The sequence below is a fragment of the Cardiocondyla obscurior genome, linkage group LG09 (assembly GCF_019399895.1).
Source record: "Cardiocondyla obscurior isolate alpha-2009 linkage group LG09, Cobs3.1, whole genome shotgun sequence".
NCBI classification, from domain to species: Eukaryota; Metazoa; Arthropoda; class Insecta; order Hymenoptera; family Formicidae; genus Cardiocondyla; species Cardiocondyla obscurior.
The window spans coordinates 2,230,020-2,779,460 of NC_091872.1; the positions used below are offsets into that span (position 1 = coordinate 2,230,020).

At 40.0% G+C, this 549,441-nt stretch overlaps 52 protein-coding genes and 5 long non-coding RNA genes across 118 annotated transcripts; 28 read left to right on the plus strand and 29 right to left on the minus strand.

Annotated features, from left to right (window-relative positions):
• Positions 1-11,409: 11,409 nt before the first annotated feature.
• On the minus strand, positions 11,410-24,617 carry LOC139105557 (sorting nexin-8). The gene is made up of 9 exons (XM_070661738.1): positions 24,295-24,617; positions 22,964-23,091; positions 17,597-17,729; positions 15,784-15,974; positions 15,483-15,600; positions 14,842-15,301; positions 14,464-14,680; positions 13,993-14,181; positions 11,410-13,692 (listed from the first exon to the last, which is right to left on the minus strand). The coding sequence occupies exons 1-9, from the start codon at positions 24,317-24,319 to the stop codon at positions 13,609-13,611; spliced, it is 1,545 nt and encodes a 514-aa protein (XP_070517839.1). The 5' UTR covers positions 24,320-24,617; the 3' UTR covers positions 11,410-13,608.
• Positions 24,618-24,897: 280 nt separating this feature from the next.
• Positions 24,898-27,206, minus strand: LOC139105566 (UPF0193 protein EVG1). The gene is given in 5 exon segments (XM_070661754.1): positions 24,898-25,437; positions 25,589-25,732; positions 25,815-25,969; positions 25,971-26,115; positions 26,244-27,206. Coding segments are annotated over 5 exon segments (768 nt in total). The 5' UTR covers positions 26,341-27,206; the 3' UTR covers positions 24,898-25,210.
• A 183-nt stretch (positions 27,207-27,389) lies between these two features.
• LOC139105564 (uncharacterized) lies at positions 27,390-30,943 on the plus strand. 6 transcript variants are annotated; one of them, XM_070661745.1, is made up of 6 exons: positions 27,390-27,706; positions 27,957-28,085; positions 28,170-28,344; positions 28,471-28,556; positions 28,627-28,762; positions 29,007-30,943. In XM_070661745.1, the coding sequence occupies exons 2-6, from the start codon at positions 28,005-28,007 to the stop codon at positions 29,198-29,200; spliced, it is 672 nt and encodes a 223-aa protein (XP_070517846.1). In that variant the 5' UTR covers positions 27,390-27,706; positions 27,957-28,004; the 3' UTR covers positions 29,201-30,943. The 6 variants fall into 6 exon arrangements, with proteins under 6 accessions (XP_070517846.1, XP_070517849.1, XP_070517851.1 ...); XM_070661748.1 differs by having other exon boundaries at positions 28,046-28,085; XM_070661750.1 differs by having other exon boundaries at positions 28,046-28,085; positions 28,187-28,344.
• On the minus strand, positions 30,616-32,947 carry LOC139105562 (WD repeat domain phosphoinositide-interacting protein 3). The gene is made up of 6 exons (XM_070661743.1): positions 32,741-32,947; positions 32,014-32,190; positions 31,682-31,939; positions 31,405-31,606; positions 31,110-31,333; positions 30,616-31,020 (listed from the first exon to the last, which is right to left on the minus strand). Exons 1-6 carry the CDS (start codon positions 32,805-32,807, stop codon positions 30,902-30,904), a joined length of 1,047 nt encoding a protein of 348 aa, XP_070517844.1. The 5' UTR covers positions 32,808-32,947; the 3' UTR covers positions 30,616-30,901.
• A 150-nt stretch (positions 32,948-33,097) lies between these two features.
• Positions 33,098-36,612, plus strand: LOC139105556 (uncharacterized). Its single transcript, XM_070661737.1, has 4 exons — positions 33,098-33,455; positions 33,535-33,711; positions 33,811-33,902; positions 33,988-36,612. The coding sequence occupies exon 4, from the start codon at positions 33,989-33,991 to the stop codon at positions 36,329-36,331; it is 2,343 nt and encodes a 780-aa protein (XP_070517838.1). The 5' UTR covers positions 33,098-33,455; positions 33,535-33,711; positions 33,811-33,902; position 33,988; the 3' UTR covers positions 36,332-36,612.
• Positions 36,613-36,741: 129 nt separating this feature from the next.
• On the plus strand, positions 36,742-37,884 carry Mrm2 (Mitochondrial rRNA methyltransferase 2). The gene has a single exon (XM_070661744.1). The coding sequence runs from the start codon at positions 37,035-37,037 to the stop codon at positions 37,770-37,772; it is 738 nt and encodes a 245-aa protein (XP_070517845.1). The 5' UTR covers positions 36,742-37,034; the 3' UTR covers positions 37,773-37,884.
• Positions 37,885-38,668: 784 nt separating this feature from the next.
• Positions 38,669-76,777, minus strand: LOC139105555 (protein starmaker). 2 transcript variants are annotated; one of them, XM_070661735.1, is made up of 2 exons: positions 74,847-76,777; positions 38,669-42,639 (listed from the first exon to the last, which is right to left on the minus strand). In XM_070661735.1, the coding sequence occupies exon 2, from the start codon at positions 42,520-42,522 to the stop codon at positions 40,111-40,113; it is 2,412 nt and encodes an 803-aa protein (XP_070517836.1). In that variant the 5' UTR covers positions 42,523-42,639; positions 74,847-76,777; the 3' UTR covers positions 38,669-40,110. The 2 variants fall into 2 exon arrangements, with proteins under 2 accessions (XP_070517836.1, XP_070517837.1); XM_070661736.1 differs by having other exon boundaries at positions 74,843-76,777.
• LOC139105565 (protein snakeskin) lies at positions 45,625-97,990 on the plus strand. 2 transcript variants are annotated; one of them, XM_070661753.1, is made up of 4 exons: positions 45,625-46,642; positions 94,630-94,684; positions 96,490-96,648; positions 96,903-97,990. In XM_070661753.1, exons 2-4 carry the CDS (start codon positions 94,640-94,642, stop codon positions 97,089-97,091), a joined length of 393 nt encoding a protein of 130 aa, XP_070517854.1. In that variant the 5' UTR covers positions 45,625-46,642; positions 94,630-94,639; the 3' UTR covers positions 97,092-97,990. The 2 variants fall into 2 exon arrangements, with proteins under 2 accessions (XP_070517854.1, XP_070517852.1); XM_070661751.1 differs by lacking the exon at positions 45,625-46,642 and adding an exon at positions 90,149-90,270.
• LOC139105567 (uncharacterized) lies at positions 85,451-90,033 on the plus strand. Its single transcript, XM_070661755.1, has 2 exons — positions 85,451-87,325; positions 87,521-90,033. Exons 1-2 carry the CDS (start codon positions 87,140-87,142, stop codon positions 87,722-87,724), a joined length of 390 nt encoding a protein of 129 aa, XP_070517856.1. The 5' UTR covers positions 85,451-87,139; the 3' UTR covers positions 87,725-90,033.
• Positions 97,991-98,725: 735 nt separating the features above from the next.
• Positions 98,726-101,912, plus strand: LOC139105559 (phosphatidylinositol 4-kinase type 2-alpha-like). The gene is made up of 6 exons (XM_070661739.1): positions 98,726-99,565; positions 99,717-99,835; positions 99,951-100,443; positions 100,516-100,781; positions 100,883-101,022; positions 101,104-101,912. The coding sequence occupies exons 1-6, from the start codon at positions 99,214-99,216 to the stop codon at positions 101,195-101,197; spliced, it is 1,464 nt and encodes a 487-aa protein (XP_070517840.1). The 5' UTR covers positions 98,726-99,213; the 3' UTR covers positions 101,198-101,912.
• A 379-nt stretch (positions 101,913-102,291) lies between these two features.
• LOC139105560 (stabilizer of axonemal microtubules 2-like) lies at positions 102,292-104,722 on the plus strand. Its single transcript, XM_070661740.1, has 6 exons — positions 102,292-102,413; positions 102,697-102,971; positions 103,123-103,443; positions 103,637-103,886; positions 103,990-104,261; positions 104,345-104,722. The coding sequence occupies exons 1-6, from the start codon at positions 102,336-102,338 to the stop codon at positions 104,592-104,594; spliced, it is 1,446 nt and encodes a 481-aa protein (XP_070517841.1). The 5' UTR covers positions 102,292-102,335; the 3' UTR covers positions 104,595-104,722.
• A 513-nt stretch (positions 104,723-105,235) lies between these two features.
• Positions 105,236-114,663, minus strand: Stat92e (Signal transducer and transcription activator Stat92E). Of its 4 annotated transcripts, none has more exons than XM_070661731.1 (10): positions 114,359-114,663; positions 112,777-112,928; positions 112,540-112,696; positions 112,112-112,452; positions 111,886-112,029; positions 111,335-111,806; positions 110,552-111,227; positions 110,282-110,446; positions 109,951-110,191; positions 105,236-107,283 (listed from the first exon to the last, which is right to left on the minus strand). In XM_070661731.1, the coding sequence occupies exons 2-10, from the start codon at positions 112,902-112,904 to the stop codon at positions 107,109-107,111; spliced, it is 2,499 nt and encodes an 832-aa protein (XP_070517832.1). In that variant the 5' UTR covers positions 112,905-112,928; positions 114,359-114,663; the 3' UTR covers positions 105,236-107,108. The 4 variants fall into 4 exon arrangements, with proteins under 4 accessions (XP_070517832.1, XP_070517833.1, XP_070517835.1 ...); XM_070661732.1 differs by lacking the exon at positions 114,359-114,663 and adding an exon at positions 113,675-113,914; XM_070661734.1 differs by lacking the exon at positions 105,236-107,283 and adding an exon at positions 107,390-109,120.
• Positions 114,664-114,856: 193 nt separating this feature from the next.
• Positions 114,857-117,607, plus strand: LOC139105568 (uncharacterized). Its single transcript, XR_011546216.1, has 4 exons — positions 114,857-115,080; positions 116,396-116,548; positions 117,224-117,427; positions 117,493-117,607. It is a non-coding gene; the product is annotated as an uncharacterized lncRNA (long non-coding RNA).
• Positions 115,362-118,028, minus strand: Rtet (major facilitator superfamily domain-containing protein rtet). Its single transcript, XM_070661741.1, has 7 exons — positions 117,809-118,028; positions 117,470-117,732; positions 117,097-117,388; positions 116,803-117,023; positions 116,628-116,718; positions 116,401-116,538; positions 115,362-116,309 (listed from the first exon to the last, which is right to left on the minus strand). Exons 1-7 carry the CDS (start codon positions 118,026-118,028, stop codon positions 116,215-116,217), a joined length of 1,320 nt encoding a protein of 439 aa, XP_070517842.1. The 3' UTR covers positions 115,362-116,214.
• Positions 118,029-121,166: 3,138 nt separating this feature from the next.
• Positions 121,167-122,972, plus strand: LOC139105569 (uncharacterized). Of its 2 annotated transcripts, XR_011546218.1 has the most exons (3): positions 121,167-121,873; positions 121,938-122,066; positions 122,222-122,972. It is a non-coding gene; the product is annotated as an uncharacterized lncRNA (long non-coding RNA). The 2 variants fall into 2 exon arrangements; XR_011546217.1 differs by having other exon boundaries at positions 121,167-122,066.
• Positions 122,973-129,812: 6,840 nt separating this feature from the next.
• On the minus strand, positions 129,813-132,346 carry LOC139105679 (uncharacterized). The gene is made up of 4 exons (XR_011546227.1): positions 132,219-132,346; positions 131,497-131,874; positions 131,241-131,412; positions 129,813-131,080 (listed from the first exon to the last, which is right to left on the minus strand). It is a non-coding gene; the product is annotated as an uncharacterized lncRNA (long non-coding RNA).
• LOC139105648 (small ribosomal subunit protein mS39) lies at positions 132,287-135,472 on the plus strand. Its single transcript, XM_070661863.1, has 10 exons — positions 132,287-132,421; positions 132,613-132,727; positions 132,829-133,026; positions 133,090-133,346; positions 133,444-133,552; positions 133,698-134,034; positions 134,109-134,314; positions 134,470-134,808; positions 134,997-135,221; positions 135,302-135,472. The coding sequence occupies exons 1-10, from the start codon at positions 132,393-132,395 to the stop codon at positions 135,458-135,460; spliced, it is 1,974 nt and encodes a 657-aa protein (XP_070517964.1). The 5' UTR covers positions 132,287-132,392; the 3' UTR covers positions 135,461-135,472.
• A 26-nt stretch (positions 135,473-135,498) lies between these two features.
• On the plus strand, positions 135,499-138,312 carry LOC139105658 (uncharacterized). Its single transcript, XM_070661881.1, has 4 exons — positions 135,499-136,518; positions 136,622-136,946; positions 137,627-137,832; positions 137,915-138,312. The coding sequence occupies exons 1-4, from the start codon at positions 135,989-135,991 to the stop codon at positions 138,147-138,149; spliced, it is 1,296 nt and encodes a 431-aa protein (XP_070517982.1). The 5' UTR covers positions 135,499-135,988; the 3' UTR covers positions 138,150-138,312.
• Mor (SWI/SNF- related protein mor) lies at positions 136,935-143,316 on the minus strand. Of its 2 annotated transcripts, none has more exons than XM_070661838.1 (11): positions 142,886-143,316; positions 142,210-142,329; positions 142,019-142,132; positions 141,485-141,849; positions 141,134-141,358; positions 140,750-141,042; positions 140,309-140,618; positions 139,402-140,162; positions 138,973-139,289; positions 138,374-138,860; positions 136,935-137,816 (listed from the first exon to the last, which is right to left on the minus strand). In XM_070661838.1, the coding sequence occupies exons 1-10, from the start codon at positions 143,000-143,002 to the stop codon at positions 138,381-138,383; spliced, it is 3,102 nt and encodes a 1,033-aa protein (XP_070517939.1). In that variant the 5' UTR covers positions 143,003-143,316; the 3' UTR covers positions 136,935-137,816; positions 138,374-138,380. The 2 variants fall into 2 exon arrangements, with proteins under 2 accessions (XP_070517939.1, XP_070517938.1); XM_070661837.1 differs by lacking the exon at positions 142,886-143,316 and adding an exon at positions 142,438-142,776.
• A 322-nt stretch (positions 143,317-143,638) lies between these two features.
• LOC139105664 (mitochondrial S-adenosylmethionine carrier protein) lies at positions 143,639-145,943 on the minus strand. Its single transcript, XM_070661890.1, has 6 exons — positions 145,553-145,943; positions 145,122-145,278; positions 144,625-144,734; positions 144,277-144,517; positions 144,047-144,185; positions 143,639-143,979 (listed from the first exon to the last, which is right to left on the minus strand). The coding sequence occupies exons 1-6, from the start codon at positions 145,616-145,618 to the stop codon at positions 143,871-143,873; spliced, it is 822 nt and encodes a 273-aa protein (XP_070517991.1). The 5' UTR covers positions 145,619-145,943; the 3' UTR covers positions 143,639-143,870.
• Positions 145,944-146,007: 64 nt separating this feature from the next.
• On the plus strand, positions 146,008-149,836 carry LOC139105670 (uncharacterized protein C3orf18). Of its 6 annotated transcripts, none has more exons than XM_070661899.1 (3): positions 146,008-147,244; positions 147,466-147,613; positions 149,691-149,836. In XM_070661899.1, the coding sequence occupies exons 1-3, from the start codon at positions 146,852-146,854 to the stop codon at positions 149,783-149,785; spliced, it is 636 nt and encodes a 211-aa protein (XP_070518000.1). In that variant the 5' UTR covers positions 146,008-146,851; the 3' UTR covers positions 149,786-149,836. The 6 variants fall into 6 exon arrangements, with proteins under 6 accessions (XP_070518000.1, XP_070517999.1, XP_070517997.1 ...); XM_070661901.1 differs by lacking the exon at positions 149,691-149,836 and adding an exon at positions 147,679-148,129 and having other exon boundaries at positions 146,013-147,244; XM_070661902.1 differs by having other exon boundaries at positions 146,015-147,244; positions 147,466-147,609.
• On the minus strand, positions 148,757-151,180 carry D1 (D1 chromosomal protein). Its single transcript, XM_070661904.1, has 3 exons — positions 151,040-151,180; positions 149,386-149,630; positions 148,757-149,263 (listed from the first exon to the last, which is right to left on the minus strand). Exons 2-3 carry the CDS (start codon positions 149,605-149,607, stop codon positions 149,132-149,134), a joined length of 354 nt encoding a protein of 117 aa, XP_070518005.1. The 5' UTR covers positions 149,608-149,630; positions 151,040-151,180; the 3' UTR covers positions 148,757-149,131.
• Positions 151,181-153,433: 2,253 nt separating this feature from the next.
• LOC139105656 (charged multivesicular body protein 7) lies at positions 153,434-155,745 on the plus strand. The gene is made up of 5 exons (XM_070661879.1): positions 153,434-153,754; positions 153,826-154,257; positions 154,426-155,212; positions 155,300-155,492; positions 155,563-155,745. The coding sequence occupies exons 2-5, from the start codon at positions 153,965-153,967 to the stop codon at positions 155,637-155,639; spliced, it is 1,350 nt and encodes a 449-aa protein (XP_070517980.1). The 5' UTR covers positions 153,434-153,754; positions 153,826-153,964; the 3' UTR covers positions 155,640-155,745.
• Positions 155,746-156,010: 265 nt separating this feature from the next.
• Positions 156,011-160,151, minus strand: LOC139105647 (modular serine protease-like). The gene is made up of 8 exons (XM_070661862.1): positions 159,917-160,151; positions 159,154-159,211; positions 158,673-159,053; positions 158,182-158,573; positions 157,823-158,044; positions 156,863-157,158; positions 156,448-156,781; positions 156,011-156,368 (listed from the first exon to the last, which is right to left on the minus strand). The coding sequence occupies exons 1-8, from the start codon at positions 159,957-159,959 to the stop codon at positions 156,112-156,114; spliced, it is 1,983 nt and encodes a 660-aa protein (XP_070517963.1). The 5' UTR covers positions 159,960-160,151; the 3' UTR covers positions 156,011-156,111.
• A 114-nt stretch (positions 160,152-160,265) lies between these two features.
• On the minus strand, positions 160,266-163,066 carry Pus1 (Pseudouridine synthase 1). The gene is made up of 6 exons (XM_070661880.1): positions 162,748-163,066; positions 161,848-162,252; positions 161,354-161,690; positions 161,024-161,282; positions 160,756-160,901; positions 160,266-160,680 (listed from the first exon to the last, which is right to left on the minus strand). The coding sequence occupies exons 1-6, from the start codon at positions 162,812-162,814 to the stop codon at positions 160,572-160,574; spliced, it is 1,323 nt and encodes a 440-aa protein (XP_070517981.1). The 5' UTR covers positions 162,815-163,066; the 3' UTR covers positions 160,266-160,571.
• Positions 163,067-163,153: 87 nt separating this feature from the next.
• On the plus strand, positions 163,154-165,484 carry LOC139105669 (sugar transporter SWEET1). Its single transcript, XM_070661895.1, has 6 exons — positions 163,154-163,583; positions 164,177-164,254; positions 164,375-164,498; positions 164,611-164,766; positions 164,870-164,989; positions 165,076-165,484. The coding sequence occupies exons 1-6, from the start codon at positions 163,507-163,509 to the stop codon at positions 165,184-165,186; spliced, it is 666 nt and encodes a 221-aa protein (XP_070517996.1). The 5' UTR covers positions 163,154-163,506; the 3' UTR covers positions 165,187-165,484.
• A 21-nt stretch (positions 165,485-165,505) lies between these two features.
• LOC139105660 (SAC3 domain-containing protein 1) lies at positions 165,506-167,559 on the minus strand. Its single transcript, XM_070661883.1, has 8 exons — positions 167,384-167,559; positions 167,125-167,301; positions 166,846-167,037; positions 166,528-166,689; positions 166,213-166,464; positions 165,971-166,111; positions 165,703-165,892; positions 165,506-165,618 (listed from the first exon to the last, which is right to left on the minus strand). The coding sequence occupies exons 2-8, from the start codon at positions 167,187-167,189 to the stop codon at positions 165,529-165,531; spliced, it is 1,092 nt and encodes a 363-aa protein (XP_070517984.1). The 5' UTR covers positions 167,190-167,301; positions 167,384-167,559; the 3' UTR covers positions 165,506-165,528.
• Positions 167,560-167,969: 410 nt separating this feature from the next.
• On the plus strand, positions 167,970-174,876 carry LOC139105651 (serine/threonine-protein kinase VRK1). 2 transcript variants are annotated; one of them, XM_070661867.1, is made up of 11 exons: positions 167,993-168,111; positions 168,281-168,393; positions 169,278-169,444; positions 169,574-169,699; positions 169,790-169,986; positions 170,064-170,304; positions 170,441-170,632; positions 170,714-170,934; positions 171,032-171,300; positions 171,393-171,532; positions 171,660-174,876. In XM_070661867.1, the coding sequence occupies exons 3-11, from the start codon at positions 169,279-169,281 to the stop codon at positions 171,740-171,742; spliced, it is 1,635 nt and encodes a 544-aa protein (XP_070517968.1). In that variant the 5' UTR covers positions 167,993-168,111; positions 168,281-168,393; position 169,278; the 3' UTR covers positions 171,743-174,876. The 2 variants fall into 2 exon arrangements, with proteins under 2 accessions (XP_070517970.1, XP_070517968.1); XM_070661869.1 differs by lacking the exon at positions 168,281-168,393 and having other exon boundaries at positions 167,970-168,111.
• Positions 174,877-175,362: 486 nt separating this feature from the next.
• On the plus strand, positions 175,363-210,565 carry Gefmeso (Guanine nucleotide exchange factor in mesoderm). 2 transcript variants are annotated; one of them, XM_070661827.1, is made up of 7 exons: positions 175,363-175,764; positions 205,050-206,506; positions 206,667-206,762; positions 206,875-207,004; positions 207,086-207,240; positions 207,375-207,476; positions 207,565-210,565. In XM_070661827.1, exons 1-7 carry the CDS (start codon positions 175,692-175,694, stop codon positions 209,899-209,901), a joined length of 4,350 nt encoding a protein of 1,449 aa, XP_070517928.1. In that variant the 5' UTR covers positions 175,363-175,691; the 3' UTR covers positions 209,902-210,565. The 2 variants fall into 2 exon arrangements, with proteins under 2 accessions (XP_070517928.1, XP_070517930.1); XM_070661829.1 differs by lacking the exon at positions 175,363-175,764 and adding an exon at positions 197,516-197,650.
• Positions 210,566-212,717: 2,152 nt separating this feature from the next.
• On the minus strand, positions 212,718-224,396 carry Hppy (MAP4K3-like protein hppy). 8 transcript variants are annotated; one of them, XR_011546219.1, is made up of 21 exons: positions 224,070-224,394; positions 223,934-223,991; positions 223,485-223,640; positions 223,061-223,293; positions 222,713-222,976; positions 222,412-222,607; positions 222,230-222,330; positions 221,932-221,999; positions 220,593-220,631; positions 219,463-219,516; positions 218,684-218,751; positions 218,425-218,571; positions 218,107-218,282; positions 217,743-217,947; positions 217,464-217,647; positions 217,084-217,361; positions 216,857-216,940; positions 216,700-216,792; positions 216,497-216,623; positions 216,192-216,409; positions 212,718-214,904 (listed from the first exon to the last, which is right to left on the minus strand). XR_011546219.1 is itself a non-coding variant. In XM_070661839.1 (20 exons), the coding sequence occupies exons 1-20, from the start codon at positions 224,181-224,183 to the stop codon at positions 216,310-216,312; spliced, it is 2,745 nt and encodes a 914-aa protein (XP_070517940.1). In that variant the 5' UTR covers positions 224,184-224,394; the 3' UTR covers positions 214,912-216,309. The 8 variants fall into 8 exon arrangements, 7 of the variants coding, with proteins under 7 accessions (XP_070517940.1, XP_070517945.1, XP_070517941.1 ...); XM_070661839.1 differs by lacking the exon at positions 212,718-214,904 and having other exon boundaries at positions 214,912-216,409; XM_070661844.1 differs by lacking the exons at positions 212,718-214,904; positions 218,425-218,571 and having other exon boundaries at positions 214,912-216,409; positions 224,070-224,396.
• A 121-nt stretch (positions 224,397-224,517) lies between these two features.
• Positions 224,518-228,042, plus strand: Nup58 (nuclear pore complex protein Nup58). Of its 5 annotated transcripts, none has more exons than XM_070661876.1 (8): positions 224,520-224,735; positions 224,926-225,272; positions 225,407-225,614; positions 225,706-226,079; positions 226,155-226,379; positions 226,450-226,524; positions 226,837-226,870; positions 227,555-227,692. In XM_070661876.1, exons 1-7 carry the CDS (start codon positions 224,668-224,670, stop codon positions 226,860-226,862), a joined length of 1,323 nt encoding a protein of 440 aa, XP_070517977.1. In that variant the 5' UTR covers positions 224,520-224,667; the 3' UTR covers positions 226,863-226,870; positions 227,555-227,692. The 5 variants fall into 5 exon arrangements, with proteins under 5 accessions (XP_070517974.1, XP_070517976.1, XP_070517977.1 ...); XM_070661877.1 differs by lacking the exon at positions 226,837-226,870 and adding an exon at positions 226,643-226,666 and having other exon boundaries at positions 227,555-227,687; XM_070661873.1 differs by lacking the exon at positions 226,837-226,870 and having other exon boundaries at positions 224,518-224,735; positions 227,555-228,042.
• LOC139105646 (protein FAM114A2) lies at positions 227,932-231,429 on the minus strand. 3 transcript variants are annotated; one of them, XM_070661861.1, is made up of 6 exons: positions 230,873-231,429; positions 230,097-230,816; positions 229,701-230,015; positions 228,986-229,587; positions 228,604-228,915; positions 227,932-228,541 (listed from the first exon to the last, which is right to left on the minus strand). In XM_070661861.1, exons 1-6 carry the CDS (start codon positions 230,949-230,951, stop codon positions 228,467-228,469), a joined length of 2,103 nt encoding a protein of 700 aa, XP_070517962.1. In that variant the 5' UTR covers positions 230,952-231,429; the 3' UTR covers positions 227,932-228,466. The 3 variants fall into 3 exon arrangements, with proteins under 3 accessions (XP_070517962.1, XP_070517961.1, XP_070517960.1); XM_070661860.1 differs by having other exon boundaries at positions 229,701-230,018; positions 230,873-231,428; XM_070661859.1 differs by having other exon boundaries at positions 229,701-230,816.
• A 142-nt stretch (positions 231,430-231,571) lies between these two features.
• Positions 231,572-285,042, plus strand: Kibra (WW and C2 domain containing protein kibra). Of its 2 annotated transcripts, XM_070661831.1 has the most exons (12): positions 231,572-233,933; positions 249,424-249,533; positions 250,370-250,464; positions 276,502-276,610; positions 276,874-277,033; positions 277,351-278,955; positions 279,066-279,152; positions 280,012-280,195; positions 280,371-280,817; positions 281,030-281,245; positions 281,388-281,863; positions 282,101-285,042. In XM_070661831.1, the coding sequence occupies exons 1-12, from the start codon at positions 233,806-233,808 to the stop codon at positions 282,549-282,551; spliced, it is 4,068 nt and encodes a 1,355-aa protein (XP_070517932.1). In that variant the 5' UTR covers positions 231,572-233,805; the 3' UTR covers positions 282,552-285,042. The 2 variants fall into 2 exon arrangements, with proteins under 2 accessions (XP_070517932.1, XP_070517931.1); XM_070661830.1 differs by lacking the exons at positions 231,572-233,933; positions 249,424-249,533; positions 250,370-250,464 and adding an exon at positions 274,095-275,481.
• A 238-nt stretch (positions 285,043-285,280) lies between these two features.
• LOC139105675 (leucine-rich repeat-containing protein 51) lies at positions 285,281-286,773 on the minus strand. Its single transcript, XM_070661909.1, has 2 exons — positions 286,656-286,773; positions 285,281-286,549 (listed from the first exon to the last, which is right to left on the minus strand). Exons 1-2 carry the CDS (start codon positions 286,771-286,773, stop codon positions 286,068-286,070), a joined length of 600 nt encoding a protein of 199 aa, XP_070518010.1. The 3' UTR covers positions 285,281-286,067.
• On the plus strand, positions 285,560-287,056 carry LOC139105678 (uncharacterized). Its single transcript, XR_011546226.1, has 3 exons — positions 285,560-285,696; positions 285,888-286,010; positions 286,127-287,056. It is a non-coding gene; the product is annotated as an uncharacterized lncRNA (long non-coding RNA).
• LOC139105676 (basic helix-loop-helix transcription factor scleraxis) lies at positions 286,987-288,060 on the minus strand. The gene is made up of 3 exons (XM_070661910.1): positions 287,984-288,060; positions 287,446-287,677; positions 286,987-287,318 (listed from the first exon to the last, which is right to left on the minus strand). The coding sequence occupies exons 1-3, from the start codon at positions 288,058-288,060 to the stop codon at positions 287,211-287,213; spliced, it is 417 nt and encodes a 138-aa protein (XP_070518011.1). The 3' UTR covers positions 286,987-287,210.
• A 492-nt stretch (positions 288,061-288,552) lies between these two features.
• LOC139105632 (arginine-glutamic acid dipeptide repeats protein) lies at positions 288,553-300,435 on the minus strand. Of its 5 annotated transcripts, none has more exons than XM_070661823.1 (7): positions 299,028-299,949; positions 296,518-296,877; positions 296,342-296,422; positions 292,301-295,889; positions 291,562-291,840; positions 290,750-290,948; positions 288,553-288,797 (listed from the first exon to the last, which is right to left on the minus strand). In XM_070661823.1, exons 1-7 carry the CDS (start codon positions 299,073-299,075, stop codon positions 288,734-288,736), a joined length of 4,620 nt encoding a protein of 1,539 aa, XP_070517924.1. In that variant the 5' UTR covers positions 299,076-299,949; the 3' UTR covers positions 288,553-288,733. The 5 variants fall into 5 exon arrangements, with proteins under 5 accessions (XP_070517924.1, XP_070517926.1, XP_070517923.1 ...); XM_070661825.1 differs by lacking the exons at positions 288,553-288,797; positions 299,028-299,949 and adding exons at positions 289,011-290,647; positions 300,117-300,435 and having other exon boundaries at positions 296,518-296,859; XM_070661822.1 differs by lacking the exon at positions 288,553-288,797 and adding an exon at positions 289,011-290,647.
• A 1,261-nt stretch (positions 300,436-301,696) lies between these two features.
• Positions 301,697-303,340, plus strand: LOC139105671 (protein dj-1beta). The gene is made up of 4 exons (XM_070661903.1): positions 301,697-301,933; positions 302,421-302,582; positions 302,653-302,842; positions 302,949-303,340. Exons 1-4 carry the CDS (start codon positions 301,838-301,840, stop codon positions 303,074-303,076), a joined length of 576 nt encoding a protein of 191 aa, XP_070518004.1. The 5' UTR covers positions 301,697-301,837; the 3' UTR covers positions 303,077-303,340.
• Positions 303,341-303,524: 184 nt separating this feature from the next.
• Positions 303,525-305,095, plus strand: LOC139105665 (histone-arginine methyltransferase METTL23). Of its 2 annotated transcripts, XM_070661892.1 has the most exons (3): positions 303,525-303,954; positions 304,369-304,580; positions 304,653-305,095. In XM_070661892.1, the coding sequence occupies exons 1-3, from the start codon at positions 303,772-303,774 to the stop codon at positions 304,951-304,953; spliced, it is 696 nt and encodes a 231-aa protein (XP_070517993.1). In that variant the 5' UTR covers positions 303,525-303,771; the 3' UTR covers positions 304,954-305,095. The 2 variants fall into 2 exon arrangements, with proteins under 2 accessions (XP_070517993.1, XP_070517992.1); XM_070661891.1 differs by having other exon boundaries at positions 303,526-303,954; positions 304,369-305,095.
• Positions 305,096-305,142: 47 nt separating this feature from the next.
• On the plus strand, positions 305,143-306,104 carry LOC139105668 (acyl-CoA-binding domain-containing protein 6). The gene has a single exon (XM_070661894.1). The coding sequence runs from the start codon at positions 305,287-305,289 to the stop codon at positions 306,004-306,006; it is 720 nt and encodes a 239-aa protein (XP_070517995.1). The 5' UTR covers positions 305,143-305,286; the 3' UTR covers positions 306,007-306,104.
• A 175-nt stretch (positions 306,105-306,279) lies between these two features.
• Positions 306,280-313,064, minus strand: LOC139105641 (rho GTPase-activating protein 44). 5 transcript variants are annotated; one of them, XM_070661851.1, is made up of 10 exons: positions 312,334-313,046; positions 311,732-311,885; positions 311,281-311,566; positions 310,889-311,113; positions 310,244-310,541; positions 309,930-310,169; positions 309,026-309,834; positions 308,755-308,927; positions 308,428-308,475; positions 306,280-308,340 (listed from the first exon to the last, which is right to left on the minus strand). In XM_070661851.1, exons 1-10 carry the CDS (start codon positions 312,384-312,386, stop codon positions 308,041-308,043), a joined length of 2,586 nt encoding a protein of 861 aa, XP_070517952.1. In that variant the 5' UTR covers positions 312,387-313,046; the 3' UTR covers positions 306,280-308,040. The 5 variants fall into 5 exon arrangements, with proteins under 5 accessions (XP_070517952.1, XP_070517951.1, XP_070517949.1 ...); XM_070661852.1 differs by lacking the exon at positions 306,280-308,340 and adding an exon at positions 308,624-308,677 and having other exon boundaries at positions 308,349-308,475; positions 312,334-313,028; XM_070661850.1 differs by having other exon boundaries at positions 306,280-308,475; positions 310,889-311,107; positions 312,334-313,064.
• Positions 313,065-313,177: 113 nt separating this feature from the next.
• LOC139105655 (UNC93-like protein MFSD11) lies at positions 313,178-321,719 on the plus strand. Its single transcript, XM_070661878.1, has 2 exons — positions 313,178-313,638; positions 319,033-321,719. The coding sequence occupies exons 1-2, from the start codon at positions 313,552-313,554 to the stop codon at positions 320,332-320,334; spliced, it is 1,389 nt and encodes a 462-aa protein (XP_070517979.1). The 5' UTR covers positions 313,178-313,551; the 3' UTR covers positions 320,335-321,719.
• On the minus strand, positions 314,982-319,556 carry LOC139105677 (uncharacterized). Of its 3 annotated transcripts, none has more exons than XR_011546224.1 (4): positions 319,458-319,556; positions 318,614-319,317; positions 315,739-318,492; positions 314,982-315,085 (listed from the first exon to the last, which is right to left on the minus strand). It is a non-coding gene; the product is annotated as an uncharacterized lncRNA (long non-coding RNA). The 3 variants fall into 3 exon arrangements; XR_011546225.1 differs by having other exon boundaries at positions 315,739-315,853; positions 316,377-319,317; XR_011546223.1 differs by having other exon boundaries at positions 315,739-319,317.
• Positions 321,720-321,825: 106 nt separating the features above from the next.
• Dnah3 (dynein axonemal heavy chain 3) lies at positions 321,826-336,911 on the minus strand. 3 transcript variants are annotated; one of them, XM_070661820.1, is made up of 14 exons: positions 335,785-336,911; positions 335,482-335,711; positions 335,098-335,367; positions 334,613-334,975; positions 334,320-334,530; positions 333,984-334,211; positions 330,035-333,859; positions 329,563-329,868; positions 324,227-329,269; positions 323,994-324,151; positions 323,645-323,850; positions 322,930-323,492; positions 322,423-322,731; positions 321,826-322,045 (listed from the first exon to the last, which is right to left on the minus strand). In XM_070661820.1, exons 1-13 carry the CDS (start codon positions 336,298-336,300, stop codon positions 322,435-322,437), a joined length of 12,216 nt encoding a protein of 4,071 aa, XP_070517921.1. In that variant the 5' UTR covers positions 336,301-336,911; the 3' UTR covers positions 321,826-322,045; positions 322,423-322,434. The 3 variants fall into 3 exon arrangements, with proteins under 3 accessions (XP_070517921.1, XP_070517922.1, XP_070517920.1); XM_070661821.1 differs by lacking the exon at positions 321,826-322,045 and having other exon boundaries at positions 322,371-322,731; positions 335,785-336,076; positions 336,143-336,911; XM_070661819.1 differs by lacking the exon at positions 321,826-322,045 and having other exon boundaries at positions 322,371-322,731.
• A 105-nt stretch (positions 336,912-337,016) lies between these two features.
• LOC139105673 (leptin receptor overlapping transcript-like 1) lies at positions 337,017-338,913 on the minus strand. 2 transcript variants are annotated; one of them, XM_070661907.1, is made up of 5 exons: positions 338,314-338,913; positions 338,107-338,181; positions 337,845-338,043; positions 337,662-337,771; positions 337,017-337,431 (listed from the first exon to the last, which is right to left on the minus strand). In XM_070661907.1, coding segments are annotated over exons 2-5 (351 nt in total). In that variant the 5' UTR covers positions 338,148-338,181; positions 338,314-338,913; the 3' UTR covers positions 337,017-337,430. The 2 variants fall into 2 exon arrangements, with proteins under 2 accessions (XP_070518008.1, XP_070518006.1); XM_070661905.1 differs by having other exon boundaries at positions 337,615-337,771; positions 338,314-338,910.
• A 77-nt stretch (positions 338,914-338,990) lies between these two features.
• Positions 338,991-342,494, plus strand: Bap60 (Brahma-associated protein 60). 3 transcript variants are annotated; one of them, XM_070661870.1, is made up of 7 exons: positions 338,991-339,107; positions 339,559-339,685; positions 339,854-340,029; positions 340,344-340,689; positions 340,802-340,999; positions 341,122-341,380; positions 341,492-342,494. In XM_070661870.1, the coding sequence occupies exons 2-7, from the start codon at positions 339,572-339,574 to the stop codon at positions 341,896-341,898; spliced, it is 1,500 nt and encodes a 499-aa protein (XP_070517971.1). In that variant the 5' UTR covers positions 338,991-339,107; positions 339,559-339,571; the 3' UTR covers positions 341,899-342,494. The 3 variants fall into 3 exon arrangements, with proteins under 3 accessions (XP_070517971.1, XP_070517972.1, XP_070517973.1); XM_070661871.1 differs by lacking the exon at positions 338,991-339,107 and adding an exon at positions 339,124-339,319; XM_070661872.1 differs by lacking the exon at positions 338,991-339,107 and having other exon boundaries at positions 339,337-339,685; positions 340,359-340,689.
• Positions 342,323-344,961, minus strand: Tango14 (transport and golgi organization 14). Its single transcript, XM_070661893.1, has 4 exons — positions 344,425-344,961; positions 343,146-343,265; positions 342,560-342,809; positions 342,323-342,494 (listed from the first exon to the last, which is right to left on the minus strand). Exons 1-4 carry the CDS (start codon positions 344,714-344,716, stop codon positions 342,404-342,406), a joined length of 753 nt encoding a protein of 250 aa, XP_070517994.1. The 5' UTR covers positions 344,717-344,961; the 3' UTR covers positions 342,323-342,403.
• Positions 344,962-345,242: 281 nt separating this feature from the next.
• Positions 345,243-346,920, minus strand: LOC139105663 (tropomyosin-2-like). Its single transcript, XM_070661888.1, has 4 exons — positions 346,616-346,920; positions 346,346-346,508; positions 346,105-346,274; positions 345,243-345,907 (listed from the first exon to the last, which is right to left on the minus strand). Exons 1-4 carry the CDS (start codon positions 346,636-346,638, stop codon positions 345,301-345,303), a joined length of 963 nt encoding a protein of 320 aa, XP_070517989.1. The 5' UTR covers positions 346,639-346,920; the 3' UTR covers positions 345,243-345,300.
• A 192-nt stretch (positions 346,921-347,112) lies between these two features.
• Hydr2 (abhydrolase domain-containing protein 2) lies at positions 347,113-356,969 on the plus strand. Its single transcript, XM_070661882.1, has 9 exons — positions 347,113-347,277; positions 348,342-348,461; positions 348,633-348,811; positions 354,614-354,786; positions 354,916-355,083; positions 355,425-355,611; positions 355,685-355,883; positions 355,965-356,115; positions 356,200-356,969. The coding sequence occupies exons 3-9, from the start codon at positions 348,657-348,659 to the stop codon at positions 356,367-356,369; spliced, it is 1,203 nt and encodes a 400-aa protein (XP_070517983.1). The 5' UTR covers positions 347,113-347,277; positions 348,342-348,461; positions 348,633-348,656; the 3' UTR covers positions 356,370-356,969.
• Positions 356,970-359,920: 2,951 nt separating this feature from the next.
• Positions 359,921-364,507, plus strand: LOC139105640 (uncharacterized). Its single transcript, XM_070661847.1, has 3 exons — positions 359,921-360,349; positions 361,134-363,477; positions 363,771-364,507. Exons 1-3 carry the CDS (start codon positions 360,146-360,148, stop codon positions 363,917-363,919), a joined length of 2,697 nt encoding a protein of 898 aa, XP_070517948.1. The 5' UTR covers positions 359,921-360,145; the 3' UTR covers positions 363,920-364,507.
• A 724-nt stretch (positions 364,508-365,231) lies between these two features.
• On the minus strand, positions 365,232-371,647 carry Prp39 (pre-mRNA processing factor 39). The gene is made up of 13 exons (XM_070661853.1): positions 371,584-371,647; positions 371,258-371,391; positions 370,787-370,996; positions 370,170-370,658; positions 369,882-370,059; positions 369,540-369,787; positions 369,297-369,422; positions 368,355-368,503; positions 367,739-368,144; positions 367,220-367,384; positions 366,607-366,993; positions 366,238-366,524; positions 365,232-366,084 (listed from the first exon to the last, which is right to left on the minus strand). Exons 1-13 carry the CDS (start codon positions 371,630-371,632, stop codon positions 365,793-365,795), a joined length of 3,120 nt encoding a protein of 1,039 aa, XP_070517954.1. The 5' UTR covers positions 371,633-371,647; the 3' UTR covers positions 365,232-365,792.
• Positions 371,648-371,974: 327 nt separating this feature from the next.
• Positions 371,975-375,787, minus strand: Cog4 (conserved oligomeric Golgi complex subunit 4). Of its 3 annotated transcripts, none has more exons than XM_070661858.1 (11): positions 375,541-375,787; positions 375,253-375,471; positions 374,975-375,172; positions 374,516-374,887; positions 374,221-374,429; positions 373,949-374,144; positions 373,624-373,871; positions 373,326-373,548; positions 372,991-373,254; positions 372,725-372,910; positions 371,975-372,597 (listed from the first exon to the last, which is right to left on the minus strand). In XM_070661858.1, exons 2-11 carry the CDS (start codon positions 375,313-375,315, stop codon positions 372,340-372,342), a joined length of 2,217 nt encoding a protein of 738 aa, XP_070517959.1. In that variant the 5' UTR covers positions 375,316-375,471; positions 375,541-375,787; the 3' UTR covers positions 371,975-372,339. The 3 variants fall into 3 exon arrangements, with proteins under 3 accessions (XP_070517959.1, XP_070517957.1, XP_070517958.1); XM_070661856.1 differs by having other exon boundaries at positions 373,949-374,140; positions 374,217-374,429; XM_070661857.1 differs by having other exon boundaries at positions 373,949-374,140; positions 374,217-374,429; positions 375,253-375,491.
• Positions 375,788-377,337: 1,550 nt separating this feature from the next.
• Positions 377,338-382,306, plus strand: LOC139105644 (U4/U6.U5 tri-snRNP-associated protein 1). Of its 2 annotated transcripts, XM_070661854.1 has the most exons (11): positions 377,360-377,887; positions 378,002-378,450; positions 378,566-378,694; positions 378,875-379,294; positions 379,373-379,520; positions 379,780-380,051; positions 380,120-380,207; positions 380,358-380,556; positions 381,570-381,756; positions 381,858-382,012; positions 382,094-382,306. In XM_070661854.1, exons 1-11 carry the CDS (start codon positions 377,725-377,727, stop codon positions 382,119-382,121), a joined length of 2,238 nt encoding a protein of 745 aa, XP_070517955.1. In that variant the 5' UTR covers positions 377,360-377,724; the 3' UTR covers positions 382,122-382,306. The 2 variants fall into 2 exon arrangements, 1 of the variants encoding a protein (XP_070517955.1); XR_011546220.1 differs by lacking the exons at positions 381,858-382,012; positions 382,094-382,306 and adding an exon at positions 380,722-380,845 and having other exon boundaries at positions 377,338-377,887; positions 381,570-381,705.
• Positions 382,307-382,735: 429 nt separating this feature from the next.
• On the minus strand, positions 382,736-399,927 carry Plx (PTB_TBC1D1_like and TBC domain-containing protein plx). Of its 5 annotated transcripts, none has more exons than XM_070661833.1 (16): positions 399,591-399,927; positions 394,651-394,874; positions 389,590-389,742; positions 389,224-389,412; positions 388,712-389,017; positions 388,427-388,625; positions 388,204-388,320; positions 387,901-388,126; positions 387,475-387,795; positions 387,117-387,397; positions 386,871-387,032; positions 386,440-386,756; positions 386,044-386,296; positions 385,760-385,878; positions 385,442-385,666; positions 382,736-385,029 (listed from the first exon to the last, which is right to left on the minus strand). In XM_070661833.1, the coding sequence occupies exons 2-16, from the start codon at positions 394,765-394,767 to the stop codon at positions 384,124-384,126; spliced, it is 3,891 nt and encodes a 1,296-aa protein (XP_070517934.1). In that variant the 5' UTR covers positions 394,768-394,874; positions 399,591-399,927; the 3' UTR covers positions 382,736-384,123. The 5 variants fall into 5 exon arrangements, with proteins under 5 accessions (XP_070517934.1, XP_070517935.1, XP_070517936.1 ...); XM_070661834.1 differs by lacking the exon at positions 399,591-399,927 and adding an exon at positions 395,322-396,158 and having other exon boundaries at positions 394,651-394,818; XM_070661835.1 differs by lacking the exon at positions 399,591-399,927 and adding an exon at positions 395,322-396,158 and having other exon boundaries at positions 394,651-394,823.
• A 28-nt stretch (positions 399,928-399,955) lies between these two features.
• Rho-6 (rhomboid 6) lies at positions 399,956-527,478 on the plus strand. Of its 4 annotated transcripts, XM_070661885.1 has the most exons (11): positions 399,956-400,122; positions 400,241-400,360; positions 401,269-401,516; positions 414,869-415,124; positions 415,290-415,339; positions 429,094-429,223; positions 429,514-429,553; positions 519,706-519,968; positions 524,384-524,554; positions 524,940-525,095; positions 525,252-527,478. In XM_070661885.1, exons 8-11 carry the CDS (start codon positions 519,714-519,716, stop codon positions 525,570-525,572), a joined length of 903 nt encoding a protein of 300 aa, XP_070517986.1. In that variant the 5' UTR covers positions 399,956-400,122; positions 400,241-400,360; positions 401,269-401,516; positions 414,869-415,124; positions 415,290-415,339; positions 429,094-429,223; positions 429,514-429,553; positions 519,706-519,713; the 3' UTR covers positions 525,573-527,478. The 4 variants fall into 4 exon arrangements, with proteins under 4 accessions (XP_070517986.1, XP_070517985.1, XP_070517988.1 ...); XM_070661887.1 differs by lacking the exons at positions 399,956-400,122; positions 400,241-400,360; positions 401,269-401,516; ... (2 more) ...; positions 429,094-429,223; positions 429,514-429,553 and adding exons at positions 442,329-442,410; positions 488,919-489,070; XM_070661884.1 differs by lacking the exons at positions 399,956-400,122; positions 400,241-400,360; positions 401,269-401,516; ... (2 more) ...; positions 429,094-429,223; positions 429,514-429,553 and adding an exon at positions 440,925-442,410.
• Positions 401,456-411,165, minus strand: Elp3 (elongator complex protein 3). 3 transcript variants are annotated; one of them, XM_070661866.1, is made up of 10 exons: positions 408,782-411,165; positions 404,234-404,398; positions 403,871-404,115; positions 403,597-403,800; positions 403,250-403,503; positions 402,986-403,175; positions 402,690-402,907; positions 402,344-402,604; positions 402,002-402,183; positions 401,456-401,909 (listed from the first exon to the last, which is right to left on the minus strand). In XM_070661866.1, the coding sequence occupies exons 2-10, from the start codon at positions 404,250-404,252 to the stop codon at positions 401,833-401,835; spliced, it is 1,650 nt and encodes a 549-aa protein (XP_070517967.1). In that variant the 5' UTR covers positions 404,253-404,398; positions 408,782-411,165; the 3' UTR covers positions 401,456-401,832. The 3 variants fall into 3 exon arrangements, with proteins under 3 accessions (XP_070517967.1, XP_070517965.1, XP_070517966.1); XM_070661864.1 differs by lacking the exon at positions 408,782-411,165 and adding an exon at positions 404,732-404,815; XM_070661865.1 differs by lacking the exon at positions 408,782-411,165 and adding an exon at positions 404,569-404,694.
• Positions 527,479-532,271: 4,793 nt separating the features above from the next.
• LOC139105674 (uncharacterized) lies at positions 532,272-544,196 on the minus strand. Its single transcript, XM_070661908.1, has 11 exons — positions 542,008-544,196; positions 541,891-541,929; positions 539,817-540,008; positions 537,776-537,870; positions 536,646-536,879; positions 535,686-536,117; positions 535,051-535,307; positions 534,163-534,341; positions 533,752-533,883; positions 533,465-533,656; positions 532,272-533,326 (listed from the first exon to the last, which is right to left on the minus strand). Exons 1-11 carry the CDS (start codon positions 542,150-542,152, stop codon positions 532,272-532,274), a joined length of 2,952 nt encoding a protein of 983 aa, XP_070518009.1. The 5' UTR covers positions 542,153-544,196.
• Positions 544,197-549,441: the final 5,245 nt, after the last annotated feature.

Below are 549,441 nucleotides of genomic sequence, written 5' to 3' on the forward strand. Positions count from 1 at the left end.
GTATTATATTCTGAAATAATCGATTTTATATTATACATATCTATATATGTATATAACGAAAAAAGGCAACTAAATTTGATAAAAAGAAATTTCATGTCTATTTCTCTTACGAAATTTCAATTCTTATATTTTCCGGCTTCGAAAAATTAAGCTACGAATAAAAATTCTGTGATATTAAAACTGGAGCAAAATGAATATTTAACTTTCCTAACGCAAAGATATCGCGTTTAATATCAACGTAAAATGAAAGCCGACTTTAGGTGTAAATATGAGAATCTTACGCTACAGATTTTATAACCTTTAGAGATTTTTAATATCCTTTGTAATAAAAAAAAAAAAGTTTAATTATAGAACCAATTTGAGAGACAATTATTTATTGGACGAATTTAAGGAATCGTTGCTATCAGAATGTTGAATAAAATCCCCAAAAAAAAAGAAATTTCTTCTCTTTGAATTCTATTTTACGTTTTCTGATAAATATATTTTACATCTTTTTACTACCTTCTCCTATTGCCACTTAAAAAATCGCGATTTCCTTGTTAACGTTGTTAGTTGCCCATTTCAATTCTCGAAATGTTATTATGTTATTAATTAGAAAGGATTTTAACGTAAAATGTTCGCACATTATACACCCGATGGTGGACGCAACGCGTCAAAATGATTCCGATAATGCAGTCGCGCGCATTTCTGCGCTCGGCTTCCAATATGCTGCGAGCAGATGGATAGATTTGACCGCGGGAATAATGCGTGCGCCGCCGTTAATTTTGATGGATAAGCACGAATGCGTGCGAGTCCGTGATTCACGAATCACATGCCGCGTTATCCGCCGTGCTCCACCGGAATAACGCCGTATTGAGGGACTAACGTCAACGAGCCGATCGATCTCCCTTTTGCGTTCCTCGCAACATTTTTCCCAGTCTCGCGCGTATATTAAATATTATATTGAGCATATCTCGCATACATTAAATTTATCTCGCTGGCGCGCGTCTACGGTTTTCTCTAAGCTTCAACTCGGCACCATCAGGATGAATGAATAAACTTTGGTGCTCACTTGTCATATTGCTTTTCCACCCGAGCTCGCGGCGGATTTTATCAAGCTCTCGCCAGACAAATGGCAAGCAAATATCCTCGTCGGACTTAACCAACGTAGGGATAAAAGGAACCTTGCGATATTACATCCAAGTCTCCTTTTTAGAAGTGACCTTTCGTGAATCACGGTACGGGAAATTGTATCAAGAGTAAAGGTCGACGATGTACACGACAGGAATTGCGAACACATACCTAAGTCCCGTTGCTCGAGATAAGCGTACGACTTTTTTCTGACATAAACGATCGCAAGGGGTGTATTATATTCTGTTTATAGGCTATCGGGTTAAAATACGCTGAGGTCTCGTTTTTTTTTTTTTTGTCGACACCAGAAAGTTTTTTCACGAGATCTGACGTTGAAATTCTAAGCATGTAACATGTCGCACAGCGGATGGAAAATACATTTTTAATTTATTAAAAAAATAAAAAATACCTCCGCAAATTAATAGCCGATTGCTCGCGAAATTTATTCCATTGTTCGCTCAACTATTATAAACCATTCTGCTTTAATTCCTGCCGATACGATGGAGATTATCAGGAATCGATTACCGGGTTAATCGCGTGTCGACCGTGTGACACGGTAATAAGGAAAAATCTCAAAACCGACGTGCACGCGTGGGTTCCCGTAATTAGAAAAAGAGATACAAGGTTCGGCTCTATTGCTGCCCGTTGGAATTCGCTCGCCTGGCGCTCTCAAAGGCCTTTCTTCTTTCACCGTTACGTTACGGCGAAATGGGCGGACGGCTACGAAATAGCCGTTGCGCTTCTTCTCGCGCGCCGTTTTCTTTTGTATATAGCCAGGCCGTTGAGGATATTTACACGAGGGATTCTTATCGAGGCGCGGCGGAGAATCGCGGGTTCCAGAGGGTTGCATCGCCTCCGCATCCGGAGTCGTTGCCGCGACGTACGAGCCGATACGAGCCCCGATACGGCTCGCCACATTCTTACGCCGGATACCGCGAACGAGCGCGCGTTATTCGATATTACGCGGTCGTACGCCGCGAAACGACTTCCGCCGATCACGATTGGCGACGGGCACCGAAAAAACGATGCGCTCTTGCGTATACGCTTTTTTTTACGGTGTGAAACTCCGTAAATAAAAAAAGAGAGGAAAAAAACATTGATGCGTCGAAACGACCGCGCTGTCGCGTTTTTACGATCCGCGACGTTTGCGCGCCTACAGTTTTGACGGCCCGTTTTTCGCGCCACTCATTTTTCAAAATCGTTACGTTCGCACGAGATAATTATTTACACGCGATGGATGAGAACAGCGCAGCGTGTCGCATCGGTCAGCCAAAATCGCGAGCAATTTTTTCCGAAACGTCTGTAGAATTTCCATCCGCTTAAATTCGATTAACAGTTGATATTCGAATGAAAAATTTTGATAATCAACTAATGATTAAAACAAAATTGCGAAATGCAGCGATAATCAATTTCGTATTATGTTTTATAAAAGCTTGAACACGATTGATGCAACTTATTGTTTATTCACGCGCATAAATTAAAAAGAAAGTGCGACATTTATAATCTCGACAAAAATATATTTGTATATTTAATCAATCTTAATTTACATGCGTTTTAAGAAATTTATATAAATTAAAATAAAAAAAAACGCATTTAAAAATGCATGTATATGTATATACGGTAGCTCGTGTTATCTCTCCGTTTTTTTTAATATAAATAATGTATAGAATTTTACCATTTATCGTATTCGTCATTTCAAAAGAGACAACCAAGATTACATATGTGTATACATATATCTACTGGGTATTATTTAAAAAATAAAGATACATATATTATAGAATTTCCTAATCGCTATTTCAAATCCATTTCATAGAAATGATAGTGATTACCGCACATATATATATATATATATTATATTAATGCTATTCATTGCATCGAACTTGATGCGTTTCCGTGATTACGTCGAGCCAGTTGCACAATAACAATTGACGATTAACAATTCAGATAAATTGGAAATTTCGATGAATCGCGCGATAGTGCAGGATGCTGGATGGGAAGCCCGACGCTTGGAATAGGTTGTTACTACTATTGTCGGTATCTAACTAAAAGTTGCAGTATTTAACGGGCCATTGCGCCACGAGGGCGCATTACTTTTGCTAACGACGTCTCGTGTGGGAATTTAGATATTCCCGTTGCTTTTCGCGAAACTGAAAATTCCCTTGTCCCCGGAATGCGTTTGAAATCGTGCGACGCAGCGGCGCACAAAACCGAACGTGTCGCTTGCAAATGCAAAGCGATAAAGTAAAATGTCATGTCGAGTACCTCAGAAGTTGCGCGCTACCTGCGAAGTGCGCGAGCGATAGAAACTAAAATTATCGTTGTTTCGATGCCAACGCGAATAATCTTTGTATTTTATTCAAAAAAAAAAAAAAAAAAAATTGTAAAAAGAACTAAAACGGATCTTTTTTTGCAAATAAAGTTACATTCGTAAATGAAGGAAACGGAAATTAAATTGAAGCTTTAATTCGGAGCTTAATTTATTAAGACGTTGCGCGTTGAGTATTAAAGTGGAAATGAAAGATGATGACGTTCGATGAAACTTTTGGTTAATTCAATCCGCGCGAATGACAATACATTGTGTTGAAACGTAAATTATTTAAATAAATTCTCGTTAAAGCGAGATCGCTAATCCTATTTCAAGTTTTTCGCTGGCTCTGGAGGATAAACTCGTCAAACGCGAAATGTTTAAAGCGGGAAACGTTAATAATAAAGGCTTCATTTCGTTTCGTTATAGTTAGCCGTAATATGTAGTTTGCTGTCGCGTTCCGCGTAAATGGAAAAGTTGGGACGGAGCATAGACGTTCACGTAGCCGTAGGAAAATTTCGCGCGGTGCTTAATCAAGCATATAAATTGCGGCAATGTAATCGAAGCGTCGCACAATATGGATTTACGGTAATAGAAGATGTTATCACGCTTGAAGCGCGTCATTAAATCGAGCATTCTCGTCAATAAATACAGAGTTTATCCTCGGTGTATAAATTGTTCGATATAATTTGCGCAACAATTTTGCATCCAATTAATGGCGTACGAATTAAGGCTTGCAGATTACACATTTTAATGGTATAAAAGCTCAAAGACGTTTAACCTGCTTCTTAACTGCTCGTAACTTTCGCGCATTATTCGCATAATCCCTGCATAGCGGACAGGAATATGGTAAATTAGTACTTTGCCCTTTGCATACTTTGTCCGTTCAGCGCCTTCATTAACTGCGAGAGAAATCGCAAGTATAATTACTTTGGTAAAGAACCTTAAGACAGAAAGAACTAAGGACAGAGCGGAACAAGATTTACGTCAACTTTACACAATCACGAAATTTCAGCCCTCTGTTATACCTTTTTCTATTATAATTTTAAGCCCCCCAACGTTATTTCTATAAAGTTTCAGATTAAACTTTTTAAATTCCTAAATATAAAATTTTCTTTGACGATTTCCATTTCGTTAAACGCTCGAAGAATTATTTTTCTCATAAGATCGGAAATGTTCGAGTGAACGATTCCTCGGTTCTTGAATCTTTAAATTAATCATCCTTGAACGTCTGACTCTGATATTTTTCCTTGGAATCTTAAATAGCGATTGGCGCGTTTTTTTTAATCCGCAAATTTACGTATTTTGCATTTGAATTATTCATGGAAATATTCACATTCTGAAATTTCACTCGAATATTCCGTTTCCGAACGAGAACTAATTACGTTCTGAATGGATCGCACGTCGCGCTCCTTCGCCTTTACAGCCAAGTGTACAGTGATGTAAAGGAGTTTACTAGTCGAACATTTTACACGCGGCTGCGCAAGACGCTCTCGAGATAACATAATATCTAGCCTCTTGCACGGGTCGTGTCACTAGACGCGCGTAAATACGTGTGCGCGCCTCTAAATGTATACGTGAGGAATATATCGCGCGTTTTCTCGGTCTCAAGGAGGCCGAGAGGCGGGCGGCTCGTAATGTCTAGCGTTAATTTGCACGATGGCCTTAGCGGTGGACTTAGAACATCGTAATTTACGAAATACGCCTGGCGATAAATGTACCACAATTAAGCGTTGCGTATTATGCTGTTCCTATCGCCGTGCCGGGGGTTCGAGTTTGTGCACACATAACGACGGAATATTACTTTTGATTAACCGGCTTCTTACCGGACTGCGAACGCCACGAAATCAGGTCGCGCTAACGCCTCGCGCCTGCCTGTGCCGGCCGCTTGCGCATTAATATGAAGAGCGTGTCACCCCAATTTCTTACCGCGCGTGCCGTTGCTGCAAAATGACTCTCGCACGGCTTTTAAAGAATGCATCGTGCTGTACACATTACAAGCGAGTTTATTCGCTACCGTATTGAATTATACAGAACGTCCGGCCGACCCAGCTTCCGCGCGAGGGAAAGGTTTCGAATATCATCCCTTCCGAGTTTTGCGCATGCTATAATTTACTCAGAATTTCATATACATTACAGATTATTATCTTAATTGCTTCTCCTTTTATCAATTTTTTACATGTATTATTACTCTTTTTTTTTCATATTTTTTTAAAGAGACTTACGTGCTATCTGTACTTCAGTAATAGAAACTATTGGTGGTTTTTGCGTTAAAAATACGTGATGGCGTAATTTTCTCTACATTAATTTCACAATGCACCCTCGTTTTGCTCGTTCTCTTTATTGTCTCGCATTCTGTCGCTAATATATCTCCTCTAAGCGGTAAATTTCACGAACGAGTTATCGATGGAGGGAAATAATAAAATATCCTGACGAGTTAAACAAAGGTAATATAGGCCGTGCGGGTTTTCAGCGTGAAAGTTACGGATGAACTAGTTCCTCCGTACAGCTTCCCGAAATCAGGTCACCGTGAGGATGGTTCCATGCCAAGGGTGAACATATCGAAGTGATAAAACTGGTTGAACTCCATTAGCTCCGCCTTCGATTGAATTTGCAGGAGTCAAACAACGGAAGCTATCGTATTTATTTCAAACGAGTGACAATTCGAGGCTCGAATAACACCGAGATGTGTTACCCAGATTATAATCACCGAGCCGATTAAAAGCATTTAATTTAAACGCTATACTTTGTTATCGTTTGATTAATTCTTTGTATAGAATGTTCGAATCATAGATAGCGTGAAAATTTTTTGAAAGATTTGCAAAGTATCTGCTAAGGTAACGTCTCGGTATTTATTATACGCCGCTTTGAAAAGCCGTCATTCGTCCGAATTGTAATTTTACTGGGCGTAACGAAAAACTATCGACTTCGAAACAACGGCTATTTGTCTTAGTTGAAATTCCACTGTCTGCGACTGAAAGGCTTGCGCGAGATAGGTAGGTTCTCGCGTGTATTCCAGTCTACGGGACGTGACTCGCGCTTTCCGCCGCGGGTTTATACCTTAGCGTATTGCCGATGCAACGTACACGACTTACGTTCATGCGCTTTAGTTTCAGATGCGTGCATTCTCTCCGTTTCTTTCTCCTTGCTTCCCTCCGCCCTTTCACCTCTTTCTCTCGCCGCGTGGGCGAGGGAAAAGGGGGGTCGTGTTTTGCAACAGGGTGTTCTTCTCGGCACAATGCTGACGTACAGCTAGGGCGGGGCGAAATGCAGCGGAGAAGACGAAGTCAGTCCGAGAGGTGGGTGATGGAAAGCACGAAAAAGAGGGTAGAGCCGTGCATGGTCCACGCCGGGGTGGATTCTGTGCTCGTGAAATAGTCGCTAATGCTTATCGATCCCCGGCAACCCGCTATCTTTCTCCCGCCAGCCGTCGCGTCTCCCTTTCGCCTTCGCCGTTTTTCTCCGCGCTCTCGTCCATCTTTTTCTACTCCGTATGCACGCGAGAAGCAATGAAAAGCGAAGGACAGAGGGATAAAGTAGAAGGAAGAGAGAGAAGGACGACGAGGCAGACCATCTTCTCTTCTTTTTTCCAATTTTTCCCTTTACGGGATAAATATCTCTTTTTTTTTTTTTTTTTTATTACGCAGATTACTTCGCGATCGTTTTTGCGTGCAATTACGTTCAGTTTAGAGCGGTATAATCCAAATGTGCGGATATTATTAGAAAACTCGTTTGTTTTGTGTTATCGAGAAAGAGAGAAAAAAAAGAAAAGTTTGCAAAAAAAAAAAAAGAAATACGGGAAAACATTTCAAACCACTCGAGTCTCATTGTTGTTTGTGCCTTCCGCTACATTTCGAAGGAATTTGTTACGAGAATCAATGTCGAGCGCACTGGCTAAGACGGCTCCGGAAATCTGATATGCAAATCCACCGTTACCCGATAACGTAAGATATCCTGCGGTAATGACGCTACAAGCTGTACAATAATGATCGATGTCTGAGTAATTTATGAGCCGAGCGGGGTAATTATGCCAATCGCGTTATTTTTTTTTTTTTTTTTGTGCATACTTATGCATCCCTTGCGATACCTCCCGTATCAATAATCATAATTGATTCGGGATGCAGTTCTCTCTTCTCTTCGGGTTTTTTTTTTTTATTTTTTGTTTTTTTAATTTTTCGCGAAATAAAGCAAAATTATTTAACCCATTTATCACATTGACGATGCAGCCCCGTTCGATTCCATTTTACAATATTACTTTCGATAATATTGTCACCATGTCGGTTACAGTCTATATTTATCGCAATCTATACCCTATGCCCTTCGCTTCTGTTCAAGAAGCGTACTTTAACAAGCGATTACGGTAAACTTGAAGTGCGCTGTCAGCCCGATAGCGCGGGTAGATTATTCAATAATATCGGATATACGTCTGCTTAACTAAGAGCGAAGTGGGATATGATGATAAATATGCCACATTGGCTTTTGACGTTGAGAGACGCGCGCTTTTCCCATTTATTTTCACATTCAGGTGAATTTACTGTCTCCAGTTTCGCGATCGTACGTACTTCCTTTAAGCCGATACGCGGTATATTGTGCAACCATGAAAAATGATTCGTACGCTATATTTCTAAGGCGCTGCGTTTTCGCATTCAAATCGCTAGCGCGAGTCAGCCTCGGGGGGCGAAATCGTGTCTTCCGAATGGCCTGATTAATCGTTGGAGAATCAAGCAAATTCATGGCTTTGACGTGCACACCTTTTACATGTATTACGTGGATAGTAACCTTTTGACACGTGAAACCGTATGGAGGTATTTTTAGGCACTATGATATTTAGATTATGGCCTTTGTAACCCGTTGATAGTGTGTTTTATTTAGCCCTTAGGCGCAGTAAGGCGTCATATCCCATAGGCTACCTCTTGCACAGGTTTCCGCTCTTTTTAGCTTTATCTTGAAATATTTTATCACTTGCATTTTACGCAAATCTTTAATTTGTTTATATTAGCTTTACTGCTAATTTCCGTCGTTGTCTTCACGCACGTAAAGCAACTGCGTCTTCAAAGCGACAGACAGTAACTTAACTGCTGAAAAACCGATGCGTTATAGACGACATGGCGAGGTTTATTTTCGCGGCGTAACATAGAATAGAGAACACCGGGATGGGCGCTTTAAATTTTCTGGAGGCAGCAACATCCTTCCGGTGAAACAGGTCGACAATAAAAATCCGACGCACCAAATGTAAAACCGGGCAGGGGAGATCGTCAGTGTCCAGCGAGAGGGATAACCCTTTGCCTCCGCGTCTCTTCTCTTTCCCCTTTTCCCCACCTTTTTTGCGATGCACCTTCGCCGAATACGAATTTTGCACGATTCGCTCTTGACGAATCATTCCAGACGAATTATGCGCGATCTACATGGTACGAATTTCCCGTTCGGACACGTTGTCGGGAGTGAATTTATCCAACGCAATGCAGATATTCTACCGCGATATTAGCACAGTTAGAGATATCGTTTAAACATTTCGAAATGAAGATATATGAGATAGATTATGGAATCCGCATGCTAAACCGCATAAATAATTTTGCACTAATTGCCGCACGTCTAACGTATTATGATTTACATGAATCTTAATAGAATCGTAATGCCCTAGTGAAGTAAAGCTTTCTTATGCTTCTTGCACGGGCCTGCTACATAAAATTAAATCAAGTGACGCAATAGCTACTTTCACGGTCAGGTATCTTTATTTCGTCGATTATTCCCGGTGATACGACGCAGATAGTAATCGATCCGAAAAATAATAGAATACTCTTTCAGGGCTAACGCGAAACATGGAGTTATCCCTGCGACGTAACATGCGTCAAATTTCGCGAGCAATTTGATTGAATACGAATAAAATTCTATTATCCCAATGATTTTACAATTGTTTTTTGAGACCATCGCTTATGCGATCCGCTCCGCTTCGGATTTCACGACCGGTAAATTCGGCTTAAATTATCGCTCACTGTTTTGTAAAACTCCCGCAGCCGTTCTTTCCCAGCCGCCGTTGTGACTCCCGCCAGCAAATTTCACGTGCGCAATATACGAAAGTACGAAGATTGCAAAATTTTGCCGTCGACCGCCGAGTCGTTCGTGAAAATCCGGCAAAATAAAACGAATGGATACGCAACTTATCCGCGACGCGTATCGAGCAATACTTAACACGTGTGAAGATTTCCTTCGAGATGCAATCGAAATATTCACGAAATCCGTTATCGAACATGCTGCTCGGGATCGGGCTAATTCTTCCGCGGCTGTTATCGCGCGCGGCAATCTCAATTTGCAAACTTTAACGCCCATCGCTCCGAACGGAGAAAGGAAATTTATCGAATTGATGAGTCGATGGTAGCCGGTTGACAACAAATCGCGCCTAATCGCACGAATGGAACAACCATTGTGCCGCGTTAATGCGATTTCGCTCGCCTATATCTGTTCTACCGTTCCACCGGAAGCAAGAAACCTGCTAAGTCAATTTTAACGAATAGAGGATTCTGATCGAGTTTAATCGCGCACGTGCCGGCAACGGTAACGTACCGCTTTTACCAGACAAAACATCTCTGCTCCGGATAAACAGGCTTACATCTAATTGCGCTCCTTCTCACTGCGTACATACGTCCAATTGTAAATGCGCAACTTTAATCGTATCATCTCCTTATGCAGCAGCGCGAAATCCTGCAAACGAGATGCGCGAATAGGAGCAGCGAGCGCGGGAGAGAAAAAAAAAAGGAGAGCTCGTCAAAGAGAATCCTCTTAACGAGCCGCATTTGCCTGGCCGGTCGCGGATAACGAGACGGTTCTACATCTTGTATTTCGGTGTGGCACGCGTGAGCCTATAATTCCACGATGCCGAATAACCGCGGAAGTTCGTCTTTTAACGCGAGATCGTAGCTGAAAGACAAGTGGAGAAAATTATGTCTCTGAGAAGAAAATTTAACTTTTTAATTAGTTACGTAATTCTCTTTTTGCGCCACGCTGCGAAACTCGACGCGTCTACATCTTAGGCCGCAACTTGGTTTCATTTTTCGGTCATAATTTAAAAAATTTGTCCCAATATCGCATTGTTATACATACGTATTTAATCCCCGTGCGTTTCTGTATTACGTGCATGAAACGATTAAGGAAAATAGCTATCGCAATTATAAAAACAAACATTTTTAATTAAAAAGAAAATTAGCGAAACTGTCACGTTAATTTTTCATATCCCGTGTCGCGCGCTGCTCGTAGGGTGGAATAACACGAAGATAAACAGATTATTAAAGGCAAAGGCCAATTAAGAGACGCGCAATTTGAAATGTAACTACGTGTCTGATGAAATTTGGATTGTTTCAATGTTCGCGCGTTTCTAGGACAAGGTAAACATGTACGAGCGGGAACGAAAATCGGGAGGTACAAGCGACTGGGCTATTCTTCTTCGCGTCTTCGGAAAGAGTATTCTATTTAGGCAACCGAATTAAGAGCCTAGACGGGATGGTGCGAGGAGTAACGCGAACAGACAGCGCCGTCGGGAGCGATGGGGTGCACAAAGGAGGTGAATTAGTCAGATGGCCTTAGGCATCTAATTAACGCGTCGCGCTTCGCCACCGGCTCCTCCGCGCTTCTCCTTGTCTCTTGTGAAAACTTGGTCGCGACGCGTCGGCGCTCTTCCCGTCACCGGAATTTCTTCGGCGCCGGCGGAAGAACCGAAGCACGCGCACACACGCGCGCGGAGTAACGCGTGATTCACAAAGCACGCACGCACGCGGGAAAAGAAACAAAGTAGCCGGTATTGTCGGAGAAAATTGCCTCTGCAATGTTCAGTAGCCCCGTCCCTTCTATCCATACCCTTCCGTTCTGGACGATTCCTCGACGGCGAGGACGCACGCGGGGGAGGAAAGCTCGTTTACTCTCGAATTCTCAATTGCTTGCCGAGGACGGAACGTTATCTGATGATGTTGACATTCAAGTGCGACGGAAGAGCTCTCCTGCGACGGTCGGAGGGTTTTTCTGCCGTAGAACCGGTTGAGGATCGCGTTGCGGCTGCCAATCAATGTCGAATTGCAACGCTAATTACGTTCCGTCCAAACGGATGATTTTTGCGGATTAATAGGATTACTATCGACGTATTACAGATTGTCGCTCGTATAATAGTATTCATTATTTATTCGTGTTACAGTAGGTATTTTGAACTTTTAGGCAGCTCAATTCGTTCGCGTTACATCGCTTTGGAATTTCAAATGCGTTTCAATGTAAAAAAAAAAAAAAAAAATTACGATATTTCTTGTAAAAGAGAGAAACGATTAATTCGCTATACTTGTAAAATATAACAATGTCTTTTTCTGGAAGACAATTTGAGCTTCTTGGATATCCGTCCAACGCATCAATTTGCGCTACGAAGCCTCCGACAGGAGTCGTTTCGCGAAGAAATGTCGGAGGCAAACGTTCCTTCCACCCGAGCGAAGCTCGAACGTTATTCTCTCGGCAGATTGGGGTACGTAGAAGAGAAAGGGTCGGTTAACCGTCTTTAATCTAAAATGCTGGACGTTCAAAGAGCATTACGCGGCCCCCGTCCATCGCGCTAGACAAGGAGCGAGGATGCTCAATGAAGCTTTTACGGACCTTATTTCGAATTGATGTGCGCGCGGATACGACTCACATTCGGCTGGTCCCGCGTTTACGAGGGGCTGTTAGCTCTGCGTGTCGTCGGTTCTTACAAATTGCCACTCTGACGACCCAGCAATAATTAACATTTCGCGGTGACGTGTGCTTTGTGATGTAAGACGAGCGCGAAGAACAAGAGTTTCTTTCAACAAAGTTGCGTAAAATTTTGAGCTTTTTTTTATTTTATTCGAGATTAAATTTATTATTAATTTACATTAATAGCGCATGCATCTATTAAAAGCTTATCAAGTTCTCTGAATTTTTTTTTTATTAAAAATGAGCAAAAGGTAGCCCATTCGGCTGGAGATCTCTGAATTTCAACGAGATCCTCGTGCCGACATCTGTGACGTCGTAGTTTAAGCTGGTATAGCGAGCTACATTATCTTCTAAAATAACACGTACCTTGAAAATCCGCTGTTTTGAATTCCAGCCATGTAACAGTGTAGCGATTGGATATTTGCATAATTATGGAAAAATATGCTGTGTATCTTGAGCATTTTGGACATCATGAATTTATTACAGTGGACCGTCATGATAAACATGACTTCAACGTTGATAAGGACGCTACTTTTCGATATTTGCGCGTTAAATATTCATCGAAATAATTACTACGCTCAAATTTTTCAAGCCGGAAGAAAAATAAAAGACGTATTTTTACAATAACAATATATTTCATCACCATTATGTTATAAACATGAGTGTCATGCAAGATGTCTCAGAAATGTCGTCAGTTTGTAGACTTCTTAATATCTTGAAATTCAGTTCCCCTTTCTCAGAAAGCCTGATTCGTTGTGAGCATCAAGATTTTCATATTAAATGTCACGGCAATTAAACGAATAAAATAAAAAAAAAAAAAAAAAAAAACACTTTAGACGACTTTATATACATACATAATACATGGGAAGTATCCACGGTCAACGTGGCACGCATAAAAGATTCCCAGACTGTTCAGATGTATACGTACATACGGAATGAATATAATTTCTCTTGCAAGATGTTCGAGTTAAAATATCTATTTATTGTTACGTCCGGTCCGAAGCAATTCGGGGGCGAGCGCAGCAATATTACAATCATTCAGGCACTCTTCGCGCGTCGATGCGACACGTGTATATACAACCTACAAGTTCTTATGTACAGCGATTTAACAATTGCAATTAGAAAGTTAGAAATATTTTCGGTTCATAAAATATATTAAGTACACAACAGGGAATGTTTAAAACTTAAACGCGCTATACATACTCGAGATTCTTATGCTGTAATAATAAATGATAAATATCTGGTTAAAAATCGTGCGGTGATGCTTAATCACTTGATAATTCAAGAATATACAAACGCAAGAAATTATGCAGATACGGAATCGGTTATAGAATCTATGCGATCGACGTAAAACGACTGGAGATTCCGCATATTTTTCCTTCTCGTCCCTGAACAGCAATATCGTTGTCACGTTTACTTGAACTTGCATATAAGTTTCGGTTATCAATTATTTGGCAAAACGCTATGATATACGAAACTTTGCCGCCGTCGTGCTATCCCCCGTTGGATCCACTCGCTAACTTTTCAGGCAAACACTTTGTAATCGTTGGTTCGATTAGTTTCCACACTTCAGCCAACTGTAAAGAAATGTTCACATCAGCAAATATCTACCATAAATTTGATGATGTATGCGCGTGTGTTTAACATTAAAGATATTTGCTCAGCATTACGTGACAGGAAGTAATATAGCGTAACAAACGCAGCAGAACTGTATCGTAAAAAGAACATAAAGCTTCTCCGACATAAACATAAAAAAAAAAATTATGCAATAACTCACCGAGGCCTCTTCGATTCGTTTGCGTACGTTTGTAAAACGAATACGTTTGTTAATCAGGAAATATGCAATATTCAAGTTATCGAAAACCGATGATATTTACCTCGGAATGTCCACGAATCTGCACGCTCACGAGACTCTGTAGCACGGTGGCGAGGATCTCTAGGTGCGCGTGAACGAGCTGAGTCTCCATGTGCAGGCATAGAAGCGAGAAACAATTTCTCAATTCGACGTTGGCGATCACAGATTCCTGGGAGACCATTTTGTTCTCGAGATATTCGACGGTGTCGGCCTGAGGCATAGAACAGAAAATTGCGTGTATTATTCTCGAAGCTAGCGTGCGCCGCGCGTTCGCGAACTATGACGGATTGCGTAAGACCGCAGGAAGTTACTCTTACTCCTTACGACGGCGAATCTCCGTGATTTCTCAGATTACGCTACTTCGAGCTCGTCGAGTAATTATACAATTGCGACAACACGATTGTCGGTTAAATTACCGCGTCGATTATGGCCTGCGCGATGAACGCGCGACAGCTACGATTTACTGGTTAATAAACCTTAAGTAAGCACGTACGTCGGTACCGCGGATAACGCCTTGCATCTGCCGCTTCTTGAGAGACAGCATTGTAGACAGGGCGCGTTGATGGTCGGCGCTAACCCCTCGTTCGTGTCTTTCGCATAACATTCTGTGCGCGACTAAAATGTCAAGCAGGAGATTCAGCCTCTCGCAGACCATGGTCTCTTCTCTGACAGCTTGTTGCAGGGCTCTGGTCGACAGCAGGTTAAACTCTCTGAAATTTCCCGTTTATTGTACGCTTGAAAGTAATCGCGAGAGCTTAAAAATATAAATTCTAAAGTACGATATATATAAAAATATAAAAAACGAAAAAAATATAAGTCTCCGTCGCGTTTTTATTTTTATTATTTTTATTTTTTTTTTTTCAACTCTTACTTCGAAATTACGTGAAAGCCCTTTTTCATGTCTTGCCAAAGACTAGAACTGCCAGTGAGCCAGACGCCGGTGCCGTGCTGTTCCGCAGCCAAAGTGCTCAGCTGATTGCCTAGCTCGGCCATATCCACCGCGTAATTATGTGATCTGATCGCTAAGCTATCGGCAATATGCTTTAGTCGAGAAATCCCGAGGAGTATCACGCGTATCTGGTCGCGGCTGTTTGCAAATTCGGTCAGCGTTTCGGGTGGCATCAGCTCCTTCGCCCTTGATGACAGCTCAGAGGTGGCAAATTCGTCGGGCACGCGCCTAAACACCTCGCGAATCTTGTGTTGCGTTTCGTCGCCGGTGTACGTAAAGAAAAATTGCACGATCGGATCCTCGCTTACCACCGGATGACGAGCAATCAGTGTAAGAAACCGCAGGAGAGAGCGTCGTCTCTCTTCAAGAAATTGTGAATCCGCTGCGGGATGAGATTAAAAAAAAAATAGGCTTCTTAATTATTAAATTCGATTATTATTAATTGTAATATTTAATTATGTGGTAACATGTAGTACGAATAATTTTTTATCAATTTTTAATTAACTACGAAATTTCATAATTAATCTGAAATTTAACTGTTATTAATATGCGTATATATTTACCTCCTACGATTTTCTTCGGTGGTAACTTGGGGATCAATCTGTAGGGAAACCGGGCTAGAAGGAGATCGTACAACGACACGAAATCGTTGTAACGCCTGTAAACCACAGAGTTGAATCTCTGGAAATAAGAAATTTATCCGTGATGATGAAATAAACTCACTTTCTTTATTGCAGACATAATTTTTTTTTTTTTTTTTTTTTTTTTTACTTTCTATGATAGATAAGGTTTTATTGAAGCAACGATTAAATGACAGGGTTACATTCTGTCGTAAATTCGGACGAAAACGACTTCTAGTAATACCTTGCTGGCGACTTGATACTCCACGTGCTTCAGGAAGATGCCCTTCTTCTCGGGAACGAGGTTGACCTCGATAGTGTCCAGATTACAGATGTCCGAATACGTATGATTCAGCTTTGCGGGATTACCCCGGTGCAGCCTCTGCGCTAAAAGCGTCACTTCCGACAGATCTCCCAAAGCGGGAACGGGTAATTCTGCGAGCAAAAAAGACGTGGCTCTTTTTATTTTCGCGTATTTTTTAGATAAAATCATTTTTTTCTTTTTTTTTTTTAATTTTGATTCAGATATAAGTCGCGATTAAATACCTAAGTAGGATGTCCCAGGGTTAATGTGATAAAACTTTGTAAAGTTAAAACGAATTAAAATGCATATTTTCTCGGGAATATTTTATCTTTTCATTATTTTTGTTTTCTTCGTTTTGGTTGTATATTAATTTTTCTATTAATACTTTTTTTTTAATACTGAAAGCATCTTAATCTTTTTTATTGTCTCTTTCTGCTTCGTGCACGAACAGATCACAAAACGCTAGGCACTAGATCCGGCAATTCAACAGTTTCTCCGCTTTCGATATCGAGACCTCTCTATTTTCTTGGTACCGTTATTATCTCAAACGACAAATAAAAGCTAAATTGCGTCAACGAATTCGTCAATCGTCCGAGAAAAAAAAAAAAAAAAAAACAAGAACGCGTATTTTCTTTTCGTATATTCTTTTCGACGTGTTCCACTTTGCCGATTTTATACCGAGACGAGCAAGATCTCGCGGCATTGTTATTTTTACGCCTTGGTAAATAATCACCGTCGCAACCTCGATAACGAAGGAGTCTCCTAACCTCGTGATATCTTTACTGCGTACGTTCCCACAGTTTTACCATTCTCGACTCGACTTTCATAAAGTCACCTGCGTTCTGTGCATTTATAATTCAGTGTATAAAGAGAATGACCATGTCGTGCGATTTCAAATACAAAATAGTCCGCAAAGTTATTTTTGCACTAGGAGGAGATCGTTGAATTTTCTGAATCGTAAAGTGTAATTCGACAAATTAAATTAATGCAAATTCTGATAAAATAATCTTTTTCCTAATAGACGTTAAAGAACGAAAATCAGCGATCGGGGTATAATATAAACATAGATTGAAGCAGCGTTAAAATTAATTTCTTTATTAAAGAAATAATTATTTATGAATCGATTAACAGATAAAAAAAACAATGTACAATTCATAATGGTAAATACAATGGTAGGCGCAGTGGAATTCCAAGGTGTCAGCGCGATTTTCTTGAGTCGCGAGTGCGACTTTCTAGCGATAAGCAAAGCGGCAATGATTTTGCTGGTCATTGACTCTGGTAACGCCTACAGGTTTCTTGACGTGTCGCAGAAGCATGTTTGCGTATTATCTAAACACCTGTCCGATAATAGACTTATTCAAGACCTACTTTCATCGCAATCTATATACGGATCGTGTTAACGGAAGATCATTTGTATGTATACGGCTTCTTTTATTTGGGAAGCAAATTACTTGAGTTAAAAAGGATGTAAGATATACCGTAAGAATCGCTATAAAAAGCCGAAGCGGGGCTCAACGCGAATTCTTAATTACTACCTATTCTTGGCAGTAACGTTCGGCGTCTGCGACTTGAATTTGATCAATCAAAATTATCGCCGTTTATAGTTTTTATCGCGCAAAAGTATCTATTAAAAAATTAATTCGGCAAAACGTTGTTTCTTTATTAAAAAAAAAAAAAATCTTTTAATCTTTGCCTCGTAAAGCATTCGTTCAAATTCACTCGAGTTAAAAGTAGCGATTAAAATATGACTAACCTTGGGATTCGGAGTTTTCCAGCAGCTTGTCGCTCGGTTGCTTTCCTTGTTGAGCGAAGGCAACGAGAGCGAGACCCTTGTACAGTCCGCTTCTCGTAAGATAACCCGTCTTGCTGTCTACCAACTTCCATATCTGGGGAAAAAGGGAGAATTTTTTTAAGAGATTGCCCCGAGCACGTTTGACTCTTATCGTTAAAGGCAAATAATCTGAAAACATTTATCACGCGACCTGTCGTATTAAAATTCACAGGTAATGTGTAACGGCGATATAGTTTAATACGCGGCTCGAGAAACCGCTGGCGTTAATATTTACGCGATAGACTTCGTGCCCGAGTAACGACAGAACGGTGAATTCTCTGTGAGAGACGCCTAAGGATTAGGCCGTAAATGAAAGTAACTGCATTCCGAAGATTTTTCCACCATGCCGCACCATTACGTCGCTACTTCTATCCTCGCGCGTCACTGCACGATGTCCCTGTGTTGTCCCTTCTCCCTTTATCACCCTGGTAAAACCCTGACTACCTCTCTCGGTCCCTCGTCCCGCTGTACTCAAAGGAACCGCAATGACCAGAGTGCATGTGAACTCACGCTGAATACAAAAGTGCATCCAGAGGCGTAAATACAAAGAAAGGAAAGGTGCGTTCCTCTTTTCCTTCTTTCACAATTCGGAGAGATGCAGCAGCTAGCTTTTACGTCTCCAAATATTTTAGGAACAAGTTACGCGTCGGATAATAAATTGCATCAAAGTAGCAAGTTATAATAAATCTTTCGCAAGTGATAAATAACGATAGAATTAAATACATACGTGATTTAAAGTCGCTCCTACTTTGAACGAAAAATATATTTCCGGGATAACAATCTTGCGAAGGAACAAAAAAATGAAATAGAGAGCGTAATTGAAAAGAGCGAGACATCGTCTGCGCCATTGCGTGCATCCTCGCTTTCTCGCCATTCTCTTGAGCGTCGTTAAACTTTAATCGCCAATCAAGTTCAAGTCGAGAGGAGAGCTTGAGACAACAATAGATTGCCCATTCTGGTTACGTGTTCGAATCGCGAGTAAACAAGAATCGGGGTCGTGCGGAGTCGCGAAAGGTCTGTCGTCCGCACGTACGAATGCGTGATTCGTTCGTCGGAAAAATATAGAGTTCGTAAATAAGGGAGAAAATTGGTGAGAAGTAGCGCGAGTAGCGGAAGCATTCGTAGGCAAGAGTTGCATACGGAGAAGGAAAAAAAAAAAAATACAAGTATTCGTGGCGAAGCGTGAAGGAATAAGAGCAAGGGAGGAAAGATCGCTCATTTAACACGACGTGTGCACAGGTGTGCGAAATGTACGCAAATTTATTTTAATACGCCACGCAAACAGGTTTACGTGACGGAAAGAGGTGAAGCAGGTGAGAGATAGCAATATAGCACCGAGAGGTCTTATCTCATCCGCGAGACGTATCCACTTTGGAATGCTAAGTGCGAAAGCGGGCTCACCGTTATCGTAGCAGCGATATGGCCAAGAAAAGGAGAGAACGAAAATACCGAACGAATATTTTTGTGTAATCAGTGAATTACGTAACTCGTTACTCGACTTCGCAAACTGTATCTAGTCAATTAAACGTCTTCGATGCAACGCATGACGTTGATTAAAAAAAAAAATAGAAATACTCGACTCTTGTAGATATTTTTAGAATAGAGGGTGCTCTCGAGAGAACGTGGGAGTGCGCTGACATTCGTGTCAATGCAGTTCGATGCAACCGCACGAGCACAAAGACGGATATGACGCGCGTGTGAGAACCGCACGTGAACGAGGCTCTGTGTAACGAGAGAGTTCGTGTGTACTCACCGTCACGCAACATCTCTACGTAAGATAATTACGCGCGGCCACTGAATCGGCCGGCGCAACTCATCATCTCCCGTTTGCGTACTCGCGGTATGTAATCTGAAAAGACGATGCTCAAACATCCCGTCGCGAGCTGTAATGCCACGGCATCGCGCTCGAGACCCGCACATGTCCGACACGCGTCTCGTTTGGCCGTTTATTCGCGCAAAATTGCTCGACGCGAGAAGAACAATTATCCGCACGTACGAGTGACAAATGAAAAATCGTTTCGTTGACGATCAGACTTTTGAAGGAATTTTAAGTTTAACGCGAGACGCGCGAGAAGCGCGTTAAATATAACGCGTATCGCGCGAGAAACGAAAAACGGCCGATTTCAACCGGAGAGCGATTTTCGATATAAAAGTACCATACATTGCGTGCCAATGCGGAAGACGGCAATCAAACGATTTCACCTAGCAGGAAGACGACCCGCGTTAAAACGTGCCGGCTCCGCTGCTGCTGCGCGCCGCGCTTGTTTTCAGCGTGTGCATCACGTTGAAAATGGATATTAAAGTATGCGTGCAGATGTATCAGGCATACGTTAATTTATCGCACTTAAATGGGAGGTAGCGTGAAATTATAACTTCGGAATAAGTCTCCTCCGCAAAAGTCTGGAATGAGATTATTTCCTGCCGCCGTGATTTCGTTCTTTTCTCTCTCTTTGTACGGAATGAGAAAGTAACATAGATTCATCATCGCCACAGTGTTCTGACGTTTTTTAGCGATATCGCAATTCAGTCTGTTGCCTACTTTTTTTTTCGTGACACAAACGCATAATGGTGAACCCTATTTCATGATATTTTAAGATCTTGTACGACGGCACGTTAATCTTCTTGCTTTATTAGGAATTAATATTTATAATTTTTACTTTATCGAATTTATTCTCTTGAAAATGTAGATTACATATAAATCTTGAGACAACCTGTAGTTGGAATTGCCATTCTACTCGTGAACGAAACACCTCGGCGCGGCCCTGCGTAATGCTATTTTGATTGTGTTGTTAACACAATGAACGAGAGAACGGACACGGCGAGTGACGTCGCGATGCGATGTGATATTTCTAGGTGTCGCAGAGCCACGCTGTGCATTTCTGTAGAACCTTTTTCGAGATAGGCTCTCAATTTGCGTCATAAAATTTCTCCAGACTATCATATGCGTCTAAAAATAATGCGGGTGAATTAATATTTCAGTCGAACATCCTGTATTTCTGAAACTTTAACTTTAAACTCGACGGCAATTTTACGAGCGCGCACACATATTTAAGTGCCTAAATGTAATATTCAGAAACACGTACGTACATCAAGTAAACGATAAAATTATAATATAATTATGTATTTTTTTTTTTTTCACACAGCTACGAGCGAGTTACGTTAACGGAAGTTTTTAATGCGACTTAAATTCTGAAAATTACGTGATGCGGTAATTAAGAAATGTGGCTCGGTCGAATTATTTCGTACAGGAACGGTCTAAGCTCTCGTTCCCGGAGCTTATTTATCAAATTCATCAGGAATTTCCCGCCTAGTGCTTCACGCGACAGATATTAAATTTAAAATTGAAATTAAATTCGTAACTTTGTTTCGCGCCCGAAGCCAGAGTTCCTCCGTAAATGTCATTAATGCGGTAACTTTCCAAGACCGGGGAACTTTCCGTGAAATCTCCACGCGCGAATTCTGGAGTGTGCGATGAATACGGACAAATAAAAAGTGAGTAGGGCCGTTCGCGAGTATGTTGGAACCGCGTATGTGACGTTGTCGCGAGCGGCAGAGTGCACACGACGGTACAATTGACCCTGCCACATAATCTTGCATCATTATAAAGGGGCGTCCATGCGCGCTATCATGCGGGCGTGTTGTTAAAGATAAGACTCCGTCGATACGGCGCTTGGAATATTTTAATTAATTTTTAAAGCTACGTCCGTGTCGTGCGTTTACTATCGATACCGGCTTTTAAGAAAATTGAACGACAACGAAACCGAACGAGCATCGTTCCGATATGCAACGCGTGAAATAACGAAATAGACGTATTGGCGAAACTGGTTCGCGTTATCGCAGCCTTCGTTACGTAACGCGGAAATTAGAAAAATAATTGCCTAAACAAGATTTTTTTTAGGCCCCGCGTGAATATTGCAAGCGTCTACACGTTTTAGATACTTCGAATCTGAATATACTTATAAGCAAAGCCAAATGACACATTGGTACGAAACCGTAAATAGCTATGACACAGTATAAAATGACTGGTAAATAATTATAAAATTGGTTTGCTGGAATTTCTTACGCCACGCCGAGAGGCACAATTTCCAGAATTAATTACGTGCTTAGATAAGAGTGAAATAAATACCAGTAGCATCGGCAATGTTTAGAAATAGCAATTGGCTCGTCATTATCTCCGTTAAACGGCACGCCCGATCGCAAAGATTTTCCTCGAAAGAGTAAACGGCTGGAACGCGTATATGTACAATAAAACGAGAAGCGCTCCGCTCCGCTGCTGATCCAGCAAATTATCCTGTCAGTCGCAATGAGGTCCACGCGTTCCGAGACACGTTCTGTTCTTTCGCGACGTAAATCGCGAAGAGACGCGAGAAGGAAAACGTTAAGCGCTTCAACGGGATTACGGAAAGCCGGATTATGCAGATCGGCTGAAATTATTCTTTCCGACCCATCGCTCGAATAGCGACGATCGTTTGCGGGAATTTCTTCACCCTCGACGCGCCGCGTTCAAAGTTGACGCAAGGCATCGCGTTTACCACGTACATAATTGTCCCAATGACGTTTTTCCTACCTCTCGATTATCTTATCTTCGTCCATTAGCCACTCGCTTCGCGATGTCAGCCTCTGACACATACTTATTTAAATTTAGTCGATTATTTCCGAGTAGAAAGTCAAAGGATGATTGAATTAATTTTTTTTTTTTTCTTTCGTCGTACGCAATTATTTTAAGAAAAATCGCTAGAGAAAATCTTTATCGTGCGCCGCGTAGTCTCTCGATATACAACCTAAACGCAAACTTCGGTACGTAGAAATATTTTGCGCAACGCAGATAGAACGTAACACTAGTAAGTTCGTCTTGGGAAAGGTCGCGCGATACGTTAGAAACTGAAACCCGTGAGAGTACACCTGCCGCGTTTAAACTCGCTATCGGATTTACTCTACAAGGTAATGTATTTCTTCGTAACAGTCCGATGCCTCTTCCTTTCTCGCTCAAGCCCCTTCGTTCGTTTTACGAATAGATTTGCAAGTGAAAAATAAGAGAGACATCCTTATCGATGTATACAAGCGATTGATAAAAAAAAAATCGCACCGTGCGCGATCTTGTTTGCCTCACGATTTATAAATCGTAATCGAAACTACGTTAAACGTAACTGAGAATTATTCCCAAGATCGTCCCAAACATTCGTGCCGCATTTCACCGTTGTCTCCGATAGCGCGTAGAGATTTATCTGTAGTCGCACGTTGAAAGTAAGAAAATAGGATGAGGAAACAAATAGCGGGAGAGATTCGTACCTGATTGACGGTGGCACCGCTCAGCTGCGATTTGACGAGGAGGGACCTGAAGACCTCGAGTTTCACGTTTCCGTTGGTGGGCGAGCAGACCTTCTCGTAGACCTCTCTGTAGAACGCCGGTATAGAACCTGGGATACGTGCGGGAGAGAAACGTATGAGAGAAAGAGATAAAGCGATAGACAGGTCTCCCGGATGGAGTTCTCGTTCGCTCGCTCGCTAGCCGCTCGACGGCTATAACGAGGCCTTCGAGAGCCCGTTCCTAGCGCAGCGTCCGTTCTCGTCGGTCGCGCGTGACGAAATGCCGTGGAATACGTGCACGCGTTCGTATCGGGTCGGTCGTCCCGCGAACGAGCGTGGCTTTTGTTAAATGTAGCGGACTTTCTCCGCGTTTCTTGCGAGAAATCGCTCCCTACGGGAAATCCGACGCGCCGGATTTTCCTGAGAACGCGCCTCGCGGCCAATTAAATCCGATTCGGACCTGCGCGAAAACTTTCGTAAGACCGGAGGCCAATCGGTCGTCGCGGTCGATTATTCATGTCGACTTCGCGTAATTACAATTAGATCGCGGAGCTCAAAAGAATTTTGGAACGTAGAAGTAAATTTAATCGCGCGGAAAGGAATGGACGCTCAACGAGATCCTGAGATGAAGTCATCCCCGGAGCGATTATGAAACATCTCGTGCGTCATTAGTGCCGCGTTAACACAGGTACGCTAAAATAGTGCCTCCTCTCGACGGCAGTTTCAATTTAATCGGCACGCTTCGTCGGAAAGTCGAACTTGAAATCTTCCCCGTTTAAAGTTTATTAGCGGTACGGGAAAAAAAAATGAAAAAATCAGATGGTACTAAACAAATGATAGCGATATCAAACGCGCGCTGGTACCGTTATCGTCGTGGCCGCTGGCCACGCATACGGCATACGTCATTACGTCGCGGATGTCAAGGCGCTCTAAAGATCAGCTGATTACCGCGGCGCATCCCGGATACGCGATCCCAAGAGCGAAGGAAAAAAAAAAGAAAAAGGAGAAAGGGAGGAAGAGGAGGCCGGTATCTCCTGGTCGCAAAGTTCGTTCTCCCGTCGAGCGGAAGACGAGCGAGAGACGTCCGCCCGACGTGTCCCGTATTCTCATTGCGCCTGCATTGATAAGGAGATCGGGACATCCGGGGGAGAAGGACAGATGGAGAGAAACGCGGGGAAAGAGGGGGCGACCGAGTTTTTCGCGGCGACGCGATGCCGCGGCGACGGCGATCGCGACGAGAGAACCGGTTGACCTCGCGAGAGACCTTGTCACGGAGGCTGTTACAGAGCTCTCGAAGAAGGTTCATCATTTACCGAACGACAGATCGGTCGACGCCATGTTGGATCATCCGTATATCATCCGTGGATTATTCGCGCGGCGATCGGCAGCGGAGAAAAAGAGATAGAGAGAGAAGCGAGAGGAGAGAAAAAAAAAACACAGTCAGCTGTCGTCGAGTCGATCCTCCTGTAGGTCCAAGCGACGATTGACGTGCACCACGCCGCGATAATTGGAGTTCCGGTTCCGGTCGCGAACGATCTCGTTACGCGCGCACTTGCAACACTCTCGCGGAACGACGACGTTATGACACGTCAACGACAAATAGTGACGGAACGCGTAAGAAAAATAACCACGCAACACACGCTATCGCCGCGCGGCGAAAGACTAAAGACAGCAACGACGAGGACGCTGCGGCGCGCCGATCCTCGCCTCGTGCTCGCGCGATCGCGGCGTCTCGTCGCGGTGTCCGCTTGAAGCAACCACGTTGCAATGTTGTGCGTACGTGAAAGAAATACCTATGTATATCAGCACGTGTACACTCGCCTTCTTTACTTTTTATTCGGTCTCCTAATTAGGAAGCGACAGGCTGTAGCGTTAATAACATCCGAAAGAAAGAAAAAAGGGGAAGTGAAAGAAAAATGAGTCGTTTGACGAAACTGGCAGCTGCCGTCTTAAAATAAAAAGAATCCGTATTAAATGTAAATAATAATTTCGTGAGCTTTAATTATGATTGTAATCAATTTAATGATCGAAGATGATTTATCTACTTACGATTTTAGACAGTTGAATCATGTTACTTGACATTACCTATGACTCCCTTATGTTTTATCAGGCGATTAAAATGCGATAAAAAAAAAAACTGCTGATCACGTTTGACACAAAATTTAATCTGTTCGGTGTTAATTTGCGGGTATAAATTAGGTGTAAATTACTTTAATGAAAAAGGAGGAATCAGTTTTCTCCTGGTTCAGTCAGCGGGAACAGTTTTGACGATGGTCTCTCATGCTCGAGTAGACAAATCTCTTTTCGCAGCTCGTTGGACGTCTGGCCGTCCAGCGACTCGATCAGCCGTATTTTCTGCGCTATCTCCTGCTGTATTATGGGCCGATACTTGTTGCCCATTCCGAGGCTCTCCATATCGCGCAAGAAATCCATTCTCTCGCGGATCCCTTGAATCACTACGAAAAGCAGAACGATACGGTTTGGCGGCGATGCCAGCTTTCGAAAACGTGCCTTACAAAGTTGACTTAAAATTTCCGACGTTTAAATGATATTTTTTCTGACGAAAATTCCTTGAAAATTTCTGCGTATGCGAGATCGATAACTTACGGTCGTTCAAAAAATCTGCGCTCTCGGGTATCTCCGGCTCTCGTTTAGCTCTGTGAAGGATTTTTGGACCGTGGGGCGTCTCCGGCATATCTTTCCCGTAAGCCATCATACATGCTAAGTGACGCTTTTGTTTTTCCTTGTTGGCTAATTCAAAATTCATGTCATTTAACATGCGTTTCGTATTTTCGGATACTATCTCGAAGAAAGTACTAATTGTGATCGTTACGTAAGGGTGCTGTTCTTCTGTACTGCTCTCTGTCGTAAGCGCCGCTGCTTATAATCGTATCCTGCGAACGCCTCCTCCAAGCACTAGGAAATTTAACCTAGCGAAAATTGTTAACAAAATATTATCTCGAAATTTATTTTCTCGTGACTTTTTTACGTCGCGATATTTACTTGATAATCTTCGGCTTTATTTTTGATTTCTTTTCCTCTGTTGATAGAAGGCGGTAAGGACTCGCCCTTATCTACCGCCTCCTGGATCATTTTCCTTTGTAACATCGTCAGCTTCGATTCCTCCATTAATACTAATATTTAATATTAATTGTGCGTTAAAAATAATTTTAAAAATATCTCGAATTCTTTATTTATGTAGAGCTGACTATATTTTATATCTTTAACACGTATCGATTACTTTGGTTAGTATTTTACTTACATTTGATTAGATTTTTCGTTTCTTCGCTGTACGTCGCCCTTGGGGGATTATGAAACGCACCCACCCCCAAACCGACCCTTTGATAATTGCGCTCCATCAGTTTTAAAATTACGGATTCTCAAGTGCAGCGTGTGATTACGTACGCTAATTACAAACTGCACTGCCGTGAATGTTGCGGTCCTTACGGAGTTACGTTACGGAGTTGCGGCTCGTTAAAACGACAATCACGCATTCATCCCCCACGAGTCCGTAATCTACCATTCCGTGGCACGCGTCGCGTTTCTATGACTACTTGCAAAGATGACTCAACTCGATCGAACTAACTTTCAAATTAGAAATCGTAGGCCATTACTCGTACACGAGTGGATCCAATAACTTCTGCAACGGTTTGCAAACCCACCTGTCCGCACTTAAAATTCAAATTGCTAAAATTTCATATCCGGATCTTCGAATATTTTAAAATGCAGAATCTTTTCGAATGTAAACATTTTTTTAATATATTAATAAGTTTCTCAAATTTTTAGGATTTGAAAAAAATATACATATATGTATATCTAAGATAGTAATAAGATGGAATAAAAATTCTAATTAAGATTTATTTTATCGTAACTAAGTTTGAATTTTTTTTCCACTTGATTTTTATAAAAACGTGACCAATTAAATTAAAAATTACACCCAGATAATTCCTTTCGGATTGCTCTTTACGATAATACGTTTTCCATATCAGAGCTTCGTGTTAATCGAACTTGAACATTTATCCATCAACTGAATCAGCAAATCTTACATCCTATCTGTAAAAAATTAGTGTGACGCCTGAATTATTTCTTTACTAAATTATATATTTCCTTTTCATAGTTTGAAATTGAGGTCTCTCAAAAAATAGCTCGCGCGTATCGCGCGCGTGGCCTTTTCTAGTTTGATTTGAAAAGTATCTTGATCTAGCGAGTCACGCGATTAATTAATATCAAGGAGATGCGTAAATTAGCAATAGTTACTTAAAAGCAGATGCACCCCGTGTGGTAGCGTGCAAGGTGACAGCGCGTGCGCCCGTCGAGCAGTCCGCTGGCAAGATGCCGTTACCAAACATTCTCCAACCTACCCTTGAAGCCACCCTCGCATATTGCGCGTCGCAGGAACCTTGATGAGTTCGACTCCGAGACGCGCTATTTGTTACATTATTTTCTAGCTGGTACACGATCGTATGGTATAGGTGATAGCGGAAACTTGTCACAGATGTTCCGCGATACAAAATCGTCGTAAACCACTCGTTCCATTATCGTAGTGTGTGCAAAGTTATTGATTTCCATCGCGAGCGAACGGTGGTGGTGCGGAGCACACCTGCTGCGAAGGTAAACGACGAAGTGCGTTTCACCTACTTTCGTCACGGCTGTGACTTGGATTGTTTTGAGGTGCGTCTCGACGTGTTGCCAAAGAGTGAGGGGTCCGTGATGGGTTATTAATCGGTAAATCTATGGAGATAAGTATGAGAACGCGATTTGATATTGTTGTCACACGTACTTTACTTGTAAAAAAAGTAATTTGCGCGTTTGTCGGCACGATGTAAACTCGCCTGTTCGTAAAAATCGTAAATCATACAATCGCAAAATACATTTCTTAAAAGATTTCATGATTTTAATAACACATACACACACGTACACTCGCGCACGTAGATGTTTTATAAGTTATATGGAAAATAAATTAATGAACTTTCAGGAGCGTTTCGAGAGCTAGTGTAATCTACGTTAATTCTCAAAAGCCGAGATGAAAATTGGATTGATGAAGAACTTTTTGCATTATTTCAGCCTGAGGCAGGGCACAATACTAATAGCCATATTTCAATTGGTAACACCTATCTCTATGAAATCAATCTCTGAGTATTTAATCCGCTTCGCAGAGACATATGCAGAATTTTAATAAATGTCGTAGTTCTCGTCCGGATTTAGCATGATATTCTTCATTCTGGCTCTGGTGCACGCGATGGGAATTCAAGAAATAGTAGTAAGGGATACCGAAGATGCTCTCGAAAGAGAGGCTCTGGAGGAGATATCGTCGAATCATCTCAATACAAAAAGGATGGATTTAGCCCATCATAATGCAGCCGGTTATTAATATCTAAATTCGTGCACGAAAGTCATGCATGAAAAAAAAAAAAATATATATATATATAACGCTATTTTTCTTATCACATACTTATAATTATTGAAAAGCCACTTGAATGTATTTGCAGAAATGGTATACGCGATGTACTGCGGTCTCGTGATGACAGTTATTCACTTCATCTCCACGATATTACTTCTCTATGGAGCTCTGACGGTAATCGAAATTGCTTAGATAGAATCAAAGGTCGAGATTTTTTTTTATTGATAATGAACGCGTGTTTTAGAATAATCGTCATTTTATGGCACCTTGGATGATGGTCAAGATCACCATTATATCGGCTCTAGCAATCTCACTATTCCTAGTAGAAGAGGACTGTCCTTTCCTTGCCACTCTAGGTGGAAGAGCTGGTATTTGCGAACGTACGTTAAAGTTTAAAATTATTTAAAACACTTGAAAGTTTTCGCGATTTCGTATTTATGATTTTTCAAAGGAAATCCACTTAAGCTCTTTTTTTTTTTTAATTTCAAAACGTGATCGTAAAACAAAAATTAATTTTAAACAATCTATACGATTTAATCTCGAAGAACTTAACATTAGTTTTTTTTTATTATATGAAACATTTTTATAAATGGTTTTTGTTAAGATATAATATAATATTTTCAGGCCTAATCGCTTTTTTCCTGATAATTACAAGCTTTTATGTCTGGTTCGTGGTGTACAGTACTTATAAGGGTCTCGAAACAAAGAAAGGACTTACGCACGAGGTACACAGTATTAAAAAAAAGTACGCAGTACCCGTACCGCTAGAGGTACCAAAGGCGATTCAAGTCTCCGTAAACAAACCCTACGAACTCTAAAAATATTATAAAAAGAATGAAAAATTAATTTGTCGACGAGGATAGGAAAATCCTCGCAATATTGCAAAAGCTGCAAGAATTCGAGCTTTCAGTGGTATAAATGTATTAAAAAACAAAAAAAAAGAAAATATTAAAAAATATGCTTTTAAACAAGTTCGAAAAATTCGAAAGGCAATACAGAGATGGTTGCAGAATCGTGAAATAAAAATGCATTGTCTTGAAAATTAAAAATTGGAAGCTAGTGGAAGGTTTTGTAATGAAAAATGTATCGTACATAAGATGAGATAAACAAAAAGATTTTTATTGCGTACAGCAGTGAAAACTTGCAAGGAATGCGCTTTTCGTGTTTCTCCTTCAAGGCTTCTCCTAATTCTGCCTTGATAAAGTTCACGCATGCTCCTTTAAGTTCGTGCGATAAAATGATTCTCTAATGCGACGCACAGATACTACAATAGTGTTTAGATTGTTCAAAAAGTCGTATATCCACCGTATACTTACATGCGATACACATGCGTTCTGAACTTTCATCTATTAGGATTCTAACAGATAAAAATATTATAAGAAGTAATATCTTTCTGCAAGTGTGCATTTTCCTTCACGCGCAAGACTGAATTTAATTTTATACTACCTATAAACGAGATGTTGAATAATTTACGTTTGGTAGAATGACAACATCGTGAACGCTATTTACGAATTATAAATTAGTTTATTAGAGAAACAGCGGGGCGCAGAATTCTGAATCATGGCATAATCAATTTTATTTCGTACTTAAACTCAACTTATTTGTGTGAAATACAACCTCGTTATCTGCGGCAATAACCGTGTGATACAAAGTGTAGAATTTCCTGTGTATATGTATATTAAATGTATGGAAAAACATAAAAATAAAAATTACAAGTACTTCAGTACGATATAAATGTATAACGACGTGTACATGATATGATTCGATTATAAAACAAAGACGTGTTTAACCGCAAAAAACGGATGCGGTTATAACAATCATTTAAAATCGTCAAAGAGTAATGATGATTATCAATTTTATAATGCATTTATGTATAACGAAAAGATTTGCGGAGGTATAAAACACATGATCAGTAAGGGATACACGATTTCATTGCAAAGCGCTTACTGCGAAGCTACGGAAAATGATTATTTGCTTTTTGCCACAAGAATAATTTATGGCCAACGTTCGCTTTAGTTAGCTGCAGTAGCATTCTTATCTAAAATGTAAGAAAACGTGAGTATCACGCCAACAAGTAACTTGCGATGTCCCCCGTTATCACCTGGGGAAATATTCCTTCTTTTGTTATATTTAAAAATTTGCTCTTTTATCAATAGGCGTCAGCGAATAGGCTCGTGTAACAAGTTTCTGACACATATTTGTTAAAGTAATTTTCGCCTTTAAATTGTCAATCTTTTTCCTTTTTCTTGTTTTTTTTTTTTTTCTTTTTTTTTCTTTTTTTGAAAATTCACGCACAATACGCCAACGAACGATATCACCAACAATCAATAGAACTCTTTCATTTGGTCCTCTATCGTAACGTTTGGTACGAACGTTATTTCCCCTATATAAACAGCTCGAGTGTTGCACTCCATGAATTGCGATGTGTACTCGCTCGTTCTTTTCCTCGGCCGAAATAAGTGAAAACAATGAAGGAACACGAAAGTCATCTTTCGTCGCAATTAGGAGTTCACCGCCGGTTATGTATCCTCCAATGCTTTGTCGTCGGTTAATTCAAGAAACTGCGCGTAAAAGTCTCTCGTGCACTCACCCTTGTTGTTGAACACGAACTTGTAATAACTACCGTCTGCGCATATCACTGCATAGGGGATCGTAAATATGAGACATTGATACGAAGTGTGCAAAGATTTAATTTACATTTTTTTAATTCACAAAATATGTGCTTACCTATGATGCTATTGTTATCTTGACCAAACGCGCACATACACTGGGGACCGCCCGGCACTTGAAATTTGCAGAAACTCCAACTCGAGCTAAAGTATTTTGGCAGGAACGTGGCGGACGCTAAACTAGATTGGCGATTTAGTTTTTGATCTTCAACAGCAAATACGTGTACGGTACCGTGATCGCTGGCAACGCATAGCCACGTAGAATCGTGATTGAAGTTTATGCTGAAAGAAAAACGTACGTTAATTAACGCATCTTGCATACGTATCATCACATTTCTTTTTATAGCGCTTACCAATAGATATTCGCGTGATTCGCTCCTCTTCTCAATTCGTTAATCATGTTGCCGTTTTGTGTATCAAATACTCTTATCAGAGTACCTTTTTCCGAGGCAGTGGCCAATCTGGTACCCTGCAGATTTAAAGCTATGCAAGATAAAGGCGTTTCGTGTGCTTCTATATTTAGAGGCTGCTTTTCTGTGTTAGCCAGATCTATAACTGAAATATAAGTCGCCGGTATTAAATAATACGTTTAACATGCAAAGCATAAATCTCGTTCTTACAAAATCTTACCTTGAACGTGACCATTTTTTCGTCCGGGAAAGGCTAGCAAGGAATTGTTGCTGTTTGGACACAGAACGCATAATCCTCGTGGGTTAGGATTAGTTTCAAATACGTGCAGCTGTTGTGGATTTTGTGTAAACGTATAAACTTTTATGACACCCTCCAGCACTATTACTATCCTATCTCTCCGTAATTTCACTGCTTTCACGGGTACATTGAAATCTAGAGTAATAGCTGGCACTTTCTTTAGATCGTCCCATATCATAACTAAGCACAAACAATATATGTAGCTTCAATTACAATAACAATTTATATCGTACATGTAGAAAGTAAGGGGAAACCTTTGTTTGTTGGGTACATTGGCTTGACTCCGCCGCCAACCAATGCCAGATAATTGCATCTGAACAGCATTTCTACATATCCGAGGCCTCCGTCGCTGAAATCGTGCCTCTCTTTCTCCTTCAGTGGATCACAATTGTACACTCGGAATCCGTTCTCCATGCCACAGGCAAAGCATCCTGCAAATGCGTGACCAGTAGCGATATAATTTTATCTGCTGTATACTTATTTTTCTTGTCAATATTAATCAATTGTCGTTTATATTTACAAAACACGCATACGCCGACGCAGCCGCGAAAGATGACAGAGCTCGATAAACCCGTGCGAAAAAACGTGATATCGCTCGCGAGACAAAGCAAGCAAGAAAGCGAGAAAACTTAAACAAACGCGCCGAACCATTTTATTATTTTACCGCAGTTTTTCACGAAAATCGAGGAAAAAGCTAAGATAAAAGCCTCGCCGCGAAAGGTCGTCGACGTTTCCCGACGAAAATCGCCTCGGTCGATCGATCAACGGGATCACGGCGATGCTCCAGATTTACGTCCGCCCAAAAGAGTGAAAAACGTGGTCCGCAAAGCCGAATCGCTCGTACCCGATCGAACGTCAACGGCACGTTGCGTTCGTCGTCTCCGCGATACGGTTAGTTCGAGACGCAAACGCGGGACGAATCTGACAGGTACGCGGTACGAACGTGCTCCGCTGTCATCGTGATTACCCGCGCGAACGTACCTTGGTCCTGATTAAAACCGGCGTACAGCAGGCCGTTGCCGTGCGCGTTACCCGCGGTGAGGTTCATCGTGGCTCACTCCGTCGACGGAAACATCCGGGCTCAGTTATGTATCTCGCGTTCTCGCACCGCGACTCCTGCTCTCGGTCACATCGCCGCCGGTCCACGAGCAGGTCGTCCACGACAGCGACACTTCCCTGCCGCTACGAGTGTACGTCGCATGTGTGTGCGCGCGCGCTTCTAGAAGATCCCTCTGACACGAGATACGTTCTGGTCAGCTGAATCTGGCTGCACTCGCTCGGAGCCTTTCTCTTTTCTTCCAACGTAGAGGAAGGAAGACGATCTCTGGCACAGCCACTTCAGCTGAAAGAAACAGACCGAAGGTTCGCTTCGCTTGTTGAAAACCCGGCTTGATGTTGATAGGATTCTGTCTCTAGTTCTTTTTCCGTTATCTTTCGGCGTCGTTATTTCTTTCTCTATCCTCGGAATGTACCAAAAGTGTCAGCCGTCAGGGAGACGTTGTGCTATCACGGTGGTGGACTATAGGCATTATAGCTATACTCAGGTTTTGTTTGGCAAGCAGGTATAAAATACATGACGCAGAGTGCATCTCGTTTTTGTGGGCAAAGTTGAAAGGCTACGAGCTATATTTTAATCCTGTTGAAAACACGAGGACACGGAAAGAACAATTCTTTTTATTAATATCACGTCAATCAGGTTTAGTTGAATATTTTATATTTCTTATTTTTCCCTCTTGTCAATGTCTAAGGCAAATCTTTTTTCTGATTTAATACAGAAAAACAACACGGAATGTACGAAACCAATCAACATTTTTGAAGCAGGATACTCCTTTTTGTTACATCTGAATGTCTATAATACTCTCATTAATATCTGTTATTTTTTTATGAGAAATAGAGTGTTTAATGTACCAAATTTTTAATTTAATAATTAATGGATATTAATTGAACTCAATGTAAGTATTTGGACTATTTTTTATATCCTTAAGCTTGAATAATTATTTTAAGGATGCACAGACAAAAAATTCTAATTATAAAATAATTTTTCTTTTTAGCTACTTTTTAAAGTAAAATGTTTATTAGCATAAAAAAATTCTAGCCCAAAGCAATTAACTCTTCAAATTATATAATTATTGAGCATTCTCAGGTATTTGCAATCTGTTTAATTAGTTAGGTTAATTTATGTATGATAAATACTAGATATTTTTTGTTTTTATGTATTTGTATTTTAGTATGGAAACATCTGATGATACAGAAAAGAAAAAAGTGAAGAAAACATTTCCAGAAAGCTGGCTTAATAATGAAGAATTTAATTCTTGGGTTCGAAGAGTTCCTTATGACGCCACTCTCTTTCATTGCCTAGTATGCTCAAAAAACTTTAATTGCAGCTCGTTATCGCATGTAAAAAGACATGCAAACTCTATGCAACATAAAAAAAATTTAACAGAAAATACATTTTGTTCTGATAGTGATAAAATAATTTTGAAGAAAAAGTCATTTCGCAAGAAATTATTTAGGCAGCAGTGGTTAGATGTCGATGAATTTAGGCCTTGGTTGAGCGAAGTTCCAAACGATCCTAGTTCGTTTTCTTGTAAGATTTGTGCGAAAGTTGTTTCTGGCGGTTTATCACAAATCCATCGCCATGGAAAATCCGTCATGCATAAAACTAATTTTGAAAAATATATACAAATGAAAGAGGATGAATTGAATGATGAATTAAATGTGCTAAATAACGAAGAGCATATGCTTTTTGAGGACCAGAAAAAAATAGCAGAGATTCGCTACGCAGCATTAATAGCTGAGAAAACTATTCCACTCGAGACTGCAAAAATAATATTAAACTTTTTTCAAGACATATCGAAAAATCCTAAAATACTACAAAGTATGTGTATGGGCCGCACAAAATGTTCAAATATAATTTCAAATGTACTATGTCCAATAGAAATGAAACGCGTTGTAAAGATTATTCAAAATGTAAAGTTTTCTATTTTTATTGATGAAACTTTAAGTATTTCGAAAGAAAAGTGGCTAACATTTCACGTTAGATATGTCAATCCTGATACCTTGGAAGTTCACTCGCAATTAATAAAGCTAATGGATATCGACACTACTGATTGCAGCGAGGAAAAATTATTCAATACATTCGAATATGAAATGTGGAAGCTTGAAATACCTATTTCTAATATTATAGCTCTAACGTGTGATAGCACCTCTGAATCAAGTGAAAAACATTTTTTCTTTAAAAAAAGATTGGAAGAGCTGTGCGAAAATATTATAATAATATCGTGTCCCTGCCATTCCGTGACTTTAGCTATGAATAATGCGTGTATTAATATACCTGAGACTTGTGAAGATTTTGCAAAAAAAGTTGCAAGTTGCATTACAAATAATTGTAAGCGAAATTATATTTTCCGTGAATTTTCCGATTGTTTCCAAGAAAGGAACTATATACTTTTAAAACTATTTGACATGCGTTGGCTCTCTCATCACATGTATATTAAAAAACTTATTGAATTTTGGGATGCCATAGAATGTGTTTTAAGCGAATCGATTACAAGTGAAAATATAAAATCTGGGGAAAACTTGTTATGCGTTATGCAAAGCGTAGACACAAAAGCATATTTGCTGTTCCTACAATACAGTTTACAGCCGTTTACCACATTTAGTGCATTTTTCCAGTCTGTGGAAACGAGACTTCCTTTCTTACAGTCGAAATTGTTGGAGCTTTTGGGAAAAATTTGTAGTAATTTTTTAAAGAGTGAAATATTAGACGAGCTGGATATACAATTGCCAATATTCAATAGTACTGATAATCATAAACCATTAGTTGATATTGAAGTAGGAAAAGAATGTGAGGATTATTTAAATCAATTATTGAATGATGGGTATACGGATGAAGTTGCAACAATTCGGCAAAACTGCTTACAATTTTATATTACCGCGGCTGAGGAAATATGTGAAAAATTACCGATTAATAATGAATTTTTGTCGACGTTAAGCATTCTTCTACCGGACGTAGCTTTATCAAATAAGATAGACAGGCAGGCAGTATTCGATACCCTTTCTTTTATTGCGAAAACTATGTTAGGTACCTTTGACGAAGATAACTTAAGGAAAGAATGGTCCAGTATAAGTATAGATTTTATAACGGAGAAAGACTACTTAAGGAAATTAAATTTCGACGACATGTGGAAACATATTTTACAGAGTCGATATTCAACAAATGAATTAAAATATCCAGTCTTAACGTCGCTTTTAAATTCTATTAGAACACTTCCTAATTCAAACGTTGATCCAGAAAAGATATTGTCTTTTTTGATAGATACAAAGACAAAGAAACGAAACAAATTATCATCGAGCGCTGTAAATGCCACTTGTGTAGTAAAATCAGCATTAAAATCCAGAAAAGAGACTGCTTTAAACATGGATGTTAGTACAGAACATTTGTCTCTTATGACGTCGGATAAGTTATATCTTAAATGTCTTAAAAAACCAAAGAGCAGTCAATTGCAAACTACAGATGAAGAGGGACCAGATACTGCCGGCCCTTCCTTTATTAACGATACGCAAACGTAAAAAGAATTTAATTGTTTCATTTCGTTTTTCTCTTACGACATTATGCCGTGTAATTATTGTAATTATATGTAAACTAAAATGTGACTTCTAAAAAACGCTGTGAAGGATGTATCGCGCTTATCACAAAAATAAATAAGTGTGTTAAAAATATGTATATTATTTACAAAAGACTATATTTGAATAATACATGCTTTGTGATAAAGCAAGTATAATGTATAATATGATGTAATGAAAGAAAATAATAGACACGAGTATAGGTATAAATATTTCACGTTACAACATATTGCGTCATTTATTGTATCACGGCTTTGCATTAATTACGTAGGACAAATTTCGATACACCTATAATAAAACATTGATGTTTGCGAAACATTAACGTTTTATTTAATGCTTTCTAGCATTATTACTTTTATTGTAACCGCCAAATAAAACTCACGATTAGTTCAACGTTTCTGGCAGCACAGACGCGATAGGCAGCATGGCGAAGCTCACGATCACAGTTCTGCAATATTGACAGTTTATTTTCCACACTCATTTATCTTTTAATTAGTTGAACAACTTGCACGCACGAGTGATTGTTAAAAACATATAGCTTTCAGTCTGTTGAGAGAGAAATATTCGTTCTCAAAGAATTTCAAAGCCGAGGATTTGCGCTGAACAACTCCGTGCACAACAAGGTTAGATCGCATTGTTATACTCCGCGATGAAGTTCTTTTTTAAGAGCATCTGTATCAGAAGTGTACACACTAGTTGCGCGCTGCTCAAGGAGACTCCGCAAAATTTAAAGGGCAAAAAACACAGCTCGCAGCTGTGGCTGACCAGGCAGTTACAAGATCCTTACGTAGAGAAAGCAAAACAGGAGAATTACCGATGTAGAAGTGCGTTTAAACTTTTGGAAATCAATGAGAGGTTCAAGATTCTTAGTCCAGGTATGACTGTCATAGATTGTGGAGCGGCGCCTGGCAGCTGGACACAGGTTGCCACTAATCTTACCAATTCACATGGCAAGAAAAAGTGTCAAGTAGGCAGGGTATATGCCGTCGACAAACTTCCATGTTATCCTGTACAAGGTGCAACTGTACTAGGGAACACAGATTTTACAAACGCCAAGACACAAGAGACGTTGAATAAATTGTTGCAAGGTGACAAGGTGGATATTATCTTGTCTGACATGGCTCCAAATGCATCTGGTATACGAGAGATAGATCATGCCTGTATAATGTTACTTGCTTACTCTGCCCTAAAATTTGCTCTACAAGTCAGTAAAAAGCAGGGGACATTTGTTGTAAAAATCTGGGATGGTAGTCAGTCACAGCAGTTTCAAGAGAATCTATTAAAGTTTTATCAAAGCGTCAAAATAGTCAGGCCTAATGCAACAAGAGATGAATCAACTGAACACTTCTTTCTGGCTAGAGGATTCAAGGGTCTTAAGACAAGTTGAAGTAGTTAATGTTTCCATAGATGTAATATTTTAATTGCAGAATATAAAGATGTGCGTGTGTGTATGGATAGGTTATATAAATAAAAAAAAAGTACAATAATTTGATATTATACATCGTATGCGATTCTTTTTTTTTTTTATAACTCCTTTCACTTTGTTATCTAACAGGTGGCCTTGCACAACACGAGAAATGCAATATACATCGATATATTTCGCTATAAATAATACAATAAGATTTAATACACGATTAATACATTATTGGGACTGTGCTCTTGCTGTTAACACTTATTTATTTATATTATGCCTACATTATGCCTCTATGCATATATACATTCCTCAGTAATAAAATTAATATGTACACGAATCGACATTCAATAGTACGAGATACATTACACACCACATTAAAACTCGTGTAAATCAATAGACTTACTGGCCGCACAATGTCAAGTTCAATAAAATTTATATATCATATATTTTTTTTTTTTTTTTTTTACTGCGTGTTACACTGTAGTCATCCGTTATAGGAGTTTTGATAGTAATGCTAATATTAAAATGCAATTATCTTGCCTCGTGAATGAAAGGTAAGATGAATACGGCAGAGAAATTTTTTTTTAACATTAATTTCGAATGTTTCCAGCGAAATCACTTTTGAAGCATCGACACGAAACAACGATCGATTAGTTTACATCGAAAATACTACTACTACGCTGTGGGCTGGCTAATGTAGGTGTAGATCGTGTTTGATCTGCAAAAAGATGTACAACGTGTTCACACACGCCTGTCGTTTATAAAATCGAGTTATTTAAGAATATGCAGAAGCTCATATAACCGAAGCGACTCGTATGTCCTCCGTAAATCTCGGTGACGAGCGCGAAATTGATGCTGCATGTATTTAATTTGTTCTTTTTTTTTTTTTTATTTATTAAATTTTTTTTTTAGTGAAAAGAGTAACACGATTCTCAAAATTCCGTAAGACTAAAAATTGACTACGCTATAATAATTATAAAGATCAGTCTGTGCTTCAATAACACTTCCGTTAATAAACGAGCTCGATATCGCTCGCAAGCTTGTGAACGTCGCTCATATACTCTTATCTCAAAATTAATTTTAACACTGACGATCTAATAACTATCTCTGCACGGATAATAAAGATTCATCAACGATATTTCGTATGAAACTTGGCTGAATTAATGACTTTCATCATGCGATAGCCTAATCAGCGATATATTTTGCATTAAGAATTTACTATTCCACATTTTCGCCGCATATTTAGTATTCAATACGCGTATTTCGACATATTATTATATTATAATAACGAAATTATGAATAGAAATATCATAAATAAAATTTTATTAAAATAATTAAAATAATATTAACCATTAAAAAGGATCGTATGTGAAATGAAATATGTGACGAAAATACAGCTCGTTATTAAAATCCCTACAATCAGAAAATGTAAAAAAAAAAAAAAAATATTCGTAAAAAATTTTAAAGTTATTTCGGGCAGTGTTTTTTCTTCTACTTTATTTTAGCACATTTTAGCATACTGTAGAAAATCTTAGCCTTTGTTCCGTAAATGTTAGCCTAGTTAATATCAATCCGAACAAACTTGTCGACTTTATTATTCGAAAAAGCGACGCAATTTTTTCACGCAGTTCGTTATTTCGCTATCGCCAGACGCAAAGAACATTCGACGCTTAGTAACTTATCGGTGTTTTTTTTCTTTTTTTTTTTTGAGATGTACGATGCAATTCGTACTTTCCGTGGAAAGTCACTCGTCTCATTCACGCGATAAGATTCGTTGTCTCTTGCGTTAGCTACTTGCTACTGTCTTGCTAGTTTCTCTATCCGATGCTTATCACTATTAATTGTGCAGCATAGATATTAAGACGCATTCCTTATGAGATTTTTCCGCAAATAGGTTTCCTCGAATACGAGTTTAATTCGTCAACGCGACGCGACGCAAACGTAATACACAAATGTCTAAGTACGCTTAAAAATTTCCCTCTGCTCTTAACGAGTCCAGTTTTCCTCTCGCACGAGATTCGGGAAGATAATACCGGGGAAGATACTTAGATTCCATCACTCCTGAGATCGTCGAAGTTTCCAACGATTTGTGACGTGTTCGGTGAGCAAAAACATCCGGCGCGATACGCGTTGGTATCGACTCTCGAACTTATCCAACAGATTCCCGCAGAATAATTCCGCCGACAGTTTCTTTCGTTGATTTTCTTTCTTTAAAATCCTCTCGCGATCTAAACGCGGCAAATAACTCCGCCGTTTATCTCAAAATCATTCCTTTTCTGGAATTTTTTTTTTTCGTTTGACGCAGGTTCAATTACACGCTGACCGATGTTCTTTCTTTATGCGTTGGCACTCTATTTCCCGAGGACGTTTCCGTGAAAGGGCTCAATCTGCGCGACGATCGTCCTCGGAAAAATCGTTCGCGGGACAGTTTCTGGTCGTCGTTCGTCGCCTCATCGTCTTTGTAAATAGAATAGACAGCCGGGTCCCTGATCAGTGGCAACTTACTCCAGAAATGCATTAAATCCGGCCTTCGATTTTGCCTCTCGCCGGCTGTCGTCTGGATGTGATCGGGCTGCGATCGGTCCAATTTCCAGCTCGACGCCGTCAAATAGTAAAGCGGTTTCTGACGGACGGGCACGCTACTCTTTGTAGTGCCGCCGTAAGGGCCGACGTCGTCCGCAGAATACCGCGAATTCTGTTTGTAACTCAGGCTGTGTATGCTGTTGGCTTCGTTAGACGGAAATCTCACGTAGTTACTTTGCTGCGGCTGTTTCATGTAATCGGGAAATCTCACGAAATCCTCGGCCGAATCCAGATTCATCGTTGTCCGTTTAGAACTGCTTTCCACGATCCTCGTTGACTGAGAGCTTCCCTGCAGCGGGTTGCCTTTGACGTTCGATCGTTTCTCGTTGATGGTGCGAATATCGGTTACCGAATCTTCCTCCGACGAGTCGTACAATATCGACTCGGACGAAGAAGGCGCGGCTTCCAATTCCTCGTTCGTTTCATTTTCGACCTTTGTAGAAAACTGCTCGATTCGTTCGTGCGCGTACGAGTTTGCGGCTGCCGCACCGTGGCTATCTTGAGAAAACACAACTTCTGGTACGACATCGGGATTTTTGTCAAATGATTCTTTACCATCATCCTCGCTAGCCTTGATTTTTTCCGTCACGTTCGGCGACTGAGTGGTTGCTAGCAGTCTCTCGGTGTTGACGTCCAAGAGCGTTGTCTCTAGAATGAAGTCACCGTCGATGCTAACTTCGCTAGAGATATTACTATCCGCCTCGTCCTTGTTTTCCAACGGCGCGGAATCATTAAAACGAATTATGATTTGATCGTCCACATCGATCATCTTTTTCTCCAAATCTGCGGTTTGATTTCGTTGCCTTTGATGACGATCGCGATCGTATCGCTCGTTGTCTCGCGTGGGAATCGTCATGCCGGCTTCTCCGTGCTTCAAGATCTCTTCGCCTTCGGTCGAATCCTCGTCGTCCGGCACATCCGTGCTATACGGATAATCCGCGTCGTCCTCCTCTTCGTCGTAGACGAAATCCGTTTCCTGCGAGTCGTTCGGCGGCTTCGAAGTCTCTGGCGTCAACTCGTCCTCCGCGTACGTCTCGTTATCTCGTTGCTCGTCCAGCGACGTCAATTCTTTCGTAGGTGGAAGCGTGGTGGAGTCCGGTGCCTCGACGGTGACGCTCTCCTTCGTGGTAGTGTGCGAGGTGAAGTTCGACGTTTGTGCAATTTGTTCGACGGTGTCGTTTTGCGTCGACGACGGATCGTCCACTACGTTCGACTTCGTAGGTGAGATCAACAGCACCAGGGCAGGCGGCGATTCAGTCAAGCTGTCCCGCTTTTCCGACGCCGGGATGCTCTCTTCCGCTGTCACGCCGTCACTCGCATTGACCCTCTTCACCCCCGAAGAGTTCGACTGCGCCTTGAGGTCCACCGGAACTTTGTAGTCCATTATTTCGGAGAAGCTGGTGTCGTTGGTCTCTTCGATCGATTCCGCGACCGAAACCGTCGTCGGAGATTTCTCAGCGTCATCGGCTTTCGAATCGTCGAGAAAGAACGTCGACTCTTCCTCACCTGGAGTCGTCACGTTTTTTACTTGGTGCTGATTTGTCTCGCGCGGCTTCGTCTTTTCTTCGGCTCTCGTGAAATAGGTTTCATTGCGAGCCGACGTCGCGATCGGCTTGCTCGTCGAGGCCGTCTCGTCTGACTCGACGTTGGCCGAGTGACGATTAATATTAGCTACGAGGGGGATGTTGAGCTGCAAAGGACCGGTCGACTTCTTCTGATCGTTTTTCGAGGCTTGCGAATTACCGAACACAAGTTTGAGTCGTTCCAGAAAGAAGTCTTTGTACGAGGTTGCGTTAATATTTATTATGCTGCTCTTCATGCACCTGCCCATCTTGTCCGCGTGATAACCCTCCGCGCAGGCGGATAACTCCGGCGCGATAAACACGCTCTTCGGTGTTATCCTTCGCGTGAAAGAAGACTCTAAACCAGGCTGAAAGTTGCTCTGTGTGTCCGCGAGAAGCCAGCCTTGCCAGTAGTCGCTTAAAAAGCCGATATCTTTCTTTTTGGACGTCGTCGACGACGCCGAGTAAGTTTCCTCGGGTACACGGACGGACGCAAGTTCGCCGCTGCAGATCGTGCCGAGAAACAGCAAGGTGGAGAACACTCTCCACCGAGAATGCCGTCGCCGTAGGCTCAACATTGTTTCCTCCTCGTGCCTTTGACTGAAGCCTCTTCGCGAAGTTCGGAAAAAGTATATCTCAGGCCGTTTGGATTCTCCTTGTCATCTGTTCCTCCTCCTCGGTAGCATCGGATCGGTCTGCCAACAGAGAGAAAGACCAAATTAATCGTTTTCTATGCTCGTGCACGTGTAGCAAGCGTTTAAATGGCCGTGCGTAGAAATTAGCAATACGTTTGCGCAACGCGGCAAATGAATTAACTTGAGCCGCCAGGGCTTTCACTTAAGCAGCGGTTCATCCCAGAGAGCAATATTAACCCAGTTTCTAATCTTAATAGGCGTCACTTAACCGACGGCGTGCGTATACCGGACGCATCGTTCCCCGAGGCAATCAATTTAGGGCCCCGAGTTTCCTCAGGAATTTCTCAGAATGTTGCTCGCCTACCCGCGGACTCTCTAAAATACCCCTGGAAATGTTTCCATCTCTTACGAATGCGTTTTGAATAGCTAGAAAGAGAACTTCGAAACGATTAGTAATTACAGTGGTGCAGCATGGCACGCGAAATAGAATAAGCAAATTGGCTATTATTGTCGAGTGAAAGTTGTTTTCGATCTTCTTGGACCGCGTCCGTAATGGAAAAATCACTCCCATCTCCTCGGAGGTTACACCGCCGTCACAATACGTGCCACAAATCGATGGCTGACTTTATTAGCTCCCTCGATCGCCGAATATCCCATTAATCGTCGAGTTTACTGTGACAATAACGTCAACGACGTACGAGCGAGAAATATACATCGATACAATTGAAATATATCTGTCAGGCGAATGCAAAGACTGCGAACACACGTGGAAATCGACGACGAATTTTGAACACGATATATTCGTACAGCAGGATCGCACTATAATTCAAAGTTCTTTTAATTATTAACTTAATTTCAAATATATATACTACAATATTAAAAAAAAAAAAAAAATCTCTGAAGTAATTTCCAAAAATATTCTATTAATTTAATTTTTAATTCTATTTTCTGATTTAAGTAATTGATATAAGTAAAGTTTTATTGTAAAGATCATGGACGGTCATAGCCTCGTTATTTATACACGTTTTGTCGTGCACAATCTGTGCGCCGATAGAAAAAAAAAAAAAAAAATGAGAACATTGCGTCCATCTGACGTTCCCCCATTTCCGCTCTTCAATTACGTTTATATCTCGTCTTTTAACTGCGACTTCCGCGTGTAAACACGTAAAAGGATAATTAAACGTACGCAAACTGCATCGCGTGACATGCCGTTTGTACTTTCTTAAAGTTTCGACGAAGTGCAATACGTTTCGGCTTGTTACTAGGCACTGACACGTTACCGTTCGCATATATCCTTAAAAGGCGTGCTGCAAAGTGCGTGCCTCATATGCGGCTGGATAATGCGGCTGCGAGTGTGCGTACGCAGGGAGGAAAAGTGAATGCACGCCGATCCGTTTTTACCGTTACGCAGGCACGCCGGGATTATGTCTGCTTCGTGAATAAGACGTGCAAATACGAGAATCGACTTCCCGATCGTTTACGTGTCGTCGCCTCGCGAGAATACCGCGTGCTTGTTCCCAAAGGGTCTTCTCGCCTTCTATTTTCACTGGCGGTAACAGGAGCAACGGACACTTTATAGTGCCGCGAGTGAGAAGCCGCGAAAATGCCGTACATCACAGTTTATACCGCGGCGATTCTTATCGTTAACCGTCCCGGGTATCGGCGTACGCGGAATAAATTTGCACGAAACATATGTAGTCGAAGAGAGGTACGTGCCTCCCCCCGAAACTTTCTTTCCGCCTGGGTAGGTTCTTTGACGAAACAAGCGCGACCGCGCATATGTAATCTAGATCAATTTTTACCGTAACCGTAAGTAACGCAGGCATCTCGCAAATTATCCGTTTCCGGTGAGAAAGAATTCATCACCGGGAGGGGGAGGGGGAGGAGGGAGGTCTAGCTTGTTCCGAGAGTGACGCGAGTCCGGACGGTGCTTCCAGAAAAGCGCACGATGCAAATTGACGGGACGGTGTTCGCGTCGCGCATCCTGACGGCGGACGACTACGAGCGAGTCCAATTTACGAACGCGCCGCCGTTGCAGATGTAAAATACAGTTTCCTGCAAGCCCGTTAGCATTCCGAAAAAGCACCGAGCGCGTCCCAGCGGGCGCTGAAATTGACGCCATAAATAAAACGCGCGTAAACGACCGAAGGGAGGATTGAACGTCTTTCGCGCTGCCGTATTTGTCGGCCTTTCCAATCAACGAAAGTCGATGCGTTAACATCGAGGTAAATGTCAGACAGCGGCAGGAAGCGCCCGTCGTCTGGCTTCTCCCGTTTACGATGCGCCTCGCCGCCGCGTGCACGCGCAATATAATTTCACTGGCGGCGGCGGAAAACGCGACTTTCCGCGCCGGACGCACGATATTGACAGCCTCGGATTAACGCAGGGCGCACAGGCCGTTTATCGGCTATACGTTCGCGAACGAAGACGCGAAATATTTTCAAATACCAATAATCGTTATCGCGGACCGGCACCGCGTCGAGCACGACGGAGAAAAGGCCGCCAGGGACATGATTTACGCGAGAGTAAGTGCCTTCGGAGACGTAATTATCGGGAGATATCCGGCGCCTTTAAAATTTCCGGAACGACCCAATCCCGTGCGGCGTGGAAGCGTTCTATTAACAACACGAGCTGTAAGGGCGCTCGATTACAGCCGATTGCGGTAAAATCACTAACTGGGGCACTTATCCTCTATAGCTGTGCTCTGGTTAAATCGCTAAATCGGTCCAGCGTATTTCGCGCTAATAAAATGCTGGCACGTTGTGAATATTCATTGCGTGGATTAAAACATTAATACACTTTTAAAAGATCTTATCGCCTTAAAAGAAAACTTGAAAAGTTAAAATAGAACGCTTGAATAAATATGCATGAAGTGAACCGATAAGTAAAATCCTCCTCCTTTTATAAAAAGAGAAATTAGCTTTTGACCGCGTGCGATTTTTTAAGAGATATATAATTTTTTTACGGAACAGAAAAATATTCAGATTATTAAATTTATTTTTCAGGCTCGATCAAGCAGAAGTTTTATAACGACGACGATCTGGGAGCTCGAAAGCGATCGATCGCGGTCGTCGGAATCGCGAAAAAACGCCCCGTTTTTCTGTTTCGAGAAAAGACGCTTCGAACTCGCCGAGCAACGCGAAAAAATTGTAAACGGATTAACTCATGTCAGGGTTGAACTCGACGCTGTCCGAGAACTCCGAGCGAGAAGGACAACGGACAGTCGACGATCAGGCTTATCGCCGTCTCACTTTCTTACGCGGTTTGTCTCCTTCTCTCTAAGGGCCGAAATCTAACGGTCAGTCTAAACTGCGGAGACCCGGGCGTGAGGACGTGTCGTAAATCGCTCCTCAATTACGCGTATTTTCCATCGCGGATAGGAAGCGTCGCATAAGAATAAGTGTCGGCGACGTCGGTTCGACAACGAACGATCATTTTCTGGACTACTGTTATTCCGCTCATCGTCCATGGGCTTCGACTCGGGCCTCGAAAAAGTACTTCGGAGAGATAAGGTTATGTCGTGGGCGAAGCGCGCGGAGCGTCCGACGTGAATTGCGCCGCGTATTACTCGGGCATTTCCGACCGGGGCTCCCATTAAAATTATTTTCGGCAAGTTCCGGTAACCGTGATTGTCAGAGCGAGAGAGACCCGCACCTCGCCCGTCTTCTTCGTCGCGGCCGAGACTCTCGTCCCGTTTACAACAAGTGACTATCGAGAAACTCGAGGAAGAAAAAGTGCGCGGAACATTGCGTATCGCGGTCCGCGTCGTTCGCCGCTTTTTATTCCGCCGACGGGACTCGCGAACACCGAGAGTGTAAATTTCTACGTCAAATAATCGTCCGTCGCGCTTCTTAATTTATTTCGAGTGATAGTGACAGTGATGATTATAAAAAAAGCAGAGCAGTGCAATATATAGTGTTAAGTGAAGTGCTACAACACGTCAGGATAATCTGGATTACCGTCTTCTCTTCTGGAACCCTGCCACGGGAGGAAGGAAGGAAGGAAGGAAGGAAGGAAGGAAGGACGAAAATAACCTACTCTAATCTAACCGAAAGCTACAAAGGTAAGTGAACCGGCAACACATTGTAATTATCCGAAAGGAATCAATATAATTAAATAATATCCGAATCTAATGACCCACGTTCTGTAATTTCTAGTATTATTTAATATTTTGAGGCGATCTTTACTTCTCAATAGTTTTTCATGTAACAAAATATTAAATTTAATTATTACAAAAAAAAAAAAAAATTAATCTATTCACGCATTGTAATTTCTTACGGAATATAGAAACGTACTTAAAATTTTGTAAATTGCATCTTCGATTTTCTCAGAGTTGCGTGCATTGTTTGTTAAACAAAACGTGCAATGTGCATAACCGAAAGGGGAAAATAAGAGACGTGTAAAGGCGAGTATATAACGTTTAATACCGTGCAGCGCTTACGAGCTCAAACGTGGTAATCCAGCTGTAAATTCAGTGATTCGGGACAGGTCGAAATAAAATATAGTGTATCCGAAGTTCTTATTTGCCGGATGCGATATCGCTCGAGGTCGGCGGGAAGAGAATTAACGGAGGCGAGGCGATACTTTATGCGATCCGTCGCAACGTCACGAGGTATATCGAGAGAGTGTTATCTCGCGAAAATATCCGCTTCAATATGTTTATACATTATTATAGAACGTCACGAGATACCGCTTAGTATGTCGAATTCGCCCGCCGCAAAAGAAGAAGTCGTATGTTCGCAGATCGAATGAACTTTCCGAGACTCGTGGCATCGGTCTTTAACAATTTCCCTGGGCGCGTTTTCGCGATACGTTCCTCCATTCGATTTCGGAGTGCGTAGTGCAATAAAAATACCAACTCGGCGCGAGAAAGTTTTTGCAATTTATAGATCGTAGGCACGGAGCGAAGAACTGTTCGGTGATGATTGTTCGTGCATTCCAACGAGTACTTAAGTCGTTTCACTGATAGCCGATGATGAGAGTATTTCCTACGCAAGCATGCGAGTAATTCATTATCCTCGTTTGTCAATGATCAACAGCTTTTATTGCTTATGTACCAATCGCTAAACGTTTCTATATCGGAAGCTTTCTCCGATAAGCTTGTCACTTTCGACGAAAAGGGAGAATAAAGAGAGAGAGAGAGAGAGAGAGAAGAATGGGGAGTCGGGAGAACAAAGAGGAATATGCCGTTAGGACAGGGAGAATCCGTTAATTACGCTTCAACTTTAGGAGATTATAATTAAACGATAACGTGGATACGTCCATTGTAGTCAATTTCCTAAACGTTAATTTCAAAGTGACGTTGATTGGCGAACAAGATTATTGGCCGGTTGAAAATTGATTCAATTATTCAACATTCATGAATTCTGCTGTATAAGTTTTTTAAAATCCTTAATTACAGTCAAATATTCAATCCAGCTGATTAAATTGAAGAAGATTAATTATAAGCTGTGTCAAACTGCGGCACTTCTTTTTTATTTATGATTCTCATACCGAAACGTTCTCCAAGTCGCTTTATTATTACCGTTAAATATAATTTATACAATTTTTTTTACTAATTTTTTTTTTTTAAGATATGAATCCTCAATTTTAAGCGAATTTAATGCTTCGGAAAAACTCTCGTGCAATGAAAGATTCAAAAACAGATGTATTACGTACGTATTATAGATAAGAAGGTACAAAGATAAATGGTTTTACCACCGTCGCTTATCTTACGTCGTAAGCAACATTTATCTTGCTGTAGAATCGCGTGAAGGGTTGGAGACATACTTTAGTGTCTTGCGACAAATCGGCTATAAAGATCCATCAGCTTTAATCTTCCTGCCGCCACCGACACAGAAAACATCGTGTTATTTGTTTTACGTCTGCTCTCATAATCCATAACACTAATATTTACACTCCGACGTTCCAGATACGTTAATTATCGCTCGTACCGAGCTTCTCTCGCTTGGATTATCCTAGAATATTTTTTTCTAGGTAATTTCGAATGACGGAATTTACCGATACATAAAAGATAATTGAGTAGTCAATAAAAATCAATTTTTTTTCTCAATTTCTTTTTTTTCTTTTTTAATGTTACAAATTAATCTATAAAAAGGTCTGTTAAAAATTTTGTGGCAAATTAAAGTTACATCTCTCTTTAACGTTAATAATCATTCTTGGAGGCTGTTTACGAGATTAATAAAGTTTCAATCGAAAATAGCCAAATGCAAAATTTAATATTTTTACAGCAATAAATTTCATACTTTTTATTTACACAAATAATTTATATACGGTGATAATAAAATATTAAGAAATAATATATCGTTGAAAACGGACAATAGGTCTAGTAGATTCTGTAGAAATTTATATAGTCGGAGACTGCAAGGATTTATCCCAAGTTACTATTCTCGGTCGGTTTAAGTGGCCTCGAGATGACCAATGGTGACCACGTCTTCTTCGGGTTTCGTCGTTCTTCCCGTCGTCGCCTCCATGCTCGAATTTACGATGATTCACTAAGAGTTGACCTCTCCCTAAATAACGCAACGCCGGCAAAACGAATTTAATAATGCGAAGCGATAAATCCTCGCGCTTAGATTATCCCGAGGTACAATCAAGACGCCGCGTTTCAGCAGCTAAACGGGTTCACCGCGCGATAACTGCGGTTCGTACGGCGCGATAATTCTTTCTCTCTTACAAGCAGATAATATTCCCTTCCATAAAATTTCCATCATATTTTATTATAACCCAATGCAATTTTGATTGTGGGATGAAAAGCCGCGAATAAAACGCGGTTAAATTATTAAAATCGAGCCCGGACTTTACGGTAAATAAATGATGCTAATGGAAACCACAAATCTGTGTACGCGCGGATGAATATAATACGGTGCAGCTAGAATGTGAGAGTGGCGGTCTTTCGAAACGACAGCTCTAAGCGCATTCCTCGGGATTGTAATCTCGGCGTTTCTCGGGTGATTAGTAAATCCGCGTCTCTCTAGATTTTCTCTCGCGGCAAGTTGCGGATCAACACTCGGCGGATTAAAGAACACCTATTAAAGACGTATCATATATCAGCGATGGACGGCCGGACTTGCTTATACAAATGCGTTTTATATTTCATCGCTAGCGAAACGATTTTCGGTCGTGGTAATTTACGAACTAAATATATAATCCTGATTTTGCGTATTCGAGAATCCAAAAGATTAATTAAGTGTTTCAGCGGACGTATTCGCGTCTTGCGGGTCTTACTTATAATTGGACAACGCTTTAATAGAAAGTGCAGTCTCCCGATTAAAATTTCGAGGAGCAATGTATCGTGGTTATAAATCGCGAGATAGAACTTGGAACGTGCGACACGAGAGCATTTCCGAGATGCCCCGTGGCCGAGGCTCGCGTATGAGAGTTGCACAGCAGGTGCATCTCCGCCGAGATTCCCCTACATCTCTTCGACGGCATGCACTTTGTCTGGTCTCGCGCGTATCCTGGTGCGTCCCGACTGAGTTTATCTGAGCGCAGTTTGACCGTGGCCGTCCCGTACATATAATACATATGCATATACGTATATGCCTCGGTCCCATTACACAGCCGTATCCTAGTTCCGATATACGCTTCGTATCCGCGTCCGATGCACTCCATCGACTGAACAACCACCATTTCTTGTGTACTTGTTGCACGAATGTTGCTCCACCGAGTGGCTTTCGCTTTTTCTCGCGCGACTGAATTTTCACGACGGACTTCTGCGAGATATCCGCGCCGGCGTGGCGGCGTAATTGGTGCCTTAGATCACGCGTTATCTCGCAGTATAAATTCACCGAATGCCTCAAACGTTAGAGTAATGTACGCCAGTTAGTTTTACGTGCAAATATAATTGTTATTTTGCACAACCAGAGGATGTACTTTTTTTTTTTTTTTTTAAATCTACTTTGATGATTTCATTTGTAAAAGTTCTCGCACCGAAGTCACACGCACGAAAGTGGAATAAGCGGTAAAGCGTAGGATAAATCATCGAAACTCTCTGATAATGAAATAGAATTCATATTTATTCAACATTATGCAAAAGTACCTCCTTTGCACTTAACATTTAAAAGCTTTCCAACTTTTATCACGCGAGCGGTTAATTACCGGTATACCACGTATAAATAAGCCGGGGTAATTGAGCCCGGCCGTTCAGCTCGTCGCGACAAATAAGCCAAAAAGAAAAGATTGGATTATGTATTTATTCAGCCGCGAAAAAAATCGTTCTTGGAACTCGAGATATGTAAAACTTGTCGAGCGATTCGAATTTTTTTTTTTTTTTTGCTACGAATCCGAAATTTCGTCATATCGCGGCGAAGGCTGACCGGCTTGTCAGTGAGAGGATCGTGTATCCTGGCAGGCGCAGCTTGCTAATGCAATTGGCGCGCGTTTAAATGAAAAAATTTAAGCTCAATGTCGTTTAAAGCGCAGGCGATACCGTAATTCATCAGTCGGTGGGCGGCCTCGCCCGGCAATCCGAGCTGTTAGGCTTTTAACGAAACGCGAAGCGAGATTTTCTTCGACGCGACGAGCAGACGTGACACACTTTTAATCCAATTCGACCCCGTGCGACGCGACTCGTCTCGGGACAATTGAGCGTTAAAATATAACGGTGAACTTGTACAAAATTTCACGAAAGTTTCTTTTTTTTTTCTTTTTTTTCTTTTCCCCATTGCACGTTATCTTACGACGTTCGGAATTATTGCGTCGCAGGGTCAGAGGCGGTTTATCGAGAAGAGGCTCAAATCGCTCGTTGATACCCACTTACAATATTCGACGCCCGATGCGCCCGTCACTTTTGTTTGCGGACACCGCCGTCGGAATTACGAGACGATCTTTTTTAGTTGCCATATTGTGTCTTCCGACGCGACGGTGCGTTCACCTCGAATCGAAGATCGAAGTTGGCTCCACGCCTGGAATATAGAACGCTCTTCCTGTTTATCGCGTCATTTATTATCTGTCGTAATTTATTTCTGCTCGTTGACCTTCATTTAGGCTATCGCGACGAAAATCCGAGGGGCATCGTCTCGACGTTTCGCGCACGTGTATAAGCATGGATATTATAGTATACTTTTTTGCGTTTATTATTCAAAATCTTTATTAATTGCCGAATCCGCCGTCGCTTGAGGGGGAAAAAGGATATCCGCCTCAAAAAAGATACGTTCCGCAAAGTATTTTAATCGTTGATACCTCCACGAAACTTTCGAGCTGCGAGATTTAAACGCCTTATTTCGCGCAGCTCAAAATATCAAAGTATTTATTGAAGCACCGTGTCATCTCTCCGTTCTTTCTGCCCTCCTCATTTTCGTTTGCTACGCTCGCCGCTTCGCTTCTCGGAAACGCGTCACATCGTTGCGGGGGATCACCTCCTTTCATTCCCGTTTTCTTCTCCCATTTAATCTCGTTTGCGCTAGATTTACTCAGCGCGTTAATACAGACGCGGCGTCGGCTTTTGCCCGCGTATCGCCCGCTCGGATAAAGCCATACATATGTATACTTTTCGTTCTGGCCTCTCTCGCCGGCGCGCGGAGTCGGTTGCGTTTGTGTCGCGTAGGAAAAAGCATCGCGCGGCCGAGTCTCCGCTCCGAGAGATTCAGCGGGGTCAATGAATCTGATCTGGAAAGCGGCGGTATACACTCGCGGTGGCTGAGCTCGTGGGAGCCGCAGCCGTGGGGAACTACGCAGCCACGACCTCGAGGCCTCCTCTGCCAGAGGCGGCGGCGACTTCTGCTCCCTTCTTCTTCTTCTTCTTCTTCTTCACCGTCTTATTTTTCTCACCGCCGTCGCTGCACCAGCCCGCCGACGCGTCGAGATGGAATCATATGCTCGCGACCTCGCGCGTCGTTCCCGCATTCTTAAAGGGGTATCGATATTAGACGCGAAAAATGGGTAAAGTTTGTTAGGAGAACTGTGTACCGTAGTTATGCAAAAGGTAGGAAAAAGTTTCCCCTCGGTAAGTTAGGTTTTTTCAAGCTCTCACCGTAGGTCACTTGAGTTTTTACTCAAGATTCGATTGGTACGATCGTTTTATGTCGGCGCTGTTATATTTCCTGCGTTATCAGGCTCGCAATTGTGCTCGGAGGAACATGTCGGAGTCCGCCCGCGTATAAGCTTCGAAGTCGCGAGTCCATGACATATCGCGTGCGCGATTCGAAGGTCCGCAACGGGAATTCCAGTACACGTTTGCAACACGTCTGGCCGCCGTCCAAGGAGGTTGGAAAACGCACCGGTAATAATCGGCATAGCCGAAAGTACGTTCGAGTCGTAAGAATCGAGGTTTTGGCAGGCGGCCAAGCCTCGCTTCCAACGCACAGAAATCGGCACCGTCACCGATAACGTTAATCACAGACACCTGCTCCCGAGACTGACTTATGAGTCTGGACTTCTGGATCATGTGGCTTTTTTCTTCGGGTCTGTTTACTTAAACTTAAAGCGTAAACGCGAATAGTCAGTCAAAAGTGCTTGTCGGACAACTTTAAAAGCAAGCTCAGAATTTTATATAATAATTTTAAATAAACTTACTTTATTTTTTTTTAAGTTAAGAGTAAAGAGGTGTACAATTACGTAATCTTAGGCAGACTTTTAAGAAATGGATATATGAAACGCTAAGGATTTTTCTCGACGACGCACGCAATAATTTACCGCGTTTGTTTCTCGGTGTTAAATTCCGCAGACGGCGAATATGTTAAATCTGAGCGTCGACGCGGGGCGTCCCTTACCGTCGCCGATATGCCGTAAAGATATATTTATATGACGCGCGATCGCTCGTGCTGGAAGTGCACGAGACGAAGAGAAAAAGCGTGCCGAAATTTATCGCGACGGCTCAACGTCGTCGTATCTCTCGATCTGCGGAGATCGAAACGAATCCGCCTTCAACGCTCAGCCTCCCCCGAGCTCGTTCACGTTCGCTATCAGTTTTCTCTAAATTATACGAGGCGTACGTCGCATTATCGCGAACCTAGGCAAGTAACAAAGTTGACTTGCACCTCGCGAATATAACAAGTTTCCAGAAGAGTCTTACTTCCCATTGAAAACTTTTAACGCAAGCCACTTCTCAGACGATTGGATTAGGCGAGCAATTAAAACTTGGAGAGGTGCAAATCTTTTATAGGCAATGCCGGCGAACCGCGGGATAAATTCATTCTCTCTGAAAACGCGGGTTCTTCGCGTTTTCTGAACAGAAAGTTTCCAAGTGAGAATCATAAGAAACTACATCATCATGCGAAGGCACATCATTTTCAAGGCTGCGAGCGTACGTGTCTTCTTCAGATGATTGAACGTTCTTGAAAAACCGAGGTCTCCGCGCAAATCGCCGATCATGCGCGTTTTGCAATCATCGCCGTGCGAGTCGGCGATCGCCTCTTACGTTTGAAGATGGCATCGATATCTTCCTAATTACATTTCCAGAAGATCCATATTTCATCTTTACTCTCGGTGTCGATTAATTTTTTTTTTTTTTTTTTTTTTTTTAAGAAAATGACTGATTTTTGATCATATTTGCAGCAGTTGAGACTATTTTTTAAAAGCTTTCCGCGAGTGTAAATCACGAACCGAAGATACGTCGAAGATTAATCGCAACATCGCTGTATTGTAATTTTTTTGCGCGAAGCACCCAGCCGATGCCAGTTTTACGTTGCGCCAGCCGCCGCCTGTAAGGTTTAACGCGATTTTCAGCTCGGGGAATGCATTACGAAGACGTTTCTCCTTGACAGGAAACAATATGAGCCACAGATAACTCGCGCACCTTGCCTCCATGTCGTCGCGTCCACGCCGCTTTTTCTAACCGAGAAACCGCGTTTGTTTTCTATCGGAAGTAAAAAGTAGGAGAAACGCTAACAAACACGAGTAAAAATCTTGACGAGCATTTCTAATGAGCTGTGCTAATTCACAACCAACTCGTTAAGTGTCTTAATTTATCTGTCGCACTGGTAGACGCTGCTGTAATGAAAAAAAAAAAAAAATAAAAGTTGAGGGGCAATTACGATTTTATTCGCTTGTTCGTCTTCCCATCTGGGACGTTGCGTGTAAAACAATGCCCGTTACGAAATGATAAAAAATGCGATAGCGTAACGACGTCTGAGATGGCGATTTCCTATCTCGTTATGCTTTTCGAGCTATTTCATTTTTTGACGATCCGGCCGGTTTCAATCGTGTTCTCCGGTCTACGATACCGGTTACTTGATTGACTCCTGGAAAATCGGGCACAGCATTTGCATTGCTTCCAGGAAGTCAGTCATCGCGGCACGAAAGGAACGTTCGTGGAAGAAGGTGAGAAGTGCGGCGTGATTCCGGTGCACGAAAGAAGTAAAATTGTATTTGGGGCAGCTCCGCGCTGAACGCTCGTTACGCGTGTCGATGATGCTGAGGCGAATATAATTGCACGGGCACGATCGGCAGATTATCAATTTGTGCAGCTGCCAGAAACACGAGTAATCACTATTTCGTCGGGATTTTTTCTTCGTTTTTTTTTTTCTTTAAAGTTAACAATTCTATTATTCTCGTCGAAAATATATTCTTTAAAGACAATCTTGTTTGAGTGGCCAGACGTAGGAAATGATTAATGCTGGAAGCCCACGGGAGAAACCCGGTGTCTGATCCTTTGTGTCCCAACAAGCGTTGCTTAAAAACGTGACTCGGACCGGATTTCTAAATCCGTTCGACAGCCGGCTATATTTAGAATCAAATGTCTTTTTCACGGTATGACCAAGGCGCATAATTTTTTTTTTCCCTTCTTTTATTTGATTTTTTTAGTTTCTTTTTTTTTATATGCGTGACAGGATCTTCATCTCGCGTGAACTTTATCGTGGCGCCTGTTCGAACGAGAGGATAGAAGGTATCGAGACGCGGCGGCTTGTAAAAGAGTGCGCGGTGGCTTTTAAAATCCACTTACCAGACCGAAATGACTTTCGTCTCACGATTCTTATTTCGTCGAACCCGGGACCGTTTTTCTGCCAAAAATTAGAGATCGTCGGAAACTTCTCTTTCATTTCGCGTAAACGTTGAATGAAACATAAAGTAAGAAAGGGGCAAAATTCCTAATTATTTAGTAGCTTATTAATATCTCTTTCTTAAATGTTGAAAATTATGAATTTAAAGGAATTCTATCCTCCGAGACTTTTTCTTTCGAGACTCGCGGCAAATCCCGAAGACGTTTTCCACATGATACCGTTAAGAGTACCGTGATTTTTAGTAACATTTAGTACTACCGAGTAACGCTTTCCACCGTCTTTGGGAAGCAGATAAACTTTTCACTTTGCGGCTTAATGATATCTCGATTATTCCGCGAATGGCAAAGATCTCGCGGCAGGTATTCAGATTATGCAAGCTCGGGGAACAAGTGATCGGGCTCAACGGGCCGCGGCGAGCAATGAAGACAAAGAAGTTCAAGGCAAATTGAAAGTAGAAATGAGACTCCGTTACTACGCCGACCTGGAGCAGCGGAGTGCATTTATATGGGGCTCTTTATACACACGTATCGGTGCGATTCTGCAGAAAACCGACGCCGTACCTTTACGAGGCTATTATGAAATAAGAGTACAAGTCTCGACAAAGACCAACGAATAATTAAGCGGCAGGCTTGGGCTAATCACGTTATTAGCGTAGAGTTGCTCTTAATTGTGCACCGATACGATTATTAAAATAATAATTCGTTCGGACAAGTACTCGATAACTGTTTCAGCTTGAATAAATTGGCATTTGTTCGTAAATAAATGTGCGAACGAGGTTCTCGGAGCGTGAGTTTCGAATTTCAGACCGCGACTCGCAGAAAATGTCAGAAACCAGACGAATATAGGTGCCTCCTGGCTCACACAAAAAACATTCTTGTCTGTTGAGCTGTGAACCTGCCTTCTCAGATAAATCGAATCCCACGTCGGTATCGAGCGATTATGAATATATCTTTACATGCACGTGACTTGACTTTTACTTCGGTATTCTCATAATAGTAGAGTTCTTTAACGAAACGAAGGATCTTCAGCCAGGAGCATTTTTATTTTATTAGGAATAATATATTGCATTCGGTTGGACAAACGCCGTCGCCATTAAGATGCATAGAATTATATATTCTTTTGTCTTCTTTCTCTCTTTCTTATCCATGTGTGTAATGAAAAACAAATGGTATTCGGGACGTACAAGATTTTATACTTATAAAAAAAAAATCGGGAAAGAATAATAAATGATCGGTTAATTGGAAAAATGACGCAAGCGCGCTTCGAAGTGTAAGAAAAAAAGAGTACGGTGACAAAATCGAGATATATTAAAGCGCGTGAATCGCGGTGGTTCTTTGATAGTAGTCTCGTCGCTGTCGTCGTCGCTGGCGGGCGCAATGAGGCACTCGGGGAGGACCTTGAGGCCAACTGTTTCGCTTTGATAGCATCAGCAGTGTTTCGTGTAAACTAATTAATCGGCACGGTGCTGAGCACGTCGTAAAGTAAAGTCGTATATTATCTGCTCGCGTGATCGCCCGACTTTATCGCGAGTTATGTTTCCGCGAGTCGCGACGGTCTGCAGCCGCGGGAGGAAGAGCGCGAGAACGATCCGCCGAGTCTTAAATACACGTTATTCGCGATAAATTACGGCGATCCGCGACGCGAGTCGGTCTCGATCGGGTGGAGGAACGCGCGGCGACAATGCGGGGCGAAAAACGTCGGGAGAGAAAGATCCTCGGGGTTTATTGCGGCTCTTCGGCCGGCGCTAAAGACCGGCGCGCGAGCTAATAAAACCGACGCGAAACGAAAATTTTAAACGGCGCCGACGGTAAAATCGCGTTTATCGTCCACGCTCGCGCGTGAACCGGGTGGCAAAGCGATCGGCTTAAAGGGGCGCGGTATAAAATCCACGAGAAACTGGTTCGCCAAATCGTCCACTTCCGATATTTCGCCGCCGCGCGCGCGTTCAATCGCGTGACGAATATTATTCGCCGGCCGCCGGTCGTTGCTCATTACTGAAAATAAGAAAAACGTCGGACAGCCACAATGCCATAACGTGAAATGCCCACCGTATAAACCGGCTAGTTGCCGTGATATCGCCCTAATTATATGCCCGGTTGCAACATATGATTTCTATTTTTATCCCGGCGTTCACGCGAGTACGCAAACGCGCGCGCGCGCGCTCGTCAACGTTAAAAAGTCTTCATCTTTTTCAATATCGTCGTGTTCTCCACCATTTGCAAAGTACTTAGATACGATCTGACGAGGAGGAGGAGAAAAAAGTAAATTCTACATAAGCGTGTAAATGCTACAATGACAAGAGAGCTTCGATATCTGGGGCACATTCTTGCAAGATCACAGGCTCGAAATGAATAATTACGCTAAAGAACGCAAAGTAACAAGAACAATATGGCTTTTTGATTTATTGACTCAGCTTGGTTAGGAACGGAGCAGGTTGATACGCTTAATGTATGCGGTTAAGAGACCTCCTACTGTTACGCCTGTCGTGAAATATGAGCGCCAAGGGTGAGATAAGCCCGAGATCATTTCTTCTTAATAAAAATGTCCAGATACAAATGTTTCGTAGAGAAAGATTGAGGTTCAAATATTTATATGTAGGTAAAACTAGACAAATAGGCGAAATAACAGCCTTGATGTCTTAGCGTATTATCGAGCGGCCTTCGGTGTAAACGTCTTTAGCCGACGTAGTCGCGAAGATACCGGAACCAGGGGGCTTTCGTAACGGGTAAAAATTTACTTCGAGTTAACGACACGATAAGGAACGTATATTGGCCGAGCGTGCTTATTACCAAACGGCTTGCACGTAAGAGCTGTATAAAAGTTAACCGAGACTGTCGGAACGGCCGTGCGGCGGTGGCCGCTAATGCCACTCGTCGCTGGAAACTGGAATCGATGAAAAATCAATGCAACTCCCTCAGACACGCTCTGATAGACTTCGACGCTCGCAAAGTCTCGCAATTCGACGGCGAGCTCGACTCTCCTGCCAAGAGCGCTTTCGTTTCCTCCGGAGCGACAGACGGAGGTAACAATCCATGCGCGATAATTACATCGGCGCGGCACAGCCGACCGATCAAATTGGAGGCGATAATAAGCGCGCCGCACGCGCGGACCGCGATCGGTATCGCCCTCGCGGTTTTCTCATAGTTTTCCGCTCGAATTCCTAAGATTCTCGGCGGTCGAATATCTGAAAGACAGACAGGGGATTACTCCACGCCGATGAGGCAATGCCACTAGATACAACGAGATCTCCATTCTACGATCGCAGCTTCGCGTTCGCGAGTGCGAAAAGCGACTGTGAAACTCCGATAATAGTGTCAAGGGAAGGCTTGGCTCGTTTCTCGTGACGCCGAATGCGTGACATCGCCAAGATCCGCCGTCTCGAAACGTTTCAAGTTTACAGCTCGCTAATAAAAAATTTCGAGAATTTGTTTCAATTAAAATTGTAACTTTAGGAATTAAAAATTTTTTGTATGTTTTATTTTTTTTTTTTATTTTTTTTCTAATTAATAATTTTAGAAGACAGGCGCGATTATGACACAAGAGTCTATTTCGGAAAACTCGCCACTTTCAAAGTCGCACGTGCGCGATCGCAAAGTGCATCTGCTCGCGTAAAAGAAGTTGCCGCACGCCCCGACAGAGATGCGAGATGCGGACCGTTCGCTCGGATATTTTTAAGGCATTTCTGGCATTCGCATTCGTGAACATTTGGCTGAGGCATGGCGCCATCGTCGTGACATTCGTCGCGAAACTGGTCGCGTGCCGAGCCTACCGCAACACTCGAAGGAATCTCGGTTTTTGCTGCCGCGTTAGGATGCAACTCGGTTACCTGAGGCAACCGAGTTACATAATACCCATCGTTGATGTAAAATTAATAACGCTTACTCAACGCTTATATTATTATTTCATCGTTTTTACAATTTTTTTTATCACATTAATTGATATTATATTCTTCAAATATTTGATATATTTTTATTTAATTATACACTTAGGCGAGCAATTTTCGATTAAGTTTTATTTAACACAGCCGCGTGATAAAGAAAACAACAAAATGAATATGAACGCATAGCGTAGGTCTTTTTCAGGCTACGATAACAGTTGCGGTAACGCTTAATTAGCGAGCTGATGAGCGCCACAAAGTCTCACCGCCGTTCTTCTCGCTCTAATAAGTCATTCTGATAATTGCTCTAATACGCTCTAAACATCAAGGCGGCTCGTCCAATTTAGGTTGTCTCGTATTACACGAGATGAAGCGAGCGAAGCACTCCGAAATCGTCGTCATGTGACGAGGAAAATGGAGATCGCGATAAATAGGAAGTCACTATATAGGTGCGCATGACGATGCATACGGCGGTAGGATGAAGAATGCAGTTTGAATGCGTTTGCGCTCTTATTGAGCCTTGATTCTTTGAGAGGAATTTTATTTATTTCATACCGATGATAGGGCAGTAATCGAAGGCTTAGTTTAGATGCCTCGTAAAGATGACTCGGGATACAACAAATCATTTCTAATTTTTACATCCTCAATTCCTGCGATTTCTGATCGGTAATGGTATTCGCGTTATCTTCTCGTTCCAACGAAAGAAGAAGAAATAAAAAAATAAGAAAAAAAAAAATTAATAAATATACGGCGATCATTTTCCGCATCGTTGCACGCATTATTCACTTACTTAGCGAGAACACGTATCCTTCGAAAAAGTTGCAAAAATTTGCGACAACTCTCACCTCATTAGCTATACGGCACATTGTGTTAATTGTGGCATTATATTCACCGCCGTTCGTAAAGTAACGCCGCTCGGGCCACCGCGGGATTCAGGGTCGTAATATCGACCGTTCATAATTCACCGCGATATAGTAAACTCTGCACTCGCGGAGAACGGCAAAATCGCGCCGCGCCGTTGTGAAACGTCGTTTCTTCGGCTTTTTTCAAAAGCCGGACGTGGCCGGGGGCGTTAATGGGACACGCGCGTGCATTCACGCGGAAATTATGGAAATCGACGGTGACGATTTAGCGAGGTGAGTCTCTAACGGCCGAGCGGAAACGGAAGGAAGGGGTTGGAAAGGCGGAGGGGGTTCGCCGGAGATTTAGGGTTGAACGTGGGAATGACCATCTTCCTTCGCGTTGGTGCTATTTTTCCATTTGCATTTTAGAACACCACCGGACTTTTCGCATAAAGCCGGAAATTCGCCGGAAAGGGAGGAAAAAATTTACCGGCATATTTTATGGCCGGTTTGAGTGCAAAATATTTCAAAGAAATAAATTTACAACGCGTTTTTAAACCCTTTTCTTTTTCTTTTTCTTTTTTTAATTCATAAACATGCCGGTGTATCAACGCAGGCCGGATAGTTTTAATATTCGAGTACTTGATTGCCTCCCGCTTTGAGTACTTTGATCCATTGCTCCGATCTAAGCTATAAAATCTAAGTAGATAACTGCTTTTCGCCCGTCTGTTTGTAATAAAGCACAATGAGCGTGTCGCAAAGCCGTAAACACAATCGTGTCGGTGATACGACCCACTTCCGGTTGAAGAAGAGATACAAATCGCACACGAGCCGACTCGCAGCTATGATTTTGTGGTCACGGACGTAAACGCGAGAGCTTTTCGTACGGAAATCAGATTTTTAACATTGTGCCAATTATACTCTTAATTTCATAATATATCGAGCTTGGTCCCCGAGAAATTTTTTCATTCAGCTTAATCGGCAAAGCGGAGAACGGCCGAAGGGTAAAATGCAGTTAGAAGCTCGCGACCGATGCCAAAATATGATCAAAGTACTCGGCAATACTGGAAAAACGTGCCGAATCGCGAACAAGATTGCAGATGAGGAAGCTGACCACGCAGGAACGCGATTCTCGAGTCGCCTGCACTTTATCTCGCTCATCGAAGAGTAGCTGAATTTTCTGAACGAGACTGCAACGCGAAATACGTGCCAAGTACGTCAGAGAAAAAGATCTCGGACATCCGGTGGTACTCTTCTTCGTTACGTCAGCATCGAATGGTAAATTACTAGAGCGGGAAAAAAAAAAAAAAAAAACACGCCGAAAATATATCGCTCATTAATATACGTCACATCCTTCGAAGCATTAATCAGGTTTGTTTTCCAAATAAAAAGTCTCGGGACGAGAGTTATTTTTGTGCGTTCTGCGTAATTTCGGACCTTCAAATGGACATGTCCATTTTTTTTCCCAACGATAAATAATGTACCGTTCGAGAAGAGTGCTCTTTTCACTTCTAGAAATACGCTCAAAGTCACGTAGAACGCAAGAGGGAAACTTTACTCCCTCGTCAGCTCGATCGGAAAAGAAAATAATGACCGTGAGGACAAACGGACTTCGTGGCACTATAATGGCGATCAAAAGATTTCCTCACGATGCGCGATAAGCTATAAAGCGAAGAGCAATCTCTAATTGAACGTATATTCTTTTGTTCGCCAGAATGTCTCTCTATTTCCTCGAGGCGAAATTATATCTCTACGCACTTAACGTGAGGTTAAAAAATTCGGCGTGTCGTCTTAAATTTGACGTTTAATTGCCGTAATTGCCGTAAATTGCCGTAAAAAAAATTGTCGTAACGTGGAACTAAAAAATTACGCGACGCGCTACAAACTCCTGTCGCTAGAGTGCCAAGAAATCTGATATAATTTCTTTTTCTTTTCGAAGTTGAGAACGACATCGATCTTCCTAGTGCCGCGATATTGGAATTTGTTTCTACGTCACGTAGGTCCGGTTCGCGTATCAAAATACGGCATCGTAGACGGTTTAATTTCGAGTCCACCTTGAGATCGGCGCGCCGCCGGGCACCCCCTCGGGCTTTCAATAATCGTTTTTACTTGGGCTCGTTAAGGCCGTCCGGCAGAAAGGCTGGTCCCAGCGGTTTTTTCCGGCAGCCGCGAGAACGAAGAAAATTCACGGTGACGGCCGAAGTGAGAAAGCGTGGAGTGCGATCGGTATTTACTTTCGTGCCGCGCCGAGAAGGAATTATCGCAGGAATTCAGGTGTGCCATGGTCAAGGTAAGAGGGTCAAGCGAGGTGCACAGGGAAAAAAAGCAGAAGGTCGCGATGCGCCACTGCGATCAATGCAATTCTCGACGTCGGCTCCGGATTTCGAATGCGACTTGTTTACTACATGAACATTTTAATATTCCGCGGGCCGTGCCTCGATAAAGTAACCGAAGGTTTTGCCAAAGACCTATTATATCTCGATGTATCTTTGAAAAATGGAAGCATAAAAAATAAATGAGATGAAATATATATATTATAGGAGATGTTAGGGAAAAGAAAGATGCAACGAGTATACCGAAATTCGCCAGCTGAGTCAAGTAGCTGATATATCGCTCAATCGAGCAAAAGCTTCCAGACGAAAATCCTAAATGCAGTCTAGCACGATCGTTTATTTGTGTCAAAACTGTGCACGGCGCATTTATCAAATATGATATATTTGTTCGTAAGCATTATTCACGATTGACGCAATATGCGTTTTAACTAGATTTATTGCTTGAAAAACGTTCGAGCTCTTATTTCGAGAGGAACGATATTTTTTCACTCTTAGGCGAAAAATGTAAAAATAAATAAAGAAAGAAGAAGATTCGTACATTTTTAAAAAGTATAAATCTTATATTCTACTGAATTTTTCAAAAAACAAATATCTGGTATTGTTTCAATTTCGAAAGTCTCGAACCAATTATTTATATCTATCGAGAGAAAGAGCGATATTTAATATTATCGAATAAACGAACTTTGAATCATTTACGTAAAATTAATAATGGACTTTGAAAGGAAATTATGCGCTATATATTTGCACGGCACCGATTAGATTATTATTTATGTAACAGGCGCGTTTATTTCCCCATTGCAATTTATCCCAATTCAATCTCCAGCCTGCGCCGTAAGCCCGCTTGTAATCGTTCGCTCCAGATTTATTGCGTTCATCGAACATCTGCTCCCTAAGCACACCGCCATGGATCTGTTATAAATCAAAAAGTTTTGCGCAACGTTTGATAACGAGGAGTGCCAACATAATCAAAGCCGTCAAGGACGAGGCTGTAAAGTAACGCGTTCCGTTTACACTCAATGTCGACCCAAATTTCGTCTCGTATAGATAACCTCGGCCGTTCCCTGTCCTATCTCGTAAATTAATTAAATTAAACTAAATTAAAAGCCGCAACAGCTAGCAAAATTTTAGCGAGGCTTTTCTATCGGCAGGTAAAATTTTTAAGACAACTCAAGCGAACGCGAGAGATCTGCCGGGGCGCAACTGTTCGCATTGTAATTCACGGTTTCCGTAGCTTCCGTTTAATCTCAATCCTGACGCGCGGTCTTGTCCACCTTAGCCATCAATTTCGGCTACCGTAAATATTATTCTCAGATCAGCGGAGTGAGCTTCTCCTCCGATAACCTTCTCGCGAGATGTCGAGTTATGCGCCCAACTGTCTGGAAAGCTTTTGGACGAGCTCCAAGATACACGACGAAGAAGCTTTCGGTTTCTACGTTTTGCCTCGTTCTCTCCTTCGAGTAAAAGTGTACGTAACGAACGAGGATCGAGCGTGCGAGTTTTAAACGAGATCTACAGAACTGTCACGAAAACGGTCGCTTCTTCAAACTGACGAATAAAAAATTAATTAATTAATCTATAGCAAGCTCGTGACATTTAGAAAAAAAAATAGTTTTTGCATTAAAATTTGCGTAAACGTTTAAATGTTTCTGAATATTTTATGCCTCAAGAATTTAAATATTATTAATTAAACATTGTCCTGAATTTTTTCTAAGGAATATTAATGTAATCGAAGAAAGATGTAAACTTAATAAAATTATGAATCGCAAACAGAACATACTTAAGCTTTCATATGCGAGTAAAAGCCCTTGGCGGTTATATTCTTGGAGCTTTCAAGAAGAGAGTCGTTCGGAATGGTCGGTAGTGTTCGCAAAGTGAACTCAGCCTGTATGGCCGAGGATTACCCTATAACCGGGGAGAGATAAAAATTTTGACGGAGCCGTCAAGCTGATGGCAAACGCTTTTTTCCGTTAAAAGCGTGATAGGCGCGAACATAACGAGCGATGACAGCAGAAATTTCAATGAAATTCCCTGCAGCTCAAAATAGACGTGCAACAGTACGCTGAAAATGGTGCGAGCTCGAATTCTAGATTAGAAACTCATATCTTATCTCTTCCTCGGAGAGTTGAAGATAATTTTACAATCGTTATACTTTTTAAAAGGGTAATGAGGAAATAAAAAAAACGAGCTCCTAACTATAATTTACTTCGCGGCATAATACTCGTTCGCGGCAACTATATTTAAGAGTTCCGATGAAAGTGTAGCCGCGAACGGAAGTTTAAATAAATCACGTCTACATAAGTGCGAGCATTCATCGTGGATGTTTTAAATAATCGCGGCCGTAGTTTGATCTCCCTCGATCGCGAGTTATCACCGCTCGTCATCCCGGCCGGAAGTGCCCAGCTAGCGTCATTGTTTGCGCGGAATCTTGTAAGCGCGAGAAAACTCAGAGTAAAAAGAAAAAAAAAAAAAAATTAGAAAGGAAGAGGAGGAGAAAAAAAGAGAAAGACCGATCGTTACGAAATCGCGATATTACGTATTGCAATTGTAACAGACCGCCGACTCAGGAATTTGAAACATAACACGACATAACGCGACGTCGCTGCAGAAACGTACGATATATGTGCATTATCGTGCGCACTTTGCGCGCCTCGCTCTCTGACCTCGAAAATCTCAAGTTATAAGAATCGACGTAACAGTTAAGAACACAAAGATGAAACCGTGAATGCTCCCATCGGGAAGAATTGCATTTTCATTAATTTTTCTCTTTTCTTTTTTAATTCTTTTACAGTATGTACTGTTAATAATAATTATTAGATAATACAACCTAGAACATTCTTAATAAACCGAATATTAACATTGAAAGTATCATTTATTGAAAAATATATATTTTAGAACGTCATCGCTTATTTCTGAAATGCATTCCGTGAAAAACAGGTCTCATGCGCGCGATCGATCAGAGATAATTCAATTAGACGCGCTATCGGTCTTGCCGATTGCATCTCGTCTTTCGACTAACTGGTTTAGATGACGAATTGACCCGATTGTTAACCCTGGAGTCTTGCAAGAAGCTCGGTTCTTGCGTTACAGCTCGTGCAATAGCCTTTGACTTAATGCGAAGGTTTAGGCCGATTTGCGTTTCTTCGAAGTGCTAATTAAGTATGGCCCATACCATCGCGGTCGTTGCTCCGAAATATCAAAGTGATTTGTCGCTGACAAAGTCAATCTAATCGCGCCATCAATAGCACGATTAAATCGTGCCTTCAAATACATAAAACTCGAATCTCGTTATACCGCGAGCGTTTCATCCTTCGCTTCTAATTTAGTTCACTTTATCGCGCGCGATAGAGACATCGTTCGTATTTGTGTGAACCTGCGGCAACGATCTTGCGAGCAAAGTTTCTCGAAGGGGAAGAAATGGTACTGCGGTTTCCTGGACGACCTTAAGAACGATTTTAGAATGCCCTTTGGGAAGATTCATCGAGCGTGGCGAGGCGTCGCTCTTCCTCGACGCTCACTGACGCGATTTATGTCGAAGCTTGCCAAGGTCGCGAAAAAGTTTCGCGTTCTTTCATCTCGAAGGCCTTTTTTCGCGAAAGAAAATCTTTCCCTTCCGACTCTCTTGAAATTCTTGCACGGGGAAATTTAATAGTGACCTTTATACTTGAAGGAATCGTAAATTAAAGGACATATTTAATTCAAAATTTAAGAAGCTGAAGAGAACTACGCGAATCCTGGAATGTGTCTTGAAAAGTTTGTAGAACGTTTGGCTAATGCGTAGAGCTTTCACGATGAATTCACCCTCGTCGATCGGCCGGGATTTAGTTCTGATTTGGTGAATCATATTCTAGGGTACCGCGAGGGAAGTTCAAGGGCGATGATCCCACGTAGAATCAAGATGAAGCATCCGCTCGGATTTACGGACGCTTTTCGGTTACGCCGTGGCGATCACGTGAGGATACGAGCCGGGCCGTTGAAGCCCGTCGCGCGGGTTGTGAAACAGTGTCAGTGACCGACAGCCTAAGGCTACCAGACCGTCTTGCACAGAGAGCATCGTCTCAAAATGATTTAAGTATCGTTCACACCGGGGGAAAAAAAAAAAAATAATAAAAAAAGAGCAACAAGTCCGCGAGCGACGACGTTTATGCCCGTTTCGACGCGCCGGCCGTATATCGGCGCTCGAACGACGTGTCGTCAAAAACATCGTCGACGTCCGAAACCCGTCTCGCTTTTACTCCGGCGCGTCTTATCAATTCATCCCATGTCGCTCTCTGCGCGCTATATCGATTGCATAAACATAGGTACTCGATGTATCGCCTCCGCGTGAACAGAATGTCCATTTCTTTCTTTCGTCCTTCGTCCCGCGGAGAAAATACTCCTCTTATTCGATCGCGACCATGCACGTTGATAGAATCGTATTCGCGAGTTACATGCAAATTCGAGAACGCGTCAACGCGATAATAAAGAGAAGCGAAGTTGAACATTTAGCTACTCGTTCTTTGCATAAGTAGGAGGGGTACAGTCGGAGCCTCGTTCGTCTCGCGCGTTCCGTTTGCGGCGAATGTTATAGAATCTACCCGATTAGAATGGTCATCGCGGCCGCGGTGGACGATCCGTTACAATTCTCCGTTGTAACGCGAGACGCGGGTGATCGATCCCGATACGGAGACGAGATTCGTCCGCCAGCGGCGGTCACCGGCCCTGAGAAAGCCCCATCTTTCTCGCGATCGTCACCTTCGACGTGATCGATATCGACTCACACACGCCGGTTGGCCCACTTACGCGCGATCGCGACAACGCGCGTGGCTCGCGTCGCCGGCGATTCCACAATTCCACGCTAAGCTCGGCGAAACTTGATCCGCAGCCCTAATCTCGTTTTCTAAAGAGGGAGGATCTGTGCAGTCAGCGGCTCGGCCGGCTCTCTGCGAACTTGAACGGCGTGCCTGTTTAACGGACTTTCCGCGTAATCTTACTAACAGCGGGCACTATCCGAATGCGGAATGGAGATTGCAGAGTATATCGGTTCTGAATAGACGCATTTTCCACCTCTGCATCATCGCTTCGCGAAGGAAGTTACTCGGCCGTTTCCTGTCGGCCGTCCGAGACGTGCGCCAAGACAAAAGGAAGACGGCTGCTTTGCCGGGCGAGCGAGCGACAACGTCATCCGTTTCGCGGGAACTCTCTCGGCCCGAACCCGTGGGAACCGTTACACGCGGGAAACCGCGGTGCAAACGACAGAAAATACCTGTTCCGTTAATCACTGCGCCAGATGGTGCGCGCACGCCCCTATAATTAAGCCACGTCTAATTGATTTCGCCTCGAATTCGCGTCGAATATGGAATGAAAACGTGTGACGGGTGACTTGGCACGAGCGGGACGATCAAGTCGTCCGTGCTAAACGCGCCGGCGAATTACGTCGGTGCCTAGCCGACCATAAACTTCGGACTCCCTCCGATCTGTATCGAGAAGTAAGGTTTCGTCGCAGGGTTTGGCTGTATAAATTTAACCGACTCGTTTAATCGAAAAGTAGACACTAATAAGTATCAATTATTATGCGTGAACAATTATTGATGGAGCTGTTACTACGAAGCGAAAACGGGCAAATGTAATTATACATAATTACGAGAGAAATTAAAAGAACGAAGCAGAAGCTGAGAAGCTAGATTTACTCCCGCGAACAGAAATACTTCTGAAAAAGATTAGGTAAAATTCTAACGTCCGCAGGGAACCAACGGCGCTTCTTTATCCCTAATCTTTCCTCGTTTCTCCGTCGATAGTTTTGCTTTCCTTCTTTGACAAGGCTTAATGTAATGTCGCTTCGTCATCGCGGCACTAAATGGACTTGACTGCAGGCGCTTCGTCGGTCTGTCCTTTGTACACACGAAAGTTCCCTTGAACGTTCGAACGTGTACCACGACAATGGCGAGTCCGTGTCGGAGGCACGCTCGAGATCCCTCACAGCTAATTCCGAGAATTCCGCAGCCCCGTGACATATCCGCTCGAAAAGAAGGTTAGACCGGAGCTACCACCAGACTGACTCATATTTCAGCGCTCACGACAGGTATTCCTTGCCGTTGCCGTTTAAATACCTGCTCGCATAATTGCCCGCGCGGTCTTATGATTACTTTAATGGTACGCCTTCCCGGGTGCTGCCGGCCGATGAAAAGGAAGACGCTTTCCCGCGCCGCCGACTCCATTGATTATTTCCTCCGTGCAGGAACGAAAGAAATGCATCTTTCAAAAGAAAATTCGGTATCCTTTACGATTACTTCGAAGCAACGTTACGTTTACTCCAGATAGAACTTGCCTCGATGTCCATCAAATTCGACATACATACATTTAAATATGGGAAAGTATCGCGCGATATCGGAGACTCTTCGCTCGATTTGAAACAGTTCCAAGGTGGAGAGCAAACGGTTAGGTGCACGCGATGAATGCCTTATGAAAGACGAACGAACGTCCTGGCGTTACGTAATGTCCTCTTCCGCTTTGTTCGGTAATTGATACCGCTCATTGTGTTAATTTTCGGATCAAACGGCGATGCTCCTTTCCGTCGGCCACGAGCCCGCTGGCGAACCGCGATGCTCCCCGAACGGGGTCAGTCACGAGCCAAATTCGCCGGCAAAAATCGAGGCGCTGCCCACGTGTCAGCAGCTACACAAAACGGTAGTGCGGTGAGAGCCTTGAACCTGAAACCACTCGCAACCGTGGGATGAAAGCACGAAAGCGAGATGGTAGCGATACTACTTGTGCGGTTGCGTTAGAACGACCACCGATTCTCAAATAAACCCGCAATATGTGTCAGAATAAATATTTTTTTTTTTTAACATAAAGTTTCATGATTTATTAATCGTAAAAAAAATAATTATCTAAAACGAACTCGTTAGAAATTATTCTCGATTTTCAATCGCAGTTTGATATTAAGTTTTAAGTACGACCTTTATGTTTAATTTTACAAAAAAAAAAAAGATTTAAACTTCGAGCTGTGATTAAAAAAAAAAAAATTTTAAAGCCTCTTCCAAGGATAATTTTTTTTTTCTTTTTTTCTAAACTATAAAGATAAAACGGTTTCCGCAATACCGGCATCATTTCCGGCTACCAGAAAATCAGCGCGCCGTGTAATGACCCGTCGACACGGTGTAGGAATTAGCGGAGATGCCATAATTGCGCCCAGAAAGTAGCTACAATAGTGCCTCCTTCGTGGCCCTTTCCTGAGCACACAAAACAAATTCTTGTTACCTTCTCGAATTGTGCTCCGCGTAACGGTACAAACCGCCGCATAAACCACGCGCAATATTGTGCATTGTCAGCTAGCGTGTCGGGTTTTATCGATATTTGTCTCTGAACTCTTTCAAAACGTTACACATAACTATTCTCCAAACGCACTGTGTTTGTAATCAACAAACAATAATTGCCAGAAGTGTCTTAATTTCCGGAGGTATTTGCGATTTGAATGCGAATATGAAAACCACTTTATTTGCGAATTAAATAGATTGTATCTCGAAAACGTGTAATAATATTTAATGATAAATACCGTGAATATGTTACGCATCAGTTATTACATTCGAAATTTAAATCAAAGGTTGAAATTGCGCAACGCAATTGCATTGCGCGGTATTGCAAGTGCGAAGAATTTTCTTTTTTTTTTTTTTTTTTTTTTTTTAAACATTGATCGCAGAGGTTCGGTGTTTAAAATAACATCGGTGTACCGGTGTAACATCATCCTATAATACAGCGTCGCGATCTCGCGTACATACGACGATGTACCGCAATGTCGAGCCGTTCTCGTCACTTCCTGACTCATTGCTGGACACTTCTTTCCGCGCGGGAAAACATCACGAACGCGCGTGTCATCATCTCCTGCATTTCGCTCCGAGAGCGTGAACATTCTCGCGTTCGACGAGGAAACGCGCCGATCACGCGCGACAAAGCCTCCTGCTTCTTGCCTCAAAATTTACATATTACATTGACATGAATTTATTTTACACATATGACTGCTATTTATTTATTGAATTAACAAATTAAGCCACGCGGCGAGAAAAACGCATTCTAAAAATATCAGATCACGAATTCTTTTTTTTTTATTGACAACAATGACTTTTTAATTCGACAAAGATTGATCTCGTTGATTTTAGCGGTGAAATGTCAAATATTTTTCCTCCGAAATTGCGGTATTCCTTTTTTTTTTTTATTGTTTTTTTTTTCTATATGACGTGTCATCGACCTCTTCCGTAATTTAATTTATTTTTAATCCATTTCACCAATCTGGATGCTGCTGTCTCGCTTCGGCGGACGTTAGCGAACGATTTACATAGGCGAGTGTTTTGGAGCCATCACGTACGCCATCGAGTAGTTAATACCTATTTTCGTTTGGTCCGTACACGTTCCACAGAATTTTATTTGGCGGCAGCGGACCGTAACGAAATCCCTCGGCGCTGCGCGCCGGCTAAAATCCCGTTCCGGAGGCCGCGATTGGCGGGCGCTTGATTGAATTGGCGGTCAGTGGCGGGCATTAGGTCCAGCTTGCAAAGGATTGAATTTCTGTCACAATTATCGACCCGGTCCCTCTTATCCGCGCGTCTACGTACAAACCTGGGACCCGCCACGAAAATTCCGTGGCAATCGTCTAAACGCAGCTGCTGCCTTTTAATGGCAAGGGCAACGAAGAAGGGTAAATCCGAATCCAAATGCTCCCCGAACGATATTCGAATAAACAGCGTACATTTCCGAGCGGAATTGCTTTTACAAGGGTGGAAGGTTCTTGCCGCTCGAGTACTTTCTGGTTAAAACGCGGTATTATAAACTGTGTGCCGATTCTGAAATCTAGAAACGAAAATCGCGTTCGGTCGCGACATAATATCGCGGACAAAGCGAAAAGAAGATAAAACACGGCAGAGATGGGTATACAAATATTTTCCGTTATGTAATTTAACGCGATATTGATAATTGTGTCGTGGGCTATCAAAGAGTCAAGGAATTTCTGATAATAATTATGAAAGACATTCACTTTCTCTGAATCATTTTCATGAAATAATTCAAGCTATCTACCGAGAAAAAAAACATCTGATATAAGCGTTTCCGTGTATCTGGACCGGACGAACATTTCTTCATATTAGCACCGATCTATTGACGCATTGGAAAGCACCGAGAGAGAAGAGTGTCACGGCCGACCCGAATCGACGACACGTATACTTTCGTCGCTAAGTCCGAAAACGTGAGATGAATCTGCGAATTATGCGACCGAGATCGATGTCGAGTCCGATATTCCTATATCGGATCTCATTAGAAAGTATTGCGATCGCCACTAAATGCGCGATTATACAAATTTTAAGGTTGATATCTCGAACTAAAATCTCTTTCTGTAATAAAATAAGATTTATAAATTTGTTTATTCCGTCTGATGTAACAGAATTTTTCAGCCCTTTAACTTTATCACGGTTCAAGAAAGATTCCTCTCCAACGTCGCGTGCTTCGCGATACCAGATTCTTATCGAAAAGATCAGACCGCGCGACAGACGGAATAATTATTCGCTGATATCTTAGTTAATTACTGCGTACGGTATGTTAACTAGCGATGACGCGACGATGCGCATGAATGTGCGTGCGCGGCAATCAAAACGACGTTATCCGCATTCCTCTTTTTCGTGTACGCGTAATTAAGAGCAAAGTAAAAACGTCAACGGAGAGACGTTATAAAGTGGGATTAACGTTCATAATATTGTTGCAAGATATGCACCGCTATAAATAAATTAAATTAAAGCCGTTCTTCAATTTTTCTGGTGGCTCAAGTTTCGTGAAAGTTATCGTGATAAATAAGGATGTAATAAGGAAAATAGAAAATCATAGCTAATATTACGGAATATAAATTCTAAACCTAATTAATGGAATACATTAAGTACGCGCTACTAAAACTTGGATAGACCTAACCGTCACGGGAAGTCGATACCGCCATGTGACGGCGAACTACTTTGATCTGGATTCTTTACTGTCCGATCTGGACGCGGATCCTGACCTCCGTTAACCGGGTATCGGTGACCTCACCAGCCGTCGAACTAGATTAGACGATCGTAACCTAACACGAGAACGCCGACTATTCCATTTCAATCCGACAAAACATTTTAATTAATTTCAATTCACTTTGTTCGACTAAAATAAGACACATAATTAACAGCCGAATTAATTTAATAGACTCAACTATCGTAATTTTTTTTTCCCGATATATTTTGACATAAATTATAGATTAAGATTAAGGTTAAATAACTTGATCGTGTCTGGCCATTTTGCTAATGACTAAAGGCGTTTAGTTTCTAACATTTTATAGAACTATCTGCCAGCTGATGTCACGCTTCTAGCAGTTTATCATCGTTCTTTCTTTCATTATCTTTTAGGCAAGACTCATCCTCCAAGTATTGAAAAAACGGAACAATAACTTTGAAAGCTCTAGTGAAAGGTTTTTTGAACATATTAAAATTGTCTGCATAAAGAAAAGATAAATAACGGCCGAAAGCGAAAGTGCTTTCTGTGAAAGTGCTTTCAACAATTTCATAATGGAATGCGTAAATACACGGCAATAACAGAATTTTTTTCCCACAAATATTAAATTCTTGTTAAAATAATTTTTTATATTTTATTCTGTAAATTGATATTTTTATACGGTTCTAAACATTATTTTAACGAGCATTCGGCAGCAATTTATCACTGTTAACAATGCTTAGTCGTTGCAAAAAAAAAGAAAGAAAAGAAAATTTTTTTTATTAAGCAACCTTTAACGTCTTTTTATGATTTTGATAATGCGTTATCGCCAGATTTTATCGTTTGACTCACATATTCGACGAGAATAATGATATAAAAATCAATAAGCCGTTCTCGCGTTCAATGACGGATAACGAGTATGCTAACTGGAGTAATTTTCGTTGCACAATAATATGTGTAAAGTAGTTTTATCAAACATCGTACAATGTGTGTACTTGGTAACGTGCGACTCGGTAAATGGTATAATATTAGCGACGTTTAAATCAATCAAGATTGAGCAACGTGTCTCACATTACGTTTATGGCAACATAAAGATTCAGAAAAGTGGCAATTTCGTTAGACGTACGTTTAATCAAAATGTAACGCGATCTTTAACTCAATTGCACGAGATCTATATGTATTTATAAAAAGGCATATCGATGGATTATACGACTCTTTGAAAGACGCAAATAGCTGTCGTTCGGTAGACCAGATCGGTGAGCAGCGGGTGAAGTTATTCTTGCAATTAAAGGGTTAAGACTGCATTTCGTGCCGAGATCGTACTCGAGAAACTAATTGAGAACCGCGAAGTGCGCTCCGTTAACGAGCGTAATTGTTCTTGGATACAAGGGGATTTAATTACACGGCACCTTCGTCCGCGCGCCAAGCGCAACGCACCTCGTATTAATGAGCGACAATCGCGGAGGTAAGTAATTACGCAAAGAGCGGCCGGCGTATCAACAATCCGCGCTTTTACCCTGATTCCACGTCATTTGTTTACAAGTAAACAAACTGCGGTAGCCCACAACACGCCGCTGGTTAATTAATCGGTCGTATATGGCCAGTCTGCGTCGCGCTACCGATCGATTCTGATTCCGATTGTCGCGATATTCTGTTGCGCATAAAAAAAAATTTTTTTTTTAACAACGTAGGGATTGAAAAAAAAATATCGGGGTACTTCGACGAAATACATTATGATTTTGCGTCAATAATGTAATTTAAAATTTAAATATGTCCACGCGCACCGGAGAATTTGTGACAGAAACGAATAACGAAATAAAATTTTTCAAGTGCTACGAATACTGCAAAAATTATTCCGCGTAAGATTAATATTGATAAAAGTAACAGATCAGACTTTTCATGAACTTTAAAAAAAAAAAAAGGGAAAAAAATACCCTATCGACGAGAGTATCGCCGAGAAAGTATAATTTTCGAATGTGTAAATTATTCTGTGTTTTTTCTATCACGGGGTTTCATTGTGCCTCAACGTGCGGAACAGCTCCGAATCCAATCCACGCGGAAATTTTTTCGTTTTTTTTTTTCTTTTTCCCCCGGATGCTATATTCGCGATTTCGTCCCGTGCGAACCCAAACCACCGGCTACCTCAATTTGCAGTCCTGCGTAAGATACGTGACGTTCGCGATATCCGTGGGGACCAATCGCGAGGACGATCGATTTCCGTCCGAGCGCCGGCGGCGTGTTTCCGCCGCGTGTTTACATCTATGTACATATATATGTATACGCGTAAACGAAACAACGTACTTACTACTCTCGCGGATTCGCCCGGGGAGGCGCAGATCCGTTCGTCCTCTCCTTCCCCGTCGCTGATATCCGATAAAGCAATATCAATTTATCGCGTCTCCTCGCGCGTGTTCGTGCGGTCTTCCTCTTTTTTCCTCGTCCCTCCGCTAGCCGCTCTCCCGTCCTCTCTTTCTTTCGCGTGTCGCGTCGCGAAGTTTCTCTCCTCTCCGATCCCGGAGTAATCCGTGTGCTCTTCTCCCTGCGGCGAACGTCAGGCCCGCACTTTCTCACGGAATAGCCGACGAAAAAAAAAAAAAAAAAAAAAAAAAGCGACGCGAGGATGCAATCGAATGTGTCACACTCGCGCACAACCGCTTCCGTTACCGATCTCCTCCCGCAGCCGGCGAACTTTTGTCCGTGTCACGTGGAGACCTGTTTCAGGCACACCTTGTCGTCTGCTTTCTCTCTTCCTCCTAGTCTCTCTTGGTGTGATCGAAGAAACGTCACTTTCCCTCTGTCCCTCCTATACCAGACGTCCGTTAAATGTCACAGTTTACTTAATCCTCTGTCACTGGGTCCTCCTCGATAAAAGAAACTATCGAGTTCGTGCGATTTTTTCACGGCACTTTGTTTATTTTAATGTTTATTAAATTTTTAACTCTTCTCACAACTTTGTTTTGTATTAACGTCCTCGATCGATTCGCTCGAAAGCAACAAGCCCGCTCGCTCGCTCGCTCGCTCGCTTCAAGTCTCTTTTCTTCTTCCCCCCTACTGTCTTCACCTCGTCCTCGTGTCAATTACGCTCGCACCTGTCCGGCTGACAAACCGACGCCGCCGCCAGCGCACTTTCACGAGTCGCGCTGCTTTCGGTCGCGTTTTCGGAATCGTCACGACGGACGGTCCGGCGACGCCGACGATCGGAGTCCTCACGATCTGCCTTCCGCGGAAGCGGAATCGCTCCGCCGAAACTTGCACCGGCCGGTTGCCGCCCTCACGCGATCGATTGATCCCTCGATCGATACCGCGGACTTTCTCTCTTCTGGACGTTAACACTGAACCCAACGCGATCTAAGACGTGGCGTTTCATCGTTTCTTTCGCGCGGTCGCTATCGCCGCGAAAAAGAAATAAAAGGAAGTGACGTACAAAAAATAATCCGGAGCAGTAAAAATTAAAAATTCTCCTGTTTTTTTTTTTTTCTTTCTTTCTTTTTTTCTTCCTTTCTCGCGGAAGCGCAACGTATTTGCAATTAACGCGGTATACTCGCGGTCGAAGCTCGCTCCGATACTTCTTTCCCAACGAGGAATTTTTCTGCGTGCGTGCAAAACGAAGTTCCGAAAAGGCTGCTGAGTGCTCGCAGAGCTACCTTCCGTTCGGTGCAGGCGTCGAGTGGCGACTGTCGTTTCTTCCAACGCTCGGCCTGCGCCTCCGGCTTGCCTGTCCCTTCCCCCTCTTCGAGACCATCGGGAACCGACTACACACAGATCACGGATTTATGCTATTACCACACCGTGTTCCACCCCCTGCGGCCGATGCTCTTCATCCACCCGTAGGCCTTACCTTTTTTTTTTTTCTCAACTCCATATTTTCTAGTGGCCCAGAAGGTCTCGATGGGCCTGTCTCACTGACTCAGCCGAGCAGGATTTTCTTTTTCAACGAACGAGTTTTTTTTAATAAAAAATAATCGAACGCATGATAACCGTGAGAAGAGATAAAAGAATACGAAAAAAATATTAAGTCTTATTTGCACTGACTATTTAGATTTAATTTAATTTGTGTACAGCTTTGCATTAACTTGTCAATGTTCTGTAAAAATTATATAAAAATATGGGCACTCGCATCTCGTAGGCATCACGTAAGCATCTCTCCCCAGGCCCCTCGCACTAGAGTCACGGATATATGATTCGATAAAGTATCTCCCTTGAAGGGTCGACCCTCTACCCCCATAAATACAAATATCCTAGCGAACAGGATCGTGCAATTCGCACGACGCATCGCTGGCTCTCGCGCACGTGCGCGGGAGAGCATGTGCGGAAAAATCAGGCACGTGGACATATGGGCGCGTGACAATGACGAGGTTTCCTCTCGGAACCGAAAATCCATAAATGTACCTTAATGTAAAAGTAATATAAATTTAAAAGCAGAGTTACTTGACGTTCGGGACACATAATTTCGCGAGCCCCTTTCTGTAAATCCGTCTGCGTGCGCTGCACAACTTCGGGTTACCACCCGGAATAAATCAGCTAAGGAAAAACCTGCTGGAAGGTATTAACGTCGCGTCGCAGGACAGCCCTTTGCGCTCGCGAGAGGATTAAGCCCGCGCCCTTATCGCGCGTTCCTGAAACCCCGCGTGGGTCCCGGGGGGGATTTTCTCGTTCTCCGCTTGATCCTGTCTGACACGGGCGATCTAACCGTCCGGCTGCAATTCTGCCGGTTGCAGGATGCCGGCGGATGTGGGACGGCGAAGGAGGAGAATAGGGGTGACCGGGAGCGGGGCATAGTTCGCCCTTATCGGAGGTCGCGCATGACGAGACAAGCTAATTGTGTTATCAACGTACAGCGGACGCCACCGCGGCCCCGCCGCCACCCTTCAAGCTGTCGCCCTTTCGGCGTGCATTCAGCATAGCACGCGTGTTTGTTTTCCGAACGCCGCATCTGCAGTCGCCGTGACGAGCGCACGTGACTCCATTCGCGCGCAAATCTCTCTGATAACGCGGGATCGCCGGAAGTGAACTTCTCGGCACGTCCGCGAAGTTGAATTACCTTCGTCGACGGCGGTCCCTCGGTAAGGGAGGACTTGGAAATAAAAATTCCGAATTCAATTAAGAACTGACTATCGATGCATTACTTAACGTTTGGAATCCGCAGCTGTAATGTCGGCGATTAAATTTAAGATAAGAGATAGCGGAGCATTTACAATAATTTACTTTTTAACAATATAAATTTTAATTATTTTAGAAAGAAACGAGTTCTCGAAATACGCGGAGCCGTCCGAGCCGGAACCTAAGAGGCCCCGTTACTTATCGCTCTAGGTAATGCGATTATTTATTTGTTACACATTAAGTTAGCGCAATCACGGGCGCTCGGCAATTACAGTAGCGCGCGCGCTGTCATCGTACGTAAGGCCATTAAAATAATTGCTGGTGTCGGTGCCCGGTCCCAACCGTAGCGATGGATAGATAGAAGGAAAGATCGGCCGTTGGCTAATTATTATCGTTGCAGCAGTTACAACTATTCGCGCAGCCAAAGGGCCACCGCTTGCTTTCCGCCCCCGGGGGCATAAGAAAAAGCACGCGGGGGAGGATCCGCGCGGTGTCCGACTTAATTACGAGCGGGGCATATGGACGGACCCCTCTCCCCTCCCCCTCTCCCCCAACCGTAGTCCACTCGCTCGCCTCGGTATGAATATCGCATTAAGTCCTGAGTGAGAGATAGCTCTAGGCAGGGGTGGGCCCCCGACGGGAAACTACGAATTTAATAGAATAATAAATGGGGTTCCGCGTGTGCGCGGGGGCGGTGGGACGCCTTGCCCGGGGCACAAATCGATCCGCCAATCGTAATCGTTCTACACAGCGTGGTCCACGTAAATGTTGGAGTAAACCAGAAACAGCCGAGAAATCGGGGGATTATTCCACGCGATTGAATGACGCGTTGCTTCTTACCGACGAAGATTTTTAAGTGCCCCACGTTACTATTGGAGATTTAAAATCTAATCGCTGCTATACCTCGCTGCTTCATTTAAACTTTATAATCGTGCTGCTGCTCATTGATTCTCTACGTCGTGCTCGTTCTTTTAGGAACTTTTTAATTGTAGAGCGTAAGCGCGCGATTTTTTTTTTTCCCCCGAAGGTGGATCGCCAGAGGAAATGGAAACCTTAGCCGGGACGCGAAATGTCCCGCGCCGAGGAACTCATCGCGGCATATAGGTCTGTGGAGTAATACCTAAATTAATAATTGCGCCTTCCCGCGCGGTAATTACGTGTACAATCGCCGCGCGTGCAGAAGGGGAGGCGCGGGAGGAAGAACGGCGACGGGGAGGCTCGTAGGTAATTGCACGCGCGCATTCCCGCGTATCAGTATGCAGGCGTGCATAAGCGCGCTCGCATACGGGGTCGAACTCTCGGTGCATTTGCCTTAATGAATCCCGCCGGCACACGCGTGCGTTTCCGTCCGCGCGCGCGTACGCTCCGATACTCGCGGAGGAACGCGCGGAAATGTTAAGCTAGAACAATAACTATAAATAAAAGATACGCCCTGCGCGCGTATCCGAGCCCCCAAGAGCGAGTTGCGCAACGTGTAAATGCGCGCAGCGTTGAAAATTTATACGCCGAGCTTGGTACGCCAGGAGAGGAAAAATGTAGATCAACGTCTATAAAATTTAACGTCCGGGGAATTTTATATAAACGTTTCCAGTAACTGGAACTCAGATTTATCTGTAATTATTCTGTAATAGGGTGCCGAAAAAATGTCTATCGATTATCGTTGTTAATTAGCGAATTCCCGATAAGCCCGCGGCTAGCAGTTTTGTCGCAAAAAGTGCGCGGACTCTGGTTATCATCGCGTACACGCGTCATCGGGCGTTCGTGTACATAGAGAACAGAGACAGGGGATTCGTGTGACTCGGTGCATTTCCTATAATGAACCCGCTGGCACGTACACGCTTATACATGCGCGAACGTTGCAGCGGGGACGCGGGACGGAGCAGATCGAGCCGCTGGAGTAGCCTGTGTGATGTTACAGGTTCAATGCATTAGTTTGCCTAAAAGGTTTGTGCCATCAGTCTCTAAATGTCCTTCTGTCGTTCTCCCCGCGCTCGCCTCGCCCCTGTCTCTCTTCCTCCGCCTCTCATTCTCTGCCGATTCTGCACGCGATCTCCGTCCCTCGATCTCTCGTTACCGTTTTGCTCGCGCGAACGCGTCCTCGAGGGAAAAGGAGGGCAAACGCAACCCTCTAGTTTACAGCGCGCGCCCACGGTCAACGCTCGCACGTGAATTAAGTGCGCTACATCAGCGAAATTTAGATGAGTTAGTGCGGCGCGTTAATTCACGCTAATGGACAAGTTATGAAAGTTTAATTGTCGGTTAGGCACACCCACGGCGAATCCATGGACACGAGATGGGTCAGAGATGCGAGCGAGAAAGGGAGGAAGCTGCTGCTCACCCTGCTTTCCGAGATCAAAATTTCCTAAATGTGGTTAAGTTTCTTTGCTGGAACGAATCGTGCTAATTCAAGAGGGACAGAGGAAATGTATATTAAATTGTTATCGATTTGGTGGAGAAGTTACGCGCAGTACGTGAATCATAAATGCCTGAGCCGATGGTCATCTAAGGCTCTGAATTCCATGAATACTTTAGACTAGACTAATTTAACTCATGTGGGAGCCGTTCGTTATACACGATATAATTCTTGCGTTATTTATAATGGAAAAGACATATAGTTCGCATTAATTTCTTGTTAATAATTTATTATTAATTTAAAATTATCGACGTTGTATAATCGATACGATAAATTATTAACAGCAGATTTAAAATTGTTAAAGTGCATTTGATATTTGCTTTTCTGTGATAATGTTTTAAATTACAGTGTTTTTTTTTTTTTCTATCTAAATGCACACGGTTAATTTTTTTGGCAAAAGTACAACGTGAATAATTAACTTTTAGCGAGCCGCTAGCATTTTCCAGATGAAAGTTCAATCAATCGTATATACGTACAGATTAAAAAAAAAAAAAAAGTTTAAGCGAGTCTTTTCCTGAATGAAAGTCCGAACTATGTTCAGGCGAAAAGAGTTTTAGGTAAGCGGAGTTAATATGATCGACGCTGCAACCGGCTCAAGTGTTGATAGATATATTCTCGAGATGCATGTTCGAGAAACGTTGCGCAACGTGCTTTCCAACTCTCGCAATTTCGCGTTATCGATCGACCTTTAATGCGCCATGGAGCCGACCAGCTGCTTCGTGATTAGCGATCGCGATTTGTGTACGCTGCAATTGCGGCGATACTGCCGCGTGTACCGTATGCTGTTCTTTGCTTTCTCGCCCTTTCCCTCTTCCCCTCTCTCGATTCGGTCACGCGCTTTGTGTTACGCAAAGCAGAATCGCGCTCACGAGATAAATCCATGCTCATAATTTCCACAACGAGGTGATATAATCCGGCCGATTAGTTTACGGGCCAGTACAAATAGTGTGTGTCATCGTGTTGCGCTTACGTATTTCTTTATTAAGTGTGCACGCCGAGTGGTTTTATTTCGACTGAAACGTATATACGCGTTGCGATATATTTAAAAAAAACGCGGCCGGATAGGTATACACGCGCGAAGAAATGCTCCCTCATTTGCATCCCTCCTCGCAGGGAGAAGGCAGCTGATCGCGCGGCAGTTGCCCGTCGCTCGCTTCATCTCGTTCCACCGACCGAGAATTCCTAGACAGTGGAGGCTCTGTGCGCTTTAGATGTTTCCGTTCGGCTTCATCGCTCAGGATTTCCTGTTTCCTGTACCGCGGGCGACTTTGCGAGTCCACTATACGCGAATCATATTTGCGTTCTCAAAAATCCAAAAAGTAGCTTTGATATGAACACTCAAGAATATAATCAGACATTGATAATACACCCAGGCACTTAACTAGAGTGTTTAATCCATAAAAGTAAACTTTTTTTTTTATTTTTTGGAAAATAAAAATTTTTTTTTTCTTTTTAATTTTGATAGTCCTTCGAGAAGTAAACGAATCGAAGAAAACTGCGCTTGCTGAAACGCATATGATCTGATTTCTTATACTTTTTTGCCAGCAATAAAGATTCCATTCAGTACTGAGGTTCTTTGATTCTACTTCGCTGTTATATCCAACGATAGTAATTAATAGACATGATAATTAATTGTTCGGAGGAATTTCACGATGTTGAGTTTTACGTGAACCACTTTATAAAACGTTCTGTAAAATGGTCTATAATTACAGAAATTATCATTAATAAAGTTAGCCACTTCATCGAATTTATATAAAACTTTGGGATCTATTTCTCGAATGTCTGGGTGCATTAAACGATAAATCATAAATATAATCTTCTTAGATATGATATATTGCTACCATAATTACTTTTACGGTCGGGTTTTTCCATATCTTGATTGGATTAGTCGAAGTTAAGGGAGTTCTTTGAATTCGTTTCACTTTCCAACAGGATCTAATTTTAAAGGTTACAGTTAATCCGATTTACTGGGCTAATACCATTTAACACGCTCATTCCCGTTTCGAGTTCACCTGTATCTCTCCCTCCCTCTCGAAGACACACAGATGTTTCTGTAAAATCCGGAATTTCATTCCAATAAGGAAATTCTGCGGTAGATCGTGGGAACGGGTTGCCGCGCCCAGGAAAGCGCGATTCGAAAGAATTAATTCACGTATACGACATCATTTCGCGTTGACATCGGAGCGGCTGGATTGCTTAAGGCCGCATTAACGATCGCGCGTCAAAATAAAGAGTCTAACCGGAACCAGCTCGCGCCAGGACGATTTAATTCCGCGCCGCGATGCCGCGTGGCGTCAATATTAAAATTCTTCCGCCGACAAAGAGCTTAGTGTTCGACTGCCGTGTATACGTGCGTATAGCGCACCGGCAAAACGGCGGCACGTTAATAACTGCGGCCCCGCTATAAAGCAATAAGTAATCACCGTCGTCGTAACTGGGTTAACTGCGTCGGCGACGACGACGGCGAGAGATGCGAAAACGCGATCGAAACGCGGTACGGTCCCGCCGGCGGACGGTGCATTCCCGCGAGTGCATACCGGAAGTGCAGTTTTGCGAGGCGGCGACGGCGACCACCGAAAATAACCCCGCCGACCAAACTCTTGCAGACGCGAGGCGAGAAAGCCAGAAGGGGTCGCTTAGTCCACTACGAACGCGGACATCCAACTTTTGTCCGGTGAAAAGCAAACTGGACCGAAGTCTTAAGATCTCTCAAAGAAAAAAAAAAAATTGTTTTCCTGACAAAAGCGTATTATAATTACGAGTAAAATAATTTTTGCAATGAAACTGGAAGATATCTCTTTAATCGCTAGCAAAGTTTTATCATTAGGCTCATGGCACTTTCCAAATAATCTGAGCAAGCGATTAACGCGAGATCGCTCGTGTCGAGCGAACCGTTTTTCACGGGCCAGAAGATCCCGCGAGTTCGTTTCTTTTCCCGCGTCGTATTTTCCTTTCTCAAAGGAAAATATTATTCCGCGTGGGAATCTCTGCGCACCCTGTGTAGAGTCCTGCCTTTGTTACTTGCCGCGCGCCCACCGTTTCACCGCCGGCTCTCGTATTTCCCGAGGGAGAGACATAAACAACCTCCTCCATCCTCCCTCACAACGTAGAGGTACCAGGAGGGATAACTCGTTGCGTAAACCTTGCGCGAAATTTTTACCAACTTTTTAAGAGAAACGGGAACGTTTGGGTCATCGATATGCGTCAAGAATGCGAGAGAAAAAATTATTCCGGCTCGATGATTGATTCATCGCGCAACTTTCCGCGCGTGTGAACAGTTAGTTTCACATTTGTCACTTATCGCAACGGTGTGTTGAAAACAATAGAGTTATGTGGAGTTGTACAATTTTCATTTAGTAGCGCGAAAGCTTAGTCTAGCGCGAAATAGTGTACAACGCGACGAATTTATTGTTAGCGTGATTGGAAGTGGAGCTGGTTTTTAGTTTCATTCGAACACATTTTTATTTTCTTCCGGCCATAACTAATCTCTGCAAAAAACATCTCGGCTAATCTATATTTATTTTCTCTGCTTGTCTGCATATAATTCGACAGTTTCAACGTACAAATATCTTTCATTTAGAGTAGATAAATTTTTATTTTCTTAAAATAATATATGTTATTTGTAAAAAATGTGTGCGCGCCAGCGAGGTCTTCTTCGCGATTCCTTCTCTGAAATGTCTCGTATAAATATAATTGACACGTTACTTGTCTCTCAAGGAGCACATATTTATCTTTTTCTTTTTTTTTTTCTTTTTTTTCTTTATTAACATCCACCTGTAATCGCTTGTTAAGCAATAACGCGTGCAATAACGGAAGATACAAGTAGAAATTGCGTAACAGAAAGTTATTCAAGAACCACTTGTTTAGCCGAGCGGAGACGTTTTTTCCTCTCGGGCCTTTACCGCGACGGCAAGAAATAAATTTCACTTGGAAAATTGATTTCTTCCTCGTGCGGTGTCTTCCTACTCGCCGACGTCTCGTCGACGATTACCCCGAGATTTATCGAATCAGTAATAGCATCGGTAAAAGAAGCAAATCGGATTTTTCCGTTCGATCGCACTTCCAAGGTTGTCTGGACGATAGTGGAGAAAGGAACGGAGGCGCCATTCAAAAGGTACAATTACACAGAAAGCATCCACATGCTCTCTCTTTCTCGCTCTCCCTCCCCCCCTCCTCTTTTCACCGTTTTTCTTTCTTTCCGTGGAAGTTATCGAAAGAATGACGATTATATGGAGGCGATAAATTCATAAGAAAAAAAAAAAAAAAAAAGGCACGCGCTCTTTCCCGGGATGCGCCATGCTACAACGTTACGTAATGTGCCATCTTTGATTATAATTATACGTTGAACGGCAACCCGAAGGATAAGTAAAACAATAAAGTATTTTACCTCCGCATTTATACCCACCGGGCATTCGAGAATCAGCCATGAGCTGCAATTTATAATTACAACGTACGCATGCAGCTGCAGGGCGCGACTCTGACAATGACACGATCTTTGATAACGTCATTTTTTCCTTTTCTTTTTTTTTTTTTTAATTAAAGCGGTAAGAAGCAATTATAAAATCGGAGATTAAACGTTTAATCGGTCGCGGATAGTAGTGATTAAAATGTTTTCCTATCCATTTCAATATTCTAAAATTGTTGCATGTTGTCGGAAATACTTAAAAGCGTTGTAAAATAATTTGAGCATATTCGAAAGGATGATCGTAAACCTTATGGTTCTTCGTGAAGCGTTCGCTTTCGTCAAAAAAAGTTTTTATGTCCTGTTAGAAAATTATACTGCTTCGCGTCGTGCTGTCCATCTATGTCCACCTGTTATATTTCGTTATTCTAAATACATATTTAGAAATTTACTGAAGAGAAAACTTGCTCTCTCTCTCTCTTTCTTAAAAAGTAAAAATATAAAAATAACTTCAACTTTTAATAACACCCCATTTCAATCGACAAATAATTACAATTTCTAAGAAAGGTTTGTTCGCAATTTTTATAAAATATCCGTGGAAAATTTAAATTTATTAAAAAAAAATTTTATTAAACACAATTGATTTGTTTGTTTTTTATATTTAGAGGTAAAAACAGAATGAAATATACTTTAATAGTTTGAGAATTTATTATATTGCGCGATGCTTTCGAACCAATAATTTAAATGAGCGGAGGCCGTACATTTAATTTCACTTAACGCGCACGACAAATTCAAAATAGAGCAGAAACGACGTCAAAGATATAGGGTATTTCGCGTTATAATATATTCGTCGCATCGATCGCGATTTTCACAGATGAGAATCATTTAATATATCATCGCGAGAGATCAGCACGTTATTTCGGGAACCCTTTCGGCAATAGTGCCAGCGGGCTTCTATATCCTCGCTTTTCTTGTTAAAAGCGCGGACGTTCCATTGGAAAATTTCCAAAACGCCTTTCACAGTGTCGCGGGCTCGTCGATCGTATCGAAATCTGATCGTGAAACTTCGTTTTCGCGGTTGTCGAAGATTTTAGACGTGTTCGCCTCTCGTGAAGCCCTTGTACGAAGCACCGGCGAATAGAAATTTAAAAGTATATAAGAAAAGTGCTCGTAAACGTTTATTTTGTTTAATAAAATTGTATCGCTATAAAAAAAAAAGGGGGGAACAATTATGTTTTATTGTATATTTTTCTATTCTATCTTCTTAAATTGTGAATTGATTTTAGCGTTAAATATAATTTTAACTGAGACTTAGTGAATTTTCTGTTTGTATTCTTGACAGAGACAGCTTTAATTGATATAAATTGATTATGGATGTCATTCCTGTCATTGTTCATTTGTCAGATAATTCAGAAACGTCATGTTCGGTCGCTACACTTAGGTTACATTGACAAGGCAATCTGCCGACAATTTGAGTTAATAAGTAACGATTTAATGGTGAGTCAAGCCGAAAATAGAGAATCGATTAGGGAGGATGATGAAGGTGAGCTGGAGCTTCGCGGACTCCGAGAAGTTGCCAAGCTTGCGGCAATATATTACAGCGGTGAAAGAAAGTATCAAAGAAGAACGGACCTTTTGCATGTTGTACACGCTGGTCTACACTTTGTTCAGCTCGTAAGAAATTTTATTTCGCTCGCTCGCGGATGTTTCTTAACGCATATAATATTTCGTCACCTCTTTTGTGCGATAAAAACATGACACGTAATACCTGACGATAGTATATCGCTAACGTTACGTGCCTGTATTTTAAAATGAAATAATTTTGCTCTTAAAAACAATGCGGTCGACCTAGTTTTTTTTTTTCGGTATCGGGACTTCTCGTCGTCGCAACGCCATGATTCAGTATAAAGATTATCGCGACATCGATATTTTTATTATGTAATCGGATACGACATACGCGTCGTGCCACGCATCGAATGTATTTACGCATAAGCGCGCGTGTTAACACGTGTACTTCGCAAGTTTTAATCGCTCGAGGAAGTAAACCGGCGGCTTCCCGCAGTATTCGATTACTCGCGTTTCACACTCATTTTAGCTGACGGTTTTGTCATAATTGGAAACCTGCTAAAACCGTCATTGGTATAATGCACATGTGGCAAATATTGCTATAAAAATCTCGCGGATCACCAATGAATAACTGCAGTGTATAGATTACAGTTTCTTCTAGCTGTATTACGTTGCTTTTTCATTGCTAAATATTTAAATATGTAAACTTTTGATTTCATTATTTAACGTATTAGAAATGTAATAACTTTTTTAAAGGTGTTTACATTGGCTATTGAAGTTTTTCATCACGCGCATCATTACATAAATAAACTTGCGCGAGAAAAGGATGACACGATCCCAGAATTGCCTGAGGAAAGAAATCCTATTTTCTTTGCATATCCTATCTGCATGCTGCTAAGCTTTGTCCTTATGATCCTGTGGCTTATTAAAAAAATTCTCATCGATCGACCTGCGATAGTAAATCATTTCCCTATATAAATGCTCGCGAGATATACGAAACATATACCCTAATTTAATAAACTTTTAATATTATATAATTATCCGCATTAAATAATAATGCATCGCCGTGATAATAATCCGCAAGTCTCTCACAATATGTGCATCAGGAGCTATTCTGATGCTCGTGACAGGAATAATGGAGATGAAACACGCTGATATGTATATCGACGTTACCGAGTTCACTGACGAAGAAATATTGGAGCATCCTATCTTCATTCATAACTTCGTAATGTGCATATTATCGATCTTCGTTATGTGCCTGTATCTAATTCAAACGTGGGTTCTTTACGACCAGTGGCAATGGGTACGCGAGCATATTATTAATTATTATATTAATGATTAAATTTTACGTAAGACGTGTAAATTTTGACTACACATACATAACGAAAATTACTTTAATGTATAATTTTTGTTATGTATGTGTAGTCAACGTTTACACAATTGATTTCAAGCTTTAGATTAATATGGTACGTGAATAATTACGATTTAAATTTGTAAGGAACGAGATACAAGTGTGTCGGATGAAACGTCAAGTTCGAGGTCTAGTGTAGAACCCGATGAAAGTAATCGCTCCATTATAGAAGAAAGAATTGGCAAACCCGATTCTGAACGGCCGATTGGTGAACTGGCACCAATTCCTACGTTGAAAGAGCTGACCGGGATCCCTGAGATCACTGATACTGCCGTAAGAATGATCCGATAATTTTCCGTTTATTCGCAATTCTATCAGCATCTTTTATCTCGCAACAGGTCATATCTTTTTCTTTGCCGAGTGAAAAAGGGGCGTTCAGTATTTAAATGCAAAATAAGGGTGCTATTTTTGTTCTATAGAATTCACAACATTGATCATTCTAGTACCGAGGTTATCCGAATAATCAGTAAAACGATTTTTAGCTTAAAGAATTTCATATTAAAAGTTGTTAGAATAAAGCTGTATTGTGTATTGCAAAAATATATTAGCGAACAGAAGACGAAAATTCTAAAAGAGATTTTTCCGGGAAGAATGCTCGGCGGTTTTTATAACTCGGAATAAATCGGAAAAAATTGGTTTTTTTTTTTCTCTCTTAGAATGTGAACGATGAACCAACGCTATATTGCTGCTTCGTCGACTGCTACAATTATGCTCAAATAAAAATGGAAAATAAACCAAAGCACGAGTTTCGAGTAATTCACGTTATGTAACGTGTCTGGAATTTTTTAAATTATTATATTATTTATTAAACGTGTTACGTGTAACGATTGCTGGTACATTTACCGCTCTCGCGATTGCTTTTTCAAAGTCGTAGAACAGGTATTCATTACGCCATCTCGAGAGACTCTGTAATGGCAATAACTGAAGGCAGCTCTGTGAATAAAACAGCCTGTTTCTAACAAGCCCAAGCTATTCGCGAAATAAATTAATTATTTCTCACGACATTTGCCCGTCTAATTAATTTCATTATAACTTAGTTGCTAACAACTACTTTTAATTTTTGCCCACGAAATTTGATAAGACGTAAGTAATTGGTGCAGACAGATTACAATAAAATATGTAATTCTTTTCGTAGAATCAAATGACTCTTATTAATATGGAGTAAATCACACGCGTTGAAATATTTTTGGCTAAACTCTTTCAAGATGAAATCAATATATTATGTTACCTCTATAACATTTTTTTTATATTAATCAATAGAATTAATATTACTTAATAGGGAGGGCTCAAGTTTTTTCAAGACATTTGTGATTGACGTTTGATCCTGATAAAAGACCTTTCATATATCAAACGAAATTCATAACGGGCGTGGACTTGGCGAAAACGCGTGTTGTATCGCAAGTAACCGGCAAAAGGAGGCTAATGAACGTGAACGGTCGTGGATAATTTGCTGGCACCGTACGGATGCATCCGTGTGCTCCTGTATCTATGTGCGCGTGTATATGAGTGGGTGTGGAAGAGCGTCGGCGGAAATAAAGACGGCGAAAACGTAACGCAGGCATGCGAGTCGGGCACTTGTGTGCGAGACAGACTCCACCGGGCACAAGCTTATGAAGTATCTCAAGGGACTATACCTACAACCGCATCGTACCCTTCCCACGCGGGGGAGTAGTAGGAACTCAAGAATGCGTGTGTGTTCCCAAAGTGTACATCGAGATACAGATGAATCTCGTTAAGCACGCTGGCTGTTTATGCAACAATTGTTTGTTTACGAAAAAGCTGGCGAGAAAAAAAAAAATTCCAACCCGAATTTCCAACCCGAATCACGCTAGAATAATTTTTAAAGAGACTATTTGTTGAAAGTGCTCTGAAATTTTTTAATAATTGCACAGCATTGTTCTTTCGAGTTTTAAAAGTTTAGTTTTTATAATTGTGAAGCAATTTAATATCGTAATAAAAAAAAATTGATGTGAAACTCTTTCCGCTGTGATGAATTAAAAGTCATTCGTGAAAAAAAAAAAAGAAAAAATTAAATTTGTGATTGTACTTTTTCTCTTTTTGTTGAATTAATATAACGTCATCGTGTAGCGAACATTATGATGTCACGCATGAGGCGTGGAATTGACGTAATTCTCGAGTCACTATCCGATTCTTGGACTCCTTGTTACTTCACAGATAAATATCTCGCAATTACATCATTGCAAAAGGGTGAGCAATTAAATGATATTTTTACATCTGTTATAGAACAATTAAAAATTAAATGACTAATTTAAAACTTGAGCAGCTGACTACACAATAATTACATATAATATTATTGTCAATACTATTGCACTATTAAAACGTGCTATTTAAATTATATCGCGAGTTCGTTATTATCGCGAATCACGATAACATTTTAATAAAGTACGAAATAACGTGATAAAATTGAAAAATATTCAGGAGAACGTCGGAATATTTTTTTTTTCTTTCTTTTTCGACGTACAAGTCTTTATGTTTTCGCTCACGCGACTTTGTAATTAATATCGACCACGCAGTTTCGGTAATATCACACCTTAATTTCGTTGTACATTAAAAATTACGTTAAAATGTTTGCCTATGGGCAAACATCCGGCAAGACGGATTCACACCTAAAATGAGCGCCACTGAACCGTAGCGTCCGTACTCGCCCGATGCGTGAACACCGTGATGTAAAAGTCCGCGCGTTTCTGTCGATCGTAAAAATCGAGGCTGGCTGACGCGCGCCTCCACAATGCGTAGTTGGTCTTCAGCATCAGTCGCTGTTGAACCCTGGTTTCGCGAGCAGCTACGACCGTCCAGTGAAACGACAGCGCGAGCACGTAAGTACGCCGAACACGTCCGATATGTGAGCGAGTGGAATCGAAAGTCTTTTTCCATTTACGTTACATTCGACATTTTTTTTTTCTTTTTTTTCTTCAAATTAAATTTTTAATAAAAAATTAACCTTTCGACTGTGGCGTACCGAAGTAAAAGTTTATTCACCGGTAGGGTACGGGGGTTCATCGTTCCACGCATTCGCGCGAGCCAGTTCAAATGTTTTTACACGGTTTTGGTTTTATTCTGACTTTTTCTTGAAAATTTAGGATAAAGAAAGAGATGCAACGGACTTGCCTTCCTGATCTGAGTAAATGCGTTTGCTTCGTGTCGAATTTAGTAGGCATCTTTTATACCGCTTTTGCATATGTTAATGAACATGGGAAAATGCACATGTGCCTGTTGTAAACGTTAACGGACGTGCAAAATATTACACATACGCCGTTTACAGTCAAAGGGCTAATATTGACGCTCAACTGATTCAAGACGCTCTCGACGCTCCCAACGCTCGCGCCAAGCTCTTTGTTCGTGCTATTCTTTTCCGTACTGGTTTGTGGGCCGACTAGCCTTGACCGGTTGGAGTAAGATATTAGAATAAGACGCGAGACGCCGTCTTGCTCCGCCGTGTACCAGTACGTAGTTTACATGTGGTTATTTATCACAAAATTGTCGTTAACAATCAGAAATATATAAAATTATTCAATAATAAGTAAAATGAAAATTTAATGATCTTATAATCGATGCTCAGTGTTTTTGTGTTTCCGTAATAATTTATATTTCATATATCTTGGCTTCGAGTAATTTTTTAAAGTGCCGTAGCTCTGCAGAGCTTTCATGAAAGAGAAAGAGTTCAGAAGAAATTATAAAAACGGAGTCAAGGCAATGGCGGGTATCGTGAAAGTGTCTTCCTTTTCGGTATAAAAAAAAAATTGCATTCCGCTTCTTGTGTGTGATATGACCGCAATTCACCAACGTTTAATTTACGTCGCGTACTCCTTCGAAATCACAGGTTATTATCCGTAATAACAAGCTCTTGTTACCTACATATGATTTTCTACATAATTATCGTCGAAAATAAATAATTAGAATAATCTATATTTTTAATTTGACACGTTGCAATTTACAAGCCATTTATTCTTTTACTTATCTGTTAGATCTGCTAAATGTTAATAAATTTTCTGTTGCTTTTGCGATTTATTATTTTTAACGTTTTCGATTTTCTCTTACGATTTATTAAATACGTTGGGCGATATATGAATTTGCTCTTACGTCAATTTATTCTTATCTAGATTCTTCTCTCAACATGATTAATATAGTGATTCATTGAAATATTGCTATATCAATTTCATTATGATGATTCAAGCGGCTGCGATTAGACAATTCATTGCAATGCTTAGCGTTGACTGACTAACAGACGCTTCTTATTCAATGACGATGTAAGCATGCCATGCAGGACACACATCGCGCTAATTTTAATTTTGTTGCATTCTACCAATCCTGGGTATGTCACGGTCATTATGCGTGCCGATTCGCTCAAGTCATCCGAAGAGAGATGACGTAAAGTTTATGCTAATGTAATTAGGTACGCATAATATTGGCCTAGGGCAATAATGCAAAATGCCGCAAAGCAATATTTTCTGACATTCGGCACGTTGCTAGCAAACAATTTTTAAATTGATATTTATTAATTTAATTAATATAATTTAATCAATTGATATTTTACACGGTATTTTATATTTTTATTTTTCCCCTTCTGAAAACAGAAGTTTCAAACTCTGTGTGTAAGGTCTGTTTCGAGAGTTATCCGATATATCTAAATATAGCATAGGGGTTGTGGCTTTTTATTAAGTTCCGGTGCCTCGATTTCGTGTTACTTTCAATGCGTGCATTGTGCGCTCTCGGCTTCATAATGTTGATAAAATAATTATTTTTTAACAAACGATTAATTAATTAATTAAAGATTTCGATTTGCTTTGCTTGATTTTCACAATGCAGCATTTTCCTCTTTATGGATTATATTATATTTTATTTTAATTGTTTACGTCAGAAAGCATTTTTTAATACGCAAAGAAACTGTCGAATTTTATCAGAAACTAGAAAAAACCATAATTTCTATATGATGATTACAGTTGAGTAATCTACGGTCGACGACGTGTTGCCGGTTTAAGAAACCCAAATAAAAACTACGAAAAAAAAAATCATGCGACTCACCAATCTGCATGAGCTTCAGCGGAGGTGTAGAGTTCTGCCGGTGACTGTAACATAAAATAAAACATATTAATGTAGACATGTTAGTATTTAAATTAATCTAAAGATAAAGCTCTATTTTTAGAAAGATTTTTCTAAAAGAAAAAAATTAATATTCACCTAAAAGTTGCTCCGCCGATGCAAGATGCCCCCCGGGCCTGCTCCTCCTCTCAGATGGGACGTGTCGAGCCATCCTTCCGCGCACAAGTCACTCGCGAACACCCCGACCGTGATTTTACAATCGCGAAAAATATTTATCACTTCGCGCGTTTCTGTCCGGCACTCGCGTTTAGAAAAAACCGTCCGAATACTGTACGGAACTCCCGGAACGACCGACGAACCGGCTGCGGTTCGTATTTGTATTGTTTCGGCGTACGACACTTTTCCTTCCACTTTTTTCTAACGGGGATGTCAGGTTGGTGCTCCTTCGACGAGCAAAGTCTTCCTCTGGATTGTCATTTGAAACAAAAAAAAGTTATATTTCATTAGCAAAAATGACGAAAATTAAACGTTCTGCGTTACAAATACCCGACGCGTACACTTTATCGATCGCGAAGATCAGTTCGCATCAGCTAATATTGTATATTAATATAAAGTTGACTATCCACGGCAGCCGACCGGCCGGCACATACCTATGTTTTACGTGATAACCACGCGAGATGTGTACGCCGCGCGCGTGACCGACCGACCTCTACTCTAGATCATTGCGTAGTCATAAAAATACTTTGACAAAAAGTTTTTCAGGCGATGTTCCTCGCATTCCTATACCACGAACGAATATCTCCCGAATCTATCGCAGAGGTAGACCGAAACCCTCTTCCCTCGAGCCCGACTCTACTCGTCGACACTTCGTTTACGGCAAAAAGACGCGAATTTAATGTACGCGTACACGAGGTTTTAACTTACTTTGCACCAAAAAGACCTAGTCGCCGGTACGCACAATTAATCCGGGAAGGTGATTCACGCCAGATTACCTGCCCCTGGCCCGTCGATTATGAGTAGATTTTTAATACGTACGGAGCACGTGCTGCGTACGTACGTCTCGCTCGATCGCTGGAGAAGGACAGAGCGAGAGTGGGGGTAGTGGGGGAATATACGCCGCTCACCCTTATCTTTTTTTTTTAATTACTAGAACAAATTTTGCGCACACTTCACGTTTCTGGGATCTTTTCACCCAGTTGAAAATTAAATCGAACTTCAAATCTCCGATTTGACATCCGACGTTGACTCTCGCTTGTCGTGAAGCAAACCAAGCGAGAGAGAGAACTAGTCGGCGTCGATTTTAAGCGGTAACAATTCACAGCTAATTTACAGCGTCACGCCAATTTTTTAAGATAGGAGATTCATTTCCGCGTAAGAAAGCAAACGAAAAAGTATAAATATGTCAACACAGAAGTTAAGGACCTGCGGAAATGATCAAAGAGTTAAATTTAGACTAGTAATCATTAAGATGGCAATAAATGTCACGATGATATATTAAGGTCAGTCCGATAGCCACGACGTGTCATCGCAGACATACGGCACACCATTTATTTTATATGTTGCGTGTCATCTGCATTATTCTGACAAAATATCGAGATTCGATTATAACTTTTGATACAATTAATTAATAAAAAATTTTTATTCGGACATATATTAATCGGAATATTTTATAATAAAATAAAATAAAGCTGCATATTTAATTCCGTAGCAGATGTAAGAGATGAAGAATTCGAATTGCGTGGCCGTTCGCCAGCTTAATATCAAATACGCAAATCCAAAAGATGCGCCTGCCGGAAGTTTACAAAGCATATGCACTCGTTATAGTGTATTTCGCCGAACAGTGCATTATTAATTTTACAATATGTTTACGTCTTCCTTTTTCGAAAGGGGCTTGCACGATTGTAATACTATATATTTCCGGTTTAGTTTATACGACTGCAATTCTATTATATCGATTGTCGTGTCGTTATTCCTCTTTACCATTCATTATTCTTTTACATGACTTACATTCTGTACTTATAGTCATCGTATATTTGCATTCATACGGCACGACTTTCAATATTTGTCTGTGATACACGTAATCGTTGAAATAAGTCTTTATGTTATTTCTTTTTTTTTTTCTTTTATTTTTACAGATCTGACGAAATGGCTACCATCACGAGGTTGTCGATCATAAAATTCCTTGAACTTGTAAGTATATTAATTGATTAATTAATAGCTAATAAATATTAAAATTAACAAAATTATTTGTTCAAGTATATATATTATTTTTTTTTTGCAGTATTAAATCGTTTTAATTTTAAAATACTATAATTTAATTAAATTTGAAAATATAAAGACGAGAAAAATCAGATTTTCTTTCAGCGCATAAACTCAATGATGTCATATTACAATAAAACATTAATTAACATAACCGGAAACGCGCACGCATATCATGTGCTGACTATTAAAAAGAGTAGATTGTTTGCAAAGAGCTTTTCTATTCTTAACGTTCGAAATTGCGTTGAAAACTATGTTCTCGCGAAAGTGCAAGGCTCGACATCGTGCCACATAAACTTATCAGGTTCTTGCACACGTGTTTCCAGCAAGAGAAACACTATCCTCGAGGCCGTATCACGCTCCTTTAAGAGAACTCCACCATGCCCTCGAATTTATTTTTAACGTTATTGCGCTGTTCCATTCGATCGATTGATCCAATTTCTCACGCCGCTCGCGCTTTATCGCGATTCAAATCGCGCTTTCGAGAAATTCTGCGTTCGTCTCGAAGTTATTATTGTCGGGTGTCGCCGGGGTACGCAGCATTCCGCGTTGCATATCTTTCGCGATTCGTAAGGCGGCGAGAATGGAGAGTGACATAATCGGTTCTGATTACCGCACAAGAGCGTTCTCTCTGTACTGATTACGGTTCACTGTAAGTCGTCCGGAAGTCAATCGCGCACGAGGGACTTCCGTTAAAATTCTTTAGGCTCTACGTGAAGAAGCCTTTTGTTTATGCGCATTCTAAGCGAGATAAAAAATTGCAATTTAAATCTAAATTTCGGTAACATTTTCGAAATGATTTTATCTATGTCGATTAATGTAGCATTAAAAATATTTAAAATAATAAAAACCATATAAGTAATAAAAAGCGTTATTAATCAGAACGGCGCGACTGTTAAAAAATTATCTCCTGCTAACATTTATTTCGCTGAAATGTGTCGTATTTATTTTTTGACGCACGTTTATATTACTAATATGTGGATAATGTTTCATATGGCACTCCTTAATAATGAATACAGCCCCGACTCTGGTAGTCGATGATACGCATCATACACTTATCAATGTACACGTGGGTGACCGAGCCCGGAATTATTAGATACGCTGTATTCGGCGTCAGGCGAATGTATTCATCGCATCAAGGCCGACTGGTACAATTTTAATGTTGACGCGACAATGGCTTCGAAATGAAAATTATGCAATTACGAAGATACGTCTATAAATTTATTTTATATCTTCCGATTTTTATCCACCGCGAAAGAGACAATTAAAATGAAATTGTTATACATTACAAGAATAAAAATGTCGATCACAGGCTTTTTTCTGCTCGTTATAAGTAATGACATACTTCGGTAATATGCTACATTTATGGTTATATCTACTCTTATAATTTGACTATATCGAGCAATTATATTTATGACCTGTTGTCTAGAAAAAAAAAGTTATCAACCCAGTTGGATAATAGGTGGACAATATTTTATTTATAATATATGAAACTGAAAGAGGCTCCCCAGTCGACCCAGTTTTGCGAACAATATTTACGCCTTTATTTTTGTATTTAAAAAAGTATACTAAAGCCTCTATGTAGATGCTGAAAACGAACAGTTGTTGCGGAAAATAAAATGCAATGTTTTAGTTGTAACAAACTGCTTTAAAAAAAAAAAACAAAAAAAGCTAGTTCAGCGTTATTACTTTGAACAAAAATTTCATTAATTAAAAGTGTATTTTTTTTTACACAGATCTTGGTATGCATCCTTATCGGATTGCATTACAACTCTTTCAATGCGGGAGATCAACATACCGCGATGATAACTATGGGCACCTTTGGAGGATACCTGATCATCTTGGTCGGCCTGTTTATTGGCAGCGTGATGGGAACGCCAGTGAACCGCCGTGTGGTACGTATATTTTAGCGGACACTGCGAGATATTTCATCGAGCAGACATTACAATATATTTAACATAAATAGAACGCGTAAAATATCCATGATCGCAAGAATCAAAAAGGCTTTGAGAGAACTGAAGAATTAAAACAGCTGCTTCGAATTAATCGACTGACTTTTCGGAATTTATCTGCACGTGTTTTCTATCTTTAAAAAAAACCCTTGTTAAATCAGATCAAACACATTTTGCTTGTATTTTTTTATATTTAGGATCTCTTCTTCTCGCTCATCGGATGCGCCTTGTTCATTGCCGCGGGCGCTCTCAACATCGACTACTTCCAGAAGTTGGTCCACAAGTCAGCGTTTCGCGATACCGGCTTGGCCAAGGGTTCAATCAGTATTATCGAGGGAATCGTTTTCCTCGTGGACGCGTTTCTCACTTTTCGAGGGGAGAACTAAGATCTGACTCGCTTTTAAGTACAACGAGGGACTGCACGGCCGGCAATCGGTGTTAATCACATTCCGCGATCGACGGAAAACTTTTCTAATCTATAAGGGATTGGATACTGCCAAAGAGTTTCCCGAAGGAAACTTTCTTTTTCAGCCGGGTAGCCGAGTGTAAACGCGAACGCGAATTACACATGCGGCGTCGCGAAGTTCCGCCGCATTTCTTTTGAATTTACGCGAAGCCACGAGTTTACGAAAAAGCTTCGTGAAATTCGCGGACTTGTGCCATTTATCTTACACCTCGACGCTAAAGTGTCCTTTCGCTATTTCGTCAGCGACACGTCCCATATGTTTATTCAATTTGCTTAACTTGTTCTCGATTACGGACTTGAAAACTTTTTGAAAAAAGTCGAAAGGAGATAAGATATTTGCGAGGCATTCTCTCTTATGAATAAAGAAAAAGATTTCTTTTTAAATCAAGCTGTCGAATGTAAGTGTGACTTCGCGACGACATGTAATCGATGATAGTACAAAACGTGCAGGGATCACACGACAATGATAAATACTTGCGTATAAATACGTGCATAATATGTTAATATTAATAAGCGGCAGTCCCTTTGTAGAAGCAGGCCAGTTGGTATCATAATCATTTAATAACGTACTGATATCGCACTCGTAAATTTAAGGCATGCTATTCTGAAGTTAAGTTAACGATAACAAGAAGAAAAAGAACTATAATATCGTGACACATTTTTGTATATCGTTGTTTGATTTTATCTCGGCGCTGAATAATTTCAATGTATCCGCGCCGCTCTTTTCACGAGTATTCGCGAAATATTTATCTTTGATTTGTATGTTTTTACGTTAAGACTTCAATAAAAGGACTTAAATAAAATTGTAAGTGAAAATAACAGGCGTCCTTACCGTTGTCAACGTCTATTCTTTCACCGGATTTCCTCTTCGTTCGATGCGCCGAATTGGAAGCTGCGGAACATTGATTTTTATTGCATTGTACAAATTAAACGCGATATTATATAATATTACACGAGAAATATACATATATTCATATTGTATTGTACCTGATATAACTTTGAAGTTTCACTTCGAAACATTCTAATTCAAATTTATTTATTTATTTCATTTTCTACTGTCAGAGTTAAGTTATGAAAAAATGTTTTTTAATACTTATTTTACGCAACGCAAAGAAAACGTATATACATTTATGTATTTAATTTCATTGATACAACACAGAAAGTCGGATTACTTACTAAGATGAAAAGTACACGGAGGCAGATATAACATTTGCTTCGGCAACAGCGGCTAGCGTACGTAACTTTGCCGTGGTGTGCGTCGAGTCTCACACGAAGCGCGCGCGTATCTGCCTTTTAATATACTTTAATTATTTATTCCTTCTGATTTCTAATAAGTGTTCATCTTCGTTCTTCAATACCGGCAATTAAACTTTCCTAATGCGCACGAAAGCGACGCATAAACCATCGGCCATGATAAATTTTACGTTTCGTTCGATACATCGAAACGAAGTTAGCTAGTAACTATCGCAATGCTGTCGATGGATTACGTATATTATGAAAGAAGGATAGAAAAGGAAGGGACGCGAGCGAGAGACGAAGAGAGAAAAGTGAAAATGCAGACGTATCACGAAACATGGTAGTAATCCTATCAGCTGATAGCATTCGCTGCTGGGACGATGGCCCGTATTTTGGTTAATCGGGTTAGATCGCAATAGGTGTCCCCTCTCGCCCGCGTCACGTTGCCATCATCCTCATCGCCGACGACAGGCTGCGTGTATTGGCCTACCCACGCTCTACGCTCGCGTCACGCATCTGACAATACGTGTGCGCTCCGGATGACGCATCTACGACGATGTTAATGCAATCCCCGCACTCTGGCACGTATACGTACAACCGTAGCGACCGGGGAAAAACGATAATTAGAGCGAGCGTGCGTCGCTGACAATAGCGAAGACGCAGGAATGTCGTAAGGATAACGAATCCAGGTGCAGGCTAGAGGAAAATATTCAAGCCCGAGTCGAGCTCGGGAGGATAATCGGTACACGAGGTCTTAGAACCTCGTGGGAGCGGGAACGCCGTTACGAGAGCGAGGTGGCCCTGTAATGAGCGACTCCGAACAGCGGCAGCTGCACGTGCCTTATCGAGAGTATCATAGTCAGAACAATACTAGCCCAGCCACTACCGCAGCAGCTGCCACCGCTGCCGATCTGGTGGAGACCGATGCGCTGGTGGATCTGTCCATCGCGCCTATCAGTAGCACCAGCAGCACCCACCAGCGTTTGTCGTTACAGAACGATCAAGCGCCGTCGCCGGCTGATCTGCTTCCAGACGTCGAATTCGTTCCTGGTTTGAGCAACGACCAAACTCTAGCCATAGATTCCACCGGAATCGACCGGGAGAGCCAGCCTCTCCTCGGTCGCTTGGAGCTTGACGTCACATTTAACAGATTTCCAGGTTTGTTTCCTAGCGTGGCAATTTCTTTTTATCGCGTCTACGCGGTCATTTGTGATTCGTGATAATCAGTAACCTTCCGAGACGTATCATTTTTCACATGTGTAATCATTTGCACAGGAAATCACATTTGATATATGTTGTATATTTGTAGATGACCCACAATTCTCGGAACTGGTGTGGCAGGCTGAATGTGCGATAGACAATGGGGTTTATCCAGAGAGGATATATCAAGGCTCCAGTGGAAGTTACTTTGTTAAAAATCCAGCAGGGGTAAGACAGTTTCTAATCTGAAAAATATTTATGAATTAGTATCACATCTTATTTAACAAAAATATTATAGTGTACAAATGTACAAGTAATAATAATTTTTTTATTATCTTGTTAGAAAATTATAGGTGTATTTAAGCCAAAAGATGAGGAACCTTACGGCAGGTTGAATCCAAAGTGGACGAAATGGATGCACAAGCTCTGCTGTCCTTGCTGCTTCGGCAGAAGTTGTTTAATTCCGAATCAAGGGTATCTGAGCGAAGCAGGTGCCAGTTTGGTTGATCGCAAGTTGGGTCTTGGTATTGTCCCAAACACTAGAGTAGTTAAACTCGTCAGTGAGGTATTCAATTACCCTCGCTTAGATCGTCAAAAGGCACGCATGAAACAAGCCATTATGGACCAGTTTCCTACAGTAGGATCACATTTCAATCGTATCGGTCTACCGCCAAAAGTTGGTTCCTTCCAAGTTTTTGTGGACGGTTACAAGGATGCAGATTATTGGCTGAGGCGATGGGAGAGCGAATCTATGCCAGTACGCTTAAGTCGAGAGTTTCAGCTTCAGTTTGAACGTTTAGTCATTTTAGATTATATTATCAGAAATACAGACAGGGGTAAGTGACAAAATCACTTCTCTATAATAGCTATATATTTTTTCTCCTTTGTAATTAATATTTTATTTGTAGGTAACGATAATTGGCTGATAAAATATGATACTAGTGTTAGCAAAAATGGATCTGAACAAGGTGAGGTGAAGATCGCAGCTATCGACAATGGCCTGGCTTTCCCTTTTAAACACCCAGATTCTTGGAGAGCATATCCTTATCATTGGGCATGGTTGACTCAGGCAAAACAACCATTTAGTGAAGTCACGAGAGAACTAGTCTTACCACAACTCTCGGATCAAAATTTCGTGCAGGATCTCTGCGACGATCTGTACCAACTGTTTAAAGTATGCTGCATATATTTCAAAAAATTAACTAGTGCATCGCGTTTCAGTCGTCATTCGAGCAATAATAATCTCATGCACAAATTGCTCGTCTTTTTCTGTAGCAAGACAAAGGCTTTGATAGACATCACTTCGATAGGCAAATGAGCGTGATGCGTGGCCAAATTTTGAATCTACAACAGGCTCTGAAAGACGCCAAAAGTCCTGTGCAATTGGTACAAATGCCGGCTGTAATCGTGGAAAAGTATATCTTTTTTTATTTATTTCTATTAAATTAAATATACGGAATAAATATTGTAAAACTTAACACATTATTTTGCTCTAGGGCCAAAGGAAATGGCGCTCCCAGATTATTTTCATTCTCTGACACATTTACTCAGCGCTTCCAGAACAAAAGTCCGTTTTTCTCCTGGTGTTAATAATGAAAATCAGAGTGACTTAAATCAGAGTGCTCATGAATAAGTGTCAGTGGTATCAGTGTCAGTCACATTGTTCTTTCCGCGAAAAATGTTATTACTTATTTTTCTAAGTTAATCCTATATTTCTACCTCTTTTTACTAAGTTTCTGCAATGTGGCTGCAAATTGATTGGATGGACGCGGCTATCTTTTTTAGGCAGTCTTGTATTTATAATCTCTTTCTTTCAGTTTAATTGGGATATACAATATTCGTACAACTATATTGTATACAGTAAAAAAAAAATATATATATATATATAATGTTAAAATACATTTTCTTTTAATGCGCTTAATGTGCAAACAATTATAAAAAAGGACGTATGCAATTTAGATATAATATATAATCCACGAACATAAAAAAGAAATGGAGATACAGATTGTACGAAATATCTCGCGTGTCTTCCACACGTATGTACATATATACACACATTGTAGTTTGTGCCAATCGGTACGCGAAAGAAATGCATAAATCAATACCTAGAGAACGACTAATGTCATATTAAAATTAAAAAATTTAAAGACAAAACTATCTTAAATATATACATTTTTTTTTTTTTTTTAATTTTTGCACGTCGAGAAAATGGCATTAGTTAAACTCTAGCGAGGTGTTGATCGCTAGATACTTAAAATATTGTATACATCTTTTGAAAATTAAACTGTGATTCTTGTGGTACGTACGCACGTCACATCGCATGTAATGACAACATAAATTACACATAGTTGTACGTAACATTAAGTACAAATGAACTTGCTATTAGAAGACGAAATAGTTTCTACTGCAATTTTTTATGAAATTGTATTTTTGCCTATTTTCTCTGTAATACACGCCGTATCGTAAGAGAAATAGAATGTGATTATGTTTTCGAATTCAAAACTGATATCGAGATTTTATGACGAGAATAACACGAAGTTAGTTTTGGATCATATGTCAGCGTATTTCAATCAGATTTTTAAAATGTTATGAAATTTTGATTCAAAGTTAATATTTTTATCGTTTTAATATTTATTACGACATTGTTAATGCAAAATAATATTCGTGCAATTGCGCATTATAAATATATACAATATACGATAAGAAAAGAGTTTTAGAGAGCTGCAGTATGGAGGTTGTTGAAGCTTGTTCAAAGAGAAAAACTTCATCAAGTACCAAAACAGTGGCATGTCCATGCAAGACAAAAGTAATTTTGATTTCCTCAATATTTCTCTTCACGAATCTATAAGTTCTTAATTATTTCAATATGCTGACATATTCATTATGACTGACTTAATGTTAAACTTTTTTTTATTATTTAATAATTTAATGGATTGAAATTTATTAATTCATAATTTATAATTTGTAACATTATAGTTATCATGATTTTATATTATATATATTCTGTTATAATATACAACATTGTTTTAGCAGTTATCAATTTTTATATAACTTTAATATTTATTATTTATTTATGTTATTAACCATAGTACAAAAGATATGTGCAGCCTCCACGTGTAAAATCCTTTGCGCCAGAGCGATTATACAAGGCACCATCGAAGCAATTTGAAGACAGGACAACGTATCACTTATCATATCTAAATGTGGACCGCGGGGCAGCACGTTGTGCAAGATTACAACCAATTCGGCCTGCTCATAGCCTTGAGAAAAATACTGGCAAGTTTTTCGACGAAACAACAAATAAACTATCCTACAGACCAGTATGGCAGATCGTTAAATCAGAGCCTATCGTACCAAAACGTAGGTAAGACAAAGTATCTATATTTTACGATTAAATAAATTAATATTCATAAATAAAACATGTAATAACGATGTTTGATAAAAGATAAAAATAAAATTCATTTTTAAAAGCGTTGGTAAAGTTTGAAGTAAATTAATGTTAATAATTTTATTAGATTCTTGGAAAGAACAGGCGCGATGGAAACTGTGACTACGGTCCGCCACGATTACGTGGCGAAACACATAAAAAGGCCAGAGATGATTATACCATGTGGAAATATTCGTACCAGTTCGGCTCCATTCGACGATAAAACGATGGCAAAACTGTCTTATCTTTCTCCAGGGCCTATTGAACCTGTAATTAGTTGCAAACCGATATTAAAGTACCGTCCATCGAGTCAGGCATTTCCAAAAGAGACAACACAAAGACTGAGTTACCAGCCCTTTGTCGTTGTTGAGAAAGAGTTTTATCCTTGGATGCAGAAATCAACGTACAAGTATGTGAATTTTAACGTTACGTTCATATGTACAACATGAAAATTATATGTAGATATATTAAATTTTAATCAAAGATTTAAATATAAAGTAATAACTTTTTTTTTTTAATGATATAATAATTATAGAAGGGTTTTCCCTTGGCATGCTTCTTTTCTGTAACATAAAAGATAATATTGATCCAAATATTTGAAGACCAACGGACATCGCGATGTGTGGCAAGACGACTTATTCTGAAAGCTATATGAAGAATGATGTGATTTCCGTAGAAAAACCTTTTCTTCCTGTCGCAACGTACGTACATCCTTACGACGCGAAATTTGTAGATAAAACTGTCTACAAGGAGAGTTATTTGCCGAGTGGAACGGAGCGTATGATACCAATTGTTCCCTGCGGAAACATTTCTATTCCTGACGCAAGGATGTCCACCGACACAACTAACAAGGTGCAATTTCGAATTAATATTTTTGAATCGCATGATAAAAATTCAAATTTTTCTTGCAATTTATAATTTTTGTAACTCTTATTCATTGTGAGTTATTTTGTAGTTGAGTTATCAACGAGTCTGGACCGAAAGGCGAAAATCGTTTGTGCCACAGACCGCGATCAGGTTGGCGACCGCTAAAATGCAATCGGAAACGACGACCCGCTCCGAATACGTGGCTAAAACGATATTGCGTCCTAAACTTGTCGTCCACTCTGATAATATTCATATAGTCGACGTACCATTAAAGGGAGACACAACTACTGGATTATCTTACGTAAAACCCGACGTAATAAAACCCGTTTGCAGCTACAAGCCCGTTGTACAATATTACAGGTGAGAATAAATAAAACACGCATATCTATTTGAATTCAATTGTAAAATTGCAACCAGTCTTACGAAATGGTGTTTTTACGCAGGCCGGAAGTTAAGATCGACTACGAGACGATAAATAAATTATCATACCAAACGTGGACGCCGGGACCTAAAGAAAAACTTTCATGGGCTCAAAAGAGCAAGTATCGAGCTCCAGAAAATCCTATGACCAGTGACACGGTTTATCGCAAGAGTTATCCCGTGCCAGGCTATTATGTCGAAGACAATTCGTGTGTAGAATGTCCTTGCCCAGCCGACAAACAGAATTTGTCTGTTTTGACAGCAACATCTTAAATTCTTCTGAGTTGAACAGCGTCCGTACGGTGGAGATAAGTCAAATCTATTTTTATTCTTTTAAACTATTAATATTTGTCATTTTCTTAACAAGTTTTATTAAATAAATTTATTGTAGAGCACACAAACTTTTAATGTTTATTTTGAATATACCAAAACTTTTTCTGAAGAAATTCTTTAACGTAATATATTGTTAAAAAATTATGCTGACAAATAAAAATAATTGCACTAGCTGTAATTATTAATTAATTAATGTATACTGTAATCGTCTAAATAACATACCTATATAACATTTAGAACATTGAATTTACATCTTTTGGTTTCTCGAGATTTCGGATATGGAAATATACATCGAGCAAACCGTTTGAATTCTATTCTAAATATAGCTACAGTAATAAACAGCCAACGTGCTGTTCAGTAGCTTTATGAGTAGCCATCGAGTTTAGTTTTCTTGCTATTCCCTTACCATTCTATTTATGATATAACAATTTTTTATGGAAAAATATTGTTCCACTGTTATTGAAACAAGTATCCAATACTTAAGCAAATCACATGTTATACAATATATTGTAAAACCACTTCAATGAGCTACATAAAAATAAATATCCGTTGAAGTAGAAAAAAAAAAGAATCAATAACCATTATATTTGTTCTACAATATATTTTATTCCGCATTTAAACATACGTGTTACGTTATATCGTAAACCATACAGGGGAGGGAATAGGGCACTATATTAATTATCTATAATAACCTAAAGTTATTATAGCTGGTTTAAGTTAAAAAGTAAGGAAATTTTCTATGTAAACTATAAAAATTAATCTCCTTACTTTTTCCCTTTTCTCTTTGTCTTATATTTCTAAAAATATTCTTAATTCTAAAAGACGATATTAAGACGTTAATCTAATTCCTTGTTTAATTGTAAAATTATTTTTTTTTTTTGCAATATACCTAAATTATTTTGCGAAGAAAAATTATTTCTCAACAAAATACTACAATATATGTATAGCTTCAAGAAACTTATTATTGAAATAAAAAAAGAAAACTTAAATATTAGTTAAAACAATTTAATGTTAAATCGACGTGATCTTTGTAGAACTTATCGAAAACTTATAGAATGCAAAATTGAAAAAAATGCGCAAGGCACTTACGTCAGGTTACATCACACAATGCACTTTTTAATCTACGTAACACATCGTTCCTTTTAGTATCACTTTCCTGTAAAACTGATTCAAACGAAATTAAATCCAAAGTTTAATCAATTTTTTATATTTCGCGGGTGGTCTATTGCGAAATCTAAAATGCATACAATGAAAATTTGACTAGGTCGTAAAAAAATAATAATTTATGCATTGTTGAGTGTATAAATGTAGACTTTAAAAATCTCCCTTCAAAACAATAATTCTAAACTTTGAATAGGTAAACGTAATTGCAAAAATTTTGTTTCCATATATTTAGACTCTTTTAAAGATGTAACCAATTTGTAACCATATTGTAACTACAAAAGTTATAAAAAAGAAAGACGTAACACGATTTACAGTATTTTGTTAAAATGTTCTCTATAAAAACAATCTAAATATTTAACAAAAATAATTGTTATATCAATCTTTATATGTAATATTACATTCTTAAATGTAATACTACCTACGCACACACGCACGCACGCACACATGCACGCACACCCACCCATATGTATGTATGTAATATAGATATATATCTGTTTAGTAATTTATAATCTGCTATTCACAAGCGACATACAGTTCTAAATTTATAATTATTCTCTTAGCACTTTATATGTTATAGACAGTAATATTTAAATCTTTGTACTAAGTCTCTTTTACATTATATAAGAACTTAAAATATACTCGTAAAAATTACAAAAAAGAAATGATACATACGAAGAGCTTAAGAAAAAAAAACTCGATAAATTTAATGGAATAATTAACGCAAACAAAAGTAAAAACACGATTTTTGGCTATCTCACTAGAATTGATAAATTTGGAATAAATAGAAATGCTGAATCTAAAAACTGCTTGATTTTACAACATCAAGACACTTTTATTATTAAAAAAAAAAAAAAAAAAGATTTTTATACGATTACCATGTATTACCATAATTTATACGAGAGCTCTCGGATGTATTGCTCAGTCAGTGCAGTTTGAGTACAAGAGAACAAGATCAACAGAGATATATTACATATATAGATAAAAGTGATAACAATCTTTTTATAATCTTCTAAAGATACAAGAAAGCGAATTTTCTCAGCTACAAAACACTGGCTATGGTTGTTATAAAAAAAGAAGAAGAGAGAAAAGGAAATATAATCGTATCAGTTTAGGAAAGATTATTATCCCTCCCCTGTTAACAATTCGCGATACATTGGATTGCCTCCAATGCGCTTCGGTGTGACTGATAAATAGAGATCGGAGAAAGGTCGGGATGGGCCTGCAACAGCGGTGATTACGGATATGCCGTCGTATCGCGTGGACAGACGGTGCATCTCGTAGGCATACCTTCTATTGCAGCTTGGTAGATTGGTTGTACTGCATGAAGTCGAAGCCAAAGTTGTTCAAATGATCCAAGTTGAGATTTTCGTCGATCGACGACAACTCGTTGTTACCAATCATCTCCATGTAGTCCATGTCCGAACCTGGCTGCCCAACGCCTGACTGGCCGAGACCCGGAGCGTAGCTACCACAGATCAAAACACAACCCCAATCACTGGCAATCCTCGATAATTATTTTATCGTAGGTTTAAATTTCTCCCTATCTTTCCTCCGTATCTTTCTTCTCTGTCTTTCTTTTTTTTTTCCAGTCTAGAAATACGTATTGCAAATTTTTTTAAAGGTGACCGATTATAGCCGGGATAGCCGGTACAACACGGCGAAGAGAGTAAAAATCACAACCACAAGAGGCCCCCTCATAATGAGCTTAGACGTCGGTCACTTGGTGTATTCCGAAAAAAAAAAAAAAAAAAAAGAAGCAAAATGGGAATCATGAATGATTATTTTCTCGTCGTTAATCTCTCAATTGGTGCGGTGCACGAGAGCAATGGATGGCAATATCAAATGGAATGAATGAATGAATTCGCGAGCAATAACGTTACTCAATTGCCAGCTGCGAGTGATTGGAGCTGCACTTTGCAGAATAGTATCGAACATACTGTTGTGGTTGTACCGGCTCCAGGCCTTTGCCTTTTTTTTCGTTACAGATTTTACAAACACAGCTATCTATACGAGCAGCATATCTGCATATTTGTTCTGCTAAACATGGCATTCTTTTTAACACGCGAATGTTTACGCTACGTACACAATACTATAAGCTAGAGTATGCAAAAATTATATCATAGTATGTAAAAGCTACGTTAAAGCCATGAATAAGCCGTTGCATTAGAAAAATACTTGGCAGTCGAAAAATTAAATTTTTATTCCTAATTCCTAATTCCTAATTAATACTTTACAATGGTCCACACATGAGATATGATAATATGAGTGGTCGAAATAGCCGTTTCAATAGAAACGAGTTAGATCTGTTGAAATAAAGTATCTATTTTCTTTTCTTAAATTTATTGATAAATTTTAAGTTCATTCTTTTTGGTTATAAAAATCTGTGTGTAGTTATACAACGTGTACTGTATTTTATATATGTATGCATGTATGTGTAGATGTTTGTGATGTGTGTGCGTACGTATATGTCAAAAAAATAAACAATACTAAAAATTAGAGTAGAAAATAGAGATCGCATTTTTAATACCAATTATATAACTTAACGCAATATAAACTAAACACATAAATTCAATGATGTACAATATTAAAATGCAGTTGTGCGTCAAGACACTTGATAATATTATAGTAATTCATTTAGAATCTCTTCAAAATACTAATACTGCAATATCGATAAATTCATGCGCAGCAGTAGCAATGCCTTTTAATACTAATTTTATAGATAGCTGATTAATCAGGCTTTATTCAAGCTATAAGTAATGTGCTGCTTCAATATCAATTCCTTTCGTTTTATATTGTATATGCATATACATATCTCTTTTCTTTATTTCCATAGTCCTCTTTATTTTTATATTGAAATTATGAATTTCGCTTTTCTAACACTTCGAACTGAGACCTTATTGCATGAATAAAGTTTTATATACTTATAGTATGAATAAAACCTTATTATTGGACAAAAATACTGGGATACACACAATAAATATACTTGGGAGAAGATGCAATGTAAAAATTAATAAAAAAAATAACGTTAAAAAAGAAAAGAATACATTAAACAATGATTTGACGTAATTGTTGCGTTACGGTGTTACTAGTCATACATTAACACATATATTTTGAAGATTTCAGCAGATAGGAATTATTTATCTGCATTCTCGTCACAGTTTTGTTCAGACAACAATATACCCGGAATAATTCAATATCATCCAACACATAGTATCAGTCATTACAAAATTCGTTGAATAATGAATGCGTGCCTTATCGTACATTATGGTCTACGTTTTTTCATTTTTTTTTTCCTCGCTCATCTAGCTTAAACAAATACAATATTTTGTAAAAAACGTTTACAAAAAGTTACGCAGTTATCATTACATCTTTCTCCTAAAACTTCTTGTGTCAAAAGACTTATGATAGAAAAAAAAAGAAAAAAAATACTGACCGTCTTTGCAAAAGAAAAAAAAAGAAAAGAAAATCTAAAAGATGCATGTATGTGAGTTAAGTGCAAGGAATGTGTAATACTTGTTCTCATTTGCAATAAGCTCACACGAATTATTGTCTTAAATTTTCATTTTTTTTTTTTTTTAAACCGGAGGGATGAAACATGGTACTTTGGTATTGTTTTACTATCGAAATTTTTGTTTTGATTTAGAATCTAAAATGATAAATAATAAAAAACTAAATTTCTGTATGCCAATTAGTGAAAATGACTTCAACATCTATTAGTAGCCGTAATTACATTTTCGTAATAGTCATAAAATCATTTTAATTTTTATCTTAAGATTATTAAATGCGGCTGATATGTTTGACATCGATACACAGATGTCCAGTAAATTATGCTACAATTGATATCTTCTAAAAAAAAAAATAATAAAAATAAAAAATATATATATCTAAAATAAATGTTTTAATAGAAAAATGTCTCTTTTTGAAAAATTGTACAGCTAGTGAAATATATCGTATATAATTTACTTAATTCACTGGACATTATTTTTAATCTGAGATTAATGAGATTCGTTTTGTTTAAAAAATAACAAAGTACCAAATGTAAAGGCATATTAATATTTTGATATTTTATAATGATTTTAGTAGAGATGTCAGATAAAAATTATTGATCCGATATTACATCCAAGAGACTGACCTTGATGCTACGGATGGTGTATCCCGCGTGGACGGATCTGGTGGACTATGCGGTGGAAATACAGTCTGCGGTGTAGCCGGATAACTTCCACCTGGACCGCTCTGACCATTGTTGTTGCTTACGCCTGTGACGGATGAATGGGACGGCGTTTGACCACCAATACTAGGCAAAGCACCCCAACCTGGCACATGTGTTACTAAATATGGCTTGACGTACCCGTTTGACGTTTGAGTTTGGTTGTCTGTAAATATTAATTTTTATTGAAAATTAAAATTTATTACTATTGGCATTATTAATTAGTAATAAACAATGAAATGAGTCTGCTATTCACCAGTGAAAGGGGTATAATATTTGCCGAAGGCAGCGTCTTTGCTAATATCTGGATACAAGTACTGCAAATGTTGCATATCGGCAAGACGATCAGCCAAGCTTCGAATAGCAAAATCTTTGCTAGTAAATGGCTGCAGCATGAAGACATGATCTGATGTCGCTTGATCTGATTAACGTTAAAAAATTAATTACATATTCTCTCACATAAAAATATATGCGTAATCGAATCAAGTAATTAAGTGCATTAAATTATTTTTGTTTAATACTTTACCTCCAACCCAAGCAATAGTAATGCCGCCAAGTTCTGAATCGGAATAACGCATCAAAAATGTACCAACCGCACAGTTTGCCAACATTTCTTCTGCTTGTTTCTTTCGGATGAAACCGAGAATGTATCGGTCGATCCACGGACCCCTCAAATGTTCTCTAGTTAATTTCATAACAGCATAAAACCATTCCCAAAAGGTAAAGTTTCTTTCTGGTAATGGTTCTTTGCAGAACTGTGCCCAACTTAACAACATATTTGAATAATCCTGACCAACTGAATTGCCATTGCTTCGGAATGCTTTCTCCGCCAGAAATCGAAGATTGTCCTCAGTCAAATGATGACCAGTCGCCGAGCGAAACTTCATATTCAATGCTTCTGCCACTTGTGCCCACGGTACTTTTTCTGGTACTTGAAATGGCTGCCTACCCGGTTCGGCAAATGCATTATCCCAAGTGACCGTAGCCCACGCATGCGGTTCCTGGTTGCCGTGTACTATTACAACCACAGGTAAGCTCAAAGTCCAAACTTGAAATACTAATTCGCCTCCACCAACGCAAAATTGTGATTGAAACAGTAATGAAAATTTCTCGTCCATAACGGATTCCGTTCCCTTTTTCTCCGTACGTTTAATTTTTTTCAGCTGCATGTTGCGGAAACTCACTGAAAGTTGCCTTGTCGCCTAAAAAATAAAGCATTATTAATTTTTAGTCCTAAAGTTATTTTAAAATATTTTTGTCAATTTATATTATAACATTTAATAATAAATATCGAATTAATCTCGCGTACCTGATGATACTCCATTGTGCCTGTATTATTCAAAATTTCGCCACTGACTTCACCACATTTTGCCATTTTCTCGCTCTTCAGCAAGGCGTTTGCCTGTGTTTCGCTAATTATGCTCACTTTTACTTGCGGTGGTGTCATGTGAACATTTAATTTACCTCCAACGAGAAGGCGCACTGTACTTGTAAAACGAGTGTTCGTCTTCATGACTTGCGGTGGTTGTTTCTCAATTATAAAAGTACTTGTAACAAGAGAACTGAGAAATTGTGTAATTTGAGTGTTCAAACTTGGAAGAGTATCTCGAATGCCTGGTGGTTCACATTGAAACTTTTGCTTCAAACGTTCAGCTTCCTTGATCTGTTGCCGAGTCTGCCAGATTAATTCGGCAAGGCTTTCGCACCATTCCTGAATGGAATCTAAATTGTTGGACGTAAAATTAGCACCATTACCAGCCAATTGCTGATCTCTTTTCCACCTAAAACGAAATTGTCATTTATTAACGACTTGCAATAAAAAAAAAAAAATAGATATATATTTACACGGCGATATTTTACCTTATAAGTTCATCGTCGAGAATTCTCGATTGCAAGATATTCAATTTTTTTATAATATCATCCAATTTTTCCATTAGCATCAAACGAAGACGAACTACACCGTTTACTTTTTGGCTCAGTTGTAAATCTTGTTGATCTTTTTGCCTAATATAAAAAAAAAAAAAACATTTGTCTTATATCTCATAAATTATAATATATATTGTACTTTAAAGTACAATTATTTTACCTTCTAATCTTTTTCTCCAACTCCATATTCTGCTGATTTTGCACTTGCATAGCGATATGTTGCAAATGAGCATTCAATTTTGTACATTCGTGATAACTAAGAGCAAAAGACTCCTGCTCCTGTTCTATCTTTCGTAAGTCTTCTCCAGTTTCGTACGTCTTTCGTCGCAATATATCGACCTGATGAGCTATTTCCGTAACTGTGTCACCTATCATCATACTGACCCTGTCATTGGTTATTAAACCTCCTAAATGTTCGGCTTCTGCGACTAATTTCATCTCCGTGCCCAAGCAGTGTCTAATTATTTTATACAACGTCATTGGGTTCTCACTATATCTTTGCTATAATAAAAGAACATTAGTTTAAAGATAAAAATAATTTTTGTAATTTAGTTAAATAAATAAGTGATGCTACACGGTATAACTTACTCGGAACATTGTAGCAGCCTCTATCAGTTTCATCTTTGTTACAAACATATCCTCCGTGTTAAGAGTGTTTGCTTTTGATTCTAACTCGAGTATCAACGATCCGACAAAGCTATTTACGTAGTGCTCGAACTGCGGATTATCCGTGTCTATGTTATTCCTAAAACATTAACGATAAAATTCTCATTCACGTAGAACAATTATTAAAAAGTACTCTCCCTAGATTTAAATTATGCTTACCACATCTTTTCTTCTAACCATGACGATAAGAAGTGCCTCACTTCAATCGGGAAATGTTCTCCATATATATTGCGCACCTTTTGCAGCGAGTCTTGCGACAGCTGCTGCGCTTTCAGCCATAGCGCCATTTTGTCAGATTAATCGTAATCTTTCTGATAAAAAGAGAAAAAAAAAATTAAAAGTTTATTACATCACATTAAGCAGATATTCCAGCACGAAGATCAACATTCATGTCTTATGACTCCAACCGAAACTTTAATTGATTTAATCAACGCTTCTAATTCGAATTCGGCAGAACCATTTACAGTAGAAATTCCGAGTACACGATTCATATTCGCTAATCTAATCTTTTGATACGTGTCAAGTACAAAAATGCACTTCACATTATTCGGTCTGCAAAATAAAATTCCTACTATAAGTATTTTTTTTTCTTATTTGTTTCTTAAATAATAGTACTTCTTTAATACAAATAAAATTATTTTTTACTGGCAGAAAAAAGAAAATATTTTAATTAGAAACATTGAAATATAAATGTACGGTATGCAATCATGCCGTTTCTATCAATCAATTAATTTCTTGTAAACACAAAATATTTTTAATTAGGCGCAATAAAAACAACAAAAGATTTCGAAATTAGCAATTTCACGTTGATTAAATTAATTCTAATTTGTTCAAAATTAATATTGCACACAAAATAAGCAAGTTTTAAAAACATTTGACTATGTTTCATCACTACACAGTAAAAAGATATTGCGTTAAATTTCACATGCGATATTTTGTACCATACTTGCTTTATATTAAATTAATATAAAAATTTAAGTGGATAAATTTTAATATATGTTAAAGTTTAACACAAAAATTTTTCTACTGCGTAAAACAAGTTCGCAAAAATCTCTGCCTTTGCGTTGCAGCGGCGCGAGGAATTTCCGAGCTCCAGGTGTACAAATAAACTCGCGCTACACGAACGTTATGTAATCTGATATCGGCCCGATCATCGGGGACTATGACTCGCTACTAAAGTTCGGTCGGATATCCCGGACGCCGTATGTGACTAATGATTTATCTCCGGGGCTTGGAAAATCCTTGAAGCTCCAGCGAGATGTCCTCCAGGCCAATCGGTAACAATTCCACTGTAATTTACATTGCATTGTAATTTACATAAAAAAAAAAAAAGCGAAAGAAAAAAAGGAATGTGAATCGCCGATTTATTTTTATCACGGCCGAGGAGAGAAGAGCGTCGCGCCCCTGAAACTTCGAACATAACTACGCGCGCGAGAATCGGAAACGGAAGTCCGCGACGTGGAGATCTAAAGAAAGACGAAGGAGGTTCTCGGAAAAGCAGGAACTTTCTTAGCGATGAAAAGCTCGTTCGCCAAGAAGGTAGGAGAGAAGAGAGGGATAGAGGAAGAAAAGCGTATCGCGCGACGTAACGCGCAAATAGATAAGAACGCGGGAGGAAGGGAAGAGAGACGACGAAGGAAGGGAATGAGGGGGACAAGCGGAAAGAAGGGGAAGAAGACGAGGAGGAAAGACGAGCGGGCAAGGAGCGTGAACTCCGCTCGGGAATTCGGAGGAAACTTACCCGATCGGCTACGTCCTTGCTGTTCACCCGCGGCTTTTCGGGCACAGATATGTTCCAGGCGAAGACGTGGTACGACGCAATACGTGCGCCGTCGACCGTCGTTTATCGCCGCTGCTGCGGTGAGGTCCGCTCCTTTCCGTAGCCGCCGCCGCCGCCGCCGCCGCCGTTGTTGCCTCGCGCCGGCGACCTTGAACGTCGCGCTGACGCGCGATGCGACAGCTATGATTCGCACTCGCCGCGCAATAATCGAGGATGGAGGTAAATTGTCGCGCGCAAAACGGACTCACACCCGCGTTGCCATGAATAGCGCCCGTGCGGGAGCTTGCTGCCTGGCCGTTGTCCCTTCCCCCGTAAGTTACACCCCGTGGAAGTCCTCCTACCGCCGCTTCCGCTCCAATCCGCTCCCTCGACCGTCCTCTCGACCGCGCACATCACAGGCCACCGGCCGTCGTCGGTCGTGCGCGGATCGCGACGGAATGAACCGACACGGGTGGAAATTCTCGGAAATTCCTACCGTAAACGGCGCCACCGGACCTTGGTGGAGGAGGGTCATGTGATCGTTCCCGGTCTTGCGCACTACCGCTCGGTGGAAAACGCGCTCCGACGTGATTTATCGATAAACATCTTATTTTTCACTAGTATATAAGTAACTAAACGAGTTATTTTCTACTTTCAACGAAATTCACTGCGAGCCGCCACTGTCGTCGCTTTCCGCAAATCGAGTAAGTAGTACGAGTCAGTTGACGATAAATTAGACGTTAAATTATTTTTAATATCAACTTATCTTAGATAAAATAGCGAATTTATGCGATATCAAAATTAATCTGCACTCTGAGAAATGGAAATTAGCCGTTCGATTTACCGATAGGCTAAGTTTACGCTTGTTATGCAAATTCGGCCGGTTCGGCCTTTCAAGTTTGAAAAAGGAAAGTATAGAAAGTGTTAACTAATAAAAAGAAAACAAAAGAAACACACTCGAAAATTAAGCGAATGCAATAACGTATGTAGGAGTGCCTTACAAACGTTTTAATTTATTACAAACGTTAGAAGCACAATTTCAATCCTTTGCAAACACAAATAAAATGACACACACAGCGCACAAATATAAACGTATGTATTTTCTTTTGCAACTCGTTTTAAATATCACAATTATATATATTTATATATATTTATTTTATATAATTAATAAATACCATGTTTCATTAAAAAAAAAAAAATTTAGATTGGAAGATAAAATTTCTTTAATGAGACATGGTAATTTTATTATTTCGGATTCGGCGGATTCTACACGAGAAAACATGAAACTTTTGTCTAAAACAGTTTTCTCTGAACGACATTATACCGAAATATTTGACTAAGTATAAAATGGAACATCCTGATATATGTATATATGAATATATATGAGTAGTGTATATAAAATATAATACTATAAGCATATATATATATTTTATATATAATACTTTTTCTGGCTCTTTAAGTATGTGTAAGCTAAATATAAGTAAAAAAGTGATGTCCAGATAAATCAACCGATAGATTCGTTTGATAAAAGCTTTTTCTTAATATCACTACATGTCACTAACGTCTATTTTCACCAATGTAAATTAACTTTAATTCCGAATTTATTAGCTTTCTGCCTTTTCGCAGTTTTACCAATTAAAAGGAAAATTGATATTAAAATTAATTCACATCAGCGAAAACCAAAAGTTTAATATCAAATGCATAAAATACTTAGCTATTTCTGTAAAAGATTAGTTCAAATAGTTCAATGGTATAAGGATATAAAAATACTGTGTATATAATATCATTTAAAATTGAAAAAGGCAGAGGACGGCACGATGTTTAACTCACGTCAAACGTTATAAAGTACGTATGCTGCGCAAAATTAGTGGTGGAAGCGCGAGTAGAAGAGCCCCAGTTAGATATGTTGTAGCACTTCCGATGCACCAAAATGCTGAAATAGAAATGTATATGTTTAGTAGAACGAAATTGATAAAGTAAAAGTATTCGCAGTTTAATTCGCAATTTAATTCGTTTCAGTTTACCCGAAGAAGCGACGATAGGCCCACAAGCGCGTGCCAATGCACCTAGAGAACGAAATATCCCAGTGATGGCACCTTTTTGATTTTCTGGTCCAATACGCGTTACCAATGTCATCATACAGGTGACAACCATGGCGGTAGCTGTAAATAGGTAAAACGAAGCGTTCATTACTACGAATAGATTCAAATTTGCAAATTTGTACATCGGCGATAAATAAATAAATGCTCACAAACTGCAAAGAGAAAAATACCAATACACAACACTTGCACATTGGTAGCAATCCCGACGCATATAAATGCAGGAATTATTAGCCACAAGCCCTACAATAATATTAAAAAAAAATATTAAAATAAAAAAAATATCTGATAGCGAAGAAATGAACAAGATTGGCATGAATTAATTACCAGCTCGCTGATGATTTTTGTTCTATTCGGAGGGATGTGTCTCACCCAACCACCCTGTAAAGTTGCCATAATCAGTCCAATCCAGAGAAACATCCAGCCTTGTTGCATGCTAGTAAATCCGAATGTATGATGTGTCAAAAACGTCAGAGTAAACTCTAAACCACTGTATATAAAAAGATATATAAAATACGCCCGACCTAATATCTTCAAATCTTGTTGATCTGAAAATTAAGTTGCAAGTCAAATAATAATATTAGAGATATATTAGTAATAATATTTTAAATGTTGGAATACCTTTCCGATTCAAATTTAACACTCCATTAAATTGGAAGAGATCAACAGGATTAATGTAAGAAATTACTCCGGATAATCCTTTTGCTAAGGTAGTCGCCCTATTTTTCGTTGCTAAACTCTCTTTCAGATAATACGCGACGAAAAATAAGTCACTCAGGGCAAGGAAAAGTGCGAATAAGGCTGGTATCACATACCATGTGCCTTCTCTATTGCCACTGGAGATCCACGCGAAAAACGCTCCTATCATAGGCCCCACGACAAAACCAACAGAAAAAGCTATGCCTACAAGTGCCTGGAAAAATGGGATAATTTATAATCAATTTTATTTTACGTATGTATATTTGAATGCATGCTTGTGCCTCTATTTCTTTACCATTGCCTTTCCTCTTGTTTTAGGAGATGTGACATCACTAATAACAGCCATTGACAGACTAATGTTGCCTTTGCTAATACCACCAGCAAATCTGGCCAATACAAATATCCCAAAATTTGTAGATAATGCCCATAAGAGGTAAGACAGAGAAATGCCAGTCAAACAAAGTAACATCAGTGGCTTTCGCCCATAAATATCTGATAATGCTCCTATAATTGGTGATCCTAGGAACTGCAAAAAAGAATACATGGAACCTAGAAAACCTGTGAAACCAAAGGGACAATTTTAATAGAGCAAAATATAAAATTTATTTTTGCAAATTAAAGTATAAATACCAACCTCCATAAAGAACTGTGCTGACTTTATCTGGTGCATCAAAGAATACTTGTATGCTTTTCATATGGTTGAAAATAGTCGAATATAATCCATTTCCTTTTTCTATCTCTTTGTAATGATCCAATAGAGCTGGCAGTAAAGGCAGTATCATTGTAAATGCTAGAAGATCCAGCAGCAATGACACAAACACCACTGATACCGTATTATCCTTAATTTCATTCATGTTTTATTTTTTAAATATGCAATATGATACTATTCTTTAACTTGAATAAATTTTATTCAATTTTATAACTTTTTAATTTATTTACAGGCCGCTTATACGTTCACATTTGATTTATGACACTGTTATGCAAGTCGTTGGGGTTTTACCAGACTCAGGAAGCAGATAACTCGCTATAATTTAATTTGAAAGCAACTTGTATCCTTGCAAATTTGATTGGTATCTTTTATCAAATTACATAATGCGAACATTATCATTCGTTCCATATGTTCCTCAGCTCCACCCCATAATTTCAAGGTACAACGAGGAACAGTTTTTCGCTCCTGTCATCGCTGCACGAAATCGAGACTTGTCACCAAAAAGTGAAAGGCTCCAATCTACCGTTCAACATCCTGTTGAATCCCATATGTATAATGCGGTCACGTCAGTACTGTCAGTAGTCAGTAGCAGGCGTGGTTGGCGTCTTCTAATCTTTATTGTGAGTAATTGGAGTCCGGTAAGTGCCGCTATCTTTACTGCCGATAAAGCAGAACGTTGCACTTCTCGTGGCGAGTAAAACAGGAACTATGCAGAAACTCCACTCGTCAAACCGAAGGAGTGCGCCTTCCGCAATTTTCCGGAAAACGCAGATCGAAAATGCTTCCGGTGTCGGATTCGCGAACGGTGGCATCCACATTTTTAAGAGAAGTGACTCGCCGAGAAAGACGTAAGTACAGCACCGTCGTGTTGTTTTTATTTCCCAGTGAAGCGAGAAATAGAGCCTTGACGAGCGGTGGGCGGTGGGACGGCCGCGGCGCACCCAGAGGCGCATTATGATGCACGTTCCGACTTCCGGCAGCTCGCGCGCAGTCCCACTTCCTCGTGTTCCGACGCTCGAACAAAGATCTTTTGAAACCCGTACCGAACTGTAACATCGCATAGCCGCAATCGTTTCTAAATGGCCTTTGCGCGCTGCAACTCAATACTCCCGATCTGTCGTTTTTTCTCTCTCACTCTCTTTCTCTCTCTCTCCCCTGAGTCTCCCTTCGTCTTAACGCACGTTTCCTCTCCCGCGTGCGAGATACGCGGCCTCTCGAAATCTCCCGTTCCCTTTCCTGCCGCGTGTATGTAGAAATACGAGTTAAGCGACACGACGGGAGAAGGGAAAGAAATTAAAGCGTGAGAAACGATCCGCGCGCGATCGATCGGACAACGAGTCTGCAGAAAACGCATTCCAGTTTACTATTTGGTTCCCTTCCTCCCTCCTACGTGATGATCGAAATAAATACGATGAGATGAACGATAGGCTTAATAAATTCTTCAATTTTATTACTAATCGCGAGATTGAGAAGAGGTGAATCTGTCGTTGTAGTTGCGCTCGTATCTGTCAAGAATCGTGGCGTGTAACGAGCCGCGGGCTTGATTTACGCGTTGCAGCAGGTGGCGGCGAGAAGCGGCCGTCGCCCGGCCGTCGAAAAACTGCAAGGGTACCCCGGGCGCTTGCCATCTGGGCCCCTGCTCACCGCGCGGAGGTCCATACGGTCTGCTGGCGTTACCGCTGGTGCCCGGGGTCTCTCCCGCGTGCCCCTCGAGATTTCCGACGCGCGCTTATAAAGCGATAAGCCCGCGATATTGCCGGCACGGCGACGTAATCGCGGCGATACTTCGAAATCACTCCAGCGGGATGCACAGGTCGCTATATTTTCGGAAGGCATAAACCGACGTGGGTTAACACCATCGCGGTTAAACGGATGCACTTTAACATATTTGCCTTCGCGTGAATTTTAACGAACCGGGGGTGCACACCCCTTAGACCGAAGATACTTAATTTCACTCGGGCTCGAAAGTATTCCGACGTCATGATTACGGTAATCGAGCGCGCAAACAGAAACAGGCACGCGCCGGCGACGCTCGGCAGGTGTTGACATTGACCAAACTTCGTATTTCCCCTTTCCTCTTACTGCCTGATATTTCCCTTGTTTTTTTTTTCTTTCTTTTTTTTCTTTCTTTCTATCTCCCGATGTTGCCTCGTCGCACGTACTTCGGTTACTCTAAAATCGATCAAACGCCGGTTTTCAAATGTATGTGTGGACGTACGTATGAGTCTATGATTTCACCGACCTTCGTATAAATTGAGATAATTCGTGCGATACATTTTAATGATTTTTTTTTACATTTAATTATTTTTTTTCAGGGTTTAAAATACTTTCCCTGAAGATAAATAATCGAGTGCTGTTCGTAAAATGTGCTGACCTTCCATCAATAATATTTCGGCACCGAGAGAACCGGAGGACCGGACGACCGGATATGGCTAAAAGCTTTAAGACACCGAAGGAAAAAGAAAGCGTTGGGATTTCAAAAGAAACAAATATCTATAGAAGGAGTGGAAGAATAAGGCTATAAATCTCAGTCAAGTACAGACTGTAAATTTAAATTTGTAGATCCCATTCTAACGATTGTCAATAAGAAAATTACGCACATAATAAAAATTCAATAATTGAAGCCTCATGTGTGGCTTAACGTTGAAACGAGCGATTGAACAAAGAGTAATAGACAATAAAGAGAAGCGAATTTTTTCCAACGATGCCAAAAACTGGTTGCAATACATTGCAAAAAAAAAAAAATGGAATGTCATGCCTGACCACAATGATCCTCTTACAAAGAATAAGGAATCTGAAAAAAAAGTTCGGTACGCAAAATTTCGGCTTGTCTTTCTGTGATTGTCAATGACGCGACTAAAAAAAAGAAAAATTAATATTCCCGACTTTTGTTCTTAAGACTTTAGTCTACTCTTAACATTATTCTTTATGTTTAAACATTTTCCGTTTCTTCTCAAAAATAGAATATGTCATTGATTGTTAACTTCTTTGTAAAGAAGCACAAAAAGTATACGATGAACAAGTTATATGACAACGTGAAATGCTAAAACAAATTTGACAAGTCACTTAAAGAAATTCAATGCCGAAACCGCTTTATTCCAAACAGAATATTACATTTTGAAATTGAGTTCTCGAAACTCTTTTTTTCTTACGTTGTTTCTTTTCTTAATAAGTCTTCAAGAATTGACCCGAGAGCTGCCAATTGATGACACTCAGCGTTCACGTAGAACACTCGCCTGCGAAAAAAAAAAAAGAAAATAATAAATATTGCTTGTAATTCGATTCGAGTTCGCAAAGAAACAACGGGTCCAAGTTGGCAACGGGATTCCCGCGGGAAATGTGACCACATTGGAGAAGACGGATTGAGAACGGCAGCGGAAGAGAGGAGATACAAAGAGAAGGCAGAAATCTGACATTTTCTCGGAAGCACAGTGAGCGTCGCACGTTGAAAAGCCTGCGGACAATGGGGACAAAGGAAATTTTCGGGGCACCGGTGTACCGGCTGTATGGCAAGCTGCAGCTCCACATCGCCGCACCGACGAGCGCGATGCACAAAATCCTGCATAAGCCGTGCCAGGTTGCACCAGAGCCCAGGTACGGGCTACTGCTGCGATTCGCAATCGACGGAACGAACGGACGGAAAAAGGGAAACAGTTTTTTTTTCTTTTTCTTTTTTTAGGGGATAGAGAGAAAAAGAGAAAGAAAGGCGGTATTTTAAGCTCCATAGACGGTTCGCACGTTCGACCGTTAAAATTTTTGAACCTCAATATTTTTTTTCAAACACGCTTAACAACTGTTTGATTATTTAGAATTTTCTAGTTGAAATATTTGGAAACCGAATTTTAAACTGAAGAACATGTAAAATTGAAATGGGAGAAACAAAACTGTGATATCAATTGCTAAAATTGTTACATGTATGCCGAGGGCATTTTACCTTGAATTGTTTTGAGGCACTCTTTCCAAATACCACCCATGTTGTCGGACAACTCGGTAAGCATTTTACACCATCGTGTCGAATAAATCAATGCTCAGTACATTTTAACTTTCTTTTTAGGAAAAACGCCGCTAAAGTTAAAATAACGTTAGAATGAAAAGCCGGTACTGATTGAACATTGCCGCATCCGAAAGATTCCAGTATTCAAGAATGACCAGCACTCAGGGACACGATATTTCAAGGTTACTGGTAAGAAATAAAAGAAAATGAGAATTTCAGACTCATAGTTTGCCGTGACTTTTTAATCGCGTCAAATAGATATAAATAGATTAAAAAATTTTGTCAAAACTCCTTTCGAACTTGAAAATATCGTGTTTCTTGAAATCTTGATGCATCATTGGCAGGTTTGAAATCGAGCAACGCCTTAATAGTACCTTCATAAGGAGATTCGGATGAGCACCGTGCCCTTGAACTTGACGAGCTAGTCACGATCGCCTTCCCTACGTATCGAAGGGTGCCGCGCAAAAATAAAAGAAAGGAGAAGAGATACGGTATACACCGAAGAGCAGATATGGCGTTTTCTGCAACGACAGCGGCAAGCGTACGTAATTCTAAGCGGCAGAGGTAAAGGGATGAGAGAACAGGGAGAAATCAGTCTTCGGCAATCCGGCCGGCGCGGTATGTACATGCGATACATGTAAAACTCGACGCACACGACGCTAAAGTCATGTTCGCTAGCTGCCGTCGCCATATCTGCCTTTCAGCGTACACCAACGGTTTATACATATACACCGTAAACGACCCAGGTCGTTCTTTACCGGATGGACGAGGTACCAGTTCCGAGAGGCGAAAAAGGGATGCGAGGAACGGGCTCCGTCAACTTTCCGAGTAGCACGGGGTGGCACACGTGGAGCGCAACGAAGGGTGCACGTGGAAACGGAGCGGTCAACCTCGGCCCCACGGGGACAAGCAAAATGAAAGGACAGTTAGCGCGCGGTGCGAAGAAGCGGAGATGCGATTTGGGACGCAGTTTAAGAACAGAATAGCGCGGAGTAGAATAGGGAATAGTTTATGTGACGTTTTAGGGCGTAAGCCACTTCACTTTCATGTAAGGTTGACGGTATATAAAATAGAACGCGGCGCACACGAGAATAACACGACTCGATATAGTTATACGATTTCAAAATACTTAGCGGAAAGCTCGGGAGAGCGGGCCACCTCGCGCGTAATCCCTCTCAAACGTAAATTCCTGGAGATTGAACGTTCCCTCTTTCCGGACAGCTGAACGTAAAAATAATTAGATAACGCGATTATACACATATAATAGGAACGCGTTAAAGGGACAAGCTCGGCAGTCTCTCGAGCGCAACGATTAACGGCAAGAGCTCGACAGATTGCAGCGCTCGATTGTACCTGGGAAGAATACGACGTCCTTCGGGAGAGGAAGAAAGGCGACGGGGGCGAGAAAGGAAAAGGGCGCGGGCGATCGCGGGAGGAAGGAAAGCAGAAAGGGGGCATGGAAATACGACGAGAAAAAGTGCGGCGAAAAAAAAGGGGGAGGGAAGGTGGAGGAAGAGACGGCCGCTCGAATATGCGCTCGTATGCGTGCCCTCTCGTATCGCGCGCTCGCGAGCACGCACCGGCGCGGGTACAAACGCAAAGCGTACGTATATGTGAGCGCGCGTGCCCGTGCAACCGACAGCAGATGCGCTCGCAGAGCGCAGCTGTCCTCCTACAAGTGGTTCTCAATCATCCTTTTCCCCGATTTTTCTTTCTCCCTCTTCCTCCCCCTCGCCCTCGTTCTTCGGTCGCCCTTCCGCCCCCTCGTTGTCCGGGCACACAGTTGTACGGGCCACAAAGGAAATCGCTGTGCGACGATTGCACTTCGTACTCGATAAACATTTAGCGTCGCAGCTGATCGAGGATCTCGCGCCTCTTTCCTTTCTTCGCTCTCCGCCCCCGCCGATGTTCGCCAAAGGTGAGAAATATAATGCACGTGTCTTTTTAATGATTATAACTTTGAAAAAAATCGTTCTAGGTCACCGTAATCCAATCGACGATTAAATATGGGAAGAAACAATTTTTTAAAATTTTATTTTACTCGTAAATTCGTTCGCGTGGACGACGCTGAAGAACGCACTGTTAATAATATTTGAGAGAAGCGTGTGCCAACCTGCTACAAAGTGGAGCCCGCGGTCTTAATGACGCGAACACGTGGTGAACGTAAGTTTCAGCTGTTCCAGGTGATACCGCGACCCGTGTGTTACGGCCCGACAAAGCGGTCGAGCTGCTTGAAATCGGTACAATCGCGTTGCCTCGGCGGCCCCTTGCACCCCCGATTGAAACGTCATTCTTCCAGATCTTACTTTGTTTCCTCGTCGTATTTCCGACCGGAAGCTACGTTCCGCAAACGATTCTAGAAACGTAACGCGGGTCGTTTCTGCCAAACGTGTCGCGCGATAACGACGGCAGTCGCAGTTTTCAAGTGGCTCACCTCATTTACATACGTTTTGGATGCATAATCAAAGGCGGTATAGCGAGCAAAACGAACATGTGCACGTTCTACGATGCGTAAAATTACTGAGTAAACAGGATTAAACACTTTAGCGAGATGACGGGGCGATCGTAGTCCCGCGGACTACAAAGAATTATTTACTAAGTATTAACGGAGAGGCTTTTCGTTCGCGTGAATAAAGTTTCGTTCGGACCATTCGCCAGAAAACGAGGATCAAACGTGTAAATTTCATTTCGAATTATTAGATTATTAAGTTGGAAGTTTTTTTTTGCGAAAATTCACGAGGCTACTTAAAAGATCTCGGACGATCCGTTCAGGCTTTTCTTCCGAAGTTTTCGTATCTATAAATCACGTTTAATCCGGTGCTTCGCCGGCCGCGATTTTCATCACAGGGGCTTCGAAAGAACGGAAAGGCGGGCAAGAACGAAGCCTGGACTCGTTGCGCGGCGGATATCTGTCACATTCGTCGTAAATCACAAAGGGAGAGGAGCGTGAGGCGCGCAAACCGTCATCGCGCGCGTGTATAATCGTCAAGCGTTAATTTTAATCGTTCCTTTCCCCTCCTTTCAGCAAGCGGGATCGCTCCTCCGGGTGCCGCGAGTCTCTCCGGCCTCCGATTGGCTCGCCGATGCCGCCTGTCAGCTACCTGGACGGAGAAGAGCGACCTGGACGGCGGGATCTGGACCGCGGATCTGAACGGGGGAGAAGAAGCCGGCCCGGGCCGCGGGTCTGCCGTTGCTGAAAAGAAGCCCGCGAGCGAAATCCAGGACAGCTGATACAATTTTGGCGGGCTCCGGGCGGATCGGCAAAGCGATCGGAATAATGCGGCGGAGGCTAAAAAAAAGAAGAAAAGGGGAAAAAAAAAAGGGAAACACGCGGAGGGAGAGAAAGGCCAAGAGAGAAAGAGAGAAAGGAACAACGAAGAAAGAGACGCACAAGGGACGCGGTGGACAAGAGAGCAGCGACGGAGGGGCGGGCAGGGACAGACGAAACCGAGCGGGAAGGAAAGAGAGTGGGAAAAAGAGTGGAGAAGAGGGTCTTCGAGAAAAGGGACGAAAAGGAAGAAAGAGGGAGGTTCTCTCGGGCGTTCGGGGCCCCGCCGTTCAGCCGCGTTCTGCGCTGCCATCGTCACCACCGTCATCGTCGTCGTCGTCGTCGTCGTCGTCGCTCGCCGGTGCTCTCGCGTAGCTGTTAAATAAGAATAAGCCCGGTGCCCCCACCACTTGGGGCCCAAAACGAATAAAGGAGGCCGGACACCTGGCTGTGACCGCAGTTTGCTCGAGGACCTCGTTGCACGCGGTGGTCAATCTCGCACCGAGTCTCCCTTTTCCGCTTTTGATCCTCGGAGACCCCTTGTCCGTCCTCTCTCGGCGTCGCGGATCCTCCCGATCTCCCGTTACGTAGTGTTGTGTAGTGGAAGACTACAAGAGGCCGCAGGTAGACGGGGAAGAAAGAAATCTATAAAGAAACAAAGGAAGAAACAAACGAAGCAAAAAGAAGAGGAAAGAAATAGAGAGAGAGAGAGAGAGAAAGAGAGAAGTGATCTATCGCGAGTGATGGACAGCAATCTAACGACGCGTCCGATTTATTTCCTGCGTGTGACGCACCTCGGTCGACCGCGCCGCCCGGCGCGCGTCACGTGCCGAAGAATACGAAGTTCGTGGAGGAAGAAGAACGAAGAACAGGCAGGGACACGAGGAGGCCGAGAGAGTCGCGGTCACGCCGGGATTGACACGGCGATGATCGACGGTGGCGTCGAGCCGCATCTCCGCGAGCAGCCAGAGCCCCACGAGCTTCACCAGGAAACGACTCAGCCGCTCGGTTTTTAGGTAAGATCCCGACGGTAAGATTGACTTGACGAGTTCAATTTCTTTGCGCGAAGAGAAAATACGACGAAAGATCGAAGATTCTCGTCGCCAACGAGAGCAGAATTTGAAACGGAAGTAGGGCCACGTGAAGGGAAATCAGAGTCTCAACTACCATGCGAGATACGCGTTGCGAGGGACGAAACGTTTCGCGCTATTGTTTTCGTTTCGCGGCACGTCGCTTTGCTGTTTTCCTTGTTTTTTTTCTCTTCTTTTTTTTTTTCTTTTTTTTATCCTTCTTTGTTTCTCGCGTTTGTTCGCTCGCGAGATCGAAAGCAAACGTTCGTCGCATCCGGACGAGTTATCTCGAGACGGAGGGGCGGCTTCGCGGGGAGATTTTTTGGCGCGAGGTGTGCGAGACATTGTTTGCGTTACGCACGGCACCGATCCTGTTGCGATAGACTCGAGTTACGGGCTACGGGGAAACGTCGCGGGCGATAAACAACGGCCGGTATTTACGCGCGAATATCTGCGTCGCCGCTCACGGAGAGCGGCGGAAGTCGGGGAGAGCGTTACGTCACGGTTACATTCGTCGGAGCCTCTGCAAAAAGAACGAAAGGGAGGACGCGAAAAGAAAGAAAAGAGAAAAATCGCGGAGGAGCGTGCTTTCGCACGGTTTCGTGCTGCTTTTGGAGGGAACGATTCTCGGCGGGTGCGCGCGTGCATGTTGCGGCGGCGTTGTGTCTCTTTGTGCGTGCATGCGGGTGTGTGTATGCGCGCGTGTGTTTCTCAGCGCGCTCGTATACGTATAGACGAATTAGCGTGCCCGGAGCGAGCCCCCGGTTTCTCGTTTCACAGAAATTCCGGCGGGGTCCCCCAGCCTCTTCTTTCGGGGAGCGCGCCCGCGGACGACCTGTGGTCCACGGAGTGGCGACCTCGGGCTATGATTTGTGATTCGAAGTAGACGCTAGAAACGTTAGAGGCTCTCCGATTTGGAGACTGACCGCCAAGGCCACGTCGGAGAGCCTGCCCCGTGCATGCGAGCGAACGAGAGAGACCGCGAGAGAGCGAGAACGAAGAGGAAGGGAAAGGGGGACGAAGCCACGCGGCGTTCACGCACTTCTCGCCCCCATCAATGGACGAACGCGTGTTACGCGTGTTGCGCACCGTGCGCGCGTAATCTCGCGCGATTTCAGCGAATTGCACGCGTATCGCGAAGCGAGGCGACGCGCCGGCGATTTCCGGCGGCGCGGTCGCTCGAGCGGAAAACTCCGCGCCCGGTTTTCGTCCGAGGAAATTGTGACCTGCCGAAATTTGTTTGCGCGCTGCTCGAGCTGCAAATCTTTTACTCGCCAGCTTAGCCGAGGAAACAACCGGTGAACGTTTTTCATTTCAATGTTCCGAGAGATTTCAATTGTTTTTCTCACGTCTCTTTTTCTGCGCTAGTTCGATTAATTTTTAAAGAATAATTTTTTAAATTTGTGTTTCTTGAAATGGTACGCGTTTGGTAAATTGCATTTTGTTGCACAATAAATTCTTTGCATCATCCAAGTAGAAATGTGATAACACTTTGGCGCGGCTTCGGCGCGATCGCATAATTTTCTAAGCGAGCTTATTTAGACATCGTATTTCATTGTTGCAGCTTCTGGCGAGGACGAGAGGAACCTGTTGGGGCCCTTTTGCGGATCCGTCGGCCGTGCGCTTCGACCACACGATCCAGCATCGCAAAATTGGAGCGGAATGCTACCGTCGGCTCGAAAAATATACGCCACCCGCCGATCGGCCCGGAAAGCCAGCGACGCGCTGCACATGTTGCATAAGAGATAGGTCGAGATATGTGTCAATATTAAATGGAAATATATTTCAATATTGCACTAGTCCCGGCCTATCGGGATGCATTGTATTTCGTCGAGCGGGGAAACAAAGGGTGGCCGACGGCGGCGGGCAACACGTGGGAAAAGGAGAGAGAGAGGAAGGGCCCCAGCCAGCTATTTCGGAGGAATTTGCCGCCACCTCGGGAGAGAATAATAGCCGTTGCTCGACGCGGAGAGAAGAAATCTTTCGGGGATCGGGCAGGCGGGGATGAAGGCAATATCTGTGAATAGTTAAAAATCACATTGCACTTGTCCCGGCCTGCTGGATCTGCTCCGACATTTCGACGTGAGTTCCGGGTTTGCGATAAGGATCTCGATAGAAACGCCGTATCCTTCGAGACTATATCTCGACGGTCTTTACGTTGATTCGCAGCACCGGAAAGATCAACTGCCACATGTACATCATTTTGTTTGAAAATTTGCTCGTTAAATTTTTTAATTAACAACGGTAAAGACTTGTAACATTAGAACTAAATTTTTATCGACGTCAGTCTTTATCTCTCGATTTGAAGAAGCACGATAGCGTTTTGAGCGTCAAACGCTACGATTTACATATTGAACGTACAGCGTTACATGACTTTTACCTGTGATTTTTATCTGTTGATTCGATTAAATATTGTGCAATTTATTAAAATTAAATAACATTGCATTATTAATAGTTTTAATAAATATATTGTGTAATGTAAAGAAATTTACTTTTTTTTTTTATATTATTATCGACGTTAGACATTATCTAAATCTGTCAATTCAATTTACAAGCTACAAAGCCAAAAGTAGGAATGCAATGAAGAACATTATTTGTAAAAATAATAAAGTTACAATAAATTCAACATGTGTAATTGCACTTTGAATGTAAAATCGCTGTTCATCTCCCGCAATCATCTCCAAGCTTCCTTCGCGTATTCTTTAAAGGAAATAAATACTTGGCGAATTTTTTTAAATTGAACGAAGAGGAATTTCGAGACCTTTGGCGGACGAAAAGTTATACCACTTATTTTAACAGTCGGAAAAATGTGTAGGAAAAAAAAAGACAACACTCAAAAACATATGTTAACGTCGCGTCACGTACAGCTCTTACCTTTTCTCCGCGAGAAAGTATTTTCTTCTTTTTTCTTCAGGATGTTGGCGTGCCCGTGCATTTCCGGCCGATTCGAGAGCGAGGTGGACGACAGAACGTTTCCGCCACCTTGCGAGGCGCAGTTATTAACGATCGCGCACGAATTCGGAAGGAAGAAAGGGTAGAAGGGAAAGAAGGAGAGAAAGAGAGGAAGCAGCGCACATCCTTTTGTGTGGCACGATGCTCACGTAACCGTTCCATCCGAAACGGTCGCACGGCATAGGAAGGAAGGAGGTAAGGGGAACGGAGAGGACCAAGGGAAACGGATCTCTCCGGCAGGATTGCCCGTTTACCGCAGGCCCTGAATTGGCAGGCTCGCGGGGGATTCGGGTTTCCTGCTCTTGAGAGAAGAAGAGATGCTTGCTTCTATGGACACAGTCACATTTCTTCCACTTGGCGTCACTCCACCCTCCTTCTCCTTCTCTCTTCCTTCGCTTCCTTACTCTTCACCTTTGTTTTCTTCCGCGCGCAGAAGTGCTGCGTGTAAAATGTACCCCCGTTTACGCGGAGCGTGGTTCCACGATTCTCTCTGGACGGCGCGGAGGCGCACAAAAGAAAAAAAACGGAGGAAAAAAAAAAAAATAAAAAAGAAAAAGGGAAGAGGAAAAACCCGCTATCAAAGGACGAAGGGCGACGTAGGGAGGGGCGGGAGGGTTACGTTACGTTCGATCGAACAAGGAAACACAATAAAAGTAGTGAGGGCTGCCCCGTGGCAGCGTGGAGGGACACGGATCCTGTTTTTCATTCGTCCTGACGCTCTCCTTCGTCTCTCTTTCTCGCTCTCTGGCTGCCGCGAGCGCAAGGCCCCGCGTGTAACGCGCGCGACGCGCAAAAGCATCCCTCTCTTTAAGGAGAGTCCCACGGTTTGAAATAAAACACCTGGCTTCTCGCCCGCCGCGCCGCGCCGCTCCGTGCCGTGCACGTCATGCCTATGTATGCGTGCACGCGCGTCTTACGCGTTTTCAGCTACACCGTCGACGCGGGCTCTAGGCTACCCGAGGTAAAAAGGGAAAAATGCATTTTCGCTCGGTCGCATCTGTACGCGAACGTACTCTTCGAGACCTGGGTATCGAAAGGACAGCCGTGAGATTCGATATGAGACATAACTTCGGCTCCACGGGGGTATTTTAACAAGTGAACGAACTTGGAGCGAGCGATTTAAAATCAGACACAAGCAAATAAAGTCGAGATCTATTTTTTAATTAATGAAAAAAAACGCTCTTTTTTTTGTTCTCTTTTTTACTCCTTTTTATATTCAATATCTCCAACATTTATCAGCAGCGACGAAGAAAAAATCCGTACAGCGTAATTCTTCAAATTAAATAACTGAATATCAAAATGTGGAGTACGCTGGAATATTACACGGCGCAAAATAATGTGTCGAAGTTTGCTGGAAACTCGTGTCTGAAAAAAGAAAAGAATGAAAGAAAGAAAAAGGAAGGTTTCTCTTTGCTCCCTGTTAACGTATAGGGCCCGGAATAAGGTACGACGTGCGCGTTCTCACGGAGAGGAGGGGGCTCTCTTTTCCTCTTCGTCTCTCTCTTATCCCGTTTTCTCCGGCCTGAGACTGTGTGGTTCCCTTCGGGCTTCCTTACGAACTTTATTGAATTCTTTGTGATATGCCAAAGGGTTCACCGTGCGCAACCGTAAACGCGCGCTCTTGCGCGCGCCATTCATATGCTAAACAAATAAATTCGTTGAAAGAAACGAATCTCTATCTGCCACTCTTCCTTTCTCTCTCTTTCTCCTCGTGTTTCTCTTCCCCGAGAGAGGAAAGCAGCTGCCCAGGAGCGGCTTGTACCTACATCGCCGTTAAAAACCAAGGAGAGGATGATACCTTGAGCTATTTAACGAAGAAGGGTGCAAGATGTACCCTCTGCCCAACGGTGATGGTGGTGGCGGTGGCGGTGATAGTAGTGGTGAGCTGGTGACGGTGGTGAGGCCAGCTGCTCCTGAAACGAAGGAACAATGAGTTTACCGATGACGCACTATTTCGAACAAGCGCGTCCATAAGTGGGTCATCGGGCATTCTAATATTATGCAGTGGGAATTTAACTTTTTCTCCCGTCGGGATTAATTCTCATGCCGCTGTGCAACGCACTAATCTCTTACCAGTAAATAGATGAAAATATCTCGCGGAAACGTCAATCCTCTCTCACAATCAGTAATCCAAGTTTTAATGGACTTCTTTCTGTGCATATAGCATATCTGGACGTGCATATATCTTAATATTTATCCTCATATGTTACATATGTATATATCTCGTATGTACTTGATTCGGCACCTAAAAGATAATTAGAATTTTATTTCAAATATAAATTAGAGATAGTTTAAAGTGAATCTTTTTATATGCATTGTACATACGTACCATAAAATTATTTCCGTTACGAAATGCGAAGTCTGCGGATAGGCAACCACGGCCAGATGTCCCATTGCTCCGCAAGAGATTGACGTAATTCAACCGGGGTTGATCCGCGTCGATACTTGTAAATGCATTACAGGCCAGGTGGAACTAACACCACGCGACGCAGTTGCATAGAGAGGCGTTAACGAGAGCAAAACTGACTGGCGTGTCGATTGTACTATTTACATTTCATTATGTCACAGCGGGTACATCGTGTGATAAGCGGGTTCTGCGTATTTTTCTTCTCTTTCAGAGTTCTTTTCTGAAGAACTTGAACCTTCTCTTTAAAGAATTCCGACAGACGTAAAATATTCTGCCACTTAATTCATATTTGTTATAAACCTGCAAAATTAATGATATATATTAATTTTGAGATAGTTTGCTGCTCTTTCAACAACTTTTATTAATTGAATAAATGCTGGAATTGCTAAATTTGTATTATTATTAGTAACAAGAATAAAATAACTTTTATTTTTGACGGATAAAAAGAGAAAAAAAAAGGGCACAACAGGGATAACAATTAAATTATATACACATAATTAAAAGTTTTAATTTAAATAAGAAATCGGCCCCAAGTCAATTGCCAATAATTAAGTCTGATCAGCGATTTATTTTATCATATGAAAATAATTGCTGCAATTTATAATATCAGAAAATTAATTGAAAAAACATCGAGTTTATTTTACCGTGCGGAATCCATCGCCACAACCGTACGATCAACGATGTCGCGTTCAATTTCAATTCTAGCCTAACCCTTGCGACCGCCGATGACCACCGATGACATAACCTCCAACTTCGTGTTTAGTTGTATCGTTTAAGAAACGAAAGAATCAAATTCCTTCGCCTTCGCAATCGACGCCATGAATTCTTTAGCAAGGATTTCGTGCAGGTGCGTAAAAAGTTACAATTAATTCAGCTTACATACATATTATGAATCAGTTTACTTCGCCGGGCGAGATCGTTGTATCTCTCTCGAGTGTGCACGTATGCACTCACTGCTGACACGATGAGACTGTTCGAAACAATGAATATATGACTGTGACTTTAATAGTATTTATTCGTATTTTTAAACATTTGCAGGAAATTCTTTCAGGATTTGATAATACGGTTGCAATCGACAAGTGCAACGCCAGTCCCATCTTCAGATATTCGTATTCCAAATAGAATAGAGCGCGGCCCGACGGATATCCTTAAGGTAAAAATTCCTCGTTACAATTTTTTATTTCGCTTCTGAAAACAGAAACGACTACGTTTAAATGATATTTCTAAGCGTTTAAATATCGACTTATCTTGTAGGCTTTGGAAAGTACGCTATCTAGAGATAATACAGCACCACATTATAAATTTCACGATGACCCTTACTTGACGCCGCAATCAAACATGCAAAAACGCTCGTTCGCTTTGGCAAAAGAATCTGGAAGAAAGACTGCAATGTGGGTTCGTCAGGAACATCGCGATTTATTTCAGCATAAAGTAGCAGACCCTGAAATCAAGGTAATTACAATTAAAAGTAGTAATAGCACATTAATATATTGGAGTCTAACATTTGTTTTTTAGGCATTTATACCACCTCCTATTTATACAGAGGAAAGTAAAGTGACAGAAGAAACATTGTTATACGAAATATCAAACGGTCATGTTTCCAACTCTATCGCGATATACGATTTATTAAAAGGTGAAATAAATGTACCAACAAAACAGGCACTCTTGGAATTATTGTGCTTTTACAATAATGGTGAATGTACCAATGATGAATTGCTAGAGACTCGCTGGTATGCATTCAATCCAAAATATAGTAGAAAGAACACATGGATGTGAGTAAAAAATAAATAATTAATCTTTTCTTTAACATATATATATTTTTTTAACTCGGCTCTAAATTATATTTTGTATTTTTATTATTATTTGTAGAAATCTTCCACAAATTGATACCCTGTTCGAATTTCTAAAAGGACAAGAGTCAAAGGTAGCATCTGCTGCATATACCGCGATGATATGTGGCTTAGCCAAGCATTTAAGTGTAAGATATTTCTACTAATTAAGTTATGAGATCTTACAATTATGTCTGAAACATAAACATATTATTATAAAGTGCAGAAAAAAGAAAATCCGAAGCGGTAATATTATTATAAATTTCAATAAAAGTTTGATTTATGTCATTTCAGATAGAAAAGGCTTGGTACTTTTATGAAGAATGTCAGAAAAATAATATACCATTGTCCATTGAAGGATATAACGCTATGATATTAACAATACCATTGTTAAATCTAGGAGAAGATAAATCAAAATCGATGGTACTGGATATATATCGAACAATTACTACGAACGGAATCGCTCCAAATATACATACCTTTAATGCTGCCCTCAGTGTAGCTACTTTTATCAGAAGTAATCGAATAGCTCTAGATTTCACACGCGATATACTCGCCAACATCGCAAAATTTGAATTAAAGTCGTCATTAACGACATATTGTTATTTATTGCGAATTTTAAAAAGATTTGGTAATTACACACTTTTATTTCGCGAAAATTTTATGTACCGATTAAATGCTCACGATGTTTATTCCCTCAAATAGGTGATGCGGGATTCAGCAGCTTTATAAAAATCATGAAATCTTTAAAAGAAGAAACTTTTACCATTCAAAGTGAGAAAGATTTTGATTTCTTCGTTATAGCGATGGAAATGGCGTCTCGGCAGTTCTGTAATCGTGAAGCGGGTGAAATGGTGAACGAACTTCTTCTCGTCGGTGATAACTACAAATTCATCAATGACAATTATAGAGTAAGTTCTTAATACATAGCATTCTGTCCAAAAAATATCAAGAGCCATAAAATAATTTTATTCCGACTATTTTTTGTGAACAAAATTTATATTACTACTCGCTAATTATTTAGTTGTGTTCAAAAAAATTATGTATTTAATATTTTTTGTTTTAGGAACATACTTATTACCGAATGTATCTGGAATTAATTTTAGCAACGGAAGAAATCGAGACATTTTTCAACCTCTACAACAAACTTGTACCACATGTAACTATACCGGAACCTACCACGATGAGTGCTATATTGGAAGCTCTTAAATTACATCCCGCGGAGACCGTCATACAATATATACCAAAACTCTGGTCGCACATAATCATGTTCGGTCATTTAGACAGGGAAGAGTTATTGGAGAGCATATTGCACTTGATGAGCGTACATTGTAAACTCGAGCCCGATTCTTCATTGAATACGCAATTTGCAGAAATGGCGCTCACTGCCTGGGAATATATACAAGTAATCAAAATCATTTTTTAATAGATTCTTTCCGAGTTAGTAAGTCACGGTAAAAAACGAATTTGGATGCGTTCGACTAATATCAATTTTAAATTAAATTTAAAAATTATTAAAATTAAAATTTCTAATTAGAGATTTTATTTTTATGATCAGATATATTGAAATAATACACAATTATTTTTTGACAGGCTCAGAATGTTAGAAGACTACAGCACGTCTTAATATCCAATACGGTGGCGGGCAGTATTATAATATTGATGTTACGTGGAAATAATTTTGACAAAGTAATAGAAATTATATCGTTATTGGTTCGTTCACCGCATTTAATTAAAAATGGCCTCACGATTACAACGGAACATATCAACGAAATATTCCAACTGTGTTTGGCGCAAACATACGTACCAGCGATTTTCGTAAGTGTACATTTTTTTTTCATATCAGATCATTTAATTTAATGTTATTTAATTTACAACATTGTTGCATATGCTTTCAGGCACTCCTGGAATATGTCACTTCGCATAACTTAGAAGGAGCCGGTGAAATGGCTAAGCAGTTATACAAAACCGTATCTCTTACTCCTAAACAAGAAAATATATTAATCAGTCTAGTGGGTAATGATGTTCTCAAATTACGACTTTCCGATCAAAGTTAGATTTTTAGTTTTTCGAAATATAGTTTATGTATTGTATATATAAATGTGTACAATTTATTTTTAATTCACTAATTAATGGGAAGATTGGTATTGTAGGTACTTCGTTATTTTTTAAAAAGTATATGTATCGTATACTGCCGTACTGTGTATGTGTGTGTGTGTGTAAATGATAATATATCAATAGAAAGAAAGGTATCCATTATTTTATATGCCGCGCTGCGTTTTGAAGAATCAAAGCGGGGAATCTAAACTAAATGAGGCATATGATTGACATGTATCAATGTCCTTGTCTTTTAGAGTTGGGGGGAAGGCGTAAATCATTAATGAATTAAATCGGTAACGGTGGGAGGTAGCAACCCTTCAACTACTCTAGCCGCTCAAATACTCATTTCCTGCGTTACTTGGCACAACTCTCTGATCTACCGTGAAGTATAGGATGTTAAAGGCGGTTTCATCCGAAAAAATCGAGAAGATATCAGCGGGATTGTCATCGTAAGGATTAAAATTTCCGACAAACTTGTCATCGGGATGATGGATAGCAGTGGCGATAGCAGTAACAAACTCACGCTCGATGATGTCCGTGAATTAATTAGCAAAGATGAGCCCAACGTGGATATTGATAGTTTAGAAGAAGAACTAGGATCGGGAAGAGGCGACAACTATACTTCGATGTTGTACCGAATCAGGGCGAAGGGACGCAAGCTGTTGAAAAATGAGGAATACATTAATTACGAGTGTGCTATAATTTACAAGATACTGCCGGAATCGAAAAAACGTCGCGAAGCATTTAAGAGCGAGTTACTGTTCAGGAACGAGGTCGTGTTTTACAAGCACGTGTGGCCCGCGCTAAATAGACTCCAGTTCAATGGAAGAAAAGTATTTAGCGGAGTACCCAAGATATACGCCGCTAAAGGTAATCTTATTGCTATGGAAGATTTGAGAGAAAGAGATTTTAAGATGGCAGATAGACGAAGAGGATTAGAAGTAGAACATTTACAGCAGGTGCTGAAAGCTTTAGCGGGTTTTCACGCACTTAGTTTGACATTAAAAGAATCCAAGTGAGTATACTTTGTCTTCAATTATATATAATTGTAGGAATAATGTTATTCTGTTTCGCTATTTTTTATCTCAATTTTAATGAAAGTAATACTATTTTTTAAGGCCGGAAGAGTTTGCAAATTTAAAAAATCCCGAACATGGTATACAAGAAACACTGTTTCGACGGGATAACGAAGATTGGTACCGTCAATATTATCGCGTGGCCGCGAATAATGCCATCACGATGGTGTCTGAAGCACTTCCTTCACACATGGATTACAGACGACAGGAGATAATGACTAAGTTGCAAGCTTTTTTAAACGAAGACGTATTTTTCAGCACTATGAGAGAACTCGTCTCCATGCAAGGATCTCTTTCCGTTTTTTGTCACGGAGATTGTTGGACTAACAATTTCCTTTTTAAGGATAAACCAAGCTCGGATACAGAGGTGAACCTTTTATTTTGTAGGAAAAGTAAATTAAAAAGGCGCAATACACATTGCATGTCTGGTAATATCTACAATAAAATAGTCGCTGATTAGAAGATGATTACCGTAGAAGAATCATCTTTTCGTTTTTTTTTCTCGTACACCCTTTACGCGAGAAATCACTAACGAAACGAAAAACCACTTTTCTTGCTCATTACACTTTTATTATATAAATTTATAAGATTCTTATACGATTTAAATGTTTTTTCTTCTTTTGCGATCTTATTACAAAGATTCCGGTTTAACGAAAGTGATCACACCTAGACTTCTGTAGTCGGTCGCAAAGATTCTTGCACTACGTATAGTTATATTTAACATACTTCGATACCGTTAACTGCCACCAAAAATCGTGACGTAAAGTTAAATAATATCCGAAAGTTGAAAAAAAAACTCAGAAAAATATATATAATGTACATTTTACACATTCATACTTAACTCTCAATTATTTTCCACTTATGCTGTATAAATGGATTTCAAATAATTATTTTATAAAAAAATTATACATACAGAATATGATGCAAGAATATTTACTCCGTGTATGATCTATAAATCACATTCGAGACTGACATTATTGGCTGGCACGAATGTGAAATGCGTCTCACTGCGAAACCTTCTAGATTTTTAATACTGTGCTTCTGCAGGCCGTTTATCTAGTCGATTTTCAACTGATGCGGGTCGGTTCACTCGCTCTCGATCTTGCGAACTTGCTATACTGCTGCACGAGTGGTGTTATTAGGCGGGCTTACATGACACAGCTTCTCCAGCATTATCATTCCCATCTGATGTCTTCCTTACGCGTTCTCAATCCAGAACAGCCGCCAAAAGATCCATCTAACATGTGGAAATTGTAAGTTTTGCGATACCTAACTATTTTGAATTGCTAAAAGCCGTCAGGCGTTTAGGTTATTATCTACTCTCAATAATTACAGATTAAAGGAAGAGATGCGGAGGTGCGGACGATTTGGATTAGGATTAGCATTGGACATTCTACCGATTAGCACGTGCGCCAGTCACGAAGCACCGAATTTGTACGAAGCGAGTACCACCGAAACTAGCGAGGAGAAATGCCCTAATACTGCAGGAGCACCACCACCCGGCGGCGCCGAATGCGCCCGACTCATGACTGACTTAGTATTAGATTTGATAGATAACGAGGCTTTGTAGATCAAATATTATATTCGATAATATTATATCTAATAATATGTACATGTATATCAAATGTACGTCTTTTATAACTCTTATTATCATTAAACAAGAATAATACAAAATTTGATCTGTAAATTGGAAGCAAGTAATCGTTATCGAATAAAAATGAAAAAACGAGAAGGACTGGAAAAGCGTTAATATTGAATCATATAATATGTAAAGTTAATAAAATTCAAACTCACCGAAAAGTTATGTCTGTTGCGGCGGTGTGTGTGGTGGCGGCTGTTGTTGCGGCTGCGCCTGTGGACTTGGCGGCTGCTGCTGCTGCTGCTGCTGCTGTTGTGCACCAGGTGGTTGCCAAGGTGGATGTTGCTGATTCTGCTGCTGCTGCTGCTGCTGTTGTTGTTGCTGTTCCTGAGCCAATCGTTGATGGGCTTGCTGTCGTGCCCTGAACTCAGCCGCCTTTAACTGTTCAAGATGAAATTGTTGTCGCTCGGTAATTAATTGCTGCCGCTGGTACTCGAGACCTTCGCGTTCACGTTCCATTGTAGTTTCCAATTCTTCAAAATGACGTAATTTAATTTCCAGTTTCTTCATCTGTGTTTCGACTAGTAACGCAACCAATGATTTAATTTTACGTTCCTCTACAGCTGCTAAATGTTTGGCTTTAACAGCTGCAGCTGCTAGCGCAGCCGCAGCTGCGGATTGAAGCTGAGCGTCTCTTACAACCTGCGAAAAAAAATTTCTCTTTTAAATCTATATATATTATTTAATTATATCAATATTTTAATACTCTTTTATAATTTAAATATACAACAGTTCATGTTACTGCGGCGTTTACCTTATCCTTCTTTTCCTTCGCTTCTGCAGCTTCTGGATCAACGGTAGATTTTGTGTCATCTTCGCTCTCTTTCGATTCTTCTTCTTTTTTCGTAACATCTACTTGAGACGGTTCGACTTCCATCGCGTCTTTAGGTTTATCTTGTTCCTCTTTCTTGGCTTCGGGAGTAGGCGCTGTGGAATGAGGAGAACCCACTGTGCCTGCTGGTGCAGATGGAGTCGTTGCCGCAGTAGAAGCTGCTGTATCGTCAGGCGGTTCAGGCGGACCTGTCCCAGCGATACCCGATTGTGCCAGTCCTGCCGCTGGATCAAATTTACCTATAAAAAAATAAAATAAAATAACCCCATTAATTTTTTATGTATTGTTATATATATATTGCTTTAACAGATTATTAATTTCAAATTTATAATATATAATTAAAAAAATTACCGTCTGAATTAGCACTAGCTTGAACATTTCTTAGATGCTGATCCATTAATGCAGCTGGTACTTGATCCTTTATCGCGGCAAATTCTTCCATAGCTGCCTTCGCTGCACTTGCAGCTACTCTAGGATCTACGACCGATGCAAGGAAGGCAACCGTACTCATAACAGGATTACCGGCTTTCGAGAATGGTACTGGTTGATAAGCCAATGGACCTAATCCTTCGGGCCCGCCTTCTTCTAAATATGGATCTTCTATAGGTAAACGTAAGAAATGCAAAATACACTCGTCCTGCGTTCTCGATCCCACGTGTTCGCATACTTTGTTCCAATCGTCTTTATGCAACTCTAGTCCTTCTAATAGCAAAAGAGTTTCTTGCTCTGTCCAGTCGCGAGTAGCACCGGCTGCCTGTTTGTTTTTTAGGACGGCCGGTTTTCTCGAGTACTGGTCAATTTTCAGACCAAAGTTTGCCATCGCGCCTGCCGAAATCTTTTCTTCTGGGCCCAAAGGTCCCGTTACACTCGGCGGCTTCTTCTCTAAGTCTAATAACATCTTAGCAGCGGATGGTTGTGGCGTTTTCGGAGGATTTGGATTGACAGGCGCCAAACCGGACGGCGTGTCCGATAAAACATGAAAGTGCGACGTGGGTGGAGGTCCCATTGGAGTCGGTCTAGATTCTGCATCTACTTGATAGTTAATAAGTCCCCATTGTTCCAAAAATGCATGCACACGCATAATTGCGCATACATCTCCGGCCAAATTTCGCCTGTAAAAATATTTCGAGCATAAGAAACGTCTTTTTATATATATATATATATATATATATTCAATAATTCAATAATAAAAATACAGTTTTACATTCACAATAAATATATTAATTTTTTAAATTTATATATTAATTAATCATATTACCTGCATGCGGTCGATGTAATATATTCAGTTGGATTTAATCGATAAGTGTCGATCATAAAATTCCGATACGCAAGATAAATCTCTGGAGTCTTGGATTTATTTTTACCATTGAAGAATTCCGACAAAGCCCGCTTCTCTATAGTGTGAATCGAATTATAATCAAACCAGGCAGAATAGCTAGGAACAACTATGTGATGCGTTTGCTCTGTGACATTGTCTTCTGGCTCGTCACCTTTGCCACCTTCGCCCCTTTCTTTACTAGTGTCTCTCTCTTCTCTATCTTGGCCACCTTGAGAGCTTCCTTTATCTCCTATGTAAATATCGATAGTTTTTAGTTTAAGTTTTATTAAATTAATATATAATGTGTAAAAATATTTTTAACTATTAATCCGAAATAATAAATTAATTATATAGTTAATTAAATTAGATTTTCTTACACACCTTCCATTTGTTCATCAAGATCGGTCAAATTTCCAGATTTAAGAGGTTGAAGCTCGCTGTCTTGCTTTTTACTGCCAGTAGATGCCAAGGTGGAGTTACCCGTTGTTGAATTACTCTGACCTGTGATAGGTGGATTTGTCGGCGTAGCGACTACTTCGACAATACGGGGTTCTGCGGGCGGATCCTCCATTCCCTGAGTCAGATCTTCCTCTTCCTCGCCACCACGTGATTTTTTCGGAGCTGTTGCTGATGACGCGGAAGATGCACTTTGAATACCCGACGGTGCTCTGCTACTAAAAACGGCAACGTACGAAATCGAAAGTGAGCAAAACTTCATTAAAAACTTTAGAATTTTAAAGATATTATTTGCTATCAAAGCCATACCTCTTGCGTTTCCCGAGCTTTGGAGGTGGGCTGGGCGATCGTTTTCTTTTAGGTTTTTTCGCAGGAGGCGGATGGGATGGCTGTGCCATTAAATCTTCCACAGAAAGCCTGTATTTATGTACTCTTTTTTGACCGTTATCGTCTACTTCATAATCTTCCTCGTTCATCCATTCATTATATTGATCTAAATCTAACGCCCATGTAGCCGATACTTTATACATTGATCTAAAAAAAAATTTTTTAATTACAATAATCAACAGCATATCAATTACTTTCAATTAACTATCAATTTTTTAATAATTTTCATTAATAGCTTAATTTAAACCAAAAAATTATCAAATGGTTAAAAACCTTGAATTTGAATTTGTGTAATTCCCTTCGGGATAGTCCCATGGAAGATCCAGTGTCAACCAAGAATCATAACTGTCTGGAAAGTAGTACCAATGAATTAGAACTGATCGCTCGCGTCTCATACAAGGTCGGGCGTATTCCTCTTCTAGCGGATCTACTGGAGGATAGATAATATGAGTAGCATCTGCCTCATTCTCAACGACAGTCCCTTGATGCTTTCTAACTACATCTTTTACTTTTGTAGCTGTATTCTTGTCAACATCCGGTCTCACAAAAATACTTGGTACAGTCATACATCTATTCTGTACTAAAGCACGTTCCGCCGCCATCAGCATGTCCACTGTACGATCCATGCGAGACCCCGACTGCAATAATAGCGATTTGATAATTAGTAAAAACGTCCGTGTATGATCTTTATATTAAGTATTCCATAATAAACAGAACAGTAAGTAAAACTACACCCAAAAAAGCGTCAATTTATTATAAAATAATGTTTAAAAAAAAAAAAGAGAAGTATAAATATTAAACCATTACTTTTCCACCCGGAAAATCGAAACGCCGCCATCCTTGCTCTTGCTTAAAACGATAAGCAGTAGCTAATATGTGACATACACCACCACCAGGTTTAAAATCCAGGAAGCATTTCATCTGTAAATATGAGATATGTAAATAATTAATGTGATACACTAATATAACTTTATGCAATAATAATATGTTTTACATACTGGAAGCCTAGTCATAGGTGGTTTTGACACATTCTTTCCAAGAGTGTCCTCCTGAAACTGCAAAAGCTGTACCAACAGTGTGGCCAAACTTTTGTTAGTGGGTGGATCCGTTTGTACATACTATAAAAAAAATAATTTTGTAAATTAAAAAACTTACTAACATAATCAATGCCAAAAGTAAATAAAAATTTGCATATAAATATTTTTACTTTATAATTATGATTATACTTTTTTTAGATTGTTAGTTTCCTGTTCATTTTCATGTAAATATGTTACAGCAAAAGAATAAAGTACAATAATATGATAATTGTTGTTACATAATATCTGTTTTATGCTCCTACTGTACATGTACACACACATACACGTGCATAATCGCATATATGCATATAAGCGATAAATAAATAGTTCATAAATTTCACAACGACGCACAGTCATCGGAACGATTCTGTCCGCGTCAGCGACTTGAGGGACAGATTAGCGCCTCAGAAAAACCTTCGTGAAATATTTGTCGCTCGAGATACTGCATTTCCGAAAAAACTCCGGTTGGTGGCGTGAAAAATCGCGATTGGGCATAAAAAGCGTGTGCTACGGAAAAGAGGAAGAGAAGCCGGACGCGGACGCCGTGACGAGCTTACGATGCCGGGTGGTATCCATGTTCGTGCGAGACCGAGCGTACCTTCTTGCAGTTCTTGAGCAGCCACTGCTTAACACCGTCGAGCTGGGTAAGAACTTCCGGTGCCTCGAAGAATTTGGCGTTGGGTCCACCGTCTTTTTTCGGGCCTAGCGACAGCATTTTTCATAGATTCCCGACGACGAAACGTGACGATCCCCGATCATGAAGCAACGCGCCGAGCGCAAACATGACACGCCTCTGAGGTTGGCCGCGGACGCGCTGGGCGCACGTTCATCGCAGCGAAAAGCGACTCCGTGCCGGTGAGCGGCAATTTCGATTAATTGCGCACGGCCCGATTCAGCTATCAACCGCACAACGATTCTACTTCACGTTCGTTTCGCAAATGTAAATTCGAATAAACGTCTAAAAAAAAAATAATGGCTTGACTTGTGAGACGCCGTGTTCGACAAACGCGTCCTAAAATATGGCCGCCATGTGCTGAGCGACAGTCGACAAACGTGAATCGCGAACTTAACCGCTATTGACACTGAGAAAGAAAGAGAGGCTAACGCGTTCCAAACTAATCGAATTTTTCCAACGAGATAACAGCTTAATGCAAGCGCGGATTGACCAATCACGATTGAGAATTACTCAAAGCGAAAGATGGCAATTCTAAAACTTACGATTATCATTGGTCAACTTGTTATATTTTTCTGCAACTTTGTTGTTCACTTTCGTTAATATAAATCATTCTCTCTTAAATTAATTTTATTAACATATATGTATGATTATTAATAGTAATTAATTTCCATAAGGTATTGCTAAGTAAAGTTTACGACACACGATACGATTTTTCATGCTGAATCACATACGAACGTATCCTGATTGGTTCAAACGATCGAATCACTGATCGTAAGTAAATGAAAATACGTCTCGCATGCAATCGTATGAAATCGTATCGTGTGCCGTAGGCTTAAAATTTAATTATTTAAATATTTTTATAAATAATTAACTTAATACTTTAAATTTTTCATAACGTGTTCGGCAACTAGGAAAAATAAGATATACAAAATTCTTTAGCTTGTTCGTAAACGCCAAAAAAGATAAACCCGCCAATGGTAAAACCAATTACTCTCGGGAAAAAACCAGCAAATAGCCTAAAAATATTATTCTGTTAAAGTACTGAGAATAACGTCACATATAAATACATTATGCAATATTTACCCTTTAACGCCATTATCTTTGTAAACCTCTTTTAGCATTGTTGATATCTTAACTTCTTCTTTCTCCGCTGACGTGCTAGATAGCATAATTCGAGTCTTTGCAACATCTAACGGCGTCGTTATAGCGGCCGATATGGCAACTGAAAAATAAAAAAAATGTCTTAACAATTCTGTTCGTTTTATTCTATTTTATTTCACTTACAAAATATATAAAAATAAATTTTGAATTACCCGATGCAGAACCACAAGCAGCGCCTTCGAGAGGTGTGCATTCCCGATGAACGTGTTGCATCCAATAAAGCTTGAAATACTCCCACAATGGCATTTGGATGACGCCGAACGGCAAATCTCGTAGAACAGTGCTTCCATATCCGCGGTACAATGTTCTTAATCTCAGCCGATGCACATCAGATAAAAGAGCCTGTTTTCTTTGTTTAATTACTTCAACCGGTACTCGAACTAAGCAGGCAGTCTATGCATCAAGTTCAAATTTTAACATATTACAATTATTATCGAGTTATATGCTAATGCAAAAGGTTCAAAACATCAATTATATATCACTAAATCTAATTGACTTACAACTTCAGAAGATGATGCTGCAACCATATGTATAATGGAGTGATACTGCTCTGGTACATATGGTTGTGAATACTGTTTTATTCCCTCATAAGTGATAAAAAATATAGCAGCTGTAACAAATTTAATTTTTGTTAATATTAAAAATTAATTAAAATTCTCCTAACCCTCAAATAGGACATTGAATTACAGTAATATTATTCTCCCCTTCTTGGCAATGTATGTGCCCTCAATGAAAACACACAACTCCACAGTACATGAATTATAGACAATAAAAAAAAATATTTCGATAAAGTTAAAAAATAATGTAATATAATAAAAAAAAAATGTAATTGTTATCATTAATAGTTGTTCCAAAAAAATTCCAAAACATTGCAATAATTTTTTTATGCTATATAGCCTTTCCCCCTTAAATCTTAAGATTTAAACAAAAAAAAAATAAAATAGCAAAGATAATGTGCTGTTTGAGGGTTAATGCAACTATGAATAATTAGGTTTACCTGAGGGAGCTGAACCTAGTACCACAGGACCTACCCCTTTGTATAGCTGTCTGAAACCACCAGATTTGAAAAAACCATGTTGGCTTTGCAGGCGTGTTTTTAGGGTGTCCAGTGGGAAAAGTGTCACGTCACAGATAATTCCTGCAAGAGCACCTGACTGGTGTAAAACAGCGATTATTTTTTAATATAATTATAATACATGAATGTTTTATTATCTTTCAACACATTTATGAAAATGATGTAACCGTTTAAAAATGCCACATACATAGTTGAAAAGTAATGTGATAAGGTTGTACCGCCCAGTTTTCTTACTTTTATTTGCAACTACATAATTTAATAAAAATGCCACAGGTATATCTTGCTGTACAAAATTTAATTTAAAATGAATATGAACACATTTAATGCCGATTGTCGGACGAGACAATACTTACAACAAAGGCCGTGAGCAAGACATCGCTTTTTGAGAGATTCGCAGAGTCCTTTTGTCCGTAAAGCATCTTCTCGTCGCTCTGTGCTTCACTTCGATCTTAGCCAGTGGAAAGAGCGTTCCGAGGAACGTCATCGAACTGATAAAGTGGAAAAGTCGGCCTTTAATCAAAAGACTACCTTGTGCCAGATCTTTCAGGCGTGAAAAAGGGCTTTCGCACGATCATCGATCAGCAATTCATTATCAAGCACCGAGAGAATTTCGTTCGTTTCTCTCGAGATAGATCCGTGTCACTCGTAATAAAGCCGAATGATGCAAGCCGGCGAAGCGAAGAAGGCACGTGGTTTACGTGTTACGTAAATACTCTCCGTCGTCTGCTTCTCGAGGCCGAGCCTAACCCCTGATTCTGTTTTGTTTGAACGACCCGCGGGTGGCGTCGGTGGAAGCTCGTAGCGGAGTTTGTCAGAACTAAAAATTCATTTGATTAAACTCGAGACATACCACTAGAAAATCAGATGACTGACTTGTTATTTGTATCATCATGCGCAAATCGCCGAGGAGTCCGAGGGCAAGGACGACACTCTCGTAACCACTTTTAACGGGAGCTGGCCGGAGCTAAGTGCCATCGAGATGTCAAGTTAAGACGCACCTTGCCACCGTGGAGGAAGAGCGAAGGGCCGTCAAGAGGAGCGTCGAGCACCGGTGATGCTGCGGAGTAAACCACGGTAGTTGAACCATCCCTCGAGAGGAAGGATTTCCGTCGAGTCCAGTCTGATAATGCGACGCGATGAAGTCTGTCTGACGCCACCGCGGGAACGTTGCACCGAAATTTTACATTTAATCCGAAATTGTCTCTGTCGTCACCGTGAATAATTAATGAAGTCCATACGACGACGATGTGTGCAAACCGATATCCAGGGATGACAGGGTAACTCAACGACGAGCACATGATACCACGTAGCTGTCACAGTGCACGTTTGTTGACAGAGCACAAAGAAAGGAGAGGAAAAAGAAGAAGACCAACTTTGAGATAGCTGGTCTAATGATACCCAGGTCTCTCATTAAGTTTAGGCCTGACTAGATGCAGTTTAAGAATATAGAACACCAAATTTATCAAGTAATAGCGTAAGGAGAGGTCTAAGGCGGCTTGTTTTATGCATGTTTATGCTTATTTATTGAAAAGAAACTCACTAATTTTATTGAACCTTGAATTAAGATTAAATATATGCCACACTCGTGAGGAGCCTTTCTCAGGTGACTAACTGATGGCTTAATTACAATTAACTAAGCTTTCTCTAATAAGATGCATGAAAATAATGATGCAAATGATACAAGAGGGTACAATAGTGCAAGCAACACCACCGAGTCTATTTTGTACACTATACTAATGAACGATCTCGCGACAGTCTCCACAAGCATGCCAAGTACAATCTACAACGACAGTGTGACCACGACGGCATACGTCGAGTTGCCCCAGGACAGCGAAAGTAACCAACGATTGTGGAATTTATCCAAAACCGCCATTACTTTATTGTCAGAACCCACAGCGATATCGTATAACTCTTCGAGAAGCACTACAACGCAAATGTCGACAACCGAGGCTTTCGACGAATTTGGCCCGCCCGAAGGAGTCGAATATATTTTTGTGCCACTTGGTGTGGTGGTCTCTGTTATTATACTATCAGCTGTGGTATGGGTAGTGATATCACTTTTGTCATTACCTTGTGACGTTTTTTCCCTGCTTCTTTCCCGAATTATTATTTTAATATGGCGCTATGCTAGCACGATAGTGTGTGATATTTTACACATACATATCTTGGTGAATGCTTTTCTTTTTAACAAAATTCGATATCCTGCTTTTTTGTTAGGTACAAAAAAGATTTTTCAGATTTTAATATTTTATTTTATTTTTCCTAGGTATTAATTATATCGAGAAAACGTAAATTGGAGCGCCTGAGACACAGACTCATGCCAATGTATAACTTTGATCCTGGGGAAGAGGAGGAGGACGACTGGGAAACCGAGCTCTTGGACGAGTGTTACAATACACATCAGAGACGAGTGTGTAAGATTGTTTTCGCTTGCAATTCACGCGAATACGCTGAAAATAAGAATTCATTAATTTTACAGCAAGGATACCAGTCCATGGACACTGAAGAAAATGCAGAATTATTTGGTGGTCATTAATACCACATACTCGCATAGCATTTGCATCATTTTTTCATTAAGCTATAATTACGATAGACTAACACTTACTTATCGCAATTTTTGTACATACAAAGTTCTTGTACGAGCTGAAGTTTAAGTACCTAGCTATAAATTAGAATTTCTTTATACAAATTCGTAAAAGACCAAAGTTTGATAAAAGAAATTAGTATATTAGAAGTACAATTACAATTTTCTTCAATTATATTTTATAGCTTAATGATTAAATTGTGTATCAAGTTTGAATCATTTTATACTAAAATTAAATGTTATACGTACAAGTTTCAAAGCATTAGCCAATTAAAATGTACGTAATATAGATAATGACTTTTATGCAATTAATTCCACAAAAATATATAAATGACATTTTATACAATTTCATCGTTTAATATATTTTAATCATGTTTATCTGTTCCTTTATTCTTTAAGATTTTGTTTTTTCCTATTTAAAATAATTTTATTTTCCCATTTTATTTTTTTTTCCCCGAAAAAATTTGAAAAATAATTTTTTTATCGCATTATTCGATCGTCATTTACACTATAAACGAAAAATTACAATTTTACAGTAAAACATAAAAATTTATAGTCCGAATTTTAAGTCTCGGGTAAAAACACAGATGCAGAATTAATAATAAGAGTACTTTGAGTTTATTTACTTTAATACAAATTTGACATTCACACATATGCTTGCCTCAAAAACGACAGTAATATACATTCATTAAGAAAGTGTACTTAGTAATGTTAATTAGAAAAGAATAGTCCCTGCATATGTTACATACAAGTTTTTTTTTTATTTTTTTTTTTTTTTTTACCTTTCACTATCTCTTATATTAGATCAGTAGGGATTCTTTTTTTTTTTTTGGCTTTATAAATCGCGTATATGAAGACGAAGAAGAAAAGGAGGTAGCAAACATGTGACACGATATTATCTATTCAGAGTAAAATATTATATAAAAAAATTATCAACCTTATTTTTCGGGCAAATAAAAAATAAGCTTTGAGATTTGCATCTTAATCCAGTCTTTTACTGTTTAAAGAAGATTACACGTAGTACTTAAAATGATTTATCATTAATAGTAGTGATGTCGAGTAAATGTAAAGACCTTAAATTTTTAACACAACTTTTGTATCAATTTTTTTGTTTTTTTTTTAACTCAGCGTGTGACAATGTGCACCGTGAACCAGTTTAAAACTTCCGCGATCAACGTTGGACAGTGTCCACTGCTTTGATGCAAGTTCGAAAAAGTTAACTGGGCTAAAAATTAAACAGAAGTAAATTTAAGAACAACTAAATTCAATTTAATTTTCTATTTAAAAGTCTTCGAAGGATAAGTCAGCTGTGTTAGTTTCGTCCTCCCTTATTGCATCTTACGATGCTTCAATTCTCCTCTTCCTCCTCCTCCTCTTCTTGCTCATCTTCATCCTCACCGGTTAACTCAGGTTTTTCTTCTGTCTTTTTCGGTCTACCACGGCCACGTGACGAAGTAGTCGTGCCTTTTTGTGGTCCTTGCTGTAAAGTTTAAGGATTTTTCTTGTGCAAATAAACTTATTAGTTATTAATTTGTGAACAGTTTACAGCTAAACAAAGATCAGTTCTTTTTATAAAATGTGGCAATTTTTACACTTGCGTACCTTCTTCTTGTGGGACCCCTTGGGTCTACCTCTTCCTTTTTTAACGGGTCCAGGTGGTGCGTCATCCTCGTTATCAGATTTCGCAGCGCGTACAGCGTTATTCTTTTCTGCTGCTGGCCTACCCCTTTTTTTGGGTTCTTTAGCAGCGTTCTTATCCACCTTGGATGGCCTGCCTCTCTTCTTTTTTTGCTCTTCCACCACTGGCGAATTATCGTCCGACATATTTATTGTCCTGCTTTACTTTACTGTAAAAATAAGATTAACATCAATTAATTCAATTTATTTTTTTCATCTTTCTTTTTCAGGTCGTATCGTCTCCGATAAAGTAAACCACGAAGGACACAGGCTAATAAAGTTTTCGAGTCACTTGTGTGTACAAGTATGTATGTTGTGTGACTAGAGTAAAAATAAATATTATTTAACGTTTTCCATCGAGCTCCCATAAATATAAGTAGTTCTAATTTAATTTGTGAAACCTTCTCTGCATAAAAAAAAACAAAACAAATTCTGTCGATATACGCGTACATAGAAAAGGGAAACGTAACGTGGACATCTTTCAAAGATGCGTCAATCTTATGTGAAAACTGGTAAAAGCCAGCTGGCATAATAGTTATCGAACGGAGAGGAGTGCATCGTGGCTCTCGAATCTTAGGAAAAAAAAAAAAGAAAAAGAAAAAAGGAGGTAAAAATAAAATAAGCAAACGTGACTATCGATCTTCCGATATTTTCCTCTCGTTGTCTCGCGCGCTTGAAGGAGCATCGGGGATCGCAGGCCAGAGAGTGCGCAAACGCGCCGCGAAAATCGGTACTATCAATTATACGCGCCTCGTGAAGTTAGCGAGACGAGGATACGCGCAGCACGCCAACGTTGCGATTTTTTGCGTCGTAAAACGCCTCGGCACGGCGCGATATGGCGCGCGATCGAAATAATTTATTCGCGGCCGGAAACATCGCGCGCCCGCGCGCGCATGCGGGAGCGGGGGAGGAAAGGAAAACGACGTCGTCGTCGAGGATCGCGGAGACGCGTAAACGAAGTAACAATGTCCCCCGCTTGCCCGCCAAAGTTCCGCTCCCGCCATTTTCAAAATTTGCAAACGGCACAACGTAGAGCGTCCGCGGGACGCGCCGACTCGATTTCATCGGTCGGGCGAGCGAGAGGAAGGCGCAAACGCGATCGGGCGTATTTACGTTGTATTTCTCGCGGCGGATCTCACGAAAATCGCCGGAAACGCGGATGTCGCGTCTGGAGTCGGGGGACGCCATGAGTGAGAGGCGCGCGAATCATGGCGTCCGTGTGTAGGCTTCGCGGCGGCATCCAGACGCGCCGTTAACGGGTCCCCGCGCGTCAGAGACCGATCTCTGCAAGTAGCGACGGGACGATGACGGGATGAGCGCCGAAAAATCTGGCGTGGACCCACCGAGAGGCCTGGGCCGCTTTTATGCTGCAATCGCGTACGCTTAGCCGATGTAAATAATAGAAAACACCCGGCGGCCCTGCCGTTCCCTCGAGGCCGGTGGGCAACGCGCTCAACCGAACACGGGCTACCGTTCAGCCAAGTTTTTTTTTTTCTCTCTCTCTCTTTCTTTCTCGCGCGCGCGCACAGCGAACGCACTCTCGGGGACGCACTTCGACGGCACTCCGCACCTCACTCACCTCGCGTTCCCGGGCAAAAAATTAGCCTCGCGTATCTAACTCGCTCGGGCACCGCACGCACTCTCGCGCTCTGCCGAGAACAAAGGGTGATATACCGCGCGCGGCGCTTTCCTTCTTCGTCGCCGGTTGGCAGCGCGCGTTGTGGCGTGGCGGTGGTCGGTGGTGTCTCGCGGTCACGACGCGTCGCGTCGTATCGTATCGCAAGATACGCCGGCACTACCTCGTCGTCAGAGACGCGCGCGCTAGGTCACTCGCTCGATCACTCCGTCACTCGCGTTTTGGCCAGCGTCGTTCAGTGATGTGCACTCGGCACTCTTCCCGACTCTCGGTCGCTTCGCCGCCGTGTCGCGTATATTAGCGGGCGCCGCTGTGCCCGCGCATCCGTTTACGCATACACACACATACATACATATTCACACACACCACACGCTCGCCCTCGTCGCACGTACCGCCCCGCCGCCAACGAACGCAGCAGCCTCCACTCTTGTCGTGCGATTCGCCCTCGTCGGTGGCGGTGAGCTAGCTAGCCAGCTAACCAGCCAGCCAAGCAAGCAAGCCGGCCGGCCGGCCGGCCGGTGGCGGCGGCGGCGGCGGTGCCTGCTCCAGGAAAAAAGAACGGAACGGTGCGTTGCGACAGCCGGAACTATTTTATCCGCAGATATACAAAACACATACGCAGCGAACAAACAACATACGTACGAAGAACTTACCGATAGAATGCCAAGCCGCAACTGACTGACGACGATGCACTGCGACGCGATTCGTTGAGCCACGGTTCACGAGCCGGCCCGAAGGTCCTCGCGCCATCTCTCTTACGCTCCCGTCATCTCTCTTGCTCTCGCTATTCCCCGGCTCAAGCACGTCAACGAATTCCCGCCAAAAGATCGCCCCGCGCGATGGCGACGGTATCGAGAGAATCGTTCGTACGACGCGCCGGGGCGAGGCGTCCTGAAGTTTACCTCCCTTCTTCTTTTTCTTTCCTCGGTGGCGCGTAAGCGAACGCGGCGGCCTACTTCGCGTCGCGGGCAATTTGGCGCACGCGGTCTCCCGCGATTTCGCGCCAACGACCGCAATGGCGGAGGGCGGCGTTATTGCCATAAAGACGTCGCGCAACGACCGGCGAAAATTCCGACCGCCAGCCGCCGCCGCCGCCGCCGCGGTCAACGGACATTAATATTAATAACGACCCGCGTGGATCGATACATGTACACGCACGTGTGTATACGTGTGCGCGTCCGTCTGTGGGATTATGCAAAGAAAAAAAGAAAAAAAAAATCGCACATGCACGACGAACGTCGAACAGTTACGAGCCGGTTGTAAGCGCTAGAGGACGTTGACCTCCCTTTTCCCCTCTCGCCCGCCCTACCGCCCCCGCGCCGCCCAATTCGCGTGCGTTTTCGACAAAGTTACCGGCTCCTTCGCTCGCGGTCGAAAATATTTTTTTCCCCCCGACCGCGCCAGTAAATCGATATTCGCGTTTTATCGCCGCTGTTTAGCGTACTGCCGGGCCGCTTTTTGCGCGGCCCCATCACAGCGGAGGGGGTTGAAAATTCTGTTACACCGGCTTAAATAATTTTTCCAACGCCATTGCATCCGAGAGACGCCACCGTCTATTCGCGCGCGCCCAATTTCCATTTCTCTCTCTCGTTTATATTTGGGAATCACGGCGGTACACGAGGAATGCGCTCGTCGACGCGTCCAGGCATCCTCTGCGGTCGAGCCTCGCGCGTCGAACGTCCGATGACGTTTTAATTCATGTCTCCGCGAAAATGAGCGTCGGTCGCTTGCCGGACTTGCGTTCCCTCCCAATCAATTCCAACAGAGTCTCGTAACCGAGCGTAAGCCTGCACGAAAGAAAAAATGAATGGAGCCGTAAGAGAAAAATGACTCGATGTTCGTAAACAATGTAGAATATACGGAAAACCGGTTTAGAAACGACGTACGCGTCTGATAAAAGCCGAATCAATGCCGAGCGTCAACTTGGGCGGCCATAGCGTCATCCGATTGGACGCCAAGGTTCGCTCGGCGAGGAAAGTTGAATGAGAACGCGGAGATAACCCTCTCACTTACATCCGCGAGAAATTTTCATGCTCCGTTCGACGTGATTTGCGCCGCGGGACCACCTCCGACGGTCCGGCGTCCTCGCGAAGGACGGGATCAAGTCGCCGGTGGCATTTTTCTGTGGTGGTGCGCGCGGAAAACGCGCAGCACTATCGATCCGCGCGGCACTCCTCGACGTAGATGTGCAGATGAGCGCAGAAACAGGCCAGTAATTAAAAATAGGCCTCGGATCCCTTTCAAGGTTAGCCGGCGTACCTCGCTCTTCGCTTCCTTGTCCTTCTTCGCGTCGTCCAAGCGAATCGATCGCTGCTGGTCGCCCGACGTGACGCTTCCACCGCTCCATCTTGCGTCATCTCGCGAGAAACGTTCCTTTCGCCAGTGATTGGTAACAAACCGTTTTTTGCCATTCACCGATATTTCCGTTTCGTTCGCGTTACTCGACGTTACTCGACGTCGATGCCATATCTGCCTTACGGTATACGTGAACTTATTTCGAGACTCCTGAAGCGAGTAACGTAAAACCACAACAAACGGGCGAAGATCAGTTGATGTCAGTTGAGCAGCGCGAGTGACCTGAATAAAAAAGCAGTCCTTTTAATCTGTGACACGACACTCGTGTAACTAATTTTAATTAATCGGAATCATACGCGACACGTAAGCCATTTGTAATTGCAGATTTGCAGCAACAATGATGAAGTAAAAAAATGTACTGTTTTTATTTATAGCACCTCTTTGGTTAGAACTCGTTGCGAGTAAAAATAAGAGATGGGGAATGTGCCTGCGCGGAATTAGAGTGCACTTGTCATGGTTGAATAATGTTTATATAATCTAAGTTAATTCGCATGATTTTACTGTATCAACGTTATGAATGACAGTAAGATGGCTAATAACAGCATTGGTAATTCACCATTGCCACCAGACAAATTGCCAGAATGGAATCAAGAAGAAAGAATGGGTGCCCTGTTTTCACCATTTCGCAGTAAATCTGTAAACCCACAAGACTGGATTTCTAAATACAAGTTCTGGAATAATCTGATATATGAATGGCTTAAGCATACCATGCAATGCAGTTTTTCAATTGTTGAATTGAACCAAGCCTTCAAAAGAAAGGGTTGTACACCACTTTGTCTAGTTACAGTGATTGAGGAACTAAAAAGGTATATTACAAATTATTAAATTTATGTGAAACCATTTTTTTACATTACCTAATATATTTTTATAGTAAAGACAATAATGTGTAATAAAAATAATGCATCAAGTTTAAAATTTTATGAATACCTAGCTTTATATCATTTATATATATATAATTTGTGAAATTTTTTTAGAAATAACAAAATAATTGAAGAGACTGACTTTTTAAAAGAACCATGTGAGACATGGTTAGCATGGTCAGTTGATGTGCTTCTAAAAAAATTCAGTAGTCCAATCAGTTGGATGTTTTTCAACATGAAAAATTATATTGTAGGCCAGAAGACAAATGACATAGAAGTGAGATATGTACATTTGCAAATTGTGCAAGAATTGGGTGATATTATCCTTTCAATCACTGAAGTTAAAAAAGATAATGTCTTGTTTTCAATATCAGAGATAGAAGACTATTGCAGAGACAAAACTGAAAAACAGATTTCAAACAGTACAGTAAGATTAACATTGGAGTGGTTAAGACAAAAGAAAAAGGTAGTTTTTAAGAAAAACTCTAATCCAAATGGTGAATTACTAGTTAAAATCTCTGCACAAAAAGTAAATGAAATTACAGAAATAGATGAAGGCATATATAAATTAATAGAACAGGAAAATAAATTAAGCAAAGAAATAGAAATTATGGAGAAAGAAAAGCTCAATATTATTAATGAAGCTAAATTGTATTTAGGAAAGGAATTGCGTCAGATGGCAAAAACACAATTAAGGAAAAAAATGGATTTGGAAAAAAGCATAGAAAAGCGGGCGCAAGCACTTACGAATCTACGAGTTCTCATCACCAATATTAAAGATGCGCATTATAATTCGGCTGTATTATCTGCTTACAAAACTGGATCTGATGTATTGAAAAAAATTAGACAAAATGGTTTAACAGAATATGATGTTGGAGATATTATGGATGACATTAATGAGGTAAATAATTAGATATAATTATCTGTTATTTGTATTGCTTATAAAAAAGATTTAATACTTAATTAATACTTATTATTTGATGACTAGGTTTTAGAGGAAAACAAGGACATAAATTCAGTTTTATCTGAATCACTAAATAACACAAACTCTGATGCCGAATTAGAGAAAGAATTAGCTGAATTGTTGGAGGAAGATAATGAGGATGTTTTCACTGCAGTTCCCGATTCAAATTCAGAAATCGAAAAACTGAAGCAACGTTTGCAAGATTTAAATATGCAAGGTAAATATTGCAAACGCAGTAAAATTTATTATACACTTTATACAAGTTAATAAAATATACGATATTATAGATCTAGTTTTACCTGAGGAAAGTGTTACTGCTTTATCATCTGTACCATCTAACAAAAAGGCACTAAAGGACACCTGAATACTTGTATGCTGTAATAATTTATATAATTATACAACAAATTCACAAAATTGTCTCCCATTTTTTAAAATGTATGCATGTATATTATGTAATTGAATAAACTTAAATTATATAAAAATAGTTATAGTATTTTTTCTATTAAATCTATTTTACACATTTTGGCATATATGCAATTAAAATAAAAAAATATAAATTATATATAGTAATTAAATTTATATTTCTACTCATCTATTTAATTCGTTATCTAATAAATTGTAATAAAAATGTAAAGCTAAGTAATAAGTGCAATTAAAATTATAAAATTAATCTCATTTATCACATGTCTTGAGTCATTAAATTGTTCGATTAAAGAATTGTGATTTTACAAATAATTACACATAAAATAAAAAATTGATTTATCAAATATGATATACTCAATACAAAATTAATAATTTTTCATTGATTGGAGTAATCGGTGGTTACGTTGAGGAATTTAAGTACATCTCGTTGAATAATGTTCCGAGCACAATATATGCGTTTGATTGTGATCTATTCTGAACATTACATCTCTTATCCATTCAATATGTCTAGATACGTCTGTAAATAAAGAATACAAGTTATTGTTACAACGAGCAACTCCACCTTCTGTTATCGTGCCAAGGGAAGTGCTGACGATACCGCGGAGATAATATAAATTTTTAGCTTTAAAGACTAATCCACCACCACTATCACCGTCACAAACAGAAGACCCTGAAACATACATATTCAATAAAATTAAAAGATTACAGCATTATTATAATTAACATTATACATTTATTCCTTTACTAACCATTTGTGAAACCTGCGCAAAACTTATCGTCAGTAAGAAAATGTTCCAAATTAACACTTTGACTAACAGACCTACATTCGCTGTGCGTGATTAGAGGCACTGTCAGAGCTTGCAAGACTTGGCTAGGTTGATTAAATTCAGTTATACCAAATCCTGCTACTTTTCCTAACTGACCTGGTTCGAATAAGGCCCAATCGTTTGTATTATCACCTAGACATACAGGTACCAAAAAGGCTGACAATTCAAATGGTTTAATAACTTCTAGTACTGCGATATCCTGGATATAATTTCCTAGAACTCCAACATAACTGCGTTTTATGTAAATATGTTTCACCTGAAAAATGATACATACAATTATTTTGATTACTCATATTTTATATAGATTAGTTATATCGCATTATATACATTAACAAACCTTATTTGATTTAACGATAGTTTGATTATGAAAGTCAAAATTATATTCACGATAAAGGTTTCCTGTTAGTATATAAATTTCTTCAGGATTAACCACTTCTTTAGTATTATCGTTGTATATGCAATGAGCTGCCGTTATCAATAAATTTGGTTGAACGATAGATGCTCCACAAAAGAATGATTTTGATGTGCCGTTTACATCTTGGTACAATGAGGCGTGCCATGGAAATTCTGTGAGGTTTGCTAAATACCCGCCTATCGAGGTTGGTCTAACATTAAAAGGTAGAATTCCGCAATCTACAACAAACATTTCGATTGGAGAAATCCGTCTTAGCGTGATAATACAAAATATTTTTTTTTTTTACATAATTATATATATAAAAAAAGATAACTTAAAATAACCATAATTCCATTATGCTTTACTGTGATAATTTTCGGGCAGGAAACAGATTAAAATATATTAAGATCATATCAAAAAGTTTATTAAATATATTTAATGTGTGTATATTTATACGTAAGTACTTAACTTAATAGTATATTATTTTATACATAGCACACTTAAAAATAATTTTTTAAATAACTTTAATTAAAGCTTTGGTTTATTAGGAAACAGTATTTAATTATAACCTAAGTAGGAATATGGAGTATCATATTAGGCATGCAAATTATCTCAATAGCATATGGATTATATGATTATCAGATCAATTGCTAAAATATTCAAATTTGTAATACCATTTTTTTTTTATGTTAAATCGTGCCTACGGTTGATATGAGTATTCTGTTATATTATATATTGACTTTGGTATTCTAATATTTATGTCTTGATTATTAGAAATTCTGGTATTTGTATGTATAATGATTTTATCATCCGAAATTTCAATAAATGTAGGATTATTTCTATTTACACTAGTATGGAACGTTAATTCAGTTTCATTAATATAAATATTTATCGAGATCGGACCTGGTACACATCTTATAAGGTCTGGAACCCATTGACCCCTTGCATTACATCTCACGCTTTGTTTTCTTCCAAGTATTAAACTAGTCTCAAGATGATAACTGTTTGCACAATATACATCTGCTCTTGTCATTGGTAAAACTGGCAATCCGCACGGTATAAATTCTTCATCATATGAACATTCAGCTCTGATTGATGGTTCGTTTAAAGCTGGACAGCGTATTTCTATAAAATAAAATTTAAAATAATATACAATTATGATTTTAATCGCTTTAAAAATAATTTTTGAAACATCTTTCTTTAATTAAAATATTCAATATTTAAGAACTTATATTTATTTATAATGTATGTTAGTTTAATACCTTCGCAAATTGGTATATTAAGCCACTGTCCTCCAAAAATGCAGGAAACATCGGTCAAACCAGATGATATTTTATAACCGGAATTACAAGAATATACGAGACGAGATCCTAATCCCAGGTCTGTTGTTCCTACTGGAACGTCACAATTTTCGTCTCCTGGACATTGCGACGAATGTAACTTCCAATGACCGTTTTGCGGTTGCGAAGGTATTCTGCAACTATTGCTTGTCTCTAATGAAGGTATTGTTGGTCTTATTACTGACGGCGACCACGAAGATCTACATATTCTTGGATCTTCATCCGAGCCATCAGCGCAATTAATTACGCCGTCACATCGACGATCACCATCGATACAAGCTCCATAAGAACAACGGAAATTCGTTGTAGGACAACTGCAAAGAAATTTGTATATGTTTGTTATACAAGATATTTAATCAATGTACAATATTGCTATGTTTCAAATGTATACGTGGTATATAAAAGATCCTTACTGTACTAATCTACATACAGCAGCTGTTTCGTCGGAATTATCCCGACAATGTATAACTCCGTCACACACTTCGATGTTGCTAATACATTCCCTGTTATTGCACTTAAACTCGTCGTTCTTACAACCGTTCGAAGGTTTTGTTACATTTCTAACGCATTCAGGTAGTATCTCGTCACTATTGTCCACACAGTTTGAGATACCGTTACACGTCAGATCATTATCTATGCAGGCACCGTAATTGCAGCGAAAAGCATAAATGGGACATATAACACTTTCACATATATCCTCTGTCTCTTCTGATGCATCTTTGCAGTCCTTTGCACCATCACATACCATTGTATTATCTATGCATTGTCCATTGTTACATCGAAATTCAAACTTTCTGTTTAAATTATTAAATTAGTTAATATTCATTGATAAGTTTGATGATTAGTTGATACTCATTTATTTCAATATTGCATTACTTTTGTATAAATACTTACGGGCACTTAGTATTATCATCATTATCACCAAGTTGTGCTTTTCCAGAATCAATAATCACTGTAACGTCAAAAAAGGTGTTTTACAAGATTTATTTTATTTAGAAAGAAAATTTATTTTACGTATGAAATAATCATGTGTAAGCTAAAGTCATTTATTACTTATTTCAATTGTAATTAAAATTTCTTTCAACGTTGATTATAAGAGAATCTTACTATGTTCTATAATTTCCATAAAAGAAAAAATTATATAGCAGAGTCGTCACATCGATTAGTGATATAAGACAAACTTTTATAAATGTGGCAAATGCATATATAACACATTTGCGCCTCATCTTCACTTATTATCTGTCTGACACGAGTAAACATGTAAGAAAGATAGATTCTTCTATACTGCGGTTCAAGGTCACGAAACTGGTTTTTCACACTGATCGTGATGGTTCGAAAATTCCGTAGAATACGGATGGTACGATTATCACGAGACATAAATTTTTCTACCCGAAATACAAATTAAAAAAAAAATTTTAAAGTTGTTACATTTATTTATCGTTACCTTTATTTATAAATTGTTAATCTGTTAATTATTATATTTACTTGAAATTAAAATATACCAATTGAATAAAATTTTATGGGTTAATTTTAGACGGTGAGTTAATTTGCTAATATCTATAAAGTTGGAACAGTGAAATTCCTTTTCCAAGTATCGTGGTACGATTTTTATATGCCGTAGAAACAAAGAATAGAGACAATGATTTTTTTTGCTTACCAGAAATAATTAGTAGTAGGAGAATCCGTTGAACAATCCGCATGATAAAACCACCGTTCGTTAAATGCTCACACACGTACTCTCCGTTGCTTTATATCACAGCACTCGAGACTCACTGCGATCATTCACTGCATTTGATGCTATAAAACTGGAATTACCCAACGAAAACGTGAACGAGCACGTCATCCTTGTACGCGCTCGTAGTAGTAAATACGAGAGGGGAAGAACACATTTTGTTCATATCTGTAAAAGTATCTATCTAGCGAACATGTAACAATTAATCAAGTGGAGTTATTACGACTACGTAATTTTTTTTTTTTCAATTATAATTCGAAGAATTTTGTGAGAAAAAAAAAAAAAATAAAAATAATAGACTTCCTTATATCGGAATGTTTAACAGTTACTAACATCATTGTTACCGTTAATTTTATAAATATTGCGTAACTGAAATCTTGCAATTAATCTCGAAAGTAGAGAACACTTTAATGATGATTTAAAAACTTTTTAATGTTTCTTCGAGTATTTAATACAGAAACAAAGTTAGTTATCAAGAGACGCAGTAGTGTTTTACGTCAAATGTACCCGCAGTGGAATTATCGCGTATCTTAATGCGAGTCGCCGAGTTACGGCATGTTATTTTACGTTTAAACGATAATTATGCATTATTATGCACGATTTCACGTTCTTCCGAATCATCTTCCACAGACAATACATCTCTATTACTAAACGAATAAAAAGGAAGGCCAACCAGCCATTTTAGTGTTCTATATAAAATTAAGTTAAGGCTTTTGAACAAATAAATATATTCATACACACAATGTCGGGTTTAGAAAGGATACGTTTGTTCTGAAATTTCGGTGTCTATCATATGCTTCAAAATATATGTCTTTTGAAACTTTTCTACTTCTTCCTCACATTCCTTCCAATCTAATGTCTCGTGAAGACCGTCCGTGCCATATCTTTTACCGTAATTGTCGTAGTGTACCTTTAAATATATTTATTTCTTTGAAAACTTCACCTTTAAAAAATTTAATATCAACCTTATAAGAGATTTTATAAGTTTGATAATAACATTTTATCAAAATACGTGCAATAAAATTTTCTTACATGGCACAGGCACAATCCTAAACTAGGTGCGATCGGTATGTCCAACTTATCCATCGTTTTAAACGCTTCATCGATTGTCTCCTGTGGTATCATATTTCTTGCAACCGCTATTATAAATGCAACCATTTTTCGAATTTGATGCAACATGAAGCTTTGCCCTTTTACTTCCAATATGGCAAATTCCATACCGTTTGAAACAAATGTTTCTGTGCAGGAAAAACTGATTATGTAGCGTTTTGCACGCGGATCTAATGGTTTCCTAAATAAAATAAATAAAAACGTTAGTCATAAATATCCAGTGAGCGATATTTTTTTAAATTGATATCTTACACTTTTGATGTAAAGTTATGAAAGTTGTGAGAACCTTCTAAAAGTTTTAAAATTGAATTTAATCTATCTAAAGACTCTGGAGATAGTCTATAGTCAGTATATGGCCTTCCATCGATCGTTAATAATTGTTTCATTCTCTCGTCTTCATTAACTTCCTCTCCAAGTTTTAGCGAACTTGGATCTTCAGACGCGAATGCAAAAGAAGGGATGATATATCTATAGGTACGCGCGTCGCACTGATTTTTACTATTAAAACCCTTTGTCACTCGTTTTATTCCAAATACTCTAATTACATCAGGTAAATGCTGATTTATTACAGTCTTATCAGACTTCTCAGCTGTAAAAAAGTAACATTATAAAATTAATATCGTAGTGGCCGACGCACAAGCGGCGATCGCTACAGGAAATATATTTATACATTATAATATACTTCAAAAGTTAAATCGAAAATTTCTGAAAAAGAAAATATCAGATTAATGTTTAAAATATCTTACGTAGTTTTAGCGAAACAATTTGCCTAATCGCCGACACCCCCTTATCGGTTCGGGCGGCTCTTTGAAAATTAATCGCACGTATATTTTCGAAGTGTTCCGCGGTTATCAAATCTGCTTTTAATAAAGCAGTAACCAAATCTTCTTCGATTGTCTTCATTTTAGGATTTCTTTGCATGCCATAATAATCTTTGCCAACATAGCCAAGCAACATAGCATGATTTTTTCTCTTAATTCTTTGTATCGTTTCCGCCTCAGTCGCTCGTATTACTTCCGTTTCTACCTTTTGTACCTTGGTTTCATTCTCCTGGCTATTTTCAGCGGATCTTTTAATGCCATGCACAGTATTCACATCAGATTCGGTAGTGGTATGCATCATAAGAAATGCACTTTGATGCCAAGTACTCTCTACATGGTAAACATTTAAACGAGCTTTAAATATTTTAGAGACGAGTAGAAAAGTCCTATGCTATTTTATAAAATTCTCCACCGTTATTGAGAGAAAAAAAAAAAAAATTAAAATATCTGGATGTAAGAGCGATGAGGAATCTGCGGGTGAGTGAACTTGACAAACGAATAGTGCCGTTATCCTTTACGCTCACTCACCAAACCGGTCGAGAATTTTATAAAATAGTAAGTATATGACTTTTCTACTCGTCTCTAAAATATCTACCTATCCGTGAGTTTAATTATATGACACGAAACACTCTGTATTTTACACGTTAAATAATATCAAGCTAAATAAGTAAGCTTGGAAGGAACCTAACCGTAAAAAAAATATGTAACGTGCAAACATATTTTGTTACCTACATACTTTTTTTGGATTTTTTTTTGTACGCTTACAAGAAATTTATCTTAGTATTGGCCTCGTGTTGTTTTCAATAATATATCTTTTGTGCTTACCTAATTGATATTTTGCCCAACAAATAATGGATTTGTTCGAGAGACAGTAATTCGTTCTGTACAACATTGGCAACACCTTAATCTTCCCGTTATAAATAATCCTTACATTAAGTTAGTTAAAAATTTTTTTGTACCAGTAAACAATCAACGTTACTTAATTATAACATCGCTACGAAAACTGTATGAGAAGTTTAAAATATGTACATATATATATAAATATATATATACATATATCGCATGGTGCTTCAACAATCAGATTTGGTCGTGGTCGCGTGTGCGAAGTCGGTGCTTCGGCTGCCATTTTACAATCAGCTGTAATCAGCCAATAAAAGCGCAGGACTATAGTCCGATATTTATGTAACGACTCGATAGGTGTCGAATAGAATTGAAAACTATTGTAGCGGACTAAACTATATTTGCGGGTGACGCTTTACGCGCCTAGCGTTGTGTGCGTTTCGATCTTCCACTGGACGATCAGTTTGAAATCTGAATTCAGTTGAAGTGGGTCTTGATAACTTAACCTACTTTATGTAGCAATATACATTGATATTATCATTTCGCACAATTGTATTCACTAATTTTACAATAATTCTTGCTTCCTTGATGCACATATAAGTCGCGTTTAATACGTATGTACAATATATATATATATATATACCGATACAGTGATTTAAAAGATTTGACATTGACAGCAATTGATAATAATTGATAAGTATTAGCATCCGTTAAAATACACCTAGTCGCAGTGAAAAAAGAAAAATGGGCCTGGAAGATTATAAAGAAATTATAGGGTTTAGCGCCATGTGCACCACGATGGCACATATGCTATCGGGAACGTAAGTATGCTGGGATTATTAATTATTTATCGTACTTCTTTTAATAGATACATTTAAATGCGTGATATGTACGTCTTGTAATATGTGCGTGCATATAAACGCGCAATTTGAATAATTACCGCATGTCTGTATTTTCGCTGATGTAGCAAATGTTTTACTTTGGAATTAACGTAACGTAACGAAAAATTTAGCGCATACCTTTTTGCAAATTAAATGTAAAGTACCCAAAAAAAAAATTTTTTTTTTCAAGTATTCATTTTTTTTTTATTTCACTTAACGATCTCAAATGTATTAACTATCGCTACATTTAGAAACGTGTTAAAAGATATTAGATTATATCAGCAGTTATTTGAGCCGCGTTTGTTTCGTTATCTTTATTTTATGACTCGTCGTTTTATTATCTGTCGAGTAGTAAGCATGAATTACAGTATAAACGTATTATATAATTAATCATAATTTTTTATATGTACATGTGTATTTTTATTTTTTCAGTGACACAATTAGATATTTATATTATTTTCAATAAATGTTTAAAAAAAAGTTAATGTATACTTGACATGTTTTACAATACTAAGCACAATATTTTTTTATAGATTAATATGTCATGACATATACAAAAAAAGTTCGTCCAAAGGAGTTGATCCAATGCCTTTTCTCGGTGGTGTAGGAGTGTAAGTATGTGTAAGCTTTACGTACGCGTTATACTTAAAAGTTTGTTAGTTAATTATAAGAATAAAAATATTTGTGATATTTTTATATATTTATATAACATAATTTAACCATTTTTTTAGATGCATATTAATGCTTCGATATGCTTGGATGTTAGATGATTCTAACATGATAAATGTTAACATTTTTGGTTTATTGACAAATGTAGCTTATATGATGGTTTATTACTATTATACACCAAATACGGTACTCTTTCTGATACAAACTATTAAAATATATTTGGTTCACAATCCATCAAAATGATTTGTTTATTATATATATATATGTATATATATATATTTTTTTTTTTTTTTTTTAGAGTGAACTATATAAATTATCATCTAAAGTAACAGCGTTTGTTATAGCCATTCTTATTTATGTGGAAATGGAAAATCCAGCAAATATTGAATTTAGATTTGGCACTCTAGTCACAGTACTTCTTCTTCTATTAATTGCATCTCCTCTTGTACATTTGGTAAGCAGTATTTTTCTACACATAGCTTAAATTTTTCTAAATACATTGTAATTGTAAATTTTAACATAATGAATTTAAATATAACTTCTTTTTTTTTTTTTAGAATAAAGTTATAAAAATGAAAAGTACAGAAATTCTTCCATTCCCACTTATCTTTATGGGTACATTAGTTTCGTTTCAATGGTTGTTATACGGCATTATCATTGACAATGTGTTTATAATCGTAAGTATTTGCAATTTAATTATTTAAATGTTTAAATATATTTAAAAAATGTAAATATATATATTAACTTATATATATGTATATAGTTCCAGAATGCAGTTGGTTTTGCACTTTGTATTATTCAATTATCTTTGTTTATAATATTCCCATCCAAGAAGTCGGAAACTGCGTTATTGAATGAAGAGAAAAAAGATTAATTAAAAAAATTATTAAAAGCAAAAACGTTTTTATTATATGTAAAATTTTATCCTAGATGTATTATAAATCCGATTATTCAAGTAAAAACATGTAAAAGTTAAATCAATTTTATTGCTGTAAAAGACAATACTAAATGTTATTTATATATATAAAATTTAATTTGTTTATTGTTGAATTATATAAATAATGCATATATTATAAATAAATTATATTTTTCTATAACTAATATATGTATATATGCACGTAAACAGTATAAAATACTTGTTATTTAATACATTAAAAAATAATTGAAACACATAGTGATAATATAATAACAAATAGAGAAAACTAATTATTTTATTTTAGAATTCATCGTTAGAAGTACATTCCAAAAGAATTTTTGGTATTAATTTATGTAATGTGGCAGATGTGTAATACATCTCAGGGTTAGCCTACAATAAAAAAGAAAGTGATAAAAAATACAAAACAGTTTGTATTTTAATTTAAAGTAATTACTTCTGAATCATTGCACTAACCAGCAAGATTTGTTCATTGAACTTCGATTTTTGAAATAAAACATTTTCATTAGTGAACGTCAAACCGAATAACTTACAATCAGCCTTGATTTTATTTATATCGTTATAGAATAAAAGTTCCTGCAATTTTAATCCCGGAAACGTCAATATTTTGTTATTATAGCCAGAACTCATAACTTGCAGAACATTTCTGAAAGATGATATGTTTCTTATTGTTAGTTATTTTAATAACTTCAAAAATTTTGCGTGAGTATATAAAAATGAATACCTTCTAAAACTCTGTAAATTACAAAAAAATGCACAGGCTAGTATTGGAGATAATTGCTTGACCAGACGATGAACACAAACATAGTTTTTTAAATACCAAGCAAGTGATATTCTTGTAGCTAATTGAATATTTGGCAATTTTCTATACGATACGAAAAATATGTAAAATATGTGAAATGTGTAAAAATCGAATATTATATAAATAAATTTTTTAATTTATTTAACATATTACTGGTAACCTACTTTAGATCTGCTGAAAGTGTAAGAGCTCTTTCTAGAGCTTCATGATCTCCAATATGGAGAAGAATATATATAGCTTCCATTTCCGACCGACTATCGTTTAACGTTAATTTTTCGAGATCTTTGTGTATTTTTGTATCATCTACTGTACCCTCTATTTTTTGATCATATAGCACAAGCAGTTGCTTGATACATTCCAATAAATGTTTGCTATTTATTTTTGGGTCAAATTCCGATATGCTTCTTTCACACAGCCTAAAAAGTCGCTATTAATAATTTTGTCAATTTTTAGAGAACATATGTTTGTTCATTGTGTACCTCTGTGCGGCATATACATGAAATCGGATAATTGGTTCGAGAAGGAGAATACTTGCAGTAACGTCGACCCTTTGTATCACGGCATCCTGCCGTACCGATCTTAAGCGATCAAATACAAAGTCGTATATCGACGTCCAGTCTAAATCTGTTTGTGTAATTATTCTGAAACGTCATACATAATTAATTATTATGCATATCAATTTCACAATCAATGAGCTTAATGTTTCACATCGACATAAAACAAGTATTTTCTCATATTTAAATTGAATAATATGTGTGTGCTTATGGACGAATCAAATGTAAAGGGATAGGAATTACTTGGTAAACAAGTATTTAACAGTACATAACAGTACACGAGGTGGACGTAGCGAGTTTGGATCTGTCATATTTTGGCCGGCTGCAGAGCGGCTAAAACATTTTATTGTTTTCGCTGGGTCAGCCTTAGGTCTCTTCATATATTTTGTACTCTCGTCAATTTCGTACTTGTGCAGCAAGCCTTCCCTCTCTCTCCTCAAAAAAAAAATTTCCAGATCAGAAAAGACACAAACACGTATAAATTATAATTATATGGTTTTAATTTTACGAGGTGAAACTTACATCCGTCGCTCCTTCTCCGGGCACATAGATAAACATCTTCCTATTATCAGCTCGACAGTCGTCATTGCCTTCTCACGCACTTATCGTCGCAAATTTATTAAAAAAAAACGTATATCACGCGAAGGGCGTCGAGATGCATTTACACGGTAACGCTATTCGTGTAATTTGACACTGAAACTAAATGAAACATTTGAAGATTCTGAAAGCTACGAAACGCTGAAACAGTCAGCTGATTGCCGCTCAATACAGAGAAATCTACTTTTAGAAGAAAAGCGATAACAAAATGCCTGTTTTTTTTTTATCTCCTCTTTTTTTTATCTCCTTTTTTTATTACATTGTTTCATATTTATATTGTGTTTAACAAATTTTTTTTTAACAATTTTACACAACGGAATAAGAAACATTCTTTGTGGGTACATTTAACCTCGATACTCGTCACTCTCGTTCCTCTCATGTAAATGCATCTCGCCATTCGGCGCATGTGCAGAGTACCCGCTAAGTTGTGTGATGTTGTGTCGTCACGACTCGCACCGTCGTCCGACCGTCGCGGGCATCGACCAGGGCGCCGTTTCGTTTCCCGAAGTGCGCTTTTCGCTCGCACGGCATCCAGCGAGGTATCGACGAGCGACGTTCCCACCTGGGACACGGTCTCGCGGCGAGTTCCTCGCACGCGCGCGCGCGTCCCCGAGAAGAGGCGCCGGCTGGCGATCGCCCTGAACGACGCGCACGTATGCGCCGGGCTTCCGCTCGCGATCCCGTCGCCGCTAACCTTCCGGAATGCGTCCGGCGTCCAGAAAGATTTAACGGACTACGAGCCTGCCGCTCCCCGCCGGGACATTCTTCGCGAGTGCCCGCTGTTCGTACGCGCAACCACAAGTTCCTCATGTCGAATTAAATAGATCGAAAGGAAAGAATAGGAAAAATAAAAAAAAATAAAAATTAAAAAAAAAAAAGAAACTCCGCTAGAAAAAAAATATACACGTTCATGTAAGTATACTGTTTACGTGGGAAGGCTTGTTGCACTCGGGTTTCACGAATTACCTCGACGACATTAGCGGCTCTCTTACTCTATCGATAGCGAAATACGTTCCCGACTAGACGCCGCTTCGTCCGGGATTCGTGGTTCGACGTTGAGATCCTTGGTGATTGTTTTTAGTTAATTGACAAGTCTTGCGAGGGATCACGCCGTCTCTTCACACGCTACGCTTCGTGTTATTACACGCAAAAAGGGTTTTTACAGTCTTTTAATATCGTTTAGCATTGCATCATGTAAGTAAAAACTACTTGTAAGTGGATCTTAAAAGTAGTAGAACTTCTTTCGGTTGCTTGCATTTGCTGGTACGCGAGAGCATTGTATAGATATTTGAATGCGGAGGCGTAATAGATAAGATATTCTGTTGCATTCCGTGAAAAAGTAGAAGTCAAGAATACATTCATTCACATGTTTCGGCTGCTTAATGTGTAGATTTTAGCGTGCAGAGTAACACCGGTAGATAATTTCGGTATTAACAAAATGTCGTAATCGTTAAAAAGTGCTCGGTTTCTCCCTGTTAATTAATAATCTGTATGTACATATTTTAATTCGCGTCTGTAATAAAATCATAAGTTTTTAACTCTATGTGCTGCACATAGCAATAAGTACTTTTAAAAAGAGAGTAGTGTTTTATCACTGCATTTGCTTGATCGAAATAAGAATTTAATTAATGATACAAATAATAATATGCGAAGAACAATAAACTGTATATGTAAGCATAACGTTGTAAAAGTTTGCCTATGCAGCTAACATACTTGACTTATATATGTATGTTGTATGTATTACTTTGGCAATAAAATATTTTTAGATAATTAACGTTAGGTACAGTATCTCGAAAAATGTATACAAACGATTAAAAAAAAAAAAAAAAAAAAAATTAATAAAGTATGGGATTATTAATATTTTTAACGTGTGTTTCTTGTTTGTACAAGGTTCTAAGATCTTTTTATGTTCATTGCTGTCATTTGTATCAAATAAGTTTTACTTTAGCGATACAATTTCGATAGCAAGAACAAATCCTGTTAAGAATGTTGGATGATTTTCTGTATAAGGTGTTGTTAGTCAGATTACGTTTTTTGTATAATTGGTGAATTTAATATACATGTGAATGATTTGATAGAATGCCACCGAGACGAGCTGAAGAGGTGCCTATAAAGAGAGTAGCTGCTGCAGGCTGTAAGTTACCAGCACAACTGCCAGTAGGAGAAATCCTGACGGACATTACACAAAATAAATGGAGGCTGGGAAATACCATTGGATATGGTGGTTTTGGAGACATCTATCTTGGTAAATATCTTACTATTTATAATTAATTTTAAATTAGTTTTTAAATGATTTATATCGTGTATTTTAAAAGTGCAAAGATACTGCAATATATTTACGTGAAAAACAATGTGTTTTTTTTTCCTTCCGCAGCCTCTAATGACATTACATCACCTGTTGGCCAAGACGCAAAATATGTTGTAAAAATTGAACCTCACAATAATGGACCGTTGTTTGTTGAAATGAATTTTTATATAAGAGCAGCCCGCAAACACATGAGTAAGTAGCGTATAAATACATACTTTTTGATGCATTAACAGCGTATGTAATTTAATCGCATATATTTCAATATTCTGATATATTTTGCAGTTAAAAGTTGGTGCGAGTCTCAAGGAAAAAGAAAAATTGGCGTCCCTACGTATGAAGGCTCGGGTTCTCATATTTACAGAGGTCAAAGATACAGGTTTTTAATAATACCACGATACGGAATAGATATTGGCAAATTATTCTTGTCGCATAGAAAAAAACTACCAACCAAACTCGTTAATACGTTAGCTGTACAAATGGTAAATTTTACACTTGGAATCGCGAGTATTATAATTAATAATTGATTGAAATTTTAATTTCTCAATTTTTTGTACAGTTGGATGCATTGGAATATATTCACAGTAAAGGATATGCACATGCAGATATTAAGGGACCAAATATCTTGTTATCATACGGAGACGGATTAAGAAAAGAAAAATCTATGGCGTATTTAGTAGATTACGGATTGGCATATCGTTTCCGTACAGGGACTGGTCAACATAAACCATTTGTACATGATGAGAGAAGGGCTCACGAGGGTACTTTGGAATTTACATCGCGGGACGCTCACCATGGAAGTATGTTAATCGCTTTAATGATTTTCGTATAGTTATAATTATTGTACGTTAAACTTAAAACTTTTTTTTTAATTTTCTCCTATTCGCTAAATCAGATTAAATTAATTCATATTTTTATTAAATAAAATATTTTCAGCACATTCAAGGAGAGGAGATCTAGAGACTTTAGGGTATAATATTATACAGTGGTTATGTGGAAAATTACCTTGGGAAAACGAATTAGGTTTTACTTTGGATCCCGAAAAAGTTCATCAGGAAAAAGAGAATCTCTTATCAGACTTGCCTTTATTTATGGACAAATGCTTCCTTCATGTGAAAAAACCACCAGGTTAGTAAAAAAACTTAAAAATAATGAAAAGATCCGTTCTAAACATACAGTATGTGTCATTTTATATAATTTTTTTTTTAGCTGCGATCATGAAATATATGAAATACATTACTGAGTTAGAATTTGAGACCAAGCCCAACTATTCCTATTTACGGAATTTATTTCTACATAGTAATCAAGATGGCAGTATTCCTACTTGTCTTTACAATATGAAAGAATCTAATGAAAATCTTACAACCGCTATATTTTTTGAACGACCATATTTGAGAGAAAGAAAACCTTGCAGGCCTGTAAATGGCGAGGTAAAAATTCATGGAGATTTAAAGCATTTGTTAAAAAAATTAAATTTACATATATGCATAAATGCGAAAATAATTATATTAATATTATATATTTTAGTTACGAATAACACGAAATACACAGCCTAAACAACCAGTGCAGAAAAAAGAATTTAGTTGGGAAGCAGTATTAGCTCTACATCCAGACAAATTTGCGAAAATTAGTACTCAACTGCCACCTTCGCCTCTCACACCACCTCTTACACCACCATCGCCTGTGTCTCCACGGCCGCCATCTCTTCCAACGTATGCAATGTTAGAAGTACTTCGTAAAATGAAGGAAAGACAATCGGGTTTATTTAGGCATAAAGTTGCACCAAAATCGTCAGAGTAAGACAATATTTTAGTTAATATTTTTCTTCACGTTATTTATATCTTTACTAGCATTTTATTGTTTGAATATCTTTTCTTTAAATTTTTAGTAATGACCTCAAACCAAAATGGATGACACCTGCAATGGAAGAAGTTGCACGATTGAGAAAAAGGCTCGAGACGTCCGTTTCTATACCTAACTTCGAAAATAATTTACGCGTAACACGTTCACGTGTGGCTAAAAGAAAACGTAAGAGTTGATGTGCATGTATATACGTAAATATCAAAACATATAGTGTGACTACTGCTATAGTTTCAATCATCATATTAGGGTAATAATTAATTACGAAGCATTTATTAAATAAATTTTAACACAGGATTCGAAGATCAGGAACAACGTAAAGAGATTAAGAATGATCCGACCAAGGTTACACACAAACGAAGAAAAGGCTCATCTTAAAGAAAACTGGGTCCTATTAGTATTATAAAGATTTTTGACAATGATACCATCGGCATTCATTTGAATAGGAAATTAAGTATTATTTAACACAATCTCATCCATTGAAGATGTTTTAAAATACATCTCGCCAATTTGGTTAAGACTGCTTCATTATTGTACGTATAATTTTGCTCTTCGATAATGTTATACATAGAACTTATACATAATTGTATAGCGAACAAAATAGTAGTGATCTTAATAGGTAACACTAAGAGACTTCCTCCTACGAAACTGCAGAGATTTAAATAGAATTAATATGTTCGTATAGAAATATTGGCTTTGTAGATGTCGTAATATTCCTGAAAGAGTAATGTCTATTGATTTACATTTACACAAGTAAACTACGCAATTTATTTATTAGGTTGAATTAACTTAACATTAATATTAGGCGTTAAGTGTGATATTATATTAATCAGAATGATATTTTAATCATATACATCGACAATTGTACAGTTTAAATGTTAATTTTAATGTGTTGATTGATTCAACCAATAACGTAAAAATATAATTTTTTTTTTATATTCTGTTTTTAAACGAAAATAAAATACAGTATTCAAATATAAAAATAAAATTATGTAAAAAATGTCAAAAAAAAAACAAAAAAAAAAACAAAATTAAGAATTTTGACACAGTAATTTGAAAATGTTCTTGTGCAATATAAATCGTAAAGATATGTCAAAGGAAAGAGATAATGTAGATCGTCATGCTCTTTGTAAAATCTTGGTTTTTATATTTTTCTGTATTCAACTGCTGATAAAATATTAAGAAATTATACGTTTATATAAATATATGATTTTATTAATGTTATACAAATTTAAGCGGTGTATATAAGATAATATAAATTCTTTTCGCATTACACACACGCTTTCCTTTGTCAACTCTGCAAATAGGATAAAAAATTTTTATAAAAAATTTGTTTCATTAATGTTTATAATAACATATTCAAAAAATACTTTGATTTTGATGAGACGAACTTGTTATATATGCAGTATGCAAGTCGTAAATATAAAACGTAATGATGTTATATACATTATATTTATGACTAAAATGCTGATGTTCATCATGAAAAAGCATAATAAGGTTCATTAGAATAAGATATATGAGCGAAATAAGATCATGTTCTTTTATATGTTGTAAATGAGAGATTCGATCATTCAATGGTATAATTTTTTCAGTTTATTTTGTACTGAAAAAATGCTATTGAGTTTACTTTCCTTGATTTTATTACGTATAAATTTAGATAAATAGCTTTTTAATTTTTTAGTTAAAAAAGAATACAACGTTTAATCATTGCGTTAGCGTTCTAGTTATCGTGATTTATTTTTAGATTTATATTAGAATTTTTCTACAATACATTTGTGATAATTTATTTTATCGCTTTAAGTTAATATAGGCATTTGTATATGTACCTGTGTGCCACGAGAACATTGTCACTGCTCGAAACTAACTATCATTCATCGCACATCATTTGTATTTATATTATATTTTTACCGATAAAACTTTTTTTATTTTAATTTAGTGCGAGAATGATAGATGTACTTCATATCCCAGAAATAATATTAGGAACTATTTGTTAAATTCCGCGCGAAATAGATTTGGAAGGACGGATGACGGGTTTTTCCGTCTTATCCGTAAATTGTCTATTATTGTCTATTAATATTTTATACGGCCAAATACATTATTACATTATTTTATATAAGCTATCAGGCAATAAATCGGATTTTTTAGCTGTATTAATTAAAGTTGCAGTGCGGCAAGAGGGCGTTCTCCTAAGTATTGTTAAAGATACGATTATTGTTTTGTAAATCGTGGTAATTTAAGTTCAAGCGAGAGAGAAAGAGATGTAACTACGATCGCGGAGACGTAACTGTTAGATAATAAAAAAAAAAATGTAATAAATTGTGTATTAGATTACATGCTCGCGTCGGCATTCTTTCTTATAGCGATCTTTTGTATATCTTCTACGTTATTTATTACGATGCAAAGTATGAAATAAATTATTAAAAGGTATGTGTATTAAAGAAGCACATGACAAGTGCGTCGAGGAAAGAGTACTCGAAATAATTCCAGTGTAGAGACGAATCAAAACGGACTCCGCAATTTTTTTCTTAATCATTATCTTTGTCGAGTGTCAAAATTAATGATAGTTGATTTTTTTAAATCAATTTTTTCCTCAGGGGGGAAGGGAAAGGTGGAAAGGGATGATAAATCGACGGGACGTGGCTCGAATCTGTTGCCGCGGTCTCGATTCCGGCAAGTAGAAATAATTTTTCGCGGCGGGCATGAGGCGACGTTCCCGACGTTCCGTGAGCGGCCTCCATTCATCCCGCTGCTGCGGGATGCAACGGCAAGTCGCCGGCGGCCGTCTAATAATAGAACGCCTGCGATTCCGTGGACGCGTTACCGCGCGGGCCCCTAATATATGCGCGCGTGTAGGTGCGTATAACGTATTCCACGCTCCTCCAAAAAGAAAAAGAAAAGAAAGAGAAAAAAAAATAATAAACGCAACCCGGCGCGGGGGGGTAAAGGGCGGCGGAGGGGGAGGAGGTCGTAAGAATGTGTAGCAACGACTTTCACGGCGCCTGGTTGAGCAATATATATAATACATATATTCGGGATGTTTTATTTCGAGAGAGACGTCACGCCGCTCGTTAATATTCCACGCAATTGCCGCATCTCACGGTTCCACTTTCTCATCGGGACACGTCGGATATATCTTCCAAAATATCCGTTCTTTCGACAGCCGCGAGAAAGATCGCGGCGGTATTGGCTGTCGCAGGCTGTTTGATGTCACTTCGAATTAATTTTAAGCGTTAAGCCCAGATTTTACGAGCGGAAAATGTATGCATATAAAAAGCGCCGGTTGTGCCCGGCCATATTTTTCGGACGTTGTATATAATAATTGAAATAAGAGCTGACTGGTAAAAGTATCAATTAAAAAAAAGAAAAAAATTATCACGCGAAAGTCTGCGTATGCGCGTGAACTTCAATAATATTAAAATTATGTATTATACAGTATTGTATACTCGTATATCGTTTTGTATTATTACATGTACCGTGAGATTTTACTATTAAATTAATTACCATTATCGCAAGCCTTGCCGTTAATAAATTAATTCCAATATAATAGCAAAAAATATGTATAGTATATCGATATGACGTGAAGCGAATATTCATTCACGCATTGGTATTCTTAAATATAAAATTACTTCAACAATCAAACCCTCCCGTTACTTTTGCGCAATACGTTTTTCATTCCTACAGTACACGCACGGCGGCGTGCAAATTCGCGCCCTTTGAAAACGCGACTAGATTAGAATCGTGATACATTAACCCGTTTGCCTTCTCTACCTATTTCTAAATTAGTGCAATAAGTCGAAGGAAAAGGGAACGTATTTATTTCGCCGTCTTCCCGTACGGTTTTGAGGAATCCCTACGGGTCCAGAGGGCACGGTCGCCCTTGGGCATTTTCGGCGCCGAGCGCCGCCGCGCGGCCGTCGACGTCGCTGACGTCAGGTCGGTCAGTCTCGTTTCGTCCTGCGACCGCGTTGCACGCGATGTGTGCATGGTGCGCGCTGGTGGCCCGATCCGACCCGCTGCCGGTTCCCTTGCGATCGCTCACCCTCCGCGAACTACACGAAGGCGAGCTCGGCGCCGCGCTGCACCGGCTCGCGTCGGCCGGTGGTGTCAGTCGATCTCCGTTCGGCGGCCGCGTACGCCAACCGTTCGTCGGCACCGCTCACCCTCGACCGGACGGCGCGGCACTTTTCGGTAAGAGACATGCCAGTCGCGACCGGCGCGCGCCCGTTGCCGCGCGTCGCTTGGCACGACTCGGCGACATCGGCACCTCGTGCGACGTGACGTTGGAACAGGATTCCGCGACGGTGATCGACGAGGGACGCACGCCACGATGAGCAGCGAGGCGGACGCGGAGGCTGCGAGCGTCAACTCCGACGGCTCGGTTAGTTGGGAGGACTTTTACGGTGAGTGAGAACCGAGTTTTGTATCACGTACGTCGAACGCGGCGACGGTTTTCAGTCGGGAGTGCTCGAAGTATCTTTGCAAGTTTGTTAAGAAGGCTACAGGGAAGGAAAGGGGGGGGGGGAGAGGTTCGGTAGATATCTCGTACTTCAGGGTCCTTCTTCGCGGAGAATTATTTTTTTACCCTCGTAGACAAAAAAGCAGCGCGCGATAGACATACTTTCTACAGACAAACTTCTCTGTGTTAAATAATATCATCGTATTTCGTTGCGCGAATGTCGTTCGGGCCGAACTCGGAGTTGCGACCGGCTTGACGTTGGCGGAACGCCGCGCGCGCTTCGCGGCTAGATTCGTGGTGCGAAACCAATCGCGCCGCGGACGTGATAAGAGTGCGGCCCGCGTTCTCGAAACGCGCGACCCGGATTAACGCGCGTCCCGCGCGCGTTTATTGTACCCGATGACGCGCAATCGTCTTTCCCTCGGCGCCGTTTCCTGTCCGCCCGACTTCTCGCGGCGCCGAAGCGATCGCGCGGAACCCGTGCGCCGACACGCGACGCGAAACACCTCGCGATCCCGCCGATGCTCTTATTGCACCGTAGCGCGAGTCCGGCCCGCCGCTCGCATTCAGAGGCCGGAAAAGGAGAGAGGAAGAAAAAGGCATAAATAAATATAGAAAGTACAGTCGAAGAGAAAAGGCGGACTGTCGTATTGTAGACGCCGGAGCGGCGAAGCGTGCGAAAGATAGAATCCTGTTTTTCCTGCGAAACTGGGGTAATCGTACATATATAAATTTTTTTTCCTGTTTTTTATACGCACGAAGAAAAACCGGAGTGCTCGCGATCGTTAGAAGGGAGATACAATTTTATAGCGTTTATCTTTTTATCGAGAAGTATCAAATTATGAAATTTTTTTTTTTAAGGTTTGTAGGAAAAAGATAATATATATATATTAACCCGTAATATAATGTAATACGCATACGTGATTATAGAAAATATTAATTCTTTCCATATGTATGAATATTTCATCTCCGTGAAATATGTATTTTTTTACAAGTCACATTTTTTCTTTTTTACAAAAATACACCGACGTGCATTTCGTACGGGTACGTCGCGTGGCGATTAGAATTCCATTCTCTTGTCTAATCACTTCCTCCGCGATAAACGTAGCTTTCTTTCCCCGGTTCGAAAATTCGACGATTTTCCCGCAACGTTTTCAGTGCATTCTTCCGGATTAATTATTCCCCTGCGGTGGAAGGTTGAAGAAAGCGTTCGCGTGGCGCAACGCTTCTCCTTAATTAGAAAGTCCCCCACGGCCGCGGAAAAATAACGCCGTTTCGTAACGACAAAAAGCGTAATTGAGACGTTACGCGCGTTAGAGACTAGGCTACCGTAAGGTCAAGGAGCGACTGCTTCCAGGATTAATCGTCTGTAATAAATCAGCGCGCAAAGCCCCGCCGGTGCCTCGCGACGTTCCCTCGCGCTCGAATTTCATTTCTCTCGAGAGGTTTTTGCCGTCCAAAAATACATCGCCGGTCGTGAGAAATGAACAGCTATCGATATATATGAGCGCAGATGCGAAGAAATAGGATACCCCCGGCGAGCCGTATCAATTTAATTTCACCCTCAAACGCCGCGTTAAATCCTCGTAACTCGCTCTTGTTTCATTTTTACTTACGCTTCGGGTACCTCGACGCATCAATTTTGAAAAGTATATTCTTTCAAATTACACGTCGCCTTTCACTCGGCGTTAAATTCGTTTTAAAATTGAAACCGGTGTGAAAAACGCGTAAAACAACAGTCGGCTCTAGAAGTTTTTATTGTAGTTTACGAGGATAAGCCCAGAGATGTTTTCTCTTCGATATCGATATTGGTGGCGCATCGTGCGATATCACGCGATAACAATATTGATCGTGTAAAGTGCAGAAGACCGTGGTCGATGTAGATGCATTAAATGAAAATAACCCATGTTTGATTTTTCGACGGCAGAGAACTTGCTCAATACGTTATTTCGTTAAAGTGCCACGTTGGGCAATATCAGTACCGTTTGAGACTTCCATCATTGACGAAGAACGTCTTGCGTCACATTAACAAATTTGTCATTTCTTTACACACTGAATTAATAATAAGTTTTTTTTTGTAATTGAGCAACAATCTATCATAAACGTATTAATTTTTTAATATACTATAAGAAAGACTCCAAATATAAACTACGAAAAGAAAAAAAATCATGAAACTTACCAATTCTGCATGAACTACAGCGGAGGTGTAGAGTTCTGCCGGTGACTGTAACATAAAATTAAACAATATTAATGTAGACGTGTTGAAAATACTTAATTTTTAAACAAAAAAGAAAAATTTTGCGTATATATTTAATTCTTGAATATAAATAGATAAAAATTAAGTTAATCAAATGACAAATTATAAAAAAGAATTTATTCTCACCTAAAAGTTGCTCCGCCGATGCACGATGCCCCCCGGGCCTGCTCCTCCTCTCAGTTCGGACGTCGTGACGAGTCCTCCTTCCGCGCACTAGAAACTCGCGAACGCGACCGTGATTTTATATTCGCGAAAATTATTGATCACTTGCGCGCGATATTTTTCGGCACTGCTGTAAAGAGAAAATCCTGAAAACAAGTTACTGGCTTACCCAATCTGCATACAGCGGAGTTGTTGATTTCTGCCGGTGGCTGTAACATAAAAAGAAATATATTAATGTAGACATGTACATCAGTTAAAAAAATTAATAAAAAAAAAGTAGAGGAAATCTTTTAATAAAGATTTTATTAGAGAAATTAATGCTTACCTAAAAGTTGCTCCGCCGATGCATGATGCCTCCTGGTGGGCCTGCTCATCCTCTCAGATGGGACGTGACGAGCCATCCTTCCGCGCACAAGTAACTCGCGGACGCACTCTCGTAAAAAATAATCGTATAAAAAACGTCCGTAAACTAGCGGCACTCCCGAAACGACCGACGAACCGGCTGCGGTTCGTATGATGACTGATATCGGCGCACGGCACTTTAAGTTCTCATTAAACGATGCGAAGCAGCGGAGTTTCTCTTGATCTGAAACATACAAATTAAAGAATTATTTTGTAGATATCACATTCAAAGCATTTTATTCCAAAGACAAATTTATACTTACCCTGGGGTTGCTCCGCCGGGGCAGGATACCCTTCCTAAGCCTCCTCCTCCTCTCAGGTAGCACGTGTCGAGTCGTCCTTCCGCGCACTGGACACTCGCGAACATCTCGACCGTGATTTTACCATCGCGACAATTATTCATTACTTCCGCGCGTTACTGTCCGGCCCTCGCGGTCAGAATGAAACCGAAAAATTACGCCCGAACACTTTGCGAGACTCCCGGAACGACCGACAACCGGCTGCGACACGTGCTCTTCTTATACCGAGTATCGCACGTACTCTCCTCACACGGAAAATAGAGAGGAAACGATAGTTCTTGTGCCGGGCGGTTTTCTTTAACGCAATTACGTATTAATTTCGGCACGAGCACGCGGTTGCTATGAGGGCGTAATACGTACGTGTGTTTCGCGCGACCGCTGGAGAAGGACAAAGCGAGAGTGGGAGTAGTGGGGGAATATACCTAGCGCGCGGCACGTAGGCTCGCGCTCGCTCTCACCCCGTCCCCCCGCCCCCCCGCGCCTATGTATTCGTTAATCTCGTTCGATTTAATTGTAATATTTAATTAGTATGTTCAGACAAAGACTGTACTTCTACCAGGTCGTCCTCGATCTCGAAAATCGCCAAGACCGTCTTTGCCTGGACATATTAATTAAATATTAAAATTAAATTGAACCTCAAAATCGCCGACTTGATAGCCAACGTTGACTCTCGCTTGGCTTGCTTCAAGCCAAGAGAGAACTAATCAACGTCGGTTTTAAGCGGTAACAATTAACAGCTAATTTACGCGTCACGCCAATTTTTTAAGATAAGAGACCTTACGTTTTTTTTTTTTTTCCTTTGAAATTATACGCTTTAAAGGAAATTCCGACGATTTCGAATTCGTGCTTTCGCCTCGGCTGCGAGTTTTCGCTCGCTTCTGCCTGCTCGCGGGTCGCTACACCGCGTGCAAAACGACGACCATTCGACCACTTCCAAGACAAGTGGCGGAGCTTAAGGATGCAATACCCGGCGTAACGCAAAAAACCGCCGCTTTGCCGGATGCAGCTTAGAGTGACGGCCGAACGTGCGCACGTTCCTATCTCGGTGTGTGCGTGTGCGTGTGCGTGTTCGCGCGCGTATTCCCCTTGCCCTTTTACGACGAGTCGCGGGTGAAATTTCGATCTCCCCGTCTGGATCTCCGAACCGGCGGTTCTAAAAATCACTCGGCTCCTTACGCGGCGGGACAAAGGTCGCCGTTGTGGCCCGCGCTTTCTAAATTCGACCGCGGAGTCTGTAAACCCTTAAGTGTCTCACGTTTCGAAAGATCTAAATGTCGCAAGTTCTGGGATATTGTCGAAAGGGGAAGATCCAACTTCTCGCCGATCAAAGACGATTGCGTTTTCGAGGGTGTCTGTCGAGTCTTCGAAGTTCTGATATTTTCTTTCAACATTCCTCGGTATTATATCATATTATATATATATTTTACCCCGCGTGGAACGATATTTAATGCAGAGATGAAAGAGGCGAGGGACTCGCGTCGGCTCTCGCGATCCACGCTGTTGATGAAAGAAAACGGCCGCGGCTCGATCTCGATACGTCTCTCGGCAGACTCCAATCGGGACGCGATCACGCGCGCGCGTTTAAACGATCCTCCACGGCGAGGAACATTTCCGCGGTTTGGCGGCTGGCACTCGGAATAGATACCCGGATCGTTGTTCACGCGTCTCGCGAGCGGGCGTCCGCACGACATCGCCGACCACCGCGATACTTACGGTCCTGGTGGCGTGGGCCTATAGCTGGAGGAACGTGGGCGTGCACATGCTCCTTGATCTCCGGTTCTGCGCCGGGGACGCCGAGGGCGACCTAGGAGAACGTAATGGATGGCGTTAGACATTTTTTTTTTTTTTTTTTTTTTCCCGAACGCGCCGCAGATAACAGTTATCAAAACGTTAACTTACTGCCCTTTGCCGTCTCGACGAATTAGTAACATCGTTTCGCTAGTTCCAGCGGTTTATTCCGGCATTACGCGCGTCGTTCGCGACGCGTACAAAAATCATTGACGACGAAGGATGCGCCGAGGGAGAGAGGTCGGTTCCTGTCACGCCGCTTGTCACGCTCGGGAAAAATTTTAGATTGCGTTTAACGTAATCGTTTTCCGCGCCGCTAATAGAGTATTCTTGCGGGAGAAAACAAGCCGTGGAAAGTCGAGGGGAGGAGGAGCACGTTAATAAAGAATCTCATAATCGCCTATTAATCTCCTTATGGAAACGTAACAGACATTCCCTCATAAAGCATCGGGGAGTTGAGGAGAAACTTAATAGCAGGAAACGCGTCTCCGTGCTACGGGCATCACGCACGCCTTTGCAGAAAATACGTTCGCGTCGTCGGGGTTAATAGGAAAGTCCGTGCCGCGATGGGACAATTTGTATGCGAGAGAACATACACGCGTGTACGTGCGTAAACAGATCGAGGAACGCGATAACGTCCCGCGTGAGGTATACGTAGAAATAAGCATCCCTAATGTACGAGAGGCGACAAGCGTATTTTTTCCCCCCTTTTTTTTATCAGAGTAATAAATTTTTTTTTTTTTTTAAATTTCCGTAATATGTTTTTCTATAAACCGTATGCGTCGTAAAAAAGAAGAAAAAAACATGCGACTCGGTACAAATCTCGCGCGCCGCGACTATTTTTTTATTCATCCTTAATCTCGAAATTAAATTTTAGGCAGGATATCGTCTTCTTGTCACATCTTCCTCTCCCTTTATCTCGCGAAAGACGAGCGTGTATCCCGCGCGCCACGCAGCCGCCTGTAAGAGACGCGCTTCCTCGGGGCGGATTCTTACACATGTACTACGTCTTACGCGGGCCGCACGCATGTGCGGCCAGCTTAGATCTTCATCCCGCGACGCCATTGAACCTGATTTCCCGCGGCTTCTCTTGCACGTGCAGAAATTTTAAAGGGGAGCCGCGTCGTCGCCCGCGGCGGCGCAGGTTCGAGATCGGAGCGCTCATCCACCGAGGCCTCTTATCTCGTCTACGTCCACTTAGCTAGACCTGGCCAAATTAACGCTGAACGCGGCGCTATCAATGACTCAGCGTGCGGGAATGCGAGGATCGACTTTTATTTGCGCTCTCGTGATTTTTTCGCGATTTCGCTCAGCAGAGATACTCACGATTTTATTCCGAGCGTGGATTATTGGGATATACAGATCGCGTTACGTTGGTGTAACAACGGTCAGGTTCATTTGGTTTCCTTACTGACAATCTACCTCGCTCGATGATTAAAAGATAATTAAAAACATAATTTATTTATTCATTCGTTCATGATATTTTGTTGCTTACGCTAGAGATCGATCGCTTTTTTTTTGTGGAGACTTTAATTTGGTTATATACTTGCTGGCAGGGATTTTTAGCGAGACAGTAATGTTAATTGCCATTTTAGGATTTAATTTAATTTTATTATTTTTTTTTTCCGACAATAATTTGAGTTGCTCGATAAATGGTTTTTTTTATCTAAACCGTGCTGCCCTTTTCCTTTACATTTATACATCATGCCGTAGCGTTCATCGCCCGCCACGACGGGAAGAGAGGATGTTTACGGGCTTTGTTCTTCGCGCGAACTCGTATCTCCGCTGCGTTTTGATCGCATTCGCGCCCACACGAAGAGCGATACGACTTTCGCAGTGCGGCGTGCATTGTCATCTCGCGTGCGCGCGTCTCGCTCAGTGCTCAGGAGAGAAACTTAAGAGAATTTTTACACATGGAGTAAATAAATAATTAATTAACTTCCGACGATTATTGTTTTGAAAGAAACAGGTGGGTTTTCACAAATGAAATTATTTTGCTTCTATTCGAACGGTCACTAAGTAAGTCGTTTCTTAAGTTGCGATCGTGTACCTAATCTAAACCGATCAGGAAACGGCGGTTTTTCTAATGGCTGGCGCGCCGGCGACGTTCCCCCGGATTTTTTTCTCACCGCGGGCTCGGTCGTGCGCGCCTCTCCTCGTTAGCGAAATCGACGGGATCGCGGGATCGAGGAAGCTGGGTCCAGAGCCCGGTGAACCGGCCACGACGCGGAGTGCGAACGAACCTTTATCTCGATTCGCGCGCGAAACGACGCCTCGCGCTAAAACGTATAAGGGAATCGTAACGAGTAGCGACATTAGGCATTCCGGCGACTTAACCCTTTCCGGTTGGCGGGAGTATCCGGTTTTATCAGCTGTACCCCGGTACACGCGAGCTCGATCGCGAGGGACGAGAGAGTCTGAGAGAGAGAGAAAGGGACCGGGAAACAAACCGATCGGAATACGTGCGATCGGCTTTTTACTCTCGCCGTCCTTATCCGTCGCATCGGCGCGGTACCACAACGGATGCTGGGTCCGGAATCAGCGCGGCCGGATTCGACGGACAAATTGGTCGGCCCGATCTTTGACCTGCGAGATCCGCGTCGATTCGTTCTTTATCCTTATCTCAATTTTTTTTTTATTTTTTCTTTTTTTTTTTTTTTTTGTAATTCTGTTATCGTTATGTCTTAATGGTCGCCTGTTTCGAGAACAGGCAATCTGAATATCCCGATTACCAAGTGTGTACGTACACGAAGGAGAAAGAGAACGCTGAGTTATACGGCATACATTTTTAACATTCCGAGCAAATAAAGACGTATACCGGGGAGATGTTGCAATACCGGAGCGCGCGACAATCGGAGTAATTAGCGCGGAGCTTACATATCGCCGCCCGTGTATTTTGACGAATGTCACGCGTAACTTGCAAAGATTGCGTAAAGCCCGAAGCGTAACACTTTCAATGTTAGCAAAACGTTGCGAAAGTTGAGCGTTAAACGCGTTCCCCTGCACGTTCTATCCTTTACGGTGACGTGAAATTTCTTTTTGCCACTTGCACGACAAATGCTAATTTAAATACAATTATTAAATTTCGTCGGTGTGGAATATTCCTCGGTAATAAAATATATTTCCTCGCGCGATACATTTTACATGCCAATGTACGTATATGTGTATGCGCGCGCGTGTCCGCTCGCACGTATGTCGTTTCCATCCGCTTAAATGTCAAAGTAAAGGGGACGAAACGCTTCGAAAAATGGCACTCGGTTATCTTGAGAAAACGCCGACCTCTTTCCGATCGGCTCGACTACTCTCGGCCGGGAAAAACTCCCATCGCTAACGCGCGCGTGTCGCTAATGCGAAACAGAGGTGTGAACGCACTCGTGTGTCGTGCATTTCGTTGCGCGAACGTGCCCTCGCACGATCTAGCAATCGGCGCGAGCGATCTCCGATCTCTCACGCGTCGGCGTTCTTGCCGATTTAACCGTGTAATTAATATTCCGGCCCGAGCCGGGTGATCTTAATAGCGGGCGTTCTCCCCGGAATCCGATTAAAAACACTTCGAGGTCTTTAATTTTTCAATTAAAAAAAATAATAATAATAATAAATAAAAAATCAAAATTAATTTCCTAAGAACTACGAAAACGAAACAGAACAGGTAAACGCGACAATTCGCTTCTCCTGCAGACGCAATTTAATCGTTACGCGAGTCACGTGCCAGATAGTGGTATCGGAGTCTAGGATAATAGGATGTAATTAATATCGCAGATATATATCACGCGCGATAACTACACGCCGGCGCGATTCCGCGAGTATTTAATCTCGGCCGAGGGAGCAATCGGATCCGAGCGTTACGCGAATTAAACAAGCGACATCGCGACACACGAGCGCACAATTATACGAGGTGGAGTTGATTTAGAGCCGCCTGCGGCAAAGCCTTGCCTTGTCCCGGGTTCCTATGCCGAGTAGTACGAATCGCGAATACGCTCTTTGGAGAGCGTATATAATTGGCTTGTCATCAGACCGCGGGATTAATTCAACCGTGATTAATTTGAATACACTGCGGAATTATTAGAGGACACGGCTGGACGTTGTAATGAAAGACATCATAATGCGCCGCGTGTCTTGCGCCCACATAAAAGAATCATGGATAATTATTTTCGTGAAGTAATACACTAATTGAAAAAAAATTTTTTCTTCGTAAATGTAATTTATGATAATTGTTTTCTAAAGTGTTACTTTTTTTCTTTTTCTTAAGAAATTAAATTTTTTTTTTTTAATTTACCGAATGCATGATGATTTTTTAAGAGTTTCAAATCGAACGTGCGAACCTTTTTGAGAACTTTAGCACTTTAAAATGGGCTCGGACCGGAATGACTCACGCGTGTGCCATTTAGGGGTGCCGAAATTATACGTGTTAGAGGCTAGAAGAGAAGAAGCGCGTCCACGGAGCAGAAAGACTGCCACGTGTGTGCGCAGGTAGAGTTAGCGGAACGGCCGTTTCCAAAGTCGCACGTGCGCCGCCGAGATTGTATTTCTGGGAAGGTGTCGCCTTGCACAAAGCTTGGTGCCAAAAGGCCGCGGGCCGGACAGTCTGAAATCAATTTGCGGCTCGCAAAATACCGTCGGACCACACCGCGTCTCCGTTTCGCATGTTTGCATACGCAGCAATTAAAAGTTAAATGACCTCCTGGACTTTTAAATATTTCGAAAAATGAATTAATAAATAATAACTCAAGTGCGTCTCTCTCTCTCTCTCTTTTTTTATTAATAAGTCCGTCGCCTGTTGCATCGCAATAACGATACTTGAACCATTATTATCGGGAACCTTTTCCCAGCTCGCGATAAAATAATGATGAGAATTGCGAATCGCCCGCGAGCGGATTTATCGAATTCGCTGACGGGGCACGCGAGAGCTGGCTCCTGAAAGACTGTCAGTCGACTAACGGTGAAAAGCGCCTCGCGCGTTCTATCGAGCTGGCTAAGCCGGGCTGCTTGCAGCAGCCCGATCCGCTCCTTTCCTTTCCATTCCGTCTACCTTTCACGGGGTCCGCCGCGCTCCCGTAAATCAGTTCTTCCCCGCGATGAACGCGGTCTTTCACGCGTTCCCGACCCAACTCGAGCACGTGCGGCTGCTCTTCGTGGAGCAAATCGATCCAGCGTTACCGGTAAGCGCACGGAATTTAATTACCTTATCTCTACTTTTTAATCTTTTGGGATGCTGCATCGGATCCCTTTGCTCGGCGGGCTTCAACTGCGGTTTACCAACGTTCGAGAGTTAATATCGCGCCTAAGTATCGGAGATCGGCCGACTGACTTTTGCTTATCGTTACCTACGCTGTTATTTTTGGTTTTTCCCGAAGAGTAAGGTTCTACGCGACGCACGGAGGGTATCCAAAAATGCATGTGCATTACGACGACAGAAGCGTCTTTTGTTTTGCTTCTGTCCCTCTCCTTCCGGACCACCTTGTACAGGTATCTCTGATCGTGGGCCGCGCGGGACACGTGGTAGGTGAAATACGTCGCGTGTGCAGTGGCGTAACAGCCGGACAAAGTCGAAAAGAGTGATTACTGGTCTTACCTGTTCGACCAACGCGTTTTCCCCGAACGATCTAACCGAGCTCTACGCGTTACGGGCGCTAATTGACTCCCGTTTCGCGCTTCGCGTCGCGGAAATATTTCGTCGTCGGGTGTCATCGGGCAAAATCAGATCGAACGATTTCGAAAAGTGGCAAAAAGAAAAAGAAAAAAAAAGGAAAAGAAGCCGCGAGTTGAAGGAAGAAAAAATTTACGAGCAAGGGGAGAAGGAAGTCGGCGTAATTTCGTTAAATGTGAGGTAAACTTGATTCTTGACATTAAATAAGCGTCTCGATTCTTATCGCTGATCGGATAATTCCCGGCGCCCATGCGCTACGATCCCAGACTCACGAGAAGAAAAGAAAAGGGGAAAAATAGGGGGAGGAAGAAGGAAAAAAAAACTTGTTCGAGGCCGTGAGGCCCGCTCGTGCTGTTACGCTCCTATTACGTCGCGCGACACAACGTCGTGGGTGTAATGACAGCGACCAGGCTTACCAACGTATGTACTAAAATAATCATCGTATATATCTCACGGCGAGAGAGAAAGAAAGAGATAGAGGAAGGGTCTTTCACCCGATATCGCCTGAGAACTTATCTCGAAGAGCGATTACATTTTTATAATGCGTCGCCCAACCTCGTCGACAAATCTTGTTGCGATACAAATTTTTTATATACTGTGTTTTTAAAATAAAATAAAAAAAAAGAAAGATAAAAAACTCTAATACTTCATATTCCTATCTTACAAAAGTCGCGTTAGATCGAAATGAATTTACGATTACTTTTTTCCTTTTTTTTTTTTTTTTTCGCGACGCTGATTGTCTCTCGCTTAACTCACTTCGAGCCTAAAATCACTGGGTCGGAAAATAAAAGATTATTATTATCATCCCGGTAACAATTTATATCTGTTTCGCAACAGACGCCGCTGCCTTTCGTACCCATCGCGATCTGGCCGAGCGCCAGCGATTTATCTCGAGATCGCGCGGATTTTGATACGGAGGATTAAAGACCGTCCGGCAATATCTGAGGTGAACCACTCCGTCGTGCCGTTTAAATTGCTGTCTAATTGCCGAAACCTGACAGTGACGCCAACCTCGGTGATCATCGTGCCGTCGTCGCGTCGCTCCACGGACTCGTTCCAGACCGGTTTTGATCCTCGCAAGCCGACCGCGCGGAAAAGTGCCGCCGTGAAACGAGACGTCGCGTGACGTACCGCGACACATCGCGGGATCCAAATATTTTAACGCGAGCGAAGGCCTCACCGGGAGACGTAAAATTATGTTACGTATTATACCCGCGATAAGAAAAAAAAAAAAAAATATGCCGCGTCTTTTTTATTCAAGTATTTTTATTTTTTATTTTTTTTTTAAATATATTATTTTATTTTTCAATAAAAGAACCAGGCGCGATTTTCTACCGTCGTTTACACCTCCAAAGGATTATCACGAAGCTGTATCGATTACCGCCAAGCTAAAGCTAATTACACCGCAAATTGAATCTATAATATGATCTGCACACACCGCCGCGAGCTAGATAACATTTCGTTTACCAAGAAAGAAAGATAAGCGCGTCGAACGTCGACGCGTTGAAATTATCCCCGTTGGATTTGTCTTTTCAGCGACTCCGCGAATCCCCAGAAGGAGAAGAGGAGGGAGAAGAGCACTCGCTGGTTTAGAAACGATTACCGATCATTTATTTTGCCGACCGCGAACTGCAATCTGAGAGACAGATCCGCGCTCTCGATCCCTCTGCATCTCCCCGGGCCGATATCGCCGTTTCTTACGCCGTCCGCCCGGGACGGTTATTGGTAGGCGCAAATTATAGCTATTGCCTGTCGCTGCGGTGGAAGTATGCAAATCAGATTTCATTAATAAACCGCGCGATCATCGGACGGTTTCGGAGATATCGTGGGCGATATCTCGAGGTCTATCTTGAGATGCGATGTATCCCGCTCTTCCGCTATATATCGCGCACAGACGCCCCTTTATTATTACGAATGCGCGAGTCCTTGTTCAATATTCATAGCGCGTCGCGCAAAAAGCGTTCTTTGCCGATGATAGTCTTGTTACGCGTGTCATCATACATTACGCGATTCTCGGTATACCGCCCGGGTTTAACCCTCCGCCCGTGATATCGCTCGCTCGCGCATTCAGGTCGGTCCCCCCCGAGCAATCGCCGGGCTTTAATCGACGAGACGCTGCTAAAACTCGGTACGTAATTCAAAAGTTTCGTGACACCGATATCTATCTTAACGTTGTAGGCTACTCGGCTCCGTAGATATTTGATTATGCCTATCGAACGAGTCGTGTATCGTTGCCGTTTCGTTTCAACGTCGGTGTCCTTTTTCTTTAGTCGTGACGTTGGACGTCTATACTAATTATTAATTGATATTCGAGCGTTCGGATTAATAACTACATTACGTTTCTCACGCATCGCGCTTTGAAGAAATATAAACGGCTGTGAGGTAGGACGGTCTCTCTTCCCGTTCCAACAGTCGTCACGCAAAAGATAACGCGGACGACGTAAGTCGCAATGGAATGTCCTTTGTGAACCGAGCGGTTCGTTGCCATAAATGCACCGATGTTGGATTAGCTAATATCGTTGCAATTAGGAGAGAAGAGAGAGAATAACCAAGAACGATCGCTCGGTATTTTGCGGGATAAATTAAAAAAAAAAAAAAAATTATTTATATTATAATTAAATAATTATAATAATAATAAAAATTTCTACTCACGAAAGTTAATTTTCATTCACGTTTATAATCTAGTTTACGGATAATTTTTAATCGATCGTTGTCAGTCCGCGGACGGCTGTTAATAAAAATAATTTGTATTCTTCCGCATAATATTTAAGAGATAAATGCAATTAGAGGCAACTCTCCGATTGCACTTATCGTTCATTGTAAGTGGACTCGTGTTATCGCGATATATCCTTGCGAGATAAGATTACAATTGTACATAGTGAGAAATATCGGACATAGTAATAACTTGACTTGGCTCTTCGATGATTCTGAATATTTACGGGCGTTAGCTCTATTTATTCCGAAGTCCGGCACGTTCGCGAACGGATTTCGTCATCCGCGAACATTACGGATCGAACGTTCATTTTAATCGACATGTGGGTGAGATTAGATCTTCACATTCCAGGGTTGACAACGAGTGGCTTTGTAGCTGGCTTCGAATCTTTCTTCTTTTCTGATTCGGACGAAAGTAGAAAGAATTCGTTCAAGAACCGCTTTACGAGTATCAATCGCGTCGTCGTTGTATTATTCAAGAGTACGGCGTGGTAAACGCGTGCTTCTCATCTCGATATGTACGGTATGCTGAAAGTTTTTCCACAACGCGGGACTTTCGCGGGGTGTCGTGACGAGATTAATTGCGTACGGTCGAAAATTGGCGGCGCTCGCACGCGCTCGAACAGCTGCCGCGCTGTTGATCCCGTACGGTAAACTCGGTGCTCTAATTGCGACAATTGACCGTCATTGTTCCCCGGGCACGTATACGTACGTAAGACGAGGAGAATGCACGACTTGTGCCCCCATACCGTGCCCCACACGTTGCGTTATAACACTGAAAACTGACCGCCGCACCGGTGCCTCGTTCTTTGATCGTCTCGACTTTCGAGACCGCGCGCGAATTAGAAGCAGCTCGCGAAAACCCGCGGAAAGTATCAAAACGACCTCGAAATTCCGCGGCTGAATCTTTACTAAATTAAAGTGGCGTGCAATTAATAATCATCGTATAAAAGTATAACTTATTAATTTTGTTACGAAGTGATCGACAGGTTTCGAAAATTTGCAAGGTACGTTTATAATCAACGTGATTACTTGACGAAAATTTTTTTTTTATTACGTACAGTCTATTTATAGCGAGCCTCCCTTGTACACGCGTACACGGATATATCTAATTGCGCAAAAATCACGTAAACGTTTCGCGGGCCGATCGACGCGGCTGTCTAGGTGAGTCAATTCACTATTAATACGCGGCGAAACGTTGCAAAACCCCCGGCCGTCGGGTTTTGATCCGCAATGATTTTCGTAATTAGAAAGCATCGGCGAGCCCCGGCGATTATTGTAACGCGGCGGCCGACCGTTAGATCCCGGATTGGACCTGCCGATGTCGCGACGCAGTAACGATCGGATTGCGCGATTCGGCCAACGTAATGGATTTCGAGAAACCACCGCGCCCTTCGGTCGGCTTCCCGCCGTCTTTAATCACGCTACGACGGCGATCTAATCGCATCGCTCGAGGGAACTTGCAAATTTATTACGATAACGCCGTGCATTGTCTCCGCTAATTACCTTCACCGCGTAAACGCGCTAGTGTCCAGGGTCGCAAGAGTTCCTCGGACAGTGCCGATGATTGTGACGGTCTTCGAGACCAGCGAGAACCTTTGACTCATAAAAAAAAGAAAAAAAAGAAAAAGGGGAGAAAAAAAAATGAAGCGGATCGCCACCGCGATACAAGCTGTCTCTTGTACGTCCTACGAGAAATCTTTCGGCGAATATTTTCAAGACGTTCAGAATGTCGAATACTTGTTGAACAGACGTGCGCATCGTATGCATAATGCGATCTGCGACAAGTCGACCGCGCGGTGAAAACTATTCGCGAAGAGGGGAAAAAAAGAAAGAAAGAAAGGAAAAAAAAAAGAAAAGAAAAAAAAAGGAGTCCAGGAGGCAATCGTTATTCGCACCGCGATCCCAGAACGAGAAATCACTTTCATCGCTCCTCTTTCGCGGGGAAAGATTACGGAGAGAGTACTAAAGGGGACGTGGACCTCAAGGTAACGAGCCGATCGAATTACTCGGGGAGCCGGACGGTGTCTCGAGCCGATTTCCACGATGATCCGATCAGCTGGTTCGCATTTCCCGTTGCTAAATCGGGCAGATACCGAGGCGCACGCAACAGATACTGCAATCTTATCGAAGAGGAGAAAACATTAATTCGCGAAAGAACGTTATTAAACGTGAGGAAAGTGACGAGGAATTTTATTACGCGCCGGATTAGAAGCTTTTCGCGAGCGCTTTATCGCGATCATATCGAGTTTGTGCATCGAAGCCCTCTGTTTGCGGAGTGCTTCGGTTGTATACCTTCGATTCGCTGCGTCTCGTACGGCGGTTTAAACGAAGAAAAGAGGTGACCGGCTTTCAAAATTGTGGGTTAACGGGCGGTAGTCCTCGCGATGCCTTTGAGTCCTTTTTTGGAAATCGGCGGCACGTGCACGTGCAATGCCGTTGATTCGGCTTATTTTTAAACGTAGGCTTAAACCGGTACGTATACATATAAAACGGAATTTTTTTTCACGCGAAAGAGAAAGAAACACGACGCAACTCGTTGCTCTCGGCTCAGCGCGCATATTCCTATTGGCGAAAACAGACGAATCCTGCCATTTTTTTAATCTAAAAAAAAAAAAAAAAAAAATTATACGCAAAAATTTCGATTAAGGTTTTTACTTCCGCGTTTTCTGGTTCGCTCGTGCGAGTAAAATTTTTTTTTTTTTTTTGAACATCCTCGAGATCACGTCGATATTTTTCCCGGCGATCTTTTTTTTTTTTTCTTTCTTTTTCGACGCAACAACACACGACGCAGCGCCGGCGATCCGGTCGGCCGATCCCATGCGAAGGCGCCGCTCCTTGGAGAAAAACGATCCGGCGAGCAGACATCCGACACAGCGGACTTTCTTTCTCTATCCCTCATCGTTCTTTGCGATGCGCAACCCGTTCTCTTTTTCCTTTCCTCCTTCTGCGGTATGAGATATACTTAGGGATACTAATACGTTCGAGGGCAGACGTGTAGCTAACCCGAAACCAGACGCGAGGAAACTATAAACTTCGTTCTGCAGGCGTTAGAAAATATTGTTCCTTAATTCGGACTCTTAAATCGGAGTAAGAGTCAGATTTATCGTCACGCAATTTTAATTATTAAAAAAAAACAAAAAATTTGTCGCGGCGATCTTAACGTTACCTCGAACATAAAATATCGCGTGCCGCAAACAACGAAATCCATCGGCTTTCAGTAATTCTTTTTTTTCCCTTTTTTTTTTCCTTTTTCAAGCCGATGGCAACGCAGTGACAATAACTTATCGCTCTCTCTCGCAGATGCGTTCGTCTTTCAAGGGAATCTACAGTCAATCTCGAACTGGCTCGCGGTAAATTTCGAAGTGACGAGGCACACGGTGGTTGTTCGCGACGCGAATAAAAACGAATTAAAGAGATGTGGGACGCTGGGAGTAAAAACTCGAATATCTCGTGGCTACTCCGCTGGCTTGGGTGCCGCGGCGGCGACGACGAGCGGCGCGGAACGGAGCGGATTGGCGCCATCCCCCTACCGCACGTATTATTCCGCGTGCACTTTTCTTCCGTCGGGCACGCGGGTGCGTCTCGTTACGCAGCGAGCTCCGCTTTATGGAAGCGAGCGGCGCTCGTTGAGTCCGACACGAGATCCTGGCCCGAGATTCAGGCCGACGCATCGCTTCTAATCTAGTTAAATTTGTACCACATCGCGCTATTAATCTTGTAATATTTAACACGTTCGTTTACTAAATGCAGCAATTGCGCGCGTATTATATAATTTAATTAATCGAAATACTTTCGTCCCCGAGCGTATTTATCGCGACGCCTCGAGGTTCATTTAATGGAATGCAAATAATAGAATTTGCTGGCTACTTGAGTGGAAGTGAAGAGATGACGTACGCTCTCGAGTGGGATCTACCTAAAAACGTTACATGAATGAAACCTCGCTGCTGGGGTCCGGCAGACCCCTCTTGACGGTACAAGGGTTAATTGACGATCAAATTGCGGCGAGGTCGCCGCGTATGGTGACGAGGAGGGGTCCCGTTTCGGATGCACGATCAAGACGCATTCGGCGTGTATTTTTAGAACGCAGCTCGCGAATAAATATCTTTTTTTTTTTTTACTGCCTTTGATACAAGCTCTAACGACAGATTTATAAAATTAAATTAAATAATTGTTATACCACAGAAATGAAGAAATAGAATAGAGAGGATTAAAACGTGAAAGAATGTATATATCTAATATTATAAGTTGAATATTAACCCTACGTGTCGCGAGTCTGTAAACGGCGGATATTATACGTTGCGGTATTTATCAATTGGATCAATCAGTGCTTTGCGAACAAGATTACAAATTTCAGCCGACTTCTCACTTCAAAGTCCGCGCCGAGGGGAGTTCTAAGAACAAGCCAAGTCATATTGAATTTAGAGGCGCTTCGAAAGGAATCCGCGCACGGGGGGCCTCCCGAGAGAGAAAGAGAGAGAAAAAAAAAAGGGTCTGAGATTTATTCTCGCGCGCGGTCAGCTGAAAATCCGAAGACATTCCTTCCTCCGCGCGTGTCCAGTTTCTGGAGTAGCCGGTCATCCGGCGTATTCAGGACATCCCGGCGGGTCCGGACGGCATACCGAGACCCCGGCGGGATGACGACGACGGGTGTCGCGTGCACGCGCGCTTATGAAAGCCCCCTATCCGGCCAGTTTCCGATCGGGCACCGATAATAACACGTATTCGCACGGCGCGAACCGGATTTCACGCCCGCAATTACAAACTCGGGGCCTCCCGGTCCGGCCTGGTCACAACATTAAACTCGGGCGCGTATCTGCGGCGCCGCTATATATAGACCTTCCGCGAACGCGTCGTACGCACCGCGGTGTGTGCCGAGCGAGCGAGCGAGAGATCGTTGCATCTCGAGAAAGTTTTCCGCCGTGGAAAAAGGAAACCACCGGCGGCGGTGTCTTTTCGACGATAGAAACGGCCCGCTGGTTTCTTTTTTTTTTTTTACACGGCGCCGAACGGACCACCGCCGACATTCGGCGCAAGATCGCCGCTACGGATTGACCCGCTGCTTTTTTTGCAAACACGCGGATTCTTCCCGTAATCGCGAAAACGAAGAAGCTAGAGAGATTATACTCGTGCCAGGTATGCGGTACTTTCGTGTCGTTAGGCGCGTGTTCTCCGGGCTGGAAAATTGAATAGTAAGAAGGCTGCGTATCGGGGCGAGAAAGAGAGAGAGTATGCGTGCGTCCTTCTGCGTAACGCAATTACGATATCGCATTCCGTGAAACGCGAATAAATCGCGATAAAACGCGCGCGGCAGCGATTTCTTCATTCCTCTCAGCTGCGCGACGTTACGTGTCGTTGGCTTAAAATATAATTCCTTATCGGCGACTGGTGAAAGGTACGGGAGGTACACCGAGCCGCGCGCTTCGGTGCATCGGCGTGCATCGATCTCGCGGATTTAAGTGCTTCCGCGCGCAGGGAAATAATAAGGTCTCTAATTCGGAGCCCTCGGGGTGACGTTCACTCCGATAAGCGAACGAGAACCGGGCATTTTGTCGCGATCATCGGCGATTTCCCGCGCCGAGAGCAAAGGAGTAACGCTGAACGCGCCTATCTCGAGCGCGCGGCGCTTGCGGTAAAATCGCGGACTCGTATACGATCGAATCGCGGAATCACATATCGCGTACGTTTTTCCTCCGTCTTCGAGCTACGTCAGCGTTGATACTTGCGACACCCGCGCGTGTCCTCGGCCGCGTAAGAATGCCGCATCGGAGTCTCGCGTTTGCGTTTAGCGAGGAATTTGCGCGGCGAGAGCGCGGTTCATCGGAAAATCCCCGCGCGCGGATGTGCCTTGCGCTTCGAGGCAGCCGCTAAAAATATAACGGCACGCTTGCGATAATTAATGCCGCGCCGGGCTGAGCAAACAGAGGCCACGCGCCGTTTACGAATCGTCGCGTTTACCCTTTGACTGTCAATTAGCGGATACCGTGTTTCTCGTCGTCGCGCGTACTGGTATGTGGACGTTTCTCGGGGAAGCGGCGCGGGCGTAATAATTTTTGCGCGATCGTAACTTAGTGCCGAGTCCGCGGATTTACTGCGGTGTATACATCGTTTAGGAAGACGTTACACATATCTCTCTGCGCGAATACTCGAGTGGTAAATCCCGCACAAAACTCCGCCGAGCGCACGAAATTATTTCCGAGCGTATAATACATCGGACGAGGGACGCGCGCCGGTATTCTCACGATGAATCTCGCTTATATCCGTGAAAGCATTTAGTTTTCAATGCACTTTTCGAAAGTGTGCCGCCGTATACAAGGAACAAATTCAGCTTATCGCTGCGGAGTCGAGTCCGCCACTTAGCGCAAGTGCTCTCGTCGCGGCTGTAATCGCTATAATCCACGTACGGGCGTGCTCTCGGCGTTTCCCGGGGATACCGTTAGACCCTCGATTTTACTCAGAATTCACGCTAACGCGTTTATAGACGCCCTACGATATGGCATTTCGATGATTCATATAATTCGCGGCCAAACCGGTCCGGAGCGCGCGCAGCAAGGGGACATCGGGTAAAGGGGGGTGGGAGGGGCAAAGGGGGCTCGGGACCCCCCTGGCATCCGCCTAATGTCCGGCTCGGTGTTATTCACTTCCCTCTCGCACGGTTCAAATTCCTCTTTCCAGAGCAAGGAGAATCGAGAGAGAGCCTTTTATCGGCCGTGTGACGCGCGCCGCCACGGCAGCGACCGCGGCCGGTGGCTAGAGTACTTCGGTGAGTCACTCTCAGTGACTGGCTCGTTGTAATTCATTGCGACGATTGAACTCCCTTTCCCCTCGCCCCCTCACCGTGCCCCTCGCGTACGCGCTGAAGCGGCTTTCACACCTAAGAGCAGCTTATGAGCTTATAAAATACCTCGGGGGAAGGAGATAAAAGACGCCAGAGTTATAAAAGGCAGATATATATCCTGATAAATAGGGGACACTTTTTTTTTTTATTTTTTTTATTAAAAGGATACCGCGGTCTTGCCGGAGAATATTTTGCGGATGATTTTATATTGTCAACCCCATCCTCGTTTTTTAATTTTTTATTTCTTTTTTATTTTAACTTGAAATAAATCTAGTTCAACGTGTACTTCGAACGTAGAAAAAGATATTGTTCGATAATTAAAAAAAAAAATATATTGATCGATATCTAATTTGAAAGATAAGGTTTGATCCCTGATAATCCTATTATATTTGTAATTACGGTTATTTTAATTTTTACGTTGAACGGAAGGGAGGGTTATCAGGCCTTCTCTCGCAGCTTATTGTACGGAGTCAATTAGTTATTTAATAGAAAGTACCGAAGTGCGATTAATTTACGTCGTTTCATTATATGATAAGTTAATGAACGTGTGCCACATATTTCTCAATGTAACGATCGTATCGCCGTTTTACTATCGCGCGCACCGTAAGATTATCGCTGAAAATTCGACCAGCGACAGATCACTTTGTAGATATCCCCGAGAATGATTAGAAAACCGATGTCCCGATTCTGTTATACATGTTCACCGATCCGTGATATATTGATACAACGTTTTAATAGCCCGGTTATTAATCGGATTGACGTGCATTCTATACGCCACGGTCGTATTATGCAATTTACATTCGTACTCCAGCCTCCAGCCTTCGTATCATACGCGACCGTTCGCTCTCATCTCGCGCATTCAATCGCATTTACAAGCCGCGCGGAGAGCTTCGCAAGAAACGTTACGTTGCGTAAGACGAAAGTTAACGACGGTAAGAAATGATCGATATATGCAACAAAAATATCCGCAACGAGATCTCTCCTTCGTTCCCCACGCTGCATCACTGACATTGGGGCATCCCAGACGCCTCGTACGATTCCCGAGGAATGTCCAGCGACAAAGATCTCTCTCTCTCTTTCTCTCTCAGCTGTCGCAATAACGTGGCCCTGCCGCGAGACAATGCGCGCGTCTGAATTTCCCATCGCGTTCTATCGCGCGTAGATAACAATCGCATGGGTGCCGCGATTACCGCACCTTCCAATTCCCGTAGGCCCACTCGCGGTGCCGCCAATAGCTGTCGGTTATGCGACGGACGATTAACTCCGCGAGGGCGACAGATAAGAATGCGACTCGCGCCGCGGGCCTGCCCCGCTTATCGCGATATCCCGACCACCTACTCGAGCCGTTGTGAACGCCGGCCTAACGAGCCGCTCCGGCATTTCGATCCCGCGGCCGTCCGTCCGAGAGCTGGCGAGCCAACTCCGCTCTCATCCTCGGCCGCCTCTCGTCGCCAGTATCTACCTGTTGCTCGAGCGGCGAAGGCTGCACTCGGCCTCTACCTAACGGCCGAGACCTACTCGCGGTAGCGCGACGTTCCTCGCGGTCTTTCCCTCGTTCTTTTTTTTTTTTTTTTTTTTTTTTTGTTCTCTCTTCTCGTTTCGCGTATCGCACGGAGAACGGGACACGTTCCAAGGATAGACCCGACGGCGAAGTCGTCCTTATCTTCTTTTATCGCGCGTGTCGTGTGCACCGGGGATGACTCGAACGCGCATCCGACGCCCGATGTGAGTATTTCACGTGCCTTCGTTGCGCCGATAGATCGTACCTGTGCCGCCTTTACGGTAACAGTTAAAACGACGAGGACGCACGATGGTCGCGTTTGTTCGACCTACGTGATCCGCAATTTCCGTGGATTTAACGTTAGTGAGTGGAATCCGCCTAATGCCTCCTCGCCTCGTGGAGCGTGAGATATCGGTATTACTCACGATGTCACGTGAGCGTGACGATACAATTGTTACGGAGAAACAGATTTTCTCGGAGAACGGCCGCTTAGCGCGTTCCGGCTCGAGCGTGTCACGCAATTAACGGAAGTTCGTACGCGCAACGGGAGGACGATCGGCCGATCGCTTCGAGCGATTCGCCGCGAGTGATCGGCGCCGAACCGTTCGGAACGGTTCGATGCGTGATGCATCGGATAGCGGAGCGATAAGACCCGTCGAATATCATCGGTTAACATCAGCGACGTGGCCAAGGGTGAAAGCGAAGCATTCGTAAGTCACTATTGTTCGCACCACGTTTCGTCGTAGAAAAGAAAACCGATCGTTTTCGTTTTACCTAGCTCGGGGTCATAAACCCGAAGAAATCCAGAATTGAATTCTCGCCACTGCAAAACGTGCGCTATTTTCCATCTCAATGGACTCGTTTTCGTTTCTCGTTACTCGTTTCGAATTCCACAGGCGGGGACTGACCGAGGACGTACCGGACCGAGGTCGAAAGCACGGATTTCGTAAAGCCGACCGGGTCTTACGTAACCGTTATCACTGACCACGCTCGTAAAGCATTTCGTATTTTCTGAGAGAAACCTGCGGTCGAGGAGCCCGCGTTTTCTATTCCGATCGTGAGAACCGCGTCGCGCGAATATTTTCAGCGTCGTCACGCGCCTAGATGTTTTATTGGAGCTTAATTTTTCGTTTTCACTGTATTTGTCAAATTCGCTGAGTAACTCCCCGTGTTTTCCCTCGCGTGACTCGTTCCTTGAGATAATTTTACCGGGGAGAGTGCGGCCTCGAGCACCGGTCGCACTGTCGGAAAAACACGTTTATTCAGGTGTCGGATGTAAAAATGTTTTCGGATATCTTCCGCGAGTTTTTACAACTGTTAACTCGACGTGTCGCGCGACGCTACGTAGAAATCACTTATCGAGGATAGACCACCCGATGCACCTGACGGAAGATAATCGATCGTGGGCGACTGTGCAAATGTTTACCGAGCATGCGACTTTTGTAGATCTCCTCGAGTATGTTGACTTAGTAGAAATAACTTTAACGATTTTATCGTTCTTTTTTTTTTTTCTTTTCTTTTATGTTTTTTTTTTCTCAAACGGAGAGCGCAAGTGAAATATTTGTTAAAAAGTACTGCGATAAGTAATTTGATATTCTTGCCGAGTACAAATATTATTATATGTATAAGAAATATTTTCAATCTAATAAATTAAATATTAATTGAAGCCTGTACGGATCAGAGCTGGATGCTATTGATAACATTTAAACATTTTAATTCGGTCGGATATCGATCCTGGAACGACTTTTTTTTTTAAGGCTGGGAAAAAAAAATCATTCAAATTAGCTTTACGCAACGTTGACTCGTCTCGTTTAAATGCAGGTGTGCAGGCAAAATAAATTTCGTGATTTTAATTCGACTCGAGCGAGAGTTTCGATCGCGCCCGTCGATTTGATCGGCCTACCCGATGCTGATCTAAAAGTGCAGCGTTCGCGCGGGCTTTGATTCGCGTTATCTCGGATCAAATTTTAACGGGACAGGACTGTTTGCTCCCTGTCTCATTTGCCGTGCCTCATTATCTCATTGCGCGGCGATATTACACAATCGGGCACAAATCACGCTGTTACGATCTCGGAATGAAGGCGGGAGGGAGTGAATATGGGAATATTATTTTCTCATTCGAGTTCCGAGGTCCGTTTTACATCGATAAACGTACTGGTTTCGATTATAGCTCCGATATATTTTTCTCGAATAAAATATATCCCTGAAAATCTACCTACTTACAGATATTATAATTTCTCTTATTTGACTATTATTAGCTATTCAGGCATTACACCAATTTTTACAGATTAGGATTCTAAATCCAAATTAATTAAACTCGACGCGCAAACATGATTCTTTTTTTTGTTTTAAATAAATATTAGAAAAATCGGCAGTTCTGTGTAATAAATTCTATATTTTAAAACGTAACTATCATTATCGATGATTCAATATTTTTATTCTCGTGACACGCACGTGGGCCGGCATTATTTTCGATATCGTCACCGTTTAACTTTTCGTGCCTTCCTTTTTTTTTTTTTTATCTCAAAACTATGCCCGCTTCCGAGTGCGCCGGAATGTGGGCGTCTTTGGTGCATTAGCGCGTTTCCGGGTATTGCTCTGGGAGCAGATAACAGGTCACAAAAGGAAGACACTCCGGCATTCCGGGGTGCAACGGCTCGCAGCGGCCGCGACACACGCGGTCCTTGCACTTGTCGTCGCGGCTACGTGAGGCACATAAAAGTCGTCGTCGCGGCTTGTTCCTCGGTTTCCTTTCTGGCATTGCTCGCGCGCGATTTTCCGAAAGAAAGAAAGAACCGCACGTTACCGCGCGTGATCGGTTTTCAGAACAGCTCATTCGCCGAGAGCTCGCGAGGCGCGACGCAATTACGGATCCTGCCTTCCCTCCCGAACTTTGGATATCAGCCAGTTAACGGTAGCAGTTTTTTGCTTCCACCGGCATGTTTCTTAAAAACTTTTTTTTTTTTTTTTAAGAAGAGCGTTTGATAACATTATCGGAAAATGTCACTGAGCACGATTATCTAGAGAAACTCCGGATAAATATTATCAAAGTATCTAAGAAAAGATCGCCGCAGGGGAAAAAAATGCAATAATAATACAAAGTTAAAAAAAAAAAGTTAAAGGCATTAGTTAGTATTTTCATACTCGAATGGGACATTAATTAGTACCAATTAATTATTTCATTTCCATATTTCACGCGAGTCGAGAGTCGGCTGGTGGGCTTTCTCCGCGATCGCGGCTGCGATAAATAATGTTAGTTAAATCTTCTTCGATATGGCTAAATGTTCCCTCAAGGAAACAGGAAATCGTTAGAGTTAATTGACCGGAGATGCCGCCGGTGCAGTTGACCCTAATTCGCGGCGAAACGTTCGGCGGGCATCGCCGCGCAAAGGAATTATCGACTCGCCGCGAGTTGTCCTCTCGCAGAATGCCCACATCCCTCATCGGCGATGCTGATTTATGCGGCGAGTCCGGTTGTAGTCTTTCGTCGGACGTGAATGCAAGCGCACGTCCACGCCTATGCGGAATCGTGATTCATAGGAACGCTTTGGTATGCAGGCGTGCCCGCGGCGCCGAAAGCACTTGAAAAATTTTCTCAGTGACCGCTGCCTTCCATCACCGAGGCGCCGTTTCTTTCCCGCCTTTAAGGGTTGTCTTTCCTCCGTCACGCCAGACGTTATATTTTTGGCGCCGCACGACTCGAGAAGAATATCGTTCTAACGCGACTGCGATACATTTCAGGGGGAGAAAAAAAAAAAAAAAAAACGAAAGCCGACGCAGGTTTGAATCTTCGACCGGAGCGGGCGTGGATGATTCAAAGATCAAAGTGCGAGCCCTTAGTTCACGCTCGTAAAGCCCTTAGCTTCTTCACGCCGGAAGGATATAAATAAAACGCTGTTATTTTTCTCCGTGGAAAATTCATTTTGTGTCATTTATGTGTTATGTCAAATGTGTCGCGCGCGTGTTCGTCTCATCTCGTTTTTAAAACAATGTATGGAGAACGATTTCGTAAGATTCTCAAGTTTCAGCAGCGCGTTCCGTGTCAATAAATCTTTCGAAGGTTTCGATCGGACTCCAAGACGTTTCTTCCCTCGCGCATCCCGCGTCGAGAGTCCCTCCGGTAAATTAACGTGAATAAATAATTATAAAAATACAAGATTTAAAAAATGTAAAAAAAATTTTCTTTTACGAAATCGTCGAGACGCGGCGAGCGGTACAAGCGAGATTTAGCGAACGAGGTGGATCTCACGAACGAAAACCCGTGGTTCGTCCTATTATTAGAGAGGTCCCAAGCCGAGTACGTCGAGGTTGAGGCGGCGAGTCGAAGAGGCATCGCGACAGCCGCGATACGAGATTGCGACGGTAAATCCGGAGGGAGAGACGCGGCGAGTTAAGGGCTTCGGGTCGGACCGACCGGATTGCACGCTCTCTCGCCGGTGGCGAACTCCGTGGGTGACCATAGAGAAATCCCAAGCGGCGGTACACCGCGAGCACAGCACGCATAAATGCACGGTCACGCACACCGGTACCGGTACGCGGACGTTGATTTCACGTCTGCCGCCGCGGAAATTGGAAACCGTCGTTCTGCTCGTTTGTTTTGCCGCACAGTCGAAGCGCGGCTTCCACGTGTAACGCGGCACGGCCGGGCGCAAAATCGCGAGATGTATCCGCGAGAAATCCGCTTCTCTGCGCACGGAGTGCTTTCAAACTTTTTTTTTTTTATTTATAAAAATTTTTTTTTTTTTTTAAAGGGAGAGGAGAGAAAATAAGGATTTAATAAGTTTTGTGTCAAAAGTTTAGCTCGCTACCTATCGAGTATTTTTTTTTTTTTTTTTTTAAATAACAGATGTTAAGTCTTGCTAGATGGTGTTCGTTAAACAACAGTTTATATAGATTACTTTGTAGTGCAATAAACGTAGTTTAATTTCCCTCCCGTAGTCTATTTCTTTCCCTTGTATCTTTTTTCTTGCATTTGAAAAGAATCTGGATATTAAAGAAATAAGACTGCGAACCGCGCGTACTGTGTACGGTATAAAATAACCGCATGCATGAGCCTGGCCGAGTACACGCGCGCATATTTGTGTAATTACATCGTGCGTTTCGTTCGTGTACGTGTAATCGGATCGACGCGAGCTGTCCGCCAATCTTTTAGCGCCGATAAACGGGTAGCGAGTTAATTGGAGGCGATCGCATTAACGATAAACGCGGCCAACGGCAGCGGCGATATTTCTTATCGATAATTTTTAATGATTTATGAAATATCGCGGATATATGTCAATAGGAGCATCCTGTTGCCTCTTGCAAACTTATTTGGCTCGATATAAACGAGAATGTACGAGCGCTAATTAATTTCTTATTGTTTCGTTCGGCGCTATATAGAGTATCTCGTATAACGTATAAAAGGTATATACTAATGCCCAATATTGCGATTTTTTTTTTATTAATTGTACGATTTGTACAATTACCTACGACACGGAGTTCGTCTCAAAACGCATTATTAAAAAAAACATTGACTCACCAATTCGATGCGCAGCAGCAGAGTTTTGACGATCCTGTAACATACAAATAAAAAAATTAAATTGTAGAGATATTCGAATTGATATTTACTGGGAAAAAAAATATTTTATACGCGCTTCTAGACAGTTTCTCAAGTCGACAATTAAGAACAAAATTATTTAATGTCCGAATAAAATTTTTGAAGCAATTAAAAAATTCGAAGATTAAATACTTTCTTTTCTATTCATTATTAAATTTTTATTAATTTTTAATTTAAACCAAAAATTGATGCTTACCCTAGGGTTGCTCTGCCGAGGCAAGATGCCTGTCCGAGGCCTCCTCCTCCTCTCAGGATGTCGGCTCCGATCAAATCGAACCATCCTTCCACACGCACAGGACACTCGCGGCAACCGCGACCGAGTGAATTTAATCCCGATAATTAATTTAAAAAAAACTTAACGATAGAAATCATTCGCGTGACACTACCGAACGGTACTCGTGAAAAAGCGACGGACGAACGAATCGGCTGCGGTTCGTTCTTTCATTGATACCGGCGACGAGGGTACGTTGATAAGCCACTGGTCCATTCTCCACTAGCCTGCTACTCGACTTTATTCAAACAAAAGAATAGTTCCGCTTAGATAAAATCCTCTTAATTTTCCTTTCTATTCCGAGCGACAAAGGGGTCCCGACGTTACAAGTAATTAAGTATATTAAGTATTCTACGCGAAGTATTTTCCGAAATGCTCTTCCGCGTGAAGAGGAGTGATCGCGGAGTCTATTAAAATTCATTTCGTGTCAGCCAATGTCTTCGTTTGTTAATTATAATTTCTTTTTAAAACTCCGAATGCGCAGAGCTCCCTTGCTACGTTTTCCACGTGGCTCGGCTGCCTCGCGCTCCGCAAGGTCACGTACACTGATAAACAGATATGGTGTTTTTTGCGGCGACGGCGGCTAGGGTACGTGGCCTAGCGTGGTGTGCGTGGAGTCACATGAAGCGCGGGAGTGAATATGCTGCGGAGCGCCGACCACCTAGGCCTAAGGTGATACCCATCCCCACTCTCCCACCACTTTTTCCCCTACCTCTTCCGCGACCAAACGCTATATCTGTCTCTCTATCCGCAATTTAACGCGCTATCAAAGAATTTGCACTGAATATTACTCCGAATACCATGCCGAATATTTACTTAACTGTATCTCGAATCTAGAACTTATATAATATGTAAATGTGAGCGCTGTCTAACTTCGCGATGCTGGCTTCCGTCCTACTTCGAATCGCTGGAAATAAAAAAAAAATTGATTAGACTTGGATTTAAGATATGTATATATATATGAAAAAATTTTTCTTAGCTCCAAATTATAGTTTCAACAAAGTACCGTTTGAAATAGAACTACATCCGTGACTCGTTGCCGAAAATTATTCAACGTGAAAGAGTTTTTTTTCTTTCTTTTTTTTTTTTTTAAGAAAGAAGCAAGCGAGGTCCGTAATAATAATTATTTCTCCGACGTGACACAATTCGGAGCGAGAGAAATTAATTTTCATTACGTTGCCATGACAATGATAGTTCACGTGAGATCATTTATTAATTATTGCATTCGGTGAATTTATGCCGGAGTCGTTCGGCTCCACGAAAGGCACGGCAATTTCCAGGCGGCATTCTCAGAATCTCTAATGCGCTTGGGAATGATTGATCATTACGCGAAAGAAAGTGTCGACAGCATTTTCACGCGAACCAAGTCATTGTCTTTCTCGCGCGAATTGAAGGTTATTATTAATGTTAATAAGAATAGATTTCATCTGTGTGTTTCTTTCGCTGTCAGACATTCTTTCTCTGCGCTGCCAATTACAACGCTGATTTACGACGAGTTTGAACAAGTTCAAGGAAAAAAAAAAGAAAAAAATTACGCGACAAACCATGTAATAAAATGTTAAGAAACGATATCAAGTTTGTTCGAGGAAGAAAATTAAGCTCGAAATAAATCGGAAAGAAATGCTCGGCAATTAAACAATCTACCAGTATAGATTTATACCTATTATAAAAGCTAATTTATCAAAACTAATTATATTTCATTGATATTTAACATTACCTCTTTGATGTTTTTTAATTAAGAATTATTTGGTTTCAGGCACCAGCACGGATTTAGTGCCGCAATTGCTGGGTATGTTCGACGAGCTGGCGCGCCGCGGCAATGGCTTTCATGAAGGTGATCGTATGGTCCTGTCGTCGTCCTGTAGCGTGCCTGCCGTTCTCCAGAAGCGTTTGAGCATGATACCAGCCGCCCATCGAGGCACCGTACTCAGCCAATTCTGCTCGAAGGGTGACACGTCAAAGTCCGGTCAGAACAAGGTGCAGGAAGGTGAATACGACGAAGTCACAGACGCCGCTAACAGCACCATGGTGGAAACGGTCATGTCAACTCTGGAGGACGACGGAAACGGAGAAATTGTCGGAAAGCCGATGTACGAAAGACGAGAGACCAATGGCCTCACGCCGCTCAGGTATAACAGGCGACGTAGAAACGGCAGCAGACCGCTTTCCGGGAGCTCGATCGCGTCCAGCACGTCCTCCAGCAGTTGCAGCAATCCAGGGAATGCCTGCACGGCCAACCCCTATCTGGCGTCAGTCGAATCTCTCGCCGATACTTGCGCCAGCTCCCAGGGTTCCGCGGACAGCGGAGTCGTGACGGTTTCGGAGGCGAGCTGCCGAGTCCTGAGAGACGACAACGGGCAAAGGAGAGACAGCGCCGAGGAGGACCCGGTGCTGTGCCACAGGCCGCGCTACTGCGATCCGCACTTCAATCCCGTCGAGAAGGTCCTGCTCGAGATCGTCGACACGGAGGCGATATACGTCGAGCATCTGCGCCAAGTGATCCAGGGCTATCTTATATTCTGGAGAGACAATCCGCCATCCTTTGCGCGTCGGTTGCGCCTCGGCGATCTGTTCAGTAATATCGAAGACATTTTTGAGTTTAATAGAGAATTCTTGCGAGAGATACAGAAGTGCGGTCTGGATTCCGTCTGCGTTGCGAACACGTTTATCAAGCGCAATTCGGGATTCAAGGTGTATACCGAGTACTGTACCAATTATCCGAGGACGGTCTCGGTGCTGACCGATTTGATGGGCGAGGAAGAAACCGCGTCCGCCTTTCGCGAACGGCAAGCGATTTTGAGGCACGCGCTGCCTCTCGGGTCTTTTCTTTTGAAGCCCGTTCAGAGGATCCTCAAGTACCATCTGCTCCTGGAGAATTTATCGAAGGAGTACGACGCCGATTGTGATTCGAGAGAGAACGAGGCTGAGGGCAGATGTGCCATCGAGGCTGCGCTTGCCGCGATGACTGGCATTGCGAAACATATCAATGCCATGAAGAGACGGCACGAGCACGCTGTACGTGTTCAAGAAATTCAATCGCTTTTGTACGGTTGGCTGGGACCAGATCTAACTACAAGTGGCGAACTGATCGCGGAAGGTCGATTTAGAATGCGAGGGGCCAAGGCTCCGAGGCACGCCTTCCTCTTCGACCGAATGCTTCTTTTGACAAAAAAGAAGGAGGACGGTCTTCTTGTCTACAAAGCTCATATTATGGTACGATTTTCGTCATGACTTTTTGCTTCTTTTTTTTTTTTTTTTTTACAAATGTAAAAAAATTTCTTTTTTTTGCTTATGTATACGTATGTATATCTTGCTCATTTGAGATATCTTTTTTCTAATCTAATCTGTTTTATTATATTTTCTATGCTTCTAGTGTTCAAATCTAATGCTGATTGAAAGTATTCCGGGAGAACCTTTTAGTTTTCATGTAATACCTTTTGATAATCCTCGGTTGCAGTATACATTGCAAGTAAGTGATTCAGATGTCTTAACTCGTTAAGATATTTCTATTGATTGAACAGCGAGTCTTAAATGTACATTGCACTCTTAACAAATTTAATAATATTTTGTCTTTTTTTTAGGCACGCAATTTAGAACAAAAAAGAGAATGGACGTTACAAATAAAGAGAGTGATACTAGAAAATTATAATGCGGTTATACCATCGCACGCGAGACAGTTAGTACTACAATTGGGTCAGACGCAACAAGAAGGTATGATTTACTGCTTCAATATCTACTTTTAATCATGCAGCAGTAATTGATCGGAAGTAATACACTCGACATTTTAAACAGATGACGCGTTGACAGATAAGGGCTCGGCGAAGAAACACTCTGCCCCTCCGGAATATTTAGAGAAGCGCAAGCAAGAGAAAGAGAGACGTAGATCCGAAACTGGTCTGAGGCAGAGGTTTAAAAAGGGCGTCAGGAAATCTGATACTACGATGGAGGTGAGGTCTAGCGGGAATTCTTTTTCTTTTTTTATATTTACTATTTTTTTTTTTTTTGGCTCTTGCTCTTTTCTTTCTCTCTTTCTCTCTCTCTTTTTTAAACGAAATTTAAAAGATATTTTTTACATTGTCAGGATTCACCTGCATTGTCTCATAAAAATGACAATGAAGAGGTTAATGACTCCAGGGAGTCGACTTTTAATAGATCTTCAGATGTACGCGTTTCGAAAGTTAAGGTAAGCAAAAGTATTTTCTATCTAATACATAATTACAAAGTAAATAAAAAGATGTACATTTTTAATAAGTCTGTTGAAATGTATGTAGGATCGATTCACTGGTTGGAGACGAAAGTCCGAGCCAGGGTTTCAGTCGTACGTTTGTCTCGACCAGTCGGATGAGGAACAGAAAGAAAATTCTGTCAGCGATGTGCAATCTAATACGGTCGAAATTGAAGAAACAACGGAGATTCGTGCAGAAGAGGAAAGTCAAACGGCAACATTGAACTCGTCACCGGCTGAAACCAAAGAAAATAATAACGAACAACACGCTAATTCGGTGCAAACGGTAGAAGAGATTGTTAGTCACATTCTTATGCAGAATCAAGAGTTTCAAAAGCTGCTGGAGAAGCAACGGACAAATAGCATTATCAATGTGCGTCATCAACGTTTCAACAAGCGTATGTCAGCGGATACTTCGGATGAAAGTGATTCGGAGAATGCTAATTATGTGACAAACAACAACAACAATCGACTAGGACGTGCTCGAGCGATGCATCGGGAGCAGCGACTAATCAGAACAAATAACGCATGGAATATATTGTCCTCGGCACCTACGCGAGAGAACCAACAGCCACTGCATCTTTTTTATGACAATCTGAAAACTACTCAAAAGTCTACGGAAATAATCGCTCATAAAGATAAGACTAATCAACTGCATGCGAAACAGGCGCTTTTCGAAACGTTCAAACGGCCAAGTGTCGTTACCGAGAGTAAGGTGATCAAGACAGCGCTACGTATTCGTGAGAATGTGACGACAGGTGACGAGGAAATTGTGCCATCTCCGACCACATGTACGTTAAATCATGAGGCAGTGGAACAAAAAGAGATCAATTCTATTGGAATGGCAGAACGGATCGAAATAAATGAATTGGAGCAACGTAACGATGAGAGAAATAACGCGAATGACGCAGAGGACGCTGAGTCCAAAGGTTTCGGCAATTATGATAATCTACAGCACGTTTGGGAAGGTTTACAAACGGTAAAGGGCGATGTCGATGGAAACGATAGTCCAACTCGACCCGCCGTTTGGCTCACCAAACTGTGCGAGGGTCTGCCGACCTCGCCGCCTAAATGTGGTTCGTTGCCGCGCAGTTTCCAGATAAGTCCAAATTCTCAATCGACGAACGTAACGAAGTCGCGCTTTTTGCAACGTGACGGCAAACCGATGAGCGAGCGACCGTTCACGATTGCGTCTGACAAACCAGCGGAAATCAACTTAGAAGACATGGAGAGGTACGCATCTACGTGTCAACCCGAAGGTAGAATTGCCAAATTTCCTATGCCCGCCACCTCGACAAGTTCGAGTTCCACCTTTTTCTGCTCGCTGGAGGATACGCGATTAACAGACAATACCTATTCCGACGTGCGATCTATATCCGCCAGTGATAGTGCGAATATTCATCCAGATCATAAAATCTACCGGGCGAATGGTAACAGCAGCGGCAGTACAATTTTCCGGAATGTCTTTAAAGCGGGCAGCCGTCTTCAAATTCGTCTGAGGAATACCATGAGCACGGAGACTCTCGAGTGCAACGATGAGGCCGAGAGAACGCGTTATTTTCGCTCGGCGAATTTCGAAAGCAAGTACTCAAAAAGGCGAGCTAAGCAAGCAAAACAGTATGCAAGAGAATTATCTTCGGACGTGGAGGAGTCAGCAAATTTCTCGAACGATCAACGAGTTCCACAGCTTTACTACAAGCAAGGCAGTTCTAGTTTGGGTGCTAGAATTGCCCAGTCAGACTACGCCGATCCGAGGATTCTTTTTGCTGAGAATAAACGTGCGCAATCTTCCGTCGATATAAATCAATTCAAGAAAATCACCGAGCCGGAGAGGAGAACGTGCGAAGAGGAAACGGACAGTAACAGGGACGTGGAGCGTCACGAGAGTGAAACGGACAGCTTCTATGAAAAGAGCTTTGAGACAATCGAGAATTATGCGGATGTCGACGTAGACGAGGCGTTTCGGGACAGTGCAATATTCAGTGATGTTGATGAAGCATTTGTGATGCAGCAATCGACACCAGCGACAACGACAAGCACGACGACAATGACGACAACAGTATCGACAACGAGAACGAAGGTTGCACCGCCAGTGCCCGTCAAGAAAAAACAAGATATGTTATCAAGGTGTAAACCGACTGTTGCACGGAAACCGGATTATTTGAGGATAAAATCGCTGTTAATGAGGGAACATGCCGCTGGTGATTCGGAGACTAAAGTTTCTACGAGACTAACGAATATGGTCCTTCGGTCACCGGATGGCTCGTCGGATGGTTATAATCGGAAAATTGATGGAGATATAGACGATGTTTCTGCGGGGCAGAGCCAGGCCGGTTGGGTCCGGAAAATAGTAGGTCAATTGCAAGGCCATGTCGAGACGTGATCTCTGTTTGTATTAGATTGCTGGCAGGATGAAGATCGTGTGTCAAAAGTCAATAGAAATCTTGAGTCATCATCGATACAAGTCGTGGATGAAAGCGAAGCAAGTATTTTTGTGAAAAATAAATCCAAGAGTAATTGTTTTAAAAAATATAAATTAAAAAATCTATTAAAATCTCTATTTTTAATATTCCGATGATTTTTTAACATCGATGAATGTAAGGAAAAATATTTGCTTCTCTTTGTACATGCAATCGTAGCGCTGTAACGTTGGAGAGCTAATTAAAAAATAAACGTTACTTCTTCGTAGAAGAAAAAAATAAAATAAAATAAAATAATAGTTAAAGAAACTTTTAAGTTAGCAGCGCGCGCTTTCACTGTGCTACGATCACCACAGTTAATCGAAGTCCTATTTTAATATTTTTTTTTTTACATGTGCCTGAAGAATAACTGACATAACGTGATACTATTATTTTATAATAAATTCATATTTTAATGTGTGGTTAATGCATGCGTAAATAAGAGACGCATCCCATGTTCACGTTCGCAGGAACGCACAAAAATTAATATTCATCTATAGACTGTTGTACGTTAAGTATTGTTTGATATTACTTATGTTATAAAGCAAATAAAACAGTTTTTAATTAAACGAAACATTTATAAAGCTATTTAACGGTGTGTTTGATTGAAAGCGTCATCGGCCACAAAGAAATAGCTTAAGAAATATTTCGACAATACGATCTACTTTCTTTTCCACAATAATTTACGTATTTCTTACCTTTAAAGATTTTTAATCGACCTACTCGACACATAATACTTTTTAAGTATCCATATTTTTCTTCTTCTTTTTTTTTTCTTAGATATATTTCAATATGAGACGGTTTATCTATTTACAGAAGTTTGGCTAGTTGCTTTTATAGATACAAGTAAATTAAATACGTTTATAATTATAAATTATTCTCACAATGCTGCATTCATGTAAAAAATGACTAAAATAAAGGTTCGGCGAACGCAAGGATAACATATATGGTACGTATACACATTATATACAGCTTTCGTAATTACAAGACTTAGTTACTAGCTTCAATTAATATTTATAAGAATACGCATGTTCTTCTGCCGCTAATACTTCTCGCTACTACGCATCTTTTGACTACAAAGAATAAATTAACGTCTTCATTCAGAACAAGTCTTTGACAATGTAACAAGAGCTCGTTCCTTTATCGCTCGACATCCGCTATCTGTGGCGTGACAAAATTTCGAGGGGAAAACATCGTGCGGAATATCGTATTTTAAATAATTACATGAGCATTAAAATAGCAGCAAAACGGAATAACGATTAAGAGTTTTATATAGCAGAAGGCTTACTTCTAAAATCTCTGCACTCCGTAACATAGTATATTTCACTTTCGCTCTAATTTTTTATTGTAAGAATAATTTTACTCGTTCATTGCGTTCCCTATGTCGCTACGGCTTTGGTTATTATTGATATCGGTAATTCGTATCGTCAACACCACCGGCTAATTAACAAAATTATCGGAATCCATCCTATTAAAGATTAATTCTCTTTCAAATTTTTACAATATATTTTAAGGAATTTTATTAAATATATTCGTTTATGTATATGTATATATATATATATGTATATATATCTCTCTTTTTATTCATCTTATGATAATTCACGAATTTGCCTCTTAAAATATTCTGTATATCTCTGTTTCGGGAAACGTACGTGTCATTAATCATCATTTTGTTAACTGAAATTAATGATAAGTTGTATGTAAGCACGATCCTCTATCCCTTGGATCCTTGTTTTTATTAAATTATGAGAAGCTTTTTTTTCTTTTAAACATTTCTTAAAATAGATTACTGAAAAAATAGAATTTTCAAAACACTATCGAATTAATTTTACTAATAAATGATTCTAATTATTTTAAATCTCTGCATTTAATAACTGCAGAAACGTCTGAAGTAATTATAGATACTAAAGTCATGACTTTTTAAGCAACAATTAATTCAATATTTAAATAGATCCGAGGGACATTTGTAAAAGATAAAACAATGATTACACTACACATTCACTACGCCAATTTTTAAATTTCCGACATACATCACATCGAGTCACATAAAAATAAAATAAAATAAAATAAAAAAAATATATATATATTAAAAAAATAGACGAGAAGTTATTTTTTAATTAAAATGTCCGTATGTAGAGGCAAACCATCAACATGGTCGGTGTACAGGTACATTTTATCGCTGTATTAATTGTCCTAGCACTTACACGTGTACGTGTCTGCACATAAGGGATTTTTCGAAGATCGCTAAAAACGGATACACGACACTGGAGATATATGCAACAACTTGCTAGCGGAATATTAAGCGCATATTTCGTTTTAATATTCTCTTAAGCGGCAAAACAATTTTTATGTATCACGTGTACGAAGCAATTAATTGAAATTGGAAATTGAGAAGGATAAAAATTATTTCTGTATGTACCGACTATGAAAGTTAAGCGTGGACCGCGATATGTCCTATACCCGTATCCTCTAACTTTTCTACATTTCCTCGTGAAAATAAAATCTAATTTGTGTGTGTGCTTGTGTGAGTGAGAGTGTGTGTGTTACATCGTGAGCAAAAGTGAGATATGTGAAATCTACACAAACCGTGTGTATGCATGTCTCTCTAATTCTCATAATTACTTGGTCTGTGACACGGGATTAGAATTCTCTAATTACTTTTTCTCTTCGCTTGTCGCTAATTTATCCATTCTACAGAGTCAAAGATTTAATATTATACACCTTTATGCCGATGTGTCTATTCTTTTTTTTTTTTCTTTTTTTTTCTTTTTCTTTCGTGACTTGTGTACGACGTTCTGAATAAAATTATTGTCTTGGCAATAATATAAAAAGTCACATCAGGTAACACTGCAGTTACTATTTATCATTATCAAAATATCTCGTGAATATATGTCTTCGAAAAGAAGTGAAACCTTTGCGCAAAATGATCATCTATCCGGAGACGAAATAATTTCGTCCTCTCACTTGACTGAACTTTCTAATAGCATTTAAATTGCTTTTACAATATCTTTTCAGTTGAATTACATTCTCATTTAAGATAAATATAACTTCTCTCTCGACATATATCACAATCTTTCATTTTCCTTTCGACAATTAAAGCGTCGTAAAAAATTCAGAGATTAGTTAAAGAGAAAAAAAAAAAAAAAAAAAAAAAAAATTGCACTTCGTACAATAACTCGCTCGAATAGTTTTTCCCTTGGCTAAATTTTCAAAGCTGGATTCCTAGTTAAATCGACACACTATCGAATACGTTACTAATATTGCGAATACATTTAATACGTTTAGCATTACGGCGTGCTACTTGCAAATAACGGGAAGACACATTGCACGTTCTATTATATTTAGTATATGTGTATGTGTAGTCAGCGCAGAATTTGATTAAACGGTTTACTTGGTGTTTGATTGCGTACGAGCAACGATTATAATTACGTATTAATTAATTCGATAAATTTTCGTATCTGCATTGCATTCACGTATTAGCTTTACTTAATCGAATTGTCGTAAGAGTAAATTACCGAAATTAAGTAGTGAGCTAACAAATTGTAAGCAGAATATTGTTCCATTCAACGAGCACGATTGAGAAAGAATCTTTAAACGTGCTTAAAAAATAATACTCGTTGACATACTCGTCTACACTTTGCTAATGTACTGTATATTAAATTAATTTTTTTTTTCTTTTTCAATAATATAATACTTTCTTCAGTAATCTACTCTTTCTAATATACAAGAGCAAATGTCCATATAAAATATCAAAATAGTTTAACATTCCGCGAATAATTATACATTTTACTTTGACGATTCTTTACAATTCAATGTACATGCCTATCTCGCCTAAAAAGTGCAAATTAAAGATGTTAACTTGCAAACTCTCGACGTCAAAATACCGTGGAAAGAAGTGTCAGATAATATACTTATATTTTTTTTTTTTTTTTTTTTTTTTTATAATGAATGTGTCCTCACATGCGACGATACACGCCAAAGTGTTGATTCGAGAAGCAAATGAAATACGTATGTATGTATATTCACGTATCTCGCAAAACTAATTTTCGAAAACTCCGGATCATCTTGCAACTGGGTGTAAATGAATCACTTGACTTAAACGTAATTAATTTTAAATTTTGTCGAAACTTTCTCTTCTATATTATTTTACTATTTATTAATAAATAACTGACTTTGTGCGTAATTAAACTCTTTCCAGCGAGCGAATATTAGTAATATTAAATTCTAGTATCAATCTTGTAAAAAAAATAATACAAATAAAATACTGAAATAATATCATTCATCAATACATTCGTTAATAATTAATTGTGCAAATATAATTCTTAACGATATTATTAAAATAATCCAAATAAAAAAAGGGAATGTTTGTTCAAATTAGAGTTTCAATTTAATTAATAAATCAAATTTCGTTAAATAATTTTAAAAATTAATGAAATAAAATTAATCAGTTTACAATGTATAAAATATAAAACAGATCATATTTTTCATATCTAAGCTCTACATATTCCTTTCTTTTCAATATATAGTTAACTACTTCTGTTGTTAAAACAAAGAAATGCATTCTTCTCCCAGTCTTAAGATCGATCACATAGAAGTTATTCCGCTGCTTTATAGATACATACCATCGTATCGTCGTTATCAACGTAAGTAGAAAATTACTGAGTACAAAAAAAACTTAGATTCGCGAACTATGCTTCCTAACACACAGTTATATATGAATAATTTACAAAAAAAAAGTTACTTGTGAACAATGAAAATTGTGACTTGAAGTCCTCGATACTAAGTCATTAAAAAAAATTTAAAAAATAAAAAAAAAAACCAATTATATTGCCGTTCTATTTTGTTGTCCTTTCTTGTCGCGTATATCACAATGACTTCATCAGAACACTAACTCGATGATAAGTCCGTGTTGTTTCAAGGATTACTTCTAAGCAGAATAAATGTATAAATCAATTACAAATTTATCAAGTGGCAAATCAGGCTGTTAACGGCATTGTAAATACATGTCGAGCGAAAATTGGCCGTGTTTCATATTTACAATTGCCCAAATTAGAGACACTGATGAATACAATGTCTTAAAAAGATAACATCATCGAGATAATCCTATTCCCGATGAAATGAAGCATGGAAGCAATATATAAGTTTGAGACGTACATTCCAGGATGCGATAAGAGGATTTTGTACTGTTTATAATCTCTATAGAAAATTTTTTTCTATGGAATTCTTCAAAAACGTTTTTACGTCGCTATACATTAATTATCTACTTTCTTTTTATATCGTTGTCGTGCAATTACCATTACATAGATTTCACGAAAATTTGATTAGACGAAAATCTCAACAAAGACACGTCTATCTTGTTTAGTCGTGTCTGGATCCTCGGAGCGATAGCGCTTTAACCTTCGAAAATTACTTGATTTTTTGTAAGAATATAAATATTGTTTAATAATCTCATTTACTAGTCGTTAAAAATACAATAATACTTATTCTATTAAACTATTACAATTAAAATATTCTCGAAGGTTAAAAGCTATTGAATATAATGCAATTCTAGAAAGATAGAATTCGAAATCTCGAATCTGTACAGCGTTGCAAGATGCTTTGTTATCGTTGCGCGTTTAAAACAATAATTTTCTTGCAATAAGGCGGTTTACTAGCTATTTTATTATACATTAAAATATCAATAAAACACAAATAATTTCTATAAAATACGCTCCTATAAACAATATACTGCCTAAAAATATCACGTTATCAACTTCAATAAGTTGACCTGGATACTTATTTTGAACCATTTAATATAGTTAAAAAAATTTTTTTACGTCCTTCCTTTCATATGCATACGATTTATAAGAGCGTATTTTTTTCACGTGTATATATATATATATAGTTAAATAAACTAATAAATCGCTTTTAACTTCCGCCTTTATTTCTCGAGGCAGTGCAACTATTTAGCTTCATTTGATCGGGCAATAGGATAATTTCGTTTGCATACGCTTGAATTCTTATTAAACTTAATATTCTTCATCATAGCTTTGCTACTGAAGGTACTATCTATCCCTAAGACTTGTTAAAGAAAAAGATTATCGCGGATAATTACCAGTCTATGCGGTATCGACTACACGAAGAGACGGCGACTATAGCAACGTTTAAACTGCGCACTGGCTATGTCGGTCGCACGTACGTTCGCGATTGGATAATTAATTATAAAGTTTTTTACCTTTTTTTTATATTTCGATCTCTCACCGTTCTCGTAGTCGTTTCGTGTTATATCCAGCTTAATCACGAATCATGCGAGACTAAAGTGTAGTCGCATACTCGCTGTTTAGGATCAATACTTAATAGCTGGCCTCGTGTCCAGCGAGAATGTACAAATCCGCCCCTTCTGATTCAGTCAACGTGCCACTGTGGACCAAGTGACTCTCCAACATCACAACCCTATTCAAAATATAATGATTAATTGCCTGAAAATTTTGTTAAAACATCTATTAGATTAATATGTAATTGGCTCCGTTAAATACATACTTGTCTGAACCAAGTAGCCTGTAAGTTCTACTTGGATCACTAATCTCTTGTGTAACTTCGCCATTCTTAAAACTTCTACCTTGCATACCGTGTTTGTGGAATGCCAGTACACTATCAGGTAGGCAAACTGAAATATAAACGATACGATATTTTATTTATGAAAATAACGTAAATTAGAAACAGATGAAATGAGTTAAGCTTACTAATAGATTCGATTTGAAAATTAAATTGCAGCTCGGACAGTTGCTTCTTACTAACACGAGGTTTCCCTTGTAAGGTTACCATTTTCACTACATCTGTAAATACAAAAATGTTCTATTTAATAAAAGTATTCAAATAAAATTTTAATAATATACCCACTTTCGTAACAAACGAGTATTGCATCTTTCTCGAATTGTGTAACGTTGATAACGTTTAAATTTTCTCGTCTTGGTATCACAGTTGCTGAAACAATATTTTTATACATATTAGAGAAGATGATACATCATCTCAAGCTTAAAAGTAAATTTTTTTTGTTTTTCAATAAAAATTATAAATAAAATAATAAATTAAAATAAACTTATTATCGGATACATATATGTAAATACCTGAGCCGTCCATATCTTCTAATTCGTCACTGTGGAACCAACTCGCTCCCGAATTCATATTAATTAAGTCCAATTTTAATTTATTTTGTTGATACGGTTGTTTAACCGATACACACACCATCGGATATTCCATTTCAGGTGTAATAACCATTTTAAAAACATTTAAAGGCGACGGTAAAACGCAATCAAAATGTTTCAAAAGCATAAATTTGTTTAATGGATCGTACCATTGCATTAAAAATATACCTGCTGGCATTGCACCGCACAGATATTTGTATCTAGAAAACCATTGTTAGATTAAATTTTCTTTGCATAAAAAAATTATCAATATACTTTAATGTATAATTTTCGAGAAGAATGTACAAATATTATTTACTCACCCATTATATGGATTTCTTCCAACACAACATTTAGTACATCCCTTTGTGTCCGGCACTTTCGTAGTTAGCGCAAACTTCCTAGGGACTAATCTTTCTGGTATTTTATTCATATGCAACGAAAATCTATGAGTTTGTTTACTCAGTATTGCTAATAAGTCATGTCTATACAATTGAGGCGTTTTTCCTGCAATACACATTATTCATAACGTAAAAAACATATTAATTAGTAACGTTATATAAAATATATAATAATATCGATAGAAGTCAAGACTCGCTTACCAGAAAGAGACATAAGAACGTCTTTGATGACGTACATCCAAATAGTACGTCTAGGATATAATTGATCTATCGCAGTCTCATGAAGCTCGTTCAAATTCAAATTATAAATTCCTTCCTCCGCTGCAATCAGCAGATGTTGATCTCTCGTATCTGGATGAATCCAACTTGCAGTACAGTGTATTCTCAATGGACAACCGTTAAACACCTTTGACGTTCAATAAAAAAGAAATATATTACAATACAATAAAATAATTTATATAAGCAATAAAAAGTAACTTTTTTTTTAAATTTATAATTTAATATTATTAATTAACATACCACTCAGCGAGAAGATAGAATGTAGAAAAACTTTTTGCAAACTGACCTTTGAGAAACACGCTCCCATGTGAACTTTCGGTGTGGGAGGCAGCCCATTACTTATAGGTCTCGGTGGTGTATGCCTCTTTCGATCCCTTCTTCTTGGAGGAACGGGCGGTGTATCAGACAGTAAATCGGGACTCATACTTTCCCTATCCCGGTCGGCTGATATCTCATTGTCACCTGAAAAAGAATGTGCATATTACACAATAAATGTAACAAAACTGTTAGCAATAAAAATAATTTTTTCAATAAGATACTATGATGGCATGATATGATCGTGTGAATATCTACATAATTTAAGTGCTAAGCTCATGACGTGTACCGTTTGACTGTGCGGGCTCGTCCCTAGGGCCGCTGTCTGATAATGATCGTTGGCGTTGCCCATTCACAGCTGTTAAAGACTGAGAACTATTGACGAGACCATATAATTCGTCCACAGAGCTGTGACGTCTGGGACTTGCTTGGGATCCTATACATGAATTTACTTTTTATTTGCATACAGATTTAAAGAGGAAAACTATTTACAGAATATGCGAATGTAATGAGATTGTTTTCATCAATTTACAGTATAATTTACCCACCGGACACGTTATAATATGGGCAATGGACTTCGCAATCGTTTGAAGATTCCCCCAGTGGAAGAGTAGCTCTAAAAATAAAAAAAGAAAGAAAACGTTTAAGCAAATAATACAATTGTTTTCCTTAACCTACCATGAAAAAAGAAATATAAACGTTGTTAATAAAGATTGAGTAACATTTTAAAAATTAATGAACTATGTGTGTTAGTAATTTAAATTTCTGTTTTACAAATAAAATTAATGTTTAAAAACGTATATTTCTTTTGGAATATGTGATAGTTTTCTTTTTTTTTTTTTTTTTTTTTTGGATAAAAACATTTTAATAAAATGATGGAAAAGTGAGAAAAATAAAGCTGCATACTTCTAGCAAATTTTAGTACACAAGGCAATCGCGTAATAAAGGTGTTAATAAGATCGAACGTACATGTGATGCCTATTCTGGTGTTACAGAATATATGAATAAATTTAACATACATTCCCAGGTAAATAAATCATATGCAGAAACAGATGTCAGCCATTAATATTCCCCACATAATCAAATCAAATTTTGTTTGTACTTGGATCGTTCAGTAAAAAATATTTAAATGCAAACATATTAATGAAATAATATAATGCGGTGTAAATCTGTGCGTGTGTTTGTGTATGCGTGTGCACATGTTTTTGATTTATTATGATTTCAATTAGTCATTCACAGTAAAATAAATCATATTTTTAATGATACCTTATCAACTGAAAAATCGGAAATGATATTTACTGTATTTATTATTTATTTATTTACTTACTGCAGGGAATATAGCTGGTCGCAATGCCCACCAACCATCGACATTGCATTCCCCCTGCACACATGTGAAATTGTGGTCATATACTATAAAATTATAAACTAGTTTTGTGATGCTACTTGATATGTGACTACATTGGAATAGCTTGGAATTTTGTCAGCAATGTATTTAATGTAATATCATGTACATACAAACAAAATATTTAAAAAAAATTATATAGTAAAACAATTAATACTGTTTCTGCTTTTCAAACACGTTATAACTTTACATTAGAATCTATTAACGTGATCAAATGGATGTCACAAATATAATCAACTCTCACAAACTGCGTTTAAAACTTCCAGTGTGACAAGTAGTTATAAATATTAACAATTAATAAATACGAAATCAAAAATCGACAATCCTGTATAATAGAAATTTTAATTAATAAACATTTTGTGTTAATTGCAAGTTTGTAATATGTTTGTGTTACACATATATGGATATAAACTTCCTTCACCAGTATGACTAATGCACTAGAAATAGTTTAATGTTTATTAAATTGGAAAAAAGCTAACATGCAACAAATAACATCGATATGTAACAGGAAATACACTTCACTCTATATCTATCTAAAAATTGTACATATTAATGTTTTTCTATAAATCACTCTGTGGACGTCGATTAAATTTGTGATAGTCTGTTGTGCTTTTTATTATAGTTTTAGTTTTGTTATAATATAATTATATTATTTAATCAATTTCATTATATAACTTTAATGTCGTTTAGTTGCGTTAAAGTAAGTTCTCTCTTGGCTTTAAATGTAAATAATTAAATTAAATTTTCTCAAACTTGGACTTTTAGAAATTATACAATTCCTTATTCAACTTAAACGCGACGTAACGAATTATTTGGAAATTATACATATAGTTTTAAAGGATCAAATAAAAAGTAATTTAAAAAAATTAAAGAAAATATGCATGTTAATTTAAATTATGTGATTTGCAATAAAAGAAAAAAATTAATAAAAAAATGTAAGTTAGTAAAAGACGAATTAATCGTCTGAGTAATGCACTATACAAGATTTATGCATAAAATTAGGAAATATAAGTGCAAGGTGCAAGGTGCAAGGGAAAAGGGTTACCTGCCAATACCTTAGCAACAACTCCTCATCAATGTACTGCAATAGACTCCTGTTGGGAGAAATTATTAGAATTACAAACTGATCAGAAAAATGAAAAATATACAAAGAATAACGAAAATGGATATATATAAAACTAAATGTGCTACGGGAGTAAGGACTAACAGGGATAAAATATAAATATTAAATTTTACGGCCGAATTTTACGTTATCGAAATGTATCATAATTTTTAAAATAATCTCGATATTCTGTACAAACTAAACGACGGTTTAAAAAATTTTTCGTAAAAAATTATTATATGTATTTAAAAAAGAACAAATATAAATGTATATAATTCCTTTTGTTCAATTTTTTATCAATTAAATTGTAATGAATGTATATTTTTATGTAATCGTTTTAACTTCAATAAAATGCATAACAACTTTTCTATCATGCAATATCATACAAGCAATCACATTTATTACTTAACATGCAAAAGTGTATTCAATTTCTGTACATGTACGATGTTAAATCTGTTGTTTAATTATCTAAAACATACATGTTTTTTTTTGTTATTACTAATTCTATCCACAAATAATCTATAGATTAGATTTTTATACTTTTTAATCTCACTTTAATATAAAATTTCTGTTATATTATAAAGAAAGTTAAAATTTGTGCTATTTAAATTTGTTGTTCATAACATTACACAGACTTTTCAATCATTAAAAAAAAAAAAAAAATACTGTTCACTTCAAACCAATGAATTACCTTAAAGACATACGAAATATCTCTGTACCAGTTTTGCTACGACGTTTCGATATTTTTGTCTTAAAGTTTGCGCCAAGTGTACTAACATAAAAATAAAGTATATCTTTGAAAAATAAACTATCATAATTTTTTTTTCAGTAAAATAATTTTTAATTTGCGGTAAGAGAAAAACGGAAACAAATAAATAAGAGATTCAAAAAAATATAAAAATTTTTTTTTTTTTTAATGTCTTTATATTAAAAAACTAAATATTTTTTCAGTTATTTCTGGGATTAGCTTTAATAAAAAATTTATTAAGATATAAGAATATATGTGGTGGCTGTTTAAGTATGAAAGTAATGAATGCACATATTTTTCTCACTTTGATAACTAGTATGACATGATACAAGCATAAGCACATGCCATATGCAATGTATTTATTAGTTACCAGCCAAGAATAAGATGTTCATGATTTTTATAATACCATATATTATGTGATATAATTGCTGTCTTGTTTAGCAGTTATATAGCATTTAACTTGTAACTTATTCTACATTTCTTTAATTAATATATACATATATAGATATGAGAAAATGATAGAATAAAATATAAAACAACTTACTTTTCTTGGACGTCTTCAAACGCAGATCCAATTCCACAGTCTGGATGTACATCACAATTGTGCACAGCCTATATGCAAACATAAATATAATATAAAATATAAACAAATATAAATTAAACATTTAATATTAATAACTCAAATCAAATCGCTTTTACTAATCATCATTATTACAGTGCGTCGATCGCGTGTGTAACGATATATTGAAAAATACTTGTATGGCATTAAAAAATTTTTTTTTATATATTCAATAAAACAAAAAAATAAAATAAAAAAATAATAAATATTTATAAAAATTTACCTTTACATTATTCATAATGTCCATAATATCCCATGCTGGATTACTATCGACAGATGGTGATACGGATTCTCTATGTAATGTCCCATCAATGTTAATTTGATCTGCAGATAAATCATGATTACATCAATTTAAGATGATCTATTTAATATTATCTATTATTATTTAATTGTTAATGATCTTACCATCGCTATCCAATTGTGATATAGGACTTTTCGGCCTAGGCCTTGCGGTATGACGTGAGGCTATTCTCTGTGGAACATTAGGCACTGCTCCATCTTCGTCAGCCTCTAATTCCGTAAACATATGGCTGGGATTCGACACTTTTTGCAATAATTCTAAAGCCAGTCTCTTACTCATCTCCCCTTGGAAAAATGCATGCTATAATTTAAAACGTACTTCGTGTAGATTATAATATATCGATGTTATTTTATGAAAATATATTTTTTATATGTAAATCAAAACTATTAATAATAAAATAACGACCTGTAGCAACTTCTCCGCAGTCGGCCTTTTTTTGGGATTTTTTGTAAGAGCAATTTTGACGAAATTATGAAACGTTGGGCTCCATTTATCACGATCTTTCAATGTCGGTGGCTTAAAACCAGATTTAGACATGAGAAACAGAGCGCGCATTGGATGTAAATCAAACATTGGTGGTTGTAATTCTGCCAATTCAATCGCAGTTATTCCACATGCCCAAATATCACATAATTGATTGTAACCACCTTTTCTTTCTACAGCTGCCACCTGTATATTACAAAATATAGCTGTGTTGAAACTCAATGTAGTTTTAAAGTATTTATTAAATGTTATTGATAAATATAAATGTACCTCAGGAGCCATCCAATAAGGTGTACCAATAAAACTTTTTCTTTTATTTATTGTTGCAGTGATTTGTGCTGACACACCAAAGTCTGCCAATTTTACATCACCTGCTTCAGTTAATAATATATTGGCACCCTTAATATCACGATGCATCTTTCCCATGCTATGTAAGTAAGCTAAACCAGTAAGAGTTTCCCGACACATATAAGCTATTTGTATTTCTGTTAATGGTCCAGTTACTGGAAATAATTAAAAATCAATATTAAAACAATTTTAAAATTAACTTTAAATAATTTACATATATATATGTACACAAAATATTATATACTTATTCTTTTTAAACAGTATTTAAATATTTCATTTATTAAAAATGCTCAATAATTTATATTCTTTTATCAATATCACATATAACCATAAATATCTCACATACTATGATATATATCTTGCAATGATCCACCTCCACAATACTCCATACATATCCACAACTTGTCTCTCCTTAAATAACTTCCATAATATGCAATTATATTTGGATGTGTGCAGTCCTTCATCATTAGAATCTCCTGTTGAATGATTGCAAAGTCATCACCTAAAAGACATACACATGTTGCAAGCTATTCTACTTCAGTAACATATAAATTCAGATTTTTTAACAGTTGGGCACTTTCGAAATAAGAGCAAAGTATACACAAAGATAGATAATCTTTAATCTCAAAGTACAACAAGCATTTTGATATCTTTCGTGTTCTCATGTTACTTTCGTGACTTGTGTCATCAAGAATTACAACAATACTTTATACAAAATTATCTAGTGGTCAGATGGAGAGACCAATTAAGATAAGCAGATGATAGCAAGCTGCACTTCGTGGACTTCACACTCACCTGGCTCCAGCTTGATAACCTTAATCGCCGCGAGGTCGTTCATGGACAGCCGTTTAGCCTATGGAGAAGAATCATAGTAACCGATATCCCGATATGGTGGTTGATGTAGATTCGATACCTATAGAGGAATACCGACCTTGTAGACGTCGCCGTAGGTCCCGCTGCCTATCCTCTGGATGAGCTCGTACTCGTCCTGGGGATTCCTACGGCTTATGTCACTGGACAACGCATTCGCGTTCACCGCGGCCATCGCGAGCGGCTGGTAAACGGACGCCACGAAAGGGAGGAGAAAGAAATGCAACACCCGGGGCGCGACACCCGTGGATTTGTCCTCAGCGTCCGCGAACCGATGTGCATGCACGTGCAACCGCGTCCGGGCAGCGTAGCGGGAACATCTATCCTCTTCGAACGTCACACTGTCCACCGAAACGTCGCCATTCTCCGCAACAGCTGAACCGCTCATTGAGGCATGCGCCCTGGCTCCCTCGCTGCTTCTAGAAGGCGCGTTCTCAAATTTTCTGTTGCAAGCCGTTCGTACAAGTTACGTTAGGTCTTTTATGTGCAGTGCGCACTGGCGTACGACGCATACGCGACATGCGTTCATGCTCTGGGCGAATGTGAGGTGAAGAGGCGTTCGAGGGGTTCGAAGTATTCGCGCGTTGTGTTTATGTGATACTGTAAATAGATTCTTTTTTTTTTTTTTCATCGTGTATAATACATTTACTCAACGAGAAATGGCGTTTACGTTTGGAACTCCAACAGTCACCTCTGCCAGTACGGGCTTCGGATTTGGATCGCCAAAGTAAGTACAGCCGTTGAGATGAACACTAACCTCCTAAAAATAAATTAATTTTAGTATGAAGAAAACGGTGAAGTTTAAGTACGTATTTTTCTTTTTGTTTAATGTAATTTTATTAAGCTAAAATTACAAATTAGTTTTGCCACAGAGAAGACCTAGTACTTTACTTGCTAATTGTTGTTTTCTTATTAAGGCCAGCGACAGGATTTGGCTTGCAGCCGTCTTTCGGCACTCCCACCACCACATCCAGCACATTGACGTTTGGCGGCCTGTCCACTCCGACGACGTCTATCGGTCTCAATTTCGGATTTGGTACTTCAGCAACCTCTACACCAGCACAATGCGGTGGCCTGGTTTTAGGAACCACACCTACTACGATGACCACAGCTCCCAGTTTATTTTCCACTCCTACGACGTCTGCGCCCTTATTCACAGGCCTTGGCTTTGGCACACCAGCTACAACGAACGCTCTCACATTTGGTGCTACATCTAATACAACAGCAACAGGAAGTTTAACTTTTGGTACAGCAACCACCAACAGTATGTACATTTTATAATTTATTAATTTTTTTAATTCTAATATGAATCAGCTGTAAAGAAAATTAATTATTACAATTGTGATTACAATTATTTCGTCTTGTAATCGTAATTGTATGTACATGATTTATGTGCAGCTTCCTTATTTGGAACTGGAACTGGAAGTACTCTACTAGGTGCTAAGCCAACAACTGTTCTTACTACTACATCTAGTACTAGTAAAGGACTTGGTGGTTTAGATGTTTCTGTTAGTAATAAGGGTCTTTCTCAAGGAAATAGTAGTTCAACAGCAGCCAAGGAGAACCTATTACCAAATGAGCTTATGCAAACTATAGATAAATTCAAGTAATTAAAAATTAAATTAATCAAGTTCAAATAATAATTGGCTTGCATAGAAATAGATATAAAATGTGGTATTGATTCTTTTACTCTATAGGGAATTTGTAAAAATGCAAAAAGGTTTATCCTCGGATATTGCCAGAGGTTCGGCGAGACCATTGAATAGATGTGCAGAGGATACAGCGTCTTTAATGGAAATCTTGTCCACCTTATCTGGTTCAATGCAACGAGATCGTTCTTCGGCCGATAAACTGAAACAAGACACTGCAAAAGCGTTGCAGAGCGCTGAAATAGCTCAAAGAACACACGACACTCCACCGGGTTTGCAATATGAAAATAACGCGCCCTTACAATTTTTTATGGAATTAGCTGAAAGCTTTGAGCAAGATTTGATGCTATTCAGATCACAAATCGAGACAACTGAAAAACACATACAAACTATGATGGCACCAAGAACGTTAACACCGCAAGGTATAATTAATTCTTCTGTTAAGTAAATTTGGATTAATTACGAATTTATTTAATGATATGTTTCTTTATCGTCAGAATTGACGGCGACCATGAGTAAGCTTCACGAATCTTTGGTCGCAGTCGCCGGTCGATTACAAAGTGTACATGCTAAAGTACAGCAACAGAAGGAACAGTATCTCAATTTCAGAAAATATGTGTTGAAGGATAACACCAATGTTTTCGACAGTATCAAAGTGACCGATAAATCTAATCGAAGGAGTATCGGCAAGATTACAAGTGGTCCTACTCCTTTTGGGCCAGGTAATTTTATGTGCATTTTAAAATAATACGAAGGTCGTTAGGTCTTGAAAAATAAGATTAATGCTTACAGGAAATAAAAACTTTTTGTCATCAACAACATTAAACTCGAACCGGCCAGCGAGTTATGAAACACGAAATCCTTTAGGTAAATAAGATTTCCTATTGAGTATTTCGTAATTTAATTATATCCTTACGCTAAGTAAAAGATTCCTTTAAAAAAAAAATATATATTTAACTGCCCCCTAAAGATTTCCTACCTTCAGGTCTTGCCTGGATCTAGTTATGAGGTAGAACTTACTAACATATAACGTCATTTATTACTAAATAGAATTAACGTGTGATTATAATTAGCCTGTCTACTTTTTCTTCTCCTGTTTTTTTCTTTTTATTTGACAAAAATTTATCGTCGATGTTTTGTTTTTCACTTGTATGATTTGACTTTAATTTTACCTTTCAGGAAAAAAAATAGGGGCTCTAATTTAGTTATTAAGGTATTCAATTTTTATTTTAGATTTTTTTTTTAGTTATTGTTACGATCATGGGAAAAGGGTGACGCGCTTCTTTGCCTGTACATATATTCCTTACAAAATAACTAATTTAATTTGTACGAACGATCACACATAGATATTATAAATCTGTTATATACTTTGCATTGAGATGCTATCAAAAGACTCAATTTCAAAATCATGCTTTCTTACAACAGATAATAGTGCCTTTTATACATGTGCTTTGAGTGCTTTCGGCTTTGCAGATGTTATGCAGTAATGCTTGTAAACATGAATTCTAATCGAGAAATATTATTAAGTTTGTCACGGAATTAAACAAAATTTTGCAGGACCTACATAGATATTAGAATACACCTTCCACTTTTTATCAATTGATTTAAAAATGCAAATTTAAAAAGTTTTTTTTTTTAATCATACGTAGATATAAAAAATTTTATGTTATTAGATGTAGCAAGTCTTGACTAACATAAAAACGTCAAATGCACATTTAACAGTACGAAATATTAACGTGGTTCATGTTTTGAAATATAATTATCTTAAGAATATGAATATTACGTTATCTTTAACAATGAAAAAGATATTACTCCATAGCTTCAGCTAATACATATATTCTATTTTTATATCAGTTCTAAGTGAATTAAAAGTAACAACGTTGATGTGTTGTTACAGTTTGGGAAAGTTCGACGCCAGTACCATCCGCTACTAACATTACTATAGGATCATCCACGAAACCGCCGACAGCAAGTTTAAATTTTAACGCACCGATTAATTTAACCGCACCATTGCCAGTGAACGGAACTAACACAAATTTTCAACTTCAAAAGCCCCCTGTTGGCAATAAACGAGGGAAACATTGATTATTTATCGAAATTTTTATGACACATGCAAAATATTATTTTCAATACATGTCTTTCTACCGGATTGTTAATGTTAATAACAAAGTTAAAGCGAACGTTTAAAAAGTATTTTTATATTGATCATTATCATTATATGTTAGTATATTAATCATTGTGATACTTTTTTTTTCTATATGTGTTGTGGATATATACATAGCATAATCTTTATTAGAATTTGCTTATGTTACAGATGTTTCGCATCTTACTTGTAAACTATACTTTTATATTACCTATTAAATATCTAAAATTATTTTGTAACAATATATGCATTAATGATGTATATAAATCATTAAAACAATTTTCCATCAAAACTTATCCAATGAATATCCCAATACATATGTGTGCATGTGAATATCGCGATATATATCTGCAACTATTTTGCGTTTAAGGCAAAACAATTACAAAATCAATAAAATTGTTATATTAACAGAAAGAACGTTAATTTAAATAGTGTAAATATATTAATTAGTAAAATTTAGTTGGTCCCTTTTTCGATCTTATTATATTTTCAAGAGTGGAGTAAAACGTGTTTTATTTAAAGAATGAAGTAAAACTTGTTTATGAAGTAACAGGGAAATAGTAACGTTATGTTTCATATCTACATTGTAAATTGTATTTAATCTACATGATGTTAAATATAAAATATAAAAACGTCATCTTTTAATATATATTTTATAATTACTCATTAAATTGCACCAACTTGCAGAATCGGAATGAGGAGCCTAAAGGCATCTTGAATATACGAAGTTGCGTTAGCAGCCTGTAAAAGAAAAAAAGTATTTAACATTACAATTATCATGCCACTTGAATTATTCAACTTACTTCGAAAAAAATCGTTGTTATATTCGTATTAATATTATCTGGTTTTTTTGCAGACTCAGCAAGCTGATTTAACGTACTGCAAAATGAATTGGCCAATAAACTAATATGATCAGACAAAATATTTGTAAGTTGCACCAAAGCATCTGCTTCGTTCACTGTACTGCGACGTTCTTTGATTAACAGCAATTCAGCTGTTTTATGAAATCTCTCTACAGAAAATGCTGTAAACTGGGCCAGCGTCGATATAGCAATTTGAAAAATTTCTTGATCTGTGTGCTCCGATGTTAGATAATTTTCCGTTTCAGTCCAAACCTGAAAATACAAAGTTAGTTGTACTATGTTTTTAACATAAAAAATTTATTCGATATTGCAAATATCTTACATTGTACAGCTTTTCGTAAGTAATATCGATACCGAGCTCACTACAAGAGTTTTCTAATCTGTTTTTCAAGTCTTTATTATCTTTATCTTCGTCATCTTCATCACCTAGATCGCAAAGTTCTTTGATCTCTTCTAATGTTTCTTGCACGGAAGCCAAGTCATTCATATTTAACTCGAGTAAATATTGTTGAATTTTCATATTGCTTTGTTTTGACAACATTTCCAGAGCTTCTAAGTGGACGAGTCCCTGATAATCGTCGAACAGACTTTCGAAATGTACTTTCCTCGCCAATTCGCGTTCTTCAATCGTTTTTTCCTCGGTTTCTGCTTTTTCTTTCGCTTCTCTAAGGATTTGCGACAAGTTTGGCTTTTCAGATTCGTTCAAAAAGAAGGCTCGTTTCTTTTTTAATCCAGGATCACCCTCTTGCAATACTTCCATCGTTTTTTTTCCAATAGCTTCCAATGTATCTAAACCGCCAGTCATAACTTTGCTACCAGTGGATTCAACCAATTTTGTGATTGAAGATACTCCTGATATCAAATTACCGAACCCAAACGAACTGTATGTTCGATTTTCTTGTTCCTGGTTCTCCGATTGTGCAGCTGTAATTGTATAAATTTAAATTACAATTATTTATTTGTATACTAAAATAAAAAAATTATAAATGTCATATAAATAAATCGAGGCTATATAAAATATATATTAAATATTGTACCATTAGTTGGAGTATCAGCATCTTCCTCTATTCTTTCAGGTTCTGTGGGGTCCTGTGCTCCTATTGTACCTTCTAAAAGTGTAAGTCCTTGAGACACATGACTAGTTAGAGTGGACACGCTCGCAGTAGCTGTATTAATTAACGAGGTTACGCCCCAATTTCCCCAACTGCCCCAGCTTCCTAAAGAATCATCTTTGCTCTCCTCTTTGCCCGCTAAAGAAAGCCTCTGTAACACAGGTTGTAATTTCTCTTCCGTCAAATCATCAGGCAACTCGATGTCATCTCCAAGTCCTTCCCATCCTTCAGGCTGAAAAACTTCTTTAAATTTTTTATTTGACTTTAGTTCTTCTGGCATGTCCACCTCCGACAAATCGTTCGATGGGTTAAATTTATTACCTGCTCCTTGAGCCTTTGACTTTTCTTCCAATCTGTATTCCGTATCTTTGCTAGCAGACTGTTGAGCTTTCTCATCTGAACACTTATCTTCCTGTTCTGCAGCCACGCCCGTGCAATATGCATCGATATTACCCTTCGCGAGTTTAGTTCCTAGCTTTTTCGTACTCAATTGATGGGATGAATCTTGTCGCGGTTTGGCCTCGGAGTTTTTCTCGTCTGCTAACGCAGCCTTTGAAGCTTCTATTTTAGATATGGCATCTGATGTAACAACCTCGCTACTGTCCACCACAGATTTAGCATCATCGGGTGATATCGCAGTAGTCGGTGAGGATTGCATTGATTCTCTTAACTCGTCGGCAATCGAGGTTTCCCGTTTGTCAGAGGTCTTTTTTAGGTGATCAACCGTCTTGGCAGTGCGTGCGTCACTTTCAACTTTGACATCGTCTATCTTATCGCGCTTATTATCAATGAGTGCCTCTCGACCCGATGTCGGTGCGTCCAACGTCATTCGGGGAGTATCGTATCTCCTCTGCCAGTTTGCGTTGTCACAAGGCGCTTGCTGGACGTATTCGGTGTCGTCGTCGGATTCGGAGTCTATCGTCCGACGAGCCGCCAGTCTAGGGTTTCTCCTGATCGGAGCACGGCCAGGCTCCTCGTCTGCGCTCTCAAAATCGGCGTCGCTCTCGGACGTTGCCATCCCTTTGCTCAACGTTTGTTCTCCTGGAAAAGACAAGAGAGATGTTCCCGTGTCACGCGAAAACTTGGGCCAGAAGTACCTCGTCGCGACGGTGCGTCAGCGAGATCCCTTTTCTCAACGGCGAGGTCGGGACGGGTTCGCGTTGCTCGCGTCAACATATGCTCCGCGTCGCCTTCCGCACACGCACGCACGCCGCGCGCGCGTGTGCGTGTGTTTATAACGCGGTCACGTGGACGGACGGAGTCATCGGGCAGGCACGTTAAATTCGCAACGGAATTGATTGCGCATGCGAGACGGTCCAGCCAGGATTGCGTACGTCCGCTCGGTTATCGCGAGATCCCTCGCTGCACTTGAAACGAGAGCGGCGTATACGCGCGGCCGTTGGAGGAGGGAGAGAGCGGGACCGAGGTGCAGAAGACGGTTCGTTCGCGTACGTCGTTTAAAAATACATGACACGCTTTTTTCTGGAGGGGAGAGAGAGCAGATGCGGTTACGACCTGTCAACACGGACGACCAAAAAAAAAAAAAAAAAAAAACGTTTTTCTCAGATCCCTTTAGAGCGTCTTTGTCACGCGGCTGGTATATATCTCGTTCGGTGAGAAAAAAATTTTAATGATCTAACAATACCATAAAATACGTGTCGACGTGTATCTCGCAACGTCTCAATTTTTTTCGAAAGAAGAAATAAAAAGAAAAAAAAAAAACCAAGCGGTAAAATAAAATACACGATCTGAAAAGATATTTCATCGGATTTAGAATTTTCGCTTTTTTATCTCTCTCGTCGAATTTGTATCGCTGTTCGAAGGAATGCACCTGCGGCCGATGGGGTCGTACGGTGGCGTCGTTCTCGGGCGTAGCGGCAAATACGTGAGGCAGCCGAAAGGGCAAACACGCTCGTTTATTCCCGCTTCTACCTCTCGCGCGCGGTCAGAGACACGCGAAAGGCTTTACCGGTGGCGTTGGGAGAAGGACGGCGCGATGGGCGCCGGCGTGGGTGCGAGAAAGGGCAGCCGTAGCGGTCGCTGTAGTAGAGAAGAAGGGGCAGCCGGAGCGAGAAAGATAAGGACGACGCGGCGAGTCGAAGGAAGACGGCGCGACGCGGTTATCATGGTGGGGACATCTATGCTCCTCGCAACGAACACGGTCGAAAGGGTGGTGGAGGAAGGGGACGGACGAGATGGAGGCGCGAGCGCCACAAGCGGGAGGTAAGAGAGAGAAAGACAGTGCGCGAGACAGAGAGGTGGCGCAGCGGCGTACGGCATGAACGCCAGTGGCATGTTTCAAACACTCGGCATGCTCGCATAGCTGCGACGCGAGGTGGTAGTATCGTCGGAAACGAGAAAATCCGTCCGCCGCGCACGAACGTGAGAAAAGCCCCGATCGCGCGTATCCGAAGAGACGAGGTGGAAGTTTATTCTCGGACCGCGAGACCCGTGCGAAAGGTGAGATCGCAGTGGCGGCCCGGAGTCCGGACAGTTCGCGGTGTCGTCTTCGCTGTTGGTTGCGCGAGTGCGGAATTGAACGATCGAACGGGAACGGGAGGAGGTCGATAGAAGATCAAGCAGAGAGAGAGAGAGAGAGAGATATAGAAAGAAAGAGAGAGAGATCGAGTTCCCACATTCCTGCGTGCGAAAAACATCGAGATCCGCTGCGTGGTATTAGCATCGCCGTGGCAGTTAATGCAAAAGGGAACACAGTGAAACGTGCCTCGCTGCACGGAGCCGGCGATAGCGCGCGTCGCTCGAAACGGGTCGCGGGCCGTTCCACCATCGTCGTCATCGTCGCAGCCGCGGGAGACACGACGTCGCTGTAGCCACCGGCGCCGCGCGACAGGGAAACCGCGAAGTTATTGGAACGCCAGCGCGAAGACGAGTCGTCGCGGAGCAGCGGCCTGAGGAACATAGCCGCGCTGGTCCCCACGAGTCCTACCGGCCGCGATTCACCGCCGGTTCGTGACCCCGAGGCGCGTGGCCCCGGTGCGTGCCAACGCCGTGGACCTTGAATGTGACACTCTTCCGAAGGAAGGGAGAAGGAAGGATGCTTCGGTACTATTCGACGAAGTGAGAATCGTGAACGAGTGACCGGTGGAAGATCATCCGCGTTATTTCGTTTTCTCGATCTGTCGCCTCTTCGAGAAGGTTCGAGGAAGAAGGACTTCGCGTCGCGAGCGCGAGATTTCGGAAACGAAGACTACGCGCGAGAGAGAGAGAGAGAGAGGGAGGGAGAAAGAAGAATAGAGAGAGAGAAGAAGATTCGTGTGCGCGAGTGCCGAGAAAGAAGAGGATAAATAGAAAATAATCCGAAAAGAAGGTGATTGGTGATTTTGTTGGTGGATGGTGGTGATGATCCGCGGAGTGCGGCCGATCGATGCGCCCGTCGTGCGGGCACAGCACCACGACACCGTCGCCGTCGCTCGCCGCCCCGGGCCGCCCCTCAACGGCCGGCCGTGCTAACGGTGGAATTCCGCTCGAGAGGAATCTGAAGGCGGGGACTCTGACGTCACTCCGCTCATGATAATGAGGTATTCATGATGGCGGAGTAACGCGCGCGCGAGAGAGAGCCCGAACGAGAAAGGAAGAAGAGAAAGAAGCCGGGAGAAGGAGAGAGAGAAGGTGCGCGCGCGTACACATATGCGAGTGTCCGCTTCTGGATCCCGCTGGTCTCCTACGCGTGTGTTTGTGCGTCGTGTGTGTGCCGCTGTCCGCGCGTGTGTACGCGCACAATACATTTCACCCGCCGGCCGTCCTCGTCGCGCTAGCGGGATCGCCGCGATTACGCCGTCTCGCTCAGTCCTCCCCGTCCACCTGCCCTCTCACGCGGCCGAGTCCTCTCCGTCGTTTCTCTACGCTCTCCACAGCCGTCCGCGCCGTCTACCTGTCTCGTTCCCTCACGTTGCGCGAGCGCGCCGTGTATGCGGCCGGAGCGGCGCGCGCCCGCGCGCACAGATATGCGCCCGTCGACCGCACGACGATAGAGAGAGAGGTTTTGGATGGATTTAGAGCGCAGTGAAATATGCCAAGGAGACGGAATGGGGAGATACCACTTCCGGAAGGGTGGGACGTCGCCCAGGACTTCGACGGGAAAGTGTACTTCATCGATCACAACACGCGGAAGACGACATGGATCGACCCACGAGATAGGTATGTAGAAAAAAAAAAAAATGATTTTAAAAATATATTTTTTCCTGCATGCGTCTGCAGCGAAGACAAACGACCGCTGAGTCCGGTCGCCAGATGATAGGTCGCCGCTAATACGCGAATTCCTCTAAACGTCTCCCGCCTCGAGAAGCGCGCGAGCGCTCGCTCACGTAAAAAAGAGAGAGAGAGAAGAATCGCGTGCCCATCGGCGTGAGTGTGCGTGCGCTCGAGCGTCACGACGGTGCCCCTCTCGCTTCTCTTCGTGCCGCGCACGAGACCGCGATCTCGCGAGGATACGCGATTCGGCGGGAATGCGCGTATACGGGGTGTATCGCGCGAGCCGCGCGCGCTTTCTCTCATCGGCTTCGCAGCGGGACCATTTTTCTTATCTTTTTTTTTTCTTTTTCTTTTTCTTTTTCGAGACGCGAGACCTTTCTTCCTCGACGATTCGGTACCGTCGCTTCGAAACCCAGCCGCGGTCCTGCCAGAGGGAAAACTCGTCGGAATTTCCCTCGAGTTCGAGTCGCGGATAATCCAGCTTGGCGAAAGAGATCTCGATGACGCGGGAACGGTACCGTGGCTGCCATTCTAACGCCCCGTCGTGCAGAGAAAGTGCGCGACTTCCAAGACATCCTGTATACGCTCGCGCGCATAGCTCGCGTGTTTCGGGATCGCGCGCGACCACGTCGCCCCGTGCGAACGCGCCTTCTCGCGCGACTTTCCGCGCGAGAGCTCTCGCTCGTTGGGATTTTTTTTTTTTTTTTTTTTTTTTGTGAGAATATCGCGGGCGATGCTGTATTTCTCTCACCCACCCGTGGTCGACAGGGCGAACCCCTTTCCCTCCCGAACTGACGGACAGATGCCGCGCGATAACCCGACCTCGTGTGAACGCCGCTGAAATTGATAAAGTATGCATGCGCGCGCGCGCCTGCACGCACACTAGTGCGCTCGTCGCATTCTCGAGGTATCGAGGCTGCATAGTTGCATATAGTCACGTACGCCGATCGCGAGAGAAATTGATAGTAGGCAGGAATCTTGCAATCTGGAACTCCCTAAACCGTCGTTCGAATTTAATCTGCCTTTTTATTTTTATTTTTTTTTTTTTTTTTAAGCAATCTCGAAATATCGCGATCTCAGCACGTTCGTCAAGTCGAAAATCTCTCGCCGCGTCAAACAATTTTTTTTTTTTAATTTTGATAAGACGGATAAAAATAAGATTCCGGTATTTATGCGCGATAAACGATAAAAAAAAAATTCTTGCAGTCGGGCGAGTCGGTGCGTAAAAAATTATTAACGTCTGAAGAGAACTTGTCTACCATTCTAGAATTTTGTTAGACTTTTTGTCACCTCCGGGAACGTCTTGAGCTTCTTGCCGGGTCGGGCTTTACATTCTCAGAGAAGTCGGATGATTGCGGCGTTTTATCTTTTGTCACTTGAGCGATAATGCCGTCGAAAAAATCTATGCGCTAAATTAACTGTGGATTAGCGCGGGGCTGCTATCGCCGCACTAAAAAAAGAGCATTCCGTCCTTAGATACTGTTATCAGTCTCTTAACCGATAGTCGCATACCAGGCGACATTCTTCGCTCGCAAAGCGACCGAAGGCGTGTGTTTTCCTATCTCGCGTATATCGCGCGCCGTTGGGATAGATCCTCGACGCAATCGACACGGATCTACAGCTTCCATCGCGTCTGTGCGATTCCTACATTCGTCGCGAGCCACGCGATCCCGTTGCGTATGAAAATCTACCCGCGGCGGCTCGGGTCGCGCGCCAGTCTCGCGAATTCGCGTTGGGATTTTACAAATCCGCGAGGCTGCGCAAATTTTTTTTTTTTTTTTTTTTTTCACGGCGCTTATCCTCCTACGGGCGACGTAACGGGCAGGTGAAATTGTAGACGGTCAGAGGACTTACGTAATTCCACTTACTTAATTCTGCCATAAATAGTCTGGAGATTTAGCGCCAGGCTCTTTCGACGAATATACGATTGCGCGAAGGAATATTTTATCCGAGCTACGTCGCGCAGTTTTCTCTATCGAACGCGTATACGTATGTATATTTTTCAATCGGGGGAAGGTTCTCGGGACCGATTTCACGGGTGAGGAGCCGTTTTCCCGCGACCAGACCGATGCCGTTGTGAGCGCCGCTTAAGCGTTCGCGGGGCGTCGTATCCGCGCGGGTATATACACGCGTATATATCCATACCATGCCGTAGCATGCCATGCCATGCCATACACACCGCGCGCAACGCGCCGGGACTCGCCGCGCCCGCATTCCATCCGCCAGGGCCGCGGCGCGCGCTCTCTCGCCGCGCTGAAAAACGCGAGAAATCTGGCGATCAGGCAGGCTCGGCTCGCCGCCGCTGCGCCTGGCCTCTCGTCTCGTGCCCGCGCGGAAATCGAAACGCGTCGGATCTCGGCGCGAACCTTGGCTGGCGGCTGCTGCCGCGCTGCCGCCTCGCGCGATCGAGACGAGCGGCGCCTCCGATCGCGCGCTTAAACCTTGCGAAAGTTCGACTCTACTCTGCGCGGCCGAGTTATGCGGACGCGCATAATTTTCGCTCGTCCAAGAGCGTATCGCGATCGGACTATCGCGTGCCTTTTACGCGAGACCCTTCCCTCGGCTGTTCTCTGTCAATTTGTCTCTTATCGGAATTCCAGCACGCGTGATTGTCCAATTTTTTTTTTGCCTTTTTTTTAGTTAGATTAAGCACCTAATCACATTGTATATGAATGTTACGGAGTGAGTATCGATTACCGGTACTTTATCGCGGTAAAAAGTCGACGCGGTAATTGTACTCTCTTGTGAAAGAGCAACCACTCGCGTACAGAAATAACAACACGACATATACGAAATGTTAAGACCCCCGAAATACTTTTCAAAGTGATTTCTTGAAGCCAGCCTTATCTCTCCGCGCAAGATAGCATTTAATAAAATTTAATTATATATACAAAACTTTGCGTTAAAATACAGTGGTTATATAACAGAATCAACATTGGACGCGGGATAAGATTTGGCGATAAGATTACATTTTTAACAGTAGCTGCATAGATAAAACGCGGGACGTTAATTCGCGCGGCAATTCTCGACACGGTTTATCTGAGGCGCGGTCTGCCTCGGTTAAGAGCCACCTAAGCCATCTCAGAATGAACCAATTTTGCTCGCCAATTTGTAACCTGTCGTTCGCCGGGCCGAAAAAGAAAAAGAAAGAAGTATGATTTACGATTGCTACCTCGTAAAAGCGAGCGCGGGGGCCACGACGGGACGACGTCGCGAAATGTTCGAGGCGAAAGCACCCCCGAGAGGATCGCCGTCGACGTAAAACTGTCAGGCTCCTCGGACTTTTTCATCCGACCGTGTCTAGATGCTGCACCGGAACGATGCCGCGCGTCTGTAATCGGCGCGATCCTTTTACACGCGATTACGGGCAGATCGCCTCTCGAAGGAATGTCCGGCGCTGGATGGAAAATATCCCAGCAGCGAGACTTTCGAATCGCGCCGAGCCGAGATCGAAGCTCCGCTTTATCGCGAACGGTCTCGGCTGCCGGAAGCCGCCGGCGGATATTAATTAGCTAAGAACGAGCGGTGATAAAACGCGGCGAACGGAGACCGTATCTACGAATCCTTCTGTAGGCTCGACCGATCGAATTCGGAAGTGGTTGGATTGGACCGGCGTTATCGGCGATTCGCTATCGATCCCCACCCGATAAAGATATACATTAAAATAATACGGCGCAATAAAAAAAATATATTAATTATAGTACCTACTCTCGAACTTCCGAATTTCGAGGAAGAGTTGAATTAGAGTTAAGAAGTCTTGTTCTTATTTTTGACTTTGAGATCTGAATGCGAATTTGTTGCCACCAGGTGGTCAGTCGCTTGCGCCTATTGTAGACTCTTTCGTTTCTTTTTTTCTGTTTTTTCTTTTATTTTTTATTTTTTTTTCTTTCCTTCGTCAAAACGGGTTAATGCTCGTTAGCGAGTGGAGGGCATCGCGCGGTTATGGACCAAAAGTCCGCGTGCCGATTCGCGTACATAGCCGTGGGCTGTTGTGTAAGTGCACCGTCTTACGGGGCCAACCGGTATATAACGTACCTGCAGCCGACCTGTGCCTAAAAATAGACCCCCGCCCGCTTTCAGTACATCCTTTACCTGACGCGGGGGTATTACTCTTGCGATTTTTCGTATCGCGAGGTCTGGTACTTAATTCGCTGCGAGAGGACGTTCCCGCTGCAGGACTCGATTTCTATGAAAATCGCGCGCATTTAAGTCTCGTGAAGGAATAATCGTTTGCAAAATACGAAAAAAGAAAGAAAGAAAGAAAGAAAGAAAAAATCCAGTAAATTACACGCTAGTAATTACAGCGTTCAGAAATTCCATACGATTGTTCATCGATTCATTTTTTTGTTGATAATAGAAACCTATCGTTAATATCTATCGGCAAGAGCATTGTTTACTTTTAATTATCTGAGGTAATGTCGAGGGGAGGAAAGTACGGATTAATCGACAAGGATGATCCAATATTCTTTATATAACTTGGCTCAGATACTGATTTATCATATATAATTACAACTTTCTTTTTTTTTTTCTGTCTACGATATGTGAAAACAATCGGGTTTTATCATTCGTGCAATGTGTGCGTAGCTCTCCCGAGTTTTGCTTATCTCCCAGAGACTTGGGAACAGATCCCGCGTCAAATTTCATCCGTGATCGATCTAAAATAAAATAACCGAGCATCTCAAGATCACGCGCGCCGCGCTGACGACGAAAATCACGGAAGATTCCGTTGTTCTCTCAAGAGGAAAAAGGGGTGACAGGGGGGAGAAACCTCTGGTATGCGATACGTACCCGGAATTAATCCGGCCGTTCCTGTTTTCGTGTCGAAACGCGAGCGACAAGCACGCACGGCGCGAAGCCACCGCGGTTCCGCATATCGTCTTCCGTTCGTCGAAATCTCGAAATTTCGTTCTCCGAAACGCATCACCCTTCGCCCCTCGGCCTCCGGCTCGGTCTCTCGACCGGAGAGTGCGTGGCACGCACGGCACGGTAACGCGGGCACGTATGTGCACGCGGACCGCCAGTCTCGATGCAATCGCAAGTGCGCCGCATCTGCCTGCTTCTGTGTTTAGAAAGAGTCAGAAAGAAAGAGCGAGAGAGAAAGAGAGATTTCTTCTTACCCCGTTCCCCCTGCTGGCCTCTCAAAGCTCACACCCTGCGGTGCCCTTCGCATTCCACTCAGTAGCAGATCTCTCCTGAACGTTTATCATATCTATTCGCAACGTGCGCCCTGCCTTTTCGCTTCGCCACCTCTGCACCCGCGAAATAAATTCACGAGCGAGCCTATGTACGCCATAATTACTGCGCGAACGTCGCCGGTAATTCGATACACGTTATTACGCACATATCGTACCGCTGTATTATTTATATAAACTGCGTTACACCGTTAGACGTTAGCGCGACAACTTAGCACGCCGAGCACTTAAGAAGCGATGCAAGGAATTACTGCACGCGGTGTATTAACGCGATTATATTTCAATTAATTCAAGTCGTCCTGGAGGAATTATATGACAGTTCTATATAAACAAAATTTGTCAAACTCAATTTATTAAGACTACATCTCGCAGCTATTTTTGGAATTAAATAATTTTTTTTCTTTTTTTTTTTTTTTTATATTTTAAACGTTTCGCGATATAAATATCATGAAATTAATTCGTCGTAAATCTTTCAGCAACTTTTTAATTCTCCAGGAACACGATTGTTGTAGCTTGCTTATCGTGTTATATTGTAAACGGCAGATGATACGCCGCGGAGGGGAAGGGGGGAAACCTGCAGCATCTGCCGTGCATCTTGTTTTTGGCCTTTTCTCATTTTCTCCCCCCCATCTGCCCGTCTCTCTTTCTATTTCTAAAGCCGCGCTAAGCGCCGTTACTACGTTTCCCGTACGTAAATCGTGACGTAAATCTAGCTTGCACGAGCTCGGAAGGATTTCGCTGCCAAATATTTTTGGATTATGCACGGGCCAGGGTCCTCCGGGCATCTCTCTCGGCAACGGGAAGGGACGGACGTGAGGCGAACACGTGTTTGCGACTTGTTGCACGCGCATATGGGAGAAGCACTTAGGAATCGGCATCGCGGGCATATTTCGTACGAGCTTGACGATCGGACAGCTAAAACAACCGACAATCGACATCGTCAGGGACATCGGTCTTCAACATCCAAACGTTATTTGTTTGTTTAAAACGACTTTAACCGATACAACGCAACTTTCCCACAATTAAACAGGAAATACGTTGCGTAAACGTGTACAAGCGTACGCAAGGTGCAACATTGTCCGACTTGTTGTGAATCCCGCATCGTGACGTTGCATCTTAAAAGCTTAGTGTCCCTTGATTTTGCAATCGGATCGTTTACGGAATTTCATCTCACCGCGTCGGGAAGAAACGAAACTGATTTGTGGCTTATTAGGCGTGCTATTTTAAGCCGCGACTCGCGTGTTTCTCGCGACGCAAACACTCTCGCGGGTTACGCTCGAATGAATGCGAGAGTATGTCGATGGGAGGGGAAGGGAAGGGGGGGGAGGTATTGTAACGTACACGCGTGTACACGCGTGACCGAAGCCGTGGCACGGATCGCGGAGCAGGAGCGTTCCCAAATTTGGAAATTCAATGCATTCCAGCGCCGTGACACGGCCGCATAACCGGGGCCGAAGGCAAACGGGGATTCCTGCGGAGAGTGCCATTATTTTCTTCTTGGAATCTTTACGCCCAGGCATAAACGTTGTGGCGAAACCAGTCGTGCCCCTCGACGGAACGGCCATTACGCCCAGTTAAAAATATTTTAAACTGTCATTAGCCGCAATTACAATTTACGTTTTATGCAGCTACGCGACTTACCGTAAACCACTGTCACTGTATATATGCAATTAGTCGGCCGCGTATCGAAAAACGAACGCGGGAAATGTATATTTCCGCTATGCACCTGGAATTTCTATTAAAATCCCCGGATTTAGGGCTTTTTTTTCTTTTTCTTTTTTTTGTATAAACTTTTTTTTTTTTTTTTAGCGTATGAATTATCCGCAATTTACGACATTAGAAAGCCAACCGCGTATAAAACGCGTATTAGAAGATAAAAGCTGCTCGCGAGATAAAACGCAATTTCAGAGTTTTTATTTTATTTATTTTTTTTTTTTTTTCTATCTCTTTCTCTCTTTCTCTCTCTTCCCCCAGCGCGGAGTTTCTTAGAGTTATTGAGTCAGGAATACCTAACGTTCTAGATAACTGTGAAAATCGATCGAAAATCGTGTGATTACCGATCTAGAAACGGCGCGGTTAATAGACGGTCGTGATCGCGTTGCGCCTCGTCGCGCGTGTACGTAAAGCAGATCGGCGCGCGTACGCCTTCAACCTCGTTCCAGATGCACGACGGACATTCCTAAGCGATAAATCCCAGTCCCCGCGCGTTTCTTCATCGCCGGTAACTTTGTCAGCGTCGCGCTACGCGCGTCGTCTCGTTTTCTCCCGTCAAGTGCGAAATCGGCCGGCTGATCGCGCGCCTCTCGTTGAAGCAAGCAGTCTCGCCACGAGGCGAAAACCGCACGAGATACCCACGTGCGTTAACGCGTTAAAGTTGGATCAGGATCAGCGAGCCAGTCCAATCAGGACGAGCAGTGACGATGGTTTTCCGAGCTATCCAGCTGATTTTTCTTTCTCGACGCGCGAATAGATCGCGCTTATCGATGTAAATTTAACATTCCGCCTGCTATTGCGTTTATCGAGTTTGTTTATTCATCCGTGCTCTTCGTTTGACGCGGATCCAGCTTCACTCGCTCGCAGTACCCTTGGGGCAGAGCCAGGTAGCCGAAGAGGCACCCACGCGCGCGAGCCGCATGCCCACGCATAAACGCGTGCGCCCGCATTATTCAGGGCCGTGTTTCACCTCGGCCGACGAGAGGACACCGCCACACCTGTCGAGACGCTCGCTCTCGCTCTCGCAGGCTCCCCTCGTCCCCGAAACTCCTCGTCAGAAACCCACGCGACTCTCGCGGGAGCAATTAGACCGGAAACACGCCTTTGATAGTAACAATAAAATTCCGTAGAAAAAAAAAAAATCATGACTTTGTCACTGCGACTAGAAATCTGTTTCTGCTACCACGGCCGGAGACGAGGAATTGAATGAGTTCATTCAGGACTCCTTAACGCGATCGTTTCACGCTACCAGCACGTATCCCAGATAGCACGTCTTTAGTCACGCAAGTTGCAGGGACGATTCTTCCGGTGTATTACCTGCGCGGTGAATTTTTAACACTTTCTAAAAATCCACGTCGCATCGCCTTTAAGAGATCGGGAGTTTAGAAACGTAAGTTGAAAACTTTTCAAGCGCCGTGAATAAATCTTACGTCGGGTCGTTTTGTTTCGCGACATCCGGACCGTCGGGTTAATTCCCTATATCGAACAATGATACTCGCTGACGGATTAGCTGTTCCACGCTCGCGTTCCTAATGACGCCGTTGAATGATAGCCATCGCCGTACGGAATTTTAAGCGGCCCCACTGTTACGTATCTATGCACGAGCATCTCGCTTTGAAGTTCTTACCTCGGACTCGAGTGGATTAAGAGAGGAACGGTTGGAGGAATTCGACGCGTTGGCCGACGCGTTGAAGCGAGAAGACCGGGGAATGCCGTTCGTTGCCAGAGCGCCTACGCTTTAACGCGGACGTAAATCTTAATTTCGGCGATATTATTGTGATGGGCGTCGTTTATTCGCGCGAATAATTACCACGCCGCGTACGCAGGATACGCTTAATCCCCGACCCAGCTGTCGTCCGTTTAATTCTCGTCTATCTGGAAATTTGCAAATTAACTCTCCGATTTCATTTCTTCTTAACTAACAATTGTAAGCTCGTTTAGATCTAATTCTTTCTCATTTTTTCCAAGTTTAGTCTTCGAACAGTCGGAAAAGGACTTAATTTTTTGAAGAGAAATAATTGTTCTCTCCTTAATCCGTACGTTATCGAATGGTGAGATCCTCGTAATAACGTTGTCGTCTCGGAAATGTTATCCCGTATGAAATTATCGTCGTCGCTCGCGAGACCGACTTACAGAAATACGCTCCTCGCGTCCGAATTCTTAGAATTAGAAAAGAATAAAATGTATTGGCTGAACCGGGATTAAAGTTAATCTACATTCGCGAAAATGAACATTAGCGACACTGGCAGGCGCGCCCGATGCGACGTTAAGTGTCATCCCATATATTCGCGCCGAGAGATTACGGCTCGTAGGATGTATGGAATGCATATCCACGCGAAAACACGCCTACGCAGCAAATTTACGACGTTTTTTTTTTTTTTTTTTTTTGCAACTTAGCCACGCGAGGAACATCCATTTCGAACCGTGAGTGGTTTTCTTAATTAAACAACGCGGGTTTTAATTTTTTTTTCTTTTTCTTTTTTTTCTGTTTTTTTTTTTTAAAGATTATTAACGTTGGGACGGCTTTTTTTACGATTATCCCGGAGGCCTTCGTCGTAAATAACGGTCGCGTACGAGCGTAGAAACTATTTGCGCGCTTTATTGATTGCATTTGCGTATTTACGGCGGTATAAAAATTTACTGTGCGCTTAAATCGCGCGAAACGTCGGCCCGCATCATCGCGACTTATTGAAGATTTTATTGACGAGTTTTTTTTTTTTTTGAGTCTTCGCCGCGGCTAAGATAGCTCGAACACCTGGACAACGAACATCCGAAACTCACGTTTCGATTTCCGTTCCCTAACGTACACACGTACGTTTCAACTTTCCATCGGCATTAGATTGCGACTTGCGACATTCACGAAAAGACCTCGTGTAGGCGTTCTTTCGTAAACGGTCGTGAGCGACGAGAATATTACTGTAATCTGTCTCGCGAGTCTATTGTTTCCTTCGTACGCAATGCACAGGTATGTGCGCGACGGATTGCGATCTAGGAATTTCGTGCATGCAGCAGGAAATGCGTCTTATACTGGGAACGTTCATGCTACGATAATCACGTTTGAGTAAAAAAAAAAAACTTGCCTTATCACGCTTCAATTCTTATTTTGCAAAGGAGTCATCGTAATAAGTCGATAATAAATTAACGGAGAATGTAACATTGATATCGTCGTGTAAATTAAAGAGAAGATTAACGGGTGATCATGATAATTAAATTCAATTCAGAATGCAGGAAGATTAATAAATATAATTTAAGATACTTTATTCAAACTGACTTTTTTTTTTCTATTAATTTTTTTTTTTATTGAGCTTTTCGCGATAATTTTGTTGGAAAAGAAATTTGTTCGAATGTGAATCAATTGGAAAATAATTTCTTAACCGCGTTTTACCGATGAATGGAAGTCATCTATTTGCGTTTTTGTAACCTAGGCCGGGCACGCTAATGAACTGCAAATTCGTAACTTTGTTTTTCCGCCGTAAACGTACGACAACGTGAATGGATCTGATGAGGTGCTTTGTCGATAAACCGGCTAGTGAATGATCGTGCACCGCGCCTAATCTTATCGTAGTGGTACAAATGAACCTGTTGTTATTAGCCGTTATCACATCTTATGGCTGTGGGTCTATATTAGAAGCTCGTTAAAGCTCTCCGCGTTGAAGTTTCTCCGCGTGAAACTTCTCTCACCTGTTTGAAGACCCTTGTCAATTAACGCTGACACTTGAGCGATAATTTAACACGCTACACATTTTTTATTTTTTTATATTTTTTTTTTTTTACAAATGGTGTCTGTGATAACATCAGCTCTTCATCGAAAATAATTTCTTTTGTATATTTTTTAGTTTTATTTATTTCTGTAATTAGTTTTTTTTTACGACTTATTAATTATTAATTATTTTTGAAATATTTAGATTTGATCGAGTATTAATATTTAATTACTTTGAAGTTGAACGTAGGCGATTGTTGACTCAACGCGGTAGAGAGGAAACGAGCTCTTTTCGATGGAATTGTAGGGAACGGCATGCGACTCGTCCTTGATCTACGACTGAAGTTTCAGCGTAATTACGCCGGCAACGTGCGCACGCGTTTGCGAGCCGTTTTTTCCGTCCAGCTATATTGGAGCGACGTTTACGTGAATCGTTCGTTGAATATTCATCGCGCATTGCTCGTGCCATTTACTCAATTTCATTGATTGTAACGCAGTACAAAATGCGACTATTGAATCACAGCTCTCCTCCCCGCAATAATCAAAGCGAGTTCTTCGACAAATCCGGAATTGATTATGTCGACTCTGTTCCACCGCAAATTAAAATATACTAAGTGACTAATCCAAAAATGGAAAATAGGAAAAAATAAACTCAATAAAGAAAGCTCGATAATTTTGAGTAGGTCTAATTAGGGTCTAATTATGAAGCTCTAAAACTCAAGTGCCGTCGCGAGTGACGACGGCGAATAGGAACAAAGAATCTTCATCAGGACAATTTCGCGCGGTCACACGCGCGAGATAGAACGCTTCTCGACCTTGGGCGATCGTTAGCGACGCGCCATCAGATTTCGCGGTGATCCGCCGTAGAACAAACAACGCACGTCGAGGCTTGCACAATTTCGGCCGCGAATTGGAGCGTCCGTCATGGATCACTTAATGACGGAGCGGCTCTCGTCATCGCGCAAATATCCCGAGAGGGAGGGGAAGGGGAAGCGCGAGCGGAACGAGCGGACATGGAGGTGGAGGAGATAGGATATGGTTAGGCGTTGATGTTTCTGGGAATTTCTTTTTATTGCGTGCGCACAATAAAAAGGAAGAAAAGGAACGGCGCGCCGAGGCTCGCTCGGATGACGGCTGGCCTCTGGAATTTCAGCGTGCAGGAAATCACGCTGAAGCGTCTGTTTACTGGCCGCCGTTACGCAATCTTTGTTTGCAAGTCGGCGAAAGGCTCGCGCGCGTAAAGACGACGAACGGCGAGTTCAAACAATTACCGATTACGGAATTTCGTCCGATTTCGTTGGTTCCTCGACGCCAATGACGCAGTCCGTGATCCCGCGAATTAGTGACCGACGAGATAACAGGGAGAGATCAAGGTGGCCGCGAGAATTCGTTTCGAGCGCGATGCAAAGACCGTATATTGACGTTAAAATCCGTCTCTGTGAAACAATTAATTTTTAACGATTTGTTAACAGTTGTAATCTGACGTGAGAATTCTCAGAAAGATCTGATGCCGGCGCAGAGGATTTTATTTTTCGTATTACAACGGATACTTTTTTTTTTTTTTTTTTTTCTTTTCGGGGCGTCTTTATGATAGTCGTACTTCATTGACCTTCGGCGTTAGCGGCCGGTTTATGTAATTGGGCTTTAAATAATGATACATCACGGATACGAAGAAAATGAAACGAGCGTGGATGTAATCGGATGTCGCTCACGCAACTGGCGGAGTTGCGGTATGCGGATTTCGCCGCGAGTCGGAATGTTAAACAATATGTCCCGAAAGTGTCTGATTTCGATTTCTGCGGACGTGGCCGAACGTGTGGCGCGTCCATTCTTCTTCCCGCGGCTCTCTCGAATAATTACCGCGGCACGGCCCCGCTATTAATAGCCGTCAATTAGCGCGAATAGAGACGCGAATGTTGATCGTAGAGCAAACTTACATTGTTCGGCCCTTAATTGAATTAATCGAGAGAAACGTGCCTCGTGTGGACGCAAGCTAAATAAATACTGAGGCCGCAATTAGCGGCCTGCCTCTCGCACTTTTCCTTCCTTCCCTCGCATCGGTTGTCCTTCACCGAGATATAAAACTTACAGGCCCTTCCTTTGAATGCGAAAATTTCTCAACGGCCTCTCCTCGCGTCGTTGCAAAATCGGCGAGGAGTCGGCGATCGCCGCGATATTTCGTGCAACTTTTCGCAGGCGTTATCGCTGCCGCAAACACGAGCCTCTGTGTACACGAATGAGTCAGATCGACACGCGACGATATACCGCTTTTACGAGCGATTCTTTTTCTCTCTTTCTCTCTCTTGGATTGTTAAGCGCGTGGATATATCACGGACGGCGTGAGGCAATTCGAATAAAAGGCGTGCATCACGCCGTGCAAAAATACCTCGGCTAGAGATACGGGAGATCGCCACGGGTAATTCACCTCTCTCTCTTTTTTTTTTTTTTTTTTTTTTTTTTTCTCTCGTTGTCGCTGCGACGTAACCGATCCTGTCACAATCGTCCGTTTCTGCGGCACGTAGGGCCGTTATCCGCGTCAAGTTCCTCGCGCGAGAACTTCGAGGCACATACGTCGTCTCGCGATTGCGTACGAACTCCGTGAATGGTCGTCCTTGACGAAATTCTTTCGGCCCGTTGTTCAATTCCGCGTTGACCAATGTCGCGATTCTTACCGGCGTATCGATTCCGCTCGCGCTTTCTCTTGAAGGCGCCTCGCAAAAACCGCGCGTCGCGCATATACTTTTGACGGCGGACGCGGCGATGGGGAGAGGGTGGGTGCCTCATTACCCGACTTCAGGGACAATTTACTTAATTCCCTTTCCGCCGCGTGATTCACGGTCTCGGCGCGCCCTTGGCCTTACCGCGATTCTGTCCTACTGTAATGACGAGAGGGACGAAAGGAAAAAAAAAAAAAAAGAGAATAGAGAACGAGAGGGAAAGAGAGAGAAAGAAAAAGAGCCGAGAAAGTATCTCGCGAGAGACTCGGCTGGAACGAAGGAAAAAAAGGGTGGAGGGAAGGATAAATGAAACGCTGAACGCGTGCGCTACGCGTCGACACGGCTACGGTATGCCAAGGTTAAAGCGACTTACGGCAAGAGTTTTAACGAGCCGAGCCGACGCGCTAGCGGCCGCCGAGAAGTGCGTGGCACGCATGGGTCTGCGAATGATCGCGCGAATTTTTGTGGATCTCGTTCGAACGGCGAGCGAAAGTGCCGTACTTTCGCGTACTGCTCGGCCGTACGTTGTCCCTCGCCTCCGCGTTGTCCCACAAAACGCCGAGCGCGCGCTCCCGCGTTATGCAAACGACAAGGATTCCTGCGGACTCGGGCACGAAATCCTTCGGTCATCGGTGCGAGTTAATTGGCCCGAGGATTAATTATCCCTGAACGCGCAAAGAAATGCCTCGAACACCTAATTTCGACGGTGACTGCATCTCGCTCTTTTGTCGTTCGTATATTTATAAAACGATCGGGTTATTTGTTTAAAAAATTGTCATACAAATGTCTTTATTTGGGTGTAAAAAAAAAATTTAATTGTTATTTTCGTTCAACGTGGCACGCTTAAAATATGCATATTACGTGCTTATATACGTGACCTGTAGGTTTCCGGAAATCGGACGCCACATCCGGCGAGCATGGCGTGTCTTTCTTTTTCTGGCGAGTGCGACTTTGGGATTTTTTCGGTTGACGACTTCCTCGTACTATGTGCGCGATGCTATACACACACACACACATACAAACTACGAAAAAAAAAAAGTCATGCGACTTACCAATCTGCATGAGCTTCAGCGGAGTTGTAGTTCGGCCGGTGACTGTAACATAAAATAAAACATTAATGTAGACTTGTTAGTATGTAAATTAATGTAAAGGTAAAACTTAAATTTTTTTAAAGATTTTCTGAAAAAGAAAAAAATTTATATTTACCTAAAAGTTGCTCCGCCGATGCAGGATGCCCGTCCCGGGCCTGCTCCTCCTCTCAGATGGGACGTGTCGAGTCATCCTTCCGCGCACAAGTCACTCGCGAACACCCCGACCGTGATTTTACAATCGCGAAAATTATTCATCACTCTCGCGCGTTCCAGTCCGCCACTCGCGTTTAGAATAAAGCCAAAAAATCACGCCCGAATAACTTTGCGAAACTCCCGGAACGACCGATGAACCGGCTGCGACACGTGCTCTCCTCACACGGAGAATCACACGTGCTCTCCTCACACGGAGTATCGCACGTACTCTACTCACGCGGAAAATAGGGAGGAGAAGATAGTTCTCGTGTCGGTCGGTTTTCGTTAAACGGAAGTACGTATTAATTTCGGCACGAGCACGCGGTCGCTGTGAGTGCGTAGTACGTACGTGTGCTTCGCGCGACCGCTAGCGAAGGACAAAGCGAGAGTGGGAGTAGTGAGGGAATATACCTAGCGCGCGGCACGTAGGCTCGCACTCGCTCTCCCCCCCCGCGCCTATCTATTTGTTACTCTCGTTCGATTTAATTGTGATATTTAATTAATATGTCCAGACAAAGACGGTACTTCCACCAGGTCGTTCTCGATCTCGAAAATCGCGAAGACTGTCTTTGCCTGGACATATTAATTAAATATTAAAATTAAATCGAACCTTAAATAGGATATATATATATATATTTTTTTTTTTTTTTTTAAGAAAATAATTTTTATTGTTACGATAATATAAAAACGTTGCACGATTAATTTTTTTAATTCTGTCGCTGCTTTAATTACATTTTTTTTTTTGATAGTACAATAAGAGCTATATATATTTATTGAAGTTACATTGACTGTTACAAGATTTTTATTCCATTTTTATTTTTATTGTTGCAGGTTTACCAAACCCCAAACATTCGCGGATTGCATCGGGAACGAGCTTCCCCTCGGCTGGGAGGAGGCCTATGATAAATACGTAGGCGCCTACTACATCAATCATGTCAATCGTAAGTTTTTTCTTTTGCTATCTGATTGAGAAAGTGCCTGGGAGAACGGCCGGATACTTGCGATACGAGAAGTGATTTTATTCGGAATTTTATGTCACGTATCTGTGCCATAGCTGTGCGCGAGCGAATTTATGCACGTGTTTTCTTGCACGTTCGTTTTTCTGTTCGATGCCTTCGATTAAAATTGAGTTCGCAAAAAATAAAACATATAAATAATTTAAAAATAAATTTTGTATTAAAATAATAATTGTTAGATATTATAATTAAAGTACATTTTCCCATTAATATATTAATCGCAGCGTATACGCCTGTTATAAATTCACGATACATTGAAATGAACATTCAGCATAATATTTGATATTATATTTGATATACATTTGTATGTATGTACAATATTCGGTGTATTACGAATTCTTACAACGCGTTAAACCGCGCAGAGGTAGCGGGCGAGATAAAATGTGCAAAAAAGCCGCGGGCGACAGCCGACCTTAAAGCGCCTCACGCGATATAATATCAGTCGTAATATTCAGCATATAAATTCTTTTACAACGCGCTAAACATCGTAGGGGTGAGTTATTACACAAACAAGGTCAGGAGACCTTGCGCGATTTTGACTTGACGAATCCCGTATTCCTTTTCCCGGCGATTGAACGATACCCTGGAGCCTCCGTGCACACGTGACGTAGTACTTGCATCAAGTTTAGAGAAAGTCCGTCGTTGAAGGAGCGGAATAATAATCGATTTATTTCGTAAAATCCACGCGAAGAATATCGGCCGATTGATGAACGAGGCGAGAATCTTTGTTTCAACCGTGTCATTGGTTTTAATATTTGCAGAGACAACTCAGCTGGAAGACCCAAGGCTGGAATGGCGAGCCATTCAGGAGGCCATGCTACGCGATTACATGCAGACCGCGCAGGACGTACTCGAGGTAAGCGCCAAAAAGAATTTATCACCGCGTATTTCCGTTCGAAAACCGTTCGGGGCCCGTGAAAGCGGAATTGATCCGTCAATCCGCGCCGTGTCGATGAACCTCGCGCTATCGAGATTGAAGCGGACGTGAGGGAAAAACTGGTGGAATTTCAACGAGGGTCGACGAGGGCGGCAGGAAGTCAGCCCGTGAGAAATCATGTTATTTCCGGTCATTCGGCGTACCCCTCGTGCACCACAAGCGCGACGGCGTAGATTAACACGCGATTAACCGCGTTCCGTCCCCCTGCATGTTCCTCGGTGGGATGCGCGTATTACATATGCACGCATGCACACACACGCGCGCGCAAGCAGATTGACGTGATTATGTCGCTGGGAAACTGGTGCATTTTCCTAAGCCTTGCGAGGAGACCCTCGAAAACGATATCGCGTAACGGAGACGGCACCGATGCCTCCTTCCCGTTTTATTATAATTTCCTTACGTAATTTTTATGCAGTTTTGTTGGGAAATTGTGTCGACCCTGCGCGTGGTACATTTACACGCGTGCACACGCCGTTTACATTCTTAATACTCGTCGCGTTGCTGCGATACGTTGAACGTTTCCTCGGCGATAGTTAAAGGACCGCGGCAGGTAGCTAATTCCGAGTGGTCGCGAGCGAAGAGAGGCACTTTGGCATTCTGTCGCTGACGCCAGTCTGGACCCGCGCCGGAATGCTCCTTACGTCACGCGCAGTTGCGTTACGAATTTTTGATGGAATGTGCAGGTCAGAGAAGGGAAGGGGGAAAGAGAGAGCAAAAAAAGGCGTGAGAGAGGAGGAGAAAGGGAGGAAGAGGTACCGGCTTTAATCCGAGAGCAAACGAAAGATACGATAATAATATTTATCGACGGCGGTGGCGGCGACGACGCGGGTGCCGGGCGGGCGGGGAGGAATGTCGATGTACGGTATATTTATTTCGGGCGAAATGCTGCGGCCATGATGTCATCGTCGATTTTCGAGAGATTACCTATGTGGCTCAGGCCGTGCACGATTCTAGTTTCGGGATCCCTTGCGAGGTTCGAGAGAGAAAGAGAGTCTCTCCCGCCGTCGTGGTCCGTCGTCGTCTCGTCGTCTCGTCGTCGACAGCTGCTCTCCCGTCGTGACGCGCGACGTGAAATTCGCCCGATCTCGAAGAAGGAAGATATTTCAGCCGATTGCACAAGAAATATTCTATATTTCCCTTTTTATCGTGCGGTTGAAATAAATCGATTAAAACGTCGCTCGCTGATGGGTTTCTTTTTCCTTTTTTTTTAAGACTGAGATCTTGGTAATAAACTTAAAAAAAATTAATTTCTTGTGAAAAATACATAAAATATTCGCAGATAAAAATATTTTGAAGTTATAACATTTTTATTTTAAGCTTTTTTTTTACGTCGAAGTAAAAGGTGTAATTTTCTTGTTGTAGTATAAGAAGGAAAAGAAAAATGAATGTGTAAATAAGGTAACTGGATGAAAATATAGACTAGGATATTTGCGGAATTCTTTTGGTGGGAAATAAGAGTTGGGTGCATTGTAGAAAATACAAGCTGACAAAGCGGGCAGCTTATTATGTAGAGGCTTATGTTCTTAGGGAGCTGACTTCCTTTTCAAGTGAGAACACTTATTATTGATAATGATTAAGGGACCGAAGTTGAGATCTTGAAAGTGCACTGCATTTGTTTGAAATACTTGATTTTCGTATATCAGAAGGCTTGAAACGAGCCTGCGTGGCTATTTTAAAATTTCGGTATATAGAAGGAGAAATTAAATCGCCGTGCTTACATCTCTGTACCGGATAAGGCACATTTGTCCTCCTAAATTGGGCAAATTTCACGCTGTGCAGCCACGCGGAAAAGTTTGCAGACTAAACTGTTTCTCGCGTTTACGCACATTGCACGTACCTCTTTTTACGGAGTCTCGTATAGCTTCGAAGAAAATAAACTCAGTGTCTTAATTATCTCTTTATCACTCTCTTCTTATCTAAAAAAAAAAAAAAAAACGTAAACGTTAGCTGTCAATGTTAATGCGTGTGATTTTTTAAAAATATAAATTTTTACGAAACTGAAAAATATTCGGATTATTAGATTATTTTTGAGATTTTCTCGAACAGGAATTTTTTTTTTCTTTTTTAAAGACGACGATTTGAGATCTCAAAAGTGACGATTAATCTCGGAATCATCGAACTTATTGACCGTCTCACTTTTTTCGCGGTTGTCTCTTTTCCTCCAAGGGTCGAAATCTCTAGCGGCCATTTTAGTTTAATTGCGGAACTTCGAGTGCGAAGACGCGTTGCTAATCGCTCCGCAATTACGCGTATTTTCGACCGCGGATAGGACGCTCTCGCATTCGAATACGTGTCGACGTCGTAGACTCGGTAACGAACGATCATTTTCTATACTCCTGTCATTCCACTCATCGTTCTGCGCTTCGTTTCGTGCCTCGAAAAAGTGCTTCGGAAAGAAAGGGTTATGTCGCCGGCGGAGCGCACGGAGCGTCCAACCTGAATTGCGCTGCGCATTCGGCATTACCAACCTGCTTCACTCGTCATCACCTTAAGCGATATTCAGCGAGTTCTGCGACCGCCACTGTCAGAGCGTGTGATCTGCATCTCGTCCGTTTTTTGTCCGAAAATTGATCGAAAAATCGAAGGTGAACTCTTGGACTTCGTTGTACATCGTAACCAGTTTATTGTGTCGAGATCAAGGACGACCCGAAGGAAGAATCCGGCGGAAGTAAATTTATACAACAAATGATCGTTCGTCGCGCTTCTTAATTTTAATCGTAAACATTCGCCGCGATAATCCACTGTCATTTTTACGGTCGTTCGTCTCTCGAGTGATAGTGTTAGTGATAGTGATGGTGGACCATAAAAAAAAGCAGAGTAATATAGTGGCTAGTGATATAAAGTACTACAACACGTCAGGATAATCCAGTCATATAAGGATAATACTGTCATAGAAGGAAGGAAGGAAGGAAGGATGTCCAATTTCGTCGGCCGTGAATCACTCAATTGTAAATATCCAAAAAATTAATATTAATAATTAATTAATGTTGAAACTCAATAACGCGCGCGGGGCGCGCGCTCTGTAATCTCTGCTGTGATATAAAAATAATCTTCGAATGAAATTTCCATTCGTTACAATTTCATGAGCTCTACTTCTTCTTACGCGGCGTTAATTTCGAAATTTCAAGCCGCTGAGGTATGTTAGGAACTTGGAGCATTCGTCAGAGCCTTTCGCGCTTTTATTCCCGCTTTTATAGTCGCGGGATTAAGCAACTCGAGATCGCTGACCGTGCGGCACAATGGTCAATAATTTATCGTTTGCGTCATTGATCCATTAACCAGTTTATTGAGTTTCTAGCGTCTATAAAATCCACCGCGTTTCGAGTGCGAGCGTGTTTATTGGGGTAAACATGTTTACGCGAGAGTGGTGCGCGCGTCCTCGGCCGGTGGATACATCCTTTCGCGTCACAAATTAACAAGCAACGCGGTATAATCCTCGCGTTCGTATGTATGCGTGGGAAATAAGATATCCAAACCCAGATCGCTGCCAAGAGATAATGTGTGGGTTCTTACATTCTTAAAATTCTTGAAATATTCCGAGCAACGTTCCCATCAAAGATACACAACGCCGATACGGCCGCGGAATTTTTTTTTTTTTTTCCTTTCACACATTTCTCAAAACTCACGGATAAGAGACCGCGGATTTCCCTTTTGCCTTTTTTTTTTTCTTTTTTTTTTTCTTCCAATTTTCCACGATAAATAATTTATAAAGCACATTCTTGCTCAATCGTTGCCACTCGATTCAAAGAGCACTTTTTTTTTTATATAATCGGAATTTCAAGGCATTACCGCGTAGCTCGCAAAGTACATTTTATTATCGCTAACTCTTCGCCACCTTTAATTTCACGCTGAATATTTTCGAAAATTAATTTTGCCCCAAGACCCTGAGTTGTCATCTTTAAGATAACATGTTTTCCTTAACGAGACGGATATATTTTTTTTATCGTCGATTGCGCATTTTTTTCGCGATGGGCCCTTTTCGTTCTTTCGGGAAAAACGCGCGCGGCAGACTTTTTTCGCGGATGCGAAATTTTATTTTCACGCTAAATCACGGTGCTTGGGAGTTTCACGTGAGGGACTCCGAGGAACTTCGCGGCTTCCTTCCTTGGGAGTTTCACGCGTACCTACATACGCGCCGTACGCATACGGTGCGTACATGCACGCGTGCGTGCACACTCTCGCGCGCGAGCGTAACGCGGAGAGCCGGGGCTTGCATTCCGATGCAAATAGCCCTCTCCGCCGCCCGTTCTCTTCTCTCTTTCTCTCGCTCCTCCCGTCTCCTCTCCGGCAGCATGCCGAGACTCTCCGCGCTCGTCCAACAACGGATAAACCGTAGGGTCAGTAGCGTCTCATCGCGTTTCGGCGCAGCAAATCTTGCACGATGGAAATTTTGCCGTTTCGATGACGCAAGAAGAATCCGGTTAACTCTTACGCACGCGAGCGGGAATATTATTGCGATTTTATACTTAATGATTTTCTGCTCTACTTAACTTTAAAACTTTTTTTTTTTTTTTTTTTCCTTTTTGTTATTATTTTAATTCAATTTTTTAAACGTAGTATTTCGAGCATATTGTTTTAATCGACGTATGTTTCTTTATTATTATTGTTTTTTTCTTTCGTAAATTGTCGGGTGGGTTTTATTTAATGTATTTTTTCGACTTTGCATCAAGCCGAGGGAAGTCGTTTCTTTTCCTTCCTTCCTTCGACGGAATGACATAGATATGGATGATTCAAGTGTTTGTCGCCGATGTATTTCAGTTGATTCGCACATAACATTGAAATTACTCCCATGCGTACATGTCGAGCGAATCTGCACGTGATACTTTTGTGCAGCATAATAAATCAATAATATCTGAGTCAACACGGCGTCATTGAATTTATGAGCAAAACGGGAGCAAAACACATCTCGCGCGATTCTTATATTTAGCCATTTTATATTTCCCCCCTTCTTTTTTTTATTCCCGACACCGTCGGTATTTTTTTTTTTTCCAAAATTTATGATTTGTAATATTTTTCGGGTATACGAAACGATATACTTTCTTTCGCTTATTGCCGAGATTTATTGCATTTTTATTTCTCGTATAATTTTTTTTTTCTCTCTACGACAATATTTTTTCAGAATTTATGCTTGAAATGTGAATAGAATACATTTGGAAGATTTATCGGTCGTGTAGATTAAAGAGAAATTTAATTCGCAAACGGCGCTTTACGGCGTCACATTTTCGTGCCCCCGGCCGGCGTGGCTCGCGAGAGGATTGTGACGTAACCGTCAGGAATTTTGAAAGTTTAGATAAGAATTCGCGTAGATGATTAACCTTGATTGAAAGAGCTTGCCTGAAGTTACGCCATTGCACCCCGGTCTCTTTGCTCCGCTACCGTTGCCGATCGGAATTAGCTTCGCGAAAAAAAAAATAGAAATAAAAAAAGAAAAAAAGTAACGCGGTCGAAATTGAGCAGCGTTAAAAATACGGACAATAAGCAGAAACGTAAATATCTATTATTACCCGCGTATCCACCTTCTGGACAAGACGGCTATTTGTTCCTGGAACTAATCGCTCCACGGGATAATGGCATTTCAGCGTCTAGCGGTATCGCGTCTATGTACGATGAATGATTAGTAAAACCCATCCTCGAGTACTGAATAATTACCAAACCATAAATCTCGCGTTCGTTCCGTACGCGATCGCGGCTTATCTCAATCCGCGATTTCTACGGCACTCGCAGGCGTTTTCAAGACGTGAGAACGGGAAAAATTTACAGCTTCCAATCTCGTGGCGCACGAGGAAAAATATCAATGTCTTCTTAACAACGGACACTCTTCCTTTGACACTTGGCGCCGAGTAATTATGACATAACGTTATTTAACGATCAACACGTGATTGTAAGATTGTAATTATAAAATAATCTTTTCGGCTATATTGAGCAGCATTCCTCGACTGTAACTAAGAATTAAAAACGTTAAGGCAAATAAATCTGTCATTTATATTTAAAAAAGAAAAAAAAAAAAAAAAAAATTAGTTACGACTCTTTCTCGCCGGCACTAATACACGCGGCAAAGTAAATCGGGATTTTGCGGTGAAAGTATCAATACTCTAGTATCGTGGTATCGCCAACATCCCCGTAATCCGTCGAGAGAGAAAGACTTGGAAAGTCTGGGCGACCTCGCGGTCCAGGAATTCCACGAATTTCGTGCGCCGTAACGTAAGAGCGTCCCTGGCTCGAATCTGACATTTTTCGGACGGACAGACGGACAGGTCGCGCTTTGCCTGGTTTTGTCGGCCTCCTAGAGGCGTACGGGCCCCGTTTCTTACACCTCCACCCCGCCGTGTGCTGCGGGCCCGGTCCGGGGCCACGAGAGGAGGCGCGCAGCATCCCGCTCTTCTCTTTCTCTCTGCTTGGACTCTCTCCCCACCGTCCTTCCTCTTTCTTTCTTTCTCTCTTTTTCTCTCTCTCTCTTTCTTTCTTTCTCTCTCTCTTTCTCTCTCGGCCGGCTCTCCGTGATGCCCCGTCGAGAGGCAGCGAGATGCCAGAGGAATGTTAATTGCCATTTATTTTTGCCCGCTCGGCCCGTACCGCTCGTCGGCTCTCTCGCGCGGACAGATACAAAACCGATTATGACACCGCCGGAGGAAACTGCGAATGCCTCGATGCCGTAAATCATATCGCGGATCTCGTTCGAAAGCGCAGGTGCCCCGGACTTTGTTCGTTCTCCTCTCCACACCCGTTTCTGCCGGGTCCGTTCATCTCGATCCTTTCCGCCCGCCCGTTTGTCCGGCCGATCGATCGAATCGATCGGGGGAATTTCATTCTTTCGGCCGGCGTGTACGCGCGCGTCGCGTACGTTTTTTTCCCCCGCCGTCGGGACTCGTTTCCCGCTTGATGTTTCAACTTACGTGTGTCTCCCGCCTCCCCAGCGCGGCCGCCGTTCGCGGCTGCCAGCGTGAATCGCCCGTGTGCCAATGTTTCCCAATTTAAACCTTTTATTTCTGGCAAAAAATTCCGGGAAACGCACGAGATGCAGCCCGGGCGGCTGCCAAACCGCGGTGCGTGCACGCACGCAGGTACGGCGCGAAAAATAGCTCTTTTATCATCTTTCATATTGGAACTCGGAAACTTGAGGGATTCCCGGGAAAAGCCGTTCGCGTCGTCGGTTACGCGGGCTCGCACGTTATTTCGCCGTTTCGCCGAGACCCGATCTTTCTCCCGGGGCCGTCCGGGTGTAAGTTTAAAGCGCGGCAGGTAGAAGAAGTCGACGGCCAGCCTTGTCGTCCCGGCATTCTATCGGTTCTCCAAATCGCGCTCGATGCCCGCGCGCGCGCGCGGGTCCAGGAGGGTTGATCGCGGGTTTCGGGTTGACAGCCACGTCACGCGTTCCCTCGTCACTGACCAGACCCAATGATCCGCTGCACGAGTGTTCCCGGGACCGACGAAACGGGAAACGTCGCAGCGGCTCCTCTGCAAATAGGAACCGGCTCGGCCGTCTGACCTGTTGCACTCGAGACGCAACCCTGACAGGTGTGACGTTTTCCGCCCCGCCGGAGCTCGGGCCTCGGCGTATATCGGGCGGAATGTATCGAGTACAAATAATTGCATTTCCGAGATTATCCGAGGATTAACGTCGAAAATTGGGCCGCTACGCGTGAACCTCGAAGGAAGCTGTACGGCGGGACACCTTCGCCGACGTCTGGTCAGATTTGTTGCTCGGAGTTTATCTTATTGGATGACGATTGAACTCGCACTTTTCTCGAAGTCACAGACGAGACCGAGGTCTTTATCAGAATGCTAGATACATCTTCCGCGTGTCCACGTAATGCGCTACGTGTTTTATACGTCCTCGCGACGATTCGAATTCAATAATTCCAAGTCATTGACATTGCTCGTCGACGAGACTAATAGTCCTTACCAATTTCTGCTGGCGCCAGTGTTATAATTAATTACTGATTATATACACGTGTCGCGTACTTTTAACGACCACGGACGACGGAACTTCTGTTATACATCACTCCGAGCGATGAATATGCATCACCGTAGATGAACATCGTCAGATACGATCGCTATCTACTCGCATAAATAAAAATCGTCGATAAATTCCACCTGAAATAAATTGCCGCGTGTCGATTTGATTTTCTAAAGATTTTATTTGACAAAAAAAAAATAAAAAAAAAATAAAATAAAACCAAAGCCTCGCTTACTTTGTTATCCGAAAGTTATTAACGCGCGATTCGGTCCGAGCTTGAATTGGCTAACGAATCTGTCATTGACGGGACATTCGGCCGTTCCGCGAGGCACGTACGGTCCTCTCGTCGTCGACCACGACCGACGTTCGCAAAATCACTCGGGACGAATTCTCGGTAGCGCGGTATGCAGAACGAACGGACGAACGCGGCGGGAACGAGCGGCGCTGGAATTCGATAAATGTGAAAGCAGATTCGTTCTTTGTAACTGGATCTCGGCATACGCCGCGTCGAGCATTGTGCCCGGCTCGTCTCACTTTTTTTTTTTTTTTTTTCCTTTTTTTTTTCTCCCCCCTCACACGCATTGAAAGCGCACATCAGAGATGTGCATTTATATGCCGCGGCGTTCCAGTTCGATTTCTGCGTCGCGACTTATCACGCGCGCGATCGGCGATGCCCCTGCGAAAGAATGCTCCGGCGACGCGTGCATAACAATCGAAGCGCATTCCTTATACCCCGCATACGCGCTACGCGGAGTTTCTATTGTTAACGGAATCTGTCACCTCGAGGCAAGGTTTCTCTATCGCAATCGCCGGCCGCGCTGCCGATGGAATAATGAAGAGTACGCTTGACTTCTGAACCTTGAAAGAGGCGCGTTGATCTTTACCAATTTTTTTTTTTTTCTTTTTTCATTATTATTATTTTATTTTTTTCTGATTGCATTTTCTCTTTCCGCGTGAAATACGTAATAAGTATCTAACCGCGGTTTCCGGCAAGGTGGAAAGATAACGAGAGAGTACAATTAAAGCCCGCTGACGTTAGAGTCCCCCCTGAGTCATTCGCGCGTCACGCTTCCAATTTCGAAGCGTTTCTGACAGATTGTTCGACTGCTCGCCGATTCATTCCGAAATAAAAATCGATCGGTCTGATAGCCCGGGAGATTCTGTACGATCGCCTGTGTGCCACTCGATGTAGCGTGGGTCGGCTTTAGGACGGTGACTTGGCAAGCGGCAAGCAGACAAGCAAGCGAGGGAACAGGCAGGCAAGCCGGGCAGGCAGGCAGGCAGACCAGGCAAGCAAGCAGGCAGGCAGGCAGGCAGGCAGGCAGGCAAGCAAGCAGGCAGGCAGGCAAGCAGGCAGGCAGGCAAGCAGGCAGGCAGGCAGGCAAGCTTACTACGAGAGATTGGAATGTCTCCCGTCCTCTCGAATCCGCCCTCTCCGCCGCCGCTGCTGGCTCTCCTCTCGACTCTCTTCCCCGCTGTTAGGTCCATCGGCTCCGCGTCGAGGTTGGCGATCGGGCGGGAGAGAGGAGCCTTAACGCCGTTCTTTCGAGCGTCAATACATCGCGAAGAAAAGATGCCGGTTCCCCCTGGATCCCTGTCGTTTTAGTCCCTCTTTTCCCCTCCCCCCTTCCCTTTGCCGTTGCTCCCATCGGATATTTCGCCCTTTCTCCATCTCCCCTTCTCTCCCGTTTCTTCCTCGCGACGTCCTCCACAGGCTCCCTCCTGTACCTCTCGCCTTCCCTCGCCCTTTCTCTCTCTTTCTCCCTTTAATCCGCTCGTCTCTTTTATTTTTCCCGCTTGTCTCTCTTTCTCCCGGTCTCGCGTAACTCGCACCATGGGACCCTTTTGGCATGGTGGCTACCGGTGTTACGCTCTCGTAGGGCCCCCAGGCGGTCCACGAAGTGACGCCACGGAGAGCCACGAGGACTGCCGAGGGCGAATGGTCGCGCCGGGATGAGCGGATACGCTACCGTCCGTCGCTTCTCCAAACTCGCCGAGATGATGCTTCTTTCGCGCCGCCGGGGATGCTGGCCCCGATCTTTTATTTCCGCTGTCGAATATTTCGACACGGACGTCTCTCTTACTTACCTTTTCAAAGACACATTCTCGAAAAATGTATTTTCGAAACCTTATTTATCGCGGGCACGTGTGCTCCTCCGGGCCCAGAGTACGCTGTAGTATCTTCGTGTAGGTCGCCGTTGAAAGAGAAAAAGAAAAAAAAAGATTTAAAAAAATAAAGAATTATCGCGGTATAATGTTACAAGGCAGCGTGTAAAAAAAAAAACAGACGCCGAAAACGTCACAGTCCTTATCTTGTTTTGCTGCTCGGCTAATTTCGGACGAACCGAGCGAAGATTAATACCGATACAATTTCGCTGAGTTGATGTTCATTAACGATACCGAAAGCATCCGATAATGAGCCCCGAGTTGAAGCGCGACGTTTGTAAAGGCCTGCCTCCTCTTCTTACGTATTTTTAGCGGCGAAAATTAGGCTCAGCGAAATTGCATCGGTATTCTTGAAATCGAAAACTTGGTAACGTTCATTCAGATAGACACGAAGATATCAAAGTTATACGCTATTTTATTGCCATTAAGTATCACGCTCTTTATGTTTTAAAAGCCTCGTTGGATATTTTTATAGTGATTTTTCAAGGCTCTTCAGATTATCTCTCTCTCGTTTCCGAAATCGGATGCATTCGTATTCCCGATTTGAGCTCACTCGCACCACGCGGTCTTTTTCTGCACATTCGCTCGGCTTCCCGTTCCTCCACAATTATTTTTGTCTTTCCCAGGAGGTGAACCGAGGGCATGCCGCGAAATTCCCACGTGCTGCCGGGGCGGAAAGAATTCGACTCGTTCATCGGTATCTACCATCCGCAAAGCGCTGTTCTTATCACGCTTTCCTCGCTCCCTACGCCCGTTTTGCTTTTACTTCTTCAAGCTTACCGAACTACATGCTCGGTCCATCGAAACCCGAGTCTACCTTTGCCGTGTTTTATTCAGACGAATAAAAGCTAACTTTTTAGAAACAAAAGTTTATTAAAAAAAAATTTGTAGACGCATATTTTTTTTATTATATGCCATTCTTATCGTTTAAAAATGTGACTTAACAATTTGAAATAAGAAAATCGAAGCATTAATTATTTAATGCAAATGTTCTTTTTTTTTTTTTATTTAAAGGCTACTCGAGTGAAAATTACCTTTTCGCACTTTGGTGTGATTATTTCCAAGTTTCATATCTTTCTTTCTCTCTTTTTTTTTTCTTTTCTTTCTTTCTTTCTTTTTTTTTACGATACCGCGCGAAATTCTCAAATAATTTTTCCATTTTGAAATTAACTGCAGAGATCGGCCGTTTGTGTTGGCGTGGCTTTTCACATTCCTGCGTCTCTTCTCTCCTCCAGGGACAAACAATGTTAACGACCATACGAAGGGATCGGGATTCCATCTCCACTGGGCGATACATAAATAGACCTACGCTTTTACCCGAAGACCAGATATATGCATACTCGTATTATTCTTCCTTTTTGTACTCGACTATTTTTAGAGATCCGACGGAATTTCACGCTTCTGTCCCGCTCCCGCACCCATCGCTCTCCATGCCCTCTCGCTTTCTCGAGCTCCCTTTGATGCACCTCTGTCTCCACGTCTCTTTATAGCGCGTCATGCTCCCGCTGCAGTTCGGATTTTTGGAACGTCGCAAGCGTGGTCTCGTTAGATATGCAAAAGGAAGCCGAGGAATTTCCCTCCCGGAGTCCTTTTTGCTTTCCCCGAGTCAAGTCATCGGGAAGTTCGCGGTAGCAGCGGGCTTTTGCCAGTTTCGAGTTTATTTAACTCCGCTTCCGTGTAGATTCTATAAACGCCTTTAGAATTATGAGAATTCCTGACGCTAGGTCTCCAGATATTTCAAATATTTTTGATCCTCCCACGATTGAAAAAATATTTTCGCACGAGGAATAGACCAAGATTCTTTTTTCTTTCTTTTTTCTAATTATTATTTCTTTGAATAATTTCAACCGAATCCAGCGTTTATATTAATTATTAATATCAAGCTGATTTATCAGACTTAAAATAATTAAGCGACGCGAATAAATGCGCGTTAATTTTTGTTTAAAATTTTATTTAAAGCCGAAGGTTGATTTGTACTACATCGAACAATATTGAATGCGTCTCCTCGAATTCTCATGCCTGGGGAATACTAAAGTTTATCGGTGGTTTAACCTCCGGAGGGGTTGACCTTAGATGCGATCGCCGCGTGGACCACAGCCAGAGTTCGACGTCCGGCTAGAGAAATTGTATCATCGGCGGCGAACACGTAGGACGCTTATCTTCGCGATGACATTCACTGGATCGGTTTATGCCGCGGCGTGTAATTTGTTGCCAACCGATTCGACCGGATCAAGCTCGCTGGATTCTTGCTGACGTATTTATGCGCGCGTACGTGTGCCTCGTCGCGCTTTATTCGAGCGCTCGCTGCTCGTATACCGAAAGCATCAGCAGTTTCCGCCGTGCGTATACGTGCACATTTCTTGGCTATCAGGCAAGCGCATTTTCGCGCGGCATAATGTACACGTGGGCAGACTCGGCAAGCGGGCGAAAATTGAGTCACGACCGGCTGCTGCTATCTTATCGAGGCTTGGAATGCGCGAGACGCGATTATTGGGACGCTACGGCCGCGATAACAAGCGCTACGCTCCAAATTCGTATCCGGCTACTTGTCCGTTCGCCCATCCACGAAAACCCACGTCTCGGAAGGGCCGTCACGTTATCCCTCCGCGTGTCGCGTCGGTCACACGACAGTTCCTCGAAGGTGACGATTATTCTAGCGAACGCGTTGCTTCACAACTTGAGACTATTGTTCTAGCGTCCGACGCGTGAAATCTCTGTAATGCGATTCGATGTTACGACATTATCTATTGTCAGGCGATTATATTGGCCGCGCATAGAGCAACGGAAATAATCGAGAAATGTTATCTTTATAAACATGTCCGGCGTATCGCCGTTTGATCTTCGATCTCTCACTTGTCTGTCCGACGTGCATTTAACGGCAGATTCTTTGAAATCCATATCTTCCTCGCGGAAATGTCTGGATGTTTATAGCTTTCTGACGTACGTGCGGTTAGAAAAGTGAATGATTTTTCGGGAGCGAAACGACTTTGGAGAATCGAGTTGACTGTCGAAACGATACGCAATTAATTTAAAATCAAATCTAGGTGCGAAGATAGATTGGGAAATTGAAGCAAACGACGATTTTTATTTTTACTAGAGTTTCCAATAGAAATTTGGACAGGCCAAGAAGTCAGTTATTAAAAAATAATCGTGACTCTGTTTTTTTTTTCCGTGGGAAAGTAATACGTTTACGAGAAACGAAGATCGGCATTTCCGTATTCGAAAAAAAAAAAAAAAAGGAAAAAAAAATCCGTATCGCGATAGCCGAGCTGCTTAGTGCGTTGGTTCACGTCGACGCGGTATCGTTTATCACGGCTCTATTTCTGTGCGGCCGTGACGCCGGCTATCACGTTAAATTCCCGGAAATAAGAAGTCTGTTGCGCGACGATCTTCCCGCTGAACGCGCTGTCGAAGATAGTCCTTGACGATGTTTTGACGTCGCGTACACCTTGATAAGGCGGCTCGCGGGAGGACTCAATATAGCACCCGACAATCATCCCGGTGCTCGGGATATCTGATCTCAATTTCTCCGAAAACCGCGGCCCACGGCGAGGGCTATACGCATTCCCGGCATGAAAGGGATTCCGATCTCCTTCGTGCGATCACGGGCGCTCGAAATCGTGCGTGGTATTCAATGCTATACGAGTAACGAACCTGTGGATACTTTCCCCGAGATCGCGTCTCAAATAAGCGCGACAGTAAAAATTGTTCACATACATATTTCATAGCTAGATTTTTAGAAATTCCGATTAAATCGTTGGATTAATAAACGATGGCGTAATAGGTCGTGTTACTGCATCGTTTTGCTGTGTAATATTTATTACATCGTCTTTGGTGATATAATATTGTATTAATACTTCATAGTCTCGTGTTTACTAAAGATAAAATGTGTGAAATAAATAGATAAAAAAAAAATGTCGAGGAGAAAAAAAAAAGAAAAAGATAATTCTTTATTGTGTAATATAAATTTGCAGATGAAATTTCTTGGAATTTACGTGAAGTTATCGAACCGATAAGGTGGAATATTTAGCGATGAGTAATTACTATTAAGCTATTTTCAGGATTGATGTATGATAGACGATAGGAGTTGTTATTAACGATATTAATTGTTATGGTCAATTCAAAATAATTTCCGCCTATAAATTCTACGGTCGCTATAGTCGATAAATGCCTGAAAATGCAAATACATATAACTTTACAACGCAATTGTCGAAAAATGCGCTCGAACGAATGACTCGAGGATCACGTCTTTATCATCAAGGACGATTCGAATTTTTTGTAATACCTATATCGCGCTAGATAAAGCAATCTTCGTGAATGAGACACATCAGAAAATCGTGATAAGGATAAATTCTGAATAACGGCCTTGCCGAGAATGCATCGCGCGTTCGCGGATACACCGGGAAAAATCCACAGAATATAACTTTATTTAACTTTGTCGTGTCGTTCAATTTTTTTTTTTTTTTCTTTTTTTTTCTTCTCTTTTTGAGACTATAAAATCGTCTTTCTTAAACGTTGTTCTTTCTCCTGATAAAGTCTAATTTCAACCCGAGCATAATGAACAGGAAATTCGATAAATGTGGAACGTGCTGTATATAATAACTATATCCTATTGTTTCCTCGCGGAGAATATTTCTGCGACGTGCACGTCGCGCATTCTATATATTTCCCCACGAGGGAATATTTTCAGACAGTTCCCGTTCTCACAGCATATTCTCAGCAAATTTTCTCAGAACGTTCTCGTTCTCGCTTCGCATCGCGGGCGATAAATCATGGCACTTGTTGAGCAAATGTTACAACTTGCCGCGACGACAGCTCTAATGTTGAAAGAATGGTAATCCGTCGGAAATTATTATGCATAGACTGCCGTATTCCATTGTCCCGATCGATGTATCTATCAGACGATATGAGTTACATTGATGTGTTTATGTGACGAGTAATGGTCGATGTACAGCCACATCTAACAATGCAGCAGACAGATCGATCAAAAAGAGCCATTAGCAAATCAACGAAACATTCCTTTGCGAGTGACGTCAATTGTTTCGCGAATTCGCTAACTTTGAGCTGCACTTGAAGCGCAACGTCTGCGAGCTACGTTGCACGTTCACTTACGAATAGTACAATTAATTAAATTTCGAATTATAAAAATTTACTTCATGGAGTTTTTTTTTTTCTCGGAATTTGTTGAGAAATTTTTCTCAAAAACAAAATGCTTATTTGATTTCGGAAAGAGGAAAGGAAAATGGAAAAGGAATACGTTATATTAATGCAAATACGTGTCTTGAAAGTAAACCGCGGTTATTTGAGACGTCCCTCGCGAATGACGCGCCACAGAAAAATGCGAATCTCCCTTCGTCGATCGCGTTTGATTTCTCCCTCGCCGTCTACGCGGCTTTCCGCGATTCTTCGGGAGTTACGACCTTTTACCTCCCGCGCCGTGGAGCAGCTTCTTTTGCTTCTCCCGCCGCTCGGCCGTGCCGCGACGTAACGAGTTATCGGTAGGTACACTCCGATAATAGCATCGCATTCCATTCATATCAGAATCTCTCGGCGGCCGGCCTGCCACCGCAGGCCGCCTCTCACTCACGTACGCACGCACGCACGCACGCTTGTGCGTGCATATCTCGCGGAGAACCGGAGACGGATGTTCACGAGACGATGAATAAAAGTTTCACATCCGAGACTTTTCTCAGGCAACGATAGCAACGGCACTTTCCTTTTGCGCGATGCTTTTCTCTTATCGACGCGGCGAGACGCTTTTGTAAACGTGATTAATTAGGCGACATACCTATTTATACGTTCGCTCGAATATTTTGCCGATTAAGCTCGCAATTAAGAACGAGAACGGGCGGCAAGGCAGAAATAGATTAAACGGGGGCTTTAACGAGACGGTCTCGTGATTAAACGCCTCGTGCGTGAGCGTCGCGCGGCCTATCGCGCCGCGTTTTTATCACGCACTCTTGCATGCTCGAGCTAATTTCGAGCGTGAGTATTAAGGGAGAATAATCGACTTGAAGTTCTGCTGCTTGCAGTTTCAGAGTCTTAGCTTTCCGGCGCGTTGTCGACGGGGGGGAATTTTTGCCCCGCACCTAAGAGTCGAACGGCGTCCGCGTAAAAGAGAGAGCAATCCCTTCGTTCGCAGTGTTTTATAATTTTAATTGCCGCGTAATCCTGCGCCGAAACGAGCGTGATTCATGCGAGGCGCTAGCATTTCGCGCGAGCGAGAGTTGCGAGCGGTGGTGTCTTCACGCAGAGCCACGTCGTTGCAGATACGAGTCGCGAGCGCGTATACGCGCGCGCGAGCATGTGTGTGCCAGTAAACGCAAAATGCACCGAGAACTTTCCCCGGCAGGAATTCGTTAAATCTTGCCGGTATCTGGCCGATAAGGTAACGGTGTTACCGCGAATATACATACCGGGTGTCCCGTCGGCGCGATAATCTACTGCGAAATTTCTCGCGATTACGATCGACCGGAGCTACGATCGCACGGAGCATCGGCGCGGCCCGGCGCGATAGGGCCTTTATCCGCGCCCATCGCATTCGACTCGAGTGGATCTTTTCTCGATGCTGTAATTCCGTAGGAATTTAATCGCCCGCGCATCTCGCGAGTTGTCGCTATTACGCACTTGTTTGTGGCCCGATAATCGGTATGTAAACCGGCGCCGGTCGCTGGTTTAAGCGGCGCATTGTCGTCGAATTAATTGCCCATCCGGTGCGCGGAGGATCTCTCCGGTTCTGGTTTTGTTTTTTTATTTTTTTATTTTTTACGAGGAGACGCTTGGAATGCGGCACGACGACGCCAGTCGCTATCGCGCGACGCCTCGGCGTCGTATCAGACGTTATCTTTGCCGGCGGCAGGTGCGAAAATAAGTTTTGCGACGCATTAATTCGGATAAGTCGCTCCTTCTACGTTCTCTCGGCGGGATATGCGAAACGGCGTCAGGCAGGTGGAGACGCGCTGGAGTTTCGCTGCGCTCTTTACGCGCTCGCGACGCAAACGCTCGTGCAACGTTCACGGAATGCGCGATACACTTTCACTCGGTATGAGCATTAATACTTAAAGTAAGGTGCTTTCGGCCGCGGCGCGCGGATTTACCACGGCGAATCGCGTAACCCCGCGTTGACTTCGCTTCGAGTATCCCAGCATCGTGGCGACTTCTGTGAGCAAGAATTCAGACTCGGGTAGCGGGCTCGTCAGTCGACGCGATGTGAATATCAAGCCGGAGGTATCCGCCAGTTGCATAAAGCCCCCCGCGTGCCCGTCTCCGCGATAAACCGATCGGAATTGCGCGAGACACGCGCGGAACGTGTCGTCGCCGTAATTCACGATAAAGGCGACGACGGTCGCTCGACGAATAGATATAATAATTAAATAAAAGAACGCGTTACGAACGATTTAGCTCTTGGCATTAAAAGCTTTCTTTTTTTTTTTTTTTTCTATAATAATTCTTTAATTTTAGTCTGCGAGAGTTGGCAAATCTTTCATCTCGACTTTTCAATTACAATTTGGAAGAGCGCGAATTTGCCGAGGAGGGGAGAGAATTTTTGGAAAGGTGGCGGAGCGGCAGGTCGCGTGTATATCCAGTCCTTGTATTAGCCGATGGATCCTCTCTTTCTTTCTTGCCTCGTTCTTCCCGCCTCCCACTCTTTTTCTCTCGCGGGAGCCACGTGCGCCTTGAGGAACTCTTCTTTTATATCCCGCGTCCTTTGTTCGGCAGCAGCTGTCCGGCCAAAGAAATTCCTTTCTCGACCGTCAGCCCGATTACTCTCGATCCCTCCGTTCTCCCTCCGACCCCTCTCGCACCCTTCCCCTCGTTTCCCCTCCCCTTCTCGGCGAACGTAAATCTGAATCAGATATCACTGATCTCGCGCGTTCCATCCGACGCTCGGCAAAAATTCACGCGCGCGCCGATAAAACGTACACGCGCGAAATGCTTGCGTGCAACACATCCCGCCGCGAGTACGCGGAGAATATCCGAGCGATGGATTCATCGCTGAGGAATTTCACGCCGAGGTTTCTATAACAAAAGTTCCTTTATCGCGAGATACATTTCACAAATGGAAGCTATCATCTTTCCTTTCAGCCGAGATCTTCAAAGCAACTTCAAATTTTATCGAGCGATCGTACGATAATTTTTAAGAGCAATCGAGTTTGTGGACGCGGTTCCGGGTTGATCGTGTATAATTATTATTCAATTATCAATAGATATATGTAGGTATATCAATTAATTTTTTTTCTTTGTTTTTTAAATTTTATCTGATTTATTAGCTCAACATTTTTCCCGAGTAATCTTCGAAATATAATTTGCAAGTCACCTTTTGTTTGCGAAATAAACGTTTTATAACTCTGCGTAAAAATTTGCAAGAGATATCGTGTTTTGCGCGAAAAAAATACCGGGAACTGCGCTCGAGACATTGTACGGGAGATGCGAGAACGCAAAGTTGCATCCGCTTATGCACGTCCAATTTTCCTATCCCCGCGGACCCGAAGTGGATCAGGTTGTTTAGAGGAGCCTCTGGTGAGACCCTTCGAGCGAAGCACGAGACCCACTTCATACGGAATTCGGTAGCCACAGGGCGATCTCGTGAGCGCCCGGTAGCTCTTGGGCCCCCAACGCGCTCGCCTCCGTTCCCTTCTTCGCCAACTCTTCTACCTAAACCTAATCATTTTAATCTCGAGAGCACGTTCCTCTTTCTTTCTTTTTGTCGTGGCGGCCATCGTCGAGTCCTCATCAGCTTCGGGAGGTAGCAACGAACCGCGGCCGAATTGTTCTTGCCAAGAATCGAGACTTTTTAATCTCGTTTCTTGCTATCCGGAAATATTTTATTAAAATTACGTGTCTCGGAATAAATTAATGCAAGTTCTAACGGTCCATACAAACGATAGTACGAGTGACCGTTCGCAATTCTTAACGCGTTACACGTGATCCAAGCTATTCGTTTTCCTAAAGTAAAATTTGTCGAATTATTCATTTCATCGTTTCATCAATCATTTTTAATGTGTATTATTTACACGATTGATACGCAAAATTGGATGCGCTTTAAATTAATCTTCGCCAGCATTTTTGAAGGGACTCCTGTACATAAACTACGAAGTCCTGCCGAACTCGCGTCGAGCCCTTTCCTCCCGGCCCTTCCAGTCCGCTCGCTCGCGCATTCACGAGAAAATCTTACGAATGCGCCCAATTACAAAACACCGCGGGCATTCCTGAATAAGCCTATACACTAAAGTCGTAATAGTGGCCTGGCACTGGCCTCGTACGTATCCACGGTCCGTCTTCATCCCCCTTCTCTCTCTCTCTCTTTCTTTTTCTTTCTCTCTCTCTCTCTCTCTTCCCCGTTTTCTCTTCATTTTCTCTCTGTTCCTTCGCTTCTTCTCTTCTTTATTTGTGCTCCCTCTCCGCGCGCGAGCCCGCGTGGTTGGCGCACTATAAAAGGGGGCCCCGCGGACCGGGCCCGACCTAGGTCCCGCTGCCTCCGCGCCGTGCCGCGCTCAGATAAATATGCGGGAGGGGTCGGAATTCCTCACTCGGCTACATTCCGATCCCTCCTCCTCCGCCGTCTCCATTGCCGCCACCATCACCATCCGCGCTCGCTCGCGCGAGCGGACCTCCTTCTTTGCCATTACTCCTTGCAACGTGAACTTCTCGGCCGCAGCCTCTCTTTCTCTCTTTCCTTGCTCATTCCCCCTGGTCTCCCTGCCCCCTCACGGTCTTTCTATCTCGGGTTCCACCGCTCTTCTCGGCCGTCTTCCTCGCTCGCGCGGAAATCATCTCTCCCGGCACACAGTGTCAAACTCTCACGGTATTCTCCGCAGCGTACAATTGACATGGAACACGATGTAGATCACGGGGAATTGAAAAATCCGTACACGGACGTTCCTCCGCTTTGTCCGGCGTAAACGCAACGCTTCTTTTTATCGGTCCCCGTGCACAGGCGTTTAGCAGAAGATTCTTTCGCCGGCCTCTCCGTCTTTTTGTTTCATTTTCTCTTAAGAGAGGTTTTCTAAAGATACTCATTTGCCGCGCCGGTTTTTTTTTTTTCCTCCTCCTCCCTCCATCCTCCAGGATTTTTCGCTTCTGCTCGCTTCTTTTTCCCTTTCTCGCCGGCTCTATCTTCATTTGCACTTGAAGCGATTTACAAACACAACACTTTCATTCCTCCTTCTTTATTTCTTTTCCCCGCTCATTCGCAACTTTATCGTCGCGCATCCTCGTCTATTTCTCGGACTCGTTCCTCTTTCCGCCGCGCCGTCTTATTTCCACCGTCTTTCTCCGGCATTCCAGTTTTCTTCATCTCTCCTGGTCCATTCCTTCATTCGTAACTCCTCCTGTTTACTCGCTCACCTCGGCCCCTCGTCTCGCCGGCTCTCCTCTCGGAAACGCATTCCCCTCGACCTCCCCATATATTTTCTTCCTAGTGCGGCTCTTGTCTTCCGCTTCGCCACGGACTTCGTCCTTTCATCGCGAAAAGATCCCGCGCGCAAAGCCTCGAGATGCAGCCACCGAGATAGCGCACGTGCGTGCACACGTGGCAATTGCTACGAAAATTTTTGTCGTAGGCGAGGTATTCAAAGTGGACTCGCTCGAATCAAAATGCGAATCTCGCCGATGAATATTTTTATTATCGCGATAACCGTTTATAAATTCCACCTGTGCGTTCCCTCCGGAATCTCTGGTGAGACCAGCGGACTTTAAGCCCGGTTCGCGTAATTTTTTTTTTTTTTTTTTTTCGGGCGAATTTAATGGGAACGAAACGAAGGTCTTGCCCGCGCGTAAATTAATAATGCTTTTTAATGAGACACTTCCTCGATGACAATCCACGGACGGTACGCACTCGAAGCCACGATTCTGCGATACGGAGCCGAGATAACGCGTTGAATCTGCGTGAGTACTTTTACTCGCGCGCCCGCCGTGGAATGCAAACGAAAAATAATCAATCGATCGGTATTCGCGATCGGTAATCTCTTCCTCTTTGTGATCATTCGGCTCTTCTAATCGTCCTCCTCATCTGAGATAAGAATTCTTTCGAGTCATTAGCGTGCCGGTGCGGTAAGTCATCCACGGCTCGAAATGAGATAACATTAAGTGAAACGACGAGAGGTGCGCGTGCGAGTTTTTAAGATATACTTACTAAAAAAAAAAAAAAAATAAAAAAACGAGCGCAAAGAACTATATATTTTTTTTTACGAGGTTCGAATAAAAAAAAAATTCTTGTACCTCCTGACGGCGTGTTACGAGCAAGAAAATCATACAAGCGTTTCACAGTTAATTTCCGCCTAGCGCTATCGTTGTCCGAGATGGGAAGCGAAACTATCGGCGAGATGGTTCTATCGAGGCGGCTGGAATTTTGAACGAGAGCAAACGACGACGTTCGTGGTTTCTCGTAGCATTCCCAAGGCGGAGGACGCGAGGCGCTCCTCCTCGCGAGAACGAGAAGCAGGAAAAGAGAGAGAGAGAGAGAAGAGAGGAGGTGAGCGAAGGAAGGAGGGAGGGAAGGCAGGCCGATGGAATGGAATTCAGCAATCAGTTAGGCATTCGGCTCCTAGGATAGCGAGCTCCAGGCGGTATAAATCGCGGCCGTTTGTGCAGGAACATATCCGAGAGACGCCTTCCGCCTCCTCCTCGTCCTGTCGAGTAGTCCCTTCTCCTCTCTACGGGTTCTCGCGGCCGGTCTTCCTCCCGTATGATCCTGCCGTACTCCCCTCGTATCCTTCGCGATGACCTTTTGTTTTTTGTCGTGCCAGGAACGGTATTAGGCGTCTCGCTTGGAATGCGGCTGTCGCTGAAGAGCCCTCGTTCCTTCGAATCCCTTCAGGCGGGAGATATGTCCTAGACACCGGAGCGATACCGAGAAAACGGAGCTATAAACTCCGGCTAGAGTCGCGAACGAAATCGATTACGTTGAACCGGGCGCAGGATCTCACAAACGGTAATTCTAGTTATCGAACGTTGTAACTTGGGACCTTGCGGAGAGCAGTTTATAACGTATGCGTTGACTTTCGTAGCTTCAGAATTATTATAAAATCATTGAATTAATAATTAAGTGCTTAGACAATAATATTGATATAAAATAATAGGGTACATTTTTTTTATTGGGCAGTTTTTAAAAACTGACCGTGAGAAAAAAAAAAAAAGTAAAATTTTAAATCGAATGGACCACGAGTGTTATATACGGAACAGATTGAAATCAAGGGAGAGTGACGATTGGTACCTAAGTGTGGGTCGAAAGATTTCCTGTCGGAAATTGAGGTGATCTCGCCGTTCTGAGGAAAAGAAGAAGAAAGTCAGTCCATTGAACGAAAAAAGGATGCGCTTATAGTCGGAGGTCGCCGTGCCGTCGTGGCAGCGGCGATGCAGGAGTAGGAAGAGGACGTAAAGCAGGCGGTGGATGAGAGGGCGAGAACGGGCAGAAGGAAGAAAGGCGGGTGGAAAAATGAGCCCCCTTTCCGCGGAGCGGAGCGAACAGACCCCGTACTTGATACCATCTGTGTGCTCTCTCGACAATAATAGTATGGACCGAGAAATATGTACGCAAGGCGCCGTGGGTTCTCTCCAACGTTTTGAGGGCGAAGAGGAAGAATAGCGTGGTGCAGAGGAAGAGAGAGAGAGAAAGAGAGATCGTGATGGTTTCGCGGAGAGGATGCGAGGGGTCCGCGAGGAGCGCGGGGGAGGAGGAACGGAAAGAACCCGCGTGCTTTCCTCTGGTGCACATACTGGAGCCCCATGGATGAGGCGAGTCCTCGCGATTGGCGGAGAGAGGTGGGGCGGTGCGCAACGAGCGAGAGGGCTTCGCGTTGCCCTGCCGGCTGGACCCGCTCTTAGATGATCATCCGGAGACACGGCTGATGGGGCCAGTAGGGGCCCCAGAAATTCCAACAAGGACGAGGCATAATGCGCGACTCAAGGTCGGTTCTACTACCGACGGCAAGGCCCCGACGGATGCGACCACGTTCAAGCAGGGTCGTACCGTGACCTCGCCAGATCTTCCCTTCTCTTTCCGTGCCCTTCCATCGCGTCCCTTCTTCGTGCCCCGTTCTACCTTTCTCTCCCTCTCATCCGTTCGTCCTCATCCTCCGCCGTTCCTCAGCAATCCTGGCTACCCTCTCGTCCACCTTCTTCTGCACGCTCTTGTCCTCGTAGCTTGCGCGCGCTCTGTCCCCACCAATGACAGAATTGTGCGTTGGCCCTCAGGCGCCCTGCGCTTCTGGATTACATTGCATGCGACGACATTCCGCAGTCTGAAAAAATAAACGCCCTCGAGGTTCAGGATGATGATGATAAACATGGACTTGGACACTTTGCGCAATAAAAAAAAATTTATTTCGTGCTTCAATAAAGATTTTATATTTTTTCGATGTCAGAAACTAAAAAAGAAAAATATTTGCAAGATTATATTTTTTGTTATTGGTTTGCTAGTTTGCTTTTACTCACCTACGCGTGCATTTACAAAAATGTTTCATCGCTCTCACTAAACAATTATCATTTCGCGAAGAAAAGATACTTTGAAAGAGAGATTATTAAAAGATATTTATTGGTCTCGGTCCCAGGAGTCTATTGCAGAACGCATTGATCGAGTCTTTCGTGCCGGAGCAAAATTATTACATTGCGTCATTTAAATTTTAAACTAATCCTTCCTAAACGAGAGGAGGTCGAAGTTGGTACCGTGGTCCTGGTTGCGACAATCCTGTTGTAGCTGCTGAGGCCCGCCTTTTTACGTTGGGCAAGAAAGAGGTGTTTGAGGCCGCCGAGAAGTGAGAGAGATGACATGAAAAATATACGATGGAGGAAGCGCCCGGAACGGGAGAGGAAAAGATGAAGAAGAAGAAGAAGAAGCAGAAGAAGAGATGGAGGAAGAGGATGAAGAGGGAGTACGTGAAGCCAGTTTGTGCTCTATCCCGTTGAGGAGAGGAAAGAATCTGTGTGCGTGAAGCTGCGGTAGTAGGGGTAAAAGGGGTACTCGTGGAGGGATAGAACGGATACCAAAGGGAGGGGGAGGGGGAGAGTAGGCAGGACTGGCCGGACGATGCAAGAACCGAAGGAAGAGAAGGCAAAAAGAGGAAAAAAGGTGGGATCCCTTAAAAATTGAGACCCACGGAGGTGGGGATCGGAATTTCGGGCCCCGTACACCGGCCAGTCTCGAGGAGGCCTTCGCGAAGATGAGGCGAGGAGAAAAGAGGAGATAGAAGAGTACACGAGAACGCAGGAGGGCTGAGACGGGACCGAGAGGAGGAAGTAAAGAAGTGGAGAGAAACGAAAGGAGGCGGAAAGAGAGGAGAGACCAAATAAAAAAGGATAGAGAAAGAAGGAAAAAGAAGGTGGAAGAGGAATAGAAAGAAGAGAGGAAGAAGAGGAAAAAGCGGAGGTGGAGGAGGAGGAAGAAAGGCATCGCGTAGCCACAGAGAGTGCGCACAGTCCACCGTCTACTCGGCATGGACCGTCAGTACACTCTCTGCATACTCGTACCGGCACATCAGTACCGTAACTACGCGGACAATTACCATCATTATCATCATCATCATCAACAACAGCAGCAGCAGCAACCTCAGCATCATCAAGAGACGCAGGAGCAGGCACCGAGAAGTTCGCACCCGCCGACGTATCTCCAGTATCAGCAGCAACGCTTGCTTCAGAGGCAGCAGCAACAGCAGCAGCAGCAAGAGCAGATCTACGAGAACGTCGTATCTCAATACCGCATGAGAATGTGCTATCACAATGATTACGAGAACGACGAACAAATACAGAGATTTTACTGGGAGCAGTGTTACAAGCGCAACGATACCGACGCCACGGCGTACTACTACTGCGAATATGTAAGAGCTCGCTTGGAATCATTCATAAGAAATGCTTGTCTGTACGACCAGTTAATATCGCGCGTCGTTTCCTCTTTCCGAGGAGGGAAATCGAGTGTGTTTTAGTGCCTCTCTTTTTTGCAGCGTAAAATCTCATCCTCCATAGGAGGTGCGCTTCGCGAAATTTCATCGTCGGGATTTTACACGCAGAGCTGCAAATCGTTCTCGGCAAAACGTGATTAACGTGCCAGCGAATGTGAGCCATCGAGATATATCTATGTGATAGTAATATATTGTGATTTTTTTTTTGCGTGAGAATCGTTTTCTTCCCCTTCTGTGAATTTTTTAAATACTGGGAATGCAGTGATATCGCATATGGGATGATAAAACTGCACATTAAAAAGATTTAATTACACTAAAACGTTTTATTAAACACGTATATGTTAGGGATTATATTTTACGACTCCAAGATAATTCTTTTGTTTTTTTTCTATTTTACTTATCTGAGAATATTATACAGATTAGTAAATTATCATTTTTAACGACTACTCAACAGAATCTCTTTTACTTTAAGGACGGATATATTTGTCGCCTTGGATTTATTTTTTCGGAGGAGTTTCGTTTAATCTTCCTCGCTCATTCTTTACGTATAATCTTCCTTTACATATACAAGTTACCGCCTGACATTCTAGCGCGCGCAATTTGCACGTGATCGCTAAATAAATAATTGAAAGCCAAACGGCTCGGCAACGGCTGCTATTTGTGGAAGCGGAATCATCTAAATTTTCAAATGCCTCAAAGTTAAACAACTAAACTGTTTAAAAATTATATAACCACGGCGAATTCCTTCCATTATTGTCAATTTCTCCACGCATCTAATTGACTCGTTTCACACGTTACACGTAGACGTTTTTTTTTTTGCGGATCGCCGCGATTGACCGGCGAGAAACGAGTGTTACATGATTGTGTTATTAATGTAAATGTGAGAATTATTTACGTAACAGGCGTTCTAAAAGTCTCTGTCAAATTCTTGTGTTATAGGCGAAGAAGGAGATCTATGACGTGAAACATCAGAGGCTCTGCCTGGCTCAGGACGAGTACAATCACCTCAATAACGCCTTAACTACTCTTGGCGCATCGCGTACAAGCTGTGAGTGTAATTTACTTGAAAGTGGATTTTAATCGCTTCTTTAATTAGTAACTTGGATATGCTGTGCGCGTTATACGAAGCTTCATTAATATTGTCACGATTGAAAAGGTGATTTAAAATAAACGTTGCAGAATATTGATTTGAGAAATATGCTCGGCAATTCTTGAATAATTTTGGCTTAAAATAAATTTTAACGCGACTAGGGAGAAAAAAAAAGTTCCTCATTATCGATAAGTGTCTGAACGAGCATTTGTGGTTTACAGTGTGTTCCAGCTCGAGTTCCTTGAGCACCAAATATGACCCTGACCTGCTTAAATCGGACGTGGCACTCGCGAGGAGCCGAGTTTCTCGACTAAAACGAGAACTCGAGCAGATTCGAGCGGAGATGAATTGCACGCAACGAGGAGTGGATACTCTCGCCAGGTATTACACACGCGAACATTAATTGGCAGTAGCCACAATTTTTGTACTAATATCTCTAAGTAATTCAATTTAAATCTTTTTTTTTCGCATTTAAAATTTAACTTAAAAATTATAAAATAAAAAAATTCTTTTTTTGATTTTTATGTTTGCGATTTTATTTAAAATGTTGATCTACATTTGTCTAATAACTTTTACTTTAAAAGTCAAAGTTTTATCTTTATTACAAAATTTAAATATTTTTAATTAATAGTTATTACAATATATCGTTAGTTATTTGGAATGATTTGAAGTAAAAATGCATTTTTACATTTTTGTAGTGTCGAACAAAAACTGAGTACTCATCATGGTGGGTGCTACAATATCATGGAAGCGCAGGCGATCATGACGGAGCTCCGCAACATCCAAAAGTCCTTGAGCTCGGGCGAGAAGGAGAAGGCCGAGCTGATGCAATCGCTCGCGCAATTAAAGGACGAGCTGACAAGGTTGCAGCTATGCGAGGGCAGTCCGGAAGCCAGCACACTTAGCTTACCGCAGGAAAAACTTAGCACGGCCTCACAGACCGATCTCTCGGGCGAACTGGTACCGATCGGTACTCGGTTAGCCGAGATGGCACGTATGAGGCTGCAATACGATGAGGCGAGGAAACAGATTCAGCATATACAACAGCAGTTGGCGGATCTGGAAGAGAAGGTGACGCCGGGCCAAACTGAAAGCGACAAAGATAAGCTGCTACTGTTTCAAGAGAAGGAACAATTGTTGAGGGAACTACGTAGCATTACGCCGCGCACGAGGACACAGCAAGACATGAAAAAGATTCAGTTGGAGATTCGCAGGCTTGAACAGGATCTTAACACCGCTTTCGAGCTCTCAAATAAGACCATTACCGATCGCGTTCGTCTTCACGAGGAAAAGCAATTATTACTGCAGCAACTTAGAAACGCATTGCGCTCGATGGCGATGTTGGAAGGTCAGTTGAAGACTTTGAGCGCCAGCACGTTGTCGGTGAGCAGCAGTTCTAGCCTTGGAAGTCTCAGCACGACGAGTAGTAAAGGTTCCCTCAGTTCCGGTCTCAGTTTTACAGACATTTACGGTGGTCCACAGTGTCTCGGATCGGTCAGTTCACAGCAAGAGCGACCAGTCGACATGGTTGACCTTCATAGACGTGTCGAGAGACTGTTGCGCGGTTCTGAACAAAATAATCTCGTCGGTACACCATCACCTGGCAGATCTCAGCCCAGTCTCTCTCCGAGATCGAGTTTATCCAGTGTGAGCCCGCCGGTGTCGCCATTGTACGAAAACGCGCCGATGGGTCCGCCGCCCGCTTACGAACAGGTGGAACAACAAAGGAGGCAGTATCAGAGAGTGGCACCTGCAACGACGGCGACGGGAACGACGATGGCCACAGCGATTAGCGGTACTGTCGCGTCGCACTTGGATGGAACTCAGCTGGAGGACCGTTTGTCGGAATTCAGGCTAAGTCAGCAACAAGGAGTAGTCTTGCAGCAAGAGCAGTCGTGCTCGGTCAATTCACAGGATCGTCTGAAACTCGTGGTCGGTCCCCATCCACCCGTTGAGCTGCAGTCGAGTAATATGTCCCAGGGCAGCGGCCTGGGGAGGCCCGGTGCAAGTTGCACGCAGCTGCAACTGCAGCAGGCACCGCCACCGTCTCTGCCGCAGGAGCTACCTCCGCTATCGCCGATTAGCGAGACGCCACCGCCTACCGGGATCAGGTCAAGGGCCAGCAGTTCCGGCACCAACACCAGATCCGTTTCTGCCGCGGTTTCTGACGAGAGCGTCGCAGGTGATTCGGGTGTCTTCGAGGCATGCAATCGAAAGAGATTATCCGGGCTCATCTCTGATGTAGATCCATTGGCCTCCGGCGAAATGAGTCTGGAAACAGCACAAGTGCAAATTAAATTGAGGTATATTTTATTATATTTATGATACACTTTATAATATAATTGTATTATTACTATTATTACGAAATTAAAACAAACGTCATTGAAATAAAATTTAATTTTATTATTTTCAGGTATTCGGTGAGCGATGGATTACTTCATGTTGGTATCGAGCGTGCGAGAAATCTAGCAGCGCTTTTCATACCCGATAACGCGCAAGTGTGAGTATCTACATGACTTTTTAAAATAATTTTTTAACAATTTCCTAGAAATACTTTATCAATTGCTGTTTTTATTGCATCGTTTACCTTCGACTCGCTTTTTTTTTTTTCCAGAAAACGCAAGACAAATATTTATATCCGCGATTAGTTAACAGCGCGAGTCCCGGCGCCGATAGCTCGAATTATCCGATATATCTTGCTTGCAAAAATAACTTCGCCGATTAAATAACTGCGTTGCGTAACGCTAGATCAACCTGCGCCGACAAATTACGCAAATGCACTCGACTTTTGTCTATTCGCCTGCTATTTGCAATCGGCGCGATCTTAACGACCTAGCCGATCGATCACTCTAGGCTCTCGGTCTTCCACTTCTCGTCGACGTATCTGAAATTGGAATGTAATTATGAAATCCTTGTCGCGCACTTGTGTGTCTGGATCATTGACCAGTCGCGCTCACCTTCGTTACGTAAGAGCCGGCTATTATCAGCGATACCGCGTCTCGCAATTAGCTTTACAGCCACTCAGGAATTTATTCCCGCGGCCATTGTGCCCAGCCACCGGCCATAAATTCGCGAAACGGCACGACGCTTCGGTGGCCGAGGAAGAGAGACGGATTAATGTATATGTATAGTTACGCGGCAGCGTTTGATTAATGATCCATCTTTCGCAGCGGTAAACCCACGTTTTCCAATCCCGGCGGTGAATGAAGAGAGATAAAAATAAAGCGAGAAAGAGAAAGAAAGCGAGTCTTTTCTTAAATTCTATTTGCTTTCGTCTGAATATTTTTTTAAACTTGAAACTGTGCATTAAAGTGCCTTTTTAACCTACGAAATAACGTCTCTTGCCTCTCGTGTTTCAGGTACATCAAAGCCGCCCTTTTGCCGATGCAACCGCTCGTCAATCACACGTGTTGCACGAAATCCGTGGTAGATCTGCGAAAGCCGACATTCGGTGAGACCTTCCCAATTGCTGTACCTCTCAACAAATTGTACACGAAAACGCTACAAGTGACACTTTGGTGTACCGAGGCCGAAAAATGTTTGGTATGCTTTCCTTAAATTTATTTTATAAATAAAATTTTTATCTTTGGAATTATTTTAATTATTAATAAAAATTGAATTAAAATTTGATATTTTTCTTAACAATAACGATAATGTTATTGTATGCTAAACAACTATTATCAATCATTCTGAATGATTTTTACTGATTTAATTACAGGGTTCTGCGCAAGTCTCACTAGCAGACTTCAGTCCAGAATCTCCTAGCGTGAAATGGTACAATATACTCTCCTTCCGCTTCATGCAACCATCCGATAGTCCTGGTACCAGTACCAACGGTGCCTCAACGAGCGCCAGGTTGACGAAACACGACAAGCAGGAATCGGATATTTCGGTGTATAGGAGCGTGCAAAATACGAAAGAAGAGAGCAGCGACGAGAGTACGATAATCAGTTCCCAAACGTCCACCTTGACGAGGAATCAAGGCTGCGATGAACTACAGACAGCTGTAACGCTGAGGCTGGAAGAATTAAATTGTCTACACAGTCCGGAAGAAGAAGACGAAGACGATGGTAGTGAAAGCGGAAGCGAGGACAGCGACGAAGAGGGTATCATCGTGGAATTTACAATGGAAGACAACATACTCGAGGATGTTTTGGAGCATGAGGTATGAAAATTAATTTATTATCTTATTAAAATTTTAGAAAATGTAATTAAAATAATTAAAAAAATAATTATTAACTCAAAACTCTTGACGTTTTTTTTTTATAATTAATATATTTTTGTGTCAGAAATTAAATTTACGTTAAATGGATTATTATTAAGACTACAAGACTTTTAGAAGAAAAAAAAAAAACAATTTTATTTATAATGTAACAGGAAGATGAAGAGTTGAACGAGGAAACGAGGCAAACGCAGGACAAAGAAACGAACACTGAATGCGTGTTTATTCCGGAACAAGGCAAGCAAAGAAAACTTTCTGCGGCTGGCATTGCACCCGGTGCTATTCACGACGACAAGAACTCTATTGTTATCAAAAGGAGTCAAACATTCTCGCCGAGCGCAGCCGTCAGCAGAAATCATTACATTTGTCGGGTAAGTTTTAATCAAATTTTCTTCATTGTTATTAGTATTTTTTTTCACATGCAATTTTATAAAAAAATATCACAGAATCTTTGCAAATTTTTGTTTTTTATTTTTCTCATATTAATTTTATTTTCACGTTTGTTTTATATAGCTCAATCGCAGTGACAGTGACAGCAGTATGCCGCTTTATCGCAGAGGAGGGCCTTTCCAACGGAACTCCGTGGAAAGACGTTCCCTGCGATGGCGTCGACCGTCTTCCGCTCTCAGTTACAAAACCACAAAGAAATCATCCCATTTGCCACCAACAGCGAGGACGTCATTGGACCTCGAATTAGATCTTCAAGCGCAGCATGCTAGACTAAATAATCTTCAAGATGAGCTTAGTAGATTGCGGGAATTGAAGCAACGACTGGAACAAGCACGCGAGAAAGGTGACACCGACTTAGCGACGTGGCTGTTAGAAGATCAGAAATTTCAAAGTCTGATAGCGCAAGCGGAAAGTGGTAGGAACGGCAAGAGCCTCGAAGATAAAAAAGTGGAGAAAATGTTAAAGAAAACCTCAAAGGAGATCTACAAATTGAGAAAAACGAAGGCCGGAAAGGGAAAACCTGATATAATTTCGTTTAAGTAAGTTTATTATAAAATTACTTTTTATCGTAACCAGATATTACAAAGCATGCGCTTCATTTACTGTTGCTTTTATATATTAAAGAATTAATTTATCAATTTTCAGCAATAAACTACAATGATATTATGCGTATTTCAACATTTGCTTTGAATTGAATAATTCAGAAATTAAGATTATATTATTAATAGAACGATCTTTAGATTATTTGATAAATTAGCAATGTTACTTTTTTCCAGAGAAAAAATGGCTTTCTTTACACGGGTAAATTTGAACGTTCCTGTTCTACCACCTGAGGAGCTTGGGACTGAAAGCACGAGTTCTGCAACATCGCACGCGCATAGAAAGTACGCGTCGGAGCCAGCTGTTGTCAGTGCTCAAAGCTTTATGAATTCCTCCATTGCGCGGCCGAACAACGTTCTAGTTAGAAGTGTATCACCTGCCACGAAAAGCAGCGGTGTCACAGATCGGAATGCCACAAATGTTGTCGCTAATGAGGATGAGGTTGCGTTGTCCAACGCCGAGAATAAGTCTGTGAACGCTAAAAGTCGGCCAACGACGGAAGCAGACGCACGAAATTCGGAAAACGGCGAAAGAGAGACTTTATCAAAATCTGCCGAGAAAAATGGCAACGGGGAGCCAAAGAGGTATGAATATGTCGTTGATCGGGTTCTCGGTGTGGAAGTGTGAAGGTTTTAAAGTCGTGCATATCTTAAGCTGTCGGGCGATAAAGCTGCAGTTCTGCATTCACAAATTTGTTTCTCCTCGAGATTGAAGCAACAAAAGCACAAAGAAAGACGAAGGAGAAAGAAAAAGAGATAAGGGTCACGAAGCTGCTGCCTCCTGACTCTAAATTCCAGGTGCCATGCGCAAATCGTAAGATGCGCGTATCAATGAGCTCAAAAGGATAAGAAGCGTCAAGAAGAATAAATAGCATGCTGCGAAGCTGCTGCAGCCGATATGACCAGTGCATGTGCCAATGCTGGGTGTTAGAAAAGAACCCTTCGACGAACGCAGTAGCAAGAATTACGCGAAGCAATTGTGTACATATAGAAACGTAAATTATTTAAACGATTTTACTCTTTACGATATTTAATTTTTTAACCCGACTCGGCTCGAGTCAACGTCGTGAAATCGCGACCGCGACACTCGCATGTCGCATCGTTTCCTCGCGTTCGTTCCCTCTGTGCATCGGAGCACATGACCCACCGAGCAGCTGGTCTGTGACTCGAAAGTGTAACGAAAGGCTTTGCCCAGGTTTCCTAATTCTAAGCTTCCGAGTCGCGAAGAATCCAGCGAAAACGAATATTTAAGTGTCCTTCACGCATATCGGTTTCGGTAACGCGATTCGTAACTTTCAAATTTATTAATGAAAGTCTAATGTAAGCTTTTGCTATTTTGTCTGGATTTTGGATATATTTTTTAAATAGAATTTTATCGAAAACAAAATACTCGCAACGAGTATTATTCATTTTTATCACTTCAGCCTATTTGAGGTCCTAGGTGCCAGAGAATTAGGAGGATGGAGTGATCAACAGAAGATCATGATGTCGTTTTTAGTGATCTCGATAAAAAACGACGTTATAATCCCTTCGAATTGTTTTAAAACACTCCTCCGCCAGCAAATCGTGCAACAATGTGCCTTAATATTAAATTAGTCGCGTGAAAAAAGCACTGTGAATATGTAGAGTATTCGATTCAAGATATCGTGATACAATTAACGAGATCAATTTTCTTTTCTAATAAAAAATATTTTTCTTTAAGATTACAATTTTTTAAATACAATATATATTTATTGATACTGGCGTAATTAACAAGAAATTACAGTTATTTGTAATGAACCTCGATACTTTTATCACGATTTGCCAGACAATCTGCTTCTCTAATCATTACATTGCTCATGTTATTACACCAGGGATATATATGAGTAGAAAAATTTGCAACAACCGAAAATACTGATTTTCGCAAATAAATTATAATATTGTGATAATTCGAATTAATCACAATTGGTTTTTAAGATTCAAGCTATGTATCCTGTGTATCTTATTCAAGATAAATGCCCATATGATTGATGCTAATATGGTTGTTGAAAGCAAACAATCTCTCTTTTTTTTTTTTTTTTTTAAATTAATTATACATATGTATAAACAGTTTATGGTGCATTTGTCATAATCAGTTCGTCATGGAATTGAAATTAGAAAAAAAATGGAAAATTTAATTTGTAGTGATTATTAGTGATAGAATGCAAATAATTCTGAAGTGTTCTAAAAATTTGGCAAGTTACATTATTTGAAACTTTATATTTGTTATTTGATATAAGAATTTATTTTAGAACAATTAAAATTCTTCGATATAAATAATTATTTGATTTTTTTTTTAATTGCAGTCAAAGGAAACTTGATCGTTCAATATAGGACGTAAAAAAAATCTTGATTCTTAATTAATACAGATCTTTGATAACCTGAGAGATGTCTCCAAGATAATGGATGCCATATTAAGTGTATATCAAGGAATCCAAGATGTAGACGTTGATAGTTAAGAAAAAAGAGAGTGATAACGAAAGAAGTAAAAAACGGAAAGATATTTGTACATATTTTTGTATATACGCCTTAACGATTATATCTATGCGTCTAAAAATATATGTATTGTATGTTTAAATATACACATACGTACATATATATATACTTTATATATGTGTATAAATATATACAAAAATCTACAATATAACGACAAACCCATTTCGTATTATTTAAAAAAAATATATTTTTAACGACGAAACGTACGTTCGATTTTATAGAGCATCTCATAAATCTGTAAAATCACAAGGCAATTACGAAATTAGACAACGAAATATATAATTGCCTCACACTCAAAATGTTGAATTTCTTATGCTCATGTATTTAAAATTAAAGTTATACCGAATAGCGCCTTATTGTATCAAAGTAATTATAATGATAATATCAGTAACGATGACGTTAATGGTATCGCTAAGGAATGCTAAATAGAAGATAAACCTAATTTCATAAAAAGAGAACATATGCGGTTTGCACACGTACACACAGCATTACATGAGACACTTACAGACTCGTTGAAAGAACCACAATCACGCAGTTTGATTTGTAAGCAATGGTTCGTATGGTTATGATTAAAAGGACAAAATACAATATACTCTTGCCACGTTCGTTTGTGTTAAATACCTAATCCTCTTGCATTTACCACATTCGTTCTCGTAGCCTTAGCATATTTCAATAATTAAGTTTCCATCGAAAATTAAAGTCGGGTTGGCTCGCACACTTCGGCGTATTATTATTTAATAAATTCTCTTTTTGTTTTGCTTTATTTTATTTATATTGTACTGTAATTTACTTAATTTTGTTTAATTTTTCTTTATTTTATTTTATTTTGCGGTATTTAATTTAATTTTAATATGTCTTAGCGTCGAGTCATACTGCTGAAATACTTTGACATCTGGCCGTATACGATTGCACGTCATGGAGGGCAAGGCTCGTAAAAGATCACTCAGGTGACATCGATTTTGGTAGTTTAAAAAAATTTCGTTTACCGAACGTTCCCGACGCTACCGTCACCATCAATTTTGGTAGTTCCGAAAAAATCCGCTTACCAAACGTTCCCGGCGCTACCGTCGCTGCAAATACCATCGAGAAAGGTTAGAAAGATCGATACACATCGAACGGGATCCTTTACGAGCCGAGAGCGTTTGGTAAGCGGAGTTGAATTGATCGTGTATAGGCTCGATCATGTATAGGCGCATGATTAAATTATTATTTTTTTTTATTGCAACTAAGGATTAAATAAAATTTATTCAATTGTTCAGGTATTTTTTAATAGCATTTTAGACATTGTAAAGTGTGCGCGTTACTTAGTAAATATTATACTCTTGCTTTTTCTACGTTAAGTAAGATTGCTGTACATTTAATTATTTTCACCAATGAACTATGCATGGATGTACATATATTTTACATGGTATATTATGAATTTGATTTAACACGAGGTTTTTTTTTACAGGAACAAGATTCAATATTATTTTGATATGTAATTACATTTTATAATGACGTTGTACCTCAATTAATCTTAAGTAACATGACATAATGTTACAAGAAAAGTATGGAAATAAAATATTAAGGCACAGTGAGTATCAAAAGCATGCAATAATAAAAAAAAATAAAATAAAATAAAATTATATATTTATATCCCAGATTGTATAATCTTAGAAAATCCTACGGGTAGTGCCTTTTTCTTTTCAGCGGCAATCACTGGCGAGAAATCTAAGACAAGTAATTGTGGAAAGAGATGCACGATGTAACTCCTGTAACAAGGGACTTCTTCAATTGGATTACCATGCAGAGTCAGCGATCTGAGATTGTGTAGTTTCTTGAGCTTTAAAGTGTCTGCGATATTTGCGATTTTATTGCCGTGCAGGTAGAGAATTTTCAGGCTCGTGAACTTTTCTACGTCGTCACTAATTTCCTTTATCTCATTGCAAGACAAATCTAGCCAGCTAAGATAAGCAGGATTGTCGAGGACTTTGTCTACAAGACGTTGAAGACCGCTCGTTGAACTCAGAAGATTGTTGCTCAGCCACAACGAGCTGGTTATATAGCGGTCATTTAATGTTCTCGTTGGAACTTTTCCAGTGCGTATCACTTGGGCATGTGTGCTCATCAATTCTGTGAGAAATAAAACAAAGCCGTAACATCTTTCTGCATGCGTTCGTGCTGTTAATTCGCGCGCTCGCATAATGACGAAATTTGAAATGACGTTTGATTTATGTACCATCCATCGTGGTGGCCTTTTTAAACGAGAAGTCTAACGGTGGGGCGGCCAGCATTGCCTGTTGTTCGTTTCGCTTGTAATTCGAAGTATGATTTTGCGAACAGTGTTTACCGCTCATCGCGAATAATTCAAACTTGATCGACGACACTCAAAAAGATATTGGAGGTTGATATCTCGCGGGTCACCGAAAGTGGCATTTAAATTCAGTTCTAATTCCCGAGAAATTTCAAAACGCGACGCCACCGTCGCCGTTATCAATTCGAGGCACGGCTCTTTTGAGATAAGAAACATTTGAATATTTCCATTGCTTAAATATTAAATATAAAATATCTCAAGTGTATCAAAATTATATTGTTTCTCAATGTAGAATATCTGGATATCAATTATACATCAATGCGCTACATGAAGTGTCGTTAATTACATATTTTACATGCTATTTGTAGAAAGTTAAATGTAGAAATACGTCATTATTGTAAAATGTACTAAGACAATGCGTGAAATATTTACAAAAAAAAAAGAAAAAAAAATACAAATATTATACTGCTGGTTTTAACTTTACATATTATTCACATTTAAATCAAAACACGTTGCATTCGTTGACATGTAGACGTACGATTTCTCTTCATTTGAATAGCCTGGGATTCCCTGCGAGATATCAAAGCTCTGAAAATACGAAATAAAAAGATGAGAATATTTCATTGTGCTAATTTAACACAGTTGTAACGTTTGGTTAAAAAAAAAAAAAAAGATTAAAAGATATTTTAATTAAAGTGCAAACCAGCCGACTTACATATCTTTTATGCATGGCCAAGCAAAATGTGCAGACTTGTGGTCGTGTTGAGCAACCACTGCTATTCTCTAGGATGCGCGTACAAGGTTGATCTATGCCACCCGCGACGAGCATGGCATCCAAGTGGCTAATGTAACTGCTGGCCAATCTTAAGGTCTCTATTTTGGACAGCTTCCGGTCGGCCGGCTCGGTCGGGATCAAAGTTCTCAGGGCGCAGAAAGCCGTGTTCACGCTGCACAACGAAGATCGCGTTCCTTCAGGCTGTACCCTAAATCGCTCTAACAATATCAGATCTATATCCTGCTCGTTATAATCACTAATAAACCGGTTCCAAATGATAAACCGTTCGTAAAGAGAAATCCCGCGAGCAAAAACGCGCGGCGAGTCCTCGAGATCTCTTCTCAACTTTCCTCCCAACGAGGAACGATTCTAGCAGCATTTGCTTTTGTTCCCGTTGCACACGTAATTGCTCGCTCGTTCTCGGGGAGGCAGCGCGAAAGCCGCGTACTCGCGTGAATTGCAAAATTGTTTTTTTCACCTATGAGTGCGATCTCTTTCACGAGCGTTCGCTTGATACCGCTGCTTCGTCGGCTCCTCTCTTCTGCGTGCTGCCATACCGTGGGACCACGCGACTACGGGATAGCGTTCACGCCGTCCTCATCAATGAACGACTGGCGCAGCTTCCCTTTTCGTTCTCTCGGAATATGAAATTTCCTCATCTCTGGTGTCACGCATGCTTAATATCTCCTCCTTCAGCCGCCTTCTTCTCTCTCTCTTCCTACGCAGCGCACTCTCTCCCTTTGCGTCTTCTTTGCTTCCCTCAGCTTGCCGACACGCACGTGAGCCGCACGTGTGTGCAATCAAGGGACGGATAAGGATCTTCTTTCTTCCTCATGCTCTTTCCTTTCCTTCTTTCTTTTTCGCTTCCTTTCTTCGGTTTCTATCTCACAATGCGCTAGAGTTACGGCGGAGAGGAAAAAAAAAAAAGAAAATTACGCAGGATAAATAAATTATAAATTACATTCATAAGTATGATGTAAAAGATAATTGTTCGCATTCGAGAACGTCAAAGTGTGAACGTCGAAAAAAATTAGCTTCGTTTACACATCTGATTGCCCATCGCGCGATTGTAATCGTGTTAACTGTTTTACAATTAAGTACATACATTGCAATACGAACGCTTAGAAATCCACACAACACGCACTCAACTTCGTCCCGGTCTTCCACACACATCCATACGCCAATGTATTCCGTGTAAAGTGGTCGGCGGCTGCGTTTCACATTAAACTCAGTAAAAATATGGACGATGGTAGTGGGACGTTAAAGTAGGGAAGGAAAATCCATCTGCAAAACTAATTAACGTTCCTCGTTACAACGTGTCCTCATCAGTTCAATATTTTCCTCTTTCTTTCTTACACATCTACACCGCTGAAACTAAATGATAGAGATTTATATACCCCGTCGATCGAACTTGAAAGCCGGGCGACGCGTAATCGTACACGATTACCTAAAACACGCAATTAAAATATTAAATAGAATAATTAGAAAGGAAACATGCAGAGCCATTCTCGTGCTTCGTATGAAATGTTTACTCAATTAAATAACTCGGTTACATTGAATCAGTTACACAGCATTAAAATTTACATGTTTCTCAAGTGGTCGTCGTAAGATTATACTTGAACGTTCGATATTGTCGAAGAAACATTACGCAGGATCGGCTAATGTAAGACAGAATTGAGTTTCCGTGGATTTAATTATACCGTTGACGAGCCGCGTCACTGTGTTACCGAAAAAAAAAAAAAAACCGCGGTGTACGAAAGAAATGACTTAAATACATATAGAAAGTATCTCCACGAGTGTCTCTGACATACATTAATGAAATAATAATGCAACTTAGATTACACATTTTACGCGACTGTGCGGACGATCGAGCAGTTCGATGTGGAAACCTCGAATTTATTCTACACCGACTTGTGTGAGACAAATTCAAATATCGTTATTGTACTTATACGCATTGAGATGCAACGCGATATTAAATTAATTAAAAACTGGATAAAATTTTGGCGTGTAAAAAGACAAACGAACAAACAAATAAAATAATCCACTCGCTTCAAGATCGTTCGACTTGTCGCCCTTAGCCCATCTCTTCTCTTCACCTTTATATGATCGCACTTATGTCACACTTACGGGAATAAATCTTATAAAATATATATATATGTATATAATTATATATATTAGATATTAATATACATAATTATATGAATATATATAATTACATACATTTAATATGTATATATATATAATCTTATATGTTTCTATGTATATATATTTAAAAATACATGTATATACACGTATGGAAGAATAAAAAACGCGGTGTAATTTCACCTCGTACAAGCACTTTGGCATGTGTACCACTCAAAATCAGATTTTAAAAAAGAAAAAAAAAATGATAAAGCCAAGATCAATCGCGAGGTCGGGTGCGATCGACGAGCGGTGACGTTGACAGCGTAAAAGAGTAATTAACAGTGTAATATATCTAGAGAACTTGAAAATAGCTTATATATCCAAGCATTTGTTGTAATTATGTATATATAAATCTCGATCTCTCTAAGAATGTGCCAGCACCGATGATACAGCGTCGGGACTAAAATATCTTGTACTATATATTTACAGTAGCGAAACAATTATAATTATCATATTCGCCACGCATGTGAATTGCATATATACATATATGTATGTATATACATGTATATACATATATATATGTATATATACATATATGTATATATATATAATTCCTTTCCTTACATTGATCTTGAAAGATCATAAAAATAATTTCTGATCTTAATAGATTACAGTGATATCCCGAGTGCGGCTCTTCGGAAGATCGTCGGTGCCTCAAAAAGAACGCTCAAACGTATGTATATAATATACACGCGTATATAAGTTTAATATATGCGGATGTATGTATAATATATTGCACTTAAACGATCAAAGCCACATACGTATACAGTAGTTTACTCTGTATATGCGTGCGTCCATTCGCATACACACGTATGTAAAACATTGAACGTTCAGGCGTAATATATATATATATATACATTATATATTATGTATGTATAAATAAAAATATGCTTATTGACGCGATCCACGTGCGGCTTCTTCCAGTGCGCGAACTTTGAGCTCGCGCTCACGCTGTTGTCTAAAAAATACCCTTTGTTAGTCTGGGCATACCCTACTGCTTTAAATGATAGCATCATGTAAGAACTCAGGTAAGCTATGATAATAATTTCAGAAGGCATACCTTAGGTACTCTTCGTGATGAGCCACGAGAGAGGCGTGCGGAGGGAATCGGTCACGCTCCATCATGAGATGCCGTTGCAGTTGTTCGTGATGCGCTGCCATGTCCGCGTAAGGTCTACCCAAAAGTTCAGCCGGATGAAGAGCCAGAGCGGGATCGCGCGGCATTAAGCCGGGACGAGGATAGTTGGCGCCTGCTGCAGCTGTGGACGAATATCACCAAATGTGTTATTTATAAAAAAATTAAATTAAATTAAATTAAAATTAAAAAAAAAAAAAAATTTTTTTTTTTTTTTTAACAAACAAGTAATACGGACTTGAAGAGAACGTTACTAATTCGTATTGTCATTTAATTTGTCTAGCGCGTACAATATTCGTTTGAAAAAAGAGTACTCGCGATTAGCTGAAGCGTAATCTCGTAACTCGTGAAGATAGAGAGAACTGCGTGCACGGAATTAAAATACGGAACCCTTAAGCTAAGTTCCTAAAATATTATTTCTCAGCAGGCACACGCACACGCACACTCGCGCCTATTCCTCGACAACACTCACTCGCACTTGCACCTGCGACGATGATAAGCGACTAGCTAGACATCAGAGTCGAGCAACTGGAAAATCGCAGGCGTGCTAACGATCACGGTACGGGAAAGAAAAATCGTCCTGATTTAGACCTAAGCAAGTTTAGGTAACGTAGGACGATCAATGAGAAATACACGGCTGCCGAGCGACGAGGAATAAGCAAGAGCGGTGTATTCTTAAAGGAGAAGCTCTTCGGGAAGCTTTAGAAGAAACATCCTGTTTTGTGTATAGGACCTACCCGGCAAAGGAAATCCAGCCGCAGCCGCAGCGGCTTCCTGCTGTTGCTGAGCCTGTTGCTGGGCCTGTTGCTGTCCCGGATGTAAGTGCAAGTGCGTATGCGCATGCGTATGCGCGTGAGTGTGAGCATGATATTCGGGCGAGATGCCAGCCATTTGCAATCGGACCATCGGGTCAGCGGCCAAAGCCAGCCGTTCTTCTAGCTGGCCGTGGTGATGAGCCGCCACGGGATGGCCAGCCGCTCCACCCGCTGGCCCCCCGCCGGCTGCAGTCGGAATCCCTAAACGCGACAGCGCTTCGGTCACATAACTCGAAGAGATCACAGATACGAGTCTCATGCCCGATTTCTTCATCTCCAGCTAACCGTCGGATCAAATTATCTGAGAGAAAGAGGGAGAGAGGAGCTGCTCCTTTCAAATGTCTACCGCTTTAGTTGTGACACAGAGAGCCAAAGTTAGCCGTCAGGTGAACTGAGTTAACTGGCGCTGAAGAAATCGGCCATTCACTTTAAACTATTAGATCTATCTACGCCGCATCTCTCACCACAGTCTTGGCGCTCTCGATCGAATTCTTTCATCCCGACCTACCCGGTTTATCTCTTAAGCCAGCCTCGCGGCTGTATCTTTAAATCTCAACTCGAATTTTGTACAGTACAAATCGTATGACCGAACGAATGTGATAATCGACGAGATTTCTATCTCTACCGCTGGAATATTAAAAAATTAATTTGCTTAAATTACCTAATCGTTCGAGTCGTTCCCTCTCGAGTTGACTTGGACCCGGTGGAGCCCCGTAAAGGCCGAACTGGTGTAAGGCTTGAGGAGGACCGGAAGGACCTGGTGCGAGACCGGCGGCGTATCGACGATGTATCTCCAGCCAGTGCGGATCGACCGGCGGTGCGGGCATCGGTCTCGGCGTCCCTTTAAACAGCTCTTCCTTCAAACGGTCGTTCAGCTCTCTCTCGCGTAGTTCGCGAATCTCGCGCTCTCTTTTCTCACGCTCCAGCTGCTCTAATTCTAGCCGCTGCGCCGTTACAGCATCGCGCCCGTACAGATAGTGCAACATCGGATCGGGCGGGCCCGGATGTCTCGCCGGTGAAAAAGCGGCGTGTGGCCTAGCGTACTCGGAAAGTTGCCTAAGAGCCGGTGTGTCCGCGTACGAACCAGGACGGGCGTAACGATCGTAAGGAGAAACAACGGGTTCGAGGGGACCGCGGCTGGGTGGTTTGCACGCCTCGGGCTGCTTCTCCGGTGTCGTCATCTTGCGAGTTTGCTGAGCCGCAGCAGCGGCGCGATCCCGTTCCTCTCGTTCTCGCTCCAGCTGCTTTCGCGTACGTTCGTCGCGTTTTCGCGCGAGTTTCGAGTCCGGCACGGGCTTGAACACCAGATCGGTACGCGTGCACGAATTGTTCTCACCGCGATTCCAGTGCCTTATAAAAATCGCCGACTGCGATCGGTGACACTCGGTTTCTTCAAGACGCGGTTCCGGCGATGGTCCACGTGGACTCATAGGCTCTTCAGGTTCTGGATCCAGCTCTTGTTCGATTTTCGGTTCCGGTACGATTTGTTGCTGCTGTGGCTGCGGAGGACGATGATGATGGTGCGTCGAGCTGGACGACGTCAGGCACGTGGCTGAGAGAGATGATTTGCGTTGGCTACTGTGAGAGCTGTGCGACGATGAATGGCTATGAGAGCTGTGAGAGGAGATCGTCAGCAGTTTATCGTGATGTAAATTGGTCGGCTGCTGGTGCATACTGGATGAATGATGGTGGCTGGCGATCAAATTTTCACCTTCCTCTCTGCTCGTAACGCTCGAGCTCGTACTAGCGTGATGATGCGCTGTCATCATGGTAGTATTGCTCTCTTGACTACGTTGCGGCGAGGGCGGCGGAATTGCATGAGGCACTGGTCCATAGGCATACGGTGGGAAAGACGGATATCCTCCTACCGGGTATCCTGGATAAGCGTGAGGATGATACGGATGCATGGCGGTAAATAGTGAGTGATGCATCAGTGGATGATGCGGATGGAAAGGATGTGCCATGTGCGGACTCGGTTGCTGCGCGGGATGCATCACTGGCTGCGGAATCGAACTAGGCGGCGGTGGTAAACTTGGTGTCGGCGTTGGCGTGGGCGTTGGCGACGCTGCAACCGGTTGTATCGATGGTACCTGACTAGCAGGCGGAACAGAATGCTTGCTCGGCGTTGGCGGTTTGCTCGTGCCATCCGGATCTTTTTTGATATTGTCCAAACTCGGGCCGGGGAAAGAAGAACTTTGGAAGCCCGGTACCTTGACCTCTTTTAAACTCTGCAGAGGATCCGGTTCCGGTGGTATAATTTCTTGTTTTATCTTCAAGTTCTGTGGCTCCATCGGTGGCGTTCCCGCCAGATTGTAAATGCCCACAGGTTTTTCCATTGGCAGCATTCCACCGGATTGTATTGGCTGAAACAGATTACTTGGCTCCGGTCGTTCCGGTTCGTTATTCTCGTTCGTTCGCTCTTGAATACGGTCTGACATCATGCGAGAATCGGAAACTCTGCTATCTCGTACTCGGTCACTCGTCGATAGCCTATCGTCCGCCAATCTCTCGGCGTTTCTACTCTCGGACGACATCACAGTCAATCCGAGCGGCTGCGAAGGCGGACTCGGCATTGATGGCATCTGCCCGATTGGACCACCAATACCGGCCGGTACGGCTTGCGAAATATTGAGGTTTAATGGCGGTGGTCCCGTCATATTCTGTGGCAGCGTTTGCGCGGAACTTTGCAAACTCTCGGGTACGTGACTACGAAGGTTCGTTGGTCCCATATTCTGCGCACTAGGCGGAACATTATTCGGTGCCATTTGTGGTGGTATACTTTGCGACAAATTCTGTGGCACATTCTGTACAGGTAACGGCGGCGGTGGTGGTTGTACGTATTGCATACTTAAACTTGTTGGCAGTCCACCGACGTTAACGCCACTCTGTTGTTGACTGGGAGAAATTACCGGAATTTGAGAACTTGGCATAGTTGCCTGCGAACCTACACTCGTTATAATACCAGGTATCGTTTGTGATAAATTACGAGCAGTAGCAGGAACAGTATCGTTAGGACCCGCTCCGATCTGTTGAGCAGACGTGCTCAAATTTAACTGCGTAGGCTCGGGTTCCTTACAAATTTCTTCATTGGACATTGTCGGCGACATTGTCGCTTCAATTGGCATCGGTTCCAATTTTAAAGGTTGAGTCATAGCTAACGGCACGTCTTCTGCCTGATCCATCATCTTGCTTTGATCCACAGGTTCTTGATCCAGTAAACCGGGTGGCTTTTTATCAAGACTATGAATCACAGGTACCGATATTGGCAGACTCTGTATCACGGCTGGTACCGGCGTGGACGCCGGCGTCGGCTCGGATGGCTCTTCGGGCGTGGTCACGGCCGGACTACTTACAGGCTCTTCCGTTCCAGCTACACCGGCAACCGTCGGTGGCGTCGGTTGATTCTCGTTTGCGTCGCCCTCCGTTTCTCTTTCCGGCTCATCCATCAGGGAGTTGCTATCAGTAGTGAGAGATTCGGACGGACTGTCGGGCCGTTCGCCGCCGCCGCCACGCTTTCGCTTTTGTACGTCCTTATCCTCGTCGTTGCAGGCGTCGTCCACCTGACTCGAGCGTTTTTGACCCTTCTTGGGCGTGTCTGCTTTGCTAGACGATTTCTTCTTGCTCTTATCGGGCGTCTGTTGCTGCTGCTGTTGCTTTTCCTGATCGGGCGTATCCGTACCACCGGTTCGTCGTGGTCTCGCTGGTCTCGGCGTCTCCTTGGTTTTGTTCCGCGTGCGCATCCTACCAGGACTCTCAGGAGATTCCGCCGGCACGGGGCGGAATAAATAAGGCGGCGCAGGTGGCAATTCCCCGGTCTTTTTCAGATGCGATCGGCATTCTGCACAGAGTAACAATCGATCCTTGCCGGCCACCTGATAATCTTTCGAGCTGGTGGAGAAGCAGTGTTGACACGAGTGCACCGTGCCGTTTGTATTTGTGTCCCGCGAGTCACTGTCCTCTTCCGAGTTATCGTCCTCGGTCACGGAACTGATCTCGCCGCCAGGATTGTGGCTGGCCGGAGTGCCGACCGGCACGGTCTCAGCCTCGGACACGGCCTCCTTCGCACTAATGTTGGCCGTCGGTTGTGCGTCCTTGGTTGGCGTAGGTACTTCTTCTTTCGGTGTGCCAGCACGTGAATTGCGCGTATTGCGAATTCGCCGTAGCGAGCTCTGCCTCCGTCGTCGGTGTGGCCGATTATTATTTGCACCCGGTGTCTTTTTCCATAAGTAGTAGAACTCAACAAGCTCGGGCTACACAAAGATAAATGATATAATAATAATATATTAAAATATTTTTTCTTAATATAAGGGTACTGAATTTAAATGATTTATCGTGTATTTATTGATTAAAGTAAAAAATATTAATTACTTATACAAAGTAATTTTTATTAATTTAAAATTAAATTTAAAATTAAATATAAAATTTAATTAATTTAGCAATATAAATTGTTTTATTCTAAAAATGTTTTTTATTTTGTAGCAATGTAGTTAGTTATATTTTATAAGTAAAGACATATCTTTTGTTTTTTACTTTCTAGTATGTTTCTCATTTTTCACATCTTAAATATTTATATGAATTTATAGAAATATCCAATGCCTAAGAAAAAAATAAAAAAAATAAAAAAATAAAAAATAACAAGTGAGAAAAACACATGTTAAACTTAGTTGGCAGGTAAGACGAGCGAGAAAGAATAAAATCTTACCGTATCTTTGTGAGGCAGTAGGTCCTTCCTAATGCGCGCGAAATTCTTTCCAAACTGCCGCAGGCCCTTGACAAATCGCTTCTACGGGGAACAACGAAAAGGAGAAAAACCCGGCCGTTAGAAAAGTCTCTCTTGTGGTGATAATGTTGTCAATAAAAGAACGAAGTGGCACGTACAGTATCGTCCTCGGACCACTTCTTGTCGACGCTTTTCGGTATGGGACATTTGACGAGTGCCTGGAGCGCCCTACCAGGATCATAGCCAGAGCTGTGAAGGATGTCCAATGCGTTGATGGTAGTGTCGTCTCGGGAGGCGGCCACGCAACCATCATCTGGAGAACCGCCGTCACACATACCGGCGAACGCGGCCATTGAACGGGCCGCCCTCAAGTACATGAGCAGATCGCCGTCCAACGCCATGGCCGGTACCCATTTTAGCTCCTCACGCTCCTTGGAGAATTCTGGATCGGGTGGCAGCTCTCCGGGGGGTATACCCGGCCGATACTCAGGCAAACGGGCCTGACAAGAAACCAACTCCTGTAAATCCCAAAATTCGGGATTGCGCGCGGTTAGCACCGATGATGCCAAAGCGAGTTAGTTAAATGTGACACACCGGCTTGCCTTCTCAATGCGGGTTAACTTCCGCGAGCTAGTCATTCTCAAAGTCCGTTCTTTTCTCTCTTTACGTTCCTACTCTTTTCGCAAGCAGGCACCGATAATGGAGGCACATACTTTATTTTCAATCGATTTTTCTATTTTGTATTCTACACGCGAGTAACAGAAACTTTGTCTATATCTACTTTGCAAAAAAAAAAAAAAAAAAAAAAAGAAAATTAAAATTAAATAATGTTACACGTAAAATATTCGTACGCAAGTATTTGATAATGCGATATTCGCGCGACTTATGACAAGTAACCGCTTAAAATAGAATCATATCTAAATACGTGAGTTGCATAATGTATCTATTATTTTATAAAGTTATAGTCGTCGACGTATATGATGATGAATCTTAGCGAAACCAAGATAAAAAAGAAAAAAAAAAAAAGAAAAAAAAAGAAAAGCTAATGTACAAGCTGCCGATTAGTCACAGATATAAACGCGCGAAACGAATGGAAACAAAGCTTCACTTCTTCGCACGTTTGACGATTATTGTCGATATCGCTTTAAATGTCTGTCACAGATGCGGAATACTTTACACGTTGGGAAGCGTCTGAAGTGAAAGGTGACTTGATCCGGTTCCGGGATAGTCTGTACAAGCGCTCGTGCTCACAGATGGTTCAAGTAAGCAATCGCGAATAATTGTTGTATGCCAACAGGTGTGAAGGCGAGTTTATTCGCTTATCGGTTTCATTATGAATTATTTCACCGTGACTGAACACCACTTCGAATTAAGAAAGCGTCACCTCACGCCAAATCAACTGCAGTTAAACCACCTTTAGTGCATATCCCAAGTACATATTTCGCGCGTACAGCGCGCGCTGCTGCTTGCAAAGAAAGATTTTTCCATCGGCTCGCGTTCATAAACGCCGGCGAGATCGTTCGTGTGATACAAGTATCGCCGGAGAGCTTAACGAATACATTTCACGTGTTTCCAGACGAGCCAGGTCTACACCTGAAACATTCGAAGCTCTTTAATGCGCGATGCGTTAGTTGAACCATCGGATGGAAACCGGAATGCGCGAGGGTCCAATCTTATCTGCGTAATAATTTTGAAAGTTTTTACATTAAAGCCGCCGCTTAAGAACATCAATGCGTCTTTCGTGTCTTTCTCTGATCGTGACTCGAATATTCGCCGGATTAGCATAAAGTGTCCCCTCGCGATATTCTCGGATTTATATTAAACACACATGACATTTACTGTCGCAGAACATTTTCGGAGCTAGCGGAGTTATGCGAAAGAAATGCCAAGTTCCTGCACGAAGTTATGTATGCCAATCCCGGGTACTTTATCGGTCTTATTGCTGGAAGACTTTAAGACTGATCCGCGTACTTCATACACTTCAGATTAGATTACACATATTTACGTAATGTTACTTCACCAAGTATACTTCTCGATCTGTATTACTTTTCAAACTATCCATACGCGCGTGCGTATCTGTTTAAACATCTGTGCACGCACACGCACACTAAAACACGCGCGAACGTGCAGCCCTCCTTGCATTCGTTTAAATTTATCTGATTTATTGACGTAAAGAGCGTGCGAAGTTTCCCCATAATCTCTCTTTGCTCAAAAGGCATCTGTAAAAAATTATTGAAAATAAAAAGTTACATTACACTCGAGTGTAACAATAATACGATTTATCTTTGCAAATGTAGATATGGCGGTGAACGTTTTCTCGTACCTGTATACGATACTATCAAGATAATTAATCTTAATCAGCCATAAAATATGAGGATTGTGTTCTTCTATAGCAAGATTTTTTTTTTTTTTTTTTTTTCTGTAATAAGAAACTTTATCACAAAGCAACATTTGAACGTGTTTAAGATAATACAATAAGATTCCTCGTTTACTCATAGAACAGGAATGATAAAATTATTATATAATATGACGACAGAATTTGGAAATTTTGTCCACACGCCCTTTACGTCGTAACAATCGTTTATACTGATATCGCAAGCCTCGAGATAGGCACATTGTGCAAGACAGTTAATTAGCAAGAAAGTTTTTCAAGATATGTATGGCAAACCTGATGCGAAGGGCCAACCCGAATCTCGCCCTGGGTGCCAGCAGACATCTCCCCCTCCTCCGAAGCTGCTCCGTCTTTCTCCAGCGTTTTGAGCGGCTTTGATCTTGGACTTTCAGTAAATTCCTATCATCCACCCCCTGAACCGTATAGTTATGCCGTGAATATTATTGAATGACAATTTGTCAACAACATATACTGCTAACATGCTCGGCGCTCTTTGTAAAAGATAAGAAGACTATAATATATGCAATGCGCCTTACTTACAGACACACAAAGTAACTAAACTCTGCGATAATTCTCTACAGCATTAGTGTAAACCTAATGTACTGCACGCCACCGACTCGCCAGTATAAAAACATATGAAAGCATAGTAGTTTTAAAATATGCACGCGCATCTACGTTATTACATATGTTGACTTTTGAGAAATATTTTTGAGAAAAATATCGCCATAATAAATAAGATTGCCAAATGCATGACGAATACATGTAAGTATTAAGTTTTAAGTGAAATAATTACAGTTAAATTATTACAGTTCCCTGATCCAGAAACAAATACAGGTTACATATATATCCCCCAATCCTCTTAAGCTCTACAAACTGAAAGAAACATAAGAAATAAATGCTGCAATATTGTTATATCATTAATACAAAGTCAAAATTAGGCCATCCAGGTTTGTTTCACATATAGTTAATATTAAATGTAATATTCACGCCTATACCTAGATTCTTTCGCTCTCTTTCTCCCTCACATACACGCGTGCATACATGCTTCTCTCTTTCTCTCTCTCTCTCTTTCTTCAAAGTGGTCTTGAGTCACGGTGAAAGCGGCAAACAGGCTAATTAACAAGCGCGCAAGCCTTCAACGAGGACGATCGCGACGGTCAAAGCCGAGACTCGATCGCGGGCTCGCCTCCGTAACGGAGACGAGGTTTTTTCACCCGAGCAAGCGAGCACGCTCGCGATATTGTCACGCGCGATCGAGATCGGGATCCGACTCGACGCGATTGTCGCGTCGCGTCGCGTCCGCGCGGCGCGGCCTTCCCCCCGCGGGGCGAGGGGGCCTCGAACGGCCGGACTCGCGCAACTCACCCGTGCTGTCGTCCCCACGTTCCACCGGCGGCCTTGCTCAGCGACGTACCCGCGTCGTCGTCATCCCGGAGGACGGTCTCCGCAGCCCCGCACACTTCACGCGCTTCCGTGCGACCACAGGGGGCGAGTGCCCGCGCGCGCGTGCACCAGTGCCCCGAGGGGGGCGGCGAGCGCGGGCACCGGCACAGTTCCTCACGAAGACGGGCCCCGCTCGACGGTGACGGACGGGGTGGCGACACGACGACAACGATGACCACGACGGCGGCTGCCGTGATTCCTCAGATCCCTCCTGCCGAAGCTCAATGTCCACAACACCCAAACGCGGCGGCCATTGTGCGGCGCACGGCAGCGACGCGGCCCGGCCGTACTCGTGAAGCAGCGTCGCGACTTCGATGTCTCCGATAGCTTCGGTCTCGCCACATTTATTTCTCACGCTCGACTCTCGGCCCGTATCCGTTGCCCGGTTGCTCTCACACACGCGTAATCGAGGCCGAGCTCCTTTCGGCACACCATCGAATTTTTATCGATTTCTTTTTTTCTCGGCCTTTCTCGTCGGCAAATGGGCGACCATGTAGGCTGATGGATCGGCCAATGAAACGCGCGGAGTAGGACGCCGAATTAGAAATTTTAAGCACTGACCAATTCCGCGGATACTTTCTTGTATGTACGTTTTTTCTTTCGCTCCGGCTGAAATTAATGTGCGATTGCGTCCAATCTCTTATGTTTTCAACTAACAGAAAGTAATTAGGTATGCGTGATTAAAGGTGGTTTATAAAAACCACCTTTAAACCTGTATCAACTTACGCAAATAAAATCACAAATTAAAGATGAGAGTTTGACCGATCGGAATGAGATTAATCCAAATTAAATTATTAATTAAATTCCTAAGTTCGCAATCTTTAATCTTCAATGTTCATTTAATAAATTTGAGACTTTGTTGTAAAAAAATTTACCAACTACATTTAATTATTCTCACATTCGACTGTGATTGGTCGTTACCTTGCGGCTTAAGGTTCACGATGTTAGGCTAAAAATTACGGTGTGAAAATCGAAGTTTGGTCGATCAGAATGTTCTCTGTCTTTCTCTCTCGCTTCTTTGCGGTTTGGAGTAACCTACTCGGCCGTTTTATTCTTCAATCTTACCACTGTTTCGTAAGGATGAATGAATAACGCAGCCTGTCTATGTTTAGAACATCCAGTTGAAGCAACAGTCTCTCCACGGACAGCAATAAAAAGTATTGACGCAGCTTCTCGTGCATGCGCGGCGACGACAACGGGCTAGTAACGTACAACGTGATTTCCAATACCTGGTGCAAAAGCCTCGATTAAATTTAGCAAAAGCAGAACAAATTGGAGCCTTTAGGTAGCCTTACATTATCACAATTGACATCTTACGATCCTTACGTTTATTCAAGTAAATTCTATCATTTCTCGTGCCCGAAAAGCGCTAGACTCCAGGGACCAAACTTCCGGACATCGGGCAACCAGCAGACCAGGTTATTTGCCGGTGTTATGTTGTTTTGTTGACCGTGTCCGAACACGCAAGCGCACGATACTCTGCCGGTCCGGTCCAACACATCGACGGCATGCCGCGTACGTGTGCGTGACGTTGTCGAACGCGACCGGACGTTGCGACTTTGCTGAGCGGCACCGAGGACAAGATTTCCCGATTCCACCTGGGTATTCTTGAAGCAAGGTAGCGGGCCTCCGCGCAAAAAAACATGGCAGAGAAAGAGAGAACCGCGATCGTGCTGCTCGTCGACGGATCGGAAGAAATGGAGGCCGTGACCGTTGTCGACGTCTTGCGGCGCGCTGGGGTACGTCACCTAGTGCGATCGATAATCACGAATCTCGTGGCACTCCCTGGCAGAAAATAAACCGACATGTGTATACGTAATTCTATTTTTTTTTTTTTTTTTTTTTTTTAACGCTGAAGGGGTACTTAATACTTCATCCACCTGACAGTCATTAAAATCTTATTTTTGAATGACGCTCCAAAGCAATCAATAATTCCCACTCTTGTGGTATAAAATGATATCACTTTGGCACTTTGCAGGAAGAATTTTACGAGACGACAAAAAAAAAAAAAAAAAAAATTGTATAGAATGTTGATGGCTTCTATCGGTGCTATAAAAAATAATAATAATTAGTTTAATTATTGAATATAAACTGTAATGCACATAATTTTAAATGTATTATTAATATACATCTATTTATCGGAATAAAAAACATAATTTGTTCATAAAAATTGTACAATTGAACAAATTAACATTGGAATAATTATATTGAAGTAAAATTTAATAGATTGCAGTCACTATAGCTGGCGTGTGGGACGGTTCTTGTGTGAAATGCAGCCGCAATGTTAAGATCTGCACAGATGCCGTGTTCACTGATGCCACTCAAGATAAGAGTTATGACATTGTTATATTACCTGGCGGTCTCAACGGATCTAAGGCATTCGCATCTGTAAGTTTATTTGGCCGTATTCTGGCGATAGCGAAAAATACAGATAGTTATATAATGTTTATTTTTTCAGTCTGTAGAAGTTGGAAGATTGTTACAAAAGCAGGACAGCGAGAACAAATTAATAGCAGCGATCTGCGCGGCTCCTACGGCGTTGAAAACGCACAATATTGGCAAGGGGAAGCGAATCACGTCTTATCCGTCTATGAAAAAGGATTTGTGTGAAGACTACGAGTATTGCGAGGATAAAGTAGTAGTTGACGGTATAATAATTTATTGTACATTTGCCGAGTGATATTAACAATCTTAAAATCGATTAGTTGTTCCTATAATGTTCCTCCAAGTTTCAAAAGGCTGATGTTTTTACAGGCAATCTCATAACGAGCCGAGGACCAGCGACGGCTATTGATTTTAGCCTAACGATTATTAAGGAACTGTTGAACGAGGAGAAAGCCAAAAACGTTGCAAACGGGTTATTATATGAAGGCTACAAATAAAATTCTCCAAAGTTTACTTTATAGTAAAGACTATAAAGTTCCCGGCGCATAAATTTGATGTATTTGGTGTGTTTGATTTTAGAAAGATTCATATATTATTAACGCACACATACAAGAATGTAGGTATTATAAACAAAAGGATTATAATAAAAGATTATGATATATATGTACTGACGCGTAGAATTGAAGTTGTATATGTACCAAAGTGTGGAAATTTAAATGATATATGTACCGAAAAGTGAAAAATAAATAATAAAGAATGTATCGAAGCGTGGAAATTGCGATAATACGCATACTAAAAAGACGAAAGATAAATTTTAATAATATGCGTATTGAGGAGATATTGCAGCGGGTAAGATTTTAATTATACTCGGAAAGAATTCGGATGCGTTTTAGTGGAAAGGATATGTAGGTTATAATAAAAAATTGTCTTATTTACAGGTTTTTATTTATAATTTTATAACAATACATTAAAAGGGAAGACAAAGAACACCGGAAGAGCGGCCATGTCGAGCGGGAAGCCTCGGTAATTCCATCATCGACTGCCCTCGACAAAATCCCGTCCATTCCCGTTTTTACGACGCGATGCATTCGCGTTCGGCGAAGTCTCATCGGTGTTAGCGACTCGAAAGGCGCGCTAATTAACGCGAACGCAATGAGGAACGATTAGCGCGTGCATTGCGGGCGGATCAGTGATGCCCGGTCTAGAGGATAGTATTTCGCACGACACGAGTCCACCACTCACGCGCGCCCTAATGTCCGATGGGGATCATGCGGTGCCCGAGCAAGTGAAAAGGTTCGTCTTCAGATCGCGGAAGACGCAGGGCTGCGCGCAAGACGACGAGCGCGAGGAAAGCCTGGAAATTCTCATCCCCGAGGTAAGCACCAACTACGACTTCGCGCGCCCGTCTTATTCCCGGCATACCACCGGTGTTACGTGCTTTTAGGTTATTTCTCCCAAGAAAATACCATTCTCGCCGAAGTTATTTTATATTCTCGTTTCCAATTAGCTTTGCATAAAGATGTCTCGGTTAGCCCGTATCGCTCCCGCTTTTTCTTCTCATCAAATCGGTTCTACGTATATTTTTCCGTTGCTAGAACTTGTACCATATGATCCATTGATTATTTGTTAATACAAAATAACTCGCTATCGTTTTTAATTGGATTTTTAAAGATCTTTAATTTTACGCTATGGCAAAATAAATTTTTTTCTCGTAAAGTTATCAAATGCTTTCAGTGCATATTTAATTATTTATATTAATTGCTTACTAACTAGCATTTCGTGGTTTCAGCTGCTGCAGGCTAACTACAGCTTTTATACTTGGCCCTGTGCACCTGTGCTTGCCTGGTATCTCTGGGAGCACAGGGAAAACTTAGTTGGCAAGCGAATACTAGAGATCGGCGCCGGTACTTCATTGCCTGGCATCCTTGCCAGCAAGTGTGGTGCTATTGTAACTTTGAGCGACTCTGCAAGTCAGCCAAGGACTCTGCAACACATCAAGAGGTGCTGTGAATTGAATGGAGTTGTGGATCAAGTTCGAATTGTTGGCATTACCTGGGGCTTTTTTTTATCTAGCTTGTTTTCACTTGGACAGCTGGACCTGATCATTGGTTCGGACTGTTTCTACGAGCCCACTGTATTTGAGGACATAGTTGTTGTCATAGCATTTTTGTTGGAGAAGAATCCCTGTGCGAGATTTCTCTGCACTTACCAGGAACGCAGTGCCGATTGGTCCATAGAGCATTTGTTGAACAAGTGGGGATTGTCTTGCATACACATAGCACTGGACAATCTTGGTGAAAATTCTGATGTTAATTTACACGAATTAATGCAAGACCACACGATACATTTATTGGATATACATCGAACGGTATAAACGAATCAATTTTCGACTCTCTTATCATGATTGCCAATAGTTTCAGGAAATACGCGATTAATATCTTTAACGTTCCTTGGACAGTGGGCCGTTACGAGCTTTGTTTATATTTTTCGCAATTTGGTTACGTGACAGATATTTATGTAGCGTTCGATAAAAATACCGGTCTCCATCAAGGCTACGCAAACCTATCGTTCTTAAGAGAGACAAGTGTAAATGCTGTACTCGAACGTAAGCATTCTTTGGAAGGGAAAGATTTAATCATTTCTAGAAGAATAAATTAAAATTGTCAAGCACGTTTGATTGAAGATTTATCGTGCGGGTTTGTTAACAATGGCCGAAAGCGATTTAGATTGCGATGTTACCGATCTAGAAGAGACTTTTAACAGAGCTGCTACATATCTGCAAACATTGGTATCGGAATTAGAATCGGATCAGCTTCTTACATTTTACGGACTGTATAAGCAAGCGACCGTGGGCCCATGCGATATTCCAAAGCCTAGTTGGTATCAAATGCAGGCCAAGCACAAGTGGGAAGCGTGGAAGGACCTCGGGGATATGAGTCGCGAGACCGCAATGACAAATTACATTCACGGGATTGCGAGGATAAATCCGTTGTGGGACGAGGAAGCGGTGAAAGACGAATCTTCGAAATGGATTGTTTTCAGCAAGTTCTCGAATGGAAACGTAGATTTGAACGATGAAGATAAGACCTTTTTAGATTGGATTAAAGAGGGCAATGAAGCAAAGGTACGGGAATTTTTAAGCGACGATCCTGCATTGGTAAATAAACCAGACGAAGAGGGCATGCATCCTATACATTGGGCCGCGGACCGTGGTTATCTCGAAATTCTCGATCATTTGATCAAGAACGGCGCGAACGTAAACTCGCGAGATCAGTACGGGCAAACGGCCCTTCACTACGTTGTAAGTTGCGATCACGTAGATGCGGTGAAATACTTGCTTTCGATCGGAGCCGAATCAAATATAGCGGATAACGACGGTATGACACCAAAAGAAATCGCGAACGAACAAATAGCAGTTCTTTTATAATACTATACGCAACACCATACAGATATTCTGCGTTGACAATTGTTAATTTTATTTTGCAGGTATTGATAAATTCATTCTAATAGAGTAAATCTTTATTATATTATTTATATACAAATAAACTCCTCTAATAATCCATTACATTCACAGCCTAAGCACACCTTAGGTAAATGCGTGATTTGTCATCAGCTAGATTCTTATAACTCATTCGCTGCCTAATTAATATTGTCAGCGAAATCAATTAAATAAGCGCACGGAAATGGTAGAGAATGCAAGGTTTGTTGTTATCTGTGGCAAAAATAAAACGAAAATCGAAAAAATAACACAAAACGATGTCACTTCTCATTAATTATATAATTTAGAAGTCTAGTTTGTCAATATGGTAATTTTACTTCACTAAAACTATTTTTCCGGTTTCATAAAATATAATCATGATCAACGTATTATATCTATTTTGTTATCTATAATTAAACGGATAATCAATAATACTGCACTTTTTATTTAACAGATAACTACTATATTCCATAGTAAGTTGATTTTATTGCAAAACAACTTTATTGACAACTTCATTGCACGAAATTTGAAACAAAAAATTTTAACAAGTATACATACTTTAATTTATTATCAAATATGTTTAATTTTTTTAATATCAAGATGTATATTAGCACCTACATCTTTTTATATATGTAATGAATGTTAACCATATATTAACTTCTTAAATTTTACAAATCTAGCATTCTCAATGGAACGAAACACAACAAACTCGAGATCTTTCACTCGCATTATAAAACGATTTCGTTTAAACACTCGGCGAGAAACGCCCAAAAATAAAGTTAAAAAACCATTGATATCGATTAAATTGCTGGAAAATAAAAAATTTATATTAAAAAAAAAAAATTAAATCAATTTGATATTCTATTAATATTATATAAGGATATGATGATTATAAGGACTGAAAAATCCTTTGTAAATATACATAGCATATAATGTATATGAACACGCAACCTTTCGGCGCGATTATCTTAGTTTGATAATTCGGGATCACGAGTTTATTGCATAGAAATGCATCATAATTTAAACATGTCAAAATTAATAGTTTAACTATATTAAACGTTCCTTCGAATTTTCGATAGTAACAATAATTCAAAGTTGCATGTCATATCTGTTAAATATAACGAACGGATACGTTCATCTCTTTTAGCGTTTTATAATGATTAACAAATAATCTTTACTAATAAATATCACCCGTTGAATCAATTCCAACATATTGGTTATGCTGGTCATCCTGTACATTAATTCGTTTTTCTTTCAATGGACGTATCGGTTGGAAATTCGTATTGTGAGCGCAAGTGTCGTTTATCGTTTCGCGAGTTTAAAGTCAATCTTGTAAATATATTTTCACGTATGTTAAGCGCACCGAACCTTGTGCGCTTGAATGCTTCCAGTGAAAATGCAAAGTGCTCTTACTCTTATAATTTGTTTTTCCTTATTTGCAATAAGTATAAAAGACAATAGTAGACTGCAAAAATATTATGATCGATTACGAAATTAGATATGTACTTAAAACAATTTGGAAACTACATACACGCACATACATACACATGCGGCGTGCTAACAGCTGCCGAATGCATACTTGCCCCTTTCGGTTTCGTACAATGGCAATTATCAGAATGCTCTTCTAAGGATTATCTATTGCGATATAAGAAATCGTACAAATAGGGAGATCACGGAGAAAAAATAGAGTAACTCTGTCCGAATCTTATATCAAACTTACGAATATGATCGCATTCTTCATCAACCAACAAACGCCGATTGATTCTTTGTATAAATATGATAACAATGTTCTTTTTCTTTTCATTCGAACGGAAGATTTCAATTTAACTTTATGCAATCCTTATTTACTTAATACATTTCATCGATGACGTATTGTCATGTATAAGACTGCATTTTCAATTGTAATAAATCGACGAGTTACCGACAGTTCCTTTTTCAAAATTGTAATTGCCTCTTACTTCGTACTTTCATACTCTTGCTGCGCTATAAATTCGTGCTCTCTTGATCCGACTTAGGCCGTGCTGTTGGCGGTGGTGGAGGTGGCGGTTGTGGCCTCGGTGGCCGTTGATGAACTCTCGGCGAGGCTGGCTTCTGCTGTGGTGACTTGAGAACCGTCACCACCGTGTTGGTCTGCGTTTGGACGTCTATAATATTACCCTCCGACCTGGTGCGCGAGTGTGCCCTGGCTTGTTCGCGCGGCATATCTGGCTTCTCGGGCCTCTCCGGGCGTTCGTTACCGTACAGCGACATCGACGATGGTCTGCTACCCACGCTTGGGCTTCTCTGCAAGTTCGAAGTTGCCGTGTTGCCCCCGTGAGTGCTCTCGCCCGGGATGGCGTTGTTCCCCCCACGCACTTGTATTATACTGACCTGTTGCTTATCCACGGAATATACGTGAGCTCGTTCCAGGGTTAAAAGCTGTAGACGATTAAAGGAAAAAGAAAGACTTAATTAAAGATGATGCATACATAACGAGATGCATAATAAAAAATGCAAACAAAAAGCGAATAAGCACGTGTGAAAAAGCTTCAGACGATGTGCAGCTTTTACTTCACATGTAGCTTACGTTATCTCAAAATGTAATATCCAGGTAGTGTTATTTGTTGTCCACCCACAGTAACTACATTTGTTATAAATAATTATCATATATATGTAAAGACAATAAAATAAAAGTTGTGTTAAATTATATTAACTTACTCCTGGATCGGTCTCGGAATTTTCACTAGTGGAACGCGGTGGTTGTCGAATAAGACTTGACGGACGAATTAAGCCGGGCGGTCGCTCGGGGATCGCCGGTTTACTGCTTCTTTCATTTGGTATTACGTGCGCATTACTCTCTGGCTTTTTACGTAACTCAACTCCTTCTTCTGCTATCGAACATATCGAACATATATTTTTATAAGAGAAAAAAAAAAAAAAAAAAAAAAAAAATAGATATCTTAAAGTAATATTAAGAAGAATATTTCACCTGCATTCTGCATGATATTCATTATACTTCTTGGTGCCGCGACCGGTCTTTTCCTTTCTAATGTGGTTGGCTTCTCTGTAGGCACTGGCTTTGCTCTCTGTACTATAGTTTCATTGTGCTCCATCTCGGTAATTATCTTAGCAACATTCGTATTATCGGATGAATTTCCATTTGACTTCTCTTTTGCACTCGGCACATTTACTCTTGCGTCGCATTTCTGCAGTTCTTGAACACTTTTGTCCGCTTCATCGTAATTAAAGACTTCACTTTGGTGAACGACGGTTTCTTGCAACCTCTCAGGATTGTCGGCAGGGTGAACATCCATCGAGATCGATTCTGAGGCAGACTGTGATTTCGCGTCCGTTTCCGAATGCTTTTCATGTCTTTCTACGTTCTCTCCACGCTTTTCCACACTTTCGTGTCGTATTAATTCGACGTTCACCTCATGCTTTTGACTTTTATACGTTGCACGATTCAGTGTGGACGTCAAGGCCCTCGGTGGTTTGTCCGGTGTCGGTGGCGGTCTATCGTGCCGATCTGGAGTATTGCCACCCGGCGGTGTCGGCGCCGGTTTATTCTTTCGACGTGCCGCCGGTTTCGGACTACCTTGCGTTGGGCTTTCGCCGTGATCACTGAGGCTACTATTAGACACACAACGACGCATACCTATGGTCTGATGTTCTGCATCGTTGACGATACCGATTTCCAAATCGCGATCGAAATCCACCTCGCCGGGAAAAAACCAGTCTGCGTATGTAACTAATTGGTCTACTATAAGACTAGAGTTGTTCGCTGTACTCATGTTCATCCTGTAGAGAACAGTATTTTATTTAACAGTAATGTGTTAATCGTTCGCTAAAGTACTCTAAAACAATTATATGCGCGTGAAAGAAAAATTACTTACACTATTGTATTTGCGTCCTCTTGCGGACTCCAAATCAGATTCGGCGCGATCACAATAGCGATGTTCTGCGGTGTCATTTTATTTACATCTTGATTCTTTGTGAGCACAGCTAAAAACTTAATTAAAAACCGCAAGTTTTCCAGGTTTGCCGGTGGTAACTTATGTAATACTTCCCAGAGAGCTCGTAATCTCGTGTCGCTATTCGAGATTTTTGCAGCTGCCATCCATTCGGGATACAATCTAAATGGTTATCGATGTTATATTTACATATTATAGTGATAATTATTGATTTTAATTAAATGTGAAATGCTTACTTGTAGGTTAATAGAGGCTCCGGCAATTCCCGTAAATATGATTTTAATGCGCCGGCAATAACATGCGGATCTTTGTATTCAAGAGCTGTCGTTAAATTCAGACAGCAGGCATCCAAGCTTAACTTTATTCGTCGTGATTTCGATGCGGCGCCAGCTATTCTAAAAAGGCCTTCCTCTTCTATACCCAAACGCAGTAGCGCGGATACGCACAGTTGTATGGGCAATGCAATTTTTCTGTTTGTTACTCTAAGGTGTTCTTCAAGCGGATATCCGTAAACTGGTTTCATTTCATTATCGTCTGCAATTGACAAATCGTAAAGTGTCTTTTAATTTTATTAGCAAATATAATAATCTGTATCTACAAATCGAATCAATTGACATCGAATCCCATTTAGTAGTACTACTTTAACTAAACCGTTTAATCGTACATATTTTTTTTTTTACAAAATTTACTTTACCTCCGAATTATAGTTTCATTAAATTAAAGTACCATATAAGTTACACATACTCGTACATCGTTACCAAAAATTAATAAATACAAAAGAAGCATTTAACGCAGAAGCAAAAGCAAATAGAATAAAGAAGCGTGTGCTTTGTAACGTTTAGTGCATTGTAAAAAACATATTAATTTATAAAAATACTTACTAATATAACCTTCCATTGTAGGTATAAGGTCTTCAAGACAATGCAATGCACTTTCATGATACGCACGTTGAAGTTTTATATACTGTATAATTGTCTGTGCTAATTCAGTCTCTCGCGACATAAGTTGGAACATCTCTGCAGCCAAATGATCTCGACATTGCTCAACTTTCGATTCGGCATCTTCTAATTCTTCCTTTAAATTTTCTATTTTTGTTGCACCTGTACCTACATAAAGTTTTTTATTTTTTTTTTAAGTTAAATTATTTTAAATATTATAATAAAACTGAAGAAAAAAAATTCAAATTTTTAGTAGTCCGCACATCTACGATACATATATTAATTAAAATTTACAATTTACAATTTACAATGACTTAACATATAACAATCATTACCAGTACTGTGTTTACTCGCTTGGCAGTATCTTGTTCTCGCACTGTCCATATCCAAAATAAGACGCGCTAGATTTCTTTTATGCTTCAATATATTTGGTACGTCAGTGTCTAGAATATGCTGCAGCGGAGCGGCCACATATTGTTCGACTTTAGCCTCATGTTCCACAGCTTCATTAGCCAATAACATCTGCACTCGTCCGCACTCTACTAGTGCAAAACTCATGAGACCATCTTCGCCGGCATTCTCTAACATAGTTTGCCCTAATACGTACTCGGGACATTTTTTCTAAAAAAAAAAAAAAAATTTTAACATTTAGTAATTATTTGATCAATTTTGTAAAATGTTGGAAATAAAATCTATAATATTTCGTAATTAAATTTATTTCGAACGTATGCCAAATTTTACAGTTACTAACAATTTAAATACTTTAATGCAATTTATTTTTCTTACCAAACGCTTCTCTTTTAAAGCTGAATCTTGAGTGATGGTTTGATTAGGTGGATTTCCAAGCCTTTTGCTAAGGCCTGTAAGAGCTGCTCTAATCTGATCAACATGCTTGTCAGCAGCCACCAGATCATCCGTTAGTACTTCTGTTCTACCAGCTCTGTTAATACAAAAAAACCAAATTTCACTAAGATATTGTATATTTGATAAAAAAAGTAGATCTTATCTTTTATCTTTCAATTTGCTTTATCACATTTAATCTATTCATTATTTGTGTAAGTAATTCAAGGTCTGTTTCAATCAAGGATATCCTGATGAATCAGATTCTTAACCAGTATATAATCTAAAGATTGATATATCAGTCTTAAAAAAAAAAAAAAAAAAAAAAGATATTTAAACAGATTTTACTTTCTCTTTATAGAGCATACAATTGAATAAAATCTAAAGACAGCTCTTTTACAGTCCACATGATCACCATCCACAGATATTATGTATACTTCAGAAAGGAACAGCATAAGATACTTGAAGCTGTATGCAACATAGATAGGACAATACAGATAAAACAAGTAGCGGCAATCATGCGGGCTGAGCTGTTCTACATCAGCTACCTGGAGAAGGTCTGATCGGCGAGCTGCTTCACTCGGAAAAACTGCTTTTTCATGGTTGGTTGGGCTGAGTGGAGACTCGAAGGAAAATCGCCAGTGATCTATCGTCGTCCTCGAGACCTTCAAGCAGAGCTTTTCACGCGGCAACACCTCGCAACTCGCGCTCACGCTCGCACATCCCCCGCGACTCCCTCGCCGTGTTCGCGCGGCGGTGACGGTGGCAGAGCGCGGGGCGGGCAAGGAGGGTCCTTCGTGTCGTCGCGGCAAGGGCGGGCGTCCGTCATAATGTTTGCACGATGACCTCACGGCCGAAGTTGGGAACCGACGCGTCCGATCGGCTCTCGCGAACCATTGATAACGTTCTAGCCGATAAAGACCCCTGCCAACGGCCTTCTCCGCGCCCGGTCGCGCCGATCGATTTGGGTTAGGGTGACTCCTGCGGATTCACAGACTTCGCCGCCTCTTCTCTCCGCCGTTTACCTTCTCTCTATCACCGCTCTCGCCGCGCGCTTTCCCCTCTTGCTCCGGGCTACGACGAACAAGGGAGCGGACGTGCGCTCGCCCCGATCGGGAAACGTTCCGACGCCCGGCGACGTGCGAATTGGTGCGAATACCGTGAAATACCGTGGCGCTCTTGGTGCTCTTACGTCACCATCGGCCGAGGCGTTTTAAGCGTCCTCTTCGTCAGTAAAACGCGGCGAACTTAGCGGCTCACCGCGAACACTCGCGAGAGCGACGCGTACGATCGTCCCGAAGCCACCCGAAGCTCTCGTTTTTCCCCCTCGGTTCCCCGCTGCAGATTATCACCCCCTTTCCACGATCGCTCAGCCCCCGTCTTCGCCGAGAGTGTTTTTCGCGACAGCACACCGCTGATTAATCTGTCAAACGCGCGCAAAACTTGCTCCTCTCCGACCTCACCCCCGCGGCCTCCACCAGCGGTCAGACTCGCCCAAGAAATCGACTGGTCGAGCGGCTTCTCGATAGATCGCGTCAGGTGTTTTCTTTTCCGCCTGTTTCGCGTCGGCATGGCGCTGTCGCGCGGTTCCTCCGCTCTCTCGCCGCTCTCACCCATGCGTCGAACGTCTGTCAACAGTATCAAAGCCGTCGACGGCTCGGCCAGCACACTCGGCAGTTCGCTCTGAGATTTTCGAGGCCGAGCGCGAAACGCGGATATCATTTCCTGTGCCGTGCACGCGACAAGTATACGCAACGGTCGTCACCATGGATCGAGCCTTCCTGAACGTGATGATCCTCAGCTGGGGATTCATGCTGGTCTTCACGGCGTTTCAAACGATGGGCAACATTGAGGCAAGTAGCAAACGTAGCAATTATCCTAATCGTCGCTATCGATCACGATTGTTGTTATTATTACTTAACATAATGCGCACGTTCGCAGCGCACTTCCGCGTTCTTTTCTCGGTCACGTAAAGCCGCAAGGCGAGCCCTTCCGGAAGAATCCCAATTACCCTCTTAAGTAAAGATTCGAACATCCTGCTTATTTACGCGCTTTTTTTTTTCTTTTTTTTACGAAAAATTGACAATCTCGAAATACTTTTTATTTCTAATCATAGTTAATGACGGCGTCACTCGTCAACTGTCGCCTGTTAAATTCACGATTGTATTTTTGTGGATCAGTCTTTTTTTTTTTTTTTTATGCATCCGTCACGCTCATTCAAAAATAAATTTATCGCATCACTTTCGTATCGCGAGAAACATTTGACATGCCAAGATTAAAGACGATCTTTATCGTTATGCAACGAATCGACGAAATAAAATACTTATGTTTGCGTCGAGGAAATGTTTTTCGCATCCAAATCTATCGCTTTGAGAAACTCGGTTGTAAAAGTAAAAAGTATCTTATTAGGTAGCCACCACTTCGATAAATAGAGCAAAGAGAGCCTTCTAATTTTAAAGCGGTGAATTTTTTTTAACGATGCACCACGGTCTTTTATTCCCCTTGAGGGCAAGCACTGTCGGATTAACGATATGATTGGATAATACTCTGTGATCAACGTTGAGATCCCTTTTTCAATAAGCCGCAAGTAGAATCTTCTCTCCACAGCACTTATATTTATTTCTACATATGTAAATTAATTTTATTTTGGTGTTAAACAACCTCCCTTTACTCCAGAAAATTGAAAAAAAAGATAACGAATTAGTTAAACGGTACATAAAATTAATTTGCATTGATAAGAGCGAATATTAGATATTTAAATACAATATGTCCGAGTTATTTTCGCTCTTTCTATACCTATGTGCTTACGTGATTTAAAAGCAAGAACTCGATATAGGGCCATTTCTATCAACACAGATCAATTTTAATCTCGGTTTAACTTGCATTTTATCTCTTTTTAATTCTAAGAATTAGAACCGAGCAAAAAGTGAGTTAAACCGAGATTAAAGTTAGCCCGCGTTGGTGGAAATGGTTCACAGAGGAGTAAACGTGATTCTAATTCACGGAAAAAAGACAGAACGAATGGGAGGATCGTTTTAGAAAACGGGAAAGAACTAGACACTTTTTGATATTGAACGTTCCGACGTTTATTTACGTCGCTACGGCGCAAACGAAGCGTTCACATTAGTCGATAAAATTTTAGAAAGTACATATACTAGGTGATTAGTCGCGCGATTTAGAAAGTACCACAAAAGGCAAGCTAAACCACGACTCCGCCAGCGCGATCGACCACGCTGAAACGCCTCTAAATTACACAATAGCGCTATCGACTACTTTCGGCATTGTGAAATCTCTTGCGATCTGTAAAGCAAGCATAAAAAGCTTTCGTTTTAAGAGATAAACAGCATTTGGAGATGAGATTAAAAAAAAAAATCTTTAAACGACTAAATAAGACAGAGTCGTCTGGAACTAGAGAGTTCTCTTATCGTTTTCTCTCGCCTACATATTTAACAAATAAATTTGCTTACACTGCCTCTATGATTTAAAAGGATTTAACGTATCCGTCTTTGTTTTTAATACGTGGAAATTATCGCGCTATCTTGTTTGCACGATCTGAGATTGTTTCAGAATATGCTAACATAATTTCCATTTCCCCTCGGTCTACTTTGCGAATAATATTCCGAGCTTTGTGTTTGTATCTCGTGCTGCTATTTGAAAGAAACCTTGCGTAATGCGTTTCACAGGATATATCGTAAAAGGAGTAATTTCGAAGCGCACGAGAATCACTATTCCGGCGAGTGCCAGTAATAGTGCGTTAGTCACTACCCGTCCTTATCTCCGTAATTCAGAAGCATCTACGGATACGCGGTATCTGCAGCGAAATTTTTAGCGACGTGCGGTGAATAATTGATTAGCCCGCGACGCAGTATAATGATAAATTCTATTCGTGTACGAATTAATAACTGGCCGCTAACGATATCACGTTCGATTAGCTTACAAAAAGTGCAAATTACTTTGGTATGCAGCAGCGCAGCTTAGGTCAACGACATTTTCAGAGTCCCACTGTGGATATTTCTGGACCATCCTTAATTTAATTTGTAGAGGAGCATCGGAATCGTAACGTCGTGTCTGTAAAAATACAGAAATGAAAAAAAAATTTTTTTGATGCATTGGATGATCAATCAGCACTTGCGTAATGGAAGTTAATCGTGTATAAAAATTTTAAAGTCCCCGAATGATAATATTTCGTAATTTTGCTGACCTTTTAAAATACTCGTTCTTGGTAAAAATGTGCTGTTAATTAATAGCAATCTTTTATTGTATTTAGTTTCTACTTGGTTTGAAATCATATATTTACAATCGTATCAAACTCAAGTGTTTCAATCCTAGATTTTTAATAATTAATCGAAAGTTACAAACTAATTACGAATTCTCACGATAACAAATGATTCTAATCGTTCTTATCGCATTTTTCTTATACACAAGTCTTACAATCTCATTGATAAGTTTATTTTGCACGTTTAATCGCAAAAAATTCATCAGTTGGTTAATACGTCAATCTTGCAACCATTAGATATTTGTTTTCTCTTTTACAGATTTTGAAGATTATTTCCCATTAATTAAATTTTTACGTTTATTCACATTTACTTACATTTTTATTGATATTTCACTTTTCAACGTGCGAACTTGTGCGACATTGATTAGCTTCCTTTAAGTTCATTTGACCGTGCGATGTCACGCCGGTCATTATCATAGAATGGAAATTGGCGATTGTTCATCAATCAATGACGTCGACACGTTATCATCTTAGTCTAATTGAACCCTATTAAATTATACGAAGTACCCAATCGAGGGGCAACGGGGTTACATTTTCGTACGTGATGAAAATGATACTTTGCGCTGCTATTTTCTCTTTTTGTACGTTTAATCGCTGGAAACTGCGCGTTAGAACTTACTCGTGCAAGTTACTCTAGAACTCCTCACGATGCAGTATCCTCCTGCCTATTGTGTCTGATATTCTGGAAATTCTGGACCGCTGACCTCGCTAAAGTGGCGAAAGAGAAAGTTTGCGAAATAAAATGCATCCTAGACGTGCTCAATAATTGCATCCGCCGAAACCTGTACCGACGCAACCGGTTCCTACTGAATTTTACTTCGTGCGTCCCGCTCTTCGCAGTCCATGTCGCAATTTACTGTGGATCATAATGACTTCGAAATCTCGAGTAAACTCCTTCGGAGGGACGCCGGGGTGTAATTTATCACTTGGACGAAAAAAAATTCCTGAATTCTCGATGGCAGTCCCAGAGAAATATCTAAAACAGAATGTTTCGTTAGTTGATACGGCCGTACGAGATACGAGGTAGTCTCCTTTCACTTTTAAGCTCGTGAATATAAGAGAAAGGAGGAGAAGACCTCGTTGAATTATATTCTATGCGACAGCACGTTTAGTAGTAAAAAAAAAAAAAAGAAAATTACATTTTTGTTATGCACACGGTTGATAAACAGATCATTAGCTGACAAATATGTCTTATTTGTGCAAAAGACAATTACTCTACTGGCAACGGGCAATTTTTTAAATATTTTATATGTAGCGAAATAAAAATGTACCTACTAGATAAAATATATCGCTGCCGGAAAAAATTGCGATAAGAGATGCTCATAGACACACGTTTTGTATTTATTATACATATATTTAGTTATGTATATTAAATGAAATTAATGCTTTTATCTTTCGGAAAAACACTTTGGTTTTATTTTTATCAGCAACGACATTGTTTTATTATCATGCCAATAATTATTGCAACACGGCGTTCGTTCTAGATTTGCTGCATTATTTTATCTGGAAATCATGCGGATTTTTTTCAAGAATCACATTAAAATCAATTATGTAAACAATTGTTTATAAGGTCTCACAATACCAGTACGAATCTTATCGGATACCGTTATCAACTTAAATATCTGACACAAAGTTTTTATAAAAACGAGGCTTTACAAACATATTCGTCGGAAAATATATTGTTATCTCACCGAAAAATCTCACTTCTCCGCCAGCAATAACTTGCGTTATTGACAATTGCTATCTTGACATAGAACACTGTACTTACACGGTGCAATAACATAGATAAGCATAGTTAAACAGCGGTCAGCAATCGGTTAGCAAGTCTTTGAAGTATAAACAAATATTTTTAAAACATTTACAGAACCACAGTTTATTTATGCAAATATATCACTGCATCATTATAATTGCGTCCCATAGAAAGACGCTAATATGTACAAAAAAAAGCAACTAACGTGCAATGTTGCATCACAAATGCTGATATGATTATCGATAACTTTTGAACGCAAATAAAATTTGATAGTTGGCAGCAGATCTAGAAGCACAACGTAAAATAAAGCTGCTACACTTTCCTGTACGTGAAAGCGTAGTGGAAATTATAAGTATGCGTGTTCGACCGACTTATTTCTAATACGATAATGGCGATAAGTGAAATCGAATAACGGGAATGCACTTTTGCTACGAGTCTTTTAAGTGCCTCTTGTTTTAAAAGATACACGAATGACATCTCGAACCTGATACAGTTTTTCGAGATGGTTATATATATATATATATCTTTACCTTTTTTGAAGGAGAATATTATATTTTCCTTTAATTTGGCAATTATTATGCGGCACATTAAATCTGAAGATTTCTAAATTCTTTTAATGGCACGTGGAAAGGATATAAGATAATGTTCCCAAAGCACTTGATATCCCGTGGTTATCCTTGACTGAAATATAAAAATAGTTAGTTTTTTTTATAATTTTTATAACTGCAGAATAACCAGTTTAAGTTCTTAAAAAAAGGGGATTCCGGAACTATACAATACGCATTCTGATGCCTTATCTTACATTCTGAGCTGTTTCTCGTTTGGTCACTTTCGGTTTCTCCCTTCCAAGCGTTATCAAAATACTTTTCGTGTCCATTCAACTCAAAAGAGAAAAATTAAATTTATAGAAAAATAAATGAGTTTCAAAATCAGTTGGGAAATGTATCCTTAAAGTAAATCCTGTTTGAAACGCGGAATAATCTCTCCATATGAAACAGAAACTGACACGCGACATAACTGATTTCAATTGACATTTTCAAGTCGATCACCGTGGATAAGTCGTTTATCCACGTAAGTTTTACAACGGTGAACAGCTTTTATGCATGTGACACAACAAAAACTAGACGAAACACCTGAAAAAAAAATTTACGTCGTTATAACAGCAAAATGTATAATATATTGAAAATATTCTGACCTCGTGTTGATCTCCTTTGTCCACAGAAAAGTGTCCTGAACAGCATTGCGGAGGACAATAAGAATAACACGGATTTGCACGCCGATGCTTTTGTCAGCCTGGCGATAATATACGCCGTATTTGCGACCTGCAACTGGTTCGCGCCGTCATATATTTCGGTGACTGGGCCGCGGGTGGCGATCGTCACAGGTGCCTGCTGCTACGTACTGTTCATCGCAACTTTCTTCTGGCCGCACAAAATCTTATTGTACATCATGTCCGGAGTCGTCGGAATTGGCGCCGCTTTAATATGGACCGGTCACGGACAATACCTAACAGAAAATAGTGATAATGAGACCATGTCACGGAACGCCGGTATATTTTGGGCGATTTTTCAAACATCACAGTTCGCTGGGAATTTGTTCGTCTTTTTTATATTTACGTCGCCTACAATCGAAGATAATCAACGTACGATCGTATTTAGCGTGCTGACTGGTCTCGCGGTGATTGGCACCGTGGTTTTATTACTATTGAGAAAGACACCGCAGAAGCTGTCGCTGGGTGAAGCCGAGGGGGTGTCCAACGCCGACAAAGAGCTGCGCCTGCCGGAACCAAGGCGCGAGAAGCCGCTGGTAGCAGCGTGGAGAGCGTTTATGGATGCGATCAGGCTCTTTTTCACGCCGAACATGCTACTATTATCATTGACGTTCATCTATACAGGCCTCGAGCTTACTTTTTACTCCGGCGTGTACTCCAGCAGCATTGGCTTCATGAAGGTACTGGGTGAGGATCGCAAAAGGCTCGTAGGACTGTCTGGTATTTTTATTGGTGTCGGCGAAGTTGCAGGCGGTGCGATCTTTGGCATCCTCGCATCTAAAATATCTGGTAGATGCGGCGGGTCGCCGGTGGTAATCACTGGTCTCCTCGTGCATCTGTTTGCCTTCGCTAGCATCTTCCTGAATCTGCCGGACAGTGCCTCGTTTAAAGACACGGACGATACAGGCGTAATTAAAACCTCGCCGATCCTCGCGATGGCAGGTAGTCTGGCCCTCGGTTTCGGCGACGCCTGCTACAACACACAAGTCTATTCACTGCTGGGTGTTCTGTTCGCTAACGAGAGCGCGCCAGCCTTCGCTCTCTTTAAATTCTGCCAATCTGTCGCAGCAGCTATCAGCTTCTCGTATAGCACCAAAGCGGGACTGCACGTACAACTCGCAGTATTACTTGTAGCTATATTCTTCGGTACAGCGGCCTTCTGCTACGTCGAGTACAAAGCGAAAAAGTCGAAGGACGAGATTCCGCAGGAAATTGATCCAACATTGGTCGACGCTACAAGTGGTGAAGATTGACAAAGTTAGTTGAATGTGTTTTGTCTGATTACAAAGATATATAACGAATTTGAACGGCGAATCAAGTGCGCGAAAGATGTCGAGAGATTATACCGTGGGTCATAGAAAGCTACGTTAAAAATAACGTCAATTACTCACGCTTAACTCAAACAAACGTTAACAAAAAATACTTTAGCATGTTAGTGATACGGTTACTTTAAGTTCCCTTGCGAATTTTAAGTATTACATGATGTGTGAATTCTTCTACAATTAGAGACTCTTTACAATGTATTTTAAATTTAGTAGACGGCACAGTTGAGAATTTTAATTGCGAAGAAATTGTGGATAGTAGTACTAATATTCGTATTCTGAAATTCTATACTATTGTAAGAAGTCTCTAAATTCATGAGAGTATCATCGCACGATCAATTAGATAGAGAGGATATGTAAGAATATATTTTAAATGTTATCATGCTCTTCCAGTTCCAGTTTCTATGTATTTCTCATTCTCCACTTTATTTCTTAATAATTTTTAGATATTTTAGATATTTTCTATTTTAAAATAATATTTTTATATATGCAAATGTGCCAAAATATGCATCTGTATATGCAATTGTATATATATTATATATGTGCATATGTTCATCCGCGTTAATATTCTCATTATGTAAAAACATTGCATCACTCACAGAGAATCGAAGAACGCTGTTCTAAAACCATCGATCTTATCAGATGTCTGATATTGTTATCAGAATGTAAAATATATATTTCAACGAGTTATAATCCATATGATAGCTTTATCTTTCTAATCGACAGATTCGAAGGCTGTGTAAACACCCTTTGCATTTATTGCTTCTTTTTAAAGTTTTGATTATGTGTTAATGATTATAAGATCGTGTTTAATTTCAACAGCGATTGTTCGCACTGGTTTTGCAACACTGCGATTTTGTGACTAACTAGTCTGTAACACGAGTTCGTTGAAGGACTCATGTTTAACTAGTCCGTAACGCAGTATATCGACTTTATGTCTGATCATATATGTATGTGTATCAGTATGCGTGTGTGTATGTTGTGCGCATGTATGAATGCACAATTGTACGTGACATTTACAGCTCGAAACTTGATTAAATTATCCGAGGTCGGACTTAAGGATCCTGTTCCTTTGTTAACGGACGCTTCAAGTGTGTCGGCGAACGTGTGGATTAATTGCGTCATGCATGTAGGATATGTTAAAAAGTCGAACATTTCTTTCGCAGTCTCTAAACCGAAAATTTACAGCTAAAATTAAAGCTGAAAACAAAAAAAACACAAGTCTATCATCCACAAAATTTTAAGAGATAATCATGCATGCTGGTTTCGAAATATTCTCTGTGTAATACTTACGCATCCTACTCCTTTTTTTTTTTCTCACATTTTATTCGGCCGTGGACGTGTTAAAACATATTTTATGATAAGTAAATAAAGACACGAGCAGAAATATAGTCAATGATGATCAATTATTCTCTTGACAATCAAAATTCCATTAAAAATACTGTAATGAATATGTATACGAGACCGTGATATTTTTATAGAACGCATTCTTGCCTGCATAATCTTCGCAAAGAGAAAGGGGACTTCGCGTCGTTGTTCCTCTTACGCGTACATTACAGTCCATTACATTCCGTAATATACACGCGTGCATTTGTGCAGAATTTTTTTTTCTGCGTGTAAGAATTACTCTTTGGGCATGTACCTGATAAAGATCACGATTTATTTTAAAATATAATTCCAATCAATCGAGAAAGATTATTATTGCTTTTATCATAAAATAGTTTATGAATAAAATTGTACGAGATCTATATATACGTTTGTTATAAGTGACGATAACGTATGACTGTTGTTAAAAAATATATTTATAATATTATTAAAATATTTGTATGTTATTCATTCGTGTAACGAATTGTATAAAGGTGTGTATGCACTTAGCGAACGAACGGCGAACGCGAACATTTTTAAACAAATCGATTGCTACAAAAATGACACACCGACAAATTTTCGCGGTGTCTGTGTTCGTTCGCTAAGTGTATACCAATGTATACACACTTTAAAAATTATTCTGACTATTCATACTTATTAGATTTATTAATCATCCGATTGACAAAGCGCAGCTACACCTCGGTTAATCCAATGCGACTCATCTAGATCTGTCGGAATCAAGATGTACAGTATAAAATTGGAAGAGTGTCCCGTGGTAGCTAATACACCACGTCTAACACTCGTCTTGTATACTGGACAATAATAAACATCTCTAATATTAAATTTAGATCTTTCGCCAGGTTTTATCCATATAATAGGTAGAAGATCGAACATTATTTTAGGCTTAGATTCGTCCAGTAGCTTCGTATCTCTATTCCACCGAGCTCCCTCCAGAAAGAGACCCTGAAAAAGACGTCGCAGATAAAGATGTTTGATAAAAAAAAAAAATAAATAAATAAAAAAAAAAAAAAATTATCGAAATACAATAATACTACAAATCTTTAATTGAAATTTTTATCAAATTTTAACATAATATAGCCTAATCTAACTTAGCATTAGAACTGTTATATTTAATATTATATGCTAGTGAACAATGCATACGTGAATGTAAACTCCAAAAGAAGGTGTAGTGCTGACATTAGATTCAAAACTAGTGATCTCAAATTCAAAGTCCAGCCAATCAATTGGTATCTTATGCTTGCGAGCGTAATTTTGCAGCACTGCTGTCAGAAACGACTGCGTGAAGAAGAAGCCCGATATCCAAAACACGTTCGGTGCATCGTGATCGATCCAATCTTGCAGAAACTGCAATCTCGCCACCAAATCGTTTACGTAGCTGCCGAGTGGCTTTAGCGAAGGGTAAGATTTTCTGTCCCAAGCGAGTGGCACTTTGCCGATGCTTAAGTTAAGGTATACATCTTCCAATTCCGGTGACATTAGTACCAATCCTTTAATTGCTTTTCGTACATTATCCAACGTTTCCTTGATGACCTCGGTAAGCTCGTTGAATTTAACAAGTTCTTGACGCAATACTGTATTCATGCTGTTCACGTAGAGTACTGGATATTTATTCGACACATATTCAATATCAAACGGCGGTCGCATCTTTGATAGAATCTCATCGACCAAAGCAAAAACCACTTTATCTGTATCCTTTTCAACACCTAATAAAAATAATTGATTTATAAAACTTTTATTTTTACACGAACTGTAAAGTATTCATAAATTTAACAGTAAAAATATTTATTCATAAAAAGTAGGCCCCGATAATTATGGAAATTAATTTAAGATGGCAAAAAGTATATATAGCACTTGCCTATTCCGCTAATTTGTGGCTGAGTTAAAAGTGCACCGGCTAATAATTGCATCGCTTCTCGATTGTCTTTCGCTATGTCCGCATTCTCATGCAAGCCAAAAACTTCCGGCATTTGACTGATTGGTAATCTGCGAATGTAATTCAAGCATTCTTCATAATCGGTGTCTTCCGGCATGTAATAAATTCCGCTGGGGGAAAACGAGTACCTAAAAAGATGCAAAATTATTTAATATAAAAAATAATAATCTATAATTATATAATGAATATATAATGAATAATGAATATATAATAAAAAGAAAATATAATGAATAAATATTAAAGAAAAGCTGAGGACGTTTAAAAATATTACTTTATATTAGTAATAACTTCAGGATTGTAAAAGTTCTTTAACAGTGAATTTAACAGACGTCTATCTTTATCATCTGTCACTCTGCCTCCATAATTACATTCTCCTGCCAGGTAAACGAGCGCGTCGAATGGTACTTCATCGTAATCGTTTAAAAATAACTGTCAACAAAATAATAAAGTTTTAATAATTTTTATCACGTTCATAAAATTAATTCAAATAAAATATTATCTTACCTGTAATTGTAAAATGCAGATACGCAAATCAGACTCATTAAATTCGTAAGGTATGTTCCAGCCAAGCGGTCCGAAATTCCGTCGCTCCTGCACTACCGCATGAAAGAAACATAGAGAGAATAACAATCGTCTCCATTCCACTATCTTCGTGCACTCGCGAAAGAATTTAGGATCCGAGATAGGATCGTTCAAGTAGCTTCGCAATAAATTATTTTTCAACCCCTTTGGCGGTTCATTCGTCATTTTAACTCCATTCTGCAGGATAGACACAGGGAAATCCGTGGACGGGTAGCTGGTTAGCCACAGACGGAATTCGCGATGTGTATTTTCGGGCACGATAATCTCGTCGCATATTCGGTCGAGCTCTTTCATCCACGATACTGCGAGATGACAGTTTTGCAAAATGACCCACTCACCGTTTCTTATACCGCGCTCGATCATACCAGTCGCGATTGGACCTTGGCCTTGACCGAGCGATATCGTCATAAGATTTTTCTTCGAGATCCCGCGGTCCTCGGCAAACTTGATCAATCCGGCCATTGGATCTGATCCGGGTGAGAGCACGAAGATAAGAGGCGTCACATTACTCGAATCGTCGTACGAACTCTGAAGATCGAAGGGTGGCGGTTCTACAAATGACGTGCCTATTTGGTGAATAATAAAAGCTTGAACGGCGGCGACCAGTTTGTCAGTCCTCACGCATCTCAGAATTACGAGCTTTCTTAAGGTTTCGCCTTCGTGCTCGAACGGCGGTGGAAAAGGATGTTCCTGCGGATTCGGCAAATCATAATATTCTTTCCACTGCGACACGTTGACCTCGAAAGATTCTTTTAATTTCTCAAGACCCGGTAGCAGGCTAGCCCTTACGATTTCAGACCAGGACTTAACGGACAGCCATGAAGAATCGGGATTAGCATACGGATTGTCAAAAGCTACACCACCTGTCAATAAAAATACCCACAGCTCCTCTTTCAGTTTTTGAGCGGCGCGTAATAAACCTGTACAGAGAACTAAAGAAAATATTAGCTTGTCTTTCTCAAACAGAGAGCGACATACATTTCTATATATGCTGGCTGTAAAATACGAATTCAGGCTTTCCATTCGCGTATTCAAGTTGGTCGATTGTTCGCTGTTGGCTATCGCCATTACGTAAAGATGCAAGAACCACGGTAGTGAATATTGATACATAGGATCAATGTTGGCTAACTCGGAGATGCAGAAGAACAGAATCGCACCATGTTTTGAAACAGGTTTATAACCATTGCGAGCTTTGTCTATTTCCGCCGAGGTCTTCACTGCAATCTCTTGCTTAGCCTGAATATCCTCCGATAACATTTTTGATGTCGAAAGTATTCTGATGGCAGTCTCGTCCTCAAGTATATTACCTTCAGACGTCGTGAGAACTTCTAAGATTTTATCTTCGATTTCTTTTAAAATTCTTTTATTGTTTGCGCCTTCCACTATTAATTGATTTTTTTTTTCTTCCAGTGTCGGTAATTCTCTGGCTACGACTATACCTAATAACTGATCCTGCAAACCTTGAGGTGTGATCATGAAATTCAGTAGAGTCACTTTTACCGCAATCTCGGGCAAATAATGTGGATTTCGCAAACGCGTGGTAATGTAAAATCGAAAATTTTGATTGTACTCCAGTACGCTTTCACCAAATTTTATGTATAAAACTCCACGCTGCTTATACACATTCTTCAACAATACAGGCTCCAAAATCGCATCAATTTCTTCTAAAATGTTCTCCAATAGCACTGGCAATCCCAGCTGAATACTCGTTTCTATCACCCTCGCATAATTAGAATCTGTGAGTTTAATTACCGTCAGTTTATTTTGTTTCTCCATGTTTTTCACCCATTTATTTGCTTGATTTTGCGGATCGATCATGAGCGGCCAACGATCAGCATGCTTTACGATTATACCATTCTCCACGGAAAAATTATCAGCCGGTAGTCCTAAAATTGTCCAGTTTCTAATTTCTACGGGCTCGCCTAGAGTGTCGACTAGATTAAATCTCGCACCACACGGTATAGCTGCTTGCATGCAAGAAGAATGCCACTGATCGATTAATTTATTTCTGTAGTCCACTGTAAATGCTCCTAAATAGGCTACCATTCCGGATGACAATAAAACATCTCCGATAACGTTTTCCAAGCTGGCGCCAAGTTTGCTGGCCGTCTCGCTCCATCTACTTTTCTCGCCACTCAGACCGCCTAGCAGTTTCTCTGCTCTCTCCAATTTTTGTCGGCAATAGTCGATCTGGTCCTCTAGCTTTTTTTTTTCGCGCATACACTCGGCGAATTCGTCGTTGAGAGACTGTAGCTTCTGCGTTACTTCTTGCAGCAGAGCTCTTTTCTCGTTAAGCATTTCCATTTGTGTGGCCAACGCGGCCTCGGCTTCCGCTAGCATTGCCTTTTTCGGTGCTACTACTTTAATTACACGGTCATAAACTTCCATAGCGCGCACCCACTTGCAAAGACCTTCGCACGCGGTGGATACTTTTTTTATTGCTTCCGGTTGAAAGCTCCGATTATTTATAAATTTCTCGCGAATACGCTTCATGTATGCGGGTGGTATGTTATCCTTATCAAAATTCTTCAAGTTCTCCAGGAATTTCATTTCGCCTAGCAGCTTGATGGACGCGGGCCAGTAGTCGTCTATCATTTGACCGGTGACAGGATCTTGAACTCGATCCGACTTCACGCCTTTCAACACACAGATCGCTTCCATCACCAACCTAACTCCGGCCGGTGGACTTTTCATCGCCTTTACAATTGTAATATCCGCTGGCTTGAGAGTATCTAATGCCGCTAAAGCGGCTTCTAACGCCGGAGTGGCCTCTGCCAAATCGCTTTCGCAGTCATCTTTAATTGCTTGAGCCGCCGCAGCTGCTTCGTTTGCCAAAGCTTCATCAGCCGCCACAATTTCTTTCTTTGCTTCCACATTGACAGTATCTTGCTCGATTCGAATCATTAATTTATCGCTTAATTGTGACTGCGCTAATAACTTAGGCTGCAATTGATGCAACTCATTTTGCATAACTGCCACTTGGCCAGCAGCGAAATCTAATTTTTCTAGACCGGTTTCGTAACGAGTCTGCTGCATGGTGATCTGCTCGATTTTCTGTCCGTACAATCTATACAATGATTTAATTAGTTGAAGGAAACTCGTGGGAGTGACGTAATATCGTCTACCATAAATTAAATAATAATCTTCGCTTGTTACTGAAACACTCGTGTGGAATTGTTTGCACATTTGCACGCACTTTTCTCGCAATTCTGAGCCAATGTCGAGATCTCTCAGTGACATTCTGGCAACTTTTTCAAGAGCGTCTTCGGGCCAGATCGTGTACCAGTCAATAGTGCAACAGTTAATAAGCGATGGAAACATCCTAAGACGATTTCGAAAAGTATCGCCTATTGGCGACATCGTTAAAACTATATGAAGATTCTTTTTAATTCTTTCGATAAAGAAATTGTAGAGTACCATCGGTGTCATTTCCACTTTTTTTCCGCCGCTCGTGTCTCGTGCGACATTCATCATTTTTTCCAGTATTTCGGCCTTCTCCTCCATTCCATACAAATTTGGCACATCCGCGGTATTAAGAATCATGCTAATATCCTCGATAAAAGACTCATCTTTAATCTGATGATCACCGAAAATGAAAACGGTGGGCTTGCCATCACAGCCAACGCGTAATAATAAACTTTTTAGATCCTTTCGCCACTCGGTCGATTCATAAGCTCTCGTAATTTCAATCTGATGTATTTGATACTCGCACATGCTGGTCGCTAGTTTAGCGCAAGAATTACGACCGGAACCGCCAACTCCGACAAGCAGAGCGTGACCGTTATCCTGCAACAACACTCGCGAAACGCGAGAAACGTGCTCAATTGCGTAACGAAACAATACTAAATTCATCGGCGTCTGCGAAACGGCATTGTACTCAGCCAAATAATAATCCATTTTTTCCTGAAGATCTTCTAAATTTGTCACCTCATCGTATACTTTCGGATCGGCGTCAGGTTCAACGTAACTGCCGAAAAAAAGATCGCAAATGTGAGAACTATTAATCGTTTTTTCATCTGGCTTGAGTAAATTTGCGAGGACCTTCTCCAACGGCTGGCGCAGCTGATCGTAACATGTATATTGCACCATTCCGAATAATGTCTCACGATCGGTATCATCTATCAGTCTATCATGGAAAACTCGATATACTTCGTGAATCCACAATCTAATAAGTTTGTCAGGATCTTTCATTCTAGTAGCTGGCACCAAAAGCACACCGCTGATAACTCGATTAAAATCACGTAAATTGAATTTGTAATGGCTTCTCGATGGCGTTGGTAAAAAGTTCTCGATAGCCTTGAGAAATATACTCATAGTAGCGTTCACGATCATCTTGCTTAATCGTGAAATCTCCGGAACAAAGCCTTTAGCGAAGTGCCAGTCAAGAATCGACGAAAAAATTTTTGTCATAGTGGTTTCTTCAAAAGAATCAATACCGATGACGTGCAGGTGACGAGTTAATCGCGATGTAACGACATTAGAACCACCTCCGGGTGGTATCATAGCCGCAATTAGCAGAATATCTACTAAATATAGAATCGAAGTGTCTTTCGGATCAAACCAATATCCATGATCTACCCATTGTCGAAGCAATTCTATCGGAGGTTGAGCGCCGTAGATTTCTACTTGTGGCATACTAAGATCATCCACAAATAACACACACTTCTTTCCCATGACAGGACCGTAAACTCCTTTCCTCCTTCTGTCTAATTTTGACATTATCATTTCCTGTGTTTGCGGTGCACTCGTACGCGCGCTGAAATTTATAATATTTTCCATAAATTTCTCCCGCGGTAGTGACACGAGGTAATTCAACACGATTGCAGATTTTCCGGTCCCCGTTGGACCCACGAACAAAAGTGGTATTGATTGATGCATAAACTGCTTGATGAAAAAATGCTGAATGGACATTTCTGTTGTCTGAATAATCAGCTCGCTGGCTTTTGCCGTTGCTGGTAAAGGTACCTAAAAAACATATATATTTTTATTTTTGCATTCTCGAATTATAGAAATTTAAAAAATATTCTTATTTATTAATATTAAAATAAAATAAAATATTAAAATAAAATAAAATAAAAATATTAAAAATATGCTTAGAGATTAATAATATTTTTGTCAATTATTTAAATTATAATTCATAAAATCATTAATTTTAATGATAAAAAAAAAAGAAATTATATGAATATATAAAAAGAAATATTATCTTTCTTTTAAAGAGATTTTATCTCATATAATACGCGATTGCATTTGTAACATACCTGTTGTATAGTATCCATCCAAGATATCCAACATCCGTTGTTTCTCTTATCGTAAATCCACTCATATACTGTACCTTTGTCAGGAAATATTTGTTGTTTCGTCAATTTAAACACTTTCGGCTTGGGATATTCATCGACGTTACCAAGTAGTAATTTTCGTAGATATACATCGAAAGTTTTTCTACTGTCGCTCGTTAATATTGAGCAAACACCCCAAACAATGCTAAATAATAATACGCATTGCAGCCACACTGTGCTCACTTGCGTTTCATCCGCCAGCATCATACTGAATACTCTTGTAAAACTCTGTTGCATAAAAAGAAATATTATATTACAACATTATAATACGCGAAAAGTTACATGTATGTTTAAAAAATATTTTAAAATTAAAAAACTTTCCCGTTTCTACACATAAAGTTTTATGTAACAAAAAAATCGAATAAAAATTCAGAGATTTATTCATTAGACTTACTAGAAACATGTGTATCTCCGACGTGTCTATAAATGTCTTACAATTATGTCGGATAAAATGTAATATTGGCTCGATCAACCATTCAATGAGTTCAACAATAAGCTCGTACTGTTCGACTAATAATTTTTCCTTGAGATGCTTTTTATAAGATTCGAAAATTGCTTGCCAGCCTAACTGAGAGGGCTCCATATATATCATACCACATCTACTAACGGTGGCGGGCGACGCGTGGTCGAGATCGGCTGGCTCGAAGAACATATTCATCTTGTTGGACATCTGTATAATTTCACCGGACATCAAGCAAAGCTTCTTATTGTCATCGAGCACAGTGTTCATGCTTTCAATCCAAATTGCGTCTACTGGGCCGTCAAATACAATCCATTTGCGTTCGAGTGCAATGGACTGTGCGAACTCGCGAAATGTGTTGGCCAAAATACCATCGCTCCATTCGTGCGACACCGGGTCAAAACTACCGTACAGCTGGCTCAGCGGGATAGCCTTGGGATTAATTACCCGGTAGACTGTACGATACTCTCGCATCGTAGCTCTTCGTATACCTGATAAATCGCCCAGAGAATTAGCCAGCACTTGATAGGCTTGAGTTTTTCCGCCGAGAGCCGTGCCAACGATCATCAGGCCATGCCGTACAAGTAACATTTCATAGATTTGTATGATTTTTTCTAGGTACCAATCGGTGGCTTGAAGGTTTCGCTTCTCTAAATTCATCTTTAGCAGGTTCACCAGCTCCTCGCGTTCCGGTTGAGGCAGCTGTACATCTGGAAAAAGATCTGCGTAGATACCATTAAAAAGAGAAACATCCTCGGAGAGAAATTTGGGCAAATTAACGTCCACGATGGCGCGGAGAACTAAAATATTCTCGTTATGCTTCGGATACTTAAGCTTCAAGTTACCAGCTGCTATTAACACGGTCTTGACCGCTCTCATTCCGTAATCATAATGTTTTTGAGAGCTTAATTGTTCAGAGCACAGTTTGTAAGTGTGAACTATTTTCTCTGCGAGATTTTTAGCGTCCGTAAAACCGTACGAGTATAAGGTAATTTCGCCAATCATTGCGTAATCAGGTACCATCATTGCCACTGTTCGGAATAACACTTTCAAATTATCTGGCAGTTCCTGACGGCCAGCATAGCCCGGATTCATAGTTATAATGACGTTGCAGGTAGGATTTAATTTCAGCTCAGTGCCTTCGAAAAGAAATTTGTCAAGTTTCATACTTATAGCCATCTGTATCGTCAGTATCTGCTGTGCGATTACGGACAACACCTCCAATTCAATTCTATTAAACTCGTCGAAGCATGCCCAAGCTCCTGATTGTGCGACGCCTTTGAAAAACTTGCTCATGGCTTTATAATCAAGTCCTTCGGAACAATTAAATACCACACACTGCTTCGCTACGGCTTTTGCGAGGTCCTTGGAAGTTTCTGTTTTGCCAGTGCCCGCTGGCCCTTCTGGCGAACCACCTAGATTTAATTTCAGCGCGCCCATCAAAGTTCTGTAACATCGATCTGTCAACGGCGTTATTACTAATCTAGGCGTATTTCCGAGATACTCGAAAGCGTAAATAATGTTAGTTGTGACCATAGAGACGGTAATGCAATCGTCCAGCCAGTAATAACGAAGTTGCGCTATCCAGTTAAAATCCGAAGGATCATCAACGTGTCTATCAATTAACAGTTTTACCACGTCCCGGGCATGCACGTCTATTACTATTAAAGCATTCAACGTTATTCTAGAACCGGGCTCTAATTTACCGCGTACAAGCGTAACAATATCTTCTATTTGATCAGTGCACTTGTACAAGTAAGACGCAGTGGAGTGGTTCTCGAAAGATTCATAAACTTCGCTAGTCCAATGTATCTGACTGCTGCATATGACAATTTGACCGGGCCACGAGAGTACCCACTCTTCGCGCATAACTTCAAAATACGCTATTACACTTTCTTCTGCAACGTCGCGCAACGATACTACCATGAGCTCTTCCACTTGACACAGCCATCTCTCGACCATACCTTTCGCATCGGCAGGATAAATTTTACCGCTCAAAGGTACGTACTCTTCCTCGGCCGACAGCATACCTATAATCTCCTCGTCTTTGGTAAAACGTAGCTTACTAATACCTTCAAAACATTTCCGCAAATGTGGCTGCACTCGCTGCGGATCTTTCGTTTCGGATAGTATCTCCAAAAGTTCGTCATTTGACAAAAAAAAAAATCGTGGGAAAAATAAACGTTTTTTCTCCAAATAATCGTTCAAACCTTTCTGAATTTCCTCAAGAAGCGAATTGCAAAGCTTAAATTCCTGTAGCATGTTCGGCATCGCGGTGGCGTCGGTTACTCGCCTATTGTCGTAAACATACGACATAATATTGCGCCAAATTTTGTCAATTCTACGAAAATTTCTCGATTCAGTCGGCATCTGGCGCATAATATCCTCGCTACCGAATATCGGCTCTAAATACATCCAAGTAGACTGGCAGAGTAGCCACTGATCAATAATGTCTTGCATCATTATTAGTTTCTCCTCCCATTCTTGCATTTCTTTTTCAAACGCCTTCACGAAGGCCGAGCCACGCATAGTTTGTGCTTTAAGAATATGATCGTCCAGCAACATTTGTATGTCATCCACGGCGGATAATATAAACACTCCGGTTTCTCGATAAGGCATTAGCTCGAAGTATACTTCCCGCCATTCTTCCTTCATTTTCTGTAAATTTTGCTGTAAAGTATATTCTTTTGTGGCCGCCGAAGATATCTCTTCCAGCTTGGCGACATAAGTGGGTAAACCGTATTCAATTATTTCTGATAAGTTACTGGTATCCGTTGGTGTTATCGTTACGTCGACAATTTTGCTAATCGCCTCCCAGTGTCGGGGCTGCAAACCTGGCGTACAAATTGTTTGTAACACTGGAATAAACTGCCGAAATTTCTCCACTTTGCCACGCACCATTTCGGCGACGCGTCTCGCACCCGGCACCTCAGTCAGCATGCGTGATAACTTATATAAAGTGCGCCATGTATTTTCGGTCTCATCCTTCACTTGTTCAGCATCCAGACCTATGAACGGCCCATAGAACCATTTGTCGTAATTTTGATGGAAGTCCAAAGCAGTGTGCCAGAGTTTATCGAAGATATCTACCGTGCTAGACATAGCCGGCAACTCTACGTGTGGACTGAGCTCCATGTCTAATAGTCCTTCCTCCTCGTTGATTTCTTCAGCTTCCTTACGGATTTCTGTCATGGTCTCAGAAATATGCTCAATTTCTTCCACAGCTTGTTCCATCTCTTCTATCGTGAGTACCGGCGGATCCTTCCGCTTAAAATGATCAATAGCCAGTTGTATTGTCGTTATTTTCTTCTCGAAGGCATTTCGTCTTGTACGGAGCACAGTTTCTAAAAAGTCTTTTCTCATATTCAATCGGTTGCTCGCTAATTCCATTACGACTTCCATTTCCTTCGGCCAGGTAATTGTGCGTGAATTTAAATTAATGTCCTCATCTGAGGGCGGCTGATGATCAAATAGAAACAATGTCAGCTCAATTGAACGAGCTAATCGTCTTTTCAAATTAAACATCGTCGTATCGCGACTCTCACACAAGTAATTGTACAGTTCGACAACCTGCTGCGTTGTTTCCGGCATCTTCGAAATATTCTCCGCTATTGCGTCGAAAGTTGAACATAATTCGCGATTATTAGCTCGCAATTCATTCGCGAAAAAGTCGCATATTCTATTTCGAAGAGCGTACAGAATTTCTCTCATAGTATCATTCACGATGCTGCAGTCGATTTCGATCATGTTCAGCGAAACCTGTTATCAAAAAAAAAAATTATTTAGCTAAATTATATAAATTATGATTAATTCCTGCAGATGTACGATAAAATAGCGATTAAAAGTGTTTTAATTATTAAAATTTATTATGACTTAATCTTACTTTGCATCGAAACATAGAAATCTCTTTGCGTAAAGCGTCGTACGACTTAATCTGCTGTTCGAAGTCTCGCAACAATGGTACCGATTCAAGCTTAAAAAAAGTATCTAATTTGTTTTCAGCTACTCCGCTCGTAATGTATAACAAATCCTGATAGCATTTGAGATAATTATCGGGGCCAGTTCCATGTTTACTAACTATCTCTAGGACATCACTAATAATTTTCAGTACCTGTAATAACGATAAAAAGAAGTTAATATAATAAAGAACGTTATGTTATCGATTGCTCGGTATTCTCTATTATCGAGTATAATTCAAGTATAAATGCATTATAATTACCGCATCTTCAAATCGCGATACGGGAAATAAATAACTCTTATTTTTCAATTCCGGAAACAGAATAGTTTCAATCTTGGGAATCGTGGTGCTCACCGTAAGAATTTTATCAAAACAACGCGAAATCATAGTATGCAGTTTGAAAATATTCGGTCTACAGTGCAATTTCGTCGTGCGGAGTTCCGGTTCCACTTTTACTGTTATGAAAGGAGTTCTACAATGTAATTTCTACTGTATTCAAATTTATTTAGTATATATGTATTAGAAAAGAATTACCTAATTGAACCAAATCTTACTCGAGAAATACAAGATCTTTGTAATCTCCTTCGAACATATTACCAGCTTCGTATCGTATAAAGAAATCTCTCACGTCTTCCAGCGTCTTCATTATCACGATTCGCAATTGTATCGACAATAGAGAATTAACGCTACGAAAATATTTCTCGATCATCGCCGTAGACGCGTCTGACTGCATTTCAAAGTACTGCGACCAGTCGTGTTTTTTCTCGAGAAATATTTCTGCGACGTCGGCTAGCCATTCTTTAACGAGGACATCGGTAGCTGCAACACACAGAGCATTAAGTCTTGGTTCAATTTCTTCGGCCGGAATAGGAAGCGTTCCGAAATCTTGCATGTGAATTATTCTCATTTGACGATATCTAAAAAAGAAAATTATTAGTTTTAAACTTGACGATAAAAGTATCTTATTTTATTTAATTTAAAAAAAAATGTTTAAGATTTTTTTATTTCCAGTGCTTATTTGTTGTATATACGATCTTACTTTGTGAACCATAAATCTCGGATATCTCTCAGTATCACATTGCCAATAAAAAGATTATGCTGCATTGAATGACTTGCTGTAATTATAGATTGATGCCAGGGGATTGGCGCACGAATGCATAAAACGGGGAAGTCGATAGGTAATGTTTCGATAGATAAACGTTTTCGCTCATTAGGATTCATAAGAATATAATCCATTATTACGCTACGAAGACTTCGCTTATAGTCATTAATTATTTCTGGTTCCAAATTTTTTATTATAATATCAAAACTGTAAGAAGTGCACTTGTTTTTAATAAAAGTATGAATAAAATCATTTCAATTAATGAATGCTTAAATTTTTTTCGGAAACAGCATAAAAATAATTAAGTACAATAACGCTTACTCTTCTCGTGTTCGTAAATGGCCAATAATACGCTTCCTTGCTGCATCTATATTAACATAATCGTACGGTTGTAAGTGACGATCGCTTATACAGTAATCTTTAAGATAAGCTACTTTAGCAACGTCTTCGGGTCTCACTAATTGCTCCTGTTCTTTATTAACTATTTTCATTAACTCGAATAATTGATCTTCGACGGATTTTGGAATTTCTGCCTCGACATAATGTACAGTCTAAATTTATTATAAATAAAGAAATTTACATTATATTATTTAAAGCACAAACTATATCAAAATCTTTTATTACCTCTCGATCTGATTTCGGTTTTGCGATCTTTTCCTTGTGTACAGCTAACTGCTTTTTCACTGAGATTCTTGTCTTTCTACTTTTTTTCCGCAGCCACGTATCATCTGACAGATCTTTCAGACTCACTATATTCTCTGGCAAAGAGTCACGTCTTTTCTCGGCTGTCGCGGCAATTTTTTTTTCAACTTCTTTCTTATGCCGTTCGATGAAAGCAGGAGGAGGATTAGTAAGGACACCGTCAGCACCGAAAGGATACCATTGTGCCGGCTTGATGCCACGTTTGGTAAAGGTTCTGGTGTGATATGAATGTAAGTAAGGTGTAAAGATACTGTCTGTAGTGTCGACAGGTTTAACGTACTTGCGTGAAACGGATCTGGTCCACGAAGACTCTTGTATTAACCTTTGCTTCTCTGCAAGCTGCAGCGTCATTGACGTTCCCGGCGACGAACACTCCTTGTTTTCACCTGCTACATTACTCTCGCCTGGAATTTTACACGTTTTCTTCTCTTCTGCCATTTCTATCACGTTAATTGGCACATTAAAGATACAAAAGGCATATTCTCTAGTTGCGAACAAGCAGTACGTATACTTATTAAATGACAAGTACAGGATAGGATGTTTTTTTAACTATAGTTAATGTGCGAGCGTAACCATGGCAACGAGAGGGAGTCTATTGGAAACGATCAGATAAAATCGTAAGACAAATTGGGAATTTATTTACGAATAAAAATATTACATATAATATATAAAAATCAATCACGAATTGCTAATTGCGTACGTATATATTCTACAAATGTATTGGTGCCTATTTAAAAATTACAAAATTATATTATTCTTACGTGAGATTTAAATATAAACATAATTATTGTAAATTATTAAATTATTCCAAGTTGTTTAAAAGTAGAATTTCTACATTTTCGCAATTTGGCTATTTCAGTCATCGGCAATCCGGCCGGCGCGGTATATATACATGCGGTACTACGTGTGAAAACTCGCACACGACGCTAAAGTCACGTTCGCCAGCTGCCATCGCCACATCTGCCTTTCAGCGTGCACAGGCACTCAAAATCAGACAATTCTCTATTTCGAATTTTTAAAATACTTTAAAAAATAAGACTTTAAAAAAACTTTTCTTGTTATTAAAGTATAAATTAAATTTTAGAAATTTATTTAAATACTTTTAATTTTAAATAGGTTTTCACGAGGACGTTGTATGGTTCAAAAGACATGAAAAAGTAATAAATCGTAGTTTTATTACCATTATTATTACGAAAGACTTACATTAAATAAAAAATATTTTCAACATTATCCTTGCATTGTTGCGTTTCAGGCTGTCCTGAATAGTCTCATACGAAAAATGTAAGACATCAAATGTATTTTATTCCTTTCCTTTGCTGCTCCATAAAACACGCACAATCCAATGTACCATTTTACCTCTGTAGCCTCACGGACCTTTTATCGTTAGTGCACTATAATACTATTTTTCCATTGCAGCATCAATATAGAGAGTAGAATATCCATATTAGGGTTTATATTATGTAAACTGTATATAATAATAAGTTTCATAGTATAATTTAGAACCAACACGTAGCTTTCAGTCAGTGCACTGGATGATTGATATTTTTTCTCTTTAATCACATAAAAAATCTGAAACAATTCCAAACATACAATATGTCACTAAAGCAGTGTCACATTGTCAATAAATACCTCAAGTCTTTTATTTAAGTAAGAAGCATATAAATATGATTTTATTGCAGGTCAGGTAATTTTTACATCTCAAAGGCCTTAGTCGTTTTAAAAAAAAAATAGAAGCCTGCTTATGTTACCTACGTTTTTTTTTAATCATGATGAGTAAGTACAATGCAGCAGTATCTCACCACATGTTGTAATCAGTATCATCTTGATCAAAGGTTATAAAGAATCCGACTAGAGTTGAATACACAACAATATTACCTGCTAATATAAGATAGCAAGCGCCCGGTTGTATCTGTAAGAACAAATGTTGTAGGCAATCAAAATTCAAATTTAAATTATTCTACTTAGAAACATGTGCAACTTACTACTGGCTGATCTATTGGAGATCTTGTCAATACAATTGGAAGAGCAAAGGATGATACAACAAAACCCATTGTAATAAATATTGCCAATTCTAAACATGGATTACTATTGCTTCCTGAATCATCTGTATAACGACGTGCTATTATGGTTGGAATAGGTGCCAAAATGTAGAACAATACAACAAAAAATGGCCACCATACTCTGAAAATTATACACATTAGAATATAATTCAATAATCAAGGAAATTAACAAAAATACACTTACTTATATAATGGTAATGCACAGCCAAGAATGACAAATGTCATTCCAATGGAACCAGCAAATGCTAGCAGTACTAATCTGTAATCATTGTTGAACAAAGGCTAATGTATATATGATTGTATAATTTTCAAATTAATAAGCATTATGGATATTTATAAAATTTGAGCAAAACATATATTATTTTAGTTGTTTAATCACAAAGATACTTACGCTGTTTTGAAGATCAGTATTGCAAGAAAAGAGCGCCATGGAATGAGAAAAAAACAAAATTAATCTTCACATGATACATGAAACTGTATTATAAATAAATTCTAATAAATTGATAATTAATTTGTGATCTAGTTTTTACGTAAATGGTTTGCCTATCGAAAGTGATAAACAGACTGGTTTTCAAATACAAACTTGGAGCGAAGATTAAGGAATACTACGACGCGATTTTGGGGAACGCTATATAGATTTAAATATAAATCAATTAAAAGTAAATCAAAGGGACTGCGCGTCGTCTTTAGATCGAAATTGGAGAGACTTCGAGGGGTAGGAACGAAGGTTATGTTTTGACACGAAACTTTTACGGCTTTCGCGAGAAGTGCACGCAATGACATTTCGCGAGAGTCCGCGCCGCGGGGAACCGCACGTGCGAAAAACGAAAATGAGAATAGGTCGAATAACCTTTAATCCCGGCCATGGCAAATCAATTTGACAAGTGTTGTATATTTATCGAACACTTGCTCGATGTAAATTAGATCTGACCAGATCGGAGTAAAGCGGAGTATACTAAAAATTTTTCTTCTCTTCCTACCAAGCTTGCCATCGTTGTCGCCTGTCAAAATCTTCTAGAGTCTAGTAACAAAAAGTGGAGGTTCAGGCTAGGACTTTTCAGGAAGGATCGAGTAATCGACATTCGCCGCGTTCGCCCATTTCTAGAGGAAAGCGAGCGAAAGGGCCGAAAGGAAAGCCGAAAGAAAAGTAGCAAACACGGAGCAGAGACGCTGAAGCGTTGCAAGGTTACTCGACGATACTCTTGACGATTAACACTTTATAAATAGTGCTCGCTAAAATTGGCGTGCACCCCAGCACACGGGAAAAACGGAGCGCGACACTTTTGACTCGTCATCTTCTTAAAAGCCGGCGTTACTCCGAAGTGACTGCGGATCTTGAGGAGCGAATGCATTCGGCGTTCTTCTTACGAAATCGATTAGCTTCATTAAAATTCTTTGTGCGTTTAGCATAAGACATGTTCGATACGTAATATTTTACGCAAGTTAAAACAAATGTTCCGTTTGTGTTAGGTTATGCATATGTGCGTCGGATGACGTTTGTCAATGCGTTGTCGCGTTGTTTAAAATGATATATTTCTTACTTGCGTTGTGTATAGTTTGTGCATAGTAATGTATCGTGTAATGTATCGATTACAACAGAGGTATGTTCTTAAAATTGGCTTACGTTTCTGTTTAGAGCTTGAGCAAAAATGGCACAGAGATTTCCTGTTCCAAATGCAGGGAGCAATGGACCACCGCCTCAGCGATACCCGCCGTCGTCGGTACCGCCGAATCTGCGACAATATTCTGGGCCCAACTTCCCCGTAAATATATGTTTTATAAATTATGTCAATTAAATGCTGATTGTATTGTATCAGATATAATAAAATGGATTTTTTAAATGTTTGATTAATTATACAGTGAATTGTATGCGACGGTTGCGGTCTATAGATTAAAGGCAAACGTTATATGCAAATTTTTCTCGGTTGCAGATGCAGCAGAGGTCTGGATTTACTCCACCACCTCAAATGGCTAATGCTGGACCTGGCCCTGGCGGAATAATGAGACCAACTCAGCCTTACACAAATATGCGTCAGGGCCCGATGCCTACGCCGCCAGTCGGAAAAAGAAGCGCGGATCAACGTATTCCTATGTCCCAGCAAAAGCCGTAAGTATCGGTTGTTAAATTAAATGAAAAATGCTTTGTATTTATCCGATCTAAATTTTTTATCTTTTTGTAAATGACATTATATTTTAACAATTAGCTGCTTTTTACAATTAGCTGTTTTCTTCAATTTATCTTTACTCTCGCATGATTGTCTTGTTTTATTATCTCGTATATATATTTCCGTCCGTAATTTAATATTTGATTCGAGTACTATTCTGTTTGAGATTAAGTTTTGTTAGGAACCACTGCAACCCAAGGCTTTACAGAATTATTTATAATTTCTGTGTCTATGGTTTTCGCATAAACTCATTTAGGTATTTTTGGAACAGTGATTTTTCACATTCCACATCAAAGAAAAAGAAGAAATTGGCAGACAAAATTCTGCCTCAGAAAGTGCGCGATTTAGTGCCAGAGTCACAAGCCTATATGGACTTGTTGGCGTTCGAAAGAAAATTGGACGCAACTATAATGCGAAAACGCCTCGATATTCAGGAAGCTTTAAAGCGTCCGATGAAGCAGAAACGAAAATTACGTATTTTTATCTCGAATACATTTTATCCGGCTAAAGAAGCAGGTGAAGGGGAAGAAGGATCTGTGGCATCTTGGGAACTTCGAGTTGAAGGACGTCTGTTGGATGACACAAAAAATGATCCTAATAAGGTATAATGTCCTAATTAATTATATATAAAATATATTAATAAATTTGCATATGGTATGCGTTTTATCTGATTTTATATTAACATATTCAGTAATAACTCTATGAATTTTATAGGTAAAACGAAAGTTTTCATCTTTTTTTAAAAGTTTAGTAATAGAACTAGACAAGGATCTATATGGTCCTGACAATCATTTAGTCGAATGGCATCGTACTTTGACTACTCAAGAAACTGACGGATTTCAAGTCAAAAGACCAGGCGACAAAAATGTTCGCTGCACAATTCTTCTTCTCCTAGATTATCAGCCGTTACAGGTATATACATTTTTTTACAGAAATTTATCGGTAATACTTATATAAATTAATTATTTTATCACAATTGATTTAACGTTGTCCCATATTAATTTCAAATTTAATTCTTATTAATTACGTTCTAGTTTAAGCTGGATCCAAGATTAGCGCGATTATTAGGTGTGCATACGCAGACGCGGCCCGTCATTATATCCGCACTCTGGCAATATATAAAAACGCACAAACTCCAAGACAGTCACGAGAGAGAATTTATTAACTGTGATAAATACTTGGAACAGATATTTGCCTGCCCACGAATGAAATTCGCTGAAATACCGCAGCGACTAAATCCGTTATTGCATCCTCCTGATCCTATTGTGATAAATCACGTTATAAGCGTAGAAGGTAAATATGATGCAATTTTCATCCCTCTTAAATTATTAAAAATAATTTCATGGAAAATATTGCTGCTATTGTAAATTAAGAACATTTGATGTAAAAATTAATATTTTTCAGGTACAGAGACGAAGCAAACCGCGTGCTACGACATCGATGTAGAAGTAGATGATACATTAAAGACACAGATGAATAATTTCTTATTATCAACCGCGAGTCAACAAGAAATCCAAAGTCTGGATAACAAGATTCATGAAACTGTGGAGACGATTAATCAATTGAAAACTAATCGCGAATTCTTCTTAAGTTTCGCTAAGGATCCACAACAGTTTATTAACAAATGGATTATTTCCCAGACTAGAGATTTAAAAACCATGACCGACGTTGTCGGCAACCCGGAAGAAGAACGGAGAGCTGAATTTTACTATCAACCATGGGCACAAGAAGCTGTGTGTCGATACTTTTATACGAAAGTGCAGCAAAAACGAGCAGAATTGGAGCAAGCGCTGGGTATCAGGAACTCGTAAAACTATCAAAGCTGTACTTGACCATTCTATTATAAAACTATGTAAGATATTCGTAAGTGTTCGCCTTTATAATTATTGCAATATGTAACGTCATCATGATTTATCTTTTAAAACATATATTTGTAACATTAATGTAGTTTATGCAAAAAGATTCCATTTATTTACGCAAAACAAATTTTATGCCTGTGTGGAAATAAAAACATAATAAAAAATTTCTTTTTATTAAATATATTTTATTTAAAGTTATATAACGAAACATACCTAAGGTTTGATCCAATATGCATTTCAATATTTGAACGGCAAACTTCGACAGCTAATGGAAAATGCTAATTACCTTTTTCTGAAATATGCTTTATCTTTTGTTACTATTGAAATAACTAACAAGACTTTTTTTTACATTTATAACTTATGTAAAATAACCATGTTAGGAGCTCAGTCTTTACGATAATTTATTCTTTTTATGGAAATACGTAGTACTTTTTATATAAATAAGGATAATTACATATCATTTACCGTGCCGTTGTACAGATTTGTTATATTTTTCTATTAGACACGTGAAATCTTTCACCGACATATTAACATACAGCGGTAACATTCTGAAAAATAATTAAGTCGTTAGTTTAAAAAGATAAAAGATATTAGCAAATTTTTGTAAACTTACAAAAACTCTGTTGTTTGCGTGTGCCATGGTAAAACGCCATGTGAAGAACAAGTGTAACCACATATTAAAGCGAGATCGGGATCGGGCATCCCTTTTATTTGTAACTTTTCAGAAATTAATTTGTCCGTAATTTCTTCTGGATCAAGGTCTCCTGTAGATACTGCTTTTGCCAGAGACTGTGTTAATGTTACTATTTTACCTTTGCTATCTATATTCGACAGTAGAGATACATTTATTTTCGACTTGCTTCCTGTAATTACAACATATAATAAATCACAACTCTGTTGCGTATATCTAACTAAATAACAGAAACTTAATGTTATTTAATAATGAATATCATGATCATGTTAAACATAAAAATGTTAATCATATTACTGAAGCTATTTATTTATTAAATTATATTTATAATTAAGTTCATAATAACAATCTTATCTGTAATTTTTTAACTTTACTTTTACATATTATTTCATGTGGAACTGCGCAACATGATTAGATTAGATTAAACAAACGCATATATTAGTATAAATTTTCCTAGAAATGGGGTGAGCCTCAAGGTGCAAAAAGAAAAAAAAATTGCATACTTTACCAATTATTCCATTTTGACTAGGCGCCCTTGCATGGAAATTCCAAATAATACGTTCTACTAAATCAGGCCGTTCCCTTGCAAATTTTTCTTTCAGGCTAATTTCATTTTTCTTAAAAAAACCTGCAACAAAATAATATCAAAGAAACTTATATGTATACAGCAATTGAATGTTCCTAAATTAAAAAATTTAATTTTATTTCTTGTTAATTTATATGTTTTTATGTAAATTGTGTTTGTAATTTTTTTTTTTTTATCTTTGCGATTGTTTATATTTATGCATTAATTATGTATTATAAATTAAGTTGTACATGGAAGAACCTTGACAAAATTATAACATATTATATAATTTATTATAATTGGCTAAAATTATTAGACAAAATTAATGATGTGGCTTTAAAAGAGAGGCCAAGACATTTATATGTAATGTATTGGTAAATTTGCATGAGTTGTATTTGTAATTTTGTTTTTATCTTTGTAATTGTTTAATTTATGCATTAATTATATATTATAAATTAAAATAGATATAAAATTAACTTAATAATATTGAAATATATGAACAGTTTCTTATTTACTAAAATTATGAAACAAAATTAGTAACATGACCTTAAAAAAGAGACCAAGACATTAATATGTGACGCATGGATAAATTTACTTTTATGTGCGTTTAAAGTAACGTTCATGCATAAGTAAAATTGATTTTGCATTTTACATATGTTGTTGACAAAATTATTAGCGAAACTTGAGTCTTCTATATTAAAATAAAATTAAAAAAAAAAAAAAAAAAGAAAATCGGGACAGATAACACCGGTGATTACATCAATAATGATATGATGTAATAGACAAGTATTAAAAAATAAGAAATTAAAAGAATTTAACTTTGTCGCTTATTAATGGATTTAATCGAATTAATTGTGTAAAAACGTATTTTTTAACTAAATTTTTGCTGTATAAAATAAATATATCTTTTAATTAGCAAAAGTATCTTGTGACAGAGATCACATCTCATAAACATATAAATGTATGAAACAGATCTATTTAATTTGAAATTTTAAACAATGGCGATAAAAAGAATCGTAACAAACGTGAAAAGTTTTTGCATGACTAACATACGATAAATTCGCATAACACGTGAAAATCATCGGCGTTACAAATGCACGCGCGTACAGATATAAATGTACGCGTTCGTTTAAAAAAAAAAAATTCCTGATAATAAGAGAAAACGCTCGTACAAACGTACACTTACAGAAACACAGATACATATATCAAATTCGTATTTTACCATCACGGTCAAAGAAGCTGACGTAAGGTATACCAAGTGTAATACACCATCCAATAATACGCACACAGTCCAAAGGGTAATTGTCACAGAGTCCGACCACTATCAGCAGATGCCGGGGTATCTTGTTGGTTCTGACGAGCACACGGGCAAGGGTGACGAGCTCCGCGAACGGGTCGGCGGGCCGCGGTTCCATGCACCACCGGTACGCCGCATTGACCGCGTAACGGAACGTCTCATACAGGCTACATAAGAGGTGCGCGAGCGTCAACAGCGTACGTAGGAGCGCGTTCATCCTGCTGCTGTTGCTGCCGCGGGACCGCGTGTCTATGCAGCATAATCGGGTGTGAACTTGTGAAGACGGCGCGTCGGCGGGTCCTTCAGCGCGCGCCCCGGAAGTGTCACGAGACCCAGGCACACTGCTCTTACACCGCCTGCCAGTCAATCGACGTTACGTGTCGGCCGCGCAACACTCGGTTATCAAACGGTCACGAATGCCGTCGCGATCCGTACTAGCTTGACTAGCTCGACTGTGCACTCTCCGCAGGGTCTGCAGGTGCGTGTACTTGCTGCACCACTTTTTCACGTGGTACACAAATGCGAGAACACCGTGGACTGTCTTGGACAGTCGCACGCGGCGAGTGGCTCACGCTTGCGCGAGCGGAGATGCCGCGGCGACCTCTGCTGCACTCCTGCACTTGCACCAACATGACTCGTCACATAAATTAAGTTCAATCGTATACCAGTCTGTTGTTGTATCAGCAATAAATGCACTTCCGCTGTTTTACAAACGTTAATTTAATTAATACACTTTGCGTTAAATTTATCACTTTCTTGCCAAAAGAATTTGCTACAGACGCCTGTTAAAAAAGCTCAATGTTAAAAATAATTGTTCCCTGTCACTTCATTTTCATCTGTTTGTCCATCTTCATCGTCAATTATTTCTTTTTTGACAATCGTCGCCTCTGTGCTATCAAATTGTTCCGTCTCTTCTGGCTTTTCCTTCGTCTGGTCCATTTGCTTCCAATTCTCAGTTATATTTTCCTCGCTCTCCTCTTCACTCACTTCCAATCTTTTCATCCATCTTTTCTTTTTATAACTGTTTAAAGCCTCGCCGTGTGTTTCAATTACTTCTTCAAGTATTTCAGTTATCCAGCGTGAAACCACGTCCGCCAAAAGTCGCAACTGCTGCGACGTACGATCGTCGTTCTTGGCATCTGAATACCCTTCTATAGAGATTAAGCGCTTCATTATCACGTCCGCGATCTCACGGATGCTTTCCTGTGTCTCGCACTGATATTCCAAAATACTTTTGACGAAACGTTCCGCAACCAGATACTGGTACATCGCTGCATCAGGGTCCATCGTCATTGCGGGTCTATTTTTTTCTACAATTTCCTCGATTTGCTCTTTTTTAAGCGATTGCGGTAATCGCGTTGCTTTTTTCGTTCTGCGTTTCTTTCGACGATGCTCTCGCTTGAAGTTTCTGTGAGAAAATAGTTTTTTAAAGGATGCAGTTAAGCAAAAAGATAAGTAATTAACATTTCTCAATTCTCCTGAGTCAACTTATCCATTAATTTAACGACAAAATTAAAGAAAAGTATAAAAATAAAAGTATATATGTTAAAAAATTAAGCAGCATTTTGATCTTTAAATAAAATTAAAGAATATCTAGAATATTACTTAGAAGTTGAGCAGGAGTTGGCCTCGACAATTTTTATGAGATTTTCTATGAATTTAGGTGGCAACGTCTTCGCCTTCTCGTTTAGCGTATTTAATGCATGTTGCTTTGTAGGCCGTGCCAGTTCCGAAATCCGAGATGATGCAGAAGCCGAGGAACTGTGAGATACATTCTAGTGAAATAAAGAAAATATATTAATGACACAATTAATTGATTATTTCGAAATACGAAATATTTGTTTACGTTGACCATTCTTATCGCTGACATCTTCGAGCGCAGCTTGTTCCTCATTTTCTTCCTCTCTGACTGCAGATACTCTTCGAATACATTATCCTGCTCGCCTTTGGCAATTTCAGCTTCTATGACGTTAGTCTCAGCCATGCATGCGTTTTTTTCCACGCAACCGCTCTAAGTAAGAAGAAAGATTTGTTAAATTATAATTAATAAAATAAATTAGTATATAAAAAAAAAAAAAACAGTTTCTACAGCCTTCTCTCATTAAACGATTAATACCTAGCAATGTCGTACTTGGTCATTCATTCGGTGCCTCATCCGATATTATCAAGAATCAAGCTCGGTATTCATTTCGTGATGAACGATGGTCATTCTGAAAACATTTTATGTGAAAATTTGTGAGGAATGAGATAATTACCGTTTCGGAGATTTTGAGGGACTCCTTGTCTAGATAGAAACAAAAGAAACAGCAAAAATTCTTCAATTTCAGTCCAACGCTTGGCCGTGTTCGGACCGTTTGAACTTTATAACAAACTAGAAGAAACAACGCGCGCTACTATTGTAAGCAGCCTTGCTTCGAACAGCGAAGTCGGCATAAGCTACGAGTTGTAGCTGCCTCGCTGCGGCGGAAAGAGGACGGAACATAGTAAATCTGTCCTCTTCTATAAGCCGAACCGAGACGAGCGTGGCGGCGCTCATCGACAGACGGCCGAGGCTGTATGTGTATTCCTACTCCGAGAACACCATTGGTGTTCTAAGCCAGAATTCTCATCGCTAACAGTCGTCCGGTGGAGTTCGACGCGGGTGGATGTGTAGTTCGTGTCCGAGAGGTTTCTCCACTCAACAAGGCACCGGTAAATCGAACGTTCGCCGGCCGCATGCCATATCTCGGTCACATCTTGCCTTCGACCGTCGCGATTCGCCGATTGGCTTGTCATCCGGTAAGTAAGAATCATCCAAAAAACGATCCTATTTTACTGAATCCCCTCGGCGAACCGGCATCTCGTCACGTCAACGATCATGGCGAAGAGCGCTCTTCGCCGGTCTCGTCTTTAGTCTTCAGTCTCTTTCGTTCGCTGAGAGTCAATCGGGGGTGGGAGAGAAGAAGAAAAAAAATAAAAGAAAATCGTACTTTGCTTCTTTTATCCGTTACGTCTCGCTATCTGTGAAGACCGCGAATGGCGTGAATCTCGTCGAGACCGCGTTCGGAGGAAAGAGAAGGGAAAATGTCAGACGTAATTAATTCGCCGGCGGCGCGTTTGGAAAGAAAGAAGGCTTTAATTACCGACGTTGGCGTTGACATTCCGAAGTCCCGAGATTACTTCCTCCCGGATTAATGAAGCGGGTTCCTCCGCGGCGAACAACCGTTACGTTGCGGCGAAAGATACGGGGGAAAAAGAAGTACCAATTCGATTGCAAGGCGGCGAGCGTTGAACCGGTCGCAAGAGGAGGACACGCGAAAAGAGAAAGAGAAAACAGAAAAAAATCTGCGCACATTAATCGCGTCTTCGGCGTCTGGTTTGCGTTTCTCGTCACCGCGAAAAGAAAGAATGCGCCCTGATCTCTCCGCGCGGTCAGTTCGATGAAAAAAAAAAAGAATTAAAAAAAAAAAGTTACACGTGCCGAGTCCCGGCTACTGGCATGAATGTGGTTTGTATCGCGTGAAGTACCGATCGATTGGAAAAGACGCAGTGTTATCGCCGACGAGTTTTCTACCGCTATCGATCTTTCGCGTCGTCGATGCAACCCGTGCCGGCACAGGCGGGACCGGGACACCGGGTGCGTGCGTGTAACAATCCGAGTCCCCTCACGGTTCGCGATAAATCTCAGGGAATCGGGGGGGAAAATGCAGTCTCGATCGCGCGGGACGTCGCCCGCGGCCGGCTCCCGGTGTGTCTTGGCGTCGTACGCGTCGCCCTGTGTATTCGGTATTAATCTGTCGTCGTCTTTTTCGCGTACACCCGCCCATCGGCCGTAATGAGACTCAAGTTACTTACGTTCGCAGGTCACGAAGCATCAATCGTATGAATCACCGTCCACGGCCGTTGAAGCCCGCCCGACGTTATCGGCCTCGAGAATCTAAAAAGGCAGATCGGCCCCCGAGCATCATTTCTAGGAAGAAGAGGTAAAAGCGGCGCGATTAGCCGCGAGGGTTTTTTTTTTTTTTCGCGGAGAATTCTCGCAAAGATAACGCGCGATATCGCGTTTAATAAAAGAGCGCCGAGCTCGCGTATCTGATGGCAGATTGGGGATCTGATTTGAAAGCAAGTGGAAAAAATATATATATTTCTTTTAGGCGCCGACGACCCGAGGATAAAACATGTCTACGGCTTTGCTGGCCCTGTTCGCTGTGATCCTGTGTATCCTGTTCAGGATATTGAACGTAAATAGTGCTCCGCAGAGGCCTCTCCTTGTCTGCAAGGACCAGTCCTTTTTGTCAACGGTGCTCAAGATCGCACCGGCCATCGCCGAACCGTAAGTTCGCAAATTTGTTTCTTTATGTTGCTGGAAATATTGGCGAGCTGAACTGATTCTTACTACTGATATCTAAATGCTACCTAAGTTGATAGATAGGTAGGTAGGTAGGCCTTTGAAGCCGCAAGAGTGAGGTTATGGTTGATGCTGGACGCCGGATATTCCAGCACGGGTGGAATTTAAGATTCGCTTGTGTTGCCTCGCAAATATTTTTTATTACGTGTTCCAACGAAAGTAAATTAACAAAAAAGAAACAATCTTTACTCGTTATACGTTAAATAATTTGAAGGAAAGAATACACATTGCATTTTTATTTATTGAGCTGTTTGTTTTATATAACAAGCATTGGATAGTACAAAAAGATATTTTATAATGCAGCCAGAAGTTCCAAAAGCTGAGGTTGCTCTTTATTTAAAACTCATGTGCGTGATACATGAAGGTTGTAGCAAATTTGGTATATTGAATGATTGCTTGAATGCATTGTGTTTTCTTGCAGGTACTAGGAATGTTTGAAGTGGAGGATTATTGTGGGCTTTTGTTGAAGCTTGTTAGGCAACACACGCGATTACTAATCGCCCATTATGGGGAATGGCGCTGTTTTGTGTAGTCAAAGTATAGGGTAGAGGAAGAATAATGCATATATAATGGTGAGGTGGATCTGTTGAATAATTTCGTAATAATGCTTATTAAATATAGCGTAGACAGAAAAGTTCTTATTTCCGTGATTTTCGGCATTATTAAAATAATATATTCGGATAACAGAGCGCAATCAGGTTGTCATTAAACGTTTTATATGTTTTGTTTGTTTGAAATTAATTTATCTAGCAAATTCACAGATAATGGCTGACTCTCAAGTTGCTAATAAATATGCAAAGTTCACCGATTAACTCGTGAGTAACGTTGCAAATCAATTCAGAGCTGAGGTTTACTTCGACGAGAAAAAAAATTGACGTTGGTCGAATAATTGTTTTTCTTTTAGTTTTTTTTTTTTTTTTTTATCTTTATCCATTTTGACATTAGTACAAAGCAGTGTTCAAAAATAAATTTCCGTTTCACGATAAAACAAATATTATGACATACGTTAATCTGAAATACATGAATCATAAAGTTAGCCATATCGCAGAGACAAAAGTAAAAGCTGAACGTCATTTGTGATATTTTAAATTGATAAAACTCGTAACACATAAAATATTTACATTTAATTAGCGTTTTAAGCTATATAATAAACTGTTATAAATCATTCTGAAATATTCAAGTTATTAAAAACAAAACTATCTCTTGCTCGTTAAAAAAAAAAAAAGACAAAAAGTGGAAGTAACAAAAAAAAAGAAAAAAACGATAGTTAAAATTACATATGCTATTTCGTATCGACTTCGATATTCATTTAATGAAAGTCAATTATTCCGCTTTTTAATCGAGGAGACAAAAATTCGCTTGACTGCGTAAAAAAATTACAGGCTTCGTACTCATTCTAACGGAATGTTCCGATGTGCTCGTTTTGTTTACTCTGGACAGGATGCCACGTAATAAACTCTTTCGTACTTTCGTATATGCCCGTGTAAAAATAACACGCATCGGCCAAACATTTATCACAATGTGCACTTATGCACGCATTTTTGTTTACGAAAGAACAAAAAAGAGAAGTATATTATAATGCGTGCATTATAATGTTACTCGCGATAAGTCACACTTATGCCTAGGCGTTGCAAATTTTTTATTTGTTAATCGGAGTCGAGCCACGCTATGATCGCATGATGCAACTCGAGTAAGTAATAGGATCTCATCTTAGGCAATGTGTAACATTAGGTCACATCAGTTTCATTAACGTTATCTCAGATAACGTAATATAGTATTGCTATCGAGAATCGTCTGTGAAAAGTTTAAATTTCATCTCTGTGAATCTATGCCGGGAATACGATTTCCGGGGCGTGCCGAAAAACACTTGTGTGAAGTTTCACCTCCGTGCGAGAGAGGTGCGAGATTAAAAGCCTATCTATTTGCGAAGCTGTAATTTTATTAATGCGACGCAAATTAATGCAGTTTAAAGATAAATATTATATTGCCAAAGCGCGGCGTGATGACTTTCTTTCACTCGATCTGCATCAATCCCCGCCTTGTTTATATTTGCCTTGTGATTAAGTACTTAAAAAAAAAAAAAACAATATATTACAGTCATGTGAAAGCGAAGCGTTTGATAATTTTACTGCGTAACGCCGTTGTCACGGAAGATTCTCGGTCGGGATAATAAACGGGAAGGAATATTGCATCGTTGAACAAATTCATTGTTAATTGTGATTTCTTTTATTCTTTCTTTTTTCTTTTTTTTTTCTTTCTTTTCTTTCTTTCCTTCCTTAGTCACGTCGCGTGAAAGCGCTTAAGAAAGCGGAAACAGAGCTTTGTTTCCTGAGGAAATAAAAAAAAATCTAACGATCGGCATAAACGAGTAACGAATTTACGTGCTGATCGAAAATTTATTTCAAGTTTTATCGGTGCTAAAAACAGTCATTAGAATTTCATTTATCGCGATGAAATCCATCTTTGCGTGTCCAATTGTAAACACACGTGCGCCGTGACGTTAAGAAATCAATCTCGTTCCGCGACGAATGATTGCCGCACGAAGTCCCGGCGTCCGATGGAGATGCCGAGTCTCGCAGAAATTCGTTGAGAAATCATCAAGTTTCCCCAACAATCACTCGCGTTACCCCACTTTTACCTGTCTTCGAACTCTCATCGCAGAAGAGGAAGTAGCGAACTTGGAAATCTATAACAAATTATAGATCTCCGACGTCTGCGGACGTCGTGCTATCCTCTCTTATTTGATCGGCGTTTTATATCACGGAAATCGTGCCGTTCGTGATACGCGGGTATACACGTACACCTGGTGCAACACACTTGGGGAAATTGTCCCTTGTTTTGCGAGCGTGCGAGCGAGCGGCACGAGAACCCGCGAGCGAGTTCTTTCCTCATCTCATTTCCCATTGCTTTTCTCCTGCGAAAGGCCTGCATATCGCAATCGTTGCGACACACTATTCCCCATGCGTCATTATCACCCGGTCGATTTCTTTCGGCCAAGCCGTTCTTGCACTTCCGCATTTCCGCTTACGAGAAAGAAAACCCTTTCTCCCGCGCGTGTTTTCACGCCTCTCGGTATCACGCTCGATGACCCGTTTCTGGTTTCACGATTCGCAGTTTCACGTGCGCGACAACAGGTTTAGTAAATTATTTATCGATATGATCACGTTTCGCGCTATCAGTGGCCAGATGTACGCTAAACTTTCCAGTCAGAAGTTTCCGCTTAATGTTTTCGATATAAGCAGGTAAATTGAGATATTTTATAACGCGCGCGCACAACACTGTTAGATATCACATATACAATTGCAATGTATATCATCGATAAGAACAAAATAAAAAAATTGCAAAAACTACTTATATAATCAAATTCTTTTTTTTTTTATTTGTCTCTAATGATAAAAGCCCCATGGGAATATGACTAAGTTATTTGCCTTCATCTATCACATGCATACATTTTTTTTTTTTATACTATTTATAATTATTGATAAAGTGAACATTTGTCGTTTCGTTTGATTAATAAGATTAGCGTTACCAGCACAATATTCATGAAATTGTGAAACCAGTAGATTGATAGCCATCTTACACGATACCTTTCCATACAAGACAATATTTAGACAAAATATGTAACAGTTCATTGTATTGTACTTAAATTAATGACAAGAAACTGTTCAATAAACATGGACAGCTTTTAAGCAATTATAATCGTAGCGTGACCGTAAATTTTTTAGTATTAATCAATTTACAAAACATTCATATTTTTTTTAGCTATTTTTTTTAGCAAATAGATGATACAACAACGTGAGAAAATAACAAAAGATACATTAACTTTTGATATAATCAAATAATTTTTTTTTTGTCTCGACAACAAAATTCAGACGGATTTAAAATTTAATACCACACTGATCATTTATATTACCTTAAAGGACTTATGAATTTTTGCGCAACTTCACACAGTGCAATCTGCTGAACGCTAGGATACTTCGAAATAATGGCTTGAAAAAGATAAATGTATGAGATATTTTCCGGCGTGTTACATAAATATTTCTTCATTGTAAATGTTTTCGAAGAGCCTTGACAACGTGACATTAAAACTGTAATTTACTGTCTTAGTTATCTTACTGATGAAGCCATCGTTGCAAAAAGAATATACGTTTCCTTGGCACTCGAAGACCCGACATTCAGTTTACCCTACTTTTCCTTATCGCGCCTAATTCGTGCGATGACTTCGCGGCCCCGCGGTATGAACGTAGTATTAACACGTTTCTCTTTACGCTTGCAACGAATTGTCACGTATATTGATTGCGGCCACATGCAGGGTTTTGCGCCAACTCATTGGGGGAGAGAAGAATTCTATTTCAGCTCGTAGAATTCGCGCGAGAGAGTTCAGAGTAAGTTCGCTCTTCTCTTCTTATTCTGCAATTTAGTCGCTGTTAAAGAGCTCGCGGAAGGTAGACCTAAACGGCATAAAAGATCGGCCGAATAGAAAGCAAGGCGAAACAAAAATCAGCCGCAAAAGTACCAGTTTTATTGCGCGAATAGAGTTTAGGTGGCAGTAAAACTGTAGCATGAAGAAAGCTACAGTAGTTTTAAGTATTTTAAGGCTGATACTTGGAGAGCGTAAAATTATTCGAGGTAATCTAAGAAGTTACCGTGAAGCTTGAAAAATAACATTGAGCCCGGAGGCTCAAGTGCGCTGCTCAAGAATGTTTTTTTAATGTATAAGAATATTTTAAAGAAAGTCAACTTTAATTTACAACAGTTTGACGTGACAAACTAATTAATTTCTTTTTTTATATATTTTTTTTTTAGTGAATTTAAAATTGTATTTTCTTTAGTAAAAATATTGTTTATTAATAGCAAATATTTTTTTTTACGAGCAAAGAAGCAATATTTTTCACGAGTCAGTTGCATTCTGCGGAATCAATATTGTGTTACCGCATTCTATTGATCCATTGTCGTACAACTTTATGTATTTCTGTCATTAAAATGCATTGGTCGTATATCACCGATGTAGGTTGTTGCGCTATTGAATTAATAGTCACTGGACTATAGTGTTCAAACTACTTCAGCTATAATTGCATACATGATTACGACGATAATTAGACGTTACTGCGATTTATTAATAGCGGTGAAAGGTACGGCGAAAGAGAAAAGCTCGAAATGCTTCGGTTTCGAAAAAAAATTATATGATCATCTTCGATCATAAATTTGATACTGTCGGTATTTATTTTAAATAAAAATTATTGTTATGCCTAGCAATTTAGTTTCTTTTAGCAGAATGTCTTTTTTTTTTTTTTTTTTTTTTGCCAAGAACTAAATTTTAGCGCTGATTCATGTTTCGGCACGAAGTTTATACTTCGGCTATTCAGAGAGTTTACCGCAAAAGAAAGTACGCAAATAAGTACAGAATTTTAAATTCTTTCACCGGTTACTATTGTGCTAAGTGGGACTCTTCGGTCATCTTTTCAAAATCTAATTTTCTGACATTTTAAATATTCCAATTGCTTTTATTTTACCTTCAGGTATACTTCTTTAATTTTTCATATTATATTTTGGAAACCGGTCTGGTGTGGTAGACTCTTCGAATTCACGATTGTTTGCTCATTCTCTTGTGCTAATCGTTTAGCGAAATATTTTACAATTAGAATATACTTCGTGGCAACTTGAAAACAACGAATAATTTTGCAAAAAATATGAGCAAAAATAGTCATAATCCTTGGTCTGTTTTAGATACCAGCCAACAAGATTGTGGGGTTTCAGTGGACACGTGCAAACAATCGTTCACAGCATTGTAGGACGTGTTCGATGTCCTTGGCCCATTGGAGAACGCGTATATATAGGCCTTCCAGATGGGACCACTCTTACGTACGATCTTTATCAACCCTTGACTAATGGACACGAAGGTATTTAAAAATCAATACATTTTAACAATTTTAACAGTTTAAATTAATCCAAAAATTAACTCTAGCTTTTAATAATAAACTTGTTTTTACATTCAAGATGCTCGATACTACAAGTAACTTTTATTTCAGACGATATCACGATAGCCATTTGTCCCGGTATCGGCAACAGCTCAGAAAGCGTGTACATAAGGACGTTTGTACACTTTGTGCAATGCCATGGATATCGGTGCGCGGTACTTAATCACGTCGGGGCCCTTTCTAGTGTCAAGATCACGGCTCCAAGAATATTCTCTTACGGTACGTGTAGCAATCGATAAAATTACTTATTTCGCAGAGACAAAACGATCGATCGTGGAAAGTTAACGGATAATAACTAAGTTCCTACACCGCGTGAATAGGCACACACCGCGACAACGTTAAGCAAGCTATATAACAGGGGAAAAAACCATTCTAATGCTGAATACCTTCATAAAACTTTCTAGGTTACTCTGTTATACGTCTTACGATATCGTCGTATTTGTGAATAAATAATTACTGGTCGATAAGAACTTCCTTTAATAGGAATAACGAAAAAATTGTGATTTAAATAATATTTTTATATTTTATTTTTATTTATTTATTGCACATTTTATAAGCAGGTCACACGGACGATTATGGTACGATGTTGCAACATTTGACAGAACAGCATCCTAACACCAAGATAGTTTGTATTGGATATAGTTTGGGCGGTAATTTAGTAACAAAATATCTGGGAGAACGCGGTTCTAATAAATTGCCTAATATCATAGGAGGCATATCAGTGTGTCAAGGATACAATGCTATGAAGTAAATATAATTTTATTTTTTTTTATTAATTAAAATAAACCAATGAAGAGAAATGTCATGAATATGTTTTTAGGGGAACAAAGATTCTATTAAATTGGCAAAACTTTAGACGTTTTTACCTCTATGTAATGACAGAATCGATGAAGAATCTTATTCTCAAGCACAAAAATATGCTTTTGTCCGAAGATGTTAAGCAAAGGTGTAATTTGAATGAACGAGATATAATTTCCGCTGCAACGTTGCCCGAACTGGATGAAGCTTATACAAGAAGGGTAAGTTTAAATTTTTTTTAAATATAATTATACTATTTTAATAATAAATTTTAATTTTATAAGATATATTTTATTTTTTAGGTACATAACTTCAGGTCTGTGCAAGAGTTGTATAAATGGAGTAGTTGCATCTTTTACTTAGACAATATCACAACACCGATGGTTTTCATTAATGCATTAGACGATCCTATTGTGCCAGAAGTGTTATTAAATCCAATTAAAGAACATGCGGGTAAATATTAAAATATGCCGGCTGCCTATAAGCCTATACTACTAAATAAGAATAGACTAATGTCTCAGGGATTTTTAATTTCAGCCAATCACTTAAACACATTATATGTGGAAGTAGCTCATGGAGGTCATCTAGGTTTTTACGAAGGAGGGTTTTTGTATCCAAATCCTATAACGTGGCTCGATCGAACTCTGGTATCCCTTGTGGGATCTTTGACTTTAGCACACGCGGATAAAGCTTTGAAAGCCTCTTAATCCAATTTAGCTTGATCAATGTATTCATTATCAAACGGTGATCCGACAATGTGTCACACTTTTGTGAGATCAAGCACTGTGCACATTGATCTGCGGTTAGATAATCTATTGTTTTAGAACAAGGCTGCAACAAGACTGCAATATAAATGAAAACGACAGATTACAAATTAATAATAATGTCTGGTATGCATACTTCGGTCATTTCATAAAATGAAATAGGCAGAATCTTTCAAAAACAATATATAGGAAATAAATAATAAGCGCGACTGTAAAATAACAAACGTTTGCTCATTGACATTTTTATAATTGAGTATAGTTCCATAACGCTAGCTAAATTGCGCGACTCTTTATATATAGGAGTAAGATAAGCGCACCTATTTCGGTACAGATTGTTAAAAAATTGTGTCTTTTATATAAAGCTTTTTCATAATAAACTGATATGTGCTTGTTAAAGTACTATCTTTAGTTATCTATTAACTAGGCACAAGTCATTTTTTTGAACGAGGCTTTATTTTAAAAGGGCAGGTAATCAATTAAAACATAAAGAATTAGGTTTATGTGCACCTAATTCGGAACAATCAAATTCTGACTTGTGGTAACCAGTCTCAGAGTATTTAATTGAAAAAATTAAATGAACACAATTCTGCATTTTCCTACCATTTTCAATTTTGAAGATACCTTTTGCAGAGGACATTGTGGTAACTTGTGTGTACTTTGATTCTTTGTTGAAGCACATGATTCAATCAACAAAATAGGGTATAAATTCTTGTTTTTATCGCGGGAACAACGTTTTCTTTGCTGCAGCTTCTCAGCGAAGTCCAGAAACAAAGATTGCCTCGCAGTAGTCGCGGACCGTGACTTCGATTGCAGTAAGTCATTTCAAAGTAAATATCATGTAATAGAGCCATTTGACAACACGAAGGAAATTTAAACGGGTTTGAGTTTCACGATCTAACTTTACTGCGGCGTCTGCGGCCACTCTAGAAATGAAATAAATTTTCAATATTTTATTATATACTAACGCTTTTTTCTCAGGGATCTTCTATAGAGCGACAATTTGATGGTGGGACTTTCAATAGTCCTTAACAGATTACTAGAACTACTCACAAATGTTTAATTATGATATAAATGTTTGGATGTGAGTTCAATGCAATACAGAGTATCTTATGTACTTTCCATCAAGAAAACAAACTTGTATTTATGTACAATATATTAATATAGGTATATATCGACTTAAAACATATTTATAAGTGTATCTCAAAATGTGTCTATTCTAAAATTATTAGCTTTATCGATATGGAAAATTTTATTGTATATATGCAATGAATATACATTATGTATTGATCCGGAATTGGTGGTAACGTTAGATTAGCAAAAATATCTGTTAAATTAAATTAGTGTTCGAATTTAAAATGTACATTACGTATTATAGATATGCTTAAATGTATACATAAAATTTTGTAAATTATATACTTGTCCTTAAATTAATAAGTAATAGGGACATATTTTTTTAGCTGGTATTATAAAATGCTCATTTTTATAAATTCGACGTTATTACTTTCGGATTGATACAGATACTTAAATGACATTGTACAAATGTGTTTATATATTGAATCGGGAACATCTTCGACGTCTAGTCAAAATTTATTCGAATCCAATATCACGTTATAAGTGATATATATATTATTTAATGCTTGAGCATTATAGGATATTATATCACGCGTTGAATTATTTCCTACATGCATGATACAATGCAATGATAAATATACGATATTTAATCTGTTATATTCCTATATACACTCGAAACATTTAGAGTAAAGTTTATTTAAAATAAGTTCAATTTTAATCTAAAAAGTGAAACATAACAGATTTAACGTTATGACGTTATATATTGTATATTTATCGTCGTGATAAAAAATACCAAATATTTTATTCCTTGATTTTTCTCGTTGTGTCCATATTGATAAAGTTGATACACAATATGCAATAATTTCTAATGTCAGATGATATAGTTTAATTAATATAATTATTATGTATCTGCGTCATAGTATGATTTAATAATATTTATTTCTTATTATATAGTAGTTAATGATAATAGTTTCTTAAAAAGTATCAGTAAGAATTTTGGACGTTTTCACGTTAAGTTAGGCAGCAAAGAAGTGAAAATTTTGGGTCTTTTCCGAATCTTGTTCGTATTTATACGGAATGTATTTATGTGAAACTTAATGCCATAATAATGACGCGGTACGAGACATCGAATTCTTAATGCGACATTTGCTATTACCATGTCTTTGAAACGCTCTTATTCTGAAAGATAAAAATAAGTTAAACATTGAAAAATTATTCAACGACCAAGCAGTCAATTTAAAATGCATTTAATACAGTTCAATAGATTTATAAATAACATTTCTATTCAAATACACTTTCATGAGAATGGCCTCTTCTTTAAGTTATATTTCTTTCTTTCGATTTATAAAGTTCAACAGCTTAATAATATTTATTATTTAAATTTTCAAGACAAAATTTAATAAAAAAATATTATAATTTTTTTCGAAATCTTTTCAAAGAAAGAAAATATAATTTAATAGAATGTGTATATTTCACGTTAAAAAAGCAGTATTTCAGTAATTTATAAGCAATGTGATTTTTTCTTTGTCTTAGCGAGATTGAAATAATATTAATAATTGATAAATAATTTTTTATTACTTTTCCTTTGTTTCTTAAAATTTTTTAAAGTCTTTAGGCTTTTACATTTTACATTTTTTTTCTTCTATCACTCTGTTTCAGATGAAATACATGCGTATAAAGAAATTTTGATATTCTCTTAAAAATTAATTTTCAAATATTTAAATTTTTTTTAATAAAAATTAAAAAGTACTGATTGATATGTACAGAATTAAGAGTTAGCTAGAAACGAATTCACGTATTAATCATATTTACAGCTGGACTGATAGACGTAATTTAAGATAATTTTAATAATTACACTGTGAAGCTAAATAATTTTTCACGTAAACCAGTCGTTTTCTATAATAAGAGTTGCATTTTATAGTGAATGAAATACGTGGCGAGTTTTTTTGTAACGTGTTAATCAACGTTGTATATCTTTATGCAACAGAGTGTATATCCTGGTTGTATAATTATGTGTGATTATATGTGTGACTACCTTACGCGCATATTGTACATCTGTATACGAATTCCAGGAAGTAACAAATAAAAAATATTTGTTATAAAATTACGTCGAAGCGCACACGGAATGTTCTCGCTCGGAGGTCAAGAATTAATTTTTAATAAGACGCAGCGCTCGGCAATCGGGTACTGGGATCGTTTTTGCTCTCGTATTTCAATGACAAACTCCAGATTACAGATATTATTCTATTAGTTAATGCATCACGGGGATTGACGACACGTGTCACGGATGAGAAACGACGAATCATTATTTTTAACAGAGCGCGAAGTCGCACTTCCCACGTAGTTGGTTTTCGCGCCATACATATCCGTGATCGTCGTCGGTCTCCTTTCCGGACGGTGCTCGGCAGCAGTCCGTCTCTTTTCTTTTGGAGTGTTTGGAAGGGTAAACGCGCAGCTGAGCGAGCTCGGTTAGTCGAGGAGCGAGAGGGACGGGCTCGCTGTTAGTCATAACGTCAGTCAGTCGGTGACGGTCCGTGATATTGCGGACCAGTGCAAAGTTGCGCATTTTAATTGTTTATTCGAGAGCACGTTCGAGCACAATCGTTTCGGAAACCTGAAATTGTGCGCGGCGTCGCGCGTCTCGCAAAATGGCAGAACGAAGTCGCGTGAGCTACCTCGCGCTCCTCTACCTGGCTTGTTTTGCTACGCAAGCGGTGCGCTCGAACCCCGTGAACATCCCTCTGAACCGAGTGCCCTCGCGGCTGCTGGAAAAGGCGTGGAAGGCCCTGAACGAGCACTCGCCGACGCATCACCTGTACGCGCACGGCAATCTCATAAACGCGCAGGAGCTGGTGAGTCCGCACGACGTTCTGGGGCTTCTAGAAAGAAAACAATCGTGTACATTTCAATCTGATGAATATCACTCCCCTCGGCTCGCTGACTTTATTTATTTTTAACATCGGCTACGTAGAAAGCTGACTCTGACTCGATGCGCTAATCTTCCTTTGTTCGGTGAGCTCTGCTGTCAACAATGAATACGACTTGGGTTCGCGAATATGAATCCCCAAGGAGAGCTCAACAAGAGCTAGAATTCTTGTATACTGCTTGGTTGTCGTGAGATTAAATGCTGAAGAAAGATACTTATTTGAGAAGTGCGAATAAGATAATATATATATATATTTTTTTTTTTTTTTTCTCCTGATAATACTAGGCGTCAGTAACGTAAATGAGTTTTATTAATGTCAAGGTGTAGAACGTACTTTTGTGCATTTGTGGTCGAAAGCAATGATAAACCACGAGATGATAATGTTCTGGGTTATCAGGCCAAGTTGTACCCCCCAGGTCAAGCTGTACTCGGCTGAAGAAATGTTGATGTTACGAAAATATTACTGCGCAGCAGATTTCTGTTTTAAGACATGAATTATCACGGTCTTCATAATTGATCGCGTGCTCGGTTAAATGAATAAAGTGATAAAAATAAGGTTTGAATTCTTGTTTCATTTTTTTTTTTTTTTTTTTTTTTTTTTTTACACGAATTTACACGATTACATGAAGTCTGTAAAATAAGTTATTTTATTTTTAATATAAAATATTTTATTTCCCGCATAAATAACTTATATTATTATATTATTTTAGGAGGAACCACCGTACAAAGTATACAAATTCACATATGATTTAAGTCCAATATGTGGAACGGAGTCTTGTCCCAGAGAGGCTTGTACTATTGACTTAAAACAAGATGAGCACGGCGATATAGAGACGCTCAACGATTCTATTCAATGCATGTATTTCTATCCAGCCGATGCTCAAAATGATATGTCGCAAGAGCAGCAGAGTTATCAGGAGCAAGAAGATTCTCAAGTCACTCAGGAGAATTTGGCCGAACAGGTGAACAACAATCGAAGTGTAGAATTGGATCACGAGATTCAGGAGACCGGTGACGAGAACGTCAGGCCGTTTATCGCCATGCGCGCCTCCGACAATAATTATTGTCCAGGTTGCCCGTACGAGCTAAATCCGAATTTGCCGGGCCTTCTTACTTTCGCCGACCAAGCATTGAGATCAATGGATGAGCAGACCACAAGCGATTACAAGCACAAGTTAATGAGCATTGTGAGAGTCACTCGTTCGGTACCAGTCTCATCTAACGTAATAGAGTATCAGTTATTACTGTTAATAGGCGAGTCCGAATGTTTAAAAAATGCTTTGGAGGAAGAACAGGAATGTCCATTGCAAACGACTATTCCGACCAGATTGTGCTTGGTCACGTTTGAACAACGACCGTGGCAACAGTCTTCTCTCAAGATTACTAAAAACAATTGTACAGATCCTGAAAATGTATCCAGCATCACCAATCAGCCGCAGAGATCAAATTTGGAGAGTGAATCTTTGGTGACGGTTAAATATGATGAAAGAAAATCATCTGGCACCGAAATGACCGACGTCTACGAAAGCTTGAAAGAAATGTTAGATAATTACACCTATGCACCTTCGACACCGTCAAAGGAGCCTGAGGAAGCTGATGTGACAGAACCCGCTACCGTAAAAGTAATGTTGAATAAAAGTAAGGACAATGAAAAGATTCTTGGTTTCACGGACAAAGCAAAAGAATTCAGAGAATTTTTGGAGGATTTTAATTTGCCTGTTAAAGTGGAAGATGTTACAACTGATACAGCTGGAAATATGAAAGAAGTCAAGGAAGAGAAATTTCTCCGAAAAAAAGTGGAGGACATTAAGCTCGAGAAGCCGAATAATAAAGCGGATGTGAATAGCAGAAAAAAACGATCCCAACGATTGGTTGGTGCACCTATGGCAACATCAGTAGACGATTCTGATGTTCAATTGTATGCTAAAAAAGCATTGAATAAAATCTCGGCGGAATCGGACGGTCCAAATGAGCCGATTATAGTAGAAATCATCGAAGCAACTGTTCAAACGGTCTCCGGTCGCCTTTACAAGATCAAAGTTAAATTAGGTACTAGTGATTGCTTAAAAGGTAACACAGAAAATTGCCAATTGCAAGCAGGAAGCGAGGTGAAAGAATGTCTGGTAACAGTGTGGTCGCAACCGTGGATAGATCGGGATTCGCCTAAAATAACAGTGCAATGTCCTCCACCAGAGCAATCGAGAAAAAAACGATCTTTACGCGGCACTAATTACAATAAGAATATGCTGAAAATCGCAGAGGAAATAAAATCCGAGCGATTATTTAACAGTTTCGTAGAAACATATAATCGAACGTATCCCACACAGGAGGAAAGAAATCTACGACTTAAGATATTCCGCGAGAATCTCGGTATTATAGATCTACTACAGAGAAACGAGCAAGCAACTGGTCGCTACGGTGTAAATATGTTTGCTGATTTGTCGCCCGAAGAGTTCCGAACGCGTTATCTCGGTCTGCGACCGGACTTACAATCGGAGAATGAGATTCCTTTGCGTAAAGCTGAAATTCCGAATGTCGATTTACCACCCAGCTTCGATTGGCGAAAGAAGGGTGTTGTAACTCCGGTAAAGAATCAAGGTAGTTGTGGTTCATGCTGGGCTTTCTCAGTGACTGGAAACGTTGAAGGCCAATATGCGATCAAACATGGTCAACTGCTGTCTTTATCCGAGCAAGAATTATTAGATTGCGACGATCTTGATGATGGCTGTAATGGTGGCTTACCAGATAACGCGTACAGGGCTATCGAAAAGTTGGGAGGCCTCGAATTGGAATCGGACTATCCGTATGAAGCAGAGGATGAGAAATGCCATTTCAAAAAAAATTTAGCCAAAGTACAGTTGAACTCTGCTGTTAATATTACGTCAAATGAAACTCAAATAGCACAATGGCTAGTGCAAAATGGTCCAATCGCCATCGGCATTAACGCTAACGCTATGCAGTTCTATCTTGGCGGTGTCTCGCATCCTTTCAAATTCCTGTGCAATCCTAAGAATTTGGATCACGGTGTGCTGATCGTCGGCTATGGCACAAGCCGTACGTATCATACTGAAATAATTTTTAATGATTTTTAAAGATTAGAAATTACCGTTTTTTTTTCCGCGAAAATCCAGAGAATATAATAATTCTCGATGATTACAATTTTATAATTTAATTACGTAATTATATACATATATAATTTAATGATACGTTTTTTTAATTGTAAGGAATAATACTTTTTTTTTTTTTTAATTGTTACATTTTTAATTCACATTTTAGTAAAGTAATTTCTATTCTTGAAATAAAGTACGATAATGCAGATAATATTACATCTAATATTTTTCTTTCAGGCTATCCGCTTTTCAACAGAAAGTTACCATATTGGATCATTAAGAACAGCTGGGGAAAATCTTGGGGTGAACAAGGATACTACAGAGTTTACCGCGGTGATGGCACTTGCGGACTGAATCAAATGGCTTCGAGTGCCATGGTTGTTTAATGCTGACTACATAAATAAATTTTTCATGACAATTAACTTATAATCGTTCCGAAGTTATACATTGTATATGCATATATATATATATATCCTTTTCTACTATAATAATTAATATCGATTCTGAAATCTAAATCCATTCGCTTGCCAAATATTTGACAGATACAACTTGATCTTTTTAATTAATAATATGTATTATGTATTATAGTACCAATTTGATACTCAGCTTCATTGTGCAAGTATCTGGCAAACGTATAAATCATCTGGATCTGATAGAGTATATATTATAATGCTAATTGAAGCTAAGTTTAATTCTTTGCATATCTATACTGGGATAAAAACGACATCATCGTTTACGACAATCCTACTCGTTTGTTAAAAAGTTTAAAACTACATTATATAGTAATTCGCCAAGATTTAGTAAATCTACGAAATAATATAGATAATATATAAATATTTAAAGTATGTTAAAATGTGCAATGATGTTGAAATTACAGCAATAGAGGGTGTTAAATGTTCAAATAATTTCGTTAAATTTTAATCGCGTGTATAAAAATCAACATGTAAAAAATGAAAGTGCAACCTGCTCTGAAACACTTGCAGTTTTAAGTTTATTACAAACCATTAACATTTTTTGAACGCTTTACAACGAATTTCTGACTTTGTGTAGGTTCTAAAGTGTAGTTTTATATGCAATTTATTAACTTAAAGAATAAACAAAATAATTTTTAAGAAAGTGAATAAAACAATGAAATAAGTGTTCCATTTTTATTGAACGTAATAAAGATGCGAAACTGTGCGAAATCATGTCAATTTAATACACCTGAAATCTTCAACACAGGTAGGTATATGTACTAAACAGATATTGAATCAATCGTCAACTTATGAAAACAATTATTACTTTTTTATTATTGTAAATAAAAAATCACCAATTTTTTTTATTAAATCACGTTGCGATACTTACCAAATGTCCAACACATAATCGTATATCCACAAATTAAATTTTCAATGATTTCATAAAAAGCTATTTCAAAATAATACAGAAATGGATTTAAAATAATACAAAGTATATTAATTAACGTTAGTTAATGAAAAATGAGTTTCAATTTCCTGCACGAAATTAAATATGAAAAATAATTCGGTCCAATGACTAAATTTATCGATTTTCTAAATAATCTAAATCGACGATTTATACAAGTTTGTACTATATACCGTAATATATCATGATGCAGTTTTATAAAATACGGTAATTTTTTAAAACTATGCCTTGTCGATATTACAAATGTTTTGGAATTTATAATTTATTAAGAGTCCTAAATGTAGTCCGAGAAATTTATTTTTACATTTAATGTTATAAAGTCGCAACGCTTTCGAATTATGTAAACACACAAAAAGAAAATTGTGGAAAAACTATACACCAATAACAGGAATTTTTATTATTTTTTAAATAATACTTTGATCAGCATTTGTATTGTTATAAATATATTAGGTAGTTTTATGTTTTAATAATTTTAATTATTTTCAAAGTAAAGTAATTATTAGTCATTTAATAATAATTTTGTTTTCTAATCAGGAGTTTATTTTACGTAAAATATAAAATAAATAGTAATATAAACAAATAATATCCGGAATGAAGTTCTGTTAATGGTATACAGTTCATTTAATGTATAAATACTCATGCAAAGTTTTAATTATTGATTAGATATAATTATTAATAGAGAGAAAAAACGTTCAACATATAAATTTTTATATGTTGAGATTTCATGATATTTAAACAATAATTTCTTTATCTGCTTCGAAATCGGTAGAATAAAACGTTCGAGAATGTACAGTAGGACACATTTAACAATATGAGTCTTAAGCAATTACGCGACTAATATTAATAATAATTGTAAGATCCCCACTGATTATAAGGTCCATATGCTTGAGGGCCGCCTTGACCGTACTGCCAGTTTTGGTAGTTAGCATAATTAGGATCTGATGGAGGTGGATATTGTTGGTAACCTTGTTGATAACCACCTTGGCCACCATACTGTCCGCCTTGAAATTGTTGTGTGGATTGGTAAGGCCCGCTCGGACCGCTGCTGTACTGGTATGAAGATTGTGATCCTACGGACGGCGAAGGTGGCACATTTGATTGATCGGCTTTTTTCTTTGGAGGTGAAGAATCGCTGTAACACACAAGAATAACTTTCTATCACAAATAATCTTACTATATTTCTGTATATTATAACCACTGCATTTGTTGAGGTTATGATATTTAATAATATAATAAATATGATATTTAATATTTCTCTTTATTTTAATCTGTGTCAAATACTTACGTTTTGTTATCATCACCCTTAGTTTTCTTTCTCTCTTTCGCTTGCTTAATGCATTTCTGGAATTGTTCGTGAGCCTTTAATACTTGTCGAATGTCTGGGCTGAAGTCTTCCAAAAATTCTACTTTACGTTGCGCAAAAAGTACTCTCTGCTCAAGATCTGCATGTTCTCTTTCTATAAACATATCCATGTAACCTACTATTTCTTGAGTATCAACTGGTGTTCGTTGCATAGCCAAATCTATTAATTGTAGATATAATCTAGGATTATCTTTATCTTTATCAGTGGCCTGTAAAAAATATTAACATTAATATCGAATATAGATCGTTATACATCATTAAAATCAAAATTAATTTCACACTTAAATATACCTTCATCAATACTTTGATCGCCTTATCAACTTCATCCTTGACTTTACACAGGAATCGTGCGTATTTTACAGCAATATTATTAGCAATTGTTCGGTTTTTGCTATTGCTAATATAATTTTCATACAAAATGCACGCTTTTTCCAAGTCTCCACGACGACGTTCTAAATTTATTCGTCGATATGCTACTTGTAGCATATTTGGTAATACGTTATCAATATTCTCTAATATGCTGGCAGCCTTCTCAAAGTTACCCTGGCCTTCTTCAAAAATAGCCCATTGCAAATGCAAATTTGGTTTTTTTGGATGATGTACCATACAAGCTCTCGAATATACATCTCGAATTTTTTCTGTGCTATCTCCTTTAAGCGATTCCAAATAGCGCACAAACTATTCAAATAAAAAGTAAAATTAATTTTTACATTATTTTTCAATACATACTATTTAAATGATAAAATATTATTTAAGAATTTTTTAATTATTGAAAATGAATTATCGTTCGTCGCGCTTTTTAATTTTAATCATAAAAAATCGCCGCGATAATTCACCGGCATTTTTTCGGTCGTTTGTTTGTCGAGTAATAATGTTAATAAGTGATTATAAAATATTTACTTACTCGCATCCAAAATTCGTCATAAAGTGCACACGCTATAAGACACCTCTCGAATAAGATGACTATTCGATTCTGATCCTTTTGTTCAATCTCGAAATCCAAGTACTCCTTCCAGTTTTTCAACTGACATCGTTCCAATGGTTTTACATGGAAATATGGTCTCTTTATCTGTTAATTATACATCACGCAATTAGATTAATTGCTATAGACTGTAAGCTAATTTGAATTTTGTTTCAATGTGAAATTAATTAATCCAAATCTTGTAATTTGGAATATACTTTTCTACTTACAACATAAAACATTGTAAAAGATTGACTTCTGTACTACAACGAATCCACATTTACTGCGCGATTAGGTAGAGCTACGGTGAGGGATCGAAATGAGTGAGAACTTTTTTTCATTTACAGTAGTGAAACATGTCAACGTATTGAAATTAAGAAGTCTCATTTTTGCTAATAATCATTTAAAGCGTGATCATAACAGCATTAACATATATAATTATTCACATTAAATAATACGTACTCCTTCCTCGTATGACCATCTCGCTGCCACCGCATTGACATTCGCTTTGTGCATTTTGCGTCTGCTGCTAATGATCTTCTCACGGATGGCACGAGTTTCCTCATCGGTAGGTGGTAACTCATGGGGTGGCGGCTCCTCTCCGGGTGGTGCATCATCAGCGGCGGACGTCGCTGTGGCGTCATCTGATTTGAGAAGGGCCTTTACTTCGGCGCGTAACGTAAGGAAATCGTCCACACTTAGGATACGATTTGGTAAATTGGATGATACGAATTCTTGGAAGGCTTCGAAGTGAGAGGTGTAACCAAGAGTAGGTGTCGATAGTAAACGATCGTACAATGCTGTTACTCTGCTCAAACGTTTTCCTTCTGTCTCCCACTTTATGTAGCTTTCCCAAAGACGATCCGATCTGTTTCACATTAAATTATTACATTATTCATTCAATCACTATTTATTAATTATTTATTAATCTTCAGATATTAATATATTAAAACTAAAATATTAAGAAAAAAGTAATATTAATTTTCTACTATATAATACATTATGCGATAATGTATAAATAAATTGAAACATCGTTTTAATAAACTAGAAACCTTGTTAAAAGAAAAAAATGTATTACCTGAATTCAAGTCCACAAGCTTGTATGGCTCGCTCGTACTGCTCCCGGAGCTTCTCTTCATCTTTTTCATAGACGGTTTTACAGTGGTTGATGTAATGGAGCCAGAGATCGACGCTTAGCGAAATAGCTTTGAGACCTTGGTCGAATACCTGCGGTAACGGATTCGTGGATCGTATTTAGAACAGTTTACAACTGGATCGAGCTTATCGGCGGGTAGATCTTATACCTATTTTGCTTTTAGCTTTCGTTAAGCATTACGGTCTTTTTTAGCAACGTATACTCACATATCGTACGCGTACTGTAAATAAAGAGATTTAATTAACACAGAGATTGCAGAGCATTGTGCATTCACCTTAAAAATCAGGGAGTGTTCCGATCTGGGCGCCACAGTGTCTTCCGCCACTCTTTCTTGCTCCCATTCTGGCACGTGCACGTGTCCTAAGTCTTTGTCTCTGACTTTGATTTAACACCCAACCCGACATATCTTACTTACATAAAGTAAGAGCGCATATATCTTATGCTTAAGTTTTACAATACTTTCTGTGGTAAGCTATGTGTACAAATGCTTACAGTAAATATAACACAATTTTCTTTCTATCACGATAAAGGCGCTTCGAAAATAACTAGCCATCTCGCTCAACTTAGGTATCGTACGATAGAGTACTTGATGTATTCGATATATCGGTAAGATAATAAAATATATATAGCATTTATATAGGTATCGCAGAATATTAATTAAATAAGTAACTATTTTGTAAACGAAGAAAGTCGAATAGGTGCCGCAAGACGTGCTATGCTGTTGGAAGGGAAAACCATATTTATGTGCGTGCACACTGCCCACGCGTCTTCCTAACTCGAGCTATTTTCATTAGATTGCGTTAATTATAATGATATAATATAATGAGAAATAGCCTAACAAACATAATATACGATCGGACTCACCGTTTGGACATTATCGGGGTTGCCCTTCTTCTTCTCGTAATCTGCGAACTTTCTCCAGTAACCGTAGCAATATGGATAACGCTCCAAGAATTTGGTGTAAGCTTCACGTGCAGCCTCCGCATCATTCTATTAATAAAATCCACAAAATAAAATATTAATTTTAATTCAATTAAAAATAATTAAAGATAATTTAACCATTATTTTAATTAATTAATTTTTTTTTTAACTACATTATTAACTTACTTCTTGATCCACGTATTGTAAGAGATACGTCCATCCCGTAAAGTCGGATGGATCTTCATTAACAGCTTTCCAATATTTCTCTAGTTCAGGCAAGGTTTTCTTTTTCGGTGATGCGGGCTTAATCTCTTGCTTATCTCCTGTTTCTGTATCACTTGATAAAGCGACCTTTTTAGCTGGTGTCTCGTCATTGTTCTCAGATGTCGGAGAACTAGGATCATATTCTCCTTCCGCGTTTAATTTACGTTTAGCTAAATAAAAAAAAGAAAAAATATGTAATAAAAAGTCAGCAAGAGAATTAGTTTTAGAGAGCAAAATTGTATAATGCACTGTAAGAAAACTTACTTCCGCCTTCTACTTTGGTTTTCTTTTCTGGTGTTTTATTCAGTGATTTCGCTCCACTCTTTTTCTTTTTGTCACTATCCGGTGGTAGTTCATCTTCAGATACAGATTCAGTTTCACCTAGATCTGCTGGAGCAGCAACTGGCAATTCTTCGTCAGAAACTGCTTCAGTCTCTGGTTCCTGTATATTTAATATCGTTATGTATTAAGCTACAAGTTAACTATTATATTAAATAAAGAAAAAACATTAATTATGTATATAAAAAATAATAAATTTTATGTATTTCTCACCTTGGCAGCAGCTTCGGTCGGTAATTCATCTTCTGACACAGCTTCTGTATCAGGTTCGGTTTTCTTCGCGTCATCTTCGTTTATGTATTCATGTGCATTTTCATTTTCAGCCGCAGTTATTTCTATACGCGGTAAAGAATCACTCTGCAAAATTTCCATGTCAGGTTCTTCTACTTTGCCTGTCATTGTATCTGCAATTTCTTCCGACATTTCTTGCTGTGAATCATCAATTTCCATAACTTGGATTCTGCCGGTATGCATAGATATATTCTCTGAATCTTCTCCTTCTAATATCTCTTGTGTCATTGTACTACCATCTTCTTCATTAATAACTTGTTGAAAATCTATCAATACGCGTTGTTGATTCGAATCGTCATTGCTGACATCTTGTTCCTCCATTTCAATGTCTCCATGTTCAGCCAGCATCTCTACCTTGTCCATACTACTGTCCTCTATAATCATGCCTTCTGATCTCATAGCAGAATGCCGCTAGAAATAAATTGTCATATAAAGTACAATGTAATGTTAAAAGGTAAAATGGGTCTCTTTCTCTGTTTCATTCTTCATCTCAAAAAAATAAAAAAAAAATTGGTTTTAATGTTGCAAAGGTTACTTACCATATCTTCTACAACTTGCTCCATTTCTTCTGCTTGAGTCATACTTATTTCATGTATGTTACCATCTTCAGAATCTTCTAATTGCAATTGCAACATGGTAGTATCATCCTCTCTATTTTGGTCGACAATAACATCTGATAAACGTTGAACTCCATTCTCAGGCATATTTTCCATCATAGTATCTTCCAACGTAGATGTAGTTTCTTCTTCCTGCAATTACCATTATTATCAGACTTGTTTTTTTCCCCTTTTTTTTTCTTTTTTTTTCTATATTACCTCATAATTATTTAAATCGTGAAATATATTTTACATTCTCTTTTTTTGAACTATAACTCTAAATATCTTTAAATAAACAAATAGTTAGGTTTAAGTTTTGACTCGATTTTGTTTCAATCTTATCACAGGATGATGAACATTCTGTTAACAACTGATAACGTAAATCCATGTTAATACAACCGGTTGGACGCTTACCACAACCTCTTCAACCTCCTCAACTTCATGGACCTTCCTTGGATAGCGTGTCGCTCGAGCAAGAAGCTTCTTTACAGGCGATTTTTTAGCCACAACCGCCGTTTTTCGTGCCCGACCTGATCTCGTGCGTCTCACTGAAAGAAATAACAAAATATACACATTTATAACGCCCTAAGCCGTGAGAGACGCTCTCACACCGAAATGGCGGTCTCGTGAGCTAAGCGGTCGCGCCGGGCAACACGTCCTTGGAGACGTGCGATTCCTCGGCAACGACCTGACTATTGATCGCGGCTGATCGATACATTTGTACAAGCCTCTCTGTTTACCTGGCTCTGCCAGTGCGATCTCGGCCTCGTCACCGCTCGCTGAAGACATCGTGCTCCCGTTGAAACACGCTGAAATCTCTGAGATGTAAAGCGCAGAACTACAGACGGAAAATGGCGGCGCAGCACTTCGAAACAGGCCTGCCAAAATCAGTGCAGTATGCATTCATTCTTTTCGGAATCACAAACGTCGGCATTAGGAAAACAGTATTACCGACGATCAATACCAGACTTCTAGACATGGTATCGTAAGAAAGAAAGAAAGAAAGAAAGAAAGAAAGTGAATAGTTGTAACACTGTATGTAATTTTATGATTTTAATATGTTGGAAGGGAAGAAAACGAATTTTAAATTAAATATGTTTTAAGGCGTTAAAAGAATATAAGCATTTAAAATTTCTGCATATCTGCACATTATAATAAAAATATACATATTTTATATATTTTTCTATGTACGCTGAAAGACAGATATGACGACGGCAGCTAGCGAACGTGACTTTAGCGTCGTGTGCGTCGAGTTTTATATGTAGTACCGCGTGTAATATACTGCGCCGGCCGGATTGCTGATAACTGATTTCTCCCCGTTCTCTCATCCTCTGCCTCTGCGGCTCTGCCGCCTAGAGTTACGTACGCTAGCCTTTTGTCGCCGCAGAAAATGCCATATTTCCCCTTCGGTGTACGTGTATTTAATATGCTAATACTTAATTTAATTAATTAACATATGATTCGATAACATTTCATACAATCAGCGTGGAGACATATCACAGTTTTAATCTTTTGATGTCTTCAGGTCGAAAATCTATTCGTAAAGAAGCGATACGCCGCACTTCTGACGGCGTTAACCGCCACGCTATCGCATCTGCACCGCAGTAATCCGCCAATTCTTCTACTTTTTCTATGCTAAGGATGGTAGCAATTTGCGTTAAGCGAGCAAATTTATCTCTCACCGACCAAGATGTAGCAGCAGCTAAATAACTGGCTAACGATCTTATTTCCTTGTCCAATATCAAACCTCCTGCCTGAAAAGCGTAAATTTATCGTTAGCCTTAATTAAAAACTTAAATTATTTGATCACGAATTTATAAAAAATTATTATCTACTAGAATTATTGCTATAAAAAAATAACAGAAATTTGAGGCATTATACCCGATTGAAAGTCGACTTCAAAACCACTTTTTCTAAACGAGCTGTAACTTCCGCAGCTAAAAGTCCAACAAGCGCGTCGTAATTGGAAGTTGTTAAACTATCTTTGAATCCTCGAAGCAAACCTTCCAGATTCATTATTAACGTCTGCACAAATGGCTCGTCTGTTTCATATCTTAATAATTCATCCTGCATGCAAATAATTTTGTTATTTATTTAGACTTGAAGACATATAAAACCTACTTATTGTTATAACTCACGATGTATACCTCATTGATATGATGATCTATAGATAAAAACGCATCGAGCCACGGAGTGACTCTAGGCTTTACAGCGCTGACGCGTAATTGTTCCAGACCGTAATCGATGATGCCACGTAATATCAGTATAACTCCCTTTAGACTAGATATGCAGCTATCAATTTTATCTTTATCTTTTTGTGTGATAGGAAATGTCGCTTCTATTTCAGGACCGAGGCTTTTACACAGCGTTTCCACATACTCTGTGCTCACATCGGTATTGTTTAAGTATGTCTAAAACAAACAATAATTATATATATGCAATAAAATTATTGGAAAATACATATAAATTTTAAAAATTATACCAAGAACATAAGACGGGCGCATTCTGTGTCCGATGTTTGCAGACGACCATGCTGTATGCTCGTCTGAAGAGCGCTATATGCTTGCGCTAGATCCAAGTAACCTGCTGGATAACCCTGACGTAATCTGTTCCTTAATCTATTTGCAAAATCGCCTTCCAAAATGCCGCAAGCCATGTTAATAACAGCACATACACCGTCTGCACTCCAACTCTTCATAGCCCGACTAAAAAGATATTATATTGTGATTTTCGGTAATATACGTAAAACAATTGTGCATTTTTAAATATATAATATATACCGTATGCATTTTCGTACTATAAAAAATACATCGTCAATCATGCTGGAAGTTTGCTGATCCGGTTCTAACGCATCCATTCCTAAAGCCTTATTGACGCTTTCTTCAAGAAAATATCGCTCCAATGCAAGATAGGCACCGAGCAGCTCTTGCATACCGTGTGACATTTCAGAATTATTTATTGTTGTTTCAAATCCATCAAGCAGCTCTGAACGTTGCGCTTCGTCTGTGGTACTGATTTCTATATCGTTCTGTTAATCAGACAATGTTTAATATCTATATTTATATTGTCAATGTAGTAAAAATAATTTTGCAATTAATTGTTCACCTTAATCCTTCTCTTTATAAAACGTATATAAAGTTGTGCGAAAGCATGTATCATAGTTATTTCTTCTAAGAGAAGATCAAGCTCCTTAGGATCGAGTTTTTCGGAATTTGGTTTTCGTAAGTAGTCATTTACTATTTGTACATTTTTGGATATACATCTTTGTTTCATAAATACTGTAACAATTTTCTTAAACTGCCTATTTATAAAAATAATTATTTATTTTTTAATTAAAGTGTTTAAATATTAGTTTTTATTAAGCATAATATACTCGCCTGTCGCATTCCTTTTGCAAAATTGAAATTGTCATTAATAGTCGACCGGGTCCATAATAAGTTTCTATAATTGGTTGATGTGTTTCCACAATACGTGCAATTCCTTCTACTAAGAGATTCATGGTATCAGCAAAAATAACAGATGCTCTTTTGTCGTTATTTTTAATTTCTAATGCTGTTTGTAAATTTTTCTGTGCAGTCTCGTGTAGCTAATATTAAAAAAGAAAAAAACAATTAAATGCTATTTTTTAAATCAAAATATAAGAAAATTTTATATAATTAATATAATATGTACTTTGGCACATAAATAATTGCAAAATTTTTTTAATCCCTCAGAATGCATCCCTAATAATGGAAATATCTTGAAAAATCTTTCAACAGATGCTAAATCTTCAGATTTTACAGCTTCATCAAATTTATGTGCAACAACAGCTCTCAGTTCCATTGCAGCTTGTTGCAAAGTGATCAGGGAACTGCTGATACTAATATGATCTGATACATCCTCAGCTGTTCTCTCTAACAATTGTTGGTCCATTGCTAAATAACGATGAACGTGTGCGGCACCCTGCTCGTAATCCTCATTGCGTAATGCAGTGGCAACACCTTCACTGCACAATTGCAAATCTAATATATCATTTATTCTACTTTGACATTCGCATACTCTGCTCTGTAAAATAAAATCACTACATTTAGTTTCATTTAAAATACTTGTTAAAAATTGAAAATTACATGACAATCGGCTATATAAACTTACTCTCGCTAAATCTAATTGCCTCACTTTAGCGCTAACATTTTCAGCTAACTCATTTGTACGACCAATCATATCACAGAATTTTTCTCCTTCTGTTTTTATCACTATAACGTTCGGTAGTACCTTGCCAATATTTTGCAGCTTCGCCTCCAAGTGACATCGTCGCGCAAGGATTGCGTCCAGATTTTTTTTTATAGAAACCTATTATTAAAATTTATTCAGTACGTGTAACATATAATAACAAGTCTTTACTAAAGATTAATATACGATTGCATTCGTACCTCGTCTTTAGACAATTTTCCCAGTATTTGTTCCAAATTTTCCTCGTTTACCAGTAGATCCATTATAAATTAAAAAGTTAATTAATCATCGATCTAATAAATTTATTTCACAGCTCTTTGATACTCGACATTCTCGGTAAGTCTGAAAACAGCTGGCCTCCTCGCCGATCTCTTTTAAAAAATTGTATTTTTACAGTATTCGGCGTCTAGAATATAAATCTGAAATAAAAAAATTGTTGCTATTTAATATTTAAAAAATGTTATTATGTTTAAACAATCGATATTTACTAGGTTAGATAATTTGTCACGTAGTAAAGTGTGCAGCAACACTCAATGATAGTACGCTGTAGTGCGGTCCAGTGCTCCAGTACAAATGCTTCGGTGGCTTCGGCCTTCGTAGCGTTTGTAGCGTCACTACGCTCCGTCCATTTGGCGTTTCAGAACCACGAGAGAGTCTCTCGGAGAGACACGAGAGTCAGTGGTCGCAGCTTTTAGACGGGCAACATACGCACACATGACACAATGCCGTGTCCGTGTGTGCCCGTAGAGCCTGCTAATACCTCGGACGCAGAGAACCCAACTCGGAATCGCGGCTTCCACGCGTACAGATACAGATGCTCGTCCGCGTGAAGCCAGCGTTTCGGCTGCCGTCGGATAGAAGAACAGGCTAGATCTATACACTGCCTGTCCTGTTCTTTCGTGGAGTCGTCGGCAGATATCGCAGATCCGCTTCTCGGTACCATCGCGGAGTCTTAAATAATTTTAAATAGTACGAAATCCGAGTCACCGAATTGTGTATTGTACGACATTTTCAAGATATAATGTAATATAAGTTTTTAATGCACAATGCAACAAAAATTTTCCGTCCCACTTAAACAGACTGCGGACTGTCGGTTGTATATATTTTTAATATTTTCTCTAAGTACAACCGGTGTGGTTAAAAAATTTAACGTTTAGGCACGGAATGAGGGTAGCGCGGTCGTGATAACGGTACTTATGTTGAGGGGGTAATTAATTGGCGCACTAGGGAAAAAACGTTCCCACCTATCAGGTGATAAGAGAAGGGTTGTAATTGGTCGGCATGGGGATGATACCGCGAGTGTCCAATGAGTGAAAAATTTTGTATTACGACCCGTTTATTTTTACCGTTATGCGCACTTTTTTGGCGCCGTTTATTCCGCTGACAACAAACTTTTTGAAAAATAGCGGATGCAAAGCATGCGCATGGTTTGTTTTAATATTAAAAAAAGAAAATAATTTAACCGGCTATGGACAATTTTTTTCCCGCGAAGCATACTCGTAAAGGCAATTTTAGACATTTGTCGGTATAAGAAAAAGAGAGTTCGCAGTTTTACAATAAGTTAATCCGTAGAAAGCGAGAGTGATAACGTGCAAAAAAGCCACTCAATTATTTCGACGATTATTGTGAATAAAAATTAGACATGCCGCTTCTCATCCGCGATATCGTAAAGTCAAATAGAGCTTTAGTGGCCAGCACGCGCGAGTGATTTTCAGATACGCGGTGTAAAACGAACCCCGCCAATTAAATTATATGTAGAAATTAATCCGCTCATTAACAATAAACGATCCGATCGATGGCGTTCGTTTTAATCAAGAAACGTGAGATTGAGTTATCGCATAATAGCTACGCGCATTAAAGCGCGTTTCACCGATACACATATCGGCAAAAATTCTAAATAAATTTAAACTCGTTCGCGATCGAAATCTTTCTCTCTACGCGCCGAAATCTCTGACGGTCAGTCTAATTGCGGAACCTCGTGGGTGCGGACGCGTCGTTAATCGCTCCAAAATTACGCGTATTTAATTATAAAATCATTACAAAATCTTTTTATTTTACTGTTAAGTTTATATTTCTGCTCTCATCTTATAACTCGGCGATGCTAGTGTGAAGTGAATCTGTGATAATTGCCGGCGACGCCGCGAAGAAGTAGGACAGACAGGGTATAGTTCTGGCCTTTTCTTCTCTCCGACGGCAGCCGAAACGCTGGCTTCACACGGACGAGTCTCTATATCTGTACGCGTGGAAGCCGCAATTCCGAGTTGGGCTCTCTGCATACGAGGCATTAGCAGGTGCTACGGGCACACACGGACACGGCATTGTGCCTAGTGTGCGTATGTTGCCCGTCTAAAAAATGCGACTACTGCGAGAGACACGAGAGTAAAAGAACGATATGTTGCGACATCTGCAGCAGTTACTGCGTAAACGAATGCACCCGTAGATTTACACGGCGAACATGGCTACGCGGCCTCACGCGGCTTGTAATTTACTGTGATTCATCGTCGCCGTCGTCACCGATCGTAGAAACGTATTAAATTCGATATTATCAACGATTTGGTTAACGAGGGCGGTACGTGATTTCGTGATTACGAAGGCTACGAAGCCACGGTAGCTGAGGTAAATCGGGCTGGACGGATTCCACGGCGGCGTTAAAGCTGAAGCGCGTGTGAGAAATGGGCTCCAACAAACGCCATAAAACCGAAAAATCTCGCGACGCAAAGAAGAAGCGTCATCGCAGCCGTTCCAGAAGCTACACACCCGACCGGGAGAAGTCGGAAAAGCATAGGCATCATAAGAAACACAGGAGGAAAGAACGCAAAGATTACGATAGCGATGGTAAGAGTCCCGCAAGTATTTATAATTACAGATGGAAGACAGATATTTAATGAGATTATGTATACGTAGTTTTAAAAGATTATGGAAGAATGATAGTTTATCTTTTATTTTTAGTCGAGATTGTCAATGCTCCACCACCACCAAAAATATCCAAGTCATCTCACCCATCAACTCCACCGCCACCTGAAATCTCTAAACAGCGAAGTCCATCCCCTGCTAAAGGTGGAGCGTCGCAGACGTCGTTATCTATTGAGGAAACCAACAAGCTTCGTGCAAAATTAGGATTGAAACCTTTGGAAGTAGATAATACATCTAAAGATGACCCAAGCAAAATCAAGGATGATCTTGGTGAATTTTATCACAGACCTGCACCAAATAATAGTGATAAAACAAAAGCACAAAAACTGAAAGAGAAGATAACTACTCAGAAAGAAAAGAGACAAATTGAGTCAAATTTGTCAAAAGTGAAAGGTTTGGGGGAATGTGATTCAGATGATGATGCCCAAACATGGATCAATAAATCTAGACAGCTGCAGGAGGAAAAAAAGAAAGCAGAGATGAGAGTAATGTCTTGATATAATTTATATAATTATTTATATTAGTACCTTTGTTGGAATATTTTATCAAAATTTATGCATTCTGCTGCAGATTCTTTAAAGTACTTAATTTTATTTTAAGGCAAAGATGTTGGATCAATTGGATGAAGAATTTGGAATTGGCAACTTGGTTAAAGAGGAAATGCATACTGCTCGCAACACAGCATATACAGAGAAAGATTTAAAAGGCCTTACAGTTGAACATAATATTGTAAGTATAATAATTAAGGAGTCAACCATCACTTAAAAAAATGTACAATTAATTTTTATCAGTGGTTGACCATTCAGTAATAATATATATTAATTATTGTATAAAGATTTTTAGGATATGTCATTAATTAATTAATTTCTTTTAATTATAAGAAAATATTAATGGGAAATATTTTGTTAGGAAACATTTGAGGAAGGCCAAACCATCATCTTAACGTTGAAAGATCAAGAAGTATTGAATGAAAGTGGTGATTTACTTGTAAATGTTAATATGATCGATAATGAACGTTATAAACGTAGTGTTTTAAATAAGCTGAAGAAACCGACGTATGATCCATACGCTGATGAAAATTTCGACGAATATGGATTTCCGAAGAACAAGGTTTTGGAAAAGTACGACGAAGAAATTAGCGGTGAGAAAAAAGACAATTTTATTCTGGGCACTAATAATGCGGTAGAGTTTAAACGCCGCCAGATAGAAATAGTGAAGCAACGCTTAGCGAATAAAAAATTGGAATCGTTGCAAATCGCCGAACCGAAATTAGCGAGCGAATATTATAATGAAGAGGAACTTGAAAAATTCAAAAAGCCAAAGAAAAAGGTAACTAATTGCTTTGTAATATGTCGTTGCTTTTATACATTTTGTGTTAATAATTATTTTATTTTTAAATGGTTATAGATTCGAAAAATTAGGACGAAAAAGAAATTGAAAGCTGATGATTTGGTTCCCGTGGATAATGATTATCTTAGAGATCTTGGAAGTAGGAGAAGAAAGAAACCGGAAGACTCGAAGGATAATGATACTTTGGATGTTGACGATTTAGAAGGTAATTAACAAAAATTAAATTATTTATATATAAACACAAAAATTACAGAAAAATTTATTAAAACAATAGACACTTATAAATTGTAAATATATGTTAACTTTGTAGCAAAAAAATTTTTTTTAACTATTTATTCTACATATAATATCGTTAAAATAAAATTGTATATAATTTGTATAATTAATTTAAATTAGATATATTATTAATTATTACGAGGCATATAAAGATTATTTGTTGAATTTATCAAAATCATTGTGAATAGCTCCTGCGGAAGATCTTACTGGAATAAAACTTGAAGAAGATGAGAAGGAATTAGATTTGCAATTGGCATTAAAGAAAACTCAGCGTTTAAAAGAGAGTACAGCTGGTATTCAAAAAACTGTTGAAACAATAAAGCAAGAAATGCTTGCCGCTGAGGAAAATCAATCTGGAAATATCGTTCTTAATTCTACTGCAGAATTCTGTAGAACTTTAGGCGATATACCCACTTATGGACTTGCTGGAAATAGAGAGGAAAACGGACAAGAACTCATGGTATATCGAATAAAACATTTTACTAGATATATATGTTAGAATAATATTTTTAATATAATATGTTGTAGGATTTTGAAATGGATAAAATTAAAGATGAGCCACCTGCAAATGAAGAAGAAGACGATGGTCGTGGTGCCTGGAATGCAGTTCATTTAGGTATTTTACATATCGGTATAAATTAAATTTACTTAACTTTTTTTTTTTTTAAGAGAGAAAAATAATGTATTTTTAAAGTTTATATTTTTGCTCTTTAATAGAGGCAGATTATGTCATTGCTTTTTTCTAAATATTAATTTATGTAAATAGATGAAAACACCGCGGAACCGGTTGTAACAGAGGCGGCAATTTTAGACGCCGAGCCATCACTCGGTCATGGGGTAGGTGGTGCTTTACAGTTAGCTATGAGTAAAGGTTACTTGCAGAAAGAGGACAGCAATCGTCCTTCGGCATCACGATTTGCACATCTGCAGGCTCAAAATTATTCAATAGAAGACAAAACGTACGGGTAAGTGAGCTATGTATTACCGCGATTCGATGTACGATAATCTCTTACGTGTTTCAATTATTATATATACCACGCGAAGAAAATACGTAAGAAATGGTTCTTATATCGAATGCGCTTCCACAAGTATTGTGTTAGACAAGTCTCTAGTGAATTTCAAACTGTCAGTTAACAGTTTTAAATAGAGCCCGGAAATCGGTGCTCGGAACGGGTGATCCGCTACCACACTACGAGAGTTTACCGCTTTATCGGAGTGAACACAAGGTCCGAGAAGAGAGTAGGATTTAATAAGGTATGTTTATGTTATGCGATTCCGTTATTGTGAATCGTTCTAAAATTCTAAACAAGTCTCCGTTGTGGAAAAAAAATCAAGTGCCAAGTGTTTAGATTGCAGAAGTTAACGTCAAGACACAAGTTCAGGAAAGATTTACTTTCTTTATTTTTTTTAAGACTTGCATGTATTAAATACAAATCGATATAATAGATAATCCTACGCGATCATATGATATATATTTATTTTAAATATCGTTTAACTATTTTAAACATACTTGAATTACAGATAAATAATAAGAATAAATTAAAATAGAAAATATCGAAATATTATTTTTACATATATGAATTTTAATATTATTTTTAGCACATAATTCAGTATAGAATTAATATTTAGAATTTATATTAAAAAATATATTAAATAACACTTAATAATACAGAATTAAACATATTAAAAAAATTAATTTAATTTAATCGCATAATGTAATATATCTTGAAGATTCACATTGAATATTCTTCATAAAGACTTGTTTATATTGGTAGTGGATACAAGTTTCAGAACACCGTATTTCGAAGGGCTTTAATTTTTATTCTTACTTTTCTAAGACCACGATCTAATTATATAAGACAATAATGTAGTATAATCAGATTTACCTGGTACTTTTAAAAATAATTGACCTAAATTTCATTAATAAAAATCCCACAATTGGAGATTTTTGCTCGTTCATGTGTTATTTTTGTTTTAGAGATGACGACAAGTTCGGCCGAAGAGATCGTTTTAATGGACCGACATCTGATTTTAAGGAAAAAGAAGGTTTTAAACCAAATGTTAAGCTTGAATATATCGACGATGATGGGCATGTCTTGTGTGCTAAAGAAGCTTTTCGATATCTGTCGCATAAATTTCATGGAAAAGGTCCAGGAAAAAATAAGGTATTTATATTGCGTATATACGAATTTTTACCAGGTAGCAACATTTGTTGTTGATTTACTTAATTAAATATTCGAAGTACTAATAATTTTCAATATTTTAGGTGGAAAAAAGAATGAAGAAAGCCGAACAAGAAGTTTTAATGAAACGAATGTCTTCAACAGACACACCTTTAGGTACATTAAATTTATTGCAAGCAAAACAAAAAGAAACACAATCACCGTATATAGTGCTCAGCGGCAGCAAACAGATGCAAACGTAAGAATATGCAAGTTACTTAAAAATTTTTTTAATAATTATTATAAATATAATTTGATCTAATATGAATTTTTTTTGCAGGACTAGTATAGCTAAAACAAAACATTAAATAATAATGAACACATTCAAAGATGAAAGTTGTATATAATCTTACATATGTATGATGTAGCACTTGGAACTAATCGTTGAACTCACAATTTAATGTGAAGTCATGAACTAGGAATGGAAAAAAAAATTACGTATTTTTTTCAGGTATCACATATAATAATAAACTATGATAAAAATATTCAGCAATTTTATGATTTAAAATAAACCAATTCTTTGCTTGATTAACTTATTTGGCTCTGTAATGCATAATTGAAAAAGTGATAGTGAAAGTAATAATTTTATAGACGTTACTTTATACAATAAAGCACACCTAATCTAATCACACTTCCTAATTACATGAATATTTTTTTTAAATTAATTTGTTACGAATAAAAATCTATGAATTATTCCATAACTTTTTAAACCTATTTATCATATATTTTAACGAATACTTATTTTGAGAAATTAAATTACTTGTTTAAAAAATTATTAATTTAATTTTATTATTTTTAATATTTTTATCTATTATCACAATTTAAAATTAGCAAATCAACAAAGTGTCAATGAATCTCTATTAAATAACCCTTAGTTTTATAATATTACAAAATGTAATGTATTCTAATATATTTATAACAATTACATATAGAATATCTTTATTTCCGTCATAAGATTAATTATATACTTGCATTATTTCGTTACAAATATGATACTACAGTTATATATAATCACTAGTTGATAAAATATTACAGAGACCCGAATACTACAAAATATCGCTAATGCTACTTCGCGCATTCAATTATGCAACAGTCAGCGCAGTTATTACATTAATTCAGAATTTATCTTTTTTTTTTTCTTTTTTTTTCTTAATGTGCAAGAAGAAAGATAATCTTTGAACTAGTGTAGTAACTACGTTGACTGCTGCGTAAACGAATGCACTCACTGTGTTGCATGTATCAACGATGGTAAATATTTACTATAAAAAACAGTGCATACATATACTGTTTTTTATAATGAAAATTATAACTTCATATATGTTAACTATCCCTGATATCACAAGGCTTATTTTGTGCAAAAATAGTAATACTTAGGTCTTTGAATCTTATAGTGCATAGCAGCCTATACATCAATAGTTATTTTTCAACAATATAACTGTATCTACGTGCACGCATATGTGTGATGTGTGATGTGTGTGTGTGGTGTGTGTGTTTGCGCGTGTGTATGCAGCGTATTAGCATTGTCATCATTACAGCATCATTCATATATACGTAAGTATTCCTTTCTAAGTAACTAAAATCGTTTTCATCTTACTAAAAAATATACTCTAATGTAGAGAAAGTTTGGCACTTTCTTTGGCAATCTGAAATGGTTTTATGTCTCCTCAGTACCTTACATGATATTTATCCCATTTTCTGAATGTTTGACACACATTTACATATAATTCTAAATATTTATTTGAAACCAATAAATTTTCAATGTACACTCGTCAGAAATGGCATTCGTGGTGCTACGACGGCGGCTAGCGTACGTGATCTTGGCGTGATGTGCGTCGAATTTCACACGAAGCGCGCGCGTAGATGTGTTACGGAGCACCGGTCACTGAGGACTGAGGGAGAACGCGGCCTACTACACCTCCCCGCGCTCGGCGGTCGACTGAGGGGGAAGTCACGTACGCCAGCCGCCGTCGCCGCTCGTCGCAGCAAATGCCATATCTGCTTTTCAGTGTATGTACATCTTTACGCAAGATTTTAAAGTACAATGTTGAATATTCTTTCAGTATATTTTATTTTTATACATTATAACGTATTACCAAACATCAGATCGAAATACAAAATAAAATAAAATTTTTCTTTCTTCAGAAATAGATTAATTTTGTAACTTGTCCGTTCGAAAACACGGAAATAAATAATTAAATATGAAGACGCAACTTTTAATTTAAGATATCACCAATATCGTTTTAAATATATACTTTTTATAAAAATTCTTTTCGATAAGATACTTTTCGAAGATGTATTTGAAAGTAACTGTTATCTGTTTAAAGAATCAGAGTTTTGTTCGAGCTTTTGTTTGTTATTACTATCTTCATGAGAACTCTGACTAGATTTCACAGGTTTGATGGACTTTAGTTTCGTGGTTCCGCTAAATCGGAAATTCACATCGCTACAAGTATCGAGTGGATGTATGGTTCCCGTTAAATTTGTTAACGAATCATTGCTCGTAACTTCGAGTTTGCTAGTGGGGACCTTTTTTATCGAACCTAATTCATATGCTGACTTCGAAGATTTTAACTTGAATTTCAGTGGTAATGATATTGATTTTTCTAAATTAGTGGATGGAACTTTTAAATTATTATCGTTTTGTGGAATTGGATTATTTGCTAGATTCATAGTATCGGTAATTTGAATATCAATATTGACTGTCTTAGGATCATTCTCATCATTGTTACCTCTGACCACTTGTTCTGAATATTCGTTTCTAAGAGCTGCTAACTGCGCGCGTTGCTTCTGTATATGATTGTGCGAATTTGAAAAGAATGAAGAAACTTTCTCTAATTTCGTTGCTAAATTAGGTTGGCTCAAAGTTGACTTCAAAGGAAACGGCGTGTCCATGCTATTATTTCTTAACAGATTTTGAGATTCTCTTCCAGTTGAATTACTTTTTATCATTCCATGTTTATTATCTTCGATAACTTTTAAAGGATATGATTTAGTACCGGCATTTCGTCGTTTCTCAACCATACTTAACTGTGCAATTATCCTACGAACTTCGCCCGGAATTTCGATATCGGCACGTGTATCCGCTAATTGCTGAATGAACGCGCCCAACGTAGCCACTGTTACTTCCAGGCTACGATTTTGAGATTCAAATTTGTGGATAGTCCCTTGTTGCATTGAACGCGCCATTTCGAGTCTGTGCAAGTTGTTCATAGTAATCTGTAACATAAATTTAATGTTATAATGATAAACTGTAGAGAAAAAAAATTCTTTTTAACAGTATAGTAATATCATACAAATATTATTTAATAGCTAAATAAATGTGCAATTTAATTATTGTTACTTCAAAACTACATTTCTATACTGATATTTAATAAACGTTTTTCGTTCTTTAGTGTATAATATATGGAGGTAAAAATCTTTGGAGAGTGCGTAATGTTGCGGGAGTGAAGCCAAAAGGGCAAAGAGAATAAAGTCTAGTTACAGAAATGAACAATTAAGATGACCAGCGGGCAATTTCTCCTTACTTCTCTGGTTTCATACGCTTCGCCCTTAAGTACAATTTACGCTTCCTCCTGAGATTCTTACCTCCATGATATAATATATATTTCATAAATATTTCTCGAATTACCTCAAGTTGTTCGTTAAGTTGTGCAACTTCTTGCGTTAGTTGTTTATTCCTTAATTTAAACTTCTCTAAATTTTCCATTTGTGGCTTCACCGATAACATTTCTTCTTGAAGCACCTGATATTCCACTCTATATTCATTCAGTTGTTTTGAGATCTCCAAATCAGGATAAAATACGCGTTTCATTATACGATCTAAGCTTTGTTTATTTATCGCTGGCACACGTGTCTAAAATTAAAAATTGAAACAGTAATAATATTAATGCACAAATTAGTTTTGTAATTTTTACAATTAATAAAGTTCAAATATCATTAACTTTACCTTGAGGTATTCCATAATTTCTTCAAAGCTGTCGCAACATAATAATTGATCTTGATGTTCTTCTAATAATGCGACCGATACACGGAAAAGAACTTCGGAACTTTCCAAAAAAAGCAAATCTATGTAAAAATAAATTTGATTATACAATGTATAAAGTAAATATATATATGTATATATATATAAATGGTAAATGTATAGAAAACGGGTCTAGGTATAGTCTATACATTTACCATATAAATTATTAAATATATGTACATATTTAAATGTAGGAATATATATCTTACCAAAAACTCTAGTTACAAAACCTAAAGGAAATTGACTGGAAAACAGTGTCAATAACCACGGAGCGGCATACAAAGTAGGTGAAACTTCATGTTTATCAAAATGATTATAAATAGCTGGTAAACGATCGTGTAATAATCTAGAAAGTTGATATAAGTGTAACTGTAGTGCTGCCATATCTGGCAAATATAATTTTCTAAGTCCTCGACGAAACATTAGATGCCGTAATAAGAAAAAAGCTTGATCTTCTGCCATCTAAAAATAAGAAAGTTACGAAATAATATATTACATAAAAAATTGTAAAATACAGTGAATTACGTAAAGATTACAAAACTGTGAAATTATTGAATAATTTCTTGAATAAGTTATTGGAAAGAGTAACGTAAAATTACACTCACATGCAACAGAAGTACTCCGGCGACAAAACTGAGGCCTTGACAATAACCAACTTCGTGATCTAGTAAGGAGTAGGCCTTCAATAAATTGAAGAGTGCTAATTGACCAGGTCCCAAAGGTGAACTAAAATACGGATGGCTTGGGAAAGTTCTTCCCAAATCAATAAGGATAGCATGCTGTTGAGATGTGAGTTGTTTCAGGAGAAATTCATAAGGTGTGTTATAATTTGGAAAATCTTGAGTGTCTATAGGTGGTTGTTTCAAGCAGAATTGCTCGGCTAGAAATTGCCAAACCTCACCTCTTTTTCCTTTTGGCACACCTATATTTAAACAAATTTATTATATTATTATATAGGGAAATTAAAATTAAAAATAATCAAATTTTAGAAATATCGTGTACAGCTTCGCTAAAATATATATTTATTTCCTCTTACCTTGCTTAATAGCATGTAAAAGCATTTGATTATCACATTTAGTAGAGACTCGCGATTCCTTGCTAACAAGAAGATCCCAAACTTCTATCACTTCACGCGCGCAACTACTAAGCTCGTCGTATTCGAGTTTGATCCTTTTTACTGTCGCCTCCTCTTGACGTTCTGATTTTAAAAAATTTAGACAACGTAAATAATATGTTATAAATATTTAGAAGCTTGAGTGTATCTTTATATATAAAAATTTACCTCTGAGCTTTGCATTTTCTTTTTCCATTCTTATAAGTATTAACTGTTGGTTGATCGCTTTCTTCCACAAATCTCGCAATTCTTGCTTTGATCTACGTTTAACAGGTGTTTCAAAATTTTTGAGAATATTGATTTTTTCAATTTCTGTAACGTTGTGATCTTTATTCGGCGTTACAACCCTATTTAGTATCGTTTGCCGCCATGAACTATTGGATTGTACTGTGTTACTCCCATCAGCTTCCGTGGGAGACGTTTTCGGTGAATTACCAACTTTTAAAAAGCTGTAAAATATATATATATATAACGCGTTAAAACAAATATTAAAAAAAAATGTTTAATGTAATAAAATTATACTAACATATCCATCATGGAACTCTTTGGTCCATTATTTACAATTATTTGTTGTTCAGGTGACACACGCAATGATCTCGGTCTACTAGATTCCGGTGAAATGTCTAATATAGACGATTGTCGTGAATTATCTGGGCTCTGACTGCCATTCTTTTGTATACCCGTATTTATATGATTCGTGTCTCTGAATTGTGGACCTAGGCCAAAATCATCACGCGAACCTTTTCTCTTCATGAGATTGTCGAAACTATTCGTAAGAGAACGTTTGGCTTTCATAAATATCGTACTACCAACACCAACGCTTAAATATTGATTGAGAAATTCACTCCTGCAATATAAATTCTTGTGTCAGAATATTTTATACGCAAAATATATTTTGATACCATCATAATATTTATCCTTGTATACATATATTCAGTTTATGAGGCACTACCTATTCTCAGCCGTATCATGTACATGTCTAGCTTGTTTTGATTCGCAATGAGCACGCAATAGTCTCATTAAGAATTGATTTTGCTCTCGTAAACTTGAGGAACTTGCACCAATGCTACCCGCAGCCTCGGCGCCTTTATACTTGTTTACGACAATTTCTTGTTCGTCCTCCGGCAATAATTCCATACGGGAAAAAATAATATTTTGCACTCTTCTATCATTTTGTCCTAGAAATGATATAATATGTGTGTAAAATTGAGTGAATTATTACATATTAATTTAAATTAAAATATAAATGCTTTACCTTCAATTTCTTGGCATAATTTATTATACCAATACATAGGACAATGATCGCAAGAAAATACAGGATACTTTTCTTTTCTCACAACGTCACAAGTGGTAAGAAAAGCTTGACTAATTGCTACAAAAAAGAAATAGAAATTGTCATTAGTATAATAGCGGATAAGTCTAACAAAAACAATAATGCTTGAGTCTTACTGTGTCATAGTTAAACTAAAAAATCTTGCCTGCAACAAGGTCATCCGCGACTGATCCGGACTGACATTTGAAGACATATCCAATGAAGTATTCTGATTCTTTGCAAATAAATCCAAAGTGCTCGGGATTTTTCACACCTTGTGCACAACTGGCTATATCTTTTAATTGTTTGTGTAAAAGGATCTGCTTTCTGTCGGGGCTAATTAATCTCAGATCAAATCGTCCAACCTAGAAAATATCAAGTTTTATATTATTATAAGTAAGTCTAAAAGAAAAAAATTTCTCTTAGCTTTTTCGTATAAAAAAATTTCTACCTGAAAAACCATAGTACGATTATGATCATCGTTTCCTTTGATACCAGAATCTCTTCTACTTAAAACACTACCAGTAGATGATGCACGATTTCGCATAATTTCAGGTACAGTGATATTGGAATTGGCGGAAGATTCGGATGTCCGATTTCCATTGTGACCATCATTTTCCGTGGAGTTGGCGGTTGTTCTTGGAAAAGTCTCCACGGACCCGCTTAAAACTGGCGGTACTCCAAGCGGATTCGCGCTTGGAATTATACTGTTTCCCGACACGTTCTCGACACTGCCCGATTCACTGGCGGTAGATTCCTAAAAATATTACGGTAAATTCCTTTTCTTAAGTAAATATTAAATTACCTGTTTGCTTATAACAAACATATAGCTGCAAATATATGCGGAGAGAATAAATAAAAAATATTTTCCATCTATCCATCATAAAGAAATTATGAGTGATAAAATCTTTTGATTTAACACTTTTAAGCGGAATTATTTGATAACTGAAAAGGTAATCTTACTGTACTATTTCTTCTATTAATGGAAGACATCAAAGCTTGACGTTTTAACCGTTGGCAATCTGATAGAAGATTGCTCGTTGAAGATCTCGATTTTTCAAGTCCATGTACGCGAAACTTTATCAGAGCGTCGTCAATGAATGATTCCGGTACTTTTGGATGTGATACTTTGATTTTACCAATGTAGAATACCTAAAATCCAAAAATACAAAAGAATAATAAAATCCATAAAACATCAATAAAGTTTCACAGGTAAATCTTTTTCTTTTTTTTTTTTTTAATTTAGTTTTAATTTCAAGAATACCTCTATGTATACATTAATTGTACTGTTACACATTAAAAGAGAATAAATAAGAAAGGAACAATTACTTCAAAGAACTGAGAAGAACTCGGAGATATATCGGCACCTATAGATGTCAAGCTAGCCGCGCTGCTCTGCGACCGCTGAGGCAAGTCCTTATCTCTCTCCATTCGTTGGGCTGCCGAATGTTCCTTCATGTCTTTCAAGGATTCCTTATAAATCTGCAAAAGAAACGAAAAGGTAAAATTAATTTTTATTTTAATTGACATTTGTATATTCATCTTTTCGACGACGCATATCGCATTAATGATATTTATAGTTATATTAATAATAATTAAAAATTTTTTAGTCTTGTTCATGTTTTTCGTTACTATACTACGTTAGAATTACTTGAGATAATAAAACGTAAATTATTTTACGTCTACATAGTTTTTATCCATTATAATACTAATGGAAATTCTCAACAAAAAAAAAAAAAAAATAAGAAACAAGTAGCCATAACTCGTTGAAGTGAAATATTTCTTGCGCGAGAAGAATACCCGATCTAGAAATAATCCGAGATATAAAACGTTACGACGACCATTGATATACTAAAGGGATTTCGCAAGGAAACGTGCATCAAACGTGGCCGATGGCCGTGGATAGAAATAACTTATTTCAGCAGCACTCGTGGACTGCATGGCTCTCATCCTCAGTGTTTGTTTCAAAAAGAGCTCTTTCTCTTTCCTTCAAATTTCTTCCCACGTTCCACATCTGCTGCTCATCGTCTTTGTCACTTTGGACTTGATCCGTAAGTATACTTTTAATTCAACTTAAAAATGTTTTATAATAACAATCTCGGTCTCTAATAACGTGCCTGCGCACCATGTGTTCCTTTATTTAATAAGCTAATTATATATTTAAAAAACTGTCGGAAATATTTTACCAAATACTGGAAAAGCTTGCTTGTTTAGTGACATAAAAAGAAGATAGTTAATAGAGGGGCTTCTCGGATCCAATTAAGGCATGTGCTTTGTTATATTCCCTCCTGTACTCTCGCAAAGTTGTCCGGTATCGAATGGCGTATCGGCCCTTCGAAGAATTTATTTATTAACTTTTTATTACGGTGGACATCACACGTACATCATTAGAGACTTTCCGATAAATATAGAGAACGTAAAATAATTCATCATCGAAATAAAAATAGAGCGAGAAAGAGAGAGAGAGAGGAAAAAATAGGTTTAAAAATATAAATATAGTCGATACGATATCATTTATAGATATTTATAGATGTCCATGTTCGGATGCTACATATTATATTACGTATTATTTATTGGAACTATTTTTGCCAGATTTTGCAATATCTACATAAATAAAAAAAGGCATTTATCAAACATCGTGCTTGCTTTTTTTTTTTTTTTTTTTTTCTAAATAAGAGCAATTCGCCGGACGATGAAAATAGACGTTTGAACTATTCTACCGATGCTATTTTCTTCTGGCACTTGGCACTTTGCGTGCGTGGAGAACTCATACATTCGACTTTGTCTCTCGATCCCAATTGATCAAATTAATTTTGTTGCCGTACGTCATCCGATGATCCACGAATCGATGCCATGAGCGTGGCGATTAGATTCACGTGCAAGAGTAAACTTAATGCGTGCGTGAAGCTAAGTTTCGTTTCAATTGAAACGATCGCGGGGATAGCTCAACTATCCGTTTACTATATATATTTTTGTTCAAGGATGAGCGTAATGCAAATTACACTAAATTGCGAGAGAAAAATTTGTATTTTTCTTTATCGCTCACATGATACGACTTTTGATTAAGCAAGAACTTTGATCAGATAAAATGATAATAATGCGTTTTAATTCTGCTTAATTTCTCGCTAAAATTATTGAGCAAATCCTTAATCAGTAGCGATATGACATTAATCCAACGTTACTAACAATAATGCGAAATTGTTCTTTATACCAATTCTAATTTCAATATTAATTTACTGCAAAGTAACAATTCAAATTATTTTCTAAACATTCACGTCAAACGTGCACAAGCTTTAACGTTAACGCTCCCAGTAATTAAAAAGGGATTAAAGAAAAAGAAAAAAAAAATTCTATTCGCATTTTACAATGCACATGAAATGTTATAAGGGTGTGTCAAGGTGTGTGCAGTTAGAAAGGATGCATGTGCAATAAATTAAACGGTCTAAGCCAATATTAAAGAGATAACTTAAAAAAAAAAAAAAAAAAAACACCTATATCTTTCAATTGAATTGCGTCATATTTGTAGACATCACGATGCACACGTGTTTTATTAAGTAAAAAGAATTATATAAATTATTAAGGTCAAATTGTTACATCTATCCGTTTAACAGATTTCGATTTAATATAAATTTCCGAGTATATTACGCAAGTGTGACTTCATATACACGTACAAAATTGCTCTTGTACAGAGCAGCGGAGATAAAAAGTATCCGCGGAACGTGTAATTACGCTGTAACGCTTTATAAAAGCGTTACGCGATTCACATTTTATCGTGACGGACATCTACCATCTAATACACCGCGAACAACGTTAGTTTCGCATTCGAAGAGTTCCTACGTTTCTACGACAGTTGTGATGTATAACAGAAGGGTCAAAACGCGAAGGAACTAATTTATTCCCGGCGCGAATCTCCTCGGCACATGTCGAGACGTAGGAAAGAATCATCATTGTCTTTCTTTCTCCTGCGAACGACCTCGCGCTGAATGAGTATAATGCCTCATTAGCAGTCGCACTGAAAGCACGATGATTATGTAAATGTACACATGAGAAGAATAACAACGTATCAATTACTAATAATTAGCGATAATAGGATACCTGTGTCGCTTTCGATCGACCTTTGCTATGCCACCGTTAAAACGGGATCTACCGAAAATGTAAAATTTTATATCGCGCTAATCAGTGACAAATTAATAATTATCGGGTACGTTTTTATATTACGTTACGCAAGGTTGTCTTGATAAATAAATTTCGACAATTATTATAGTGAAACAATTTCGTTCCTTCAGTTGTTTCTCGCGGAATAAATAATGAGACGAGATATAAGATAGTAATCGAGATACCTGGGTACGTTCGAGTGTCGGTAATGTTAGGCAAAACGTTTAATTAATAATAGCAATGAGTTTCTGGAAAAATCATGCGGCACGTATCAAGAACTATTGCCGATATAAACACCTCAATTAATCGATTATCGGATCAATTATCGGCTTTTATCGCCGGATCATCTCGCTCGCGATTATTATCGCGTTCCCAAGTAGCACGCACGACGATTTAGATTATTCTCATGAATGCGATTACGTGGATAGCGCACCTTCAGTTGCTCCCAATAAATGATACACGTGAAGTTAATGCGAGTTTCTGGTCTAACAGGGTGGCATAATTGCTACTACCAGGTGCCACCAGTCATCGATATGCGCGTCTGCTCGTTAAACGTGGGAGAGCGTATCCGAAACATCGCAAGGAATACGGTCGGGTTAAGAGCTTTCCACGTTACAATTAAATCCGATGTAAAGCCCGTGTCGAGAGAATCCACTGCCAAGTTAGAGCGGATTTTGCGGAACTCGCATGCACGTGTGGTGCACCATATGTTTGCGTATGCGATTCTGTTGCCAATTTTCGTGATTACGTGTCTACGTAAAATTATCTCAGTGTTACCAGAACCTCGGCCAGAGTTAGTGGGACTTCGACCCAGACTTTGGCCAGACCTTCCGAGAATCTCGCTTACGAATAAAATGGAAACGCTGCACGAGCGGCTTGACCATTTTTTTTTTTTTTTTCCCTCCCATGCGTGTATTCGCTCCGTTAAATCTCGCGGTGAGCATGCAAACACATCGAGGAATCCGGCAATTCGGGCAGGAATGTCTACGGTAGAAATCCTCGTGAGCTTCTTACGAGGGAATCGGAACACGGTCAGTCAACGGTTGCTGGCAACCCGACTTCGGATTTTACGTCGCTTGTTCGCCGATGTAAATTTAGACCGCTGTACGCTCGGACTCGCAAAAATATGCCTTCCCGCGGAAGGAAGGAAAGAAAAGAGGCACCGGATATAATTGATCCAGAAATAAGAATTATAAATAATTTTTCGAACAGATTTAAAAGACTTACTAAAACAAATCTTGAATTTTCCTTGCACTTGAAAATAGAAGTTTGCGGGGTTTGTAGTTGTTAAAAAAAAAAAAAGAAAAAAAAAAGAAAAGAAAAATAGTATGCACGTTTCGGTCTGTGATATTATTACCTCCGCATTTTTTTTTAAATTGCTGTGTGTTGAGATTTAAAAAAATGCAGCGAGCGACGTAAAATGAACTGAGAAAAGAGGATGGGCTTTCAGTGCCACTCGAAAATAACGATAAACGGCAAGGACAAAGCGGTGGAGTGTTCAATAATGATCATCGGCAGGTTTCCTGATAAGAAATTTAGGTGATGAATATACAATGAAGAGAAAATTAATAACGCCGTCATTCGTCGACGTATCGGAGCGACACGTTCCACCCGGTAGCATCGGGTTAGCTTTAATTAACCCTTTGCCGCGCATGTCGTCAGCAATTACTGCGAAATTCCTTGGCATCCTGAACGAAGGATAAGCAAACAAAATTTTCCACGTAATAGCGAAATATTTTTATGTACACGTTATACATTGCATGCGACGTTCAACCAATTTAAAGAAAAAAAAAAAAAAAAAAAAAAAAAATTCTCCAAGTGTGAAACCATACGTGTTAGAATTATTATCCTTTAAAATTATGACACATGATATTGATTGCACTCTCTCAAACGTTTTATGATGAAAGAACAAAGAAAAGATTGAAGGAAATCGTTTACTTTGTCTACGAGTAACTCAGAAGTAGAAAATTAAATTACGTAAATGACTTCGGCGGTTATGTACAACCGAATAATTCGTCGGGGCGTATATTATAGTTTTACTGAAACTGTCAATGAGAAGTGAAGAGACACGCTATGGCATTACCTATCACAGGTGCGCTTACGTAATTACGAAATTTACGTAACTCTGAAATACCGAGAATCGTATCGAATGTGATTTAAACGTAGGCTTTGGAAAAAAAAAAAAAACACGAAACTGATTCATTGTTACTGTCAATGAATAATGTGCACACGTACTTGCGCGTTTGACGAAGGGTGATCTTCCGATGCGTTCATCAAGGGCCCTTTAGCAACTTTACCGCCATCGCTGTAAGACTTGTAGGGACTGGTAGCTGATATCGGGACCGTTATCATCTCGACTTCTGATCCTTTACGCAATAACCTTCTCGGCGTTATTCTGCTACGCTAGTCTCATGTGGAATAAATTTGCACACCTTATTACACTGTCGGTTACCTGGTACCTGTTTGTTTAACAAGCAAAACAGCACGAGCTAGTCGAAACGTCATTGACCGAGATCGGAAACAAATCGTTACGTTATGAATTTTTATGCCATTACAACTACCAAATACGCAATCACACTAAATCTTCCCGTCGATCCTATAGCGCTAATTGCCTTCGATAATTAACAGTATTTGTCTAGAAACCGAGCAAAAAGTTACGAATGCGGGTAGAAGCGTTTTCGTAAGCCTCGCTAATTGATATGTAGGAAAAGAAAAAAATATGTAAATGTACAGTTGTAGGTAATAATTTAAATGGAAGAGTAACCGAGAACTTTCAAAATGTTATCGAATCACCAATATATTTTTCAAACACTTCTGTGATAAATATGCGTGATAAAGCTGAGAAGCAATTTAAATTTTAGATAACAATCCGCAATTAATTTTAGCTTGCAAATATTTAATATTACCAAATCGTGATAATGCCGATCTCGAAAGCAAGGCTTGTCGTCAAAATTCCTTCAAGTTAAATCAGTAAAATCTGAACTACATCACTGTTTTATTTTTTATTTTTTTTTTGTTTTTCTTTTCTTTTCCCAGCGTTTGGCGCACCGCAGTTAAATCCCACGTGAGTTTTCCCCGCGATCTGAGAAGATGATCTTGTTTTCCCGCGGCACTTGCAAAACGTATTTTCGCAGTTCGCGTTGCGTTGCTCGTCGTCTTCGCTGACGGCCGAGCAAACACAGACTGACGTATTGGAAGACGGCGACGCTACGGGAAGACTAAACCACTCGACTGGTGGTTGCGCGATTTCAGGTCTCCATTTAGCACGCCCGATATTTCTCAAACGCGAAAACTTATAATATTAATTAAAACGGAGGACGATAATTTTAATCCTTTTGCGGGCGCGGCATGATTTTCGCATTTACGTCCGCAGACACACGCCCCGTTGACGGACTTTCGCACGCTATCGTACGTTCTCTCCCCATTTATGCAGTAACTCGTCGTAATTTTGTATATTCGTATCATCGCGAGCGTATACGGCATCGTTCGTAAACCGAGATGAAACGGTGCGACGATGGCCTGCGTTTTATACCACCGATGCATAATCAATTTGTTCCACCGAGCGACCGCGAATTCTATGCAGAATGCAGCGGTTTCTTTGCGGTGAAATAAGAATATCAATGTGCGTGCCAGTGAACCATGAAAGGTCCTTTCGTTCTTTATTTCTTTTTTATTTAAATTTTTTTTTTCCTCGCAATTGCGTAAGTCGTATTTCTACGTCGGTACGTTACTGTTGTGTTTATGAAGGACGCGCGGAGCGTCATTTTTAATCGTTTATGCAGTCAACGTTGAAAAGCGAACAAAAACGACACGCGAAACATTTCACAAGACACTGCAGAATAACGCTGAAAAGATTTTAAAAAAAAGAAAAAGAAAAAAAAAAAAAATTGTCAAGGCTCTTCCTGTGTCATTTCAAGTATTTCCAATCAAGATTAACTCAACTAATCGTATCGTAATTACCAATCCTGTTTTACTTTTTAATAAATTTCTGAGATTTCTTGATCTTGTGATCCACAAGATATATACGCGTTTTGCATAATTCAAAACAAATTGCGACACAAGAAGCTAAATTGTACCTTTTTTATGCCAGCCGGTGCAAAACGCGATTGGTTACGAGGTAAAAGAAAAAACAATGAGCAGGATTATCAGAGGAATTAACATTAATAGCTTAATAGAAAAAGCGAATATAAATTAAACAGTAACGCTGGAAAATCCCAAGCAAAGAGTATCCCGTTTTAGCACATACGTCGTTCGCAAAAACCAGTGTAATAAATATTAATAACAGCAATATAAAGGACGTATAATTAGCAATAAGTCGGCACGTTGACCAGAAATTAATAAACATTAAATGATGATCGACTAACCCGGGTGTAAGGTGTAAATTTTACTTCGAAGTATAAGACGCGCAAAATTTGCTGGGTCGTCGTATGTATTCAGCTAATATTTTAAGCTTACATCACTCTCGCGCCGATCCAGGGATCTAATTTTATTACCCCAAAAAAAAAAAAAAAAAAAAGAAAGAAAGAAATTTACAAAATAAAAAAACCATGTGCTATTATAATCGGGATATTCCCACATTATCTTATCGAGGCTTACTCATAATAAAACATTGATGGGCGTTTCTATGATATTTATCGGACCTTTGTGATAACAATAATGAGTGCATTAAACCGATATCTATACAAATTGCTTTCTCAAAACACGCGAAGAGATAAATTGAAATTGCATTGTCGACGGAAATAAAATGAATATTATCTGCCTTCGAAAGGTTGTCGTTAATTGTATTTATACAGCATTCTTGTTTTATTCAGCATTTATTACGGAGACTCTTTGTCGCACGGCGTTATAATATATTTTCAAAGTGTCTAAAGTTCGAAGGGGTTTTTTAATTTCTATCGTGGGCGTGTGATGCAACCGGTTGAGTCTTGAATGATGGATAGATTACCCGCCTACGATGCGAACTGCATTTTATTGGCAATCTCGTTAAAACACGGGAAGGAACAGCTGGGCTTCTTTTTTCTTTTTTTCTTTCCTTTTTCTTATTATTCACTTATTTGAATCGCAGACCGTCGTTCAAGAGTGCAGGCGTACGAAAATTAGCGTTGTTTACACGTAAAAGCTTGGTACTGTTTTAGCATACGTTTATCTTTGCGTTTCAGCTGATCGGCGACAAGCAAGTTTGGCGCAACAGCGCCAAAAGGTAAAATAAACATAATAACAACCACGTACGTTATATAACGTTAAACTAAATGTTTATCACGGTTAAACAGCGTGACTAATAAATCTGGAAATAACTGCATATCAACGGTAGTTCTACTCGAGAAAAATAAAACAATAATTCGCGAGTCATAATCGCGTAATTGTGGTAAACAGGCGGTAGCCTAAGCGATGCGCAATCAAAAAAAAAAAAAAAAAGACAGAAATTGTTTAAAGTGCTTCAGATACAATATGAATTAATTATTCAGGGGTACACTTTTAAAAAGCGTGATTTTACGTGACTCGAGGGCGCAAGTTTTAACCGGGGGTTCCTCACCTTTTGCGACGAGCCGTGAGGAACGGGTACCACTTACCTAAGGTGCGCTTTTTCGCTTTTTCTCGTGCCCCAGCCATTCGAAAATCGGTGCTAGTTTTCAAGTCGAGCCCGGCTGCCTTTCACCGCGCGATTGCGCGATGCGAGACGAAGTGAGATTTCGATTTAAATGCCTCACCACGGCGAAATACGCGAATTGCCTCCGCGATACCGTGCTTCGTGCTCGCGAGCGATAATCCTGACGATTGTTAAGGACAAACTTAATAATAGCCACGGCGAACTGACAATACATGACGATTGTGGGGTACGATTGGCTGGCCGGCTAAGCAGCGATTTGTCCGCGATTGGCTACTTCTATGCATATATCGACGACAGAGTCGTACGTAGGAAATGCGTCCGGAGAAGTGATTAAAATATTGGATCGGCCGTGGGAATGAGAATTAAATGAATCGTACGAGACGATTACAACGATAAATTAATATAATCCGATTGATATTTCATAGGAATATAATGTTCGAAATTTTGTTGCTCGCCTCGGGAACGCGTGTTTTGAAATTTCAAGTTTCCGGGCCAGACTTTGATTGAGATATTAGACTTTTAAATGTAAAAGTAAAAGGCGTCCGTGTAATGGCAGATAAGAAAGTGAAAATGACGTAATTCAATTTCTAACAAGAGATTGAAGTTTAGACCTTTTCTAGGTTGATGATTAATGAGAGTTTAGAAATATCTGTTACGCGACAGTGACATCATTGTTTGAAAAATATCACAGCCTAGGAACTAGGAATAATGCTCGAAGAAAAAAAAAGCGCCTGGGAAGGAAATTATGTGCTCGTTGCAGAGATAAGTTTATCGCTTGAAAGACCATTTCGATTCGCGCGTGTGTAAGCTGAAAGGCAGATATCGCGAACCGCAGCTAGCGAACGTGACTTTATTATAGCGTCGTGTGCGTTTAGTTTCACATGTACCGCATGTATATACCGCGCCGGCCGGATTGCCGATGACTGATTTCTCTCCGTTCTCTCATCCCCTGCCTTTACCGTCTGTCTTCAAGATTACGTACGCTAGCCGCTGTCGCCGCAGAAAATGCCATATCTGTCCTTCGGTGTACACACGTATAACGTGCGGAACAACAGCTTCCTTTTAAGGAAAACATTAAACGCGAGTTCCCCCGTTTTATGCGCTTCAAATGCAAATGTTAGACACGACATGTTTTTATCTGGTTTTTCTTTTTAATATTAAAATATACAGACGAACGAATTAAGTCGAATCGTTTTCCGCATTTCCACGCGCGTGAAAGCACCTCGCTCTGGTAAAATTCTCTCGCGATCGTTACGATAACTGGTAGATGCCAGTTTAATTACGGCGCAATCGTCAGTGCGATCGTATAGCGATCGCGATCGTCAAGAATCGTAGAAACCCATCCCGTTCACGCGCCGAGTAAATTAAGCTGGTAAATATCGAGCTGCACGATAGCACAGCTCCGCCAGGGAGGGAAAAGAAAAAGAAAAAGAGTCGCTCGCGCAAAAACATAACCTAATTTCACGGGGGGGGAGGGGAAATTCGCAACGGAGGACGGAGTAGCGCTGTTGCGTGTCCTCGTTCAAGGACCTCGTGACAATATACGTAAAAAGAAAAGAGTCCTTACTTTACTCGCGGGCTCCTTCGCGATCCTGTCACCGCGACGAGGCGACTGGAACGATTCGCTGGGAGTCCCACTCGATGCTGGATTCTGGAACGGTCCTCGTCCTTATTCCTGTTCTTGGCTCGCCGTCGACGATCTCGCGACGCTTCGCGTCGTTCGCCGCATCTCGTTACCTTCGTCGGCACAACTGCCACTGCTCCTTGCCGCTCGTTCTCTCTTTTTCTCTCTCTTGCTCTCGCACTTTCCCTTGAACGTACACGGGGAGCCTGACCTGCGACGTGAAGATGCGAGGACGAAAGCACTCGTGCGCGTGCACCGTGTATACTGGAGTACGCAAAAAAGACGTTATAGCGCGACGTGACGCCACCTACGCGCGCGACACCGTTCTGTTCCACTTGGCGTTGACGGCCGACTCGCTTTTGTTTAATCTCAATGTTTTTTCGTCCATCCCAACGACCCGAACTGTCCGCCGTTCACTGCCACGGAAGAGCCGGGCGAAAGAAGGAGATAGACTTAAGAGAGACAGAAAGAATAGGTAACGTCCATTCGCGATATCAAGCGAGCTACGATCGGAATTACGGTCGCTTGATTCTCGCATCGGAAAGCAGCTATATCTTTTTGAACGCGAAAATTTTATCTTGATTTCGTCACAGATCACTGGAACAGAAAGGAGCTGCTGAGATACCGCTTGAACCATATCGAGAGCCTTCCCTCTCCTTTCATCCATACGAAGCTTTATACGTGGCTGATAATTAGGAATCGAGTTACCGAAGGTAATTAATCCGTACTGTCGATCTAGTTATTACTCACGCAGACGTTTTTGTATAATTGAGAATGATTCAAGGATAAAAAAACAATTATTTGAGTGTGTAAAATATGTGGAAAGTTGACATTTGTTTGAGAAAAAAGTAATTACTAGTAATGAGCGAAAAAGAAAAATAAGATTAAGATTTTTGCATTGAATTCTCATTGAGCACTTGTATTTAATTTATTTTTTCAAGATAGTGTTCTTATATATAGGTTATTTGGGATTAGGAAGCATTGTCAAGTTCGTAAATAACTTAACTTTTTTTTTTCTTTATTACATGAACGATATTAAATTGCTTAATGCGACATGCCGCGCCATCGTACAATAAAAGTTCGAACGTTAATTCATGCTTGCTCCGTAACGTTCGAACGTATAAACGTGTGTATGGATTTGTTAACGAACGAACAGAAGCGAATGCGACATTCACAAATAAATAAATCAAATGAAAACAATATATCAGTAACACATCATGAGCAAATATTTGCATACCCTGTTTGTTCACTGAGTTATATACTTAAAATCATTAATAGTAATATATTAATCTAGACAAATGTGTAAAGCGATTGATAAAAATTAATAATTCATTATTTTCTCTTAAACGCTCTAAGATTCTATTTTTTAATTTCTATTTAAAATGAAATTTTATTGCGAGACAATTTTCTCACCGTTTTGAACGAAAGTCGTTAGCTCGAACGTTTCGAGCGCGCTGATTGGCTGCTAGGCTAGGGGAACTAGGAACTTCAGAGCTCGGCAGCTCCGCAGCCAATCAGCGCGCTCGAAGCGAGTGTGTTGATCAGCCAAGAAGTAGCTGCGCAGCCGAGTCATTCAACGTCCTACGATGACCGCGGACTTACGTGCTGTTTTCTTTTGCAGTTATCGTCGTATAATAAATCGGACGTACAAAAAACCATCGCGAGTGGTTGCTGCAAAGTGTCGGGCATTCGTCGGAACGTGTCGTGTGCCGTTCGTAATCAGCAATGTTGGAACTTCCAAGTTGGAGTGGCCGGCATCCATCGTCTCCGTCTCCCCACACTCGAGATTCATCCCTTGCCGTTTATTCCGTAGAGGATTCCTGCCCGGATTCACGGTCATTCGGAGCTTGGATGCATCATCAGATCAAAGTGAGTTTAATTCACATAATTTTTTGCATACTACAATTATTGCGCGTCATCGTTGCGACGTACAAAACGGCGCAAGTATTTTTTACATTCCTCATTCGAATTGTGAGAGAATGGAGTCTTCTGATTTTATACCATTTTATGCATGGCAAAAAATTTACTTATACTTGCACATGAAGCATATAACACGCATATAATTAATTAAATAACAATAAAGTCGTCAATTTTTTAGATAAAATATACGAGCATGCATTTTTATATTTAATATAAAAATTTCATTAATAATGTAAAATTATTTTATTTTACTTATAATAATAATTTATATCAGCATTTTAGACATGTACGGTCCATCAAGTTCATAACCCAATTTTCTGTAATAATTACGTGTGCCAACACCTAAAAAAAAAAAATTTGTTAATGTATAAGTTTCTAATTCTCTGATTCTTATTTCCATGCACAAAAAAATATAAAATCATTATATGCTGTACCTGAAATTACGGCGATTTTATCAGATTTATGTTCTTCTTTTGCAATTCGTTCAGCTTCCTCCATTAATAAAATACCAAAACCTTGATGCTGAAATTTAGTAGGATCACGAGCACTTATAGGCACTACGCTGCCATAAACATGAAGCTCTCTTATTATAGAAGTTTTTTCTTTTAACTCAGGCCTATAAGAAAAATATTCATACATACTTTTTGTTTAAAATGTCAGAGTAAAACGAGAGAAACAATTATTATAGTAACACGTAGCCACACATAGTTGAATAAAAAAATGCATTGTATAATGCAAGAAAAGATTTAGGAAAATGAAAAGAAAAAACGTTATACCTGAATGTGTTGGCAGAGCACTTTCTCAATCTCAGTAGGCCAATTAAAATGTCTTGTAAGGGATCTTCATATGATAAAAATGTCTCCCACCCTCCATTAGCTACATAATCACGTCGTATGAGCTCGACTTCGTAGGGTTGAACTTTCTGATGTATTTCTTGAATTCCTACTTCGCGGGTTCTAACATCACGGCAGTCTGTGCCCATATCTCTCATTCTTTCGAGAGCTAATTCACGCAAATTTCCATGTTCCACGCCAGAACTAAATTTTTAGACAAAAAAAGATGATAAATGTATCGTTATCTATTAATAATATATTATTTGCTCATGTAATATTGCATTTTTACCTTACTAATGGCATGGGTATATCACGTTGTACGCGATAAACGCGCGTCCATGGTGGTATTAAAGCTAAAATACGTGCTATAAGATCAACTAGTATACTGGGCGCGTAACTTTTGTATCTACCAGTTTTCCATAATTCGTATAAGCCAGTGCCACGTATAACCAACGTTGGATAAATTTTTAATCCATCTGCTCGAAATGCAGGATTCTTAAAAAATTCCTACAAATTGTTTTCAAAGTATAAGTATTAAAATTAATCGTCTGACTTAACATTGTTATATAAATGCAGTTATATTACTTCAAATTGAACGATATCTCGTTCCAAATCGACATTTGGTAAATTTGGCATCATATGAGCTATAACTTTAAAGCCAGCGTCCTTTGCTAATTGAAAACTTTCACATACAGCGTGTACAGTATGCCCTCTATTAGTATCACGTGCTACATCTTCATATATTGACTGCACACCAATTTCCAAACGTGTACACCTGTTAAGTTTTGATTTTAATTTTAGTACAACTTATCGGAAATTTTAAATATTATATTAAATCTAGAAACATACCCGTAACGTAACATATCTGAGAGATGCTTTTTGAGACAATAATCTGGACGAGTTTCGATGGTGATTCCAATACATTTTGTACTGCTACGTTCCGAGTACTTGACTGCTTCGTCGACATTACTGCTTGTATGACCAGATAACGCGTCGTGTAGATTTCGAATAAAGTAATCTCTGTAGTCATCCGGCAAGGACATAAAAGTACCACCCATGACAATAAATTCCACTTTGTCGACATTATGGCCCAATTGTTTTAACTGAAAGTATATATAATACACTCTATATATAATTGTATTTCTACAAATTGAAAAATGATAGAAAACAATCTGCTGTAGGGATATTTATTTCACCTGTTCAATACGATGTCTAGTTTGTAAGAAAGGGTTGTATCTTGCGCGTATGGCTCTCATCGACGTAGGTTCGTAACCGGTATACGACTGCGTTGAATATTCAAAATCAGAGTCTGGGCCACCAGGACAATAAACGCAAATATTTCCAGTCATATTAATATGCGGACATCTGTGTGGTTTACACATCACTGCTACTACAGCAATCTGAAATAAATATATTTTTTTATTCTGTATCATAAAAATTGTCAATATAAATATTGCAAGTTCAACTAACACCACTGGCAGTCCTGATAGGCTTAGCTTTTAATTTTGGTACAAGTATATTCCTAGCATAACTAGGTACTGCTGCAATAATATCAACTAATCTTGGAGAAGAATCTAAGCCATATTTTGAGGAAATTCGTGTTTTCAATTTGTTTAGATCAATATCTCGGTTCTCATTGTGTGCCTTTAATAATTCTTGAATAATTTCTCCAATTGTTATTACCATGCGCTCTTCCTTGCTTTGATGTGCAAATTCTAAAAAAAAAAAAGCATAAATGTGTTAACATATTGCATATTCTAATACAAGTAATTAAATCACATATTTATATTACTTTTTTAACTGCATACTGTATTGCAGTGACTATATACTTACTGTTTTGTGATATTACCATGATTGCAAATTTTCTGTAACCTTAATTTATTTTTAAAAAGTATATATATATATAAAATAATTAATATTTCTCTTGTCAAATTGTTCTAATTGCACGAAAACTGCAATATTACTTCAACATCTACTCGTGACTTACAGCCAGTGGCACTAAAATCAGAAACAAGAATTGTTTTACAACATCTAGATTTGTCAGTTTAAAAAATAGTTTCACAAAAGAATTAGCGTGTAAGTAGATTAGAATCATCTTTCAATTTTTTCTTAGTGCTCAAAAAGTAACTTTTATGGAAAGTAAAATGTTAGTATAACTTAACCTCAACCTTTTTAACCTCTTTTAATCTTTAAACATTACATTATCTGCTATGATAGTAAGGAATGCGTCTAAATTTTATTGTCTACTGTAGTATTTATTTCCTTTCTTATAAAACTTTATATAATAGTTCATAAATACACTATTAACTAAAGAAATATGAAGATATTCACCAACAGAAACTTAGAAACCATGTGAGAAAATACTTGAAGTATGGCGTGCTATTATATTAGATAAAAGGGAGGAGAGTGAGGTAGGGGTAGTAAATGAAATGTTCAAGTAATATAATGTAGGATATAACATAATAAAATAGATTTTTGATGTGTAATTATATATTTTTTAATATATAATTTTTAAGTTATAAATAACGCAAATACGTTTACAGTTTGGATAGATACATTATAGAACGCGATTTAATCGACGATTTTGCAAGCTATTTGCCTCTGTAACAACAAGCACTAAATATAGGTGGCGGTAGAATGTAAAGATTAATAATTTCGCGAAAAAAAGTTTCTAATAGCCATTTCTTTGCTATTTATTTTATGATAAAGCTACGTATATTAGATAATCCTGATAGGATCATATTGTTACGAACTGTAGCTATAAAGATATGCATTTTTTTTTTAATGAAGCAAACTCTTTAGCGTGTTTAATTTTTTTTTTTTTTTTAATTAAATTGATGAAAGCTGACCGACGTTTTGTATCAAGTAAAATTAAATGGGCTGTAACTTTATTGATATTTGAACTTTCTAAAAAATTAAAGTATCTAATAATAATAATAATATTTATTATGAAACAAATTATTTTCATTTAATTTACGCACTGTAACACGTCTCGGTTAAATAAAATATTAATACATTAAGTTAAATCGTGTAATAAGCAATCGTTTCGGTAGAATGACTTATCATAAGACATTATCGTGTTTTACGTTCGGTGTAGACCAAAAAGCTTCTAATAGAACGGTTAATTCAAGTGGTTTCATCCGTCCTTCCTGATTGGACGATAGTAAAAAATTAATCGAATCCGTGGGTGTGCGGTGCAATATCAAGGGAGCGGTTACGTGATGCAATTCCGTTCTCGGCCGATCTAGCGACCTTATGGAAAATCGAGCAGACATGTACGCCCGTGTGCGTGTCCGTTTCCGCGAGTTCGGTATTTCAGCCTGGCGGTTTTACGGTGTTTTAATCGTTTCTCGCATATATCGAACAATTAAATCGAATGCGCAGCGAAGCGGCCGCGAAATGAGAATTCTGATCGCATTGTGGTTCTGCAACCCGTTATTACACACTCCCGCTTTACAGATAAAGAAGTAACTCTTGCGCCGACAGTATTAATTTATCCGACATTCATTAACGCCAATCACCTCGAGAAATAAGCTGTACCTTTTTAGTTGGATTTATATCCACTTTATTTTATTTTATTTTTTTATCTCACAATATGGTAATTCATATTCTATTTTAAATGCAATTGAGATCCCGAGACTGTTTCGTGTATGCGAAAGATAGAAATTAAAAATTAAATTAAGAAATGTAATATCCGCGGAGAAGTCTAACAAATGAGTGACGTCCTATGTTCGAACGTGAATAGATGACCAATTTTCCAAGATTTCGTCGTAGGAGTCGTTTACCCTGCGGCAAGATGGCAAGAAGGGATGGGAGAGTCGATACGACGAAGGATAGGATAGATAGGGAGGGATTCCTTTTTTTAAAACGCCGGGGAGAGTTGACGATTTTTTCGCGTTCGATCGGGGATGCTGCGACTGCTATCAGCTATCGGTGTTATTAAAGCCCCCGCTCGATTTTCATGCATCTCATTGCGAAGTTGCCAGTCCAAATGGCGTCGGGGATGATAGGATGGCGCTCGTAAATTAGACAGACAGGACGGAGGGTGGTATGGTGTGTCGCGCGCGGTCGGCTAAATCGGGGCCAGGTCGTGCCGGGTAAAGTAGTTAAGATATCGAACGGGGTCGGAGATGAGGGTGGGCCCGTCGTCGCGATTAAGTTCATGCACCCCTCTCTCTCTTCCTCCCGATGCGCGCTTTCGATTTTCTATACGGTCCACGGAAAGCCGTCGGGACAAAATTGCGTCACGTAATGGCACGCCAAGGAAATTTGTAATCGATCTTAAATTTGATGCAATCTTTAAAGTAGCTAAAAACTCGAAAGTTTTAAGAAATATACGAGTAAACACATCGGAGATAAGGGGGGAGAAGAAACAAAGGTGTATATTAGACGTATATTAATATGCAAATAGAGTTTTTATTCAATGCATATACAAAACGGATGTGAAATACGGATGTGAAATACGGATGTGAAATTTTGCGGAAACGGATAATTTTACGGATAAAAATTATGGTTAATACTGAAAGATTGTTAAAAATCGTTATTGTTGCTAATAAGAATTATTTAGCATTTATGAAGCAACGACGGAAAAGCAGTGGGGTTGCTTTTAGTCCGTATACTTAAAGTGTCCCTCGAGTCTATGAGAGCTCTGAAACGGTATCGTTAGTATCCTTCGGGACCCACATATTGGGAGAGAAAGATTTTCTTGCATGTCCCTACACGTTTCTATACGCAGTCATCCTTACGCCGCTCTCTTTTCTCTTCGCCTCCTCCTTCTGCTTTTCCTTTTAACTCATACATATCCCGGCATCCAAGACGGGAATTTATGATACGTCGCGCATTTATATTCCCGCGCCTCTCATAAATTCTGCTTTACGCGCGTGTAAGTGGCTCTACTTTTGTTCATAGATTCCTACGACTGTCAGATTTATGTTTTCGTACGCGGCATACGATTCGACAATCTAAGATTGCGAGACGAAAGAAACTGAGATGAAGAAAGAATATGCGTGTATTGAGAAAAGGACGCGCGGCGTCGAGCGTACCGCTTAAAACTGTAGCGCGAGAAACGGATGTTTTCTCCGTTTTTAATTCGAAGTTCCTGTCAATGTTTCTAAAAATATTTCGCAATATATTTGTACACATATATTAATAATAATTTCTCGAAACTCTCTTCTTACGCGTTAGATTTTTCGATTTTCTCAGTCAGGCGTACATTCACGACGATCGTTTCTTCCGTGTCATTTGGACGGATAGGATTTTCGTACGAACGTTTCCGTGGGTGATTTCGACTCCTTTTCTCGTCGCCTAAAGGCTCGTCTGGACGTCGGGCAAGCGTCGATATGTAGCTCGATGTGTACGTACGTGCAAGCGGGACGATAGCTCGTGAGAGAGAAATCCGGCTTCCTAGATGGGAACGACGGGACCCGATATTACATACTTCGCGATACAAGAGCTACGAAAAACGCCTCCGGGTTTTACTGTCGCCGGCGCCGTCGCCGTGGCATAGGTTGGGATTATAATAATTCGCGTCACTGCGTCCAATCTCAATTTGCCTGTCCGAAGAGCGGGATGTATCGATAGGTAGCAGGAACTGAGTGCTTCGTTAAACGAACTCGTTAGCTTTTGTCATGTACGGGAGATCTTGCAGAATGGTCAAATATAAATTACTTCTTTCGTGCGTTTTTATTTTACTAGACGTTACAAAGCTCACGCTTCGACATTATGAATTTTTTGAATTTTAACATTTTCCTATTATCACAGCTAATTATTCATATCAAATTGAAGGTTTGCCTTCTCTCCCCCCTCTTTTATTTTTTTTTTTTTCTTTTAAGCCATTGCTTGCTTTTGTTCATTTACAGTTACTTCATTATCTCTTCTTGTTATCACGAAACGCCTGCTTGATTATTTGGTTACCATGCTTTCTGTGATAATTGGCAATTATTCCATGTTGACTTGTTAAACATGCACGGAAAATGATATTTAATTTAATACCGCACAATCGCATTATACTAATAGTATGGCGATATTGATTTCCGAAAGAGCTTTATTTGTTGCTTTAACGGAGCCGGGAGCGATACGGGTTTAGTAACCTGCACGTGTATTATGTACGTACGTACATACAGGTTTCGGTTAGGACACCTGAGTAAATAGCGAAAGCAAAACTTCCAAGACGATAAATTAGCCCTTTGAAATAAATGAAAACTTCGAGGACGTCCATAGTTAAGATCGCGTGTTAATTAATTTTTTTTTTAAGTTATTATCATTTAATTTCTCAACTTGTTAATGAAACATGAAACGCATACCTAGTGTACACGCATGTAACACCTAGGTCTCGACGCACGTATAACGTGACAATAAAATTATTAAATATTTTTTACTTACGAATCTCATTTGGTCTTGTAACGTTCATTTATACACGCTCGCGTGCACATCGAGTCGTAAAGGCAATTGCTGCGAGCTCGCTTTGCGATCATCATCTTCTGTACGAGCATTGAGTGGCGGCCGATGTATTTGTTTATCGTCGAATTCAGCACGGCGACAATAGAAACGCTCAACCGCGAATTTAACGTTCGTCAAGCATTGTGCGCAATAAGTGTTTGACCCTCTTCATCGTATAATCCTCCTCTACGAGTTCTCTTACACACCTACGCTATTCCCCGTTCCTTCGAGAGCGAATATCCCTGGCGTACGACAGGTGAACGGTCTATGGAATAAAGCTTCCCCTTGCTGATCCTGTTGCCCGGAGATCTTAAACCTTACCGCACGACCTGCTTTACTGCCGGCCATTCTGAACTTCCTCCACCCTTTGACGACGCAATCTCGTGATCCTCCCGGTCGTCGTGATTCTATTTTTCGCTGCGTTAACTGTTGCCGCGAATTCTTTCTAACGCATACAACGCTGCACTTTAATAGCAATTAGACAAATTGCACTTACTTGCAGCATTTTATTCTAATTAATCTCTATTATTTACAAATTTTGACGAGTAACGATATGTATTTTTATTATATAAGCAGATTAAAAAGAGAGGAAAGGGCAATGTGATTTTCAGCTGGCTCGATAGAGTAAAGCGGTACGCACTAGTTTTACCCGCGGGTAGAAATATCCGCGTAACTCCCGAATGTACGCGCGGTAGCGTGCGTTACGGTGCATCCATGTGTATAGCGGACCAGTAATAGTGTCCAGGACGACACACAGCCGCTATGCAACAATACACGTATCTATAGCTTTCTCCTTTCTGGCGTGGCATCATGACGCTCTTCTAGCTGTCATGATACTGTCGTGCTGAATCGCGCGTCAGATTTTGTCCGAGAGGGCCGGCGATTTTCCAGCTTGCGGTTTAGCTTTAATCCCGGCGACGTCAAATTTTAATACAGCGTACACAGAGGTAGGGAAGTAGAGAGAAAGAGAGAGAGAGAAAGAAGGAGAAAGAGAGAGAGAGAGTAGCGGCGGCGATTGTGTCTCAAATGCAAAATGTAAATGAAAGGCGTGTAACAAAATGCGCGTCTACGCGGAGATCCGTTTATCTTTATACTACCCCTCTGACGATATTCATTTAAATTCGCTATATCTCGCGTAATTATAACTTTCGGCCGACACTTCTGTTGCGCCGAGTTTATTAGCGACAGCTGGATCCGTTAAATTACGTGTGTGATTTAATTAAATTTTCACCGACTGCGCTCAGCGATCGATATTTTCGCGCTCGGCGTTCGTTAACGGCGACGCACCGGAAATCTTTTCCGCGATCAATTTACGCCGATTATCCGCGATGTTTGTACGGGCCGGATCGGCCGGATCGGGCTTTCACATCGAATCTACATAATGCTCTGCACGTGCGTTTCGGCCCTACGTGGTTACACGGCTCGATGGAGCCAAGTACATCTCTTACTCTTTCGGGAATGGCGCGCTCGTGCACGAACGCTCGCTGATCTGGTCAACTTTAATCGGTGCACATGCGTGTGTGCACCTTGCTCAATCTCCGCTAACATTAAAAAAAAAAAAAAGAAAAAAAAAGACTAACTGTTTCGAAATATCGTTTGCGTATCGATCGCGTTTCTCTCTCGGCTGTTGAAAAATTTCAATGTGAAACGTGTTGCAAGTAGAAATGAAAAATACGGTTACGTCTCCAGGCGCGGTCTCGATGTTGCAATGACATTAATATAAACGTAAGAACGCTCTCAGATACTCTAGAGTTACAACTGAACATTTTGCAGTTTTCCAAGCAGTCGAGCTATCGTTCCGAGCGCGAATTTATCCGGCTTGATACGCGTAAGATTCGAGAATGTCGCGGGCGACTTAATTTCCGTTGTCAAGTTATCGTGTGGGCTGATACATCGTCTATAAGGTGGTATCTTATTCCACATCGTGCATCCTCGCACGCTCTTGCCTCGTTTTGTACACCCGCATTTATCATACCGCGTATTGTGCGCGATATCGGCACTGACGTGGTTTCGTGGCTGCGCGTGCAGCCAACAAACGGTGCACGTATCTCGTGCTTCGCTTAAACTAATGATATCAGTCACTTATCCATTTACACGCTCCTTCGGGCGAAAGAAAATCGGCAATGTCATAGAAAGTCCTGACAAAAGTCGTTCCCACGGATTCTAACTATCGTCCACACGCACTGTCGTTGCTCTGTACAAATCCTGCACATAATAATTACGCAAAACGCTACCAAACGTTTCATTACGCAACCTAACTACCTCACTCGAAAATTATTAACGAATTATATTCGTATTAATTCGCGATAATGTTTCAATTGCGAAAGTATCCTCTTTCGTTCATCGATTGTCCCTGTTCATTTGCTCATCCTGGGGGCTCTTTAAGGTACTCAACGACGACGTTTCGCACGCACTAAAGCGTAAGTGCTCGCAACAGCCATTATATCCGCTATATTCCCCGCGATATCGCCCTCCCGACGGGGCGCACGGCTGCACATGCATTCGGGCAATATGGTTACGCGGCTCACTAAAGTTAAACACGTTCCTTGCATAACAACATCCCCGCGCACACACGGGCATAGCGCGATAGAAGCAAACACCGATAAAGCGATGCACACGGGCCGGGGCCCTCCCCCTTTCCCTTCGCGGGAGAGGAGGATGCGACTAACGTCGGTGTGATGCGGCAGGAGCGCGGAAAGTGCTGCAGCAAACCGCCATCCGCTTGTCAAGTAATTACGTTACGTATTGACTCAGCTTCTGGAGGAGGTGCAGGGTTAGGCGAGCGACGACGGCGGACGACCGCACGGGGCTAGCTTGAATATTAATTACCTGGTAATTTCAAATTTAATGGCTTCACCGCTATCGCGAGACTTTCGCCAAGTTTTCGACATCCTTCTCTCAGCAGCGCAGATGCGCTGATCGATCGGGGCTTCTCGCATCCATTTTACAAATTCGGAGATACTAGATTGTTTCACGACCGCGATTCGAAAATCAGTCCGCCGAATTAAAGCTGTTTAAACCGAGAAAAAAGCGCAGGAACATATGACTTGATCTTTAATATTGAAAAGTCATGTATTTTTTTCTTACATTTTATATTACATTTTTATATTTCTGTCTTTCTTTATTTTTATAAGTACGATTTTTGTTATTCGATGAAAATAGATAATTGCATTTATTTGCTTGACATAGAAAAAGCAATTTTTTTTTTTATGGAATAGAAAAACTACGTTTAATAATTTTTTTTATTGGGAACGGAAAATTTAGAATTTTACTATATGCGATATATCAAAAATTAATTTCGTCGACGGCTTTTGCCATTGTTGGATTTCAAAAATTGTTACCCTGCAATTTTGCGCGAAAAAAAAAAAAAAAAAGATATGGAATCTGATAGAAATATTTCTATTTAGTATCGATACCTCTATATAATTTAAATCGAACGAGCAATTTTGTCATTTTGCGAGAGCGATAATATCACAAGCTAGAGGAAGCTTAACGAGTTATTTAAATAGTTTCACGCGAGCGATGATCGTTTTATCTCATTATGAGCTTATCAACTCGCGACGCCGGCAGAAAAACTTGATTCGATCGATTTTCACGGCTAAATGAATCTGTCGCCGGTGTATGTTACGCATGGTATATACTTTCAATTATAACATGTCGCGGCGTTTATATCGGCGTCCTTTAATTTCGTCGCGTATATCAGGAAATTCGTAAAAAGGTTGTCGGCGGTACGTCGTCGATTTTACACGCGCCGAGCGGCGCTTTTAACGCGCGGCCACGATAAAAGTTTAATGTAACGTACTACTCGCAACCATGAAATTTTCAATCACCAGACTTTGTTTTATTCGAGACAGATTGTTACCTCGGCATAGAAAACGACACGCGCTTGTCTCGCTAGTAAATCTCAATCGACACATATTTAACTTACACAATCGTGTCCAATCTCTCGAGCTAATCCAGTTGAAAGTGTTGCAATTTACGGCGACACGGGTGCTTTATTACAAAATTCCGAAACTTTCGAATAAAGTGTGAAACCGGTAACGTTTCTGCGAGAAGCAACATAGTGTATGTCGTATGCATTCGTATATCCAAGTTGTATAAGGTATTCGTTGGTTAAGTCAATTATTTATGGTTTAGATTTAGACTCGTAGTTTGTTACTGAAATTTATTAAATATTAAACAGTTTTTTTTTTTAACGTAAAAGAAGCGAAAGTAAACGACACGCGTGATGCGCGCATTCTTTAATCTTTAATAATATAAAATTTGATATTAAGACTCATAACTTTTATTAATAAAATATTAATATAGAAACGTTATTGCGGGCATAAAAATTTGTTACTGAAAGAGGGAATTTATTTGGTGCGATTTATGAAATTTCCATCGAATGTGTCGAATAAAAAGAATTTGCAATTAACTATATGTTCTTTACTTTATTTTTATATTTTATCAAATATATATTTATTGCGTATTATTGAATATTGGAATAATATTTTTACTTTTATCGCTTGAAATATGAGAGGACAGAGAATAACGATCGATTATCTGTTAATTCCCTGGGTTGAAACAGCGAAGGCGATACGAGTCATATTAATGTTCATATTACTATAATGCATTACTAAAACGCGTATTAGATTGCTAGAAATATTTTCGGTAAATTGTATATAAAATATTTTTCAAACCCCAAACGTACTTCACTTAAAATAAGTAATTATTGTATTAAACTTTTTTTTATTATTTCCATTTTTTTTTGACAGTAATAATTTTAGGAAAAATTATATACGCATCTACTACATTTTCTCTATAATATCGCTGATCGCGATAATGCTTTGGTCGGGAAAAATGTATTTTAGCAACATCGAGCAAATTCGCGTAGCTATTATCATATTTTGCCTTATTTTTTTATTTTTTTATATATTTTTTTTTTTTATGACGACGCCACATACCGTCTATGCTTTTTAGCATATATTGCATGCTTTTATTTTTGGATAAATGTATAAAGCTCAATGTATGAAGCTCAACTTTTCTGCTCGCATTTCAGAATACTTTATGAAAATGTCTCGTAATATTGTGATTAACGAGATAACGAGGTACATATAAACGGAGTAAAAACTTCATTTTGTTTATTTGAAAAATATCGGGAGTGAGCTCAATAATTTCTTTAATTGAAGATAGAATAGCTTTTTTCACAACTTAATGAAAATAAAAGGAAATGCAATTAATTTAACACAAATAAATGTTTATTAAAAATAAGAGTTTATTAAAGCATGCATATTTTAGTATTATAATTAGTATTATTTTATTTACTTTTCTTTTTATGTATTTTATTTAAAATATTCTTCTACATATAACATATAAAAATCTTTATAGAATGCAATCGTTTCTTTCTGCAACATCATCTTTTTAATATTATATTATTTCAAATTTGATTTTAACCAAACTAAACTAAAAAAACTAAAAAAAAAAAAAATAAAAAATAAGCGTAGCTAGTATCAAAGTGCAATAGTATCGTTAAAAATGTAATGTTGTTTACGTTTTTATACTGGTTTTTATTGCAAGAGGAAAAATATCACGTGTCGGTGTGTGCGCAAAAACAATGAATGTACTATTCACAATTTTAGAACGCCTCTGTATCAAATTAACAGAGAATGTATCTTGTGAAACAGAAATTAAAAGTCTTTTTAACGTGAAGTTAATATGCTCTTATGCGTTAAATGTTTCTATGGTTTGGAAAGTAATTATATTTCATAATTAAATTATCGTTTTTATTCTGTTCCTAAAGCAAATGTTTAATGAATAAATCAAAGAAATGAAGGCTTGACTGGCATTTATGTGAAATATATCTCTAATTTATACATTTACTTACAAAGATTACAGAGTGCATACTAAGCGAGCGCCACTTAATTACTTTTGCTTTTTCTGCGTTTAAAAAAAAGAAGCGTTTTAAATTTAATAATTTTCAGCAATGAACTAGGTATATATGTATTTATCTTACGTAGTACTAATGAAGCAAAATTTTATTTTCTGTTTCAGATCAAGTCTCAGAGAAGCGAACGTGCCCTCGTTACCGACATCAATGAAAGAACAAACCGGAGCCGGTTCGTGTGCCGATTTCTCGGGAGTGCCGTCTAGTAGTTTCGCGCGTATTTTAATCGATAATTTTTTTAATTAGTTTTCGGGATTAACTTCACCCGGTCGCGAGTGTTCAGTGCACAGGAGGGATACATCCAATTCTGAGAGGAGGAGGAGGCCTCGGATAGGCATCTTGCCTCGGCGAAGCAACGTTGAGGTGAGCATCACTTTTTGCTTATTTATTACTTTGATTTATAAATAACTTTACTTTTCATTATTTAATTGCGAAATCAATTAAAAGCGTTTAAAACTGTTTATTTTTAATCAGTAAAATTTAATCTGAGCGTCTCTACAATTAATCTTTTACATTTGTATGTTACAGTTTCTTCGTAGCTGAGTTGCTGCGTATCTTCGCCGCTGCGCATCGAAAGGGTAAGTCGACGATATTTTTTTTAAAGGCTTATGATCTTTCGTTATTATTTTACGAGTTACTTTCGGCGAGAATATACACCACATAAAAAATAATGCACTTAGAAAAGTAGTAAAAGAGAATAATGGTTATTTTTTTTTTTTTTTTTAAAGATATTAATTCGAACTAGGTGAATAATACTTTTATACGCTATTTAAAGAGGCACAGAAATGTAATATAGCACGCTTAATTACTTTGACAAAAATTTGATCGCGGCGTGGTGTGTTTTATACGTATAAGCTTCACATCTTGCAATGAAAAATGTCGTGTGTTTGTTAAGTAGCAATTGAATGCAAATGATATAATCGTATTTCACGTTAGCGAGTTCGGCGCGTATATTCTAATTGCTGACCAAGTATCGTGCTTTCCCGACAGCTTCGTTTCGAGATAATATATTTATAGCGCACGAACGCTCACGTGCATCGGGATGTCTCGCATGGACACGCAGGCACGCGATGCATACGGTCGAATCATTCGGTCGACGATCGGGTACCCTTTTGCGCGACGCAACGGTCGAACGCTTCGACGTGATTAAATAAAAAATTTTTCTACGAATCTATTAAGGTGCGTTGCGACTTCGAAAGATTAAATCAGTATACGAAGGTGACCCGAGAGATCTCGCGAGTAATTAGAATGGATAGTCGGATATTCTTTATGCAAATATCGAATCAATTTTACACAGACAGGAAGGAATTTCGTTGGAAATAAATTGTAAGCTCACGTTGTAGACTCAATATTGTTGAGGGGGCTTTATAGGGCTTCGAGAAAGAGAGAGGGAGAGAGAAAGGTAAAAGGGTGCTTGGAAGGAAGTAAAGGGCTTCTGTTACCGATTTCACACAGGTCATTGAAAGCTTTACTGCACTGCTATTATTTATTTTAAAGAGATACACGTAGATATGTATTGAAAAATTTTGCAATTTTTTAAATAGCAAATTTTATGTTAAATAAAATGGCTTTTGTGTTAAATTAAAAATAGTGCTTTGGTCGTAAAAATTATAAAAATTGTCAAAAGTAAAATGGCCATTTTTTTAAATAAACAATCCGACGAAGGAAACATAATGTTTCATGGCCTGTTTAATCGTGCGACTCTCGCACGATTAAAATAATATGAGACATGTGATACGCTGCTGTTTGCGTCCCAATGCCAGCGCGGCAGATTTTGAAAGTCATACTTTTCCACCACACTTTACGTATCTGCCTTTATTATTTGAATACTACGCTCACGGACAATGCAAAATAAATTTTGAAAAGGGCACAGAAGCGGCTATAAAAATATTATTTTACGCGTAACGCACGCGGCTGTTATTTGTATCTACGCCGGAAAAAATATTCTCGTTATTCGTCAAGTGCCGCATAAATCTGTCATTGTTGGAACAAAATTGCTAGATTATGATGGAATAACCACGGCGAATGCACATTTCCTGTTTCTCTCGTTCTCTCTCTCTTTCTCTCGAAGATAACTTGCAGAACCAGTATTATTGTTTTGCGCTGAAAGACGTTGCTCAATTTCCTTTAGAAGCGGAATCCTGATCGGCGCCGTTCTAAAGTTATCTGAACGCAAGTTGAGAGATTGAAGTTCGTATCGAACTGAAAGTATTTGCTCGAAATTGGTTGGAAATGAAGTTAATTAAGGATTAAGAATAGGGAAGCACTCGTAGAGTATAATACTGAAAAGATACAGGACGTGGTACGGGTCTTAAATTATAATTGATGCAGTTGCATTGTTAGTGCTGCGTGCACTCTTTTCGGGGTATCCTACCGTTGATCCGCGAGAAGCGAATATTGTCTCGAGAATCGTTAAAAACTTTATGCCTTGTTAACTTGTGCAGAGCGCATCATTATTGGGAAGAAAAGAGTAAAATCTAGTTTCACGTTTCGTAAAGAAATAATAAAAGAAATATCGCGAAAAAGAAGAAGTGCGCGAAGACTTTTTCGCAAAGAAACTCAAAAAAACATTTCGAAGTTACCTGATCTATTACGAACTATTATCTTTTTATTCCGGTTGATGGAACAGAATTGTTTGCGCAACGGTCTTGCTGCGTTAAAAAGTAACATACAAAACTTGTATAATTAAAATAGTTTGTTGTAATGTTAATAACGGTACCTGCAACGTAACTTCTTCCAAATGGCGTAAATACTTTCTTTGATTTTATATTAAATATTCACAATACCGCACTTTTTTTTTTTTTTTTTTTTTTAAATATGCCATAACAAATAGTGCTGTTAAAATACTGGTTTTTATTGGTGCTTTTTACGCACATATGTCGCCCGTCAATCGTTATATTTGTTTTTCGTTTATTGTGGGAAATCGAACAGAAATGTGCGAAGCACACTCACCGAGGTAATTTCAAAATCGATCGCAGCTACGATCAAACGTATTGCGCGTCGCAGTCTAAACAGAGCGAGAGGATATGAATTGATTGATCTCCCGACTTTGAGCATGGGACACTGTTTACTTGCTAGTGGTGTTCTCAGTTACTCAGGTCTTCATCAGGTCAATGCATCGAATTACTGTATCGAATTTCTGTTACATAGCGAGGTATTGCGGTAACCATTAACGTTGAATTTCACATAGAGTACAGTATTACGAAGATTCCATACCTTTTTTAAAAAACGACTGATACGTGGATTCTAGACGAGGCGCTTTAATTTATTTATAAAAAAATTATAAAGATATTAAAAAAAAATCGTATAGATAAATGTCGATGGTTGTGATACGAAGCGACAATGAGCTCGTAATTAATCTTCGTTCCCCCTTTAGAATAAAGACCCCATAGAATACAGACAGAAAGGCCGCTCCGAGATACGAATGCGCACCATTTAAGTCAATTAAAACATTATTTGAAACAATAATTTCTCATTTGTCGGTGGCGATGACGTCTAATATTTTACCTTTATATTTCGCGGACGAGTCCGAGCTACCGATGAGTTATTTCACATAATTTAGTATCAAGCCTCATTATCCACGTGCGACGGCTTAACAATATCGTGGTATAGTAGATAATACATACTTCTAAATCCGCATAGAACTAACTGCAAATACTCGGCCGAAACTCCACCGTGAAGCAGCACACCCGTACGAAGCTTGCTCTACGCGGCTCGCGGATTTGGGGATAAAAACGGATTGCCGTTCGCTTTATTTCCTCGCTTTAAACCGCGGCAGTGCAGAAGGAATATTACTGTATTATCTATAACGGTTTTTACAGCTTATCGCGTTCCTTATTCGTGTTTCCTTCCGGTTCGCTCAGTCGACGAGAAGAACTTGTCAACTTTTTTTTTTCCCAGTTCGAACTTGTAATCGATAATGGCGCTAGGAGCAATTCCGTTTCGCCGACTTTACGCATCGTCGACGCCGCGTAATTCTGGAAATCAATCGAGCTTTGTTCGCCTCTTCTTACATTTATAACATAGACAAAAAAAAAAAAGACAATTCGTGCAATCGGCGCGGAAATGGATTTTGACGATTCGGATATTTAAAATTAAGAGAAATTTCAACAAATCGCAGATGATAACGCGAGATTAAAAAACTTGAACGCAGAATATGGCGGTACGCAAAATGCGAAACGCATGACGGTGTACGGTTCGTTTTGTTCGGCGATATAATATCTAAAATGCGAACAAAGCGCCGATTAATTTCCTGATATCCCGGCGAGGCCGGTGACGAGCGAATCGGTGGGGGAGAGAGGGATGGCTTTTGTGTCGAACGTATCGACACTTGAAGCTGGGCTGGTGCATCGGTTTCATCGGTGCACGGCGCACGATGCATGCGAGGGACGACGAGAGGAAGAGCGTACGTATATATGGCATGGGTGGACTATGGGTGAGCCATGATGTGACGGACCATTGTGTGGTTTCCTATGGCAAATATCGCGCACATACGAGGGACACGAGTAAACATAGACGCGTATCGTGATGTATACGAGTGCGGAGACACGCGTGCGTGCGTGCGTACGTCCATACGCGGTCGCTTGGCGTTAAACCAGCGTTAACAACGCCGGACGCTGAATCGCGCGCGCTTTGTACCCGCGCATAGTCCTTGAGCTATCGATCGGCCATCGAATACTGTCCCGTGAAATCCATTGCCGAACCTATAGCGCGAGTTAGGTGCCGCGTTCTTTCAAACGGCCGCTCCGCGATAACTGACGTGCCGGAAAACCCAACTAAGCGCCGCCACGTGCGATTACGCGACGCTTAAGACGACGGATGTCGTGACTTTTCTCACCGATCGAATTAACAAACGCCACGTACGCCTGTCTGCGCAATTAACATAAGGAAAACGAAAGGAACGCAAAACGGAAAGGTAACAAAGTGGAACCATCGTGTGGTTTCAAATGTAATTTTTTGTTTTTTTTTTCTGAAAGATATAAAAAGTTAGAGGGTGCGATAGTGCTCAAATTTTTGCTTATATCGCCGCGGCCCCCGAGGTGTAGTTTGACGATATTCGCTCGGGTAACTTTCGAATGTCTACGAGCATTCGCGCTGCCTTCATCGAGCAGGAAATGGTCACGGGGAAACCGTTTTGCTACGGTCCCTCGAGTGGCCAAAACCGATTTTCACGCTCGGCGAAGCAATCGTCCGACGATTCGCGACCAATGTAAGCACGTAATTTGACCGGACGCCGATCCGGTTCAACGTTATTTATGCATGCATATGCATACGTTGTAATATAGTCGCGACACGCCGCTAGCACTTGTCGCACTTGCACGGCGTTTCTCATTGATAACTCGGCACTTGTTTCATCGCATCGTGTCCTGGAACTGCAGCTTGACGCAGATTTGTATTATCTTTGCAAATATCCTCGGTCGGATTTTGCCGCGTATTGAAACCTCAATCAAATAATAATCAAAATTCGCATCAATTACCATATATCTGCAAACGTTTGAAATAGTTTCTGCAAAGTCGAGCTAGAAATTCAATTGAATTTGCGCCACTCACCATTCTTTTAACGTAAACCATTTGTAATTAAAGCCAAACGGAAAATAATCCCGCGCAAGCTATTTTTATATAATAGTTTTAATTAGTTTTATAACTGAGTTTAAGGATTATTCGTTTTTTTTTTCGTACTCTCCTTGTTTTATGAAATTTATTTACGAAACGGTATTATACTTATTACAATTATGTAACGCGTTTCCCCTCGCGAACGTTCAGCGATGCTCGTATTCTACGAAACCATTAAACCGTGTGCCAAAAAGCACTTGACTTTTATTCGAGAAGATAAAGACCTGTGTCGCATCCAAAGAACTTTGCTCATTTTTCCCGTTTATCTAAGTGATGCATAACGAATTCTTTAACGGAACAATGTGGAATGGCATTGAGGAATGGCGTGAAAGATTATTCCACTTTACGGAAAAGACGAAGTCAAACAAAGCAAAGTGAAAAGAAGTCTAAACGGCAATAAAGCAGACGCGAAAACTCGATACTCATGATTTTGCCTCTCTTTTTGCCGCGAAAGTGTTTTTCCACTGGGAAAGTTTCTTTCGAAAGAAAACTTGACTTTCTTATTCCTACCTCGGGCATCATCCGACGTCGTTCTCAGTATATGGAATGTTGAGATAAGCATTCAATCAAACTTCGCGAGGTACGTCGCGATGCTTGTACTATTTCTTTTAATAAAAATTTTTGCTTAATAAATAAAAAGAAAAAGATAAAAAAAATTAATTACACTCGATATCTAAATATTCAAAAATAAAAAAGTAATTATTGTAAAATTATTACTGAGTATCGAGTTGATTGCATTGTTTTTTTTTTTTTTTTGCGAGAAGTCCGCCGGCAACGTCCACGTGTTCCTACATTCTCTTTGATGTTTGAATTCCCATTATTTCGGCGTGTAGAGGAAAACAGACCTCGGCGTCAGAAGCAGTCAATATCGCGGTGGAGTTCTATCGTCGAACAGGGGGATGAATAGCGCCATCCTCTATTCCGAGGTGTATCAGGGTGTCTCGTACCCCTGGGAGAATATACAGGGTGCAAGTAGCGGGAAGGGGTCACCCGTCTCCTCCTATTACGCGGAGTGACATCCAGGCTAATATCCTTCCACTTCCTGTCATTCCATCCTGGCGCGTCTGCTGGTAGCGCAAAGTGCATGTGCGTGTGCATGTGAACGGCGCGTAGAACGTCGTACGGCCTCTCGGGGGACGCCGTGAATCGCGCGGAAAAACGTTATCGTGCTTATGTATTACGTCGTGATCTCTTTCCCGTCATTTTGTTCGCTTTTCCACATGGATCGGTAAAATGAACGTTTAACAAAATAATTTCCTTTCCATCAAGATATATTTTATCGTAATAATTATTTAAGTATTTCATTAAAATGCTACTTTTACTTATTCTAAATTAATACTCGCTTGATTTCGACTTTGATATCAGGGTTTTACGATAACGTCAAAGATTGCGTGTTATGAATGAGTATCAGAGTGTAAGACGAATCCAATTGCGGATGAGCATGCAACTCGATGAATGGGCGTTCGTTTGCAGTTGCTTCATTTTCATACTTCCACCGCGAGCTCCCGGAGCAAATCTCGTAACGTGATTAACTTTATAAAAGCCTTTGAATAAAATAGGATTTCGAGACAAATTGTGCGGAAATTTGCACGTATTGGGTAATATATATATATATTTAAAACAAGAAAACTGTTTTCGGAACAGTTGAATTAAAGAAAAGTCGAGTGAGATTTATAAACGCGATTGGTATTATCGAGCAGCGGGTTGGGAAAATTACGCTTTACCATTATACCATATTGATCGCTTCTGGTCTAATTGCAAATTCTGCAGACAATTCCTACGCGATATCGATTAAATTAAATATGTGTCAGATCGGTGGTGGAATTCCGGCTTAGGTTGCAATGTGTATTGTTCATGTCCCATTCCAACCGTCTCGACATAGTTAAGTAATAACTGGGGGTATATGAAGGCAATTTCGAAGGGTTTGGACGGCGGTGCGGGAGACAATACAGGATGTCCGTATGCATGACTTCACGTTGGTATTCGTCGCGAAGACGTGAAATCCCGTTAGAACAGGAGTGGATGGCCATTTACGAAGGTAGACATTTTCCCCCTTCGGATTAGACGAGCCGTTTAACTGCGGACAATTCATTCCTTGAAATGTTTATCGAATTCAAATTTTCTTCAAGCGCAAAGAGACGAGGAATATTCAGTTACGTTAAATTTCTTCATCGAGAAATATGACAAATAAATATATGATGTGTACTTACTTAGGTTAGTAAGTTAGGTACGAAATCCTTCTAATTACTGTTACTCGTTTGACGAGCAGGCAACGCCTTTGCCGCTGTATCTTCGGAATTTATTAAAGTTTAATTTAACGATTTACGACCGTGCGCGAAGACGTTGAGTAAAGTTAATGTGAAATATTCTCGTGAAAGATTAATTGGTCGAAGCTAGAAGATCCGTGTCTGAAACATTTTTCTTTTTATTCGCACACAATTTGCTTTCCAAGCCTCGTGTCTTTTCTCTCTCTCTCTCTTTTTCCTCTCTTTTTTTGTAAGCATATAAACCTATTATTGTATAAATTATTATAAATATATTATTTTAATACGACGACATGCGAATTCAAGCACGATACAATCCTCGGAAGCACACGGTGGAATCTTCTTACACTGTAACGCTAAGGGGTTAAACGACCGAACGTCGAAGGATAAAGTAGAAAAGTGGATCGTGCTTCGCTCGCATTCCGTAGAAATTGAGCTTGCGGAGAACGCCGACGTTTTTATTAGTTCATTCTCGTTTTTCTTTTCACTATTTTTCACCAATTCCTTCCTCTTTTCTACGCGTTTACTGTATTGCAAACATGTCGCGAATAACTTCTCAGTTGTATTAATATAAACAGTATAAATAAATTAATAAGATTATTAATGTATACAACAAATAATTATTAAAAAAAAGAAATTAAAAAATTAACTTTGCCGCGTTTTATCTTTGAGAAAAACTTAATTAAAAATAAAAAAAAAACGAATTAGAAACGTAATTTAAAAAAATTAATTAAAGATATTTTGTGAAATAATTCAAAAGAAAAATTATGTTCCGCACTAACACATGCCTTATATTTTCGGTAAGTCTTTTTCCTGGTAAATTTTTCGATTTAAGAGTATGATTAAATTTTGAAAATTGCCAACTTTCTCAACCAGTATTGTTCTATTACGTGGATGGCAAAGTCTTCACCGGAAATGGGTGCACTGTAATCCCACTTCTTCGTCGCGTTTTTCTTTTTCTTTTTTTTTTTTTTCCTTCTTTTCGTAGCGGAGCTCGATAACTTCAGGAGAGAGCGGCAAGTCCTTTCGTATCCAGCCGTGACTCGAACTCGCATAGGTACCGGGCGCGTTTACTCGCTCCCTTCATCCCTTTTTCCTTTTCAACGAACTTCTCGGCGAAGTGCCGAAGTAATATCGACGAATTAGCAGCGACCGGGCGTTAACCGATGATATCATCCTTTCGTACTCGTCGCCGACTTTTCATTGGCATCCGCGATATCACGGAAGTCAATTTTGACTTTCTCCTATTCTGGCGATAAGCGTCTGTCGTAAGTTCGATAGTTCGTCACGCGATAGTGAATTCCGCCCTGAAAGAGATGCAGTTTACTGTCGGGTGCACCTCGGAAATCTTTTCGTCCTCCTATCTAATTTGGCGCGGCGCGAGTGTCTTACGACGGAATAAAATTTTTATTCTTCCGATCGCGCACAAATGTCATCGCGGAAAGCTCGAATCCTTCGGAATATCGAATACGAAAGCAAAAGCGAAGATTTACAACTTGGTTTATCGATCATAACTTGGAGGCTGCAACTTCGTTTTTTTTTTCTTTTTTAATCTTTTCTTTATAAAAAGTACCGTTTGTTTTATTATTAATAAAATTATGTATTAAGATTAATCGATATGTGTGAAGTATTTTAAAAAATCTTATTAATTTCTATTGATCATGTAATACTATTTATTTTTATTTCATTTGCCGTGACAAAATCGTGCGTTACTGTACTTTGTTATGTCAGCATTAAGTATTAAGACTTATTTGCTTGATCGCGAATTTGAACTACTTGCTATTGAAAACTAAATCCCTCGGACAATCGTTGATTCTATTCGATCACGTGAAAAGAAAAAAAAAGAAAAAAAAAAGAAAAATGAAATGAAAAAAATTCAATCAACCCGCAGCAACTCAATCAACTTTCACGGTAGGAAATAAAGGTATCAAATTGATCGGTATATTCCACTTCCTACTCGAGAGTAATGTATAGAAAAGCTCCGTCGGATTTAAAGAGCGCGAACTATCACGGAAGTATTGAAGCGTATTTTACAAAAGGCCAATTTCGTAGCGAGTCAAGTACAAAGCGATATCGCGATGAAATTAAAAATAAAAATTAGTACCTATTTCTTACAAACAAGCAGTGGGTAATAGAAAAATTGAAACGTTTACTTTTCATTTCGTTTCGTTACTAATCTTCGTTCACGAGCAACATTTTTAAAAGGCGTGTTTTTTTTTTTTTTCGATTAATTTTTATTTGCCATTAATATAAAATTATTTTTGATGCTTTTTATGAAAAATGGTAAACTGACTTTTGATGCGGGCGGGGAATAAGAAACGATGTCTACAGAGCATACGAGTTAGTAAAAAGGGCGAAAAAGCCGAGGCAGGATCTAGTGGAAGCCGGAATAACGACGTCAGCTCGGTAGGAACTAGTTTCCAACTAGTTCGACTGGATTGCCAATTGGTCGTTAGTCGCTCGAGAAAGAGTCAAAGGTCGGCTTTAGCGGAACGTATGTATGTACGCGTGTACTCGCGACCGCTCTAGTGTGAAATCGGCGTAATTTAAGCAGTTTCGCGCGAGATGAAAGGGAATTGGTTTCCGCAGAGAGGAAGAAAAAGTGTAATTACGAAATTCCGTGAAATTAGCAGCTCATGCTTTACGAAACTCTGCATCTCGAACTCGCGAGAATGATACTAAATACCGATGCGACAGCTGTCCGCGAAACATGCCTTACTCTTGCTAATGTTATTACGTCTATTCTTTTAACATGCAACATTTGTCTGTTCTTTAGATTAATATTTTAACGAGCTTTGCGTTCTCCTTTTTTTGCAAACAAATTATGTCTAAATAATAATTATTCCGAACACGCGAGATAGAGAAGATTATATTATTTCTTTAAAGAAGAATGATTAAATAATTATAATATTTTCTTTAATTGTACAAAGAGTAACTTTCTCATTGACTTTTTACAAAGACTTTTTATGCTGTCCGGAATTTTTAACGCAGTTGAAAAACAAAGTATTTTTTTTTCTTACGCTCTTAATTATTTCAGAACAACATTTCTTTTCATTTTCATATAACGAAGTATAACCAAGGATTTGTAGTTTCAAATGAGTCTGTTACGTTTTCATTGCGCTGGAACTGTATACCATGTTTTACTTCAACTGCATCTAATTACCGCAACAAGATATGTTTGTAAGCCAAATATCGCATTCAACGAAATATCTGAATAATGTTGCTTTGTTAATGACCAGTAAATTTTACATTTCAATCAAACGCTTGGAAACACGCTTTTTTTATTATACGTTCAAATAATAAAACTCGCATTTAATTCACAATTTTTGCATACCTCCTTTTGTTTATTGAACATGGATCATGTCAGCACGTCAAAATTTATTACATTTTAAATTCATTTCACATGGGAGATGTAAAAATCATTGAATGGATAAAAAAAGAAAAATATATATACATATATACTATACATCGCTATTACATTTGCATTAAGATATATTATGTTTAAATATTCCCGAGTGGAAATTGAGTCTAACCATTATCTAACGACTAAGCTATTCAATTCTTGGTTTGCCCAGCGAATTCGGCAGTCGAGCGAGCGTTACGTAGGTCGATACACGCAGTAGACTAATACGTGGCGAAAAACGTAAGACATCTAGATTTTTTAACACGTTATTAACTAGTAATTTGCTTGTTCTACGTCCACAGAATTCTTTATTGTTTCGCACAGTCGCAAAAATTCTTATAGCTCGTTAGCGAGGTGGTAGAACGTCGAAAGGATGTCACATTCTTTTGTCGGCGTTAATTAAAAGACATTGGAATTTCTGAGAGACACCAGTCAACGAGTCTTTGATATCTCTCGGTTGACAGTCTAGCCGTAACCGCTTTCCTCGAGGCTGACCTAGATTTCGTCTTCCTTTCTCTATTCATCGCCTCACCCTACCGTCTCTATTTAGAACTGCCCTTGTGCGCGGGTGTATAACACTTGAAAACCTCGCGGAGCAAAGTTGCTTCTATAATTGTTACTGACTGCAGTATTAAGAAGGAAAACAGAACAATTATTAAATTTCTAAACGTTGGGTATTTATTGAAATATAATTACAGGGAATAATTTTGTAACGTATAAAAGCTTTTTTGTATTTCGGTTCCGCATATTGTTTCGATTACCACGACGATGCCTCGATTTCAGCGTCGTTTCTAGCGCAGATTTCAGCGTAGATTTCAGCGTTTGGAACGGCATTGCATTCCGACGAGCTATATATATATTTGCATTAGCAATTTCTTTTGCTGACATTTAACTTTTACCTTTATTTCCATTAATACGGTGGGAGGCTAGCATGAAAACATCATAACACAATATCGCCGTGAAATGGAAAAGTAAGGTGGAAGGGAAAAGAAGCGAGGGGAGATTAATCGCCTCCAAAGCGGTGACGCGATTACGAGTAAATTGGATCTTTCCTTTCGTTCCGTTTATCTCGTCTCTTTCTTTCTTTTTTTTTTTTAAAGTCGAAGACAAGAAGGGGAAGAGACCGCAAACTCAATTGAAGTGGCCATTAAACCGCCAAGAAGTAACTGTTCGGACTCGGTTGTTTCGTGAGTTTCTGACGGTCTTTTATAAGCGTTTCTGCACAGCTAGAATAGGATATTAAAGATAGACGATAGACTGGAGATCTATAAATATTATAGACAAAACTAACCAAAAATAATCAAAAAATTAGGTGTTGTTTTAACGAAACGCACTGCGTAATAATTGCACTATTATTTAGATTTTAAAATGTAAGTTTTAGGGAAATCAAACTTCGATTTTAATAAGGTGTTCCCCGGGAGGAACTAAGCTTCGAACGCAGTTCATAGATGACAAAACTTTATTCTTTAGCTAATCTTAAGTATACTTTATTTGAAGAGAATCGTAAATTAAAACTTTGTTACGTTGGGATAATTAATATCGAATACTAAAAACTTGCGAAAAAAAAAAAGGGAGGAAAATCAGAGAATCAAGCTTTCGTTAAAAGAAAAGTCAACTTCTAATTAGTTGAAGAATTTCGCTGTGTAGAAATTTTTCGTAAAGAATCTTCGATGCGCGCGTGCGAGTTTTATGCTTGAGGGAATATTTTGAACTTTCGATAGTACGAACAAAAGTACAGCGTTAATATTTAAAGGTAGATCGTGCATTAAAACTTTAACTTAAGATTTTTGTCAATTTCGACTGAGAATTCTTCGCGTGGTAGAAATCCAGCAATGCAAATAGACGGTGAATATTTTTACGGAGACGCAGGTAGAGCTGGAAAAGCGTCGAACGTGCGGAATTAAGGATCGGAGCGAGCGTGTCGACCTCGGGAGGGAGAGAAAGTCGTACGACTCACAATTCAAGCCGTGGTATTTACTGATAGAAAGAAAGGCGAAACAGACTTGTTTAGTCTCGGGCTTGGAAATCCTGGGAGACATGTAAATAGGGCGGAAACATAGCTTGTCCCAGTTTGTTCGACGCAATCCGGAAACGATTACGAAGCTTGAGATAAGAGAAGATATATGAATACTTTCTCGTTCAATTCGTGCGATTAGATTTTTCCTGTTGGAAAATTTGTCGGATTAAAATGCTCCCCTTGGCTGCTGGAGAATCCCCTAGAGATCAGGACAAAATCGGGAACGTGCACATATGAAAGAAAAAAAAAGGGGGGAAAAAAAATGAAAGAAAGAAAGATGAATGTGGAGTACGATTTCCGCGATTGGCTATCCGATACGTTAATTCGAAATACTAATACTGACGTGTGGATTACGTGCATAACACACAGAATTTATGGAGCATTCGAATTTCTCAGTTGGATTCCGCACGTGGTTTAATCGCGATTCAAATGGAACATTCATGCCGAAAGTTTGAATTGGAAGGACTGGGTGAATGCTATCAAAATTTTAAGTTGTGTATTATGAAAATTTCGTATTTCGTAATTTTATATTAAAGATGCATTAATATTATACAAAACATTAATTTTTTTTTATCTGTTATTAAATTAAAAACTAACCAAGCAAAATTTTTTTTTTTTTTTACTTTTAGCAAAACAATTATTATTTATAAAATATATCCGCAATTAATTACGAATATACATATATAAGGTATTTGAAATAAGGTGTCTAATTTTAATAATGAAACGATTACTTTAAACGGAATACTCATACTTTCGACGTAGCAAGTTTCATTTTTCGTCTCATCTCTATACATCTCTGTGCATTCTTATAACGTAACTTATACGTAAAACGGTTACTTGATTTTATGTTAGATTTATTCCCGTGGGTACGACGTCGCGATGAGTGAGCTGAGCATCTCGAGATTCTTATTATTATCTTATTAGTCAGGCAAAAAAATTAAATGTCGCGAAGTTCTCGTCGCGGGGTGTAAGAGGGAGTATTCAGGGAGTGTTAAACAATGTACTAATGAAGCAAAACTTTATTCTATGTTTCAGATCAAGGCCCAGAGAAGTGTCCAGTGTTTAGTGTTCAATGTGTGTTGAAAGGATCCACTTTTACATCCCACATCCTGAGAGGAGGAGGAGGCCTCGGAAAGGCATCCTGCTTCAGCGGAGCAACCCCGGAGTAAGAATCAGTTTACTTTGTATAAAAGTTTTTTCGTTGTTTCCTGAGATTTTCTCGTCGTTTATGATGATAATTAAATATAATAGAAATTCGTAATTAATAAAAGAAACTATGCAGTTCAGTAAAACTGTTTGAGATCATTTTCGACTAATAGATAATTTTGTTTTTAACTGTTTAGTTGGAAAACTAATTAGAAACACGCGGAAATTTTTTTTTTTTTTTTTTTTTTTTTACAGTGAATATTATTTCGAACGCTTATTTAATTATTTGTTTGTATTTTTATGTTACAGTTACGTCGTTACTAAACTCCGCTGCTGCGCATCTAAATCGGTGAGTCAGAAACTTTTTCTTTTTTTACTATATCCGCGTCGTAGGGACCTAAATTAGTAGCGGTAAAATAATTAAATACCTATATTAATAATAAATAATTAAAAACATAAATTAATATTAATGCAAAACAATTTGCGTAAAATGCCGTACGTAATACGTTTAACGGTTAATATTATTAATTACCGCACATAAACCGACTAATACTTCTAAATTTGAACGTTGCGTTCTTACTGTTGCGCCTGCTCACCATATCTTGAGAATTCTCGTTTCATGCAATACGAGAAATTGATAATGCAATCAATCATATAATTGATGTTGCTCACCCGGGCCATTCACGGGTCGATGGCGATTCTGTTTGCTGAACACGGAAACGTACAAGATAAATCAATTGCGTCTTGTCCCGCGTCTCTCCACCTTCCGCCGTATAATATTTATTAACGATAAAACGCGGAACGGGAGAAATAGAGTTAAGATCGAGCTGAATGTTTTATCGAGATGCCCAATTACCGTAAGAACATCCCAAGAAGGAGAAATGCAGCTCGCGGAGGAAATTGAATCTTTCGAAATACTTTCCGACGTGCCGGAGCAATTTTTCATGCCGCCGCGGTAATATTTCGTCTTCCCCTTTTCTCAGATTCGCGTCGCAAGTGGATCGTTGCGGGCCCGGCGGGGGGGTGCTTTTACACACAGCAACAAATCGTCGTCGTAACGACGTCCGTCGTGGCTCGCGCGCGCGCCTCTGCGGTAGAGAATTAAATTTACAAAAGTGCAACTGAAATTTTTATTCCGTCGACTGCGACGAAAGAGTACATTAAACCGCCAGCGGTTTTTGAAAGGATTCGTGCTCGCGGTCGTACGAAAGATAGCGACGCGAATAGAAGGGACCATCGATCGGTAGGTAGGTACTCCCGGCCGCCGAAGCTGGCGAAGTTAGAGTGAGTACTATAAGCGCGATTATCGTAAGCCCGTGGGTGCGCTGAAAGAGAGGAGGAACCGGAAGTGATCAACGTGTCGGCGGCGTTTGCCGACAACGCGGAACGACGTACGTTTTCAGGGACGCACAATAGGCGGTCACAAAAGGACCTCGCGCTGGTGAACGGAGCCTTCACCACCATCGGGTAGACGTGTCATAATTTTCCAGAGAGTTCGCCGCATGGCCGGTGCAATGGTGGTCATACGCCCTCCTCTTTTCAGTTGAATTCTCGATCTGACGTAGCTTTATTAATATACATATATGTTTGCCGCAACGCACAATAGTGCGCGTTTATATATTTATATTTAACTAATTATTTGCTCGGGTTAAATATAATTATACGTGGGGTGCAATATACGATTCTTAATGTTAGAAGTTTTTTTTTTTATATTAACTGGAGATTGCCGAATCTATCGTTCTTCTTCTTCCCCCGACTCCTCGTAATTAAATGTTACGGTTAAACATTTCCATATAGCACTTTTGTTATCTCGGACCTTCGCCAAGTGCGCAAAAACAGGCGGTTTAACGTCGAACGTAAAAATCAATGGTGTAGGAATGAAGTGATACGCTTCAGGCGAGAGATAGCGGTTCGATTCTGTGTTTTTCTGAAATAATAATATTTTTCGGGCTCATGCAAATGGGATGAATATCAGAAAAAGCTGTTGAAGCATTATTTTATATAATTTTTTACGCTTGAAATGCACTTTTTATTTTATTAAGTAATGATTTATGTTTATTTATAATCAAATGTTTCTTTAAATTCCGTAACGTATCAGGCATGTATTTTCCTCTGGAGTTATATATTTTTATGACAACATGTAGAAAAGAAAAAAATGTAAAAGCTTTTGGTATGCATTCGTTAACGAATTGGTAGAAAAATGTATCTTACTTTTTTGAGTCTATTTTCCTTTCGAAACGAATTTTGATCCGTAGTCGTTTAATCGGCTTGAGAAATATCGATGATCGTGTCGTTCAAAATAAATCGAACTCATTTAGACGGGATATTCTTTTTTTTTTTTTCTTTTTACTTTTCTTTTTTCCTTCTTTTACCTTTTTGCGTCTTTCTCTCAATTTATACGCCGGTATAATAAAATATTCCAGAATCTCTTTAGAAAATATCTTTTAAAAAACAACTATTTTTTTCTTGATTGATTTTTTAAACTCTTTCATTCTCATCCTTTCTTTCTATATTACAAACTAATCCAGAAAGCCATGATTCTGGGATGACAGTAACATGGAAATCGAGCGCGGAAACGAGCCGATTGAAAGGTCTCTATCCAAATACCGAAATGCTGTTTTATCCGACTAGAAACTGTGCCGTCGCCTGTATACAAAAAAAAAAAAAAAGACAGAATAAAATCGCGAAAGGAGATTAAAATAAATCGGCTTGCAAATTGAATAACAGACATTGTCAGAACGCGTGCGCGACGACGGGATTATGAATTAATTTTTATAAATTTTGTCATTATTAGCTGTACAATTTTTCATTATTAATTTCATTCTTTATCTCACATAATATTATGAGCTATTGGCATTTCAATCGAAAATAATGACTGACGCGTACACGTTTTTATAATATGCCCCGATATGCGACTACTGACCTTTGACAAAAATTTGCCTCATATTTTTCAATTTCGCATTTATTTTATATCGTTCGTCGATTCATTACTAACGACGGGAGGGGAGGGGCTCCCACGAGTTGATAATCCAAATTGGACGTCGTATCCTCTCATCTCAATTCCATACGCAACATGTTATAGAATTCCGATGGCCGACGGTCGATTATAAACGGCGATTTTCCGCGCTTGGCCACAAGGAAGAAAGAAATTGCCCGGTCGGAATATCAATTTTAGCGGAGTACCGATATCTTTTTATTTATCGCGAAAATAAAAAGCTACCCTTTCCGCTAACTGTCGCGCAGATTCGCAGGTAACGGTAGAAATTACCCGCGCAGAGGGACGAATAAAGGGCGGAAAAATTTTATTATTTTTATAGAGGACAATGTCACCGCGCACGATCAAAGGGAATCGCGAAAGAGGAAACAACGGCGGTACGTCAGACTTGCTTGTACATAGAAATACACCTATCTTCGCTGGCTGTTGAACGCGGATAAAACAGCAGCCGGTGGAAGCTGAAAATATCTATTTGAATATTACCATAGCGCAGTATACTTGCCGCTTGCCGAGCGGATGCAAGAGCGGCATGCAAATCAAATGCGTTCGTCTAGAGTGTTGCTTAGTATAGCCCTTTTCCTTCGTATAAATCCCACACGTTTCTAAAACGTATACGCATGCTGTAGCAATAAAAGAAATGCGTATTTCTACGCATTATTTTTAGTACGTTATTTGAATTAAATTCTAAAACTCACTGCCGTTTGAATAATTCAACGATAGAAAGATAAAGATGTGCGTACATTTCACTCATCTTCAAATAGAAATGTATAGCGTCCAAGTTTCTTTGTTAAAAAAATTTTTTTTTTTTTTAATTTTTTTATTTGCGGTATATTAAGAAGGTACGAAAAGCGCGTTTTCCCATGAATTTTATCGATATCCTCCTGTCGCAGAAATTGCTCGACAATCTTTGCATCGACGGCGCTTTAACGCTATTCGTATAGGTACTGGTAAATACATATTCTAGATTACGATTCCGCTCAGACGGGGACAGCGATAGGGGGTTGTTATGAGGAAAACGAAAAAGCAAGGGAGTCGTGAATCACGCGTGAGACGAAAAGGATAGGAAAAGGGAGCGATTACACAGGTGGATGAAAGCGCGGCTCTGACCCGCGCATACACGTTGCCGGGAGCTCTGGGTTAGTCACATATTTGCCGACGTACGAACGACTAAAAGCTTTTCACTCGCGGCTCTATTTTCGACCCGTAAATCGTGTTCCGTTACCGCTTTCGTACGTACGAAACAGCCGCGACTGTTGCGTACCGAGCAAAAAGACGCGATCTCCTTTCTCTCTTTCTCTTTGAAAGCTCTATACAGATTTCGGTGCACATACCGTGCGATTCAACGCTAGCGTGCGTCAGCGTATGAGATTCATGCGCGTGCATTCACAAATACTCGCTATACAAACGCGGTTGCAACGACATGAGAATTAAGATACTTAGGATCAGTTCCTTCAACGTTAATTAGTCTTAACCGTGGTATTCTTCTTTTTCTCTCTCTCTTTTTTTTCTACTCGCAGTGTTGTCCAAATTCTTTTTTTTTTTAAATAGGGATAGAAATAGGGAGGTAATAAAAAACGTAAATGTAATTGATTATAATTAAAATCTTGAATCTAACATTCGATAGTCTAGAAACGCGCCGGAAAAATAACCACGCAATGTACACCTCAGCTGTAAATATGAGTTTCATTATCGATAATGAGAAGGGTAAATAGTAATTTCGATTTATTCTCGTACGTACATTTTGGAGATTTCAATTTCTATGCACATAGATAGATTCGCGGAGAAAACTAAGGTATTACCCGTTTGCTCGAGTACTCGCGTACATTAGATTAGTAATTAAATCGCTGCAATAATAAGTAATGAAATTTGCGGCTCCGACATAATCTCAAGATATAACACATCCCTTCGTGCATGCTTTCACGGTGAGCGTTAATTCATCGGATGCCATAAAAATGGAAAGGGACAGTACGACTTATCTTGAACCAATTATAAAAGTTTTAACGGATTCGCGGCTCGATACCCCACGAAACTTCAATGCTTTATAATTTTTTTAATCATTCGCGCATCTCCCAGAAAGAGATTACTGTGCATGTAACGTATCCGATACGTTGAAATTTTAATAAACTAGTTACTATTTACATGGATAACAAAAAAAAAAAAAGAGTATTGAATACCGATTGTTTAATTAATCAATGCTCCATAATTGGACATGTTGATAAATAACATTCTTTAATCAATGAAATATATAAAAAAAAGTTATTTATTATAATATTTTTTAATTAAGATAAGTAAAATAATTCTGTTTGTGTACTGCAAAGAGAGAAAAAAAAGGTTAACAATATACAATACATTCCAGTAAAAATTTCAAATAAATTCGAATTTATGCGAGTGTACGTGAGTGCTTCATGCGTATTATTCCGATAATACAAAGGGAATTCTAGAATATTATTTTTTTTTATAGGCTTGTTGCGTTTGTATTTTAATTAAATTATTAATTTTCCCTGGACATTGCGAATTATTCCGCATCATATCACTTTATTGCACTGGAAAATCGTGCACAATTTTGGGATTCCATTATAGTAATCCTAACGTGAGGAAAATTTTGTGCGCGCTCAGGGGCACGGGATAAGTCGCATATTTGCCGACGTAGGAAGTACTAAAAGCTTTTCACTCTCGGCCTTATTTTCGGTCCGTAAATCGGATTCCGTTACTGCTTTTCAGGTTCGAATTAAGGTGACGTCCGGCACGCTGTCCGGTTAAGAGCGTTAAAACGAGAGGGGCAGTAATCGCGATTTTTATTTCATATATTATTCCGCTGTATGATGCCTTATTCGGATAGAGCGGTTGACGCGGTAGGGCGAATCGGAATCAACTAAATTACGGCAAAGTAGCGTCAAGTATAAAACAGTGCAAAAACCCGCAGTGACTGTTTAAATATTCGTAAAGCTGACCGTTCTTTGATTTACCTACGCTTGTAGGTAAATATTTCCGCTTTGAGCAGCGACCGTTTGAAGTAATCGGATAAAAGTTAATTTATGAAAGAAAAAAAAAAAAAAAAAAAAAGAAAAAGAAGACAAAAAGTAAAAACGTAAAATCTTTTCCCTTCCTCGTAACGAGATGCGACAAATGCTCGCGCTATTATTTTCATAAGTAAAAAGTGGTGCGTCCCGGAAATTAAATTGAATCCATACCGCGGCCGAGAACGACGCCGTGACTCGCACGAGACGCAAATTATATATCGTGTACGAAATCGCATTAAGTCTGGCCAATAGCTGGTGAGTGGCGAGCAGCTCTTTTTGCCTATGGATCATTTCCAATCGCGAAACATGGCCCAGAGTCTCGTTATTCGGACGAACGTGAAATCGCGAATAAAAGCCAGCCGTACCGCGCGTTACGGATGTTCGCAGTCGAAATTGGAAAGAACGCGGAGCGCGGATAAAAAAAAATATATATATAAAATAAAAAAGGCGAAGTGGATAATTGTCGAGGAGAAGGAAGCAGTGCGAGCAATTATTTTCGCGAAAAGGACAGGCCGCGTTATTAAATCGCGCAGTTGTTCATCTCCCGGCTCACGTCGGCCGCGCCTGTTCGGACAGAAGCCGCGGAAAGAGACAGATAAATAGGTAGATAATGCTTCGAGAAAGGAAAGCGGGAAATTAACTTTTTCTCTCTCGCGATTTTCACCCGCGTTTCTCTACTTTCGTATAATACGCGTCTTTCATCCGGACTTTTCTATTCCTGGTAATTTTCTTACAAATTCCGTCACGTTTAATTAACGCGCGAAGGAGGAAGTCGCGGCGGAAATTGTTTCCCATCTACAGCAGTTCGGCACGCGTCGCTGAAATGCAGCGTCAACGTTGACAAGCGTCATAAAATGCTTAGACTAACGTATCAAGTCGAAAAAAAATGAAAAAAAGAGAGGAAAAAATGTGCGGATTGTTTCGTATTAACGTTGCTGATTACGTCGCGTTTATAGGATCGACCGAGTGTAGGGTTGCGGGCTCCTATTTCCTTACTTTACTTCCGATCTCTCGTGCATCGCGACGCGGCGGGGCGCGGGCCCTTCGCGTTATAATACGCGAGCATTCTCACGTGCGCCGCCACGAGGCCACGTACACGTCGTGTCGTATGCGAACTCGCATTACTCGCCTGTTGGCTTGAATGCAACAACGATAACTGCAGCACTGTCGAAGCGACAGGGTGACGGGGATTCTCGGCGTTCTTCGTGGGGTGTTTAAGCGAGATAGCAGGGTGTATCAGCAGGCACGAACTCGCGCCAGTCTCGCTTTGGATATTCATTCTCGAGGCTCTAATCTCGCATAATGTACTTGTGATTTAATGGCGGCGCACCTCCTACGGCATTGCACCGCGATAATCGCGTTTCCGACACCGCTGGGATGAATTGAGGGCACGGGGAATGCGCCAGTGGGCCCAAAAACGATATCGTAAACGTGATGGAAGTCATAATAAAGCCTCTAACGGCGCGCGGCGCTAGAATAAGCAGCGCGAGAAATCGAAATAATGTCTGCATTGTTCTGCTCATCAGAGATGCGATACCCCGGACAATTTATTTAGGTATTAACTTCATTCAAATGTTAGAATGGTACGCTTCTTAAAATTATTTCTCGCGATTCTATTATTATTATTATTAATTTTTTTTTATTAATTATAAATACTATTTTATTAAATTCCCGACGTCGCGCATAAAAATTCAAACCGATGGAAAATGTCCGTAACGTTTCGCTACGACAAATTGTCTTTCACATATGTATAAAGAAAACGTTGACAGTCACGGAGTCGAACCAGAAATATTCCGCGGTATTTCTCGAGGACCATCGCTGTCCTAGAAGCGGAAGCGCGCTCGCACCTTGAAGGAGAGATTTTGAGCAGAAACGAAGTTCTCGTAATTTAGCGAGCTTGTGAATATCGACAGGCGCATCGCCCTCCTTGCTTCTCCGCCTCCACCGCCGCCGTGCCTTCGTCTCCTCCGACGGCACTCTCGTAAAGTTCCGTGGCTGCCGCTTCGCGTCGCAGTTGACACAAATCCGTGCGGACGACAAGCCGGAAAGCTTTTTCGTATGTGTGTCGAATCGGGGTTAGCTTCGATGCCTCTGGCTCGCCATTAACGAGATCGGCCGGATGCCACCCTCCTTCCCCATCCGTCGTTCACGATCCCTTTTGTCCTTTTTCGTACTACCGCGCGCCGCTCGCACTCCTCTTTTGCGCGTCACGTTCGCCGGATGAATGATAATTTACGCGTGCTCGATTCACCGCCAGCGGAAAAAGCTTTTCCTTCTCGCTCTTCCTTTCGCCCGTTCTCCATCCGGATCGTTGGTACCCGCGCGCCACAGGGACGCATCTATGCGAAAACTAATCAACTGTAGGCTTTGGGATATTATTAGTTATTAAAGTCCATTGCGGGGAATAACGTTATTTTCCGAGAAATATTTCTTAATATCGCGACGCAAATGGAAAAGAAACGATATACTCGCGGCTTGTACCCTCGATCGGAGGAAGTAGCGAAACTGCATTTCTTATCTATAATCTTGCGCAGACTTAAATATATTTTTTTTAATTTTCTTATTGAATATTATAGTATGTAGCGATAATTGATTTATTTATTACAATTTTATAAAAATTTGATCTTGATATATTGAGTATTTGAATGTAAAGGGTGCGTTTTGCGCACTCGATGCACTTCGAAGCGTGGGATTTCGTAAAAATCACCATCCAACCCTACGCGTACCATACGCGCGCGCTGTAATTTCGCAAAAGCGATTCGTTATCATTTCACCGGCGTGGTGCTAATACGCAGAGAAGAGCCCGGCGTGGCGAATGCGATTCTCTTTTTCTTCCATTCGACAGGGGAAACCGACCGCGGCGCGATTCCCCGAGCTCTCTCTTCCTCTCTCTCTCTCTCTGTCTCTTTCTCTCGCGTTAAAGGGTGCTCGCGTTTTTCGCGAGATTAAAATTATGGATACAAATTGCACTAGCGTGGTTGCGGTGTCAGTCGTGCGAACAGAATTTACGCTTTCATCTCGAGACGAGCACTCCTATCGTGTTTTCAAATAAAGAGTGTATTCTGATAGGATTTCACGTCGGGATTTCGCGCCGTTGCTTTTCCCTCGATTCCGGAATGACTGTATTCCGCGACTATTTCCCCGTCACGTATATTCCGTGCTAATTTAAAGTGAATCAATTCAAACTTTCTCTCGCGTTACAGTACGAAAAATAAGTACATTTTAATTTACTCTTTGTCTTAAACTCTTTGTACCGAGAATTATAATCTCACATTCCCCCTCTCCTCCCGGCCTTTAATCCATAACATTATTAAATAGCTCGATAATTAAACTTTAAATTAAATTCTTGCTAAGGAAATGATTACCCGGGGTATATAGCCTGGATAAAACTCGTGATTTTATCTTACTTCGCAGCCACGGAAATTTTTCAATAATCGTATCCGACTGAGTTACTGACATTTCAAGTCACTAATATTGCGGCAGATGCAAGCAATTCGCTGCGCCGGAGCTCGAACGTCCCGATTTTCGTCTTTGATGAAAGACCCGAGGTAACCATATCGACGAGCGAAACGTTCGAAAGGGATTATGAAAACCCGGGCAAATGATGCGCGAAGGCATAAAGAGAGGAATTTTTGAATGGGCCGGCGTACTTTTGTTACCGGCGTATCTATAAACCACGAGAAGTCTCGTTGCAACGCTCGTGCGCGCATGTTTCTTCATTGCTTCGGCTATGCCTTTCCTAAATTTAACTAGATTTATGTGGCCCTGTTTCCTAATGTTTCATTCACCGCGTAAGCTAAAAATATACGCGTTCCCGCGCGCGAGCTACAAAAACCTGATGCAAAGTCTTTGTTTGTTGCGTGATTGAATGAAGGCCTCCAGCTTTTAGTGTAAAAGAAATTTAAATTGCGGAATCCCGGAACAGAAAGCGTGATCAGTATTTAATGAAAATTTATTAACTTCGGAATAACGTGACGTTGAATAAAATATTTTATGAATTTTTCCCCGCGTAAAGAAAACCTCTAATGCAAGTATTTAATAAAAAAAAAAAAAAGAAATAAAGAAAAAAAATATTAGCGCCGCGGAAAAGAAGCAGCAATGAATTAAATTTGATCTCGCAAAGCTTTTTAAAGATAGGATACGGAGAGATATTTAATTAGTCAAAATTTGGAGGATTTGTTTTTCGTACAGAAAACCACTTTTTTGAAAAAAAAATTGTGGAGCAAAATTATCCAGATTTTTTTTCCCCATGTTATTACTCGTTCGTACAAAAATAAGACTTTTTTCGATCTATTTGGTAGGATAAAAATGAAGCGAACATATGGCGATATACTTACACGTAAGGCTGTGCGTTTATGTTCGGGTAGTTGTTGCGGTTTAGTTCAATTTCGAAAATAGATCGGGAGTAATCCATACATTGGAGTACGATAGCCGGGATTATAGATACGTTTAGATGCGCGCTGCGTTGCAACGTGAACAGTGAAATTCTACGGCCGCGTTATCATAACGCATAGATCCGAGGTACGTGTTAAATCGGCTTGCGGATAATAATCGTATCTCGCGAATCTAATTTCGTATTTCGCAACGTTTGATTTTTTTTTTTCTTCCTTTTTTTATTTTTTTTTTTCTATCGCACAATCTGAGCGCACGTGTTGCGCTGAAGATGCTTCTAATAATTAGAATAACTTATGCCGCAAGGTATAATAATGTTTTTACTCGAGTCATTATCGACCGCCGGGAGATTAAAATGACAATAATATTGGTATATGCGACAATAATTAGCAGCTTTATTACGAAACTAATATAATCAGATGAAATTGAGATTAAATTGGAATAAAATTATTATACATTAATTTATGATTATTGTACCAATAATGTACCGACTCTAATTGCGCGACAGCGACGGAATAACGAGCCGTTAAATGAAATCCCGAGGCCAAGATTTGTTTGCCCTCCTTGTGAATTATCGAATCGTTTATAATTACATTTGCGAAAACGCAGGTCCTGCGTCGAAATTATTTCGCCCACATATACCCGCGATAGCGCAGGTGAAAATAAATCCCCGCTCTACTATCGGCGTACGTGGAGAACATATACGAAACAAGTGGTTCACTTACGACCGCGAGTAAATTAATTTTCGCAATTCTCCCCCCGAGCCCTATGTATCTGTCCTTTTCCTTTTTCAAAACTTCGCCACAGACATTTCGCCCGCGCTTTCGCCGTCGAATGAGCCGCTCACCTCTCCACTTCAGGGAATTTGCTCGTATTTATGAGATGCTCGAGTTGGAAGTCACGTATTCACGTAGTTGCATCGTATCGACGTCCTGGAGCGGCATTAAAAAAAAAAAAAAGAGAGAAAAAGAAAAAGTAAAAAAAAAAGAAGAAGAAGAAAAGTAAAAGAAAAAGAAAGGAGGAGGGAGAGCGAAAAAGCAAAACAAGCCCGGCATTAACGATCCTTTCTTCATGGAGGGTAATGCATTTCATCCGTGCACGTTTGCATCGTGACTCTTATTAATTTTCACGATGCGCATAATCCAGCCCGGAATGCTCAGCCTCGTTCTTTATTTCGCTTCTTTTCTTTCTTATCGTTCCGCCTATTCGTTTTATTTAGTTGCATTGACTTGGGATTTTGAGGAAAGCACAAAAAGTATTAAATAGTATTTTCAAAATGTCACTCGTAATCCAAAAAAAAAAAAAAAAAGAAATTTCTTTTTTTTTTAAGTTTGATTCTGTTTAAATTATTCTGCCGATCTCTTCAGATAATTTCGTTTACGTTCGTGCGAAACGCGCGGGACAAGCGCGTGAAATATACGGGAGAAAAGATCGAAGCGATGATCGTAAAAAAAATCTGTCGCGTTGATAGGAAGCTTACGTATTCGTGAATACGTTTCTGCAGCATCAGCTTATTTGATGGTCTCCGCCATCGGCGAGGTTCGTCGGTTCTTTTTATCACGCGGTTGTCGGTTATTAGCTCTCCAGGAACCTACATATAGCGATACGTTGATGTACTCGAATTAAATTTTTTTTCCTTTCTTTCTTTCTTTCTTTTATTATTATATTTTTTTTTTTTTATAACGCGGCGCATGAGATAATTATTAAATCGTATTATTGATTTTCTATACTTTCCTACTTTGTGCCGATTGGAACGCGCGGAAAATGGGGACGCAAATGCAATCTAAAAAATTAAATGCAAACCCGATCATGACGAGAATAATAAAATAATAATGGCGATTATTATGATTATTACGACATCCACACAGACGTACACGTTTGCTGCGACGGCAAATGCCATATCTACCTCTTATTAGTGTGCACTAGACGTCATCGCCGCGACAAACGTTATATCTGTCCCTCAGTGCACAACTACGCGTATTTCGGAAACAGATGGTGAGGCTTTACGTTTTAATAGTATTTTCCTCAATTACATGTCGATATATTTTATCGCGGCTATACGCTTCGCTTGAATTTCAATTTCACTCGATACAACTTGGTATTAGCTGTGTCTTGATGTCTCGTCACACATTTTCGCCAATGGCGGTGGATATAAAGAGAAGGGTAGACAGAAAAAAAGAGACAGTAGGGGTGAGCTTTGTGCCGTAATATATTCTAAATATATAACGCGTATTTTCACGTAGTATAGCGAATGACGATGCCGCGACGTGATTTCATTACGTGTTTCCACTCGTTGAAAGGAATTTTCCACAAAACGTGAAATTTCTCCCTCGTTTTCAACCCTTTTCCGTTCCCATCGACAACCGCGTGACGGCGTCTCGTTCGCGCCGACTGCGCGTGCTGTTGTCCGGTCGCCATAGCAACCTAGCGACGAGTCTACAGTGGCCCAAGGTGGATGGACTGCGGGTTGGCGCGCCTGAACAGACAGAGCAGAAGTCAGTGCACGCGCGGACGCGAAACCGGAGCGTGTTACGTTCGCCGCTGCTCTTTCTCTCTCTCTTTCTGTCTATCTTCTCGTCTCTCTCTCCGTCCCCCTTTTTTTTTTTCTCTCTTCTCTCGTCGCCGTGCCGCTTTCCGGATCGCGTCGCGATATCGCCACCCGCGCTCGATCGTACGTGTCGATGGTGTTTGTGTCTTGCATTCAAGCCGCTCACGGACTCCCGGTGGAGACACTCTCCCAAGATCGAAGTCAGCCGTTGACAGTGACATTATGGAGTGATTCGATCGACTTCGTAACAGGTGAGGCTATTGTTAAAAAAAAAATATATATATATATATAAAAATAAAAAAGAAACGATTAAAAGAAAATTAAATAAAAAATATATATAAAATGGGAAAGTTTTACGTTTGCCAGCCCGTGCATTTTTCGGACACTGTGGGCCGACATTCGCGAGTGGCCTGTCGAGAGACTTGAAATTTCACGCTGGGCGATATCGGATCGGTACGCTTCTGCCTCTATTTCGGATATCGCGGTATCCACGGGCGACACATGATTTTTCTGACGCGCGCGGTTGACAGTTTCGCTCACCTGAATACGTAGTGATTAATAGACATGTAATATGCGTTTCGAATTGAAGTGTTTTTTTTTTTTCTTTTTTTTCTCTCTTTTTTGTGTGAGACACAAGGGGGTTTTACGCGATTGATAAAATAAAGGCCGCGTCGGTTTTCTTTAATTCAGACTTGAGAAACAGAGTATTTGTGAAATTGGGAAGCATCGACAGGGCGACCGCTGCAGTTGACGGTCGAAACTGGACTCTGTCCAGATGCTCGAAGACGTTCACATCGCGGTTTGTAACGAAAGCGCGTTGAAGTAATTGACCAACGTTTTAATTTAAAAAGAAATAATTTTGCGCATATGTATACGTACGTATATAATAAATTGTAAAATAATATTCTTTAATCCGGGTGAACATAATTCACATAATTTATAATTCATGTAATGCAATTAACGTTCGCGTGTAAACGGAAAATAGTCCTTGGAGGTAGGATTCTACCGCCAAGTAGATATAGTCAAGCAAAGGTCAGACATGCCGTAGTCCACTTGCCGAATGCACGGTTTCCCGGAATTTTAGGCGTTTGTCGTGTTGCATCTCGGTGAAATTGCTCCAACAAACATTTGTAGAGCATGTAGAAATTGTTTTACATATTAGAAACATTGTCACTTGCGTTGTTGATTGCAGAGTTAGTTAATAATCATTAATGAGCTACATTTAAATAAAGAACGCCTGTGTAGGAAAGAATTTTTATAAAATAATGTTTATTTTTTTTTTTTTACAAATAGGCTGTGTAAAATAAATTTGATAAAACCGCGAAATAAAATTGTAGGAGAGACAAAGAGAGAAAGAGAGAATTGTGGCGAAATAAATGGGAGAAAAGAAAATTTTTGAAACATGTAATTAAGACTTTTTTTCTCTTTAAAAAGGGTTTATATAAATATAATATTATTTTATTACATTATTTTATCATATGACTACGCTCGGTTGTGCAAGAAGCTTGGTTACAAACATGACATTTTATTACAAACGCGTTATAACGATGACGTAACGTCATACACACCGCGTACTTTGTGCGTATAGAAATTAAGTCCAACTAAAACCTCTCAATTCTTTTGAGGCCAAAAGTCAAGTTGTTATAAAACTTTTATGCGGAACCTTTCAAAGTATATTTGCAGTTATTTATACGTTTAATTTAAGTTTTTATATTATAAATACTGGAAGTAGAACTAACTTTTTCTTAATATGCTGGATAATTAATTATAAATTAATTATTTCAAATAATTCCATTTACTGTTTCTAATCGTAACATTTTTGATCGTCCACTTCTATCTTAAATGAATGTTCTAAGAAGAATCAAGCCACGTCTGTAATCTATAAATAGCTCGTGACCTAAATACTATGGATATGATTCTAAAAATGAATAGCAATTAGTAGCCCTCCCTTTATTTTATACAATATCGTCCGATTTGAAATGCCGAGAGATCGACGGGCCGATAAGAAAATTATTAGAAAAACTTCCAAAGTTTAGCGGGTAAGATAAGGAGTATAATGGTTTATAATCGCATAGTGGACAAGGTCGCAGATTTTATTTTCGATATAGCGGTCGGATTCGATTTCAAGCGACGGCGTGGGAACCCGTCGCTTCGAGCCGGTGCCGGACCTCCGCATAAATGAGGTGAACTATAGCTTAGGGGTTGCGAGCGTGTTCCAAAGTCCAAGTTTGCTTTTAGTTTTATTCAAGTTACACGATGAGGGTGAGACGTTCATCTAAATTTTTGTTTTGTTTTGTTGATCAACGACCTCGATAAGCATTTGTAATTTTAAAGATTTTTAAAGGTTTGTTTTTTGTTTCTTTTTTTTTTTTTTTTTTTATTATTTATTAAACTTTTATAGAGATTTGAAACGAATGGAGTTTGTAAGATCATATATTGCCCAATTCCAAGTTTATATAATAGTAGTAAAAAGTACCGCTTGCGAATATCTCGTTTTCGCAAGCTGCTTCTGCTTTTCATTGCAGGTCATAAAGACCGAGTAAAGTGATATCGGTATTTGCATGTTTGCACATTTGTTGCACGATTCCGCTGTATGCATTCTCTCCGCATAAGTCACGGAATTACGTGTAGTCCCGTGTAGTTGCGCAAGGTGCTTCCGTGATATTAATTTATGACTTCGCATCGCTTGATCTTAACTCGTAAGCACGCGCGTAGGATAACTAAGAGCCTCCAGCATTCCCATTATCTTTCGGCAACTGCAAGAGAGCAAGAATTAAATGATGTACTACGAAGCAAACAATTATTTCAATACTAAAAACATTGCGGCAAAAAAAAAAAAAAACAACAAGCAGACGTTAAATTTCAAGTATTAGACTATAGAAAAATTTCCATCAATTAAAATCAATTTAAATAGAAAATAGCTATGGAAATTTCGAAGATCGATAATTTGCGATGATATAAATATATTATTGACATATTTTATTCACATTGAATGTACATATATGCGTATTCGAGGTATTTAGGTACACATACGTGATAAAATATGAAATATAAATTGCGCGTATTTCACCAACTAAATAAATATTAATAAAAATATTTTGTGCGTTTTTCAAAGCAAGAGCTTACATTTCCGGATGCAATTTTTTTTCGTAAATTTAATTTTACGATGCAAAAAGAGAATATATATTTCCAAGGGGACTATTTTAAAATCTTGGTCCCTATGTCGACGTTTCTTCGTCGATTACATAAATTACGTTTTCATATTGATTCGCGCAGTCGACTCGGTTCCTTTTCGCGGCAACTACTTTCCTTAGATTAGCGAAACAAAAAGGCGCGCTCTTATTTTAGTCGACGGCAGATTCTAAGTAGGAAGGAAAGCCAGTGCGCGCTATTCCTGTTTTGTTCGAAGGTCAAAGGGAAGAAGCGTAACGGTTCCGCTCCGTAGTTCTTAACACCTTTTCCGCCTGCCTCTGTCCCGTCCTCCGATCTTTTTTCGTCTCTTGTTCTTGTCTGGGTCGCGTTGACAAGAGGGATGGAAAAAGAACCTTTCGGGACGGTGCAAAAAGCGCAATTTGTTCCGAAAAACAACTGGTTTTATCGCGCCCGCCCTCGACATCGCGTCGGATTTGTCACTCGCTCGATGATCGAAGCGTTTCGGCGGAACCGTCTGACCGATTGGCCGCATTTTCACTCGCGGTTCGCCGATGAAATCGACGAATAGGCTTTATCGATTCGACTAGAAATTATTTAAAAAAAAAGCGAGAGAAAGAGAAAGAGTTCTTACGAAATTTAACGACGAAAAGAAAAAAAAAATAAGGGGGGGAAAAAAATATGTAAAGCACGTTGCGTTGCTTAATTCTTCTCGTATTCACGTCATCCAGCTATTCAGCCAACCCAGGTTTCGTAGGAACGGCACAATGTCTGTAGTTGAATGTGGGACAATTGCAAGTCGTGATGCGAAATTGTGGCTACATTTGACTATAGGGAATATTACTTTAATGCAGGGGAATGTGATGTAAGTAAGCGAAGCTACAAGTACATGCGCTTGTTTCTCGAAAATAATGTTAATACACGGTTTTGAGAATGTTTAAGGAAAATGCAAACTTCGATACACAGTAGTATACGGTATATTAACGAATAGGTACGCTCGTGGTGTAAATATTAAAGCCTTACATAGTACGATGTGTTTCGACTAAATAAATTTAATAAATAAATCAATGTACGCGCTCGTAACTAATAAATTTAATTACGTTATATGAAAGAGATAGATTCCTTTCTTTAAATATGTATAAAAAGAATTGAAGAGATCTTAATATATCGAGATGATACGTAGCTTTGTGAAGCGAAGCGTTCACGTGGAAATTCAATTATTCGTTCTATCAGACTACCGCGATCGTCCTCCCTTATTTGTATCGATCGCACGATACGTCACGGTACTCGTGATTCGAAAGAAATATGATCGCAAATATTCTCTAACGGATTGTGTGTAACGAATTTAAAAGTATATCCGGCCGACGATTCGACGTGAGCTTCTAGCTCGTATTATTTGCAGTGGAACGGCAGAAAAGCTTTAAGCCCGATCTGGCGCCCGGCCAATTTTCCGCCGATGGTAACCCGTACACGTCGCCGCGGAAAAAAAAAAAAAAAAAAGAAAAAAAGGAAACGGAGGTCGTGAATAACCCCATTGATGTGTAATCAGTACGTGAAAATGTCCTAGGGCGCTTTAATAAACCGATACGAGTTGGTTAGTTTGGGGAAAATTCGTTTCGTCCACTCCGATTCGAAAGCTTGATTTCAGGCTTTTAGCTTGTTGATAATATTATTCTACGCGAATTCGCGAATGAGAGTGCTTTAAGCGTATGCAAATGGATTACGATAATCACGGGTGTTTTTCGAGATCATGCCATTTTACCACCGGTATGCCTATGATGCAAATTGGAAATGTGTCCCGCTCGGATATTTAACGAAACCGGCACAGCCAACGTCGAATTTACGATATAATCAATTAACCACTGGTTGTCGATACAAATTGGTTCGAAAAAAAGTAAAGAAATGAAAAGAAAATAGGAAACAGTGAATTAATTTTGTTGAAAAATTTTTTTAATTATAAGCACAGTTTGATGGAACATAAAGTATAAAACAATTAAAATAATATAATATTTTATTGTTGTATATTTCTATATTTTTTTATTTTCAATTATTTCTGCTGTTAAAGATTAATTTATACAAATTAAATAAATAAAAATAATTCACGGGTTACGTTTTATTTGCATATTTTTTACTGCGCTCGCCGTTAGCTGATCACTTTTAACTCGTGTAGAAAGCTTCGCGGAAAAGACGCTTATGGAATTATAAGTCTTTATCTTCTGCGACGAATCATGATCCTGACTTGCCTTTCTCAACAATTAGTCGTCAGTACTGTAGAGGTTTCATAAGAATCCTCTTAAGACAGAGGGATTTCGCGGCACGTAACCACGAAGGGCTGGCTTAAATCTGGGAAACATAATTAAAGTACTTTCAAGTTTTCCATTTCGCATTAATTCCGGCTTTTATCAGCCGCTTTCCCGCCTTCGGTCGACACAAAATACGCTTTAAATATCTCGGGAGGAAGTTTTCCCGATAATCGCGTACGATAACTTCGCCGCGTGAACGTCTTGAAGATTTTTGCGATTCGTCGCGAATCGTGGGGATTCATTAAAAAAAAGAAAAAAAAAATATTTTGCTTACGTTTATATTTATGAGTTATAATATGACGGTTTCGCGATTATTTATCTTCCACAAAAGATTTATTCGGCGTTTCTTCATTAGCTATTTTTTTTTTGTCGTTGTTTAAGTCCTAGATCTGTTCGAGCCGGGCTAATTCAAATGGTAATTTTATAGTACAGTCTAGTGAATTGGTAATTTGAATACTAATTCTGTTACCTGTATTATACTGGGACAACACACTAATTTGAAGTATGCGTGTGCGTTGAGTGAATTTGCAACTCAACACGCCCGACCGCACAGATGTTGCCAAATGACGATATATATTAATTAACTGAACTTGCGGTAGCTCGAAGTAATCTGCGTGGGCTAAATGACTTTAAAGACTGCTCGTGGTCTCTCACTTAGTCCGATGTTACTTACAGTTATGTCGTTAGCAGCTGTTCTTATTACGATATCAACAAATTTGCAATAGATAAAACATACTTACAACATAAAGTTACGAAGTAAAGAAAAAAAACTTTGAAAAACTTTAATTTTTCTCTACAATTTTTTACATTAAATTATTTTTAAGTTGTTTATATGAAAACGCTTAACTATATTTTTCTCTAAGTATAAACTTATCAAATCATTTACATTAGCATTAATTAAAATTAATTTATCATTTTAATTGTCACAAAGAAGTGACACTCGATACGTGACCGTATGTTTGAAAGCGTAATCGGCCAGTCTTAAGTGTAAATTATTTCATTAACAAATCGAGTTGGAAAGAAATAACATTTTTTAATCTAATCTCTAATTCTAGTCTCTGTATATACGATCGCTGCACATTATCCCTCGCGGGGGTGGGAAATCTTCGAGATTCCGCGTTGCCCTCTCCAAGGGCCATAGATACTCCGGGTAAAAGGTGCAGAGATAAAAAGGGGATTAAGACACAGTGGGTTGTACCGCTATCCTTTCCCTCTTTCACCTTCTCTCTCTCACTCTCTTTTTCTTTCTCTCTTTTGCTACCTTTTTCTGCCTCCTTTTCTTCTATCTCGTGTCCCTTCCTCGTTCTTCCGTGTAATTGTAAACTTACACTCGCTCGCGCCATAAATTTCTCTCGTCTTGGCTTAGTTTTAAAATTTAGTATTCACGCGAACCGCCTATTCCCCGAGCTGCCCTCTGCTCATTGTGCACTAGCGGAAAAGTCTAAAAAAGTTGGAGCAATTCCGCGCAGCGCTATGCCACGGCCGCCACCGTACCTCGTGTATTGATAAGAAAAAAACGTACTCCACCCGGTCCATTGTCTTGTGTGCTTTTTATTGCGTCGTACCGCTTTTACCGTTTTCATTCACCGCTCCGCACCATTGGTGTAAAGGCAATTTTGTAATCCCTTCTGACATGTGATTTTCATTATTTTCATTTATTCCGCTTTCAACAAAAAACTGCGCGGTAAAATACTGTATATTATTTACTAGTTTCCGCAGCGCTTTCTTTTTTTTTTTTTTTTAGTAAAACATCTTTTGGATTGGTTTTCTTTTGCAAAATTAAAATAAAATTATATTGAAAAATAGCGCGCGCGCATGGTTTGTTCTAGTAAAAGAAATATTGGTATATTTATGGAACCCGAAGAAACATCGGTACGATATATAATAAGAAAATTAGTTAATTTCGAGGATTTTAATAAGTAGGAACTATATTTTTGTAAGAAACTCTGCGGATGTTTTCTTTTTATAAGAGAGAAAAAAAAAATTATTGTTACAAGAAATATGAGAGGATCCAAGTAAGACGTTACTTTCACTTTTTACCTTCTTTTTCACATTATATCTTATGTATACGGAACAAGATTACCGCAGTAAACATAATTTTTTTTTTTTCTACTACCTTTTCTTTCTTCATTTTCCTTTTTATTTTCTCGCTTTCGCGGATCTTGCTTTTTGGAGAACTTGGTTTGTCTTGCTTTTGGTTGTTTGAGGAAACGAGTCATCCTCCCTCGTATAGAGACCTTTGCGCGTTTCCTTATTCGTCGAGAAAATGAGATTATGCTGAATGACAATGGAGATAGCATAGTTTTTGAAGGCCCTGTCGTTATAGAAGCCTCGGAAAATTGCTTCAGGAAAATATGTTTTCGCTTAACGATAAAATCATGCATTCCTACGCTGCAAACCACTTGTGGCCAGTTCACAAAAATTGTTTTACCACTTATACGTGTCATATTTTTTTTTTTTTTTTTTTTTTTTTTACGGGTATAAATTCCAATTTTCGAAAACTTATTTTGCTAATCGTAAATAATTACCGTAAGTAATAACCGTAAATACCGTAATAATAAGTAATAATCGTAAAATTCCATTACGTGTCCCATGATAAATATAAAACGTTACGTAAATAACGAGTATTTTTAATGCACTTAATATATATTATTAAAAATTATTATATACGTAAATAACGAAACTTATAACATGTCATACATTTAATTAATTAACATTGTACAATTTTCTCATTGTTTTAACTTTATCGCAATTTGTAACCGTGAAGGAACCGCAAAATTGCATTGAGTGAAACGTAAGATACTATTATAAGTAAGTTCAGGGTGCAATGGTAATACTTTTATTCGCTTTGTCCAACAATTTATTTTAATCTACGACATGACGTAATACAAGACAACGATAAATGCGAGGACTATAGCAGCATTATACTGCCGCGTGATCCAGCGCATAAATAAAGATTTATTCATAAATAAGACGCGATGTAGTTTGCCATGAGCAAACTTTGTTCGCGGGGCACAATATAAAGTTTGTTGGTAAGCTTTCGGCCGCCTATTCGCGACAAGCTTTCCCGTTGCTTTTTGATATCAGCGATGCCAAAGGAACCGGGGCGAAATCGCCGCGGAATAAATGTAAAGCGTAACTTTAAACTTTTGACCGACGCGGAGATAGACGCCATCAGGATGCCGTCTTTCGTATTGAGGCTATTGCGAAGGTCCGGTTGCCCTATAGATTTTTCTCAGTGATGGAGAATTTCCCTGAGGACAGCCACGCAAATATCTAGATATGAAAAATGCACTTGACGATAGAAAAAAAAATCGGTTTACGCCATAAATAAAGATTTACTTATCTCATAAATAACGCGGACGAATCACGGCGATACAAAATCGAATACTTTTCAAGTTACGGAATAAAATTCGGAGGAATTATCTTAAATATTTTGCTAGCAACAAGCCATATTTAAATTTAATTAAATTTATACCGTTTCTTGATTTTTTTTTCTTTATTTAAGTAGAAATTATTTATACTCTGCGGTATTGAGAAAAGATATGGAGGTAAAATGTAAAAAAAAAAAAAAAAAAAAATGTCTTACATTATTTTAGAATTATCAATACAGAAATCTTTTGATAGGTAATCAGTTTCCTTTACGAACTACAATGTACGCATTTCGCATAATAAAAGCGCGAGGTCTTCTTTTCAATCGCTGATAAAAATAAGTGTATACGTCTGCGGATAATAAAACAGACGCTGTCTCTTGCAACATTAGTGTATCTTCTTGCGGGATTCAAAGGAACGATCGTAAATTCTGTTTGAATAAATGGAACGGTCCGTTTAGAATTTCGACGAGCTCAGATAGGCCAGCAGAATGTCGCTTCCGAATAGAATTTTCCAACTACTCGCCATCAACCCCGTGTTTCTTGCGACGCGACAGCAGATTCTCTTTATAGTGAGAAATACCACCTCAAAAAGATACTTCTGGAGGTGGCAAAGGGGACGATCTCACCTAACTTAGCTACCGCGCGGCTGTATCATAGCAATAAACATTCTGCAATTCGCGAGGGTGTGAAGAAATGCTGAGGAACGCAATTGCTCTTCACCACTCTCTTCCTTTATTTTAGTATACTTCTTTTTATTCCTCTCGTCTCTTCTCTTCCCTCTTCTCGCGAACGGTGGCTAATTTGTCGGAGTTTTCGAGCACCTCTCCGTTATCACGTAACGAAAATTATCTCTGTCGAAATAAAGTTTTTACGGGAATTATGTTATGTAACATCTCGTTCTCTTGTTTGTAGATTTATAACCGTGATTGAGAAGTTTCATTACGTTACTTGCGTCTGTTGAATGAAATTAATAACATTTGTTTTTTCCTTTAATTGATGAAAAAATATAGCTTGTAAGTTTATTAATAATATATTTCAATTTAATTAGCGCGTGCATAAAATTACAAATACGCGTAAAATCTAATAATTAATTACATCAAATGACGCGAGTTGGTCAGAAGTATGCGATTGAGTTGAGACGTCATTAACGGATAATAGGGAGGTGTTAGAAATTGCGCTCGGGCAGAATCGGGTAATTATTCACCTTTTAGTGACGAGCAAAAACTGCTATAAGGGTAAGGAGTTTCTGAATGCAGCGAAGTTAGCAACATCGCGCAGTTGCAGGTACTTTAGTGCTTCCGTTTTTGTCTCGGCCGGATGCACCGGATATGTTTGCGAAGTTCGAAGCAGGGAAAAAGCCCCCCCCCCCCTTTCTAGCGCACGTTCGAGAGGATGCTCTAGAACTGTCCCCCCTTTTTCGTTCCCTGTACGTCATCTTTTACCGTTTTGCGGCCAATCGACTTAAATCGCAATAACTTAACTTTTCACATCCGCGAGAGGAACAACGTTATCATCGTTCACCGCGATATCGCGGCAGCGATTCTATTACTATTTTACGGGTGAGAGCACTGCAATATTTACAAATGCAGTTCCAGATATCGCGAATGGATAGAAATACGCATTGTAGATCAATTACCGCGAAGATACGTCGAGAAACAAAACGGCCATTCTCACACAGCTATTTCGCTGATACCACGTCTCGTAGCGAGTATTTCGATTTCAATAATCGATATGTATGTTTATATCTTCTTTCGTCTTTGTGCAGCGCGACTTCTTGCAAACTGCGTAAAAGCGATTTGCTCGTGAAAGACTCTCGGTTCGGTATAACTTTCACGTTTATGAAGTTGAAGATACGGAAAGTTTTCCTTGCGCCGCGGACTCGAACTTTCGCGGAGAGGAGGGGGGGGGGCCCTTTGTCTTCGGGCAAAGTATCTTCGATAGCGATTCTGATTTTCATATCCTTCATACGGCGTATTTTTATGCGCGAAGTGAGAACATTGAGAGAGCACTTGGTGGCAGTTCGAGGTAGAAAACAATGCGGTGATCTCTCCGACGAGTAAAAGAAGGATTGTATTGAATCAGAGTTGAGATGTAATTGCACATTTCAGAAACCAATTCTATTTTACATTATTTTATAAAGAACAAAATGACGAATTAAAATTAATATGGAAATTTAACTATTGTACAAAAAAAATAATTTATTATCTTTAGTACTAATTAATAGAGTACATTTCTAAATAACAGTATTTTTTTATGCAGAAGAAACATTTCTATTCATTTTGTGTTTGCGTAAAAAATATTGTAATTTTATCTCAAAAAAAAAAACCCAGAGAAGGGATAGACCGTTTTCGTAAAGCAGTGGAACTTGGAAATCTTGTCTTTCAACGATCTACATCAGGATACGAATTTTCCTATAGAGTAAATTTTCACGTTCAAGAAAATACGTAAGAACAATTCAATATTCTTCAAGTTCGAAAACGCGCAAGCGAAAACCGTATAGAGCTTTCAATATAGTATACGTACGTTTCAACCTACGAACTCTCTATCAAATATTCTTTTTACATCGACCGTCTGCCACGTCAACCCTTTTTCAACGATTTAAGGTCAATAATAATAATTCAATTAAAGAACAGTATTCACCATCTTTATATTTACCGCACGAGAAACAATTTTATTTTATTTTAGATAACTTTTAACTTTTTATTTCATAAACATTGTTATGTACCTATATTTTGAAAAAAGTTAAACGATGGGTTTATTAATATGGGATGTTGTTGTATTATATTATAAAAAATAAAGAGTAAAAAAATATATCGATTTTATTCGAAAAATGGAATTGCAGGAATTAATTTTCCAAATGGTTTCCGGCCGATTTTCATATGTAGTGATCAATGAAATCTGCTCGATTTAACTTCTGTATGATTACAAGCCTCGTTACACCTTTACGGCTCCCCGTAGGCCGAGTTAATTAGAATTAGGGAATTTACAAAGCGATTCATATTATTGTTTCGTCCGGTGCTCTGAAATAATTGCACCTTAATAAATATTGTGGCCGTGCCGGCCTCGAAATTGGCACAGTCGAATCGCTCGAGAAGTTTGTCGACGTTAATAGTCAAGTTCGTCATATTTATCGCAGTTGTTTGTCAGTATTTATGGTACTTTGCTGCGGCCGATTTTCGAGAGAAATATAATTTATTGCTCGGGAACGCAACGCCACCGCGGTTCTTCTCGGACCTGAATTTTTACGGCGCCGTCACCGCGAAATTTTCATTTAAATCACGACGCGCGTCACCCACTTTATATATTTTTACGTTAAATAAGTGGACGGATGTATTATTTATTAAAATTTAACGACGGCAGATATGACGGAAAGTAAGATAGGCGTGGCAGAAAAGTTGCTGAACGAAAAGTCGTATCTGGCAGGAGAATGAAGCACCCGCGTGCCGAACAGACACATCGCGCGAGTAGAAGCACCATGTCGAGCTGTCCCGCGCAACTTTCGTGCCTCGTTCGTATTCGACGGCACGACACAAAAATTTGCAAGTAAATGAACGGAACCTAAACGTTCATCTCTTCGAGCCGCCGGTACACCGACTCGAGTTCGAGCCAAGTAACAAAGACCGAGTTTAAACAGAAAAGCGAGGAAGGACGAGGGACGGTAGGGGGGGAGGGAGGGGGGGGGGAAAGGGAGCGAGGTAGACGGTGAAATCTCCTGTCACGGCATTAATTAATCGTCCCAACTTTTAAGTAAATCGTTGTGCCGCGTTTCCCCCGTTCCTCTTTCCTCGCCTTTATCGTTGCCATTCTGCATGTCACCGACCAGCATCGTCGGACTATTCGTCATTTGGACTGCAGCGAATGTTTCCAAAACATAAATTTCTACTGACGTCGCGCGTAACTTTCGAAGAGCTCGTCGTGACCAATGGCTTCGATAAATTCCACGTTCGAGAATGCAACTAGCGGAAACAAGATTAAGCCGGGAAGATATGGAATTAGAGATGGTGGAACGTAATCGCGATTTTTCGATTAGGTGCGAAGTGGAAAGAAGTAAGGTCTCTTTCGCGGATATTGATTTGGATTACGTTACGTTATTAGACTAGGGTATTTAGCTCGTGACTGTAAAAACCGTGCCTGTTAGGTTAAAGCCCAAGAGAGTAAATCAAATTAAGGTAGACCGTCTCGCTCGTATAACGACCAATTATAAATTTTATTAACAGACATTATTTCAGAATTTATTATTATCGTGAATACATGTTTTATTATTTGCTTAACAAATAAAACGGTCTCTTAATTAAAAATTAAATATGTTCACTTATTAAAGTGAAACGGTACGTTAATATGAGAGCAATTTTCTAGGTTAAATTGTAACTGAAATGTAAAAATACATTGACTATCATCGTTCTTTGAAGAATTCACGAGAGTATTCGATGGTGTAAAGAAACGATGGGCAGGGACATTAATTTCCGGTCTTTCGTTCGCAACGAAAGTCTCGTTTTTACGGTTAGTTTTATACCGCTCCACTCAAATAAGCTGAAAATTATGTGTTCTGTAAGTGGAATGAGAGATTTCCTCCCCCTTCCCCTCTATACAGTTCATAAGAAAAGCTGAAAAGATATCGTCGTGATTTTATGTTGATATAAAGTTGGAAGAGATAGCAGGATAGTGTACAGAAAGTAATTGGATGTTTTCAAGACAGATATTTACTTTATTTTTAATAGAAACTTATATATATGCAATTTAAAAAAAAAATATATATACATATATCTGCGTGTATTCCGGTTCGTAAATTTTGAATTTTTATTTTTTTCATAATTTATTATTTTCTTGTTTTGTTATAATTATCGAATAATTATTGGTGTTGACAATATAATTGAATCTATCATGTACGAGTACTGTTCTCAGAGGTTGGTAATATTAATTATCAGTGATAAAAGGGAGGGGAGAGAGAAAAAGAGACAGAGAGATAGAGTTAGAGAGAGAAATAGAGAATTTGCTCTTGGTGTTGTCTGGTGATAATTCAAGCGAGTGATTAAGAGGCCGTAAAGGGGCCCAAGCTAAATATCCTTAAGCATATGAACAGTGTTCCCGAACTGTTAACTGCACGGCGAGTAATAGATATTGTTCTATATTATAGTTATCGTGCGCCACGTAGGAGTTATCGACTCCCTCGACGACTGTAATCGCAGAAGTAGTTTCAAGGATCCGTTTTCAGCGGTCGACGCTAATAGTAACGCGATATTGAGTTTCCGTTGTATTTACGAGTACCGCTCTTTGCCGCGAGGAAACATAGATCCCGGAGTTGTTACGTTACCGCGACCGCGATTCCTCGGTGCAGTATTACGGTATACTTATATCGAGCACACCAAGTGGGCTTTTGCACATGGTGGTTTTGAATTAATTAGTTTTGGTTTGGATTGGATCACATTGCCGTTACTCCGTATAAAGGCGATTATTTTACCAATATTAATAATTATTCAACCAGCGCGGAACTCCTATTTTCTAAATACGACCGTAAACCGATTGAGTCTCAGAACACCTTGGAACTTTAGAGGTTTCAAGAAATAATTTTTCTGCAACTGGCTCGCAACCGTTAAAATATATAAACGATAAGAATCCGAAATATAGAATCTGATATTATTTTTACGTTTATGTAAAATTAAATCGCAGCTTGTTTACGCGAGTCCTGCAATTAGAATATATTTTGGTTGTAATATTTTTGGGACTTTTGAACAGAATTCTTGAAGCACAAAATCGCAGGTTGATATATTCAGTTAGAAGTGTCCGAACTTGAATATATAAATTTTAATAATATACAATACTACGTATACATATAAATTTGTCATGCATATGCCAACAATTTTCTGATGCACCCTGGATTATGATCCGTAACACGTGCTTACAATTTTTGTCGAATATAAACACGTTCTTTCACGATTTTCATACAAAACCTTTATTGTTGTAATATATTTGTCGTAGAATTATTTTATATCCAACGACCCATCATTTAAATCAACAGATCTCGATAAATATTCATCGCATTTCCGATAATATATCGAACTAATATTTTTATTTGCATGCGCTTGGTGTACGCACTAATCGGAATTATAACACAATCGCGTTTATTATTAATAATATTTAAACAGGGTACGCAATAATATCTTGATTGCCAAAATTAATTAGTAATATTTATCGAACGTAGAGTTAATGGATGTGATAATGGATCGAACAAGTTATTCAACCCGTTGTCTGTGAATTATTATCGTGACGTTTATGTCATAAACTATCCCATCGATTGGCGTGTATAAAAGTATTTTTCCTGCCGTTCCTTTTCTTTATAAGTATCCTCCATTCTATCATCTGTTAGAACATCGTTATTCAGTGCGTTATTCTTTTAATGGCATCTTAACGATAACATAATTTATCTTCAATGACCGTCTCGATCGTTACTGTCGCTCCATCTCGTTAATTTCCAAAGTTGAATCGTAAGTACGGGAAGAGAAGAGGATGAAATAGGAAAAGGAACGAGGCTATAAAGAGGCCATAAGGAGAAATAACAGATAACTATAAAATTAAAAAGAAGAAAATTGTAACTATAGATATAATTTTATTAACTCAAAAAAAGATACATTTAAATACATAATCTATGTACAGTTAAAAATTAGATAAAAAATATAAAGATAAGAATATTTTTAGGACTTTCTGAAAAGTGAGTCTTTTTGTATAACGTAATAAAAAAAAAAAAAAAAAAAAAAAAAGTATAGAGAATAAAAAGTAAAAAATAAAAATGTGAACAGATCAAATTCAGAGTTCATTCAGGCGATGATAGGAAACTAGGCTCACGTTGACGAGTCTCTTCTTTTAGAGAACCGTCCCGCGGCTCCTCCTTGTTACCATGCAGAATCCAAACGCTAAGTCTTCTTCTTGTCTTTATCGCTGCCGTCTATTCGATAGTTCTCTTCCTAATGGCATCGCGATCATTCGGAACATAATTCAGTCCCAATGATCGTCTCGATCGTTAATGTCCCGCTTCCGCGGTCTCGTTAATTCTCCAGCTTGAGCCTTTATACGGCGCGCGTGTAGGTGCTAGGAGGGTGACGGTAGAATTGCGGCGCAACGTGGCACGGCGGAGGAGGCATCGCCCTTGTGGGAGGACGGGGTGGCCACCGGAGAGAGAGATAGTCACTATCAATTTTCCTCTAATGGGAGTGCAGCACCGTAACGAGGTCGTACGACAGGACCGGGGGAGAGTGTCGCGAGCGATCGCACTCGCGGTAACGAACTCACGACACATTGTGTCACCGACATTAATGACGTAACGAGAGAATTGACGACACCGCGTTGTCTCTCAGACGCTGCAGTTTCAAAATTTTCCGGAAATTTACCCCGAACCTCCGACAAGTATCTCTCTTTCTTACAAGTTTGTTAAAATATATATAAAAAAGGAAAAAAAAATATGACAAAATAAAATAAAGAAATAAGTAGAGGGTTTTTTTTTTTTTTTATAAACAAAGAGTAAAAGTTATACGTGCGATATGGCACAGGCCATATCATTGCGAGAAAAGTTGTATCAAACTTTACTCGTTAGATCTGTCATTCTAATACAATGACGGCGAAGTTTCTTCGGAGCAAATTCCAAAATGCGCAACTTTAATTCCTTAAAGTGATTACGTCTCGAGTTTCTAAGAATAAATTTCAATTGTAAGATTGATTAATCCTCGCGCGCGGTGTTTAGAAATAGAATTAATTCGATACGTTCTAATATAGCCGAGTTGGATTAGTTTTTTTTCGTGTATATTTATTTCCGTGCGAGTGCGAAGCGTTTTTTCTTTTGCGAAAATTCATGTTCTTGCGCCGTATATTTAGGTGACGCGCGAACGTCAGAGTATCTTCAGATGCGCGGTTCTTGACGTTGCCCCGGAAAATCCACTCGAGTGTCTTTCGATAAACGCGCGTTGTACGGATATGCAAATGCGCGTGTTTACCACGCATTACGGCACGGAATCTCTATATTTGCGCTGCGGCTGGTATCAAAACGCATCGTGTCACTGTAATATATGGATCCACGTGTTTACTATCTCAAGCCGCGGTATCACAGACGACGGATTGCGGAATTGGAAGCTGTCGCTAAATCATTGATTTACCGTACTCAAGCGCGCTTTTGCTCGAGGAAACATGCGCTTTTACAGTCATTTAAAGACCCGGTGATCCAGTCGCGCAATTATTCCGATGAATTGCACGCAATCGTGTGATATCGGAGCGTTGTTTAGATATTTATCTTTAGATATCCTTTTTTTTCATCTATGCGCGCACATATACGCGTCGTTGTTTGAAAAACAATGATTTGCCTGTAAATATGAAAAGTGAAAAATTGTCAATTCCGAAAGTGATTTATGGAAATTTCTCTTTTTCTCTCTCTTTCTCTCTCTCTCTTTCTCTTTCCATCCAACATTTGTCGAACGGTCGTATCGTCCAATGTAAATGCGTTTCATGAATATGCATGCGTTTCATACGCATTCCCTAATTATCGTATACACAATTTTACTAATCGATAACACCGGCTGTTGTGTCGCAAAAACATTGTATTATATCCACATAAACGTAATGCCATTAGTGTGTGCAAATTAGTTTCATGGTACCATAGAAATATTAAAAAAAAAAAAAAGGTAATTGATATGATAGAATTTCCAAGATTGTTTTCAACAATATAGAATTATTTCATTAATTTCGATTGCGAAAGAACGCGAGATTTAATAAAAAAAAAAAAAGAAACAACTGAGATTAAGAAACGCTGCCAACTAGGTAGAGTCGTCCACGAAAACTGCTGGAGAATGTAAGAGAGTGCCTCGCGCCTTCGGCGATCGCTCATTGCGGCTCTCGTCGGCAATCTGCAAAATTTCTAATTTTATTTCTGTCGTCGCGCGAGACGTCCCTTCGAGTCGTTTCTCGACTTTCCCGGAATTAACGAAGAAATTTGCGCAACTCTTTCCGTGCTCCCGGTCGGCAGGGAGGACGATTCGTGATGAGAAAGGAGGGTGTCCCCCTTCCTTCCTTTCCCCTCTCTCGGCGGAGGATGAAGTGTCGGCTAATGGCGATAAGCCGTCCGCCGGAAACGAGCATTTCTGCGGGAAGTTGGCGAGTTCAGCGTTTTCATCCCTATTCCCCCGTGCGTATGGGAGAAAGAGAGGCGGAGAAGGAGAGAGAAAATACTATCTGAAATAAGGTAAAAACGAGCTACGGGGAATGAGAGATTTGACGAGGTAGCTGAAAACTCGCGGCGGGGAAAATTTTCAGTACGCGCTCGATGATGCTTTTTCATCGGACGGGTTTTCCCTCCCACCGCGCCGCCACCGTGAAGTTCCGCCGGCGCGTAATTCAGATCTTACGGCTCCCGTTGTTTTAAGTTTCATAACGGTTTTTACGACGAGCCGCGGCAAGAACGGATTCTCTCGCTGCTGTCGGCGATACCTCGGCGAATATCGGAGGATAAGTGAGAAGAACCGGGGGGGGTAAGGGGGAGAGAGTAGGGCGCACGTTGCCGTTTTGACGTGTAGAAATTCCGCACGAGGATGGCTCCACATTTTCTCGAAAATGCTGAAAGCCCTGCGTATCGTGTGCGCTAGCGCTTTTCGAGTTTGTACGGTAAAGATAGCGTCTTCTCTCGTAAAAAGTCATTATAACATATATTCTGAACTTGAAATCTCGAAATTGTACGGATATAACGTAAAATAAAAAAAGAAATTTAAAAAAGAAAGAGAGAGAGAAACGAGTATAAAAATATGAATTTATGTCACCTGTAAGCTTACATATGTCTCGATAAGATTCGGAATATTCTAGCGGCACATCGTGGTAGGTTACGATCAAAAGTTTCCTTTCGATTATTACTTGTTTCTGCTTCGCGACGTATCCTTATTGAGACCGCATGTGCGGTTGTATACATGATAGTAATAGTTTGGTGGCGTGACATTTCGGAAACTTGTAAAAGAAATTACACCTGTGCTGCGCACTAACGCATAAATCGTCTTCCGACAAGTTTCCGCTGGCATTTTCCGAAAACTCATCGAGATAAGTGGTTGACTTCGATACGCTCGCCAATATTGCTAAGAATAACATGCTCGTAAAAAGAATCCAAAATACTCGATGTCGACGAGATAATCATTGGAGCTGCGATTTATTATTAAGCGGAAGTTATCGGTATATTTTATTTGACTAGAAATTTGCGAATATTATTTAGAATTTTAGGAGTTAACTAAATATCAATATGTTAATATTATTAATATTTTATCGTAATTTTAATCAACAATTCGTATTAATGATAATCTCTTTTTTGAACTTAAAAAAATAATTATGCATTTTATGAAAAGTATAGATAATCATTAAATTGCACCTTGATCGTAAAATTTTGATTTGCTGATTAAATGTTATATTCCTTAGGGAAGTCGAGTACCTAAGAAGTCATTAATTATTCCTTTGAAAGTATTACTGAGAGATATCTTCGAGACTTCCTGTTTTGCATTCAGTATGATAGCAAATGGAAGATGAAGGCGCTTTTCATAAAATATTTTCCTTAATCTGCTTAATCACATTTTTAATGGATAAAGTCAATAACTAGAAGAAATACGTTTATTTTGAAGGATTGAAGTAACGATCTTAAGATTAATAATTCGAGTACTTTTTAAAGAAAAATTTTAATCTAAAAAATTTATATAAAGTAAATACCTTAATTGCTTTCAAGAGAATGTAATAAATGAACAAAAAAATAAATTAGTTTTACCTAAACGCACGTATAAAAAATTGCTCCATCATTTTCTTATGATTTAAATTAAAATTCTTATGTTACAAATATAGTTATACATACATATACATGTATGCGTGCGGGCGAGTGTGTATCGGAGAATCTTTTTCTGTTCCGTGCAGATAAATTAAACATTAAATACTATAAAATATCGCGAACAGTTGCGAGATTCGACGAAAAAAAGAAAAAAAAAAAGAAGAAATCCGAAACTAGAACGAGTTAATACTTTTGAAATTTGTCAAACTGAAAGTATCGAGGTCGAGCGGAGGACAACGCCTGGATTTTGCGAAAATTTCGCAGTGCGCCCAGCTTTCGGTTGAGCGTGACGTAAAAGCATAACGGGGGTAAAAAGGGCACGGCAAGCTTGTTTTTCCGCATTTTCTTTTTCTCGGCAGCTGACACGCGGTTTGTGCGCGTGGGCGCGATTATTTAGGGGCAAATGCATGTTCCTGCATGAGATGCCGCGTATATTTCGATGTAGAACGTGTAGCGCAGGTAGATAGAAAGAAGAATCTGAGGGAGGGTTGTCTGATGGGTGAAGGGAAGACTTAGTTATCCCGAAAGGGATGGTGAAATAGGATTCTCTGGTTTCTCCAGACTACCCGCCGCTTGAATAACCTCTAGGCTCACGTACCTTTTTCACAGCATCCTTGCCAGTAGCTGCAGGCGATGGAAGTGCGATATAGAGAGTGGGTTGACTCTCCTCGAATAGAGGAGTCTCCTCGCCTGCGAACGAATTATTTACGGAAAGGGATGGCGTATATTTTGTTCGCGATGGTATCGTTGATATTCATGTGAACAAAGTTTGTTACCGTTTATTGCAACGTAGATAAGATCGAGATAGCGTCGCAATTTTAGAAGGAAAATATCTTTATTCGTTTCTTAATCTCGCACACTCGCTGTATTATATTTTGCACGCCGATCGGGGCTCTATAAGGTTCGCGTTTATATTCTTGCACCGAGTGGATATCGTTTTAGCCGAAAATTTCGATTTTCCTTCGCTCACGATTCAGAATCAGTTATCTTGGTGACGCAGCTTCACTCAGCACCATCCCTCCCCGAGGAAAATTCGGGTTGAAATTCCATAAGGAATATACAACCTCGTCATTGAAGGAGCGGCGGTAGCATCCCCTAAATCTACCGTGGGAAACTGCAATTTGCGCAGCGCGAGCGTTATCGCGTTACGATCTCTCTGAATGCAGTAACAGCTGCTTTCCGGCGGTATCCGCCGGAATCGAAAACGTTATCGGGGAGAAATTCGTTATCGTCGCCGTCGCCGTAAGAGACATTCTCGCCTCCCTGGCGTCGTTATATCCGCGATTCGTGTCGTTACAACGAGAAAATCAAGCAAACGGCGGTTTCCGCGGATTCGGCGTCAAAACGAAGATAGAGACGGGAGAGAGGGAGATCGGGAAATTTCGGGCGACGGCATTCCCGTAGGAGCAGTCGGCACCAGTCAGACAAACTTGTCCAAACCGGAATAACCGACCCTTAAGAACCGTCGAGGTGACGGGGATTACCAGCGGGCGAGGGAGGAAAGGCTTTCCGTCGGGAAGAAGGGCTTCCTCATTGTTTCCGCGTGATTCCCAAGGAATCTCTCGAATTTCCTCGCTTCTATCCGAGGACGTCACAAAATTAGAACGCCGATGCCGAATCGGTACGCTGGCGCGCGATGGTCCTTTTACTCGTCTTCTCTCTTCTAAAGGAGAAACTCGAATTTTGCATTTGAAAATTTTCGGTCAAACAAAACGAAGCGAAATGATACCTCGCGTAATATAAAGTTTTTTTTATTTTTTAATAAGATTTCTCCTGCCGTTTATTGTAATTGAAATATTTTCATCAAAGAGTTACATAAATTAATTTTTTTTTATTAAAATGTTAATAATCTATACATATGCACGAAAGTCACATACTATTCATTTATTTATGAAAACATCGTTCTTTAAGGCGACCTGCACGATTTTTAACTCGTCTCTTTTTGTTACCAATGAATCAAGTAGGCAGAGATAAAAAAAAATCCTCGCCCGCGAACATTATCACGTTTTTCACGCGGGACTTGCTTTTCCGTTCTTCTAGCTTTATCGGTGCTATCCCCTCTTTTTTTTTTTTTTTTTTCTATTTTGTTTCCGTCATTTTCCATGCTTTATTTCGCCGCAACTTGATCTCCACCTAACGGCCGCAATGTCGGAAACGTAAGTATTTATATCAGTTGGTCGCAGTTTCGCGCTATACTGTATCATTTCTGACATGCGCGCCGGTCGCATAAATCCGACGAATTGATTTTCTATGAGTCCATACGTGATGAAAGTGGAACGTGACGCCAAAAGAGGAAAAAAGAAAAAAAAAAATAAAAATAAAAACAAAAGATGTGTATCTTTTACACTTTTTAGAAAATGAATCTTTTTAACGGAACAGTATTATTATTTGTAGCAGTATATTTTTAGGAAAGTTAGCCGAACGTATATGTCGCAAAATACGTATTTCTCAAGATAGAAAATATATCTCGTTTTATGTGACCTGTGCATCTGATATCATTTTATCGTAGATGAAAGGAACGAAGCTCTTCTCTTGATATTGCATTTTCAGATTTAGGTGATTATATGTGCATTATAAGTTAAAGCAAGTTTGGAAACAAGCTTGTTTAAACTTGGGCCAAACTGTATCATCCGTCGTCTTAGAGCACGTCTAACTGCAACAAAACATTGATTTATTTCCCCTTCCCAAATCTTTTTAAAAATTAAATAACATTTTAGTATATACAGCTCATCGTTGTATTTTTAGTGTGACGTATGTTTTTTTTATTTTTATTTTTTTTTAATGAAATGATGGGACTGCCTTTTTCTCCTATTTGGCGCCTCATTTTCAGACACTTGACACCCTTAGCAAGTCCATAGCCAAGGCGAACTCTTTCCAACTCTGGTTTCGAGTGTCAGCAACCATCATAATCCCGTTCCCTTACTTGTGAATCCCTTTTCATCCCATCTCGTCATTCGAGAATAGGGCGGAATATTCACCCGTCGGGGAGAGAACTAATCCGGCTTCATCGAAGTCCTTCGATATGAAGGGTGGCGCGGAGTGATCCTCCTTTTAAGTTAACGCCTTCGGAAAAAGAAGGATAGGAAGGATCGCAGGTACCGCGATTTCTTTCTCGTCTCAATATCGTGATTGCCTCTCGAGTTTACATCGAAAAGTCTCGCTTTAACTATCGGGATCTTCAATTTCTGATTAAAGAAGAATTTGTCGGCCTGCTCACTTTTTCGATATTGCACTACGCCGTGAAACACGTTTTAATTTACGTTAATCATTTTATATCGGTTATAAATTAGTTGAAGCGTAACAGTAAAATTTAAAATTCTCACGTGTTGTTAGTTAAAGTTTGTAAAGTCGTGATTGAGCGAAAAGATATTCTTGCGCTTTTCCGTGTCATACGAGTATAGCGAGGTAGGATATTTTCTTGTTGAGAGAGGTTTAATCACGCTTCATCGGAGTTTCTCGACGTCAAGAATGGCTCTTTTGAAGTTAGCACCTCCGATGAAGGAGATGATGAGATGTAATTTACGCCATGTTAGATCGTTGACCTGGCGTTTACTGATATCTTCTAAATTTTTTCAAGGGGTTTGATTTTTTTATTAATTTATATTTTTATTCGACTTGCTTAAAAAAAAAAAAGAAACTAATTAGGAATTAATAGATTTGTAATTTTATTTTTGTACAAGAATAATTATAAATTTTAGATTTAATTCAGAATGGTATATGTATTTGATGTTTTTTTAAAATCTTTTAAGAAATTTTTTGAATATTTCTTTGCTCCTTGAAAAATTTTCGCTTGTTCACTAAAGGAATTTAGTAACGGAGACTAAAAATTCATAAGCAAGGTCAATTTCACCGAAATTTCTTCATCAACAGAGAATTCTTTTCTCAGCATTGCCGCAGCGACCACGCGTTCATATTTCCTTTGAAACATTCATTAGATCAAGAAGGTGCAGTGTGTCTTCGTCAAGAATCTAATCTGGCTTCCGGGAAGTGCTGCTGCGGCCTCCTTTTGAAGTTAGCTCTCGCGTGGAGAAATTCAGAGAGCAAAAACTGAATGAAAGCTCTCTCTGTCTCTCTGTCTCTCTTTCTCTCTCTCTGGGCGCACGCGAGATTTCTTTATCGCGAGAATCATCAGCTGTTTCTTGGAGAATTTGAAAGACTTTAAAGCAGAAGCTTTCTTGATTATTCTTACATTTTCGCGAGAAAACAGAAGCAAGAATTGATTGAATATTAACTTTTAGTTTATTTAATCAAGTTATTGCAAGATTTTCTTTTCAAATGCTACACTTCTATTTATTGATCTATTTATCCTCGTTGAAAACGCAATTCTTCCATGTCGACCCCGTTTTTCCTCCCTCGAATTTGTTATTGTCAGGTCAAGGATTCGTGAATCCTTTTAACGACATGACCGGGATAAGAATGCTCTTGGAAGAATGCCAATTTCGATTCTCTCGAATCAGGAAGACGAGTAAGTCAGTCTCGTACCCGTGGAATACGTAGCTCGAAAAAACGGACTCACTTGCCGCTGGGCTTCCACAGCCAATACGAAGCCTCATGCCAAAAGGAAATCGTTTTTCCGTTTTATCTCGTTGCTTCAAAGAACGTTATGAAAAGCGTATTCGCGAGAAAATCTCGGATTGGTCCAAAGAGCAACGCTGATAACGAAATTGTATATTTGCAAAAAGAAATTTAATGAGAAACGCGAGACCTGAAGTTTTACAACGTGTTGCTACCAGGCACTAAAAAAAGCACGCTAGCATGTATGAGTTATCAGTGTTGCTAACCATTCAAATAAGCATTAATTTTAATAAAAATTAATCGGTACTTTTTGCAACTTGCAACACGTATTTTTAAGTAAAAGTTTCTTAATTAATTATTTAATAATTAGTTTATCGAGTACGATATTTGTTGGCACGACAACCAGAGGCTCGTGGCATTGCAAAGATATTAAATGTCGCACAGAAATGTTCAAATATCCCAACACTGTGATATTTCTATTTCAAATCCGAGCGCGATCGGTTGGAGAGGCAGGCATCGACTCAAAGCCAGTCAGTATATTGTATTACTGTGGTAACGTAGCGGTTACATTCAAGGCCAAAGCTTCCATAGCCGTTTATCGTGTACGAGTTTCTCCTGGAGCATCGCCAGTGTTCGATTTTCGAGAGATTTACTCGACGATTTCTAGCATTTTCCGTGGAAACGAGCTTTACGAAAAAAAAAAAAAAGAAACCAAGGAAAGAGATAAAAAATATAGGATAGGGAAGAGGCGCGCTCGACAACGGAAATTCGTGGCCAATGCGGCCGTTCCTCCTGCCAACGGTAAATCCGTCCTGCCCGCGCGATCAGAAAATCCCGAAACGTTATCGACTAAAGATATCAAATGAGCCGAAAACGTGACGAGAACATTGTCACCGCTCGTATCCCAGATTCTTGGATAGCTTTACTTTTATGGCGGAGGAAATCTCAGTGGCTCTTGTATGAGATCGGATAGGCGTAAAAATCTTAAAACGGTCAATACACTCGTTAAAAATTATACAGACGTTGTCAGATCGCGATAACTTTTTTTTTTTTTACATCTTGTTCTATAATCCCCTGGTTCTTGCGTTTAGAATAATTCATTTACGATTACTAATTATACTTAATTAAAATTTTCACGCGCGAGTATTCACTTATACATAAGATTAAAAAAATATATGCGTGCGCAACGTTTTCTAAATTATTTAATCGAAAATTTAATTTCGAACGACGTGATCGAAATATGAGAAAAATTAATTTGCATCTAAAACAATTGCGTGTATGCGGAATAAATTTTCAATTTTAGAAATACATCGTTCGATGTGCTAATCGCATAACATTTTCGGTATTACGATTAAATTTAATCGTCTATCGCGTAGCAGATTGCTGAGCGCTATTTGTTATTAATTGTACCGCAAGGCGAGCGCGCAGGTGTATCTTTTCATAGCTACTAATCTAAACAGTGGCAGCTTATCGGTAACTCTCGCGGTAGATCCCTCGGTTCCAGTGTGCACCATGCCTCATTCTCAGTCGATGGCCTCATCGGAACTATCTATCTTGGAAATTGCCGAACCTTAGTAATCTAAAGTGCCGAAGGCTGCTTCGACCAACGTTTGAGAAATAGGTACGCTTTACTCGAGATAGGCTCTCGCATGTTCCCAGGTGAACATTGATGACAATAGAAATCAACTTTAACCCGCAATATCTTCGTTAAACCTGCGTGACGTCCAGAATTATTAATGAATTCCACGTTTAAATAATGCCGGTATTCGAGAAGTAGTAAAACGTTACATAAAACAAACGTGCTGAAGAACATTTTTACGGTGGCTGTATAATAATTAATGAATTGTTGCCCAACGACGGGAAGATTTATATATCTTTGAAATTAATGAACGATTCATTTATTCGAAACGAACTCAATTTAAATGCCATAATTGTAGAGCGGTGCGCATTTCTGGGGAATTTTTAATTATTTGTGTCTTCAAAGTTATTATATTACTTTAATGTCATTCTCTTCTTTTTTTTTGTTCTCTCTCTTTTTTTTTTTTTTTTTCTTGGGGCTCGTGTGTAATAAAGAAAAGTTGTTCCGCGCAAGGTACACATAAAAGAAAAATGTCAGCTGTCAGTAGTACTGGCAGTAATGCCAGGCGCACATACCACTGCTCGCTACAAAGTATATGGTAATCCCAGATGCTGGGAAGATTGTCGTAGGAAAGCGTCTGGTATCTTTTGCCAGGCGCATGGAGATGACTGCAATATATTAGCGTAACGTCTGTGAGAATTTTCTACGATCTCGCTACGTAACTGCACTTACCTTCCACCTTTTTAGTTGCACGTCTGATAGTGTTTTCGTACATATATAACCGCGGCTGTTCGGATGGTGTTTTGCAATATTTCTAAAGTTGAGCGTACAAATTGTTCAACGTCACGAACAATCGGCTGCTTTCGCGTCACGAAAGATCGTGCGCTGTCACGAAAGTTAATTCATACGCTGTACGGTCTATATAGACTTTCCTAATGAGCACACTTTATAACGGGCAAACAAGAGCTATTATTTTTTTATTCCTTTTTGTATTAAAAAAAAAAAAAAAAAAAAAAAAAAGAGAAATATCTATTTTGTTACGTATATTTATTTTATGATAACGTCACTTGCCTTTCTAATTTAAGCAATCATTTACGTGATTTTATCTTGATAATTTTAACTTTTCACAAAGTACTATCTAGGACCGCGTCGTTTTACGTTTCGCATTTCTTTTTAAAATGCGATGTCAATTTGATTCCGTCGCTAATTCACACGACATACTTTCAACGGTGGAAATTTATGTCGATTTGATTACCTCATTCTGTCAACGACTAACTATTTTCTTTCACATGTCCGCGAACATACGTCGAGGCATGTGCGATATTTGTCGGTTATATAGAGCGCGGTATGCAAATTCCAGGGGTCAACCAGCCTCCCTTCTCCGCCATCCTTCGCAGTTTCCCTCCCTCCCTCCCCCCCTCCCCCGGTCGCCCTCGCGTTTCTTCCGCGTTATTAACCCAGCCTAGCCGAGGTCCGCGACCTAGTTTTTGCAACGTCGAACAAAAGAGCCCGCGTGGTTATTAAGATGCCGACACTTCGATGCCCTGGTAACTTTTGATGCTCCCACACACCTCTTTGCATCTGTATTACCAAAGTCACTCACCTCGGCGCATTTAAGCTTCTCGATCTCAACAGCGCGATACATTTCATCCCCTGTTCGCACTTCGAACTCTCGAGCAGTGTATTTCCTGCTCTCCTCGCGACATTTCCTACCGTTAATTCCTTAACCTTGTTCCAACATAATTTGTTATAGTTTCTTGACAATTAGAAAAGATGTATTTTATAATGAAACATATATTTATATACTTGAACACTTTTTGCGACTCGCTCCGTCTCTGCAGTAATTCTTGATCACCCCCTTTCATCTTTTTACAGATACGTCCGTATTTTCTCTTTACTAATTTTAATTATCTTACACCTTTATATTTTAAGAGATTTCGTTCTTGAGCTCCCCTTTGATTTCGCGAGCTGTCGTTTCTTTGTCTTTTGCTCTTTGTTCGCTGTCGGTACTTTTTTTTTTTTCCTTCCCCCTTCTATTTTCTCCATGATAAATCGTATTATCCTCGTTCGTCCACCGTAAGTCGGGAAATACGTTTTTAAGAGATGCACGGATATGAAATCTTCACTCTGAGATTTCCGCTCTCGAGGATTCCTCTTTGAAGTTGTAAGAAGTGATTCTTATGCCAGACGCTTGAATTTTAATAATAAATCGTACTTGACCGATACTTCAAATTCCGTACATATATTCCAGATTGATATATATTTTAACGTTTTTATTACAATCTTTGTAGGAAAATAATATTCAACTTTGGCCGATTATTTATATTTATTTATATATGGACAGTAAATTAACATCATTTATCGCGATTTCCCATTTCGAGTTAAATTATAATTGTCAATACTCGATCGAGGATTCTTTAAATATATTTTAATTTGATTTCCAGAGGATTAAAAATTTCTTTTCTCGCTCGAGATATATAGTGCCGGTTCCCTCTTCCTTATGCTAGGATGAAAGAACCAGCATTGTATCTGATACCTTTACGATTCTTTTGTATAACAAAACCACACGAGAGTCGTACACACAAAAGTCATCCGTAGACTTGGCCGCACTTGTTCCGCTCCTTTGTGTCTGTTTCCTTCTATTCTTTTTCTAGCTCTTTTCTTTTGACCGATGTTGTCTACTTTCGACGGTTCTACTCGTTCCACGTTTCCCATCATTCGAGGTAACAAATAATCATTGCGGTTTTGTAAATCATATTCGACGGGGAATTACCAAAACCTCTTGTATTATAAGTACATTCGATAAAGACTATTTAAGTTTACGATACTATTTTATTAACTTTATATTTGCTTTTAGCCGAATTTTTTTAAATTTAATCTACCGTATGTATGTCGCGCATTCTCTTGCGGGAGACAATATTGAGAATCCTTACCAGTAACAGATTCGTTATATTGTACAGGTTCACATGCATTTTCTATTTCTCTGCTTATATTCAAGCCTCTTCTCATTTTTTTTTTTCTTCTTCCTTCGTACTTGCATTCTTGCGAAAGTAAGATAATATAGAAAGACATTTCAAATATTTTTATTATTACGGCGGTTTCGTCAAGATATTATTACAACTTAAAATGTACATTGAAAAGCAGATATGGCATTTCCTGCGAGGAGCGGCGACGGCGGCTGGCGTACGTGACTTCTCTCTTTCTCTCTCTCTCGGCCGCCGAGTACGGGGGTGTAGTAATAGGACGCGTTCCTCCTCAGTCCTCTGTGACCGGTGCTCTGCAACACATCTACGCGCGCGCTTCGTGTGAAATTCGACGCACCCCACGCCAAGATCACGTACGCTAGCCGCCGTCGCAGCACCACGAACACCATTCCTGACGGTGAGTGCGCATACTTAAAATACACGTACAAATAAGTGCAACATTGAGAAACCAAACTTTTTGTCTTTGTCATAACGTAGGTAATTCAGATTATACGTACGCTTATTTCACATTCGTTAAGGTTTTCAAGTATCGAGTACTAGTATACTACGCGTGCTGACCTATAATAACGCGCGCTGGACTGCCGCGGCCGCCGGGCCAGCCGGCCACCGCGCTCGCCCGCGCCACGTGGACTGCAGCGCGATTGCCGAGGTAAAGACGCGCACGTGCTCGCAGCTGACCACGGCGGCCTTGCGGGCGCGGTGGATTGGGGGAGGGACGGGTGGAGCGGGCCCGGCGGACTCGGCAGTTGAGCGCGCGTTACATAGGTCAGTAAACGTAGTAAATTAGCACGCGGTGAAAAGCGTTTAGATATCTGACTTTTTTTTAGTTCGTTATTAGGCTGTAATAATTATCTAGTGAAAACGCTTGAGCGTTACATTTCTGACTGAGCGCTGAAAGGTTTTGCTAGACAGCCACGAGATAAACCACGGGATTTTCTAGATAGTCGTTAGATAACGGTTAGCCTCGATTTCCACTTCGGATTGGTCCGTCTTTTTGCCCTTTTTCACTCGTATTCTGATATTGCGAAAGGTAGCGATGGAAATCTTTGTTTCGAAATCCTATACTTACTTTTTTTTTTTCCTTCCTTCTCGTGTTATAAAACTGGAGAAAAATCCTTCAGTCTCGCACACTTCCATGTGTTCACGGTTTCTCCTAGTTTATTCTTCACATCTTCTTCTTTGATTGCCATGTCACCTCCTTATCTTTTGCTCGTTTCCCGCGCGACCCTTTCACTGTTTCTTATTATCGTAAAAATCCAGTATCTCGCACTACTGTGAAATACTTTTCTTACTATTGCGAAAGCTGGAATCGATCGTGTCACAAACATTCTCGATCAATTTTGCGAGCGTGAAAAGAGCACAAGAAATAAATATATATATATTTTTTTTACGTTTATATATATTTCAAAGAAGGAAAAGCAAAAAATAATATTGAATATTTAATTTCTTTTTACAATAATATCTTTGTGTATAAACGATGTTCTAAAGTATTAATTAAAAACATTAAAGTTAATAACTTTGAAGCGAAAGAAAAATATCGTTGAGAAATATAATTATATGTTTAATATTGTAATTACGCAATATTGTGATGAATAAAATTAATGTACTTTTATGGTAAAAAGGTGGACTTTACTGAAAGATTAATTAATCGGTAAACTCTTAAATGTTTAACGATGACTTTAGTAGACAATTTTTCATCGCTTCCTATTTGCAGCTGGTAATATTTTTTTAAGATTCCCTCGCTTACGTTTTATCTGCCGTGCTTATCTCCACCGAGCCTAATTTCATTTTTTATACTTTTCCCCCTCACGGCAAACACTGTTAAACGGTGCACCGCTCTTTACTCCAGTGGTTTCATTTCCCTCGCATTTGTCGACCCTCTCGCTCCACTTTACTCCACCGCATCTTGGATTGTTGACCCACCTTCGGGCAATTCTCATTGAGAAGAAAATAAACGAGCCACTTTATTCCTGATTTTGTGGCCAAGATTTTATTGGCGTTGCGGTTTAAATCGATATTTCCATTCTTGTCTACCCCTTCGCGAATATAAAAAACGACGTGTCTCTCTTCCAACATTTGTCGCTATTATTATCGTTCGGTCATCTCGTGTATATTAAAATTGTTAATTTTATTATTATTCTTTTTATTTAAAATATAGCAAAATATTGTTGTAAAATTAACATTTCGGTTCGTTATTAAGCAGATTATAATTATTCTTGAAGTTATTGATCAGTAATTATTTACCAGTTAAGTCTGCATTTTAATTATATATAAAATTTAAATGATAACCCTTGCGTTATTTTGAAAGGAAAAACGTACCTATTTAAATACGTGCAAGACGATTATATTATAATATTTAGCAATCAATGTTTTATATTTTGTTTTTGAGGTAAGTGAGTTATAGCTGTATAAATCACGAACCGTGCCGTCGGGATTTCGTTGAGCTTCTTAGCTCTCAACTCTTTTCTGCACTACGGTTTTGGCGTGCACCATCTACTAATCCGCGTGCACAAAGGTCAACAATCTGTGAAGAGAGCTTACGCCATCCATGAATCCTTTATAATACCTTCGATAAATTTCCACGGAAAGTTGTAGCGAATCTCAGTCAGCAGGATGACTATCAAATAATCCTCTTTAGAAGATTATCGACTTCGATATCTCCGAAAGATTCCGTACGCATTACAGGTTTACGACTCTTTTCGAGGGACATAACTCGTTTCCATTATTATGATCGCAAGCAAATTCCGATATTCAGCAAAAGCCAAAGCATAAACTTTAGCCATATCTCTGATTTATTTCATGTGTAAACATGTGGGGCGGAAGTATCTTAAACGCATATATTTGCTTTACGCATATATTATTCGCGTGGACGCCACGAAAGTTTTTTTATTTTCCATCTTTACATTTGTGTCAAATTAGCAATGCAAACTTTCCCGTTTTACGGCTGTTAAAGACATTTGAAGAGATAAATTAATTTTAAAACAACGATTAGAAACAAGAAATTAAAAAAAAAAACCAAATTAAACGAGCCAGTAACTCGACCCTAATAAGCTTGGAAATAATTCGCGCACAGCTTCTATTTAGATATAATTTATAAATCGATCGATTACAAATTCTTATTACGTGATCTATGTAAATTATTCTAGAAATTTATGGAGCATAAAGTTTTCAGTATCAAAGCAATATTTGTCAAGCGAGAAGATATAAAGTTTATTGGATCCGCGTGTACACACAAACCGTAATTACAAGTAGCTAATTTGCTGCGAAGTACGCGTATTTACCGTAATGGAGTGTTAAATGTTTCAATTACGCGAGTCCGTTGCGCGTTAATATGTTGCAGTAATTTCGTGTTATATCATTTTACGCGATACCATATTATTTTATTATTTTAAATATGCTTTATACTTTTTGTTAACATAACAAATTTAATTATAACAACGAACGATATAATAAGTATTTAAATTGTCAAGAGTCGGCATTATTCAAACATTATTTCCTTTAATTTTAATATAAAAGGAAGGCGTAGTTACAATTCTCAAAAAGTCCGAATATTGATATTTGTTTGCCCCGTTAATAGTTTGCCGTGCCAATCCAGTTGGATAACAGCATCAAGCGAAGTTGCGTATCTGCGACTATTAATCTTTCACTTCGCTATTGTGCTACGCGATCAATAACAGTATTACTGTCATCTTCGAGTTATTGTCTATAACGCGAAATCACTTTCGTGATAAGAAGCGCTCGACATTATCGCGAGACTGATGAGTCTTCTTTAGGAACGGCGATGCGCAATCGGGAAGAACGAAACCCGGCAGAGCTCCGGGTATTGCACAGGTTTTTCGCGGGTAACGCGAGCGAGATTATGGCAGCGAGGTCTGCAATTTATTTCCGGTACGACGCTTTCCGTCCTGCGCTCCTTCGCCACTGTCGTGTCTCGCTTATTCGTCGATCCCGACAGTTTCGCCTCTCGTTTCGTTTTTCCTCGACCCTCTCTCATTGCGCGGGCGTTCGCTCACATTTCTTTCTTTTTTTTTTCTTTTTTTTTTCCCCTCCCCCTCTTCCCCCTCGCGAGTATTCGTTTCCCTCCTGAAAGTCAAGAGAGTTTAGAAGTGCGCCGCGTTAAAGGTGGCTGCGATCTATTGGCGCCATCCGTCAGATCGACAACGTACGACTTCCGGTGACAAGAATTTCGAGAGCGACGCTCTAGAGATAGCCTCGTAGTGACTAGGAACCGAAATGGATTTTCCCGGGGATATCCGATGCATCTTGTATCCGAAATAATATAAATGGCTGCGACGAAGCGCCCCGGCGTTTGCTCCTAGCGAAATCATTTTCGCTCCCAACGTTTTCGTAAATTTATACCCCAGACAATTCGAGCCGATGGGGATCCGTTACATAATTGAACACAGAAATATGTATAATCCCGCATACTTAGGGGAAATAGAAATTTTTTGGTCAGCTTTAACCATGCTACTTGCTATTTATGATTCTACGTAATACGGTTCCGGCCGCTGGGCAATTTAGAATTCGCGATGATTGCGCCCGAAAGAATTTTAATTAATTTTGGGAAATAATTCCTTCGGAAATGACGGGCCGGTGGAAAGAGACCGGGGCGAATATACCGATGCGTGCTAAGGTGGAAGTGCCGCTTTTGCTTAATTGCAAAGCGTGAAAGAAAACGATTTATCGGACCAGGCAGCTTCTTATTTATCTTCAGTCGAGTAGTAAATCACGGCGCACTTTTATTCATCCAGACTTTATTATAAATTCAGGAGTTAACTGGCTCCGCCGGATGCCGGACTTTCTTGAATTCTATTACTTTTTAAACGTCGAGCTTTTATCTTCGGTAAAGCGGACTACGTAAAGATTTATTCTCGTACTTAAAGCTTAATCTTTTCCGGCTTGAATCTCGTTTCCGATTGTCACATTGCTGCCACGAACAAAGATACGTCGCTCTTTCTCTCCCGGGCGATCGTACAATACGCGTGTTGTATTTTTATTTATCATTTACGATTCTTAACTAATTGAATCTATGTTCCTGAGACGGTTAAGGGGCGAGGAGAGTGCGTGTGAGCCTATGCACAACGTAATATAAATCGCGCGATCAAATGTCCTTTCACAACTTGTTTCAGTAATTGTATCTATGGCGTACGTTGACCCGTGAAATGCACGTGCGCGCATACGTATCGTATATACGCGTATGTATATCTTTGTAAAAGGTAACGAGAGAGAGAGAGAGAGAGAGACGTGGAGATCGTAGAGAGACAGAGAGATGAACGCGGGTGGCATACGCGTTTACATACGCCGACGATGTGTAAACGGCTTAAGCTATTACATCGGCTGCGGCCAGTCGGCACGTACATCAGTTAATTCGCCCGTATCGCGGTATATGATCCTAGAGTTTACACAGTTCTCTCGCACCGCTTCCCGCCCTCGTAACTTAACGTTTCACGTAAGTGCGTAACGCCGCGGCCGGCAACCCGGTCGCGTTGCGCCGGCACCGGGGCTAATATTCTCCCGCGGCTCGCACCTCTTGAATGGATGCGTAGATAATTATTATTATGAAGCACTCGCCGTCCCCCGAGCGTGGCTTAAAGGGGATCTCGTAGTCCCCGATGGAATTATCTCAAACGCTCCGACATGTACCTTCGACGGTTGCCCCGCGCGATTATTCGTCCGATTGCGCGAGCTTAATCGTACGTAATTACGTTGCGTATTTCGCTGCCTTTTGCAGAGGCAGCTAAATACACCTCGAACGCATTGTGAAATCCGCGTGATCCAAATGCGATTGAAGCGCGTTCAACAGCATATCGTACCTATATAGCGAGAGATGAAATGAAATGTTCGAAACTTTGACGTTTTCAAGCGATCGGAGGTGATCGTCTCAAATATTTATAACGTAAGAATGGAATTAAGGATTATGTCGCACCCGTGTATATTTCTTTCTTAATTAGCACATTAATTTACGACGGTTTTATACATACGCGCAGGTATAATAAAATTACGTGCGTGCGTGTTGTATGCTCCGTGAAAAATGTGTACGCGCCGGTTTCGGATTTGAAATTCTCGACTCTGCGTCCTCGCGCGATCGTTTATTCGAATCACGAATTAAGACTGGATTTAATTCGAAATAATCGCCGAGCGACCCCGCGCATCTGCATAATCGCCCGGGCGTTGAAAACTGACACCGCAATCTGGCCTTAATGACGCGTCGCGTCGATATTTCTGGCACGTTTCTATCTCGCTTTACGTGATCCAAAAATCGGCCTCGTACGTACGGTCTTATCGCGGAAGTGTTGATCTCGTGCGTGCGCAGATACGTATCGAGCAATACGGATAATTGTTATGGGAAGGATCGCGTCGTGCATCCTTTAAAGGCGATACAGCGACGTAGCGGATTAGTATTAACTGGTCCGTAAATGACGGCTTTTATGGCATACCGTGGGATTTACTGGTATCTGTCGCGTAACGTTTATGCGCCAATAAAATCGGATTGCGCGGAATTTCGGCTCGGCGTCGGAATAGCTAGAAAATTCGTTCAACAATCACGCGCGGTTCAAAGTTATTCAACTACTTAAACGACTAAATTCGACGAGTACACTTATATCCGTGTGCCACTAATTAAGCCATTAATGCTGTCTACGTGATACCTTCTCCTTGTATTTTTATGAGATACGGTTTTATATTGGATTTGTAAAATTTTTAGTTCGATTTATATTTGCTGGGTGCAAAAATATTTATATCCGTGTAAGCGATAGATGTAACAATTCAATATATATTTTTATGGCTCTATTTACGGCGTATTTGCGATAAGAATTAAGGCAATCGTGAAACAGTTATGAGGAATATTCGCACAAGAGATCGCTGAATTAAGAGCGACATTATTTCCGTTTAAAAGTAATTAAAAATTTTTTTTTTTGCACTCGAGGATATAATTTTGTTTTTTTATCAAATTCAGCACGCGCGATCGCGCAAATGTGTATTTAAAAGAGTAAATTATTTTACTTTCGTTTTTATAAATAAAATATAGGAACAAAGAATTGATGAAGTAAAACAACAAAACGTGACAAATTTATAGCGCCGCGTAATTAATGGCATAATGATAAGATGAGAATTAAATTGTTGGATATATTTTACTTCGATTTGTATTATTTATATGTAAATAAAATGATACATTTATGAATTAAGAGACGCGTTATTTTTCACGCCGAAGATAGAATTTTGCGCCATGACTTTGCAAATCTCTGTATATTTCTTCGATTATACTCAGCGTTACCTTTGAAAATATATCACGTTGACGTTACAGCTCTCAGGATTAGATTCGTGAATAAATCACAACGATTTATGCGACCGGGGATGCACGTGCGTAGAGCAGAACGTATATACGTACATTTTCATGTATAAAAAGTATTTTATACTAAGCAGAATGTATATGACGTCGTTATTCCGCATTTTAGTCAGAATTTTGGGGAGGGGGAGGGAGAGGGGAGGAGGGGGAAAACTCGCGGTGTGTATATTTGCCGATCGGTTTTGAGAATATCACGGAGACATGACGATCCTCTAGCGGAGTAACGCTCGGGTATCGGTGTTGACTTGGCGAGCACTCAAGTTGTTAGTTTGGCCTCTCGAGCTCAGTAATCCCTGCGTCTGCTTGTCCTTTACGGAATGTAGCTACTAGCATGATGGCACGCGCGCGCGCAAGTGCAACGTGCTGCTAGCGGCGACAGGATCGCGTTTGAAGAGGAGCGCTGCATAGTGCGCTTTAATAGAGTACCACTACAGAGTGCACTGTCGAGGGCTTGAGAAAATAAAGTTAATTGGATTACGCCGAGATGAGCAGAGCTCTGTGAGCACACTCTTTTTCATATTTTGCCCCCCGTTAAGGCACTCGTAGCATCAAGTCGTTGAAAACGAGCCGCTTGTAAACTCAAAAATAATGAGATAATACCTTCGATCCGTGGCCTGCCGATTCGACTTTCCTCCATCCCGCCGCCCTGGTAGCGATACGATATGGAATATGCAAATTTTTTTTTTTTTTAACGTAATTAATGTAATCTTGCTTTTAATTGAACGAAATAATTCAATAGCCCGTCCGCTTAATCGCGTCACACGTTAATTACGTAGCAACGAAATTTTCAACAACAATGCATTGTTGTTGATCATGATCGCGGTCGCGGGTGCACCGATCATTTCATTATTACGATTTTAATTGTTGCACCGCTTTTATTTATTCGTTGTATCGCATACGGATGAAATACCACACACTGAATATCCCGAGTATAACGTTTTGCAGGATACCGTATTAACGGCTTTACAAGTGAAATTAGCGTTAACCTCCGCTTTCGAGAGTTATACCCGCGCAAGAATGTTCACCGCGTTATTTACGAGCCGCATTTGTTTCGATACAAGCTCTAAATACATATTTAACGCGTTAACCCCTTTTTTAACCTGTCGTTCATCAGACTTTTCGATTAACTAATGCACTTGAAATAATTAATATGTAATAACTCAATAATAAGGCCGCGAAACATTAACCCATTTTCAAAAATAGTCATTTCGCATTCGTGCAAACAGATATTTTTATTGAAATATAATTAAGATGTTTTACTTTGAGATTGGGCTACATTTTCCGTGTTAGAATAAAACCATAAAAGAAATAATTAATAATAATAATAATTTGCGCCTCGGTTATGGATGATTAAATACTTTTGTGAACAATGTTTCTTTAGAAAGACGTATAGAATTTTTGAACATCTCAGTTTACATTTTTTTCTTTCCTTTGTATTTTTTATTCCGATAATTACTACCGCTTTTGTCTCGCATATTTAGAATGTAAAGTTGTGACCTGCAGCCCTTTTTTTTTTTTTTTTATTGCGGAGCCGTGTTATAAAGTGTAAACGAAGTGTACGGAAAAAGTCTACTTCCCTTGGATTAAATTGCCGCGCTCAAAGCACGCCTCTTGCTCTCTCGTTCGGCAAACTCTGGAAAAGATCGCGACGAGCTTTGTTAATGTGTTTACGCTTTACTCGCCGTGGTTGTTCAAATCGCAGAAAGAAATTTAGAGACTCAATGAACCCTTCGTCGTTGGCTTCTTCCGTAAATGCGTTTAATCCGCCGAAATAACGGCGCTTTATTGGAATAAAAATATATACTTACACGTTTTTCTGGATATGTCAGTTAAACAATTGTGACAATTGAAATCTTTAACTTTGACGAAGAAATAAAATTTCAAGTTTGACCGGACAGCTTTCATAAACAGCTTTAACGTATTATTATTTTCTATATGTATAGTATAAATGAAGGTAATATACTTGGCATGGTATTGACGTTTTATAATGATAGCGATTACTGTATCTCGTTGCACGAATGCGGATGTTTGCGGAATCGCTACGCGAGAGAACGATGCGAGTAGAAGGCAAATATTACGAATTTATAGATGGTATCGGAAGCGACGTTAAATTAAACTTGGACGTTACCAACTTTGCAATAAAACGTTATACTGTTTTCCGTACGGCAGAAATAACATTGAAATCGAGCTCGGGTACTTGAGCAATTATGTAGCGAATATGTTTGTTGGTGTTTCAATCAGCTAACCAGTATATCACGTTCCCGTAAATTAATCACTGGGCATAGTTTATATTTAATTTATTGCTCGATATAAATTTATTTAATTGCACGATTATTACGGTGTATCGAATACGTGCAGATGTCGCTTGAACGAATAAGAAATACTGTGTTAATTATAATCCGGAAATCTTCCGTCACCTCATTATTGTAGTCCTTTTAATTTTTTTAATTTCTTTTTTTTTTCTTTTTTTTTTTCTATTCTTTTCTTAAAATAGCAGACTAATAAGAAAAGAACGAGATTCCGATAATCGTTGACCCGTGGTGATATATCGCGCGCGAATCTCCGTCCTTGCGTTTCTTCCTGCCGTTTCTTCGAGGGAAGAAAATCAGGGAAAGAAGGTTATTAATCACGGGAAATTACTCTCTCGCGATTTCTCGATAGCTGAGGGTGTCAATGAAGTCCGTAATAAAAGGGATAGAGAGAATAAAAATAAGGAGAGAGGCAGACGAGGGAAAAGAAAGCGCAAAATCGAGCTTGAGGCACGGACTAGGCGCGGTAGTCGTTGTAAATTGCGGCGGATCGAAGATGGATACCACCGCTTTTAATTTAATTATACAATATTATTTAAACGCTTTATTTGGCGTTACAAATTGCTGCGTATGATGAACTTGTGGATATGACAATGAGTAGTTCTTGCCGAAGAACGAAGCTGATTCGATTATTTGCTGGGCTCTCTGGCGTCGCTCAATTTAGTTTAATAAACATATACGTATACATACGTATGTATGAAATTCTAGTAAACTAGCAAGTTTCTCGTTTCTCGCGAAATTTCAACGATAATAGCTCCGTGGTCACCGCCGAGTTACGCTGACGAAGGTATCAGTGAAAGTGGCCTTAATCTCCGCGACGCAGATCCCTCGGGAAATAGACACCGGTTACGGTCACGGCACTGTCAATGACACGAATATAACAGAAATGTCATGTCTTTTCACGCGATTGCTATGCAATTGACAATAACGTCATTGTTCGCGGAGATGAATTCTGCGTAGCAAGTTGTAGATACGTTATCTCCTTCTTTAGACTACGTACGTGTAGATTTTGCTACAGAGATTACGTCGCGAAATTATGACCCATAGTGAGGTCACAGCCGAAACGTCTACCATATATCTGAATATTAATTAAATTAATTATAATTAAATATATTATAAACGAATATAAAAGCAATTTTAATTAAAGAATAGTGTGAAAAATAAATATGTATCAATAATCGCTCGGTGCTCTTATTGCTATTTTTTTTATTTTTTTTTATTTTGTTTGTTATTTATTTAATTTCTTTATTGAGAATTATTAATTAAATTTTCCTGTTTTTGTAATTACAACTTGTAATTGAATAGTGGTTATAATAGTAGCTTTAATGGAAACGATGGAAAAAAGATTTTAATATCTATGAATCGAACGATGAATATCGATTATCACGACCAGCGTCACACTATAATATTATCTCTATTACTATTATCTCGATTTATTGGCGGATTAGTGATTATGATTACGCGGGTCTAAATATCGGCGGAATTGAAATAGACTTTTATCGGTTCGCCTGGCTCGTATCGCGCCAATCTCCCGTTGTAAATCGCCAAATATGTTACTCAACGAAGCGAGGCGACTCTCGCGATTGAATGGCCCTACGTAAACGCGCGACTGTGTCCTAGCCATCAAAATAAACGCGGTGATCGCACGCATCAACTGTTTATTACGTGGACTGAGCTCGTCTCTATAAAAAAAAAAAAAAAAAAAACAGATAAATAACAAATTAAAAAATAGAGATATCACGATGTGATTCGAGACGCGCGGTGTAATAAAGAATTAAGCGACGCGGCGCGTAGCGTCACGATATCCGAGGACGATTATTCATAATTTGACGATGAAAAACGGCCGCTGCGACACGAGGCATGCCGTCCCGCGGGTACTTTCTCGCCTGATTTAACCCCCTCGCGCATTAACGATATATTAATGACCGTACGGCGAGGCACTTGGGAGAATGAGGGAGAGAGGGAGGGAAAGAGGGAGGCTTTCTCTCGTGTGCCAAATCGCTCGCCTCGTCGTATCGACACGATAAATCAATTATGATAATTGGCCGGCAATAAATCGCTTATTACTTTAACGAATCATTATACCGCGTAATGCTGGCCTGTATTAATCGACGATATTTGCAAGCGTGTGTGCGCGTGGTTTCTGTTAAATGAAAATACGCATGAACAAACGCGCGCCTGTTGGTCAAGCATTAACCAACTGTAAAAATTATTTCGAGCTGTCATCTTTTTTTTTTTTGTTTTTTTTTTCCCCCTCGCTTCTGTCAGTTCGTACGTTGCGTTAAAATTTTGCGATATATTTCGCGATAACGAGACACGAATGCGCGACTGTACCAATCGCTTCGTCACGGCAATACGGGAAGACTTTATTAATTCATACGCGCGTCGCGGCAAGTATTTGCGATGACAATATTATCGATGATGAATGAAAGCATACTCGATGCGATGTGCTCTGTCCCATCGGCGAACTTAACGGATCGGAAAAAGTGTTATTTCAGGCTGGTATTTTTTTTTTTTTTCTCTTTTTTTTCTATCTTTTTCGCGTGCTATTGCCTCTGTCAGTAATATAGTGTAGCTTCGTGCTGGAAATTGCGTCGAATTGCGTGAAACGAAATCGCCAACAATGTGAAGCGCGCGGGAGTAATATCTTAATTATATTTTAGAAAATTTTGTAAACGCTTCGCCGAACGAAGAAGCTGCAGTTTTACGCGCTTGTCTTGAAGGCTAATACCATTTTATTCGGCGCGATTAAATTTTATTTATAGTTACTTTTATATTTTATTAGCGTATCTGGCTCAAGGTGAGGCCGAAGGAATTTATGGGAACGTTAACGAGGCATAGATCTCGTTAACAGTAAGGAAGTGCAAGGCAATGTCATTTTACAATTTCAGGATATTCTTTTTAATTTCGAACCGATGCATGATAAATACCCGGGAAGGTACATTCGCGTGGCAATCCTATATTCTTGCTCGAATTTAGTTTGAACCTTATCTAGAGAGAACGCTAGTTCGGCTTGGAGCCAATTTGGGCTCAGCTTAGACATATATAACCTGGACCTATCCACTACACTAACTCCTGATAGCTTCACGTAACAACATTGCTCGTAGCGTTTCCATAGACTCGCTCTTTCGCTTCAGCGGCACGTACCTTCGTGCGTCATCACCCATTTTTTTTTTTTTTTGCCACGATTATTTATTCCGTATACGTAATTCAACCATTCTTCTTTTTTTTTCATTTTTTTTTCTTTTTTATTACCGCTCCGCGAGGGTCGAGTGGAGAAAAAAAAATTCCGCCGGAAACAAAGCGAGGGCTTGTGCTCGTGGTGAAATGCGGGTCGTGGAATTTTGGTGACAAGGGTGGCGGCTTGTCGTCGCTCTCGGATATTCGAGATTTGTGTCTCCTTAACGTCGTCACTTCATAGGCTAGAATATTTTTTTTTTTTCTTTCTTTTTCCCTCGCCCGAAAATAACAGGAAGCCGCAGATCAATGCCACGTAGGAAGCGTAAAGTTTCATTTAATCTCGAGTGTGACACGTTCGAAGAGAGGGGGAAGGGTGGAAAAAAAATTTCACGACTGTATCGGGTCGACCCGATGAAGCGGAAACATGACGAAGGCTCGTAATCGAAACTCTCTATTTCATATTTTTCTATGTCAACATCGGCCAGTTAACGACGCGATAGCTTTTTGACAAATCTCTATGCTCTTTTACGCGAAAAGAATTTCACGGGTAATAATAGCTTGGAATAATTTTACCTTATTACTCATTTTTGCTATCTATTTCCTCCGCGGAACGATGAGCTGTTTACTTATTTATTTTTTTACATCTGATCTGTCCCCCGACTCTCGATACGCTTGATCGTCTGCGAATAAATTGAAAATTAGCGAGGTAGAATTTTTATAGAAAACTCTGGGGTTTCTCCGGGCCGCGCCATCGAGTGCCATACGAAAATTAAGAGGAAAGTTCTAAGGTTGAGATGCAAGAGAGCGAAAGCCGAAGGCGGAGAACGAGAGCTTGGCGAAACCTATTTTCTTTTCCGTATAAACCAACCGACGGCACGAGAGCCTCCTTGATTTCCTTCTCTTCTTACCTTCGTCTCTGCGATAAAAGAAAGAATTCGGAGCAATCTTTATTGGCGAGATTCTGGAGCATCAGACGCTTTTATTTTTTCCCGATCTTCGTTGAAATGTGATCGTCTTTCGTAATGTATCGAATCAACTTAAAAAAAAAAAAAAAATAAATAAAAATACGACACATTGAACAATATGCAACACCGGATTACAATAAAATTTAAATAATATACATAATACGATTAAAATATATTTCGATAATTATTTATAATAAGGCGACTTTGCGGATTTTAATCGATATACATACATTAAAAGGGACACGAGTCTAAGTAAATTAAAAACAATTTTCATCGGTCGCTGCGTTCAGTTTTGCAAAGATCTTACAACATTCTGCTAAAGTGAAAAGTTTGTTACTTGAAAGAGGGGGCGAAATTGGGGGATGCAAATTGAGGAGCGCAGCCCGTGGTACCGCCGCGTGGTAATGTATTCCCGATAACGCCGCGGCTGCACGGCGCGAAGAAAAGCAAATTTTGCGTGTTTATCTGCGCACACGCGAGGCCGCAATTACATCGATTTTCGTTTGCGCAATTTGCGGCGAGGAGCCGCGAAATTAGTGACAATGCCGCGCGTATATACCTATGCACATTGATCTATTCTCCGCGGCTGCCTCTTGATCCGCGGTTCGTCATTTATGGTCCAGCTCCGCGATACCTGCTCGTGTACTCAACCCTTTTTCTTCGGCCGTATTCGTGACTGCACACACTAGGGGTCGGTTCTTTATTCTGCTCGGGTGTTCACGTATATCCACGCGAGGAAAACGTGCGACGAAAGAAAACGTGTCGTCGCGACACGAGCGAATTCTGTCCCGTGTGCGTCGTTTATTTCTACGAGAGGTTACTTCCCCACGGTTTCTCCATGGCGGAGAAGAGAAAGAGAAAGAGAGAGCAGGGATAAATAATTTTTTACGCGATTAACGTCGTCGGACAAAATACGCGTATTTTTATTTCATGCGTGATTACGGCGATCGTTGCGACCTTTAAGGTTTCATCGTCGAAGGCGTTCGCGAAATCTCGCGTTTCTAATCATTTTATATAATTACGTGTGCACCGCTCGCGATAAAAGCTACGACCAACTCTGAATGAAATAAATTACAATAATTGTGGTGTATCGCGTGTAGTTAATGTATGATAATGTACGGGTAATCGTAAAGACTTTTCACAGAATTTGTTATGCGTCAAGTGAGGAGGTTTTTCTCTCGGGTTCCTTTTGTCGTGTTCAACAATAGAGCTGACTATAAACGATAACCCTGGCGCATATAATCTGCATGGCGGTAAACCTCGCTAGTGTGTAAGCGAAATACGGAGACTCCGTGCATGCATATACGACCCCCACGATCGTACGCGAGACGATATTTCATTAGAAGGATCGCGAGGCAAATGCTTTTATTAAAAAGTGTGAACCTCCACCCAGTAAAAATTGCGGTGAATTTATGATCGGGAAAATCAGAAAAATTCCTCGTCGCCTTGCGTCCACCCGCCTTTTATTCTTATAAATATCAATTGTATTGCACAGAGAGAGAAAGAAAGACAGAGTACGTAAATTAAAAAAGCAACGTAAGAATCGTTAAATTTTTTTTTTTTCTTTTTAAACTTAATAGCCTCCTTGTAACGCTGTTATTTCGCTCCGAGAATTCAGACTTTGTTGTTTGTAATAGAGGAATTATAAAAAGCCCCTCGTTCAGACCAAAGCTCGCTGATTATTATGAATTCATTTGAATTTTGCGCCCGGCGGTCATGTTTTGTCGTTACCCTTTTTTACCTCGTCCGTCCATGCGTCAGGATGCATTTTGATGCGCCACAACGTAGCATCCGCTGTGGAAATATCAGCGGCGACACGCTGCGACGCGCATAAATACAACGCGTGTTATTCGTTGGATATTAAAAAGAAGTTTTCTTAAAACACGAACAAAGAGTTAACCAGGTTTACTAAAAAATATCGCCTCTCCTTCTCCCTTTCTTTTTTTTTATCCTTTTTCTTTTATTTTTATTTTTAATTTCTTTTCGATGACGCGCGTACAATGAACGAATTTATGCGACTCGCGCACGCGTTTGACATTTTTCATGATTTTACGCGCAATCTTGTTTAATTATTCCTTTAACAGAGATACCTTGTGACGCGTGACACGCCGAGCGCTCGGCATGTGAAAAGGCACGATATGAAACTAGTTTGTTTAATTATGAACAGCCAGGAATACGCGCGTTTCATATTGCGTCATGCGCTAATTTGAGTGCCCGTTATAATTGAAGTGGCGCATTTAGCTTTGCCGTGAATCATCGAATTAATTGCGATTAAATAACTCGCGATTACAGTTAATTGCGGGCAGTTAAAGGAATACGTTAAAACCGATGGCAAACCGTGTGCAGCGCGGATACGATACGCGGTTGTATCTTAACCGTTATTCCGACGTGGCCGTGCAATTTTCGCAGGCAAATAATATTTTTCTATTACGAAACCGTCCAGATATATTATATTCATACCTCGCATGCCGGAAGAAATCACTTCATATGCGTGGACACACGGATGTCATATTACATCGATCAATTATCTCCCGCTGTTTCAAGTCTAATCGAGAGAGGCAGTAAAGCGGATTCAATAAAATTTTAATAGCCGCGCGTTTCCACGTTGCAGCGAAATTCTACCGAAAAAAAAGTCTTTTTTTTTCTCTCTCTCTCTCTTTTTTTCTTTCCTCGCGAAATCGTCGGGACGCGCGCCTTCCTTTTCCTCTTTCTCTCTTCTTTTATTTTTCAAGTCCAACGGAATTTCATCCGTTCAGCGACATTCTCCACATTTATACTTCGTTTACTTCTGAGCCATCGATCGACCATCCCTCTCGCCTACCATCGACGACATCGTCGTCGTAATTCTCGTTGAACCTGCAATTTCTCCCGTTCCGGAAACATTTAAATCTCGCCCAGCTTTTTTGCAACGTTTCCCCCCCGCTTGTCGTCGTTATGAATATTCTCACCTGTTTGGCCCGGCCGCACGTATACGCGTTGCAGCGAATGTATTATACTGCACGCAGCTGCCCGACATATGCGTTTCCGACGTGATATTTTAACAGTATATCTTCCGCCGTTTGTTTGTTTCATTTAATTCCGGTATCATGAGACTGCCACGCTTGCAATTTTCGCGCTAATCAGCGTAATTCATCGCCGTTAGAAATTTTATTAAGCGCAGTATTCCGCGGGAACGTTTAGCACGCTTCGACCCCTTCAGTCAAACAGTTAGCGGAGGAAAAACAAAGCAAAACGTAAATCGGGCGCGCAACGTTCCTCGTTGTCCCTTACGTCACGAAAGCTTAATTCCGCGGCGTTCTTTCTGGCTTCTTCGGGACGATCGCGGGTGTAGAATCAAAGAGCGGATTCGATCTTAAAATATGAGTTCGGGATGACAGATGGGTATTTGAGGAAGCGAATGCGTACGAATCTTTTCTTCCTTCGACGGATGTCGTACGATATTATGCGGGACCGATATATCGATCTTACGTGTATTCGAATAAATGTTACTTACATCGAAATACGGACGCACATATGTAAATGCAAACAGATTATTCATGCATATCCGAATGGAAATGCACTCAATAAGGAAAGTCATTCTGAGAATTTATACAATATTATTGCTTTTCGCTATCGGCGTACGTGCAAGGAAGCGCGCGCACACATACGTTCTCCCGGGAAAAGGGATTCATGGGATTGGTAAATGAGTTTCTTTCCGCTCCGTGTCCGTATCGCGTCGTACACCGAGATATTGATCCGTTCCACGAAACGGAACCGCTATTATTTATGGAATTATGTCCATCCGGCGAAAAAGTCGATGAAAACTTTTTAATTAGCATGCAACTTTTCTTTACATGGATAATATAGAATCTATATTCTTGAAAACTGTAAAGTTTAGGACAGTTAACTTTAACGAGCGGTCGTTATCAACTCGAAACACACCAGAGGTAAATAAATGGCTTCGAACGGGGCCAAAGTAGATCGGATTTACTTTTACTAAGATTATACAATTATACATTTAAATTGATTTAATTTGAAGCGTCATTATTTTTTCTCTCTTTTTTATATCCTACATTATTATTCATAATATATTTCGCTGCAGAAATAATTACTGTACGAATCATTCGCGATGGTGCACAATTACGAGCAAAACTTCTTTTTTTTTTTCTTTTTTTTTTTTTTTTTTAAGTAGCAGAACTTGAGCGAATAATTCGCGTTTCGATAACACGAATGTCCTCTTTCTCTTAGCTTTTCCCTTGCCGTTTCCGCCCGTAAGATCAGCACGGCGGGGAAACACGTGCACCTGCACCTACAGCTGTCGCAAATACTTTGGAAGGAGATTCGAATAAGTTTTTGGAGCGGAAGAGACGGACGGGGAAGGCAAAGAGACGGAGCCGAACGTATGTTCTATCCTTTACCGAAATGCTAGATATAAAACTGAGGTAGAGATCGTAGCGAGTAGTGGCTCATAAAATCGGAACTCTGGCGAATACTCCGACCGTGATTCAATGGATATGTGCCTTTCTTATTATTGCTTAAGAGAACTGGATGGTCCACGCGCGGTCACGGACCGATTCCTTATTTCGAGTCGTCTTTATTTAAAAATAGCGACGTCGAGCAGCAAGACAAATAGATATTTTATACGTTTAATTTTATATTCCAAATAATTGTTCAATAATAGCAGCGCAATTAAGAGAAGCCTGTGGATTAATTTAGAAATTAAAAAAAGGGAAAGATTCTGCACCACGTTTATTGTAAATTATATAATATATTTTTTAAAGACGTTCAGTAGCTCCCGAAATTAAATGAATACGAGAAAGAGCTTATCATTTAAATGGTCAAGCTATTTCTACGGATTTCTGCGCGCGTTTCTCGGACAGAAAACTCTCAGCTACGAATCTGACGCAGTAAATCGAACAGATCTGTTAGGTCGTAAACGCGCAGGCGGTGATACCGCTTCCTCCGTCTAATGCACACCGTCGTCTCTTTCGCGTCCCGAGCGTGGCCGGTGAATTGAATTTTGTCAGAAATGTATGCACGTGTGTATATACTTGTCCGGCCGATAAATCAATTACGCGATATTTCTCGCGGATCACCATTCAATTACGTTTGCGTAATCGTGCCGCTCGCAAATTTACAATTACGACGACGTACGCGGGAATGCATTTGGCCGATCCTGTTTGTACCGAATTTGTTTGCCGCGTAATCGACTTCATCTACTTATTGCCGGCGCGCTGAGCGATCGCGTGATATCGATGTCCGTGACCCATCGCATTAGCATACGCCGATCGATGCCGTTAGCCAAGGGATTTTATTGCGGCGATATTTTATCGTCGACAAAATACGATATATTTCCATAATACGAACGATTAGAATAAAATGGGATGTGATATGATTGCGAGCTCGCGTACAGCAACACGAAATTTATAACGCACAGGCTGAATTAATTACTTATTTCTTTTTTCTTTTTTAAATAAAATAATTTATAAAATTACTGACGCAAAACGTTACGAAAATGTCGACCGTTAAAGAATTGGAAATTAATTTTCCCCGATAAGTTAATTCGTAGAAAATTAAACTTATCTTATTGCCGTTTATTTCCACGCGCTGTTTAAATAGCTAATAAAGCATGGCACGTATTATATCGTTCGTCCGGTATATTAACAGCGCCGCCCGGGCTTTACGTATGTAAATTCTGCGGTATCGATGTCAGGTGGTTAACCAGTGGTACGACTGCGTTGAAAAGAAACATCAATCAATCGTGTTGGAGAACGTCGGGTATAAATTTGGCGGATACCGCGGGCGCCCACGTGTCCGCCGGGCGAAGTCGCAAAGCACTCCGTGACTATGCAAGCCGATGCAGTCACGTTTGCTCTTGTAACGGCATATATCGCAACCAGCGCTATTCGCGATATCGATTCCATTACCCGTAATCGAGTGGATCGTTGAAGAAGAGTATCCGAACGGGATTCGTCCGGGGAGGACGCGAGACGGATATAATATTCATCTCCCTGCGCGTCGGTTATATCAATATTAACCTGGCTCGCGCAATTAATTATGCATCGCGCGGCATGAATCTCGGTGTCAAATTGACGCCTGACCCTAGGCGTGTTTTGGTGCCCGCGGTGCATCATTGGGACGAATATGATGATCGTCAACGTGACGCCGCGCCGTCCCGCGCGTACGGCTCGCAGCGCGCGATGTTAATATCTCGACGATTCAAATAACACAATAAATGCGCCATGACGATCCTGAATAACGTAATTGCGTTGTTAATAGAAACGTATCTCAAAATTGCATTTAGCGGCAATAGGAATTGCGCCTTTAATGAATGAATAACGCCGGCTGAAAACGGTGATATAATACACGCCGGTATAATGGTGCGGTATAATTAAAATGCACGCCAGTGCGGAGTTATAGTACGGGGCGATGACGTTGCAAACCGATATGCGGTGACGGCTGTTCTCGGCGTTAGCACGCAGCATTGTAAATTTGTAATGGCTTTGCAAAATTTACGTCAATTGCATCTATGAAATTGATTGAACCGCTGACGTATAATGTACTGCGGATTTACATCGGAAAATATCCATTTTAATAGTTGTATAGATGTTGGACGACTTTCGGCGGAGTGCATTAAAATCATTGTAAATTCACGTAATAGCGTCATGCGGGAGCAAAAGATCATTTTCAATTTGTCGTCGTACGTTTCGCTTTCGTAGCTGCCTGTTAACTGTCGATCGATCCTCCCGCAATATTTGGAAACGCATTCTTTCACGTGTTGCCGTTTATTTTTATGTACGTAATTTATAATTTGTTTTTTCTTTTTTTATTTTTTTTTTTTTATCGCGTAGGCTATACATTTTAGACGTATGAGACAAGTTTTGCGCGGTTATATTAGAAATACGGAAAATATTACAACTATTCGTTCCGTTTGAACAAAATTCAACGGGCACACACTCCGATACATGCATGATTAATTAAAATACCAATCGAGAGAATACAAGAAGAGGAATGCGCGCGTATGTGTGTGCGCAATTACGAAGGAGTCCTTGGTGTGCGTCAATATAAAGGCCATGCGGGTTGAATCACCCAAAATCGATTTGATTACGACGAATTTGATCGAATGCAAATTAACGTGCTCGCGAATCGAGGCTATTCGGGGGAAACCTGATCCTCCCGCGGCCGGTTTTCGAGAGATCTCGCCTCGATTCCCGATTGCACTTCTCTTTCGAATTACGATTAGCTGTGTCGATAGGATGACAGTCGGGTGAAACTGCGCCGTGATGCGTGTAATTTCGCGAAGTCGAAACTGTTTCCGGTATGAGTAAGGACGAGGTCAGGACTCGAGAGACGAACAGAGAGAAATAGAGACCAAAATGAAAGAGAATTTATTTAGCTTTAGTGTAAAATTAAGTGTACTTGATATACCATTTTATCGATATAAATCGTAGATGACAGGTACCTAGGAAATTAATTAGTTTTTGTAAAACGACAGTCTACTTTAAGATTAAAATAATTTTTTAAAGAAAATTAAAGTAGATTAAAGATAGAAAAATTTTGCGGATAATTTATGCAAATTTTAAATGTCATAAATTTTCATATTGGATTAGATTTTTTTTTCTTTTCTTTCTGAATTTTTAAATGCATACGAAGACATGTCTAATATAGATATAGAGAGAAAAGAGAGAATGGAAGAACTGACAGCGAAAAGTAAGAGCCACGGAACAAGAGACCCCCCTTTTTTTTTTCTTTTTTTTAATCTGTCGATACTACTCTGGAAAAAAATTACTGCGGTACCGTTGCTTCCCTGAAATCGGTAGGGCCGTTTTACCATTTATCGTCGATAATTACCGCGGCCGCGTGCGGCCGAAGCGTTGCAGTATTTTTACTTTCGACGCTAATCGAGTTAATTACCGTCAGCTAGTCTCATTCGTATTATCACCTTTCGTTCGAGTTTTTTCACTCGGCAAACGTTTCGCGCTGACGATCGTCGAACATTTCTTTCAAAGTTTAAAGAGCTGTCATTGATCACTGTATTCGGCTAATTTTACGCCTTTAAAGTAAGAGCAAGATCTTGAAAAGGGAAGTTATCTCGTGGAAACCACAAGGTGATAGCCAAACCGCTGCGTTTCGCGCGCGTTGATATTTATTGCGCCTCGATAGATGAAGTGCACCGCATCGAACGTAACATATTGATTCAACGTCACGTTCCGTCGCTGTCAGCGAGTAATGACCATTTGACATATGACGCAGATTTTCATGGCCGCGATAACTCGTTTTTCCATCGACAGATCGTGCCGATTGATCCTTGTTGGGTTTCGTTACGTCTAACCGATATTGGCGATGTCAAATAATGGTAGCGCGAAGGGAAAGACGAGCAATTCGCGTAAACAAATTAACGCCGTGGCTAATAAGCATTAAATAATAATTACTTCTCGTCTCACGTGAAGATTCCTAATACAATCATTTATTAAAATTATTTATAAAATTCTCGAGAAGAAGTTTTCTTAGAATTTCATCGCGTTGCTCGAGGAAAAAGAAAAGAAATTTTTTTTCTCCTTTATCTTTTACTCCGGTATTGCAAAAAAGTTACAGAAACGCCGCGGCGTTACGGCGGCGAAATGACGCAAAATTTTTCAACACGCAAGCGGGATTTTTAGACTACGACTTATAAAATCTGCGGCCATACCACCGATGATATTTATTACAATATATTTTACCGCCAGCCGTTTCTTAAGGCGAAAGAAAAGCTCTCAACGCCGGCGACACGACGCACAGAAAACGCTCCGAGGACGCCAAGTCGCGCGAATTCGTGGACTAAAGCGCGATTTTTATAGCTGAGCTATCGCTGTTTCTGTCACGATGAAATATCACGGCGGAAGAACTTCTGGTACAATGCTCAGACCGATCGTAATGGCGTACTTGGGCAAGATTTCAGAATATAAAATCGGCCTTTCCCGAATTATTAATATAATACGTATTCCGTTCTATTGCGCGTTTCATGCGTCTTCAATTATTCATAGAAAACAAATTATGACTCGTGCTAGCTCCGTGGAAAACAACGATATTTAAAACTCTCTGTTGAACTTCGTACTTGTATCGTAAGGCCCGTTTTTTTTTTTTACTTTGACTCGAAATTTCGATAGCGCTTATTTTTCTTTAAAAAAAGAAATCGATTCACGCTTTATAATTTTATGCTTCTAAAAATATAAAAAGTAATTGATATAATCGGTGATAAAATTCACGAGAGGTAGTATTGATAAATTTATCGCCGACGTAGTTATCGCATTAAATGAGAAATGATTATCGCCGTGATGTTACGATAAGGGGGTCTGATGGATCCAACGAAGGCTCTCAAAAGCGCGAAAGGACGGTAGACCGGAAACTCTCGGTTTGCCGGATCGTGACGTAAAGGGCAATTTTCGCGACTGCTCCTCTCACTTCTTTCGATATCAAGTGGATATTCAGCAACACAATAGCGGCATCCGTATATCGCGATTTCGCGGATACAATCGCGCCGAAAGCCGCGTGCGGACGAATGGAAGGACGCGTTTCCTTTTTTTTCTTTTTTTTTGTTCCTACCGGCCGAACGGATGATGGGGCTTCGACGAAAAGAGGAGAAATCTGGAAAAATATCACGATCGCGAGATCAAACGGAATGGACGGTTTCTCATTCCTATCATCATCAGATTGGGGAGAAAGACCACGGTTGAGGTGAAAGAGGAAGCGGACGCGGAAAGAGAGAGAGAAAGGACAGGCGAGACGGAAAGAGAAATGGTTGACGAGGGATGGTAGAAAAGAGACATTTCAATCTATAAATATAAACCGTCACGTCAGTTGCAGCTGCTTTCTGTTCTCTATATTAGTCGCTGGTCCCCGTTTACACCTCACACAGAGATTGCGAAACTCGTCCGCATGGTTCTCGCGGTATTTCCTACTTTGGTGTTCAATTGTCTTTCGGATAAACGTTAAGCGACATTCTCCGAAGCATTCCTTATCCGGGGAAAGTTCCGGAGATAAACCGTGATTCAGCTCGAGGAGTCAAACCGGCGAGAGAAAATATGGGACGGGAAAAATATTTTATTGATATGTTCTCGGCAGCTTTTTTATTTCGATATACATATATTATTATTATTATTATTAATAGATTTATTGCCGTTTGCATAAACGTAGTAGGTACGAAGCTGACATTTTTATATGTATATATATTTTTGTAAAATTTTTTCCTTTCTCGCTTTCCTCCGCTTTTCAATTATATTGCCATCTTTGATTGAAATATAAATATAAATTCTTGTGCCGATGGGATGGCAGCTGCGCTCTATTCCCTTTATTGGATGCCGATATCGACTGGGAATCCTCTCCGTGCGGTTTCCTCTCCGAACTTCTTTTCACTTGCATCCTATCGAAACTTTCTTATCTTCCGTAGCGTTCGATGATGTCACACACGCGTGACAACGCGGCGCAATGTAAGCGGAGTCTAAAGTTACGTCTCTCGCAAAAATATCTGAGATAAGAGCTCGGTGGCTTTGCATTGAAAAATGTTTACATGTATTTTCATTGCTACATGGAAACCAATATCATAAACTTGTATTTCAATTTCCTTGGCCGTGATTTTCTTTTCAATTTAACCATTATTAAACTGAAATTTTTCCCCCCCCAGAAATAGAGAAACGTGCGGCGAAATATGTTTTTCTTTTTTTTCTCTTTCTTTTTTTTCTTTTTTTCTGCTCATTACTATCCCGAATGTAAACGTCTCGAATTTGCATACATAAACCCTGATGCAAATTCGAGCGGCATTTTCTTTTCTTTTTCGTCAAAAATGCTAACAATGAGCAAAAATCCCGTATTTACCGTTGACGTTCCTTTTTTTGCTTTAATCCTATCTCGGCTATCTTCGGATCATCTTTCTGCACAGACCCGTAAAAGAACGCGAAGCTCGTTCCGCACGTCTATTCTTGTTTTTCCGCGAGGGCGCGTTCATTTCCCCGACGGTAAAAAAAAAAAAAAAAAAGGAAAAAAAAATAAAATAAAGAAAAGAATGAAAGAGCTTCCCGGCAATAGAAGAGGAGCCCGTTGGGTTCGAAATTCCCGACAGGTTACGGTACTAATTGAACCTTAAATCCAACGATTAGTTGTACGGAACGTGTAACTATGAGCGCCCGTAGGATATGTGGTAGCTAACGTTAATTTAATTAAACTGTACAATCGTGCACCAAGAATGTCCTGACCGACTGCTTGCAGAATCCGCAAGCTCCTGCGAGCAGCTTTTGCGGAAATTTACGAATCGACATTATTTCGATCGCGTTTACAATTATCGCAAGTTTTTACTCGTCGCGAGTGAATGTGAAAATCATCTCCGTATTTCTGCGTTAAAATTAAACATTCATGTTGCGTACTATCGGAGCTGATTTTCAATTCTATCCCCTGGCTATATATCATGGAAGTTCTATGTTAGTTGTTGGGCGAGGAAAGCTAACCTTTAATCAAATGCTTAATATTTAACGCCGGTCTTACTGTAATGGCCCATGGGACTGACTGATTTAGTTCTTTAAACTTGAGGTTTTATTAGCCCGCGGAACATCTCTCAGCTGGATTAACTAAACTGCGATCGTGACACGAATCTCCTCGAATCTCGACTTTAAACAGTAATTTATCTTTTGTTACGATTATTAATCGCTATATAATTTTTGCGAAATATTTTTATCTTAGAAAATCAATCGTAAAATAAAATAAATCTAGAAGTACATTAAAAATAAGAAAAGGAATAAAAATTAAAATAATCCATAATGTACAGCTTAGTCTTGATAACTTTTAATTGTCTTCTTGGTGTACAATATTCATGTAAGTTCGAACGCACACGCGTACATGCACAGGGGAATTTTTTAAATACGTAGTACCACGTGAAAAATAGATTTTATATTGACCGCTTATTTTTATTCGGAACATTTCAACCTTAAACTCTCGTCAGATGAAACTGTTTCATTGACATTGATGGAAAATTGTCAATCGACGTTTAGAAATATATTCTCGCGCGGGACGTACCGAGCGGCCGCAGGCGGCGCGTATTAAAATTACAAACGAAAACGGATTATTTGAGATTAAAATCGCAACGAGACCGGATTACCGCGGGCGAGCAAATCGGACGAGGCGCAGTTATTCACGGCGGACCGTTCTGCGGTCGTATCCCGGCGGAAAAGCGTCGCGACGCGCCGCGTCGCGCCGCTGAGAAATAAGGGGCGACGATGCTGGAATTCTTTCCAATAACGACTGCAATTTAGGCCGATAAAGAAAATCGACGAAGCCGCGCTTTATCTCGGAGCCTTCTAGCCCGGCGGTAATCAGTGTTTGTCAAACTGTCGCCGCGGAACGCTACATTGCTGGTGATTGCTCTTACAGGAGCTTCTCGTATAAACGACGGAAGAATATAAATTTCACGCGATTGATATCTATAGCGCGGAAAGAAAATCGAACCAACGATTTTCGTAGGCGCTCCTTTTTAAGATTCCCACCGCTTTGAGTCCTCGAGGCCGAAACACTCGGACCTACGTTTTATCTAGTTATTATTATTCATTAAAGCAACGTATTTCGAAAATTGCGGCTGTCTATTTTTGTGCGATGATGTCTGTAGGTAGTTATAATCTGCCAAATCTTTAAGGATTTCGTTTGTGATCAGGGAAACGGGGGGAAATCTGTCATTAATGACATTCTATCTCGCCGTGAAGATGAAATTCGTGACCGCTAGCGCTAATCTAATTTTTCTGTCTCGTTGAAAATTTAGCGCTGCGGGAGGAGCGTCACCTTTCTCGAGCCGCGTTAATCGATTTCTATTAGTGAGAACCGCCGGGAGGCTGCCGCCACCACCGCAGCCCCGTTGCTGTTAATGATAATCTACGCGATAGCGGACGGGAAAGTCGGGAGCTTCATTTGAGTTTTGCTCGTTCGACGCTTATCTCGCCGAGATATCCGAAACCGTTTTCAGGAAAACGCTGTAAAATACCTTTCACTGTCGATGATATCGATTATCAAGATACGAAAAGCACAACCTTATTGCTAAATTGATTGCGAGGCGTAATCGAGAATCAGTCGCTAGTGGAGATTCATGGTTGTAATCGAGAACCCTGACAGACTTGGAAATTGATTTCAAGCAGCTTCTATAGTATATGTGACAAGTTTTTAAGCAATCGGTTTCTTCTTTTTTAAATATATATATATATGTGTGTATATATATTTCCACTTTTCTTTAGAGTTTATTAGTCAAAGGTTGACTTTTTATATTTCCATTTATTTTCAGAATCAGATAAATAAATTTACAATTACTCAATCGACCCGACAAATCGTATTTATGAAAACGGTTACGGAATGCTAATGAGCTCCTGTCGATAATAGGTAAAGGGAGAAATGAAATGTAATTACAAACAGAGTGTCATTACATGCACAGGATGTGAGAGCGCAGGAAAAAAAAAAGAACAAAAAAAAAAAAAGAAAAAAAAGATAAATACGAGCAATTAACGCATCCGGTCGAATTCGTCGAAGCGATTGGGGCCTACGGTACGGCAGAGCACGGCGAAACGATCGTAAATTCCCATCGGGAGGTCGTTGATGGTGTCGGGATCCAATGACTCGCATCGCACGTCTTTTCCAATCGGACGAAAAGCTCTCGGGGACGGATAATGAAACGTGTACGGACGAGCGATCGGCGTTCAAAAACGACGGGACATAAATTCCGCACTTTCGCGTACATCGCGAATGATTGACAGCCGGCGATGCTACAGCTGTTGTTTATCGTCCCCGATTCCTCTTTTTCCGAATAGATAGATGAATACGACAGATACGATTATTTATTATGCGCCATCTCGACGGGCGATCGACGCCGCGAGCAATGAGCCGAAATAAAAAAATTGGAAAAGTTGCGCATGGATCGATGAAACCTGTCGAAGCGCCGTTAATAGTGTCCCCTTTTTATTTGTGCCCATATGTATGCGTCATTTTTTTTTTCTTTTCTTTTTTTCTTCTCTCGAGTACCTAATTACGTTTTAATATAAACGTGACAGAAGGGATCGTCTTTAAAACGGTTACGCGTATTTTAATATGCGTGGATTACGTATCTTATTTAATTTATTCACAATTGTGTATTTAATTATTCGGTATTTAACAAATTAACAATTAATTTAATTCACTGCAGTTGCGTACGATAATTTTGTATAATTGTAACGTAAGAGATACGTATAGAAATTATCACTTTTCTTACTCGGTCATCGTAAGGTGTCACGATAGATTAATTAATACGGGTTTAATTAACTGATTGAAATATATGTATGTGTCGCGTAATACATCTCACCTTAGTGCTCGATTACACTGTTATCGATAATCGCGCGAGAAATAACCTCGGCGCACTGCATGATTCTCACATCTCGCGTTTTTTTTTTTTTTTTTTAAAGCTATCGCGTTAATGCGACAGGTTTTTTCTATTCGTCCTGACGTGTCACAATAACGCGCGCGCGAATTAATAACGGCATAACGATGAGATCGGATTATCAAATATATCTGTGTGTTCACAGTTAAATTATCCTGCTATCATTAAATGCAGCAGGACGCTATCAGTCAATTTGGTTAATTTCTCGCGACGTTAATGCGCTGCGTCGGCTTGATTATTCGTTAGTCTGTCTCTCGCCCATATACCGCGCGGATCGATAATCAAAATCGATCGAATAATAAACATCATTACGGAATTATGTGTTACTTTCCAGCTTTTCATATCCAGAACGGCGATAATACGCGATCCCGTAAAATTCGATTTATTTATTAAAGAGTTTTATTTCTATCGTTGAATAACATCATGAATATAACTTTCGCGGGGTATTTCATCGTTATCTAATTGTTCAATTTGTGATAATAACGTTAATATTTATCATTTACTAGTCGTTATTACTTCTCGCAATTTTGCGTTTATACTTTCATGTTAATTTCGCTCTCTATTTAGCCGCGCGTGTTATTATATTTTTATATTTTAACCCAGATTATTAGTAAACGATAACGCTGAAAAGAGTATTAAAAAATAATGATTTTAATCGCTCTCGTTACTTTGGCGCGATAAAGCTTATGTGCGCAGCATTCACGCGTATAAAAACTACTTCGTGTATAAAAGGAAATTTTTTTTTTTATTTATGCTTATTTTGTTGCATGCTGCACAAACATATTGTGAAAACCAATACGCGATACCTTAAAACATTTCAGAAAATAAATATATTGTAGGATATTATTTATAAAATTTTTTTTTTTTTTTTTACATTTCGACGAATGGTCTCTTTTTCGTAATGAATATTATTCAAAATAGAAATTAGTTTCTCTCACGGCTGCGTGTACGTACGTATGACGCATATACCGACACGGTTAGAACGAGTCATGTTTTATTGTGCAACTTTAATCTTTGTTGCTTTCGTTGCGCGAAAGGTATCTTATTGCTTCATTGACAACGATAGCCCCGGGAACTTTTTACGTTTCAAAGGAATCGGTAAAAGTTTCGTTGTCTACAAATAACACTTGACAAATACTAGTTATAGCGAGACGCAACAGGGGTGTCAGATTTATAGGATGAATGCCAGGCTTTGACATCTGATACTCCTTCTCGAAATCTATGCTGCAAGTTGACATTAGCTGTGCGGCGCGCTATCACACGCCGCGTATGAATGGTCGATATTAGTCTGTAACGATGCCGCGGCTCGACAACAGTGCTCTCACGTTCGATTCCGTTGGTTAAATGAACGAGCAAATAAATCGTTGATGCATCTCGTTACAAAACGCGACAAGGTTGCACGGCCCCCGTGCATTACACGTCACTTTATCGGATTAAACTCTTTTACTCGCGTTTTATCGCTGCTGTTAACGCACAATGTGTATTGCTTTTAAAGACATTAAAAATAGAGAAAGAGAGGAAAAAAAAAAAAAAGTCAGCGAGACAATAATATAAAACACGCTACCTTAATTGAAACGACTTTTATGGAGGCTTGTGACTGTTATAAAATAAACACTTGCAGTATATTTTTCCAAGGCTCGTTCATGTGAAATTAACGTCATTTTTTGATATTGCAAGAGAATCGTTTCCATTATTTAATCAATTAAATGCAGTGACGTATAATTGCGAGAAAAATATTTTAGAATTATGTAGAATAATTACTAAAATTAATGTTATAATAGTTTACGATAAATATATCTTTCGCGTATGTTAAACGTTTTAAGTATCCACGATGTCGGTCCATATTTCCTTCGAAATTTAGGACCGGGATTGGCAACGGGTTGTATCCAACCAAGAGATATCATTCGCTAGGTTCAGCTAGGCAAGGTGATATGGCGGGTAACTAATTAACGTGATTATACGCGAGACACGGTGGTTCGATCGGATGGACCAAAACGTTTCTCAGCATCAACGAGATCGACGAGGAAGCGACGAAGGAAGCCGCGTTAGGTACTATCACGTTCGGACATCTTCGATATATTCTGCTCCGTGCATTATCGTGCCCGATTTGATAACGTCCGATGTTATATTAATGGATTGAGTAGACGTATAGGTATATCATTATTAATCCACGGTCTAAAATCAAAATTTACATAGATCGCATTTGTCGGTTTAATATTAAATTCTTTTGCAGAGAATTTTCTTAATTAAAAAAATTCAGAATAGCACAGAAATGAAATAAACTAGGTAACAAATTTTTTTTTTTCTTTTTCTTTTTTCTTTTTTTTATAAATATAACAAGAAACAAACATATGTAATTTAGAATAATACACTTTAACATTTTACACGCTACAACGAAATAAGTAAAATGTATCGCGGTTTAATTTAACGTATCAGATTTAACGCGAGGAATGTAGGTTACGTATCTCAACGATATCGCGGTCATTTATGAAAATAATGAATAGTAATATATTTTAATATCGTCCAGGGATTGCTCGTTTATGTGCGGGGACTGTTTAATCGTAATCTAAATGCTGTAGCAATGCGAAGGAAAATGACGAAGCGGAGAGAGATGTGTGACGGTGAGAGAAATAGAGGCGGGTAATTAACGTGAATATGCGTAAGAGATGTGAAGACAACGAGTCTGTCGGTGGAAGCTGAACGTCTATAGATTTCCACCCAGTCGTCCGTGCTAATGACCACGTGCTAGTGGCTGGTGCATTTCACTGACCGATGAACACGTCCAGGCAAGGCTGCTGCTACGTCCCCTCGTCTCTCTCTCTCTCTCTCTCTCTCTCTCCACATCTGTCATTTCCTTTCGAAATCCATCTCATTGGTCACCGCGCCTGCGTCGCGCTATATGATTTATTCGAAACGCGAAGATATTTCACTTGGCGGAAATTAACTAGCGAAATTAATTAAAAATACCAACGAGCTTGAGCTCCCTCTTTTCGGACCGTTTGCGCTTCAATTATATTATTTGCAGTTGGAAAGAATCTATTAAGCGGCGGAACGAACGGGAAGAATTTTTATTCGAATCTCCACGAAATGCGGCATTAATGTTGAAAGGAACGTGATTGATATTTTAATTTTCATTTACTCGTGTTTACATTATTTTTCTATAATTATCACTCACGCACGGGGTTTGTAGGTATATTATTTTCCAAGGCGTTATTTATTCGTGTTGTATTAACGTTAATATCGTGCCTTTTCAGGAAATCTAAATCTGTTCGTTAGGTCTTTCGCAGAACGCGAGCTTTGCAAACACTATTTTTACAGTCTGATGCACCATATAATATTCAGGATATACCACAAACTAAAAAACGTAAATGTAAACTGGATCTCTGGTTTGGTTAGGAAGCTTTTAGTCAGTGTAACAAATATCTCCCTATCGTCACACAGTGTCCCCCTAAAAAAAAAAAATCCTGTGGAAAAATAGCATATATTCGTTGTGATGCTGCGACAACGAATGCAATCGCGTTACTACACGATTGTTACATATAAAATATGTATGTATTGTAATAATATGTTATTTTTTATAACAATTTCCTATCCACAAAATGGAAATAATTCTTCCCCGTCTCTCTTTCATGTATTTTTAATTACAATTTAGAAAAATGGTTCCTTTTAAAGATCCGAAGTCTAAATAAAAGTGAGGATAAAATGGACAAATTTAAAATAAATTAATGTAAAAAGGTCGGTTCTAATTGTGATTCTTACCAATGGGAGGTTGCACCTAAAAAGCTCTGCAGTACGTTTGCGAACTTTTACGTGTATATGCGCGCGCGCTATAATCGAAAGGATGCGAAAAATTCGTGGAAAATGTTTTTCGCGCTGCGAGCAGCAATGCTGAAAGCAACGACCGAAAGCATCGTCGATTTTTCCCGCGTCAGGCGTTCGGGATAATTATCGGTCTGCGAGGACTCTAGACAAACAGAACTGCCGTTCTCTCAAATCTCTCTTTTTTTTCCTCTTTTTTTTTTTCAAGTACTATCAAGCATTTTTTTAAAAGACTGCTCAAGAGCTTGGCGATAATCGGGAAAAATTAAAAAAAAAGAAACTCAAAGTATGCAGGATTAATGAAACATGCTTGAAATCATTATCCCTGCGATTCCTGATCCCCGTCGGTGCTTCGCAAATTTTCTTGACGTTCGTCCATCTAACGATCGCGTTTTATTTCGTAATTTAATCTCTGTAGGAAACGCCTATTTGTAATAGAGACGGAATTGTGAAACATAATTTCGATTATTTTAATACTCGTGCGAATAATAAATCTTATGTTATTTTTTTTTTTTTAATTATTTATTTGTGCCGGCTATTTTTATATAAATTAAATTTTCGTTATTATAGTATTAAATATTTTTAGCCGCGTTTATTTCATTTATTAAAGAATTTAGACGGGATAAGGTAGAATTTTATGGAAACTGCACATGCAAAAGAATATTCCGCAGGAAATTAATAGCCACTAGTGAATCTTGAATTACTACGAATCAAATGGGTTAGCGCTTTGTTACGTTCATTAGTGGCTCTATTGAGTTAATTATCGTTTGTACGTGCGGCCGCCGAGTTTATTGTTAAAGTGTATCGAGTTAATGAACGACCGAATTCTCGAGAGATCCCGTGGAACCGCGCACTAAAGTAATAACTGATGACGATATATCGAAAAGCTCTACGGTCAATAATGCAATGGAGTTTGCTGACAATCCACCACGGTATCTTACAGCCATAGTCAACCGGCAAAGGTGCGCTAGAGCGAACAGCGAAGTGGAACTTTTCGCTTCGTCGAAAACCTTCTGTCCCGAAAGTCGAGTAAATTAATAAGTTTTGGGAAGCTGCCAAGAAGAGGCCGTAGGCACGCGCCGCGAAATCAGAAGAACCTCTCCTATTTGGGCTTAAAACGGGGAAGAAACTTAATGCGATTCATTTTAACGCATCGTCGAAAACAGAGTCAACGAGTCAAATGCCGTAAAATATCACGGAAATAATTATCACACGTTCTACACCGCGTAACAAATGTAATTTGCGTGTACGAGTTATATTATTCTTGTATTATATTTTAACGAATTAATTACGCACCGAGTCTTTCTGAGAATTATTTAACGTTTTTTTTTTCTATTTAATTTTATTTTATATATATATATATATATTTTTTTTTTTATGTATATTTAAACTCGACTTTTTGTTCGAAGTTTCCTTTCGTTTTACTATTCACGTTGCGAAACGTTGAACGGAAGTCACTAGATAAAGGTGTAACACGGTTAGCGACTGCTTTACAAACAGTAATACCAGAAGAGTATCGCGCTGAAAGCCTGCCGAACTCCGGAAAACGGCACTCGCTATAAATTGCGGCAAATGCGTCGCTCCAGTTGCCCGTTAATCAATGGCGAAAGTTAAGGACGGTAAACTGGATCGGGCATTGTCTGTATTTTTCCGCGCGACAGTTCCTTGTCGCGAGGTCATCGTAAATCGCGCGCGTACGGCGATATACGGCAAACAATGCAATCGAATTGATCGCGTTGCACCAATCGCGGCTAGAGACACTTGATACGACAAATATTTTAGCGGCTAGATAGGTACGCGGGCATTTTGATCCATTGCTGTCTGGCGCAATGTTCCACTTAATGAATCCGTACAACGAAGCGATATCTACGTTTACGGTCCATCGGCGATTAATCCGAATTCTTCCGACACACGTACGCGCGTACATACCCGCCGGCAGTAAAACCGCGTATCGACTGACGCGCGAATTCGCATAAATTCGCTATTCGTTAATACGGCCTGATTTTTACTGTTGTGCATTTCTAAAGTTATTTATGGCGATGATATATCAAGGTGTTACGTTTCTCCGTTGGAAACACAAATGAACACGATGTGTTCACGAGGCGAGAGCGCATAACGCGTGCACACGCACCGACCTTTCGTTGCGAAAAATCTGAAATGCATTTTTATAGTTTATTCCCCGCCGAGAAAGTGGGGGCCATTAACTAGCTTTGTTCGTACAACTGTATCTCGTCAGAGTTCCATTTCCCCGAGAGGCGTAACTCATTTAATTTTCATATCGAGCCGACCGACCCGCCGTAAATCTTACGCGCGCGCGCGCATCCGCGTAAAGTCCCATTTTAAAATACGATCCAAGTCCCCCGTAAAAGCACTTAGAACGCGCGGAGTCTATTTCGTCAAGCAACGCGTTCGAGACACCGTCGACGATCGTAAACGGGCCTCGACAGAAATGTTTCTTTGGCGGTCTTTTAAAGCGGCCCTTTAACGGCGCTCGTAAGTTTGATGCTCGCCGTCGTGAAAAATTGTCCCCGTAGAATCGCAGGGATGCTCCCCCGAGCGCATCGTCGATAAATGTAAAGAAAGCGCTCCTAAGAGAAAGAGCATTATCATATTCTACGTATTCTCATATAGAACGACCTCATCATCGTTGTTCTTACGAGCACTCTCTTTGTACGTAAACGTCTGGCGGTGCATCGCGCATATTAATTTGACTTTTACGGCGGATAAATAAAGTGCCGCTGCAAAGTCAGTCGCGTTGGCGTCAAAGTGCGTTAGTAAATTTTTCGAGACAGCCTGGGGTTGAAACATATTACGTCAGATGCTAAATGTAATTCGCGTCAGCGTCACTCGATGAAGTGTACGTCTTTCATGAATAGGATAGTTCATTGGCGTGCTCAAGTTGATATTTTAGGTCGCACAGACCCCGCCGTTGTATTCGTTATCTATCGCTCTCGCAATGTGTGGGAACTCTTCACAAAGCGATTAATTAAGACGCCGGGGCAGATCGATCTTTGGACTTCGATGAGGCGTATTGCCGTGCCTCGTATCGGATACAACGTGAAGACCCGTGGCTAGGTATCGCGGTAAGGCGTTGCTCTCATGTTATTCAAATTCGGGAATAAATCAGGACCATCGATACCCCGGCGCCGCTTACAAGCCCGTGGCTTTGGCGAGCCCCCTTGAAAAATCGCGACGATCCGTAACCGTCGTTATAACCGGTATAACGAAATCGAGAACTGTCTGATGCCGCAACTACGAAAATTCTTCCTTTCGCACATTCCGAAATTGGACGCCAACTTATACCGTCGAAATTATTAGATTCTTTCGGATTTTGTAATCCGTGTTATTCAAATGTAATCCCCATAAAACGAGAGATTCTTATTTCAATATGCCGTAGTATATGCGGGGTATACCCGATGCTTCAAAAATTGCAAAAGAGGAGGGAAGCAATTCGTTCGTATACGAATACGCGTAATCCGTACGTTTTCGATTGTAAATTTCGCAATAAGTTATCAGGAACATTTGTTTTTGTCGTTCTTTTTTTTTTTTTTATAAAAAATACACGTTGCACAGGGTGTCCCGAAACAATAGGCCGCTTCCAAAAACTATGCAGGAAATTAGAGTCGAGCTGTAAATTACAGTTGTTGTATTTTGTTAAGTATTTAGAATCGAACGTTTACATTTTTATATATTATAACGATAATGTTTATAAAATTTCCGAATACATTTTATGTTTAAACAAATGATAAAGCACATCGTGTGATAAATAAATATCAGGCAGATAATTAAAATGGCTGAAAGTAAACCAAATGCCAAATGGAAATATTGTGTTTGTGAATTGCGAATGTATTACGAATTTGCATGTGTAAATGTGAATAAATAAAAGCACCTACGTAATCTTGCAATCAGCTAGATGAAACGTTTTGATAATTAAAGGATATATAATTTTTCATGTCGCTATGACGAAAGATAGGTTTGTGTCCGTCATACACGTACGCGCGATTTCGGGAGGGTAAAAGAAAAAAATTATTTATAAAAATTTCTTTATGATTAAATAAGGTTACTTTTGATAATAAATTTTTATAAGACATATTATTTAATTTAGTAATAAAGCTATGTATGTGAAAAATAGTATATGAGTAAGTATATGAATTAATTAAAGTATGAAAAAAATATTTTACGGCGTAAACTTATGTTGATTAAAAAAAGAATATTATTCGTTCATATTTAAAATTATCTTGAATAAATGAATAAAATTCAATTTAACGTTTCTTTATTTGAAGCTAATAAGTACGAAGCGTACGTGCAACATTTGTATAAAATGAATACGGAAACAATAATGACAAGTAGAACGTAAATAATTATATTGAGATAAATGGCGTTGCAATATTTAACAGTTAATTTCATTTGATTATTAATGTTGGTCGTGTGACATATTTATCTCATTATTAAACGTAATTAAACGATAAATTGTTTTATTACGGAGATATCTTATATCTATTCTGTATAAAGCCGGAAGAATTTTAATAATTGACGGAAAGATTTATACGAGACAATGAATTGTTATACAATCCGGCAATTACTCCGTGCGTCGCGAAAAAGCCTGAATAATTCGTCAGTTTTACGTGGCATCGTAGCAAGGGTCGAGTTCAAGAGAGGCTAATTAATGCAGCCGCATTTGATTGCACCCTTAAATCATGCAATTAAGCGCGAGGCGTATTTCCATGCTGATGGCGGTCAGCGCTGTGTATGACAGAAATAAAGGCCGAAATCACTGCCTTGACACGGGTTGAACGCGTCAGAACGCGATTTCTCCTCTCGGCAGCTATTGGTTCTCGCGTTTTCCTCTCGATAATATTAATCGCGATAAAGTGTTCGGCCGTTTTATGCGAACGCGCGTGCATCAATGCTGCCGGTCCGGGCCGGCACGTTCGGAAATTACGTGCATTTAAGCCAAACAACGTAACGGCTCGCGGTAATAACAACGTCTGCCTTTACGCGGGCGCGACCGCGCGCACTGCCGCGGTAATGTAGCATAGTCATGAATACTAAATGCAAATGTTACACGCAAATGAAACGGAGAGGCTGCTACCGCCGCGGTGCCGCGGCGCCGCGGCACCCACCAGTCGAGAAGGGAAAGGGCGCAACGGCAGCCTTGCGGTAATTGCATTAATTTTGAAGCCCTGAGACGGCTAACGCGAGTACACGTCGCGTTGGCGAGGTACACGATCTAAATACTCCGCCTGCCGGATCCGCGTGTCAAGTCACTCGCTGCTTGCCGTCACTAATTGGCTGCTTGTGAAAATAAGGCCCCCTTTTCTGACTTTTGCCACTCCGCCGAAATGTAAACGTTATTTCGTTGATATTCACTCGTCAGGCTTTTTACTCCCGCCGCGTCTTGTCGCCTTCTCGGGCGTAAATGTAGGACGAGCAGTTTAACAAAACTGTCCCGCGCTTAGCCAGAAATGTAACGTTCGAAAATGTCTAGGTACTAGCCACCGCGCGCGCCACGCGCCGTAAGCACGTGCGTGAGTTTACATCGGCCAGCTGTCATCGCGCTGCAAGTCCGCGTTGGAGTCGTGCGACCGGCGGGCCTGGAGGTCAGCGACCGCGGCAGCCGAGCGCGCGTAGAGATAGGTCAGTACGCGTAGTAGACTAACACGCGGCGAAAATCGTTTTAGATATCTAGCTTTTTTAACTCATTATTAACCAGTAATAATTTTCTTGCTACGTGGCCCGTGCTGGACAGTAACTAGACGGATACTAGACGGATTCTTTTTTTTTTAATGACGACCAGAATGTTCGAAATAAAATAACGAGGCAGCGCAGAGTATGAAAAGAATAAGATTGAAATAAAAAAGAAAAATGAAAAAGTTAAATCGCGTGTGTTAGCGCCATTAATTGTAAGAAAAGAAAAGGCGCAAATTTCAATTCTTCCCTGTCGTTTGGATTTTAGCCGAATTCTATCAAGTTAGTTGTTTTAAACGACTAGAACTTTCCGACAAGACTTGGTTCAATTCGATTTTCCTGGCGGACGTGCGCGCGGGCCCTTTTATCGTATCTCGAGGAAGTTCTTTTTCAGCGAAGTATGATGACGGCGGCAGTGACGGCGATGATTTTCTTAAGCTCGATTGTGATCCACCGTCTTTGTCGCAGAATTCATGAGAGTTCATTTAAATCGAGAACAAACACCGCGGAAAATCACTTTGAGATATTCTAAAACGATTTACGTATTTGCGTCTGTTTTTACGCGAATTCGGAAGCTTTCTTACCGCATTTCCGCTTCCGGGGTCGCCAATGCCTCCCACTTTCTAACTCCTTTTTAAGACCAGCGACCAAATTCAATATTTTCTTATCGCGTTTACACTATCAAGTACCCGGTCGCTTGTTTGCAAGCCAAAGAGGACATCGTCGTTTACGTTTGGATATGGCGTGTATAAAATAGAACGCAAAGCTTAAGTTTCGCCATCTAAAGTGTTTTCTCCGTTTTCAAATCCTCCACTACCATAAAAAGATTAATGAAATAATCTCCGAGTCATTTTTCTAGAATTGTAATTGGTATAATAAAGTCACATTGGAAAGAGAGAGAAAGAAAGAGAGAGAGAGAGAGAGTTAAATTTTTACTCTTTCTTAAAAAAAAATTTTTTTTTTTTTATTTAACCGAATGTTGAAGTAATCATTGTTCTTACAAATTACAAGACACTCACGTTGCTGAAACATATATTTTTATCTTGAGTATAGATAGAAAGAAAGGCAAGAGAACAGTATGTAAGAGGGAAACACAGTAAAGAGTGAAATTGTTTCGGCGCTAAATAACTCCGTGAAACGCATTCGTCTTCGAACGAAAGAACCGAATTGGCTCGGACACTATAACGGACTTGCCGTTGCAGCAACGATGACAGATCGAATGTAATCGCGTTCTCGTGCGCCGCGAGCCAGAAAACACGCGGGATGGGAAACACGGAGACGGTCCCCGTAATTCCACGTAACACCGTCAGACGCTATAATACCGATGTAGACCGAGAACTATTTGAAATAACGCCGTAATCGAGACGTGTATCTTCCGTGCGCTCGCGAAACGTAGTTGAATTTCATAATTAATTGCTTCGTCCTCGGCAGACGTTTGTCAAGCTTCTTCACGGACGGTCTCCGCGACTTGCCTTGGGTGGAGTTTCCGTTCCAAATCGCTATAGACGACAGTCGTTTCCGAACTTCTCCCTCTCGGCAAACGCATGAATTTTCGAACATCACCCAGCTTCGACGACTGTGAAGCACGTCGAAAGCTCGAATAGTACGCGCTCGCATCGCCCTCCTGAAAAGTGCAGCGCAAAAAGAGTACATGAATCGAACAATGTAAAAGTCTGAAAAATATTCGAGACGTGTTCGCGTGACAAAAATGTTTTAGTTAATCTTTTTTCTTTTTTTACGAATTTATAATTATTCATCGTTTTATATCGTTTTTGTTGATATTATAATAGAGTGTCCATGGTTATGGTCCCGCGGTTTGCGGTTAACGTTTTTATTTCACGTATTAAAATTATTTTTTTCCGAGGCAAACAATTATTAAAAATCTGAAAAATATTATGCATCGTGCCGCAATGTAAAACACATAATAAAATGATTTAATTAATTAATCTTTAAGCTCGTGATAATCACCGAGCAATCCGCTAATTCTAGTCATTTTGATTATACAAAATTTTAATTTTAAGTGAGATTTAAGTGGTTCAATTTAATAAAACGATTCAATTAGCGTAAAAGGAACAGAACAGAGAGCTGATTAAGCGGCACGAGAGCAAGAACGCATTGAGAAAGACACTTGAAAGTATTCTGTCGACAAGCGAAACGATGAATAACATGCCAAACGATTTCTTAGCCGCCGTGCAATTATTTTATTCTCTCAACGAAGCTACGCGCTTTAAATATTGCTGTGAATGTAACGACTTTTCCTTTTCTCGCTTCAACTCATTCGAAACAGCTTAAGGAGCGTAATGCTAATGCACGTACTTAATGTAATTTCAATCTACAATTATGCGTAGGTTAACCTCAAGGCGAGCGTAACGTAACTCTATAAACGCCGCAAGAGCTTATCTTATGCAAAAGTAGCGATTAATGAGCGTGGAATCCTGGAAATTTAGTATGTGACGGAAAGAAAAATATTATTTGCATGATGCCCTGAAGTTAGACCCGCAGCAGCTTTAAATAATTCATTATCGTCATTTCTAATTTATGAATACACATGCGCTTTCGTCTCGAGATTAATTTAAATAAAAAAAAAAATCACGACTCTGTTTTTAAGATTAACCCTCGCCACTTTAAAGACATTACAGTTGCAAAATATTACAGTAAAATACAGAAATGCCATAATGCTCCGGTAAATCTTGATTCTTTCTTAACTCTACACACGTCGCGAACATTCGTGCGCTCTGCGTCTCAAAAAGGCACAAGAGGATGCATTTCACGCTACGTTTCTGAGATAATAAAATCCGTGTTGTTGCAATACAACTTGACGTCGTTAAAATTGTTAACAATTTAATTTTGAAAACAATTGAAACTTTGCCCATAACTATGGCACGCCGTTTTACTTTTTAATAGCGTAAGAATTATTACACGATATAGTACGATGTAGGTTTTGTTACGAATCTACGGACATAACTTAATAAAACTGAAAAAAAAGAAACTTATTACTTTAATGCACAATTAATTGCAAAAGAAAAAAAAAAATGGAAAAATATATTATAAATGTGTATGAAATGTATGATCATTATATTTCACGGTCTGCTCGCGTCTGAAGGCGTTTTAATTAAAGGGGTACCACGCAAACAGCGCAGAAATGTAATTTATTCTTGTGTGTGTCAGGTACATGGCGGTACGTTAAATTATTCTTCAGCGATTTGCTGAATAATTTGCGCCTCGTACCGAAACAGCATCTTACATGCTTTAGCAGACAGGGAAATATGTTTAATAAATTTCTGCAGATGCAGTAGCGAGAGTTAGCTTCTGTAATATCTTTAAAGGTGCAAGAAAATTACAACGGAATCGGCATAAACGCGTAAAGACGCGTAGTGTGACGATATCGTTTTATTTCAGCTTTATGGCAACAACTGTCTCGTGGCGTTAATTTGTTATTCAATTAATATGAAATTATCACACGATTTTCTGTAATTTATAAGTTAGGTTATATAATAAATTTATGGCGAAACGTAATTATATTTGGTAAAAGTAAAAGAATTTTTTATTTTCCATTTGACAGTCTGCCGATATGATTTGCTTTGTCGATTTCGTATGTTATTACATTGCTAATTCTGTTGAAATAATTTAATTATCTATTGCACAAAAAAAAATTATTAATTAGCGTTCTGAATTTTATACACTCTGAATATGTTTTATTCTCTTTTGTTGAAACAAGAATATTTTTTAAACAATTTTAAAATTTACATTTAATATCAAAAGTTTAATTAGCGTTAGAATATTATTAATCGATTAAAGTTTAAAGGCACAAATGAGAGGAATAATTCTTTTTTTTTTTTACTAATGGTAAGTCGATTTTGCACAAATTAAATTTCACTTAAAATCCAATTTATTTTTCAAGTGTTCATGCACATAAATATATTATAAATTTTTTACGCTCGTGAATTTAAAACTGAAAATATTCATAGCGCATAGTCTGTAATAAATTTAAAATTTTATTGATAAAAAATTATACGAATTATGTGACTTCTTCCAATGTCCACAATTTTGCAAGAATCTTTATAATGACATAGTATTAACCGTCTGCAATTAAAATAAAAAAAATAGTGATTATTAGTTAGCGTAATTAAAAAAAAAAAAAAAAGAAAAGAATGGATAAACTTTGCAAAATGTGAGCGTAATATGATAGCATCGAAGTGTCGCGAATTCTGTGGTTATTTAAATTCTCACGGGAGGATTGATACATTTAGAATTTTTTTGTTTTTTTGTTTTTTTTTTAAATATAGAGACGGATTTGACTCCATTCAGTTTCAACAGCTTTAACGCGATATTTACGTTGTCATCGCAATGACTCTCGACCCTCTCGATTTATCGCGAAATGTCAAAGCGCAGGTATCGCGGACGGGCGTTTCGAACATCTCGGTAAAATAACAAAATTATTTCGCGTGTCCCCCCGTACAAGTTTTTACTCGCGCTCGTTTTGCATCCGTTGGCTTTATATAATATTTCAAATTTTATTTTGACACCGCGAGATTGAGATGGCCCCGCGCGGCGGCAGCGCCTGGGCATACCCGGGCAGTATATCGCGCGATGCCGTGATTTCGTAATATCGCGTGACGTACACGTAGCAATTTCCGTCGGGTTCTGGGAGGAACGAGATCGCGAGACTTTCTGAAAAATCCCGCAAATTTTTCCGGCGCCGATGACGCCGAGCCGCGTCCCCATCGTTTTGGCCACCCACCTTGCGAAACAATCGATCATTTCGCGTCGTCGTTTTTCTCACGGAACGACGTTGCATGATCACGGTAAATTCGGGGGATCATTCAGACAACGCGCACACGGTTGCAATTTTGATTTGTGGTCGGCCAGACTGCGCCGCGGCGTTTTGACACACGTTCACTCACGCTACGATCGGTAACGTCGCCGGGATTTTGGGATATCAAGGCTCCTCGACAGAAAGTCGATATGACGTCGCTGAAAATTAATGAGCCAATCGTAGGTATGTAACTGGTATTCACGCTATCGGGGAATAATTAATGACGCCCCGCCTGGCCCTTCGCGAAACTTTTGACGTGGCAAACTCGCGAAAGGAAGTCGCGTTATCCCTGTTAACGAGTGCTCTGATATTTCGTGCAGAACGCGTCTCGTGTCTGAGTTTATTGAATGCACGCGTTTTATGTGCATTAAAACTCGAATAACTGCGAAGAGTTTTTAAGTATTGTAACGTCCAAGCACGCGGCGCATTTATATCATTATTAATATTATTATCTCGTGATATCTTTATCAGTTTGGGCAGACCGAGTTGTTTCCTGTCGATTACCGATTCTGTGTCTGGTAATATCGCGTGATTTAGTTACTTCTATGCACTATTTAGCATTAGAATCATTATAGATACGAATGGCAATCGTCAATAATGCTAATTAATTAATCAGTATTATCTTCGTGATGTGGTACGATCTGATGGATTAATTAAATTCTGTTTCTATCCGTCTGTCAATAATTGCGTTCTCGCTGTGAATATAGTAAATGTGTTTTCAATGACACGTTATTCTTTTCTTGCTACTGAATATCTCAAGAGCTGCTCGATATTTACCGCGCGATCATTTATTTCCGTTGGTTAACATTATTAATTAACTTTAACTTTATTAATTAAAGGACTACAATATTTATACGCTTGATATTAAAATATTATTAAAATATTAAGTGCTTTCGGATCGAGATAAAAGAAAAAAAAATGCACTTTAATACATCTTTGTATATGTGTTAAAAGTTTAAATATCGAGCGTTATTGTAAACGATAGGCGGTCGAGTTAGTATTTCTCTTTCGTTATGCGAACAATAATTTCGGAGAGTCGAGCAGGTTCTGTACGTTCTATCCAGGACCACGTCCAAGCCCATCGATATTCGAGTCGCGTCTTGGGCAGCCACAAATATCGACAGGTACGGAGATAACGCGAACACACCTACTCCATTGTTCTTTACACCGCGAGAGCCTCTAATTACGGCTCCGAGTTCGCTCGGGTTCGCTCTCAGCGTACCGCTTGATTTGCGTGGTCTATGGACCGATGCTGGCGTTACGTTAATTACACGCGGACAGGTACACGGTTTTGCCGGACACGTCAATGCTTCATTAAGCCGGGACCCAGATCCCGCCGCGTATTCCGATCAAGTCCAAGTTTCATCAGCGATTAACGTCCGCCGTCCGTTACGTGCGACGCAGCTTGCGAAACTATGAGTGGATAGTTTTCTCTTGCAGCCGCGAAAATACTTAAGATCGGAATCGCGTGCGTTAATGCACGCTTTCCCGCGTTCAGAAATGTCGAGAACGACAATTACGACCAGGATTACAGGCAGTTTCTCCACGTCACGTCGTGTCACGTTATGCTTAATTGGCATGCCATTCAATTATTTATTAATTATCGAAAAGCAACGCGAAACTTTTGCAATTGAAAATTGTTTAGCGAATTAATGAATAAATACGTTAACTCGTCGAAATTAGTTAATAAATATTTAATTTTTGTTTTTAGATGTATTAATATTTTGGTGATTGATATTGTGGATTAATCAATTAATTTCTTTTTAAGACTGACATTTTTTGTAAGCAACTTGTTTACAGCAAGCGTTGGCTGTATTTTATTAATGCTCCATTTACACGAAGCTGCGATCTTAAACTTTCAGCGGAAAATGTTGTAATATATAACCATCGGGTTTGTTCATTTAACGAGATCTTATCGCGCGTGCATGTCTCCGCGCAATAACGTGACGTAAATTTAACGAACTGTCGGAAGCGCCGGAGTAACGCAAACGTCCATAGCGGAGAACAAAGAGTTAATGCCGTCGTGCTGGACCATCCGTCCATTTTCATGCTCGTGTAGAATTGATATTTCTGTATTACGGCGAATGTCCCTATGCAGTTGACGTCTCATTTTCAAAATTTAAAACATTTCTTTACGATGCCATTTACAGTAAGCTGGCACCTCGTTATTTTAAACGTCATATTTTAAATATAAATCAACGATACTCTTAAAATTTATCAGCAACTTGGATAGTCTCGCGAATGATATCGTAGAGCTAGCGATACTACAAATAAATCTTTAAAATTTAAATAAATAAGGTGCGAGCTTTATAAATGCCCGGCGAATCGGCATTTACGACGCCCGTTCTCGCTTGTTCCGCCGTAAAGCGCGAAATACCTACAGTCGCCGTGCCGCGCCGTAGATTTTACGAATGCACGCACGCATGTGCTGCGTATATGTCGTTTGCCTGTTCGCTACACGCGTGCAATGCGTTCATACAGCCAGATAACCGCGAACGAACGTTCATTGATCTGCGGTCGAAAGTGCACTGTGCGCTTCCGCTTCCGTGCGGCTTCACTCCGCGCGCTTTCGGCTCGTTTGCGTTCCTCCTGAATAACGCGCGAATAATCTTTCCTAAAAGTCTGAAAGACGAGCATAAATAATATACAAGCGCGAGAATATCTTATACGCTAAGAATCTAGCAGCGTTAGTCTCGCTTGAAATAAAATTACATCGATTATTTAAACTGTTTGTTTAGTATATCGAAAATAATTATTAATGACAGCATTCTCGTCTAATGAAGAGAGTAATGATATATAAAATTTATTTTCGTGCGATATTATATTTAAAGCCTTATAAATTATGAGGTTACTTCATTTTTGTTTAAAACATTTTAATTAATCGATAGAGTAAACCGAAAAATCTCTCTACCTCTCTCTTTCTCTCTCTCTCGCTCTCGTTCTCCTGAAATAAAATTTAGTGCTTCAATTAAGATATTTAATAAAGAATTACGCACAATGTTTTTAACATCGTGCAACGATATTACCGCAGATTTAGATTTATACTTATTATCACTTGGATAACCGCAGAAAAAACGCGCGCGCGAGTTAACGAGAAATTACAGCTTTTTACGTGGGCGAGTTAATCCAAGACAATAATGCGAGGAGCTAATAATACCCTTGGCAGAAGCGGTACCGAGCATAATGCAGTTGGCTCGAGCAGCGACCCAGCCGCACGAAAGAAAGAGAGAAAAAAAAAAAAAAACCACGGCACAATGAGGGAAGACTATCGCTTGTACTTCGTACCAAAAACTGCGTGCATCTTATAAAGAAAGCAAGTTTTTAACGTAGGAGAGAAATAATTTTTTTTTTTTTTTTTTTTTTAATTTTTATTCACATAGTACAATTAAAAAGAAAATTTACTTAATATACGTAGAAAAGAGATTAATTGCATTGCGATGAAAAATGATTTAAACGTACTGAATATCTCTACTCGAAGCGGGAAAAACGTTAGGTGAAAATGTAATGGTCTTAAGAGAGGCGCTCTAGAGTTAACTGGCATCAACGAGCTCGCAAGCCATTTACAGTGCGACGGGAACTACGCGAATGAGATTATGTATTATTCGCTCGGGCCCGAGCGAATGGCACGCACGGACGTTGTACGCGCGTTCAACGCCGCGGTGTACCGGTAAAATGAATCCGTTAGAGGGATATGGGAAAGCGATATAAGGGAAGAAATAAAAGTGATACGGCGACCTGGATCCGCCGCCGCGTAGGGTGGAAAGCTGGGTGAAGTTGCGGGCTCCCCTTGTTCTTCCGCGGGGCCGTTCCTCACGATCTCTTTGTCCGACCGCCAATGCTCTTTGTTCGGTACGTGTTTTCAGGTCACCCTAGAATTTGCCGCTGAATTGTTGGCTCGCCGAGTTTCGGTCCCGGTGTGCCGCACCGCGAAACCGGCGGATACCCACCAAAACCAGCGATTTCGGTGCGCCGCTCTGCCCGTTGGTACCCCCCCCCTCCTCCCACCCCTGCTTCTACGGTCGTTTCGGTCCAGAACGCGTGAGATCGAGTTTTAAGCCGGTCAGGCTATGGGAGTAGTTGACTAGGTGGCTTTAGTTTGATTGCGGAATACAGTTTCGAAGAATTAATCCTGACGGACACGAGTATTATTTCGTAATTGCAAACGCTCTCTTTGCGTTCTCGCAGTTAACATTACTCGCTTTTCTATTAAAACAATTACATTAAGCGATTGCATAAAATCGTTTTAGTTACTTGAACTTATTTCAACAACAGGGAAACGTTCGATACGTACCGCGATTAAAAGTAATAAAACTGTTCGGGTTTGAATGTACAGGCGTAGGTAAGTTTGGTTTTTTATATTTAAAAACGCGCGGCTATTTAATCAAAGTGTTTGAGATAACGATTCAAGGCGAAATTAATTAACAATCACATATTAAAGTAACGAGCCCCGTGTCGTTTCTAATTGTACACGAGCAATCATACGCAGATATTGATACAGATATTATTTATAGCCGATATCGCGTACCATTGTCGGTTTATGACATATGCGATACATTTTACGATTCGCGTCTTGATTTAAGAAGGCGAGCCTGAAACAACCGAGACAGAACGTAGTGAGAACTGATAGTGGTTCGGTCACCGAAGCTCTCTCTCGATAAAATCCCTTTCGACGTCTAACAGTCATGAAGCCTCAATTAGTCATTCGAATTGCTTTCTTATTAACGACGATTCAACTTGGGCGCGAAACTTTGGCGGCTGCAAAAGGCAGTACGCCGTCTTCGGTGTCGCAGGAGAAGCGTAAAAAGCATTCGGACGATCCGAATAATTCGAGACGTAACGCGGACCCATACATAATCGACGCGCCGAATCGCAAGCCCGAAAACCCGACGAGCCGGCCGCGTAGACGTCAGCTGCATTCAGAAAACGCGACCGATTCTAATAGTTCAGAGTTGAACGCGAATCGTCTTTCGCCCGTAACAACAACGGCGGATCATAAGCTTCGAGCGTCGCCAAGTAAGCCGCATAAATACCAAGTGCATTCAGATGACGCGACCGATCTGGATGGTTCGCGTCTATATGAGAATTCTATCCCGCCAGCGGCACCGAATCATAAACCTCGTACGCCGCCAAGCAATTTGCATCAAGCGCATTCAGTTGGCGCAACTAATCTAGATCATTTAAGGCGGTATGTAATCACAGTTCCACGCAAGCCCGCGACGTCTAAGCCGAAGCAGGGAATGCTTTCGAACAACGCGCCAAGAGAATATGTATTATATGAATATTACAATGACGTACCGGAAGAATACTCGAACGTTGCGCCAGATCAGTATTCGAATGCAATGCTCTTTTCTATCTATTCTTTGGTGCCCGCGCGGCCAGATCGAAGATCGAACTCTGCCGAGACTCGCGGGTATCCTAGTATCAAAGACGGTGCATCACGGATCTCGTTAAGTGACGACGGCGAAAGCAAGTTGTAACACGGTCTGATGTTTGGATGGACGATTGTTAAAATAATTATTAATGTAAAATTATTAAAAGTACGCTGTATGTATATATAAAAAGATAATTAGGTGGTAAAGCTATCACGAATTGTTTGTTTTGAAAATTAACTAATGATTATTGTAGAAATATTGGTATTTCTCTAATTATGTAGAAGTAATTAATTAATAATAAATTGGGTAAACTAATTGTGTTAATATTATATATTAATGTGTCACATTTTTAAAATACATGTACATATTAGTATACTATAACAATGTTAGTTAATTATTGCGTAGATTAAATATTAATTTTATTACACTACATCATGTAATTAAAATATAAAAATAATTAAGGTATATAAAAAAAAATTATACTATTACCTTAGCTCAGATTTAATATCGAATCCTTATTATTTCGTTTACGCGTGGCACATGGCAAGTAGACGAATACAAAGTATCGAGATTATCTCGTACCTATAAATGTCTGTATATAGGCTTACAAATTGCGCCGTTCCGTAAATTGCTTCACGAAACACGTCTTTCACGCTATTATAGGATTTACGGTTGAATTATTATAGAGTCGGGTTTTCACATGGCAGAAGCCAACAAAAGCCGATGATATCTACTTACACATTAAACTGCCGAAAGGTAACTTCATTGCAGTGACGAGAGCTTCAGATATTAAAATAGCCATTAAGATTGTCGGACACGTGTTCGTGCAGTAGTTATGATTAAATATTAAAAGATTTATAAAAATAAAACTTTTATCGTATGGTTCGAATTTAATATATATATATATTTTTTTTTTACTTGTTCAAGGTGCCAAAATGGACGTCGAGGCAGCGTTGCTGGAAAACTCGCCGACTTTGTCGACGATCTCGGATTCAACAGATGCGACGTACTCGCCCGGACCTGGCTCGCCCTATTCGCCGGAATCGCCAATTATCATCACATCCTCTTACAAAAAAAAACGTGACGATGAAGTCACACCCAGAACAACACCCAGATATCCACTATCAACCAGGAAGCCGAGCTTCCGGATACGACCGCCCTACCTCATGATCTGCATCAGTATCATCGAGGTGAGTACGAGTGCTGAGTAAAAAAAAATAATAATAATAAAAATGACAAATATAATTTATTACTTAGCATATAAAAAATTTATTATTACTTAATTATAGAATTGATTTCAATACTAGATATTATTTTAAATAAAGATCAGAAGAGACATTGAAGCCAACTGCAATAATATAATCGTAATTCACAATCGATAACGATTTTATCACGATTGAACGTTTTTTCAAGTCATCACTCAACGTAATAGCAGTGATCATCGTTTATAAATTTATTATATATTTCTGTACTTAATTATTTATCGTTATCTTTTTTAAATTTATTTAATTATATTCGAATAAAAGCCACTTTAGTTGGATAAAACTTTCACGTCGTAAAACACGAAACATATTGCAGACATTCCTGGTGAATATAAGCAAGGTAGAAAGGAACGACTGTAAAACGTTGTGCGTGGGCTCCAAGATTTCTCATTAACAGAACCAGCGTGTCGTATTCAGTACTCGAGAGTAAGGACGAACAGAAAGCGCGATGAGATTCCTTTACAATTATACGCGCGAATTCGCCAGAGAATCGCCCCCGAATGATATTCTGGGATGCTTGATGACGAAAACTCCGAAAAAGAAAAGAAAATAAAAAAAAAAGTAGAAGCTTTTTATAGCCTTTTTGTTCGATAATAATCTTGAGAACTTTGTCTTGTGCTTCAGTTGAAAAGTAAAAAAGCAGCGAGGGGGTATGCGCAATAAAAATTCGCAAATTTAAAACCGCGAAGTTACGCCGCAATTTCTTACTCGTTTATCACGGAGCACGACGAAAGTTAATCACTTAGCCGCGCTTTCTTTTGACTCGTTGCACGAGTCGCTGTAGAACGAGATCAAAGTAAATGCTGGCCGCAGATGTTTAATAGTCCAAGTTCATTGTGCAACCGACGGTGAAAGGCATAAAAGGATATATAAGGTAATTTAGATACACGAAAATTAAGCATAAATATGTATACATGTTATTAGAGTATTTAATTATATTGTGCATTGAGGGAATAAAAGTTCTTTTTTTTTTATCATCATTAAAAATGGTAAAATAATTCGTGTAACCGATGAACATATTGAAGGACGGTAATCATTTTGAATCAATAATTAAAAAGATATGAGATAACATTTTTGGGATTTACTGAGCTTAAAAAAGATTTCAATGTATTTCTGTGTAAACTGAAATTACGACTTAAAATCATATGATGGAAAAAAATTAGTTACATTAACGAAAAAATTTTTTATGCGTGTATATGGTATAAAATATTAAATATTAATTAAATGATCGTAATATAAAAACGCGTTTTTTTAAAGCAGCTTAGCAAGCGATTTAAAGAGAGAGAGAGAGAGAAGGAATATTAACACGCTCTTGAGCTTAATAAAAATTTCAAAAATAGCATTATGCTACATGACAAAAAAAAAAAAAAAAGGTTGTTATTCCTAGGCACATAATAATGGCCGAACTCGGACATTTTGCCGTTGAGAAAATTACCTGTGAATGGAGAAATTCTCGCTAAAGTGTATAAACCTAAAGCCGCGGAATTAAAGGCGCCAATAATTCACGGCCGCAGTCCGTGAATTTCAACTTTATCGCGGCAGTATTGTCTGGTGAAAACTCGTTGTTGCAAGTGGAAGATAATTTGTAATATATGAGACAACGCGTATAAACACACGCCTGAGAATGCGCGCTTCGTACACTAAGGGTGGAAGCGGAGAACATCGGCGGCGTTTTGCACGATAAAAAGAAACGAGCCGTTATATTTATCGCTCCGGCGCGTATCGCTCCCGCAAATCGTTCCTCGAAATTTAAGGAACTTTACATCCGAACCAAGAAACACAACAAAATGTACGGCGGAATATGATGTAGCCATTTCGTTTTTGATCTTACAGCGGGACCTTAAAGTAGACTGTAGCTTATAAAATAAAACGTTTATGAATATGAGAGAAATTTATCTATGGGTTATACGTATTTTGATAACAAAAAAAAAAAAAATATATATATTTAAATATTTACATACTCTTTCAAAAGAATATATTCTTTTTTTTACATTCAATTAATCGAATTCAAATTAAATAATTTAATTATGCAATAGCACGATTATTAATGCACAACGCAATTACATGGTAGAACAATAGTTGTTGTGAATATCATAGATTCGAATTCTGTAATGACGTGGTTAAAGCGTTAATTTGTGCTTCAAATGCATAAACTTAAAACTACCAAGTTAAATGCATTTCTAATTCGCGGGATAACTCCATTTCTGTCTTTAACATGCCGTGCCGCGCATTGTTAAAAGAGGATAGCACGAAGGGAGAACGAAAATTGAAGGTGTTAACGCGCAACGACCTCGAAGTGAGAGGCAGAAAGATGGTGAATTCCATCTTTGAAACGTTCTGCAGATCACCGGAAATAGATGTTCCGGGTTACGATTAATGCGATAAGCGGTACGAATGGTGCCCGTATAATGTTCAATTTTAAATTTATTAGATAAAAATAAAAAAAAAAAGAGCACGAGGGAATTACTTTAGCGAAATGAAAGAATCCTTAAAATATATTGCGCCGTCGGAGTTTATTTAAATTTGATTTGCACCGTGAATGTCATAAAATCGTATTAGGTTCCCGTGAACTAGACAAATTTCGTCGCACGGTATTTCGACATACCATGAATATCGATATTGCATCGCATTACGGGAATATTACACGTTCTTCTTTTCTCGCGCCTTAGGAAAATGAAATTCCTGCGCCGTAGGACACCGGCGCTATTATAATTACCAACTTTAACTAAAGTTCCGTGCGCGCATATACACACACGTGCCCACGTCCACGTATGTACATACATATACGCCAATTATACGGGCCGGCACAAACATTTGCTCAGAATTCAGAATTGGAATACAGTATTGGACGAAATCACTGACTGTGATTTCGCGGGCTGATATGTGGCGCGCTTCACAATAACCCTTCGCGTTGTTCTAATTTGTAGCAATTAATTCGACAATAGAAATAAATGGTCCCTTCTTTCAGATTTTATAACAATTACTACTTACTTATTAATAATTTTATATATTTGCGTGCTTCAAATTTGTCGTATCTAAAGATAATATTATAAATATTTTATTTTAATTTAAATAATAATTTAGGAAAAAAGAATTTTCTTTTTGTAAGATAATTTTTCTTTTTTTTTTTTTTAACAAAAGGTAGATGTTAATAAATATTTAAGTGACAAGGTGTTAACTTTTAAATGCATACTCGTTCACTCACTGATTGCGAATGTAATATCGCAAAAGCAAAATGGTATGAATTTCAAAATTAACAATTTACAACTGAATATTATCATTTTCGCAATATCGAACGACGAGGGTGATCTCATTTAGTTCTGCGGTGGACACGTCGACCAATTGAAATATTATCACGCGACGGAGTATACACATGGCATGAGACAATAATTTCCAGCAAAGTGAGCGTTGGATTTTAATGTCCGAGAGATACTGTCCAAGGCGGAGAACATAAAAGCGCATTAACCGCGAACCCCGAAACCTAGACGTGCTCGTAAAAACCGGGACATCAGAATAGATAGCCGGAGAGGTATCAAGCTCTCTCGAAAGAGTGGCGCACCTGCTGACACATGTGATTTACCGGCGAGAATGTCTGCACGCGTGCACTTCACTGGTGCGCAAAAAAAAAAAAAAAGAAAAAAAGGGGGGGTGGGCAAGCAACAATCGTTAGGGCATTATTTTTCGAGACTTCTCTGCGCCGAACTATCGCGTACATGCCGCTCTTTATTACGGTTACAATAAATTCTGAGCGTAATCGGATGAGCAAGTTATTAAATGCGCTGATAAATTGCTCACAGACTACGTCCATGACATAAATATTTTGCTGGCTGTACGATTAATATTGAACGAAATGCTCGATATCGTTACTGTGTGCATATGGAGACTGTTTTAATAGGCTCTCTGGATCTTCGTAAATCATTGTGATCGATAATGCGATTGATCGTTTATTTGGTACTCAATTGCAAAGCGTTACGCGATATTGGATTATTCGTTATTGTACAGTTTGTCATGGATTATGACGCAGGGCTCAATATGAATTGCACATTCGAGCTGTCTTTTAGACAAATTCATTAAATTATAAACTTGATAAGTTAACGAATTTAATGAATTATAATTTATAATTATTCTTTTTCCCCCCTTTTATTTTTATTAGTGAAAGAGGTACGTCGAAAGAAAGAGATTAATTTTTAAATTATCCGTATGCAACCAATATCAATTGCAATTAATTTTGTCTCTAATAGCGACGCGTAATTGTCCGGATTCTTGTAGATATGCTGTACTCCTCTCTGAATAATATTCCGTGGGAAAGGCAAGCACATTAAACCTGCTTTCTCTCGTAACAGATAACCGTCCACTGCTTCGGAGACGAGGAGACGTTACGGAGATGGCTGGTCTACAATCCTGGTCAGAGGGTGCAGGGTTGGAGGTTTGCCTCGTACATGTTGCTGCACTCGAACGCACTTCACCTCGCACTCAACGTGGTCATTCAGTTGGTCCTGGCCACCCCACTCGAGGTAAGCTAATCAAGTAAATTGCGAGGACGTCGTTCAGTACGTCAAGACATCGCGTTTAGGAGAAAGAGCTCCTTCCCTCGACAACGGTCCATTTTGTTCGCGATTAAATCTAATAACATTCCCATATCGTCGAATTGAAACGATTTCGTCACGTCGTAACGCAGTTTAAATCTTCGAGGCTTAATTCGGTTTCTCTTTTTTTTTTTTTTTTTGAGGGAGTATCTCTTCGATGAGCACATAGATTTGATCCTTTCACTGTATTTCTTATATTCTAAATTTATTTGACAAAGCAGGGGTTCTTCGCGAACGATAAATAGCAAAAGTGATAGGTCTGCATGTGCGGAATTGCGAAAGGGAAAAAATGGTAGAAAGCTCACGGTTGCAGGTGGAGCAAGGACGAATAGGAGTGGCGACGATCTATCTAGGCGGCGGAGTCTGCGGCGCTCTGGGAGCGTCGCTTCTGCAACCTAGTCTCTACCTGGTCGGCGCCTCGGCAGGTGTTTACGCGTTGCTCACGAGTCATCTCGCTCATCTCTATCTGGTAAGGAAAAGATAAGATGTCTCAACACTATATAAAATGTATATTAAAAACCAGGCGTCGAATTTCGGGAAATTAATACGTTCTCTGACCGGGGACTGCTTCGCATCTTGAAAAGGAGTCTGGATGAGAAAAATGGTATCTTGCTGTTGATTGCAGTGTCACGGCGAGCTACGGTACGCCGGCTGGCGTCTCGGTGCCGTGTTGCTGCTGGCCGGTGCGGACGTCGCGTCGCTTCCCATCCCGGCGTTGCTGGGATGCGGTAGGGTCGGCTGGGCGGCGCATGCAGCGGGCGCCCTGGCAGGTCCGCTTCTAGGCCTGGCCGTCTTCCCGAAGCAGAGCAAGAAGGACGCCCGGGGCCGCAGATTCGTGCGATACGTGCGGCTGCTGTCGGCCGTGAGCGCGATGCTGCTCATCGTCGGCGCGATCCTCGGCAACGTCTACCTGATCGCCCTCCCGCAGTTCAGGAAGCCATCCTGACAGAGGATCGAAATGCTCGTCAAGCTCTGCAGGCGGTCCTTCCTGATCGTCAAGATCCGAGAGGCCGCCGAGAGCGTGTTCGAGTAGGCCCGTGCGTACCCGCGGGATTCGAACGATCGATCGCGTAATTGCCGGTGGACCTCACCACTTTTTCTCCCGCAGATCTCACGCGAGTCTCGTGCAATTCAATCTTATTATCCATTAAGCGCGATAAGAATAACGCCGAAGCTACCCGCGACCGTCAGCTCAGGAAATCCCTGTGAAAACGTTCGCATTTCACTCCGGCGAGAAAGCCGTTTGATCGGTACATTAAGGCGTTTGTGACGGAACTTGAGCGAGCTTTTACGCTCAGTGAAACGGCAGGAGACACCGGAGATCGACGGCACGTCGAACTAGCCCGTGCTTCTCGCTGCCATTAAGATTTCTAGAATCACGAGAACTCGACGGAACGAAATACGAGGTACAAGTGTTCGAAGGTGATTCTCTACGCACCTGGTACTTTGATAAATTTGATATTACGAACACTGGTGAGCATTGTGACTTTTTTCTACGGAAATAAAACGTTTTAAACTGCCGACTATCATCCTGCCGATCGTGTTGGATTCGCGCATGCAATATTCCACGATGATTTCCCGTTTTCGACGAATGAGCTGAATTATGGAAGAAATATGCGTGTGTGTATATTAACGATAAAAAAAAAAAAAAACATTTCTCCCACAATAATATTATATAAGCGGCACGCATTGACGGGCACGTTGATAATTATCGCGATTCCCAGTTAAAACTAGTACGTTGCAATGTTGAGAACAATGGGATGTTGCATTCGTTCTCTCAATGAATTCATATTAAACGATTTAGCGTGTACGAGATATGTAAGAAGGTGTATAAAATAATGCGATCATATACTTCCATAAACGTGTTACGATATAACGAAAATTTTAATAATTGCAAGATAAATGTATCGATCGTTAACGAAGCAAAGTCTAATAATAATAATTATTATTATAATTATAATATGCGACTGATCTCGAGCTGCATAACTATAAATTCTTTGTACAAAACTAATTCGGTGTCGTAGAAATAACATCCCAATTAATTAACATCTTCCCGAATCATCTTTCGGAGTTATCACGTAGCGAGAAGGTAACGGAATTAGAAATCCAAATTGTTTGCTTTAACGTTAAGCCAGAGAGTCCTGCCATGTTTTTCAATAAGTGTGCAAGAGAAGAGGATCTTTTTATAGCATAATCATAGCGCAGAGATAATTGACTTGAAAAAAAATATTTATAGCGTAGCGTAGCGGCTTCATTCACGACGTGCAGTATTTGATGAGAGAGTTCGTATATGGGTACAGAAACTTTCGGCCGTTGTTGCTTACCTCCGTTTCGATATGCATATATTATTGGTAATAATCGGCGCTACGACCGGTAACGTAAACTATCGTTATCAAAGTTTTTAATACAAACATCTTGGTTACGAGCTCGATGCTCGTCAGAATTCTCCGAATGAATAAAGCGAAGGTGAGATCGCAACGAAAATGATATCCGAGTGATTTAATTGAGGACTTGTACTTAATTTAAATACTCCGCTTTGGAAGTGCGTCAACGTTTAAGAGGCCGTTAAAATTTACGTTGACGTGTCGACGCGGTCAGAAGAATTAGTGCCGAAATAAGTGAATAATCGCGCGTAATGTAACAAGCATGTAACAATATAGAGCACGATGCCATATATGCGAACGAAAAAGTAATGTGTTTTCCTGAATAGTTAATCGTATATCTACTTATTTATCAATGTTACATGAGACGAACTGGCTGTGATTATGTTAGTGTTATCGTCGACATGATTACACATTACTAAATTTTGTAAGTGTAAATGATTAAATATAAATATATGATTAAACACCAGACATACGCGCGTGCTGTGATTTCGCCGCGAATTACATAACGAGATCCCGTTATCTTCATTATATATTTAAAGAGCCGATTGACTACAATAAAATTCGACCGAATCGCATAGCGCTTTACAAACTGGATCGACCCATTATCTCGAATCTCCCGTCGAACTATCCTGCTCTCTGTTAATATCTCATTATTAACTGTTCCCATTCAATATCGGTCATTATTACTCCGTGGAACATCGAGAACGTGATATTTTGAGGATTAAAGTTAATTAGGTTCGCAATTAACTCTTCTCGTTAATTTCGATTGGATGGACCATCCCTTTTATCGGAAATTTATTTTCCCAGACAATTTCTACGATGTAATTACATTATTTTAATAACATGTTCGCTGCTTATATTTTACATTTTCATGCGTCGGTGTGGCTTTCATGAAATTTTTTCAATATTATTGAAACATTGGGAGCATAAAAAAAAAACATTTATCGAAGGATAGATCCTTCTATCTAAGAAAAAGAAAAAAAAATTATCGCTACGCATAATCGCGAAGAAACGTCTCGTTTTTCTATTTCGGGAGAAAGACGCCTCGAGCTCGCCGAGCGCATAAAACGAACGTAAACAGATCAACTCGGACTTGAGCACGGCGCGCCGAGAACTCCACGCGAGAAGGACAACAGACAGTCGACGGAGCGACCCTATCGACTGTCTCACTTTTTTACGCGGTTTTCTCTTTCTCTCCAAGGGCCGAAATCTGTGACGGCCATGTTAGTCCAGTTGCGGAGCTTCGGGCGCGAGGACGTGTCGCTAATCGCTCCTCAATGTCGCGTGTTTTCGGCCGCGGATAGGACGTTCTCGCGTGCGAATTAGTGTCGGCGTCGTCGACTCGGATACGAACGATCGTTTTCAGTGCTCCTCCGTCATTCCACTCGTCGTTCTGTGCCACGTTTCGTGCCTCGAAAAAGTGGTTTCGGAAAAACAAGGTTATGTAGCGGGCGGAACGCGGGAAGCGTCCGACGTGAATTACGCCTCGCGTCCGGCAGTACCAACTTGCTTCACTCGCCATCTCCTTCAGCGACGTTCAGCAGGTTCCAGCCACCGCCACTACAAGCGCGAGATCTGCAGCCTGCCTGGCCCGTCTTCTTCGTCGCGGTCTTGGTTCTCATCCCGTTTCGGGCAAGCGATTTTCGACGAGCTTAAAAAAGAAATAAAGTGCACGGGGAACATTTTACATCGCGGCTCGGTCTCGTTCGCCGCTGACGCGAGTTTTCGAAGTCATTTACGCCGACGAGAATCAACCAAATAATTAACCAAAAGGACTCTCGGACCTCGCTTTACATCGCGGCGAGTTTATCGTCGAGATCGAGGACGAATCCAGTGAAGACTCGGTGAAAATAAGCAACTCTATGAATATCGAGACTGTAAATTTATCCAGCAAACGATCGTTCGTCGCGCTTCTTAATTTTAATCGTAAATTATCGCCGCGATAATCCATCGTCATTCTTTCGGTCGTTCGTCTCTCGAGTGATAGTGTCAGTGATCAGTGATAGTGATTATTAAAAAAAAAAAAGCAGAGCAGTGTAATATAGTATTAAGTGATTTCAAGTGCTCAATATGTCAGGATAATCCAGAATGCTGCCACCGAAAGAAGGAAGGAAGGAAGGAAGGAAGGACGGACGGACGGACGGACGGACAAACTGATGGAAAATAACCTAACCCAACCCGAAGATACAAAGGTAAGTGAACAACAAATTATTATCACAAAGAAATTATAATTAACTAATGTTCAAATGTAATACCGCGCGCGAATTAAGATCTTTAAAAACAAAAAAAATACAACGCGTATGTTTTTTTTTTAATTTGATTAAAAAGGATAATTAGGCAGCTTTGTAAAAATTAATAGTATCTTAAACGTGTCATAAATGTTCCGTATTCGGCTACTTCTTATTATATAAAATTTATTACAAAAAAAAGGACCAGGTAAAAATAAAAACGCAAGAAAATTAGAGTAGAATAATACAAAAGTTTATTACATCGACTATAATATAATATACACACACAAGCACACATAAGCCTCTGTACGCAGTATTTAAAGTAAAAACTTCTTAATTTTTAAACAAATTTAAGTAGATAGTGTATTATTGGAAGAACCGTAACTTTCTGTTTCAAAAAAAAGAAAGAAGAAGCAAGTTTCTATAGCATTATAATATCTTTTACTACGTGTCCCATTTATTGTATAATGCTATGCCCGATAAATGTAAAATACTAAAAAATGCGAAAATACTTAAACGACACATACGCCTATAAATATATAACATATAAAAATGAAAACATTAAAAAAAAAAGAAAATTTAATAATAGACCGTTCTAAAAATCGTAACAAAGCATTCTTATAAATCTCGATGTAGTATATCAGTTACAGCGAAATACGAACGTAATTACTTACGTCATAATGTGTAATAATGTATTTTAATTTATTACATTTCAACTTCTACCAGTCACGGTATTGAGATCGTTATTATAACTTTAAAAGTTAATATAGAGTATATTCATGGTTATTCACGTTATGACGTTCACAGATAATTAGCGAAACTGTGAATAAAATCTCGATAAGTCAATTCTTCCACTGTTACATCTGTAACTTTTCCAATGAAAATTACAGATCCAATTAAATTCCAATGAAAATCAAATAAATATTTATTGATGAAAAAGGAAAAAAGAAAGGAAAAAAAAGAAAAAAAAAAAATTTAACACTTGATTGAAGAAGTTTTAGATTATACGGATGATTTTTCTGTTATTAAAATTTTAACTTTTTCTTTCCAAGTATTGATAAATTCACGCGCACAGTGACTAACCACGGTATATACCGCAAAATTTGATCTAATTTGTCTGCAAAAGAGATGTAATTTAGCGAGATAATTTAAATTTGGCAAGAACGTCTCCGTCGAATGGTTATTCTCTCTCTGGTTTTTCTCCCCCTTTTCTTTAACGCCATAGTACTCCAGCCCCGATATCTTTTGCATTCGGTCTGGAGAGATAAATTACGAAGATAAATCAAAACGGCACCGCCATCTCCTCCCCTCCCCTCCCCCCACTTTGCCGGTATATAGACGGATAATTCCCATTAAAGAGGAAAGGCGGTCGAAGCGAACGAATATCGCCCCTAACTTCCACCTTCATCCACTTATCCTTCGAGGCACGGAAGGACTATTCCTCACAATTACATCCTGATCGATCCTACCGGGACGTGAATCCTCCCAAGGCTCGTGTTTATGACCGCCGCGCGACGTCCCGGGAATAACGCCTTGGCGATACAGGAAAAGAAAACGACAGGCGGTAAGAGCGAAAGAAATTAGAGGTAGGAATCTGGAAATCTCGGCGTAAGACGAAGGACGACAATCGCGGCGAGCTACGAGGCGGATTATACGACCGATACCTTCGATCGAAAGATTAATTACGCGCGCGGGGATGTTTGCAGGGAAAAGGAAAGAACGGTCAAACTGGCACTAATCTTTAATTGATAAAAAAAAAAAGTCACGGCAGATGTTAAAAAGAAACGGGTTTCAATTTCATACCACATACAGTTTGCTATTACTTTTTAAAAGCAAAAAATTAAGTAATAATTCTTATAATAACTTTGTCTCAGATTTTTTTTTTCTTTTTTTTTTCTTTTTTTTTTGTAGATATTAATTATTATTTATTTAATATCATGGATATCAATTTAACTCTTTATTCGTCTTCTACCGAGAGATATTTACGAAGAAAATTAATCTGTGAGACCGTCCAAACAATTAAGGATCCGGCGCTAAAGTTACGCGAGTTTACATAAATCCGTTTGTGATACAGCCGCATTTGAGACGAAAACTTAGAGGTACTCCGTAATGACGCGACCAACGCAATACAACCCGCGCGCGGATATTACATCCAGTTAGAGTAATCTGACCACGAACCGTCAGTGTCTCGTTATCGAGGGTCATCGAGACTGAGTCTATCGGTTCTGCCTGGATAATTACGTGGTCCAAGTTATTCGAAGTTCTGGCCGAAGATTCATCGTTCTGCCAAGATGTCTTGGCGGTACAACAACGGGCGGTGCAGCGTCTTGGTAGTTTCAGAGATTCGTAGTTTCAGACAGCATCTAACTATATCAATAGTGAAATATCGAATTTTGTCTCGGCGTAATAAATATCCGTCTGAAATTATCCAAGATCGATAAATAATGAGAGAAATGTTTTCGGTTCGACATTCCATGCAATTTGATGGAGTTTGATGAAATTGAAAAGAAAAAGAAAAAAAAAAAAAGATAGAAAGATAAACGTAAAACGGAACATATTTCTTTTTCATCGTGATCAAACCAGTGATTGCCATTTAATTCGGCAAAATGCACGGTAAAAAGAAGTCATCGACTTTGAAATTTTCAAACTTTAAAATCTTCATAAAGTTCCATTACCAAGTTATTCAAATCTGAATATCGTTACCATATTTTAATTTTATATAGCTATTCCAGTTTTTCTTTTTATTTTTTTTTTTAATTTTTTTTTGCACACACAGTGCTAAGGTTTGAAATCCGAAAAATATTGTCAAGTCCTCGTTGTTGTTGTAAAATTTAGAATTTAAAGTTAAACAAGAGGTGAATTTAAAAAAATACAATATTGCCATCAAATTTGTAACGTTTTATGTTTTTTTTTTCTGTAAAATATCTCGCGCCACAAGCACTTTGAATTTTCTCGATAGGAGCAGTCTTCTTTTATTTTAAACACTCGTGTTCCGAATGTTTTCGAAACCTTTTTTTTACGGCATCGAATTGATTAGCATATTAATTGTTCGCACCGAACACCAATTTCCGTGCACCTGCACTCCTCGCAGGGACTCGAGAGCTCTGTGATAATTCTTCCGACGCGATACATTCGCCCGTATATATTGCAGCCGGCCAGTTTCAGCAAACTGCCCACGGACATTGGTATCTCGTTGTCGAGGACCTTCGAGGACGTCTCGACAGTTTCCGTCTCCTCGGTTAACCTTTCCGTACTCGTCGATGAAACGACGAGAGTCTCCTGGCCCTTTCGCACACCACTGACGGAGGAAACATTCGGCGTCTTCGTGGTCGTGGTCAGCTTGTTGCTGGAACTGATGTTCGAGGAAAACAGCAGCTTAAGAACGTTGTCCAAAGAAAAGATGGTGACACCTTCGGCGTCCTCGGTGGTATTTTCATCCTCACTTGGAAAATTATCCGATTCGGTACGATTGTCCTCTTCGCCGCTAAAGTTTCTATCAGGATCGTCGATCTCGGATTCTACATTTCCCTTTACGAACTTCTGCTTCGTGGTGTTGCCCCGATCGAAATTGTACTTCGAACTGTCGCTTGTGCGATTTAACTTGGCCAATACTGTTCCGTCGTAATCGAAGGTGTCTGCTTCAGGATTTTCGGGGGGCCTGCGATCCGCGATCTGGTTCTTGGAATCGTACGTCAGTAAAACGGTATCCGTCGAGATTGCTCCGCGACTCGGTTCGTACTTTGCTTTCGTTAAAAACGTAGGGTCGGTCGTTTTTTCTTCGTAATCGAAGGGTGGTTGTATAAGCGGCACGCGCTCCATCGAGTCCACGCTCGGCGAATGTAATTGATCGACTAGTAAGCCCTGAGCCGAAGTCTTCGGGGCTGTCATCGACGTTGTCGGTTTCGGCGTTGTGATACCGCGTTCGACTAGATACGGAATCATATCCTCGATCAAAGACGGCAAATCGGGTGCTGGCTCGGTCTTGATGACGTCGCGAAATGGATCCGGAGACACTGTGAGTTGTCGTTGAGAGGGTGCCGTGGCGTCGGCGCGATCGAGTACCACCGTCGGCGATTCGTCAGCATCGACTATAAAAAAAAAAGCGGAAAATTTAGGAAAGTAGGAATAAAAATGCTGAGAAAATAAAAACGTGCACACACGTTTTCGAGATTGTATAGTTCCCAAAAAAAAAAAAAATCTTAGTACGTTTACGATATAAACCATACCACAAACGATTTTTCCGCAACATTTCTCTTCGGAACTGATTCTACGACAACCAATTTTCAATGGCGAACACTTCTCTGAGGAGCAGACGACTTCTCCGTAATAACACATGCAAATTATGCAAAGTGCAGCACGGGGCAAAATCTCACCATGACGATATTCCATATCTTCGAAACGGCACTTGTTCGATAAGTCTAGATTGACAAAACGTGTTAATTAGCATTTAGTAAGTTTTGTAGGCGCGTTATCGATAGATTTTTCATAGATTAGCAATTAATCGTAATTTTACCATTATCCTTTCGATGTAGACTCGTAATTTGCGGAACTACAGTCACTCCAGTGCCAATCTCCAGATTTAAATCTGTAGATTTGATCCGATAAGGAACGTCAAAGTACGACGGCTCTCTAGGTACAAAACCACCTACGAATAAAAATCTATTACTTACTTCTCGTGTTTAAAAAAAATTAAAAAGGGAAAAAAAAAAATATTGAAAAAGCGACAGCATAGAATTTCGTTTAAATGTGTTCACATTCGAAGAGTAAAAGAAATATTGTATAAAAATATGCGAAAAGGAAAAAAGAATTACTCTTTCATATATATAAATATATATTTAGTTTGATTTCACAGTAGAATCTTTTATTTGTACATTTTTTGCGTCGGGACTATTCATTTGACTTCTTATGAAGAATCGTAAAATACCTTCGGTCTCTACGGGTGGGCTAAATCGGTTCTCTTGGGTTGCAATATCATAAAAGCCGGAAGCATCGGTTGGTCGTAGCTCAGAGGGCACTACAACTGAACCAGAAGGATATCCAGTCTCGGACGAGGATGCATCCTCGCCTTTCACCAACGCATCTGCCGCCACAAAGGGTATTATCCTACAATAACAAAATTCACTTTTTCCATTGATATATAAAGCTTTAAGCTGCAGCACGTTTTAATTAAACTTCTAAGCCGTTGTTGCGTATATATGTATGTGTATACGAAAAGAAGTTACGAGAAAAATAATTTTAAGAATTTAATCAAATTTTAAGAGCTTTAAGAAGTAAAAATTAATTTCTCGGACGTACGTGTATTTTCAAATTAAAGCCGTTCAAAAAAGCAAAGTGCCTGAAGTAAATTTCTGGTGAAAAAGATACAATGTAAAAAAGTAAAAAAAGGGAAAAAGGAACGGGCTGTACATTTTCTGCCGTTAAAAATGTAACCGACGTAAATCGGTATCAATCAGTTGTTTTCGACAAACGATTTCAGTTTAATTCACGGCAGTATTCGCCGCCCAACAAAACTGGCAAAAAAAGCGGTTCCGTTATAAGCGTGAAAAATTGATTGCACATCGTGCCGGCTAATAAAAAGAAATAAAACGCGTTATATCGATTACATCGACTGCGCTACGTTGCACCTGCCGATACTTTCATGCATTCTAAAAATATAGCAATTATGAAATTCGTCAAAAAAAAAAAAAGGAATAAAAAAAAACATTTATGTACCCTTCGAAATTTCCTGTAAGCGGAAGTTGTCCAGTGTCATATTACGGGAACGGGAATAGGAGATGATGATGATGATGGATCGAGATATGATAATAGTCACCTAACGTTCGGTAGCGACGGCGGCAGTACTTGTTCGTTGTAGTCGTAGTCATAATCCTCGCCTTTTTCTCGATGAGTGATGTTCAGGATGGCCTCGATATCGGGCGGAATAGACCTAATTGGATTTATCGTGACACCTTGTACGTGGCCCACCGAGACATTCGTCTTAACTGTCACGTTCATCACGAGGATGTCGTCCGGCATGAGTATCGTCGACGATGGACTGGTGACGGGTCTCTTGCCGATGATCTCCGTCCTCTACGTCATACGTTAATCAAAAGCGGTACTTGTTTCTTCTTTTCATGAGGGTTGCATCTTTTTAACGAGCGTATGTTATATTTAACAACTAGATAAATATATACATATACGTACACACGAGCAAGGAAAGTAAATATCAAATTTATGGCCAAACTCATAAATCTAGATTTTGTTTTCAGGTTGTTTGATAAAAGAAAAAAAAAAAAAAAAAAAAAAAGGAGGGAGACGGGCGGGTGGAGAATTTAAAGATAAAAGTTTCAAAAGATTTATGAAATTTATAAAAGATTGGAATATCCTTTTACGCGACTTTTAGAAAACCGTCTCTAGTAATATCCATTATTTTTGCATAAAAATTATCATTTCTCCTTTTATCGTTACCTTAATGATTGTAGAGTTCGCGGACAATTTCTCGGGGATAAGCGTTTCCTGGGCATTTGTGGAAATTGCGAAAGGATGCATCGTAGCTTTGTTTTTCTTAATTATATCCGCTTTCTCCTCTATCATCATCCCTCTCTCCGTGGCCTCATCTTCGTTGTGCTCCTCGTTTTCGCTCAGGTTTTTGTTATCGTCCCCAGCACCCTCGTCTCCATCGTTTCCATTATCGAGCGCTAATTCGGGAGGCATCGTCGTCCATTCCGGCAACGAGATCGTTGTGCCATCCGTGCTAGATGGATCTTCCGTCGTCATGATCGTAGAATCCGCGAATGTATTTGTGAAGCACATCGTGCAGGAACCGACGTCAGAATCGGCGTCTTTGGCGGACGCCAGAGTCGATTCGAATGTTGCTGTAGATTCAGTGTTACTCGATAACTGGCGAACGAAGACAAATAATCGTTAACTCCGAGTTGATTTATGATCGGGTTTATGCTTCCGTGAAGAAAACACTGGCGCTGTAGCGCATTAAAGCGATAAAAAAAAAAAAGTTTTACTCCGACAAATTGCCATGTTTTTATTGAGACTAATAAGAGAGAGAGATGCCATTTGATTTAACGTTTATTTCGCTCATCCTGTTACGTGTTGTTAAAATTATTAAAAAAAAATTTTTTTTTTGTACGTCATACGTCAGCATCAACAACTTGCCTGAATTATATTTTTACACCCAAGTTTGCAACGTAACGTATACGTGTATCAATTTATTAAATGGATTAAATGGTATAGATTAAAAAGCGAGGATTAAAATAAATAAATAAATATGTATTTACGTGTTTATCTCTCTCTCTTTTTCTGTCTTTCTCTTTCTCTCTCTCTCTCTCAATTAGTAAAAAATTTTTAACAAGCTGTAATTTTTGTGCGCAAATTTGAAAGGCTTTTACGCGAATGATCATATCATATCATCACCTCATTCGTTGAAATTGCGGCAGTCGTCACTTCCAAGGTCGATTTATAGTCCACCGTTCCTATCAAGATTTCATTGTCCATGATGTCGGTCTCCATGGTCGAGGGCCAAGCGGTCGAGTAGGTGGCGACAGATGAGTCCTCCTCGAGATCGATCGTGCTGGTGCTAATCCGTTCCTCGACCACTCTGTGACCTCGTCCTTCGATGGGCGGATTCGTAGATTGATCAATCGCCGGCTGAACAATTAATGACAGGTTCTCTCGTACCGTAAACCGATTAGGATCTTTTCACGAAGAAATTTTTTTCCTTTTTCTTGCGCAACTATACGTGCACTTTACTTTCTACTTATAATTCAATCGGCCGAGTTAATTTAATGATATCGCCTAATTCGCGTTTAATTGGCCAATTCGAGCGCAATTGAATACTTAATTCTCTCCGGCGTTCGAGCCTTTTTTTTCCCCGTTATTAAGATCGATAACATAAAGTCGATGTCGTAGACTATTTAATTTAACATTTTCGGAAACACAAGTATCGAGTCTTTCGCGAATTAAATAATAAATTCTCACATTTTTATTTTTATTTTTAATTAATTTTTCTTATTTTTCTTTTCAACTCACGATTGATGCGCAGGTTCGTTTAAGAATTCACATTACTGACAATCCTTCGGAATCCGTCACAGTTGTTTCTATTGTCTAAGTAGATTTCCGTGTATCCCGCGAGGTTCGAATTCTCCATAAGTGGTATTCTGTACTAACGACCCAGCCCATTAATAATAACGCAACATATTCATAATAGATACGTCGTCGCCCGATCGGGAACTCGTATCGCGCTGCGTGATCCAATAAGGTATGCTTCATTCCAAATTCCTGAACTAAGTCGAATGTCTAACGCGTTTATAATCAATGTTTCGGGTAGATTTCATTGATTAAATTCCGCCGACTACATAAATCACCTCCCCTTAACTTCGATCCCCATGAGCGTGTTCCTACTATTTGGTAACTTTGGGATTTAGGATAGCGAAGCTTATTTAGACCGGTTTAAACTATTTAGCGGAATACGCCGAAAAGTCGACGCGATAATTTATACGTTTCCACAAGCGACGTGTAAAAGAAGATAAAGAGATATAACGTACGAAGTAGTTGGTCTCCTTGCGAAACTTAGCGTAGTCCTTGCTGACGAAGGCGTAGGATGCGTAGTTTTGGGTGGCCTTTACTTCGATGCTGCCGCCTTTGAAACGTTTAATCCCTTAGTTATTTCGTAATATTAAATAAGAAAAAATATTTCTATGTGCAACATCGTGTGCGCGCGAATGATAATTAGCACGTCGAGAAGCGGAAAAGTGTTATCTTTGGAACGAGCCGTATTAAGATTTTTGGTTAAATATTAAAAATTAAATGTTTCAGCAAAGTGCAATAGAAATGTGAATCGCCCCGTGTACGTTTGTTAGAACTAGGCTTCGAAAATACCGGCAGCGGTTGTTAGCGGATAAGTCGATGTTTCGCAGGTCATTGGACGATTTTCGTTCGGCAGATGCATATTTCTATCTGTCGCGATATTAATATCGACGGATATCGCGCTCACAGAGCCTGCCATATTGACTGTATCGAATAAACGCTTTTGCGCGGAAATTAAATCCCCTTTTAATTTGCAGATGTTTCTCGCTTCCAAGAATCGGCCGTGTTTAATTCGCTTACGCCAGCGCAAAGCTGGACAAAATATTTTATTTTCTTTTCGCGAGCGCGAGCGAACGCCGGGGAATGGGGTGGATGAAATATTCCGAAACTCGAAAACTAGACGGTGTTTTGACGGTGGCATTCGTTATTCTCTCGCATTGGCATGCATCAAATATTTTCCCTTTCGGTAAAATATTTTTTTCGGCCAAGCCTTAACCGGGAGAACGGGGCTTCAATGCAGAGTCGGTTGTGATCGACTTCCATTACCATAGTCACATATGCAACGCGACACTAATATTTCAAAAATATGCGTAAAAAAAGAGTGGTACGGTTTCTAAAAATTTTCTTTAACCAAGGCGTGTGTTTTTGTCAACGCCGTTATTACAGTAAAAGTGAGAAAAAAAAAAAAAAAAAAAAATTAACAAATCACTTTTTTCATGCCAGATGAAATTAACTAATAACGAAATTCGCAGCATTTCATAATTTCACGCGCGCGTACGTAAGACAGAAATATGCAAGTCCGAAAAACATCCCACCGTTAAAGAATAAATATCCCGAGTGGAAATTGATTCCCACCGTTACATAATAATTAGCTCGCCAATTCGCGGTTCATCTCGTGGCTGTCTAGCAAAACTGTCCGACATTGAACCAGAAATGTAACACTCGAAACGTATTAGGTACGAAATAATTATTTCTTGCTAATAACGAGCTAGAAAAGCTAGATGTCTAAACGTTTTTCGCCGCGTACTAGTCTACTGTTGTGTGTTGATCTTACGCAACGTTCGACTGCCGAGTTCGCTAGACCCACGGATCGTTGCGATAGTGTGAGTACGTGCGTGTGTTTACATCTGGCCGGCACCTTGCGCTCAAAGTTCGCAAGGTGGAGGACGCGCGGGCAGCGGACAGCAAGAACCAGTTTTTGCCCGGCGAATTCGGCAGTCGAGCGAGCATTGCGTACGGTCAGCATAACAACAGTAAACAAGTACGCGGCGAGAAACGTTTAGGTATCTATTTTGGTACATGATTTACGATGGACAGTGACTTCCTCGTAAGACGACCGATAATAAATACTTTCTTATAATTTACGGCTAGTACCAGGCTGGTCACGAATTAAGAAATATATTTAATTTGCGCGGTCTAATCACTAGCTGCAAAATTAAATTAGCTAGATGAATTTCCACTCGGGTATATTTAAAACTCATGCGTATCGATGAAACGTTATTTGTGTTTTAATTAAATAATTTTTTTATTTGCAATAATTATTGTTATCGTGGAAAAAAAAAAAGAAGCGTTAGTAAAACAGTCTCGAGTGCTTCGATGTTTTTCAGTATTGTATTTTTTTTCCTCGCTTGATGTTTAATAACGGTTTAAAAATAAAAGGCAATATTCCCGAGGAAGGAATTTCACGATTAATTCAGTGGAAAACACAAACCGGGCGTGAACTGCCGGGGCAGGGTGTGAGCGTGGGACAATCCCGATGCGAATTTGCGTGAAACTCACTGCAGTTGTAGGTGGATGGGCAGCATTGTCCTTCTCGCACGATCGGGCTGCAGCCTTGAAGAGGTGGAGCGCACGCAAGCGGAACACACCGTATGGCGCCCATCGCGCAGAAACAATTGTCGCATGTGGCCTTCCACTCGATATCGCGAACCATCTCGCCCTCGACGTAAATGCGCTCGCCCACGCGACATCCTGGACGATCACGACGTGCCGTGAGAGTCGTCAGAATCGTGAGATACGTGAGCGCGGAAGCTCAGCCTCCGCGTTATTTCTCCCGGCGCTCCCGCGCGAAACGCCGCGTTGTATATTATTAAAATAAAATTAAAAGAAAAAAAAGAAAAAAAAAAAAGAGAAAAAGAAGTGCAATAATTTTCGGATTGTCCGAAGGAGAGAGCAATTTTGATTTACGGTCTCGATTCCGAGTGCACAAAGCACCTTGTGGACATACACATAACGGTTTTATCTCGTTTGAGCGGGGGCTACACGCGGAAGCCCGGGAGGTAATGCGCAACTTCGCGTAACGTCGGTCTTTTGATGACGTTCGCCGTGTTAGCTCGTCCTGGCGAGCAATGACCTCGAGGATGTGTGTCCGTCCGGGAGAATTAACGAGCCGCCGTGGTTCGAATCGTTATTTACCAACTTGATGGTCGGTCATCGTGACGGCAAGGCCGCAGCACCGGCCACCCGACCCGGCGGGGGTGGTTTTCGGTGGTGGTCCCGTTTAAAATTAAGCCATCCCCCGAATGTCCCGGCAGCCAGTGACAGCCGTGGCGTCGTCGTAGCGACCGAGGCTTAAGCCCGGCTTTAATTTAAGCGGCCGCGGTGAAACCGGGCGTTAAATGAATGGCAGCCACGGTTATCCTATCCCTCCGTAGAGGCAAAGTGTCGGGAGGTACCCACTGACTTCTTCTTTATCGTTATCTTTAACACGTTCCCCTAAAGCCGTCGGGGCCCCATAACGAGGAAATCCAGAGACGATTCCGTCTGTGTTCGCTCCCAAGGATGCACTTTGACTCGCGCGTTTTTCCCGAAAACCGCAAATGTCGATTGATGTTAAGAGGAAAGGATCGATATCGTTTTGCATGTTTAAAATCGAAGTAAATTACATTTAAACGTAGCTTATTTCAGTCAGATTTCACTGTCAAATATTTGAGCAGAAATAAATCTTTGGAATTTTTTTTTCTTCTTTTAATTACGATGAAATAATGAAGCTGTTAGGTTTATAAAAATAAAAAAAATATTTCTAATCAAAGATTGCCCTCTAGGTGTAACCATGACTTTTTGCACTTGATAATATTTGTGCATACTTTAAATACTGCGTCGTTAGGATATTTTTGGTAAGTTACGGCTCAGACCGCCGCGCGATGAGAGTCAGTATTAAATGAACCTCGCCGGCTATCTGGAGGTAGAATCCTTGTGGAGCAAGTGTCGCGGGGTGATATAACGTCAGCAGTAACTCTTCGTTATTAAGTTACACATTTCATCACAACTTTCGAGAGAGTGCTTCAGCGGAGGGAGCTTTAGTCGCGCGGTGGTAAATTTCGGAATAATCCCTAATAGCCCCGATTTTCTTCAAGTTTTCTATTCCCACGGGCGAACTTTAATAAGTTACTCCCTCATATACGATGCATATACAATGTAAGACAATCCCGGTTTGTTCGCCGTATCGCGTTTATCATGTTACGCTATCTCTATTAGCGTCCAATTTGAAAGAGCTTATATTGAAAGAGCTTTGTGCGCCGCGCGCCCAAGTTTCTGATGCAATATGGAAATTGGAGGATGTTTGTACATCTTTTCGCGCGCGCGTTAATTAATCATCGGAAAAGTAAGAAACAATATATTATTAGGAAACTTCCGCATTCCCTCCTCCCCGCGCTCTCTTTCTCTCCAAAGTTCAATTAAATTTTATCAAAAAGTATTTATCAAAAACTAAACACCCTCGCGTAACGCAGCGCGGGGGCTCTCCGATCGCGCTATCGAGTTACCGGGAAAATTGCTCGACTCGGGAAGCGTCCGCCTCCTCGAATTCAGTTAAGCGAGCTGGCTCTCGTAAATGACAACAATTTGAACTCACCGTTCCCCGATACCGGCGCCATTGTGGACGGATGGTGGTCTTGAAAAGAAATAAGTAGAGCCATTGGTAAGGTACTTTAAGTAACTTGCGACGTCGCCGTGATAAAAGTACACTCACGGGTGCAGTTGTAGGCGACCGGGCAGCAGGAATGAGGCGCGTACAGCGGGATGCACCCTGGTAAAGGTAGCAGGCACTTGGGTCGAACGCACTTCCTCGTGCCGGATATGCAGTAACAGTATTCGCATCGCCGCGAGCCCATCATCGCCGATCCCGGCCCGTACCAAATTCCCTCGTGCAGACACCCTAACGCAATTCGTAATTATTTTTATTTTTATTTTTTTTTTTATTTTCCACCCGTTTTCAGCTGAGAGTGCGAGCGAAAGTTCCAAACATTATCGTACGCTCCTCCCTTAAAAAGATAAAAAAAAACCCTCCCGCGCCTTCGCTAAACGCATAATTTTCGCATTTCACGTCGCGTCATAAAACTTTTCGGTACGTTACTTTATGTCCCATTTGTTCCATCATCTCTTTTTCCGTCCGCATCTCTTTTTACGTCGTAATATTCCTTCGTCCGTTCTCCGCTACTTATAGATACGGAAAACCCACTCTGACGTGATCTGTTCCAGAAAACCAGCAAGATCTATATACAACGGTTAATCTTTAATTGCAATCGAGCACTGAATAAAGTTTTTGGAATTTACGTTAAATTGTTCTCGTTAAGATCGTTCTTGTCCGTGAGATAGTACGTGAGCTCCGTCGAACTTGGGCGAAGTTCCTAGATGCTCGATAATTTATTTAACAATGCTTTCAAGAAAGACACAGGCTGTATATATTTATAAAGTAACGTAAAAGGTTGGTGTCTCAGGAGAGAAAGTACAACTGACGGAACGCTATCGTGTTTTAATATTTTACACACTTATTTCTATTATTCGTTTTTTTCAACTTGAAATTTCAATTCTATTACAGTCCCCTAACCCAGGGACGTCCTGATTTTAATTTCAATTATTAATTGGTACATTCCGATACTAAGTACACTCTAAATAGCCATCTTCTTTTAACTTAATTAATATAAAAGTATAAATTAAATTAAATCAACGTTGTAGTAATTATATAATTGCGTTACGCAATCGTGATATTGTATTGCATAACGTAACGAAAAGATATACACGATAGTTTTATCACGTTATTGCAAATGAAAGGAATACAGTGAGAAATGTCAGAACCGAAAGTCGATGTTGCATCGCGGTAAAAAAAAAAAAAAAAAAAAAAAAAAAAAAGAACGCCCCGGCATAAACCTTGCAGCAACAAAGAAATCCTGAATTAATTTAAAATTACGTTCGTTTCAGCAGTAACGAGCCATCTTAACCCCTTCTGTGTTATGCCCGAGTTTAGCCGAGTGTTCTCCTCTACCTTCCTCAATTTATTTACCCAAGTTTACTCGAGTGTAACGAGGCTCATTTATTTACCGCAGAGGTAGCCCAGACGCTCTTTTCAGAGAGACGGGGTTAGAATGGAAATTATTAAAAATAATAGCGCGCCGCTAATTTAGACCGCAATACAGTCACGACGTATAATACAGTCGCTCGGTAAAAGAAAAACGAATCAATTTTTTTTTTCTTTTTTTCTTTCACGCTCAAGTAACTCTATTGAAAATTATTAATTATCCGCCCCAGCGAAATGCGTTACGCGATATCAACGTTAATACAAATAACACTGTCGTTTTATTAGACAGGTACAGCGCGGCGTATAATACCGGTAATTATTTGTACAATATAGCGGCACATTACTGGGAGGTGGGAGGAACAAATAATAAAGTAGAAAAATCAACAAAATAGAAAATACCTTCTGTACGTGAGTGGTGAGCATGCTTCTCCTCATCCTCAGCTTCCACGTTCGTTTGTACGCTGGCTCTCCGCAACATATTCTCGACGTCGCCTGTAAGTCAGATAATAAATTTAAACCCTAGCCACGATTAACTCTTTAATCTGCTTAGCCGCAAAGCCGAGACTTTTATCCGTTTTAGATGAACTTGGTGAAAAAGAAGGAGATAAATGTGCACGTATAGACACCTAATCCGTCACCCGTTTAATTCGCAACGATAATAATTATATATTTAATATCGAACAATTATACAATTTATTTAAGAGGCCGTATTATTTAGATAACACCTTCGGGCTTTTGGAAATGATATGTACAGTGCTTTTTATCATAAATACGTCGGCGCTTTTCGGACATTTTCTATTCTTTCAATCACGCGCGCGGGTCGTATCGACGAAACGTCAATTGATTATAGGGATAACGTCGTATATACTAACGTGATTCGCCGCATACCAGCTCGGCGCAACACACATTCTCGGCCGGCGAACGAACGTGACAGCCGACCGGTGGTGAATTCGGCAATCGCGGACACACTCGGAGCCGGCATCTCAACGCGCCTTCGGTGCACCGGCACCGCAGGCAGGGCTCGGACGTACTCACGGCGGTTCCTTCCTGATATCGGCGACCCTCGTATCTGCATCCTGCAATCGCCAGTAAATTTCTCGTTACGTAACAAAACTTTAATTATAGTGCCGGCCGGGCCGGCTTATCGAAACTCGCGCAAGTATACACGGTGTCTCGCGCGGGCGCAATAACGTGCCCGGAATTTCGGAGCGCTACGCTCCCAAGATTACAAAATTACTCCGTACCTTCATATGCGGTTGAAACTCTGATTCTTTTTCTTTTTCTTTCTCTTCTCTTTTTTCTTTTACAATTTTTCCACTCGTGCTTCACGAAAATGCGCGGCGAAAAGTCGAATATCTTTTTCTCGCGTTTCCATATGATTTATCGTAATTTTTTCGTAAGCCACCCCCTGTTTATGACCGGCCTTAAATTAATTTTCTTCTTTTCCGTAAAGTTTTTTATTCGTCAGACAATAATGATATTAAATCAAGATCGATCTTCAATTTTTTTTTTTTTTTTTTTTTGTATTTTGTATTTTGGTGGTCAAGTTTTGTTCTGTAATGTAAATATGTAAAAATACATATAACATTACACGTACGATCTTGGAGAGAGGATGCGCAACGATCTGCAGTGTACTCTCTATTATCATGGACAAAGCAACGGTTAGTGAGTGTGCTGCGAGCGTACGGCAGGGCCCCAATTAATAAAATCCAATTAGTAGTTAATTAACGCCCGCGGAACTTTCGCACGCGACGCGAGCGCAGTCGCCGAAAGTTACATTGGCGACAGCTAAAACAATTACCGGAAGACCATAATCGCATAGCCGAAGACACGCGTTTAACTTTTCAGTTAAGAGCATCTTCTGAAGAAAACTCTTCAGAAGGAGAAAATTAAACTCCAACGCATATAAATCATTCAATCTCGTCGACTTATCAAAAGTATACAGATTGCGTTTTAACTTTTAAGTTTTACAAAGCTCTTTTCCGAATTACTAGAAACCCCAAAAAAAATAATAATAATAAAACAAAGAACTTGATAAAACTTGCATTAACAATTTAAACAATATTTAACATTTATCTCTCTTATATTAATTAATAATGAAAAAAACCCCATTAGAGTTTAAAAAAAAATTTACGATTATTATAATTCATAAAATTGTAAAGAATAGAATTTTCGACTATTGTATGTAAAAAAACGATTTTAGCCATGACGATCTGGTCTGATCGAAACGAAGCAAATGGAAAACGTTGAAAGGCTCTGCTTCAATTCCACGCGCGTACGCCAAAACGTCGAAAAAATCGCTACAACACGGACTTAAGCTTCGGAAATATTTGCACGCTCGGTCATGAGCGACGTCGGCCCTTCCGAAAATGGAATTTTCAATATAAATTCCGCCGTGCAACGAAGGTGCCTCCCCTCGAGGGCTTTAGGTCAGGATTGACACTGATTTCATCCTGCGATATCGAGTAGCTAGAAAGCGATGTTAAAACGAGCGACATTTAATCTATAGAACTTTCCGGAGGGTGGAAGGTGGTCGGGCGAATATGTTTTGTGCAATCGATTAACTTGAAACACGTTCGCTGCAGAATATGATAGCCACTTACGAGAGCGATTTGCTGGAAACTTACGAGAACATCGTGGAGCCCAAAATTGCTATTATCGACCAAGACTGTTTTTGAAAGCTCGCAGTTATTATCGCGATATTCTTTTACGTACACGCGTTTATATTTGGCGGATACATAAAATCGAAATATATAATAAAACTTCGGAAAATGAACGCAAAAACTATCTTATTGCTTGGAAAGAAAAGCTTTCTTTAGTAAAAAAAAAAAAATTATACTGACAAAAATTTGATAATCCTTGGTTTTTCCGAGTCCTAAAATATTATAATTACATTTTAGTTAGGACGGCTTGAAAGTCAATTTGCGTTTGAGGGCACTCGGTACGATAATCCGGCTAGGAGTGTGCTATTATACGGCCGTTAAACCGTACGCATTGAGAATACGGCTGGGACAAGAAACGTGCTTAATAACCGCCTCCTCCGTTTTCTCTCTTACATATTAGCGTCTTTACTCTCTCTCTTGTCGCGTTCTCGAGCAGCATAACGCGATGGATGCAGCAGGCGATGTTAGAGGCATCATTAGTCCCTAGAACGTAAGTACAGCACCGCTGAGGGCTGCAATAGTAAAGGGCACTCCAGGCTTGGCCAGAGGAGCTCGTGCTAAGCGAGAAACAAGCCAAGTTAGTTAATGGCGCAAAACCGGAAGTCCTCGCAAGTCCGGCATGGGGACAGGAAGACGTCTATCACTCTATCTCTCTATTTCTCTCTCTCTCTCTCTCTCTTTCTCTTTCTTGCCGAGAGGATTTTAATCCCGCTACATTGAACAAGGAGGATCTAGCAACGCCAAGATTTTGTTACGAGCACTTCTCGGCGAACGTGAGCGTCGTTTCACCAGGACGACGTGCAGGACCGACTGTAAGCCGTCCTCGTGAGCCGGGGTGCGCGAGTTTCTGCAGATTTCATTAGCGCGCCATGTACATGTATCGCGACGCTCGTTGAAATACAGGTTGACATAGACGTACATTAGCGCCCTTAGCCGTTATTATCCTGCCTCCTGCTAATGGAAGTGTCATCAGATCTAAATTGAACAGATGAGAGATAGTTGATTAAAAATTTCTTAAGCGCGAGTTAAAAGAAAATTATTAGCCAGCTCTCTTTCCTCGCTAATCATTCTAATCTCTCTTCCTTACTCGCTGTACGGTTCGAAGATAAGGGCCGGCGAAGCTCGATATCGACCCTTCGAACTAAATCTCTAAATTAAATATCGCAGACGTAGCTTGTACTTTATCGGCGCCGAACGTGGTCGGGTGTTCTCGTGATAAAAATTGAAGATACGTAACATTTTTAATCCTTTTGCGTTACAACGGCGAACGGAAGGCCCATCTATTTCCGAGGGCGAGAAGAAAATGACGAGAGTTACCGCATCGCTATCGTAGCCATTTCATCGCCAAGAGTCGGCACTCACTGCCGAGAGAAAGACGCACGTACGATGACGTGCTGCCGACCGATCGGTACCCGCGGCAGTATGAATGGAACGAACTCTGGCCTTAACTCTTCCCTACCTTCCCGCGTACCACCTCGTCCCGGCTTTATTGTCCCGATGGGATAGCACAGGCCGTAACGTAACCATTACACGCACGCACGTAACGTACTCGGTCCGTGGTCCACGCGACGGCAAGCCACGAAAGACGTGGGCGAGAGGATTAACGACCAGCCTCGCGGTGGTTGCTAGTAGTCGTGTCGGATAATCTTTGTTTCAACCGGAAGGTCAATGTCTTGGCGCCGATTAATTTTCTGCTTTCCGAATCCTGGGAGCTATCCCATTCTATCTACGGAACGTTTATAGAACGCGAAATTAGACCCTTACGAAATTAATCTATAATCTGTTTTAGTTTAGTTGACGCGGAATCAAGAGCGCTCGTTACTCGTTCCTTTTTTTCTTTTTCCTTTTTTTTTTTCTTTCTTTTTTTTTATTCTAGAAATGTTTAAGAACATGCTCGTAAGACAATTCCGCGTTATTCTCGTAAAAAGAGATATATTGTTTTGAAAAGATAAATAATGTTAGGAATTACGTGTATTTGACAATCAACGATACCTGCCGGAAGTAATGCTAGAGAACTTAGCAATTGTTTCTTTCCAGTTGCTCGTTTTTAGGAATCGTATAGCGAACGCACTCAGTGCTTGCGCAGCAGGTTCTATTTGCTTCAGCTGGACATTTATTTATTTGCCGAATCTCTTCGGAAAATACTACGAGGAGGACTACCCGCACGACGCGAGTGAGTAATTGTGATCGAGACAAAAATTGATAGCTCTCCAATACTTTTTTTCTCTCTCTCTCTCTTTCTCTCGAATTAATTGTTAAGATAACTCTTCGAGCCGGAACAAAAATGTACGAAAGATACGTCTTAGTTATCTCACATTAAAGCTCAATGCAAAATAGAAAAAAGTAAAATGATCGATTGTCTGACCACATTATGTCGTTATCTACTTATCGCGCATTATCAATTCGCATTAATATTTCATATTTTCCGATTGAATTAACGCCCCCTAATTAAAATGACGATCATTAATCCCCCACTTTATTATCGAAACAATATACGATTAATATATAAAATTATAATAATTATTACGTATAAACTGAGATACGTAAAAGAGATGCGAATGTAAAAGGCTTTATTTTTTTTTTTTTTTTTTTTTACGTTTTAATCATGATAGTTACAATGCTCGAGCCACGAAAATTTAAATAACATTTATTTCATCTACGTAACAAATGACGTAACACTACATGACAGATTATCTAATGCAACTGCCGTAAAATCGAACATTTAAATCGCATGTCTTTATGAATTCGTGGACGATATCGGATGGGTGGCTAACCACCCATGGGTCTCGCACGATAAAGTCGACGGATCTTCCGTGTGCCGCGAACAGATCGGATCGCTACGTTTGCAATCTCGTTCTTTCGAACTGTCGCGTGAACGTAATTGGACGATTGGGCTTCTGAATCGCGCCGATCTCCACCAGGTCCGCGGCCTGGGACGCACTGATAAATCGGATTCTCCCTGCTACTGATAAATCAGCTCGCGCACGACGATAAATTCGCGGTGGATCGACGTATCGCGGGTAAATATCGCGTGATCGCGTCCAATTAATAACCGTACAGCCCGAGGTTCTTTCAAGTGGACGTCACATATCTCGCTGACGACAAATGTGGACGATTATGTACCATTTCTTTCTCGGGGCTGCATTAAAGCGTATTTTAATACCTCCGCGCGTGTAATACGTTTATATTATAATAAACATCATAAATACATATAAAATTATATGAGGAATATATAAAATCTTTCAACTTTATTTAATCCTCTAAAATTTCTTAAACAACCTCAAACAAGTAGAGAGCATGTAAAGTTACTGCTGAGTTTTACCGCGATTATTTACTAAGCGGGTCTTCGGTCTCATACTACAATTTTTACTTCAACGAATACAATGGCTTATTTCAAGTCAGAAGTAAATTAACGGGTGAGGAAATTTACAAATGCTAAACCAAA

Coding starts and splice junctions, on each gene's coding strand:
- LOC139105557 (XM_070661738.1), bottom strand. CDS start 24,319: ATGGCGTCGACCGATCTGTCGTTCG. Junction 14,182..14,463: donor GCGTTATCCGCGGTACCGAC/GTACGTGCTTAC, acceptor TCTATGCCTCAG/GCCGACACCGTCGAATATCT. Junction 13,693..13,992: donor AGATTCGTGGACATTCCGAG/GTAAATATCATC, acceptor ATTTCTTTACAG/TTGGCTGAAGTGTGGAAACT.
- LOC139105564 (XM_070661745.1), top strand. CDS start 28,005: ATGAAAATTGGATTGATGAAGAACTTTTTGCATTATTTCAGCCTGAGG. Junction 28,086..28,169: donor TAATAGCCATATTTCAATTG/GTAACACCTATC, acceptor TAAATGTCGTAG/TTCTCGTCCGGATTTAGCAT. Junction 28,763..29,006: donor AAGAGCTGGTATTTGCGAAC/GTACGTTAAAGT, acceptor TAATATTTTCAG/GCCTAATCGCTTTTTTCCTG.
- LOC139105562 (XM_070661743.1), bottom strand. CDS start 32,807: ATGAACCTCACCGCGGGTAACGCGCACGGCAACGGCCTGCTGTACGCC. Junction 32,191..32,740: donor CGGTTTTAATCAGGACCAAG/GTACGTTCGCGC, acceptor ACGCATTTGCAG/GATGCTTTGCCTGTGGCATG. Junction 31,607..31,681: donor AAAAAATGGTCACGTTCAAG/GTAAGATTTTGT, acceptor CTTATATTTCAG/TTATAGATCTGGCTAACACA.
- LOC139105556 (XM_070661737.1), top strand. CDS start 33,989: ATGGAAACATCTGATGATACAGAAAAGAAAAAAGTGAAGAAAACATTT.
- Mrm2 (XM_070661744.1), top strand. CDS start 37,035: ATGAAGTTCTTTTTTAAGAGCATCTGTATCAGAAGTGTACACACTAGT.
- LOC139105555 (XM_070661735.1), bottom strand. CDS start 42,522: ATGTTGAGCCTACGGCGACGGCATTCTCGGTGGAGAGTGTTCTCCACC.
- LOC139105567 (XM_070661755.1), top strand. CDS start 87,140: ATGCTCGTGACAGGAATAATGGAGATGAAACACGCTGATATGTATATC. Junction 87,326..87,520: donor TTTACGACCAGTGGCAATGG/GTACGCGAGCAT, acceptor TAAATTTGTAAG/GAACGAGATACAAGTGTGTC.
- LOC139105565 (XM_070661753.1), top strand. CDS start 94,640: ATGGCTACCATCACGAGGTTGTCGATCATAAAATTCCTTGAACTT. Junction 94,685..96,489: donor TCATAAAATTCCTTGAACTT/GTAAGTATATTA, acceptor TTTTTTACACAG/ATCTTGGTATGCATCCTTAT. Junction 96,649..96,902: donor CGCCAGTGAACCGCCGTGTG/GTACGTATATTT, acceptor TTTTATATTTAG/GATCTCTTCTTCTCGCTCAT.
- LOC139105559 (XM_070661739.1), top strand. CDS start 99,214: ATGAGCGACTCCGAACAGCGGCAGCTGCACGTGCCTTATCGAGAGTAT. Junction 99,566..99,716: donor CACATTTAACAGATTTCCAG/GTTTGTTTCCTA, acceptor GTATATTTGTAG/ATGACCCACAATTCTCGGAA. Junction 100,444..100,515: donor TATCAGAAATACAGACAGGG/GTAAGTGACAAA, acceptor TTTTATTTGTAG/GTAACGATAATTGGCTGATA.
- LOC139105560 (XM_070661740.1), top strand. CDS start 102,336: ATGGAGGTTGTTGAAGCTTGTTCAAAGAGAAAAACTTCATCAAGTACC. Junction 102,414..102,696: donor CATGTCCATGCAAGACAAAA/GTAATTTTGATT, acceptor TATTAACCATAG/TACAAAAGATATGTGCAGCC. Junction 102,972..103,122: donor CCTATCGTACCAAAACGTAG/GTAAGACAAAGT, acceptor TAATTTTATTAG/ATTCTTGGAAAGAACAGGCG.
- Stat92e (XM_070661731.1), bottom strand. CDS start 112,904: ATGGCGCTATGGCTGAAAGCGCAGCAGCTGTCGCAAGACTCGCTGCAA. Junction 111,228..111,334: donor GCACAATGGAGTATCATCAG/GTACGCGAGATT, acceptor TTTATTTTTTAG/GCGACAAGGCAACTTTCAGT. Junction 110,192..110,281: donor ATATTATACCCCTTTCACTG/GTGAATAGCAGA, acceptor TAATATTTACAG/ACAACCAAACTCAAACGTCA.
- Rtet (XM_070661741.1), bottom strand. CDS start 118,028: ATGAATGAAATTAAGGATAATACGGTATCAGTGGTGTTTGTGTCATTG. Junction 116,719..116,802: donor CAAAAATCATCAGCGAGCTG/GTAATTAATTCA, acceptor ATATTATTGTAG/GGCTTGTGGCTAATAATTCC. Junction 116,539..116,627: donor TATTTTTCTCTTTGCAGTTT/GTGAGCATTTAT, acceptor ACCTATTTACAG/CTACCGCCATGGTTGTCACC.
- LOC139105648 (XM_070661863.1), top strand. CDS start 132,393: ATGAATTCTTTAGCAAGGATTTCGTGCAG. Junction 132,422..132,612: donor TTAGCAAGGATTTCGTGCAG/GTGCGTAAAAAG, acceptor AAACATTTGCAG/GAAATTCTTTCAGGATTTGA. Junction 132,728..132,828: donor GCCCGACGGATATCCTTAAG/GTAAAAATTCCT, acceptor CTTATCTTGTAG/GCTTTGGAAAGTACGCTATC.
- LOC139105658 (XM_070661881.1), top strand. CDS start 135,989: ATGATGGATAGCAGTGGCGATAGCAGTAACAAACTCACGCTCGATGAT. Junction 136,519..136,621: donor TTGACATTAAAAGAATCCAA/GTGAGTATACTT, acceptor CTATTTTTTAAG/GCCGGAAGAGTTTGCAAATT. Junction 137,833..137,914: donor CCATCTAACATGTGGAAATT/GTAAGTTTTGCG, acceptor CAATAATTACAG/ATTAAAGGAAGAGATGCGGA.
- Mor (XM_070661837.1), bottom strand. CDS start 142,644: ATGACTGTGCGTCGTTGTGAAATTTATGAACTATTTATTTATCGCTTA. Junction 141,043..141,133: donor AAGCTCGGGAAACGCAAGAG/GTATGGCTTTGA, acceptor TGCCGTTTTTAG/TAGCAGAGCACCGTCGGGTA. Junction 138,861..138,972: donor CGAAGGAAAAGAAGGATAAG/GTAAACGCCGCA, acceptor TTTTTTTCGCAG/GTTGTAAGAGACGCTCAGCT.
- LOC139105664 (XM_070661890.1), bottom strand. CDS start 145,618: ATGCTTTACGGACAAAAGGACTCTGCGAATCTCTCAAAAAGCGATGTC. Junction 144,518..144,624: donor CAGCATCATCTTCTGAAGTT/GTAAGTCAATTA, acceptor CTTGATGCATAG/ACTGCCTGCTTAGTTCGAGT. Junction 143,980..144,046: donor AAAGATAATGGCGTTAAAGG/GTAAATATTGCA, acceptor TAATATTTTTAG/GCTATTTGCTGGTTTTTTCC.
- LOC139105670 (XM_070661896.1), top strand. CDS start 146,852: ATGCATGAAAATAATGATGCAAATGATACAAGAGGGTACAATAGTGCA. Junction 147,245..147,465: donor TACTATCAGCTGTGGTATGG/GTAGTGATATCA, acceptor TATTTTTCCTAG/GTATTAATTATATCGAGAAA.
- D1 (XM_070661904.1), bottom strand. CDS start 149,607: ATGTCGGACGATAATTCGCCAGTGGTGGAAGAGCAAAAAAAGAAGAGA. Junction 149,264..149,385: donor AGGGGTCCCACAAGAAGAAG/GTACGCAAGTGT, acceptor TAAACTTTACAG/CAAGGACCACAAAAAGGCAC.
- LOC139105656 (XM_070661879.1), top strand. CDS start 153,965: ATGAATGACAGTAAGATGGCTAATAACAGCATTGGTAATTCACCATTG. Junction 154,258..154,425: donor GTGATTGAGGAACTAAAAAG/GTATATTACAAA, acceptor AAATTTTTTTAG/AAATAACAAAATAATTGAAG. Junction 155,213..155,299: donor TTATGGATGACATTAATGAG/GTAAATAATTAG, acceptor TTTGATGACTAG/GTTTTAGAGGAAAACAAGGA.
- LOC139105647 (XM_070661862.1), bottom strand. CDS start 159,959: ATGCGGATTGTTCAACGGATTCTCCTACTACTAATTATTTCTG. Junction 158,574..158,672: donor GCTGTATGTAGATTAGTACA/GTAAGGATCTTT, acceptor ATTTCTTTGCAG/TTGTCCTACAACGAATTTCC. Junction 157,159..157,822: donor CCTTATAAGATGTGTACCAG/GTCCGATCTCGA, acceptor TGTTTGTTGTAG/ATTGCGGAATTCTACCTTTT.
- Pus1 (XM_070661880.1), bottom strand. CDS start 162,814: ATGTTGTACAGAACGAATTACTGTCTCTCGAACAAATCCATTATTTGT. Junction 161,691..161,847: donor AATTGTTTCGCTAAAACTAC/GTAAGATATTTT, acceptor ACTTTTTTACAG/CTGAGAAGTCTGATAAGACT. Junction 161,283..161,353: donor CATAACTTTACATCAAAAGT/GTAAGATATCAA, acceptor TATTTTATTTAG/GAAACCATTAGATCCGCGTG.
- LOC139105669 (XM_070661895.1), top strand. CDS start 163,507: ATGGGCCTGGAAGATTATAAAGAAATTATAGGGTTTAGCGCCATGTGC. Junction 163,584..164,176: donor GCACATATGCTATCGGGAAC/GTAAGTATGCTG, acceptor ATTTTTTTATAG/ATTAATATGTCATGACATAT. Junction 164,255..164,374: donor TTTCTCGGTGGTGTAGGAGT/GTAAGTATGTGT, acceptor CCATTTTTTTAG/ATGCATATTAATGCTTCGAT.
- LOC139105660 (XM_070661883.1), bottom strand. CDS start 167,189: ATGACGACTGTCGAGCTGATAATAGGAAGATGTTTATCTATGTGCCCG. Junction 166,465..166,527: donor CATGTATATGCCGCACAGAG/GTACACAATGAA, acceptor GCGACTTTTTAG/GCTGTGTGAAAGAAGCATAT. Junction 165,893..165,970: donor AATTTACAGAGTTTTAGAAG/GTATTCATTTTT, acceptor ATCATCTTTCAG/AAATGTTCTGCAAGTTATGA.
- LOC139105651 (XM_070661869.1), top strand. CDS start 169,279: ATGCCACCGAGACGAGCTGAAGAGGTGCCTATAAAGAGAGTAGCTGCT. Junction 169,700..169,789: donor AGCAGCCCGCAAACACATGA/GTAAGTAGCGTA, acceptor TATATTTTGCAG/TTAAAAGTTGGTGCGAGTCT. Junction 171,301..171,392: donor GTTGCACCAAAATCGTCAGA/GTAAGACAATAT, acceptor TTAAATTTTTAG/TAATGACCTCAAACCAAAAT.
- Gefmeso (XM_070661827.1), top strand. CDS start 175,692: ATGAGCAGCGAGGCGGACGCGGAGGCTGCGAGCGTCAACTCCGACGGC. Junction 207,005..207,085: donor GGGTCAGACGCAACAAGAAG/GTATGATTTACT, acceptor CATTTTAAACAG/ATGACGCGTTGACAGATAAG. Junction 207,477..207,564: donor TACGCGTTTCGAAAGTTAAG/GTAAGCAAAAGT, acceptor AAATGTATGTAG/GATCGATTCACTGGTTGGAG.
- Hppy (XM_070661844.1), bottom strand. CDS start 224,396: ATGAGCGGTTCAGCTGTTGCGGAGAATGGCGACGTTTCGGTGGACAGT. Junction 222,331..222,411: donor ATCACAATTGGATAGCGATG/GTAAGATCATTA, acceptor ATTTATCTGCAG/ATCAAATTAACATTGATGGG. Junction 216,624..216,699: donor TTTTCAAATCGAATCTATTA/GTAAGCTTAACT, acceptor TTTATATTTCAG/TTTGCCTACCTGATAGTGTA.
- Nup58 (XM_070661873.1), top strand. CDS start 224,668: ATGGCGTTTACGTTTGGAACTCCAACAGTCACCTCTGCCAGTACGGGC. Junction 225,273..225,406: donor TGGTACAGCAACCACCAACA/GTATGTACATTT, acceptor ATTTATGTGCAG/CTTCCTTATTTGGAACTGGA. Junction 226,380..226,449: donor TCCTACTCCTTTTGGGCCAG/GTAATTTTATGT, acceptor TAATGCTTACAG/GAAATAAAAACTTTTTGTCA.
- LOC139105646 (XM_070661859.1), bottom strand. CDS start 230,951: ATGTTGACGCGAGCAACGCGAACCCGTCCCGACCTCGCCGTTGAGAAA. Junction 229,588..229,700: donor TGCTGATACTCCAACTAATG/GTACAATATTTA, acceptor ATACAATTACAG/CTGCACAATCGGAGAACCAG. Junction 228,916..228,985: donor CTTACGAAAAGCTGTACAAT/GTAAGATATTTG, acceptor TTGTATTTTCAG/GTTTGGACTGAAACGGAAAA.
- Kibra (XM_070661830.1), top strand. CDS start 275,101: ATGGACCGTCAGTACACTCTCTGCATACTCGTACCGGCACATCAGTAC. Junction 275,482..276,501: donor CGTACTACTACTGCGAATAT/GTAAGAGCTCGC, acceptor CTTGTGTTATAG/GCGAAGAAGGAGATCTATGA. Junction 277,034..277,350: donor GGAGTGGATACTCTCGCCAG/GTATTACACACG, acceptor ACATTTTTGTAG/TGTCGAACAAAAACTGAGTA.
- LOC139105675 (XM_070661909.1), bottom strand. CDS start 286,773: ATGAGCGGTAAACACTGTTCGCAAAATCATACTTCGAATTACAAGCGA. Junction 286,550..286,655: donor AAAGGCCACCACGATGGATG/GTACATAAATCA, acceptor TATTTCTCACAG/AATTGATGAGCACACATGCC.
- LOC139105676 (XM_070661910.1), bottom strand. CDS start 288,060: ATGGCAGCACGCAGAAGAGAGGAGCCGACGAAGCAGCGGTATCAAGCG. Junction 287,678..287,983: donor GAAAGAGATCGCACTCATAG/GTGAAAAAAACA, acceptor TTCGTTGTGCAG/CGTGAACACGGCTTTCTGCG. Junction 287,319..287,445: donor TGGCCATGCATAAAAGATAT/GTAAGTCGGCTG, acceptor TCGTATTTTCAG/AGCTTTGATATCTCGCAGGG.
- LOC139105632 (XM_070661822.1), bottom strand. CDS start 299,075: ATGTCTGCTGGCACCCAGGGCGAGATTCGGGTTGGCCCTTCGCATCAG. Junction 296,878..299,027: donor GGGTTGGCCCTTCGCATCAG/GTTTGCCATACA, acceptor TGGGATTTACAG/GAGTTGGTTTCTTGTCAGGC. Junction 290,648..290,749: donor CATCACGAAGAGTACCTAAG/GTATGCCTTCTG, acceptor GGTATTTTTTAG/ACAACAGCGTGAGCGCGAGC.
- LOC139105671 (XM_070661903.1), top strand. CDS start 301,838: ATGGCAGAGAAAGAGAGAACCGCGATCGTGCTGCTCGTCGACGGATCG. Junction 301,934..302,420: donor ACGTCTTGCGGCGCGCTGGG/GTACGTCACCTA, acceptor AAAATTTAATAG/ATTGCAGTCACTATAGCTGG. Junction 302,583..302,652: donor GATCTAAGGCATTCGCATCT/GTAAGTTTATTT, acceptor TTATTTTTTCAG/TCTGTAGAAGTTGGAAGATT.
- LOC139105665 (XM_070661891.1), top strand. CDS start 303,772: ATGCCCGGTCTAGAGGATAGTATTTCGCACGACACGAGTCCACCACTC. Junction 303,955..304,368: donor TGGAAATTCTCATCCCCGAG/GTAAGCACCAAC, acceptor TCGTGGTTTCAG/CTGCTGCAGGCTAACTACAG.
- LOC139105668 (XM_070661894.1), top strand. CDS start 305,287: ATGGCCGAAAGCGATTTAGATTGCGATGTTACCGATCTAGAAGAGACT.
- LOC139105641 (XM_070661848.1), bottom strand. CDS start 312,386: ATGAAAAAGCAGTTTTTCCGAGTGAAGCAGCTCGCCGATCAGACCTTC. Junction 310,170..310,243: donor GAGCCTCTATTAACCTACAA/GTAAGCATTTCA, acceptor ATAACCATTTAG/ATTGTATCCCGAATGGATGG. Junction 309,835..309,929: donor GAGGACGCAAATACAATAGT/GTAAGTAATTTT, acceptor TGTTCTCTACAG/GATGAACATGAGTACAGCGA.
- LOC139105655 (XM_070661878.1), top strand. CDS start 313,552: ATGGATCGAGCCTTCCTGAACGTGATGATCCTCAGCTGGGGATTCATG. Junction 313,639..319,032: donor AAACGATGGGCAACATTGAG/GCAAGTAGCAAA, acceptor CTTTGTCCACAG/AAAAGTGTCCTGAACAGCAT.
- Dnah3 (XM_070661820.1), bottom strand. CDS start 336,300: ATGGCAGAAGAGAAGAAAACGTGTAAAATTCCAGGCGAGAGTAATGTA. Junction 334,976..335,097: donor CGAGATTTATGGTTCACAAA/GTAAGATCGTAT, acceptor TTTCTTTTTTAG/ATATCGTCAAATGAGAATAA. Junction 333,860..333,983: donor TTTCTATGTTTCGATGCAAA/GTAAGATTAAGT, acceptor TTTTGATAACAG/GTTTCGCTGAACATGATCGA.
- LOC139105673 (XM_070661905.1), bottom strand. CDS start 338,147: ATGACATTTGTCATTCTTGGCTGTGCATTACCATTATATAA. Junction 338,044..338,106: donor TGTGCATTACCATTATATAA/GTAAGTGTATTT, acceptor TATAATTTTCAG/AGTATGGTGGCCATTTTTTG. Junction 337,772..337,844: donor CTCCAATAGATCAGCCAGTA/GTAAGTTGCACA, acceptor TTGTTCTTACAG/ATACAACCGGGCGCTTGCTA.
- Bap60 (XM_070661870.1), top strand. CDS start 339,572: ATGGCACAGAGATTTCCTGTTCCAAATGCAGGGAGCAATGGACCACCG. Junction 339,686..339,853: donor ATTCTGGGCCCAACTTCCCC/GTAAATATATGT, acceptor TCTCGGTTGCAG/ATGCAGCAGAGGTCTGGATT. Junction 341,000..341,121: donor TAGATTATCAGCCGTTACAG/GTATATACATTT, acceptor ATTACGTTCTAG/TTTAAGCTGGATCCAAGATT.
- Tango14 (XM_070661893.1), bottom strand. CDS start 344,716: ATGAACGCGCTCCTACGTACGCTGTTGACGCTCGCGCACCTCTTATGT. Junction 342,810..343,145: donor TAGTCAAAATGGAATAATTG/GTAAAGTATGCA, acceptor TTGTAATTACAG/GAAGCAAGTCGAAAATAAAT. Junction 342,495..342,559: donor ACGCAAACAACAGAGTTTTT/GTAAGTTTACAA, acceptor ATTATTTTTCAG/AATGTTACCGCTGTATGTTA.
- LOC139105663 (XM_070661888.1), bottom strand. CDS start 346,638: ATGACCAAGTACGACATTGCTAG. Junction 346,509..346,615: donor ACCAAGTACGACATTGCTAG/GTATTAATCGTT, acceptor TCTTACTTAGAG/CGGTTGCGTGGAAAAAAACG. Junction 346,275..346,345: donor CAGCGATAAGAATGGTCAAC/GTAAACAAATAT, acceptor TTATTTCACTAG/AATGTATCTCACAGTTCCTC.
- Hydr2 (XM_070661882.1), top strand. CDS start 348,657: ATGTCTACGGCTTTGCTGGCCCTGTTCGCTGTGATCCTGTGTATCCTG. Junction 348,812..354,613: donor GCACCGGCCATCGCCGAACC/GTAAGTTCGCAA, acceptor GGTCTGTTTTAG/ATACCAGCCAACAAGATTGT. Junction 355,884..355,964: donor ATGAAGCTTATACAAGAAGG/GTAAGTTTAAAT, acceptor TTTATTTTTTAG/GTACATAACTTCAGGTCTGT.
- LOC139105640 (XM_070661847.1), top strand. CDS start 360,146: ATGGCAGAACGAAGTCGCGTGAGCTACCTCGCGCTCCTCTACCTGGCT. Junction 360,350..361,133: donor TCATAAACGCGCAGGAGCTG/GTGAGTCCGCAC, acceptor ATATTATTTTAG/GAGGAACCACCGTACAAAGT. Junction 363,478..363,770: donor CGTCGGCTATGGCACAAGCC/GTACGTATCATA, acceptor TTTTTCTTTCAG/GCTATCCGCTTTTCAACAGA.
- Prp39 (XM_070661853.1), bottom strand. CDS start 371,632: ATGTCTTCAGCGAGCGGTGACGAGGCCGAGATCGCACTGGCAGAGCCA. Junction 371,392..371,583: donor GATCGCACTGGCAGAGCCAG/GTAAACAGAGAG, acceptor TATTTCTTTCAG/TGAGACGCACGAGATCAGGT. Junction 370,060..370,169: donor CGACCGAAGCTGCTGCCAAG/GTGAGAAATACA, acceptor TTAAATATACAG/GAACCAGAGACTGAAGCAGT.
- Cog4 (XM_070661858.1), bottom strand. CDS start 375,315: ATGGATCTACTGGTAAACGAGGAAAATTTGGAACAAATACTGGGAAAA. Junction 373,872..373,948: donor TTATAAAGAGAAGGATTAAG/GTGAACAATTAA, acceptor TCTGATTAACAG/AACGATATAGAAATCAGTAC. Junction 372,598..372,724: donor TGAAGTCGACTTTCAATCGG/GTATAATGCCTC, acceptor TACGCTTTTCAG/GCAGGAGGTTTGATATTGGA.
- LOC139105644 (XM_070661854.1), top strand. CDS start 377,725: ATGGGCTCCAACAAACGCCATAAAACCGAAAAATCTCGCGACGCAAAG. Junction 377,888..378,001: donor CAAAGATTACGATAGCGATG/GTAAGAGTCCCG, acceptor TTTTATTTTTAG/TCGAGATTGTCAATGCTCCA. Junction 382,013..382,093: donor GGCAGCAAACAGATGCAAAC/GTAAGAATATGC, acceptor TTTTTTTTGCAG/GACTAGTATAGCTAAAACAA.
- Plx (XM_070661833.1), bottom strand. CDS start 394,767: ATGATAACGGTCCCGATATCAGCTACCAGTCCCTACAAGTCTTACAGC. Junction 389,018..389,223: donor TTAATAGAAGAAATAGTACA/GTAAGATTACCT, acceptor TAATATTTTTAG/GAATCTACCGCCAGTGAATC. Junction 385,879..386,043: donor TTTTGTAACTAGAGTTTTTG/GTAAGATATATA, acceptor ATTTTTACATAG/ATTTGCTTTTTTTGGAAAGT.
- Elp3 (XM_070661866.1), bottom strand. Junction 403,801..403,870: donor CTATCAGGACTGCCAGTGGT/GTTAGTTGAACT, acceptor TATTTATTTCAG/ATTGCTGTAGTAGCAGTGAT. Junction 402,908..402,985: donor GAGATATCGTTCAATTTGAA/GTAATATAACTG, acceptor AACAATTTGTAG/GAATTTTTTAAGAATCCTGC.
- Rho-6 (XM_070661884.1), top strand. CDS start 442,293: ATGGTGTTTGTGTCTTGCATTCAAGCCGCTCACGGACTCCCGGTGGAG. Junction 524,555..524,939: donor TCCTGGCCACCCCACTCGAG/GTAAGCTAATCA, acceptor TCACGGTTGCAG/GTGGAGCAAGGACGAATAGG. Junction 525,096..525,251: donor ATCTCGCTCATCTCTATCTG/GTAAGGAAAAGA, acceptor TGTTGATTGCAG/TGTCACGGCGAGCTACGGTA.
- LOC139105674 (XM_070661908.1), bottom strand. CDS start 542,152: ATGATGGGCTCGCGGCGATGCGAATACTGTTACTGCATATCCGGCACG. Junction 537,871..539,816: donor CCCATCCACCTACAACTGCA/GTGAGTTTCACG, acceptor AACGTTTCAAAG/GCGGCAGCATCGAAGTAAAG. Junction 533,884..534,162: donor CCCACCCGTAGAGACCGAAG/GTATTTTACGAT, acceptor TTTTATTCGTAG/GTGGTTTTGTACCTAGAGAG.